This window comes from Camellia sinensis, chromosome 2 (genome assembly GCF_055761805.1).
Source record: "Camellia sinensis isolate YWXY chromosome 2, ASM5576180v1, whole genome shotgun sequence".
Taxonomy (NCBI): Eukaryota; Viridiplantae; Streptophyta; class Magnoliopsida; order Ericales; family Theaceae; genus Camellia; species Camellia sinensis.
In genome coordinates this window covers 146934453-147391791 of record NC_138962.1, presented here as the reverse complement: position 1 = coordinate 147391791, position 457339 = coordinate 146934453, and the positions used below count along the sequence as shown (strand labels likewise).

At 36.5% G+C, this 457339-nt stretch overlaps 2 protein-coding genes, 4 long non-coding RNA genes and 2 pseudogenes across 28 annotated transcripts in view; 2 read left to right on the top strand and 6 right to left on the bottom strand.

The window, feature by feature from the left end:
• The first annotated feature begins 30492 nt into the window (after positions 1–30492).
• LOC114311198 (acyl-[acyl-carrier-protein] hydrolase FATB2, chloroplastic-like) lies at positions 30493–323305 on the top strand. 22 transcript variants are annotated; one of them, XR_014361748.1, is made up of 6 exons: positions 317572–317808; positions 317948–318353; positions 319845–320081; positions 320411–320524; positions 320926–321953; positions 322695–323305. XR_014361748.1 is itself a non-coding variant. In XM_082915779.1 (4 exons), the coding sequence occupies exons 2-4, from the start codon at positions 318271–318273 to the stop codon at positions 322750–322752; spliced, it is 255 nt and encodes an 84-aa protein (XP_082771905.1). In that variant the 5' UTR covers positions 317614–317808; positions 318129–318270; the 3' UTR covers positions 322753–323305. The 22 variants fall into 22 exon arrangements, 3 of the variants coding, with proteins under 3 accessions (XP_082771905.1, XP_082771903.1, XP_082771904.1); XR_014361760.1 differs by lacking the exons at positions 317572–317808; positions 317948–318353; positions 319845–320081; ... (1 more) ...; positions 320926–321953; positions 322695–323305 and adding exons at positions 30493–30677; positions 30817–31002; positions 32485–33157; positions 33546–33902; positions 34403–34868; XR_014361755.1 differs by lacking the exons at positions 317572–317808; positions 317948–318353; positions 319845–320081; ... (1 more) ...; positions 320926–321953; positions 322695–323305 and adding exons at positions 30493–30677; positions 30817–31002; positions 31696–33157; positions 33546–33902; positions 34403–34868.
• LOC114311197 (putative disease resistance RPP13-like protein 1 pseudogene) lies at positions 40223–59016 on the bottom strand (annotated as a pseudogene). The gene is made up of 4 exons (XR_014361763.1): positions 58700–59016; positions 57680–57752; positions 42786–46902; positions 40223–40746 (listed from the first exon to the last, which is right to left on the bottom strand). The product of XR_014361763.1 is annotated as a putative disease resistance RPP13-like protein 1 pseudogene (transcript).
• LOC114298045 (uncharacterized) lies at positions 60413–64060 on the bottom strand. The gene is made up of 3 exons (XR_014361764.1): positions 63902–64060; positions 61207–61285; positions 60413–60656 (listed from the first exon to the last, which is right to left on the bottom strand). It is a non-coding gene; the product is annotated as an uncharacterized LOC114298045 (long non-coding RNA).
• LOC145819700 (uncharacterized) lies at positions 157419–180671 on the top strand. The gene is made up of 3 exons (XR_014360467.1): positions 157419–157600; positions 175456–175629; positions 180608–180671. It is a non-coding gene; the product is annotated as an uncharacterized LOC145819700 (long non-coding RNA).
• On the bottom strand, positions 219073–226839 carry LOC114278306 (uncharacterized). The gene is made up of 4 exons (XR_014361765.1): positions 226758–226839; positions 226603–226657; positions 220929–221031; positions 219073–219483 (listed from the first exon to the last, which is right to left on the bottom strand). It is a non-coding gene; the product is annotated as an uncharacterized LOC114278306 (long non-coding RNA).
• Positions 323306–326322: 3017 nt separating the features above from the next.
• Positions 326323–343985, bottom strand: LOC114299423 (putative disease resistance RPP13-like protein 1). The gene is made up of 3 exons (XM_082915774.1): positions 343828–343985; positions 328939–333071; positions 326323–326843 (listed from the first exon to the last, which is right to left on the bottom strand). The coding sequence occupies exon 2, from the start codon at positions 332913–332915 to the stop codon at positions 328956–328958; it is 3960 nt and encodes a 1319-aa protein (XP_082771900.1). The 5' UTR covers positions 332916–333071; positions 343828–343985; the 3' UTR covers positions 326323–326843; positions 328939–328955.
• An 82042-nt stretch (positions 343986–426027) lies between these two features.
• Positions 426028–433402, bottom strand: LOC145819137 (glutamine--fructose-6-phosphate aminotransferase [isomerizing] 1-like; annotated as a pseudogene).
• A 17847-nt stretch (positions 433403–451249) lies between these two features.
• Positions 451250–457339, bottom strand: part of LOC145820371 (uncharacterized) — a 9537-nt gene continuing 3447 nt past the window's right edge. Inside the window, exons 2-3 of the long non-coding RNA XR_014361727.1 lie at positions 453782–454243; positions 451250–451330 (exon numbers count right to left, since the gene is read on the bottom strand). This is a non-coding gene — a long non-coding RNA (uncharacterized LOC145820371). The remainder of the gene's footprint in view (positions 451331–453781; positions 454244–457339) is intronic.

Genomic DNA, 457339 nt, shown 5'->3' with positions numbered 1-457339 from the left:
CATTGTTGTACTCCATTCGTCTCATGGAATTGCGGTTGCTAGAAAAACTTTCACTCATTAATATTGCTGGAGAAGTATGTATAGTTGAATGGTTGCCACCGTTGCCGTCAGAATATTGCCATTAGAGGGTTCTTAAGTTTTTTAGAGTGGATAAGTTCTGAAGGTTTTGAAGTGTATGGGTGGTGATGGAGGTGAGTGAGATAGGGTATCCTAAAATAATTGGTGTCCTCTTTAGTAATTTCATTTGAGGTTATTATTATAATAACAAAAATAAAAAATGAGGAGTCCAAAATAATAAGTGAGGTACTAATAGCAACACTCAAAGTGAATACAGCAGGCGAAAAGAGCAAACGTTACCAAATTGGTCCTATTGTTTTGCTTTTGAAGATAACTAAATGGTTTTTTGTTTTTCTTCTTTTTTTTTTTTTTATCCTTTTTTATTGTTGGGTAGGGAAGCGTATAAGAAGTATCAAAAAATAGATGTTATTATGGTTGAGTAAAAAATTGAAAAATTTGTAAATCAACTTGGTTCAGACCAAATCATACAGCTTGGTTTGGTTCCTTTCAATGGACATTTTTGGTTCTAATTTTAATATAGGTGAACTATATTTCATGGTGAACCAAACCATTTATACACACGTGTATATATATAATTAAGGACGGATTTATGAAGGGTTCGGGGGGCACATGCCCCCCTCAATTATGCATTTTTTTTGTTTTGTTTTGTTTTGTATATAAGAAAAATAATTAACAAATAAAAAATTTATGTAGAAACAATATTTAGAATGATTTTTTGATGGCATTTTTTTAATGGGAAAATTAGTGAAATATCCTTTTCCAACTTTGGGTAGTAGGAGAAGTCTAATATATTTTTTTTTATTAGCTAAGGTCTCTCGATGAAATTTATCTATGATCATATTAGAGAAATTTTAAAATTTCTCTGTAAAATCAGAAAAAAAAAAAATTTAATTTTTCAATGAAAATTGAAATTTCTCTGTGAAAATGTTGAGAGACCTCAACTACTATGAAAATGTTATGTGTTTTTATCTTATAAAATCTTGATATCAAGGATCTTAAAAAAAAAAAATTCTCCTTTTTTAATCACAAAAATATAGTTGTTTTGATTGAAAATGAAGAAACTACAAAAAGTCACATTATTATGTATGAAAATTTTGTAAAAAAAATTTAGTGCAATAGTGATACCACATCATCATTTAAATGTAAACATAGTTAATCCCACTATGAAAATGTGGAATTATTGAATTGTTAATTATATTTGACAAGTGAAATTAACCCTCCATGTGATATTTTACTATTGATTAGTGACACTATATATCGATAATGATGTGGTATCACGATTATTTGTATATTATTATATAATCTATCATTAGACTTACAGTCCCATTTTATAGCTCGAATTCCATTTGGCTCGAGTTGTCCGACTGCCCAAAACGACGTTGTTTTGGACAGTTTTTTTTTTTTTCCTTTTCTCTCTGCAACAAAAAAAAAAAGAAAAAAAGTGGAGGAGGAAGAAGAAGAAGAAAAGGAAGAAGGAGGAGGATGAGGAGAGAAGAGGGCATCATCATCAACAACATATCATCATCATCAACAACAACAACAAACAGAACAGAGAGAGAAAGATAGATCTATACACATCATCGTTTTGGGTAGTTTTTTTTTTTTTTTTCCTTCTCTTCCCCTTGTTTTCCTCTTTGAAACAATCAGAAGAAGAAGAAGAAAATGAGGAGAACAGAGAGGGAGAGAGAAAAAAGAGAGAAGATGGAAGGGGAAGAGAGAAGAGGAAGGGAAGATCTGTGTATACATGGATCTATGTGTGTATACGAAACCCTTAAGCTTCGAATCCATGGCGAGACCTTCGAAACCGACGAAGACTCCGACTCCGACGACGACGACAACGACACCGGCGAAGGTAAGTCGCCGGACGACAGAGTTATTTGGAAAGTAAAGAGGTGAGTTTAGATCTGAGTTATTTAGGTTGAGTTTGATAGGGTTTTTGATGTGTTGGGTTTTGATAGTTTAGGAGTTTTGGAGTTTCTGTAGCACTTGTACCCTTTCAAAACTTTTGGGAAGTGTATTTGAATCCTTTATCTTGTTTTGGGAACCTTTGGTGTTGTTGTGTCTTGGTTTTGGATGAGTGAAAATTGATTTAAACTTGCTGGGATCGTTCGTTCATGCTTATTCGCGTTAAAAAGTTGGTTGGAAGCTTGAAAATCTTGTTCTAGGGTCGACATCGGTCTTGGTGGTGTCGACACCTTCTCTTTTTGTTGGCCACAAGGGTCGACACCAATCTGGGAAGGGTTGACCCTTGTTCTGAAATTGCTCACTGCTTTTTGGTGTCGACACCAGCCTGGGAAGGGTCGACACCTTGCCTGTTGCACTCTTTGCTTTTCTGCTGTAAGGGTCAACACCTCTGCTGTAAGGGTCGACACCTATGTTGCTGTCAAACAAAGTGTTCCGGATTTTCTTCATAAGGGTCAACACCTGCACAGTAAGGGTCGACACCTGCGAACTTTTTTCAGAATTTTCAGTCCGGTTTGGGCCCTACTTTTTGGGGCTTTTGGCTTGATCTTTTGGGTTGACTTTGGGACTTTATTTTACTTTGACCTAGCACTATAAATAGGTCCCTCACCTAACCTTTTATTTACTTTTTCTTCTCCTTTTCCCTCTCCAAACCGTGAGTCTCTCTCTCCCTCTCTAAAATCAATTTGGCTTAAAGATCTCTAGATCTACTTACCTAGAGTGATCTTTTCACCATAGTCCTTTGAGAAAGATTGTAGATCTCATCAAGAGCTTCGTATTGATCCAAGTAGTTCATGGTTTCGTCGCTGAAGATTTTGGATTGTTTTCTCCTCTTCTCTCTTAAGGTAGGGATTTCTTTGATTCTTTCCAATACCTCTACTATAGATAGACATGTGGTATGTTCTTATTGCATAAAAACCATGCGGTATGGATTCATTTTCGAGAATCATGATAGAGGGTATAGGATATGGGTGTAGAGATAGAGATTTCATGATATGGGTTGATGTTGGGTTAAATTTGGGGTGTGATTTATTATATTCATGAGTAGAGAATCAAAGCCCTAAATTTTTATAGTCATTTCTAATGGATAAAAATGGATGGAAATTGTGAGATGATTATGTTATAAATTTTTGAAATGAGGTTAGTGTGTTGGAATTTGATTTAAGATTTTAAATTGGACTTTACAATTTGGGTATTATCTGGGTGTTGGATTTGACTATGTTTTATTACAATAAATTAATAAATTGTTAATTGTACAAAAAGAAAGGGAACACAACTGTGAAATTGGATTTATTTAAAGAATTACATTCTCATTTAATAGAAATGATGTGAATTATAACTTGCCGCCATGATAGAGATTTCCTATTCAAAATGATGGAAAGTGAATTGGACATGTTTTTGTGAAATAAAGTAAAATTGGGTTAAGACATAAGGTGAAGAATGTTATTGTACAAGGAAAAAGGTAATTGGTTTGAAATGAAAGGAATGAGACGTAAAAACAATATGAGTCCCAGAGATTTATTTGAGTTTAGATCACTAATGTTTTACTTCCTTGTTATGATTGTTGGATTTAGAACCTCTTGAGAATTGAAAATTGTTAAAACTCATGCGTTGAAAATACAAACACTTAAGGGTTTTGTTCTTGGTCGTCGGTGGTGGATGACATTATTGTGTTGAATGGTTGCATGTATGTTTTATGCTTGAGTCAGTTGTGCTCTGTTGTGGCTGCGTGTATGCATTGCATTTGTTGGTTGTACTATATCATGTTGAGATGATCGAAAGGGGGTGTAATGCGCTGAGAATCAGAGGTACCATTACCTTCCAACTAGCGCCTGGAGAATTGGCTGCGCTGATAATCAGAGGTACCATACCCTTCCAGCTAGCGCCTGGTAAAATGGAGCAGAGGTACCATTCCCTTCCAGCTAGTGTCTGGTAAATTGGCGTGTTATTGTTGAGAGGTGAAACCATTGGCTTACTGTGCTTGAGGCAAGTAGAGCGGAGAACTGTTGTTATTGTTGTCTTACTTGGTTATGTGTATTATGTGTTGCGATGATCATGATTCAGTAAGAAGGAATTGTCTTATATGTAGTGTAAATGTGTTTGAGTATGTTTGGACGTGTTGAGAGTGACTGAAGGAGTTGCCTACCATAAATGAATTATTGATAATATCTCTTTTATTTGAACGTAAGGTTGAGAAGCAATGAATGTGTGGAGTCACACTTGGGTTTTTATTTTGAATTGATAAATATATGAAGGCATTGGTTTTGGTTAACGTGTTTAAAAAATATAAAGTGAGTATTATGGGTATTTGTCACAAATGGAAACATGGAAATGGGTAAGAGTTGTTCATTGGGGAAAAGGGTAGTAAAAGTGGAAATTGATGCTGTTAAATAACTGAATGATTTTGAAAAATATATATATATATACTTTGGTTACAAATGTCACATTATTTATATGGTATGAGATTAGCATCCATGATCACAGCTATCTGTAAGTTGTTATTGTTGAGGATCATGTCGAGATCCCTACTGGACTATATGTTCATCCCTTGTTGTTGAATCTTTTTCAGGTAATAATCAGGATGTGCTACAAGATTCCGGATCTTCTTTATTTGTTGGCCACGGGGCCTCTTTATGTATAGGCGGAATGCCATTATTGTAAAAGGGTTACACCCTTCTTCTCGATTTTTTTTCAAATGATGTAAGCCTACGGGCAACTTCTTTAATTGTGTATTCATGTTGCATTCATTTTTATTCCGAGTGAGAGAATCCTGTATATATATTCCTTGAGAATATTATCAGCTTCTGTATGCTAACTCTAAAATTGAATGTATAATAAAGGCTTGGTAATAGCAATTCGAGTAATAAAAAGTGGGGAGTGACAGTTTCCGTTGAATTTCCACTATTTGGGTGTGCATTGATGAACATTGTTGTTGATATTTTTTTTGTTGTTTACTGGAATGAGTGATGAATTTGTGTTGTTTATTGGAATGAGTGGTGAATTTGTGAGAAAGAACAAACACAGAAGTTGAAATTACATGTTTATTCAATCAAGAACTAATAGTTCAAACAATCAAGAGAGAAAACAAATACCAAAACAATTTCACGTTCCTTCTCACCAAAACAATTTTGCATTCCTTCTCTCCTTCTTCTGCTGTTTGTTTTAGAGAGAAAAACAGGGGAGAAGAGAGAAAAGAAAGAAAAAAAAAAAAGCCCAAAACGACGTCGTTTTGGGTTTCGAGCCAATTCGGGCCACCGAATTTCGAGCTACCAAGGATTATTCTAAGACTTATAAGATTATTTTGCATTGCCTATAATACACTATTTACAAGTAATATTATATTTTCAATTCTAATCTTTCACAAGGTTAATTGTAAAAAAAAATAAAAAAATAAAAATTTTAAATTAAATATTTAAGATTTTGTGCTTAATATTTATCAAGAAAAATTATTATCTATTATTATTGATCATGAGAAAAGAATTTCGAAATTATAATTAATAAGTGCCTACTCTGAATAGTTTTTCTCATAATTTGTCGTAAACATTCAAGTACCAATTAGTTAACTATCTGCACCTGCTAGTGTGCTCCAATATAGTGGTATAAACAATTTTAAACAATTATCTAAACAACTCTTGTTTGAAAAATGATGACATATTGTTGGTGTTTGTATAGGTTGTGAGCGATATTTTTAGATCATGTTTTGAATGATGACATGTTGCTATTTTTTTTTTTTTTTTTGGTTCCAAATGGAACCAAACTACATTTTATTAGTTTAGTTTGGTTCAGTTTAGTTCAAAATTTTTATAGTTTAATTTAATTTAAAACTTTATGAAACCATAAATAATAACTTGGTTCTTGGTTTATACCTAAATCCAACCACGCTCACCCCTAAATATTACCTTGGTACACTCAGATAGTTGAGCAAGGGATCAAAGTAAAGCACACAAATCAAAGGCCGAGCACTAAAACAAAAAATTCTCATAGCCCAAGAGCTGGGCCAAGGCAACAAACAAGATGTAAATTTAAAAGAGAATTATTATTATTATTATTATTATTTCTGGGTGAGATCTAATTGAAGTGACTAGAAGAAAAAAGGGATACAATGATTTTTTTATGACATTTTTTAAAAATGTTGTAAAATTTGTCAAGATTTTTTAATTCCCATCAAATTCTACTAAAAATAAGTCTTAGTAAATTGTCACTAAAAATAATTTTTTTGCGACGATTTTTTATATATGCCGTTAAAAGTTGATAATTAGTGACTTTTTTTTATCACGATTTTTATAAATTGTTGTTAAAACTTACAATCAGTAACATTTTATGTGACAAATTTTTCAAATCATTTTAAATTGAAAATTAGTGACTTTTTTTATGACGATTTTTTTAAAAAAATTGTCACTAAAACTTATATGTAATGACATTTTTTGTGATAAAAATTTTAAACCGTCACTGAAAATTAATAATTAGTGATATTTTTAATAATATTTGACCAAAAAATGTCATTAATTATTATAAGACTTTTAAATAATAAATTCAATTAATTCTCAGAAATTAAACTATACCCAAACTATACCCGCTATTAGAAAACAATGGGTTAATGTCATGCCGTTAAAATAAGCTTATTAAATTATTTTTATTTCTTTTAAAGGTAGTTGTACTTGTAGGGAAATCAAATCAATTAAAGACAAAAAAATTTCTATTTTGATTGAACAGAGGTGTGACTTTAGAAACAAAGAGAAATCGAGGCCTTGGATCTTCGAGTGCGGTGTTAGTGTCTCTGATCATGTATAGGACGCAGGCGGCGTTGGATGTGGATCGTTTGAAACAATGAGTAGAAGCTCAACGATGAAGAGATGTGGATCTTTTTCTCGAATCTACTCTCTCTTTGATCATATTTGTTTTCTCTCTCTCCCCGATCAGCTAATATGGTAATATTAGATCTGCTCTGTCTCTCTCTCTAGTCCATTATTTTGCTTTTTTTTAGGAATCTCATTCTGGCATTTTTTTTCTTTCTAACTCTCCTAATAATCATTTCAGTGTAGTTCCAATGTAAATTGATAAACTACTGTTTTTCACTTCTTGCAATTGCTTAGAAAGAAAAAATGTGATTTACACCGATATCAACCAACTATATGTAGATGATCTGGCTTTCGATTTTGTGAAGCTATAAGATATTATCTTAAAAAGATCATTCTGCATCTTAAAGTGTTTTGTTGTTTCTAACATTGGTCATTCAACTCTTGGTTTATTTTTATTTTTTTGTTGAGTTACCTAGATCATGGTCCATCAAAAAAGGAGGGAAAAGACACCCTTTGGCTTGAAGTTTATTCTATTTATTATTGTTGCTTCTGTAGTCCATTTAATATGCTTTATGCTTGTCACTAGTATATTTCGATAGAATTCTTGTTTGGGAGTTTATATCATGTTTTAGTTCAGAATTCAAATGTTATTTTAGATTTGTGGTTCATATCAAAATTTGATTTTGATGAGATAGTTAACAAAATATCAAATTTCAGAAATATATTCATTGAAATTTTATAAAATACGAAGTATGAAGATGGCCAATCAAATTTAAAAAAAGGGTCATATGTTTGAGGTGTGTTTATTCTGGACATTTATATTCTTAACAGTATTCATGATTGTTAGATATACAATGTTTGATTTTTTATTTTATTTTATTTTATTTTTTTATTGAATATAATGATGTTCACACTCCACTTGTGAGAGGCTAAAAGACAAAAATTAGAGTGAAAATTTTAAAAGAGAGTGGGAATATCATTTCTATTAATGCTTTACTGAAGAGGATGAACATGGTTGGTTTTTATTGTATTGCGTACTTGCTCATATTTTGTTTCAATGTCTATTTTTCTTTCAGCTTGAAAACTATACCATTGGTCTGAGTTCTCTGGAGATATCGTGGGACGGAAGAGTCAACGTGGGAATGAGAAGATATGATACGTGCCAATTACCCTCAACTTTTCGAGTCTAAAGGTACGAATTAATTTCGAGGACGAAATTTTTTTTTAGGAGGGTAGATTGTGAAAATCCATATTTAATTATTCTTAAAAGAAAATTAATTAATTAATTAATTTTATTCAGAATCTACCTAAAATATATAATAGTGTAAAAATTAGTTTTAAATTAACCCAACTCAATCACTAACAAAGACCTTATTAAGAATAATAATTTTGTGGATGTTCAATATTTATTGTTTATAAATTATTTTAATTAGGATTTAACATCATACTAAAAACCTTAGTAAAAAAAAAAAAAAAAAAGAGAGAGAGAATCAGATTCTCGGTGGCAGAGTAGTGCCACCTGCTAGCTTGCATGTAACCATGGAAACCTTCACCTCATCATAGTTCTTGGGTTGAGGAGATATGTTGGCAGGGAATAATGAAAAGAAAGAGAGAGAGAGAGAGAGAGAGAGAGAGAGAGAGAGAGAGAGAGGGAGGGGGAGGGGGAGGCTCAGCATGATTTTATATATATATACAAGGAAGGCTGAGCATAATTTGATAGATATACAAAAAAGAAGGCTTAGGCTAGTATACACATGCATGTCTGCTCCTTTGGACGGGTGAGGAGAAAATAAGGAAAAAGAATTCAGCAGATGGAGAAGAAGAGAGGAAGGTTCGGAAGCAAAATTTTTCTATCATTTCATCAGCCATTTCAATCCTACTGTTAGGTAAGAAAACCCTCTCAACCCTCTCATTTCTTTTTCTTAATGAAGTTTTCAGATTATATTCTTGTGATTAAAATGACTACTCATAGATAGAAATTTTATATATATGTATAGGAATTTTGTGATGTGTATATCAAATGTTTGAAGATATTGATTGTCTTAAAATCATCTTATTATTGTAAAAATAAGCTTGCATGTGTAGTTTATACCTTTAAAGAGAAGATTGAAATTAATCTGTCTGTCTTTGAATCTGCTAGAATATTTGCACGAATTTTTAGACAATTTTATACTCAAAATTTCGAGATGATTTCTTCTACAAAGTTGTTGAGAATGATGTCTAGTTCATCCAGAAATTTTGGAAACAATTTTTGAGCTTTTTACGAATTTATACAAATTTTTAACTAAATCTGAAACTGTGAGACAGATTTTACTACGTATTTGAAAATTTATTTAAAATTCTATACTAAGCCAAATCTGGTAATTTCTAACTAAAATATGAAATTTGAGAAGTCTAGTTTCATAATAAATTTTTTGATTATGGATTTGATCTATAAATTTAAGCATGGAATTAATGTAAGGAAATGTGACAAATCTGTGTCATAAAAATTGTTGGAAATTTTACAGGATTATTTACATCTTTTTTTTTTTTGAAATTCTTTCTGAAAAATGACCTAAACATCCCTATTGAGTATTCTGTTCAATTGCACAAATTTTAGGATTGTGCGAATAATTTATTTATAATTTTTAATACCTAAGTTACAATCTGGAATTTTCTGGACAGGATAAAATCATCACTTCAATATTGTGTTGGTCTAATCCATCAACTATTATAAATTAGTAATCCATGTATAGGTGTGTTGTGATTTATTTAATATTGTGATAGCCTAATTTTGTAAATCAAAAACTTGTGTATGTGTGTGATTATGGTTTATTTCTTGTATCTAAGTTATTATGTTCATACCATGGTTTAAATTAAATTGTCTATTAAATTTTATATATTGAATTATTATTGTGTGACATGTATAATGTTTTATGTTGGGAGTTTTTTTTTTTTTTTTTTTGAGTTGGTATAACATTATTGGTGATTGAGATTTGAATAATTTGTGTTTAATATATAAATTCACCGAAATGATTAATGGTATATATAAAGTTACTGATAGAAGGTTAATACTGGGGATTCAGGGTGAGCCCTGGTTTTTAATAATTTTTAAGTAAATTGTGTCGCGAAACCCTAAAATGGCACGAGGATTATTTGAACCCTTATCGGTATTCGGTTTTGGAATAAGGGTGGATATACGGGTGGCACGCAGGGAAGTTACATACCCTTGGCAGACCGTTCCCTTGGGACAGACCACGGATGTCACGACTTGGGTATATAACTCCGGGCGTGGGCATCTTTGGTAGTTCTTGAATATTTGACCAGGGGGGGTTGCCAAATTAACCGTAGCCATGACTTAGTGGTTGGTGAGTTAAACCTCTTTGGTGAGATTTCAAGGGTCACCTAATTTATTAAAATTATTTGAACTATTTTAATAGTTGTAATTTATGTTTACGATTATATTATTATCTCGTGTTTATAATCTTATTATTTTCAATCTTATTATTTTCCCTCAAAAAGAATGGTAGGTTGGTTATGTTTTCTTACTGTGTTGCAAAACTCATGGCATATATTTTGTTGCCCTGGCATTTCATGCCAGATTATGTCGAAGAAGGGACTGAGGTTGAATTTGGAGCTGCTGCTAATATCGAACCTTGACTAACTTAGAGTCAAGATTTTATCCAAATAAAATTCTATTATCTCTTGGATTAGTATTTAACAATGTTGTGACGTTATATGTGAACTTGTAATTTTATTTTGTTGTTAGACTTTGACTATGTAAGAGTTTAAAATTCCCTAATTAGTAGTTAAAATTTTATCTAGCAAGTTATTGTTATTTAAATTTTATGATGTTCCAAAAAAAATGGGGCGTCACAAACCACATATGTGGTTGGACTTGGCCTTGGGAAGGTGATAGTAACTGCTTGGGGAGGTAATAGTGACTGCAATGTGATTGATTTCTTTTTTTAATTTTAAATTCATCTATAGTGGCTTCAAGTTGCTTGGTCATTAATCTTTGTTTAAGGAGTACTAATTAATGTTTGGGATTTCTTATTTTGTAAGTCAAGAGAGATTATCTACTTGTTGAGACAAAGCCTTATATGTTAAAAGGACTAAATCCCTGTAAATGAGTAAATAGTTAATTATGAAATTTTCAATATAACATTTTATTCATGTTACTTGTTTTTCTTCGTTAAATGCATGTTCAAATATCAAAGAACGGGAAGAAAGAGAAGTAGATCGGACACTTCTTCTTATTGAAGTGTTACTGGGGTCTCTCTCTCTCTCTCTCTCTCTCTCTCTCTCTCTCTAAATCTCTATAATGTTATTGTGGATCTTCACTGAGCTTGTTCTGATGAATGTTGCGTGGGGCATGTGTAATTTGTTGATTTTTATGGTTGTTGAATTGGATCTAGTAGTTTTGCTTTATCTGTTGAAAAGCCCTAATGAACTATTTGGGTGCTGAGCTATGAAGTATGGGTACTTCAAAAATGGTGTCGTATGAGTATCGGGTACTTATCGGGTGCGGGTACTCGTACTGGTACAGATGCACACGTACTGGGTATGGTGAATATATGCTGGGTACGACAAATACGTTTGAGTACGTTGTGGGTACATTTTGGGTATGGTGGGGATGAAAAATTAAATTTTCTTATATATTAAGGGTACCAGAGCAAATTTTATGGGTAATTAAGAAAAAATTATAAATTTAGGGGTTATTTTGTAATAATCAAAATGTAAACAAATTAGGTTTATGTTATACGCAACCAGCAACAACTCTTTGACTACGAAGACGACTTTGATTTTTCAGCGGCAACGTTGGTTCGAACTTTTAGTTGTTCTTCTTCGATTTTTCAATGGCAACTGCGATTCATTTTTAGCTATTCTTCAACTTTTCGCAGCAATTTTTCGTAGAGGTAGGTACTCGATCTATTTTTCTTCGATTCTCTCTCTTCTTCTTCAATTCTCCCCTTCTTTCCTTCTCCTTCTTTTTTGATCTGTTCTTCTTTGATTCTCCATCTTCTTCGATTCTCCTTCTTTTTTGATCTGTTTTATATATGCATTTTCATTTTTTTTTTGTGCAACTGCTAGAATTTGTTATAAACCTTTATTATTCTTCTTTCTTCGAAAATTATCAGGTAATTTGTTTCCATCACCCTTTACGTATGAGTCGTGGCTTTGCTTTATTTTGCATCCTGTTTTAGACAATCGAAAAAGAAAAAGAAAGAATTATAAAACTTTTTTTAGACAAGTTGATGTAGTTATCTTTTATTTTTGTTTAGTTTGTTTTTGGCATGAAACTGTCTTTTCTAATTTATTCTATGTGATAACATTCAAATAGCTCATGGACTTACTTTAGTATTGTTGGTATTGTTGAAGAATGATTTATTTGGTTTTGTAATTTCTCTTTTTAATTATGATATTAAACATCGATTTGTATGTTGGATGTTTAGTTAAAAAAAAAAATAATAATTGGCGTACCCTAGCCATACACATACCCTACTTTTTAAAGAATTTGCTATATTGGCATACCCGCACCCCATATTCGTACTCGCACCCGTGCTTCCTAGGTGCTGAGAATATACCATGCTGAACTGTATGGGGTTTGGTTTAATTTGACTAGACAGTATAAAACCTTGGAATTTCAATGTTTATATCTTTATGGATTAGTCATTGAGGTTGATTGTTTGACAGAATTTTGGTTGTTATATGCATTGGGCATTAAGGACTACAAACCTCTCTGATATGTGAACAAAAGGAACTTTACGTTGTTAGAGTAATTTTCAGAAATCTTTGTATGCTTTTCTTTTTATTTTTCTTAAAAGTGATTTGTCATGAAGGCAAGTGGATTTCATTGCCATTTAACATTTTTTTAGCAGTTTCTCATATGAATTAATAACATAAGTTTCATCAGTTTGTTTGTTTGTTTAGGAAAGCTTACAAGTTTTATGGATTTGTCTAGGTATCGTAGGTCGGCTAATATTTCTAGGAAAGGGCGATGACGCCCAGGAACCAACACAGACAGAATTGAGAGTTGGCTATTACTGAAAGTAGGGTCGGAGCTATGAGCAACCAAAAAATTCACACCGAGACTTCTTTGACATTTGTAATTATATTCTCTCATTGCCTTATGAGGGGTAGTTGCCGATTCATTTTTGGGTCATTTATGATGTTTTGTCAATTCATCCAATTGGTTGTTTTAGTAATTGGGCCAACGCTTGGCATTATCCTTCATCATCTTGTTCTAATATTTGGATTTAAAATTTTTCTTTCTGCCTCAATACTTCAATTTTGATGTATTGTGCTAATTCTTTGCTTTATTTTGAAGTGTTCAATTTTGATATAATGTGGCCTGTGTTCTTTCTCAAAAATATATAAATAAATGGCATTTTTGTAAAAACACGTCGCTAAATGACGTAATCATGACATCAAACCTAAAAAAGAAAAAAAAAATGAAAACATGTCATTTTTGTGAAAAAATATAGCTAAATGACGTAATCATGAGATAATATGTTATTTGTGATAGAAATAAATTAACAGGTGTTAAGCTATTGCAACATTTAAAAAAATGTTGCCTATAAGTATTAGCGACGTTTTAAAAACATCGTAAAGCTATGATGACGCTCGCATTAATGATGAAAAAAATAAACGTTGCTATAACCTATTATGGCATTTTTCAAGCCTGTAGTGTCGTTTATGAAATGCCGCTAATGTTGAATTTTCCTAGAATGTGAACTGAATGATTTGGTTATTACAGGAAATGGGAAGTGAGAACAACATTGATGGTTGGGGAGGGAAAATGGTACAATTGCGATGTTATAAAGGACAAGGAGGAAGATGCGGCAACAATTGTTGTAGAGGGGAGAAGGGTTGGCTAGATAGGGTTAGGATTCTTAGGGTTTTGGAAGTACATAGTGAAAATAAGGTGTAAATGTATTGTTATTTTAATTTCACTTTAATTTTAAAAAAAAGCGAGGTTGACTCTCAAAATTAGTGTGTTATACATAACGGAAGTTTATCGATATCAATTTAGTCCAAAATAACATAAGAATTCTTTATTTATATTTAAATTATAAGGAGTAAAGTGTTTTGAGCGTAAATTATGGAAGGAAAATTAACTTTTCCTAAGTTTTTAGTCTTGCTAATTATGGGATTAGATTGGCGACATTTGGTGGAACCTCTCTCAAACATTTATTTTAGTTTCAGGACATGCGATTGATAATTCTATTTACACCATCATTTTAACTCCTTACATTCATAATTGTTTTCCTTTTTTTTTTTAATTACAATTTTATCATTATTTAAAATTACCAAACAATCCCTTAAAACCGTACCCTAATTTCTAACCCACTCACCTTTTTACCACCCTCTCCACTGACAACCCAACTTCCATTTTCGGCGACTAACCTCCAACTCATTCTCTTTCACCGGTCAGACTGGTAACTCCCTTTTCCAACAGTGACCTTTCCTTTACATCTATTGGCAATACACCCCACCATCGTGACCAACCTCGCCACCATCATGACCTAGTTTCTCTGCCCCATTGCAAACAGCACCACCACAACTCAACTTTGCTCTTCACCGCCTAACGCAAACAACGCCGCCACTTCACCTCATTGCGAACAGCCTCGCCATCTACCCTTGTCATCACGACCAACCTCTTTGCCCTCTTTCACCACCAATAGAGCACGAGAGAGAGAAGGGAGGAAGAGAGAGAGAGAGAGAGAGAGAGAGAGAGAGAGAGAGAGAGAGAGAGAGACCAAATCTGGAAAAGAAGAAAAAGAAGAAGAAAAAAAAAAAGAGGAAAGAGAGAGGGAATGAGGGTCTGTAATGCCTTAAATTTTTATTAATCGAATACATTACCAAATTTCTTTATTAATGTCCATTTTCAAGATATAATTGTGGAAGCAAATAACAATTAACAAACAATAACATTCTCTCTCGTATACAATGATGAAATGTTCAAATACAATAATTACAACAAACACCCTTAGGCTTACATTGAAAAAAAAAACGAACAAATAAGTAAAAAGGGATTAACCCTCTTTGAACTGAGTTGGCATGCCACCTACATGGGCTAGGTCCCATGGCCAATAAATAAAAGACATCTTGGTTTTGAACAATTCTTTAACTTCATACCTGAAAATGATTAACAACGTGGGATGAACAATATGTCCAGTAGGAATCCCATTACCTCTAAACAATAGTAGTCAATAGATAAATATGATCATGAATGCACAAGTGATAATTATATAAGTATTGTCATGTTTGTATATCAAAATATATGTACATAGATATATGTTTTCCAAAAGATTTCTTATTAAACCATTCAAGAAAACATTTCTCACTTTTGAAATCACCTTCAAGTATTCAAAAATTCTCTTTTACTTCATTCACCTTTAAAACCCGTACTCACACCATCATTTTCAATAATTTCATGGTTAATGAACTATACTAACACTAGAACTACCAACAAGCCGAGTACCCATCACAATACAAAAACTGATTTAAACCTCAATATATAAATACTTCAATAACACAGTCTCAATGATAATTTCAATACAAAAATTCATCAAGTATCTTAACAAATATACTTGTATTACCCAAAAGACAACCTAAGAAGGGGGTGAATTAGGTTTTTACAATTAAAATTAATAATACCCTAATAAAAATTATGACTAGCACAATAGATAAATATAATTAATGAAATAAAAGTAATTAAAACAAGTGTCTTAACAACTATGTCAGTTAATGATTTTAGCACAGTAAAAATGTGAAATATAGCTATGACAATTTAAAATAAAATAAAGAGATAAGGGAGAGAAAGGCAAACAAATTTATAGTTGTTCGGCTTCAACTCGGCCTACGTCCACTCCTCAAGCTTCACTTGAGATTTTCTACTATCTTCTAACTTCACAGGGGTGCTAACAACCTTTTTACAAATGGAGCAATCCTCCACGGATTTTACACAGACTCTACAAGTCCAAACCCTTGCAAATCTTAGGTGATTCACAATCACTCTCAAGAGTTCAAGAACACAGTGTTTGCAACACTTTTACAAGATGAAATGGTATTTTTGCTATCAAAGAAAGCTTACAATAAATATCTCTCAAAGATAGATATATAAAATGAAGCTTTGATTTTTCTGTAAATCTCACACATGAAAGATGGGCTTAAAGCTATAAGGCTCAGTGTATAATTTCTGAGAATAGATGTGAGTGATTATAGATCAAATAATATTTTCAAGTTTTTTTGTACCTTGTTTTACATTAGAGGTTTTGGTATATATAATGAAAATTATAGCCGTTTATAGCCGTTGTAGTCATCATTACTAATTTGAATATCTTTCACTTGAACCTTTTGAACCTTTTGACCTATTCATTTGAATTTATAGTCGTCGTATTCCATCAATACTAATTTGAATATCTTCCACTTGAACCTTTTGAACTATTCATTTGAATTTATAGCCGTTGTCACTCCATCATTACTAATTTGAATATCTTTCCCTCCATCATTACAAATTTAAATATCTTCCATTTGAATCTTTTGAACCTTTTGAACCATTCATTTGAATTTATAGCCGTTGTAACTCCATCATTACTAATTTGAATATGTTTCCCTCCATCATTACAAATTTGAATATCTTTCACTTGAATCTTTTGAACCTTTTGAATTCCTGATTTAATCAAATATTAAATACATTCTAACAACATTTAGGATAAATGTTTAGGTGAGAAATAATGGGACAAAATAAATTTTGATTCTATTTTTCTCTTTCAAATAAATTAAAACATAATTAAATAAATCATCAAAATAAATTTGGATTTAAAATATAATGACATAAATCATCAAAATAAATTTTGGATTCTATTTTTCTTTTTCAAATAAATTAAAATATAATTAAATAAATTATCAAAATAAATTTTGAATTCTATTTTTCTCTTTCAAATAAATTAAAATATAATTAAATAAATCATCAAAATAAATTTTGGATTTAAAATATAATTAAATAAATCATCAAAATAAATTTTGGATTCTATTTTTCTTTTTCAAATAAATTAAAATATAATTAAATAAATCATCAAAATAAATTTTGGATTCCATTTTTCTCTTTCAAATAAATTAAAACATAATTAAATAAATCATCAAAATAAATAAGTCTAACAACTTGGATCAACGATAAAATTTGAAACACATCAACATCCCGTGGTCTTGCCAAGCCCCATGTCATAACCCCACTTTATCGGTGGCTAGCCAGAAGGAACACAGTACCTATGTATAGCCCAACCTGCTTTACTTGTTGCTATCTGGAAGGAATGCATTACCTCTGTATAACACCACTTGCTTTACCGGTCGCTAGCCGGAAGGCATGCATTACCTCTATATAGCATCAGCCCCCTTTATTGGTTGCTAGGCGGAAGGAACGCGTTACCTCTATATAGCACAATCACATTTCCACAACACATGCATCTCAACTTTCCTTTCATTCATTCTTATTAACAATGCGATTATAGAAATTATCCATAACACATAAGATTTCATTTCAACCTAGCTCACATAAATTTTACAACAAACAATATCATCCTTCACCGATAGCCAATGACAAAATCTCAAGACAAAGAATAACATAAATTCTCATAATCTCAACGGCCTTCACCTTTCCCATGTTCAAGTAAACATTCACATTATCCAATAACTTTTATAATTAATTACATTAATCCCACTCATCAACATAATCTAAGTTCATGACAACTATTCATTTTCTATCTCTCTCATTTTACATTTAATTTCACAAGTATGAATATAGCTCACTTAATCATTAGAAACACCCATTCTACTAATTTCTCAACCTTTCGTCATATCTAGGTTTCATAAACACTAATTAATCTCTCTCATTTTACAACTTCAATTCCGTGAATTTAACTTAGATTCATCAACCGTCACAAACATAACTACTACTCAATTCCAAATTACTAATCAAGTAAATAAAATTAGGGCTTTTTATTTAACTTACCACAACCATATTCTATCAACAAAATACTTTCATAATCAACACCAAATACAAGATTAAACTCATTTAGTTCCAAACCCTAACCCTTATCTATATGCATTTTAAAATCTCTTCCCAAAACTATGTTTTTCCTGCAATAAAAACAATCACCTCTTGAAGAGAGAGAAGAAAACTCGAAAATCCACCAACGATGAAGAGACGATCCACTCAAATAAAAAAAAAGTTCTCACCGTACTCTACATTTTGGTATATGGAACTAGGATGGGATTCTCACTCTAAGAAGATGAAACCCAAGGTATAAAAGCTTGGAGATCGGAAATGGAGGTGAGAGAGAGAAGAGAGAGCAAAAAGTGAAAGAGACTTGACCTAAAGAGTGACATTTAAAGAGCTGATCCTGAATAGACCACTCGAGCGGTGAAACATGTACTCCAGCATGAGAGACAGAAGACTGATCGAGCGATAAAACTTGGGCTTGAGTGATGATGGCAAACTCCCAATATCTTAGACCGCGAAATGCACATACCACTTGAGCGGATAAACCTATGCTCGAGCAAACATTTCAAACTCTCAAAATCTCAGGCTATAGACCAATGTAGTGGATGGTTTCAAAAGACCGCTTGAGCGCTCACTCTTGTGCTTTAGCTAAGAGAAAATTTTCAAAGTGCTACTATCTTCCCACCTTAGGAAATTTCGTCTCCAAAATTAAAGGTACACCCATACTCGAGGTGAGACAAACACAAAGGAATTATAACCCTCAACCCAAAGTCTACATCCATACTAGGGATAATTTCCCAGATCCCTGGTCCCACACCTTAGTACCACAAAGACTCTCGAGTGACAAAATCAACAAGATAAAGAATAGTGAGTCACTCTCGACTTGTCTACTATAACAGAAAGAAGAATGTCAATCAAAATAGAGTTCCCCATTATGTATGGGTTTTTGGAGTAACGTATAGCGATCCCGGGTTTCACCCCTTGTTGTACAGTGATCCGGACTTTGTTCAGTAGATGTTAGTAGTTGTTTATGTCTTGTTTCCGTCCTTCAATACTTGTTATTTGAGGTATAGGATGTGATAGGCAGGTTTGTTACAGGTTGGTTGTGTTTGGGAGCAAATGGTTGCTGCCCAAAATTTTGGTCCTTCGCTCGAGCGAGCAGTTCGTCGCTCGAGCGAGCTCTTTGCTTTTGGTTCTTCACTCGAGCCAGGGTTCCTTCACTCGAGCGAGAGTTGAGTTTTGTGTCTAGCGGCTCAAGCACGAAGTCTTGCGCTCGAGCGTGCATCTGCGTCTCATTTTGACCTGAGAGCTGTGTTTCTTGGCTCGAGCTTTCCTTCGCTCGAGCGAGCGAGGTGTATGTTTTGGGTTCCTTCGCTCGAGCGAGCATTCTTGCGCTCGAGCGTGCTTCTGGGTTGCAGACCTGAATCTTCGAATTGTTGGCTCGAGCGAGACTTTCTTCGCTCGAGCGAGGGTTTCTTATGTCTGGTCGCTCGAGCGACCAACTCTTCGCTCGAGTGAGCCTGTTGTATATCAGTAGGCAGTAGCAGGAATAACTTCACTTTTTCATTCCCTTTTCTTTTGCAAACCCTAGATCCGACTATCTCTCTCTCTCTCTCTATATATATATATATATATACTTGTCTTCTCTCTAAGGATTGATCTACCTATAGTGAGTTTCTACCCTAAGTTCTTTGTATAAAAGATAGAGGGTGTTGAGGGCTTCGTTCTAATCTGAAAATTTGTGGATTTGGAGCACTTTGGTTTTTGGCCTTCATCTCCATTTGGGCTCTAACTTCGAGGTAGGGATACCCTACTCCTTCTTATGAGCTTTGTCTTTAAGTTTTGACATTTTGATATGTTGGGAGTTGTTGTGTAATTTCGGGAAAAGTTTGGGTCTTTGTGTAATTTACAAAAGATGGGGGTTTTGTATATAATAACCCATATTCATGTATGACATAGAGAAATGGGGTTAATGTTGGATTATTGAGGAAAATGGAACCTTTGGGTTGATATGTGAGTTATGGGAAAATGCCCTAATTAGTTTGATAAATTAATTTGTATAATTAATTTTGAGAAATGAGAAATTGAATTGAGAATATTCAAATTGGAAAGGTATGAAAATTGGTGTAATTGGAATCAATTCATCGCTCACCTAGTTGAAATGTGGATATTATATTCTTTTGACGCATTTATTTTCTGTTTAAAAATAACTGCTTTGGGCTATCGGTGAAGGATAATCTTGATTGTTGTAGACAATGCATGAGGATTAGGTGAACTAAAATTGATCAATTGAATGTGTCATCGAATATGACAGTTGGAATAATACATTAACCTTATGTATTGATTGATTATGTATATGATCTGTGTTTATATACATTGTGTTGTGTGGGAGGAGATAAGGCATGTACTCCACGGTTTAGGGGAAGATGGGGGATGGACCTCTAAACCGAACTTGTTGACATTGATACAGCACTAAAATGTGTATCATTTGTGAAATGTGGAAGTGTTTTTACATGTTTTGATACAGTACTAAAATGTGTATCATTTGTGAAGTATGGAAGTGTTTTTGTTTGAGGTTGATACAACACCAAAATGTATATCTATAATGAAGTATGAAAAGATTATTATGAGTTGATATCATACTTGAATTGAAAGTATTGTGAAAAAGAGATGTAATCTCGGTCGAGTTATCTGGCCAGGTTCTGAGCCACGTATATGAAATGAATTGTTAAGTAAAGGAAAATGAAATGTAACATAGACATGATTGTCATGGAACTGAAATGCGATATGAATGGATGTATAAGTCCTGACCATCTATCAACTGCTAATCTTTTAGTCATTGTTTATAGTTGGTTTAGTATATTTCTACTGGGTTGTGGCTCACCCTATATGGGACATCATTTTCAGGTACAGATGGTATGCCACCTCCAAGGACATAGCTTGGGAGGCTAGAGGCAGACATACTTTTTGGTTGTTTTGCTTTCTTTTTGATGTATTACATGTAAATTCAAGCCAAGGGCTTAATATGCATTTGAGTTAGCACTCACTTCTTGTATCCAAGTGTTGGCTTGGAAAGTTGTAAGCCCATAGGGCATTTACTTTTGATGTCAACATGTAATACTTTTGTAAAGAACTACTCTGATGAATAGAAAGATGTTATTTCTTTTATATAAATGCATGTCATGAATGATGGGTTTTATGTATTATTTTGAGGACGTTACAAGCGACTCTAACAAAGTAAGGCCACAGATGTCTCTATGACCCAATAGAGTCTACGAGACTAGACTTCAGTTAACGTGTTCCTCTTGCACCCAATATGCCAACCACTTTCCAACTACATACAAACACTCAAACAACATCAGAGCGTTTGACACCTCGAACACCGAGGATAAAACACACTCACTACAAGAAACTCTCAGTCAACTCTCACAAAGAAAAGGGCTACTCTTATCAAGTAAGGTCCACAAAGATGACTTTTCGACACAACGAGTCTCAACGATACTAGTCTTGTGACAACCCCGTCACATATTACCCTCATATTTACTTAATTATGAATGCTAATTATGTGTTTAATATGATTTTGTATGCATATCTATTGGTTGTTGGAATATTTGTTATGATTTTTGTTTCGAATTCGAAATTGAAGGCCTTAATGGCTTCAAAAACCAAAATTGATTAGTTTAATTAGAATGGCATAATGTTTAGAGCCTAATGGGAAGTTTGATTAGAATTTGATTCAGATTAAATTAATTAGACAAAATCAATTAGAATTAAGTATAATTAGTTACTCTTAAGCTTGCTTGATTAGTTTAAGCTAATCTAGCCTATATATATGTTAAGTTGGAAGCTTAATTCATAATTGAACTCAAGAATTTTGTTGGAAGAGAGCTTTAGAGAGAGAGAGAGAGAGAGAGAGAGAGAGAGTGAGAGAGAGAGAGAGAGAGACTTCATTTTAGAGAGAGAGTAAGCTTGATTTTGAAGATATTGCTTGGAGGATTGAAGGACTGTGAAGTAGAGCTCAAGTTTTTGCTAGAATTAATGCAATTGAAGACTTTAGGTATGTATTTAACTCTTAATTCATGAATTTAAGCCACCAAGTATGTGAATTCAAGAAGATAATGTAGTTAAATGCAAGAACTAAGCTAAGGATGAAGAATTTAAAATTAATTCATACATGCATGTGTAATTTTGTTGAATTCCATTATTTTGAGCATAATATTGTTACTTATGTTTGAATTGAGGATCGTATCATACATGCATCCAAGAATTATGTTGTTTTGAACTCAATTCCATGTTTTGAAAGTCGTAGGAAAAGAATTTAAGCCAAGATCATACATGCATGAAATTTTAAGCTTCAATTTAGCAAAAGTATGAAGTTTTGAGCTAAGGGTTTAGAATTGGTTTTCTATCCATGTTTTTGGAAGTATATTTAAGGTTAAGATCATGTCATGCAAACTTTTATACTTTGAACATGTGTTTTGAAGCTCAAATTTAGTTTTGGAAAACCCAGAATTCGACCGCACCGTTCTAGCAAAGAACTTGTTGCTCGAGCGCACATAGCATGCATCCAGTAGTTTTACAGTTGGCTCGAGCGACCAAGTGACCGCTCGAGCAACCTCAGTTTATTTTGCACCTTAGCTTGAGCGACCATCGAGCCTAGATTCGGACCATCCAGTACTTTTGCAAACTGTGTAGTTCGCGAGCGACCACTTGTGTGCTTGAGCGAACTACCCTGTTTCAACTTATTTTGAAAAGTCATATTCTGTCTGTTTTTGCATCCACTCTTCCTTCCAAGCATCCGTAGGCACGAAATAAGCCTCATGAATAACTTAATAAGTAAGAATTGAATATAAAGGAATCAATCAAGAGAATAGTGACCTGATTAAGTAATGTGATCCAATGTGTGTGTTAGGTTTTTATTCTTGACAATCCCATTTGACAAAACTCCTTTCAGTTGTACTTGTTTTCGCACTTTTTATTTCAGTGTGACTATGAGTGTTTAGATGCGAATCCAACTCGAATTGTGCCTTGCAGAGAAGTTTGTGATGTTAATGCTTTCAAAATTGCCACTTCGCTGATTATGACAGGGATCGAGCAGTCCGGTCAGCTCGTGGGGGTCCAGGGGGCAGCGCCCCTTGGCGGGTCCGGGGTAGCGCCACGGCGGGGTAGAGGGGCAGCGCCCCTAAAGCAAAATGGAAGATTGCCTTCGAAATTGCTTGTCCGCTCGAGCGGACATTCCCCCGCTCGAGCGGAGAATCCTTGGTTCCAGAAGTTTGATCGCCTGTAAAAATACTGCGATATGTTTTTTCCCGCTCGAGCGGAATTTTCCGCACTCAAGCGTCGGTCCGCTCGAGCAGCAATTCCGGCGCTCGAGCGGAGATCGCGGGACAGATTTCTATAAATACGTGTTTCAGTTAAAATCTAGGGTTACGCCTCCAGATCTTCTTCTTGGGTTCTAGGGTTTATATCTGGGGATATTTTGCTAGTTTTCTTTGATGTTTCATTGAATATTCAACTCATGGTATAAAGAGGATACATTAAAGGATTGTTTGTTCATTCTATACAAAAGAGAGAGTTGTTGTTCGGTGGATTCTGAAGAATTCGAGCCTGAAGCTTTGGTGGATTCTGGAGTGGCTCATCGTCAAGACAATTCCGAGGTAAAGACGGGGCTGGAAGAGGCACATAGGGGTTGGTTCAATTCAGGCGTGAATTCGCTAGGTAATGGAGAGTATACCTGTGTAATTCCTTTATATCTTCTTAGTGGATTGTTTTGTGGCTGTTGCCCGTGATTTTTTTATCACAATTGGAGGTGCTCCAATTGTGGTTTTTCCATGTTAAAATCATTGTATCGATTTATCTTGATTGTTTGATTGGAATTGTTTTATTGCTTAAAATTGATACATAATCACAAATCAATATCTAGCGGATTTCTAGATTTTTCAGTGTGTATGTGTTTGTATGTTATGTAGGTTGTTCCACGAAGCGATGTCAACAACAAAATCATTGTGAGTAATATCTTAGTAAAGATGTTTTCTTATATTCTATTTTCTGATTGAACCAACATGGTAAGCTTTTTTGCATTTGTGATTTTTAAAATATGAATGAGCCTTCTATCTGTCTGATCAATATGATATTTGTAAATGTAATTGACTATGTATAAATGTATTTGACAGACCCTTCTGAGATGTCTGGTATGTGTTGACCAGATGGTCATTATACATCTGTAATGGATTGGACCCTATGTCGTTCCGTCATGTTATGATCTGTTTTGTTCTGTTTTTTTTTTTTTTTTTTTTTTTTTTTTTTGCTATATGGCGGACCAAAAATCATTCTGTCATGTATTGGACCAGAAATCGTTCCGTTATGCAATGATTTTACTATAAGAATGATTTTATTTATGTAATAGAACTCATTTATATAATTTATTTACTCTGATGTCATTCATTAGATTTTAGCTTACTCCGTTATATATATGTATGTAGGTGAGTAGTGGGATATCCAACCTTAGAGAAGTCTTGTGTATATCCAAGTTTTGTGGAGTCGGCTAAGGAGCGCCTCATGGAAGAGGCTTTTGTCTTTTGATTTTTTGTTTTCTTTTGTTGGTCATGTTAGATTGAGTTGTACATAAGCTTTTGAGTTTTGAATGTTAATGACTTGTGAATGATTTATGGATATGTAAAATCTATTTGGCTGAATATGAGTGTAAGTTATTAATATATAAAATGTTTTTGTTCATGCCATATATGCACAAGTTCATTGGACAAACTTTACTATTCTGCTTCCTCTTCTGGCCACATATAACTAAATATGATTTGAATTTTGTCTAAGACCATAAGTGATCTCATGATTATTGGTCGGTTATGATCCAAACATCTAGAGGCAAATTCGTGTCATGATAAGTTTATCCAAGTACTAGATACACAAATACACACTAGTAATTCTATATTTACACCATTAGTCAACTAAAAACAAAGTGCACAACTACAAGCTAGTAATTCAAGCGGGACTCATTACACAGCATCTTTATGTAAGGTTAAACAATTGGCTAACCCACCTTGTATTGTAAAAAAAAGAATATATATATATATATATATATTTCTCATTTCCCTTGAAAATTCTTTCTTCATTTACCAAAGTAATCTTCTCAAATTTTCTCAAAAAGTGGATATACTCGCACCGCATTTATTAAAAGTTTCAAATTTTCATGTGAGGTCCAAAAATCTTTACCAACATTTTCCGCGAATGATCACAAATATTTATTTTAATTAGTCTATTTAGTAAAATATTCCTGTTCCACTTTCTAAATTTAAATTTATTTGTAACTTCTGATAGAGATTTTTTTTAATAAAATAAATATTTTTGAAATTTTTTTGTTGAATTCTATCAAATAATATTCATATTGAGTATGAAATTCTTTTTTAAAAAAATGAAATTTTACATTATAACAAAATAAATCCTAATTTTTTAATTTTGTCAATTTAAATCCCATTTGAAAATATTATGATTCAAATTGATAAAATTAAAAAATAAAAGTGTAATTTGTTACAAGGTCAAACTTATCATTTTTTTTAAAAATAATTTTTCCAAAATTATATTGTTGTAAGTTTAACATTTAAATTATAAAATTCTACTACATCCACAATCTCAAACCATCACACTACTATTACATCTCTAGTGAAAATATTAAAGAAATAATTTATCAAAACAATGAAAATGATGATATTAGCAAAGTAAAATTTTATTACGTTAATCTTAGATTGAATAGTAAAATTCCACAACGACTATCACAATTCACCACACACGCCATTATTACTATCACCAATAATTATATTTAAAAATAAATTTATCATTATCAAAACAGTAAAATAATAAGATTGTGTAAAATTTTAGAGTGTTAATCTTACCTAAACAGTAGCAAAACAACTTCCGTCTAGCATCATTGATGGAAATTTTTATACTCATTATTATACAAAATAATTTTTATCAAAATTACCTATTATCAGTGGATATATTAATTTTTTTTATCAAAATAATAAAATAACAATATTAAAAAAATAAAATTTTAGTGTGTTAGTTTTTTTGATAATTCGATTTTCGGCCTAATAGACTAACTAATCCAAGAGATCAATTCCACCGTTCACTGGTCGGGACTCCAATTAAAATTGAGGCAAAGGCCCATATGAACTAACCACAAAAAATATTTATACTTAGCAAATTTTGAATCTGAGACCATGAAATGAATACACCCCAGAACCCATGCTTTGACCACCATGCCAATCTATTGGAGTTAATTTTAGTGTGTTAATGGCATTAAAATTTCACCACCAGCATTACAAAACCATCACACACATTTTTTTAAATGACAAATTACACTGGTAGTCCATATACTTTGTTACTTGTGTCATTTTAGTCCTTACAATTTTAATTAGCTCAATTTTAACCCTTCATTTTTAATTTTGCATCAATTTAGTTTAATTGATAACGTCGTTAGGGTTTTTTGACAAAAAAACAAATCATTTAATTGGTTGAAGTTAAGTTACGGAATTGATTAAGTTTCTAGTTTTACTTCTAAAAGTATAATACATGCTGCTCATATGCACATTTATAATATAAAAAAATGCTACTAATTGTAAATAATTGGACCAATTTAAGACAAAATTAAAAAAAAAAAAATTGAAATAAAAATTGATCCAATTAAAATTATAAAGATCAAAATAATATATAGCGACCCTGGTCTTTTCCCATTTAATTATTGTATCCGGACTGTTCCGTAGATTTTGTCATTGTATAATGGTTGTTGTTGTTATTCCTTATTTTCTCTTTTGGAATTATAGGATGTGGTGGGCAGGTTTGTTTCAGGTTGGTTGGGTTTAGAAACCAAGAGTTGCTGTCCAGGTTTTTGGTTCTTCGCTCGAGCGAGTAGTTGTTCGCTCGAGCGAGAGGTAGTGTTTGATTTGGACCTGTAGCTGAGCATTCTTGGCTCGAGCGAGCTTTTCTTCGCTCGAGCGAGTTAGTTCATCCTTCGCTCGAGCTATAGTTCCTTCGCTCGAGCGTGTGTCTGGGTTCAGACCTGAGGGTTTGAGTTCTTTGCTCGACCGAGCTTTCTTTCGCTCGAGCGAGCATTTGAGTTGTTGGCTCGAGCAAGGCTTCCTTGGCTCGAGCGTAGTTTCTCTGTGTCTGGTCGCTCGAGCGACCAAGTTTTCGCTCGAGCGAGCCTGTCCAGTATATATACACAGCAGCGGGATTTGATCAGTCTTTTTCATATTCTTTTGATTCAAAACCCCAGGTTCGACTTCTCTCTCTCCCTACTCACCTTCTTTCTTAGATTTGATCCACTTAGGGTGTGTTTCTACCCTAGATCCTTCATTAAAAAGATAGAGTGAGGCAAGGGCTACCATTTAATCTGAGCATTTGACGATTTGGAGCACTTTGGTATTTTGGGCATTCATCTCCTTCTTCACCTTTTTGGGTTGTTTTCTTTGAGGTAGGGATTTCCTACTCCATTTTATAGGTTTTGCTCTAAGTTTTGGTATTTTGATGTGTTGGGTTACTTTGGTAATTTTCGGGAAAACCCTAGTTGTTGTAATAAATTAATTTATATAATCAATTCAGGAAAAATTGGGGAATTTAGTTGAATTCATGGAATTAATGAATTTATTGATTAAATGGTGTAGTTGGTTAGTTTAATCACTCACCTATGAAAATGTTGGAATTATGTTAGTTGATACATTTATTTCCTGTTTAGAAATAACTGTTTTGGGCTATCGGTGGAGGATAGTCGTGATTGTTGTAGACATTGCATGTGGATTAGGAATAACTGAAACTAATCACATTGGTTAAGTCATTTACTTTGACTATTGCATTGATACAGAAAATACGTGTATTGATTGAGCATTGCATTTGCATACATTGTTTTGTGTGGGAGGAGATAGGGGATGTACTCCACGGTTTAGGGGAAGATAGGGGATGGACCTCTAAACCGGATTTTGTTTGGGAGGAGATAGGGGATGGACTCCATTAGCATCACTTTTATGTGTGCTTAATTATATAGAAGTGTTTTATTGATACAGCACTAAAATGTGTATCAAACTGGAAGTATGAAGTGTTGTGAATTGAGCTTGAGTCTCATTTGTTTGTTGATATTGGAAGGATGTGAATATGGTATATGTAATTCACTGTTGTAGGTTGGCCAGGTTCTGAGCCATGTTGATAAAATTGGAGAGTAAATTGTATCTTAGACAATAGTGTCATGAGACTGTAAAATGAAGTGGTTGATTATCTTGGTTAACCATCTGTCAAATACTATTGCTTTATTCATTGCTTATATGTGGTTTAGTATATTTCTACTGGGCTGTGGCTCACCCTTTATGGGAACATCATTTTCAGGTTCAGGTGATAAGCAACCTCCCAGGACTTAGTTTGGAAGGATGCGGATTTTGAAGACTTGTCTTTAGTTATTTATTTTAAATAAGGTTACATGTAAACATTCAAGCCAAGGGCTTAACTTGTAAATGGGTTAATACTCATTCTTTTGTCTCCAAGTGTTAGCTTGGAAAGATGTAAGCCCTTAGGGCATTTATTTTGATGTTCCATGTAATGACTTTTAATAAAAGTACTCTGATGAATAATTCAAAAGATTCGTTTTCTTTTAATAATGCACGTTAATGTTATGTACATTATGGGTTTTATTTGAGGGCGTTACATAATATAATAGCCAAAGTATATGAACTAATAGTGTAATTTATCCTTTTTTAAACTGTCTAAATGGGTAAGAAAGCATCTGTCATATAGGAATTGTAACAATTGGTAACAAGAGTATATGCCCAGCTAATTGATGTTGATGGTGATCTGCCATGGAGATTTTGACCTCATTAATGCTTGTGTATTTTATGGTTCTCGACACTTTATCCTCGAATGGAAGGATAAAACAATCCACAACTTCTAAATATGTGAGATTATTTGGTACAATTTCTGTTGATAATTTATTATAAAATTAAAAAAAATTAATTTTTAAATGTCAAGTGAAGAGTGCTTTCAATTTCTACTTTTGCATGATCAATTTTTAAATTTACTATTGCACCAAATAACACCTTTGATTAATTTACAATGTGTCCTTTTAACTCTCAAAAAATCTAAACCAAGGGATCTTAGCCACTAAATTTTGTAATAGAGTCATTTCAATTTTGTGTGATACTTTTCACCAAATTATCCATTAGATTGCTTGCAGTCCAAGATTTGGACTCGATCGGTCCAGTCCGAACTTTTGGGCCCATTATTGGTTTCATTTTGATTATCATTTATTTTTTAGGCCCATATGTGTAGAATATCTATGAAAAAACTGAATTAATCCAATAATGAAAATTATATGATTGGGAAAATTACATTATCCTTGCCTAAGGTTTTGAAAAAAATATAATAACTTACATTTTTAACATAATTACATCGACCTTTATTTTAGCAAAGCTAAAGCGATCTTGATTAGCGTACATGCACTATAACAAAACTGACTTTTTACGACACCATATCAACGACATATAATAAATGCACACCGTAATTTCTCACTTTTACAACTTGCTTTTTTTGCACGTCGTAAATACTTTTCCAACAACGGCGTATGTATTGTGTAGGCCGTGAATGGTAATAATGATGATTTTTTTACGGCTTGCAATGTACGCCGTAAATAATAAAAGTTTCTACGACGTGCATATGGTATGCCGTTAATACATCAATTAAACATGATGCACATACGCCGTTAATCTAAGTCGTTAATAATAAGATAAAAAAAAATAAGCGCAAAAATATAAATTTTCTCCCCCAAAAAAGCGGCAAAATGACTGCACATTTTTTCATAAAAAGACAAAAAAATACACTTATTTAAGTCATCCCCTCCCAAAAAAAAAAAAAGAATAACTCTTTGGCTTCTAATTGGTTCTAATTTAGAAAGGAACCGTACAGGGGGAGGGTTTCAATCTCTGTAAGACCGAATCGATCTCTCTTATGTATATGAAATCAGAGATTCTCTTCTCCCCCCCAAAAAAAGAATAACTCTTTGGCTTTTAATTGGTTCTAATTTAGAAAGGAACCGTACAGAGGGAGGGTTTCAATCTCTGTAAGACCGAATCGATCTCTTTTGTGTATATGAAATCAGAGTTATCCATCTCTTCTCCCCCCCCCAACAAAAAAAAAAAGAATAACTCTTTGACTTCTAATTGGTTCTAATTTAGAAAGGAACCGTACAAGGGGATGAAATCAGAGTTATCCATCTCTTCTTCCCGCCAAAAAAAAGAATAACTCTTTGACTTCTAATTGGTTTTAATTTAGAAAGGAACCGTACAGGGGAGGGTTGCAATCTCTGTAAGACCGAATCGATCTCTCCTGTGTATATGAAATCAGAGTTATCCATCTCTTCACCCCCCAAAAAGAATAACTCTTTGGCTTCTAATTGGTTCTAATTTAGAAAGGAACCGTACAGGCAATGAAATCAGAGTTATCCATCTCTTCTTCCCCCCTAAAAAAAAGAGTAACTCTTTGGCTTCTAATTGGTTCTAATTTAGAAAGGAACGGTACAGGGGGAGGGTTTCAATCTCTGTAAAACCGAATCGATCTCTCTTGTGTATATGAAATCAGAGTTATCCATCTCTTCTTCCGCCCCCCCCCCCAAAGAATAACTCTTTGGCTTCTAATTGGTTCTAATTTAGAAAGGAACCGTACAGGGGAAGGGTTTCAATCTCTGTAAGACCGAATCGATCTCTCTTGTCTATCTGAAATCAGAGTTATCCATCTCTTCTTCACAGTGTTCTTCCTGTAAGGAGTCCTTGAAAGCAACGATTGAGAGTGTATTTCACTAACTGGTAAGTTGGTCATTTTCATCTTCATCTTTGGTTTTGGTTTTGGTTTTTTTTCCCCCTCATATTTGTGTAGATTCGTAGATTGCTTCTTCCTCTCCCTACCTTGTTTTATATGAAAATTATTTAATTTTGATTTTTTCAGATATTCCCCAAATTTGTAACAGGGGATTTCAAATATGAGTTCCATTGTTTCGAATCTAATTCAAAACCATGAAGCAGATAAAAAAAAAATTTGATTTGAAAGTTCTCTCTCTCTCTCTCCCGCCATATGCTTCTTGAATCTCCACGGCGATGTCCTCATCAATCGTCTCTACTGCGACGACGTTGGGTCAGCTCCTCTCTCTCTCTCTCTATATATATATGCATATATATTTATTCAATTATAGATTTATATGCTTGAAATGTATGAATTACATATGAAGAATAACTTGCATTGAGTATATATTTGACTTCCTTGATGTGGATTGACATACATATTTATTAATAGAGATCCTTAACATCGTTATCATTTAAGAAAAAAGTGTGGGTTTATAATGGGTAGCAGCTTCTGTTCTATCATCTATGTATGTTTAGCTGTGACTATTTCGGGGAGAAGGACATGTGGTTTCTTAAACCCTAGATTGTTGTGTTGTTGCTCCAAAGAAACTTAATTAGAGACTTTTACTATTTGTGGAAGGCACGCTTTTAGTTGGTTTACAATTGTCAGGTTATTACTTTAAAGAAACTTATTCCCCCTCACCCCTCCGGCGCCCGTGGAAGGTGTGCTTCCATTTTGTTTTCAAGCATCAAGTTATTCTTTATGTTCATAAAACATTAGATTAAAATTGTATCTTGTGTTTCATTGTGTCCATAAATGTCAATGGTCATTTTCCTTATGATATTCTGAACTTAATTTCATTAATTCTATTGTCTTGATACTATAATAGCAGTTTGTTATATGACAAAGAATTTCACTTTATGGCTTAATTTTGTGTAATTTTTATTTTGATTTTTTGTTTATTGACTCCAATAATTTATCCAGGGGTAACATGGTGGATGCCTTTAGTTGAGCTGCTCATATTGTGATATTTTACATCACTATGTGGTGGTTGGTGAGAAGTCAAACACATCAAGTGATGTTTGGCATTTTGGTTTTTATGTCTACGTTCAATTTTTGGCCTTCTTATTGCTTGCTAAGAGTGTGTCTCTTTTTATTGAATACAAAATTTTAACCGGTTCCACATTGGTGTGCTTTGAACTAATAATATCTCCTTTAACAGTGCCATTTGTATGACCCCATGATGTTCTTCCCATTGAAGATTAGGTTGTTTGTAGAAGGGGACAAATCTGTAATTAATTCATTGCCTGAAGTTGGATTACATAGTTTACTACTTGGTCCCAATGTTCCAATTTCTTTTAATTGTTTCCAGGTTGGTTCTTAGTAAATTTAATGGAAGATGTTTATGGTTTCACAACTGCATACATTGGTCCCACCATTTTAACTTGGTGCACTTTCCTACAGGGTTATGTTAGATGGGTTCAGCCTTTCATTATACACATACTGGAGAAAATTTGCTACCCTTTTTGGATTGTTCTTTTCTGTTCTTCCTTTTTTTTTTATTTTTTCCTTTCTTTCCTCTTTTGCATAGTAACTCAAGGAATTTTGCTTCTTAAGTACTTCAATTATTTCAAGGACCAAATGTATTTTCCTTAGTTATGGTTCGTTAGTTTGTTCCACACTTTTGACTTACCCTTCTTTAACTGAAGCAGATTTATTGTTATTTATGGATCAAGTTGGGAAAATACTTTAGATTTTTTTTTTCTTTAGCAGACGGTATAAAGAGAAAAAGGAAGAAGTGGCAGAGACGGAGGTTGATCCTTAATTATATTCTCCATCTTTGGCAAAAAGCAAGACCTCTCCACCACTCTCCTCTCTCTCACCTATGGCTGCTTGAGGACCTAGGCTGTCAACTAATTCCTTGCCATCTCAAATTTTCAGAAAGTAGCTTTTTTGTACTTTTTTGCCGCATGATGACAATCACATTCACAGATTTCTCTCTGTCTCTATGTAGGTTTTTTGTTTTCATATTTACACTCTGATTGTTTGGGCATAAAATGCTTTTTGCATTTTCTAGCATTTGGTACAATAGAAAACAAAATGTTTTTTTATTCTTTTTCCTTTCTCCTTCCACGATTTCAAATAACTACCCTAAAATAGTTATTTCAAATCCATCGTTATAGAATTGTTCAATTCAATTTTAAAATTTAGAGATGAATTATCAAACCTAAATTCGAGTTATCTTCCATAAATGATTAATGCCAAATCCATGCATTTCAAATCCTTAAATACAAACGGAACCTAATAGTCTGAACTTTGTTATTTCTTTCAGGGGTGATGTTGTGCAAGTCAACAGTTGGGTAGCTACGTCTGGAAAGAATGGTATGCGGCGTGATTGGATTGTCCATGACTGCAAAACAGGGGACATTCTAACAAGAGCTTCCAGGTAGGAGCTTACTTAAACAAATCTCATGACTTTTATATGGATGTCATAAGTTATGCGAGATTCGCGTATAGCCACAATATCCTTTCATGAACACTATATCAGCATGTTTATTGCCTTGGAAAAGGGTGCATATATTATTCTGTTATATTTGAACAAATAAAATTACAAGATATTGTTGAATATATGTAAACTAGTTTAAAGTGAACAATATCTGACCTTCACATCCCTCCTGATAATATCCATGAGACTGGTTTGGATTAGGTAGATATCCCCCGGAGCATGGTAAGCCATGGATTTTTAGTGTCAAGAATAATATATTCTGAAACTTAGATTAAATTACTTATTGACTGACCAGACATTTTATTATGGTGACTTTGGTTGGTTGCAGTGTCTGAGTGATGATGAATAAAGAGACATGGAGGTTATCTAAGATACCAGATGAAGTTAGAGTGGAAATAGGTCCTTATTTTGTGGATTCACCTCCTGTTCTGGACGAGGACAGCAGAAAATTACCAAAGCTTAATGAAAACACCATAGATTATATTCGTATTGGTTTAACTGTAAGTTAAAGAATTTGATGGTCACGATTATTTGCCTCTGTTATGCAGCATATGACTGCTTTGTGCTGCTCGAACTTTGGTTTGTTGATATGATTTGTGCATTTTGAATTGATCAACCTAAACGGAGTGATTTAGATGTCAACCTGCATGTTAATAATGTGAAATACGTTGGCTGGATTGTTGAGGTAAATCTCTTTTCTTTCTTTTGATGCTTTATCTATTTGATTTCTCTGGTTATTAACTTTATTACCAGTCCCATGAAATATGGTTTGTGATGCCTATTGGATGCTCTGTTCAAACCTAATATCATGCTCTCTGGCCAGCCTCTTCTTGGTCAGCCAGTAATGGTTAAACCATCTGAAGCTGAAAAAAATCTGGTTAAATTAAAAAGGATCATATCATTGGATTGTTAGCTCAATTGATGGTGCGATAGGGCTATTTAAGTGTTGAATAAACTTTTAAATGTGACGTGACCATAAAGAAAGGATTGGTTTTCCCTCAGCTGATGATTTTTCTTTAGTTTTTCATGTATGAATGTCTAAGTTGATTGGTTTACTTTTTGGGTTGAAAATTTAGCCCTAAATCTGGATGCTTTTAACATAATGCATCTGACCTTACTAAATGATAAAAGTGTTCCTTTTTTTATTATATATATATATATATATATAACTTTTCTGAATCCCAGATTAGGAACGAAAAACGGACCTTGGAAATTGGTTTGGTTGGAGATAGAGCAGGAAAATGCCTGTAAGTCGTGCATAAGTTCCAAGTTCCATATTTTCCCCCTCTGTGCATAATGATGAATTCAAACATAATTTCATGATGGGGTAACTGTTTATGCTATGGAGATTCACAGGTACATAAAAGAAAATTATCTTATTTTGAATGTTATAGTTTGAAGTAAAATATGGCTTGATTCCATTAGTTCTAAAATTTCATGTTTTATGTGCACTAGCAGAGCATATTTTGAAAGGCTCTTGGAAATTTGATGTTGTTAGTTAGAATATATATTCCAATAATGTGGTCATATATTACAACACAAGTTCATCATATAACTTTGGCAACATCACTCTCCTCAAAACAATTTTTGTATCCCAGGGACTGAGTGTTAAAGACCTTGTTGTTTTTTAGGTAGAATTAAATTTTCAAAATTGACATTGAAAATATTTGAGAAAAACTCTGTTCTTACATAATGTTGATACACAAATGAAGACCAAAATAATACAGTAGTGTATTTTTCGAAAATTTTAAACCACGATGATGGAATTTTTGTTTTGAAGTGATACGATCAAAAGATCTATCATATCATTGTGTATTAATTTTCTATATGAAAATTTTACTGAGTAATGCTAGAATGATCAGTTTTGTATATAAATTTACTTGACTTTTGATGGAAAAAAAGTACTGTTATACAAATAAAACTACATAGAAAATCAATACACATGTAATCAGGTGGCAACTACTCAGCTAATCATTACAACAAAAGACTGTTGAATTTTAAGATTTCCAGAGAAACATTATTGAGGCTGTAAATTCTGTATAAAATTTATGTCAAAACATCAAGATTTAGCTTGAAGTGTTTCTTTTTGTTGACAGGGGCACACACCATAGGGATTTCTCACTGTACAAGCTTCACCATAGGGATTTCTTCTAGCTATTGCCGCGGGTTTAGGTGCCTTAATACATACATTGGGTAGCCTTGTCCCTATGATAGGAGTAAGTGGATTTGCTACAGCTGCAATTGTAACTGCAACTGCTATAGGAACTGTTGTCGGTAGTTTTAGATAATCTCTTAATAGTTGTTGATATGTTTAGAAAGTTAGATATGCATAGTTTTGGATGATTTAAATTTTTTGTACAGTTTAGAACTTAAGAATATAGTTTTCGAATGCTTGGAATGTATAGACAATTGTTGAATGTTCATAATTTATGGATATAGTTTCTTTTTGATGTTTCAAACAATATTTTGTTGGTTGATTGATGTTTTGTAATGCTTGTTTGTAATATTTGTTAGATTGTATACAATTGGTCAAATAGAACTTACTGAATTTCTTTTTTTTAAAATTGCATATTCTACGGCAGACATAATGAGTCGTATTACATATTTTACAGCGCACAATTAGCGTCGTTATTTGTCTCACCAATTAACGGCGTGCAAAAATAGCTGTAGAAAAAGTAACAATGACGCATAAAATCTGTCGTTAAATAGTTTTTAACGGTATGCTATAGCATGTTGTAGAAAAAGTAACAACGACGCACAAAATTTGCCGTTAAATAGTTTTTAACGGTGTACGAAGCGTGTTGTTGAAAGTGAATGACTTTCCATGACTGGTCATAATATGACGCGCGTTGCACGCCGTAGAAGGGTTTTTACGGTGTGCATTGCGCGCCGTAAAAACCTTTTTTTGTTGTAGTGATGGCAATATCATTTTTTATTCATATGATTAATAATTTTTGATAAAAAATGCAGTAGTGTCATGTGAATATGAACCTTAAGAGAGTCTAATGTAACATTTCTTTTTATGTTTGGTTCATTAGAATGAAAGTGAATAGAATGAAATGTTCATTCCTCATTTCATTTACAATATATTTTTTAACATTTCTTTAGTGAACTAAATATGATGATGAACATTTTTATAGAATAACTATTCTGGTCCACTTTAATTTTAATGGACTAAACCTACCTCATGTTACTAGACCTTTTAGATCCTGAACACAAATTAGTCTTCATATCTTCTTGTTTAAATCTTGCTTCTGTGCTTATGTTTGTGCAGGCTGTTGTGTGGTATAGTTTGGGGGTGAAAAATGCTTCAAAAGTTATTAGACTCCACCTGTCTATCTATCTGTCTTTTCTACCTACCAACAGAAAGGAATGCAACCTAGAATTTAGGAAAATATGCAAAAAGGTATAAAAGTAAAAGTTTTTAGAGTGGTTTTAAACTAACTTGCTGAGTGTTCAAAGGTGTAGAAATGGATGATAGCAGGAGAGGTGACCCCTTGGATCTCTCAACACAAAGTATTCTCATTAAAATATATAGAAATTAACAAATTCCTTTCCATTAATTGAAGAACAGCAGTTTACCAATTCATAGATGTTTTGTGATAATTTACCAATTTATGGGTGAAAACTGCTCAAAGGTGAAAGTTTTTCAAGAATTGTATGTACATGCTTCTATCACTACTCATTAGTTAACATGTTCAAAACATCAATGTGTCCATCATTTGACAAATTTAAGTCCAATTAAACAACCATTTCACAAAATTGAAACACGAAGAAATTTATTGAAACTCAAATTTCAGAATTCTTGATGTCTGATGACACTAGGGTAATGCCCTTTTCTTTTTCTTTTTTTAAGAGAGCATCATTACAAAAATAAAAAATAATAAAAAATCCCAACTAGGTGACTCATGCTACTAAGCCAATCATATGCTTAAGCCAAAGGCCAACAACCCCTAAAACACCTACTCAGACGGATGCAGAACAATGACCAAGATTGTAGCAGCAACTAGACAACTTTTCATAATGTTAGGATCCACTCCAAAAAAAAAAAACAGACAGCAAGACACCAACTACGATAACAAAGCTGAAAAACAAAAACAATGAGGACTCAACTGGCTACACTAGCCAAACTGAGGCAGAACAATGACCAAGAATGCAATCCAGCCATATGAACTCATCCATCTTCCAAGTTGAATCAGTCCCTTTCATCATCCAAAGCTGAATCACCATTTACACCACTAAGAACAAAGAGGAAGAGAGCAGAGCCATGTCAAAAGACTACTTGAAAATTCACAGTTGCCTAACCTAGCAAAGCACAAAAGTCCCTCACCTTTTAAGGGGAAGTGTAGGTCTTTGACTTCTTTCATCTTTAAGATTAAATCAACAACTGTATAGCAAGGGATAATTCAATGTGCTTTTAGCCGAGTTGCAACTTTCTCTTTAATTAACTCCAAGACATTTTCCCAAGAAGCTTCACCATTATTAACGACAAGGTTATTATTTCTGGTTTTCCAGATAGTCCAAAAAATTGCCATGGATGGGTTTAGCCTCCCATAAGAGCTTTTTGACATTCTTGAATTTGAATCCAAACCACAAATCAAGGCATTAACCGATAAGGAACAACCCATTTCATTACCCACCAAGACAAACAATCACCCCAAATTTCCTAGATCTCCTACAAAGTAACAAGAGATGATCAAATTGACTTTGACTCATTCCGACTAAGGATGGCAATGGGGGTTAATGGGGTGGATATTAATTCTCCATCCCCATTCCCCTATAATTATTTTTCTCCATTCCCCATGGATACTACCCTCCCCATCTCCTAATGGGTTTGGATATTCTCCAACCACCCTCCCCATCTCCTAATGGGTTTGGATATTCCCCAACCCAACTTGACTAAATAAACATTCAATCTTTTTCTTTTTTTTAAAATTTTTTTTTTAAGGTTCACAATTTTTTTTATTTTATTTTATTTTTTTTAAAGATTCATAACTAAAACTAAATATACATTCAATCTCTTTTTATTTTTTATTTTTATTTTTTTTAAGGTTCACAACTATTTTTTTTTTTTTTTTTTTTAAAGATCCACAACCAATGGATAACACTCACACTGTTTCTCTGCTTTTGTTCTTACCTGACTTCATAAAACCGTGCTTGGCAATGATGCATGGGTGTTGTATTTAAAAGAAAAAAATTATCGTCTTTACTGCCTTTGCATCTTTTGATTAATGCTAAAAAGTGATCGAATCAAATTTTTATGATTCATAATTTGATTCGATTCGAGGCCATTTCGATCCACGATTCGAATCAAATTTTTTATAGGAATAGAATTTTTCTAAATGAATTTTAAAAAATTTAGACATACATAAAATTTGACAAGAATAATGTGACAATGTTAGTTAATGTGTATTTGATTTTGTTGTTCAGCTAAATAAAATAAAATAAAATAAGATTAAATGTATATTTAGCGTTGGTTGTGAATCTTTAAAAAAATAAAAATAAATAAATAAAAATTGGTTGTGAACCTTAAAAAAAAAATTAAAAAAAAGAAAAGAAAAGAAAAAAGATTGAATGTATATTTAGCTTTTGGTTGTGAATCTTAAAAAAAAAAATATGGGGAAATTAGTGGGTACCCATCCCCTCCCCATCCCCTGTGGATATTTAAAGAATATCACTTACCCTACCCGACGGATAAGAAAAAAGGGGAAAACCCATACATATGAGTTGAGTCTCCATGGATACCCATATGGTAGGTTATCCATTGCCATCCCTAATTCCGACAAATATATCAGAGCCCAGAACATGATTCATCTAGAGCATTTATTTTAACCAAAAAACAACAATTCTAAAGGGGGCAATGCTTTGCCACAAACTCTATTGTGGGAATAATACAACCTCCAGATGAGGCAAGCAGGTTATGTAAAGAATTTACTGAGAAGTTACCTGATGGATCACCCTTCCAAATTAATTGATCCATTGATTGGCATTAAGCTGATCAATTTGAGGCAGCATTTTCAATAACCTATGATGGCATTCCTCCTCCTCGTAACATACAAACAAAGTCTTCCTATGTGACGTACACATGTTATGAAATCATTAATGAGACCATCTTTGTTACATCAGACACCCATTTATCAAACAAAAAGAGAAATCTCATTCCATTTCCCCAATTTCAGTAGCACATTAATGGGGACATGTTCAGAAGAAAAAAAAAAAGAAAAAAAAAAAGAAAAAAAACTACATTATCCTTTTAAGCAATGAAATTATGAAATATCCCATCTCTTGTTGTACCAATTATACTTTTCAAAAATCACTCTTTTCCAAAGGGGATTTGGCTCAGATGCAAACCTCCACCACCACTTAATCAAGAGAGCTTCATTCTTAAGTTTTAGATTAAAACTACCCAGAACCATAAATCTATGTAATGAATCTTTCATCATATGAGATTATGCTCACTGTAATTATAGTCACAGGGTTAATATTCAATGTTTATTGGTTTGATTTGTTTTGACAAAAAGGTTCACATTAAACTTATGGTAGGCAGGGCTGAGGAGGTTGTTGAAAGATTATAAAGTATTCTCTACTTTCCTTTGCCATTTCAGGCACAAGACTACTAATTTATGCAGTAACTTTGTTCATATGATTGAGTTTAGAAGGTGAAATCTTCTCACCCATCTCTTTTAGAAAAAAAATTCTCCAAATGGACATCACCTCAGCAGAACCTGTAAGTCTTAGATACTTCAATCTTTAGTTTGCTCCTTCACTCACTCTCTCTCTCGGAAAAACTCAGTTGAATAACCTAAAAAGGACATCTATTAATCATTGCTGCAAAATGTGAAAAGCAGCTGAGTGTAACTGAAGCCAACCAAAATGAATCAAATTTCAACACTCTGATTATTTGATGAACAAAACTTCATTTTTTTGGGGAAGTCAATATAAACCAAAGATCAAAAGTAAATACATAGTACAAGGAGCATACAAGGGCAATACAAACGAGGATGGGAATTGTCTAAAGCAAGCAAAAGATGAGGACAATACCATTTAGCCAATCTAGGCCTTGTTTACATCTGACATGAACATATGTACAACAGATACAACATAAAGATCATGAGAAGATAGCAATAGTTGCATAGGAAGTCTAGAAAGCCAAAGAAGCAACAACAGTAGCGTCAGCATAAACCAGTCAATTTACCACTGAGCTTTTATATATGACACGTACAGAAGCAGTAGTAGAAAATATAGTATGATAAAAGAACTAACCCGATTTACCAAAAAAGCAAAAAAAGAAAAAGAAAAAGCAACACGACCAGAAGCAAGGAAACAACAACAACAATACAAAATCATCAAGCCACTGCATTCTTTAGGTCTTCAACAAGATGCAACATTTCTTTAAATCAGATGCAACATTTACTTCACCGGACGCAGCAGAAAATGATTGAAAGAGTTGATACCATCCTTTGGTAGCTCTTTTGGTTTCCCAAGAATAGCGGTAGCTGGGGCAAAGCAGATAAATGAATGTATTGAACCTGGAAATGAAAACAATAACAAATAAACATTTGACGAGCATCTACTGAAACTTACACCTTGAACAACTTTTACTAAAACCTTAAAACACCACAGGGAAAATAATAATAATAAAAATTGTTGAAAATTGAAAAGTAATTGGGTTAGTGTGACTACCACAAAACGGAGATCAAACAACATATGTAGATGAAGCAAAAAGACACCAATTATTCATGGTGAAAATACATAAATTCTAGGTAAGTAATCGATGCTCCAACCCAAAAATTAAGAAAGAAAAAGAAAGATATGGTTGATTATTGTGATTGGGCATGTGATCCTGATTATGTCTGGGGTGTTAAAGTGAGAAAACAAATTACCATTCTGCAATATGATTTTTATTTTTTATCAAAAAACAAAAGAATTTATGAATAATAATGTGAATTATTACAATCAATAAATAAACAAGGGGAAAAGATAACAAAGAACAGAAAAAAATAGGCAGCATACAAAACCACCTTAAATTCCGAACTAAAAATAAATAGACCCAAAACCCCTCTATGAAGAAGAATGCAGTGGTTGGTTGGCAAGAGACCAACAGTGAGAACACTTGAAATGGAATTCCCTTGTTTTTCAATAATATATATATATATATATATAAGAAATTAATTTGGCCTCTTCATCTTCAACTTTCATCAAGTTAGAGCATCTCCAATCCTTTACCAATTTTTTCATCTACTTTGATTCCAAATTTGAATAAAACCAGCTCTTTTGATTTAATATGAAATACGCCAATCCTTACATCAAAATCTTTTAAAAAATTCCTCTCTTATCCCAATTTTTTTCTTTTTATCAAATTTGATGGGGAAAAAAAAAATCATCTCAAATACTTCTTCTTTTTTTTAATTTTTTTAAATTTTAACCCTTCAAATTCAATGCTTGTGATTTTTTACATTTAGAAGGGAAAACTGTAATGATAAAAAATAAAAATAAAAATAAAATAAAAAAACATAGCCCAACCTCCCCTTCTATGTATAAGTTTTGATAATTTAAGTCTATCTAAGCTTTGTATTTTGATAATTTTTTTTAAATTAAAATATTATTCTATGAAATTGAATAGAATAAATCATATTTATATATATGATAGAATTATGTGGTATGATATGTATTATTTTTTGATTTATTATACATCTAATGATATAGAGCCCAATTCTATTACTATATTATTTTGGGTGAATTTATAAGACTTTAACATTTCTTCCGAATTTGTAAAAAAAAAATAAAAAATTACGTGTGTAACTTTTCTCAACACATAAATATAAAACAAATATTAAGATAATTCTCTTATCTAAACAAAACTACTAAGATAATTCATTGAACCAATAAAGAAGCAGAAGAAAATACATGTATATACAAATGACTAATTTTATTAATACATAAATCATACTTTCATAACAAATAACCAATTTTATTAATAAGTATATCATTAAGTAAATTAATAATTTTTAATGATATGAAAAATATTTTAGTTAGCCATTTTGTTAATAAATAAATTATTAAAACAATTAATAGTTTTTAATGATATGAGAAAAAAAATTTATAAACAATTTTGATAATTTATTATTGCATTGAAGAATTTTTTTTTCTTGAATATTGTGTTAAATTAAAATTTATAATAAACAATAGTTATAATTTCTAGTATTATAGGACTGATTCATATTTTAAACAAACTTTATGGGTGTATTTATAATTTGTTAAAAAATAAAAAATTTATGTTACATAATTGACCAATAATATTTGCATATTACACTTAAATTGTTTCACCAACCAAATTAAAGGACAAAATAACAATTTGAAAATAAACTAAGGGAAAAATAAGAAAAAAAAATAGCAAGCCACAAGCAGCAAACCGTCTCTTATTTATATATATATATATATGTATATATTATAAGTAATACACAACAGGTTCTGTTGTGATGAGATGAGGAGATGCGACACTGTTAGCATTGATAAAAATAATAAAATAATAATTTTGATATATTTAGTTTGGGTGATTTTTGAGTACCTGCTAGTTTTGATTGCTCATATTGGCCTTTCCCCTTCCCCTTCAAAGATGTATCTGCCTTCTATGACGACTCGAGGAATCGGAGCTATGAGGGGCCAATATTGGCCTTTCCCCTTTTCACACCGCCGTTTCATTATTGGACATCCGGAGAATTCAAGTCTCAAAAGCGAGGGAGGCAGCCCTCCTTGCTCGGGAAAAGATGCGAGCCTAGGGCAATTTCTGAATTCAAGACGGGTAAGGTTTTGAATGGTCTCCATGGAAGAAGATATCTTCTCCAGATTTGGGAAATTATAAATCCACAGTTCCGTCAGAGAGGTGGGCAGCAACATCCCATCTACTGGAAAGGTGGACACCGAATAATATTCTTCTTCTTCTTCTTCTGATACGTTACTTGGGCCTTCAAGCCTGAGAGTTTTAAGAGAGGAGAATCTGTGCAAACCCCACTCTGATAGGGGCTTACCAATCTTCATTTTCCTGATTGAAAGAAAAGTGAGGTTGGTGAGGAAATTCCCTTTCTCTAGAATGTAGGAGGAGACGATTCCTCCTCCTGCAGGCCAACCTTCTATCGCCAGAATTTCAAGGGAAGGGAGGAGGCTGTTGTTGAATAAACTAGGGACCGATTCTAGTTTTTTGCAATTTTCTATAATCAATACTGACAGTTTTGTTGGGGGGTGGTGGACCCATTCCTGTCCACCCAGGTAAGGACCGCAGAACCTTACACTCAAAACACCGAAGGTGTCTTAGGCTAGGCGGAAAGCCTGTCTCTGAAAGAGATACCAGACGTGGACACCCACTGATATGCATCTCTCGAAGAGAAGTGAAGGTATGTAGCCCCCGTGGCAGTTTCTCCAGCTTTTCACAACCACCTATAGATAGATACTCAAGTTGATGTTGCCCTTCGTTTTCTACATCCTCGTCTTCTTCAAACAATGAAACAAGTTGCGGACACCAAGCAATTATCAATCTTTGCAAGGCAAGGAGACTGTGTTGTACTCCCGCCTCATTCTGCCACAGTGTTGTGAGTTCGTCACACCAAGAAATCTTCAATTCTTTGAGTCCTTTAAGCCCTTGAGTAAGCCATTTTGGCAATAATGCAAGTTTCTGAATCCCCCCAATGCTCAAGGAAGTTACTGAACTCAGATGCTTAGACATTGCATTTGCCAACATCACTTCATCATCTATGCTTGGATTGCACAGGGACTTAGGGATTGAAACATTGCTAATATCTAAGCAAGTAAGGGAACTGGGTTCAAGCACGTTACATGTCTCAAGGAGCACTGGAAGGCTTGGAAGCTGAACATCACTCATGGACAGGGAGGTGAGTGACGGGAGAACAAGGCTAGAAGCTTCAACCAGCAGCCACGGGCAATTTATAATCTCAAGAGTTTTTAGGCAAGGAAGATTACTCGGCAACATTTCCGCAAGTTTGGGACATTCTTTGATGGAGAGCTTACTAACACGAGTGAAGGTTTGAACTTCCTTGTCAATTCCAAAAACGTACCAATCCTCCCATTCTGACATATTCTCAAAACATAGTGTCTCGAGTAATGGAAAAGGTTTGGCGCAATGCTGCCCATAGAACTGACAACCCACACGCTTTACGGCACTCATTCCTTCAATGTGAAGGTCTTTCAAAGACGGTAGTTGTCCAAGTGGCGGTAAGGAAGTGCAATTTTTACAATTTTGTAACTTCATGCACACCATATTGGAGAACAATGGATCTCCTATCCAAATTGGAAATCTCATACCATGGTAGCCTTTGATGTATAGCTCTTTCAGCTTCTTGTGAGGTTGTAGTATGTCAAGTACTTCTGTCTCAACTGTTTCATTTCGTGAACCATCCAAGCTCTCACTACTCCATACCATTGTTAGCACATCTATACCTTGCTTGTCATTTAAACACACCCCTCTTGCATCCAGAGGATCAACCACATTTTCTATTCCCGATATGCAAAGTTTCCCTCCAAGATGAATCAAGTTCCCCAACTCTTTTATCCGAGACCCATTGTTGTCTTTCATAACAATAAAATTGGATAGTGTTTGGAGATTTGTCAACTTATCAATTCCTCGTGGCATTTCTTCTAAGGAATTTGAATCAATCATATCGAGATGACGTAGGTTGATAAGGTTTCCCATGTCCGCAAGCAATTTCTTCAATTTTGGACAACCTCTTAGCATCAAAGTTTGTAGATTGTATAGGGTACCTAATGATTCAGGTACTGTTTTGATGTTTGTGTAGGAAAAGTCAAGATATCGCAAATGTTTCAAATCTCCAATTGATTTTGGAATAAGTTCGCCAATTTCATATCCATTCAAACTCAACACCCTTAAGCGTTTCATCTTTGGCAACAGTTCAAGGGGAACCTTGCTTGTCAAATAACAATATCTATCTTCACTTAAGGACAATGGTAAGAAGGTCCTTACATTCTCGGCTTCATAAAAAGTTTCAAACTTTTTGATTGCATCATATTGGCTTCGCATGTAAGACGAATGTCGAGCATTCTTCAATTTATTACATTTCTTCTGATCCTTCAATTTATCCTCCAATCTAAAACATGTATATCCTGCAACTGACTGAGCCAAATCATTGATGAGGTCATGCATCACAAATTTCGAGCTTTCACCACCACTTGATGGTTGGAAAAAAGACCTCGACTGCAGTTCACGAAAGTATTCAACTCCTAAATCTTCCATTCGCTTCTTGCTATTTTGTTGCTGAAGAAGGCCTTCTGCCATCCATAAGAAGACTAACTCCTCCTCCTCAAATTCATAGTCCTTTGGCAGTATAGAGCAATATGCAAAGCACTGCTTCAAATGTGAAGGGAGATGATGGTAGCTTAATCTCAAAGCTGGGGGGATTTCATTGCCTTGTTCTGTTAAATCCCATATTTTACTATTCAATACAATTTCCCACTCATCGTCTCTTTCTTTGCACCGTAAAAGGCCACCGAGTGTCCTAGCAGCCAAAGGCAAACCTTTACATTTTTCCACAATTTTCCTGCCAATAAACACCAAATTTGGATTTGCATCCAAGCTTCTATTCCCAAAGGCATGTTGTTCAAACACTGACCAACAATTATTATCTGATAGATGCTGTAGCAAATGATTTTGAACGGTTCCCATAATCGATGCAACATCTCTGTCACGAGTTGTTACAATTATCTTACTTCCTGGGGCTCCATCATTAAAGGGGCTCTTTAAAACGTTCCAATCATTGTATTTCTTGTCCCATACGTCATCTAAAACAATTAAAATCTTTTTTCCAACCAAATTTTGCTTTAGCTGAACTTGAACTTGATTCAATTCTTTCAATTCACAAGACTTGGAAGTAATAGACTCAAGAATTACTTTTGAGATTCTCAAAATATCGAACTCATCAGAAACACAGACCCATGCTTTCGAATCAAAATTCTTGTTCACTACTTCATCATTGTATGCCATCTGTGCAAGGGTGGTCTTGCCAAGCCCACCCATACCTACAATGGGAATTACACCGACTTTGTTATCACTTGACTCATTTCTTAGGAGAAAATCAATTATCTCCTTTTTTTCCTTATCCCTGCCACATATGCGAGGTTCATGTATCAAGGACGTGGAGGGTGGTCTGTGCCAAGCTTTAGCAGATTCTCCTGCAACAATCTGTTGTAAACCAAGCCCACTTCCGCTTTCAAGAATATTTTTCAATTTGGTTGTGATTTCCTCTATCTTGGAAGTAGAACTCCTTGTAAAATCAGACAAAAGAGTTGTTGGATTGAGTCCTTTACAACATGTAGGTATCATGGCCCGTAGCTTGCTCTTGCTGGTGCTAGCTGCTTGAGACTCTGATGTTAACTTAAGCCGCAAAGCTTCAGTGGCAAATTCATCCAGTATGTCGTCCAGATCATAAGCCAGGTCTGTGAGTTCCTCCAGCCACATTTTCACAGCTGTATTTTCTATTTGTTTCCCCTCCGCATCAGCCAAGAATACTTGAATTTTAGCTAATTCTCCACTCCATCTCTTGATGTGAGTATGAACTTGCTCCCGACGAGCAAACTTTAGTAGTTCAGTTGAGGCCAACTTCTCAAACAACACCTGAATGAAAGCAGCAAGAAAGATTTCGCCTATAGGCATTGTTTCCCTAGTGAGAATAAGGAAGTAAGAAACAATATTATATCAGATTTAGAGAAAGACACAAACAAACCAAGAAAAGCATGAGATTGAAAGTCTGATTGGTTTTAGAATGAATTCATAATTGAGAGTAACAAAATGAATAGTCATGATTATTGCAGCTACTATTATGTGTTTACATACAGGCATATGTTCTATCTTATCAAAACCAATAGCTCAAGTTTTTTTTGTAACTATTCCACATGCCCAAGAGAAAAATTATTGGAAAAAAAATGTCACAAACAAAAGTTTCATAGAAAATACCATATAAGAATGGGTAATTGTTTAGTAGATCCTTATGGTACTGTTCACGTTGTGCTCTCAACCATTATGGGTGAGACCATACTAAAGCACTTTTATTAGGTACTTGATAAATAAAGAATGATCCGCAAAGTGCATTTTGTAGTTTCACATTTGTCGGGAGCACCACATAGATAATATCACATTGTACTCCGAGACTACCTAATATATATACATATATATTAAGGAAAAGTCTAGAGACTCACCCTTATCCACCTAGAAAATTCCGAGTGAGTGATTGTGTAGTGGAGATTAATTTGTGTACTGTAGGATTCATGTGAGATGTAGTGGGGATTAATTTTTGGGTTGATACGAGTGGATTTGTAATATTACTCATATATTAATAAAGATGATGTGATAATGATATTCTTAAAAATACAAATCAATTTAATAAAAAAAGAATTGAGAAAATAAATTTTTATTCTTTAAAATACTAGGAAACAATATGTCTCTTTGAAAAATACATGACGAAGCTAAACGTTACTCTTTATCTTTTACTAGTTAAAGTACAATAGAGGAATGCTTTTTCTTTTACCTAAATGTACTTATTACTATTTTTATCTATATGCTCTAACACTACGCTTATTTTATCTATTAATTCAAACTATTTAAAGAGCCTCTCAAGACTCTCCAAATGTAACTAGGTTGGAAAAAAATTATTAAAATAGGTAGTGTAGTAACTAGCTCTTTGGAAGAAGTAAAATAAGACGAGACTAACTATAATAGTAAAGAAGCGTCTTTTAAAGAACTCATTGAAGATGCTTTTAACACAATGCAAATAGCATAAATACGATGCCATTGAAACTTCCTTCCCAAACAAAAGTAATGTGCAGTTAATAACGTCACTATGTTATAATCCAACAAAAATAATTATTAGAAGATAATGCATGGCCAGTCAATTGCAAGATGTTCACTAACTATAAGCAATTAAGTCTGCATTTGATAGATTAATAGTTCAATAAAACAGATAAATTGTCCTTTAAAACACCATTGAGTTCGAGTTACTCAAAGGGGTTCACTAGAGGTTTGTTTGGTCATTAATTTGATGACCGTAGGGATTAGTCGAGATACAAATAAGTTGACTCGGACAGAAGTTAACAGCAGTTATTAAAAAAATATATATATATCCAGTGGAGAAACTAAAATGACAATACTCCCATGCCATAACATTACTTTATTCCTATTATTTAGTTTAATGCCATTGGATGAAAATTTGAAACAACCATTTGTAATTATCAAAAATCAAAGGCAATGTCAAGGCTTGCTAATCATCCTAATTTTATCAAGAGGTGATAAATGAACTGTTAGGTGATGTGCTTAGTATAATCAATTAAGACTGTTGCTTATAAGAGCAGATAGTTCAATGAGACCGCTATGCTGGTCATAGAATCTGAAGCTAATTTCAAAATAATAAAACTCTTTCTTTGTCAAAAACTTGTTTGGTAAAAATTGCAGAAATTATTATATGATTTCTTGAAGGGTAAATTACACTTCTAAATTTGTTTGGTTATATTACATAAATCACTCTATGTTAGCTAACTAATAAGTCAATTAACCAAGTTTACTTATGTTTTGTTTGAAAATATCGTAATTATCCCTACATTCTCCTTAACCTCTGCCCTAAAATGCAGAGCCATACCTCTATCTTCTTATTTATTTTTCACTGTGATAGTGAATGAACTAATTTATACATGATATGTGTGAATACATATGTTGTGTACAATGTACATATGGATTTAGATCCTATATATTACATGTTTGGAATTGAGATCTTCATTTTAATGCATAAACTTGTAACATACTATTAAAATTCAAAATCATCCAACTAAAATTGTTACATTAATTTGAATTTAACTATTCTTAAATTTAAGAAAAAAATTTGTTGAAATGACTCTTTCACAACCATTAATAATGAAATAGACATCTCCATTTTATTAATGTAAGGGAGAGAATCTGAATTTTATTATCCTATTTGGACGTTGAGGTGTATATATCTTCTTGTGAATATTGTGTTTATAATAAAATGGTTTTTGACAGTGATACATTTACATGAGATCTAGTTTGGGAGTTTGGAAGCTGTGGTTTTGTTTTATGATGAAGATATTGAATTAATTTAAGTCAAATCAAGGATAGACCTAGGATAATATTCTAATACAAGAGAGGTAAATATATATTAACAAAATTTTTAAAAAGAAGATATGAACTATAATATTAATTTCTATTGACATGAAAGGTGGAAAATAATATGAAAGACATATATAAATAAACATATTTTCTTATATTCATGTTACAAAACATATAGCAATTGAGAGACAATCTATTGACACTAGTTGTGAGAAACAATTTTTTTTTGTTATATTTTATTTGAATTGTTAAATTTTATGTTTTGAATCCAATGGATATAGATGTGGAGTCGTGCAATCACTTAATTATTTTGGAGATTAAAATAATTAATTGCACATTTGGACTCCTAAAACTGTAGAAATTTATACAAAAATGAAGATATTTTTAGGAGAATTCAATTTTGTGACTTGGGAGATACTTTTGAGAATATTAAAATCATGTGTTGGCATTACATGTTTTGGCCATGCAAACCACGATAGTTACTCTGAACAGTGTGCTAATCATTTTTACAATTATATAATTCGATATTAAACAATCTGAATTTTTGTGTGTAGTTGAGATTGTTTTGTCATATTTAAAGTTAAATGTGGATCATTGATTGAAGGTTCAACTTAAGGATTAAACTAGGATGACTGAGGGACCTATTTATACACAGTGTGGGATTATTTTGAAGTGCAAAACACATTTTTGCATTTGCTGGCGTGGGTATTCCCTATCCTTTCCCTTTGATTTTTGATTCCAAAAGTTGATCCTTGCGAGCTTTAAGTCCTTGTCTTGACTTTACAACATAAATTCTAAGACTTGGAGTGTATTCTAGTGTGTTTATTAAGCTTAATAGTGAGTTTTAAAGGGAGAAATCTTCCAGACATACTCTTCTAATGGTGTCATATAATCATATTCACACTTTATTATAAATTAATGTAATTTTATTTTAAAATTTCGTAATATCAACTATAAAATACATAATCTCGCCACAAATTAACCTAATAAGATGTATAAAATTTTATGATTCATGTAACAAAAGTCTGTGGCATAGTTACGATATTTTTTTGTTCCGCCAACCTTTTATACTTCGCTCAACTTCCAATGTGGTACTTCTATTTGTATTAAATTCATTAACATAAATTAGGCTAAATTACCCTTTGCATCTTTGCAGTTTACATGAAATCTCACTTTAATCCCTCATTTTTTAAAATTGTAATCACCCTTTACATTTTTGGTCATATGTTACAAAAATTTAGGTTGTGTTTGATAGAGTTTTCAAAAATTAATTCTACCCTTACATTCTAATGCTATGTTTGGTTTGAGTTTTCAAATCATGATTTCAAATTAATTTCAAAATACATTTTGAAAACATGTGTGGTAAAGCAGACAATTTTTGAATTTTTGATCTACCCAGTCGTCTGCCCGAACATCCTCCCGAATGTCCGGCCAGTTGACCGACACAATACTTTTTTTTTTTTTTTTCAATTACTAATTGCCACTTGTTATTTGGAAAATATATATATATATATATATATTACATTTTTTGTAAATATTTTTTAAATATAGAAATTATTTTTGTGGACCAAATTGAAAAATTATTTTTTTGAATTGAATTTTAAAAGGAGTTTGGTTATGAGTGTTGAATAAAATTTTCAATAGAGTTTTAAGTTGATTGTTTAGCTATGAGTTATAAATTTTTCAATTAAGTTTGGAAAACTTTTTTCAAAACTTATATCCAAACAACTTTTCTCAATTATGTCACATCAAAAATTCAAAACTCATAATTAAACATTTTTTTTTCCAAATCATAATTCCAACACTCATAAACTCAAAATACAATTTTATTCTCAAATCATAATTCTAAAACTCTACCAGACACTACCTTAATTCCCCCTAACCCCTCCTTCCCCTCCCCCCCCCCTCCAAAATTTTTTTTTCTACTTCTCTATTTTTCACATTATTTTCTTTTTCTGTTAGATTTTTAAAACTCATCATCACCAACCACCCCTTCCTACTACTCTCCATCATTTGGTCTATCTCTTCAAATTAGATGGCATTCAAACTTGACCGAAAGTATAAAGAGGGTACTTGTTACAATTAAAAAAATAGTAATGTTATATGTATCAATTGGCATATCAGTTAGTGTATCAACATATACTATGATATTACCACTTTAAAACTATAGAACCCATCCATTATACAAACTATAAAGATCCAAAGTCTGTAAAATTATGTTATATCATCCGTTAGTTCACTATTTGGTATACAAATTGGTGCATATAACTTTATTCTTACAAAAATAAGGAATCAAAGTGAGATTCAATGTAATTTTTAATTTGGTTAAACTAGGAAGAAAAAAAAAACTTAGGTTTTGGCTTTTGTAACAAAATAACTTTGAATTTTTAATTTTCTCAATTTAACCACTAATTTTTTTACTTTTTATTTTTTATTTTTCAATCTAAACCATAGCTATTTTCATTAAATAAAATAGGCGGAAAAAATTGGTATTTTATGTTGGAAAATAATAATTTTTTGCAACTTTAATTCGAGATTAAAGTGAGACCCAATCACTGGTTGAGATGGGTCCGAGTGAGTTTGTATTCTCTTAAGTGAGAAAATTACAATATGAAAATAATGAGCCGAAACCATTGGATTGTAAATGAGAGTTGTCTCACAAATTAGGTATCAATAAAAGTTAGGCTTAGATTTAAATTTTGACTTGGTTTGGATTGGGCCTAAGCTTGGGCATGCGTTGGATTTGGACTTGGACTTGGACTTAGTTTTGAACTTAAGTTGAGTTGTGCTGTGTTGGACTTAACTTGTGCATGTGTTTGAGATTGGGCTTGGATCGGATTATGACCCAACATCTGTATCCGTTTTACAACCCATCTGGTTGATTTATTCAAATAGCATTATATAATATTTATTTGTATATATTAAGTACATGAAAGATTTAGACTATTATAACTCTCATCTTTTCTTGATGGAGTTGATGACCACATTAGTAGTCATGAGTTTTTAACCTTTGTAACTCTAACTCTAATAGGTAGAGTTGATGGCCTTAGTTAATGGCATTTTGATTGCTCTCGTGATGATAGACTTCATGATTAAGGACTTCCCTACTTGTAGAAGCCTTTCCCCTCCAACTTAGTAGAATGTTTTTAGAAATTATTTATTTATTTATTTATATTTTTTTTTAAATGGAGAATGGTGATCTTTTAGATGAAGTTGGAGATGTTTCTTACATCAAAGAAAAATTCAAAGAAATTTTCCTATCTCTTTTTTGTTAGCTCCTTCTTTGGTTTTTTTTAATAAAAAGAGTGCTGTCATTGTTAAGTTCGCCGAAACTATTCAAAAGATATTTCTGCATTAGTTAGTTTTGACCGTTGTATCCTAAGAAACAGACGTCGGTGTTCCTCCAACACCTATTGGCGAGGTAGCGAATTTATTTTAAGAAAACTGTATATACCACAGGTTTTGATTTGCATTCCTTATCTTTTGTTCTTTAAACTTTTGGATTTAATCTATTTCTTGTATATTATTTTTGTATGTCCATGCGAATCCATCTTCTAATATGTTCTAATGTTGTGATTTATTTTCCAATCTTGTGTTTTCTTTAAGAATTAAAAATAAGATCGTTTTATTTTCACTATTTTATTTTATATAATTTAGTTTTCTATTATCGGAAAAAATACTACCATTTTAGTCATTAACCTCAATATATACATAAAATGACGAAAAAATAACATTTTAGACAGTGTATATTTTTCATTCAGTATAATAATTAAAATATTATCTTTTCTATTAATTTTAATTAATAAAAATAGAAAAATAGTTTAGATTGAAAATTAAAAGTTTAGAGTCTAAATTGAGAAAATTAAAAATTTATGATTTATTTTATTATCAAACGTAAATTCTAAATTTTTTTTAATAATTGTCCTTTTTAATTTTGTCCATGTAGATTGGTTTTCTATTAATTAAGAACGCATAGAAACTAACAAAATTTTGCCATTTTTCTATTTATTTCTTGCTTAGGAGAAAACACAACTAAAGCAAAGTATACAAAAATAGTGTAAGCAAGTAGTGACAACATAAATTTTCATAGATGCCGTCACTCTATAAGCTTAATTTTTACAAATTTTATAAGGGAAAAAAAAAAAAAAAACTAAACAATATTCACTCTTTTTGATTTTGTGTTTTTAAAAACTGCTCAAGTTTTTTGTTTTTAATGTTTTGTTGTCTTTAAATTTTTTTATATTTTAGTTACTTTTTTTTAGATGCACTTAAAAAGATAAAGTAAAATTTTTGTGAATTTTTTTTTAAAAATTCAATAAAAACCAAAAAAAAAAAGTATTGAATTTTTGTAATTTTTTGTATTTAGTGAATTTTTTACAAATATTCCACATTTAAATGTATTTAGATTAAGTGAATTTAAAAAATAAAAAATAAAAAATAAAAAAATTGCTTTAAAATTTTAAAAAGTTTACTAAAGACAAAAAATTTAAAAAGAAGATACGAACTATAATATTAATTTCAATTGACATGAACAGTGGAAAAAAATATGAAAAACATTTATAAATAAATATATTTTCTTATATTCATGTTGAGTTACAAAACATATAGCAATTGAGAGACCATCTATTGACACTAGTTGTGAGAAACAATTTTTTTTTGTTATATTTTATTTGAATTGTTAAATTTTATGTTTTGGACCCCATGGATATAGATGTGGAGTCATGCAATCACTTAATTATTTTGGAGATTAAAATAATTAATTGCACATTTGGACTCCTAAAACTATAGAAATTTATACAAAAATGGAGATATGTTTAGGAGAATTCAATTTTGTGACTTGGGAGACACTTCTGAGAATATTAAAATCATGTGTTGGCGTTACATGTTTCGGCCATGCAAACCACATTAGTTACTCTGAACAGTGTGCTAATCATTTCTACAATTATAAAATTCGAGATTGTTTCATATTAAACAATATGAATTTTTGTGCGTAGTTGAGAATGTTCTGTCTTATTTAAAGTTGGATGTGGATCATTGATTGAAGGTTCAACTCAAGGATTAAACTGGATGACTGAGGGACCTATTTATACAAGGTGTGGGATTATTTTGAAGTGCAAAACACATTTTTGCAGTTGCTGCCGTGGGTATTCCCTATCCTTTCCCTTTGATTTTTGCTTCCAAAAGTCGATCCTTGTGAGCTTTAAGTCCTTGTCACTTTAAGTCCTTGTCTGGACTTTACAACATAAATTCTAAGGCTTCGAGTGTATTCTAGTGTGTTTATTAAGCTTAATAGTGAGTTTTAAAGGAGAAAATCTTTCGGACGTACTCTTCTAAGGGTGTGTATCATATACACTTTATTATAAATTAATGTAATTTTATTTTAAAATTAATGAAATAATAAAATAATTAAAAATAATTGAAATAATAAAATAAATAACACATATATTTATTTTTATTATTTATTTTTATTTTCAATTATTTTTTAATTATTTTTTAAATTTTTTTTTAAATTAAATTTTTTTCAATTATTTTTTTTTCAATTATAATATGTGTGATCCCATTATCATAAATAATAAAAATAAATATAAATATTTTAAGCCTAAACAAACATATTTTTTATTTTATGTTTTTAAAATTTTTTAAACATTTTGTTCAAACCAAATGCGTTTGTAATTTATATTTTTCTAAAAATAAATAAAAATCAATTTATAAAATTTTCATAAATATAAACAAAAAACGTAAATGTTACCAAACGCTACCTTAATATTTAGGGATAAATTTTATTTTTTTTATTTTAGGGTTTAGGGTTTAATTCTTAAAATTTATTTATTTTTATTTTAGTAAAATAAAAAAATAAATTTTATCCCTAAACACTACGATAGCGTAAATTTTTAGAAATTTATTTTTATTTTTAGAAATTTATGTTGATGAGTGTTCACTTTACGTTGGTCCAATAACACTTGTGTGTCAGTTGGTCCAATAGCACTTGGTTCACTTTACTTCATTTTTTTTATCAGTTATTGCATTTGTGTATTGAAAGCGTGGTTCACAACCACGCTTTCAGAAGAAAAAAAAAAAAAAATTGGTAAAAATCGTGGTTTAGAACAGCGCTTTCAGAAGAAATTTTTTTTTTCATAAAAGCGTGGTTCAGAACAGCGATTTTAGAAGAAAAAAAATTTAATTAAAAGCGCCTTTTGTAACCGCGATTTCTTAATCAAAATAGCGTTTTGTAACCACGATTTTAAGACTTTCCAAATTTCACGTGAGGCAGGCGCATACATGTTAAAATCGTGGTTGTGAACCACAATTTAGCCTATTTTAAGAATTCTTTCAAAACTAGGCTTAGTTTGGGAATTGATTTAGTATTTTGGCTTATTTAGGGAAATGGCCCTAGAAACTAACAATTTTTTGCCATTTTTCTATTTCTTTCTCGCTTAGGAGAAAACACAACAAAAGCAAAGTATACAAAATAGTGTAAGGCAGTAGTGACAACATAAATTTTTATGGACTTTTCTTAAGTGTGCAACTTACACCTTACACTTACGCCTTTCTGTTTGCTATCCTGTTTTATGTTTACACCTTCCATTTACACCTTTTGTGTTGGTTGCATATGGTGTGCAACCTTAAGGGGTTACACACCATAACAGTACCCAATTTTTATAGATAGCGTCACTCTATAAGCTTAATTTTCACAAATGGTATAAGAAAAAAAATAAACTAAACAATATTCACTCTTTTTGATTTTGAGTTTTTAGAAACTGCTCAAGTTTTTGTTTTTTTATGTTTTGTTGTCTTTAAATCTTTTTATATTTTTGTTAATTTTTTTTAGATGCACTTAACAAATAAAGTAAAATTTTTTTGAAATTTTTTTTAAAGAAAAATCAATAAAAACCAAAAAAAAAAAATGAAAAAGTATCAAATTTTTGTAATTTTTTGTATTTAGTGAATTTTTTACAAATATTTTACATTTAAATGTTTAGATTAAGTGAATCTAAAAATAAAAATAAAAATTTTGCTTTAAAATTTTAAAAAGTTCACTAAAGACAAAAAAAACAAGAAAAATAAAAAAATTTAAAAACTATTAACCAAACAGAGTGAATTTACGGTGGATCTTAAATAGGCGTGAATTTCTAATTGATGGGATCCTCAATTTTTTAATGAGATTAAACTATATTAACTAAAATATTGATAATATAAATACATTTTTTATGAAGAATTTTGATAGCTTGATGAGCCATGGAACCTATCACCTCCCATTTGGAGTCGCCCAGTGTAAGGTTTCATTTGTTGAATGACAGTTTACACATCATTTATTTTCAAACACTGTGTTTGGAATACAATCAACATTTCACTGTGAAAAAAAATCTGTTTGGTTTAAAATTTTTAAAAATATTTTTGAAAATTTTAATTCATATATATATTTTTATTTTTAGTGATTTTTTTTAACATTTAAATTTTTTTTATAAATTTTTTAGATCCACTTAATTTAAATACATTTAAAAAGTACAAAACTTTGTAAAAATTTATTGAATATGAAAAAATAAGAAAATATATTGAATTTTTATATTTTTTTCTTGTATTCAATGAATTTTAAAAAAATTATTTAATTTTTATACTTTTTAAGTGTATTTTAAATGGATCTAACAATTTTTAAAAAATGATTAAAATATTTAAAAAGAAATTAAAAATTAAAAATTAAAAATTTATATATTGTTCACATTTTTTTCATATTTTTATTTTTTCCTTTTAAATTCTTATCCAAATTGTCAGTACCAACTTATCGTTTTCTATTTCCAAAACAAAAATATATGATCGTTTTCAGAAAAATTGCTCTTTCATATCTGTGCTACTACAAATTGGTGTCTACAGAGTGGACACATATCTAACCAACTAAAAATTATAAACACAACATTCAACAACAACGAATTATGAAGTACCAAAAATTGAGCACCCATAAAAAAATGCAGCGACACTCTATAAAACTAGACACCTACATGTATAATATATACACCTCCCTATATATTGAGATATGTTATGATAATAATAAATAGAATAAAATAGAAGAGAGAAGCTAATCTAGGGCAGGAAAACTTATGCATTTATATGTATATTAATTTTCTAAAATGAATCAAACATTATACACGCATATATTTAAGTTGTGTTTGGATCATAAATTTAAATAGAAATTTCAAGAGGAAAAAAAAAGAGAGAAAAATGTGAATGATATATAAGTTAAATTTTTCTTTATTTCTCTTTTATTTTCAAATCTTCAAATATAGAGTTTGAGAAAATTACAAGAGATAAATTAAGGAAATGAGAAGTACCTGGAAGCAAATTAACTTGAGAGAGAGAGAGAGAGAGAGAGAGGGGACTTGTAAGGAAGGGAAGGGAGGAAGCCTGCTTGATAAATAGTAGAAGAGAATAACCAAGTGAGCTTCCAACCACAGAGAAAAGAGTGAAAATAAGGTGAGACTCAAATTAAGGGATTGTTTGGCAATTAAGGATTTTAGTTAAAAGATTAAAGAAAATATTTAAAAAATTAAAAATATGAATTCATATAAAAAAGTTAAAAATTCTTTTTATTCACTTTACATTTTATATATTCTTATTAATTTTAATTTTTTTTATTTATAAATAATCGAATCTTACAATATAAATAATTTAAATCGACTCAATATCAATAGGCACAACTTTTTTAAAGTTTAAAGCACAATTGTATTCTTTTGTCCTTAGGTGGGTGGGTGGGTGGGAATTTTTTTTAGCATATTTTTCTCAACCCCACATATGGCAGGCACAACTTTAAAGCACGGCTGTGTTGTGGGTGGGACTTTTTTTAGCATTTTTCTCATCACTATCTTTCTCCTTTCCCTGTTCTCATTGAACCACCAAGACATCTATACTAATTATATATATTAAGAAAAAAAAAAAGATTTTTAATGAGAATGAATGTGAGAATTAAGTTTTCAAACTACTTTTTTTTTTATAATTTAAAATGTAAACAGAAAATTTATTGATTAGTTAATTATACTAAAAAAATAAAAATAAAAAGTCCTAATTATTTATGATTTCAAATTTTAAAATTCAAACCAATATGGGAAATCATTCTTATCCTTACATATTAATTTCCTAAAATGAATCAAACATTATACAAACATATATTTAAGTTGTGTTTGGATCATAAATTTAAAAAAAAAAAAGAATTAAAAAATGCGATAAATGTGAATAAAATATAAGTTAAATTTTTCTTTATTTTCTTTTTATTTTCAAATCTCTACTTAAATTCATAATTCAAATACAGAGTTTGAGAAAATTACGAGAGATAAATTAAGGAAAACAAGAAGTACCTGGAAGCAAATGAACTCTAAACACAGAGAGAGAGAGAGAGAGAGAGAGAGAGAGAGAGAGTTGTAAGGAAGGGAAGGGAGGAAGTCTGTAGGAGAGAATAAGGCAGGCTTGTAAGGAAGGGAAGGGAGGAAGTTGTAGAAGAGAATAAGAGAGACTTGTAAGGAAGGGAAGGGAGGAAGTTGTAGAAGAGAATAAGAGGGAGTTGTAAGGAAGGGAAGGGAGGAAGTTGTAGAAGAGAATAAGAGAGGCTTGTAAGGAAGGGAAGGGAGGAAGCTGTAAAAGAGAATAAGAGGGAGTTGTAAGGAAGGGAAGGGAGGAAGTCTGTAGAAGAGAATAAAAGAGACTTGTAAGGAAAGAAAGGAAGGAAGTCTCTAGGAGAGAATAAGAGAGACTTGTAAGGAAGGGAAGGAAGTCTGTAGAAGAGAATAAAAGAGACTTGTAAGGAGGGGAATGGAGGAAGTCTGTAGAAGAGAATAACTAAGTGAGCTTCCAACCACACAGAAAAGAGTGAAAATAAGGTGAGACTCAAATTAAGGGGTTGTTTGGCAATTAAGAATTTTAGTTAAAAGATTAAAAAATTATTTAAAAAATTAAAAAGATAAATTCATATAAAAAATTAAAAATTATTTTTTCATTCACTTTATATTTTATATACTCTCATTAATTTTAGTTTTTATTTTTTTTTTTATTTTTTTATAAATAATCTAATCTTACCATATAAATAATTTAAATCGACACAATATCAACAGGCACAACAACTTTAAAGCACAATTGTATTCTCTTGTCCTTGGGTGGGGGGGGGGTGACTTTTTTTTAACATTTTTTTCAACCCCACATATGACAAGCACATCAACTTTAAAGAGTTCCTTTTTTTGATTTTTTTTTTCTAAAAAAAAAAAATTAGAGAATTGACCCACTTTTTAAATTATTCGGGAAAACTAACACTATAAGAAAATACACCTTCGACTACTAAAAAAGTAGCGGCCAAAGCCTCATTTTTAGTCGTTGAAAGTTAATGGCAACTAAAAATTTTAGTCTAGCGATTAAAATTTTTTTGGTCGCTAATTTACAACTTTTGGCTATTAAAAATTTATTAGTCGCCAAAGGTAACCTTTTGACAACCAAAATTTTAGTTGCCTAAAGTTACCACATAAAAATGAATTTAACTATTGGTGACTAAAAGTTTAAGTCGCCAATAAGTTTTTGTCGCAAATAGTTCTACATTTAGTGACTAAATATTTTTGTCGCCATTTTATGTCACATTTAGCCACGAAATGTTTTAGTCACCGTGGTTGTTTACGACTAAACATTTTAATTGCCGACGGATGCCATCTTTTTTCATGACTAAAATATTTTGTTAGCAAAGGGTTTTTTCCTCATCTTGATTTATTTTGGCTACAAACTATTTAGTGGGCAAAAATTTTTTTTCTTTTTTTTTGGCTACTAAATATTTAGTCACCAAAAACCTTTGCTTGCTTTTTTGATTGCCAAATCTTTAATCGCCACAAACTTTATTTAGTGTTTTTTTAATTAATTTCCCCACAACCTATATTTGTTCTATTATTAGTGCAACTTGTATCTTGTATATAAAGAAAACAATACATATACCGATTATATTATCAACCATTCCACAACTTGCACACATTTCACTTTGTACCATCCAAAAAATTCATATTTAATACAAATGTAATAAAAATTTCACGCAAACCAAGTAAAATCCAACCTAAAAAATGTAATTCCATACAAAAAGAAGGATTATACAAAAACCATGTCCTCTATACACAAAAAAATAATATCCACAATATCATGCCAAAAGGATAATCTATATCACGCCAAAAGTAATTTGTACCAGTCCAATAAGTAATTGTACGAAGAATAGTAATCCGTAGACAAAAAACAATGTCCTCTATATACCAAAAAAAAAAACTGTATCTACAATTGCACACCAAAAATCATCTATAAAAAAAAAAAAAAATTAATCATTAGTACCAACCAGTCTTCAAGCCAAGAACCATGATGCAAATTGCCATAACTAAATTAAAACCATAATGAGTATATAGAAAGTAAAATTTTACAAAAGTTAAAACTCAAAGTTTCCAAAATGTTTGATTCTACTTCTCAGGACATATCAAGTTGCAAACTCAAAGCTAGTATCTTTGTCAACTGGTATGTCATCCCTTACCCTGGAATGGTGCAGCAATTGCTATCCCATTCTTCACATCTTTTTCAAAGATCTACATAACAAGATTATCATTACGGACCAATTCACCATTCGTATATTTACTCGCCATCACAACAACAGTCTAGGGGGTTAAGAGTATTTTGCTTAATAAAACTATATATATATATATATATATCACTAGAAAAGACAAAGAGCTTATCAAAAAAAAAAACTAGTAAAGACAAAGAGCCCAAAGCAGATTGATAGCTTGAAATCAACAAACCAAAAAAAGAAACAGAAAAAGAAAAAGAAAAAGAAAAAGGAAATAGCTGAGAAAAAGCTAACCTCAGGAAATGATTTCCAGATTGCTTTTACCAATGCTGCCCAATGTTTAGTTGTTTCATAGTAGATATTGGAATCTTCTCTGTAATAAAGGCATATCATCCATTAACAACTATCCATATCCCCTAGATAAATTTAATCAATATTTAAAAAATCAACAACCAATGAAACAAAAGTTAGGAGTTGAAGACACCTTCATAGATTTATATATCGAAAGGTAAGGTACTGCACTATAAAGCACTAAAGAATATCATGAAAATGGGAAAAAGCCACCACCCTGCTCCAATTTTAGGAAAATCATAAATGAATTACAAGTCTTAAGACTTAGAAAACAGGGAATCAAAATAAATATTTGTGAAGAAAACTATAGAGCATTAACTATCATTCCAAGTTATGTATATTATAAGCCACGAATCCTCACTATCATATCTCACCAATCAATTATACCAAACCAGATAGTCATATGAATATGTTAAATGGAATGCTAACTAAAATTCAAAAGAAAAGTATCAAAGAAGATCTTATAATGCCTTATTTAACTCATATGCAAAATATCAACTATGTTGTGGGCATGATAGTATTAGCCACAATTCATATGCTTCATCCAGTTTACCTTGTTTCTTCCTAGGATAAACTTCTTGCCTTATCTTTTTTTTTTTTTTTTTTTTTGTCATTTCTCAAATGTTCCTCTGCTTCCCAATGGAAATTTAATCCTAACCTATAAGTCAAAACATAATTCTTAGAACAATTTTTTTCATTATTTTGTTTCCCCTCAAATCCATATGTTTTGAATTATCTAAATCATTTTATCTTATGAAACTAGCATTAGAAATCTATCCTCAATTCTAAAAAAGCAACAATGATAAGGTACAAAAATATAAAAAGCTTTACCATAAAACATAAAATGGAAAATTTGAAAGCTATTAATAAAGTGCTAAGATGCTACCGCATGTAGTTATTTCTCATAAAAGAATTCAGAAACACATTCTATTAACACGGTTCTGGTTTTCCAATGGAAAACTACTGATCAGTCGATAGATTTATAACTAATGAATAAAGTACTTGAAATTATTGAATCGTAATAGTTGTAGAATTTATCAACAAACTGTTGCATATCAGCACATTGAGTTTATAGAATTATTTAATGCAATCAAAACTCACAAAGCAACGTACAACTAATTAGTGCACTTTACAAGCAGAAAAATTCATAAGTTGTGCTATTGATATTGAAAAGTATAACTAGCCCTCGTCAGTAACTTGGGATTGGACCATGGTCATGCACTTACTGCACCGATTAAGAAAATCCAAGCAACATGCCATCTCATCTTGCTATGCTCTATTATGTGATGGTTTTTATGGTTAACTTATCAGTCTATATGCCCAAATCAGAGTGCTTACATGTTTAGTACATATAAATTTTTCGTTTTAAATTATTTCTACGAAATTCGTTCTAGAACACCTCAATCACAACCATTACAAAAATCAAACACATGCGCAATAAGTCAAATTCAAAGCAAAACTCTACGTCCATGTCTCTTACTCTTTTTCTAACAACTAATAGAAGCTCAAAGAAAACCCAAAAGTCTTGGGCACTTTTTAATGATTGGGGAAAGGATGTCACAACAGTAGCACATTATTTTGGTGGGAGTTTTTGGTTCTATTTCTTTTTCTTTTTTTTTTTGTTACAGGAAAATCCTCTCTACCCTCCCGCAGGTCCAAGGCAGCGCCACTTACAGAGATCATCAGGGTGTCCTGTTAGCCGTTCCAAGCGAGGAAACTATAACCTGAGAACTTGCCCCGACCGCCCAAGACAAGCTCCGCTTAAGTCAGGACTCGCACAGCGAGGGAGCATTGAACCTACACCAAGTGCTGATTAGACAACTTGAAGTCCAACCTCCTAACCAGCTGTACTTTGCCCAAGAGATTGGCCCAAGGAGGAAGGAATTGAACTCATGACCTTGGGGCTTAAACCCCAAGCCTTAACCACAATGCCACCCACTCTTGGGTTAGTTTTGTTTCTTTTAGTTGGATTATACATCCTTGCCTACTAAGTTATATTTCTTTTGCTGGAAAGCTTGTTGTTGTAGCATTTGTACTATGTATAACTTGAAAATTTTAAATGTTCTGGCAATCTTTAGTGTGTTCAATAACTGTATTGTGACAAAATTTTGTGCTCTGTTCCTCTTGTATCTGGAAAGATATCAACCCTAATTAACATTACATTTTTCACAAATTATTATATACTATATATATATATGGCAATTGACAGGACGAGTTTGAAGAATTTGCTGAGAAGGCCAAATCAGTGCCTCCAACAACAAAGGATGCCGATAAACTAGTCCTCTACGGACTATCAAAAGACAACCAGTCCAAACCCAGGTCATCCAACAGACTATCATGATTTCTCTAATTCAAAACCCATTTTGGAATTTCATTGAACAGGTCATCCGCATACTCTCACCATAGCCAAATTTATATAACAATTACATATATATATATATATATATAGAGAGAGAGAGAGAGAGAAGCAGAGATAAAAAGGAAAAAGGGGCTGATGGTGGTTGTTCATGGTGGAAGAGGAATCTGTATTAAAACTCAATGGCGGTAGGTGGGTCAATTTGGGGCTGGGTTTGTGTGAAGGTATGAGAACGGAAGAAAACAGAGAGAGAGAGAGAGAGAGAGACAGAGAGAGAGATACCTGGGGTAATGCTCCAATGGTGGATTGACGTTGGTGCGATGGAAGTGATGCTCCTGTACCCGACGGCTATGGAGACAAAGTTAGAGAGATAGCGTGAGAGAGAGAGAGAGAGTGAGAGTCACTATACATAGGTATGTGTTGGTAGGGATGAATCTTTAGAGTTGTTCAATAATTTATTAAAGTTGGATTCGATTTTTTATTTTGAGATAAATTAATATGGTATTATGTATCCGTGTATATATATGCTTGTTAATTGGGTATTTTTATGAATGTGAATGTGCACATCCTCTAAAGTCATTGTTCTTGTGAATTATCAAATTTTAATGTTTTGCATTTGCTGATGTGTATATTCTTGAAGAATATTTTTATTTCATAAAAATTTGTAACTTTTCATATATGACGTATGTGATTTTTAAAAAAATATGTAAGTGATCACAAATACATGTAAATTTTCGGAGAACACTTTTATTTCATAAAATTGCAGGTAGTTAATACAAAATGATGCGTAAGTTTGTTCCTAAAAATTTTTAACAACAGAAAAATGCATTACTGTTCACAACTGACGTAAGTCATTTCTGAAAAAATCTGTAAGTGATCATAAATACGAGTAAGTCTTTGGAGAACACTTTTATTTCACAAAATTGTGTAACTCTTCACAACTTACGTAAGTGGTTTTTCAAAAAATACATAAGTGATCACAAATACTAGTAAATCTTTGAAGAACACTTTTATTTCACAAAATTACGTAAGTTTTCATAAAGTGACGTAAGTTGTGTTACAAAACTTAGGGTGGTTAACACAAAATTACGCATGAGTTTGTCTCTAAAAATTTTTAGCAGCACAAAAATGCGTAAGTTTTCACAACTAACGTAACTACTTTCCCAAAAAATGTGTAAGTGATCAGAAATATGAATAAGTCTGTCACGAACACTTTTAATGCACAAAATTGCATAAGTTTTCACAATTTATGTAAGCGATTGTCCAAAAAATACGTAAGTAGTCACAAATATGATTAAGTATTTGGAGAACACTTTTATTTCACAAAATTGCGTAAGTTTTCACAGAGTTACATATGGTTTGTCACAAAATTCAAGGTGGTTAAAACAAAATTATGCATGAATTTGTTCTTAAAATTTTTCAACAACACAAAAATGCATAAGTTTTCACAACTGACGTAACTGATTTTCCAAAAAATACTCAAGTGAAAAAAATACAAGTAAGTTTTTTGGATAACACTTTTATTTCACAAAAATGCGTAAGTGATCACAAATACGAGTAAGTGTTTGAAGAACACTTTTATTTCACAAAATTGCGAAAGTTTTCACAAAGTCACATAAGTTGTGTCACCAAACTCAGGGTGGTTAACACAAAATTACGCATAAGTTTGTTCTTGAAATTTCTCAACGATACAGAAATGCGTAAGTTTTCACAATTGACGTAATTGATTTCCCAAAAATGCGTCAACGATCACAAATACGAGTAAGCTCTTGGAAAACACTTTTATTTCACAAAATATCGTAAGACAATGAAGTATGGATAATTCGACAAATATGTCGTACCCGTACCGGATATTTACCGACGTATGGTATTTCTACATAAGTACTGGGTACACAAACATGTATTCAAATTTTTTCTTCTTAATTTTTGACGTATCCAAACATATCTAGTATATACCCAAACTGTGTCGTACCTCAGTCGAAACTTAATGAGGTGAAAATTTCTTGCGTACTATGTGCATGTGCGCTCGCAATTGTAACTAGTTTATTATCCTAATTAATTTCAATAGACTTGATTAACTAATAGTAATTTTCAAATTGAGTGGGAATTTTTTTTTATAATTCGGTAACTACTCGGTACGGGCATGACATGTTTGTCGACATACCCATGCTTCAGAATCTCAAGATAATTCTAAATGAGAATTTTTATATTTTTTTGCAAAGTATATATTATTTAAAAGTCATTTTCATAATTTGGTGGTGTTGGTATAAGATGCAGTACTCTTTGTCCAATCCATTTAAATCCAATTATAGTTGAGTTTGTAAGATAAAAGTCATTTAAATTATGATGAGTTTTCACATAAAATTATATAATTATTTAATACTAATTTAATTTATAAATATTTATACACAAGCATTAACATACACCATTATAACCTCACAATTGCTACAATCATCACTAATATTGTTGCAACCATCATCACCGTCACTGTCATTGTCACTGTCACTGTCACCACCACCACTACCACCACCACCATTATGAAGCCACCATTGCTATTACTATCACCTTCATTATCATTGTCATAATTATCATAAAACATACCATCATTTCAACTAGTGAAATTTCATTCTCTTTAGATAGTGAAATTTAATCTTAATATTTAGGTGAAATTTATTAAAAAAGTGAAATTTCTATTAAAGAAGTAGAAATTATAAAATTAAAGACAAAGATGAACTGGCGAGTAAATAGAAGACTTATGAGTTAAAGAGAGATGTCACTAATGGTTTCGTTGGAGCAACAAGTGATTGTCACTATATTTTTAATTAGCTAACGATAATTTAATTTTCTTAATTAATTTGTTGTCTAATTAATTCTATAATGTGTGTAATTACCAAAATTTTAATATTGTTTAATTAAAACTTGATAATAATAATTATTTCATTATCTTCAACTAGTGAAATTTCATTATCTTCAAATAGTGAAATTTAGCCTTAATCTGTAGGTGTAATTTAACTATTAGCAAAGTGAAATTTCTAGTAAAATTAACCATGAGTAGAACTTATAAAATTAAATGCCAAAGACGAAATAATGAATAAATTAGTATATTTATTGAAGGGTTTAATTGTATCATTTTATAATTTACGTAGTAAAGTAATACTTCGTAATAACTTCAGAGGAGGAGAGGTAAACTGAGACTTCATGCTAGTTTCAGTGGAGAGGAGTAAATTGATACCTCATTATAGCTTTAGGAAGGTCAAATAATACAGGGGGTGTGAGACATTTTCGTATAGCGGAAGAGAGGCCTACAATGACGTAGAATTGCAAAAGAATCACGAGTTCAATGAGAGAAAAGTATGCTTTGAACGCTTTGACAATTGCCTCCACAAATTTTAATTTCTCTATCAACAAAATAGAGACAAAGAGACATAAAGAAGAAGGTAGAAAAAAAATAAATAAATAAAGGCTTGTGATGGATCTAAATGAGTATCAGTAGTTCTAAAATTTTATTGTCGCAACAATGGTGATGGACAATCATGAGACAGAGTTTGCATGGTGTTGGATTGTCACGAGACAAAGTTTGTATGGTGATGAACAATTGTTATGGATATTCAATTATTATTTATGACAATAAAAAATAATATATCTTTTTTCTTTTTCTTTTTTAAATTTGAAAAACTAATACTATGTTTGATTTAGAATTACAAAAGTTATTTTTGAATTTTCAATACATTTTTTTAAAGGGAATTTTATTAATATTTTAATTAAAAATTTTAATTTTTAAATTCAGTTAATCTAGATATAATTAAAAAGTAAAATATTTATAAAAAAAATCTATAAATACATAAAATAAAAAAATAAATGATTTTTTTATATTTTTATATTTGGTGTAATTTTAATTTTTTTAAATAAAATTTATACTTTTAAATGTGTCTAAATTTTGTACCTTTTTTTTTTTCTCACACTAAGTCATAAAACTTTAATAAAATAAAAATTATAAACAATAAATAATAATTAAAAAATATTAATTTAACAAGCATAACATATTTTTCACATCTACAAAAAAAAAATAATAATAATAATTAAGAACAAATTTTTTCACAAAATTTTACCTTAATTTAAAATTCCCTCTCAAAATTTAGGACCCTCAAAATTTTGCCCATAATCCCTCCTAGGTTTCTAATGTCTCTTTCTCTCCCTCTCCCACACAACTATATTATATGATTTGATTCCTCCTCCCTCACGGATGATTTTGTTGCTTCCATTCCACCGTTGTAACGCTTGAAATCCAAAGTCGACACCGCCGATTCACAAACTTGGACTATTTCATTCTCACCAGGTAAGGTGATTTCTCTTTCTCTCTCTGGATCTTATTCTCTGTCTCTTTCTCTCCAGCTCTGTGATGGCTGGTACGTAATTTTCCTTGTTCTCTTGAGTTATGTTGGATTTACTTTCGTTAAAATGTCGGGTTTTAAAGAGTGGTCTTGTCAATAGTTGGGATTGTTGTTTTTGAAAACTTCTCCTCAAAATTTTCTTTCTTATTTGTTTCAATTATGAGTTTTCACTCGTTTCGAAGGGTACGAGGTCGGGTCCGGAGTGTCTAGAGTGAAGCCGAAGATTTTTCGGGTTGGAGGATCAGGGCCGCACGTACGGGGCCTTGGGTCGCATGTGCGGGAAGCAGGGGGAGCTGTGTGGTAGACTGCATAAAAGGCAAGTGCGAAAGTGGAGGTACAGGAGAGGACCGCACGTGCGGGGGTGAGTGTCGCATGTGTGGGAAGGGGCTCCTCACGTGCAGGGAAGGGCATCGCACGTACGGCGAAGCATGTGAACAGCCTTGGTTTTCATGCATTTCAGCTATGTATTGCACATGATGCCTCATTTTCACTCATTTCTGATTATATATCTCTCTCTATAATCTTTTCTCTCTTTTTCTCTCATCCCTCTCTAACCAAACCCTCAAATGTTTACATCTTCCTTTGATCCCAAGAATCCATTGAGATTTTGGTACTAGTTCCTTATACCAAAATGATGAGCATATCGAGAGCTTTGTCTTGACCGGTGGAGATTGAATTCCGACAAAGTTGATTTTTGGCCTTGCTCCTCTTCTCTCCTTGAGGTAGGGATTTCTTTGATCTTTTTCAATACCTTGTCTATAGATAGACATGTGGTAAGTTTTTATTGCATAAAAACCATGTGTGATGTGGACTTTTCAAAAATCATGAAAGAGGATCTAAGATTTGTTGTTTAAGGTTGAGATTTGGGAAATTGGTTGTTGTTGGGTTAATTTGGGTAGGTGTTTAACATGTTCATGTTTAGAGAGAGGTAAAGCCCTAAGTTTTGTAATTATGTTGAATGGGTAAGAAGGGTTGGAATTGTGAAATAATCATGTTATGAACTAAAGGATTTGAATAATGAATTGTTGCTTAATTTGAAATTTATCGAGTCTCTTAAATTTTCGCATTTACCTTGTGTTGGGTTGTTCATAAGTTGAGTGTAACAAATTCGTAGTTGGTAAATTGCAAAAAGGAAGTTAATCATGAGATTAGAAATTTTGGGTAATACTCTTGTTGAGTTGAAATTGAGCAGGTCAAGACTTTGTTATCCGTGGATTGAGTTTTTGGTTAAATGAAGGAAACAAGTCTCTTTTATTTTATATATGTATATATAATTTGTGTATTGTGAATTGAGAATTGTGGAAATTGACTTTGGAAAGGTAGAGGTAATTGTAACTCTTTTACAAATTAAGAGAGAACCTTGGTAAAAGTTGAAAACCTTGGAACATTATTGTGGTGTTGGACTTAATGCCTCATAAAATTGGATGATTGTATCACGTGTGTTTAATACATATTTCTTAGAAGTTTTGTCCCTGGTCATTGGTGGAGGATGACATTGTGAATGTGGAAAGGATTATGTGTATGTAGTACACTTATGTTATTTGTGCATATAACATGCTGTGATATGTTTGTAATGAATGTCATGCTGAGAATCAGATGTACCATTACCTTCTAGCTAGCGCCTAGAGAATTGGCCGCGCTCAGAATAAGAGGTGCCAGAACCTTCCAGCCAGCGCCTGGAGAACTTGGCAGAGGTACCATTACCTTTCAGTCAGTGCCTGGTAAATTGCCCCTTCGCTATGAAAAGATATATCATTGGCTTACCATGCTTTAGGCAAGTAGAGCAGAGATTATTTATCATTATTGTCTCAGTTTGACTGTGTATGTCATATGTTATGATGATTATGGTTCAGTAAGGTTGAGTTGTCTTATATGTTGAGTAGATATGTTTATGTATATTTGGATGTGTTAGAGAGTGGTTGAAGAAGTTTCCTACCATAAATTAGTTTATTGAAAGCATCTCTTTAACCTTGGGCTTAAGGTCGAGAATGTGATGAACGTGTGGAGACGGACTTTGGTTACGTGTTGGGTTGTAAATAATGTGAAGAAATCGGGTTTTGTGAACGTGTTTAAAAACAAAACGGGTATTATGTGATAGTTTGTTAAAGATGGAAAATACGGTTGTCGTGTGATATTTGTTAAAAATGGAAAATGAGAAATAACAGTGAACCTTTTGTGTTGTTGAATAAACTGGATGATTTTGAGAAAAGTATTTATGTAAGTATACTTTGGTTATAAACCGTCACATTATTTATATAGTATGAGGTGAAGCATTCATGATCATAGCTATTTGTATGTTGTTATTGTGTAGGATTATGTTGGGATCCCTACTAGACTTTATGTTCATCTCATGTTGCTATTTCTTTTTCAGGTGAATATCGAGAAGTGTTTCAAGGTCATGGATTTTCATTACCTGTTGGCCACGGGGCCTTTTATTTGTGGGCGGAATGCCATTGATGTAAAAGGGTTAAACCCTTCCTCTTAGATTAAACGATGTAAGCCTGCGGGCAATTTATTTAATTATAATTCATGTTGCATTCATTTATGTTCAGATGAGAGAATTATTATTTATTCCTTCTCGTGATGAAAAGATTTTCTGCATATTAACTCTGAAATTGAATTAATTTAATGATTATGGTAATGGATTCCGAGTAATAAAAAGTGGGGCATTACATGCTCTGTAATCACTACCTCACCATGCCACCATTGGCACCTTCTCTCCGAATACAGAGGAACCCCCTCCGTCGCCATAGTCCCGACATTCGCAATCGCTAGCCAATCCCACCGATAAGCCCATTTTCCATTGCTTTTGTTGTCCCTCTACATCCCCTCTTGCTTCTTGTCATCGTGCCCTAATCTCTCTCTATCTCTCTCTCTTGGCCACCATATTTCGTTCTGGGTATATGTTAATTTCCAGATTTCGTAATTCAAGGAGTCTTTTGTGTTGGTACTTCGCATTTATGTTTCTTTGATCAATTGCAAATTTAGTTAAACACACAATATATGTATGCAATTTGTCCACCAAAACAAACATTAATCATCTTAAAACCTCTTGATTAATGTTTAAGAGTAAAGGGGTAGTAGTTCAAATTTGGTTTCAGGTTTTTAGTTTTATTTATTATTATTGTCTTTTGTTTTGGTTTGGTATGATGCTTTGGATTGAATCCTCCAAATATCATTACAAGAAGTGGGCTTATAGTTCATTGATTTAAAAGTTCATAGTTTAGGGAAGGTTTACAGTTTAATTTAGGTGGAGTAGTTTAATTCACAATGAACAAATTCTTGCAAGTGTTTGGACTAATCAAAGTAATTTTGGCTGATAATGTGACAATTTGTTTCCCGGTCCACTCGAGCGTGGAAACCGCCGCTCGAGCATAGAATTGTTACCCTCAGTATTTTGTTTCGTTGCAGGCGTGTCCGCTCGAGCGTGAAATGCAAGCTCCCAGTAATTGCGCTGTAGCACTGTAAAACTTCTGAGACTTTTCTTTCTACGCTCGAGCGTGGAAGTTGTCACTCGAGTGGGGCCTTCTTGATCGTGTCTGGGTGCTCGAGCGTGGGAAGTCACGCTCGAGCAGGGAACGTGATGACAGCTTTTTAAACACAGCAACTTTAGATTATTTTCACACCTCTCTTTTTCTATTCTTGATTTCCCCTTCCCTCTCTCTTGGAAACCCTAGATCTCCATCTTCAACTAGCTTCCATACCATTGAAATCCACCCAAATTTCTTGGTTGGGGACGAAGAACACTTGAAGGGTAGCATTATCTTCCAACTGGATTGGGGATTTGCGATAGATTCGTGAAGGAGTTCGAATTTGGGCTTGCTAGTTGAGGTAGGGATATTTTTATTCTTGTATCTCTTCTTTCTTGAAGAAATTTCATAGTGTTATGTGAGATTGGGAACCTAATTGAAGTTGTTGTTGAATAATACCCACTTTCCATATAATTACTCTTTCATTTAACATTTTGTTTGAAATGCCTAAATTTCTCTCCCTAGCATAAGTATAGGCATGGTTAAAGAACTAGATCAATGGCAAGGAGTAGAAACCCTTAAAATGTAGAGAAACCCTAAGTCCCCAAATGGTTAAGAACATGATCTAGCTAATGGAATATTCAATTGACTCATAGAATTTAAGGGACAATGGAGAGATAAAATGTGGGTATTGATGTAGTTAAAGAGATGCTGACTTGAATGCTATTATTTCTTGAGTTTTGTGTGATGTTTATCTATGATGATGATGATATATGATGTTTAATTTATGAAACTGAAATGTGATTGGATTATTGAGCATGCATGAGTCCATGTGTGAGTTGGTAATGTGTAAAGGTGGTGTTGTGTTGTACCCGCGCGAGGAGTTTTAAAAGGTGCCCAATTGCCTTATCTAGGCTTATCGCTAGACGAATGTGGGAAAACGTTTTTGGGTGTCCACACAGTCCCGCCGTATAGTAGCTGGCGAAAGTGGAAAAACGGATGATTTTCTTGGGTGCCCACTCCCTGCCGTATAATAGCTGGCGAATGTGGGGGTTGTTTATAAAAAATGAAATGGTTGTTCTCAATTGGGTTCATGTGATGGAATGCATGTGAATTGATTTCTTAGTTATGAATGTTTCCTTATTTAACCAGATACCATTATTTAAATTTATCTTAATTAGATTGTAAAGGTCTTGTGAGAAATGGATTATATATATGCCTAATTGCGAAACACCTTTGTTTATGTTGTTATTTCACATGGATGCTATACTTTTGTTCAAGGAATTAGATACCTGGATAAATGTATTCCTACTGGGCATATAGCTCAACCCTAACTTACTTTTTAGGAACTGAGCAAGGTCAGCCTTGATGAAGAACCGGTTCAAATGCTAGCTCTAGCTTCTTTTGGGGAGTTAATTGAAGTCAAGAGCATCTAGTGGTCTGTGTGTATTTTTTTGGGGGATTTTGTAATGGAACTCTTGTATGTAATTTTGTAAAAATGTACGCCCTGAGGGCTCATGTTTCATTAAGTCATCTGGGTCATTGAACTAGGACAGGACCTCGAACATTGTAGGAATGTAATTTTTGAATTGTGATTACTCAAGTCTCAGTTCAATGGGAAAGATGACCCATTTTGGGATTTTATGATCATGCTACCAATGTGAATAGCACGGTTAAATTACAAGGCGTCACAAGTTGGTATCAGAGCCATAGGTTAGAATACTTTGGGCTCGTGGGAAGTGATGTCAGTCGCAATAGGGTCCTTAGATTATATGGATTAACTCTAGGTGTTATGTGTTTTTATGTGATTATAGGGATATGGGGTTAGAATCCTAGGATGTGGCTTTGCCGGTTGCATTCTTCGAAATCCTCTTGGAAAGACACTTGATCACTGTCCTTTCCACTTGGAGGTCCTTGATTGCCATGGAATTAGCTAACATCTAGAGAGGATAACTCAGGTGTGTTTTATGTGCATGTTGAGTATTTATTTGATTTTGATGCTTTCAAGAGGAGTGTGTAAGGGGCACTTAGGTGCTGATAAATTATTATTAAACTTAATTTTTGTCCCTATTTCTTATAGATGTCTGGGCGTGCTAGAGCATAGGGTAGGCCCCAGCGGGGTGGTCGGAACATCCCAGCTCAACTTGAGATCCCTCCGCAAGAAGAGGGAGTGGGTCAAAACAATATACCCGCTCCACCAGCCCAAGGAGCTATGAGGGTATTAGCTAGGGAGATGGTAGGGCCTCTGCAGGAGTCCATGGAAATGTTGAGAGCCGAGCAAGCGGCTAGAACCATTGAGGGGGAAACGAGAGCTTCCTTATTGAAAAATGAGTTCTATCGTTCCAATCCTGCCGAGTACAATGGCGAGCTTGACCCGATGAAGGCCGATGAGTGGTTGGAGCAAATAATTAAGTCCTTTGAGATCTTAGGCAACAGGGAAAATGAGTTGCGAGCGGTGTTAGCGGCTTATCAACTAAAGAAGGAGGCCGGGCAATGGTGGAAGTCTGTTAAGCATAGGGTTGATCATATGTGGGAAGCATTTGTGCAAGTTTTTCAGGACAAATTCGTCCCTCCCACGGCTAGAGAACGTTGAGGAAACAGTTAGAGCAACTATTACAGCTAGATACACCAGTGGCGGAGTATGAAGCGAAATTCACTAGCCTATCTCGTTTTGCACCCGAACTGGTAGCTACGGAAGAAAGGAAGTGTCTTGAATTTGAGAAAAAGCTGAGATCGAATATCTTGATGAAGGTGGTTGGTAACATGATCCGTGACTATGACCGCTTAGTCGAAGCTGCAGCTCATGTAGAAATCACAGTAGAGGCCGAAGAGGCAAGACAACGATCAAAGAGAACAAGACAGTCTGATACTCGAAGTGACACGGGCTCTTCCAAGAGGCCTAGGGGTTCGTCATCATCTTGGCAATCACCCTCGCAACAAACTAAGTCTTCAAGCCATGTGTCGGGTGGGAGTTCAGGAAACATGCCCTGAGTTACCGGTGTATGTTATAGGTGTGGCCAAATGGGTCACAAGGCTACGGAGTGTGGGCAGATGAGTAGAGCACGGCCCCAGCCGGTGCGTTCACAGGGTCAGCCTCAAAGTAGGAATCAGCAACAATCCTGTTATCAATGTGGCTAATTTGGACATTTGAAGAAGCTTTGTCCACAGAAAGTAGGAGTTTTGGAGATGACAAGGTCTAGGCAGTCTGGAGGCTCACAGATGAATCAGGGGCAGAGACAATCATATCAACCAGCTCAATCAGGACAAGCATCCAGGACAGTTTAGGGAGTCTCATCTGCTCAGTCTGCACAACAAACTTATGTTCAGAGGGGTGACGTAGGGGAGCAGAGGTCGCAGGGAAGGGTGTATGTGGTGGCTGCTTCTGAACAAGCTACGGGGTCATCAGTTGTGCGAGGTACATTTCTCATCTTCAATATATGGGCTAAGGTGTTGATAGATAGTGGGGCTTCTCATTCTTTTATTGCCACGTCATTTGCATCATTGTTGGGATTAGAAAGTAGACAACTACAAGTTTCACTCACAGTAGAATCACCAGTAGGGAGAAAGGTCAATCTGACTTGGGAATGTCAGGGGTGTGTAATTGAGGTAGTAGGTCGACAACTTCCCTTTATTTCGTAAAGTTGGAAATGGTGGGTTTTGATGTGGTTCTCGGGCTGGATTGGTTGTTTGTGTATCGGGTGACAATAGATTGTTATCGGGGGAGGGTCACAGTGTGTACTGTAAGTGGTGATCGTTTACGTTATTGGGGGATAGGTATGATCGATTCTTACCCTCGTCATCCTATCCTTGTGGCTGAGATCAAATTAATTTTCTTTTAGCAAGCCTTTGGGAAGATAGAAGTGATGTAGTCCGGAATGAATTCTCAAAAGTAGTGTGTGAATATCCCGATGTCTTTCCTAAATATCTTATAGAGTTACCACCTCATAGGGAGGTAGAGTTCACCAAAGATTTGCTTCCGGGTACGGCACCTATCTCATTGTCACTATATAGGTTTGCTCCAGCTAATTAGTGGTTTTGAAAGAACAGTTGTAGGAGTTACTTAATAAGGGCTTTATACGTCCCAGCACGTCACCTTGGGGAGCCTCAACATTGTTCGCAAAGAAGAATGATGGGTCCTTACGATTGTGTATAGATTACTGGAAATTGAATCAAGCTACGGTTAAGAATAAATACCCCTTACCAAGAATAGATGACCTTTTTGACCAACTTAAGGGCTCTCGTTGTTTCTCCAAAATAGATTTGAGGTCGGGTTACCACCAAATTCGAGTTAGAGAAGAGGACATTCCCAAAACTGCCTTTCGTACCCAATATGGTCATTACGAGTTCTTGGTTATGCCTTTGGGCTGACCAACGCCCCAGCTACATTCATGGACCTAATGAACCGAATCTTTAGAGAATTCCTTGATACATTTGTAGTGGTCTTTGTAGATGATATTCTTATCTACTCATCTTCGGAAGAAGAGCATGAACGACACCTTCGAATGATTTTGCAGCTTCTCAGGTAGCACCGGCTTTATGCTAAGTATGAAAAATGTGAATTTTGGCTTATGGAAGTAAGGTTCTTGGGTCACGTAGTTTCAGGGGATGGAGTTATGGTGGATTCCTCAAAAATAGAAATTGTGTTAAATTGGGAGCAGCCTAAAAATGTCTCCAAATTCGAAGCGTTTTGGGTTTGGCCGGTTACTATTGTCGTTTTGTGAAGAACTTCTCTTCTTTAGCATCACCATTAACCAGGTTAACCCGTAAGGGAGTAACGTTTGTTTAGAGCGAAGCATGTGAAAACTCTTTCCAAGAACTGAAGTTTAGATTAACCACCGCACTCATCCTTATCATTCCAGAACGAGGATTAGGTTATACGGTGTATTGCGATGCCTCTGGGGAGGGATTGGGATGTGTCCTTATGCAAGAAGGGAGGGTAGTAGCATATGGCTCGCGTCAACTAAAGACTCATGAAGGAAACTACCCTACTCACGATTTAGAACTCGACGTCGTTGTTTTTGCCTTGAAGTTGTGGAGACACTACGTCTATGGTGAGAAAATTGAAGTCTTCTCTGACCACAAAAGCCTCAAATACTTATTTTCCCAAAAGTACTTAAACCTATGGCAGCGGAGGTGGATGGAGTTCCTAGAAGACTATGATTTTGAGATATGCTATCATCCTGGTAAGGCCAATATGGTAGCGGATGCTTTGAGTAGAAAGTCGATGAGTACAATAGCCAACTTGGCAATGGACGAATGGAAGATGTTCGGAGATGTCAATGAGTATTCTTTGTGGCTCAGTGAATCTTCGGAACAAGCAACCCTCTTTGCCACCATCGCACAACCGCCCCTTGTTGCAAGAGTAATTGAAGCTCAATTGGGTGATCTAGAAGTGGAAACCATTAAAGAGAGAATCCAACTTGGAAAGGAAGAGAGGGGCCTAAATGTTCATACAAACTATAGTGTTTGTTACCTTGATCGATTGTTCGTGCCTAAATCCATGAGAAACAAAGTTTTGAAAGACTTTCATCATTCTCGTCTTGCTGTGCACCTAGGGGGCACTAAAATGTATCGTGATCTAAGCCGCCAATTCTAGTGGAGGGGCATGAAGAAGGACGTAGCCTCTTTTGTATCCAAGTGTTTGACATGTCAACAAGTTAAGGCAAAACACCAAAGACCAGCTGGATTATTGCAACCCCTTCCAGTTGCCGAATGGAAGTGGGAATACATCAACATGGATTTTGTTTCTGGTCTCCCTAGGGCTCAGAGAAGTAATGATGCAGCGTGGGTGATTGTTGATAGACTTACTAAGTTGGCTCATTTCCTCACCATGAGCATGGGGGATTCCGTAGAATTCTTAGCTGAACTTTATGTTCGCGAGATTGTCTATCTCCACGGTGTACCAGTCAGCATAGTATCTGATAGAGACCCTCGTTTTACAGCCAAATTGTGGCAGAGTCTTCAAAGCACCTTGGGAACTCAACTGAACTTTAGTACCGTATACCACCTCCAAACTGACTGACAATCCGAACGTGTGATTCAGATTTTAGAAGATATGTTAAGGGCTTGCATGTTAGATTTTAAAGGGTCATGGGAGAAGCATTTACCCCTGGTTGAATTTGCATACAATAACAGCTTCCAAGCAAGTATTGGAATGGCACCCTTCGAGGCATTGTACAGGCGTTCGCGTAGGCCATCGGTATGTTGGACTGAAGTGGGAGATTCATCTTTGTTAGGCCCAGATCTAGTTAGTGAAACCATTGAGAAAATAGCCCTTATTCGGAAAAGTTTAGTCACTGCTCAAGGCCGACAAAAGAATTATGCAGCTAGGAGGACACAACCTTTATCCTTTGAGATCGGCGATCATGTGTTTCTGAAGAACTCCCCTAGAAAAGGGCTGATGAGGTTTGGCCGAAGTGGAAAATTATCACCAAGGTTTATTGGTCCCTTTGACGTCATCGAACAAGTTGGGGAAGTGGTGTACCGTCTTGCATTACCTCCTCAGCTCTCAGGAGTCCATAATGTATTTCATGTGTCTATGCTCTGTAGATATGAACTCGACCCCTCTCATGTGTTAGATTGGATGGAAATTGAAGTAAACGATGATGTATCATATGAGGAGAGACCAATTCAAATTCTTGATACACGGGAACAAATTTTGAGAGGTAAGACGATTCTGCTAGTTAAAGTGTTGTGTTATCATCATGGTGTGCAGGAAGCAACATGGGAGCGAGAAGCCGAAGTCCGCGAGAAATACCCCAAACTATTCTCAAATCCATAATGTATTGAATTTCTTACATTTCTTAAGTAACTAATGGAGTTAATCTTGAGCCGCAAACTCTTAATGTTCCTTTATTTTGACTTTGACTTTGAAACAGCAGTATGTTCAAATTGAATGTTGTGGTAGATGCTTGACTTTGATTTGTGGCTGTATTGAAAGTAAGAAATTTTTTTTTTAATGGTGATACCTCTACTATTGGTTACGTGTACCCGCGCAGGGAGTTTTAAAAGGTGCCCAATTGCCCTGTCTAGGCTTTTCGCTGGATGAATGTGGGAAAACATTTTTGGGTGTCCACACAGTCCCGCCGTTTAGTAGTCGGCGAAAGTGGAAAAACAGATGATTTTCTTGGGTGCCCACTTCCCACCGTATAGTAGCTGGAGAATGTGGGGGTTGTTTATAAAATGAAATGGTTGTTCTCAATTGGGTTCATGTGATGGAATGCATGTGAATTGATTTTTTAGTTATGAATGTTTCCTTATTTAACCAGATACCATTATTTAAATTTATCTGAATTAGATTGCAAAAGTTCTTGTGAGATATGGATTATATATATGCCTAATTGCGAAACACCTTTGTTTATGTTGTTATTTCACATGGATGCTATACTTTTGTTCAAGGAATTAGATACCTGGTGTTTTTAGAGAGAAAGGAATGTGAAAGAAATGAGATACACTCAGCCCTAAAAGAGAGAGAAAACAGAGTCCTTGGATTGCCCAGATTGCCGCACATGCGGCGTCCATCCCCGCATGTGTGAAACGCCTTCCCCGCACGTGCGGCCCTCACCCCTGTATGTGCGGTGGTCCTTCCGCACTTCAATCTGCACCTGCCTTTTAGGCAATGTGTAGCCCTCAGAACTCACCCCTCTCTGCACGTGTGGCCTCACCCCCCGCAAGTGCGGCCCTAGTCCAGCAGCCTAGAATTTTTTTCTGGTTCGGTCCCCAGGCACTCCGAACCTGACCTCGCACTCCCGGGAACAAGTGAAACTCAACACCAAAGAGGCAAGGACAAGAATCTTGAGAAAAACTTCTGAGCACAACAACTCAAATGATTAACAAGGCGTCAAGTGAGACTCGACACACTAACGTGACAAATCTGAAGTCAAATAAAGGAAAAGAGACTGATGGCATACTAGGTCGTCACAAGCAAAAACCTAAAAGCACCATGGACCAAAAGCACTATATCATGCAAAAACATAGTAACAAATGGAAAAATGAGAAATATAAACAGATGTCCCTATACAAGCTATAGAAAATGAAAAAAAATTTCAGATCAATCATTTACAAAGTTGGAAGCCAGTGTTAGCTCCCTCAAATCACAAGTTAAGCCCACATATCATGCACATCATAAATAATGCAATAATAACGCCAATTCCAATGTTAACTAAAAGTTTTTTTTTAAAAAAAATATTAAATTAGTGCCCTAATACATTTAGCATAGGGGCACATGTTTGCTCTTGTTTTTTGGTTTCACTTTTAGATTCCTCTATTATTTCTTCCAAACTTATCACAATATGGATGATTTTTGCATTATGAAAAATTTAAGATCATGGCAAAATAAAGCACAAACATGTGTCTACTTTAATAAGAAAATAAACTTACACAATCAGTTCTCAACAAATAAGAAAGAAGCAAAAGACACATTTACACAAACACAAACATGTCAAGAGCTACTTTATATATATATATATATATAGAGAGAGAGAGAGAGAGAGTAACAAAATAAAAAATGGTAAATTATGCTTACAAAGGCAAAGAAATAATTGGAATAGGGACACATTAGTTTCCTAAATTTTTGTATGCCATATAAGGTTTAATTCATTGTTCAAATTAGTTTGCTCCATGGAAAGATTGAGTGTAGTTGAGGCTCCTAGTTTGAATATGGTTGTAAGCTCCTCCAAAATTGTCCAATAAATTTGTTGAATTAGACCATAGATAGAAGGATGTTCCTAAAATCATTTACAATTGACATAAAAAAAAAAAAATCAAAATTATCAAACCCATGATTTTGCAAGACTTCACAAGTTTAAGTTCTCAACACTTAATAGTAAAAATGTGAATCGAAGCTAGAAATAACAAAGGAAGCATAATTTATAGCTAATACTTAATTGGAAGTTGGTTGCTCAAGATCTTTGATTCATTTCATCTAATGTTTTAAAGCATGAACAATTCAATAAACCATGCAATAGATAGCATTAAAACTATGCTATTAAAATTGTGTATTCTATCCCATGTTTGGATTGATTAAAGATTATGATGAGAGATTCACAAAATTTTATCAAATTTGTAATCTAACTAATTAGTCCAAATTTTACTCTCTTTTTAAATTTTTTTTTTTTATCAACAAAAAACTTTTATTAACATCTATTTCCGTAGTCCAGAAATCAGGCCAAATTTTACCTTCTTTTTTATATCTTTCCAACAAAAAAACTAATTAGTCCAAAAATCAATTGAGAAAGAGATAGACGTTATTGTTGCAGATAGAGGGGTTTTGGGTTTAGGGAATCATAGAGGGGTTGAAGTTAGGATAAGGGTTTAGGGTTTAGGGAAACCGTTGAAGTGAAGAGGGCGAGTAGAGAGAGACAGACAGACAGAGACAAAGATAAAGACAAAGACAGAGACAAAGCTCCATACTTGATATCTGGTTGGAGAGAATGCCTTATTATCTTGTTGCTGGAAATCAAGGGTAGTAAAAATGGAACCCAACAGAGGCTGGTAGTTGTTGCTAGAAATCAAGGGTTACACAGTGAACCTTGAACAAATGGCGAGAGCAGCAGAGGAATAGAAGAAGAGGGAGAGAAGAAAAAAAGAGTTGCTGCTAAGGGAAGATAGAGAGAGAGTCGAAAGGGTTAACCGATTGCCAGGTTTCCATTTTCCACAATTAAACAATTCAATAGTCCTAACCATTTTCTTCTAATCCAAGGGTTAATATTAGGCTCATATGATGTGCAACCCTAAAAGGATTGCACAACCAAACACCTCCCTTTTATTTATTATGAATAAACTTATTATTCAAAATATTACCTAAATTTCGTTTAGTTTTAGATTTTTGGTCAAAAAAAGTATAAAAAGATAAAATTGGCTACATCAATCAATAAGATAAAATGTCACAAACCATAATCATTACACTTTTTCTCTCACAAAAGTCAAAAAAGTCAGAAAAAAAAAAAACTAAACCAAACAAGGCTAAAAAAGTCCCAACACAAAAAGAGTCAGCTAAAAAAGCCAATGCCAAACGAAGACCTAATAAATAGATTACCTTCATTTCTGAAAAATTGTGCACTCTTTTGGATTTTAAATTTAAATACATAAAACTAATAACACGCCATATTTAACTATTTTCTCTCTATATTTTGTATTGTTATGATTTCTAAAAATAAAATATGATATGTGAATATTAATTTATTAAAGTTTGTTAAAATTTACCAATTTTTAAAATAGGCATTATTGTGAAAATTTAATTTTCAATATAATATTAAAAATAAATAAAAAAGAAAAAACTTGCAAACAAAATATTTTTAAATTTTAAGCTATTTAAACTTATTTTTAAAAACATTAATTTAAAATAGTTACTTTTATTTGGCAATAATGATGCTTTCTATAACCTAGATCAAATAAGAATTTCGAACAATCTAACTGAATTATCTTAACTATCGTGATAACATCTCGTTCCAACTACATTCCCAATATTATTATACGAATATGATGTAACAAATTTACGATAGACTCAAAACAAAATTTCTACACCCTAAGGCCACCCATGACCTTTAGATATGTTGTTCTATAGAAGCCACCCTCTAATTTAAAACCACTCATACTAGAATTTCAACAAACTATCCATAATTGGAAAATGTAGGTGATTCTTGCAACATATAAGGGGTTAATCAAAATCTATCGAACTCACAATTGGAATGCAACCGTACTCGCAATCCCACTTGAACACGTTCAAACATATCCACAAAATTTGCTTACTTCACATAACAAACTCAACAGGTCACAGCAACAAAAGAATCCCACTACTTTGAAGAGCACTCAGAAAAGTATTCAAATATTACACACCATTAAAGATGACTCACCACAAACAAATTTTTTTTCCCCCCATAATCTAGTGCAGTAATTTACTTAATATCCATCCAAAGTGATTATCTCAAGACTCTTAACCAATGAGAGCACCCTCCCTTTAAAGACACAATTTAATGATATATTTTGTAATCACAACCGTCATACGGCAACTAACTCATCTCAATATTAAAATGAATTCATACGCGATTACCCAATTGAATAAAACAATCACAATCAATGACTTCAAATATTTCATCCCATGAGAACATCTACTCATCCCCTAGTATAATCATATTCTTCCCTGAATTATTCCAAAAACAAAATTCACAGATCACCTTAGCCTCAACTGCTTCACTTGAACAATAAGAAACACCAACCCTTATGAAACATAATGTAATCATGCCAAACACACTACTTGAACATTCTCAGCCACAAACCAAGCAATTTCTGTATTATTTTTACCTATCCACTCTATTTCTTTCACTCAATGAACAGACTAACAGTTTACACAAACTTGTCTACATCTACCCACACAATTTCACTCCAACATAGAATTTACCCTACTCCATAACATATACAATGTACATCCTAATATCAAAATAACATTTCTATCACAATTCCCAAACATCGATAAAAAGGTCTGAATACTTCTCACGGACTTCAACCTCACGTTCCCAAGTCGCCTCCTCAACCCCGTGGTGTCTTCACAACATTTTCACTATAGCGATCCCGGTTTTCCCTTCGTCGTTTATTATATTCCGGACTCGATTCCGTGGATGATTATTGTTGTCTGTATCGCGTTTCTGTCCTTTAACTCTTTGTATTTGAGTTTTGGGTTGTGTTGGGCAGGTTTGAAACAGGTTGGTTGTGTTTAGAAACTTATAGCTTCTGCCCAGATTTTGGCCTCCACGCTCGAGCGGGCCCTTTTGTATTTGCTTCTCCGCTTGAGCGGGCAGTCTGACGCTCGAGTGGGATTCTCGAGCCTTCAGTATTTTTTTTTCCTGCAGGTCATCGAATGCTCGAGCGTCCACTTTCACGCTCGAGCGGGGACCTTCGTCTGCAGAACTTTTGGAAGTGTGCATTCCACGCTCGAGCGGGAGTCTGTGTCTGACGCTCGAAAGGGGCATTCAACGCTCGAGTGGACTGTAATGTATTTCAGTCCGTGGTGAAGCCATTTTAAATCACTTTTTCGGCTCTCCCTCTCTCTCGAACTTTTCAAAACCCTCATTTGAGAGCTTCTCTCTCTAGAATGCCCTCTCTCTCTACATTTTGATCTTGATTTAGTGAGACCCAACCCTTGTGTCTTCATTAAAGTGTTGGAGCTTCTCAAGACCTCTATTTTGATCCGAAAAGTGGTGGGCTTGGAGGACTTTTGAGTTTCTTCATCATCTCCTTTGGGTCTCTTCATTTAAGGTAGGGATAATGTGATATCCCTGTTCCGAAATATGCTAATTGGTCCTTAACGTGCGTATGATTATGTGTTTGATATGATTTTGAGTGCCATTTATATGAATATATGTGGTTTTGAATTTCTATCCGTTCACCGTAGGAATATCTGTTTGATTATCTGCTTGGGAATTTAAATTGAAGGCCTTATCGGCCACAGAACCTGAAATTGATTACGCCATCGTGATTGGCATAATTTGTAGAGCCTACGGTGAAATTTGATTGAAAATTGATTCGGTCAAAATAATTAGATTTAGAACGACCAATTAAGTGCCCAACCACCTAATATTAAAATAATGGACTTGGTGGGGCTATATAAAGGGGTCATATGCACTCAATCTCTCTCATTTGGATTCATTTTGGCTGATTTTGGGCTCCTGAGTGTGAGAGAGCCAAATTAGAGGGAGATAGTGTAGGGAATTGAAGGTTTGGCTCAAGTTTGTGAAGAATTGGAGGATTAAATTCAAGAATTTGCTATAGATTGGAAGAATTAAGCCTCTAGGTAAGTGAATTTATGAATTTATCATCTTGTGAATCCAAGTTTGAATAATGGTCAAGAACATGGATTAAATTGATTATGAGGAAATTGAGTTGATTTTGTTGTATTTGAAGTCATTAGAGGCATGCATATAGGAAATTGCTATAAATTCTCATGTTTAAGCATAAATTGTGTAATCCATGATGAATCTTGTTTGAAATCCACGTATTTGATCATCTTTTCACCAATTAAATTGAGAATAATGAATATCTCTCACATGCAAGTGTAAATCATGGAGGTGTGAGCTTTGCATGTTTGAATTTGATGTGTTGGTGACGAGTTAGGGTTAATTTGAGGCATGCATGTGAGAAATTCTTGGAATTAAGCTTCATAATGTTGAAATTTAGTGTTTATACCATGCTAGTATAGATATATGTGAAGTTTGAGCCAAAATCATGCATTTGGAACCTTTGAATACCTAGTTGAAGCTCAAGAATGTGTTCTGGAAAACCCAAAATTTTTGATGTCTGCTCAAGCGAGGGAAGTGCCGCTCGAGCGTGTAATTCGTGCTCCCAGTATTTTTGCAGACATGAATGTCCGCTCAAGCGGGTAAGTTCATGCTCGAGTGGGGAGCCATGTAGAGAGGCCTTCCGCTCGAGCTCCAAAGTTTGCGATCGAGCGTAAATTTGACATATCCAGTACTTTTGCAGGCCTCAAGGGTCCGCTCGAGCAGGGAAGTCCACGCTCGAGCGAGGACCCTATTTTCTAAAATTTAGAAAATGCATTTTGTGTTTCATTTTCTGTTCTCTTTCACTTCCAAGTACTCTTAGGCATGCATTGAGCATTGCAATTGAGTTAAAGAGATAAGAATGAAGCCTAAAGAGGAATGTGTGAATTTAGAACGGATCGAATCGGTTGTGACCCATATGTGTTATGTGATGTCTAGAGTCAAGCTCCAGGCCAAATCGACCAGTCGATCACTGTGAGTAATATCTTAACAAAGATATCTGAAATGTGTTGTTGTCCAATTGCTTACTTCTATGTAAGTTTTATAAGTTCGTTGATGCGATGGATATGTTGCTGTCCAATTGCTTACCTCTATGCAAGTTTTATAAGTTCATTGATTCGATTGGTGGACAATGTTTGCTATACCAAATGAGTGGGCCAGAGGCCAGTTTGATCTGAATAATAGAGTGAATGGGCCAGAGGCCGTTTTGACATGAATAAATGGTCCAGAGGCCGTTTTGACACAAATGAAAGAATGAATGGGCCAAAGGCCAGTTTGTCATCTGAAGGGCCAAAGGCCGTTTTGACACAAATGAAAGAATGAATGGGCCAAAGGCCAGTTTGTCATCTGAATGGGCCAAAGGCCAGTTTGACATAAACGAATGGGCCAAAGGCTAGTTCGACATGAATGAATGGGCCAAAGGCCAATTCGACGTGAATGAAAGTACGAATGGGCCAAAGGCCAGTTTGACCTGAATGATACTAATGAATTGGGCCCGAGGCCGTATGATGTGTTTGGAACCGCAGTTACCTAACTTACATATGTCTATGTATATATGTACTAGTTAGAAATATAAATTGGGCCCAAGGCCGTTTGATGTATATTGTTCCAACGTATATTCTTTATTTGATATTATTCACTGGGCTTTCGCTCACGCTCATTCATGTGTTTGTAGGTGAGCCAAGAGAGGTCCAGACCCAGCCTCAGTGAAGTATGTGTGGAACAACTAAGGTTTGAAGAGTCAGCCCTTTCGTCTCACGCACGAGACACGTCTTCGCCCTTTTGCCATTCTAAACTATTTTGCATGTTGGCAAGGACTTTGGTTTACATCTGTGTATAGTTTTGTTTGGCTGACTTAGATTTGAATGATCATGTCTATCTGTACAGAACTTTATGTTACTATACTTTCTGCTGTGAGTTATTAACATATGTATGTATGGAATGTTATGACGTGCATATAAGCACGACTTTATGGACAAAGTTTTAAATTTGCTTCCGTTTGGCCCCTTTACTCTGATGAGTTTCGTCTTATTTGGTTTGAGGCCGTAAGTAATCTCGTGATTATTGGCCGGTTATGACCTTAACCCATAGGGGCGGGTTTGGGTCGTGACAGATAACTACTCATATTTATGGCCTTTGACATAAACATGTAGTCATTTTGATTTAATGTTGAAGTTGGAAAATTTTGGGATTTAGGGTTTCAAAACTTGAAATGTATAAAGAGGGGTTTTGATCCTTTTGAGCTATACATGTGTATATGGGCCTTAAAATGAGGTTATTGATGTTTATTGATTATATTTGGACCTTTGGGTCGATGCTGAGAAAAGGGAAAAAATGCCTTAGTTGGGGTTTAATCGGGTCATTGGTGTAATTAATAAAATTAATTATGAGAATGTGAAATTGGTTTGGAAATAATAAAATTGGAAAATTATGAGATGGAATGGTGTAGTTGGATTGATTAATCACCCACCTATGAAAATGTTGATAATTTATCTGTTTGATGAGTTTATTATCTGTTTAGAAATAATTGTTTTGGGCTATCGGTGGAGGATAGCCTTGATTATTGTAGACACTGCATGATGATTAGGTGAATTAAAACTAATCAATTGAGTATGTCATTGAATATGACGGATGGAATAACACGTTGAATATGTGCTTTGCTTGATCATTGTATATGATAAGTGTTTAAATACATTACATAAGCATCTTGTTTGGGAGGAGATAGGGGATGTACTCCAAGGTTTGCGAGGAGATAGGGGATGTACTCTCAAACCTGTTTGGGAGGAGATAGGGGATGGGCTCCATTGATAACTAAGTTGGCCGGAGTGTCCAGGGTGAAAGTCCCGAAATCTTGATTGCGTTTGCATAACGTAGATGAATTGAAGTGTTGAAGTGTTAATAATGTGAGTTGTAGTCTCATATTAAGTGATTTTGATCGAAGTATTGTGAACATGAGTTGTAGTCTCATTATAAACTATCTGGGTGGATAGAGAACCATATCTATGAATTGGTTTGGATAATGAAACGGAAAAGGATTGATATATATATCTGTGAATATGGATTGGTTATGAAAGAGATGTACGTCTGTTTATATGAGTTAAGCATTTATCAAAAGCTAATGTTTTAGTTATCGTTCATATTATGTTTAGCATATCTCTACTGGGTGCTGGCTCACCCTATATGGGACATCACTTTTAGGTACAGGTGATATGCAGCCTCCAAGGTCTTAGCTTGGAAGGTTTTGGGAGTTGAAGACTCTTTTGGTTGTTTTGTTATTTTTGGTGTTACATGTAAATTCAAGCCAAGGGCTTAATGTGTTTAGAGTTAAAACTCTCTATTTTTTTGTAACCAAGTGTTGGCTTGGAAAGTTATAAGCCCGTAGGGCATTTACTTTTGTTGTCAACATGTAATACTTTTGAACTAAATACTCTGATGAATGGAAATGTGTTTTATTCTTTTATGCCTATGGATGTCTTAAATGATTGGTTTATATGTATTATTTTGAGGGCGTTACAACTTGGTATCAAAGCGTACCGAGTTTGTATACTTTGGTTACGTAGGAAGTGGTTAGTACCACAGTGGGTTTGTTTCGCTTGTTACAGACTTAAATGTAATGCTATGTGTTTATTTAATAACATGCTTATGTGACTAAATGAGTATGGGATTTAGTTTCTAGGATGTTGATTGGATCCTTGGGTTTCTGGGAGTCCTATTGGAAGGGCACTTGATCACTGCCATTTCTAACTGGAACTCTAGCAACGCCACGGGACTGTCATTATCCGGAAATGAAATTCGTACGTGTTTATGTGATTATATGCTTACGTGGAGTGAATTACAGTTGTCCATGTATTAGGACGCGAGTGAAATAGCTTCGGCACATTCATGAATGTGCTAATGTTCTTGTTACCTTTATTAGGATGTCAGGTCGTGGACATAGTGGTTGGCATGGTAGGCCTAGGAGGCAGGAGATGCCTATACCGGATGAGATTCTAGTGCAGCAGGAGGGGGTTGGTCAGGCCAATGTGGCCGAACCAGTAGGTCAGCAGGCTATGAGCGCCTTAGCCCGCGAGATGGCAAGAGCATTAAGGGAATCCATGGACATTCTCAGGGCTGAGAATCAAGTCCAGGCCCATGTAGCTGAGGCAGGGCCATCCTTTCTGAAGAGGGAGTTTTTCCGGTCTAATCCAAATGAGTTTCTGGGGGATCCTAAAGAGCCACTAAAGGCTAACGAGTGGCCTGAACAGATGACGAAGACATTTGAGATGCTTGGCATCGAAAACGAAGGCTTATGGGTACCTTGGCGTCCTTTCAGTTAAAGGGAGACGCGGGTCAGTGGTGGAAGTTTATGCGAGGGCGCATAGGAGGGACTTGGGAGGCTTTCGTTGATGCCTTTCAAGAGAAGTTTTTGCCTCCCACTGTTAGGGAGAAGTTGAGAGATCAGTTCTGTCGGCTCAAGCAGCTGAATACACCAGTGGCCGAGTTTGAGGAAGCATTTACCAGTTTATCGAGGTTTGCACCTGAGTTGGTGGCGTCTAAGGAACGCCGCTGTCTTGAGTTTGATAAGAAATTGAGGATCGGACTCCAGTTTCGAGTGGCCGGATCCATGACTAGGGAGTATGGGTGCCTTGTGCAGGATGCAGCCCATCTTGAGACCATTATGGAGGTGGATGAGGAGAGGATGAGGGGCTCTAAGAGGAGTCAGGAAGGTCCGGGGGATGACAAGAGGCAGAGGGGTTCTAACCCTCAACTGTCCCAGGGAGCATATTCTAGATCTACCTTTTGCGTACCGAGCTCAGGTTCCGGGAGAGACGGGCAAGGAGACTTCACTTGTTACAAATGTGGTCAGCTGGGCCATAAGTCGCCAGCTTGCCCGGAAAGGGGAGTCAGGGCAGAGAGCAGCTTCATTTTTGGCTCGTCCTTAGAGCCAGAGTTAGGGTAGAGGCCAGCCGCTCTCTTGTTACCAGTGTGGTCAGGCAGGGCACTTGAAGAGGTTTTGCTCGTAGTTGAGTAGCACATTTGGTGCATCTGGTTCGAGGTAGACTCAGAGCCATCAGCCAGCTCTGTCAATTCAGGCCTCGAGGACCAATCAGGGAGCCTCTTCGGCTCAGTCTGTGCAGCAGTCTTATGCTCCGAGGGGCGAACAGGTAGATCAGAGGCCTACAGGGCGCGTGTATGCTGTTACAGTATCGGATCTTGTACCGACTCCATCTATTGTGAGAGGTACCTTTTTGTTTTGTAACTCGGTTGCTAATGTGTTGATTGATACGGGTGCATCACATTCTTTTATATCTGCTACATTTGCATCTGTTTTGGGGTTGGAGATGGCGCAGTTAGCATCTCCTATTTGTGTTGTATCACCTGTTGGGGGTGAATTGATTTTGAAACAAGGGTGTAGAGGTTGTAATATAGAGGTCACTGATCGTCGGCTTCCATTTTCGTTTGTAGTAATGGTTATGTCGGGTTTTGATGTGATTTTAGGTATGGACTGGTTATCGTCATACCGGACTGTAATGACTGTTACCACCAGAGGGTTACTGTATGTACTTTGGGTGGGGATTGTTTTCATTTCTTGGGGAATCGGGTTGGTAGAGTCTTACCACCGGTGTATGATCCGTGAGGGCGGAGTGAGCTTAGTTGCCTTCTCGCTAGCTGTATGAGTAGTGAGTGTGATGAGACCAGGACTGAGTTACCCAGAGTGGTTTGTGGGTACTCGGACGTTTTTCCCGAGGATCTTGTTAGTTTACCACCTCATCGAGAGATTGAGTTCTCTATTGACTTAGTGCCTGGCATGGCACCGATATCCATGGCACCGTATCGTTTTGCCCCAGCCGAATTGAGTAAGTTGAAGATTCAACTCCAAGAGTTGCTAGATAAGGGTTTTATTCGCCCTAGTACTTCACCGTGGGGAGCACCGACCCTCTTTGCTAAAAAGAAAGATGGAGCTTTGAGACTTTGTATTGATTACCGAAAGTTGAATCGGGCTACGGTTAAGAACAAATACCCTATGCCTCATATAGATGATCTGTTTGACCAGTTGAAAAGGTCCCGTTGTTTCTCTAAGATAGACTTGAGATCGGGTTACCATCAGTTGAGGGTCAGGGAAGAGGATATCCCGAAGACGGCATTCCGAACGCGGTATGGCCATTATGAGTTTTTGGTGATGCCTTTTGGGCTCACCAATGCACCAGCTGTGTTTATGGATTTGATGAACCGGATCTTTCAGAAATTCTTAGATCGCTTTGTGGCCGTCTTCGTAGACGACATCTTGATTTATTCACCTTCTAAGGAAGAGCACGAGAAACACTTGAGAGTAGTGCTTGAGTTGCTTAGAGCCCATAAGCTGTATGCTAAGTTTAGGAAGTGTGAGTTCTGGCTAAGAGAGGTTAAATTCTTAGGCCACGTGGTATCCGGGGAAGGGGTGACCGTAGATTCATCCAAGATAGAGGCAGTACAGGATTGGGCTCAGCCTAAGAGTGTTTTTGAGATCCACAGTTTTCTGGGATTGGCCGGTTATTACCATAAGTTTGTGAAAGATTTCTCCAAGCTAGCTTCGCCTTTGACTAGATTGACGCGGAAAGGGGTCAAATTTGTATGGAGTGAGACTTGTGAGAAGTCGTTCCAAGAGCTTAAAGTTAGACTTACCACCACTCCAGTTTTGATTATTCCGAAAAGGGGTTTGGGTTATGCTATATACTGCGATGCCTCACGAGAGAGTTTGGGCTGTGTGCTGATGCAAGAGGGAAAAGTAGTAGCCTATGGCTCACGTCTGTTGAAAATACATGAGAAGAACTATCCTACACATGACCTAGAGTTAACAGTTGTGATTTTTGCCTTAAAGATTTGGAGGTACTACCTGCATGGTGAGAGATTTGAGGTGTTCTCGGATCATAAGAGTCTGAAATATCTGTTTACACAGAAAGACTTGAATCTAAGGCAGAGAAGGTGGATGGAGTTCATTGAAGATTATAACTTTGAATTGCACTATCACCCGGGAAAGGCCAATGTTGTGGTTGATGCCCTTAGTAGGAAGTCCATTAGTGATGTAGCTTGCATAGCCATCCGAGAATGGGAGATGTTGGGTACTCTTGGCGAGTTTGACTTGCTTTTGGGTGAGTTTGTTGAGTCTGCAGCCTTGTTTTCTGTGATTGCACAACCTACGCTTGTGAATCGAGTGTTAGAGGCACAAAGGGGTGACTTTAAGGTAGAATCCCTCCGGGAGAAGATCTCCAGCGGGAAGGTTGAGAAGGGTTTGACTGTGTATCCCGACCTAAGTGTGAGGTACCGAGACCGCTTGTTTGTGCCGGAGTCTTGCCGAGAGGAAGTACTCCGAGAGTTTCACCATTCACGCCTTGCGGTGCATCCGGGAGGTACTAAGATGTATCATGATTTGGGTCACTAGTTTTGGTGGCGGGGTATGAAGAAAGATGTGAAAGTTTTTGTGTCTAAATGCCTTACTTGTCAGCAAGTGAAGGCCAAGCATCAGAGGCTAGTAGGTTTGTTGCAACCCTTGCCTATTGCCGAGTAGAAATGGGAGCATGTCACGATGGACTTCATTGTAGGTCTCCCGAGGACTTAACGGGGTAGTGATGCCATTTGGGTGGTAATGGATCGATTGACTAAGTCGGCACACTTTATTCTTATGCGCGTGAGAGATTCGGTAGATCATCTTGCCGACTGGTATATTCGGGATATAGTGAGGTTGCATGGGGTCCCAGTGTCGATCATCTCAGATAGAGATTCGCGTTTTACTGCTAGGTTGTGGCAGAGTTTGCAGAGTGCCTTGGGCACTAGATTGACTTTTAGCATGGCTTATTATCCTCAGACTGACGGGCAGTCCGAGCGTACTATTTAGATCCTTGAGGATATGCTTCGAGATTGTGTCCTTGACTTTAGTGGCTTATGGGAAAGGCACCTACCCTTAGTGGAATTTGCCTACAACAATAGTTTCCAATTGAGCATTGGCATGGCGCCATTTGAGGCTTTGTATGGTCGACCATGTAGATCTCCAGTTTGCTGGGCCAAGGTGGGTGATGCACCTTTGTTGGGCTCGGAGTTAGTGCGAGAAATGACGAAGAAAGTTGAACTTATCCGTAGGAGGCTTGTTACAGCCCAAAGTCGCCAAAAGAGCTATGCCGACCGTAGGCGGAGGCCTTTGTCATTTGAGGTGGGTGATCACATCTTTCTGAAAATATCACCTAGGCGGGGTTTGATGAGGTTTGGGAAGAGTGGGAAGTTGTCCCCTCGGTTTATTAGTCTCTTTGAGATCCTTGAGCGGATTGGGGAGGTTGCATACCGTTTAGCCTTACCGCCGCAGTTGTTCGGCGTGCATGACATGTTTCATGTTAGTATGCTTCAGAAGTACGAACCAAATTCGTCTCATGTATTGGATTGGACAGACTTAGAGGTAGATGAGGACGCCTCGTATAAGGAGAGACCGGTACGGGTCTTGGATAAGCGGGATCAAGTCTTGCGAGGCGAGACGATACCCTTGGTGAAGGTCTTGTGGAAACATCACAGAGTGGAGGAAGCCACTTGGGAACGTGAGTTAGAGGTCCGTGGGAAATACCCGGACTTGTTTGTTAATGTTTAACCATGTATTGGGAATTTTATTTCTTGATGAAATCTAAAAACATTGTATATGTTTTAGCTTATGGAAATATTGAAATTGTTGAATACATTTCGGAACTATGAGTTTAATTTAACGTTGTATATGTTGAATATGGTGTAGGAATGCATATATATAGTTAACATTGAACATGTTATTGAATTGTGGCATATATGTGTTGAAAGTGGTGGATTTCAAAAGAATGCTTGTTGATAATGCATGTTGAAAGTTATATTATAAGTTGCCTCTTGAAAAGATATGGAATGACCGGTAATGGGTCAAGATAATGAATGTTGAATTGTAATGTGTTGAGAATTGGAAAAGATCACAATTTTTTAAAATTATGTTGGTAATTTCGGGGACGAAATTCTTTAAGGGGAGGAGGTTATAGCGATCCCGGTTTTCCCTCCGTCGTTTATTATATTCCGGACGCGGTTCCGTGGATGATTGTTGTTGTCTGTATCGCGTTTCTTTCCTTTAACTCTTTGTGTTTGAGTTTTGGGTTATGTTGGGCAAGTTTGAAACAGGTTGGTTGTGTTTAGAAACTTATAGCTTCTGCCTAGATTTTGGCCTCCACGCTCAAGCAAGCCCTTTTGCATTTGCTTCTCCGCTCGAGCGGGCAGTCTAATGCTCGAGCAGGATTCTCTAGCCTTCAGTATTTTTTTTTTTCCTGCAGGTCATCAGACGCTCGAGCGTCCACTTTCACGCTCGAGCGGGGACCTTCGTCTGTAGAACTTCTGGAAGTGTGCATTCCACGCTCGAGCGGCGCTTTTCACGCTCGAGCAAGAGTTTGTGTCTGACGCTCGAGCGGGGCGTTCCACGCTGGAGCGGACTGTAATGTATTTCAGTCCGTGATGAAGCCATTTTAAATCGCTTTTTCGGCTCTCCCTCTCTCTCTAACTTTCCAAAACCCTCATTTGAGAGCTTCTCTCTCTAGAATGCTCTCTCTCTCTACATTTTGATCTTGATTTAGTGAGACCCAACCCTTGTGTCTTCAATAAAGTGTTGGAGCTTCTCAAGACCTCCATTTTGATCCGAAAAGTGGTGGGTTTGGAGCACTTTTGAGTTTCTTCATCATCTCCTTTGGGTCTCTTCATTTGAGGTAGGGATAACTACTCATATTTATGGCCTTTGACATAAACATGTAGTCATTTTGATTTAATGTTGAAGTTGGAAAATTTTGGGTGTTAGGATTTCAAAACTTGAAATGTATAAAGAGGGGTTTTGCTCCTTTTGAACTATACATGTGTATATGGGTCTTAAAATGAGGTTATTGATGTTTATTGATGATATTTGGACCTTTGGGTCGATGTTGAGAAAAGGAGGAAAATGCCTTAGTTGGGGTTTAATCGGGTCATTGGTGTAATTAATGAAATTAATTATGAGAATGTGAAATTGGTTTGGAAATAATAAAATTGGGAAATTATGAGACGGAATGGTGTAGTTGGATTGATTAATTACTCACCTATGAAAATGTTGATAATTTATCTATTTGAAGAATTTATTATCTGTTTAGAAATAATTATTTTGGACTATCGGTAGAGGATAGCCTTGATTGTTGTAGACACTGCATGATGATTAGGTGAATTAAAACTAATCAATTGAGTATGTCATTAAATATGACGGATGGAATAACACATTGAATATGTGCTTTGCTTGATCATTGTATATGATAAGTGTTTAAATACATTGCATATGTATCTTGTTTGGGAGGAGATAGGGGATGTACTCTAAGGTTTGAGAGGAGATAGGGGATGTACTCTCAAACCTATTTGAGAGGAGATACGGGATGGACTCCATTGATAACTAAGTTGGTCGGAGTGTCTAGGGTGAAAGTCCCGAAATCTTGATTGTGTTTGCATAACGTAGATGAAATGAAGTGTTGAAGTGTTAATAATGTGAGTTGTAGTCCCATATTAAGTGATTTTGATCGAAGTATTGTGAACATGAGTTGTAGTCTCATTATAAACTGTCTGGATGGATAGAGAACCATATCTATGAATTGGTTTGGATAATGAAATGGAAAAGGATTGATATATATATATTTGTGAATATGGATTGGTTATGAAAGAGATGTACGTCTGTTGATATGAGTTAAGCATTTATCAAAAGCTAATGTTTTAGTTGTCGTTCATATTATGTTTAGCATATCTCTACTGGGCACTGGCTCACCCTATATGGGACATCACTTTCAGGGTACAGGTGATATGCAGCCTCCAAGGTCTTAGCTTGGAAGGTTTTGGGAGTTGAAGACTCTTTTGGTTGTTTTGTTGTTTTTGGTGTTACATGTAAATTCAAGCCAAGGGCTTAATGTGTTTAGAGTTAAAACTCTCTATTTTTTTGTAACCAAGTGTTGGCTTGGAAAGTTGTAAGCCCGTAGGGCATTTACTTTTGTTGTCAACATGTAATACTTTTGAACTAAATACTCTGATGAATGGAAATATGTTTTATTCTTTTATACCTATGGATGTCTTAAATGATTGGTTTATATGTATTATTTTGAGGGCGTTGCATTCACCAAGGGACAAATACGAACAAAAGATACACAGACACATACGGACAAATATGGAGGAAACACACAGACACGTACATATACACAGACACATTTGGAGAATATGCCGTTACTGACAAGGAATATTCTGTCTATGGACGTCAACGAGCATATGTCGTTACTACGACAGAATATTTCGTTAGCTGACGTCATCGCGCATAAGCAAAACACGCAAAAAGGAAATAAAACACGAATGCAGGGATACAAGGTTTCGAATCCCCGATCTCAAGCTTAGGCCCCAGCCTAAACCACTGAGCCAAGCTACTCCTGTGACAAAAATAATCGAATAAATGTATATAATACATAAATATACAATATATATACATATATGCATATAAATTTCCTGCTTCTCTCTCTTCCTTCGAAAACTACGTTTGATACACGACCTTGCTTTTGCGTCAGCTGGCCGACAAAAGCAGACCTCCTCGATTTGTAAACTTGCCTCGACTCTCTCTCCCTCTTTGTCTTCTTCTCTTCTATCTTCTTTTTCTTCATCACTTTCTTTTGTTTACTTAATCACTCTTGTCTGCTTCTTCTTCCTCATTCCCCTTGAGAGAGACAGAACATCGAGACTGCGCGAAGAAGAAAAGCTGTCCCAAAACTCAGTCTGTTCTCTATTATTTCTCTGTGACTCCTTTCTTTCTTTTTACACTTCTCACTACACATGGCCTCATCTCGTCCTTTCACTTTCTTTCTGGACCTCAATGATCCAAGCTCTCCTAGACCGAGTGTCCCTGCTCCTACTCTTCCTAACCTTCTTAGACCGAGTGCCTCTGCTCCTACCCTTCTTAACCTTTCTGAACAGAGTGCCCCTGCTCCTACTCTTCTTGACTTTCCCATGATGTCAGTTGAGCAAATCATGACCGCTCAATCTGACATTTGAGGCCAACCACTTCACACTGAGATCTTGCATGGAGACAGTGACTGCGGTTACCAAATTATCTCACAGGCTGCAGAGTAGGACTAGTAAGGTACATCAGTTAAATGCCCAACTTTCTCTGCTCCAGCGCATGTACAAAGATGCGCGAGCAGAGATTTGTGTACTGAAGGCGGAGAATAAAGAGTTAAAATGGAAGACCACCGTCATGACCCGATTTAAAGCAGAGATTTGGAGAACCTTCGTACTTCACCTTTGACAGCCAGCAAGGAGTCAACTCCCTTGACAGTCCTATATGCACTGAGGCAGGGCCTTCAAGGGTCACCCAAGACGACAAAAAAAGGAAGAGCTCGGCGAGAGAGTCGAGTAAGTGAAGTCGGCGTGTGGTTGTTATCAAAAACAAGATCCATCTTCTTTTTTTCCTTTTGTCTCTGCAGTAGGGGATGTTATCCCCTAACTTTAATAAAATCAGTTTCGTTTTTTTTTTTTTTGTGCACATCAATGGCGTAACTGGCATAACACTTTGAGCTTGAAAACAATTTTGTTTGACTAAATTTGAGGATGATGGAATTTTGAACTCTGAACTGGACATTGATTTCATACTGACCTAAATCAAATCATGGCTTAACGAAAGAAAAATGAAGCAAAACAATCCAAACACACTTATATACACTGACTGGTATTAATGAAAGAAAAAACTGTGTAAATCAATACATTGGCAATAGAATTACAAGACAAGAATGTACCTCTCACAACCAAAGGTGCTGGCACTAACTCTGGCGTGGTAACAGCATACACACGCCTAGTAGGTCTCTGATCTACTTGTTCCCCTCCTCCTACGCCGGAATCTCATCCGGTATTGGCATCTTGTGCCTCCTAGGCCTACCATGCCTACCACTGCCCCTTCCACGTCCTAACATCCTAATAAAGGTAACACTCGAGATTGGCACAGTCACAATTGTGCCGAAGCTAACTCACTCACGTCCTAAGGCAATGAACAACAGTTAATTCATTCCACATAAGCACATAGTCACATAAGCACATACAGATTTTCTTTCTACATAATGATTGTCCTATGACATTGCTAGAGTTCCAATCAGAAATAGCAATGATCAAGTGTTCTTCTGACTGTACTTCCAAGAACTCACAGACCTAATCAACATCTCAGAAATCAAACCCCATACCCATATAATCACATAAGCATGTTATCACATAGCACCTTATCATACAGATATCTCTATTAAGCGAGATAAACCCACTGTGGTACTAACCACTCCTCACGTACCCAAAGTATTCGAACCCAGAACGCTTTGATACCAAGTTGTAACGCCCCGAAAATTGGGCAGGGTATATCTATTTATGCAACAAAACTCATCTGATAGACAAACACATATATAGCTAACTATTCCATACATCCATTTCCATTAAATCCCAAATGCCAATTACATGTTGTTCACATCTCAATGCCCAAGTTCCAATCCCAAGCATGTATTTTACAACAAGTACGAAATGGAAGCCAAACAGATAATAAGTGCCCTACAGGCTTACAAATTTATCCAAGAATATTCTTGGTTACACAAAATGGAGTTTCAACTCAACGCAAATACAGCCCTGGGCTTACATTCAACAAATAACTATAAAACAAAAATGAAGCCTTAGCTCCAAGTCCTCTCAAGTCAATGCCTTAGCGGAGGCATAGCACCTGTACCTGAAATGGTTTCCCTTATTGGGTGAGTCATAGCCCAGTAGAGATATACTACACAACATATGAACCATGACAAGACTAAAGAGGAGTATGCTCATGCCATGCTCATGATAAAACAATTTATCTCTCTTTTTATAAAGCATGCAATGCTGAGATGCAACAACAGATATAAAGCCATTTCCATTTTAAACCATATCTGTTACATGAATATAGGCTCTGTGAATCTCTAGGTGAGTGTCTGCAAGTAGGCTCTAATGCACTACCACTGTCGTTTTTGCCAGTAAACTGGAAGGCTCGATACCTAACCATGTGGTTCTACACCCCCTACCCAGATTCACCAAGTATTCATCTTTTCGCAAACAAATACATTTCCAAACATTTCTCAAACATAGATATATTTTCCAATGAAATGAATGTAATGCAATGTCCAATGCAACAAATAAGGAATGTGGTTCAATTTACCTAAGTCTCATGCATTTCTACAATAATCATGGCTATCCTCCACCAATAGCCCAAAACAGATATTTCTAAATGGATATTTAAACAATTAAATTCCAAAAAAATTCTGATAAATACAATCTATTTCACATCTCATCAAATATGAACAACTACACTAGTTTTCATATCACAATCACGTCTGGTAACCTCTCAAGGTCCATTTCTAATCGTGTCAATTTTATTCCAACAAATACATTAAACAAAATAATACCGTTAATGCCCAAGAAAACATCATTTTCTTTCTAAACTCATTCTCCAAGCATTATTCAATTATGACATCCTATTTTGATCGAAAGCCCCAAAAGTTAAATGTAATTCCTGTGTTTTCTTTAAAAATGCTCTTTTGGTCACAAACCGATAAAAATTTCAAAATCAATCGAATCGAAATCCATTTTTGTTCAAATTTAAAACATAACTCTTTCATAACCTTACAAACATATTCCAAGTTTACACTTTCACAATTGGGGCATCAACTTTTTATTTTTCTTAAAATTTCTCTTTTAAGCAAATAAATCACAAATTTTTCAAAAATTCTAATTAAATTATATACAACTCTAAGCTCCCTATAATTAAGTAAAAGTGCATAAACAAGTGTAATAAAAATCCCTACCTCGATCCAAGAGATTCCAAGAAAATAAAATTTTCTGGTGACAAAAATTCGATTCATTTAGATTAAATCGAAGCCTTCGGAACCCTCTACAATTTGATCTATGGAACTAGGGTCTAAAACGTAACAGGTTTTGATAAATCAAGGATTTTATATAATAAAAATAAACAAAGAAAAAAAAATTCAAAGGGAGAGAGAGAGAGAAGAGGGAGGGGATGGGTTTTGGCAATGAATTTTTAAGGTTTGGAAAGTGGGGTAAAGTCCGTCTCACGACATCCATTGCGAAAATCTTATCCACAGATATCCTTAGAAATAAAGAATTATAAAGAAATACAAAGCACGGATGAGATTTGTCAGCCAATCTATTTTTTTTCTTTTTTTCTTTTTTAAATCAATACAAATATCTATCTATACATATACATATATATATATATATATATATATATATATATATCAATTAAAAGTATATTTCAACATCATTAATGACAAAAAGGATTTAATATTTTCTCACTACAAAATATATTTCGTTTGATGGTGCACACCATAAATATTTGTAACTCTCTCAAGATTATAAAATAAATAATAATAACAATAACAACAATAATATATGGCTATAAACGAGTCATAATTCAATCAATTGGGTCCAAGATGAATGGAGTTTAATAATCTAAAATATATCTCCAACTGAGATTAAAATATAAATAAATTTTAAAAGACGTAAGGTGGTCCCCACCATTCACATAATTAAACATGAACCAAAATGATTAACTATGGGTTAATCAAATAAGTCCCACAAATTAAATTTATATCTCATTTAATACTCAAGACCCAAGAATAATTAAAATTCAAAAATAAAAATTGCCATAATAATAATAATATTTCAATTTAATTCAACTCGTTACAACATGCAAATTATACATTCAACGGTAGGAAAACACATGAATCTATAGCATGTAGAGCATCAAATCCCAAAAATAAATAAAATGCCCTTAAAGGCTTACATCTTCCAAGGCTGAAGTCCGGTTACACAAAATGGTTTTCACGAACCCATACATGAATAGCCCTTGGCTAGCAAAATGAATCACAACAAAAATAGAGTCATTACTCTTCACAAAAATATATCCACGCCCTCAACTCGACGGGATCACCACATCTTTTCTTACATCAAAATCCCATAGGGGTGAGCATAAAGCCCAGCAAAGAAATCCTTAATAAAGTATATATATTTATGCCAAATTTCCATTATTAGATGCAAATGCCATGCAATGCCAAATTTTTAAAAGAGGATTTCGTTTATATGCTCTTTCAAAATATCATCATATTCAACAACAATTGAAATCTCAACAATTTTATTAATAGAGGCGGTAAATATGACTCAGGTAATTCCTAGGTTGGTGTCTGCAAGTAGGCTCAACTAGCACTACCAAAACCCCACTTTACCGGTTGCTAACTGGAAGGGAAGTAGTACCTCCTCCGCACGTGTTTTCGGTCTTTCACCCCGGACACTCAGGCCAACTTATCAATCTTATCTACACCTCCTATTTGGACTTACCGACGTATTTACCCCATGAACATTTCCATGATTTCATTTCACGATATTATTTTTTCAATGCAAACGTTCCAAACTCATTTCAAATGTAAAATTATTAATTGAAAGAGAATGTGATATAATAATTAACAATGTTACATAACAATTCTCATCCTTAAATGTCTCAACAACAACGCAATGTTAACCAAAATTCCCATTTTTCCTCCCATCAATGCCATTTCACCAAATGGCCATAAGTTCAATAGAAGCCACTAACACATGGCAACATTTCTTCATTTTGTACAATTCTTAACAATTTAGTCATTTCAAGACTATATGCAACATTTTTAAACATCAACTTCTAAGCTATACAATTCTCATATCCCATGGATTACAACAATGTGCCAATTTGTAACTACTTGTGTAGATGCATTCAATAATAATTTCAAGTTTGGTCTCCAAACCCTCATTCATCAAGAAGTTATCATGTTTACCAAAACAATACAAAATTCTCACACATTCTTTCATTTAATCTAAGATAATTCCATAAATCCCCTCACTATTTCCAAAACCCCCAATTTCTAGGTTTTTCACAAAAACCCCAACATTTCCTCATCTCTTTTCAAAACATCATTACTACATCAATCTCAACCCATATGGTTCAATATTTCAAGAAAGTCTTTAAAAAGAACAAAGATGGATTTTTCTTCTTTCAAAAACCATCAATTTCTTGAGCCGAAATTCATTTTCGAAATAAACAAAGAGGAGCTCTCCAGATCAATCAAAAACTTGCACAAACATATATATAACTCTAAGTAATTTTCCTACCTCATGCTTGATGAAGAAATTGATGAAACCCCGGGATCAAATGGTGTAGAAATCTGATCTCCTCCGTACAAAGTGAAGCCTTGGCCTTGTTCCTTAACTTTGATAAAGGAACTTGGGGTAGAAAAGCAATAGATCCAAAGAGATCAAGAATTCTAAGTGTTTTCGGTATATGGAATGTAGAGAGAAGGGAGAGGAGATGATTTTTAGTGAGAGAGTGATACAAGAAAAGTGATACACACGGCCCAAAAAGAGAAGAAAAACAGAGCCCCTCGGACTCAGGCCCGACCACACGTGCGGCACTTGCCCCCACACGTGCGGCTCTAATCCCTGTACATGCGGCTCCTTTTGCACCTCCCCCTCCGCACCTGTATATCAGGTAGTGTGTAGCCCTCTGAAACTCACCCTTCCCCGCATATGCGGCCCAAGGCCCTGTACGTGCGGCCCTTCCCAGCCCAGAATTTCTCTGTTTCGCTCCCGGACACTCCGGACTCGGCCGTGTACCCTTCGAAACAAGAGATGCTCTACCTGGAAATAGACAAGAACCAAAATGAAAGAAGGCTCTCGAACACCACAAACTCCAAGGAGACAAAAGAGAAACGACGAGCAATGAAATTGGTCATTACATCCATTAGCAAGAATCTCAACGATAATACCATAACAATTACATTTTCCCTTTCTTCCGTCTCTTTAATGTTATTTCACAAGATAACTACATGCTTAATCAAATCTAATAATACGTGTCAACCGTTCCAAATCACCATTTCAATAATTTATGGGACTCAACAATGCACCAATCCATATATACATGTGTATAAGCATTAGCAAAATTTTCATGCATAATCTCCAAACCTCCATATGTTAAGAAATATTCACATTTATAACATTAATATGAAATTCTCACTTACATTTTCATTTAATTCAAAAAAACGTTCATTAATCCCCACATTGTTTCAAAAACCCCCATTTTCTAGGGTTTTTACCAAAACCCAACATTTCCTCATCTCTCTACAAAACGTCCTTAAATACCTCAATCTCAACCCATGTGATTCAATGTTTCAAGGAAAGTCTTTAAAAAGTACATAAGATGAACTTCTTCTACAACACCCTCAATTTTCTTAAGCCAAAACCCATTTTCGAAATCAAGAAGCGAGAGTTCTCAAAAATCAATCAAAAGCTTGCAAAACGTATATATAACTCTAAGTGACTCCCTACCTCAAGTTTGTTGAAGAGATGAGATGAAAAACCCCTAAATTGACGATGTTGAAATGTGATTTCCACTGCACACAATGTAGTTCTCAAGAGGCTCTACAACTTTGATGAAGAAATTATGGACCAATTTCTAATGGATGAAGAGAGACCAAGGATTTGATCTTGTTTTGGTGTAGAAAATGTAGAGAGAAGGGAGAGGAGAGGATTTTTAGTGAGAGAGTGACATAAGAAAAGTGATACATACAGCCTAAAAAGAAAAGAAAAATAGAGCCCCACGGACTCAGGCCCGACCGCATGTGCAGCTCTGATCCCTGCACGTGCGGCTCTGATCCCCGCACGTGCGGCTCCTTCCGCACCTCCCCATCCGCATCTGTAATTTAGGCAGTGTGCAACCCTCTAAAACTCTCCCTTCCTGGCACGTGCAGCCCTGACCCAGCAGCCCAGAATTTTTTTGGTTCGTTTCCAGGCACTCCGAACTCGATTGTGCACCCTCCGAAACAAGTGACACTCAACCCGGAGTTAGACAAGGACCGGAATTGAAAGAAAACTCTCGAACACCACAGACTCAAAGAGGACTAAAAGAGATAACATGTAATGAAACCAGTCATCACATTGCCTACTGCCTCTTATAACATAATCATAAAATAAGGGGCTTGCGGAAGCAAACATATAAAAACATACAATGTCCATTGAGCTGTGCAGAGTTATATGGGACAGAGAAAATTTAAACTTTAATAATATATATTATTACATCATCACCTTACGTCATTTTACATACAGAGAAAACCAAAATAGGACTTAGCTCTATTTACAAAGTAACAAAAAGTTGTTCAACAAACAAAGAAAATAAATTTGCATCATATTCACAAAACTTGACCACTTTACTCTTCAGGAACCTCCACGAGAGGCACATATGTTGGCTAATAGACAGATCCATACAGATTCCATTGGGCTCGGTCTTACACTCGCTCACCTACATATATATAAATACTGAGCTAAAGCCCAATAAATAAGATTAATGTAAAGAGGTTAGTCAGCGAATTCCGAACACCTCATAATCATAAAACATATCATAACATAATCATTCTCATATCCGAACATAATAATGGTACATCGAACAAAATATATCATAACATCTTCCGACTAGAGTAATCGGTCCTGGACACCGATTATCAAACATAACACCACTTTGTCAAGTGGCTAGCGAGATCTCGTAATCACGTATATGTCATGGACGCGTATAAACATGCCGTCCCTCATGACTTAGGACTTTCTATGGATGCCATAATAGATACGAAAATAGGACATTCGTTCACAGAAACAAAACAGCATTTCAGAAATCATAAATTATCATATAACATTTCGAATATAATTCATATAAACATATCTTTACAATAACGTTAATCATAGTGGGCTTCCAAAGACGGTCAATCAATCTCTGAATGTTGACCTACAAACATAAACGTACATAGCACAAAACATGTTTCATTATTACTTATTCATACTGCCATTCATGGCTTAGCTTTCCTTACATTGATTTCTTATTCAATCCATTTTACATAACTTGTACACATGAACCACATACTCGGATTTGTCTTACATATTTTCTAATTCAATTACTTATGTTGTTTCTTAGCTTATTAATCTTTAATGACTCATAATTCATGCCTAAGAATGCCCAGAAAGAAATGGAAACGAAGATATGAACTTAAAACATCTTTTGAATACATACTGAAAATGAGCGATGGCTAGAGCCATCTTTTCGTCGCTAGAGCCATCGTTCGCTTGAGTCAACTTTTGGTCTCTAGAGCCATTGTTCGCTCGAGCCAACTTTTGGTCACTAAAGCCAACTTTTGCAAACTGCTAAAGTACTAGAAGCTCGCAATGTTGACTCAAGCCACCACTTGGTCGCTCGAGCCATCTATGAATTTTCTAGGTTTCAAAACATCAAATTTGAGTTCCAAAAATGCATTTTAACATTTTAAAAGCTTGCATGACCATTCCAAACTCATGAAAACACTTTGATAATAATAAAAACATTTTAGAAAACTCAAATGCGAGATCATTCACAAATCATTTGCTTAAAATCTCTTGAATTTTTTGAAATTGAGCTCAAAAGCTCTTGCATGTAAGAAAGTCCTTTTCAAAATATGAATTTAAATGGTCAAACATGATGATTCAAACATGCATTTTCCAAATAACTGACAATAACAACTTAGATGCTCAAAACCAAACTCAACATGGCAAAACTCTTCATGTTTATGCATGCATGTAGAAATCTTTTCCAAATTCTTTTTCTTAACTTTCAAATCATGGAGATTAACTTAAAAACAACTCAATTCTTCAATGCATGTATAAAATAGTTTCAAAACTCAACTTAGACAACATATTCATGATCAAAAGGAAAGAATCATGACAAAATCATTCATGCATGTAAGACTTCATCTACTTGGCATTCTTTAACTAAATACATGCAAATGATCTCATATAATTCATGATTTCAACTCTAAATCATATAATCTTCAACAATTATGGGTTAGATTCTCACCTAAAGTCTTCAATTAGCTAGATTCTTGCACAATCTTGATGAATTCAAACAAATCTTTGAGGTTCGTCTTCAATTACACACTTCCTCTACCTACAAGTGAGTTCACTCTCTCTCTAAAATGTCTCTCTCAGATTTTTAGACTAAGGAATGAAGAGAATGAGTTCAAGAATGAGCTTAAGGCTTTATATATATATATATAGTTAGAGTGGCTTATTACAATAATTAGAACATTGGACCAATTAAACACAACTTAATTAATCATACTGAATCAATTCTTAATTAAACTCACCAAATGGCTCTAAACAATCCAATTAGCTTATTCATGTGGACAATTTCAATTTCTGACGTCATTTAGGCCATCAATTATAAGTTGAAGACAAAAATCTCAACAGATAATTTCTGAATTAGACAAATACGTACAAATTAATCACATGGCTCATTTCACAATAAAATTTAACACATAATTAATTAATTGCAATCATGATTGGCATTTTGGGGTCATCACAAGTTGTAAGTCAAATTTGATGAATAGTAAAGCTAAGTATTAATGAGTAATAAGTTGAGTCTCATTCACTAGTAAGTAGGGTTTAATTGAATATTAAGTGAAGTGATAATTAACACAAATCTTTTTATAGATTTAGAAAACCCAACATAATCAAATCATATAATTGATACAAAATGGATACAAAACTAAAAATAATTGTTCAATTTAACCAATATGGTTAACTCGATTTGTCAAAACTTATACACCTCACTAACAGATCAGTAGTTCGAACCTCCTAACCTACTTGTGAGTCTTATTCCCCATATATTTTTCTTACTTTGGAAGTTTTTTTTGTAAGAGTTTGTATTATATTCAATTTTCATCACTATAATTGTAATTCATTAAATTTCATTGTAATATGTTCTATGAATCAAATCTTAAAATAAAAAAATAAAAAAATAAATTATCACAACAATTAAATACGCTTAGTACTTGTTATAATGGCACTTACTATTTCATATAATTATACTTACCACTCATGCTTTAGCAAAAGTTTCCTAACTAGTGGTAAGTAAAATAATTTCGTTATAAATATACTTATCATTGCTGATGATAAAAGATAATTTTAATAGTAAAATAACGGGTGAAATATCAATAAACTTCAAAATGTAATCTTATGAATGGTTTAGTTGTCTTTTTTTCTTATGAACCTAAATGTCTCATTAAAGTAGAAATTGCACAAAAGGATAATCATTTGCACGTTTGGGTTTAATTTTTCAAAGATAAAAGCGAGTTTTTCTAAATTTAAAATTATATATCTAGGCCATCTCCACTATAGAGGTTTTGGATTTTTCCTCATTCTGGAACAAATACGAACAAGAACGTAACACTCCAATGTAACACTCCAATAACGTAACACTCCAATGTAACACTCCAATAACGTAACACTCCAATATAATACACTAAAAAACTCCTTAGTGTATTTTTTCCAAACGTAATAGTGTAACACTCTAATATAACACACAAAAAATCTCTTTAATGTACTTTTTTCAAACATAACACTCCCATCAATGTAATCCCAAACGTAACATTTCAATGTAACACACAAAAACACTAAAAAACTCTTTAGTATACTTTTTCCAAACGTAACACTCACAGTTTGAAATTATACATTTGTCCAAAGCTTACTAAGGAATTTTTGTACTCCTTTTGGAATGATTTGAAGAATCTAACATCCTTTTGGAATGGTTTGAAGAATCCCACATCCTTTTGGAATGGTTTGAAGAATCCCACATTCTTTTTTTGGAGTGTTACATTGGAATGTTATGTTTAGAAAAAGTACATTAAAGAATTTTTTTTGAGTGTCACGTTTGGCAAAATTATACTAAGATTTTTTTTTTTTTTTTGGAGTGTTACATTAGAATGTTATGTTTAGGAAATGTACATTAAGGAGTTTTTTTAGAGTGTTATGCTTGGTAAAAGTATACTAAGGATTTTTTTTTTGGAGTGTTACATTAGATTGTTATGTTTGAGTGTTCACCACAAGAAATAACAGTTTTGTCGACCAAAATATTAGTTGCCAAAGGTGGCATTTTTAGTTGCTGATACCATTTAGCGACTAATTTTTTTTGTCACCGAGTTAATCACCCAAACCCTGTCACGGATTGTTTTAGCGACTAAACGTGTGTTTGGTCACTGAAAGTGAAACATTTGGCTACTATTTTTTTTAGTCTCCGAAAAGGTAATTTTTAGCTACTAAATTTTAGTTGGTCGGCAAAATTAAATGTTTGGCTACTAAATTATTGGTCACCAATAGTCAATTATATTTTTTAAAATTATACATTTACCGACCAAACCTTTTAGTCGCCAAAAGCTCATTCGTGAAAAAAAAAAAATTACACTCACTAGCTTCTCATCTGCTCTTGTGGAGATTCAAACCATCAACCTCTCACACCATAAACCTTATACAACACATTCTTTCTACTACACCTCTATAACACCATATGATTATATATGCAACATATATTATTTATATAGTACATAGACCCGTATTAATATAAAAGTATATATATAAAGATAATTATTTCTTATTGAACATAATTTATGTAAAAATAAATTATTTACTAGAAAAAAAACAAGAGACCACTTTTGGCGACTAAATTTCTTTTTAGTCGCCAATTCTATACTTTTGGCTACTAATTATTTTTTAATAGTTAAAAAATTTAATTACCGTGCTAAAATTACCACTTTTGGTGACTAAATTAATTTTAGTCACCAAAAAGCCTCACTTTTGGCTACCAAAATTTTTTTAGTCGGTAAAAGCCTCACTTTTGTCGACCAAACATCTTTTTAGTCATCCAATGCCTCACTTTTGGCTACTAAATTTTTTTAGTCGCCAACAATCTTTACTTTTGGCTACTAATGCTTTTTTAGTCGCCAAAGCCTATACTTTCAACGACCAAATGTGCTTTTTTAGTCGCCAAAGATGCTTTTTCTTGTAGTGGTTACAGTTTGAAATTATACATTTGTCAAAAACTTACTAAAGAGTTTTTGTACTCTTTTTGAAATAATTTGAAAATTTTCACATATTTTTGGAATGTTTGAAAAATCTCATATTTCAAGTCATTTTTATACTCCTTTTGAAATGTTTGAAGAATCTCACATTTCAAGTCATTCCAAATAAAAAAGATTTCCATACAAAAATTCATCCCAGATTTGATTCGCATAGGTTGTGTATCATACATTTCTAGCAAAAAAGAAAAAAAAAAAGGAAACGCAATAGAAATAAGGGTATAACCGTAAATTTAATTTTTAAATAGTATATTAAATCTATCTTTTCAAAATCAATTAGACTAATTAGTCTATAAAAAAATCTTCGAGACTAAATGAATCACTATTCCTCAAAATAAGATTTATAAATAAATTTTCCTAAAATAACTTAGTTTTTGTTTAATGGTAAGTAGTTTGTTAACATGTGACAAGCGAGATCACATTTCGTAATACAATAATCTACTTTTGTGTATAATAACTTATCACTTATTTCAAACTTGCTTACCATCACTTGTTTAAAAATGACTTACCACTCATTATGAATTAGCTTACTACTTGCTTTGAAATGACTAACTACTCGTATGACACTCTCTAAATTAGTTAGATTTTAACAAATGGTACATAGTTTGTTAATGAGTTGTAAGTGAAATTATATTAAATGGCATTTTTTTAACATGACACATTAATATAACATGAACACATCATAAGTCAAAAATGACACAAAGTTGGGCTAGTATTAAAATAATTCTAATACGAATCCAAAATGACACGAGCCAACACATCATGATACCAATCCCTAATTAAAATGACAAAACATATTTTATTAGATAATCAAATAGATGTTAGAGCATCTCCAACGTTGCATATTTTCTTCTATCAAATTTAAATTTGATGAAAAGACTCTAATTTTGATGCTCCAACGTTGTCATCAAATTAGTATCAAATTGAGAATATTTTAAACTTTTTATCAAATTGGGGATGGCTGTAGCCTTTCATCAAAATATTGTACATAGCCATTTGAGATGCAGAGTAGGCAGCAGAATCGGACAACCGGCCAAATGTCTGGCTGGTTGTTCCCCCGAAAGTGCACTTCTTTGCAATTTATAGCAAAAATTTACATTGGTCAGTTGACCAGCCTGATGTTCTCCCGATTGTTCGGTGATTTAATGAAAATTCAAAATTCTCCGTTGGAAAGCTCAATATGAGGTCAAGCTTTTATTCAAATTTTTACACAAATTAAATAAAAATAATAATAACTATTGGAGATGCTCTTACATGATAAAAACACATGTACAAGTCAACCAGCACAATGTTAATTGCATATTTTTTCTTGCTAGGATCACAAAATAAATTAATGATAAAAGAAACCATTACATGCTACACTCTCAATACAATGAATAATGTTACACGTATCAATTAGTATATTAATAGATGATGTAGCATAATTTTAGAAGTTTTGGGTATTTGTAATTTATATAATGAGTGGGGTTAATAATAATGTCATAATACATGTTGATACACTAGTTGATATACTAATTGGTGCATGTAACACTACCGCAATACAATTATTCTGGAGCAAAAAACAATGATGAAGTCCTCTGGTGTCCTCCACGTTGAATTAGGCCAAATAATCAAGAATTACTTTGTCAATTTTTATTTATTATTTTTTATATATATAAAAACGTTAACCCTTTTGAGGTCTCATGTAATGATCTAGAATTTTTTTTTTACCCTCCGCTCAAGCGGGGGAGTTGACGCTCGAGCGGACTTGAGGGGCTCCCAGCATTTTTACAGTCTGTCCGAAATTCTAAGAGTTGTGAATTCCCGCTCGAGCGTAGGAGTGGTCGCTCGAGCGGACGACTTTGTTGGTTTGCGCGCTCGAGTGTGGAAAGCGACGCTCGAGCGTGGAAAGTGAGATTGCCCTTGACATTTTTAGTAGTGTACTTGGAACCTTCTTATTCTATTTTATTTTATTTTGGGGTATTGATTGAAGTGGCAACATGATGGTAAGGTAAGAGTGAACTAAGAATTTAATTTGGATAACTTTTCTTATGAACAGCCATCACTCTTTTGCCCTTTTCTTTTTTCACACTTTGAATTTTGGTGTGAGACTAGAACCATTGGAAAAATTATTTTTGGGGCTTCAATTTGGACACAAAAACGACCAAGAACGGAGTTCGGATGAGAAAGTTATGCCTGTTTGAAGTTTTGGAATCTGTGCTGAAGCAAGTACGCTCGAGCGGGAAAAGAGACGCTTGAGCGGACTGCGCGAATTCAGCAACTTAAAAAGTGATTTTCTAAATCATTCCTTACACTTCTTTCTTCCTCTTCCTTCCTCTCATCCATTTTACCAACAATCCACCTTGGATCTTGCATCAAGGATGAAGAATAAGTGAAGATCAACATTTTCCACCGATTAGATTTTGGATTTTCGAAAGGATACTCTTGATCTAGCCTCTTTGCTTCCAATCTCGAGGTAAGGAGTTCTCTTAGCCTTAAATATGTATGATTCAGAGTGATTTGGTGACATTTTGGGATTTTGAGTTGATAATGGGTTATGAAACATTTATGGCTAGTTGTTTTATTTACAAATGGGGTTTTCACTCAAATTTTCAAAGGGTGTTGAATGTTTCTAGCATGTTGATAAATAGTAATTGATGATTTGAGGATTTAACTAAGAAAAGAGGAAAACCCCTAATTTTTTTTAAAACCGTAGGTTTGAACTATTGGGTAAAAGGGGATTTTGGACTAATTGATAGTTTGATGTTAAAATTGATATTAATATGGTGTTGGAATATATGGAAACTATGAAATGGGTAAATCCTAATAATTTGATGAAACTAGTGTGGGGATAGAAGTTGTGGTTCAAATTATTTTGGAACCTTAGCTTGGAAGTTTATTGGAAATGAGATAACTTACTTAAGTAACGTTTCTAAGTGGAATTTGAGTCGTTTTGAGTTTACATTCCCATGATGTTGGAACAATGGAGAATTTGGAATTGATGTTGCTATATGAGATGATTATGGAAATTGTTGAGATTGCCTTGTTTATGTTTCGTGTTAATTATTTTATAATAATGATTTGAATCTAAGGCAAACTATGATATTGGCAAACCCATTTGCATTACATTACATCGCATCTTTATGGCTTTGTGGCCAAGTGTGTTGAGTTAATTAAAATGGGTTATTTTGAAATGTGTTGTGTGTGTTGAGGTGCCCAATTGCCCTTCCGTGCTTGTAGGCCGGTAAATGTGGGGGAAAAGTTACAATGATTGATGGGTGTCCAATTGCCCCTCCGTGCTCGATGGCCGGAAAATGTGGAGATGTTTTAAGAATGAAATGGGTGTCCAATTGCCCCTCCATGCTTGGTGGTTGGTAAATGTGGAGGTTTTCTAAAAGTAAGAGGTGCCCACTTACCCTATTGTGCTTGGTGGCCAGTAAATGTGGGGAGTGTTTGTGACATGTAACGTGGAAATTAATTATAAAATGATGGTTCACGGTTAACTCAATGGTTAATGAATTGGGTCAAGACTTGGAATACGAATTTAGCATGTTACAAATTGGTTTTCTAATAAAAATAAGTTGCATGCATGGCATGACATTGCATGAACATAATCACTTTGAGCATGCTTACTTGTTGTTAAGTTTACTTCATATTGAGCGTCAAAGCTCACTCCCTTTTTATGGGTTGGATATCCTAAAAATCCAGGTGTTGAAGTTGTACCATGATTGTGTCGAAAAGCGAATTGAATTCAAGGTGGAGCGCCGAAGCTTCTTTGATGGTGTTCGCCTTCAGCCATTGAACTTGTTTGTTGAGTTAGGAATTTTATTAGTTTGAGTCAAGACTCTTAGTCTTGACAGGTGTAAGCCCTTGTGGCAAGTAAGATGGATATTTTTAAATTACTGTGTATTGTAATTTTATTACTTTGAGCTTGACAAGAAATTTATGAGAATGTGATAGATCCCAATTATTGAATTGTATACCTTTGCTTATTGTTCATATGTTGGATTGGTAGCATATCGTGGTGTAAATATCGGGGTGTTACATCTCAGCCATCTTCCTAGCCGATGAGCTCAAATCTAGAGCACCAATTCCAAGCCCTTGAAGCCACAATCTGTTTGAATCACTTCTCCAATACCAAAATCACCCAGTTATCCAGACAACCCACTATTAATTCTAAGCCCTTGAAGTAACAAAGCCTGATTTAGAACAGCGAATTTTCTGTTTGAGGGAGGAAGTTTCAGCTATAGATATTGGATTCAAACACTCAAAGAACCAGAAGAGAATGAGAGGAGGAAAGAAAGGCAAAGAAGAAAAAGAATAGATGAGCGAGTGTATCTGATTTGTGGAGAAAGGGCAAGGAAGTACAGACCAATGAGAGGGAGAGGAGAGGCGAGGAGAAATAAGATGAACAAGGAAGAGAGAGAGAGAGGGAGAGAAGAGACTTGTTTTATGTAAAAGTCACATATTTTATTTTGGGTAAATTATGTTGACATCTTTTGAAATTTGGTCCAATTACATCTTATCTCCTAATGTTATAGAAATTATATTCTAACATTTGTAGTTAATAGTCTCATTTCACAAACCCTCTACTTGTATAAATGGCAACACCTCCGAGTAAAAAAATAGAAGAAATTATATTGAAAAAAAAAAAAGTAAAGCAAAGGAAAGAAAAATAAATAAAGCAAAGTAAAAAAAAGAGAATGTATAAATTTAACGTCTTTTTGATACCAACATTAATTCTGTCTAAATAATTACAATGACAAAAGGATCAGTGCAATTTTTCAAATATCAAGAAGTGATATATATTAAACCCAAATTTCATGAGGTGAAAGTGTAATTTACCTATTTTTGAATGGCTAGAATTTTAGATTCCCATCTAAAGGTTCAAAATTGTTTTCATGTATGTACACAAACACCACTTTTGGCTACAGTTAGGATTTGAATCCTAATTGTGTGCATTTCAATGCAAGTTTGTAATCTAGCTCCAAAGACAAAATCTTGATTTTCTGTTTAATGTTTAATCTCTTTCGTTTTTTGCATTGCTTGAAATCTTGTGTAGGAATATTTGAGGAAATATCATTTTGCCCCCCAAACTATCACGCGTTTTTCATGTTGACCCCCATATTTCGATTTATTTCAATTTAGTACCTGAACTATCCACAAATTGATTAATTAGACCCCTGCCGTCACCTTCCGTCTACAATTGGACAGAATGTGTTGATGTGGCATTTAAAATGTCATTTTACCCCCCAAACTATACCTTAAAAATCAATTTACCCCCAAATTAAAAATCAATTTGCCCCCAAACTATACTTTAAAAATCAATTTTCCCTTCCACATGAGCACATTCCGTCCAATTATGGACGGAAGGTATCGGTAGGAGTCTAATTGATCAATTTGTGAAAATTTAAGGTACTAAATTGAAATAAATCGAAGTATGGAGGTCAACGTGAAAAACGCGTGATAGTTTTAGGGGGGGGGGAAATGATATTTACTCAGAATATTTTATGAAGTTTTGTCCTGGCATTGTTAAAAGGGGAGATTATTAAGATTTTTATCCTAAAAGATTTTGTATTTTGACAATACCTTTCTTGACCAAACTTATTTTTAATTATTGGTTCAAATTCTTGTTCATTATCTTCTTGGTCTCATTATTCTTGGCCATTTAAATTGTTTTTAATGGCTGGAAGTTCATGCTCAATATTGCAATTCAAGATAATTTTGGTGGCTTAAAAAATTTGTGGCCAATTGATTACTGACATAATCAATTTGAGATTTTGTTAAACAAATTTTTCAAAGCATGCCTCAAAAATGAATTTTGATCTTTCTTGGAATAATCACATTGGTCACGCCCCAAATTTTTATTACTCGGATAACATTACCAATATTCATTAATTAAATTCATTTACAAATGACAATTCATCCTTTAATGAAATGATAAATAATTAAATATACATGTTCCCTCTCGTGATACAATAAGGACATTTACATACGAATAAAAGGAATGCCCTGAGGCTTACAATAAAATAGAGGACACTACTATTTACGAAAAAAAATAGCACTCAGGCAAACAAACAGATGAAGTAGTACAATCCATCACTACATTACACTTATGAAATGGTAAAACCCATTGTTTGATCTTCAAATCCGAAAAGCATTCCCTATACACATGTACAGGCAAGGGGTGAGCAACCACTAGCTCACCAAACAATCTCATATTATGACATTAGAAAATATGAGGGTACAAAAATACTCATACATATACATGAAATCATATCATGTCAAAACCATATGATTCTATTACATAAACTCTTAATTCAAATTTATTTAATTAACTACAACTAGTTAACTTAAATAAATAAGCATGCTTCAAATGCAACATGACATCCTTTCCAATTCTTCAATTACGCATTTGTCAATGGAATCAAATAATTAAACAATTCATAATGACATCTAACAAAGCATTAAATACATTTTATACAGTTTTATGAGATGAATGCATATGCCATGTCATGCTCAAAATATTTTTCTCATCTTTTGAAAATCTTATGCACAATGCCAATTTGAAAACACATTAGTCCAACAATTTCAATAAAATTCCAAGGTGGTAAATACGACTCAGGTAATCCCTAGGCTGGTGTCTGCAAATAGGCATATCGAGCACTACCAAATCCGCACTTTACTGGTCTCTCATCGGAAGGGCAGTGGTACCTCATCTGTGCGTGTTTTCAGTCTTTCACCCTGGACACTCAGGCCAACTTAACCAACATCAAACTACACCCCCTATTCGGACTTACCAACGTATTTACCCAAAACAAATCAAAATGATTTTTGTTTCACCAAGAACAATTCCTTTCTCAAAACAATAGTTCCAAGTGCAATACGAAGCCCATAATAACAATGAAATGGAATGGAAATGCAATATGTAACAATGCATTAGAATAGTTCCAATTTCAATTCCACCACACAATACTCCATTGTGATCAAATTTCATATCTATAGCGATCCCGGTTTTCCCTTTCGTGCTTAACTGTAATCCGGATTCGGTTTCGTGAGGGTGCTGTTGTCTTATCCTCTTTCTATTCCTTTCTCTTTGTGTTCGAGCTTTGGGTTGTGTTGGGCAAGTGGGGAATAAGTTGGTTGTGTTTTAAAACGTAAAATCCTTGCCCAGTTTTTCGTCCCTCCGCTCGAGCGGCGGCTTTGATGCTCGAGCGGGAGTGCTGGCGCTCGAGCGGGGAAATCACCCATCCAGTATGTTGTCTGCAGTGGTATACGCTCGAGCGGGGGATTGGACGCTCGAGCGGGAGTTTGTGTCTAACGCTCGAGCGGGGAGTTTGACGCTCGAGCGGGCATCTGTCTGTAAAAGTTCTGGGAGCGTGCATCCGCCGCTCGAGCGGGGGATTGGACGCTCGAGCGGGGATCTGTGAGTGACGCTCGAGCGGGGAGTTCGACGCTCGAGCGGGGCGACTTTTATATAAAGCCGAGATCCGACTTTTTTGTTCATTTTTCAACATCCTTTCTCTCTCCTACTTTTCCAAAAAGCTATTTTGAGAGTTCCTCTCACTAAAACCCGAACTTCTCTCTTAGGATTGATCTAGTAGGAGTTATTTTTTCACCTTGGGCCTTTACAAAAGTTGTGTCGATCGTCGAGGGCTATCTTCTAATCTGAAAATTTTGAGATTTGGAGCATTTCCGTTTCTTCATCTCCTTCGTTGAGCCCCATCATTCGAGGTAGGGATAACCTACTCCATTTTATGAGCTTTGTCTTTGAATTTTAGCATTTTGATATGTTGGGGGTTGTTGGCTAATTTTGAGAAAGTTTGGACCTTTGTGTAATTTTACAAAAGTTGGGGTTTTTTTTAAATATATAAACCTATATGCATGTTAGGCATAGAGAAATGAGATTAATGTTAGGACATTGATGGAAATGGAACCTTAGGGTTGTTTTGTGAATTATGGTAATTTGCCCTAATTGGTTTAATTAATTAATGCATATAATTAATTGAAGAAAGCGAGGAATTGAATTGAGAATGTTGAAATTGGGAATGTATGGGATTAAAGAGTGTAGACGAATCTTTTATTACTCATCTAGTTGAAATGTTGATATATTATCCATTTGTGCATTTATTTCCTGCTTAGAAATAATTGCTTTGGGCTACCGGTGGAGGGTAGTGTTGATTGTTGTAGACAATGCATGTTGATTAGGCAAACTAAAACTAATCAATTGGTTGTGTCATAGAGTATGACGGTTGATAGAATACATTAACTTTATGTATTGAGTGATTGTGTATATGACCAATGTGTTTATATGCATCATGTGTAGACGGTTGATAGAATACATTAACTTTATGTATTGATCGATGTGTATATGATTCTGTGTTTATATGCATTGCTTGTGTAGAGGAGGAGATGGGGGATGTACTCCGCGGTTTAGGGGAAGATGGGGGATGTACCTCTAAACCGGATAGGATTGGGAGGAGATGGGGGATGAACTCCGTAGATACAGCTCATATGCTTGTCTAGAGAAGTGAAGATACAGCTCATATGCTTATCTTTGTGAAGTGTAGATACAGCTCATATGCTTGTCTAGTGAAGCGTAGATACAGCTCATATGCTTGTCTAGTGAAGTGTAGATGCAGCTCATATGCTTGTCTAGTGAAGTGTGGATACAGCTAATATGCTTATCTGTTGATGTGTAATATGCTTATCTGTTGTGGTATTGATATAGCTCATATGCTTATCTATTGGAATGTTGATATAGCTCATATGCTTATCTGTTGTAGTAGTGATATAGCTCATGTGCTTATCTATTGAAAAGTTTGTTTGATTGATATAGCACTAAAATGTATATCATCATCATTTGTGAAGTATGGAAGTAGTCTATGTGTTATTGATACAACACCAAAATGTGTATCCACCGTGAATTTTGAAAATGTTCTAGTGATGAACTATAATCTCATCAAAATGTTTTGGCCAGAGTACTGAGCCCTGTTTTCAAACCCAAAGTTGAACAAGAAATGAAAAGTGAATTGTAACGTAGACTTGGTTGTCATGGAATTGAAATAAGATGTAAATGGAAGTGTAAGTATCGACCATCTATCAGTTGCTAATCTTTTAATCATTGTTCATAGTTGGTTTAGTATATCTCTGCTGGGCTGTGGCTCACCCTATATGGGAACATCATTTTCAGGTACAGGTAGCATGCCACCTCTGAGGACATAGCTTGGGAGGCTAGGGGCAAACATACTTTTGTTGCCTTATTTTCCTTTGATGTTTTACATGTAAATTCAAGCCAAGGGCTTAATGTGTAACCGAGTCAATACTCTCTTTTGTAACCAAGTGTTAACTTGGAAAGCTGTAAGCCCGTAGGGCATTTACTTTTGTTGTTAACGTGTAATACTTTTGTAATGAAGTACTCTGATAAATTGAGGAAATGTGGATCTTTTGTATATAAATGTATGTTTATATTGATGGGTTTAATGTTATTATTTTGAGGGCGTTACAACTTGGTATCAGAGCGTACCGGGTTCGAATACTTTGGGTACGTGGGAACTGATTAGTATCACAATGGGTTTGTCTCGCTTGTTAGAGACTTGGACGTAATGTTACGTACTTATGTGATAACGTGTTTATGTGATTATTTGGGTATGGAATGTAGTTTCCTGGATGTTGATTGGATCCTTGGGTTTCTGGGAGTCCTGTTGGAAAGGCACTTGATCAATGCTGTTTATGACCGGAAGTCTAGCAACGCCTCGGGACTATCATTATCCGGAAATGAAATTCGTAAATGCTTATGTGTTTATGTGCTTACGTGGAGTGAATTACTGTTGTCCATGTATTAAGACGTGAGTGTTTAGCTTTGGCACATGTATGAGTGTGTTAACGTGTCTCTATTACTTTTACTAGGATGCCTAGGCGAGGAAGTTGCGATTTCCCTCCCGCTCGGGAAGAGTTGCGGAAACAGTTTATGGAGTTACGCCAAGGTACTACACCTTTGGTGCAGTTCGAAAGGTGGTTTGCTAATCTGTCGAGGTTTGCTCCAAAATTGGTGGAGACGGAGGACTTGCGCTGTTTCGAGTTTGAGAGTAAGCTGCATGACGGCATTCGTGTAAGGATAGCGCGGTCTTGGCATAAAAGATATAGTGTGCTTGTTGAGGCAGCTGCCCATGTAGAGATTGCGGTGCTAGCAATGGGGCAAGGTGGGGAGGGAGCCATCTCGGCAACTCCCGTGACTCAGGGTGTTGATAGGCCCTTTAAGAGGCAGAGGGGTTTAAACCCGCAACAGGGAGGTCGGGCTAGAACTACCCTTCCAGTGTCGGATTTGGGTTCGGGAGAACGTAAATAGAGGGGTGTCTTTTGTTATAAATGTGGTCTACTGGGCCACAAGGTTTCGGGTTGCCCACAAAGGAAGGGGGCAAGACTAGCAGTTCAACCAGTAGTTGTACCACCAGGATCATTTAACCAGTCGGGTTTTGGACCGATCAAATGCTCAGTGGGGAGGCAGTTGTTGGGGTCTTCATCAGCCCAGATTCTGAACCAGTCTCGTGCTCAGGCATCGCCTACTTGTTGGATGTGTAATCAGTCGGGTCATATTCGATGTTTTTGTACTCAGCCGGGGGCTTCTTTAGGGGTTTCGCAACCTAGCCAGGCTCAATTTCATTCGACTGGGCAGGAACGGTATCGTTTTGGGGGACTAGCAGGCCAAATTGCGAGGGCCCCAGTAGAGTCGAGTTCCCAAGCCCCAGTTGGGGAAGTTCGCAGTTGTTCCAGGTGTGGACAGAGGGGGCACGTCGGTAGTTCTTGTCCGTGGTTAGTATGCTCGTAGGTTGTCTTGTGTTTGGAGATGACCAATTCTGGCGGTCCAGTGAAGGACGGCAGTGGTGGTAATACCGAGGGGTTGGTTTCGTTTTGGCAAATTCGTTTTGTAATCAATGAATCATTGTTTTGTGATCATTGGGTTCCGTTGTGTAACCAATGTGCTTTGGGAATGTTGAAACATCTAAACTGTTTGTTTATCTATATATATACATATATGCTTTGTTTGTTAATTTCCCTGGAGTGGGTGAATTGGAGCATGTTGTAGCTCTAAAGTTTTATTAATGTATAAAGTTGCTGTAAAACCATAAATTTTTTTTTTGGTATTAGGCGTGTGACTTGATTTGGGAAAGATGAGGGCTGAGGAGCCATGTTTTCAAAATTTGAAAGAACCACCGAGGGGTGCGTGTCCTAGCCAAGGCAATATTGGAGCGAGAACTGTTTTACTTGCCGAGTGTGTGGAATTTCATGGGTATTACCCATTTTAAATTTTGTGCGTAGTATAGATTTCGGTCTACTGTCGGGTGAACTCGAGAGGATGTGAAGTGTGCGATTAGTACTAGATGTAACACGTATTTGATATGGTGTCCTACGGGGGCATAGCGTATAATTTTGTTAAGGTTGGACTTGTACCTTCGTGGTAAGTAGCGTTGCCGAGATTACAGGTGTACTGATTGGCCGTTTTAAGTGAGGGGATGTTAGTCCCTATATAAGGTTGTGATTGTTGTGTCGGGGAGTGTTGTATTGTAAGCAGTTGGTGCTATATCTCGGGTAGTAGTATATGGGTATTTCCTAAGTTTTTGGGCTCCTTTATTATGATCGAATGTGATAGGTTTGTACCTTAACACTGGTTAGGTCGGGAGATGCTATCGTAAGGGTTGATTGGGTGTACAGTCCGTAGTTGGGGTGTGATCCGTGGATGGAGTCACAGTGGTATGGTGTTTACGGACAGAGATGTGGGTTAATGGCGAGGAGGGTGAGAACCTTTACTCTGCTAGATAGTTAGAAGAGTGAATCCTTGAAAGCCTTGTCGGCGACTTGTAGTGGTGTCGGGGTTTGGTTCATGATGGTTGCCTAGCGGTAGTTTTGACTAGTGGTTTAGCACGGAGGCTGGGCCTCTGGAGGGTACTCTCGGGATGGGTGGCAGGCAAGATGTGGAGATTTGATGTGATGGTTAGATGTGATGGTTGCGAGAATTGCGCAGTGTTGGCAAGACTATATGAGAATGAGCGAGGGAATGTGAGATTTGTATCTCAAGTTAATGGAAATGGTACCTGTATGTTGGTTCGTGTTTTGGGTCTTGCTAGTCAGTGAGTCCGTGGTGACCCCATCGGTTGTATAGGGGTAGTGTTCGTATTGTGATTGGTTATCAATTGTTGGGTTTGGATGGTGAGTGGATGCTGGCAGCATTCTAAAGTAATGAGTATAGCGTTGATCAAAGTGGTCCTTCGTGTTCGGGTTGTTGTAATTGAGGTTGACCATGTCGGTCTTGGGTCAAGGAAGTGAGCAGGCTTGCTAGATAGCCATGGCGGGGAATGGTAATTCCCTTAGACGCAGTGTTGATGCGGTTCAATTTTAGGAGATTCGGAGTGATTCCAAAATTTGTGGTTTGTGTAGAAAACTCCGTGGTTGGGGTTAGTGGTTTTAGTGGCACGTCAGTGTGTGGGTTACTGAGTGTAGAGTTTATTGAGTTGATTAGTCAGCTTGTTAGTATCGGGTTTTGGGTTAGCATTGGTCACCTTGAGTTTAGTCTCGTTTGTTGTAAACTTTGTATGTTGATTAGGGAAAACTGAAACTAATCGAACATGTCTGACGGTTGGAATAATACATCTAATATATGTATTGATTGATCATTGTGAAGGATTGGCTGTTTATACATTATGTATGTATGATGTTTGGTTTGATATTGATACAGCACTAAAATGTGTATCATTTGTGTGTTAAAGGGGGGGTATTGTGGGGATGAGATGTGATCTCATTTGGTTGTTGGCCAGGTCCTGAGCCGTATTTATGACTTTTTTGGTAAAGGGAGGCAGGATAAAATTGCAAAACCATGAATTTTTTTTATGCCTTATGTGTTGATAGTACTGTTGTTGTTTCTATTAACTATCATTATAGAAATGTTGTGTTCCGTGTTGGTTGTAGCATCACTAGGTGAGTGATAGTTGTTGATAGTGTTATTTTGGAAAGAAATGGAAAACAGAATTTTCCTAGTGTTTGGGGCCATCTAAATGCGTTGTTGAAAAGTTGATTTAATTCAAGGATTTTAAAGAATTCCAGATTAATCTTTTGGGCAAATAAACTGTAGATGACTCTGCGTTTTGGGTAACACCGTATTTGTGAAAAATGTTTACAAAGCTTTTGAGTCTTCGTATGGAAAATGCAAGATTTATTCCGAAACGTTAACGTTGAAAATTTAAACATCTTTGAGAAATGCCTCTTGAACAAGAAAATGTTTCCTTATTATCTACTCTAAAGATTTGCTCTGGTCGTGTTGTTGAGTAGTGACTTAGCTTGAAGCACTAGTCGGTTATTGGTGAATTGTTTCGGGGGAGGTTTGATTTGTTGAGGCTTGCGTACCTGAGGTGTTGTCGTTTAGAATGTGTTCCCTTGGTTAGTCTCTTCCTTGGTGAGAGTGAGTCGGAGGTTTGTTTTGAAAGTAATTTCTTTCCTTGGGGACTCGGTTGTTGAATGCTCTGTGATTAATTGGCCTTGTGTTTTGGCGTATCCTTAATTTCGGGGACGAAATTCTTTAAGGGGGGGAGGTTATAGCGATCCCAGTTTTCCCTTTCGTGCTTAACTGTAATCCGGATTCGGTTTCGTGAGGGTGCTGTTGTCTTATCCTCTTTCTATCCCTTTCTCTTTGTGTTCGAGCTTTGGGTTGTGTTGGGCAAGTGGGGAATAAGTTGGTTGTGTTTTAAAACGTAAAATCCTTGCCTAGTTTTTGGTCCCTCCGCTCGAGCGGCGCTTTTGACGCTCGAACGGGACTCTGTTGTTGCTTGTACGCTCGAGCGGGAGTACTGGCGCTCGAGCGGGGAAATCACCCATCCAGTATGTTGTCTGCAGTGGTATACGCTCGAGCGGGGGATTGGACGCTCGAGCGGGAGTTTGTGTCTGATGCTCGAACGGGGAGTTTGACGCTCGAGCGGGCATCTGTTTGTAAAAGTTCTGGGAGCGTGCATCCGCCGCTCGAGCGGGGGATTGGACGCTCAAGCGGGGATCTGTCACACCCCACTTTTTATTACTCGGAGTCATTACCAAATTCTTTAACTTAATCCAATTTCAGAGATAACATGCGGCAATAAACTCATACATTCAATCCGTAGAAATGATTAACAATACTCTCATTCGTATGCAAAGTAAACATTACATGAACTAACTTAATAAATTGCCCTTGGGCTTACATCATTAAAAGTACAAGAAGAAGGGTGTAACCCTTTACAACAATGGCATTCCGCCAACATAACTAAGGCCCCGTGGCCAACAAATAAGAAGATCCAAATCTTGTAGCACACCCTGCTAAACACCTGAAAAAGATTCAACAACGTGGGATGAACATATAGTCCAGTAGGGAACTCAACATGCTCCTTAACAATAACAACATTACAGATAGCTATGATCATGAACACCCATTCTCATACTAGAATAATAATGTGACAGTTTATACAAAATATATATATATAAATATATATATATGAACTTTTCTTGAAAACAATCATTTAATTCACCGCTATAAGCGATTTATCCTCCCTTTTTCCTTTCATTAACCCCCGTTCCCAATCTTTTATAACATTAACAACTACTTAGAAACATAGATTCACTAAGCCCATTACTCCTCCATTTGCCACACATACAACAGATGTGCCTTTTCAAAACATATTTGGCATTTCAATGCAATTCCAATTATATCATAATTATCCATGCACACCTCTATAAAAAAAGATAACAACTCAACTACATACATAAAATCAATCAATGATTCAACTCGTCCCTCCAACACTGTAACAAATACAATCCACAATGTTTCCAGATACACTGAAACAATAACAAAACAACACTGCACTACTAGCTATATGCATAGTAAGCCAAAGATACACTTCTCACCACCATCTACCAGTTTACCAGGCGCTAGCTGGAAGGGTATGGTACCGTAGATTATCAGCGTGTCAGTTCTCCAGGCGCTAGCTGGAAGGGTATGATACCTTTGATTATAAGCGCTGAACACATAAGTGTGTGGAGTCCATCCCCTATCTTCTCACACACACTGGAGTACAACCCCTCTCTTCTCCCAAACCAGTATACAAATATAATGTAATTCAGCATTTCATTACATATAATGTTCAATCAACAATGGTGTATTACATACACAGCAATTCAACACAACCACGTCATCCTCCACCGATGACCAAGGATAAAACCTCTAGATGCAAATATTTAGTACACCTATTAAAGACTCAATTACTATGAGACCACAAACCCGACAACAACATTAACATGGTAGTTCAAGATACAATTCCACACATGTGTGTGTTCAACACTCATGAAACAATAATCCAATTTTCATACGTATTTCAAAACACTTTTCCCATTTCACAAAACAAGTTCCACTTCCCTCTTTATAGCGATCCCGGGTTTACCCTTGTTGAACAAGTGATCCGGACATGTGTCCGTGGATGTTGGTAGTTGTTTATTATCTTGTTTGCATCCTCTTTACTTCATATTTGAGTTATAGGATGTGTTGGGCAGGTTTGTTTCAGGTTGGTTGTGTTTGGGAGCCTAGTGTTGCTGCCCAGATTTTTGGACCTTCGCTCGAGCGAGGAGTTTTTCGCTCGAGCGAGAGTTGAGTTCGTGTCTGATGGGTCGAGCCAGAGTGGCTTCGCTCGAGCGAGCGCTTGCACCTGGTTCTGGACCTGAGAGTTGCATTTCTTGGCTCGAGCGAGCTTTCCTTGGCTCGAGCGGTCTGGTTTGTTCTTCGCTCGAGCGAGAGGTCTGTCGCTCGAGCGTGCTTTCGGTTGAAGACCTGAGGGTTTGAGTTGTTGGCTCGAGCGAGCATTCTTTCGCTCGAGCGCACTTCTGAGTTTTTGGCTCGAGCGAGAACTTCTTGGCTCGAGCGAGTGTTTTCTGTGTCTGGTCGCTCGAGCGACAAAGGCTTCGCTCGAGCGAGAGTGTTTTATATCAGCGGACAGTAGCGTTTTTGAACAGCACTTTTTCACTTTATTTTTCTTTCAAACCCTTGATCCGAGACACTCTCTCTTTAAACTTACACTCTCTCTAAGATTTGATCTCCCTAGGGTGTGAATCTAGCCTAGGGCCTTTGTTAAAAAGATAGAGGGCGTTGAGAGCTTCGTTTTAATCTGAAAAAGTTTGGATTTGGAGCACGTTGATCTTCGAGTCTTCATCTCCTTTTTGGCTTAAACTTCGAGGTAGGGATATCCTACTCCTCTCTATGGGTTTTGTCTTTAAATTTTAGTAATTTGAGATGTTGGGGTTGGTTTGGTAATTTTGTGAAAGTTTGGGGCTTTTGTGTGATTTTACAAAAGTTGGGGTTTTATTCATAATAAACCTAGATGCATGTTTAGCATAGAGAAATGGAATAGATGTTGAATCATTGATGAAAATGGGACCTAAGGGTTGAAATGGTAATTATGGATAATGACCTAATTACATTGTTTGATTAATTGGGATAATTAATTGTGAGAAATAAGGAAATGAAATGTTGATTGAATATCCATTGTGCATTTATTTTTTGTTTAGAAATAACTGCTTTGGGCTATCGGTGGAGGATAGTCGTGATTGTTGTAGACAATGCATGATGATTAGGCAAACGGAAACTAATCAATGGAATGTGTCATGGAATTTGACGGTTGATAGAATACATTAATTGTATGTATTGAGATTGTATATAGAACCAATGTGTTTGTATACGTTATGTGTAGAGGAGGAGATGGGGGATGTACTCCGCGGTTTAGGGGAAGATAGGGGATGTACCTCTAAACCGGATAGTGTTGGGAGAAGATAGGGGATGAACTCCGTAGATACAGTTCATATGCTTGTCTAGAGAAGTGAAGATAGAGCTTATATGCTTATCTTTGTGAAGTGTGGATATAGCTTATATGCTTATCTGTGGATATTGTTGTTATACATATCTGTTGTAGAATGTGGATATAGCTTATATGCTTATCTGTGGATATTGTTGTTATACATATCTGTTGAGAATGTGGGTAGTGCTTATATGCCTATCCGTTGAAAAAGGGAAAATGAAAGGTAACTTGGACTCATAAGTCGTGTGACATAAATATGTGATTTATGTGAATGTGTCAGTGTTGATCATCTATCAATTGCTAATCTTTTAGTCATTGTTCATGGTTGGTTTAGTATATTTCTACTGGGCTGTGGCTCACCCTATATGGGAATATCATTTTCAGGTATAGGTAGCATGCCACCTCCAAGGACATAGCTTGGGAGGCTAGAGGCGGACACACTTTTGTTGTTTTACTTTTGTTGTATTACATGTAATTTCAAGCCAAGGGCTTAATGTGTAATGAGGTAGTACTCTTTTGTTGTAACCAAGTGTTAACTTGGAAAGCTGTAAGCCCATAGGGCATTTGCTTTTGTTGTTAACATGTAATACTTATGTAATGGAATTCTGATAAATGGAAGAATGTGAAACTTTTACATATCAATGCATGTCTTATTTGTTGGGTTTAATGTTATTATTTTGAGGGCGTTACACTCTTTGTTTTAACAAAACCAACTCCGTCTCTTTAGTTGTCACAAAACCAAACCCATCCCTTTTATTTTACAAAAACCGATTTCTACCAATAAGGAAGCCATAACTCACATTAGTACACTACATACATTTCAAACCCATTTCAAAGCCAAAATTAACCCCTTAGGCATTAACACCTTCACCCACTCACATCAACAATAGAGAGTTACAATTTAGGTTCATTATTCTCCATTTTAATTTATCAATCAAAATATGATTTAGGCCTTTTTCCTTTATCAACTACAACATGCTAATTTACACTCCAATTAGCCCAAAACAACTCTCAATGATAACATAACCATTTTCAAATACCCAACCCTAGGTTCTTTCTCATGATTTCAAACAAATCCAACATGGATATGATTTTTATGCAATATAAAATTACCACATGTCTATCTATAGACGAAGTATTGAAAAATAGCAAGGAGAATCCCTACCTCAAATGTAGAACTCAAGGAGAAGATGAGTAAAACTCGGAAGTGCTCCAAATCCCAAATTTCTTGGATCACAACGAAGCCCTCGACGATCAACACACTTCTTACAAAGGCCCAAGGTGGGGAAAACACTCTAGCTAGATCAATCCTAAGAGAGAAGTTAGGTTTTAGAGTGAGGTGCTCTCCAATGGAGGTTTTGAAAAAAGTAAGAGAGAGAAAGGAAATCAAAAAGTGATCAAAAAAGTGATCTCACGGACTGCTATAATAACAGGTCCGCTCGAGCGTACAACACTCCGCTCGAGCGTCAGACACAGGTTCACGCTCGAGCGTCCAAATTTCCGCTCGAGCGCCGGATGCACTCTCCCAGAATTTCCTGCAGACGACCAAAATGCTGAGAGAAGGAAATTCACGCTCGAGCGTCCAAACTGCCGCTCGAGCGGAAAGGCAGCAACAAAAGCCCGCTCGAGCGTCAAACCGCCGCTCGAGCGGAGAGACCAAAACCTGGGCAAAAATTTCAAAGCTCTAAAACACAACCAACTAATTCCCAACTTGCCCAACACAACCCAAAACTCTAAAACAAAGAGTAAGGGATAGAAATGAGGATAAGACAACAACGAATCTACGGAACTGAGTCCAGATTATAGATATACAACAACAGGGAATACCGGGATCGCTATAGGATCTGTGAGTGACGCTCGAGCGGGGAGTTCGACGCTCGAGCGGGGCGACTTTTATATAAAGCCGAGATCCGACTTTTTTGTTCATTTTTCAACATCCTTTCTCTCTCCTACTTTTCCAAAAAGCTATTTTGAGAGTTCCTCTCACTAAAACCCGAACTTCTCTCTTAGGATTGATCTAGTAGGAGTTATTTTTTCACCTTGGGCCTTTACAAAAGTTGTGTCGATCGTCGAGGGCTATCTTCTAATCTGAAAATTTTGAGATTTGGAGCATTTCCGTTTCTTCATCTCCTTCGTTGAGCCCCATCATTCGAGGTAGGGATAACCTACTCCATTTTATGAGCTTTGTCTTTGAATTTTAGTATTTTGATATGTTGGGGGTTGCTGGCTAATTTTGAGAAAGTTTGGACCTTTGTGTAATTTTACAAAAGTTGGGGTTTTTTTTAAATATATAAACCTATATGCATGTTAGGCATAGAGAAATGAGATTAATGTTGGGACATTGATGGAAATGGAACCTTAGGGTTGTTTTGTGAATTATGGTAATTTGCCCTAATTGGTTTAATTAATTAATGCATATAATTAATTGAAGAAAGCGAGGAATTGAATTGAGAATGTTGAAATTGGGAATGTATGGGATTAAAGAGTGTAGACGAATCTTTTATTGCTCATCTAGTTGAAATGTTGATATATTATCCATTTGTGCATTTATTTCCTGCTTAGAAATAATTGCTTTGGGCTACCGGTGGAGGGTAGTGTTGATTGTTGTAGACAATACATGTTGATTAGGCAAACTAAAACTAATCAATTAGTTGTGTCATAGAGTATGACGGTTGATAGAATACATTAACTTTATGTATTGAGTGATTGTGTATATGACCAATGTGTTTATATGCATCATGTGTAGACGGTTGATAGAATACATTAACTTTATGTATTGATCGATGTGTATATGATTCTGTGTTTATATGCATTGCTTGTGTAGAGGAGGAGATGGGGGATGTACTCCGCGGTTTAGGGGAAGATGGGGGATGTACCTCTAAACCGGATAGGATTGGGAGGAGATGGGGGATGAACTCCGTAGATACAGCTCATATGCTTGTCTAGAGAAGTGAAGATACAGCTCATATGCTTATCTTTGTGAAGTGTAGATACAGCTCATATGCTTGTCTAGTGAAGCGTAGATACAGCTCATATGCTTGTCTAGTGAAATGTAGATGCAGCTCATATGCTTGTCTAGTGAAGTGTGGATACAGCTAATATGCTTATCTGTTGATGTGTAATATGCTTATCTGTTGTGGTATTGATATAGCTCATATGCTTATCTGTTGTAGTAGTGATATAGCTTATGTGCTTATCTATTGAAAAGTTTGTTTTATTGATATAGCAGTAAAATGTATATCATCATCGTTTGTGAAGTATGGAAGTAGTCTATGTGTTATTGATACAACACCAAAATGTGTATCCACCGTGAATTTTGAAAATGTTCTAGTGATGAACTATAATCTCATCAAAATGTTTTGGCCAGAGTACTGAGCCCTGTTTTCAAACCCAAAGTTGAACAAGAAATGAAAAGTGAATTGTAACGTAGACTTGGTTGTCATGGAATTGAAATAAGATGTAAATGGAAGTGTAAGTATCGACCATCTATCAGTTGCTAATCTTTTAATCATTGTTCATAGTTGGTTTAGTATATCTCTGCTGGGCTGTGGCTCACCCTATATGGGAACATCATTTTCAAGTACAGGTAGCATGCCACCTCTGAGGACATAGCTTGGGAGGCTAGGGGCAAACATACTTTTGTTGCCTTATTTTCCTTTGATGTATTACATGTAAATTCAAGCCAAGGGCTTAATGTGTAACCGAGTCAATACTCTCTTTTGTAACCAAGTGTTAACTTGGAAAGCTGTAAGCCCGTAGGGCATTTACTTTTGTTGTTAACGTGTAATACTTTTGTAATGAAGTACTCTGATAAATTGAGGAAATGTGGATCTTTTGTATATAAATGTATGTTTATATTGATGGGTTTAATGTTATTATTTTGAGGGCGTTACAATATCTCTATCAATGTAATATCATAATACAATTCCAAGAGATAATCCAATAATAGCCACATTCATATAGTCTCCACAAGTTAATCAACATTCCCAATTTAGTCATTTCAAGACAATTCTATGACATACTATATATCAAACTTCCAAAGTTCCAACATTTCTCATCCTTCCAAGAATTCCCTCATTAAATGCAACATGATAAATTTCCACCGATAGTCAAAATAGTTAGCTCTAATGTATTAATTAAAAGATAACAACATGGGTGTACAATCCAACATATAACCATAACTTGGAATCTTCCCAACATTTAGAAACAGTCCATATTCCACATTTTAAAGACAAATTTTCAAGACTAATATAACTTTCCATTAAATTCAACATTTTAAAGTAGTAACTAATACTCGATAATCCAAATATTTCATAAGTGTTTTCTGAATCAAATCCTCAATTTTGAAACCAAACAAAATCCTTTCTCAATAATTCGACAACTCCCAAAACATTACCATTTAGAGTTTTCCACAAAATTGAGACTTTTCTCACTTTCAAATATCCACATGTAATTTTATACACAAAAATGCATTAAATAACGAGGTTATAAGTAATCAACTCCCAATTTAACCAAACCCTCAATTTACAATTCAAATGTCTCATATAAAAATTTGATGTTCAAAAACAACATATTAGCATACCCCAACTATTAAAACTAACAATCAATTTCTCAATTATCTTGACTCACACAACACTTTCAATCAATTTTGTTTCACCTCAACCAAAATAACCAATATGATTCTCACCAATCCCATACTTATTAAATATTACCATTTTCATTCTACTATATCAAAAGTTATAATATAATCTCAATAACACACTTTTAACCAAACTAATTTAATCCACTAAATTAGTAATTTCATTATATTCAAAAATTTCCAAATTTATAATACCAAACCTAACTTTACATGCCTCATTCCTCAAACATAACCATATTTCAACATAACCATTTTTCATGCCAATCTACTTAAAGAAGTAATATTTTTTCCAAATTCTCTACCAATAACAATTTCATAGCTTTTTCTAAAATTACTTAACCAACATAATATTTACATCAAAAATTATGAAATATACCTAAGAGTAACATTTTCAAGGTTATGAGTTCAAAAGTCCATATTTCACATTTTTCATTTTCACCACAAAAAAAAAAAAAAAAAAAAAAAAAAAAAAAATGAACACAACTTAATCATTAACATATCATCTTCCATAAAGTTCCATGAATATAATACTTTTAAAGTTTTTAATCCAAAAACAACTCTATAATCCCAACTTAACAATTTACATAATATTCCTCAACATCAATTTATTTTCCTCAAAAAAAAAAAAAAAAATCCAAATCAAAGATAAAAAAAAATACATATATATTTCAACTTTATATTTCTCAAAATAAATCATCTAATCATAATATGATGTAGATACAATCCATACATCTTTTAAATTTTATTTTCAGATTTATTTTACAAAATTATCAACACAAAATGATTTTTTCAAATCAACCTCAAAATGCCAACATTCTTAACATTTCAACATAATTTTTCTTTCAAAAATTACCAAACAAAATAATAATAATAATAATAATAATAATAATAATAATAATAATATCTAAATATATATATATATATGCAATACCTCATAAAATGACATATTTTCTCAAAATAACCATAACATAGCTTTAATGTAATGATATGAAGAAAGTCCCTACCTTAAATATGAAAAAAAGCTAATCCAAATATGCAAACATCACCCGATCATGGATCCGAGACCACCATTGCAAAGATCACGATGAGCACTCTGACTTTTATTTACACACTTTTGTAAAATCCCACTCTAAAAACTCTCATTTCAAGTTCAAAGATTGAGCATCAATAGAGGAAGAGAGAGAGAGAGAGAGAGAGGGGCACAGGGAGGGGGGAGTCTCTGTAAACAAACCAAAAAAAAAAAAAAAAAAAAAGGAAGAAGGATGGGGGGCAGCCCACGTGGGTTGCCTTCCCAAGGCACCTCACACAAATCAATACCAAAAATTTAATATAAAATACATTATAAAATATCTCAAAATTTTATAATATAAATCATAAAATGATATAATTTTTCTCATCACAATATATTGTATTTTTGTATACCACAAAAATAATATTTTGCTCACTGTCAAAAATATACCCAATTTCATTTTTTATAAAATATATAATTTTTCACTATATGGTACACACCATAAAATCAACTAACAAATGTTTACTATAATCCTATATAATAAATAATAACAACTGACAAGGTGGTTATTACCAATCACATAATTAAAAAGGACCAAACAGTTAAACATGAGTCATTAAACAAATTCAATTTAAATTAAATCTAAGTTATGGGTCTCACCCATAAGCCAAAAATGGTCCAATTATATACTAAAATAGACTTAACAAATTTATCTCAAATCATGGTCCAAACACCCAAAACTCAAATATCAAATTCTGTTATAAATTAAACTGAATACCAATCAATCTGCAAATTCTTATAAAATAAATGCACACCATTAAATTCCAAAATTTTCATCCAACATGCTAGACTCTTATAAGAACAACATACTAAAAATTTTCATAATTTTTGAGATCGAAAATTATATTTGAAAAAAAAAATTATTACAAAATTGAACCATTTTCGCACATAACTTTACACAACACTCCAATCTAAATATTACTCATTTAATTTATACATTGACTATTTAAAAAAATATTTTGGGTCATTACACACATTAAACGGGATGCATCTAAATTTTACAAAAGAGTTTTCCGCACCAAATCTAGATTTTTCAGGTACTATTGTTGGACCCAAAGAGACAGATGACTCAATAATGACATCTTGTGATGAGACAAAAAGAAGAGTCAATAATGGTGTGTCCAATTATTCAATTGATCAAATACACAACGTATCTAGGGGTGTAAATTTCACCCAACCTGGCCCGGCCTGGTCTACCCGGGTTTGGGCCTGGGTCGGCCCATGTTGGGCTACGTGGGCTTTCGCCAAAATTTGGATCAGGCTAGGCCGACCCATATACTAGAAAATTAGTCCCAAGCCCATGCTGTAATGCCCTCAAAATAATACATAAACCCATCGTATAACAGTTCTATAAGCATGATAGATAAATCGCATTTCCATTCATCAGAGTTAATATTACAAAGGTAATTCATATAAATTCCAAATATTTACAACATTATAAAATGCCCTACGGGCTTACTTCTTTCCAAGTTATTACTTGGTTACAATAAAAGAATACTTCTAACTTTTTTACAAGTAAAGCCCTCGGCTCAGATTTACATTTAAATACAAGTAATGGTAAAACAACAAAATGAAGCCTTCAGCTCCTAAACCTCCCAAACTAAGGCCTTGGAGGTGGCATGACATCTGCACTTGAAAACGGTGTCCCAAGAAGGGTGAGCCAAAGCCCAATAGAGATATGCTACACAGAATATGAGAATTAACTAAAACATTAGCACATGATAAATGTTTAACACATGTTAACCAATTTACATCATTTCCATAATCCATCAACATTGATATTCATGTTTCAATCCGTTTTCATTTCTACTTCCAATTCAATTCATTAACATGGTTCGTTTATCCAAACAATTCAAATGAGACTACAACTCATATAACAACACTTCTATCATAAAAACATTCGTACACTTCAATTCATTTGCCATTTTACAAAACTACGTCCGAGGGAACCGGTACCCAAATATAAATAAGATTTCGGGACTTTCACCCTGGACACTCCGGCCAACTTAATTATCCATGGAGTCCATCCCCTATCTCCTCCCATACACTGGAGTACATCCCCTATCTCCTCCCAAACAAGTATATATATACAATGTATTTAAACACGTTGTCATATACAATGACCAAACAAATCACATATTCAATGTGCTAATCCATCCGTCATATTCAATGACTTAGTTCAATTGATTAGTTTCAGTTTACCTAATCATCATGCATTTTCTACAACAATCATGGTTATCCTCTACCAATAGCCCAAAACAGATATATCTAGACAGATAAATAAATTTCTCAACAGATAATTTATTACATTTTCCATAGGTGAGTGATTCATTAATCCAACTAAACCATTTAATCACAATATTTCTCAATTTCATAATTCCCAATCCAATTTCATATTTCCACATTTATTTCATCATTTATATCCATAACTTACATAATTTCGATTAGGGCATTTTTCTCACTCTTCTCAAATATTGAACCCAAGACCAAATCTCACCCATTATACACAAATTTCCCCATTTTCAAGATCTCATATACATATAGAATCCCAAAAATAGAAAACCCCTCTTTATTATTTCAAATTCAAAACCCTAACTTTACCCAAACCAACCATTTATACAAAATGACTAACATTTATGTTAAAACTCATAGGAGTAAGTAGATTATCCGTACCTCAAATGGAGAAGCTCAAAGGAGGAGAAGAGGAAAACTCAAGATGCTCCAAACCCACACTTTTTCGGATCAAAATGTAGCCCATGCGAAGCTCAAGCTTTAATACAAAGGGAGTAGGGTAGAAGAACTCTAGATCGAGAGTATTTGTAGAGAGAAGGGGTACTTTAGAGACAGAGATAGCCGGATTAGGGTTTTTGGATGAAAAGATGATGAAAAAGTGATAAATATCACGTTGTTGCCAACTGATATAATCGAGGCTCGCTCGCGTGAAGGAGTGGTTACTTGAGCGACCAGACACAACAAAACCTCGCTCGAGCGCAAGAAGCGTCGCTCGAACGCACAATACAAGGCTTCAGGTCTGCTACCACGCAAACGCACGCTCGAGCGCCAGAGTTCTCGCTCAAGCGAAGGAACATGAAACATAGGGCTCGCTCGCTCGAGCGTAAGAAGCGTCGCTCGAGCGAAGAATACCAACCTTTAGGTTTTAGAAAGATGCAAACGCACGATCAAGCGAAAAGACAAACACCCAAGGCTCGCTTGAGCGACAAAAGCCTCGCTCGAGTGAAGAAGCCAAAATCTTGGCAGCAACCATTTGTTTTAACTCACAACCAACCTGTTCCAAACTATTCAACACATCCCAAAACTCAAATACAAGGAATTAAAGGATGGAAAGAAGATATAGACAACAACAAACAACTAAGGAACCCGAGTCCAGAATACAATAAACGACAGGGAAAAACCGGGATCGCTATACAGGCCCAGGCCCAAGGGGTATTCGGGTTTTAAGCGGGTCTGAATATCTTTTTCTAGTTTTTCACTAAAAATGACACTGAGTCTTGAGCTGGCCGAGCCAGGCGGGCCAAGCTTCAAAATAATGGCCCAGGCCTAGGCGTAACCGGGTCGTGCCCACTCCGAGCCACGAGAGAGCTTTGGGCCTCCCTATAGGCCACGGGCCATTTTGACATCCCATTACGTATCATATGCTGAACTAGTGTGTTCAAACTCATCTTGTTGAAATGGTGTGTGTTCAATTAATAAAATTTTAAAAGAATAAAATTTAATATAATAGTAATATTAATGATGTGATATTATTAATACATAATAAAATTTCATAGGGTCTGTCCCATTCTTTAATATAATTATCTTGTCGCATATACATGAAAAGTAAAAGACAAAAGATAATTAGATGGTGATATCAATGGCATAGTGTCACCATGCATTCAAGTTTTTTTTTTTTTTTTCATTTTATAAAATGCGGTAATTATTTTTTAGATTAATAACACATAACAAGTTTTAAAAATCTCTATATATTATGACTTTTTTCCTCCATATATTGTTTTCGTTGGTCAAACTGCTAATGTGAAATTCTAGACCCATCGAATAGCTTTTCCTCCTCGGATGACCCATTTCCAATTTAGGCCCCATTAACAAAAAAATTATTTGTTCTTAGAACAAATACATGTGGTGCTTATTGGTTAAAATAGTAGAATTCAATACTTTTTGTCAATTTTTTGAGTGACAATTTAAAAAATGTCAAATAATAAATAGTATAAAACAATACTCTAAAACTACCAAATAATTTCTCTTATAGCTTAATCATTTCTTTGCATTTTATAGTAGCTTCTCAACCTTATATATGATTATTTACATAGAGACCCTCTAAATTATTAAAAAATATCATTCCCTAACTATGAAAGCGTATAAATAGACCACTTAAACTATTAAAAAGTATCATTTTCCCCCTAAATTATTAAAGTGTACAAATGAACCCCCTAAACTATTGGTTTGTTTCACTTTGACTCCTTCCATTAGGGGTCAAATTTGTGCATTTTTTTTTAATAATAATTTAGGGGGTCGATTTATACGTTTTTATAATTTGTGGGACAATGTGATTCTTAATAGTTTAGAGAGTTCATTTATACACTTTTATAATTTAGGAAATCGAAGTGATACTTCTCAATAATCTAAAGAGTCTTCGTGTAAATAATCCAATAATCCAATTATACAAGGAGATTATTAGAGTAGTAGCATTAGGTTGCACATGTAAGATAAATTATATTTATTTATATTCTAATATAATGAAATTAATTAATTGAAATTAAATTTATAAAATTATATAAAAGTACTTATTATATAAGAGCATCTCAAACATCTTATTATTTTTATTTTTACTTTTATGTTTTCATACTTTAAATACACAAAAAAATTCTTCTTCAACAACTTCCCTATTTAAAGAACTGTACTTTTATTTGTACACATTAGGAAGGGTTTAAGCACTCTATAATTTAAAAAAAAAATATCTCTCTTATCAAGAGAGAAAAGTTATAAATATATAGTGGTCTTTGAGAAGTTGTTAAATAAGCAACTATTTACCTATTTTTCAAAAAAGGTCAAAAGCCAAAAAGGAAGAAGTAAATTATGCAAAATATGTTTGGAAGGTTAAGGAGTAAGAAAATAGTCAAAAATACAAAATGACTGAATTACCCCAAGGCGTGAGGATAAAATGAGAATTTTCCTACGCAAACTTATGATGGGACATCATATTTTCTCAATTTCCGAAAAAGCAAAAACATTTCTAAATAAACACTTACACAGAACATTATTGAAAAAAAAAAAAGGAGAAAGAAAAAAAGAGCAAACCCATAATCTATCATTAAAATTGCTTTACTTCCTAATGGCTTTAATCCTTAAAACAGCTGTGTTACTACAAATTCGTAAATAGAGAGTGGATACAGCACACATATCAAACCAACTAAAAATTAAAAATCAATCACTTAGCTTGAAAATTTCAAAATAGATTTTTAAAATTTTGATTCGTATTCTTATATTTTTATAATTTTTAAAAATTTTTTAATTATTTTTTTTTTACTTTTTAGATCCATTTATCTTGATAAATTTGTACAATTTTTTTTAAAAAAATTATTGAATATAACAAAATTAAAAAATATATTGAATTTTTATTTTATTTTGATTTTTTTATATTTGGTGAATTTTTTAAGATATTTTTTTCACAAATATTATATTTTTTTTAAGTGTATTTAAATTAGATATTTTCAAAAAATAAAAAACTTACGTAAAAGATTAAAAAAATTACTAAAAACAAAAAAAAAATACAAAACTCTATTTTTAGAAAATCAAATCAAATCAAATAAAGTGAATAATGATATAAATCTCAAATTTTTTATTAAATAAAGTATTAAACACTCACATCACACCTGGGGGTGAGCATGGTCCGGATTGGATCGGATTGAGATAAAATCAGGACCAATCCATTATTTACGGTTCTTGAAAAATTGGAACCAATCCAATCCGTTTAAATCATGGAACCAATCCGAACCAATCCATTTAAATACGGATTGGATCGGTTTAGGACCACGGATTCACATAATTAAATAACAAAAAAATATATATAACACTTGAATTTCATAAAAATATAAACATAGTGCTATATTAGTTCCATAATAGCAACATGTTTTTTTATAATAACGACATACTGTTCTAGAATTTAAACAATTATAAGAAAACTGGTTTCACCATAAGTATTTAGACCATTGCAAATTAAAACTTAAAACTAACAAACAAAAGTAATAAAAGAAGATATTATACGGTTTTAGGTTTGAGTTTAGATTTTACATAGAATAAGACAAGATACTATGGGTGAGGATGTATAATAAAAATATAGACTATTTATATACGGTCCGGATCGGTTCCAATCCGAAACCGTGGGATTCAATCCGGAACCAATCCGTGAACTACGGATTTTTAATTCTTCAATCCGGAACCGAACCGCGGATTCAAAAAACCAATCCAAACCTATTGGATTGGACTGACTGGATCGGATTACGGATTTCATAGATTCCTTGCTAATCACACCCACGTGAGTGTTCAATATTTTTTTTTTATAATTATTTTTTAATGAGCTGTGATCCCTACACCCAGTGGGGCGATCCCTACTGACAACCCTCAGTGAGGTGTCGCCTCCACATTGGCCGAAAAAAAAAAAAAAATAACAATTTTTTTTTTCCCACCAATCACACGTGACCCCAGTACCCCACTGAGAGCCCACTGAGAGTCGGAGACATTTTCCTTTTTTAATACTAGCACCACTCATTAAAAATACAACATTCTTGCAAAAATATAAATATTTTACTACGTACGAAAAAGGGAGCACCACAAAAAGTGCAGTGACACCCTATGAAACTTAGGGAAATCTTAGGTGCGCATTCTTTTATGAGTGCATATTATATTTACCTTATTATAAAAATATATAATTTTGTTATAAAATTTATAACTTAATTATGATATTTTTTTATTACATTAATTTATGACGAGATTATATATTTTATGATTAATATTACAAAATTTTATACGAAAATTACATATTTTATGTAATATGTAATACAAAAATTACCATAACATTTTCTAAAAGTAGACACCTACATGTATATGTACACCCAGTGGCAGAGCCAGAAAATTAAATTAGAGGAGACGCTTATTAATTACAATATCAAAAAATTTTACAAAAATATTTTACGCAAGTTTTTACAATTGATTTCAAGAAATATCAAAAAAATAATGTTATTTATAACTAGTGTATCATGAACAGTATAAAAAAATATGGATATAAGTCTTAAAATAAATTATAGGGTAAATTACAAATACACCCTCTGAGGTTTGATTAAAATACGAATCGCCCCCTGTAATTTTGGAAATTACATTCCACCCCTGATGTTTCTAATTTCATAACAAATAGCTCATTTAATTAATGAATCATCAAGTCAATTAACAGTTTTTAATGATATTATAAATATATTTCAATTAATAATTTAGGTAATTTTATTATCGTATAGAAGATCAATTATGAATTTTATTTTTTTAGTTAATTCTGTTAAATAAAAAATACTAACAAAGAGGTATGTGTAATTTTCCAAACAACAGGGACTATTTATATTTTAAGCAAATCTCATAGGATGTATTTGTAATTTATCCTAAATTATATAATGATAAATTATTTTTTCATACAAAATTTGATTAAAAATTTAATATAATGGTAATACCACGTCATCATTAGTATGTGATACCACCAAATAATAGTAAATAAACACATAGAGAGTAAACCTCCATGTCAAATGTAACTAACAATCCAATAAATTTCATATTTTTATAGTGAGATTACTTATCCTTACATGTTAATAATAATGACATCACCGTTACATTCAAAAAAATTTATAAAGTTTTCATAGATATTATGATTTATAATAATCTCTTCATTTTCAATCAAAACAATCATTATTGTTCTCATAATTCTTAAAATGTCATTAATAATTCACTCTAATAATATTTTTATAATTTTTTTGTTCAAAATATTTTTTTTATATTTGTAGTAAAAAAAAAAAGGCTTAAAATCCAAGGGGACACGTTACCCCCGGTTCCCAAGTACCTCCGCCCTTGTGTACACCTCACCTCACCATCACCGCATATTGTAATAATAAATAACCTACTATCTATTATTAATTTATTTCTACTTTAAAAGAATAAGGGATTTTAAGAGGTCATTAGTGAATTGATTACTTCTGTTAATATTTTTACTTTTTACAAGAATATGTATAAAAAAAATAAAAATATTAAAGATCTTAAAAATTCTACTAAAATTTTTATCAAAATATCTTACATAGGTGTTCACATCATGTGAGACATTTGGTAGAAATTTTGATAGAACTTTTAGAATTTATAACATTACTCTAAAAAATAAAGAAAATAATGTGATTAGGTCTCGTTTAGCATGCAACTATTTTAATTTAAATGTCAAAAAATTACTAAAAAAATCAAAAAATCAACAACTTATACAAAAAGTCAAGGATTCTCTTTTCTCTCTAGCCAACAACCTATATTAAAAAGTCAAAGATTTTTTTTTTCTTTAATTTTTTCACATCTTTTTTAAAAAATCAAAAAATCATTTTAAACATACTAATCTTTTTTTACCTCATATTTTAATTAAAAAATTAAAAAATTACTAAAATAACTTATTTTCAAACGAGACTGAGTATACTAGTCAAAAAGCTTAACCCCGAAACGGGAGCATCTATTTACACACACCACTCTCTCTCTCTATACACATCTTTCACACACAACTTTTTGATACACTCTCTCATTAAGTGTCTTCCCCCCCCCCCTCCATTAAGTGTCTTCCCCCCCCCCCCGGGAAACGGCGCTAAGAAACGGCGCTAAGTGTTTTATATACATTTTATTGTTTCACAAATATCCTTATGAAGTTGATGAAATTACAGACAAACTTGGGTCCACCTTGTAATTGGAACGTTATCAACAGTTTCCAGATGTAGCTAAACGTTGGCAACGGTTCACAGATACGCCTCTTGGTTTTGCTACTTATTATCTCTGTACTTTGTTGTCCTCTCTCTCTCTCTCTCCCGTCCTATCTATCCTGTCTTTCAAATTTTTTTTTACTCCCTCCTCTCTCCATTATTTTTATCTTTTTTTTGGCTCAGTCTTTTTTCATTTGATAACACCACTGCAACTGCAAGATTATTCCATTCAGTTACTACTTTTACGATTTACAGATTACCAAAATCTGACGGAAAAATCAAATACATAAACTACCCCAATTAATTCCATTGTTCCATTTCTTGAATATAAGTGGGTTATGGCATGTTGGAATGGTTCGGAGGTTCCAATCAGATATGAAAAGTTAATCTCACACAGTCCAATTAAGGAGATTGAATAGTGGAATAACAAAAAAGAAAAAGAAAAGAGCATGGTTTTGAAAGGACAAAAAAAGGTTATGATGGTGATGGCGGTAGCAACATGGTGGAGGTTTGGTGAGTTGACGGTTAGTGTTAATGTGATATAGGAGAGGATGATGTATTAATTATGGAGGAAATGACGCTGATTAATTGTTGGAATATTTTAATAAAAATAAATAATATTTAATATATTCATTATATTACCCAATGAGCTTTAATACAAATTCAATTATAAGTTTTATTACATAATAATTTTCATATAAATACACTATCTAAAAAAAAATTGTATTGATTACATAAGTTCCTATATAAATTTATCAACCGATTTTTTATAGTGGAATTGGCTTCCCTCCAATTTGTGTCGGATTGGAGGGTGTTGTTAGGCCCGTGGGGATCCATCAAGGGTCTCGTTTTTATAATTCGAACCGCTGAATATGTAGAATTCGTCGAGTACTATATGCCTATAAAAAATCACGTTGATCGGATATCGATAGTTATTTTATCGGATTAGATTTCTATCAATCATTTATTTTTTCACTATCTATTTTTTTTTATACAAAACTGATTTGATCACGTAATTATCGATATCCAATCAAAGTGATTTTTTACATGTATATAGTACTCAATGAGTTTTATACATTGAACTGTTCAGATTATCAAAATGAGACTCGTGGTGGGCCCCCATGGGGCCCAACAGTACCCTCCAGTCCGATCACCAACTGAAGGGAAGCCCAACCCTTTTATAATCTATCTTGGAAAAGTGTTTTCATAGAAAAGAGAAAATGGTGACGAAGACTTACTATAAAAGTGAAATGTTTCAAGAGAATTCTCTATATTTTATATGTTGTTTATGTTTTGGACAACTCTGGTTCGTGGTATGGTTCAAGCCTCATGGTGATCGTGAACACTAGATGAGAGACGTTGTAAGCAACATGAGTTTTATTTCAGAACTGTTAACGATGGAAGGAAAAATAGTTTTAGAACAGTAACAATGCGACTCTCAAAATATTACAATTATGTTTTCCTACTCTTGTTGTTATATATATATATATGTATATATATCATTTATTGTCATTATTTATATAATATTTGTGCTAATTATTTGATTTATTACTTTGCTAGACTAACAATCTAAAATTAGTTTTCTTTCTAATTTATGCGTAGATCTTGCAAAATGATATTACTATTGGTACATTTGGTTCAAAAAATGTATGGTATATAGAAAATTAATGGCTAAGATTGAGTTCCGTCATTATCCTTTTTATAATTATGAGCCAAAATCATATTTGTTCATAACTACAATCAAATTGATCATAACTTAGTCATAACCACATCTCATAACCAACACCATTTTGTTCATAACCAATATCACATATTTCATAACCATAATCGCGTATCTCCAAACCAAAACCCTTTATCTCATAACCACACCACTTTGATTATAACTAATATCACATATCTCATAATCATCAATCACATATTTCATAACCACTACCCACATAGATCATAACCACATCTCATAACCTACTCCTTTGAGTCATAACCAATATCACATATCTCATAACCACTAGTCACGTGTCTCACAATCAACACCTTTTTGCTCATAACCACATCACTTTGATCATAACCAATATCACACATCTCATAACCACTAACACATATATCATAATCAAACACTCTTTGACTCATAACCACACCACTTTGCTCATAATCAAAATCACATATCTTATAATTACTAATCACATATCTCATAACCATTACCCACATATCTCATAACCAACACCCTTTGGTTCATAACCAAAATCACATATATCATAACCACTAATCACATATCTCAAAACCACACCACTTTGATCATAACCAACATAACATATCTCATAACCACTAATCATATATCTCATAACCAAACACCATTTGACTTATAATTACACCATTTTGCTCATAACCAAAATCACATATCTCATAATCACTAATCATATATCTTATAACCTTTATCCATAAATGTTATAACCACATCTCATAACCAGCACCCTTTGCCTCATAACCAACATTATATATATATATATATATATCGTAACCACTAATCACATATCTCATAACTAACACTCTTTGACTCATAACCATCATTTTGATCATAACTAACATTATATATCTCATAACCACTACCCATATATCTCATAACCACACTACTTTGCGCATAATCACTAATCACATATCTCATAACCAATACCATTTGACTCATAACCATACCACTTTGATTATAACCAACATTACATATTTCATAACCACTAATCATATATCTCATAACCACTACCCACATATAGTAGCGTAAATTTGGCTAGCGGCACACTCAAAGCCCGCTCGTGCCCTGGGTAGGCCCAGCTAGGCCTAGGCTTAAGCCCAACCCAAGACCTAGGCCTTGTGATCTGGGGCCCGGCTTGGCCTGAGTGTGTTATGGAGTGCAACCCATCTTGTGAGCCCAAAATTTTTTTTCTTACCTGGCCCGACCAGGCCCAACGTCCCCCTACCCTCTGTAAGTACAATGGTCAAAAATTAAAAAAAAAAAATGAAACGGTCATATGACTGTTAATTCTACCAACAACCAATTTTTTATTCTTTATTTTATAAATTAACCCTCCCTTCTCCAAGTCATATAAATACCACCCCTCTCACATTTTATTTCTCACAAATAAATCTTTCTCTCTCAAACTCTCATTCTCTCTCAACTCTCACTTTCTTAATTAATTGTAAAGTTTTATCCCTAAGTGACAATTGTAATTGATCACATATCTCTATTTTAGATTTATTTTTAATCATAGTATCTTTATTGAATATAATAGAAATAGTAATAGACAAACAATATGGGTGTGTTTGGTAATATTTACGTTTTCAGTTTATATTTATAAAAATTTTATAAATTGATTTTTGTTTATTTTTTATTTATTTTTAGAAAAACATAAACTACAAACGCGTTTGGTAATTGACAAAATGTTTTAAAAAATTTAAAAATATAAAAAAGAGTGAGAAATGGCAAGTGGTGGCGGAAGACCGTGGTGAAAAGTGATGACGGTGGGTGCTAGGTAGCTGGTGGTGGTGGGTGGTGGCGGGTGAGCGGTGGTGGTGGGTGGGTGACGGTGGCGGGTTGTGGGTAGTAATGAGTGGGTGGTAGTGGTGGCGGGTGGTAGGTGGTGGGTGGTGGGTGACGGATGGCGGGCCGTGGCGGGTGGGTGACGGGTGGTGGGTGGTGATGGTGGGTGGGTGGGTGACGGTGGCGAGTGGTAGCGAGTGGGTGGTGGTGGTGGTGGTGGCGAGTGGTGGGTGGTATTTGATTATTGTATCCGGACTTAGGTTCCGTAGATTCTGATATTGTATAATTGTTGTTGTTGTCCCTTATTTTCTTATTTGGAGTTATAGGATGTATTGGGCAGGTTTGTTTCAGGTTGGTTGGGTTTAGAAACCTAGTGTTACTGTCCAGAATTTTGGTTCTTCGCTCGAGCGAGTGGTTGGTCGCTCGAGCGAGATGTTGTTTTTGGTTCTTCGCTCGAGCTAGGCTTTGGTCGCTCGAGCGAGAGGTTGCGTCCAGTATGGACCTGTAGCATTGCATTCTTGGCTCGAGCGAGATTTTCTTTGCTCGAGCGAGGTTTTCTTGTGTCTGGTCGCTCGAGCGACCATGTCTTCGCTCGAGCGAGCCTGTCCAGTTTATATACGCAATAGCGGGTTTTGATCAGTCTTTTCATTTTCTTTTTGATTCTAAACCCTAGGTCCGACTTCTCTCTCTTCCTACTCACCTTCTCTCTTAGATTTGATCCACTTAGGGTGTGTTTCTACCCTAGATCCTTCATTAAAAAGGTAGAGTGAGTCGAGGGCTTCCATTTAATCTGAACATTTGGCAATTTGGAGCACTTTGGTATTTGGGTATTCATCTCTGTCTTCTCCATTTGGGTTGTTTTTCTTCGAGGTAGGGATTTCCTACTCCATTTTATAGGTTTTGTTCTAAGTTTTGGTATATTGATATGTTGGGGTTACTTTGATAATTTTGGGAAAAACCCTAGTTGAATTAATAAATTAATTTGTATATTTAACTCATGGAAATGGGGAATTCACTGATTAAATGGCATAGTTGGTTAATTTAAATCACTCGTCTATTGAATTGTTGGTATATTTATTTCCAAGTCTAGAAATAACTGTTTTGGGCTATCGGTGGAGGATAGTCGTGCTTGTTGTAGACTCTGCATGTGGATTAGGGATAACTGAAATTAATCATTGATTAAGTCATCAATCTTGACTGTTAAATTAATACAGACATTATGTGTATTGATTGTGTGTGGTATATGTTATGTGTTTGCATACATTGTTTTGTGTGGGAGGAGATAGGGGATGTACTCCACGGTTTAGGGGAAGATAGGGGATGGACCTCTAAACCGGATTTTGTTTTGGGAGGAGATAGGGAATGGACTCCATTAGTATAGCGATCCCGGGTTTACCCTTGTTGTACAGTGATCCGGACATGTGTCCGTGGATGTTGGATGTTGTTTATTATCTTGTTTACATCCTTTCTTACTTTGTATTTGAGTTATAGGATGTGTTGAGCGGGTTTGTTACAGGTTGATTGAGTTTAGAAACCAAAACTAGTTGCCCAGATTTTTGGCCTGTACGCTCGAGCGGGGGTGTTGGCGCTCGAGCGTAGATTACATCCATCCAGTATCTTGTTGTGCAGTGCTGTGAGCTCGAGCGTAGGGTTGGGAGCTCGAGCGGAGGTCTGGTTCTGCAAAAGTGCTGGGCGAGTGCATTCTGCGCTCGAGCGGGAGGTTGGCCGCTCGAGCGGAAGTTTGTGAGTGGCCGCTCGAGCGGGGTGTTTTACGCTCGAGCGGAAGACTGGGTTTAAATCCCGAAATTGTGACTTTTCAAATCACTTTTCACTTTCTCTTCTCTCTCTTACTTTTCCAAAAACACCATTGTTGAGCCTCTCACTCTAGACTCTACCTTCTCTCTAGGTTTTGATCTAGTAGGAGTGATTTACTCACCTTTGGCCTTTACAAAAAGGTTGTTGATCGTCGAGGGCTTCATTTTAATCTGAAAATCTCGGGTTTTGGAACACGTTGAGTTTTGTCTTCTTCTCCCTTGGAGCTCCGAATTTGAGGTAGGGATAACCTACTCCTCTCTATGGGTTTTGTCTTTAAATTTTGGTATTTTGAGATGTTGGGCTTGGTTTGGTAAATTTGTGAAAGTTTGGGGCTTTTGTGTATTTTTACAAAAGTTGGGGTTTTATTCATAATAAACCTAGATGCATGTTTGGCATAGAAAAATAGAATGATTGTTGAATCATTGATGAAAATGGGACCTAAGGGTTGAAATAGTAATTATGGAAAATGGCCTAATTACATTGTTTAATTAATTGGGATAATTAATTGGTGAGAAATGAGGAAATGAAATGTTGATTGAATATCCATTTGTGCATTTATTTTCTGTTTTAGAAATAACTGCTTTGGGCTATCGGTGGAGGATAGTCGAGATTGTTGTAGACAATGCATGATGATTAGGTAAACGAAAACTAATCAATGGAATGTGTCATGGAACTTGACGGTTGATAGAATACATTAATTGTGTGTATTGTGTGATTGTATATAGAACCAATGTGTTTATATACGTTATGTGTAGAGGAGGAGATAGGGGATGTACTCCGCGGTTTAGGGGAAGATAGGGGATGTACCTCTAAACCGGATAGGTATTGGGAGGAGATAGGGGATGAACTCCGTAGACAGAGCTCATATGCTTGTCTAGAGAAGTGAAGATAGAGCTCATATGCTTATCTTTGTGAAGTGTGGATATTGTTGATATACATATCTGTTGTAGAGTGTGGATACAGCTTGTATGCTTATCTGTGGATATTGTTGATATACATATCTGTTGTAGAGTGTAGATACAGCTTGTATGCTTATCTGTGGATATTGTTGATATACATATCTGTTGAGATTGAGGATATAGCTTTTATGCTTATCTGAATGTGAGATATAGTTTTATACATATCTGTGGAAATGATGATAGAGCTAGCATGCTTATCTGTTGAAAAAGGGAAAATGAAAAGTAATTGGGACTTGTAAGTCGTTGACATAAATATGAAATTTATGTGATTGTATCAGTGTTGACCAACTATCAATTGCTAATGTTTTAGTCATTGTCCATGGTTGGTTTAGTGTATTTCTACTGGGCTGTGGCTCACCCTATATGGGAATATCATTTTCAGGTACAGGAAGCATGCCACCTCCAAGGACATAGCTGGGAGGCTTGTGGCGGGCATAGTTTTGTCGTTTTACTTTTGATGTATTACTTGTAATTTCAAGCCAAGGGCTTAATGTGTAAACGAGTTAGAACTCTTTGTTGTAACCAAGTGTTAACTTGGAAAGCTGTAAGCCCGTAGGGCATTTTGTTATGAGGTTAACATGTAATACTTATGTCTTGGAATTCTAATGAATGAAAGGAATGCGGTTAGTCTAAATGTAAATGCATGTCTTATCTGATGGGTTTATTGTTATTATTTTGAGGGCGTTACAACTTGGTATCAGAGCGTACCGGGTTCGAATACTTTGGGTACGTGGGAAGTGATTAGGATCACAATGGGTTTGTCTCGCTTGATAGAGACGTAGATGTAGTACCATATGCTATGTGTTTATTTGATAACATGCTTATGTGGCTATGTGGGTATGGGATTTAATTTCTGGGATATTGATTGGATCCTTGAGTTTCTGGGAGTCTTGTTGGAAAGGCACTTGATCAATGCTGTTTCTAACCGGAACTCTAGTAACGCCTCGGGACTATCATTATCCGGAAATGAAGTTCGTAAGTGCTTATGTGTTTATGTGCTTATGTGGAGTGAATTACACTTGTTCATGCATTAGGACGTGAGTGTTTAGTTTCGGCACATTTATGAATGTGCTAACGTTCTGTGTTGCCTTTATTAGGATGTCAGGACGAGGAAGAGGTGCTAGGCGTGGTAGACCTGCGAGGCAGGAAATACCGTTACAGGGTGAGATTCCGGCAGTGCAGGAGGGAGTTGGGCAAGCCAATGTGGCCGAGCCAGTAGGTCAGCAGGCTATGGGTGCCTTGGCCAGAGAGATAGCAGGAGCTTTGGGTATTCTTAGAGCTGGGAATCAGGCAGCTGAGACAGGGCCTTCCTTTTTGAAGAGGGAGTTCTTTCGGTGTAATCCGGACGAGTTTATCGGGGATCCTAAAGAGCCGCTTAAGGCAGATGAATGGCTCGAACAGACAATGAAGACGTTTGAGATGCTTGGCATCGAGGACGGAGCACTGAAAGTGACCTTGGCATCCTTCCAGCTGAAGGGAGATGCGGGTCAATGGTGGAAGTACGAGAAAGCTCGTGTTGGTGGTACTTGGGAGGCGTTTGTGAATGCTTTTCAGGAGAGGTTTTTATCAGCAGCAGCTAGGGAGAAGCTGAGGGATCAGTTTAGCCGGCTTAATCAGCAGGGCTTGTCAGTGGCCGAGTTTGAGGCTACTTTTACTAGTTTGTCCAGGTTTGCACCTGAACTGGTGGCGTCTGAGGAACGCCGTTGCTATGAGTTTGAGAGGAAGTTGAGGCGGGGCCTCAAGTTGAGAATCGGTGGGTCATATATTCGAGAGTATAGACACCTAGTGGACGCTGCAGCTCATATGGAGCTTATGATGCAGGAGGAGGATGAGGGCCAGAGAGGCTCCAAGAGGAGCCAGGATAGTCAGAGTGATGGCAGGAGACAGAAGGGTTATAACCCTCAGCAGTCGCAGGGTGGTGTTGCTAGATCGACCTTCCCAGTGCCGAGTGCAGGCTCCGGGAGAGGTGGTCAGGGGGATTTCACCTGTTACAAGTGTGGCCAGCTGGGTCACAAGGTATCTGTTTGCCCGCAGAAGGGTGGGGGTCAGAAAGCTGCTTCTTCTTCAGCTAGACCGCAGAGTCAGAGTTTGGGCAGGGGGCAGCTCTTGACTTGTTATCAGTGTGGACAACCTGGGCACATGAAGAGGTTTTGCCCACAGTTGAGTGCCACTTCGGGAGCGTCTGGTTCTAGGCAGACGCAGGTTTTTCAGCCAGCTCAGTCTGTGCAGGCCTCGAGGGCCAATCCGGGAGTTTCGTCATCCCAGTCTGTGCAGCAGTCTTTTGCTCCGAGAGGTGAGCAGGTAGACCAGGGGCCTACGGGGCGCGTGTATGCTGTTACCGCGCAGGATTTAGTACCGGCTCCATCAGTAGTGAGAGGTACTTTTCTATTTTGCAACTCGGTTGCTAATGTGTTGATAGACACGGGTGCATCTCATTCTTTTGTATCTGCTGCATTTGCATCTGTTTTGGAATTGGAGTTAGCACAGTTAGCATCTCCTATTTGTGTGGTATCGCCTTTGGGTGGTGAGTTAATTCTGAAACAGGGTGTTAGAGGATGTGATATAGAGGTCGCCGACTATAGGCTTCCTTTTCCGTTTGTTGTCATGCCCATGAAGGGTTTTGATGTTATTTTGGGTATGGACTAGTTATCGTCATACCGGGCTGTTATTGATTGCTACCGCCAGAGGGTTACATTGTGTACCTTGAGCGGGGAGTGGTTCCATTTCTTGGGAGACCGGGTTGGTAGTGTTTTGCCACCGGGGTATGATTCGCGAAGGCGAAGTGAGCTTAGTGGTCTACTTGCTAGCTTTGAGAGTAGTAAGTGTGATGAGACACTGATTGTGTTGCCGAGGGTGGTTTGTGAGTATTTGGATGTTTTTTCCCGAAGATCTTGTTAGTTTGCCACCTCACCGAGAGATAGAGTTCTCTATTGATTTAGTGCCTGGAACGGCGCCGATTTCTATGGCACCTTACCGTTTTGCTCCAGCAGAGTTGGTTGAGTTGAAAGTTCAGCTCCAGGAATTGCTAGATAAGGGCTTTGTTCGCCCTAGTGTTTCACCATGGGGAGCACCGGCACTCTTTGTTAAAAAGAAAGATGGTGCCTTGAGATTGTGTATAGACTACCGGAAGTTGAATCGGGCTACGGTTAAAAATAAGTACCCTATGCCCCGTATAGATGATTTGTTTGACCAGTTGAAGGGTTCCCGTTGTTTCTCTAAGATAGACTTGAGATCGGGTTACCATCAGTTGAGGGTCAGGGAGGAAGATATTCCTAAGACGGCATTCCGTACGCGGTATGGCCATTATGAGTTTTTGGTGATGCCATTCGGACTTACCAATGCACCGGCAGTCTTTATGGACTTGATGAACCGGATTTTCCGGGAGTTCTTAGACCGATTTGTGGTTGTTTTCGTGGACGATATCCTTATCTATTCGTCTTCTGAGGAGGAGCACGAGGCACACTTGAGAGTGGTGCTTGAGTTACTTAGAGCCCATAGGCTGTATGCCAAGTTTGGGAAGTGTGAGTTCTGGCTGGGGGAAGTCAAATTCTTAGGCCATGTGGTATCCGGGGAAGGGGTGTCTGTTGATACATCCAAGGTTGAGGCAGTGCAAGATTGGGCACAGCCTAAGAGTGTATTTGAGATCCGCAGTTTTCTGGGATTAGCTGGGTATTACCGTCGGTTTGTGAAAGATTTCTCCAGGTTAGCGTCACCGTTGACTAGACTGACTCGGAAGGGAGTCAAGTTTGTGTGGAGTGAGACTTGTGAAAAGTCGTTTCAAGAACTGAAAGTTAGATTGACCACCGCTCCGGTGTTGATTATTCCGGAGAGAGGGTTGGGTTATGCGGTTTATTGTGATGCCTCACGAGAGGGTTTGGGTTGTGTGTTGATGCAAGAGGGGAAAGTGGTAGCTTATGGCTCACGTCAGTTGAAAATACACGAGAAGAATTACCCCACACACGACCTAGAGTTAGCAGCTGTGATCTTTGCCTTGAAAATCTGGAGGCACTACCTTTATGGTGAGAAGTTCGAGGTATTCTCGGATCACAAGAGTTTGAAGTATCTGTTTACACAGAGAGACTTGAATCTGAGGCAGAGGAGATGGATGGAGTTCATCGAGGATTATGATTTTGAGTTGCATTATCATCCGGGAAAGGCCAATGTTGTGGCCGATGCCCTTAGTAGGAAGACCATTAGTGATGTTGCTAGTATAGCCATCCGGGAATGGGTGATGTTGGGAGCACTTGGCGAGTTTGATTTGCTACTGGGCGAATCTGTCGAGGCTGCGGCCTTGTTTTCTGTTGTTGCGCAGCCTACACTTGTGATTAGAGTGTTAGAGGCACAGAGAGGTGACCTTGAGGTAGAATCCCTCCGAGAGAAGATCTCCAGTGGGAAAGTTGAGAAGGGTTTGACGGTGTATCCCGACCTGAGTGTGAGATACCGAAACCGTTTGTTTGTACCGGAGTCTTGCCGAGAGGAAGTACTCCGAGAGTTTCACCATTCGCATCTTGCGGTGCATCCGGGAGGTACTAAGATGTATCAGGATTTGGGTCGCCAGTTTTGGTGGCGGGGTATGAAGAGAGATGTGGCTGTTTTCGTATCGAAGTGCCTTACTTGCCAGCAAGTGAAGGCCGAGCATCAGAGGCCAGCGGGTTTGTTGCAACCCTTGCCTATTGCCGAGTGGAAGTGGGAGCATGTCACTATGGACTTCGTTGTAGGTCTTCCGAGGACTCAACGGGGTAGTGATGCTATTTGGGTGGTTGTAGACCGGTTGACTAAGTCGGCGCACTTTATTCCTATGCGCGTGAGAGATTCGGTAGATCATCTTGCCGACTTGTATATTCGGGACGTAGTGAGATTGCACGGGGTCCCAGTGACGATCGTCTCAGATAGAGATCCTCGTTTTACTGCTAGGTTGTGGCAGAGTTTGCAGAGTGCCTTGGGCACTAAGTTGACCTTTAGTACGGCTTATCATCCTCAGACTGACGGGCAGTCCGAGCGTACTATTCAGATCCTCGAGGATATGCTTCGGGGTTGTGTCCTGGACTTCAGTGGGACGTGGGAGAGGCACTTGCCATTGGTAGAGTTTGCCTACAACAACAGTTTTCAGTCTAGCATCGGTATGGCACCGTTTGAGGCCTTGTATGGCCGACCGTGTAGGTCTCCAGTTTGTTGGGCCGAGGTGGGTGATGCACCTTTGTTGGGTCCGGAGTTGGTTAGGGAGACGACGGAGAAAGTTGAGCTTATCCGTAAGAGGCTTGTTACAGCCCAGAGTCGACAAAAGAGTTATGCCGACCGTAGGAGGAGGCCTTTGGCGTTTGAGGTAGGTGATCATGTCTTTCTGAAAATATCACCTAGGCGAGGCCTGATGAGGTTTGGGAAGAGTGGGAAGTTATCCCCTCGGTTTATAGGTCCTTTTGAGATCCTTGAGAGGATAGGTGAGGTTGCTTATCGATTGGCCTTACCGCCGCAGTTGTCCGGAGTGCATGACGTGTTTCATGTGAGTATGCTTCGGAAGTATGAGCCAGATCCATCACATGTGTTGGATTGGACTGATTTAGAGGTAGATGAGGATGCCTCGTATGAGGAGAGACCGGTTCGGGTCTTGGATAGGCGGGATCAGGTCCTGCGTGGTAAGACCATTCCTTTGGTGAAAGTCTTGTGGAAACATCACGGAGTGGAGGAAGCCACTTGGGAACGTGAGTTGGAAGTCCGAGAGAAATATCCGGACTTGTTTGTTGTTATGTAATCTTATATTTAAATTTTACATTTTGTTGAACTTAAGAGCTTTTATATATGTCTTAAGTTGTGAAACATTGAAAATGTTTTGGTTATTGGAAGTATGTTTTGGAACTTGCCTCATATGGAAGTTGAATGTAACATTATAGGTGTTAAGTATATTGTTGACATTGGAAAGTTAGTGCATAATGTTGATGCATGTTGATAATACATATGTTGTTTACATATTGTGATATGTCTCTTGTTAAAGGGATGGGATGACCGGTAATGGGTCGAATTGTTGAATGTTAAATTGTAACATTGTTTAAAATGGAGGAAAACCTGTTTTTGAAAACTTGTGCTTAATTTCGGGGGCGAAATTCTTTAAGGGGGGGAGGTTATAGCGATCCCGGGTTTACCCTTGTTGTACAGTGATCCGGACATGTGTCTGTGGATGTTGGATGTTGTTTATTATCTTGTTTACATCCTTTCTTACTTTATATTTGAGTTATAGGATGTGTTGAGCGGGTTTGTTACAGGTTGATTGAGTTTAGAAACCAAAACTAGTTGCCCAGATTTTTGGCCTGTACGCTCGAGCGGGGGTGTTGGCGCTCGAGCGTAGATTACATCCATCCAGTATCTTGTTGTGCAGTGCTGTGAGCTCGAGCGTAGGGTTGGGAGCTCGAGCGGAGGTCTGGTTCTGCAAAAGTGCTGGGCGAGTGCATTCTGCGCTCGAGCGGGAGGTTGGCCGCTCGAGCGGAAGTTTGTGAGTGGCCGCTCGAGCGGGGTGTTTTACGCTCGAGCGGAAGACTGGGTTTAAATCCCGAAATTGTGACTTTTCAAATCACTTTTCACTTTCTCTTCTCTCTCTTACTTTTCCAAAAACACCATTGTTGAGCCTCTCACTCTAGACTCTACCTTCTCTCTAGGTTTTGATCTAGTAGGAGTGATTTACTCACCTTTGGCCTTTACAAAAAGGTTGTTGATCGTCGAGGGCTTCATTTTAATCTGAAAATCTCGGGTTTTGGAACACGTTGAGTTTTGTCTTCTTCTCCCTTGGAGCTCCGAATTTGAGGTAGGGATAACCTACTCCTCTCTATGGGTTTTGTCTTTAAATTTTGGTATTTTGAGATGTTGGGCTTGGTTTGGTAAATTTGTGAAAGTTTGGGGCTTTTGTGTATTTTTACAAAAGTTGGGGTTTTATTCATAATAAACCTAGATGCATGTTTGGCATAGAAAAATAGAATGATTGTTGAATCATTGATGAAAATGGGACCTAAGGGTTGAAATAGTAATTATGGAAAATGGCCTAATTACATTGTTTAATTAATTGGGATAATTAATTGGTGAGAAATGAGGAAATGAAATGTTGATTGAATATCCATTTGTGCATTTATTTTCTGTTTTAGAAATAACTGCTTTGGGCTATCGGTGGAGGATAGTCGAGATTGTTGTAGACAATGCATGATGATTAGGTAAACGAAAACTAATCAATGGAATGTGTCATGGAACTTGACGGTTGATAGAATACATTAATTGTGTGTATTGTGTGATTGTATATAGAACCAATGTGTTTATATACGTTATGTGTAGAGGAGGAGATAGGGGATGTACTCCGCGGTTTAGGGGAAGATAGGGGATGTACCTCTAAACCGGATAGGTATTGGGAGGAGATAGGGGATGAACTCCGTAGACAGAGCTCATATGCTTGTCTAGAGAAGTGAAGATAGAGCTCATATGCTTATCTTTGTGAAGTGTGGATATTGTTGATATACATATCTGTTGTAGAGTGTGGATACAGCTTGTATGCTTATCTGTGGATATTGTTGATATACATATCTGTTGTAGAGTGTAGATACAGCTTGTATGCTTATCTGTGGATATTGTTGATATACATATCTGTTGAGATTGAGGATATAGCTTTTATGCTTATCTGAATGTGAGATATAGTTTTATACATATCTGTGGAAATGATGATAGAGCTAGCATGCTTATCTGTTGAAAAAGGGAAAATGAAAAGTAATTGGGACTTGTAAGTCGTTGACATAAATATGAAATTTATGTGATTGTATCAGTGTTGACCAACTATCAATTGCTAATGTTTTAGTCATTGTCCATGGTTGGTTTAGTGTATTTCTACTGGGCTGTGGCTCACCCTATATGGGAATATCATTTTCAGGTACAGGAAGCATGCCACCTCCAAGGACATAGCTGGGAGGCTTGTGGCGGGCATAGTTTTGTCGTTTTACTTTTGATGTATTACTTGTAATTTCAAGCCAAGGGCTTAATGTGTAAACGAGTTAGAACTCTTTGTTGTAACCAAGTGTTAACTTGGAAAGCTGTAAGCCCGTAGGGCATTTTGTTATGAGGTTAACATGTAATACTTATGTCTTGGAATTCTAATGAATGAAAGGAATGCGGTTAGTCTAAATGTAAATGCATGTCTTATCTGATGGGTTTATTGTTATTATTTTGAGGGCGTTACAATTAGCATCACTTTTATGTGTGCTTATCTATATTGAAGTGTTTTTGTTGATACAGCACTAAAATGTGTATCAAACTGGAAGTATGAAGTGTTTTGAATTGAGTCTGAGTCTCATTTGTTTGTTGATATTGGAAGAATGTGAATTTGATATATATATGGTTCACTGTTGTAAGTTTGGCCAGGTTCTGAGCCATATTGATAATGTTGAAAAGTAAAACGTATCTTAGACATTAATATCATGAAACTGTATAGAGATATAACTGATTATCTTGGTTAACCAATTATTGAATGCTATTGCTTTATTCAATGCTTATATTTGGTTTAGTATATTTCTGCTGGGCTGTGACTCACCCTTTATGGGAACATCATTTTCAGGTTCAGGTGATAAGCTACCTCCAAGGACTTAGCTTGGGAGGGTTTGGCTTCTGGATTTTGAAGAAGATTATCTTTAGTTAATTGTCTTTATTTATTAGTACATGTAAACATTCAAGCCTAGGGCTTTTCTAGTATTGAGTTAGAACTCATATTTTTGTATCCAAGTGTTGGCTTGGAAAGATGTAAGCCTGTTGGGCAATTTATTCGATGTTATATGTAATGCTTTTACTTAGTAATACTCTGATGAATGAATTAATAAAATGTTTTAATTAAATAATGCATGTCAATGATATATATAATGGGTTTATTTTGAGGGCGTTACAGTCGTGGCAGGTGGGTGGCGAATGGCGGGTGGTGGTGGGTGGTGGGCGGTGATGGTGGGTAGGTGGTGGTGGCGGCAGTGGTGGCAGGTGGTGGATGGTGGTGGCAGATGGGTGGTGGATGGCGGGTGGTGGTGGGTGGGTGGGTGACGGTGGCGGGTGGTAGGTGGTAGCGAGTGGGTGGTGGTGGCAGGTGGGTGACGGGTGGGTGGTGGGTAATGGTGGCGGTGGTGGTGGGTAGTGGTGGCGGGTGGGTGACAGGTGGCTGGTGGTGGCGAGTGGCTGGTGGTGGCAGGTGGGTGGTGAATGGTGGTGGCAAGTAGGTAGCGGGTGGTGGTGGTGGGAGGTAGATGGTAGTAGTGGGTGGTGGGTGGTGGCGGCTGGATGGCAGGTGGGTGGTGGGTGGTGGTGGCGAGTGGGTGGCAGGTGGCTGGTGGTGGTGGTAGGTAGGTGGTGAGTGGTGGTGGCAGGTGGTGGTGAGGGGTGGGTGATGAGTGGTGGTGGCAGAAGACGGTGGTGGAAAATGGTAGCGGGTGGTGGCTAGTGTTGGGTGGTAAAAAAAAAAACTGAAAACTCAAAATGGAAACACATTTTTTGTGTTTTCATTTTTTGGCCAAATTTATAAACTGAGACCACTGATTTATAAATCAAAAATTTTACCAAACAAGTTTTTATTTGAATTTTTAAAATTTTTGTAAATATAAACTGAAAACTGAAAACGTAAGTGTTACCAAACGGCACCTGTACTTTTTAAAATATCTGTAAATGCGCACGCGCGCGCACACACACACATATTATATAATTTAACTAATTTTTCATAAAAAAAATATGTTGAAAAAATTATCTACGACGTGATTTTATTTTGTTCTACCAAATCATTTTCCTCCTAAATTTTTTTCCTAACATTTCTTCTTTTCTTTCTTTGCACTATTTTTTTCCCCTTGATTTGTGTTAGTTGTGCTTGAGCTCTCTCTATTTTTTACTCAGACTTCTCTATTTCTCTCAGATTATCGAACGACCATCGTTGATAGTTCTTCCTCACTGGATTCTTCATCTCTCTACTCATCTGTCTCTGCAATAGATATTTGAACTCGTCATTGCTCTCTCTATCTATTTCAACACTATTGATGGTGATATTTCTTTATCTACTAAATTCATCTATCTCGAAACTCTAGCTTTTTTACATTAAGATGTCACACATACACAAACCTTTGGCCCTAGTTATGATTTAAAAGATTTTCTTATTGTCAATTTGTACATACACACATATCTGTTATAGAACTGCTGAAAAAATGAATATTACGCTTTTTTTTTTGGTACTGTTCCACAATCTCAGTCCTCATCATCCCTCATCACTCTCATTCCTTACTGTCACTGTAGATATTTCTGACATTCCTTATCGAAAACGACACCACCATTGACGTCCTTTTTCACAGGTGGTAAGCCTACTCAGTCTCTCTTTCTTGTATTTCCTCTCTTCTTGCTCTACCGATTAATCTTCTCTAACTCTTATTTTCTGTTCCATGGCTTTAAATCATTGATTAAATTATTTAATGATTATCATTACATTTTGTTTTCTCTGTATCATGAGAGATACTGATTGGTGATTTTAGGACTTTTAGTGATTTGTTAGTCATTTTATGATAATTGTTACGAAACTTTGTTGCTTGATTATGATATTTGTAGTCTGTAAAAAAATTGAATATTTTTGTTACGTCAATTAGTTGTATTGTTACGCATTTTGTGATTGATGTTATGAAACTTTATGGGTTGATTATGACATTTGTGATTTGTAAATTTTTTTGATTATTTTACTATGCCAATTAGTAGTGCAGTTACACATTTTGTAATTGATTTTACTAAATTTTGTGAGTTGGTTATGACATTTGTGATTTTTTTAAAAATTAGATGTTTTTGTTACGCCAATTAGTGGATAGTTATGCAATTTTTGATTGATTTTACGAAATTTTATGACTTGGTTACAATATTTGTGGTTTTATATAATTTTAAACAATTTTGTTATGTCAATTAGTGACGGTGTTTTGTGTTTTATGTGACAAAACTTTATGACTTGATTACGATATTTGTGATTTTTAAAAATTTTAAATATTTTTATTACGCCAATTAGTGGTGTGGTTATACATTTTATAGTTGATAAGCAATATATATATATATATATATATTTTTATCAATTTTACTTAATAAAAATAGATGAATGATTTATATTAAAAATAAATTAAAAAAATTTGATTGTAAATTGACAAAAATTATAAATTAATAATTTATTTTATTATTAAAATAAAATATCGCCCAAACGTTTGAGTGTAAATTGACAAAAATTACATCTAAATTCTGTCAAAATCAAAATTCCCTCTTAATTTTTTTTTTTTCCAAATACCCTTTCTTCAGCCCAAACGTTTTCAGGAGTCTCTCTCTCTCTTTCTCTCTCTCTCTCGGTCGTCGCCGCTGCCCATCGCCACTGCCAAGACCTATTTTGCTTTCACCGTCGCATCCTCCGTTATGGAGAAAAGCTCCGAAAGCTATTGACGAAGATCCCTACTAGATCTCGCCGGAGGTCCTCCGCGCCAAGCACCGAAGAGTGAGTTTGTTCCTCCGCCTTTTTCTTTTCCTCCTCGTTCTAGTAACTAGAGCTACATGTCTGTTGCTTGTATCACAGTCATGACAGCGTAATTGGAAAACCGACAAAAAAGAAAAGGAAAAAATTAGAGTAATACTCTGTTTGGATGCAGTGATTGGTGAAAAAAATTATAAGAAAAAGACAAGTATTTATCATTTTTGTTTATAAATTAAGTGATTAAAGGTAACAAATAATGTGAAAGAGTAAAAAAGAGGAATAATATACCCTTAAAATACAAGAGAATTGAGTATAAAAGTTGAGTTTAGCCATCCTATCATTTGATTTTAATTGGGCTAGGTTTCTCTCAAGTTTAAATTTGAAGTTGAGAGAACTTGAGAGACCATGGGATCCACCACAAGACCCGATAATCCAAACAATTTATTTTGTAGGCCCTTCATATCAAAAATGCTTTGGAACCCCAGTTTTGAAGGACCCCCAGTAATGTGGCAGCATGTGATTGGTTGAAATTTTTTTTTTTTTTTGACTTTCCCTTGGTCCACAGCCCCCCACGTGGAGGTGGGGGTGCTGGGGGTGCCAATCACTGCTCCCCTTCATATATATCATTCATAAAAAATTAGTTTGATCCCATAATCATAATTTTCGTGTAATTAAGTATGAATATAAGCCAACTAAGTAACTTGCTTAAAATTGTAGCGGAACTCTAATATGCTTGAAATTAATTTTTTAAGTAAATGAGCCTGGATAAGCTTATTATTTATTTATTTTGCAATATTAACATGTTCTTATAAATTATTATTAAAGAGTCAAATGATTCACTTGACCAAAATGGTTCATCTGAAATTGAAAATTTCTTATTAATCTTATGATACCAGTTATAAGTCTAAGACAAACTAAATACTGTTAGATAAATTAATTCAAGAAAATATGATTTTTTTACTACAAGCAGCAAATATGCTTCTCAAAAAAAAAAAAAAAAAAAAAAAAAGCAAATATGCATATAGATAATAATCTATCAAATAGGCGCAAGTTATTATTCAAGTAAGATTAATTTGTCACTTTTATGTTTTATGTTAAGACAAAATAATTGGAATTATTATAATATTATAAATTTATTATCATGGACTTAAATTTTTGTTTGGATCTTGGATTTACATAATAAAAGAATCATGAAAAACAAAAAGACCGAAGGAAAATAAAATGAAGTGAAAGAACAGAAAAGATAATTGTTATAAAAAAAAGTAATATATTTTTTGATTAGTTAATTTCATTTTATTTCTCCTAAATTCATTATTCAACAAAACATAAATGTCATACAAAAGAATGTCATGGTTAAAATGTTATGTAATTATTTCAAATATATGTCAAAAATATATATAACTTAAAATAGTTGAACTTGGGGCAAAAGAAATAGGCTCAAATATTGTACTATTTAGTTATGTCAAACTAAAGTTAACCATATCAGGATAAAAAATCTCCTACTTTAAAATTACAAAAATCTCCTTTAACTTTAAAATTAACAATTTGAGGATATTATTCACAAAGAGTTAGTTTAGTTAATAGAAGTATAGATTGGAGAATATATATAGGAGCTCTAGCAAATTGCATTGTTGGGTTGAAAGTTGTAAGGGTGACCGGAGAAAGGCACTAGAAAAAGATACTAAAAAAGGCAATTGGAAGTGATGAGAAGGGAGTGTGAAATGATTTATAGTTAGGGCTTGATGTAGGATAAGATGAATTTGATTTGAGAGAGTGACTTAAGAAATTGGGTTAGTATTACTTCCTCTCAATTTTCTTTCATTTCGTTCTCTAATTTGAGTTTCAATATGTAATTGTAAATTAAAGCTTCAGGCTGTCATGTGACAAGAAATTGACATGACACAATTTATTTATTTTTAACTAAGTGAAATTTTTTGTTGCTTTAATATCTATTAATCAGGTTGCAACATAATTATTATTAGGTAATACTTAAAATATAATAGGGCAAATTATGACGATAATCCCTATACTTTGGTCCGTGTGTCATTTTAGTTCCTATAATTTCAATTAGTTCAATTTTGACCTTGAATTTATAATTTTGTCTCAATTTGATCTAATTTGTTACAACTCTTAGCATTTTTTTTTATGAAAAATATGCACATAACTATCATGTGCCATATTTGTAAGGGCAAAATTATAAACTTACCAAACTCAGTAAGTTAACCTCAACTAATTTAATGATAATTTTTTTTTTAAATACACTAGCAATATAATCAATTAGACCAAATTGATGCAAAATTTAAAATTAAGGGTTAAAATCCAGTCAATTGAAAGTGTAGGGACCAAAATTACACAATGAGTAAAATATAGGGACCACTAGTGTAATTTGTCCAATATAATATTAATGACAACATAATTAAAACATCACTTGAGTGTAGTTCAAAAACAACTTAATTTATATGATTTTAACTATTTTACCTTTAAATCTGTTGGCTTTTTTTTTTTTTTTTTTGACAAATAAGCAAATTTTATTAAAAAAGCATCAAGACGATGCAACCAATACAAGCAAAACCCCCCCGAAAGGGGACCAAGAAAACCAGAACTAACCAATCACCTCATCAAGAAAATCTAAAAACGCAAATAAATCTGGATCGACCCTCCCTTCCAACCAACTATACAAAACTATAAAAAGTCGACTTTGTAACCAAGAAACACTATGAGACACCACTAAGAAAGTACGACTATTCCGTTCCATCCAAAGCAACCACATCAAGCAGAATGGAACCAATGATCAAGCACGGCGCCTCCCCCGGCCAAGACGAACACCCTGCCAAGCCCAAAGGAAATCAAACACCCCTAGTGGCTGAACCCAAGCAATGTCAAAGAGAGAACAAACTAAGCCCCACAAACGCGAAGCCACCGAGCAATGAAGAAATAAATGATTAACTGACTCCGCATCCGCACAACACATAGAACACCGATTCACGAGAATATGCCCCCGCCGTATCAAATTATCCAAAGTAAGATTCCGACCTAAAGGTACCGTCCACATAAAAAAGGCAACCTTAGTCGGAACCCCCGGAACTCAAACACTTTTCCAAGGGAAGACCCAACCAGCATCCCCTATCAAACCCTGATAAAATGAGGCTACTGTGAACCGCCCCTTGGCCCCCAACCTAGTCCAGACCAACACATCGGGGCCCACCCCGACCGTTCCCAGACCATATAAAAAATTCCACAACTCCACCAACTGAGCGACTTCCCAATCATGAACCTGGCGCCGTAACTGAATATCCCAAACTACCACACCTCCACCATCCAAATAAGAAGCCACCAAAGCATCTTGATCTAATGCCATATTAAAAATCAATGGGAAACGGGTCGCCAACACCAACTCCCTACACCACACATCTTTCCAAAACCGCACTCTACTCCCCTCCCCTACCGTAAACCCTATCCATTTCCAAAACTCTACCCTTCCCAACCAAATTCCTTTCCATAACCCACACCCATAAGTACAGGTCACAGACCCAGAAGCCCAACCTCCTCTGCCCAGCCCATATTTAGCCGCCACCACCTGCCGCCACAATCTGTAAGGCTCCAAAGCAAAACGCCAAAGCCACTTCCCTAACAAAGCTCGGTTAAAAGTCACCAACCGACGTACCCCCAGCCCTCCAAACCTTTTGGGTTGACAAACCTGACCCCAGTCAACCAAATGGTACTTAAAATCATCACCGCCAGTCTCCCACAAAAAATCCCGTTGAAGCTTTTCTAACCGATGTGCCACTGACACTGGAATAACATGAACCGACATGAAATAAGTGGGGATACTACTCAACACACTCTTAAGCAATGTCAAACGGCTGCCTTTCGACAGATATTGGCACTTCCACCCTGCCAAACGACGTTGGACCTGCTCCACTACTCCATCCCACACCCTCTTGGCCTTAAAAGAAGCCCCTAAAGGCAAACCCAAATAGGACACTGACAAAACCGAGACTTTACACCCCAAAACTGCAGCCATGACAAGTAACCTAGCAACCGCCCCCACTGGAATGAGCTCCGACTTCCGCAAGTTAACACGAAGACTCGACACCACCTCAAAACAAAGCAAAACACATCGCAAATAACCAACCTGCCCAGCTTCCGCACCACAGAAGATCAAGGCGTCATCCGCATATAACAAATGTGAAACCCCCAAAGGAGCCCCCGCCTGTGACCCCACAACGAAACCTTCCAAGAAACCTTCGCGCACAGCTTTATCCAACAATCGACTCAACACCTCCATCACCAAGATAAATAGCAAGGGGGACAAAGGATCCCCCTGCCGAAGGCCGCGATGAGTCTGAAAGAAACCTGCCGGAGTCCCATTAATCAACACCGACATCTGCACAGTCGAGATACAGAACTTGATCCACTGACACCAAGTCGCCCCAAAGCCCATACGATCCAGTATATACAAGAGAAACTCCCAGTTAACATTATCATTCGCCTTCTCAATATCCAATTTGCAAATCAAATCGGGGCGCCCCTGGCGAATCTGAGAATCCACACACTCATTGGCAACCAGAACTGCATCTAAAATCTGCCTCCTCCCAACAAACGCATTCTGAGACTCTAACACCACAGTCGATAAAACGCCTCGCAAACGATTTGCCAACACTTTAGCTAATAACTTATACACACTTCCCAACAAACTAATAGGCCTAAAATCCCGAATATCATTAGCCCCTCCTTTCTTCGGAATCAAAGTCAAAAAGGTTGCATTGAAACTTTTCTCAAAATGCCCAGACACTAGGAAATCCGCCAAAGTGGCCATGATATCACCCTTAACCACACTCCAACAATGCTAGAAGAAAGCCATGGTGAAACCATCCGAACCTGGGGCTTTATTCCCATTCATTGCCTACAAAGCTCCAAACACCTCCTCCTCTGTAAAAGCTCGCTCCAAACTCTCCCGATCCTCGCCCAGAATCGTAGCAATTCCAAACCCGGCCGCCAAAGCCCCTCTTGAGGCCGGAATAAATGCTGATAGAAACCCATGACCCCGTCCTTAATCTCTCCATCGATATGCAGCTCCCGACCATCCACCCATAACTTGCTAATCTGATTAACCCTTTGATGAGCATTAGCCATACGGTGAAAGAATTTTGTATTGCGATCCCCGTCCTTTAACCATAAACATCTAGACTTTTGACGAAAACAAACCTCCTCCATACGGGATATACGAACATAATCCTGTCTAGCTCCCTCCTTACAAATACCGGCCTCAGGAGACAGCTCCGCTTGCACCTCCATCTCATCGAAGGATTGAAGTAAAGACACCACTGCAGCTTTTTGGCCCTCTAGCCGACCAAACACCTCCTTATTCCAATTTTTTAAGGCCGCTTTCAACATCTTCAGCTGTTGAGCCAACACACAACTAGGAGAATCACGAAGTTGTCACGCCCCACTTTTTATTACTCGAAGTATTACTAATTTCATTTACTTAATTCCATTTCAGAGATAACATGCGGAAATAAACTCGTATATTCAACTTGTAGAAGTGAATAACATTGCTCTCATTCGTATGCAAGTAAATACAACATGAGAACACTAAATAAATTGCCCTTGGGCTTACATCATTAAAAGTCAAGAAGAAGGGTATAACCCTTTTACATAAATGGCATTCCGCCAACACAAAAGAGGCCCCGTGGCCAACAAATAAGAAGATCCAAAACCTTGTAGAACATCCTGGCTATCACCTGAAAAAGATTCAACAACGTGGGATGAACATATAGTCCAGTAGGGATCTCAACATGATCTCCAACAATAACAACTTACAGATAGCTATGATCATGAATGTTCTTTCTCATACTAGAATAGTAATGTGGCAGTTTATACAAAATATACATAAGTATGAACTTTTCTCGAAAACAGCCATTTCGTTCGACGCTATAAGCGGTTTACCTTTTTCCCTTTCCTTTTTATTACCCATTTTTCCAAACTTTCATGACTATAACAGTTTTAGAAAAACAATTTCACCAAGCCCATTACTCTTCCCCCATTTTCCGTACTTACAACAAAATGACCTTTTTTTGAAAACATGTTCACAAATACCCCATTTTCCTTCACACTTTCCAAAATCTCAAAATGGCATTTTGGTTTGTTCCCAATACATTCATATCAATACATGCATGCCTTAAATAAAAGGGAAATAACAAATCATCAACATGTATATAATCCACAAATGAGGCAGCTCGGCCTTTCAAAACTGTAACCACCGCAACCAATAACATATTTAGACACACTGACAATAACAATTAAAACTCTGCTTTACCGGCTATATGCACAGTAAGCTAAGGATATGCCAAAGCGATAAGCGAGATAATAACTCATTTTAAACATTTCATACCTCATAATAGATACACATTTTAGTCCTGTATCAATCTCAGACAAAAACACTTCCATACTTCACAAATAATACACATTTTGGTGTTGTATCAATATCAAACAAAAACACTTCTATACTTCACAAATGATACACATTGTAGTGTTGTATCAATGTCAAACAGTTTCCGGTTTAGAGGTCCATCCCCTATCTTCCCCTAAACCGTGGAGTACATCCCCTATCTCCTCCCACACAAAACAATGTATGTAAACAATTATCATATACAAATTCCTCAATACAACAAAGCATCAATAACAAGTGTAATACATACACATAAACTATTCAATAATGTTTAACCAACACAAGTGTAACGCATACATCACAATTCAACACACCAATGTCATCCTCCACCGATGACCAAGGACAAAACCTCTAGATGCATGTATTCAGTACACCTAATAAAAGAGACTCAACTCTCAAGCAAACCTTAAACCCAACAACGACACTAGTACGATGGGTAAGGATAAAACCCCCAAATGTGTGTATTCGACACTCATGATACAATAGTTTAATTCTCAAATTTATTTTCCGAGACTCACATAGAGTTAACATTTCATTTACCATTTTCAAGATCAACTTCATAATTTTCTTAAGTCAACATGTTCCATCACTTATTCTAAAAACACTTTTCCCTTTTCACAAAACCGATTACATTCTCTTCATTTTACAAAATCAATTCCATGGATAATAAGCCATAACCCAACTTGATTCAATACGTTCATTTCAAAATAACCCCAATACCATAATTAATCCCTTAACTGTTAACACCTCCTACACAACTCATATTAACAATAGAAATTTACTAACATTGTTCAACCGTAAATCCTTTTTATTTTATCAAATCAAAATATAATTTAGGGCTTTCTCTTCTTTCAACAATAACATACTAATTTTACTCTCTAATTAGTCCAAACCACAGTCTGTGATAACAAAACCATTCTCAAACAACCAACCCTAGGTTCCCCTCATGATTTTCAAACAAATCCAACATGGATCTGATTTTCATGCAATACAAAATTACCACATGTCTATCTATAGACGGAGTATTGAAAAAGAACAAAGAAATCCCTACCTCAAATGGAAAAGATGAAGGCCAAAAACCAAAGTGCTCCAAATCGCCAAACTTCAAGATTAAAATGAAGCCCTCAACCCACTCTACCTTTCTTACAAAGGACTTAGTCTAGATTTACACTAGAGGGAGATGAAAACCTAGAGAGAAGGTGTGTAGGGAGAGAGAGAAGATGGTTCTAGGGTTTTGAAATCAAAAGGGAGATGAACAAGTGATATTGAAAGGTTGTTATTAAAACCCATTAATTGGAAAATGAAAGGACAAGTTAGAATTAAATGAACACTAACTAGCATTAAATGAACACTAACTAGAATTAAATGAACACTAGTTAGAAATATGAATGGTCAAGTTTGAATATGAATGGACCACTAATAAGGGTAGTAACTGAACTACTAATAAGGATATTAAATGAACAAGTTTGTAACCACTAATAATGATATTAAATGAACCACTAATAAGGATATTAAATGAACCATTATGAAAATTTAATGGACACTAACCCTTGGTTTCCAAACACAACCAACGTGTTTTAAACCTACCCAACACGACCCAAGACTCATATACAAAGAGTAAAGGATGGAAACTAGAAAAAGACAACAACACATCCACGGAACCGAGTCTGAAATACAATTAACCTCGCCGATCTCTCCGTTCACCCCGTCCTACATTCCTCACACCATGATCATAATTCACGGAACATTCCAAATTCTTGAGCTCCCGAATAACTTTAGAAGGGGTGACCAATGAAAGACACACCCTTGGAGTGGGAGTGCCTTCCCTCCATGAAGCCTCCACCGCCGTAAAAAGTCGCATAGCCTCATCTTCATGGCCTTCGAAGGACAAGCCCAAACAACGACTGACTTCACTAATCTGATCCAACACCCACTGGGACACGGCTTCTGCCGAAGGAATTTCCTCCCCCGATAAACCCCCAAAATCCTCAGACCTCTGTTGGTGTTTGAAACAAGTAACCAATTCACTATCTTGCACTGCCAATGGCTGCAACTCCAAGACCGTTGGTTGACCCACACACTCAGGCCCCGTCTCTCCTTGGTCAGCCCAAGATGCATCGCGAGTCGTCGCCAACACCAACGGGGAATGTCCCTTAACTGACTCTGAGTCCGACACTAGTAGCAAGCGTGACCCTTGATCCCCCACCGATGGCACACCGCGAGGCCTATCGAGGTCCAACGGGGACTGTCGCTCCTCCAATTTTGTAGCCGCCGACTGTGAGGTACCCCTTCCCGACGCCGAAGGGGAAGTATCGCTTTCCGATCCATGATCCCCCACAGATGACAAATCACGAGGCATATGTAGCTCCAACCTGGAACGTCGCGTATCCAAACTCGAAGCCGCCGACTGTGAGAAGCCCCTCTCCGACTCCACCAATCCCGATCCTTATGCCTCAGCAGATATTGCACGATGGGCCACCAACTCCAGTCCAGACTGCGACACCGATCCTCTCCGATGACTCCCTAGCCCAAACGGATCAACCCGACCCGATTCAGTCAAATGTGGAGCACGGGAAGCCGTATAGCCCAAATCACCCTCAATCCGACCCACATCTATATTAACAAGACTGTTGAGCTGCACAGAAAGGCCCAATCCATTAATCCCTGTGAGGCTTGAGAAGCCATCCCCCCGTGGGCTGGACTGAGAACCCACCGGCCTCACCCCCTTAACCCCTGGGCCCCCAAATGAATTCCCTAACTTTTAACCACAGCCCACCTGCGTTGGGCCTGGGCCGGTTGTGGATTACCCACCGCTGCCCCTACCCACTGGGTAAAATTTCCCTGATAACCCAAGGATCTGTTAACTCTTCGAAATTGTTGCAGATAATCAATCACCCCCATTTTCTGCTGAAAATCCTGCCCTAGTTGCCCAAAATCCATCCTTTCCATATTCGGCGCAGAATCTCCCTCTTTCACGGCAGCCGGCCTCCACCATTCCACCACCGGATCATCTTCGACCCAAACTGGCAATGAAAACTGCCACATCCCCCAGCGGAAGGACACTCACGACGACGTGAAATCTGAGTAGCGCACACGAAGCCGAATGGAGCCTAAGTCCACCGACGACTCATCCGCCTCGATGAAGCCACCACAACGATCACCGAGGAAATGATACACCGCCTCCCCGGAGATGAAGAGGCAGACCCATCAACCGGAGCCACACACTCTTCTCAGGCCGCGAAGTGCTTGCCGGAGTACAAAGAGCTAGTGGGGACCACCACGCCAGGAACAACTCACATCCTTCCACGGTCCACCATCGTCTCAACAGTGCTTCCGCCTCACCTCTATTTGACAAAACAAACAAAAAAGCTTTCTCCCCCAAAGGTCGGACCACCTTCCCCGAATGCTTCCACCAACGGGCAACCCAATCCGGGATGGTGGCAAAACTGAAGCCTTTGCCCCCCAAACCCCCCAGTTTACCCACTAGTGATCTATCCATGATACGAAACCAGTCCACCTCCGCCTCAGAACGTACAACCCCGACAGACTCTCCTTCAGCGACAGAAGGTGAAGAAACCTTCTTGAAGCCAATAGGTCAGGCGGCCTTTGCAACGCACAAACCAAAGCCATCGAGAACCAATGCCACCCCTTCCCAGCCATCACCGAACGCAGACACAGGTATGTAAACTTGTTCACGTCTCTGTCCTGTGGTGACCACAATTTGAAACGAAGTCCCCCCACCTTCCTCACCACGTACCCAGACCGCTGTAGTTCGACTACCCCCACTGAGACGGCCCCAAAACTTTAGGCTGCTGGATTCCTTAGAAGCCAACCTCATCCTGACCACCAACTAATGAACTTCTGAAACATTCAGCTTCATCGCCCATCGTAACCCCTCCCCCCTCTCAACAATCGATAACCCACATTTCCCATCCCCTCCATCGGACTCCTCAAATTCAAACGACCGGCCACCAAGAAACAAAATTCGCCGACGTGGCCCATCTTCTTTCCTTACTGGAAACATTACCATCCGAGAACTGCGGAGCACATTTCTAGAGAGAGAATTTATCAGGGTTAGATAGCAATATTTTGGAGTAATTCTCTTTCACTCATTTCATAATTTTGTTCATTATTAAAATTACACCTAAATCTGTTGGCTTTTTTGGCTTTGCAAGTTCTTATTTTGCACCTCTTCTCAAAAAATAATGTCTAAATTTATTCTTCTTGCCAAGGCTTTGGCTTCGAAGAAGAGAATAGTCTTGGCCCCTTATGTTCTAGGCCATGTATATAGGGTTTGTTCCCAGTTTTGCGAGAGGCCTCTAGAACCCAATCAAGGAAGCCCTATTTGGGTTCTCCAACTCTGGATTTTCGCTTACTTTACTGAATATCACTCTCAGTGCTTGAAATTCTTGGTGCAAGAGCCCACCACCTATGGAGAGAAATATGCCAAAGTCTCTTTGTACCCTTCTAGTTTTGCCTACTATTTTTCTTACTTCCATAGCCTTCCAGCCTCCATTCACCCCTCCTTTTGCACTTTCGATGCAAATGTGGGGCCAGCATAGTTGAGGGCCTTCTTGGCTGACACCACCTGTTCCAGGCCTAATCACAATGAGATGTGGGCCTCAATTTTGATCCCAAGGGAACTCTTCATTGGCTCTCTAAACCCCAAAGCCTACAAGTGCATTGTTGAGGCTTACTGCCCCTCTCAATTTGCAAGGCAATTTGGGCTTTCTCAGGGGATCCCTGTCCCTCTCTGCAGTCTTTCCAACTCTAACCTTGACACCGGAAATTTGAAGGTCTTAAGACTTAGGCTAGATGAAGCAATAGTCAAGGTTTTGAAGGATACTTCTAGCTTTGAGTTTGTGACTTTTACCAGGCACTGTGGGACTATGAAGAAATTTCAGAACTGGTGGACGGCCAACATGGAGGTACATGTTGCTACTCCCACCTTGGACTTGTTGAAAGAATTGAATGTACCAGTCTAAGGTGGGAAAGCCACAACCATAGAGGCTAGTACCACCACTGTCTCTACCCTTGCTACTCCAGCTCCTGCTCCTGCACTTGCACTTCAAATCACCAGGGCTGCTGCAAAGAAAGGTATATGCTTTCCCTTTCTTTTCTTTTCCTTCTTTTATAGCTTTTCTCGTCTTGGTTTTTTTTTTCTTTATTGGTATAGAGGCTTCACAGGAGGCCTCACCTCAACGAGCACAAGCCTTGGTTACATTGAAGGGAAAGTAGCAAGAATTGAAGAAAAGAAAAGCCCAACTAGAGCCTGTGGAAGAGGCACCTGGGGTTCCTTCAGAAAAAGGAGGAGGAAGAGGTTCCCCTACAAAGGAGAAAAATGATAGCCTCTCCTACTGCCCAACTCATCACGAACTTTGCTCACGAGGCAACTGTCAAGGCAATGGAGAAGGAAAAGGCAAAGAGGTCATTGTGTTCCAAAGATTGGAGAAGAAGAGGCAGCAAAAAATTTCAGAGGAGGAGGCTACTATTGCTGAGGTAGCACAAAAGGAGGCTGCAAGGAATAGTAAAGTTGCTGAACATCATACTCTTCGCAACTCTCCAATCACCACTACTGCCACTGTTGGTAATTCCCTTTGTCCTTTTATGATGTCTCGTCCTTTTTGTTAGCATTGTTCTTATATATATTTTTTATTTCAAAATGTAATAGCAATCAGCCTACCTCTCTCCTCTTCGATGCTAGCTCCTTCCTCTCCAGAGAGACCTGAAAGACCACTCCTGAGCCCCACAGATCTAATAGTGGCCTTGAAAGGAAAAGGAAAAGTAGATACTAGTTTCCCAATGAGTGTAGAGCCCCTGCAAATGATATTTCCAATCCATGTCTCTGCACTCCCTATAGCCTCTTCTTTAATTCCTTCGAGGCTTGATATGCCAATCATTCTCTCCTCTCCATCTCCTAACCTTGCTGAGTTCCTTAACTGGTCCCTGGTGTCCATTGCCTCCCCTCTGTGTGCTTCTACACCCTCTAGAGTCTTGGTCACCCCTTTGCCTTCTGAGAGTACTCTTATTGTTACTCCTACTTCAGTGGCAGTTAGTACTTCTAGGGATGGCACTGGTAGCATATCAATACTTCCTCCAGTACCCAGCTCCAGTCCTACTTCCTTAGACCTATTGGTGGCCAGGACTATGGATGCTGCTGAGGCATCTTCCTCCCTTTCTCCTGTATCAATTCTTCCAGTACTCCCTTCCACAAGCACCCCTTCTGCAATACCTTTGTCGGAAGAGGAGATGGACATCTTTGAAGCCTAGTTGGCAACCTTATTTGATATATCTACACCAGTGCTTCCACCAGACAGTGATACAGAGCCACTCGACTTAGCTGACCCCTTATTGGAGATAATTAAAGGCTCCTCTGCTACTGAGTCCACCTCTCTTCCTTAGCTCGATTTGGGCACCTGCTTGGAGTTGATAAGGGCCTTCTCAAGAATTCCGTTTGAGGCTCTATAGAAGCCAACTATCAAAATTAGATTCCTTAAATGCTGCCAACTCATCGAACAGTGAAATGTTGCCTTTAAAGGCCATTTAACCTAGGCAGTGGCAACTATGGACTTCTATGTTAATATCTGTCAAATGGCTAAGGCTGCAAGGAAGGAGCTCTTAAAAGACAAGGAGTTTGTCTCTCATGTCCACTTTGAAGTCTCAATGCTAAAGGGACAACACTCTTCTGCCTCACAGCTTCAAGCTCAACTCTTACAAATGAAGGCATAATTCGAGAAGTAGCTAGCGGCAGTCAACTTGGCCTTGGAGCAAAATGCAGAGAGGCTACACACTTCGCACCAGGGGCTATCAAGCCGCAAGTAGGAGATGAATACTGCCATACAACTGTTCCCAGCACTCAAGAATAGAGAACTTATTGTAAGGGAACAGTTTAGGCATTGTAATGAATTTTGGGCCAAGTTGTGGCAAAATGTACTTGAATTGTTATGAAGTGAAAATATTATTCTTTTACACAAGTGTTTCTTTACTTAATGTTTCCGTATAGTATTTTAAACTCCTTATGCCTCCCATATGGTATATGGTTTCAAGTACTTGCCATTAATTTTCTTAGGATGCACAAATCCATTTAAAATTTTCAAATGGTAGGCTCTTCCAGGCAAGACCCTATAGACTTGGTATGGCCCCCTCCCAATTAGGTGACTATTTGTCAAACTTGTGACTTTTAATTCCTATTGGTAGTATTGTTTTCCAAACCAAGTCTCTCATTAAAGCTGGTGTGTCGAACCCTTTTATTGTAACTTTTAGCTAGTTTCTTCTTTTGTAAAATGATATTATTTAATGTCAAAATTTTGGCCTCATCCACACATTCTAACTCTAAATGCATGCTTTGATGATATTGGTTAGCACTTAGGTGGTCTTGGCATTTTACCCTCAGAGACTTAATATTGATCTCCACAGGAAGTACTGCATCATGCCCATATACTAGGGCATAGTGAGTAATTCCTGTACTTGACCTTTGGGAGGTTCTATTAGCCCACAAAACATCTAACAAGAAGTTGTGCCGGTCTCTACAATTGTCTTCCACAACCTTTTGTATCCTTTTTTTCAATGACATGTTAGATGATTTTGCTTGACCATTTGCTTGTGTATAATAGGGGATGGAATTGACAAGACTAATTCCATATTCTGCTGCGAAAGCTTTTACTAGCTTTTCGTTAAATACAGTCCCATTATCCACAGTTATGGTCTGTGGAATACCAAACCTATAGATTAAGTCCTTGATGAAATCAATCACCTCCGTTTGTTCCATAGTCTTATAAGGCTTAGCTTTAACCTACTTGGTAAAGTAATCTATGGCCATTAGAATGAAGCAATGTTGTTTCGAAGAAGGTCCTTATCATGTCCATTGTCCATCCCCTGAATGGCCAAGGCTTCACTACTGCATGTAGATCAGCTATTGGAACATGCCTATGCTTATTATTTGATTTTATTATTTACATTTATTATATCATTGATACTTTAAATTTATAATACATACTACTAATATATGAGCACTACTACAAATTTGGTTAAAGGTCCTAGTTTTTAACTGTGACCTTAAACTTTTAATCTCAGTTTTTTTTTAATACAAAAATTGTGATGAATGAGGGTGTGACTGTGATTGTAATTATTTCACATTTTTCCATCAGTTTGTAACATTGTGCCCTCTCGTATATACTATTTTCCCACCACCTCATTAACTCTTTTGCAAATAACAACTTCATGGAATTTCTAAAGTTTTGGTCAGTTCTTTTATGTCTATTCATTTTTTTCCCTCTCCCTTAGTTTTGTGTTTTGGTTGAAATGCTTGATTCCTTATTTTTGGCAAGTAAAAGGAGAGCCCAATACCTCTTACATCTGAGCTTATATTTCAAGCGACGGATTACACTACAGCTATTGACGTTTGGTCTACTGGTTGTGTTGTTGCTGAACTACTTCTTGGACAGGTACATATTTTGTCCTAGAAAGTCCTGTAAGCTTCAATATATGTGACCTTAAATCAGTATATGTGGGATGTTTTCAAGCAGCCTCAACTCTACTTTAGTGTCCTAGCAAAGATGCCTATTCCCCTCTTAGTTTCTGACTACTTATTAAATTATATATATATACATTGCAGCTCTGTTTTCTTTTTTTATTTTTATTTTTATTTTTTAACAAATCCCTATCACGTGGTCCTCTCTGTTCATAGTATATCATAATTGGATTGGAGAGTGAACATTTTTGGATTTATCTTTTAGAATACAAATCTTTTCAATTTTGTTTAAGGAACTACTGAATTTATGAATTTGGGAGGTACTTAAATTGATTGTTTCATAAGAGTCTAAAGAACATTACCTAGTGTGGGTCCCAGTAATTGAGGATGTTGGGATGTGTAAAGATTGGAAGAAGACTCAAACCTTCATGCTCACACTTGAGCAATGCCCCTATTCTTTCATATAATCATATCATATTTTTTTCTTTACTTATAACTCATATTTAGTTATGACATTTGTGGTAATCAACATCACAAATGTTACAACTTGCATATGGTCCACATCCCAAAAGGGGTGTAGTAGCAATGACCATACATACCACACATAAACCCATTTAAACTCTAGTTTGGAATGAATCAATAAATCAAAGACCCCAAAAACAGAAGAATAATCATTTTTGAAAGGCATTACTCTGTTTCAAGTATCTTCATGCTCTTGTAGAAAACGCAATAAACAACAACAATTATTTAATATAATTTCCAAGAAAAACAAAATAGTACATTCAAAGTTAGAAGAACAGAGACTACTTTTAGTCCAAAAAGCCTTCAAATGTATTTACAAATTGAATAACAAAAAGAATCAATCAAGAATTGGGGAGGGGAGGGGGGAAGAGTCAACTTTGCAAATGCAATGTGTTTAATCAGTAACGTCTTGACTGATAGGCCATTAAGACATTTGTCTAAGGCCTCCAACATTGAAGAGGCCCCAAATATTTATATATTTGAATAGGCTATATAATTACTTTGTTGACATGTCTTTCTCATTTACTATTAGTTTTTTTTCCTTTTCTAGCTAACTGGTTAACAACTACGACTCAGTTAATTGGGATTTCCTATGCTCAATGCTTTCAAATTTTGGCTTTGGATCAAAATGGGTAGATTGGATGAAAGAATGTGTAACTACGGCAAGGTTATCTGTGCTTGTTAATGGACCTCCAACAGAGGAATTTAGTCCACAAAGGGGCCTAAGATAAGGGGATCCCCTATCCCCCTTCTTATTTAACATTGTAGCTGAAGGGTTAAGTGCATTACTCTCAAGGACTCATAACCAGGATTTAATTAAGGGGGTGAAAATTGGATCTAATGATGTTGCACTTATCCACTTACAATTTGCAGATGACTTAATTCTCTTTTGTGAATCTAATGTGATGAAAATTAGCAATTTAAAGAGGATTTTAAGATGCTTTGAAGTATCGTCTAGGCTGAAAATAAACTACCACAAAAGTGTGGTTTGTGGAGTGGGTGTAGCAGAGGATTCCTTCGACGATTTTGCTTATTATTGAATTGCAAAGTGAAGAATCTGCCCCTACAGTATCTGGGGTTACCTCCAGGGGCTAATCCAAGCAGAAAAGCCACTTGGAGACCTGTGTTGGAGACTATTAGGAGCAAATTAGCTGGATGGAAAAAAAGGCTGACTTGTTTGATTATTTTGTAGCTTAAACTTTAATGGGTTTTCAAATGATGAGAGCATTATTACGGGACTCGTGAAACATCTTTTCCAGTTTTTTTTTTTTTTTTTTTTTTTTTTTTTTTTTTTTTGGGGGGGGGGTGGTTGTTTCTAGCACTATCCAGCTCTAACCCACATGAATAGGTTAGTCTCTCTTAATCAATTCATATACATCATTGTATTTGTTTTCAATTCTTTCAAATTTTCTTTCTTTGTTGTTTTCATTAATTTGGAGGGATTGAATTTGTTTTTGGTTTCAATCTGAGGACTTGATGCTGCAAATGATATCACATACCCCAAGTGTTTGTGTTTTTGCTTCTGTATCTGTAATATGGTGTTTGTTGCTTTCATTGTTTTGCTCGAGTTCATATCGTCGAATCTTATCAATTCATTTCTTGTCCTTCTAAGAATTAGTATATGATTTGTTGGTCAAGCTCTTCGGTGATCGAGTTTGTGTCTCAATGGTAATTCTATTGATTTATAGGTCGCAAAAGGACTATTGGTGGTTGAAGTGAGGGTTTGAATTATTAAATAGTGTATCGACTTCTTTTGACATGTAATCCATACACATTCTCAGTTTTAATTTAAGGTTGATCATATATTTATATATGTATGTATGTGTATAAAGTATATGCATATTTTCGTTTGGTGGTTTGGGGTGTTGTTTTAATGATATAACTTGTTATATTTGTAAATACAATCCTGCAGCTATACTTCTCCGGATTTCGTAGCATATCATTTTTTTCCTTTCTTGATGTCATTAGGGATGGATGCATCTCTTATCTATTATAGAAAAAGTATTAAGAACCACAATTGTTTTCGAGAACCCAAAAGAATTCATATACTATCCCACAGTGGAGGCCTCATCTTGCATATGTAAGTCATGTAATCATATATCAGTGAATAAGCCTTCCCCCTCACATTCTTGTCAGTAGAAGAACTTTTTTCCTTCTTTCTTTTTTCATTTTTAAATTTTAAATTTTTGACAAATAGACGGCCTAATTCTATCATAGCAAATGACAGTAGCAAGAGTTGTAATTAAAAGGTTGTGATTGGTGGGCTTTGCCTATAATTCTGTAATTTGGTCAAGTTCTGTTTCTTGATTTACTTTCTTGTTGGTCACTCAATTAATTTCTTAGCTTCCTCTGTGGGTTGATGCAATTTTGCATAATTTCAATTACATCATTTGTATGATGCTTCAGCTGAATTATTATGTTTGCCTTTTTAATCAGTGAATTAAGGTATGAACTCTTCATCAACTCAATTTGCCACTTCAGGAATGATGGGTTTATATGAGCCAATCCACCACCAGGTTAGCATGTGGGAGAACAGATTTAATGGTGATTTTAGCCCCGAACACAGGCGCGTCTGCAATTGTACAGGTGGATGCAAGTGTAGGCAACAAGGTGAAGATTCATGGATTTTTCTCCCTTAGTTTAATGAAATTTGGTTGTTTATTCCTATGGCTATATTTTAACCGATTTTCTTGATTTGATTCTCTAGTCTAAATATACTTCTTATGAGTCAATAAGCTCTTGGAAAACAACCAAGAACCAAAGAAAATAGAATGCATGGCAAACTCCTTCACCTTTCTCTCTTAGAATCTCTCCCCTAGGTTGCAAAAAGTATGGAACAAGGGGGTTTGGGGATAAGGAGAGTGAAAGAGAAAGATGCACTATGCTTGTTGATTAACACATGCTTGTTGATTAAATGGTGGTGGAGGTTTGGTGTAGAGAAAGGTGCACTATGGAGAAGAATTATCTGTAGCAAATACATATTGGAGGTGGGTAGTTGGATGCCAAATATAGACTTTACCAACAATTTCTCCTGAGTGTGGAATGACATTGTGTCCATTGCAAACCAGAGTAATATCCTACCGAGGTTTTAGTTAGATAATTGTCAAATAAGAGTTGGGGATGGCCATAGAATAAAATTCTGGTCTGACAGATGGTATGTTAACAAGAGCCTGAAAGAAGAGTTTTCTATTCTATATAGATTGGTTGTGGATAAAGGGGTTTCCTTCAACTCAATGTCAGTGATTAAATGAAGTGCAGGTGATTGGGAGTTTCAGTTTAGAAGGCAGCTTATGATTGGGAAAATGTGGAGGTTTTAAGAATCAAAACTTTGTTAGCATCAGCTCCTGTAACTAGGCCAAATCAGGTTGATAATCTGTTGTGGGCAGCCTTAAGCATAGGTGTTCATCCAAGCAAGTTCTGGCCCACAACTCTTAACCAGTAAATTAGTATAGGTAAAGCTTATTCCCTCCATAGTGTAGTTCTTAGGATGGTTAGTTTGGAAGAGAAGATTGAAGACAACTGAGTTTCACCAAAAATAATACAGGCGAATAAACGAGCAACAAGGAACAATCTAAAAGTCTCAATATACAAATTAAAAACTCAAAAAACTGCTTTTGAAAAATCCAAACCAAATATTAATTTTCTTTTACACATTATTCAGTTAAAATTAGTGTTGGTTTGATTTGTATAGATTTTTTATTTTATATATAGATATATAAAAAGGCCTAATTAGTACACATAAATATGTGTTTGGGAGGGGAAAAATTAAGTACACACCTAACCTTTGGCATAATGCACAAATTTGGTGGTCCCCAGACTTGGCCTAATAACCTTATAACCTCAAGGTTATTAGGCCAAGTCTTAACCATTGAACCAAGTCTTATTTAATATATATCTAATACAAATTTATATATGCCAAACTTTTAAAAAAAACACAAAAAACTAAATGAAGAAATTTTGTAGCTTAAAAACCAAATTTTTTTTATTGGTTTTTAAAAGAATTAAAATGTAAAAAAATAAAAAAAATAAACAGAGAGCTAATACATTCCTAGAAAACAGAGGAATGTGATTAATGATATAGAAACAAAAGAAACAGAGGATGATTTAGGAATGTGATTAATGACATTGCTGATTATAGATGGAGTTAAAGCGATAGAGACAGAGCTAATAATTAGATTAAAAATTTTGAATTTTTTGAGAAAATAAAACTTAATATCACATATTCATTCTTCACAGTTAGAGTTTTGAAATCAAAGCCCCAATGGCACAACTATTGGCTACAAATCTTAATTTTGACTAAGAACCAAACTTAATATCAGATATGCAATAAGGGCAAGGGTTTTGAAATCAAAAGCCCTAATGTAAATGAACTTTATAGTTAGAAACAAACCTGAGCTACATTAAAGATCTCTCGGAAAGATACGATTAGAATGTAAGAGACTAGTTCTTGATGTCGAGAGAGTGAGAGATTGTGAAGAAGATGTTAACACTGCGAGAAAGGTGGCCCCGACACCAATGGGGCTGGTGGTCTTTGGCAATGGTTGAAGCTTCGGCTATGGCGGAAGAGAAGAGGGAGGAGAAGAGAAGAGAAGAGCAAGAGCAAGAGCAAGAGGCCAACTGACTTGTGACCCCAACTGACTTGTGACCCCTTGACTAGGGGTGTAAATTTGGCCTGACCCAGCCCGCCCAGGCCCCAGCTTAGGCTGCCCCATATTGGGCTGTTGCCAAAATTCGGTCCGGGCCGACCCATGGGCTAGAAAAAATTAAGCCTGGACCAGGGGGTATTCGGGCCTAGGGTGCACCGGGCCTAGGCTTGGCTCAGGCTTGGGCCAGGCCTAAACATATTTTTTTATTTTTTTCTATTTTTTCTACCAAAAATTTATTCTTTTTTACTAAAAATGACACTGGGCCTCCGGCGAGCCAGGTCTTAGGCCGGGCTTTGAGTGGGCCTTGAGCAGGCCGATGGGCTGGGCCAGGCTTCAAAATAACTACCCAGGCCCAGGCCCAGGCCCAGGGTCTCGGGTTGGGCTCGGGCTTGGGCCTAACCGGGCTGGGCCCACCCCGGGCGGCGGGCCATTTTTACACCCCTGCCCTCGACTGATTTCCTTTGTCGTTTTTTGGTAACCGGTTACACCAGTTGTCAATTGAAAATTAAATTATTAAAATAATTTAGGTATGAGTTGGTTATGACATAATATGATATGTATAGATAACTAAATATAACTAAGTTATGAGCCAATATAATAATGGTTGTGATCTATATGATATTGGTTATAATATAAAAACACATAACCTCATAACTAGATATATGGTACATCCAAATGTACCATAGCATCACCCGGCATCGACTTTTAATGTATGTAATTTTATTTTGCAGAGATAAAAGTTAGTTTCATGTTCATGAAAATGATTTTAAGATAGCAACTTTAGAGAGTTGAAGGGAAATAACATATTCTTTTGCTATGTATGTGAAGTTGTTAATAGACACTACAAGAAAAACAGGATAAAGTGACCTTTTTTTTTTTATGACGTTTTTCAAAAACGTTGTTGAATCTTTCCAAATTTTGCAAATTCCAAAAAAATTAAACTAAACCATCTCGTTTTGTGCGTCGGTTATTTCATTTAAATAATGGCTCAAGGCTATGACGTTCTTCTATTCTGATTGAACAGAGGCGGGACTTTAGGAAGGGAGAGAAATCGAGGCCTTGGATCTTCGAGGCATCGAACCTTCGATCTCCATCAATTCTTTGGTTGTTTGATATGAAAAATCTTGTTCCACTCTTGATTTGAGCTTATATCTTCCTGATTGTTCGAATCCCTATGATCTAAATCGATCTAGGGCTCAAGGTTAAGGTTTTCTGCAGCGTATATCTTCCAGATTGTTTGAATCCCTATGATCTAAATCAATCTAGTGCTCAAGGTTAGGGTTTTTGATATGGATTTGCCACATTCACACAAGATCTATAAAATTTCATGGCTAAAACTAATGATTTAGAATTGTTTTCTCTTGATTTAGTTGATTTCCAGCTTTTTTTGCTTTTGTTTTGTGTTTTCTCCATTTGTTTTTGTTCCTTTACTCTTTCTAGTCCTTGTATGGAAAGCTCTTCTCTTTCATCAGATTGAGCACCAGCTATGGTGAATTGATTTATCAAGGGTTTCGAGTGCGGTGTTAGTGTCTCTGATCATGTACGGGACAGGCAGGTGGCATTGGATGTGGATCGTTGGAAACAGTGAGTAGAAGCTCAACAATGAAGAGATGCAGATTTGCTCTCTCTTCGATCAGATCTGTTCTCTCTCTCTCTCTCTCTGATCTGCTAACATGGTAATATCGGATCTACCTTGTCTCTCTCTAGCCCATTATTTTGCCTTTTTTTGGAATCTCACTCTAGTATTTCTTTCTTTCTAACTCTCCTAATAATCATTTCGGTGTAGTTCCCATGTAAATTGATAAACTTGCATCTTGGTATGTTCTCCGAGTTTCCTTCTTTTTCAAGCTGCTACACATGGGTGGTCCTGTTATTGACTACTTGTGCAGAGAGCCAAGAAAAGAAAGGCATTTTCTTGATTCATATCTTTAACTATTTTCTCCCTCTAGATATTGGGTTTTTCAACATTTTTTATTTTTATTTTTATTTTTAATGATAATATAATAAATGTGTTTGGTTGAGTTGGATGCAGGAATTGGGATGTAGGCATATTGGCTCTGCAAGATTTGATTTATTTTCTATTTCCCTCTGTCTCCATTTCTCTTAAATGGGGACAATATCTTCTACTCAATTAAATTCAAATTCAAATATGTCATTGGGTTTCCTTTTTATTTGATGCAAATTCAAATATGCATAACAATATGTCATTGGGTTTACTTTTTATTTGTCAATTTTAAAGGGATTTTGTTACAATTCTTCTTGATTGAAGAAATTAGTTAGTTCACTCCGTCCTAGTTTGGCACAAACCTGCTTAGTTGTGCTGCATCACTGTTACTGACAGTGTTTTTTTTCAATTTCTTTGATTGTAATAGAATTTGATTCAGTAATAGTATTCATTTGCCTTTATTAATTGTAACATGACTTCCCTTCCTGTGTTTTTTTTTCTTTTCTTTTATTTTTAGGGGCTTTGGTTTGTGGCATATTTTATGTTAGTAGGTTGTACTATAAGGGCTTTCTGCCCATTGTCTGCTCCCTCTCTCTCTCTCTCTCTCTCTCTCTCTCTCTCTCACACACACACACACACACACTCACTCGCATGCACAATGAGGATTGATGTTTTCTTAAGGTTAGATAGGTTGTTTATAGGAAATTCTAGTTTTATATATATATGTTAAGGCATTAAAAAATATGAATTGTTGGCTCTTTGTTATTCACCAAGTCAGACTCTTGAATCTTATGTCCTTGTGCAGACCATGTATTAAGATGGAAATCATGACCCCTACCACATAGTCACCAGATGAGGGCTGCATAGGCTGACTACCATCAATTGCATATATGTTTTTTTCCCTTTTTCATTTTTATATATGGGATCCCAATGGCTAATATCTGTTGTTTAAAGAAATTGATTTCCATATGCCTCCAATTTGTTCTCCAATTGTTAGACCTGGCAGTCCAGCTGAGGCAGCACCAGTCGTGTCGAAGCAGTTATCTGACACTATCTCAAGGCATGTCCTCTCTCTCTCTCTCTCTCTACACCAAGAAAAAGAAAAAAATGAAAGATAAAAAGGTTGTTTCAGTCTTATTATTCTTCTGTTCTAAAGTTTCTAAATTATGAGAGACTGCTATATATATATATATATATTTTGCATTGGTTTAGTTTTGCTTCTATCTTGCTTTTGGCTGCACTAAAAAAGAATACAAATTTTCATTATTTAATGCATATGCCTTTTGTGAATCTAGTGTGTTCTACACATTTACATCAAAGGCAATTCAATCGCTTATCTACCAAAACTTTGATTCTGTATATTGCCTATTCTAACTAGTTTACAAGATTCAACGTGTCATGGTATAGAAGTATTTTGTGTGAAAGTTCACCCCTTTTCATGGATGGAAATTCTGTTGCCATCAAACTTCAAGATATGATCGCTCAGTCATATAGCCTTGCCATGCACCTGCCAAAATAAAGGATTGAACTTCATAACCTGTCTCAGCAGCTGTTGGTTCTTAGTAAACCAAGTATGAACAACAGGGTTCTTTATGTAAGAGGATACTATTTTTTTTTTTACAAAAGGAAAAAAGTGCTTGGTGATTGTTTATTGGTGTTATTAGACTTCACCTTTTGAAAAGTAGTATATTTATGTGGATTGCTTTCGTGAAACTTGTGGTAGTTTTTGGTTTGTTGTACTTATGAAGTAAATTAGATAATGAGAGGCAAAATGTGATAAATCATTTGTTTCTCCTCTGCAGCTCCTTGCATTTATTAACTTCTGGGATATTGTGCATATTTTTCATATGATTTTTTATATGTCCTTCTGTGCGCATGAGGTTTATTGCAGTAATATTGACATGCTTGTTTTCAGACTTATAATGATCTTACATTTTTACTTGGAACATTGTGTTAATAGAGAAGTGAAAATTGAAGATCAAGAGATAACAAATAGCTAACATTTTTGTTATCTAGGTTGGAGATTGGTTCAAGTGTAGGAGTGCGTTTGACATATTATGTGATTGATGTACCAAAAAAATTGAAAGAAAAATTTATAGAACATCTATAGCTTGTAAGGCCAGCAATATAACCCTAGATAGAGCAGAATATATTTTATTTTGAACACACATATATATTTATATATATATTTTATTTTTTTAGTAAATTGTTCTTGACACTAATAGCTGCATACGAAATTCATTTGCTGATTATCTAGTTTATTGTTCTATGCAGGTACCCTAAATGTCATTTTCAATATTCTGAACAGGAAGGTTTATAATTATTTTCCATATCCATAGTAAGTTACCTTTGCTGAATGAGTTAGGGCCTTATAAATAGTGAAGTTAGATTGTGTTATTAAGCTCTCTTTGCAGCTCTCAAACGTTGTGATAACCAAAAGATCATTTTTCCCCTTTTGCAACTTTGTCTCAGTTATACATCTCCCGGTTGGTGTGGTCTATTGTCTTGTCCTAAGAAGCACAGACACTTCTAAGAAGGTGACGTATCCGTGTCATGTCTGTGTCGGACACCGACACTCTTTCGACACTCTTAGGACACGTGTCCAACACTCTTCAAAGTGTGTCTTATTTTTTAAATTTTTTTAAAGACCCAGACACTCTTTGGACACTTGGAGGACACACGTGTCAATCGCTTGAACACATGTGAAACTAATTATAAGTTTAAACAAAACAACTTAAGATACAATAATAAAACAAAAACCATATAAATTTATAGGAATTAGTGTCATATTGTATTTTTTATCATTTTTAAATGGCATATTCATATATATAACATATAATAAATATATAAAATTATATATTTCTTGTGTGTCCCCCACGTGTCGTGTCCTGCATTTTTTAAAAATTAACATGTCAGCGTATCCGTATCGTATCCGTGTCGTGTCCGTGTCCGTGTCCATGCTTCTTAGGTCTTGTCAGTTGGGCTGTTGGTCTGCCAAAACAAGCAATGAGTTTTTCATCTTCTGCATTTGTTATTAGTTCTTCATAGGTTAAATTTTGGCTTGCATTATTTACTTGATTTCTAATCTACCTACACAGCCAATCAACAAAGAACTCTCGACAGTCCTCACTCCAGTAGCATTCTGTCATGCCGTTGGACATGCCATGTCCAATGTATCATTTGCATCTAGATTTATGTTACTAATTATATCAAATTTATATACCATATCACACGTGCATCAGTCTCTTCTCATGGTCTTACAAAAATCATATTTTAACTCAAAGTTTTTATTATAATAGATGGGTTATAGATGTTCTGGAGTTGGGTCGTTTTGATGACGAGCAACCTATTTACATAAGATCGATGAATCATTAATTTAGTCTGCAAGTTATTGTGCTTATTACCTCCTTCTGTGGCTGTAATAGGTAATGGTAGTTGAAGATGACGCTTCTGATCTTTCCTAGTGGATGAATTTTCTTTTGAATGGAATTAGTTGATAACAATGATGCCCCCTTGTGAACACATGGCGGAATGCTATGCCTATTACACAAGTTATCACTTGAAACTTTATGATTTGATGTCCTTTAATTGATTCTACTATTTGCCTTCTAAATTGATTTAATGCTTGACTAATGGAATGTGGTGTGGTTCAACATAGTTCTCTGGCAAGTTCTCATTATATTATATATGATATTTAATTGCTGTTTTTGTTGCTGTTGTTAGACTTGGAAAATAAATGCAGTATCTTAGTAGTGCTATTGTGATATACTGTTGCTATTGATAATGTCTAATGTTTTTATTATATCCAAACAACTTGTTCAATTCTCATAGATGTCTTATTTTGTTTTAAGTGCCACCTTAGCAGCCATGGCAGAAAGTGAACTTAATGTCATGAAGTAGTAGTGTGTCATGATCTACTCGTCTGTAAATATTTTTAATTTTTTGTTGTGTCATAATTTACCATTGGTCAAATTTGTATTTTTCTAAAAGTATTTATGGCCTAATTGGTTCCAATTTATTTTGAGTGTTAAAAAGGTGATCAAATGTTTGAGTTATTTGTGAATTGAGTGATTTGAATTTTGCTTTTGTTGGTTTTTTTCTTTTTTTTTTTTTTTTGAGGAAGGAATTCATGTTTTGATTAGATGTTTTTGTTTTATTGTAAATTTATTTGGAAAAAATTCTAATTAGTTTTAGATATTTTTTTTTATGTTGAAAAAAAGCTTTTAGCAACGTTTTAATAAAAACGCTACTATAAGTTACTATGACGTCATTTGTGGTAGAGTAACTTCTATGTTGGCGTTTAAAAAAACGCTACAAAAGATCTTGTACGGCGTTTATAAAACGTTGCTAAGTTATAGCGACGGCCGCATTCTCGACATAATTTTAAAACATCAGTATATGTTTTGCCGACGTTTCTGATAGCTTTAGCGACGTTTTTGAAATGCTGGTAAAAGCCAATTTTCTTACGGTGAGATTTGGTCTTATTATGCCCTTGGTTATTTGTAAAATTAATATATATATATATATATGTATATTTGTTGCAGATTATAGTTGCAAATTGAGAATAGATTTATTTTCGTAAGTGTGGAGTTGTTGCATAATTATTATTGGTGACATAATTATTGTCATTTTATTTTGGGTTTTATCTGTTTTAAATGATCAAGGAAAAAGGATTTTCAGTTTGTATTTTAAGATCAAATAAATTTTGTTAGAATACAAAACGCTTGATGCTATGATATTTTTAAGGGCTTTAGTTACATTGTATTAATGCAGTTTGTAATTAATTATTTTAGAATTTTTCGTACCAGCTAATGTTTTAGGAAAATGTAGGATCCAGACTAGAATTATAAAACAGTCTAGTATATTCATTTGATTCATAAAGGTAAAAATAAAAAATAAAAAATGTTATTGAACGACCATGCAATTTTATGTGATTCAGTGTATGATTATATTCATTAATGGTATTATGATATGCTTTGTAGTTTATGCTTTTCTAATTATATTCATTAGTGATGTTATTGATGCAATTTATGAAATAGTGAATGCATGAAACGTTTTAGATTTTGAATTGTAGCTCATAAGCATTTATGACACTTATTACCAGCCTATTCATGCATTAGACTGAAGATCAAAATTATTTGTCAGGACTTATGAGTAGAGACATGATATATATTCTATTTATTTGTATGATTGTCGTAACAGTTTGACGATGCCTATTACATGCCTTTTACTTGATTGGCCTCATATGTTTCTATCCATTTCCTACAAGAATTTGTTATCTTGCATCATATTAAATAAGAGCTTGCAAGCTCAAGTGGTGGTCTTGCTAACGTGTTGAACTTGAGCATTCACATTGGATTAAGGATTTTAAATTTTTTTTTTTTTTTTTTTTGGAGCATCTGACATTTCATAGAGCAGGATCTACTTTTGAAAATTTTATTTAAAAAAAAGAATGGGAATGTGGTGAATGAAATTGTTTGTACAAATTCTTAGTTTGTGAAAAATGAGATCAAGTTATTTGGTGGGTTTTAAAAAAAGATTATTTGTGTTTCTAAAAAGAAAAGAATATTTTAAAGATTCGAATTGTTTCTATTGAAAGAAATGTGAACATTTTTCTATTACAATTTAAAATATATTCGAAATGTAAGGCATGAAAATGAAAAGAAACTAGTGGCTCCTAGCGGTTGTGAGGTCACTGACCAAATATATAAATTGGTGGTTCCTAGTAGTAAAGAGATTGCTAGCCATAATGTGTAGGTTGGAGGTCTGAAATCTTACGTTGAAGCAGTAAAAAGAGGAGCTACTGATAAGAAGGATTATTTACCTACGAAAGCTTTTGAGTAAGAAAATGAATGGCTCTCTGCGAGTTTCATAGTGAAGCTCAAAAATGTTTTCTCTTTTCCGGCATGTAGAGAAGAATTTCACAAGAAATGTTTGGATGAGATATTAGTTAGAAACGGGGGAGGTAGAAATGTAGTCCTAACCTTCAATTCTACAAAAGCTATGAAGGAGGGGTATAATCAACTGAAGGGGTGGATTTATGATTGGTGTGATTCAGTAACAGAATGGAGAAAAGAGAAAAATTTTGAACATGAGAGATGTGTTTGGTTGTGCTATTATGGAGTTCTATTTAATTTATGGAATGCTAACACATTCAAAAGCATTGGTAGCTTATGAGGTGAGGTAATCCAGTTTGATGAAGTTATCAATTCAGATTCTTTTGAATATGGCAAGGCCAGATTGATAACAAATAACATGAAGATTATTAATACGGTGACAAGTCTGGAGCACAAAGGAAACACATAACCTGTTAGGATATGTGAATTCTTTGATTTTCATGAAGATGGAGCAATCAATTCTAGTGCAGGAGAAGATCAAATCTCTGTCAATGGGGGAATCAATGTAGGGGGCCTAGATTAGGTAAGAGTAGTCTATATAATTTGTGATTGTTTGATGTGAGGTCCGAATTTGGAAGAGGGTGGTTTGGGTGGCCTGTTGTTGGGTGGTTTGGGTGTTGGGGGGTTTTATTTTCCTTTGTTCACTTGTTTGTTTGGTTGATTTCTCTCTAGCCTTGGTGTAGTGTTAGTAAAGGATTGGCTTGCTCTTCGGTCCTAACGTGGTTGGAATCGTCTAGTTTGCTATGATGTTTTTGCACTCGCCTCCCTTTATTGATGTTCATCTCTGTATTCTGTATATTTGATTTTCATCAATAAAGTTTCTTTTGTTGATAAAAAAAAATAGTAGACTACTGATTACGAAAATTTGTGATACCTAATAGTATGGCTATTGACTACTTGGAACAAATATATTTGACGAATTCAATATGTTGCCTCAATTCAGAAAAATATAAGGACCATATTTGCATGACGAGTCCATGTTACCTTCATTAAAAAAATTGGATATATTTGCATGATGAATCCGATTTAAAGTATTTACTTGATGAACCCTAAAAGGGAAAATTGTGGCGCACAATGAATAAGAACGACTTTATTATGAGATACTTCATGTGATGGAGAAAATTATTGATCAGCTAATATATGAAATTTGAAGCTTGAGAAGCTCAAAAATGTTTATGACTTATGAAGTCAAACATTGAGGCAAATATTATTAATAATTTTGACGAGTTATTGCCTCTGCACTAGCAAGGCTAGATCCATGTTTATTTGTCGAGGGGGATGGGCTAAGCCCTAAGGAAGTAACCCAACCTTTGTGATTGGCAACCCCATGAGGCTGTTCAATGGGTAGAAACAATCCTTATGGTGTGATTTAATTCCAGCACTTTATTTTTTAGGAGACACCACAAGAGTTGTTCTCTTATCCATTCCTAAGGCACCAGTGTTGATGAGTGACTTGTTAGGAAGGGTTCTTACCCTAAATGAATCCAAGGCAGACAATCTTTTGCAAGATGCATTCCTGTCACTGTACCCTTGGAGGATTCTACTAAGTGGGAACCGTCGTAAGGTCGCGACCGTAGGACTTGGGCTAGTCTCTAAAATTCTTAGGAAAATCAAGATCAGAGTGTGTGGCCATTAAAAGCACTAACCCGCGAACTATTGTCCAATACCAATGCTGTGTGTATGACATGTTGACCTTTGGTCCAAAAAGTCTAGTTTAAGACTTAGTTCACTATGACTCTTCAGAGGGAAATTGTTAACATTAAGTGAGGTTCAAATCCGAAAGGCACCTACACCTATTACACAATATATGTTGCCCATTTATATATATTTTAGTTTATATTGTTTTGATTATAGTTTTAAAATGTGGGGGTATATTATAATTTTGTGAAAATATTTAAAGAATTTATTTTTATTAAAAGTGGGGGACACTAGGGATATTTTAACAAAAATAAATAATATTTAATATATTCATTATATTAGTCAATGAGTTTTAATACAAATTCAATTACAAGTTTTATTACATAATAATTTTTTTATACAAATACAATTTGTTATATGGTTTAATATATAACTTTTTCAATACTTATCTTGGAGAAGTGTTTACATAGAGAAGAGAAAATGGTGAAGAAGAGTGATTTATAAAAGTGAAGTGTTTTAAGAGAGTTCTCTATACTTTATGTACTGTTTATGTTTTGGGCAACTCTGGTTCGTGTTATGGTTCAAGCCTCCCTAGTAGTTGTGAACACTAGATGAGAGACATTGTAAGCAACATGTGTTTTCTCTTGAAATTCATTCTGGTTGTACCTTCGAGAGGGGGGGAAAAGTAGTTTTAGGACAGTGACAACGCGACTCCCAAAGTCTCACAGCTATATTTTCCTACTCTTGTTTTTTTGTGTATATAATATTATTATTTATTTATTATCATTGTTTATGTAATATTTGTTACTTTGCTAGACTAACAGTGATTTGGTACTTTTTTGGGTTTTAAGGCTGAAATGAGGATGGTCATGTTGATGTCAATTTGGGTCAGCTTGGTTAAGAGCTTAAGAATGAGTGGTTGGCAGGTTGTGATGGTTACATCCTCTATTTTTATTGTTGGTAAAAAAATGTAATGTAATGTGAGATAACAGAGGAGGAGAACTGAAGGAAGAGAGAGAGAGAGACTATGAGAGAAGGGGTGCTCATTTTATTTTGTTTATTTTTAAAGTCTTGGGCTCTTTTTGTATTGGGTCGAGATTCTCTTTTTGTTGTAAATAGGGCAATGTCCCTTATACATGTAAGCCTTTAAGACACTTTATTTGAATAATTGAGCAATGTTCAATATGATGTTTTTGCATGTTTCATCTTCATTCTACGTAGTGATTGAACATGAAATGTATGAGATTCCTAGATTCTCATGAAGTGAATGAAATGCATTGTCGAAGAGTGGTTCATTCTATTTTATGGATTCAATCAAGAATTTGCTACATATATGTATTTATTTAAATCTTAAAATTTTTCTCTAAAAAATATAATTATAATTTTCCTAAATTAAATAAAGAATCAATTTCTTTTATTATTCAGATCATCGGAATGTTACAACTTGGTATCAGAACTCACCGGTTATGAATATCTTGGGCTCATGGGGCGTGATTTTTACCACAATGAGTTTACTTCATGAGTAAGGAATGATTGCATGCTATGTGCTATTTGATAACTTGATTATGTGGCTATTTGGATATAGGATTAAATTTCTAAGATATTATTTAAACCTAGGAAATTCTTGGAAGTCTTATTGGAAGAAGCGCATGATCAATGCCAATTCCAGTAGGAACTCTTGGAATGCTCTTGGGGCAAATAATAATCCTTGAAGATTAAACCATTATGTGTTGTGTGGCTATGTGCTTATGTGATATGAATTGTGATGTATATGTCAAGTTGGGGCGTGAATGACCCAATTGGGAGATATTTGTGACTTGGATTCGTTGTACCTTACTTGGCAAGTTAATAATTTCCACTGTGTGAGAAATCAACCGTATAATTGGCATTGAACTTTAGGTCGACCGACTATGTATATTTACGAGTGTAAGTGTGACATTAGGATGGTAGAGATTACGCTGCATAGCAAATAGTTTGCTATAATGAAGAGTTAATTATTTCTGATCTTTAAATCAAATTTATGGAAGTGGGTATAAATGAAGATTCTTGGAAGTAGAATAAGTTAAACATTAAACTTGTTGTAGCAGTACGATTTGGTTGAGACCTTGATGATGATCAATGTGACCTAAGAGAAATTATTTTGGAGTGTTGGCATTGGGACATGTAAAACTAGTTCTAAGTTTCCTTGGGATAGACAAAATTAGTTATGGTTGGGTTGTTCCACTTGTTTGATTGACTACTTGTGAGGTTAGTAGTAGGCCCCAGGCCAATTATCTTGGTATGTATTTGGAAATAGGTGTGGTCATATTATGGTGGGAATTGTAAAGTGTATTAAGGAAAGGGTTGTTTATTGAGTTTGTTTAGTTCGGAATCTTGTAACAAATCATAAGTGAACGAACTAGATAAAGAATTTTGGAATAGATTAAGATAAGATTAAATTTGATTGGGTTGAGCCATTTGGTTGAATTTCTAGTAGTGAAAATGGTGATTTGTAAGTTGATATTTTGGGATATGTAGTCGAGTTTCGAATGCTTTCAAATTTATGGAAACCATTGTCTCAGAATTTGTTGTTAATGTACTCAAGTGCAATACATGAGTGTTTAGGGATATGATGTGCGAAAAATCTAGAAATCTCCTAGATTTTGATTTGTTATTATGTATCAATTTTAAATAGTTAATAACAATCCCAATCAAACAATCAAAGACAAATAGACACAAAGATTTTACGTAGAAAACCACAATTGGAGCGCCTCCAATTGTGATTAAAAAAACCACGGGCAAAAGCCACAAAACAATCCACTAAGAAGACATAAATGAATTACACAAGTGTACTCTTAATTACCTAGTGAATCCACACCCAAATTGAATTGTCCCCTATATGCCTCTTCTAGCCTGGTCTTCACCTCAGAATTGTCTTGCCCAACGTTGATTCCACAACGCTGATGTCGAATCACGACTGTTAGGTTTTATTTCTTGGCAATCCCGTTTGACAAAACTCCTTTGAGTTGTAATTTTATTCGCATTTATATTTCAGTAAGGCTATGAGTTGTTAGAAGCGAATCCAACCCGAATCAAGCCTTTCAGAGAAGTTTGTGATGCTAATGCTTTCAAGATTGCCACTTCGCTGATTATGACGGGGATTGAGCTGCCCGGTCAGCTCGCGGGGGTCCAGGGGGCAGCGCCCCTTGGCGGGTCCGGGGCAGCGCCACGGCGGGGTCGAGGGGCAGCGCCCCCGAAGCAAAATGCAAAAATGCATTATAAGTTGCCTGTTCGATCATGTTATGTTTTTCCAGTTTTGGCCTGTCCGCTCGAGCGGGGCATCGGGCGCTCGAGCGGGGATTGGAAGCTCTCAGCATCTCTGCAGTCGCCTGAAAAAGTACTGGATGGTGTGATTTGCCGCTCGAGCGGAAAAACCGACGCTCGAGCGTGGAGCCTGTATGAAATCACAGAATTTGAAGTCTCCGCTCGAGCGGGGAAAAGGGCGCTTGAGCGGACCGCGCGATCCCAGATTTCCAGATTTGATTAAAGAGTTGGTTTTCTTCTGAAATTAGGATTGCTTTGGTTCTCTATAAGTACTTGGTCTTCTCCCAAAACTAGGTAAAAAAAAGGGTACTTCTCCAGATCTTCTTTTTGGTTTTCGAGGGTTTATATCTGGGGATATTTTGGGAGTTTTCTTTGATGTCTTTATTGAGTATTCAACTCATGATCTAAAGAGAGTACATCAAAGGTTTGTTTGTTATACACAATAGAGAGAGTTATTCTTCAGTTGTGGATTCTGAAGAATTCGAGCCTGAAGCTTTGGTGGAATCCGGAGTGGCTCATCAGAAAGACAATTCCGTGGTGAAGATGGGGTTGGAAGAGGCACATAAAGGTTGGTTCAATTAGGCGTTGTGGATTCGCTAGGTAATTGAGAGTATGCCTGTGTAATTCCTTTAATTCTTCTTAGTGGATTGTCTTGTGGTTGTTTGCCCGTGGTTTTTTTATCACAGTTGGAGGTGTCCAATTGTGGTTTTTTCCACGTTAAATCGTTGTGTTCTCTTTGTCTTGATTGTTTGATTGTTTGATTGGGATTGTTATATTCTGCTTAAAATTGATACATAATCACAAATCAACATCTAGGGGATTTCTAGATTTTTCAATTGGTATCAGAGCGGGTCGTTCTATTTTTTTTTTAAAAAAAAATTTCTTTTAGAACGAGATCTTGTTTGATTTGTGATCATGGATACAATTCGTGAAGGAAATTCTATGGTTCGACCACCCCTACTTGACGGATCCAATTATTCTTTTTGGAAAGCTCGGATGAGATCTTTTTTAAAATCTATTGATGAAAAAGTTTGGCAATCCGTCATGAATGGGTGGGCTGAACCAACAATTACTGTTGATGGAGTTACAATCCCCAAACCAATTGATAAGTGGGACACAACTGATTACCAAAATAGTAGCTGGAATAGTAAAGCTATCAATTCTCTCTTTTGCGCTGTCACACCTGAAGAATTTAGTCGTATTTGTAATTGTGAAGTCGCAAAAGAGGCTTGGGATATCTTACAAACTATTCATGAGGGCACTCCTTCTGTTAAACGCTCAAAACTTCAAAGGCTCACATCTAGTTTCGAAAACCTTTCTATGAAAGATAGTGAGACCTTTGATGAATTTTATGCGAAGTTGAGTGACATTGTAAATTCCAGCTTCAATTTAGGTGAAAAAATTCCAGAATCCAAAGTTGTGGGAAAAATGTTGAGATCCTTGCCCGATCGGTTCCAACCAAAAGTTACGACTATTGAGGAGGCTCAAGATGTTGACAACCTCAAGCTGGATCAGTTGGTTGGAAATCTCCAAACTTATGAGGCACACAGGAATTTCAAACAGAAACAAAAAGATATTGCTTTTAGTAGTGCTCATAAAGTTAGAGAGGATTCTGATGAGGATTGTGATATAGATTCCAAGATTACAACTGCTTTTGTTAAACAATTTAAAAAATCTTTTTTGAAAAAGAATCCTAATCTTTTGGAATCTACTCATTCTCATAAACCTAAAGGCAAAGATAAACTCAAAATTAATCCTATAGCCAAGAAGGAGAAAGGAAAGATACAAGGGAGCTCCGAAAGACTCCAATGCTATGAATGCCAAGGATTTGGCCATTTTGCTCAAGAATGCCCCACTCGTTTAAAGAAGAAGAAAGCCCTTGCCATCACTTGGGATGATGAATCTGAATCTGATGAAGATGAAAGTGACAATGAAGGTCAAGGCGAAGAGGGTCATAAGCAATTCCTTGCTTTCATGGCGGCTTCTGAAATTGAAGGACAAACAGAGTCTCCGAAGATGTCAGTTGAGAATACTACTAATGATGAATCCTCGGAGAGCGATCATGAAGAGCTTGAGCAAGCTTATGAAAAGTTGTATAAGGAGTCTCTTAAGTTATTCAAATTGAATGACAAACTCACAAAGAAACTCAAAGCATGTGAATGTGAGAATGTCAAACTTAAGGAGGAGATTTCCGAGGCCAAGATTAATGCCATCAAGGTAACTGATGATCGACAAGTTCTTTGTGCAAAACTCTTGACTTGTGAGACAGAGAGGAATGAGCTGCTGCAAACCCATGCCATGTATGAAGAAAAGATTGAATCTCTCGAGATGTCACAAGTTGCTTTGGAAGAACTAATGATCAAGAAAGAGGAAGAGCTCAAGTGTGCCATGGCTACCATTGGTCTTTGGAACAAAGGATCAAAGACTTTGGAGGATATTATTGGGTCTCAACAAATGAGTTGTGACAAGAGTGGCATTGGTTTTGGTGGTAAGAAAGAGCAAAAACAGAGTGCTTCAACATCTCATGATACAAGAACTCAAGGAAAGGTAGAACAAAAAATTCAACATAAGGATCGACTTCTCAAACTTCCTAGAGTTGGTAAGGTAAAAGAAAAGAAGGTACACCCTGGACACCTTGTTTTTATTTGTCATCATTGTGGTATGCATGGTCATATTCGCCCTTATTGTTATAAGTTGCATGGGAAAGTGTCTCAAAAGGGTAGAAATTCGAATATTTTTTGGGTTAGGAGACAGCCTTACATGTCTAAGCGGAATACCAAGATTCATGAGGGTGTTCACAACACCGCGACATTTACCAAGACCGCTAGACCTAATTTTGTTAAGATCAAAAAGATTTGGGTGAGAAAAGTTGACTTGTGTTAATTTGTTTGGTCATTTTAGTTTATAGGTTTTTGTGTGTTTTTTTTTTGGGTCTTTTAATGTGTGCTTGTTTGTTTTTTGTCTTGCTTTGGTTAAGAAAAAAAATTGAAAAAAAAAAAAAAAAAAAATCCGAAAAGATTTTCTTAGTATGGTTTTGCAAGCTTGAAATTTTTGAATGGTCCTTGGTGCATATTGGAATTGATGAGAATATCCATTACTTGTTAATATATGTGTGCTTTCTGTGGTCATTACTCATTTTGGAGTGTGTGTTTTTTTGATTAGTATGTCTCATTCTGTACACACTCTTGGATTAGCAAATTTTGGAGTCTTCCGCCCTAGTGATTATTTTTTCTATGGACTTCTGTCATTGATCTTTTGTGTTTCTAGAGGAATTGACCTATACTAGCATATCATGGGTGATGTTGAGTCTCTTAACCACCTACCATCTTTTTGCACCTCCATGGCTTTCCCCTCTATTCTTTGCAGTCCAGCCATGAGGAAAAGGCTACCTCAGAGTCACCAACCAGGCCATCATTATTATATCCATGCTTCTCTGGTTCGGTTTCCATAATCTTGAGCGTGTCAGCCACCAATGATTGTGCAAAAGAAAAAGAAAAAGAAAAAGAAAAAGAAAAAGAAAAAGAACAAGAAAGAGAAGAAGACAAAATATGCAAAAGAAAGAAAAAATGTGCATAAGAAAGAAAGAAAAAAAAAAAGAAAGGAAAAAGATTCATTGATTGAGGGGGAGCCTCCGCCTTTACTCACCAAATACCCCTTGATTCCTAGTGGTTTGACTTTCCTTTGTCGTGCTTAAGATTCTCTTGTCGGAGGTCCAGCTTTCATATCACTACTAGGATTGAATCTAGTGTTTGTCGAACTCCAAGAGTCACACACACACTTTTTATCATGGGATCTATGCTTTTCACATAATGCATCACTTTCTTTCATGAGGAATTTTCTACAGACTGTGCACATTGTGTTTTCTTGTAATGGTGCTTCTTGGATAGTCTTGTGTGTTTTAAGGTACTAATCTGAAATTTTTAGATTGCTCCACCATATTATTTTTTCGTTTTCTCCTTGTTCACTCAGTGTTTGTGGTTACTTTTAGTGAGGGGGAGTTTGGTTCATCTTGATATGTTTGGTAAGGGAGACTGGCTATATGTTTTGCATATTGCTATGCACTATTTGCCCTTCTTGTATGTTCATGGTATTTACATCGTCATATCATTGCTGGTGTGGTTTATGATCTTGCTTTTATTATTTGAGAGTATACCTGTGTAATTCCTTTAATTCTTCTTAGTGGATTGTCTTGTGGCTGTTTGCCCGTGGTTTTTTGATCACAGTTGGAGGTGTCCAATTGTGGTTTTTTCCACGTTAAATCGTTGTGTTCTCTTTGTCTTGATTGTTTGATTGTTTGATTGGGATTGTTATATTCTGCTTAAAATTGATACATAATCACAAATCAACATCTAGGGGATTTCTAGATTTTTCAACGACGATTAGTCACTCTGGAATCCACCAAAGTTTTAGGCTCGAATTCCACAGAATCCACCGAAGAACAAGTCTCTCCTTTGTATTGAATGAAACAAACAATCCTTTGATGTATACTTCTCAAACCATGAGTTAAACTCAAACAAACATCAAAGAAACTAGCGAAGAACCTCCAGATATAAACCCTAATATCCAAGAAAAAGATCTGGAAGTCGTAATCCTAAAAATAGATGAAACCACATATTTATAGAAAACTGATCCGCAATCTCCGCTCGAGCGCAAGAATGGCCATTCAAGCAGATCTTGCTCGAGCGCAGGAAAGTTCGCTCGAACGTAAAATCCCAACTTCTAGTACTTTTGTAGATAGGACAAACTTATAGAACCAAACGTTCTTCTCTCGAGCGCACAAATGGCCGCTCGAGTGGACAAGCAACTTTGACTGCAATTTTGCTTCTGGCTTCGGGGGTGCTGCCCCTCGACCCTGCCTGGGTGCTGCCCCGGACCCGACATAGTCAACGAAGTGGCAAACATGAAAGAGTTAACACCATAAACTTCTCTGCAAGACACAATTCGGGTTGGATTCACATCTAAATACTCATAGCCTCACTAAAATAAAAGAGCAAATAAAAGTACAACTAAAAGGAGTTTTGTCAAACGGGATTGCCAAGAATAAAAACCTAACAATCTCCTTTTTTGGCAATGCTGTGACATAACACACCTAACAAATAAAATCCTAATCACCTTAACCCATTACAGCTAACAAAAATAAACTTCTTTCTCAAGGTCATGATTTGCAAAACAGTTATTAGTGCCACAATCTCCAAAACAACTATTAGTACCACAAGAGTTTATGAAAAAGCAATAGACATATGACAAGATTATATTGAAACATGAGATGGAAATATGAACAGATATAAATTGGAGATTTTAAGAACATGTAGCATGAAAACATGAAAACTAAAACACATGCACCTGACACATAGCATGAATAAAGAAATCCTAAGACACATGCACCCGACAACATTTCTCTCCCTTTTTGTCATGAATTGACGAAGGAAGCTCAAACAATGAAAACAAGATCAAAAACCATACAAGCAAGGACAAGATTATGGAAAAATAATAACCTGCGAGAAGTAAGCAATAAACAAGCAGTGGATAGCAACACACAAACCAACTAATGCCAAACTCCCTTATCAAACCAATCCAAGATGAACCAAACTCCCCCTTACTAAAAGCAACACAACCTCTGAAAATAGTGAACAAGAAGAAAAAGACAAAAACAAAATATGGTGAAGCAAGTAAGGAATTTCATATTTGTACCTTAAAACACAGAAGATTATCCAAGAAACACAATTACTTGAAAACACAATGTGCACAGCCTGTAAAGTGTTCCTCATAAAAGAAAGTGATGCATTATGAGAAAAGCATAGATCCCATGAAAAAAGTGTATGCGTGACTCTTGGAGTTCGAAAAACACTTATTTCAAATCCTAGTAGTGATCTGAAAGATGGACCTCCGACAAGAGAATCTAAGCATAACTAAGGAAAGTCAAACCACTAGGAAACAAGGGGTGTTTGGTGAGTAAAAGCGGAGGCTCCCCTCAATCAATGAATTCTTTTTTTTTTTTCTTTTCTCTTTCTTTTGCACACTCATTGGCGGCTAACACGCTCAAGAGTATGGAAATCGAACCAGAGAAGCATGGAGACAATAAGGATAGCCTGGTTGGTGCCTCTGAGGTAGCCTTTTCCTCATGCCTTAACTGCAAAGAATTGAGGGGAAAGCCGTGGAGATGCAAAAAGATAGAAGGTGGTTAAGAGACTCAACATCACCCATGATGTGCTAGTATAGGTCAATTCCTCTAAAAAAGCAAAAGACACACTGTTAGAAGTCTATAGACAAAATTGATCACAAAGGCGGAAGATTCCAATATTTTCTAATCCAAGAGTGTGTACAGAATGAGACATACTAATCAAAGTACACACACTCCAAAATGAGTAATGACCACATAAAGCACACACATATTAACATGTAATGGATATTCTCAATAATTCCAATATGTACCAAGGACTTCTCAAAAATTTCAAGCTTGTAAAACCATACTAAGAATATCTTTTTGGATTTTTTAAATTTTATTTATTTAAACAAAGCAAGACAGAAAACGACCAGGCACTCATTAAATGACTCAAAAATAAAAAACACACAGAAACCCAAAAACTAAAACGAATAAATAAATTAACACAAGTCAAGTTTTCTCACTCAAACAGCTTTAGTATGAACAAAGTTGTGAGAATTGCGGTTATTGGGTGGTGTCTTGACGTTGTGGTTCCCTTCAACTTCATTAGGAACCCGTCTCGACTTGGTGTCCAACTTCCTATTCCTAGGTCTATGCAAACACAACCTCTGTTCATGTTTGGTTTCAAGCAAATCAAAATAACGAGGTCTAATATGACCCTTAACCTTATTACTACCAAAGAAGTGTCTCCTACCCCATGAGATGTTGGAACTTCTTCCATCTCTGTGAGACATTCTCTCATGCAGCTCATACCACAATGATGACAAATAAAAATAGAGTGTACCTTCTTTTCTTTGGCCTTACCAACTCTAGGAAGTTTGAGAAGTCCATCCTCATATTGAATTTTTTATTCTCCCTTTCTTTGAGTTCTTGTATCATGAGATGTAGATGCACTCCCTTTTTGCTCTTTGTTATCACCAAAGCTGCCACTCTTGTCATAACACATTTGTTGAGACCCAATGACGTTGTCCAAAGTCTTTGATCCTTTTTTCCAAAGATCAATGGTAGCCATAGCACACTTGAGCTCTTCCTCTTTCTTGATCATTAGTTCTTCCAAGGAAACTTGAGACATCTCGAGAGATTCATTCTTTTCTTCATACGTTGCATAGATTTACTGTAGCTCATTCCTCTCTGTCTCACAAGTCAAGAGTTTTGCACCAAGAGCTTGTTGATCATTAGATATCTTGACGGCATCATTCCTAGCCTCGGAAATCTCCTCATTCAGTTTGACATTCTCACTTTCACATGCTTTGAGTTTCATAGCGAGTTTGTCATTCAATTTGGATAAGTTAAGAGATTCCTTATCCAACTTTTCATAAGTTTGTTGAAGCTCTTCATCATCAATTCCTGAGGATTCATCGTCAGTATCATTCTCAACCGGCCTCTTCGAATACTCTGTTCGTTCTTCAGTTTTGGAAACCACCATGAAAACAAGGAATTGTTCATGCCCCTCTTCTCCTTATTCTTCGTTGTCACTTTCATCTTTATCAGACTCTGATTCATCATCCCAAGTGATAGCGAAGGCTTTCTTCTTCTGCAAACGAGTAGGGCATTCTTGAGCAAAGTGGCCAAATCCTTGGCATTCATAGCATTGAACTCTTTTAGAGTTCCCTTGTATTTTTCCTTTCTTCTTCTGGGTTATAGAATTAATTTTGAATTTATCTTTGCCTTTGGATTTATGAGTTGATTCCAAAAGATTAGGATTCTTTTTCAAAAAAAACTTTTTAAATTGTTTTACGAAAGCATCCGTAATCTTGGAATCAATCTCACAATCCTCATCAGAATCCTTTCCAACTGTATGAGCACTACTAAAAGCAATATCATTTTTTTGTTTCTTTTTGAAATTTCTATGTGTCTCATAAGTTTGGAGATTTCCAACCAAATGATCCAGCTTGAGGTTGTCAACATCTTGAGCCTCCTCAATAGCTGTAACTTTTGGTTAGAACTGATCGAGCAAGGATCTCAAAATTTTTCCAACAACCTTGGATTCTGGTATTTTTTTCACCTAAATTGAAGCTGGAATTTACAATGTCACTCAGCTTTGCATAAAATTCATCAAAAGTCTCACTATTTTTCATAGAAAGGTTTTCGTAACTAGACGTGAGCCTTTGAAGTTTTGAGCATTTAATAGAATGAGTGCCCTCATGAATAGTTTGTAAGATATCCTAAGCCTCTTTTGCAACTTCACAATTGCAAATTCAACTAAACTCTTCAGACGTAACAGCGCAAAACAGAGAATTAATAGCTTTACTATTCCAGCTACTATTTTGGTAATTAGTTGGGTCCCACTTATCAATTGGTTTGGAGAAAGTTACTCCATCAACGGTAATCGTTGGTTCAGTCCACCCATTCATGATAGATTGCCAAACTTTTTCATCAATAGATTTTAAAAACGATCTCATCCAAGCTTTCCAAAAAGAATAATTAGATCTGTCAAGTACGGGTTTTCGAACCATAGAATGTCCTTCACAAATTGAATCCATTATCACAAATCAAGCAAGATCTCGCTCCAAAAGTTTTAAAAAAAATAGAGCGACCTGCTCTAATACCAATTGAAAAATCTAGAAATGCCCTTGATATTGATTTGTGATTATGTATCAATTTTAAACAATTAATAATAATCCCAATCAAACAATCAAAGACAAATCGACACAAAGATTTTACGTAGAAAAACCACAATTGGAGCGCCTCCAATTGTGATAAAAAAAAACCACGGGTAAAAGCCACAAAACAATCCACTAAGAAGACATAAAGGAATTACACAAGTGTACTCTTAATTACGTAGTGAATCCACGCCCGAATCGAACCATCCCCTATGTGCCTCTTCCAACCCCGTCTTCACCACAAAATTGTCTTGCCCAATGTTGATTCTACAACGCCGATGTCGAATCACGACGATGAGCCACTTCGGAATCCACCAAAGCTTCAGGCCCGAATTCCACCGAAGAATAACTCTCTCTTTTGTATTGAATGAAACAAACAATCCTTTGATGTATACTTCTCAAACCATGAGTTAAACTCAAACAAACATCAACAAAACTAGCGAAGAAGCTCCAGATATAAACCCGAATATCCAAGAAGAAGATCTGGAAGTCGTAACCCTAAAAATAGATGAAACCACATATTTATAGAAAACTGATCCTTGATCTTAACTCGAGCGGACCTCACTCGAGCGCAGGAAAGTTCGCTCAAGCGTAAAATCCCAACTTCCAGTACTTTTGCAGACAGGACAAACTTTTGGAACCAAACATTCTCCACTTGAGCGGACAAGCAACTTCGACTGTAATTTTGCTTCTGGCTTCGAGGTCGCTGCCCCTCGACCCTGCCTGGGCGTTGCCCCAAACCTGACATAGTCAGCGAAGTGGCAAACATGAAAGAGTTAACACCACAAACTTCTCTGCAAGGCACAATTCGGGTTGGATTCGCATCTAAATACTCATAGCCTCACTAAAATATAAGAGCAAATAAAAGTACAACAAGGAGTTTTGTCAAACGGGATTGACAAGAATAAAAACCTAATAATGTGATTGAAGCCTAGAGAGTTGTGTTAGCAAACCACTGTCCTTAGAGAAATTTTTGAAATGACTAGGTATTTAGAGATAGTTGGTGTGGTTGTGATTGGGTATTTTTGTGAAAATTTATATGCTTGATCCATCAAGGGTAATTAATATTAACATTTATAGTTATCCATAGCCATAAGTTAGAAATTTTGAAGTGTAATGACCTTCATCCTCGTCTTAGCCATGATCATGTGCATCAGCATGATTTTGTTTTATTAAGCTTGCATTTGTAGATTTGACTTACTTTGCCTAAAGTAAAGGTTCCCGTCTTGTTTTCTACTTATATGGTTTTGCTTGAGTATTGCTTGTATGCTTTGTTCCTTGCTTGGTGTGTCTAGCCGAGGTCGTCGTAAGCCTAGGTCACACCTTTGAACCTCTTACACCTAGGACCATCTTGGAATCACCTTGGTTGACCTCCACTTCCACCTTGGCATATTGGCCGAGATGTCGTCATCTAGGCCGAGGTGTGCGTCACCTAGGTCGAGATGTGTATCATCTAGGCCGAGATGTTACCATCTAGGCGTCCTAGATCTTTGAACCTTGCACCCAACGATCTTTTTCCAGGACTAGTATGACCTAGACCGAGGTGTGGCACATCTAGGCCAAGTGTTGTCCTTCCTAGCCGAGGTCATTGAGACCTTACTTGCCGAAGCCTTGTCCTAATCCAAGGTTATTACCTGCCAAAGTGCCCATGTCACCTTACTTGTCATATACACTTTGTCATGCTCTTGTCTTGTCATTCTGTCACCTTTTTGAGGAAATCCAACCAGCCAATGCCACGTGTCCCAGCAGAGGGTTAAGTCAGCCGGCAAAGATAGAAAACACTTCATTTTGTCATATCCTAGCCTTGTAGAGAGAGAAGCTCTAGGAAAGCGGAAGAAGTTCTTAGAGTGAGAGAGCTAGATTCCAAGCTTGATCTTCACACCTTGAACCGTTAGATCCGTGTTTTGAGGTTAGATTCTTGGTTTGCTCTTGTTGTTCTTTATGTTTGTCCAACCGCATTGCATGATCTAACATGATTCATAAGCCATGAATTGATTTAAAGTTTGGTTTTAGAAAGAGAAAATGATGTTCTTGTGTTCTTGAAGAAAAGTCTTGTTTTGATCTGAAAGTTCGTAGCAAGTTCCATGTTTTTGTGTTTGTTTTCATGAAATCTTCAACTACGGGTACTCAGGTCCATGTTTCCGAATTCATCTCATGAAATCTCAAATTTTGTAATAACAAGTTATGATTTTAACATTCATGTTCTTCATCTTCATATTCTTCATGTTCTTCAAAAGGAAACCCAGATTTTCCCGACTTCATTTCCCTGAATGTGGTCGTCGGGACCATACCTCGGCCAAGACCTGGTTGGTACCCAGCATGTTTTCTCGAGATGAGAGGCAGTGTTTTAACTCCCAGTATGTTTTACTTTGTTTTGACTTGGTTTTGAAAAGAAATGCCGAGATCATTTGCACTCATGTAAAGCCTGTTATAGGGATACATTTCATATCCATCTTTGAGTATCTTTTCTTGTTCTCTTGAAATGCATTCAATAGACTTTTCCATGTATTTGTAGGACTTGGACCCTTGCTTTAACCCCGACGTCCGAAGAGCTATGTGAGTGGTATTTTTAATAAAGCTATGTTATAATGTTTTGATAAAAGCTTTGTTTTGCTTTGTTTTGGAAAGTATTCGACCAGGCATGAATGATTATCCCTAATTTTTGTATCAAGTATTATGTTCATTTTGATGACATTCTTGACAAGTCCTTAGTGCTAGGGGACTATAATGCAACTAGCACGTTTGTCTTGGAAAGTCGTTAGTGCTAGGGGACTATAATGCAACTAGCGCGTTTGTTTGAGATATCTCATTTGTCTTGCCATCGACGGTTTACCGCGTGGGTTTGTCCGGAATGTCATCCCTTGTATTATATTGATGCTAGTAAGCATCCCTTGAAGCTTTGAAAGATTTGATAGATGGACTTGATTCATCCCATGTTTTGTGCAAGTTATGCTATGTATCGTTTTGATAAAGATCTCGGATATCATTCATCCGAACCTTTATTACTAATATCATTCACTGAGTATCCAAACTCACCCTATCCTTATATATGTGTAGGTGACAAGCAAGAAGGCGGTGATGTCTAGATAATTATTTGTAAGATGTTTTTGGATTCATATTTTGTAGCATCTTGAAGATTTTGCTTCTTGGCTTTGTAGTATATTTCTTTTGTATATGTCGGCTTGAGAAGCCTTTTGATCAAAATGTAATATGTACTTATTTTATTTGTATTCAAGTTGTAAAACCACGTTGTGTGTGACTTTGTAAGTTGGCCTTTGGAAATCTTGGATTTCTGGCCATCATGGCACCGTTCTACTAGGGGCGGCATGGGGTCGTGACATGAAGACTAGAGGTATGCGTGAGTATTTTGGATTGAGTTAAGCCCCGCTTAGGAATAAGCTATTTTAGTTGGTTATTTGGGCTTTTACGAAAAAACATGCAAAAAAGTAAAGAGAGTGATCTAATTGGAGGTTTTGTTTTATTGACTATTTTAAACAGTGTGTTTAAATGGAGATTATTTTTGTATCCCTTGTTATTAGCTATAAGATTGCCTTGTATCAGTGGTACAAGTGTTGTGAATCCCTTATAGTGATCTTTCATTTAGTTATAGGTGTGGTGTGGTGAGAATTTGTGTTGTTGGTATGTTGGTCTAGTATTATCATTGGATTTAATTTGGGTGCATTTGATCTTGAGTGGTTAGTGATGGTCCTAATTAAGAGGTATTTAGTTTTTCTTGATGGAAGGTGATTCTTTATTTTATTTTTTATTCCATCGTGTTTTGTGGTGATATTATCTTAGAAGTAGTTATTTGGCTAATCTCTCGTTGGGGAGTAAGTTGATATCATTTTGTTAGTCTTGAAACCAAAAATATATATATATATATATATATATATATATATATATATGTATATATATATTGTTTCGAAATATCCATTGTTGACATAAGATTTCTTAGAATGAATGGATGGCATTATAGCTCGTGGTTGTATTTTTTATTTATTTTTATTTTTTTGTTGAGTTTGGGTAAAGATGACTTGACTATAGATTTTAGGTCAGATTTTGAAGTGACTACAAGAACATACCCTTCTGCCTTATTTCGTTGTCTTTTCGTGATTGGTTTGAATGGCAATTGGCATCGTTGTCTTGTGACACGAGTAATTGTAAGAATTAGGTTATGTTTTCCTTGCGTTTTAGGTAGTTGGAGTAGATTAGTTTCCAAGTTGTTTAATACTCTTACAGTTGTTTCCTTGTGATTGTTCCAAATACTTCTAAGATGAGAGGTAAAATTTTTAGTTAGTTGGTCTTGGGAGTGATAATAATATTTATCGTTGGGTGAGTTCGTATTATAGGAGTTGTCGAATTTAAGTTTAATCTTGTGGATCATCATAATATTAGTGTGGTGTGGAGTCGTGTTGCAAATTTGGAGTTAGGGGCACGGCATTGGTTTCAATGAATGAGAGTGGGCTTTGAGTTAACTTTTTTATTGGGAGTACCTTAGTACAATTAGGAAGTGTACCTAATCGTGACAAGTTCTATGTGAACTTAAAATAGTATTGTGACAGCTTTTGGGTAAATTATATGTTAGAATAAGATGATTTCAGTGGATATAGAGAGGTTACATGAATTGTTAGTTAAATCCTTGATTGTAACGTGGTTGACAATTGTGTAGGATAGAGTAAATATGTAAGGCTAATGTAAAGATTGTTTCAATTGGGTAACAATATTGTGACTTAGAGTTTTCAAGTAGTGTGGTTGGTGTGATTGAACTATATTTCGTGAGCATAGGTGTCTCTTATTGTTCTAGGTGAAGCAGCTGGGGCTAAAGTGGTTTATGAATTTTGATTTGTATGAAGTAATTCAGGAAAGAATGTAATTGTGCTGAGTGATGAATGGAAGTTCTTATGAGATGAAATATTTCTAGTCATTATTGATGAAATATTTCAAGTCATTATTTTGTAAAAGTTTTGAAGAAGGACTGAGGCAGTGGTGGCCAAGAGGCACTATAGCCAATTGAATAGCAAAAAGGTAACAAGTGTCTCGTTCGAGAAATTATCAAATAGGTTCACTCTATATGTGAGGTGTGTCCTTGCAATTGTATTGAGTCATGTAATTAATGTTTTTACTTTTTCTTCTATGTTTTAGACTAAGTGAGTAGGTATTCTCTTGTTATAATATAGGCATACAGTGACATGGTAGAACGGACCTACCAGATAACTTCTCATTCTGTGGGTAGCACGACGAACAGAATTTATTACCAAAAATCATAACAGTTGGGTAAAAGTAAAATAGTTGGATAACAAGTTGTGTAGATTACAAATGGTCATGTAAGAGGAGGTTGGTGTTAGACTGTGTGGGGGCATTTTGGGATATCAATAAAGGTCAGATTTGTCTCCAACGGTGTTGTTGGGCTTGTGGGTCCACCACGGGTCCTATTTCGATAATCGGAATCGTTCAATGTGTAGAGCTCATTGAGCACTTTATCCCTATAAAAAATCACGTTGATCGGATATCAATAGCTACACGATCGGATCAGATTTTTGTCAACAATTTATTTGAAATTATATTTACCGTTGACAGAAATCTGATCCGATCAAGTAGCTATCGATATCCGATCAATGTAATTTTTTATAGGAATAAAGTACTCGACGAGCTCCATACATTAAATGGTTCGGATCATCAAAATAGGACCCATGGTGGGCCTCTACAGGCCCAACAGCATGTTCCAGTTCGATCTCAGACTAGAGAGAAGCCTAACCCTATGAAAAAATAAAAAACATTTGTAAGTCTTCAATTTAAAGTAGTTTAGTGGAAAAAAATTAGAAGTAAAAAAAAAATTCATCAACCCATAAGATTCTTATATTTCTGATAATGAAAAATAATTTTTTTTAAGTTCAATCAAAATAAATAAATTCAGATTAAAACACTAATCTTAATTTTAAGAGAAAACCAAAAAAGGATAATGAATCACCCAGCTCATTAATTTTAAGAGAAAATTCCTCTCTTACAATTTTTTTGGATTGAAATTTTTGCTAAAAAAAGAAAGAAAAAATAGAAAAAAAGAATTCTCTCGTTAGTTTGTTGGATGATTAAAGCAATAAAAATGGTGAGGGAAAAAAATTAACAGTGGAGCAGAGAAAAAATTACAAAAATATAGAGAACGCAAGTGATTTTATGGTGGGGTACAAGTAAAAAGTTTCATATTTGTGTGACTTATTTTTTTCTGTCCAACTGATAAATAACTCCCACCCCTCCTTCACCCCCCCGCCCCCCCCCCCAAAAAAAAAAGAAAAGAAAAATAGTGACAAACACAAAAATTTTAAACTCATGTTTTGACTATCTTTAAAAGTGGTGAGATTTGGTAAGAAATAAAAAATAAAATGAATAAATAAATAAATAAACTCATTTTTAATTGTTTTGGTCGGGTAACAAATATTGTGAGAGAGTTTTCAAGTAGTGTGGTTGGTGTTGTTGTACTATAATCTGTGAGTGTAGGTGTCTCTTATTGTTCTACGTGAAGCAGTTGGGGCTAAGGTGATTTGTTAATTTTGATTTGTGTGAAGTAATTCAAGAAAGAATATAAATGTGCTAAGTGATGAATGGAGGTTCTTATGAGATGAAATATTTCAAGTCATTATTTGTGTAAAAGTTTTGAAAGATTGTGGCAGTGATGGTCAAGAGGCACTATTGCCAATTGAAAAAAAAAAAAAAAAAGAAGCAGAAAGGCAACAAGTGTCTCATCCAATAAATTATCAAATAGGTTCATGTGATGTATCCTTACAATTGTATTGAGTCATGTAATTAATGTTTTTTACTTTTCCTTCTATGTTTTAGACAAAGTGATTAAGTATTCTCTTGTTATAATATAGGCATACATCGACATGGTAGGATGGACCTACCAGATAACTTCTCATTCTGTGGGCAACAAGGAAATTTATTATCAAATATCGCAATAGTTGGGTAAAAGTGAAACGGTTGGGTAACAGGTTGTGTAGATTACAAATGGTTACATAAGAGGAGGCTAGTGTTAGACCGTGTGGGGGCATTTTGGGACATAAAAAATGTAACGCCCTAACTTCCAGGCCGTTAAATAAGCACAATAATACAACACAAGTAGGATAGATAACCAAAATATCTTAATATACGTATATAATCAGAGTCAATATCACAGATCATTCGTTTATGTTCCATTATAGGATTACAAAACATTGCCAAACCAAAAGTCAAAAGGAAAAAAAAAAAAAAACTCGTTTGAGTCTTCAAATGAACCACAGCTCCAACACTTCATCTTATTTGCCTTCGAAATAACCTTCACCATTGTAAACTGCTTCATCACTTAGCATGACACGCCATGAGCTTGGAATGCCCAGTAAAAACGCACACACCCTCCTACCTTCTAACAACCAATCAACCATATGTAGAACAAATTGGTAACATATAATACAATACTACAATAAGGTTCTCTGAATTAGTAGTTAGACTAGACATCTAGAATCCCCAAAGAGATCCTTCCTCCCAACCACAAGGATTGGACACTGAATTATTCAGAACTCTCCCATTTGCTTCTTTGCAGACCTTATCACCAATGCCCACACCGATTATATATCGGCCAGTGACATTGATGGACCTCAAAAGGGACGGCCAAACAAATAGGCTCGCTTACACCCAAATCGTGCCTAGGGCTCGTTTACACCCTGCACATACCATACCAAATCGTGCTTATGGCTCGATTACACCCTGCACATACCATACCAAATTGTGCCTATGGCTTGCTTACACCCTGCACATACCATATCAAAGGGCTCACTTACACCTTGAAACCACCACATAGAGTCTGAATACATCCGTGCCATCCTAGGGGTTTGCTCAGACCGTTTACGCAAGACTTAATTAACATTATCAACCCCTTTTCATTTCCCATTTGTTAGATATTTTGATAAGCAAGTTAGTCACATTCGGTAATACGGTAATATAAAAGAGAAAGAGACAAACATAAGAGAGGAAATATAGCCCATAATAATCATACATAAGTATGGTAAGGCAAGCAAACAGCATTAGGCATGCTTTGAAATAACACAACAAAACACCATTTCCAGCACTGTTCAGTTCTGTAGGGTTAACAAGAATGCCTTGGCGAAAATACTTCCAGGTCATATTAGCGGCTGAAATTGCACAGAAACAATAATCAATCTGTCTAGTTTCAGTTCCAATTCACAGAAGTTGCATAGCACCTCCAGAAATTCATTTACAAGCTATATTCAAAAACCTGTCCAGATTTGTCACCCTTTGGGAAAACTAGCTTTCCTCTCAATCTATCCGATGATTTTCGCCCAAATAAATTCTGTTGGAAAGAGGACTCAGAATTATAAATTTGGACAGAAGAACCAACATGAGATTATTTTTCTGGAATTTTATAAAATTGCAAGAAGTGGACTGTTTTCAGAGACTCAGGACCAGATTTTTAAAACAAAATATCCAAGCCCAAAAAACACACAATTAGGGGCTAATAAAATTATCACAAGCTCTAAACACACCAAATAGCCTACAGTAAATTCAGATTTGAGAAATAAATAAATTTGATATTTCTTTTAAATTAGAGAAGTTGCAGCAGTGCATAGTTTGACAAGTTTACAAGACAATGTCACTAGATTGTACTCACACTTTCATATACACCAAAAACCCTATGTACCGTTAATATGCAACACAAAAGGACATACTAGACAATAGGATGAGATGGGTGAAGAATTGGAGAAGATAAGGGAGAGATGTGTTCTTACCTTGACTTAAGAAAGCAACCTTTTCTTCATTTTCCTTTTTTTTTTTTTTCTTCTTCTTCTTCTCTACTTCCCTCTAATCACACTCTCCTTCTCTGACCCTCTCCTTGGCTGCTGAAATGTGTGTGTGTAAGGAATAAAGGCAAAGCTCTCAATTTATAGGAAACAAGCTTGGGTCCTAGCTTAATGACTAAGGAAGGAAATAAATATCTAGATATTTTTTCTCAACCAATTTTTCACAAATTATTATTTATAACACCTATGTAAATATTCAAATAAATAATAACATTCAATTCAAATAAATAATAAATGAAAGAACAACAAAAAATGAAACAAAAATAAAAGTATTAATTAATTTATATACTACGAGGTAAATAAATAAAAACCAAGTTTTAGGATATTTCCAATTATAAAGTGGTATTCTAGGATTTAATTATGATAACATACAAGAAAATTATTCTTTATTGGGCCATTTTGCAGATTTTTACAAAACTAGGGGCTAAAATGTTATTAAACTAAGGCTCAGGGTTTCACGTGTAATTACCAAAAATTAGGATTTTTACAAAAAAAAAAAAAATAGAAAACATTTGTAAGTCTTCACTTTAAAGTAGTTTAGTGAATAAAATTAGAAGTAAAAAAATTTCATCAACCCATAAGATTCTTATATTTCTGATAATGAAAAATATATTTTTTAAATTTCAATTAAAATAAATTAATTAATATGAAAACACTAATCTTAATTTTAAGAGAAAACCAAAAGACACTAATGAATCACCCACCTCATTAATTTTAAGAGAAAATTTCTCCCTTACAGTTTGTTTGAATTGAAATTTTTGATTAAAAAAATAAAAAAGAGCTCTCATTGGCTTCTTGGATGATTAAAGTGATAAAAAAAATGTGAGAGAAAAAAAAAGGGGGGAATTACTTAATAGTGAAGTAGAGAAAAAAAATTACAAAAATATAAAGGATGCAAATAATTTTGTGGTCGGGTGCAACTGAAAAGTTGTGAGGGTGCAATGTTTGTGTGATTTATTTTTTTCTATTTAAATTGATAAGTAATTCCTCTCCAAACATAAAAGAGAAATAGTGACAAATAAAAAAAAAATTAAACTCACGTTTTGATTCTCTTTACAAGTGGTGAGATTTGATAAGAAATAAAAATTAGTTTTTATAAATTTTATAAATTAAATTGCTGATTGGAATACAGTAAAAAAAAGAAAAGAAAAAAGAAAGCATACATGTCCTCTTTTATTTGTTGTTTGTCCAAATAAAATGGTATTTTCTCACCGAGAAAGAAACTATAATTTTATAAGAAAAAATATTAAAACTCACAATTTAAGTCGTATAATTTACCTACAATGACATTAGAGGTTATGTATTAATTTTTGATTTGTTGTAAGCTCAATCATGTAATGCATAACACCCTTATCATATCACTATTGGTGAAACAGATAATTAAAGCTGATTGGGACGGGGAAGTGGCAAGGTCATGAATTTGTTTGATTTGATAGTGTAATTTGGAGATGAGGATAGAGTAGGGTTAGAAAGGACCTGCAATGGAGGACGAGAGATTGGAAATTAAAGCTGTGTTTGGCTCAAGAATTTTGGAAGGGATTTGCAAACGGAAAGAAAAAAGATAAATAAAATGTAAATAAAATATATTTATATTTTACCTAATTTTATATACTTTTTCTCTCTCCCTTTTTCAAATCCCTCCCTAAACCCTAACCAAATGATGAATCGACAAAAGGCCATAAAACAAACGCAGCTATTTCCTACCTGTTCTATGAACTGTCTCTATTTCTTCCTTTTGTGTATTTTACATTTTACGTTTAGAGAGAGGAGAGAGAGAGAGAGAGAGAGAGAGAGGGAGACAAGAGAGAGAAAAGAGAGATCCTGTTGCTGCTGGGTTGCTGTTGATAATGGAGAGAGAGGGAGGGAGAGAGAGATATCTCTATTTTTTTAAGGTTGAAGAATAGCGTTGAAATAATATACAGGTAACAACAAAAAAAATGATTGAGAGCTCTAATTTTAAAGTTCTAGGAGGAGCTCTAATTTTAGAGTTCTATGAGGAGCTCTAATGGTGGGATCTATTATATGATGTGATGTTTATGTTTGTTTTTTGTGTTCAATAATGATAGAGAGCTTTAATTTTAGAACTTTAAAGGGAGCTGTAACGCCCTCAAAATTAAACCCATTATATATATATATATATATCATTGACAAACATTATTTAAAGAAATCAATTTATTAATTCATTCATCAGAGTATTACTAAATAAAAGCATTACATGTAATATCGAATAAAATGCCCTACAGGCTTACATCTTTCCAAGCCAACACTTGGATACAAAAATACGAGTTCTAACTCAATACAAGAAAAGCCCTAGGCTTGAATGTTTACATGTATTAATAAATAAAGACAATTAACTAAAGATAGTCTTCTTCAAAATCCAAAAGCCAAAACCTCCCAAGCTAAGTCCTTGGAGGTAGCTTATCACCTGAACCTGAAAATGATATTCCCATAAAGGGTGAGCCACAGCCCAGTTGAAATATACTAAACCACATATAAGCAATGAATAAAGCAATAGCATTCAACAGATGGTTAACCAAAATAATCAATTACTTCATTTTACAGACTCCTGACACTATGGTCTAAGATACGTTTTACTTTCCAATTTTATCAACATGGCTCAGAACCTGGCCAAACTTATAACAGTGAATTACATATATCATATTCACATCCTTCCAATATCAACAAACAAATGAGACTCAAGCTCAAATCAAAACACTTCATACTTCCAGATTGATACACATTTTAGTGCTGTATCAATATAACACTTCTATATAAATAAGCACACATAAAAGTGATGCTAATGGAGTCCATCCCCTATCTCCTCCCAAACAAAATCCGGTTTAGAGGTCCATCCCCTATCTTCCCCTAAACCGTGGAGTACATCCCCTATCTCCTCCCACACAAAACAATGTATGCAAATGCAATGCTCAATCAATACACGTATTTTCTGTATCAATGCCATAGTCAAAATTAATGACTTAACCAATGTGATTAGTTTCAGTTATTCCTAATCCACATGCAATGTCTACAACAATCACGACTATCCCCCACCGATAGCCCAAAACAGTTATTTCTAAACTGAAAATAACTATGTCAACAATTCAATAGACAAATGATTCAAATTATCCAACTACGCCATTTAATCAATGAATTCCCCAATTCCATGAATTTAACCATCTTTTCCCAATTCCATGAATTAATTATACAAATTAATTTAATAATACAACTAAGGTTTTTCTCAAAATTTACCAAAGTATCCCCAACATATCAAAATACCAAAACTTAGAACAAAACCTATAAAATAGAGTAGGAAATCCCTACCTCGAAGAAATAGCCCCAAAAGAGAAGATGGAGATGAATGCCCAAACTCCAAAGTGCTCCAAACTACCAACAATTCAGATTAAATGGACGCCCTCGACCCACTCTATCTTTTTAATAAAGGATCTAAGGTAGAAACTCACTCTAAGTAGATCAATCCTAAGAGAGAAGGTGTGTAGAGGGAGAGAAAACTCGTAACTAGGGTTTTGGAATATGAAAGTGTATGAAAAACAGATCTGAAACACGCTGCTGCCTATTTAAACCTGACAGGCTCGCTCGAGCGAAGACTTTGTCGCTCGAGCGACCAGACACAGAGAAGCTACGCTCGAGCCAAGGAAGCCTTGCTCGAGCCAACAACCCAAATGCTCGCTTGAGCGAAAGAAAACTCGATCGAGCGAAGAACTCAAACCCTCAGGTCTAAAACCAGACACACGCTCGAGCGAAGGAACTATCGCTCGAGTGAAGAACGGACTAACTCGCTTGAGCGAAGAAAAACTCGCTCGAGCCAAGAATGCAAAGCTACAGGTCCATACTGGACGCCACCTCTCGCTCGAGCGACCAACTCCTCACTCGAGCGAAGAACCAAAAACCTGGACAGCAACACTTGGTTTCTAAACCCAACCAACCTGAAACAAACCTGCCCAACACATCCTATAATTCCAAATGAGAAAATAAGGGACAACAACAACAATTATACAATGACAGAATCTACGAAACCTAAGTCCGGATACAATTAACAAATGGGAAAAGACCGGGGTCGCTATAGGAGCTCTAGTGATGTGGCAAGGAAATAAAAAACAAAAAATATAAGTACACACATCACATCACATGTGGACTCCACTCCATTAGAGTTCCTTTTCTAGAGTTCTCAATCTTTATTTTTTATTTATTTACTGTATTTATTTTTTATACCATATCACTAGAGCTCAAGTTAGAGCTCTAGATTTAGAGCTCTTAATCACTACTTCAAGTAGCAGTGGTCTCCCTAGTTTCGAACTCCAAATCACAACAGACGGTCCACTTTCTTTTTGGAAAAATTACACTTGGTTAGGGGTGTAAATTTGGCCCGGCCCGGCCTGGCCTCACCCATGTCTGGCCTGGCAAGCGCCCGCCAAAATTCGAGCCTGGCCGGGCCGGTCCACGGACCAGAAAATTAGGCCCAAACCCAGGCCCGAGGAGTATTCGGGCCTTGGCCAGTGGGCTTGGGCCTAGGCTCGGGTTTGGGCAGGCCTAAACATTTTTTTTTGTTTATTTTATTTTTTCCAACAAAATTTTATTATTTTTCACTAGAAATGACACTGGGCCTCGGGCAGGTCGGACCACGAGCTAGGCTTTAAGTGGGCCTTGAGTCAGCCGATAGGCTGGGCCACAGGTCGACCTAGGCGGCCCAGGCCCACTGACTAGGCCGAGTTTCAAAACGACAGCCCAAACCCAAGCTCACGGTCTTGGGCTGGGCTCAGGCCCGGGCCTGAACAGACTGGGCCCACCCCGAGCAGCAAGCGGGCTTCGGGCCGCCCATAGGCCACGGACCATTTTTACACTCCTACATGAAAAAACTAAAATTTCCCTAGATATTGATTTGTGATTATGTATCAATTTTAATGAGTAAATAGCAATCCCAATCAAACAATCAAAGACAAATCAACACAACGATTTAACGTGGAAAAACCACAATTGGAGCGCCTCCAATTGTGATAAAAATAAAAATCACAGGCAAAAGCCACAAAACAATCCACTAAGAAGACATAAAAGAATTACATAAGTGTACTCTCAATTACCTAGCGAATCCATGCCCGAATCAAACCGACCCCTATGTGCCTCTTCCAGCCTTGTCTTTATCTCAGAATTGTCTTGCCCAACGTTGAATCCATAATGCCGATGTCAAATCCACAACGATGAGCCACTTCAAAATCCACCAAAGCTTCAGGCCCGAATTCCACGGAATCCACCGAAGAACAAAACTCTCTTTTGTATTGAAGGAAACAAACAATTCTTTTATGTATACTTTTCAAACCAGATTTAAACTCGAACAAACATCAAAGAAACTAGCAGAGAAGCTCCAGATATGAACCCTAATATCCAAGAAGAAGATCCGGAAGTCGTAACCCTAAAAACGGATGAAACCACATATTTATAGAAAACTGATCCACTATCTCTGCTTGAGCGCAAGAATGGCCGCTCGAGCGGGAAAAAACAACTCCCAGTACTTTTGCAGGTGAGTCAAACTTCTGGAACCAAAGATTATTCACTTGAGCGCACAAATGGCCGCTCGAACTGACAAGCAGCTTCGACTACATAGGCACTATCCCCGAAGTGGCAAACATGATAGAATAAAGCACAAACTCCTCTGTATAGGCACAATTTTTGTTGGATTCGCATCTAAATACACATAGCCTCACTTAATAAACGAGCGAATAAAATTACACCTGAAATGAGTTTTGTCAATCGGGATTGCCAAGAATAAAAACCTAACACTACACTTGGTCCCTTTTATCTTTGGACAATTTCTCATTTTAGCCCTTAAAGTTTAAATTTTTTTTTTCTCACTTAGGTCCTTCATATTTCAAGTTATTCTCAATTTACTCCTTAAGCTAATTTTTATTCAAAATCAGACAGAAAATGATACATTGATAATCATGTGGCATACAAATATTTTATTATATATAAGTTACATATTTGACATAAAATTAAATCTTAATATAATAATATCTTTTCATATTATGTGACAGTTATTATGATATTTTCAATCTAATTTTGAACATAAGTTAGCTTTATGAGTAAATTTGAAAAAACTTGAAACATAATATGCCAAAGTGGGAAAAAATAAATTTTCAGAGCCAAAGTGGGAAAGTAGTCAAACATAAAGGGACAAAATGTAATTTACCCTTTTCCTTTCCTTTTTTTTTTTTTTTTTGTTGCCTCCATGTTTTTGGATTTACAAATCTAATTTTTTTTTAAAAACAAAAACTTTTTTTTGTGTTCATGTTTTTCAGTCTTTTTTTATAAACTGAGACTAACTATTTATACATTAAAAAAATTACCAAACACATTTTTATGTTAATTTTTTAAAAATTTTAAAATATAAGCAAAAAATTAAAAAGAAAATGATTACCAAACAGACCCAAATGATTGGTTTCTATTTCTTGCATATTATACCAAACAGACTCTTATTTCATTATTAGTGAAGATTTTACGGACCAGGTCATAATTTTTGAAATGTTACAAGCCATGATGATATAAAATGTGATACTCTTTTACACAATCAGAGTTATGCAAAATAGAAATTTAGCCATATAATTTGCATGGGAAAGAGAAAAACTAGTGCTTAATGGCATTACCTATCCGGCTGAGATTGTGAACGAACTGTTTGAAAAAGAAAGTAAAGGTTGGAAAAATTTGTACTGAAGTAAACGTAATGTTTGAAAACGTGGACCAAAGCGGCCAGTTGGATCGGTCGAACTGGTAACCGGACCTAGTTCTAGTCCAGATGACCCTCCAAATCCAAACTATGCTCAAAACCGGCTTAGCATTTGAAAATCAAAAGAATTGCCGATTCAACCAGAATAACCAATTGCGGGTTGACATAATTGGCCGCGTTTCAACAATTGAAGTTTCTTCAAATAACATGTTGTGCAGAGAGCTTCAATATGGAACCAAATGCATGAAAAGCAAGCACTTTAACCACTAAGCTATCAACACAATTGTTGACAATATAATAAGTATATATACTATATATTCAGTATTATCTTAATTATTTTTACTGAAAATCAATGTATAAAAAACATAAAATAAATTTTAAGAAATATTTTTTTAAATTTTTTATTATTTATTAAGTTATTAATTTTAATATTTATATTTTTTATATTTATAAATTTTAATATATGTATGACATAATTATGATATCGCTGTTTAATTTCGGTTCACCCACGATTGAACCAGTGACTTGTCCGCCCAATCACTTTTCCAATTCGCTCACATATCCAATTTTTAAAACATCGATCAGAATCACCAAACTACTGGCTCTCAATTAATCATGAAAACCAAAAAAGCCTTGGCAAACAGTGCAAAGCGAAATCTTGAATGTCATACACAGGCAATTGAGCCAAATGCCTAAAAATTAGGACAAATTACACTGTTAGTCTCTATATATTAGAACATTTTACTATATATACTTCCTACCATATGCACCCTTAACTTATGTCATTTTTTTTTTTTTTAGTTATAACCAATTTTCTTCTTTAGTTATGACCTTATTTTAGTTGTGACTTATGAGATCTTTGGTTATACCTCATGTGTTGTTTGGCTATGACTTTTTTTTTTTTTTTTTTTTTAGTTATGACTAAAAGTATGAAATTATATTATTTTTTACTTTAGTTATGAGGTGCATACGGTACACACCTTTTGAGGGGTGTGTATCATAGTCTTTCCCATATATGTTAGTTCTTATGTTATTTCAGTCCTTATAATTTTAATTGGCTCCATTTGAATATAAATTTATGATTTTATCTCAATTTTGGTCAAGCTGATTAAAATTGTTAGTATTTTAATTTTTATGACAAATGTGTACATGGTGGCATGCGTCATGCTTTTATAAGCAAAATTATAAACTTATTCAACTTAGTGAATTTAATTTCAACCAATTCAGTAACTATTTTTTTTCAAAAATCTTGATCAGCGTTATCAATTAGACCAAATTGACATAAAAATTAAAATTAAGAACCAAAATTGATTTAATTAAAATGACAAGTACCAAAATGATACAACAAACAAAATGTAAGGACTACCGATATAATTTGTCCAAAAAATATTTGCATGAGCATCCGGTAATGCAAAAGTGACTGCAAGCTTAACCATATACAGAAAGAAGTTATTAAATGTAGCTAAAAGAAATAGAATTACACAATGCCCAAACAAAGTTACACCATTATCTTGAGCTTCAAATATGAACATTGGAGTTGTAAAGTAAGCACAGTATCCATATCCATAACCTATTGTCCATATTGAAGTTTCTACGATAGTCATGAGAAGACACAATTTCCATCAAAATTAAATGCAGGCAACAAATACAAGTAAAAAAATGTTATTCGGCATTTTTATATTTTTCAATTTCTTGGAAAACATATAGTTTTTGACCATTTGTTTGACCACAAATATGAGGTCCGAATTAAATAAATTAAGTTAGCTGGAATTCATCAATAGCTTAAATTTATTAAAAATTGAAAAATAAATATGAACGATTCTCATTATCGTTGTTCACAGTGGCATATACTTGATGTTTGAAAGGATGAGTGAGTTCAATAGGCCAACTCTTGCTAGAACAATTCTAAATATAGATGTGTATGTGTATATGTTGATAGTGGTTAAAAGGTTTAAAAACATTAGAAAACCCGAAGTTTCTAACTGTGAAATTGTAATGAAATTGAGGTAGAAATGGGTTTTAACCTTTAACGCACTGATAAAAGTATTACAAATAGTTGGTTGTAAGTCCAAAATCCATGATGAGAATGCTTCACAGGTTAATCTTACAAGGCTAAAATGCAAACCAAAAATGTTTCTGATCATATATGGTAGTAATTTTATATGGCAAGAAATATAAAAAGAATGTTCAGGTTATTAGTTGAACAACCGGCTTATTTCCTCCATTTGAAGCATTGTTCTCAATGAAGGCTGAGATTAAAGTGATTAGAAAGATTGTAAGTCATGGTTCTTATTCTGTTTTCATGTTTTGCTTTGTTGTTTGTATTAATGAGCAAGATGATTGCACTCAAAGGTAATAGTTCAGTAATTACCAATTAAAAAAAGGCTCAATGACCTAAAATTTAGAACTTCTAATGTTTGCAGAATGATAATGCAAATTCGATATTTTTTAGAGTAACTACACCAGTAGCCATAACTTCCCTTTTGACCTCAGAATAGAGGTTGGGACATTGAACTTACCTTAAATAAATAAATTAAATAAAAAGAAAGAAGGAGTAGCATGCTTTGCCGTCATATAATAAGTATCTTATAAGTTTGATATAATTACATCAATTCTTTTTTAATAATATTGAAATGATTGAAATTAATGCAGATGATTTGTGGACATGTGGTAAATAAGAGTAGAATATATATATATATATATATATTTTAATGTAAAAGCATTGACATTTTTCTTTTTTCATCCGTAAACCTAACAAATTATTAGTAAAAATGGAGCCAAATTTTCAGTAAATTAAAATCTTAACAGGAGGTCAATATAATTATGTCAAATTTATAGAAATCAAATTAGAGGCTTACAAAAACTCTATCTGAGTGTAGATTTCTTTTTAAGCTTTCTCAGTCTAACTATACATGGTTATTAGCTTTCTTATATGGAAGTAAATTTACAACCATAATTTTAACTAGATGAAAAATAAATGGCCTAGACAATTTCATTAAGGTAGCCCTTGTTAAAATGACTTCTTTCATTGAGTTGCTTCCTCCTCACTAGTTTTTTTGTCTTCTTCTTCTTTTTTTTTTTTTTTTTTTTTTTTTTTTTTTTTTGGTGCTATATGCTCTCTATTGGAACATAAAACAATTAAAGATGAATTATACTAACGGTCCTTATAGTTTGATACTTGTGTCACTTTGGTCTCTAACTTTTTAATTGTGACACATTTGACCTTGAATTTTAAATTTTGTTTCAAATAAGGACAATTGAAGATAACATTAGATTTTTCAAGTGCAAAATCATCAATTTGATAAAATATAAACTAATTTGACAAAAATAAATGTCAACAAAATATTTTTGAATTTTTAAAAATTAAAACTACCCACTAAAAATAAAATTATATAAAATTGATAAATCTTTTAGACATTTATTTATTTATTTATTTTGTTTTACCAAATTAATTTTTGTTGTGTTTGGATGATGATCATATAATGAGTTATTATTTTCATTTTCATTAAATTAGTTTCTATTTTTCCAACAGGCAAATATGGTTACAACCTTGATATCATTATTAAACTATCATTATTAAACTAATCCATTAAATCAAAAAATCCAAAACTAAAAATATTTCATATATTAAATATATCGATTACACATTAAAAGCCTAACAACCATCCATTACATAATCATCCAAACACATAATAAAAATCAACTTTTTAAAATAAATAAATAAATAAATGTCTAAAAGATTTATCAATTTTGCATAATTTTATCTTTGGTGGGTAGAAATAATTTTTAAAAATTTAAAAATATTTTTGACATTTATTTTTGTCAAATTAGTTTATATTTTATTAAATTGACAATTTTACCCTTGAAATTAAGCAATGATATGTTCAATTGTCCTTATTTAGAATAAGATTCAAAATTTAGGATCAAATGTGTCACAATTGAAAAGTCAAGATCCAAAGTGACACGACCCCAAACTATAGAGACTGTTAGTGTAATTTTTCCAATAATTATTGTTGTCTTACCTTGATGTGATTGCAGGAACACTTGGTACCTGCTAGTTATATCAAAATCCCAATTGCAAGTAGAGTGCTTTACTTGAGGTTAGGAAATCTTTAAATAAGCCGGTACAAGGCATGTCATTTTTCATATGTCCTCAAATCTTCTTATTGTTGATTGTCCAGAATGCAAGCTAGTTTTTTCCTGCTTACATCTATCATTGGTGACTTGTTTTCTTCCTTTATTCATGCAATTCACAGGTAAGGAGAACCCAGATCAGTGAAAGAATGAGAAAACTGCAAGAGCAAATAGAGTTTACAACAGTAGAAAGGCTAGAAAGCCAAAGCAGCAACAACGGTAGCATCAACATAAAACCAGTCAATTTACGACTGAGCTTTTATATGTGACACATGCACAAAAGTAAATAGAGTTTGATAAAAGAAGCAGCACAACCAGAACCAAGGAAACAACAACAATAATACAGAATTATCAAGCCACTTCATATCTAGATTCATCAAACCTTCTTTCGGTCTTCAGCAAGTTGCAACATTTCTTTAAATCAGATGCAACATTTACTTCACTGGACGCAGCAGAAAATGATTGAAAGAGTTGATACCATCCTTCAGAAGCTCTTTTGGTTTCCCAAGGATAGCAGTAACTGGGGCAAAGCAAATAAATGAATGTATCGAACCTATAAATGAAAACGATAACAACAATGACAAAGAATTTGAATTTTTATTTTTATTTTTTTGTGATAAATACAATGACAAACAAATATTTGGCAAGCATCTACCGAAACTTAAACCACATGAAACCTAAATAACGTTTAGTTGGCATAGATGACATTTACACCTTGAACAATTTTTACTAAAATTTGAAAACACCACAGGGGAAAAAATAATAATAATAATAAATAAAATAAAAGAGTGGTTTAGCAAAAAACTTACGGTGAATTATGACAGCACTAAAATAAATAGTCTATGACTCTTTGACGGGAAGGAAAAAGCATTTCATCATAAAACTACTATTTGCATAAGCTTCTAGCAATGCAGAAATGAGAGCAAGACTAACCATATACCAAAAGAAGTTATTATATGTCACTAAAAGATATAGAGATACACAATGCCTAAACATGGTGATATCAAATATGAACAATGGAGTCGGTGTAAGCAACTAAGCATATAGCCATATCCGTAACCTATGGTAAAATTTGTAGTTTCTTCGATAGTCATGAGAAGACACAATCTCTAACCAAACCAAACCAAATCTCTATCAAATGAAATACAGGCAAAACATCAAGTAAAACTATGTTACATGCTTTGGTGTGATCAATTTTTCAAAAAAAGCTTGCAATTTTCATCATTTGTTTAGCCATAAAGATGAGTCTTCAATTACATAGTACATATGTTAAGTTAAACAGAATTAATAACCAGCTTAAATTTATTGAAATTTTGATAAATAAATGTCAACAATGGCCAAAATCATTGCATCACATTGATATACACCTGCTATTTGAAAGAAAGGGTGTGTTCAATAGGTCAATTCTTGATAGACTCTCAGGATATATAATGGATCAACCGGCTCATGTACTTCATGTGAAGAATTGTTATTAATGAAAGCCGTATAAAGGAGGTGTGAGGTAGGACTACAAAAACTAAACATTGGTACAAAAGCAAACAAACACTTTGTACAACCAACACGATGAAACAATATTTGTGCAATCCATACTTCGATTCTTTTTTTCATTTGAAAAAAATTGTTTTAGTTGTACATGCATAACCACAAGTATGCCCCAATATAGTGGCATGTGTGTGATGCAAGCAGAAGGTGCTGCACTTCACATATTCCAATGTTGGTTTAAGAGTAGACTTTGACGCAGAATCCATTTCAAAAGCTACACATACAAAAGAGAACATGTTCGTCTCCTTTTAGACTTCAATGAACAAAATGAAAATCATCTCACAAACCATTATTTGATGAGTCTACCAAATAAATGAGGTCAGGAATTTAAAAACTTGACAAACCTCACTCATGTTCTACTTCATCAGTTCAAAATCATAGGTGGAGAAACAATTTTACAAAAATAAAATAAAGAAAGAATATTTGAGATGCAGAGTCAGATTTGATAATGCTTACATTGAGCTTTGGAAGAGCGGAAAGAAAGAAATAGAACTTCAAATTGAAGAACCCTTAAACCACACTGTCATCCATAGACATCACCACTTAAGCAGAAAAATTGCTGAAAATTGAAAAGTAATTGGGTTAGTGACTGCCACAAAACGGAGATCAAACAACATATGTAGACGAAGCAAAAAGACATCAATGATTCATGGTGAAAATACATAAATTCAAGGTAAGTAATCGATGCTCCGACCGAAAAATTAGAAAAGAAAAAGAAATATACGGTTGATTATTGTGGCTAGGCATGCGATCCTAATTATGTCTGTGCTGTTAAAGTCAGACAACAAATTACCATTCTGCAATATGATTTTTATTTTATTTTTTTTATCAGAAAACAAAAAGAGTTTATGAGTAATAATGTGAATCATTACAATCAATAAATAAACACTAGGAAGGGATAATAAAGAACAGGAAAAAAAAAATAGGCAGAATACAAAACCCCCTTAAATTCCGAACAGAGACCCAAAATCCCTCTATGAAGAAGAATACAGTGGTTGGTTGGCAAGAGACCAACAGTGAGAAAACTTGAAATGGAATTCTCTTGTTTTTCAATAGAAATTAATTTGGCCTCTTCATCTTCAACCTTCATCAAGTTAGAGCACCTCCAACCCTTCACCAATTTTTTCATCTACATTGACTCCAAATTTGAATAACAAGTTTGATTTAATATGAAATACTCCAATCCTTACATCAAAATCTTTTAAAAAATTCCTCTCTTATCCCAATTTTTTCTTTTTATCAAATTTGATGAAAAATAAAAATAAAAATTCATCTCAAATGCTTCATCTTTTTTTAATTTTTTTCAATTTCAACCCTTCAAATTCTTTTTTTTTTTTTTTGGTGTGATTTTTTACATTTAAAAGGGAAAACTGTTATGATAAAAAATAAAAATAATATAAAAAAACATAGCCCAACCTCCCCATATATATATATATATATTATAAGTAATACACAGGCTCAGTTGTGATGAGATGAGGAGATTCTGACACTGTTAGCATTGATAAAAAATAATAAAATAATAATTTTGATATATTTAGTTTGGGTGATTTTTGAGGAGTGAGTACCGGTACTTTTGATCGTTCATATTGCAATTTATTCCTTTACCTCCTCTCTACTTCAAAGATGTATATGTCGTCTATGAAGACTGCAGGAATGGGAGTGATGAAGAGATTTCAAACATACCGCTCCAGCGAAACACTTCATTAGCGGTAAATACAATATTCCAGAAGTTTTGCAAGTCTACAATGAAAGTACTGGGAGCCTCACATCTACGCTCGAGTGAAGACTTGACTGCTCAAGCGGTCTCGCCTGTAAACAGGCAAGATACTGGGAGCCTCGAATCACCGCTCGAGCGACCACTTGATCACTCAAGCAGTCTCCTAGAACAGAATGTTACAACCTTTCCCCCTTAAGGAAATTCCGTCCCGAAATTTCGTGATTCCTGTCAACAACAAAACCCAACAACTCAATGATGTTCAACACCATACTAACAATAACCACAACCATCAATAATGGAGGTCCGATAAATATTGTTTTTAAGTAGCATAGCCGCATAGGTACTACAATAGATGAGCTCTATCCCTATCGAACATGTCAATACTAATACTTTCAAGAGAATAACCTTTCTCAAACTGCGGGTAGCGGGTTGGGTTGGGGTGGGTTGGGTTGGGTTGGGGGGTGGATTGGCGGGTAAATTGCACACCCATAATCCCAGGTTTATTCTTCTGTCCTTCTTCATTTTTCTTCTTCCTACATCATTACTCACTTTGTATTGAGAATGAATTCAAGTATTACTAACTTATTAAGATTTAGCATGTCATCCTTTAAAGGATGAATGGATTGGGACTTAGGAAACTGAGGTTTTTGAACAAAGCATTTTACAAAATGGCTAGGGAGATATGCTGAGGAAGATAAGCGTAGTGTAGAATAAGGAATACTGTGAGGGCTAATAAAATTTGTACAAGTCTTTTGGGGTGAAATTATGGAAGAACTAAAGGAATGGCTGAGAAGAATTCTCCAAACATCTTTACTTTTCGGTAGCAAATTTGCAAAGATGAGATTTCATGATGACTACTGTATGGTAGTAAGCTCCACAGACTAATAGTTCCAAATCTCTTCAAAATCACATCATCTAGGGAAGCCATGGTACCAAGCAATGTTAGTGGAGTAGATGGTACAGTGGTTTGGCCCAATTGTATAGGGCCTTGCAAGAATGAGACGTTGACATGGCGGAAACATCGCCATGCTTTATCCCACTCTAGTAGATACCAAAGGGGTAGAAGGCTTACTTTGTGGCAAGAAGTCACAAAGCTTAAAAATTTTAAGGTTCGATTCTATTCTAGTAATATTCCTAGCCAATAATCGACCAAGGCCTTCCTAAAGTGTCCCTTCTCTTTTTCCCTTGATAGATATCAACATTGGAAAGAATTATGATCTTGATAATTTGGTGAAATGGGAAAATGTTCAAAGGAAATCCAGAAAAAGTTAATAACCTATTGGCTAAAGCCTAAACGCTTCTTTTGTTTTCATTATTTAGGATATACCTTACTAGATCTGACAACTCAGAGTGGTCGTCAAGTGAGGATAAGAGTTAAACATTGATGGATGGTGGGCTCCTATTAGTGGTTTGCCCTAAAAGCCCCTTGTCATTTAATTAATACAGGGAAAAGTTTTTTTTTATCATACTATCTTTTTTGTGCTATTGTTTACATTGTAATACAATTAAAGTTCAGAATTTATGTCTTAAGAGTTAAAATTGAGAGACATGTACTTCTCAGTATTTTATTCTTAAAAGTTCCTAGTTATACGATTACTATTTGGATGTTAGTAATCCAAACCAAATGGACTAGCCCGTGTTATGCTTGTTCAATTGGAAAAGGGAGTAGTCTCAAGTCACTTGTGTGGGACAATCAAACAACCATGTGTGTGTTTGTTAGAGAACAAGTGACCACCCAGGAACATATCTAGTTTGCTCATTTGTTATAGTTGTGTGTGCAATCCTTAGACTGAGAACATCATGATTATCCTGTGTGTGCATTGCTAAGTTTTGACAATACAATATGTTTATATTCTAACAACGAAATATGAACCTGTATAGATAGGGCTTAGTGAGACACACATGGAGGCACGTGAATGTTTAAGAATTGATCCATCTCTCAAGTAAAGAGATAGAATATATGTGATCTTTCAGGATATAAGTTGAGTAATAACTTGGTCAAGGCAAAGTAATAATTAGAAAGGAGTTTCTAATTTCACCAATACAAGTTGATATGCATTAGATTAGACATATGATTGAGTTAGGGGTTTGACAAACCTCAATGTCCTAATGACCTTTTGAGACATTATACGATGGAAGGATTGAATGTATGGTAACTGTTAGAAGGGCTCATTTTGTATGTTCATAATAATATGTTGCTTGGTGTCACTCAAGATTTGTGGAAGCCCAAGGAAATGTTCCATGGGACATTTAAAATTCATAATAAATATCAAGAATTTATATTATTTCTACAACACAGATAAGTGTGAACCAAAAATTTCATACACAGTAAGGACAACATGTAATATAATGGAATGAAAAGAGTTGATCCAAATTAAGTGTTAATTAGGGATTTAAATTAATAAAGAGTTTCAAAAAGCAGTTGCGGTTGCCGTAACGGTTGCAATTGCGGAGTGTAAAGGTCGTAGAGTAACGGTTGCGGTAGCCGGAACCATGAATTTTTTAATTTTTCGGACAATTTGAGAAAAACTTACTGATACGCATAATTATTTTTTTTCAAAATAGAATTTATTAGGATTTAAAATAGATTTTGATCAATTTTTGTTAGTTTTTAAGTATAATCCAATATATTTCATATTTTTAAATCACTATAAAATGAGCTTTTTACATTTTATTTCAATATTTAATGACTTTAAGAATAATTGATTTTAAATGTTTATAAAATTATTTTTGACCAATACCTGAACTAACTAAATAAAAAATATTTACAATTATTAAATGAAATGATTATAAAAAAAAATTGTGCCATAAACAAAAATTATTTTTGAACTAATGATTTTTTTTAAAAGACATTTTTTTAGACAACACTTTATAGCTAACTAAATAAAATTATTTACAATTAAGTATTAAATGAAATGATTATAAAAATAAAAATTGTGCCATAAGCAAAAATTATTTTTGAGATTTTTTTTAAAGACATTTTTTGGACAACACATTATAGTAACAAAATAAAAAATATTTATAATTAAATATTAAATGAAATGATTATAAAAATAAATACAACCAGTGTTTATATATCTTTTATTTTACATGCTAATATAATGAAATAAAAATTAAAAAAAAAATTATAAAGAAAAAAAAAATTCATACAAGATTTTTTTTTGGACTTGAATCACTTGAGTATTCGTTCTTTTTTTGTAAGATTTTTTTTTTTTTTTTGGGAGGGGGGGGGAAGGAAGCTATTCAGAATATTATAACGGTGTATAATAGGCTATTACGGTACTGCAACAGCCGTTATGTAACATTGAAACAGCAGTTACACGTGAATTTCCATCGCACCGCAAAAGCGGGTGTAACAGGTAGCGCTTACCACCGCAACCGTTACACAACACCGATTTTTGAAACCATGAGCTAATTAATGAGATTACTGCAATTAAGAGTTAATTGTGATATAACTTGTTCATTGTAACGTACTTACGAAAAAACAAAAAACAAAACATCTTTGTTATAAGATCAGGAAGATCATCGATCCTTGTGGGACAAGATAGACTTGGTCCTCAAATATGAGAGCTATTATAAGAACTAGCACTCCAGAGATTGACATCTGCCTCTCATTGTCTCTCTAGAATACTTGTGAGCTTGACAATGCCCTTGTTATAAGACTTTTAGAGATTGGATGCTTGAACTACTTTTGAATCGGAGTGAACTCAAAAATCTAGCAAGGAATTGAATTTTGTGTCTGAGGTATTGTCCAAACTATTTCTATGGATGTTATAGGCTTCGTTTGGGAAGCCAAGTTTGGGGCTTTTTTGGCTATTTTAGCCACAAAAAACAAAATGGGCTTTTTAGCTCAATAAGACAAACCATCACATTCAATCCATAATCATTACATTCTTTCTCTCACAAAAAAGTCAAAAAAGCCAAAAACCCTTCCCAAACGAGGCTTTTTAGCTCCAGGCTAAAAAAGCCAAAAAACCAAAAAGCCAACTCACTTCTCAAACGAACCCATGTTTCATATATATCACAAATATATCATGGGGATTGAGAATCAAAATAAATTTTAAATTCCTTTATGCCTATCCTAGGTACGCAATTTCCAACAGCTCCTCCATGCTTGTATTTGGATGGAGTAACATAGGCAATCTTTTGAAGGACTAGAATTGCCTGATCTGGCATTAAAACATGCTGATGTGAGATCCCCATATTTGGTTAGCAGGGATTAGGGAAAATCCTTCTTCCATATTGATTTTTCTGTTTAGAATTTGGGTGGAATGAGTCTACAGCCGACAGGCTTGTTTTGCTTGCTAATATACATCTACATCCTATCCTATGTGCATGGTTGCACCCATTTGATGCATTTTCCTGACAGAACATTACTTATTAAAGAAGTCAAGAAAAAGAAAAAGTATCTACCTTGAGTGAGAACAGCCACTCTAACCGTCTGTTCAGTTCCCTTGGGTAAATTCACCTATCATGAAAGAATTAGAACAATAGCAGAAACTAATTGTAGTCCATGAGATTGCTACCATATTTCTCATTACAATTAATCAAATCCAGGGAAAACTCACTGTTGCCATCAGCTGTTGATCATTGTATTTTGGGTCAATGTTGAGACGGAAATGAGCTTCAGCTGTTTCGACAAACTTTGTGCTCGCCATTTGCTTGAGCAATGATATTGCTGTTTTTAAGTCATACTCTTTCTTGTTTTCCCTCAATTTTTGAATTTCCAAGAATCTCTTAGACCTTCTCTAATAATCCCAACAAAAGGAGGATAAGGAGCAAGTTAAAAATGCAGTAACAACATGAATGTGCAAGTAGGAGACAGGAATGTGAAAGTATGGGGGTAGACAACGTAGACAAACCAAAGAGGAGACAAGACCAGCAACCACAGTGATAAATACCACGTTCGGGATTCATGCAAAGCAAATTTCTGATTTAAAAGGCAATATATGTCAAAAATTTTAAACGTGAGTCTTCCAACTCTTGTTCTATAACTATTTACAATTTATAATAATTTAAAACACAAGGGCTTTTAATCATTTTGAATAATTTGAGAATTCAAATAAAATTGCATAATTATTGTTAATATTCAAGACCCGATTTTATAAAAGGCATTCTTCTCAAATGAGCATGAACTATGACATGAAAAGGTGTTCTCAAAACTTGAGAATGAACTAATACTCTACTGCAACCACAACCTGCATAGCCAAAACTTAAAAAAATAAATAAATAAAGGGCAAAACCACTAGATATAGCCAAAGTTTGTAGATAATCAAAAGATGAAGAAATGAAGAAACAAAAATATGACATAGTGTTTTTCAGATCCTACAATGGAGGATTCTAAGGGATTGAAGTGCTTAAGTCATCATTAAGATAAAACTCAAGCAAAATAAATGACTATAATTCACCCACAATACATGGTTTCAATCTCTCATATTGGTTTCCTATAACTAAAATAAACAGAAATCAAACAGAATTCAATATGTAATTCACCACACACGTCCACAATCTAATTAAAGTAGATCTTAATTAGCAAAATCAATTCCCAACTCAAGTATAAGATTCTTGAAACTAAAAATTTTACAATCACAGTTAAAATAAATGTGAAAATCAAAGAAACCCAATAAATAAAATCACTAATGTGTCCACAATTGAAGAGAAAGGGAAATAAGGAATGAGATTACACTTACTCTGTCACTGTTAGAGAGGCAATGCAGCTTTGCCTTTCTTGGGCTTAGTTGGGGTAACAACAACACCCTCTTGGAGTTGTTCAGTTTCTTCTGCTAGCTCTGCTTCAGCAGCCAAAGCGGCCACAACAACTGGGGAATTGGGTGAAGAAACATCAATCCAATTGTTGGATAGTCTGTGTGTGAAATGTAAAACAAGTGGGTAGAGAGAGAAAGTGTTGGAGAAGTTGAAGAAGCGTGGTTTGGGTTTGAAGGAGAGAGAGGGGGTGAGGTGTTGGGGAAGAAGAGAGGAAGCGGCCGAGGGATAGCATGAGAGTGGAGGGAGTTGCAGAGGAAGCCATTTTTGTTAGTCGAACTAGTTCCTCTCTCCGTCTCCATGATAACGCTAGGGATAGGTTGTGTACGCATAATTTTTTTTTTTTAATTAAATATCCTTATGAGAATTTTTTATTAGAAAATTTATTAATAAATCCTATGACTTATCGGTCATTTAGTTCTGCAAATATTTTTATAATTCATATGTCTTATTTCACATTAAAATCTCTCAAAAAATATATACCCACATTTGAAAATGTAATAAGATAATAATACATATATTAAATAATGTATCATTATCACATTTTAAAAATAACATATTTGTCAAAAAATTTAATAAAACAATAGTACATAAATATCTCATTGTCACATTTTGAAAAGAATGACATATGTGAAAAAGTTTAATAAGACAATAGTAGACACATTGGAATGATGTTCCATTGTCACATTTTAAGAATAGCATATTTTTTGATAAAAATTTAATAAGACAACAATGCACAAATGTTCCATTATTACATTTTAAGAAGAATGACATATTTAACAAAAGTTTAATAAGACAAATAAAGTATACATTAGAATGAGGTCACATTTTAAAAATGACACATTTGAGAAAAATTTTAATAAGACAATAATACACAAATAAAGACTATTCGCATTTGGAATATTCAAAAAGTATAGTGAAAAGATCTCATGGTTTGGTACATACTTTTTGGGATGACACTTCTGAATAAATTTCCCCTTCTTTTTTTTTTAATATAATTAATTAAAAAAACGAAACTTTTAATTTTTTTTCATAATTTAGTATTTTTTTATAAAAAAAAATTAGATGCATCTAACAAGTAAATTTTTGTGAAGAAATTTTTTAAAAAAACATTAAAGGTAAAAAAAAAATTGTTATATTTTCATATTTTTTGTCTTTAGGAATTCTTTTATTTTATTTTTCATAAATATTTAATTTTTAGATACATCTAAATTAGATATACTTACAAAGTAAAAAAATTTAAAGAGGTTTATTAAATACAAAAAAAAAAAAAAAAAAAAAAAAAAAACTTAAATAGTTTCTAAAAACAAAACCAAACATATTGATAATGTCATTTTAGGCATTTAATCTGAGATGTTATGTGTAAGTCAAATGTCAATTTTTTATATATTTAAATAACATATTCGCAACAAAATATTTACATTGATGTAAACTTGTAATTCAAAATGGCAATATATCATTTTTCAGTTGAAGGTGTAAAGTGATATTGGATGATAGTTCAATGGGCTAAAGTGTAATTTATCCTATGAAAGGGTATTTCCATCATGAAGGTCTAAATTGAAAAGAAGAAAAAATAAATAAATAGATTAGGGGAGTTAGGTGCTACAAATTTTAGTTACGTGGGTAAAATGATATAGAACAATTGTTGAGGGAGTGTAATTTATCCAAAAAAATATAAATTGAAAATGACTTTTCTTTTTTTGATAATTCAGCCATTGTTTGGAAGTGGATTTGGGTGGATTTGGGGCCAAAATAGCCACAAAAAATAAAATAGGCTTTTTAGCCCCAATAAAATAAAATATCACATTCAACCCATAATCATTATATTTTTCTCTCACCAAAAAAACCAAAAGCCCTTCCTAAATCAGGCTTTTTAGCCCAAAGCTAAAATAACTAAAAAAATCAAAAAGCCAACCCACTTCCCAAACCACACCTCAGGGTGTCTGAGTCAGTTTGTGTTAGGGGTGGGCGCGGGTCGGTTGCGGACACGAAACCTTCAATCCGCCATCCGTCCGCCAGATTGGCGGATTGGAGAAAATCAATCCGCACCCGTCCGCCAATCCGGCGGATGTGGATTGAGCGGATTGGTGGTTTGGCAGATGGATGCGAATCGGTTTGGCGGTTTGAAATTTTATAAATTTTCAACATAGTTCAACTTGTGCACTTCCTCAAAAAAAAAAAAAAAAATATTACAGTCAATGACTTAAAAAAGTATTACAATTACTGCATGCCTTATCCAAAGAAAGAAAGTTTGAAATTTTAGAATATCACAATCACTGCATGTCTCATCCACATATTACAATCACAACATGCTTTATCCACATAAAGTATTACAATATGTGGTTCTTAAAATATAAAAACAATTCAAACCACCAAAACCATGAACATAGCAGTAGTAGAGATTATATGTCTCTGTATTGTTACATTTATATATGTTTTTGAAAATAAAAACCAACCAACATATATCATATTTTCTATTTATTACTTTTAGAGTTAAATTTAAAAACCAAAAAATATAAATAAATAATACGTCTATTTTTTTCAATTCAAAAAATATATTCAAGTTGAAAACTTTTTTTCAACAGAATGTTTAAACTCTTTTTCAATTGAAAACACAAACAAAATATTTAAACAAATTGAAAACACAAAGTTTTATAAATTATTAAGGGTGCTCGCGGTTTGGCGGTTCGGTTGCGGCCAAAAGAACCTCATATCCGCCATCCGTCCGCCAAATTGGCGGATTGGAGAAAATCAATCCGCAACCGTCCGCTCGTCATCACGCATCCGTCCAAAATGCGGCAGATCGGTTCGGTTCGGTCGATTTTGGCGGATCGGTATATCCGCTGCTCACCTCTAGTTTGTGTGCACCTTGAGTAATTCCTGGGAGACCAATCCTACTGTCCACCAACGGGGGCCCAACTAAAGTTAGAGCAGAGTTTTGTATAAACTAACCCAACACAGGAATTAAAAATGACCTTAATACATGGTTAATATATGAATGCAAAATGATGTGAATTGAAAATTTTTTGGTGTGCAAATGGAAGCTCTCTCCAAATTCCAAGTAAAATGTCTTTAATACCCTTTGGCCCTTTGCCTTTTTTTCTTTTTTACTTCTCTTAATTTTTTTTTTTTTATTTATCAAAAAAAATTTTATATATTATACACATAATTTCTAATTAAAACAACATTAATTTCCCACAAGAAGAATAAATAAATTCAATTAAATAACAAATTAACCTTATGTTCTTAATTATTTATTTGAATTCCAAGTTTAATAAATTACCTTGCCAACCCTCTACAGGCATAGTGAAGGATAAGCTTATTTGACATTATACCAAGGATGGTGTCTTTACAGTGAAGTTTGGGTATGAGGTGGCATTAATATTGAAGCGTAATTGCATGTTGGGAAGCGAAGGAAAAGGTGAATGAATGTTGCTATTAGCATTTCACTTATTGTTTTGAATTCTTCATTTTTATAGACCTCCATTTATAAATTTCAAAATCCTTAAAATTTCTCTCACCTCCCAATAATGCCACAATTATCTTTTTAAAAATTTCACACCTACTAAAATGCACACCCCTCAGCACACCCTTAAAAATCATTGATCTTCCAAAACCTAAAAAGTTCAAATTTGAACTTCTCTGTAGAGATCTCTTCTCACTCTTACGGTAGTATCTTTGTCGCTCTCTCTCTTACGATGAATCTCATAGAAAAAAAGACAAGTTTCACAAGTGAAGAGAAGCTTCTCTATTGATTTGAAACCTCTCTCTCTCTATCCATCAAACTTTAAGAAATTCACTTTGTTCGGACCTGTGTTTCAGAACAAATAACCTATGTCCGGACTTGTGTTGCCGAACATATAACTGATGTTCGGCCCTATGTTCCCGAATCTTAGAAAACGTGAACTTTTGCGTATGTGCACAAGTTTGCCCCTTCAAAATTTAAGAAATTCCCTTGTTTGGACCTGTGTTCTCGAACAAATAACTTATGTTTAGGCTTGTGTTACTGAACAAATGATTGATGTTCAGCCTTGTGTTGCTAAACCTTAGGAAACATAAACTCCTGCGTGTTTTTGAAGTCAAACCGTTTTCACCATCTTTGTCCGTATTTTTGAAAAAATTTACCATTACAAGGCCAACCTTCTTTGAGTTGCAAACACTATCCAAGCTATGAACCTCCTCTAACTTACATTGTTGTACTCCATTCGTCTCATGAAATTGTGGTTGCTAGAAAAACTTTCACTCATTACTATTGCCGGAGAAGTATGTATAGTTGAATGGTTGCCACCGTTGCCGTCAAAATATTGCCATTAGAGGGTTTTTAAGTTTTTTAGAGTGGATAAGTTCTGAAGGTTTTGAAGTGTATGGGTGGTGATGGAGGTGAGTGTTCTCATAAATCCTATCTCATGATTATGTGAGTGTGTGAGCTTAATTGTAAGATAGGATATCCTAAAATAATTGATGTCCTCTTTAGTAATTTCATTTGAGGTTATTATTATAATAAAAAAAATAAACAATGAGGAGTCTAAAATAATAAGTGAGGTACTAATAGCAACACTCAAAGTGAATGCAGTAGGCAAAAGGAGCAAACGTTACCAAATTGGCCCTATAAGAAATTGTTTTGCTTTTGAAGATAACTAAATGTTTTTTTCTTTTTCTTCCCTTTTTTTATTGTTGGGTAGGGAAGCGTATAAGAAATATCAAAAAATAGATGTTATTATGGTTGAGTAAAAAATTGAAAAATTTGTAAATCAACTTGGTTCAGACCAAATCATACAACTTGGTTTGGTTCCTTTCCATGGACATTTCGGTTCTAATTTTAATATAGGTGAACTATATTTCATGGTGAACCAAACCATTTATACACACGTGTATATATATAATTAACGACGGATTTATGAAGGGACCGGGGGGCACATGCCCCCCTCAATTATGCATTTTTTTGTTTTGTTTTGTATAGAAGGAAAATAATTAACAAATAAAAAATTTATGTAGAAATAATATTTAGAATGATTTTTTGATGGAAAATTAGTGAAATATCATTTTCCAACTTTGAGTAGTAGAAGAAGTCTAATATATATTTTTTTATTAGCTAAGATCTCTCAATGAAATTTATCTGTGATCATATTAGAGATATTTCAAAATTTCTCTGTAAAATAAAAAAAAAATGAAAATTTTTCTATGAAAATTGAAATTTCTCTCTGAAAATGTTGAGGAACCTCAACTACTATGAAAATATTATGTTTTTTATCTTATAAAATCTTGATATCAAGGATCTTAAAAAAAAATTTCCTTTTTTAATTACAAAAATATAGTTGTTTTGATTGAAAATGAAGAAACTACAAAAAGTCACATTATTATGTATGAAAATTTTGTAAAAAAAAAATTTAGTGCAATAGTGATACCACATCATCATTTAAATGTAAACATAGTTAATCCCCACTATGAAAATGTGGAATTATTGAATTGTTAATTATATTTGTCAAGTGAAATTAACCCTCCATGTGATATTTTACTATTGATTAGTGACACCATGTATCGATAATGATGTGGTATCACTATTATTTGTATATTATTATATAATCTATCATAAGACTTATAAGATTATTTTGCATTGCCTATAATATACTATTTACAAGTAATATTATATTTTCAATTCTAATCTTTCACAATGTTAATTGTAAAAAAAATAAAAAAATAAAATTTTTATACTAAATATTTAAGATTTTGTGCTTAATATTAGTCAAGAAAAATTATTATATATTATTATTGATCATGAGAAAAGAATTTCAAAATTATAATTAATAAGTGCCTACTCTGAACAGTTTTTTCTCATAATTTGTCATAAACATTCAAGTACCAATTAGTTAACTATCTGCACCTGCTAGTGTGTTCCAATATAGTGGTACAAACAATTTTAAACAATTATCTAAACAACTCTTGTTTGAAAAATGATGACATATTGTTGGTGTTTATATAGGTTGTGAGCAATATTTTTAGATCATGTTCTGAATGATGATATGTTGCTATTTTTTTTTTTTTTTTGGTTCCAAATGGAACCAAACTACATTTTATTAGTTCAGTTTGGTTCAGTTTAGTTCAAAATTTTTATAGTTTAATTTAATTTTAAACTTTATGAAACCATAAACAATAACTTGGTTCTTGGTTTATACCTAAATCCAACCACGCTCACCCCTAAATATTACCTTGGTACACTCAAATAGTTGAGCAAGGGATCAAAGTAAAGCACACAAATCAAAGGCCGAGCACTAAAACAAAAAATTCTCATAGCCCAAGAGCTAGGCCAAGGCAACAAACAAGATGTAAATTTAAAAGAGAATTATTATTATTATTATTATTATTATTATTATTATTATTATTATTATTATTATTTCTGGGTGAGATCTAATTGAAGTGACTAGAAGAAAAAAGGGATACAATGATTTTTTTTATGACATTTTTTAAAAATGTTGTAAAATTTGTCAAGATTTTTTAATTCCCATCAAATTCTACTAAAAATAAGTCTTAGTAAATTGTCACTAAAAATAATTTTTTTCCGACGATTTTTTATATATGCCGTTAAAAGTTGATAATTAGTGACTTTTTTTATCACGATTTTTATAAATTGTTGTTAAAACTTTCAATCAGTAACATTTTATGTGACAAATTTTTCAAATCATTTCAAATTGAAAATTAGTGACTTTTTTTATGACGATTTTTTTAAAAAAAAATTGTCACTAAAACTTATATGTAATGACATTTTTTGTGATAAAAATTTTAAACTGTCACTGAAAATTAATAATTAGTGACATTTTTAATAATATTTGACCAAAAAATGTCATTAATTATTATAAGACTTATTAAATAATAAATTCAATTAATTCTCAGAAATTAAACTATACCCGCTATTAGAAAACAATGGGTTAATGTCATGCCGTTAAAATAAGCTTATTAAATTATTTTTATTTCTTTTAAAGGTAGTTGTACTTGTAGGGAAATCAAATCAATTAAAGACAAAAAAATTTCTATTTTGATTGAACAGAGGTGTGACTTTAGAAAGAAAGAGAAATCGAGGCCTTGGATCTTCAAGTGCGGTGTTAGTGTCTCTGATCATGTACAGGACAAGCAGGCGGCGTTGGATGTGGATCGTTTGAAACAATGAGTAGAAGCTCAACGATGAAGAGATGTGGATCTTTTTCTCGAATCTACTCTCTTTGATCATATCTGTTTTCTCTCTCTCCCCGATCAGCTAATATGGTAATATTAGATCTGCTCTATCTCTCTCTCTAGTCCATTATTTTGCTTTTTTTTAGGAATCTCATTCTGGCATTTTCTTTCTTTCTAACTCTCCTAATAATCATTTCAGTGTAGTTCCCATGTAAATTGATAAACTACTATTTTTCACTTCTTGCAATTGCTTAGAAAGAAAAAATGTGATTTACACCGATATCAACCAACTATATGTAGATGATCTGGCTTTTGATTTTGTGAAGCTATAAGATATTATCTTAAAAAGATCATTCTGCATCTTAAAGTGTTTTGTTGTTTCTAACATTGGTCATTCAACTCTTGGTTTATTTTTATTTTTTTTTTGTTGAGTTATCTAGATCATGGTCCATCAAAAAAGGAGGGAAAAGACACCCTTTGGCTTGAAGTTTATTCTATTTATTATTGTTGCTTCTGCAGTCCAGTTAATATGCTTTATGCTTGTCACTAGTATATTTCGATAGAATTCCTGTTTGGGAGTTTATATCATGTTTTAGTTCAGAATTCAAATGTTATTTTAGATTTGTGGTTCATATCAAAATTTGATTTTGATGAGATAGTTAACAAAACATCAAATTTCAGAAATATATTCGTTGAAATTTTATAAAATACGAAGTATGAAGATGGCCAATCAAATTTAAAAAAAGGGTCATATGTTTGAGGTGTGTTTATTCTGGACATTTATATTCTTGACAGTATTCATGATTGTTAGATACAATGTTTGATTTTTTATTTTATTTTTTTATTGAATAAAATGATGTTCACACTCCACTTGTGAGAGGCTAAAAGACAAAAATTAGAGTGAAAAGTTTAAAAGAGAGTGGGAATATCATTTCTATTAATGCTTTACTGAACATGATGAACATGGTTGGTTTTTATTGTATTGCGTACTTGCTCATATTTTGTTTCAATGTCTATTTTTCTTTCAGCTTGAAAACTATACCATTGGTCCGAGTTCTCTGGAGATATCGTGGGACGGAAGAGTCAACATGGGAACGAGAAGATATGATACGTGCCAATTACCCTCAACTTTTCGAGTCTAAAGGTACGAATTAATTTCGAGGACGAAATTTTTTTTTAGGAGGGTAGATTGCGAAAACCCATATTTAATTATTCTTAAAAGAAAATAAATAAATAAATTAATTAATTAATTTTATTCAGAATCTACCTAAAATATATAATAGTGTAAAAATTAGTTTTAAATTAACCCAACTCAATCACTAACAAAGGCCTTATTAAGAATAATAATTTTGTGGATGTTCAATATTTATTGTTTATAAATTATTTTAATTAGGATTTAACATCATACTAAAAACCTTAGTAAAAAAAAAAAAAAAAGAGAGAGAATCAGATTCTCGGTGGCAGAGTAGTGCCACCTGCTAGCTTGCATGTAACCATGGAAACCTTCACCTCATCATAGTTCTTGGGTTGAGGAGACATGTTGGCAGGGAATAATGAAAAGAGAGAGAGAGAGAGAGAGAGAGAGAGAGAGAGAGAGAGAGAGAGGGGGAGGCTCAGCATGATTTTATATATATATATACAAGGAAGGCTGAGCATAATTTGATAGATATACAAAAAAGAAGGCTTAGGTAATACACATGCATGTCTGCTCCTTTGGACGAGTGAGGAGAAAATAAGGAAGAAGAATTCAGCAGAAGGAGAAGAAGAGAGGAAGGTTCGGAAGCAAAATTTTTCTATCATTTCATCAGCCATTTCAATCCTACTATTAGGTAAGAAAACCCTCTCAACCCTCTCATTTCTTTTTATTAATGAAGTTTTCAGATTATGTTCTTGTGATTAAAATGACTACTCATAGATAGAAATTTTATATATATGTATAGGAATTTTGTGATGTGTATATCAAATGTTTGAAGATATTGATTGTCTTAAAATCATCTTATTATTGTAAAAATAAGCTTGCATGTGTAGTTTATACCTTTAAAGAGAAGATTGAAATTAATCTGTCTGTCCTTGAATCTGCCAGAATATTTTCACTAATTTTTAGACAATTTTATACTCAAAATTTTGAGATGATTTTTTCTACAAAGTTGTTGATAATGATGTCTAGTTCATCCAGGAATTTTGGCAACAATTTTTGAGCTTTCTACGAATTTATAAAATTTTTTGACTAAATCTGAAACTGTGAGACAGATTTTACTATGTATTTGAAATTTTATTTAAAATTCTATACTAAGCCAAATCTGGTAATTTCTAGCTAAAAGATGAAATTTGAGAAGTCTAGTTTCATTATAAATTTTTTTATTATGGATTTAATCTATAAATTTAAGCATGGAATTAATGTAAGGAAATATGACAAATCTGTGTCATAAAAATTGCTGAAAATTTTATAGGATTATTTACATCTTTTTTTTTTTGAAATTCTTTCTGAAAAATGACCTAAACATCCCTATTGAGTATTCTGTTCAATTGCACGAATTTTAGGATTGTGTGAATAATTTATTTATAATTTTTAATACCTAAGTTACAATCTGGAATTTTCTGGACAGGATAAAATCATCACTTCAATATTGTGTTGGTCTAATCCATCAACTATTATAAATTAGTAATCCATGTATGGGTGTGTTGTGATTTATTTAATATTGTGATAGCCTAATTTTGTAAATCAAAAACTTGTGCATGTGTGTGATTATGGTTTATTTCTTGTATCTAAGTTATTATGTTCATACCATGGTTTAAATAAAATTGTCTATTAAATTTTATACATTGAATTATTATTGTGTGACATGTATAATGTTTTATGTTGGGACTTTTTTTTTTTTGAGTTGGTATAACATTATTGGTGATGAAGATTTGAATAATTTGTGTTTAATATATAAATTCACCGAAATGATTAATAGTATATATAAAGTTACTGATAGAAGGTTAATACCGGGTATTCAGGGTGAGCCCTTGTTTTTAATAATTTTTAAGTAAATTGTGTCACGAAACCCTAAGATGGCACAAGGATTATTTGAACCCTTATCGGTATTCGATTTTGGAATAAGGGTGGATGTGCGGGTGGCACGCAAGGAAGTTACGTACCCTTGGCAGACCGTTCCCTTCAGGCAGACCACGGATGTCACGACTTGGGTATATAACTCCGGGCGTGGGCATCTTTGGTAGTTCTTGAATATTTAATCAAGGGGGGTGTTGCCAAATTAACCGTAGCCATGACTTAGTGGTTGGTAAGTTAAACCTCTTTGGTGAGATTTCAAGGGTCACCTAATTTATTAAAATTATTTGAACTATTTTAATAGTTGTAATTTATGTTTACGATTATATTATTATCTCGTGTTTATAATATCATTATTTTCAATCCCATTATTTTCTCTCAAAAAGAATGGTAGGTTGGTTATGTTTCCTTACTGTGTTGCAAAACTCATGGCATATATTTTGTTGCCTTGGCATTTCATGCCAGATTATGTCGAAGAAGGGACTAAGGCTGAATTTCGAGCTGCTGCTAATATCGAACCTTGACTAACTTAGAGTCAAGATTTTATCCAAATAAAATTCTATTATCTCTTGTATTAGTATTTAATAATGTTGTGACGTTATATGTGAACTTGTAATTTTATTTTGTTGTTGGACTTTGACTATGTAAGAGTTTAAAATTCCCTAATTAGTAGTTAAAATTTTATCTAGCAAGTTATTGTTATTTAAATTTTATGATGTTCCAAAAAAAATGGGGCGTCACAAACCACATATGTGGTTGGACTTGGCCTTGGGAAGGTGATAGTGGCTGCTTGGGGAGGTAATAGTGACTGCAATGTGATTGATTTCTTTTTTTAATTTTAAATTCATCTATAGCGGCTTCAAGTTGCTTGGTCATTAATCTTTGTTTAAGGAGTACTAATTAATGCTTGGGGTTTCTTATTTTATAAGTCAAGAGAGATTATCTACTTGTTGAGACAAAGCCTTATATGTTAAAAGGACTAAATCCCTGTAAATGAGTAAATAGTTGATTATGAAATTTTCAATATGACATTTTATTCATGTTACTTGTTTTTCTTCGTTAAATGCATGTTCAAATATCAAAGAATGGGAAGAAAGAGAAGTAGATCGGACACTTCTTCTTATTGAAGTGTTACTGGGGTCTCTCTCTCTCTCTCTCTCTCTCTCTCTTTAAATCTTTGTAATGTTACTGTGGATCTTCACTGAGCTTGTTCTGATGAATGTTTCGTGGGGCATGTGTAATTTGTTGATCTTTTATGGTTGTTGAATTGGATCTAGTAGTTTTGCTTTATCTGTTGAAAAACCCTAATGCACTATTTGGGTGCTGAGTTATGAAGTATGGGTACTTCAAAAATGGTGTCATATGAGTATCGGGTACTTATCGGGTCACACGTACTGGGTATGGTGAATATATGCTGGGTACGACAAATACGTTTGAGTACGTTGTGGGTACATTTTGGGTATGGTGGGGATGAAAAATTAAATTTTCTTATATATTAAGGGTACCAGAGCAAATTTTGTGGGTAATTAAGAAAAAATTATAAATTTAGGGGTTATTTTGTAATAATCAAAACATAAACAAATTAAGTTTATGTTATACGCAACCAGCAACAACTCTTTGACTACGAAGAAGACGATGATGGCTTTGATTTTTCAGCAGCAACATTGGTTCGAATTTTTAGTTGTTCTTCTTCGATTTTTCAATAGCAATTGCGATTCATTTTTAGCTATTCTTCAACTTTTCGCAGCAATTTTTCGTAGAGGTAGGTACTCGATCTATTTTTCTTCGATTCTCCCTCTTCTTCTTCAATTCTCCCTCTTCTTTCCTTCTCCTTCTTTTTTGATCTGTTCTTCTTTGATTCTCCATCGTCTTCGATTCTCCTTCTTTTTTGATCTGTTTTATATATGCATTTTCATTTTTTTTTTTTTGTGCAACTGCTAGAATTTGTTATAAACCTTTATTATTCTTCTTTCTTCGAAAATTATCAGGTAATTTGTTTCCAACACCCTTTACGTATGAGTCATGGCTTTGCTTTATTTTGCATCCTATTTTAGACAATCAAAAAAGAAAAAGAAAGAATTATAAAACTTTTTTTAGACAAGTTGATGTAGTTATCTTTTATTTTTGTTTAGTTTGTTTTTGGCATGAAACTGTCTTTTCTAATTTATTCTATGTGATAACATTCAAATAGCTCATGGACTTACTTTAGTGTTGTTGGTATTGTTGAAGAATGATTTATTTGGTTTTGTAATTTCTCTTTTTAATTATGATATTAAACATCGATTTGTATGTTGGATGTTTAGTTAAAAAAAAAAATTGGCGTACCCTGGCCATACACATACCCTACTTTTTAAAGAATTTGCTATATTGGCATACCCGCACCCCATATTCGTACTCGCACCCGTGCTTCCTAGGTGCTGAGAATATACCATGCTGAACTGTATGGGGTTTGGTTTAATTTGACTAGACAGTATAAAACCTTGGAATTTCAATGTTTATATCTTTATGGATTTATAGCGATCCCGGATTTACCCTTGTTGTATAGTGATCCGGACATGTGTCCGTGGATGTTGGTAGTTGTTCATTATCTTGTTTACATCCTTTCTTACGTTGTATTTGAGTTATAGGATGTGTTGAGCGGGTTTGTTACAGGTTGGTTGAGTTTAGAAACCAAAACTAGTTGCCCAGATTTTTGGCCTGTACGCTCGAGCGGAGGTGTTGGCGCTCGAGCGTAGATTACATCCATCCAGTATCTTGTTGTGCAGTGTTGTGAGCTTGAGCGTAGGGTTGGGAGCTCGAGCGGAGGCCTGGTTCTGCAAAAGTGCTGGGCGAGTGCATTCTGCGCTCGAGCGGGAGGTTGGCCGCTCGAGCGGAAGTCTGTGAGTGTACGCTCGAGCGGGGTGTTTTACGCTCGAGCGGAGACCTGGGTTAAAGTCCCGAAATTGTGACTTTTCAAATCACTTTTTGCTTTCTCTTCTCTCTCTTACTTTTCCAAAATCACCATCGTTGAGCCTCTCACTCTAGACTCTACCTTCTCTCTAGGTTTTGATCTAGTAGGAGTGATTTACTCACCTTTGGCCTTTACAAAAAAGTTGTTGATCGTCGAGGGCTTCTTTTTAATCTGAAAATCTCGGGTTTTGGAGCACGTTGAGTTTTGTCGTCTTCTCCTTTGGGACTCCGAATTTGAGGTAGGGATAACCTACTCCTCTCTATGGGTTTTGTCTTTAAATTTTGGTATTTTGAGATGTTGGGCTTGGTCTGGTAATTTTGTGAAAGTTTGGGGCTTTTGTGCAATTATCCAAAAGTTGGGGTTTCATTCATAATAAACCTAGATGCATGTTTGGCATAGAAAAATGGAATGATTGTTGAATCATTGATGAAAATGGGACCTAAGGGTTGAAATAGTAATTATGGAAAATGGCCTAATTACATTGTTTAATTAATTGGGATAATTAATTGGTGAGAAATGAGGAAATGAAATGTTGATTGAATATCCATTTGTGCATTTATTTTCTGTTTTAGAAATAACTGCTTTGGGCTATCGGTGGAGGATAGTCGTGATTGTTGTAGACAATGTATGTTGATTAGGCAAACTGAAACTAATCAATGGAATGTGTTATGGAACTTGACAGTTGCTTGAATACATTAATTGTTTGTATTGTGTGATTGTATATAGAACCAATGTGTTTATATGCGTTGTGTGTAGAGGAGGAGATAGGGGATGTACTCCGCGGTTTAGGGGAAGATAGGGGATGGACCTCTAAACCGGATAGGTATTTGGAGGAGATAGGGGATGTACTCCGTAGACAGAGCTCATATGCTTGTCTAGAGAAGTGAAGATAGAGCTCATATGCTTATCTTTGTGAAGTGAAGTGTGGATACAGCTTGTATGCTTATCTGTGGATATTGTTGATATACATATCTGTTGTAGAGTGTGGATACAGCTTGTATGCTTATCTGTGGATATTGTTGATATACATATCTGTTGAGAATGTGGATATAGCTTTTATGCTTATCTGAATGTGAGATATAGTTTTTATACATATCTGTGGAAATGATGATAGAGCTAACATGCTTATCTGTTGAAAAAGGGAAAATGAAAAGTAATTGGGACTTGTAAGTCGTTGGCATAAATATGTAATTTATGTGATTGTATCAGTGTTGACCAACTATCAATTGCTAATGTTTTAGTCATTGTCCATGGTTGGTTTAGTGTATTTCTACTGGGCTGTGGCTCACCCTATATGGGAATATCATTTTCAGGTACAGGAAGCATGCCACCTCCAAGGACATAGTTGGGAGGCTAGTGGCGGGCATAGTTTTGTCGTTTTACTTTTGATGTATTACATGTAATTTCAAGCCAAGGGCTTAATGTGTAAACGAGTTAGAACTCTTTGTTGTAACCAAGTGTTAACTTGGAAAGCTGTAAGCCTGTAGGGCATTTTGTTATGAGGTTAACATGTAATACTTATGTAATGGAACTCTAATGAATGAAAGAATGTGGTTAGTTTATATGTAAATGCATGTCTTACCTGATGGGTTTATTGTTATTATTTTGAGGGCGTTACAACTTGGTATCAGAGCGTACCGGGTTCGAATACTTTGGGTACGTGGGAAGTGATTAGGATCACAATGGGTTTGTCTCGCTTGATAGAGACTTAGATGTAATATCATATGCTATGTGCTTAAATGCTAACATGCTTATGTGACTATGTGGGTATGGGATTTAATTTCTGGGATATTGATTGGATCCTTGAGTTTCTGGGAGTCTTGTTGGAAAAGCACTTGATCAACGCTGTTTCTAACCGGAACTCTAGTAACGTCTCGGGACTATTATTATCCGGAAATGAAGTTCGTAAGTGCTTATGTGTTTATGTGCTGATGTGGAGTGAATTACAGTTGTCCAGGCATTAGGACGTGAGTGTTTAGTTTCGGCACATTTATGAATGTGCTAACGTTCTGTGTTGCCTTTATTAGGATGTCAGGACGAGGAAGAGGTGCTAGGCGTGGTAGACCTGCGAGGCAGGAAGTACCGTTACAGGGTGAGATTCCGGCAGTGCAGGAGGGAGTTGGGCAGGCCAATGTGGCTGAGCCAGTAGGTCAGCAGGCTATGGGTGCCTTGGCCAGAGAGATAGCAGGAGCTTTAGGTATTCTTAGAGCTGGGAATCAGGCAGCTGAGACAGGGCCCTCCTTCTTGAAGAGGGAGTTCTTTCGGTGTAATCCGGACGAGTTTATCGGGGATCCTAAAGAGCCGCTTAAGGCAGATGAATGGCTCGAACAGACAACGAAGACGTTTGAGATGCTTGGCATCGAGGACGGAGCACTGAAAGTGACCTTGGCATCTTTCCAACTGAAGGGAGATGCGGGTCAATGGTGGAAATACGAGAAAGCTCGTGTTGGTGGTACTTGGGAGGCGTTTGTGAATGCTTTTCAGGAGAGGTTTTTATCAGCAGCAGCTAGGGAGAAGCTGAGGGATCAGTTTAGCCGGCTTAATCAGCAGGGCTTGTCAGTGGCCGAGTTTGAGGCTACTTTTACCAGTCTGTCCAGGTTTGCACCTGAACTGGTGGCGTCTGAGGAACGCCGTTGTTATGAGTTTGAGCGGAAGTTGAGGCGGGGCCTCAAGTTGAGAATTGGTGGGTCTTACATTCGAGAGTATAGACACCTAGTGGATGCTGCAGCTCATATGGAGCTTATGATGCAGGAGGAGGATGAGGGTCAGAGAGGCTCCAAGAGGAGCCAGGATAGTCAGAGTGATGGCAGGAGGCAGAGGGGTTATAACCCTCAGCAGTCTCAGGGTGCAGTCTCTAGATCGACCTTTCCAGTGCCTAGTGTAGGCTCGGGGAGAGGCAGTCAGGGAGAATTCACTTGTTACAAGTGTGGCCAGATGGGTCACAAGGTTTCTGTTTGCCCGCAGAAGGGTGGGGGTCAGAAAGCTGCTTCTTCTTCAGCTAGACCGCAGAGTCAGAGTTTGGGCAGGGGGCAGCTCTTGATTTGTTATCAGTGTGGACAATCTGGGCACATGAAGAGGTTTTGCCCACAGTTGAGTGCCACTTCGGGAGCGTCTGGTTCTAGGCAGACGCAGGGTTTTCAGCCAGCTCAGTCTGTGCAGGCCTCGAGGGCCAATCCGGGAGCTTCGTCATCCCAGTCTGTGCAGCAGTCTTTTGCTCCGAGAGGTGAGCAGGTAGACCAGGGGCCTACGGGGCGCGTGTATGCTGTTACCGCGCAGGATTTAGTACCGGCTCCATCAGTAGTGAGAGGTACTTTTCTGTTTTGCAACTCAGTTGCTAATGTGTTGATAGACACGGGTGCATCTCATTCTTTTGTATCTGCTGCATTTGCATCTGTTTTGGAATTGGAGTTAGCACAGTTAGCATCTCCTATTTGTGTGGTATCACCTTTGGGTGGTGAGTTGATTCTGAAACAGGGTGTTAGAGGATGTGATATAGAGGTCGCCGACTATAGGCTTCCTTTTCCGTTTGTTGTCATGCCCATGAAGGGTTTTGATGTTATTTTGGGTATGGACTGGTTATCGTCATACCGGGCTGTTATTGATTGCTACCGCCAGAGGGTTACATTGTGTACCTTGAGCGGGGAGTGGTTCCATTTCTTGGGAGACCGGGTTGGTAGTGTTTTGCCACCGGGGTATGATTCGCGAGGGCGAAGTGAGCTTAGTAGTTACTTGCTAGCTTTGAGAGTAGCGAGTGTGTTGAGACCCAGGTTGTGTTACCGAGGGTGGTTTGTAAGTATTCGGATGTCTTTCCCGAAGATCTTGTTAGTTTGCCACCTCACCGAGAGATAGAGTTCTCTATTGATTTAGTGCCTGGTACGGCGCCGATTTCTATGGCACCTTACCGTTTTGCTCCAGCAGAGTTGGTTGAGTTGAAAGTTCAGCTCCAGGAATTGCTCGATAAGGGCTTTGTTCGCCCTAGTGTTTCACCGTGGGGAGCACCGGCCCTCTTTGTTAAAAAGAAAGATGGTGCCTTGAGATTGTGTATAGACTACCGGAAGTTGAATCGGGCTACGGTTAAGAATAAGTACCCTATGCCCCGTATAGATGATTTGTTTGACCAGTTGAAGGGTTCCCGTTGTTTCTCTAAGATAGACTTGAGATCGGGTTACCATCAGTTGAGGGTCAGGGAGGAAGATATTCCTAAGACGGCATTCCGTACGCGGTATGGCCATTATGAGTTTCTAGTGATGCCATTCGGACTTACCAATGCACCGGCAGTCTTTATGGACTTGATGAACCGGATTTTCCGGGAGTTCTTAGACCGCTTTGTGGTTGTTTTTGTGGACGATATCCTTATCTATTCGTCATCTAAGGAGGAGCACGAGGAACACTTGAGAGTGGTGCTTGAGTTACTTAGAGCCCATAGGCTGTATGCCAAGTTTGGGAAGTGTGAGTTCTGGCTGGGGGAAGTCAAGTTCTTAGGCCATGTGGTATCCGGGGAAGGGGTGTCTGTTGATACATCCAAGGTTGAGGCAGTGCAAGATTGGGCACAGCCTAAGAGTGTGTTTGAGATCCGCAGTTTTCTGGGATTAACTGGGTATTACCGTCGGTTTGTGAAGGATTTCTCCAGGTTAGCATCACCGTTGACTAGGCTGACTCGGAAGGGAGTCAAGTTTATGTGGAGTGAGACTTGTGAAAGGTCATTCCAAGAGTTGAAAGTTAGATTGACCACCGCTCCGGTGTTGATTATTCCGGAGAGAGGGTTGGGTTATGCGGTTTATTGTGATGCCTCACGAGAGGGTTTGGGTTGTGTGTTGATGCAAGAGGGGAAAGTGGTAGCTTATGGCTCACGTCAGTTGAAAATACACGAGAAGAATTACCCCACACACGACCTAGAGTTAGCAGCTGTGATCTTTGCCTTGAAAATCTGGAGGCACTACCTTTATGGTGAGAGGTTCGAGGTATTCTCGGATCATAAGAGTTTGAAGTATCTGTTTACACAGAGAGACTTGAATCTGAGGCAGAGGAGGTGGATGGAGTTCATCGAGGATTATGATTTTGAGTTGCATTATCATCCGGGAAAGGCCAATGTTGTGGCCGATGCCCTTAGTAGGAAGACCATTAGTGATGTAGCTTGTATAGCCATCCGGGAATGGGTGATGTTGGGAGCACTTGGCGAGTTTGATTTGCTACTGGGCGAATCTGTCGAGGCTGCGGCCTTGTTTTCTGTTGTTGCGCAGCCTACACTTATGATTAGAGTGTTAGAGGCACAGAGAGGTGACCTTGAGGTAGAATCCCTCCGAGAGAAGATCTCCAGTGGGAAAGTTGAGAAGGGTCTGACGGTGTATCCCGACCTGAGTGTGAGATACCGAGACCGTTTGTTTGTACCGGAGGCTTGCCGTGAGGAAGTACTCCGAGAGTTTCACCATTCGCGCCTTGCGGTGCATCCGGGAGGTACTAAGATGTATCAGGATTTGGGTCGCCAGTTTTGGTGGCGGGGTATGAAAAGAGATGTGGCTGTATTCGTATCAAAGTGCCTTACTTGCCAACAAGTGAAGGCCGAGCATCAGAGGCCAGCGGGTTTGTTGCAACCCTTGCCTATTGCCGAGTGGAAGTGGGAGCATGTCACTATGGACTTCGTTGTAGATCTTCCGAGGACTCAGCGGGGTAGTGATGCTATTTGGGTGGTTGTAGACCGGTTGACTAAGTCGGCGCACTTTATTCCTATGCGCGTGAGAGATTCGGTAGATCATCTTGCCGATTTGTATATTCGGGACGTAGTGAGATTGCACGGGGTCCCAGTGACGATTGTCTCAGATAGAGATCCTCGTTTTACTGCTAGGTTGTGGCAGAGTTTGCAGAGTGCCTTGGGCACTAAGTTGACCTTTAGTACGGCTTATCATCCTCAGACTGACGGGCAGTCCGAGCGTACTATTCAGATCCTCGAGGATATGCTTCGGGGTTGTGTCCTGGACTTCGGTGGGACGTGGGAGAGGCACTTGCCATTGGTAGAGTTTGCCTACAACAACAGTTTTCAGTCTAGCATCGGTTTGGCACCGTTTGAGGCCTTGTATGGCCGACCGTGTAGGTCTCCAGTTTGTTGGGCCGAGGTGGGTGATGCACCTTTGTGGGGTCCGGAGTTGGTTAGGGAGACGACGGAGAAAGTTGAGCTTATCCGTAGGAGGCTTGTTACAGCCCAGAGTCGACAAAAGAGTTATGCCGACCGTAGGAGGAGGCCTTTGGCGTTTGAGGTAGGTGATCATGTCTTTCTGAAGATATCACCTAGGCGAGGCCTGATGAGGTTTGGGAAGAGTGGGAAGTTGTCCCCTCGGTTTATAGGTCCTTTTGAGATCCTTGAGAGGATAGGTGAGGTTGCTTATCGGTTAGCCTTACCGCCGCAGTTGTCCGGGGTGCATGACGTGTTTCATGTGAGTATGCTTCGGAAGTATGAGCCAGATCCATCACATGTGTTGGATTGGACTGATTTAGAGGTAGATGAGGATGCCTCGTATGAGGAGAGACCGGTTCGGGTCTTGGATAGGCGGGATCAGGTCCTGCGTGGCAAGACCATTCCTTTGGTGAAAGTCTTGTGGAAACATCACGGAGTGGAGGAAGCCACTTGGGAACGTGAGTTGGAAGTCCGTGAGAAATATCCGGACTTGTTTATTGATATGTAATCTTGTATTTGAATTTTACATTTTGTTGAACTTAAGAGCTTTTATATATGTCTTAAGTTGTGAAACATTGAGAATGTTTGGTTTATTGAAAGTATGTTTTGGAACTTGCCTCATATGGAAGTTGAATGTAACATTATATCTGTTGAATATATTGTTGAAATTGGAAGGATAGTGCATAATGTTGATGCATGTTGAAAGTACATATGTTGTTTACATATTGTGATATGTCTCTTGTTAAAGGGATGGGATGACCGGTAATGGGTCGAATTGTTGAATGTTAAAATATAACATTGTTTAAAATGGAGGAAAACTTGTTTTTGAAAACTTATGTTTAATTTCGGGGACGAAATTCTTTAAGGGGGGGAGGTTATAGCGATCCCGGATTTACCCTTGTTGTATAGTGATCCGGACATGTGTCCGTGGATGTTGGTAGTTGTTCATTATCTTGTTTACATCCTTTCTTACGTTGTATTTGAGTTATAGGATGTGTTGAGCGGGTTTGTTACAGGTTGGTTGAGTTTAGAAACCAAAACTAGTTGCCCAGATTTTTGGCCTGTACGCTCGAGCGGAGGTGTTGGCGCTCGAGCGTAGATTACATCCATCCAGTATCTTGTTGTGCAGTGTTGTGAGCTCGAGCGTAGGGTTGGGAGCTCGAGCGGAGGCCTGGTTCTGCAAAAGTGCTGGGCGAGTGCATTCTGCGCTCGAGCGGGAGGTTGGCCGCTCGAGCGGAAGTCTGTGAGTGTACGCTCGAGCGGGGTGTTTTACGCTCGAGCGGAGACTTGGGTTAAAGTCCCGAAATTGTGACTTTTCAAATCACTTTTTGCTTTCTCTTCTCTCTCTTACTTTTCCAAAATCACCATCGTTGAGCCTCTCACTCTAGACTCTACCTTCTCTCTAGGTTTTGATCTAGTAGGAGTGATTTACTCACCTTTGGCCTTTACAAAAAAGTTGTTGATCGTCGAGGGCTTCTTTTTAATCTGAAAATCTCGGGTTTTGGAGCACGTTGAGTTTTGTCGTCTTCTCCTTTGGGACTCCGAATTTGAGGTAGGGATAACCTACTCCTCTCTATGGGTTTTGTCTTTAAATTTTGGTATTTTGAGATGTTGGGCTTGGTCTGGTAATTTTGTGAAAGTTTGGGGCTTTTGTGCAATTATCCAAAAGTTGGGGTTTCATTCATAATAAACCTAGATGCATGTTTGGCATAGAAAAATGGAATGATTGTTGAATCATTGATGAAAATGGGACCTAAGGGTTGAAATAGTAATTATGGAAAATGGCCTAATTACATTGTTTAATTAATTGGGATAATTAATTGGTGAGAAATGAGGAAATGAAATGTTGATTGAATATCCATTTGTGCATTTATTTTCTGTTTTAGAAATAACTGCTTTGGGCTATCGGTGGAGGATAGTCGTGATTGTTGTAGACAATGTATGTTGATTAGGCAAACTGAAACTAATCAATGGAATGTGTTATGGAACTTGACAGTTGCTTGAATACATTAATTGTTTGTATTGTGTGATTGTATATAGAACCAATGTGTTTATATGCGTTGTGTGTAGAGGAGGAGATAGGGGATGTACTCCGCGGTTTAGGGGAAGATAGGGGATGGACCTCTAAACCGGATAGGTATTTGGAGGAGATAGGGGATGTACTCCGTAGACAGAGCTCATATGCTTGTCTAGAGAAGTGAAGATAGAGCTCATATGCTTATCTTTGTGAAGTGAAGTGTGGATACAGCTTGTATGCTTATCTGTGGATATTGTTGATATACATATCTGTTGTAGAGTGTGGATACAGCTTGTATGCTTATCTGTGGATATTGTTGATATACATATCTGTTGAGAATGTGGATATAGCTTTTATGCTTATCTGAATGTGAGATATAGTTTTTATACATATCTGTGGAAATGATGATAGAGCTAACATGCTTATCTGTTGAAAAAGGGAAAATGAAAAGTAATTGGGACTTGTAAGTCGTTGGCATAAATATGTAATTTATGTGATTGTATCAGTGTTGACCAACTATCAATTGCTAATGTTTTAGTCATTGTCCATGGTTGGTTTAGTGTATTTCTACTGGGCTGTGGCTCACCCTATATGGGAATATCATTTTCAGGTACAGGAAGCATGCCACCTCCAAGGACATAGTTGGGAGGCTAGTGGCGGGCATAGTTTTGTCGTTTTACTTTTGATGTATTACATGTAATTTCAAGCCAAGGGCTTAATGTGTAAACGAGTTAGAACTCTTTGTTGTAACCAAGTGTTAACTTGGAAAGCTGTAAGCCTGTAGGGCATTTTGTTATGAGGTTAACATGTAATACTTATGTAATGGAACTCTAATGAATGAAAGAATGTGGTTAGTTTATATGTAAATGCATGTCTTACCTGATGGGTTTATTGTTATTATTTTGAGGGCGTTACAGGATTAGTCATTGAGGTTGATTGTTTGACAGAATTTTGGTTGTTATATGCATTGGGCATTAAGGACTACAAACCTCTCTGATATGTGAACAAAAGGAACTTTACGTTGTTAGAGTAATTTTCAGAAATCTTTTTATGCTTTTCTTTTTATTTTTCTTAAAAGTGATTTGTCATGAAGGCAAGTGGATTTCATTGCCATTTAACATTTTTTTAGCAGTTTCTCATATGAATTAATAACAGAAGTTTCATCAGTTTGTTTGTTTGTTTAGGAAAGCTTACAAGTTTTATGGATTTGTCTTTGTCTAGGTATCGTAGGTTGGCTAATATTTCTAGGAAAGGGCGATGACGCCCAGGAACCAACACAGACAGAATTGAGAGTTGGCTATTACTGAAAGTAAGGTCGGAGCTATGAGCAACCAAAAAATTCACACCGAGACTTTCTTTGACATTTGTAATTATATTCTCTCATTGCCTTATGAGGGGTAGTTGCCGATTCATTTTTGGGTCATTTATGATGTTTTGTCAATTCATCCAATTGGTTGTTTTAGTAATTGAGCCAACACTTGGCATTATCCTTCATCATCTTGTCCTAATATTTGGATTTAAAATTTTTCTTTCTGCCTCAATACTTCAATTTTGATGTATTGTGCTATTTCTTTGCTTTATTTTGAAGTGTTCAATTTTGATATAATGTGGCATGTGTTCTTTCTCAAAAATATATAAATAAATGGCGTTTTTGTAAAAACACGTCGCTAAATGACGTAATCATGACATCAAACCTAAAAAAGAAAAAAAAAATGAAAACATGTCATTTTTGTAAAAAAATATAGCTAAATGATGTAATCATGAGATAATATGTTATTTGTGATAGAAATAAATTAACAGGTGTTAAGCTATTACAACATTTAAAAAAATGTTGCCTATAAGTATTAGCGACGTTTTAAAAACATCGTAAAGCTATGATGACGCTCGCATTAATGACGAAAAAAATAAACGTTGCTATAACCTATTATGGCATTTTTTAAGCCTATAGTGCCGTTTATGAAACGCCGCTAATGTTGAATTTTCCTACAATGTGAACTGAATGATTTGGTTATTACAGGACATGGGGAGTGAGAACAACGTTGATGGTTGGGGAGGGAAAATGGTACAATTGCGATGTTATAAAGGACAAGGAGGAAGATGCGGCAACAATTGTTGTAGAGGGGAGAAAGGTTGGCTAGATAGGGTTAGCATTCTTAGGGTTTTGGAAGTACACAGTGAAAATAAGGTGTAAATGTATTGTTATTTTAATTTCACTTTAATTTTAAAAAAAAAAGCGAGGTTGACTCTCAAAATTAGTGTGTTATACATAACGGAAGTTTATCGATAGCAATTTAGTCCAAAATAACGTAAGAATTCTTTATTTATATTTAAATTATAAGGAGTAAAGTGTTTTGAGTGTAAATTATGGAAGGAAAATGTGCTTTTCCTAAGTTTTTAGTCTTGCTAATTATGGGATTAGATTGGCGACATTTGGTGGAACCTCTCTCAAACATTTATTTTAGTTTCAGGATATGCGATTGATAATTCTATTTACACCATCATTTTAACTCCTTACATTCATAATTGTTTTCCTTTTTTTTTAATTACAATTTTATCATTATTTAAAATTACCAAACAATCCCTTAAAACCGAACCCTAATTTCTAACCCACTCACCTTTTCACCACCCTCTCCACTGACAACCCCAACTTCCATTTTCGGCGACTAACCTCCAACTCATTCTCTTTCACCGGTCAGACTAGTAACTCCCTTTTCCAACAGCGACCTTTCCTCCACATCTATTGGCAATACACCCCACCATCGTGACCAACCTTGCCACCATCATGACCTAGTTTCTCTGCCCCATTGCAAACAGCACCACCACAACTCAACTTTGCTCTTCACTGCCTAACGCAAACAACACTGCCACTTCACCTCATTGCGAACAGCCTCGCCATCTACCATTGTCATCACGACCAACCTCTTTGCCCTCTTTCACCACCAATAGAGCACGAGAGACAGAAGGGGGGGAGAGAGAGACTAAATCTGGAAAAGAAGAAAAAGAAGAAGAAAATAAAAAGGAGGAAAGAGAGGGGGAATGAGGGTCTGTAATGCCTTAAATTTTTATTAATCGAATACATTACCAAATTTCTTTATTAATGTCCATTTTCAAGATATAATTGCGGAAGCAAATAACAATTAACAAACAATAACATTCTCTCTCGTATACAATGATGAAATGTTCAAATACAATAATTACAACAAACACCCTTAGGCTTACATTGAAAAAAAAAACGAACAAATAAGTAAAAAGGGATTAACCCTCTTTGAACTGAGTTGGCATGCCACCTACATGGGCTAGGTCCCATGGCCAATAAATAAAAGACATCTTGGTTTTGAACAATTCTTCAACTTCATACCTGAAAATGATTAACAACGTGGGATGAACAATATGTCCAGTAGGAATCCCATTACCTCTAAACAATAGTAGTCAATAGATAAATATGATCATGAATGCACAAGTGATAATTATATAAGTATTGTCATGTTTGTATATCAAAATATATTTACATATATATATATATATATATGTTTTCCAAAAGATTTCTTATTAAACCATTCACGAAAACATTTCTCACTTTTGAAATCACCTTCAAGTATTCAAAAATTCTCTTTTACTTCATTCACCTTTAAAACCCGTACTCACACCATCATTTTCAATAATTTCATGGTTAATGAACTATAGTAATGCTAGAACTACCAACAAGCCGAGTACCCATCACAATACAAAAACTGATTTAAACCTCAATATATAAATACTTCAATAACACAGTCTCAATGATAATTTCAATACAAAAATTCATCATGTATCTTAACAAATATACTTGTATTACCGAAAAGACAACCTAAGAGGGGGGTGAATTAGGTTTTTACAATTAAAATTAATAATACCCTAATAAAAATTATGACTAGCACAATAGATAAATATAATTAATGAAATAAAAATAATTAAAACAAGTGTCTTAACAACTATGTCAGTTAATGATTTTAGCACAGTAAAAATGTGAAATATAGCTGTGGCAATTTAAAATAAAATAAAGAGATAAGGGAGAGAGAGGCAAACAAATTTATAGTGGTTCGGCTTCAACTCGGCCTACGTCCACTCCTCAAGCTTCACTTGAGATTTTCCACTATCTTCTAGCTTCACAGGGGTGCTAGCAACCTCTTTACAAATGGAGCAATCCTCCATAGATTTTACACAGACTTCATATAACGACCCCGGTCTTTTCTCTTTAGATTATTGTATCCGGACTTAGGCTCCGTAGATCCTGTCATTATTTATTGGTTGTTGTTGTCCTTTAATCTCTTTGTATTTGAGGTATAGGTTGTGTTGGACGGGTCTGGTACAGGTTGGTTGAATTTTGATGCCAATAGGTGATGCCCAGATTTTGGCCTTCACGCTCGAGCGGAAGTTTTAACGCTCGAGCGGTCCCTTCGTTGTTGCTTCTCCGCTCGAGCGGGAATTTTGACGCTCGAGCGGGATTTTCCATCTCCCAGTATTTTTTTCTCTGCAGTTCTTCCGCTCGAGCGGTAGTTTTTACGCTCGAGCGTGATCCCTTGTTTTTGCTCCTCCGCTCGAGCGGGGTGTTTGACGCTCGAGCGGGTGCAGCGCCTGCAAAACTTCTGAAAGGGTGCAATCGACGCTCGAGCGGCTTTCTTCACGCTCGAGCATGATTCTGTGTCTTACGCTCGAGCGGGGCTTTCTACGCTCGAGCGTAGAGTCGACTACATCAGTCCGTGATTTCACTTTTCTGATCACTTTTTGACCTACTTTTCATCTCTTAACTTTTAAAAACCGCCCCTTGAGAGTTTCTCTCTCTACTCTTACCTTCTCTCCAAGATTTGATCTATTTCCGGTGGTCTTCTACCCTAGTTCCTTTGGAAGAAAGGTAGAGCTTCGCGAGAGCTTTGTTTTAATCTGAGAAACTTGGGATTTGGAGCACGTGGGTCTTTGGTCTTCATCTCCGTCTTCTCCATTCGGGTTATTTTCTTCGAGGTAGGGATTTCCTACTCCAATTTATAAGTTTTGTTCTAAGTTTTGGTATAATGATATGTTGGGGTTACTTTGATAATTTTGGGAGAAGCCCTAGTTGTGTTAATTAATTAATTTGTATAATTAATTTAAGGGAATTGGGGAATTTGGTTAAATTCATGAAATTGGGAAAGTTATTGGTTAAATGGTGTAGTTGGATAATGTAAATCACTCGCCTATTGAATTGATGGTATATTTATTTCCAAATCTAGAAATAACTGTTGTGGGCTATCGGTGGAGGATAGTCATGCTTGTTGTAGACACTGCATGTGGATTAGGGATAACTGAAACTAATCATTGATTAAGTCATCAATATTGACTGCTGAATTAATACAGACATTATGTGTATTGATTGCGTGTTGTATATGTTATGTGTGTGCATACATTGTTTTGTGTGGGAGGAGATAGGGGATGTACTCCACGGTTTAGGGGAAGATAGGGGATGGACCTCTAAACCGGATTTTGTTTGGGAGGAGATAGGGGATGGACTCCATTAGCATCACTTTTATGTGTGCTTATTTTTATTGAAGTGTTTAATTGATACAGCACTAAAATGTGTATCAAACTGGAAGTATGAAGTGTTTTGATTTGAGCCTGAGTCTCAATTGTTTGTTGACATTGGAAGAATGTGAATATGATATATATAGTTCACTGTTGTAAGTTTGGCCAGGTTCTGAGCCAGATTGATAATGTTGGAAAGTAAAACGTGTTTTAGACATTAGTGTCATGAGACTGGATAGTAATGTAATTGATTATCTTGGTTAACCATCTATTAAATACTAATGCTTTATTCAATGCTTATATTTGGTTTAGTATATTTCTACTGGGCTGTGGCTCACCCTTATGGGAACATCATTTTCAGGTCCAGGTGATAAGCTACCTCCCAGGACTTAGCTTGGAAGGATTTGGATTTTGAAGACTAGCTTTAGTTGTTTGCTTTTATTTGATGAATAATCAAGCCTAGGGCTTTATTTGTATTTGAGTTAGAACTCATATTTTGTGTCCAAGTGATGGCTTGGAAAGATGTAAGCCCATAGGGCATTTAATTTGATGTTACATGTAATGTTTTTATTTAGTAATACTCTGATGAATGAATGAATAAATTGTTTTCTTTAAATAATGCATGTCAATGATATACATATAATGGGTTTATTTTGAGGGCGTTACAACTTGGTATCAGAGCGTACCGGGTTCGAATACTTTGGGTACGTGGGAAGTGATTAGTATCACAATGGGTTCGTCTCGCTTGATAGAGACTTAGATGTACTGTTATGTGCTTATATGATAGCATGTTTATGTGATTATGTGGGTATGGAACGTAGTTTCTAGGATGTTAATTGGACCCTTGAGTTTCTAGTAGTCTTGTTGGAAAGGCACTTGATCAATGCTATTTCCAACCGGAACTATAGTAACGCTTCGGGACTATTATTATCCAGGAATGAAATTCGTAGGTGCTTATGTGGTTATGTGCTTACGTGGAATGAATTATTTTTGTCCAATGCATTAGGATGCGAGTGTTTAGTTTCGGCACATTTATTAATGTGCTAACGTCTTTGTTTGTTTCCTTTATTAGGATGTCAGGGCGAGGACGAGGACGCGGTAGGCGTGGTAGGCCGGGTAGGCAGGAGGTACCGGTGCCAGAAGAGATTCCGGCAGTTCATGAGGGAATTGGCCAGGCCAATGTGGCCGAGCCAATAGGCCAGCAGGCTATGGGCGCTTTAGCCCGAGAGATAGCAGGGGCATTCAGGGAGTCAGTAGGCATTCTTAGGGCTGAGAATCAAGCCCAGGTTGTTGTTGCGGATGCAGGACCTTCCTTTCTGAAGAGGGAGTTCTTCCGGTCTAATCCGGATGAATTTGTGGGTGATCCTAAAGAGCCGCTTAAGGCAGACGAATGGCTCGAACAGACAACGAAGACGTTTGAGATGCTTGGCATCGAAGACGAGGGGTTGAAGGTGACCTTGGCATCATTCCAGTTGAAGGGGGATGCGGGTCAGTGGTGGAAGTTCACTAAGGGGCGTATAGGAGGTACATGGGAGGCTTTTGTGAATGCTTTCCAGGAGAAGTTCTTATCTCCAGCAGTTAGGGAGAAGCTGAGAGACCAGTTCTGCCAGCTTAAGCAGTCGAGTTCTTCAGTGGCCGAGTTTGAGGCTGCATTTACTAGTTTATCCAGGTTTGCACCTGAATTGGTGGCGTCTGAGGAACGCCGTTGTATTGAGTTTGAGAGGAAGTTGAGGCGTGGCCTCAAGCTGCGAGTTGGGGGAACTATGATTCGGGATTATGGGCGTATGGTTGATGCTGTAGCCCATATGGAGATCATGATGCAGGAGGAGGAGGAAGGACAGAAGGGCTCCAAGAGGAGTCAGGATGGTCAGAGTGATGGTAGGAGACAGAAGGGTTTTAATCCCCAACAGTCTCAGAGTAGCTTTTCTAGATCGACTTTTCCTGTGCCGAGTGCTAGTTCGGGGAAAGGCAGTCAGGGAGACATTACCTGTTTCAAGTGTGGCCAGCTGGGCCACAAGTCTCCAGTTTGTCCTCAGAGGGGAGGAGTGCAGAGAGCAGCATCATCTTCGGCTCGATCTCAGAGCCAGAGTCAGGGGAGAGGCCAGCCACTCTCGTGTTATCAGTGTGGACAGCCAGGGCATATGAAGAGGTATTGCCCGCAGTTGGGTGGCACACCTGGTGCATCTGGTTTGAGGCAGATTCAGGGTCAGCAGCCAGCTCAGTCGGGTCAGGCCTCGAGGGCCAATCAGGGGGCTTCATCGTCCCAGTCGGTGCAACAATCTTATGCTCCTAGGGGTGAGCAGGTTGATCAGAGGTCATCTGGGCGCGTGTATGCTGTTACCGCGCAGGATCTTGTACCGGCTCCATCTGTTGTGAGAGGTACTTTCTTGTTTTGCAACTCGGTTGCTAATGTTTTGATTGATACGGGTGCATCTCATTCCTTTGTGTCTGCTGCATTTGCATCTGTTTTGGAGTTGGAGTTAGCACAGTTAGCATCTCCTATTTGTGTAGTGTCGCCTCTTGGGGGTGAATTGATTTTGAAACACGGTGTTAGGGGTTGTGATATAGAAGTTGATTACCATAGAATCCCATTTTCCTTTGTAGTTATGCCTATGAGAGGTTTCGATGTTATTTTGGGTATGGACTGGCTATCGTCATACCGGGCAGTTATTGATTGCTACCGCTAGAGGGTCACTTGTTGTACCGTGAGCGGAGAGTATTTTCGTTTTCTGGGGGACCGGGTTGGTAATGTATTGCCATCAGGGTATGTTCCGCGAGGACGGAGTGAGCTTAGTGGTCTATTTGCCAACCTTTCGATTGGTGAGGATGATGAGACCCAGGTTGTGTTGCCAAGGGTGGTTTGTGAGTACTCGGACGTTTTTTCCGAGGATCTTGTTGGTTTGCCACCGCATCGAGAGATTGAATTCTCTATTGACCTAATGCCCGGCACGGCGCCGATTTCTATGTCACCTTATCGTTTTGCCCCAGCCGAGTTAGTTGAGTTGAAGATTCAGCTCCAGGAGTTGCTAGATAAGGGCTTTATACGTCCTAGTGTTTCACCATGGGGGGCACCGGCTCTCTTTGTTAAAAAGAAAGGTGGTGCTTTGAGACTTTGTATAGATTATCGGAAATTGAATCGGGCTACAGTTAAGAATAAGTACCCTATGCCTCGTATAGATGATCTGTTCGATCAATTAAAGGGTTCCCGTTGTTTCTCGAAGATAGACTTGAGATCGGGTTATCATCAGTTGAGAGTCAGGGACGAGGATATTCCGAAGACGGCATTCCGTACGCGGTATGGCCACTATGAGTTTTTGGTGATGCCATTTGGGCTCACCAATGCACCGGCAGTATTTATGGATTTGATGAACCGGATATTCCGGGAATTTTTAGATCGTTTTGTAGTCGTTTTCGTGGACGACATCCTTATCTATTCACCTTCAGAGGAAGAGCACGAGGAACACTTGAGGGTGGTGCTTGATTTACTTAGAGCCCATAAGCTTTATGCTAAGTTTGGGAAGTGTGAGTTCTGGCTAGAGGAGGTGAAGTTCTTAGGCCATGTAGTTTCTAGGGAAGGGGTGTCTGTTGATACATCCAAGACAGAGGCAGTGCAAGATTGGGTACAGCCTAAGAGTGTGTTTGAGATCCGCAGTTTTCTGGGATTAGCTGGGTATTATCGCCGGTTTGTAAGAGATTTCTCCAGATTAGCTTCGCCTTTGACTAGATTGACTCGGAAGGGAGTCAAATTTGCTTGGAGTGAGACTTGTGAAAAGTCGTTCCAGGAGTTGAAAGTTAGACTGACCACTGCTCCAGTCTTGATTATTCCGGAGAGAGGGTTGGGTTATGCAGTCTATTGTGACGCCTCACGAGAGGGTCTTGGTTGTGTGTTGATGCAAGAGGGGAAAGTGGTTGCCTATGGCTCACGTCAGTTGAAAGTTCACGAGAAGAATTACCCTACGCATGATTTAGAGTTAGCAGCTGTGATATTTGCCTTGAAGATTTGGAGACATTATCTTTACGGTGAGAGGTTCGAGGTATTCTCGGATCATAAGAGTCTGAAATATCTGTTCACACAGAAAGACTTGAACTTGAGGCAGAGGAGGTGGATGGAATTTATTGAGGATTATGACTTTGAATTGCATTATCATCCGGGAAAGGCCAATGTGGTGGCAGACGCCCTTAGCAGGAAACCTGTTGGTGACATAGCTGGTATAGCCATCCGGGAATGGGAGATGTTGGGTGCACTTGGAGAGTTTAATTTCCTTCTGGGCGAATCTGTTGAGGCTGCGGCCTTGTTTTCTGTTGTTGCACAGCCTACACTTGTGACTCGAGTGTTAGAGGCTCAGAGGGGCGACCTTGAGGTAGAATCCCTCCGTGAGAAGATTTCTGGTGGGAAGGTTGAGAAAGGTTTGACGGTGTATCCCGACCTGAGTGTGAGATACCGAGACCGTCTGTTTGTGCCGGAGTCTTGTCGAGAGGAGGTACTCCGAGAGTTCCATCATTCACGCCTTGCGGTGCATCCGGGAGGCACTAAAATGTATCGGGATTTGGGTCGCCAATTCTGGTGGCGGGGTATGAAGAGAGATGTGGCAGTTTTCGTATCTAAGTGCCTTACTTGTCAGCAAGTGAAGGCCGAACATCAGAGGCCAGCGGGTTTGTTGCAACCCTTGCCTATTGCCGAGTGGAAGTGGGAACATGTCACTATGGACTTCGTTGTGGGTCTTCCGAGGACTCAACGGGGTAGTGATGCTATTTGGGTAGTTGTGGACCGGTTGACTAAGTCGGCGCATTTTATTCCTATGCGTGTTAGAGATTCAGTTGGTCATCTGGCCGATTTATATATTCGGGACATAGTGAGGTTACACGGGGTTCCAGTGACGATCGTTTCAGATAGAGATCCTCGTTTTACTGCCAGGTTGTGGCAGAGCTTGCAGAGTGCCTTAGGCACTAAGTTGACCTTTAGCACAGCTTATCATCCTCAGACTGACGGGCAGTCCGAGCGTACTATCCAGATCCTTGAGGATATGCTTCGGGGTTGTGTTCTTGACTTTGGTGGGTCGTGGGAGAGGCACTTGCCTTTGGTGGAGTTTGCCTATAACAATAGTTTCCAGTCTAGTATCGGTATGGCACCATTTGAGGCCTTGTATGGCCGACCATGTAGATCTCCTGTTTGCTGGGCCGAGGTGGGTGATGCACCTTTGTTGGGTCCAGAATTAGTGAGGGAAACGACGGAGAAAGTTGAGCTTATCCGTGAGAGACTTGTTACAGCCCAGAGTCGTCAGAAATCTTATGCCGACCGTAGGAGGAGACCTTTGATGTTTGAGGTGGGTGATCATGTTTTTCTGAAGATATCACCAAGGCGTGGATTGATGAGGTTTGGGAAGAGCGGGAAGTTGTCCCCTCGATTTATTGGCCCTTTTGAGATCCTTGAGAGGATTGGCGAGGCTGCTTATCGTTTAGCTTTACCACCGCAGTTGTCCGGAGTACATGACGTGTTTCATGTGAGTATGCTTCGGAAGTATGAACCGGATCCATCACATGTATTGGATTGGACCGATTTAGTAGTTGACGAGGATGTCTCGTATGAGGAGAGACCGGTTAGAGTTTTGGATAAGCGGGATCAAGTCTTGCGAGGCAAGACCATTCCTTTGGTTAAAGTTTTGTGGAAACATCATGGTGTGGAGGAAGCCACTTGGGAACGTGAGTTGGAAGTCCGCGAAAAATATCCGGACATGCTTATCGATTTGTAATCTCGTATGTAGATTTTGTAATATTGTCGAACTTTAGAGCTTTATATATATATGTCTTAAGCTGTAAAACATTGTGAATGTTTTGGTTAATGGAAATATTTTGGAACTTGTCTCGAAAGGGAAGTTTAATGGAACATTGTATATGTTGAATATATTGAAAATCCTTGAAATTGAAAGAAAATTGCATAGTGTTAATGCAGGTTGAAATATATGTTTGTTTTGCATATTGTGGCATGCCTCTTAGTTAAGAGATGGAATGGCCGGTGTTGGGTCAAGTTGTTTATTATTGAGTTAACATATTGTTGGAATTTGAGAAAACTTGTTTTTTTTAAAACCTTGTGGTTAATTTCGGGGACGAAATTCTTTTAAGGGGGGGAGGTTATAGCGACCCCGGTCTTTTCTCTTTAGATTATTGTATCCGGACTTAGGCTCCGTAGATCCTGTCATTATTTATTGGTTGTTGTTGTCCTTTAATCTCTTTGTATTTGAGGTATAGGTTGTGTTGGACGGGTCTGGTACAGGTTGGTTGAATTTTGATGCCAATAGGTGATGCCCAGATTTTGGCCTTCACGCTCGAGCGGAAGTTTTAACGCTCGAGCGGTCCCTTCGTTGTTGCTTCTCCGCTCGAGCGGGAATTTTGACGCTCGAGCGGGATTTTCCATCTCCCAGTATTTTTTTCTCTGCAGTTCTTCTGCTCGAGCGGTAGTTTTTACGCTCGAGCGTGATCCCTTGTTTTTGCTCCTCCGCTCGAGCGGGGTGTTTGACGCTCGAGCGGGTGCAGCGCCTGCAAAACTTCTGAAAGGGTGCAATCGACGCTCGAGCGGCTTTCTTCACGCTCGAGCATGATTCTGTGTCTTACGCTCGAGCGGGGCTTTCTACGCTCGAGCGTAGAGTCGACTACATCAGTCCGTGATTTCACTTTTCTGATCACTTTTTGACCTACTTTTCATCTCTTAACTTTTAAAAACCGCCCCTTGAGAGTTTCTCTCTCTACTCTTACCTTCTCTCCAAGATTTGATCTATTTCCGGTGGTCTTCTACCCTAGTTCCTTTGGAAGAAAGGTAGAGCTTCGCGAGAGCTTTGTTTTAATCTGAGAAACTTGGGATTTGGAGCACGTGGGTCTTTGGTCTTCATCTCCGTCTTCTCCATTCGGGTTATTTTCTTCGAGGTAGGGATTTCCTACTCCAATTTATAAGTTTTGTTCTAAGTTTTGGTATAATGATATGTTGGGGTTACTTTGATAATTTTGGGAGAAGCCCTAGTTGTGTTAATTAATTAATTTGTATAATTAATTTAAGGGAATTGGGGAATTTGGTTAAATTCATGAAATTGGGAAAGTTATTGGTTAAATGGTGTAGTTGGATAATGTAAATCACTCGCCTATTGAATTGATGGTATATTTATTTCCAAATCTAGAAATAACTGTTGTGGGCTATCGGTGGAGGATAGTCATGCTTGTTGTAGACACTGCATGTGGATTAGGGATAACTGAAACTAATCATTGATTAAGTCATCAATATTGACTGCTGAATTAATACAGACATTATGTGTATTGATTGCGTGTTGTATATGTTATGTGTGTGCATACATTGTTTTGTGTGGGAGGAGATAGGGGATGTACTCCACGGTTTAGGGGAAGATAGGGGATGGACCTCTAAACCGGATTTTGTTTGGGAGGAGATAGGGGATGGACTCCATTAGCATCACTTTTATGTGTGCTTATTTTTATTGAAGTGTTTAATTGATACAGCACTAAAATGTGTATCAAACTGGAAGTATGAAGTGTTTTGATTTGAGCCTGAGTCTCAATTGTTTGTTGACATTGGAAGAATGTGAATATGATATATATAGTTCACTGTTGTAAGTTTGGCCAGGTTCTGAGCCAGATTGATAATGTTGGAAAGTAAAACGTGTTTTAGACATTAGTGTCATGAGACTGGATAGTAATGTAATTGATTATCTTGGTTAACCATCTATTAAATACTAATGCTTTATTCAATGCTTATATTTGGTTTAGTATATTTCTACTGGGCTGTGGCTCACCCTTATGGGAACATCATTTTCAGGTCCAGGTGATAAGCTACCTCCCAGGACTTAGCTTGGAAGGATTTGGATTTTGAAGACTAGCTTTAGTTGTTTGCTTTTATTTGATGAATAATCAAGCCTAGGGCTTTATTTGTATTTGAGTTAGAACTCATATTTTGTGTCCAAGTGATGGCTTGGAAAGATGTAAGCCCATAGGGCATTTAATTTGATGTTACATGTAATGTTTTTATTTAGTAATACTCTGATGAATGAATGAATAAATTGTTTTCTTTAAATAATGCATGTCAATGATATACATATAATGGGTTTATTTTGAGGGCGTTACACTTCACAAGTCCAAACCCTTGCAAATCTTAGGTGATTCACAATCACTCTCAAGATTTCAAGAACACAGTGTTTGCAACACTTTTACAAGATGAAATGGTATTTTTGCTATCAAAGAAAGCTTACAATAAATATCTCTCAAAGATAGATATATAAAATGAAGCTTTGATTTTTCTGTAAATCTCACACATGAAAGATAGGCTTAAAGCTATAAGGCTCAGTGTATAATTTCTGAGAATAGATGTGAGTGATTATAGATCAAAGCATATTTTCAAGTTTTTTTGTACCTTGTTTTACATTAGAGGCTTTGGTATATATAATGAAATTTATAGCCATTTATAGCCGTTGTAGTCATCATTACTAATTTGACTATCTTTCACTTGAACCTTTTGAACCTTTTGACCTATTCATTTGAATTTATAGCCGTTGTATTCCATCATTACTAATTTGAATATCTTCCACTTTAACCTTTTGAACTATTCATTTAAATTTATAGCCGTTGTAACTCCATCATTACTAATTTGAATATCTTTCTCTCCATCATTACAAATTTGAATATCTTCCACTTGAATCTTTTGAACCATTCATTTGAATTTATAGCCGTTGTAACTCCATCATTACTAATTTGAATATCTTTCCCTCCATCATTACAAATTTGAATATATTTCACTTGAATCTTTTGAACCTTTTGAATTCCTGATTTAATCAAATATTAAATACATTCTAGCAACATTTAGGATAAATGTTTAGGTGAGAAATAATGGGACAAAATAAATTTTGATTCTATTTTTCTTTTCAAATAAATTAAAACATAATTAAATAAATCATCAAAATAAATTTGGATTTAAAATATAATGAAATAAATCATCAAAATAAATTTTGGATTCTATTTTTCTTTTTCAAATAAATTAAAATATAATTAAATAAATCATCAAAATAAATTTTGGATTCTATTTTTCTCTTTCAAATAAATTAAAACATAATTAAATAAATCATCAAAATAAATTTTGGATTTAAAATATAATTAAATAAATCATCAAAATAAATTTTGGATTCTATTTTTCTTTTTCAAATAAATTAAAATATAATTAAATAAATCATCAAAATAAATTTTGGATTCTATTTTTCTCTTTCAAATAAATTAAAACATAATTAAATAAATCATCAAAATAAATAAATCTAACAACTTGGATCAACGATAAAATTTGAAACACATCAACACCCCGTGGTTTTGCCAAGCCCCATGTCATAACCCCACTTTATCGGTGGCTAGCCAGAAGGAACACGGTACCTATGTATAGCCCAACCTGCTTTACCTGTTGCTATCTGGAAGGAATGCGTTACCTCTGTATAACACCGCTTGCTTTACCGGTCGCTAGCCGGAAGGAATGCATTACCTCTATATAGCATCAGCCCCCTTTATTGGTTGCTAGGCGGAAGGAACGCGTTACCTCTATATAGCACAATCACATTTCCACAACACATGCATCTCAACTTTCCTTCCATTCATTCTTATTAACAATGCGATTATAGAAATTATCCATAACACGTAAGATTTCATTTCAACCTAGCTCACATAAATTTTACAACAAACAATACCATCCTTCACTGATAGCCAATGACAAAATCTCAAGACAAAGAATAACATAAATTCTCATAATCTCAACGGCCTTCACCTTTCCCAAGTTCAAGTAAACATTCACATTATCCAATAACTTTTATAATTAATTACATTAATCCCACTCATCAACATAATCTAAGTTCATGACAACTATTCATTTTCCATCTCTCTCATTTTACATTTAATTTCACAAGTATGAATATAGCTCACTTAATCATTAGAAACACCCATTCTACTAATTTCTCAACCTTTCGTCATATCTAGGTTTCATAAACACTAATTAATCTCTCTCTCATTTTACAACTTCAATTCCGTGAATTTAACTTAGATTCATCAACCGTCACAAACATAACTACTACTCAATTCCAAATTTACTAATCAAGTAAATAAAATTAGGGCTTTTTATTTAACTTACCACAACCACATTCTATCAACAAAATACTTTCATAATCAACACCAAATACTAGATTGAACTCATTTAGTTCCAAACCCTAACCCTTATCTATATGCATTTTAAAATCTCTTCCCAAAATTATGTTTTTCCTACAATAAAAACAATCACGTATCTATCTATAGCAAAGTATTGGGAAAAAAACAAGTAAGGAAATCCCTTCCTCTTGAAGAAAGAGAAGAAAACTTGAAAATCCACCAACGATGAAGAGACGATCCACTCAGATAAAAAAAAAAGTTCTCGCCGTACTCTACATTTTGGTATATGGAACTAGGTTGGGATTCTCACTCTAAGAAGATGAAACCCAAGGTATAAAAGCTTGGAGCTCGGAAATGGAGGTGAGAGAGAGAAGAGAGAGCAAAAAGTGAAAAAGACTTGACCTAAAGAGTGACATTTAAAGAGCTAATCCTGAATAGACCACTCGAGCGGTGAAACATGTACTCCAGCATGAGAGACAGAAGACTGATCGAGCGGTAAAACTTGGGCTTGAGTGATGATGGCAAACTCCCAATATCTTAGATCGCGAAATGCACATACCACTTGAGCGGATAAACCTATGCTCAAGCAAACATTTCAAACTCTCAAAATCTCGAGTTGTAGACCAATGTAGTGGATGGTTTCAAAAGACCGCTTGTGCGCTCACTCTTGTGCTCTAGCTAAGAGAAAATTTTCAGAGTGCTACAATCTTCCCATCTTAGGAAATTTCGTCTCCAAAATTAAAGGTACACCCATACTCGAGGTGAGACAAACACAAAGGAATTATAACCCTCAACCCAAAGTCTACATCCATACTAGGGATAATTTCCTGGATCCCTGGTCCCATACCTTAGTACCACAAAGACTCTCGAGTGACAAAATCAACAAGATAAAGAATAGTGAGTCACTCTCGACTCGTCTACTATAACAGAAAGAAGAATGTCAATCAAAATAGAGTTCCCCATTATGTATGGGTTTTCAGAGTAACGTATAGCGATCCCGGGTTGCACCCCTTGTTGTACAGTGATCCGGACTTGGTTCCGTAGATGTTAGTAGTTGTTTATGTCTTGTTTCCGTCCTTCAATACTTGTTATTTGAGGTATAGGATGTGATAGATAGGTTTGTTACAGGTTGGTTGTGTTTGGGAGCAAATGGTTACTGCCTAGAATTTTGGTCCTTCGCTCGAGCGAGCTCTTTGCTTTTGGTTCTTTGCTCGAGCCAGGGTTCCTTCGCTCGAGCGAGAGTTGAGTTTTGTGTCTGGCGGCTCGAGCGAGAAGTCTTGCACTCGAGCGTGCGTCTGCGTCTCATTTTGACCTGAGAGCTGTGTTTCTTGGCTCGAGCGAGCGAGGTGTATGTTTTGGGTTTTTTCGCTCGAGCGAGCATTCTTGCGCTCAAGTGTGCTTCTGGGTTGCAGACCTGAAGCTTCAAATTGTTGGCTCGAGCGAGACTTTCTTCGCTTGAGCGAGGGTTTCTTGTGTCTGGTCGCTCGAGCGACCAACTCTTCGCTCGAGCAAGCCTGTTGTATATCAGTAGGCAGCAGCGAGAATAACTTTACTTTCCATTCCCTTTTCTTTTGCAAACACTAGATCCGACTCTCTCTCTCTATACTTGTCTTCTCTCTAGGGATTGATCTACCTATAGTGAGTTTCTACCCTAAGTTTTTTGTATAAAAGATAGAGGGTGTTGAGGGCTTCGTTCTAATCTGAAAATTTGTGGATTTGGAGCACTTTGGTTTTTGGCCTTCATCTCCGTTTGGGCTCTAACTTCGAGGTAGGGATACCCTACTCCTTCTTATGAGCTTTGTCTTTAAGTTTTGGCATTTTGATATGTTGGGAGTTGTTGTGTAATTTCGAGAAAAGTTTGGGTCTTTGTGTAATTTACAAAAGATGGGAGTTTTGTATATATAACCCATATTTATGTATGACATAGAGAAATAGGGTTAATGTTGGATTATTGAGGAAAATGAAACCTTTGGGTTGATATGTGAGTTATGGGAAAATGCCCTAATTAGTTTGATAAATTAATTTGTATAATTAATTTTGAGAAATGAGAAATTGAATTGAGAATATTCAAATTGGAAAGGTATGAAATTAATTGGTGTAATTGGAATCAATTTATCGCTCACCTAGTTGAAATGTGGATAGTATATTCTTTTGACGCATTTATTTTCTGTTTAGAAATAACTGCTTTGGGCTATCGGTGGAGGATAGTCTTGATTGTTGTAGACAATGCATAAGGATTAGGTGAACTAAAACTAATCAATTGAATGTGTCATCGAATATGACAGTTGGAATAATACATTAACCTTATGTATTGATTGATTATGTATATGATCTGTGTTTATATACATTGTGTTGTGTGGGAGGAGATAGGGGATGTACTCCACGGTTTAGGGGAAGATGGGGGATGGACCTCTAAACCGGATTTGTTGACATTGATACAGCACTAAAATGTGTATCATTTGTGAAATGTGGAAGTGTTTTTACATGTTTTGATACAGCACTAAAATGTGTATCATTTGTGAAGTATGGAAGTGTTTTTGTTTGAGGTTGATACAGCACCAAAATGTGTATCTATTATGAAGTATGAAAAGATTATTATGAGTTGATATCTCACTTGAATTGAAAGTATTGTGAAAAAGAGATGTAATCTCGGTCGAGTTATCTGGCCAGGTTCTGAGCCACGTATGTGAAATGAATTGTTAAGTAAAGGAAAATGAAATGTAACATGGACATGATTGTCATGGAACTGAAATGTGATATGAATGGATGTATAAGTGCTAACCATCTATCAACTGCTAATCTTTTAGTCATTGTTTATAGCTGGTTTAGTATATTTCTACTGGGCTGTGGCTCACCCTATATGGGACATCATTTTTAGGTACAGATGGTATGCCACCTCCAAGGACATAGCTTGGGAGGCTAGAGGCAGACAGACTTTTTGGTTGTTTTGCTTTCTTTTTGATGTATTACATTTAAATTCAAGCCAAGGGCTTAATATGTATTTGAGTTAGCACTCACTTCTTGTATCCAAGTGTTGGCTTGGAAAGTTGTAAGCCCATAGGGCATTTACTTTTGATGTCAACATGTAATACTTTTGTAAAACTACTCTGATGAATAGAAAGATGTTATTTCTTTTATATAAATGCATGTCATGAATGATGGGTTTTATGTATTATTTTGAGGACGTTACAAACGACTCTAACAAAGTAAGGCCACGGATGTCTTTATGACCCAATAGAGTCTACGAGACTAGACTTCAGTTAACGTGTTCCTCTTGCACCCAATATGCTAACCACTTTCCAACTATATACAAACACTCAAACAACATCAGAGCATTTGACACCTCGAACACCGAGGATAAAACACACTCACTACAAGAAACTCTTAGTCAACTCTCACAAAGAAAAGGGCTACTCTTATGAAGTAAGGTCCACAAAGATCACTTTTCGACACAACAAGTCTCAACGATACTAGTCTTGTGACAACCCTGTCACATATTACCCTCATATTTACTTAATTATGAATGCTAATTATGTGTTTAATGTGATTTTGTATGCATATCTATTGGTTGTTGAAATATTTGTTATGATTTTTGTTTTGAATTCGAAATTGAAGGCCTTAATGGCTTCAAAAACCAAAATTGATTAGTTTAATTAGAATGGCATAATGTTTAGAGCCTAATGGGAAGTTTGATTAGAATTTGATTCAGATTAAATTAATTAGACAAAATCAATTAGAATTAAGTATAATTAGTTACTCTGAAGCTTGCTTAATTAGTTTAAGCTAATCTAGCCTATATATATGTTAAGTTGGAAGCTTAATTCATAATTGAACTCAAGAATTTTGTTGGAAGAGAGCTTTAGAGAGAGAGAGAGAGAGAGAGAGAGAGAGAGAGAGAGAGTAAGCTTGATTTTTAAGATATTGCTTGGAGGATTGAAGGACTGTGAAGTAGAGCTCAAGTTTTTGCTAGAATTAATGCAATTGAAGACTTTAGGTATGTATTTAACTCTTACTTCATGAATTTAAGCCACCAAGTATGTGAATTCAAGAAGATAATGTAGTTAAATGCAAGAACTAAGCTAAGGATGAAGAATTTAAAATTAATTCATACATGCATGTGTAATTTTGTTGAATTCCATTATTTTGAGCATAATATTGTTACCTATGTTTGAATTGAGGATCATATCATACATGCATCCAAGAATTATGTTGTTTTGAAGCTCAATTCCATGTTTTGAAAGTCGTAGGAAAAGAATTTAAGCCAAGATCATACATGCATGAAATTTTAAGCTTCAATTTAGCAAAATTATGAAGTTTTGAGCTAAGGGTTTAGAATTGGTTTTCTATCCATGTTTTTGGAAGTATATTTAAGGTTAAGATCATGTCATGCAAGCTTCTATACTTTGAACATGTGTTTTGAAGCTCAAATTTAGTTTTGGAAAACCCAGAATTCGACCGCACCGTTCTAGCAAAGAACTTGTTGCACGAGCGCACATATCATGCATCTAGTAGTTTTACAGTTGGCTCGAGCGACCAAGTGACCGCTCGAGCAACCTCAGTTTATTTTGCACCTTAGCTTGAGTGACCATCGAGCCTAGATTCGGACCATCCAGTACTTTTGCAAACTGTGTAGTTCGCGGGCGACCACTTGTGTGCTCGAGCGAACTGCCTTGTTTCAACTTATTTTGAAAAGTCATATTCTGTCTGTTTTTGCATCCACTCTTCCTTCTAAGCATCCGTAGGCACGAAATAAGCCTCATGAATAACTTAATAAGTAAGAATTGAATATAAAGGAATCAATCAAGAGAATAGTGACCTGATTAAGTAATGTGATCCAATGTGTGTGTTAGGTTTTTATTCTTGACAATCCCGTTTGACAAAACTCCTTTCAGTTGTACTTGTTTTCGCACTTTTTATTTCAGTGAGACTACGAGTGTTTAGATGCGAATCCAACTCGAATTGTGCCTTACAGAGAAGTTTGTGATGTTAATGCTTTTAAGATTGCCACTTCGTTGATTATGACAGGGATCGAGCTGCTCGGTCAGCTCGCGGGGGTCCAGGGGCCAGCGCCCCTTGGCGGGTCCGGGGCAACGCCACGGCGGGGTAGAGGGGCAGCGCCCCTGAAGCAAAATGGAAAATTGCCTTCAAAGTTGCTTGTTCGCTCGAGCGAACATTCCCCCGCTCGAGCGGAGAATCCTTGGTTCCAGAAGTTTGATCGCCTGTAAAAATACTGTTCCCGCTCGAGCAGAATTTTCGGCAATCGAGCGTCAGTCCGCTCGAGCGGCAATTCCGGCGCTGGAGCGGAGATCGCAGGACAAATTTCTATAAATACGTGTTTCAATTCAAATCTAGGGTTACGCCTCCAGATCTTCTTCTTGGGTTCTAGGGTTTATATCTGGGGATATTTTGCTAGTTTTCTTTGATGTTTCATTAAGTATTCAACTCATGGTATAAGGAGGATACATCAAAGGATTGTTTGTTCATTCTATACAAAAGAGAAAGTTGTTGTTCGGTGGATTCTGAAGAATTCGAGCCTGAAGCTTTGGCGGATTCTGGAGTGGCTCATTGTCAAGACAATTCCGAGGTAAAGACGGGGCTGGAAGAGGCACATAGGTGTTGGTTCAATTCAGGCATGGATTCGCTAGGTAATTGAGAGTATACCTGTGTAATTCCTTTATATCTTCTTAGTGGATTGTTTTGTGGCTGTTGCCCATGATTTTTTTTATCACAATTGAAGGTGCTCCAATTGTGCTTTTTCCACGTTAAAATCGTTGTATCGATTTGTCTTGATTGTTTGATTGGGATTGTTTTATTGCTTAAAATTGATACATAATCACAAATCAATATCTAGCAGATTTCTAGATTTTTCAGTGTGTATGTGTTTGTATGTTATGTAGGTTGATCCACGAAGCGATGTCAACAACCAAATCATTGTGAGTAATATCTTAGTAAAGATGTTTTCTTATATTCTATTTTCTGATTGTACCAACATGGTAAGCTTTTTTGCATTTGTGATTTTGAAAATATGAATGAGCCTTCTATCTGTCTGATCAATATGATATTTGTAAATATAATTGACTATGTATAAATGTATTTGACAGACCCTTCTGAGATGTCTGGTATGTGTTGACCAGATGGTCATTATACATCTGTAATGGATTGGACCCTAGGTCGTTCCGTCATGTTATGATCTGTTTTGTTCTTTTTTTTTTTTTTTTTTTTGCTATATGTTGGACCAAAAATCATTCTGTCATGTATTGGACCAGAAGTCGTTCCGTTATGCAATGATTTTACTATAAGAATGATTTTATTTATGTAATAGAACTCATTTATATAATTTATTTACTCTGATGTCATTCATTAGATTTTAGCTTACTCCGTTATATATATGTATGTAGGTGAGTAGTGGGATATCCAACCTTAGAGAAGTCTTGTGTATATCCAAGTTTTGTGGAGTCGGCTAAGGAGCGCCTCATGGAAGAGGCTTTTGTCTTTTGAGTTTTTGTTTTCTTTTGTTGGTCATGTTAGATTGAGTTGTACATAAGCTTTTGAGTTTTGAATGTTAATGACTTGTGAATGATCTATGGATATGTAAAATCTATTTGACTGAATATGAGTGTAAGTTATTAATATATAAAATGTTTTTGTTCATGCCATATATGCACAAGTTCATTGGACAAATTCTACTATTCTGCTTTCGCTTCTGGCCACATGTAACTAAATATGACATAGAGAAATAGGGTTAATGTTGGATTATTGAGGAAAATGAAACCTTTGGGTTGATATGTGAGTTATGGGAAAATGCCCTAATTAGTTTGATAAATTAATTTGTATAATTAATTTTGAGAAATGAGAAATTGAATTGAGAATATTCAAATTGGAAAGGTATGAAATTAATTGGTGTAATTGGAATCAATTTATCGCTCACCTAGTTGAAATGTGGATAGTATATTCTTTTGACGCATTTATTTTCTGTTTAGAAATAACTGCTTTGGGCTATCGGTGGAGGATAGTCTTGATTGTTGTAGACAATGCATAAGGATTAGGTGAACTAAAACTAATCAATTGAATGTGTCATCGAATATGACAGTTGGAATAATACATTAACCTTATGTATTGATTGATTATGTATATGATCTGTGTTTATATACATTGTGTTGTGTGGGAGGAGATAGGGGATGTACTCCACGGTTTAGGGGAAGATGGGGGATGGACCTCTAAACCGGATTTGTTGACATTGATACAGCACTAAAATGTGTATCATTTGTGAAATGTGGAAGTGTTTTTACATGTTTTGATACAGCACTAAAATGTGTATCATTTGTGAAGTATGGAAGTGTTTTTGTTTGAGGTTGATACAGCACCAAAATGTGTATCTATTATGAAGTATGAAAAGATTATTATGAGTTGATATCTCACTTGAATTGAAAGTATTGTGAAAAAGAGATGTAATCTCGGTCGAGTTATCTGGCCAGGTTCTGAGCCACGTATGTGAAATGAATTGTTAAGTAAAGGAAAATGAAATGTAACATGGACATGATTGTCATGGAACTGAAATGTGATATGAATGGATGTATAAGTGCTAACCATCTATCAACTGCTAATCTTTTAGTCATTGTTTATAGCTGGTTTAGTATATTTCTACTGGGCTGTGGCTCACCCTATATGGGACATCATTTTTAGGTACAGATGGTATGCCACCTCCAAGGACATAGCTTGGGAGGCTAGAGGCAGACAGACTTTTTGGTTGTTTTGCTTTCTTTTTGATGTATTACATTTAAATTCAAGCCAAGGGCTTAATATGTATTTGAGTTAGCACTCACTTCTTGTATCCAAGTGTTGGCTTGGAAAGTTGTAAGCCCATAGGGCATTTACTTTTGATGTCAACATGTAATACTTTTGTAAAACTACTCTGATGAATAGAAAGATGTTATTTCTTTTATATAAATGCATGTCATGAATGATGGGTTTTATGTATTATTTTGAGGACGTTACAAACGACTCTAACAAAGTAAGGCCACGGATGTCTTTATGACCCAATAGAGTCTACGAGACTAGACTTCAGTTAACGTGTTCCTCTTGCACCCAATATGCTAACCACTTTCCAACTATATACAAACACTCAAACAACATCAGAGCATTTGACACCTCGAACACCGAGGATAAAACACACTCACTACAAGAAACTCTTAGTCAACTCTCACAAAGAAAAGGGCTACTCTTATGAAGTAAGGTCCACAAAGATCACTTTTCGACACAACAAGTCTCAACGATACTAGTCTTGTGACAACCCTGTCACATATTACCCTCATATTTACTTAATTATGAATGCTAATTATGTGTTTAATGTGATTTTGTATGCATATCTATTGGTTGTTGAAATATTTGTTATGATTTTTGTTTTGAATTCGAAATTGAAGGCCTTAATGGCTTCAAAAACCAAAATTGATTAGTTTAATTAGAATGGCATAATGTTTAGAGCCTAATGGGAAGTTTGATTAGAATTTGATTCAGATTAAATTAATTAGACAAAATCAATTAGAATTAAGTATAATTAGTTACTCTGAAGCTTGCTTAATTAGTTTAAGCTAATCTAGCCTATATATATGTTAAGTTGGAAGCTTAATTCATAATTGAACTCAAGAATTTTGTTGGAAGAGAGCTTTAGAGAGAGAGAGAGAGAGAGAGAGAGAGAGAGAGAGTAAGCTTGATTTTTAAGATATTGCTTGGAGGATTGAAGGACTGTGAAGTAGAGCTCAAGTTTTTGCTAGAATTAATGCAATTGAAGACTTTAGGTATGTATTTAACTCTTACTTCATGAATTTAAGCCACCAAGTATGTGAATTCAAGAAGATAATGTAGTTAAATGCAAGAACTAAGCTAAGGATGAAGAATTTAAAATTAATTCATACATGCATGTGTAATTTTGTTGAATTCCATTATTTTGAGCATAATATTGTTACCTATGTTTGAATTGAGGATCATATCATACATGCATCCAAGAATTATGTTGTTTTGAAGCTCAATTCCATGTTTTGAAAGTCGTAGGAAAAGAATTTAAGCCAAGATCATACATGCATGAAATTTTAAGCTTCAATTTAGCAAAATTATGAAGTTTTGAGCTAAGGGTTTAGAATTGGTTTTCTATCCATGTTTTTGGAAGTATATTTAAGGTTAAGATCATGTCATGCAAGCTTCTATACTTTGAACATGTGTTTTGAAGCTCAAATTTAGTTTTGGAAAACCCAGAATTCGACCGCACCGTTCTAGCAAAGAACTTGTTGCACGAGCGCACATATCATGCATCTAGTAGTTTTACAGTTGGCTCGAGCGACCAAGTGACCGCTCGAGCAACCTCAGTTTATTTTGCACCTTAGCTTGAGTGACCATCGAGCCTAGATTCGGACCATCCAGTACTTTTGCAAACTGTGTAGTTCGCGGGCGACCACTTGTGTGCTCGAGCGAACTGCCTTGTTTCAACTTATTTTGAAAAGTCATATTCTGTCTGTTTTTGCATCCACTCTTCCTTCTAAGCATCCGTAGGCACGAAATAAGCCTCATGAATAACTTAATAAGTAAGAATTGAATATAAAGGAATCAATCAAGAGAATAGTGACCTGATTAAGTAATGTGATCCAATGTGTGTGTTAGGTTTTTATTCTTGACAATCCCGTTTGACAAAACTCCTTTCAGTTGTACTTGTTTTCGCACTTTTTATTTCAGTGAGACTACGAGTGTTTAGATGCGAATCCAACTCGAATTGTGCCTTACAGAGAAGTTTGTGATGTTAATGCTTTTAAGATTGCCACTTCGTTGATTATGACAGGGATCGAGCTGCTCGGTCAGCTCGCGGGGGTCCAGGGGCCAGCGCCCCTTGGCGGGTCCGGGGCAACGCCACGGCGGGGTAGAGGGGCAGCGCCCCTGAAGCAAAATGGAAAATTGCCTTCAAAGTTGCTTGTTCGCTCGAGCGAACATTCCCCCGCTCGAGCGGAGAATCCTTGGTTCCAGAAGTTTGATCGCCTGTAAAAATACTGTTCCCGCTCGAGCAGAATTTTCGGCAATCGAGCGTCAGTCCGCTCGAGCGGCAATTCCGGCGCTGGAGCGGAGATCGCAGGACAAATTTCTATAAATACGTGTTTCAATTCAAATCTAGGGTTACGCCTCCAGATCTTCTTCTTGGGTTCTAGGGTTTATATCTGGGGATATTTTGCTAGTTTTCTTTGATGTTTCATTAAGTATTCAACTCATGGTATAAGGAGGATACATCAAAGGATTGTTTGTTCATTCTATACAAAAGAGAAAGTTGTTGTTCGGTGGATTCTGAAGAATTCGAGCCTGAAGCTTTGGCGGATTCTGGAGTGGCTCATTGTCAAGACAATTCCGAGGTAAAGACGGGGCTGGAAGAGGCACATAGGTGTTGGTTCAATTCAGGCATGGATTCGCTAGGTAATTGAGAGTATACCTGTGTAATTCCTTTATATCTTCTTAGTGGATTGTTTTGTGGCTGTTGCCCATGATTTTTTTTATCACAATTGAAGGTGCTCCAATTGTGCTTTTTCCACGTTAAAATCGTTGTATCGATTTGTCTTGATTGTTTGATTGGGATTGTTTTATTGCTTAAAATTGATACATAATCACAAATCAATATCTAGCAGATTTCTAGATTTTTCAGTGTGTATGTGTTTGTATGTTATGTAGGTTGATCCACGAAGCGATGTCAACAACCAAATCATTGTGAGTAATATCTTAGTAAAGATGTTTTCTTATATTCTATTTTCTGATTGTACCAACATGGTAAGCTTTTTTGCATTTGTGATTTTGAAAATATGAATGAGCCTTCTATCTGTCTGATCAATATGATATTTGTAAATATAATTGACTATGTATAAATGTATTTGACAGACCCTTCTGAGATGTCTGGTATGTGTTGACCAGATGGTCATTATACATCTGTAATGGATTGGACCCTAGGTCGTTCCGTCATGTTATGATCTGTTTTGTTCTTTTTTTTTTTTTTTTTTTGCTATATGTTGGACCAAAAATCATTCTGTCATGTATTGGACCAGAAGTCGTTCCGTTATGCAATGATTTTACTATAAGAATGATTTTATTTATGTAATAGAACTCATTTATATAATTTATTTACTCTGATGTCATTCATTAGATTTTAGCTTACTCCGTTATATATATGTATGTAGGTGAGTAGTGGGATATCCAACCTTAGAGAAGTCTTGTGTATATCCAAGTTTTGTGGAGTCGGCTAAGGAGCGCCTCATGGAAGAGGCTTTTGTCTTTTGAGTTTTTGTTTTCTTTTGTTGGTCATGTTAGATTGAGTTGTACATAAGCTTTTGAGTTTTGAATGTTAATGACTTGTGAATGATCTATGGATATGTAAAATCTATTTGACTGAATATGAGTGTAAGTTATTAATATATAAAATGTTTTTGTTCATGCCATATATGCACAAGTTCATTGGACAAATTCTACTATTCTGCTTTCGCTTCTGGCCACATGTAACTAAATATGATTTGAATTTTGTCTAAGACCATAAGTGATCTCATGATTACTGGTCGGTTATGATCCAAACATTTAGAGGCGAATTCGTGTCATGATAAGTTTATCCAAGAACTAGATACACAAATACACACTAGTAATTCTATATTTACACCATTACTCAACTAAAAACAAAGTGCACAACTACAAGCTAGTAATTCAAGCGGAACTCATTACACAGCATCTTTATGTAAGGTTAAACAATTGGCTAACCCACCTTGTATTGTAAAAAAAAAGAATATATATATATATATATATATTTCCCATTTCCCTTGAAAATTCTTTCTTCATTTACCAAAGTAATCTTCTCAAATTTTCTCAAAAAGTGGATATACTCGCACCGCATTTATTAAAAGTTTCAAATTTTCATGTGAGGTCCAAAAATCTTTACCAACATTTTCCGCGAATGATCACAAATATTTATTTTAATTAGTCTATTTAGTAAAATATTCCTGTTCCACTTTCTAAATTTAAATTTATTTTGTAACTTCTGACAGAGATTTTTTTTAATAAAATAAATATTTTTGAAATTTTTTTGTTGAATTCTATCAAATAATATCCATATTGAGTATGAAATTCTTTTTTAAAAAAATGAAATTTTACATTATAACAAAATAAATCCTAATTTTTTAATTTTGTCAATTTAAATCCCATTTGAAAATATTATGATTCAAATTGATAAAATTAAAAAATGGAAGTGTAATTTGTTACAAGGGTCAAACTTATCATTTTTTTTAAAAATAATTTTTCCAAAATTATATTGTTGTAAGTTTAACATTTAAATTATAAAATTCTACTACATCCACAATCTCAAACCATCACACATACTATTACATCTCTAGTGAAAATATTAAAGAAATAATTTATCAAAATAATGAAAATGATGATATTAGCAAAGTAAAATTTTATTACGTTAATCTTAGATTGAATAGTAACTATCATAATTCACCACACTCATTGCCATTATTACTATCACCAATAAATATATTTAAAAATAAATTTATCATTATCAAAACAGTAAAATAATAAGATTGTGTAAAATTTTAGGGTGTTAACCTTACCTAAACAGTAACAAAACAACTTCCGTCTAGCATCATTGATGGAAATTTTTATACTCATTATTATACAAAATAATTTTTATCAAAATTACCTATTATCAGTGGATATATTAATTTTTTTTTATCAAAATAATAAAATAACAATATTAAAAAAATAAAATTTCAGTGTGTTAGTTTTTTTGATAATTCGATTTTCAGCCTAATGGACTGACTAATCCAAGAGATCAATTCCACCGTTCAGAGGTCGGGACTCCAATTAAAATTGAGGCAAAGGCCCATATGAACTGACCACAAAAAAATATTTATACTTAGCAAATTTTGAATATGAGACCATGAAATGAATACACCCCAGAACCCATGCTTTGACCACCATGCCAATCTATTGGAGTTAATTTTAGTGTGTTAATGGCATTAAAATTTCACCACCAGCATTACAAAACCATCACACACATTTTTTTAAATGACAAATTACATTGGTAGTCCATATACTTTGTTACGTGTGTCATTTTAGTCCTTACAACTTTAATTAACTCAATTTTAACCCTTCATTTTAAATTTTGCATCAATTTAGTTTAATTGATAACGTCGTTAGGGTTTTTGACAAAAAAACAAATCATTTAATTGGTTGAAGTTAAGTTACTGAATTGATTAAGTTTCTAGTTTTACTTCTAAAAGTATAACACATGCTGCTCATATGCACATTTATAATATAAAAAAATGCTACTAATTGTAAATAATTGGACCAATTTAAGACAAAATAAAAAAAAATTGAAATAAAAATTGATCCAATTAAAATTATAAGGATCAAAATAATATAATAGCCAAAGTATATGAACTAATAGTGTAATTCATCCTTTTTAAAACTGTCTAAATGGGTAAGAAAGCATGTATGTCATATAGGAATTGTAACAATTGGTAACAAGAGTATATGCCCAGCTAATTGATGTTGATGGTGATCTGCCATGGAGGTTTTGACCTCATTAATGCTTGTGTATTTTATGGTTCCCGACACTTTATCCACAAATGGAAGGATAAAACAATCCACAACTTCTAAATATGTGAGATTATTGGGTATAATTTCTGTTGATAGTTTATTATAAAATTAAAAAAAAAAAAAATTTTAAACGTCAAGTGAATAGTGTTTTCAATTTCTACTTTTGCATTATCAATTTTTAAACTTACTATTGCACCAAATAACACCTTTGATTAATTTACAATGTGTCCTTTTAACTCTCAAAAAATCTAAACCAAGGGATCTTAGCCACTAAATTTTGTAACAGAGTCATTTCAATTTTGTGTGATACTTTTCACCAAATTATCCATTAGATTGCTTGCAGTCCAAGATTTGGACTCGATCGGTCCAGTCCGAACTTTTGGGCCCAGCATTGGTTTCATTTTGATTATCATTTATTTTTTAGGCCTATATGTGTAGAATATCTATGAAAAAACTGAATTAATCCAATAATGAAAATTATATGATTGGGAAAATTACATTATCCTCGCCTAAGGTTTTGAAAAAAATATAATAAGACCTACATTTTTAACATAATTACATCGACCTTTATTTTAGCAAAGCTACAGCGATCTTGATTAGCGTACATGCACTATAACAAAACTGACTTTTTACGACACCATATCAACGACATATAATAAATGCACGCCGTAATTTCTCACTTTTACAACTTGCTCTTTTTACACGTCGTAAATACTTTTCCAACAATAGCGTATTTATTGTGTAGGCCGTGAATGGTAATAACGATGACTTTTTTACAGCTTGAAATACACGCCGTAAATAGTAAAAGTTTCTACGACGTGCATATGGTATGCCGTTAATACATCAATTAAACATGATGCACATACGCCGACCGTAAAAAATATTACACTTTTTACGACGCACAAAAAATCAACCGTTAAAAATATTAAACTTTTTACAACACACAATCTAAGTCGTTAATAATAAGATAAAAAAATAAGCGCAAAAATATAAATTTTCTCCCCCCAAAAAAGCGGCAAAATAACTGCACATTTTTTCTTAAAAAGGCAAAAAGTACACTTATTTAGCTCATCCCAAACAACCCCTTAGTCCCCCCCTACTAGAATAACTCTTTGGCTTCTAATTGGTTCTAATTTAGATAGGTACAGGGAGAGGGTTTCAATCTCTGTAAGACCGAATCGATCTCTCTTGTGTATCTGAAATCAGAGTTATCCATCTCTTCTTCCCCTCCCCCCCCCCCCCCGAATAACTCTTTGGCTTCTAATTGGTTCTAATTTAGAAAGTGACGTGTATAAGCCCATAAAGGCCATGAATCACTATGAACAACCCAAGCCCATCACTTGGAGCCCAATACATAACCCAACTGGTGAGGTCCAGGACAGCTGGAATCCAACATGGCATAAAGGGCCAATGACATTCAGACACATGGCAGGTGAAGGACGAGCCACATCAGCAGACAAAGATCTGCAAAGTTATTGCCACTGCACATCACCATTAATGCAGCCCATCACAGCATTTATTACGACAACACCTCTCCATCGGAACAGGACCCCCTTACCCTGAACAAGATAAGCTACAGCATAGACTTTCAGCGAGGAGGGCAGGTCAGCAGGGACAGCGAAATGATTACCAAAGGATATAAGCAAACTTTGAAGACAAGAAGAAGGTTAAGCTTTCTATCTCTAATCTCTCTCTACACCCTACTTCTCTTTCTAACTTGCTCGTCGGAGGGTTCACTAAGGGACTACCCTGTTCCCTGTTGGACTTGTTTGCAAGTTATCCGGTGGGCTTGATCATTTGGGCGTGGGCCTGAGGAGCTTGAACCTGTCCGATCCATTCACTGGAACAAACTGTATCATCAGTTGGCGCCGTTTGCAGGAACGCTTTGCTCCTCGCGCCAGTTGTGTTCACCGTCGCCGGAGACCCCGTTCCAATAATCCTTTCTCGCTACCCATCGAAGTGTATGGTCACGACTAGATCCATGGCTTCTCACCAAAATGCTGCCGACCACCAAGTCGACCCCCCTAATCCAAATAACCCACCACAATATTTCATCGAGCTTACCAACAGCATTAACCGCATGGCCGAGCAAAACCAAGCCCTGATCAATGCCCTACTCCAAAGAAACCTTCCTATGCCCCCTCCACCACCTCCCGATATTCCTCCCAACTACGAACAAGCCCCGAGCCATACTATCCCGCAGCCTAATCCACCCAACAGAGAAGGCTTGCAACCCCCTCCCCCAGGTATAAACCTACCACCCCGGGGCCCACAACCATCGATCCCACCACCAATCCTTGAAGGAGAGGCTAGCAGCGTCCAACCCCCGCTACCCTCCGGAGGTGACCACATCCCCCTCTGGGACGTGGAACTCCAAGCCATGAAGCTCTAACTCCAAGGGGTCATGCAGAACATCCAGCATAAACCCTCTACCACAGTAAACTCACCATTTGTTACCTCCATCCGCGACAGACCTCTACCCCCCAAGTTCAAGATGCCCACCATCGACTCTTTTGACAGGACGACGGACCCAGTCGACCATCTGGAGACCTACAGAACCCTCATGATCCTCAATGCATTCCCTGACGAGATCATGTGTTGAGCTTTCCCCATGACACTGAAGGGGTCAGCTCGACTGTGGTTCAGCCAGTTACCAGCAGACTCTGTCTCCACTTTCCAGCACCTCAGCGACTCCTTCCTCAGCCATTTCATTGGAGCCCGGCGCCAACGCCGTCCGGCAACCCAACTCCTCAACATCCGTCAGACCGAGGGGGAGTCGCTGCGCAGTTTTGTTACCCGCTTCAACACCGAAGCCCTGCAAGTAACAGAAAATGATGACAAGGTCATCCTCACAGCTTTCATGGCCGGGCTACGATCGTCCGATTTCCTCTTCTCCCTCTCCAAAAACCCCCCCGACCTCCACGGCAGCCCTACTCTTCAAAGCCCAGAAATACATGAATGCTGAAGATTCACTAGCCGCCCGGCAGGATCCCATAGCTAAAAACTTGACCCCCAGAGAAAAGAGAAAAGACTCAAAACCCAGAAACACCCAGTATAATAGCCAAACACCCCACTATACAGACCGACAACCCCGCGCTGACCGGTCGGCACCAGCCCAACCGCCCGGTCGGTTCGAGCAGTACACCCCCCTTAATTCTCCCATGGAACAAGTCCTCAACCAGATCCAACGGGACTACCCCCTCAAATGGCCCCTACCTTCATGGACCCCTTCCAATCGGAAAGACCAGTCCAAATATTGTCGTTTCTACCAGGACCATGGCCATAACACTGATGAATGCATCAACCTCAAGGATCAGGTCGAGACCCTAATACATCAAGGGCGTCTCAGCCGGTTCGCGGACACCCGCCCACAGCAGAGGCAAAGAACCGAGCCCCTCAGAAACAACCGCCGGCGCACCCCACTTCGGCAGCCAGCCCAACCTAACCAAGGCCATGATCGCCCTCCACAACAGCCTCGGCCGCCAGGTAATCCCCCTCCGCCAGTTGGTGAAATCCGAGTCATTTCAGGTGGCCTTGCTTGTGGGGGACCATCCCGTTCGGCTCAGAGGGCAGAACTCAGAAAGATAAGGCAAGGCTCAGACAATGTAGTTGCCACGGTAGATCGACCCTCCAAACAGCCCAAGCAGTGGACAGAGCCCATCACCTTCACGGACACCGACTGTACAGGCATCCGTTATCCTCATGATGACCCTCTCGTCATTTTTGCCCTCCTCTCCAACTATAAGGTCAGACGGGTTCTCATCGACAACGGCAGTTCTTCAGACATCATATTCCTCAACTGCTTCCACCAGCTCAAGATTGGGGAGGAAAGTTTGTCTCCCCTCCAAATCCCTTTGGTCAGTTTCACTGGCAACCAGGTGACCTCCATCGGCTCCATCGATCTCCCCATCACCATCGGCGAATACTCACGGCAGACTACCAAGTTGCTCACTTTCCTTGTGGTCGACTGTCCCTCTGCCTACAACATCATCCTTGGTCGCACCACCCTCAACGCTTTCCAAGCTATCACTTCAACCTACCACCTGGCCATAAAGTTCCCTACCAACCTGTGCGTCGGGATAGTAAAGGGAGAGTAGACCGTAGCCAGTGAATGTTATGTCGCCTCACTCAAGGAAGTCAAGCTGAAGGAGGCCATGATCATTGAAGGACTTGACGTCCGAGATGAGGACGAGCTGGTCAGAGGAGAACCGGTAGAGGAGCTCATTGAGATTCCCGTCGATCCCACCAACCCAATGAAGACTGCCAAGATCGGCAGCCAACTATCCCCCCAAGCTAAGGTCGACCTTGCCGCCCTTCTGATTGAGCACAACGACGTATTTGCCTGGACCCATTCAGACATGCTGGGCATTAACCCCTCTTTCATAACTCACCACCTCAGCATCGAACCCCATTTTCGACCTTACCGCCAGAAGCAGCGCATCTTTCATCCAGAGCGCAATACTCTTATAGCCGCAGAGGTTGACAAGCTCCTTGAGGCCCAATTCATCAAAAACGTAGATTACCCTAAATGGTTGTCAAGCGTGGTCCTAGTTCGCAAGAACAATGGCAAATGGCGACTCTGTGTCGATTACTCTGACCTAAACTGAGCTTGCCCCAAAGACAGCTATCCTTTTCCCCGTATAGATCTGCTGGTCGACGCCACAGCCGGTCATCAAATGCTCAGCTTCATGGATGTTTTCTCTGGGTACAACCAAATCCTGATGCACCCGTTCGATCGGGAACATACATCATTCATTACCGACCGAGGTACCTACCACTGCCACGTGATGCCATTCGGACTGAAGAATGCTGGGGCCACCTACCAACGGTTGGTCAATGTCGTTTTCCATCATCAGATAGGTCGGAATATGGAAGTATATGTCAACGACATGCTAGTCAAGAGCAAACTCTTTATTGATCATCTGACCGACCTGCAAGAGACCTTCGCCACCCTACGCAAGTACCGAATGAAGCTTAACCCAGAGAAGTGCGCCTTCGGCGTAGGATCTGGGAAGTTTCTGGGTTTTATGGTCAGTCAGTGGGGCATTGAAGCTAACCCAAAAAAGATCAAGGCCTTGATTGAAATGCAGTCACCCAGAACGGTTAAGGAGGTTCAAAGGCTCACTGGCCGAGTTGCATCCCTCAACCGTTTCATCTCCCGCGCAACAGATAAGTGCCTACCATTCTTCAAAGTTCTTCGGCAAACTTTTAAATGGACAACTGAATCTGAAGAGGGTTTTTAGCAGTTGAAGCAGTGCATGGCCAATCCCCTCCTCCTTTCACAAGCAATTATGGGCGAGCCCCTCTTCCTCTATTTAGCTGTCTCGAGCACCGCAGTCAGTACGGCTCTTATCAGGGAAGACGACTCTGTCCAACGGCCGGTTTACTACATCAGTCGGGCTCTCAGGGGAGCAGAGCAGAATTACCCACTGTTAGAAAAATTGTCCTTGGCCATAGTCACCGCCTCCAGACGGTTCCTATAGCGATCCCGGTCTTCCCTTTCTGTAATTGTTGTGTTCCGGACTTTGGTTCTGTGAAGTTGGTGGTTGTGTACCTTGTGGTCATCCTTTAATTCCTTATGTTGAGTTTTTAGGATGTGTCGGGCATGTTTCGAACATGTAGGATGGGTTTTGGTCTCTAGTGCTATTGCCCAGGTTTTTGGAGTTGTGCTCGAGCGGGTCATTCTGCGCTCGAGCGGAGTTTTGTTTTTGGTTGTTCGCTCGAGCGGGTGTTCTGGCGCTCGAGCGGGGTTTACACCCTTCCAGCATTTCGTGTCTCTGTAAAACTTCTGCAGATGTGTTTTCTACGCTCGAGCGGGTTTCTTGCGCTCGAGCGGGTTTGTTGGCGCTCGATCGGATAGTACAGTTTTGGTGTAAGTTCTGGGAAGGGGAAATCTACGCTTGAGCGGACTGGTTTTCGCGCTCGAGCGGATGTACTTTATTCTTGTGTCCTGGAGCTCGAGCGGGCCTTCTTGAGCTCGAGCGTGTCCAGATTTTTGTGCTTGACGCTCGAGCGTTGTGTTTTCCGCTCGAGCGAGAATGTCGTATAACAGGGAGCAGCTGGGCATTTTTTAATAACTTTCTACACTTCCTCTCTCTCTCTCTCTCTCTCTCTTGCATTCTAAAAAGATATTCTGAGAGCCTCTCTCTCTAGAAACTCCCTTCTCTCTAGGTATTGATCTAGTAGGAGTGATTTCCTCACCTTCGGTCTTTACAAAAGTTGGGTTGATCGTCGAGGGCTACGTTTTGATCCGAAAATATTAAGTTTTGGAGCACGTTGAGTTTCTTCATCTTCTTCCCTTGAGCTCCGAATTTGAAGTAGGGATTCCTACTCACTCTTATGATCCTTGACATAGATTTTTGGTTGTTTTGATAAAATGTTGAAGTTGGGTTTGATTTTGGGATCTAGGGTTTCAAAATGTATAAAAGGGGATTTGTTATTTTGATTCTAAAATGTGTATTTTGGGTTTCAAAATAAGGATGTTGATGCTGGTTGTTGATATATGGACCATTGGGTCAATATTGAAAAAGGGGTAAAAACCTTAATTTGTTGTATAAATTAATTGGTATAATTAATTTGGGAAAAGTGTTGGTATTTGGAATTGAGTTGGAAATAATGAAATTGACTCATCATATAGTAGAATGGTGGAGTTGGATTTATTAATCGCTCACTTTTGAAAACATTGATATTTTATCTGTTGGAGCTTTTATTATCTGTTTAGAAATAATTGCTTGGGCTACCGGTGGAGGGTAGTTTTGATTGTTGTAGACAATGCATGATGATTAGGCAAACTAAAACTAATCAATCGAATGTGTCATAGAGTATGACGGATAATAGAATACATTAATGTTATATATTGATTGATTGTGTATATGACCAATGCGTATATACGTTGTGTGTGTGGGAGGAGATAGGGGATGTACTTCACGGTTTAGGAGAAGATAGGGGATGGACCTCTAAACCGGATGTTGTTTGGGAGGAGATAAGGGATGGACTCCACTGATACAGCTCATATGCTTGTCAGATAATGTGGTGATACAGCTCATATACTTATCTATGGAAGTGTTGATATAGCTCATATGCTTATCTGTTGAAGTGTGGATACAGCTTGTATGCTTATCTGTTGAGATGTTGATATAGCTAGTAGGCTTATCTATTGTGTAATGAGAAACGTTTAATATGAGTCACTGTCTCATGGAAATTGTTGGCTAGGTTCTGAGCCGTTGTTGTAAATGGGAAATTGGATAGGAATGGAAAACGAAATGAAACATGGACATAGTGGTCGGGTAATGGGAATGGGTTATGAATTGATTTATGGGAGTTAAACATTTATCATTTGCTAATGTCTTAGTTATTGCTCATACTGTGTTTAGCATATCTCTACTGGGTATTGGCTCACCCTATATGGGACATTATTTTCAGGTACAGGTAGCATGCCACCTCCAACGACATAGCTTGGATGATGATGAGAGTTGAAGACTCTTTTTGTTTATTTGTTTGTATTACATGTACATCAGGCCAAGGGCTTCTTTTGTATAGAGTTAGTACTCTTCTTTTGTGTAACCAAGTGTTGACTTGGAAAGCTGTAAGCCCGTAGGGCATTTTCTTTTGTTGTTAACATGTAATATTGTAGAAAGAACTACTCTGATGAATAGAAATGGGTAATTTCTCTTTTATCAATGCATGTTTAATTGTTGGGTTTTATGTATTATTTTGAGGGCGTTACAACTTGGTATCACAGCGTACCGGGTTCGAATACTTTGGGTACGTGGGAAGTGATTAGTATCACAATGGGTTTGTCTCGCTTGATAGAGACTTAGAAGTAGTGTCATATGCTATGTGTTTAATTGATAACATGCTTATGTGACTATGTGGGTATGGAATGTAGTTTCTATGATGTTGATTAGATCCTTGGGTTTCTGGGAGTCTTGTTGGAAAAGCACTTGATAAATGCTGTTTCTAACCGGAACTCTAGTAACGCCTCGGGACTGTCATTATCCGGAAATGAAATTCGTAATTGCTTATGTGTTTAGGTGCTTACGTTGAGTGAATTAAAGTTCTCCAAACATTAGGACGCGAGTGTTTAGTTTCGGTACATTTATGAATGTGCTAATGTTCTGTGTTACCTTCATTAGGATGTCAGGACGAGGAAGAGGTGCTAGGCGTGGCAGGCGTGGTAGGCAGGAAACGGCTTTACCGGATGATATTCCGGCAGTGCAGAAGGGAGTTGGTCAGGCCAATATGGCCGAACCAGCGGGTGAGCAGGCTATGGGCGCCTTGGCCCGAGAGATAGCGGGAGCTTTGGGTATTCTCAGAGCAGAGAATCAGGTTGCTGAGGCAAGACCTTCTTTCTTGAAGAGGGAGTTCTTCAGGTCTAACCCGGACGAATTTGTTGGGGATCCGAAAGAGCCCCTTAAGGCTGATGAGTGGTTGGAACAGATGGAGAAGACGTTCGAGATGCTTGGCATCGAGGACGGGGCTTTAAAGGTGACCTTGGCATCCTTCCAACTGAAAGGAGATGCGGGTCAGTGGTGGAAGTACGAGAAGGGCCGTGTTAGTGGTGCATGGGAGGCTTTTGTGAACACCTTCCAGGAGAAGTTTTTGTCTTCAGCTGCTAGAGAGAAGCTGAGGGAGCACTTTTGCCAGCTTAAACAGCAGGGCTTGTCAGTGGCCGAGTTTGAGGCTACTTTTACTAGTCTGTCCAGGTTTACACCTGAACTTGTGGCCTCTGAAGAACGCCGTTGCTTTGAGTTTGAGCGGAAGCTGAGGCGTGGGCTCAAGTTGAGGATTCGAGGGTCGTTTATCCAGGAGTACAGATGTTTGGTCGATGCTGCAGCTCATATGGAGCTCATGATGCAGGAGGAGGATGAAGGGCAGAGAGGCTCCAAGAGGAGCCAAGATGGTCAGGGTGATGGCAGGAGACAGAGGGGTTCTAACCCTCAGCAGTCTTTGGGTGGTTTGGCTAGATCGACCTTTCCAGTGCCGAGTGCCGGCTCTGGGAGAGGTAGTCAGGGAGGCTTGACTTGTTTTGCGTGTGGCCAGCTGGGTCACAAGTCTTCGGTTTGCCCGCAGAAGGGAGGGGTCAGCGAGCTACTTCTTCTTCAGCTAGACCTTAGGGCCAGAGTCAGGGCAGGGGCCAGCCTTTGTCTTCCTATCAGTGTGGTCAGTCTGGGCACCTGAAGAGGTTTTGCCCACAGTTGAGTGCCACTTCGGGAGCGTCTAGTTCTAGGCAGACGCAGAGTTATCAGCCAGCTCAGTCTGTGCAGGCCTCGAGAGCCAATCCGGGAGCTTCGTCATCCCAGTCAGTGCAGCAATCTTTTGCTCCTAGGGGTGAGCAGGTGGATCAAGGGCCTACAGGGCGCGTGTATGCTGTTACTGCTCAGGACCTAGTACCGGCTCCATCAGTAGTGAGAGGTACCTTTCTGTTTTGCAACTCGGTTGCTAGTGTGTTGATTGATACGGGTGCGTCTCATTCTTTTGTATCTGCTGCATTTGCATCTGTGTTGGAGTTGGAGTTGGCACTGTTAGCATCTCTTATTTGTGTTGTATCACCCGTTGGGGGTGAATTGGTTCTGAAACACGGATGTAGAGGTTGTGATATAGAGGTCGCCGACCCTAGGTTTCCTTTTCCCTTTGTTGTTATGCCCATGAAAGGTTTTTATGTTATTTTGGGTATAGACTGGTTATCGTCATACCGGGCAGTTATTGATTGCTACTGCCAGAGGGTCACAGTTTGTACCTTGAGCGGGGAGTGTTTCCATTTCTTGGGAGATCGGGTTGGTAGTGTGTTACCACCGATGTATGATCCGCGAGGGCGGAGTGAGCTTTGTGGTCTACTTGCTAGCTTTTTGAGTAGTGAGTATGATGAGACCCAGACTGTGTTACCGAGAGTGGTTTGTGAGTATTCAGATGTCTTTCCCGAAGACCTCGTCAGTTTGCCACCTCACCGAGAGATAGAGTTCTCTATTGATTTAGTGCCCGGCACAACGCCGATTTCTATGGCACCTTATCGTTTTGCCCCAGCCGAGTTGAGTGAGTTAAAGACTCAGCTCCAGGAGTTGTTAGATAAGGGTTTTGTCCGCCCTAGTGTTTCGCCGTGGGGAGCACCGACCCTCTTTGCTAAAAAGAAAAATGGTGTCTTGAGATTGTGTATCGACTACCGGAAGTTGAATCGGGCTACGGTCAAGAATAAGTACCCTATGCCCCGTATAGATGATTTGTTTGACCAGTTGAAGGGTTCCCGTTGTTTCTCTAAGATAGACTTGAGATCGGGTTACCACCAGTTGAGGGTCAGGGAGGAGGATATTCCGAAGACGGCATTACGTACACGGCATGGCCATTATGAGTTTCTGGTGATGCCATTTGGGCTTACCAATGCACCGGCAGTCTTTATGGACTTGATGAACCGAGTCTTCCGGGAATTCTTAGATCGATTTGTGGTCGTCTTCGGGGACGACATTCTTATCTATTCGCCATCTGAGGAGGAGCACGGGGAACACTTGAGACTGGTGCTCGAGTTACTTAGAGCCCATAGGCTGTATGCCAAGTTTGGGAAATGTGAGTTCTGGCTAGGAGAAGTCAAGTACTTAGGCCATGTAGTATCAAGAGAAGGGGTGTCTGTTTATACATCCAAAGTTGAGGCAGTGCAAGATTGGGCACAACCTAAGAGTGTTTTTGAGATCCGCAGTTTTCTGGGATTAGTTGGGTATTACCGCCGGTTTGTGAAGGATTTCTCCAGGCTAGCTTCGCCGTTGACTAGATTGACGCGGAAAGGGGTCAAGTTCGTGTGGAGTGAGACTTGTGAAAAGTCATTCCAAGAGTTGAAAGTTAGATTGACCACCGCTCCGGTTTTGATTATTCCGGAGAGAGGGTTGGGTTATGCGGTTTATTGTGATGCCTCACGAGAGGGTTTGGGTTGTGTGTTGATGCAAGAAGGGAAAGTGGTAGCTTATGGCTCACGTCAGTTGAAAATACACGAGAAGAATTACCCTACACACGACTTAGAGTTAGCAGCCGTGATTTTTGCCTTAAAGATTTGGAGGCACTACCTTTATGGTGAGAGGTTCGAGGTGTTCTCAGACCACAAGAGTTTGAAGTACCTGTTTACACAGAGGGACTTGAATTTGAGGCAGAGAAGGTGGATGGAGTTCATTGAGGACTACGATTTTGAGTTGCACTATCACCTGGGAAAGGCCAATGTTGTGGCCGATGCCCTTAGCAGAAAATCCATTAGTGATGTAGCTTGTATATCCATCCGGGAGTGGGAAATGTTGGGAGCACTTGGCGAGTTTGATTTGCTTCTGAGGGAATCTGTTGAGGCTGCGGTCTTGTTTTCTGTTGTTGCGCAGCCTACACTCGTAGCTCGAGTGTTAGAGACACAGAGAGGTGACCTTGAGGTAGAATCCCTCCGAGAGAAGATCTCCAGTGGGAAGGTTGAGAAGGGTTTGACGGTGTATCCCGACCTGAGTGTGAGATACCGAGACCGTTAGTTTGTGCCGGAGTCTTGCCGAGAGGAAGTACTCCGAGAGTTTCATCATTCACGCCTTGCGGTGCATCCCGGAGGCACTAAGATGTATCGAGATTTGGGTCGCCAGTTTTGGTGGCGGGGTATGAAGAAAGATATGGCAGTTTTCGTGTCTAAGTGTCTTACTTGTCAGCAAGTAAAGGCCAAGCATCAGAGGCCAGTGGGTTTGTTGCAACCCTTGCCTATTGCCGAGTGGAAGTGGGAGCATGTCACTATGGACTTCGTTGTAGGTCTTCCGAGGACTCAGCGGGGTAGTGATGCTGTTTGGGTGGTTGTAGACCGGTTGACTAAGTCAGCACATTTTATCCCTATGCGTGTGAGAGATTCGGTAGATCATCTCACCGACTTGTATATTCGGGACATAGTGAGATTGCACGAGATCCCAGTGACGATCGTCTCAGATAGAGATCCTCGTTTTACGGCTAGGTTGTGGCAGAGTTTGCAGAGTGCCTTAGGCACTAAGTTGACCTTTAGTACGGCTTATCATCCTCAGACTGACGGGCAGTCCGAGCGTACTATTCAGATCCTTGAGGATATGCTTCGAGGTTGTGTCCTTGACTTTAGTGGGACGTGGGAGAGGCACTTGCCCTTGGTGGAGTTTGCCTACAACAACAGTTTTCAGTCGAGTATCGGTATGGCACCATTTGAGGCCTTGTATGGCCGACTGTGTAGGTCTCCAGTTTGTTGGGCCGAGGTGGGTGATGCACCTTTGTTGGGTCCGGAGTTGGTTAGGGAAACGACGAAAAAAGTCGAGCTTATCCGTAAGAGGCTTGTTACAACCCAGAGTCGTCAGAAATCTTATGCCGACCGTAGGAGGAGGCCTTTAGTGTTTGAGGTGGGTGATCACGTCTTTCTGAAGATATCACCTAGACGGGGATTGATGAGGTTTGGGAACAGTGGGAAGTTATCCCCTCGGTTTATTGGTCCTTTTGAGATTCTTGAGAGGATTGGCGAGGTTGCTTATCGTTTAGCTTTGCCGCCACAGTTGTCTGGAGTACATGACGTGTTTCATGTGAGTATGCTTCGGAAGTATGAGCCGGATTCGTCCCACGTGTTAGATTGGACCGACTTAGAGGTAGATGAGGATGCCTCGTATGAGGAGAGACCGGTTCGGGTCTTGGATAGGCGGGATCAAGTCTTGCGAGGCAAGACCATTTCCTTGGTGAAGGTTTCGTGGAAGCATCACGGAGTGGAGGAAGCCACTTGGGAACGCGAGTTGGAAGTCCGCGAAAAATATCCGAACTTGTTTATTGATGTATAACCATGTAATGAGATTTTGTAATATTAATGAACTTTAAGAGCATTAAAAATGTCTTAAGTTGAAAAACATTGTGAATGTTTTGGTTTATGAAAGTATTGTAGAACTTGCCTTGATATGGGAGTTGATTGTAATATTGCATATATTGGCTATATTATAGAACTGGAGATGTATCATGAATATTGATTATGATATGAAATTGTGAACCATGTATGTTGGAAATGGTTGGAAATGGAAGAGAAATGCATGTTAATGATGCACTTGTAATATATGTTGTTTTTACATATTGTGAGATTGCCTCTTGAATAGAGATGGAAAGACCGGTAATGGGTCGAGTTGTTAAATTTTGCATTGTAATAATGTTGGGAATTGAGAAAATCTTGTTTTTGAAAAACCTATATTTAATTTCGAGGACGAAATTCTTTAAGGGGGGAAGGTTATAGCGATCCCGGTCATCCCTTTCTGTAATTGTTATGTTCCGGACTTTGGTTCCGTGAAGTTGGTGGTTGTGTACCTTGTGGTCATCCTTTAATTCCTTATGTTGAGTTTTTAGGATATGTTGGGCATGTTTCGAACAGGTAGGATGGGTTTTGGTCTCTAGTGCTATTGCCCAGGTTTTTGGAGTTGCGCTTGAGCGGGTCATTCTGCGCTCGAGCGGAGTTTTGCTTTTGGTTGTTCGCTCGAGCGGGTGTTCTGGCGCTCGAGCGGGGTTTACACCCTTCCAGCATTTTGTGTCTCTGCAAAACTTCTGCAGATGTGTTTTCTACGCTCGAGCGGGTTTCTTGCGCTCGAGCGGGTTTGTTGGCGCTCGAGCGGATAGTACAGTTTTGGTGTAAGTTCTGGGAAGGGGAAATCTACGCTCGAGCGGATGTACTTTATTCTTGTGTCTTGGAGCTCGAGCAGGCCTTCTTGCACTCGAGCGTGTCCAGATTTTTGTGCTTGACACTCGAGCGTTGTGTTTTCCACTCGAGCGGGAATGTCGTATAACAGGGGGAAGCTGGGTATTTTTTAATCACTTTCTACACTTCCTCTCTCTCTCTTGCATTCTGAAAAGATATTTTGAGAGCCTCTCTCTCTATAAACTCCCTTCTCTCTAGGTATTGATCTAGTAGGAGTAATTTCCTCACCTTCGGTCTTTACAAAAGTTGGGTTGATCGTCGAGGGCTACGTTTTGATCCGAAAATATTAAGTTTTGGAGCACGTTGAGTTTCTTCATCTTCTTCCCTTGAGCTCCGAATTTGAGGTAGGGATTCCTACTTACTCTTATGATCCTTGACATAGATTTTTGGTTATTTTGATAAAATGTTGAAGTTGGGTTTGATTTTGGGATCTAGGGTTTCAAAATGTATAAAAGGGGATTTGTTATTTTGATTCTAAAATGTGTATTTTGGGTTTCAAAATAAGAATGTTGATGTTGGTTGTTGATATATGGACCATTGGGTCAATATTGAAAAAGGGGTAAAAACCTTAATTTGTTGTATAAATTAATTGGTATAATTAATTTGGGAAAAGTGTTGGTATTTGGAATTGAGTTGGAAATAATGAAATTGACTCATCATAAAGTAGAATGGTGGAGTTGGATTTATTAATCGCTTACTTTTGAAAACATTGATATTTTATCTGTTGGAGCTTTTATTATCTGTTTAGAAATAATTGCTTGGGCTACCGGTGGAGGGTAGTTTTGATTGTTGTAGACAATGCATGATGATTAGGCAAACTAAAACTAATCAATCGGATGTGTCATAGAGTATGACGGATAATAGAATACATTAATGTTATGTATTGATTGATTGTGTATATGACCTATGTGTATATACGTTGTGTGTGTGGGAGGAGATAGGGGATGTACTCCACGGTTTAGGGGAAGATAGGGGATGGACCTTTAAACCGGATGTTGTTTGGGAGGAGATAAGGGATGGACTCCACTGATATAGCTCATATGCTTGTCAGATAATGTGGTGATACAGCTCATATGCTTATCTATGGAAGTGTTGATATAGCTCATATGCTTATCTGTTGAAGTGTGGATACAGCTTGTATGCTTATCTGTTGAGATGTTGATATAGCTAGTAGGCTTATCTATTGTGTAATGAGAAACGTTTAATATGAGTCACTGTCTCATGGAAATTGTTAGCCAGGTTCTGAGCCGTTGTTGTAAATGGGAAATTGGATAGGAATGGAAAACGAAATGAAACATGGACATAGTGGTCGTGTAATGGGAATGGGTTATGAATTGATTTATAGGAGTTAAACATTTATCATTTGCTAATGTCTTAGTTATTGCTCATACTGTGTTTAGCATATCTCTACTGGGCATTGGCTCACCCTATATGGGACATTATTTTCAGGTACAGGTAGCATGCCACCTCCAATGACATAGCTTGGATGATGATGAGAGTTGAAGACTCTTTTTGTTTATTTGTTTGTATTACATGTATATCAGGCCAAGGGCTTCTTTTGTATAGAGTTAATACTCTTCTTTTGTGTAACCAAGTGTTGACTTGGAAAGCTGTAAACCCGTAGGGCATTTGCTTTTGTTGTTAACATGTAATATTGTAGAAAGAACTACTCTGATGAATAGAAATGGGTAATTTCTCTTTTATCAATGCATGTTTAATTGTTGGGTTTTATGTATTATTTTGAGGGCGTTACAACTTGGTATCAGAGCGTACCGAGTTCGAATACTTTGGGTACGTAGGAAGTGATTAGTATCACAATGGGTTTGTCTCGCTTGATAGAGACTTAGAAGTAGTGTCATATGCTATGTGTTTAATTGATAACATGCTTATGTGACTATGTGGGTATGGAATGTAGTTTTTAGGATGTTGATTAGATCCTTGGGTTTCTGGGAGTCTTGTTGGAAAAGCACTTGATAAATGCTGTTTCTAACCGGAACTCTAGTAACGCCTCGGGACTGTCATTATCCGGAAACGAAATTCATAATTGCTTATGTGTTTAGGTGCTTACGTTGAGTGAATTAAAATTGTCCAAACATTAGGACGCGAGTGTTTAGTTTCGGCACATTTATGAATGTGCTAATGTTCTGTGTTACCTTCATTAGGATGTCAGGACGAGGAAGAGGTGCTAAGCGTGGCAGGCGTGGCAGGCAGGAAGCGCCTTTATCGGATGATATTCCGGCAGTGCAAGAGGGAGTTGGTCAGGCCAATATGGCCGAGCCAACGGGTGAGCAGCCTATGGGTGCCTTGGCCCGAGAGATAGCGGGAGCTTTGGGTATTCTTAGAGCAGAGAATCAGGTTGCTGAGGCAAGACCTTCTTTCTTGAAGAGGGAGTTCTTCAGGTCTAACCTGGACGAATTTGTTGGGGATCCGAAAGAGCCCCTTAAGGCTAACGAGTGGTTGGAACAGATGGAGAAGACGTTCGAGATGCTTGGCATCGAGGACGAGGCTTTAAAGGTGACCTTGGCATCCTTCCAATTGGAGGGAGATGCGGGTCAGTGGTGGAAGTACGAGAAGGGCCGTGTTAGTGGTGCATGGGAGGCTTTTGTGAACACCTTCCAGGAGAAGTTTTTGTCTTCAGCTGCTAGAGAGAAGCTGAGGGAGCACTTTTGCCAGCTTAAACAGCAGGGCTTGTCAGTGGCCGAGTTTGAGGCTACTTTTACTAGTCTGTCCAAGTTTGCACCTGAACTTGGGGCGTCCGAGGAACGCCGTTGCTTTGAGTTTGAGCGGAAGCTGAGACGTGGGCTCAAGTTGAGGATTGGAGGGTCGTTTATCCGGGAGTACAGATGTTTGGTTGATGCTGCAGCTCATATGGAGCTCATGATGCAGGAGGAGGATGAAGGGCAGAGAGGCTCCAAGAGGAGCCAAGATGGTCAGGGTGATGGCAGGAGACAGAGGGGTTCTAACCCTCAGCAGTCTGAGGGTGGTTTGGCTAGATCGACTTTTCCAGTGCCGAGTTCGGGCTCTAGGAGAGGTAGTCAGGGAGGCTTGACTTGTTTTGCGTGTGGCCAGCTGGGTCACAAGTCTTCGGTTTGCCTGCAGATGGAGGGGGTCAGCGAGCTGCTTTTTCTTCAGCTATACCTTAGGGCCAGAGTCAGAGCAGGGGCCAGCCCTTGTCTTGCTATCAGTGTGGTCAACCTGGGCACCTGAAGAGGTTTTGCCCACAGTTGAGTGCCACTTCGGGAGCGTCTAGTTCTAGGCAGACGCAGAGTTATCAGCCAGCTCAGTCTGTGCAGGCCTCAAGGGCCAATCCGGGAGCTTCGTCGTCCCAATCAGTGCAGCAGTCTTTTGCTCCTAGGGGTGAGCAGGTGGATCAGGGGCCTACAAGGCGCGTGTATGCTGTTACCGCGCAGGACCTAGAACCGGCTCCATCAGTAGTGAGAGGTACCTTTCTGTTTTGCAACTCGGTTGCTAGTGTGTTGATTGATACGGGTGCGTCTCATTCTTTTGTATCTGCTGCATTTCCATCTGTGTTGGAGTTGGAGTTGGCACTGTTAGCATCTCCTATTTGTGTAGTATCACCCGTTGGGGGTGAATTGGTTTTGAAATACGGATGTAGAGGTTGTGATATAGAGGTCGCCGACCGTAGGCTTCCTTTTCCCTTTGTTGTTATGCCCATGAAAGGTTTTGATGTTATTTTGGGTATGGACTGGTTATCGTCATACCGGGTAGTTATTGATTGCTACCGCCAGAGGGTCACAGTTTGTACCTTGAGCGGGGAGTGTTTCCATTTCTTGGGGGATCGGGTTGGTAGTGTGTTGCCACCGATGTATGATCCGCGAGGGCGGAGTGAGCTTAGTGGTCTACTTGCTAGCTTTTTGAGTAGTGAGTGTGATGAGACCCAGACTGTGTTACCGAGAGTGGTTTGTGAGTATTCAGATGTCTTTCCCGAGGACCTCGTCAGTTTGCCACCTCACCGAGAGATAGAGTTCTCTATTGATTTAGTGCCCGGCACAACGCCGATTTCTATGGCACCTTATCGTTTTGCCCCAGCCGAGTTGATCGAGTTGAAGACTCAGCTCCAGGAGTTGTTAGATAAGGGTTTTGTCCGCCCTAGTGTTTCGCCGTGGGGAGCACCGGCCCTCTTTGCTAAAAAGAAAAATGGTGTCTTGAGATTGTGTATCGACTACCGGAAGTTAAATCGGGCTACGGTCAAGAATAAGTATCCTATGCCCCGTATAGATGATTTGTTTGACCAGTTGAAGGGTTCCCGTTGTTTCTCTAAGATAGACTTGAGATCGGGTTACCACCAGTTGAGGGTTAGGGAGGAGGATATTCCGAAGACGGCATTCCGTACGCGGCATGGCCATTATGAGTTTCTGGTGATGCCATTTGGGCTTACCAATGCACCGGCAGTCTTTATGGACTTGATGAACCGGATCTTCCGGGAATTCTTAGATCGATTTGTGGTCGTCTTCGTGGACGACATTCTTATCTAATCGTCATCTGAGAAGGAGCACAGGGAACACTTGAGACTGGTGCTCGAGTTACTTAGAGCCCATAGGCTGTATGCCAAGTTTGGGAAATGTGAGTTCTGGCTAGGAGAAGTCAAGTACTTAGGCCATGTAGTATCCGGAGAAGGGGTGTCTGTTGATACATCCAAGGTTGAGGCAGTGCAAGATTGGGCACAGCCTAAGAGTATTTTTGAGATCCGCAGTTTTATGGGATTAGTTGGGTATTACCCGCCGGTTTGTGAAGGATTTCTCCAGGCTAGCTTCGCCGTTGACTAGATTGACGCGGAAAGGGGTCAAGTTCGTGTGGAGTGAGACTTGTGAAAAGTCATTCCAAGAGTTGAAAGTTAGATTGACCACCGCTCCGGTTTTGATTATTCCGGAGAGAGGGTTGGGTTATGCGGTTTATTGTGATGCCTCACGAGAGGGTTTGGGTTGTGTGTTGATGCAAGACGGGAAAGTGGTAGCTTATGGCTCACGTCAATTGAAAATACACGAGAAGAATTACCCTACACACGACTTAGAGTTAGCAGCCGTGATTTTTGCCTTAAAGATTTGGAGGCACTACCTTTATGGTGAGAGGTTCGAGGTGTTCTCGGACCACAAGAGTTTGAAGTACCTGTTTACACAGAGGGACTTGAATTTGAGGCAGAGAAGGTGGATGGAGTTCATTGAGGACTACGATTTTGAGTTGCACTATAACCTGGGAAAGGCCAATGTTGTGGCCGATGCCCTTAGCAGAAAATCCATTAGTGATGTAGCTTGTATATCCATCCGGGAGTGGGAAATGTTGGGAGCACTTGGCGAGTTTGATTTGCTTATGAGGGAATCTGTTGAGGCTGCGGTCTTGTTTTCTGTTGTTGCAGCCTACACTCGTAGCTCGAGTGTTAGAGACACAGAGAGGTGACCTTGAGGTAGAATCCCTCCGAGAGAAGATCTCCAGTGGGAAGGTTGAGAAGGGTTTGACGGTGTATCTCGACCTAAGTGTGAGATACCGAGACCGTTTGTTTGTGCCGGAGTCTTGCCGAGAGGAAGTACTCCAAAAGTTTCATCATTCACGCCTTACGGTGCATCCCGGAGGCACTAAGATGTATCGAGATTTGGGTCGCCAGTTTTGGGGGCGGGGTATGAAGAGAGATGTGGCAGTTTTCGTGTCTAAGTGTCTTACTTGTCAGTAAGTGAAGGCCGAGCATCAGAGGCCAGCGGGTTTGTTGCAACCCTTGCCTATTGCCGAGTGGAAGTGGGAGCATGTCACTATGGACTTCGTTGTAGGTCTTCCAAGGACTCAGCGGGGTAGTGATGCTGTTTGGGTGGTTGTAGACCGGTTGACTAAGTCAGCGCATTTTATCCCTATGCGTGTGAGAGATTCGGTAGATCATCTCACCGACTTGTATATTCGGGACATAGTGAGATTGCACGGGATCCCAGTGACGATCGTCTCAGATAGAGATCCTCGTTTTACTGCTAGGTTATGGCAGAGTTTGCAGAGTGCCTTGGGCACTAAGTTGACCTTTAGTGCGGCTTATCATCCTCAGACTGACGGGCAGTCCGAGCATACTATTCAGATCCTTGAGGATATGCTTCGAGGTTGTGTCCTTGACTTTAGTGGGACGTGGGAGAGGCACTTGCCCTTGGTGGAGTTTGCCTACAACAACAGTTTTCAGTCGAGTATCGGTATGGCACCATTTGAGGCCTTGTATGGCTGACTGTGTAGGTCTCCAGTTTGTTGGGCCGAGGTGGGTGATGCACCTTTGTTGGGTCCGGAGTTGGTTAGGGAAACGACGGAAAAAGTTGAGCTTATCCGTAAGAGGCTTGTTACGGCCCAGAGTCGTCAGAAATCTTATGCCGACCGTAGGAGGAGGCCTTTGGTGTTTGAGGTGGGTGATCACGTCTTTCTGAAGATATCACCTAGACGGGGATTGATGAGGTTTGGGAACAGTGAGAAGTTATCCCCTCGGTTTATTGGTCCTTTTGAGATTCTTGAGAGGATTGGCGAGGTTGCTTATCGTTTAGCTTTGCCGCCACAGTTGTCCGGAGTACATGACGTATTTCATGTGAGTATGCTTCGGAAATATGAGCCGGATTCGTCCCACGTGTTAGATTGGACCGACTTAGAGGTAGATGAGGATGCCTCGTATGAGGAGAGACCAGTTCGGGTCTTGGATAGGCAGGATCAAGTCTTGCGAGGCAAGACCATTTCCTTGGTGAAGGTTTTATGGAAGCATCACGGAGTGGAGGAAGCCACTTGGGAACGCGAGTTGGAAGTCCGCGAAAAATATCCGAACTTGTTTATTGATGTATAACCATGTAATGAGATTTTGTAATATTAATGAACTTTAAGAGCATTAAAAATGTCTTAAGTTGAAAAACATTGTGAATGTTTTGGTTTATGAAAGTATTGTAGAACTTGCCTTGATATGGGAGTTGATTGTAATATTGCATATATTGGCTATATTATAGAACTGGAGATGTATCATGAATATTGATTATGATATGAAATTGTGAACCATGTATGTTGGAAATGGTTGGAAATGGAAGAGAAATGCATGTTAATGATGCACTTGTAATATATGTTGTTTTTACATATTGTGAGATTGCCTCTTGAATAGAGATGGAAAGACCGGTAATGGGTCGAGTTGTTAAATTTTGCATTGTAATAATGTTGGGAATTGAGAAAATCTTGTTTTTGAAAAACCTATATTTAATTTCGAGGACGAAATTCTTTAAGGGGGGAAGGTTATAGCGATCCCGGTCATCCCTTTCTGTAATTGTTGTGTTCCGGACTTTGGTTCCGTGAAGTTGGTGGTTGTGTACCTCTTGGTCATCCTTTAATTCCTTATGTTGAGTTTTTAGGATGTGTTGGGCATGTTTCGAACAGGTAGGATGGGTTTTGGTCTCTAGTGCTATTGCCCCGGTTTTTGGAGTTGCGCTCGAGCGGGTCATTCTGCGCTCGAGTGGAGTTTTGTTTTTGGTTGTTCGCTCGAGCGGGTGTTCTGACGCTCGAGCGGGGTTTACACCATTCCAGCATTTCGTGTCTCTGCAAAACTTCTGCAGATGTGTTTTCTACGCTCGAGCGGGTTTCTTGCGATCGAGCGAGTTTGTTGGCGCTCGAGCGGATAGTACAGTTTTGGTGTAAGTTCTAGGAAGGGAAAATCTACGCTCGAGCGGACTGGTTTTCGCGCTCGAGCGGATGTACTTTATTCTTGTGTCCTGGAGCTCGAGCGGGCCTTCTTGCGCTCGAGCGTGTCCAGATTTTTGTGCTTGACGCTCGAGCGGGAATGTCGTATAACAGGGGGCAGCTGGGCATTTTTTAATCACTTTCTACACTTCCTCTCTCTCTCTCTCTTGCATTCTGAAAAGATATTTTGAGAGCCTCTCTCTCTAGAAACTCCCTTCTCTCTAGGTATTGATCTAGTAGGAGTAATTTCCTCACCTTCGGTCTTTACAAAAGTTGGGTTAATCGTCGAGGGCTACGTTTTGATCCGAAAATATTAAGTTTTAGAGCACGTTGAGTTTCTTCATCTTCTTCCCTTGAGCTCCGAATTTGAGGTAGGGATTCCTACTTACTCTTATGATCCTTGACATAGATTTTTGGTTGTTTTGATAAAATGTTGAAGTTGGGTTTGATTTTGGGATCTAGGGTTTCAAAATGTATAAAAGGGGATTTGTTATTTTGATTCTAAAATGTGTATTTTGGGTTTCAAAATAAGGATGTTGATGTTGGTTATTGATATATGAACCATTGGGTCAATATTGAAAAAGGGGTAAAAATCCTAATTTGTTGTATAAATTAATTGGTATAATTAATTTGGGAAAAGTGTTGGTATTTGGAATTGAGTTAGAAATAATGAAATTGACTCATCATATAGTAGAATGGTGGAGTTGGATTTATTAATCGCTCACTTTTGAAAACATTGATATTTTATCTGTTGGAGCTTTTATTATCTGTTTAGAAATAATTGCTTGGGCTACCGGTGGAGGGTAGTTTTGATTGTTGTAGACAATGCATGATGATTAGGCAAACTAAAACTAATCAATCGAATGTGTCATAGAGTATGACGGATAATAGAATACATTAATGTTATGTATTGATTGATTGTGTATATGACCTATGTGTATATACATTGTGTGTGTGGGAGGAGATAGGGGATGTACTCCACGGTTTAGGGGAAAATAGGGGATGGAGCTCTAAACCGGATGTTGTTTAGGAGGAGATAAGGGATGGACTCCACTGATACAGCTCATATGCTTGTCAGATAATGTGGTGATACAGCTCATATGCTTATCTATGGAAGTGTTGATATAGCCCATATGCTTATCTGTTGAAGTGTGGATACAGCTTGTATGCTTATCTGTTGAGATGTTGATATAGCTAGTAGGCTTATCTATTGTGTAATGAGAAACGTTTAATATGAGTCACTGTCTCATGGAAATTGTTGGCCAAGTTTTGAGCCGTTGTTGTAAATAGGAAATTGGATAGGAATGGAAAACGAAATGAAACATGGACATAGTGGTCGTGTAATGGGAATGGGTTATGAATTGATTTATGGGAGTTAAACATTTATCATTTGCTAATGTCTTAGTTATTGCTCATACTGTGTTTAGCATATCTCTACTGGGCATTGGCTCACCCTATATGAAACATTATTTTCAGGTACAGGTAGCATGCCACCTCCAAGGTCATAGCTTGGATGATGATGAGAGTTGAAGACTCTTTTTGTTTATTTGTTTGTATTACATGTACATCAGGCCAAGGGCTTCTTTTGTATAGAGTTAGTACTCTTCTTTTGTGTAACCAAGTGTTGACTTGGAAAGCTGTAAGCCCGTAGGGCATTTGCTTTTGTTGTTAACATGTAATATTGTAGAAAGAACTACTCTGATGAATAGAAATGGGTAATTTCTCTTTTATCAATGCATGTTTAATTGTTGGGTTTTATGTATTATTTTGAGAGCGTTACAACTTGGTATCAGAGCGTACCGGGTTCGAATAATTTGGGTACGTGGGAAGTGATTAGTATCACAATGGGTTTGTCTCGCTTGATAGAGACTTAAAAGTAGTGTCATATGCTATGTGTTTAATTGATAACATGCTTATGTGACTATGTGGGTATGGAATGTAGTTTCTAGGATGTTGATTAGATCCTTGGGTTTCTGGGAGTCTTGTTGGAAAAGCACTTGATCAATGCTGTTTCTAACCAGAACTCTAGTAAAGCCTCAGGACTATCATTATCCGGAAATGAAATTCGTAATTGCTTATGTGTTTAGGTGCTTACGTTGAGTGAATTAAAGTTGTCCAAACAATAGGATGCGAGTGTTTAGTTTTGGCACATTTATGAATGTGCTAATGTTCTGTGTTACCTTCATTAGGATGTCAGGACGAGGAAGAGGTGCTAGGCATGGCAGGCGTGGTAGGCAGGAAACGACTTTACCGGATGATATTCCGGCAGTGTAGGAGGGAGTTGGTCAGGCCAATATAGCCGAGCCAGCGGGTCAGCAGGCTATGGGCGCCTTGGCCCGAGAGATAGCGGGAGCTTTGGGTATTCTTAGAGCTGAGAATCAGGTTGCTGAGGCAAGACCTTCTTTCTTGAAGAGGGAGTTCTTCAGGTCTAACCCGGACGAATATGTTGGGGATCCGAAAGAGCCCCTTAAGGCTGACGAGTGGTTGGAACAGATGGAGAAGACGTTCGAGATGCTTGGCATCGAGGACGGGGCTTTAAAGGTGACCTTGGCATCCTTCCAACTGAAGGGAGATGCGGGTCAGTGGTGGAAGTACGAGAAGGGCCGTGTTAGCGGTGCATGGGAGGCTTTTGTGAACACCTTCCAGGAGAAGTTTTTGTCTTCAGCTGCTAGGGAGAAGCTGAGGGAGCAGTTTTGCCAACTTAAACAGCAGGGCTTGTCAGTGGCCGAGTTTGAGGCTACTTTTACTAGTCTGTCCAGGTTTGCACCTGAACTTGGGGCGTCCGAGGAACACCGTTGCTTTGAGTTTGAGCGGAAGCTGAGAAGTGGGCTCAAGTTGAGGATTGGAGGGTCGTTTCCCTGGGTGTACAGATGTTTGGTTGATGCTGCAGCTCATATGGAGCTCATGATGCAGAAGGAGGATGAAGGGCAGAGAGGCTCCAAGAGGAGCCAAGATGGTCAGGGTGATGGCAGGAGACAGAGGGGTTCTAACCCTCAGCAGTCTCAGGGTGGTTTGGCTAGATCGACCTTTCCAGTGCCGAGTTCGGGCTCTGGGAGAGGTAGTCAGGGAGGCTTGACTTGTTTTGCGTGTGGCCAGCTGGGTCACAAGTCTTCGGTTTGCCCGCAGAAGGGAGGGGGTCAGCGAGCTACTTCTTCTTCAGCTAGACCTTAGGGCCAGAGTCAGGGCAGGGGCCAGCCCTTGTCTTGCTATCAGTGTGGTCAGCCTGGGCACCTGAAGAGGTTTTGCCCACAGTTGAGTGCCACTTCGGGAGCGTCTAGTTCTAGGCAGACGCAGAGTTATCAGCCAGCTCAGTCTGTGCAGGCCTCGAGGGCCAATCCGGGAGCTTCGTCGTCCCAGTCAGTGCAACAGTCTTTTGCTCCTAGGGGTGAGCAGGTGGATTAAGGGCCTACAGGGTGCGTGTATGCTGTTACCGCGCAGGACCTAGTACCGGCTCCATCAGTAGTGAGAGGTACCTTTCTGTTTTGCAACTCGATTGCTAGTGTGTTGATTGATACGGGTGCATCTCATTCTTTTGTATCTGCTGCATTTGCATCTGTGTTGGAGTTGGAGTTGGCACTGTTAGCATCTCTTATTTGTGTAGTATCACCCGTTGGGGGTGAATTGGTTTTGAAACACGGATGTAGAGGTTGTGATATAGAGGTCGCTGACCGTAGGCTTCCTTTTCCCTTTGTTGTTATGCCCATGAAAGGTTTTGATGTTATTTTGGGTATGGACTGGTTATCGTCATACCGGGCAGTTATTGATTGCTACCGCCAGAGGGTCACAGTTTGTACCTTGAGCGGGGAGTGTTTCTATTTCTTGGGGGATCGGGTTGGTAGTGTGTTGCCACCGATGTATGATCCGCGAGGGCGGAGTGAGCTTAGTGGTCTACTTGCTAGCTTTTTGAGTAGTGAGTGTGATGAGACCCAGACTGTGTTACCGAGAGTGGTTTGTAAGTATTCAGATGTCTTTCCCAAGGACCTCGTCAGTTTGCCACCTCACCGAGAGATAGAGTTCTCTATTGATTTAGTGCCCGGCACAACGCCGATTTCTATGGCACCTTATCGTTTTGCCCCAGCCGAGTTGAGCGAGTTGAAGACTCAGCTCCAGGAGTTGTTAGATAAGGGTTTTGTCCGCCCTAGTGTTTCTCTGTGGGGAGCACCGGCCCTCTTTGCTAAAAAGAAAAATGGTGTCTTGAGATTGTGTATCGACTACCGGAAGTTGAATCGGGCTACGGTCAAGAATAAGTATCCTATGCCCCGTATAGATGATTTGTTTGACCAGTTGAAGGGTTCCCATTGTTTCTCTAAGATAGACTTGAGATCGGGTTACCACCAGTTGAGGGTCAGGGAGGAGGATATTCCAAAGACGGCATTCCGTACGCGGCATGGCCATTATGAGTTTCTGGTGATGCCATTTGGGCTTACCAATGCACCGGCAGTCTTTATGGACTTGATAAACCGGATCTTCCGGGAATTCTTAGATCGATTTGTGGTCGTCTTCGTGGACGACATTCTTATCTATTCGTCATCTGAGGAGGAGCACAGGGAACACTTGAGACTGGTGCTCGAGTTACTTAGAGCCCATAGGCTGTATGCCAAGTTTGGGATATGTGAGTTCTGGCTAGGAGAAGTCAAGTACTTAGGCCATGTAGTATCCGGAGAAGGGGTGTCTGTTTAGACATCCAAGGTTGAGGCAGTGCAAGATTGGGCACAGCCTAAGAGTGTTTTTGAGATCCGCAGTTTTCTGGGATTAGTTGGGTATTACCGCCAGTTTGGGAAGGATTTCTCCTGGCTAGCTTCGCCGTTGACTAGATTGACGCGGAATGTGGTCAAGTTCGTGTGAAGTGAGACTTGTGAAAAGTCATTCCAAGAGTTGAAAGTTAGATTGACCACCGCTCCGGTTTTGATTATTCCGGAGAGAGGGTTGGGTTATGCGGTTTATTGTGATGCCTCACGAGAGGGTTTGGGTTGTGTGTTGATGCAAGAAGGGAAAGTGGTAGCTTATGGCTCACGTCAGTTGAAAATACACGAGAAGAATTACCCTACACACGACTTAGAGTTAGCAGCCGTGATTTTTGCCTTAAAGATTTGGAGGCACTACCTTTATGGTGAGAGGTTCGAGGTGTTCTCGGACCACAAGAGTTTGAACTACCTGTTTACACAGAGGGACTTGAATTTAAGGCAGAGAAGGTGGATGGAGTTCATTGAGGACTACGATTTTCAGTTGCACTATCACCTAGGAAAGGCCAATGTTGTGGCCGATGCCCTTAGCAGAAAATCCATTAGTGATGTAGCTTGTATATCCATCCGGGAGTGGGAAATGTTGGGAGCACTTGACGAGTTTGATTTGCTTCTGAGGGAATCTGTTGAGGCTGCGGTCTTGTTTTCTGTTGTTGCGCAGCCTACACTCGTAGCTCGAGTGTTAGAGACACAGAGAGGTGACCTTGAGGTAGAATCCCTCCGAGAGAAGATCTCCAGTGGGAAGGTTGAGAAGGGTTTGACAATGTATCCTGACCTGAGTGTGAGATACCGAGACCGTTTGTTTGTGCCGGAGTCTTGCCGAGAGGAAGTACTCCGAGAGTTTCATCATTCACGCCTTGCAGTGCATCCCGGAGGCACTAAGATGTATCGAGATTTGGGTCGCCAGTTTTGGTGGCGGGGTATGAAGAGAGATGTGGCAATTTTCGTGTCTAAGTGTCTTACTTGTCAGCAACTGAAAGCCGAGCATCAGAGGCCAGCGGGTTTGTTGCAACCCTTGCCTATTGCCGAGTGGAAGTGGGAGCATGTCACTATGGACTTCGTTGTAGGTCTTCCGAGGGCTCAGCGGGGTAGTGATGTTGTTTGGGTGGTTGTAGACCGGTTGACTAAGTCAGCGCATTTTATCCCTATGCGTGTGAGAGATTCGGTAGATCATCTCACCGACTTGTATATTCGGGACATAGTGAGATTGCACGGGGTCCCAATGACGATCGTCTCTGATAGAGATCCTCGTTTTACTGCTAGGTTGTGGCAGAGTTTGCAGAGTGCCTTGGGCACTAAGTTGACCTTTAGTACGGCTTATCATCCTCAGATTGACGGGCAGTCCGAGCGTACTATTCAGATCCTTGAGGATATGCTTTGAGGTTGTGTCCTTGACTTTAGTGGGACGTGGGAGAGGCACTTGCCCTTGGTGGAGTTTGCCTACAACAACAGTTTTCAGTCGAGTATCGGTATGGCACCATTTGAGGCCTTGTATGGCCTACTGTGTAGGTCTCCAGTTTGTTGGGCCGAGGTGGGTGATGTACCTTTGTTGGGTCCGGAGTTGGTTAGGGAAACGACGGAAAAAGTTGAGCTTATCCGTAAGAGGCTTGTTACGGCCCAGAGTCGTCAGAAATCTTATGCCGACCGTAGGAGGAGGCCTTTGGTGTTTGAGGTGGGTGATCACGTCTTTCTGAAGATATCACCTAGACGGGGATTGATGAGGTTTGGGAACAGTGAGAAGTTATCCCCTTGGTTTATTGGTCCTTTTGAGATTCTTGAGAGGATTGGCGAGGTTGCTTATCGTTTAGCTTTGCCGCCACAGTTGTCCGGAGTACATGACGTGTTTCATGTGAGTATGCTTCGGAAGTATGAGCCGGATTCGTCCCACGTGTTAGATTGGACCGACTTAGAGGTAGATGAGGATGCCTCGTATGAGGAGAGACCGGTTCGGGTCTTGGATAGGCGGGATCAAGTCTTGCGAGGCAAGACCATTTCCTTGGTGAAGGTTTTGTGGAAGCATCACGGAGTGGAGGAAGCCACTTGGGAACGCGAGTTGGAAGTCCGCGAAAAATATCCGGACTTGTTTATTGATGTATAACCATGTAATGAGATTTTGTAATATTAATGAACTTTAAGAGCATTAAAAATGTCTTAAGTTGAAAAACATTGTGAATGTTTTGGTTTATGAAAGTATTGTAGAACTTGCCTTGATATGGGAGTTGATTGTAATATTGCATATATTGGCTATATTATAGAACTGGAGATGTATCATGAATATTGATTATGATATGAAATTGTGAATCATGTATGTTGGAAACGGTTGGAAATGGAAGAGAAATGCATGTTAATGATGCACTTGTAATATATGTTGTTTTTACATATTGTGAGATTGCCTCTTGAATAGAGATGGAAAGACCGGTAATGGGTCGAGTTGTTAAATTTTGCATTGTAATAATGTTGGGAATTGAGAAAATCTTGTTTTTGAAAAACCTGTATTTAATTTCGAGGACGAAATTCTTTAAGGGGGGAAGGTTATAGCGATCCCAGTCCTCCCTTTCTGTAATTGTTGTGTTCCGGACTTTGGTTCCGTGAAGTTGGTGGTTGTGTACCTTGTAGTCATCCTTTAATTCCTTATGTTGAGTTTTTAGGATGTGTTGGGCATGTTTCGAACAGGTTGGATGGGTTTTGGTCTCTAGTGCTATTGCCCAGGTTTTTGGAGTTGCGCTCGAGCGGGTCATTCTGCGCTCGAGCGGAGTTTTGTTTTTGGTTGTTCGCTCGAGCGGGTGTTCTGGCGCTCGAGTGGGGTTTACACCCTTCCAGCATTTCGTGTCTCTGCAAAACTTCTACAGATGTGTTTTCTACGCTCGAGCGGGTTTCTTGCGCTCGAGCGGGTTTGTTGGCGCTCGAGCGGATAGTACAGTTTTGGTGTAAGTTCTGGGAAGGGGAAATCTACGCTCGAGCGGACAGGTTTTCGCGCTCGAGCGGATGTACTTTATTCTTGTGTCCTGGAGCTCGAGCGGGCCTTCTTGCGCTCGAGCGTGTCCAGATTTTTGTGCTTGACGCTCGAGCGGGAATGTCGTATAACAGGGGGCAGCTGGGCATTTTTTAATCACTTTCTACACTTCCTCTCTCTCTCTCTTGCATTCTGAAAAGATATTTTGAGAGCCTCTCTCTCTAGAAACTCCCTTCTCTCTAGGTATTGATCAAGTAGGAGTGATTTCCTCACCTTCGGTCTTTACAAAAGTTGGGTTAATCGTCGAGGGCTACATTTTGATCCGAAAATATTGAGTTTTGGAGCACGTTGAGTTTCTTCATCTTCTTCCCTTGAGCTCCGAATTTGAGGTAGGGATTCCTACTCACTCTTATGATCCTTGACATAGATTTTTGGTTGTTTTGATAAAATGTTGAAGTTGGGTTTGATTTTGGGATCTAGGGTTTCAAAATGTATAAAAGGGGATTTGTTATTTTGATTCTAAAATGTGTATTTTGGGTTTCAAAATAAGGATGTTGATGTTGGTTGTTGATATATGGACCATTGGGTCAATATTAGAAAAAGGGGTAAAAACCCTAATTTGTTGTATAAATTAATTGGTATAATTAATTTGGGAAAAGTGTTGGTATTTGAAATTGAGTTGGAAATAATGAATTTGACTCATCATATAGTAGAATGGTGGAGTTGGATTTATTAATCGCTCACTTTTGAAAACATTGATATTTTATCTGTTGGAGCTTTTATTATCTGTTTAGAAATAATTGTTTGGGCTACCGGTGGAGGGTAGTTTTGATTGTTGTAGACAATGCATGATGATTAGGCAAACTAAAACTTATCAATCGGATGTGTCATAGAGTATGACGGTTAATAGAATACATTAATGTTATGTATTGATTGATTGTGTATATGACCTATGTGTATATACGTTGTGTGTGTGTGAGGAGATAGGGGATGTACTCCACGGTTTAGGGGAAGATAGGGGATGGACCTCTAAACTGGATATTGTTTGGGAGGAGATAAGGGATGGACTCCACTGATACAGCTCATATGCTTGTCAAATAATGTGGTGATACAGCTCATATGCTTATCTATGGAAGTGTTGATATAGCTCATATGCTTATCTGTTGAAGTGTGGATACAGCTTGTATGCTTATCTGTTGAGATGTTGATATAGCTAGTTGGCTTATCTATTGTGTAATGAGAAACGTTTAATATGAGTCACTGTCTCATGGAAATTGTTGGCCAGGCTCTGAGCCGTTGTTGTAAATGGGAAATTGGATAAGAATGGAAAACGAAATGAAACATGGACATAGTGGTCGTGTAATGGGAATGGGTTATGAATTGATTTATGGGAGTTAAACATTTATCATTTGCTAATGTCTTAGTTATTGCTCATACTGTGTTTAGCATATCTCTACTGGGCGTTGGCTCACCCTATATGGGACATTATTTTCAGGTACAGGTAGCATGCCACCTCCAAGGACATAGGTTGGATGATGATGGGAGTTGAAGACTCTTTTTGTTTATTTGTTTGTATTACATGTACATCAGGCCAAGGGCTTCTTTTGTATAGAGTTAGTACTCTTCTTTTGTGTAACCAAGTGTTGACTTGGAAAGCTGTAAGCCCGTAGGGCATTTGCTTTTGTTGTTAACATGTAATACTGTAGAAAGAACTACTCTGATGAATAGAAATGGCTGATTTCTCTTTTATCAATGCATGTTTAATTGTTGGGTTTTATGTATTATTTTGAGGGCGTTACAGCTCCGTCCTTACTTCCAGGCCCATTCCATAGTGGTTCTCACCGACCAACCCTTGAAGAAGGTCATACAACAACTTGAACTTTCCGGCAGACTCATGCAATGGTCAGTGGAACTCAGTCAGTTTGACATCTCCTACCGGCCTCGAACAGCAATTAAGGGACAGGCTGTCGCCGATTTCATCCTGGAATTCACTAATCCTACCCCAACCACCGCCCCTACACCCCCACCAACCCCTACCGTGCCAGAAGACCCGCATTCTTGGACTCTCAACGTCGACGGATCATCTCGCAGGGAAGGTAGTGGGTCTGGCCTCATTCTCACTGCCCCTGAGGGTAACTATTTCAAATGTGCTCTCCGTTTCTTGTTTAGTGCCAGTAACAATGAGGCCGAATATGAGGCATTGATAGCAGGACTCCGCCTCGCTAAGGACATTGGAGTCAGCCACATCCGGGTGTTCAGCGACTCCCAGCTCATTGTCTGCCAGATTACGGGGGAATTCGATGCCAAGGAGGACACAATGCGGGCTTACAGGGATACCTCGGACGAAAAACTCCAAGGCAGATGAGATGGCTCAGTTGGCCTCTGCAGACCAATCCGACCTCAGCCACGGTGTCCGCCTCGAATACCTAGCCCACCCGGCCATCTCACCCGACCTATAAGAAGTGCAGTTCCTCCAAAACGAACCCATCCCTTGGGCGTCTGACATCTTCCTATTTTTGACAACGGAGGAACTCCTAGATGACCAACAACATGCCGCCAAAGTCAGGGCCCGGTCGTCCAATTACATCCTGGTCAGTGGCATTTTGTACAAACGTGGTTTTTCACGACCATACCTGCGATGCCTCAATTCGGCTCAAGCAACCTATGTAATGCGGGAAATCCATGAGGGAATTTGTGGTAATCATTCGGGCGGCAGGTCTCTAGCCCCCAAAATACTCCGTACTGTTTATTTCTGGCCAACTCTCAATCAAGATGCGACTAATTTCGTGCTCAAATGTGATAAGTGTCAACGTTTTGCCAACATCCCCCATGCTCCTCCTACAAAGTTGATCACACTTTGCAGCCCTTATCCGTTCGCCAAATGGGGGATCGACTTGGTCGGTCCACTTCCCACCGGCCGAGGCCAGACCAAGTTCGCGATTGTCGCCATTGATTACTTCACCAAGTGGGTAGAGGCAGAACCCCTTGCCACCATTATTGAGCGGAACACAACCAAGTTCATCTGGCAGTCGATCGTTTGCAGGTTTGGCATCCCTTAGGCCATCGTTTCTGACAACGGAAAACAATTTGATAACGCCAAGTACAGGAAGTTTTGTGCCGACCTCCAGATTCAACCATGTTTCTCTTCCCCCGGTCATCCCCAGGCCAATGGCCAAGTTGAGGTCACTAGCCGTTCTCTCCTGAAGATTATCAAAACTAAGCTAGAAGTTGCTAAGGGACTTTGGGCTGAGGAACTACTGAATGTACTCTGGGCTTACCGAACTACAGCTCGGACTCCCACTGGGGAAACCCCTTTCCGCCTAACATACAGCGCTGAGGCAGTTATTCCAGTAGAAGTCAGTCTGCCTACTCCCAGGGTTTTACATCCGGATCCAACACTAACCGAAGAGCTCCGTCGGGTAGACATGGACCTACTGTTGTCAGACTGGCCTCATACCAACAGAAAATGAGGACACACTACAACCGCAAAGTCCGACCAAGAGAGTTCGCTGTAAGGGACCTTGTCTTGAGAGAAGCAACTCTTGCCACCAAAAATCCGACTGAGGATAAACTGGCAGCCAAATGGGAGGGACCTTACATTGTGAAAGCCCAACCACGTCCGGGCACCTACCGACTTCAGGACATGGAAGGTCAAGACCTCCCCCACCCCTGGAACGTTGAACACTTGAAGCGCTACTTTCAATAAGCTCCTACTGTTGTATTGCTCAGTTGTTGTATTTTCTTTTTGATGCATAATGTAAACTTTGATCGACTGGACTACACTGTCCAGGACAACAATTCTATATCTTAGCTATCTGTGTGTTGTCTCAATAGCATTCTCATTTGCAACACTTATTAACAGCCTCAGCCAAACTGAGCACCAGAAGCCTCGGCCAGTCCGACCGTCAAAAGCCTCAGCCAAACTGAGCACTAAAAGCCTCAGCCAGACTCAGCACCAGAAGCCTCGGCCAGTCCGACCGTTAAAAGCCTCAACCAGACTGAGCACTAAAAGCCTCAGCCAAACTGAGTACCAAAAGCCTCGGCCAGTCCGACCGTCAAAAGCCTCAGCCAGACTGAGCACTAAAAGCCTCAGCCAGTCCGACCGTCAAAAGCCTCAGCCAGACTAAGCACCAGAAACCTCGGCCAGTCCGACCGTCAAAAGCCTCAGCCAGACTGAGCACTAAAAGCCTCAGCCAGACTGAGCACCAGAAGCCTCGGCCGGTCCGACCATCAAAAGCCTCAGCCAGGCTGAGCAATAAAAGCCTTAGTCAGACTGAGCACTAAAAGCCTTAGCTAGACTAAGCATTAAAAGCCTCAGCTAGACTAAGCACCAGAAGCCTCGGCCGGTCTGACTGTCAAAAGCCTCAGCCAGGTTGAGCATTAAAAGCCTCAGCCAGACTGAGCACGAAAAGCCTCAGCCAGACTGAGCATGAAAAGTCTCAGCCAGACTGAGCACGAAAAGACTCATCCAGACTGAGCATGAAGCACTCGGCCAGACCAAGCCTCAGCCAGCCTAAGCATAACAAGTCTCAGCCAGACTGAGCGCCACAATTTCAGGTTCACACTGAGTTACTTACAACGTCAGTGAATCATAGCTTAGCCCCAACTGAGCACGCGTGCAGGGCTCGGTCAAGGCCATCCATGCAAACTTCATGCTTGTGGAATTAGTAGACACACTTAGTCACAATTCCAAGTCCAAGTCCTTACACCACTCTTTGCTTAGTTAGATTCCAAAGACGTTCTTACACGTTTTCTTTACAAGTCAGGTTATTTTCTTCTCACTCAAACTCTTACAAGTCAGCCTCTTTCCTTATAAGCCAAGCCTCACTCCATAAACCACTAATCTACTTGAGCAGTGCGGCCAACACAAACTTATAATTTTATTACATTTTAAATTTCACTTCGCATTGAGGAGTTCTTAACTTTACTCTGCACTGAGTTTTTGTTACAAGTTCAATTTCACTCTGCATTGAGGAGTTTCTAACTTTACTCTGCATTAAGTTTTTTACAACTTCGATCCCACTTTGTCTTGAGGAATTCCTAAATTCAGTTTTTATAACAAGTTTAACTCCACTCTGCACTTCACAATGATTCAAAACAATCAAATGCAAAACACAACTCAAACTTTATTTATTCACAACTTTGTACATAAGTTCATTACAGCAATTCAAAAAAAAAAAAAAAACAAATAAAACAAATAAAACAAAACATGTTTGTGCAAGGTCTTCTTCTTCTTCTTCTTCTTCAATTACTCCTCTTCGCTGGACACAAGGTCTTCTTCCTCAATACCCTCATCCAGGGGTGTTTGGGCCACATCGCCTTCACCAATTGTTACACTACTGAGGTCTAAGTCTGGGAACAGTTCTTCAGCTCTACGTTTGAACATCTTCCAGCCACTGTCCCAGAACTCAGCCATTTTGTGCTTATAAAAGTCTGACCGCTGGAAGCTCTCAATCACTTCTTCCTTAGTCCTTCCTCCAACAGTCGTCCTTGACGGACCCGCCCCCCCAGACTCCTCCCTCACCAAGCTATTGGCGACCGCGGCATCCACTGTCATCTGAAATTCAGCAGACCTCTTGAACTGGTCCACTGCTGCAACATACAGATCGGGGTAAGCCGCTCTTTTAGAGGCTGCCTTAGCCTTCTCCTCGTCCAGATCCTTCTGCGGGGTCGCCCTTTCAGAGGCCGCCTTAGCCCTCTCCTCCGCCAACTCCTTATCCAGGGTCGCCCTTTCAGCAGTTGCCTTGGCTTTCTCTGCCTCCAACTCCTTCTGAAGGCTCTCCTTTTCAGCAGCTGCCTTGGCTTTCTCTACCTCCCACTCCCTCTGAAGGCTCTCCCTCTCCTCCACTGCCTTAGCACGCTCGCCCTCCAGCTCCTTCTGTAGACCGTCAATCTTCACGTCTGCCTCATCTAGGGGTGTGCATAATACCGCCGAAACCGCCAAAACCGTACCGCCAATGCAAATTCGTTATTATTTGCCAATCGAACCGTCGGTTTTTGGTAAGAAAAATAGCAAATTCTAGTGACACTTTTATCAATCCGCCGGTTTCTATTTTTCTTCCAAACCGCACCGACCCGCACCGCTATTAAATCATGTTTTATAAGATTCTAAAAATTCTTTTTTACTTAAGTTTGCTTGTTGTTCTATACCTTAGAATATAGTATTACATTACTGCTCGAAGGGAATTCAAGATGTCAGTAATCCAAAACAAAGTTGAATTCCAATTCACTTTTCAATCTTTTTTTTTTTTTCTAGCCATGTTGCAAACTTGCATCAACTCACTTTTCAATCTAAATATTTTTCAACAGTAAACATTTTCAATATATTGTAAACCCTGAATGATATTAATTTTATGTATTGTATTTGATCATTGTAGCTTCCACAGATGCTTGTAATGAACTGATGGCATAGTCGTTGATATTATCATGTTGTTGCTACACTTGCTGCATCAGAAGAAAGCTTCGCAAGATGCTTAACATCACGGTATCTCTCTTCTTTTTTTTACTCTTTGATTTAAGTTTTGTAATTTGAATTCTATTTTTTATAAACCGCCAATCCGCCAGAACCGCCAAGGCAAATCCGCCATTATTTGCCAATCGAACCGCCGGTTTTTAATAAGGAAAATGGCAAATTCTAGTGACACTTTTATCAATCCGCCACCCGCCATACGGTTTTTATTTTTCTCTCAAACCGCACCGACCCGCACCACACACACCCCTAGCCTCATCCTTCTGCCTGACCAGCTCTTCATTATTGCTCATCGCCTCTTCATGTCGTTCGACCGCGACCGCGCAGGCTTTTTGGACCTCATCCAACCTTTTCTGCTCGCCAGCCAGTTGGAACTCGAGCGACACAACCTGGCGGCGTGTGTTCTCCAGCTCCACCTTGACCGCTTGCAGATCAGCGTGGGCACTCTCCCAACTTGCACTCTCCTTCTTCAACTTTGCAAGCTGAGTCTTGGCCTCATCTGCCTTGAGTTTTGCAACCCCTGCCTTCCTCAACAGAGCCCCTGCTAAGGTGGTTACCTCCATTTGAGCGGAGTATAACCCCCTCAACAGTTTAGCCTCATTGAATTTGGCTGCTGAGCGTAAGGCTGCCTCTTCTACTATCCCCACAAGGCGCTTTGCCCCTGCCCTGGCTGGGCCTTCTCCTCCCTCCAACCGCCCAACCACTATACGAGCGTGGTAGATTGCAGTAGTCAGACTGACTCTCCCTCCTTGGGGTGCAAGACCCCCCTGGGGCTGTTCTCCCCTCCTTGGCTCAGGGCCAGTTGCCCCACCTTCTACTTGCACTTCAGGGGCGACCTTCGCGACCCCTGCGGCGATCGCTGCCACTACTGGAACGACTTCCATGCCCTCTGAGGCAATGTCCACCACTTTTGGGGCAATTAGTCTTCGTGGGGTCTCCTCCACTTTCCCCCCCTCTGCCTCTTTCGCCATGCTGGTCTCTCCTGCCCTCACTTCCCTCTTTCTCTTCTGGACAAGCTCTTCTTCACTCCTCCTCACTCTCCTCTTCTTCTTCACTACGCCCAACACCTCCATCTCCTTCAAAGACCTCTCCTTCAAAGGATCTATTGGGGGCGGTCGTGGCACAAATTCACCTAAGTTTTTTTCCCCCAAGGGTTTGGGGCGAGGTCGGATCCTCTCTCTTGCAACCGGCTTTGCCGGTCGGTCTGCCTGAGACTCTTTGAATTCTTGGGCTTTGGCAAGGATGGTCCAATCCTCCGCCTCTTGAGCCTTCCTCCTTGCCTCCAACTCCGCTTGGTCGAGGTCCCTACCGTTCGGCTGTGGACCCAACCCCGCCTCAAACAAAGCAGACGGCTGAACGAGCTTGTCCCATCTAGCCCCTTCCTTCTCCCTCCATTCCTTTACCCTCTTCACCCTCTCCTCTACTGCTGCTCCCAGCTTTGGCTCCACAAACTTGGTGGGCACTTTCCAAATAGTGTGCACTCCATCCCCTCCACTGGTAGACACATAGAACCACCATGGTCTCCACTCCTTGATCGGCGACGGCAGCCCCGCCACTAGTCCTTTCCCTACTGCTGCCTGTAGAGTGACCCAAGTCTCTTGCTGCCCTGAAGCCTTGTAACATGCGAAGAATTCGTTTACTGTCATGGCCGCCCCTTCGTTCGCCTTTGGCCACATACTTGCACAGGCTAGTAAGATCTTCCACGCATTGGGCATTAGTTGGCCCGGCGCTACCTCCAAACGATTTAAGACATCTACCACCACTTGCGGCAGGGGCAGCCTCAGTCCTCCCTTCAATGCTTCCTCATAAAGGGCAAACTCCCCTGGCCTGGCGTCAGATGGCCTCTCCGTCGACATCGGCAACAATAACTTTATTTCAGCAGGCACCTGGTATTTTTCACGAATAGCCTCTAAATCCGCTGCGGTAACCGTTGATCTATCTACCTTTGTATGCCAGTGATCTGGTTCTGCCTGGCTGATTGGCTTTGGAGCTGCTACCATGGTGGAACCATGGGATCGTACCACCGACTCCCCCACCCCCTCCATCCTATATTACTGCGCTAACTCCACTGCATCATTGTCACCAAGTGGATCCACCCTGACATTCGCAGTTTCTTCTTGGGCCATATCTATGGTATGTCTGCAAATTGCTTCAGATGCAAGTGCAAGGAAATTGAAAAAGTGTTGTAGAGGTGTATCGTAAGCAACAAAGGAATTCACACTTGGAATATTTTGATTTTTCGTAAACAAGTAGGTGAATCGAATAATGCCAAAAGCCCACGGTTTGCCCGTATTCCAAGGATCCCAATTAATTTTCGCCAGTTTGAAAACTTTTCAAATCATCCGTCAAAACTGTTTTTTCAACACCCATAATGACCTATCGTTTCATTTCTGATCCAACGCCTAATCTCCCCCCCCGGCGGGATTTGGCACGTGTACGACCACGATCCACTGCTTCCTCCCCTTACCCTGTTTTTTCCACTTCAAATCACCACGTGACGCCACCTCTCGAGCCCCACGCCCCTCCACCTCACCCTTCGCGGTCGACCCTCCTCGTGGTCGGCCCTCCCACTCGGTCACCCTTCGCAGTCGGCCCGCCTCGTGGTCGACCCTCCCAGTCGGCCAACCTTTGCGGACGGCCCTCTTCGCGGTCGGCCCTCCTCGTGGACGACCCTCCCACTCGACCAACCTTCGAGGTCGGCCCTCCTCGTGGTCGGCCCTTCCACTCGGTCACCCTGCACGGTCGGACCACCTCCCGGTCGGTTCATCCTCTCGGTCACCCCTGCCAGTCGACCTTCATCCTGCCAATCCCTAACACCCACATCTTCTTCATTAGTATTCCCTTCGTTGGACTAAAGCTGCACTCGGGAATGGGGACTACTGACGTGTATAAACTCATAAAGGCCATGAATCACTATGAACAACCCAAGCCCATCACTTTGAGCCCAATACATAACCCAGCTGGTGAGGTCCAAGACAGCTGGAATCCAACATGGCATAAAGAGCCAATGACATTCAGACACATGGCAGGTGAAGGACGAGCCACATCAGCAGACAAAGATCTGCAAAGTTATTGCCATTGCACATCATCATTAATGCAGCCCATCACAGCATTTATTACGACAACACCTCTCCGTCGGAACAGGACCCCCTTACCCTGAACAAGGTAAGCTACAACATAGACTTTCAACGAGAAGGGCAGGTCGGAAGAGACAGCGAAATGATTATCAAAGGATATAAACAAACGTTGAAGACAAAAAGAAAGTTAAGCTTTCTATCTCTAGTCTCTCTCTACACCCTACTTCAAGAAGAAAGTTAAACTTTTTATCTCTAGTCTCTCTCTACACCCTACTTCTCTTTCTAACTTACTCATCGGAGGGTTCACTGGGGGACTACCCCGTTCCCGTTGGACTTGTTTGCAGGTTATCCGATGGGCTTGATCATTTGGGCGTGAGCCTGAAGAACTTGTACCTGTCCGATCCATTCACTGGAACAAACTGTATCATCATAAAGGAACCGGACAGGGGGAGGGTTTCAATATCTATAAGACCGAATCGATCTCTCTTGTGTATCTGAAATCAGAGTTATCCATCTCTTCTTCACGGTGTTCTTCCTGTAAGGAGTCCTTGAAAGCAACGATTGTGAGAGTGTATTTCACTGACTGGTAAGTTGGTCATCTTCATTTTCATCTTCATCTTTGGTTTCGGTTTTTTTTCCCCCTCATATTTGTGTAAATTCGCAGATTGCTTCTTCCTCTCCCTACATTGTTTTATATGAAAATTATTTAATTTTGATTTTTTCAGATATTCCCCAAATTTGTAACAGGGGATATGAGTTCCATTGTTTCGAATCTAATTCAAAACCATGAAGCAGATAAAAAAAATTTGACTTGAAAGTTCTCTCTCTCTCTCTCTCTCTCTCTCTCTCTCTCTCATTTCGCAAAGAAACAGAGTAAGTAGTATTTTCTTCGTATTTTTTGCGAAGCTCTGAATCGCGAGACCACAAAATCGAACGTAGACAGGTCTCCATTGGCCGTCGAATCTGCAAGGCAAAACCCTAGATCTGAGTTGATCTGTTTTCGATCGGCCTCAGCATTCTGAATATTGGATCCATTGGATCGGAGACCATGCCAGTGGCTGCTTCCGCCATATGCTTCTTGAATCTCCACGGCGATGTCCTCATCAATCGTTTCTACTGCGACGACGTTGGGTCAGCTCCTCTCTCTCTCTCTATATATATATATATATATATTTATATGTATGTTTATTCAATTATAGATTTATATGCTTAAAATGTATGAATTACATATGAAGAATAACTTGCATTGAGTATATATTTGACTTCCTTGATGTGGATTGACATACATATTTATTAATAGAGATCCTTAACATCCCTATCATTTAAGAAAAAAGTGTGGGTTTATAATGGGTAGCAGCTTCTGTTCTATCATCTATGTATGTTTAGCTGTGACTATTTCGGGAAGAAGGACATGTGGTTTCTTAAACCCTAGATTGTTGTGTTGTTGCTCCAAAGAAATGTAATTAGAGACTTTTACTATTTGTGGAAGGCACGCTTTTAGTTGGTTTACAATTGTCAGGTTATTACTTTAAAGAAACTTATTCCCCCTCCCCCCTCCGGTGCCTGTGGAAGGTGTGCTTCCATTTTTTTTTCAAGCATCAAGTTATTCTTTATGTTTATAAAACATTAGATTAGAATTGTATCTTGTGTTTCATTGTGTGCATAAATGTCAATGGTCATTTTCCTTATGATATTCTGAACTTAATTTCATTAATTCTATTGTCTTGATACTATAATAGTTGTTTGTTATATGACAAAGAATTTCACTTTATGGCTTAATTTTGTGTAATTTTTATTTTGATTTTTTGTTTATTGACTCCAATAATTTATCCAAGGGTAATATGGTGGATGCCTTTAGTTGAGCTGCTCATATTGTGATATTTTACATCACTATGTGGTGGTTGGTGAGAAGTCAAGCACATCTAGTGATGTTTGGCATTTTGGTTTTTATGTCTACGTTCAATTTTTGGCCTTCTTATTGCTTGCTAAGAGTGTGTCTCTTTTCATTGAATACAAAATTTTAACAGGTTCCACATTAGTGTGCTTTCAACTAATAATATCTCCTTTAACAGTGCCATTTGTATGACCCCATGATGTTCTTCCCATTGAAGATTAGGTTGTTTGTAGAAGGGGACAAATCTGTAATTAATTCATTGCCTGAAGTTGGATTACATAGTTTACTACTTGGTCCCAATGTTCCAATTTCTTTTAATTGTTTCCAGGTTGGTTCTTAGTAAATTTAATGGAAGATGTTTATGGTTTCACAACTGCATACATTGGTCCCACCATTTTAACTTGGTGCACTTCCCTACAGGGTTATGTTAGATGGGTTCAGCCTTTCATTATACACATACTGGAGAAAATTTGCTACCCTCTTTGGATTGTTCTTTTCTGTTCTTCCTTTTTTTTTTTTTTTTTCTTTCTTTCCTCTTTTGCATAGTAACTCAAGGAATTTTTTTTCTTAAGTACTTCAATTATTTCAAGGACCAAATGTATTTTCCTTAGTTATGGTTCGTTAGTTTGTTCCACACTTTTGACTTACCCTTCTTTAACTGAAGCAGATTTATTGTTATTTATGGATCAAGTTAGGATAATACTTTAGATTTTTTTTTTCTTTAGCAGACGGTATAAAGAGAAAAAGGAAGAAGTGGCAGAGACGGAGGTTGATCCTTAATTATATTCTCCATCTTTGGCAAAAAGCAAGACCTCTCCACCACTCTCCTCTCTCTCACCTAAGGCTGCTTGAGGACCTAGGCTGTCAACTAATTCCTTGCCATCTCAAATTTTTAGAAAGTAGCTTTTTTGTACTTTTTTGCAGCATGATGACAATCACATTCACAGATTTCTCTGTGTCTCTATGTAGGTTTTTTGTTTTCATATTTACACTCTGATTGTTTGGGCATAAAATGCTTTTTGCATTTTCTAGCATTTGGTACAATAGAAAACAAAATGTTTTTTTATTCTTTTTGCTTTTTCCTTTTTCCTTCCACGATTTCAAATAACTACCCTAAAATAGTTATTTCAAATCCATCATTATAGAATTGTTCAATTCAATTTTAAAATTTAGAGATGAATTATCAAACCTAAATTCGAGTTATCTTCCATAAATGATTAATGCCAAATCCATGCATTTCAAATCCTTAAATACAAACGGAACCTAATAGTCTGAACTTTGTTATTTCTTTCAGGGGCGATGTTGTGCAAGTCAACAGTTGGGTAGCTACGTCTGGAAAGAATGGTATGCGGGGTGATTGGATTGTCCATGACTGCAAAACAGGGGACATTCTAACAAGAGCTTCCAGGTAGGAGCTTATTTAAACAAATCTCATGACTTTTATATGGATGTCATAAGTTATGCGAGATTCACGTATAGCCACAATATCCTTTCATGAACACTATATCAGCATGTTTATTGCCTTGGAAAAGGGTGCATATATTATTCTGTTATATTTGAACAAATAAAATTACAAGATATTGTTGAATATATGTAAACTAGTTTAAAGTGAACAATATCTGACCTTCACATCCCTCCTGATAATATCCATAAGACTGGTTTGGATTAGGTAGATATCCCTCGGAGCATGGTAAGCCATGGATTTTTAGTGTCAAGAATAACATATTCTGAAACTTAGATTAAATTACTTATTGACTGACCAGACTTTTTATTATTATTTATTATTATGGTGACTTTGGTTGGTTGCAGTGTCTGAGTGATGATGAATAAAGAGACACAGAGGTTATCTAAGATACCAGATGAAGTTAGAGTGGAAATAGGTCCTTATTTTGTGGATTCACCTCCTGTTCTGGACGAGGACAGCAGAAAATTACCAAAGCTTAATGAAAACATCATAGATTATATTCGTATTGGTTTAACTGTAAGTTAAAGAATTTGATGGTCATGATTATTTGCCTCTGTTATGCAGCATATGACTGCTTGGTGCTGCTCGAACCTTGGTTTGTTGATATGATTTGTGCATTTTGAATTGATCAACCTAAACGGAGTGATTTAGATGTCAACCTGCATGTTAATAATGTGAAATACGTTGGCTGGATTGTTGAGGTAAATCTCTTTTCTTTCTTTTGATGTTTTATCTATTTGATTTCTCTGGTTATTAACTTTATTAGCTGTCCCATGAAATATGGTTTGTGATGCCTATTGGATGCTCTGTTCAAACCTAATATCATGCTCTCTGGCCAGCCTCTTCTTGGTCAGCCAGTAATGGTTAAACCATCTGAAGCTGAAAAAAATCTGGTTAAATTAAAAAGGATCATATCATTGGATTGTTAGCTCAATTGATGGTGCGATAGGGCTATTTAAGTGTTGAATAAACTTTTAAATGTGATGAGACCATAAAGAAAGGATTGGTTTTCCCTCAGCTGATGATTTTTCTTTAGTTTTTCATGTATGAATGTCTAAGTTGATTGGTTTACTTTTTGGGTTGAAAATTTAGCCCTAAATCTGGATGCTTTTAACATAATGCATCTGACCTTACTAAATGATAAAAGTGTTCTTTTTTTTATTATATATATATATATATATATATCTTTTCTGAATCCCAGATTAGGAACGAAAAACGGACCTTAGAAATTGGTTTGGTTGGAGATAGAGCAGGAAAATGCCTGTCACTCGTGCGTAAGTTCCAAGTTCCATATTTTCCCCCTCTGTGCATAATGATGAATTCAAACATAATTTCATGATGGGGTAACTGTTTATGCTATGGAGATTCGCAGGTACATAAAAGAAAATTATCTTATTTTGAATGTTATAGTTTGAAGTAAAATATGGCTTGATTCCATTAGTTCTAAAATTTCATGTTTTATGTGCACTAGCAGAGCATTTTTTGAAAGGCTCTTGGAAATTTGATGTTGTTAGTTAGAATATATATTCCAATAATGTGGTCATACATTACAACACAAGTTCATCATATAACTTTGGCAACATCACTCTCCTCAAAACAATTTTTGTATCCCAGGGACTGAGTGTTAAAGTCCTTGTTGTTTTTTAGGTAGAATTAAATTTTCAAAATTGACATTGAAAATATTTGAGAAAAACTCTGTTCTTACATAATGTTGATACACAAATGAAGACCAAAATAATACAGTAGTGTATTTTTCGAAAATTTTAAACCACGATGATGGAATTTTTGTTTTGAAGTGATACGATCAAAAGATCTATCATATCATTGTGTAATAATTTTCTATATGAAAATTTTACTGAGTAATGCTAGAATGATCAGTTTTGTATATAAATTTACTTGACATTTGATGAAAAAAAAGTACTGTTATACAAATAAAACTACATAGAAAATCAATACACATGTAATCAGGTGGCAACTACTCAGCTTATCATTACAACAAAAGACTATTGAATTTTTAAGATTTCCAGAGAAACATTATTGTGGTTGTAAATTCTGTATAAAATTTATGTCAAAACATCAAGATTTAGCTTTAAGTGTTTCTTTTGGTTGACAGGGGCACACACCATAGGGATTTCTCACTGTACAAGCTTCACCATAGGGATTTCTTCTAGCTATTGCCGCGGGTTTAGGTGCCTTAATACATACATTGGGTAGCCTTGTCCCTATGATAGGAGTAAGTGGATTTGCGACAGCTGCAACTGTAACTGCAACTGCTATAGGAACTGTTGTCGGTAGTTTTAGATAGTCTCTTAATAGTTGTCGATATGTTTAGAAAGTTAGATATGCATAGTACCTGTTTGGTGCAGCTTAAAAGCTGCTTATTTCAGCTTTCAGCGTAATTTAAGCTATTTTGATGTGTTTGGTTTAGCTTATAGCTTATAGCTTTTTGAAAGTCAGAAATCAGCTTATTCTTTGAGTGGGGCAGGAGATGCTTAATTTATAAGTCAGAAATCAGCTTATGTTTATAGTTATAAGCTATAAGCTGTTTTGGCATAAGCTATAAGCACTTTCCCATAGCTCTACCAAACAGGGCCATAGTTTTGAATGATTTAAACTTTTTGTACAGTTTAGAACTTAAGAATATAGTTTTCGAATGCTTAGAATGTATAGACAATTGTTGAATGTTCATAATTTATGGATATAGTTTCTTTTTGATGTTTCAAACAATATTTTGTTGGTTGTTTGATGTTTTGTAATGCTTGTTTGTAATATTTGTTAGATTGTACATAATTGGTCAAATAGAACTTACTGAATTTTTTTAAAAAAATTGTATATTCTACGGCAGACATAATAAGTCGTATTACATATTTTACAGCGCACAATCAGCGTCGTTATTTGTCTCACCAATTAACGGCGTGCAAAAATAGCCGTAGAAAAAGTAACAATGACGCATAAAATCTGTCGTTAAATAGTTTTTAACGGTATGCTATAGCATGTCGTAGAAAAAGTAACAACGACGCACAAAATTTGCCGTTAAAATAGTTTTTAACGGTGTACGAAGCATGTCGTTGAAAGTGAATGACTTTCCATGACTGGTCATAATATGACGGACGCTGCATTTTTGTTGTAGTGATGGCAATATCATTTTTTATTCATATGATTAATAATTTTTGATAAAAATGCAGTAGTGTCATGTGAATATGAACCTTAAGAGAGTCTAATGTAACATTTCTTTCTATGTTTGGTTCATTAGAATGAAAGTGAATAGAATGAAATGTTCATTCCTCATTTCATTTACAATATATTTTTTAACATTTCTTTAGTGAACTAAATATGATGATGAACATTTTTATAGAATAACTATTCTGGTCCACTTTAATTTTAATGGACTAAACCTACCTCATGTTACTAGACCTTTTAGATATGAGAAGACCTTTTAGATCCTGAACAGAAATTAGTCTTCATATCTTCTTGTTTAAATCTTGCTTCTGTGCTTATGTTTGTGCAGGCTGTTGTGTGGTATAGTTTGGGGGTGAAAAATGCTTCAAAAGTTATTAGACTCCACCTGTCTATCCATCTGTCTTTTCTACCTACTAACAGAAAGGAATGCAACCTAGAATGTAGGAAAATATGCAAAAAGGTATAAAAGTAAAAGTTTTTAGAGTGGTTTTAAACTAACTTGCTGAATGTTCAAAGGTATAGAAATGGATGATGGTAGGAGAGGTGACCCCTTGGATCTCTCAACACAAAGTATTCTCATTAAAATATATAGAAATTAACAAATTCCTTTCCATTAATTGAAGAACAGCAATTTACCAATTCCTGGATGTTTTGTGATAATTTACCAATTTATGGGTGAAAACTGCTCAAAGGTGAAAGTTTTTCAAGAATTTTATGTACATGTTTCTACCACTACTCATTAGTTAACATGTTCAAAACATCAATGTGTCCATCATTTGACAAATTTAAGTCCAATTAAACAACCATTTCACAAAATTGAAACACGATGAAATTTATTGAAACTCAAATTTCAGAATTCTTGATGTCTAATGACACTAGGGTAATGCCCTTTTCTTTTTCTTTTTTTAAGAGAGCATCATTACAAAAATAAATAAATAAATAAAAATCCCAACTAGGTGACTCATGCTACTAAGCCAATCATATGCTTAAGCCAAAGGCCAACAACCCCTAAAACACCTACTAAGACGGATGCAGAACAATGACCAAGATTGTAGTAGCCGAGTTGCAACTCTCTCTTTAATTAACTCCAAGACATTTTCCCAAGAAGCTTCACCATTATTAAAGACAAGGTTATTATTTCTGGTTTTCCAGATAGTCCAAAAAATTGCCATGGATGGGTTTAGCCTCCCATAAGAGCTTTTTGACATTCTTGAATTTGAATCCAAACCACAAATCAAGGCATTAACCGATAAGGAACAACCCATTTCATTACCCACCAAGACAAACAATTGCCCCAAATTTCCTAGATCTCCTACAAAGTAACAAGAGATGATCAAATTGACCTTGACTCATTCCGACAAATATATCAGAGCCCAGAACATGATTCATCTAGAGCATTTATTTTAACCAAAAAACAACAATTCTAAAGGGGGCAATGCTTTGCCACATAAACTCTATTGTAGGAATAATACAACCTCCAGATGAGGCAAACAGGTTATGTAAAGAATTTACTGAGAAGTTACCTGATGGATCACCCTTCCAAATTAATTGATCCATTGATTGGCATTAAGCTGATCAATCTGTGGCAGCATTTTCAATAACCTATGATGGCATTCCTCCTCCTCGTAACATACAAACAAAGTCTTCCTATGTGACGTACACATGTTATGAAATCATTAATGAGACCATCTTTGTTACATCAGACACCCATTTATCAAACAAAAAGAGAAATCTCATTCCATTTCCCAAATTTCAGTAGCACATTAATGGGGACATGTTCAGAAGAAAAAAAAAAAAAAAAACTGCATTATCCTTTTAAGCAATGAAATTATGAAATATCCCATCTCTTGTTGTACCAATTATACTTTTCAAAAATCACTCTTTTCCAAAGGGGATTTGGCTCAGATGCAAACCTCCACCACCACTTAATCAAGAGAGCTTCATTCTTAAGTTTTAGATTAGAACTACCCAGAACCATAAATCTATGTAATGAATTGTTCATCATATGAGATTATGCTCACTGTAATTATAGTCACAGGGTTAATATTCAATGTTTATTGGTTTGATTTGTTTTTGACAAAAAGGTTCGCATTAAACTTATGGTAGGCAGGGCTGAGGAGGTTGTTGAAAGATTATAAAGTATTCTCTACTTTCCTTTGCCATTTCAGGCACAAGACTACTAATTTATGCAGTAACTTTGTTTAGAAGGTGAAATCTTCTCACCCATCTCTTTTAGAAAAAAAATTCTCCAGGTGAACATCACCTCAGTAGAACCTGTAAGTCTTAGATACTTCAATCTTTAGTTTGCTCCTTCACTCACTCTCTCTCTCTCTTGGAAAAACTCAGTTGAATAACCTAAAAAGGACATCTATTAATCATTGCTGCAAAATGTGAAAAGCAGCTGAGTGTAACTGAAGCCAACCAAAACGAATCAAATTTCAACACTCTGATTATTTGATGAACAAAACTTCATTTTTTTGGGGAAGTCAATATAAACCAAAGATCAAAAGTAAATACATAGTACAAGGAGCATACAAGGGCAATACAAACAAGGATGGGAATTGTCTAAAGCAAGCAAAAGATGAGGACAATACCATTTAGCCAATCTAGGCCTTGTTTACATCTGACATGAACATATGCACAACAGATACAACATAAAGATCATGAGAAGATAGCAATAGCTGCACAGGAAGTCTAGAAAGCCAAAGAAGCAACAACAGTAGCGTCAGCATAAACCAGTTAATTTACCACTGAGCTTTTATATATGACACGTACAAAAGCAGTAGTAGAAAATATAGTATGATAAAAGAACTAACCTGGTTTACCAAAAAAGCAAAAAAAGAAAAAGAAAAAGCAACACGACCAGAAGCAAGGAAACAACAACAACAATACAAAATCATCAAGCCACTGCATTCTTTAGGTCTTCAACAAGATGCAACATTTCTTTAAATCAGATGCAACATTTACTTCACCGGACGCAGCAGAAAATGATTGAAAGAGTTGATACCATCCTTCGGTAGCTCTTTTGGTTTCCCAAGAATAGCGGTAGCTGGGGCAAAGCAGATAAATGAATGTATTGAACCTGGAAATGAAAACAATAACAAATAAACATTTGACAAGCATCTACTGAAACTTACACCTTGAACAACTTTTACTAAAACCTTAAAACACCACAGGGAAAATAATAATAATAAAAATTGCTGAAAATTGAAAAGTAATTGGGTTAGTGACTACCACAAAATGGAGATCAAACAACATATGTAGATGAAGCAAAAAGACACCAATTATTCATGGTGAAAATACATAAATTCTAGGTAAGTAATCGATGCTCCAACCCAAAAATTAAGAAAGAAAAAGAAAGATATGGTTGATTATTGTGATTGGGCATGTGATCCTGATTATGTCTGGGGTGTTAAAGTGAGAAAACAAATTACCATTCTGCAATATGATTTTTATTTTTTATCAAAAAACAAAAGAATTTATGAATAATAATGTGAATTATTACAATCAATAAATAAACAAGGGGAAAAGATAATAAAGAACAGAAAAAAAATAGGCAGCATACAAAACCACCTTAAATTCCGAACTAAAAATAAATAGACCCAAAACCCCTCTATGAAGAAGAATGCAGTGGTTGGTTGGCAAGAGACCAACGGTGAGAACACTTGAAATGGAATTCCCTTGTTTTTCAATAATATATATATATATATATATAAGAAATTAATTTGGCCTCTTCATCTTCAACTTTCATCAAGTCAGAGCATCTCCAATCCTTTACCAATTTTTTCATCTACTTTGATTCCAAATTTGAATAAAACCGGCTCTTTTGATTTAATATGAAATACGCCAATCCTTACATCAAAATCTTTTAAAAAATTCCTTTCTTATCCCAATTTTTTTCTTTTTATCAAATTTGATGGGGAAAAAAAAAATCATCTCAAATACTTCTTTTTTTCAATTTGAACCTTTCAAATTCAATGCTTGTGATTTTTTACATTTAGAAGGGAAAACTGTAATGATAAAAAATAAAAATAAAAATAAAAATAAAATAAAAAAAACATAGCCCAACCTCCCCTTCTATGTATAAGTTTTGGTAATTTAAGTCTATTTAAGCTTTGTATTTTGATAATTTTTTTAAAAATTAAAATATTATTCTATGGAATTGAACAGAATAAATCATATTTATATATATGATAGAATTATGTGGTATGATATGTATTATTTTTTGATTTATTATACATCTAATGATATAGACCCCAATTCTATTACTATATTATTTTGAGTGAATTTATAAGACTTTAACATTTCTTCCGAATTTGTAAAAAAAAAAAAAAAAATTACGTGTGTAACTTTTCTCAACACATAAATATAAAACAAATATTAAGATAATTCTCTCATCTAAACAAAACTACTAAGATAATTCAATGAACTAATAAAGAAGCAAAAGAAAATATATGTACATACAAATGACTAATTTTATTAATACATAAATCATACTTGCATAACAAATAACCAATAACCAATTTTATTAATAAGTATATCATCAAGTAAATTAATAATTTTTAATGATATGAAAAATATTTTAGTTAGCCATTTTGTTAATAAATAAATTATTAAAACAATTAATAGTTTTTAATGATATGAGAAAAAAAAAATTATAAACAATTTTGATAATTTATTATTGCATTGAAGAATATTTTTTTTCTTGAATATTGTGTTAAATTAAAATTTATAATAAACGATAGTTATAATTTCTAAAATTATAGGACTGATTCATATTTTAAACAAACTTTACGGGTGTAATTATAATTTGTTTTTTTTTGGTGAATGTATTTATAATTTGTTAAGAAATAAAAAATTTATGTTACATAATTGACCAATAATATTTGCATAATTACACTCAAATTGTTTCACCAACCAAATTAAAGGACAAAATAACAATTTGAAAATAAACTAAGGGAAAAATAAGAAAAAAAATAGCAAGCCACAAGCAGCAAACCGCCTCTTATATATATATATATATATATATATGTATGTATGTATGTATGTATGTATATATTATAAGTAATACACAACAGGTTCTGTTGTGATGAGATGCGACACTGTTAGCATTGATAAAAATAATAAAATAATAATTTTGATATATTTAGTTTGGGTGATTTTTGAGGAATGAGTACCTGGTAGTTTTGATTGCTCATATTGGCCTTTCCCCTTCCTCTTCAAAGATGTATCTGCCTTCTATGAGGACTCTAGGAATGGGAGCTATGAGGGGCCAATATTGGCCTTTCCCCTTTTCACACCGCCGTTTCATTATTGGACAATTTCTGAATTCAAGTCTCAAAAGCGATGGAGGCAGCCCTCCTTGCTCGGGAAAAGATGCGAGCCTAGGGCAATTAGTGAAATAAAGATGGGTGAGGTTTTGAATGGTCTCCATGGAAGAAGATATCTTCTCCAGATTTGGGAAATTCCAAATCCACAGATGCGTCAAAGAGTTGGGCAGCAACATCCCATCTACTGGAAAGCTGGACACCGAATAATATTCTTCTTCTTCTTCTTCTTCTGATACGCTACTTGGGCCTCCAAGAACAATAGTTCTAAGAGAGGAGAATCTGTGCAAACCCCACTCTGATAGGGGCTTACCAATCTTCATATCCCCGATTGAAAGAGAAGTGAGGTTGGTGAGGAAATTCCCTTTCTCTAGAATGTAGGAGGAGACGATTCCTCCTCCTGCAGGCCAATTATCTATCCACAGAAGTTTAAGGGAAGCAAGGAGGCTGTTGTTGCATAAACTGACCGATTCTAGTTTTTTGCAATTGTTGATAATCAATAATGACAGTTTTGTTGGGGGGTGGTGGACCCATTCTTCCCGAAGGGACTCCAGATTATCACACCCATTTATCACCAACTCCTCCAGATTAGAATCGTGCGCTGTCCACCCAGGTAAGGACCGCAGAGCCTTACATGACCAAATCCGAAGTTCTCTTAGGCTAGGCGGAAAGCCTGTCTCTGAAAAAGATACCAGACTTGGACACCCACCGATATGCATCTCTCGAAGAGAAGTGAAGGTATGTAGCCCCCGTGGCAGTTTCTCCAGCTTTTCACATTCACGTATAGATAGATACTCAAGTTGATGTTGCCCTTCGTTTTCTACATCCTCGTCTTCTTCAAACAAAGAAACAAGTTGCGGACAAAAACGAATTTCCAAACGTTGCAAGGCAAGGAGACTGTGTTGTAGTCCCGCCTCATTCTGCCACAGTGTTGTGAGTTCTTTACACCAATCAATCTTCAATTCTTTGAGTCCTTCAAGCCCCTGGGTAAGCCATTTTGGCAATAATGCAAGTTTCTGAATCTTCCCAATGCTCAAGGAAGTTACTGAACTCAGATGCTTAGACAATGCATTTGCCAACATCACTTCATCATCTATGCTTGGATTGCACAGGGACTCAGGGATTGAAACATTGCTAATATCTAAGCAAGTAAGGGAACTGGGTTCAAGCACGTTACATGTCTCAAGGAGCACTGGAAGGCTTGGAAGCCGAACATCACTCATGGACAGGGAGGTGAGTGACGGGAGAACAAGGCTAGAAGCTTCAACCAGCAGCTGCGGGCAATTTATAATCTCAAGAGTTTTGAGGCAAGGAAGATTACTCGGCAACATTCCCACAAGTTTGGGACATTCTTTGATGGAGAGCTTACTAACACAAGTGAAGGTTTGAACTTCCCTATCAATTCCAAAAATGTACCAATCCTCCCATTCTGACATATTCTCAAAACATAGTGTCTCGAGTAATGGAAAAGGTTTGGCGCAATGCTGCCCATAGAACTCACGATCCACATGCTTTACATCACTCATTCCTTCAATGTGAAGGTCTTTCAAAGAGGGTAGTTGTCCAAGTGGCGGCAAGGAAGTGCAATTTTTACAATTTTGTAACTTCATGCACACCATATTGGAGAACAAAGGATTTCCTATCCAAGTTGGAAAACTCATACCATGGTAGCCTCTAATGTGTAGCTCTTTCAGCTTCTTGTGAGGTTTTAATATGTCAAGCACTTCTATAACCATTTCATTTTGTAAACCATCCAAGCTCTCACTACTCCATACCATTGTTAGCACATCTATACCTTGCTTGTCGTTTAAACACACCCCTCTTGCATCCAGAGGATCAACCACATTTTCTATTCCCGATATGCAAAGTTTCCCTCCAAGATGAATCAAGTTCCCCAACTCCCTTATCCGAAACCCATGGTCTTTCATAACAATAAAATTGGATAGTGTTTGGAGACTTGTCAACTTACCAATTCCTTGTGGCATTTCTTCTAAGGAATTTGAATCAATCATATCGAGATGACGTAGGTTGATAAGGCTTCCGATGTCCACAGGCAATTTCCTCAGTTCTGGACAACCTCTTAGCATCAAAGTTTGTAGATTGTATAGGGTACCTAATGATTCAGGTACTGTTCTGATTCTAGTGTAGGAAAAGTTAAGATATCGCAAATGTTTCAAATCTCCAATTGATTTTGGAATAAGTTCGTCGCCAATGTGATATCTATTCAAACTCAACACCCTTAAGCGTTTCATCTTTGGCAACACATCAAGGGGAACCTTGCTTGTCAAATAACAATCTATATTTTTATGTAAGGACAATGGTAAAAAGGTCCTTACATTCTCGGCTTCATAAAAAGTTTCAAACTTTTTGATTGCGTCAAAGTAGCTTTGCATGTAAGATGAATGTCGAGCACTCTTCAATTTTCTACGTTGCTCCTGATCCTTCAATTTATCCTCCAATCTAAAACAAGTATATCCTGCAACTGACTGAGCTAAATCATTGATGAGGTCATGCATCACAAATTTCGAGCTTTCACCACTACTTGATGGTTGGAAAAAAGACCTTGACTGTAACTCACGAAAGTATTCAACTCCTAAATCTTCCATTCGCTTCTCTCCATTTTGTTGCTGAAGAAGGCCTTCTGCCATCCACAAGAAGACTAACTCCATCTCCTCAAATTCATAGTCCTTTGGCAGTATAGAGCAATATGCAAAGCACTGCTTCAAATGTGAAGGGAGATGATGGTAGCTTAATCTCAAAGCTGGGGGGATTTCATTGCCTTGTTCTGTTAAATCCCATATTTTACTATTCAATACAATTTCCCACTCATCGCCTCTTTCTTTGCACCGTAAAAGGCCACCGAGTGTCCTAGCAGCCAAAGGCAAACCTTTACATTTTCTCACAATTTTCCTACCAATAAACACCAAATTTGGATTAGCGTCCAAGCTTCTATTCCCAAAGGCATGTTGTTCAAACACTGACCAACAATCATCATCTGATAGATGCTGTAGCAAATGGTTTTGAACGGTTCCCATAATCGATGCAACATCTCTGTCACGGGTTGTTACAATTATCTTACTTCCTAGGGCTCCATCATTAAAGGGGCTCTTCAAAACGTTCCAATCATTGTATTTCTTGTCCCATACGTCATCTAAAACAATTAAAATCTTTTTTCCAACCAAATTTTGCTTTAGCTGAACTTGAACTTGATTCAATTCTTTAAATTCACAAGACTTGGAAGTAATAGACTCAAGAATTACTTTTGAGATTTTCAAAATATCGAACTCATCAGAAACACAGACCCATGCTTTCAAATCAAAATTCTTGTTCACCACTTCATCGTTGTATACCATCTGTGCAAGGGTGGTCTTGCCAAGCCCACCCATACCTACAATGGGAATTACGCTGACTTTGCTATCACTTGACTCATTGCTTAGGAGAAAATCAATTATCTCGGTTTTTTCCTTATCCCTGCCACATATGCGAGGTTCATGTATCAAGGATGTGGAGGGTGGTCTGTGCCAACCTTTAGCAGATTCTCCTGCAACAATTTGTTGTAAACCATACCCACTTCCGCTTTCAAGAATTTTTTGCAATCTGGAAGTGATTTCCTCTATCTTGGAAATAGAACTCCTCGTAAAATCAGATAAAAGAGTTGTTGGATTGAGTCCTTTACAACATCTAGGTATCATGGCCCATAGCTTGCTCTTGCTGGTGCTAGCTGCTTGAGATTCTAATGTTAACTTACGCCGCAAAGCTTCAGTGGCAAATTCATCCAGTATGTCATCCAGATCATAAGCCAAGTCTGTGAGTTCCTCCAGCCACATTTTCACAGCTCTATTTTCTATTTGTTTCCCCTCCGCATCAGCCAAGAATGCTTGAATTTTAGCTAATTCTCCACTGCATCTCTCGATGTGAGAATGAACTTGCTCCCGACGAGCAAACTTTAGTAGTTCAGTTGAGGCCAACTTCTCAAACAACACCTGAATGAAAGCAGCGAGAAAGATTTCACCTATAGGCATTGTTTCCCTAGTGAAAATAAGGAAGTAAGAAACAATATTATATCAGATTTAGAGAGAGACACAAACAAACCAAGAAAAGCATGAGACTGAAAGTTTGATTGGTTTTAGAATGAATTCTTCATGGAGAGTAACAAAATGGATAGTTATGATTATTGCAGCTGCTATTATGTGTCTACATCAGGCATATTTTCTATCTGATCAAAACCAATGGCTCAAGTTTTTTTGGCGACTATTCCACACACCCAAGAGAAAAATTATTGGAAAAAAAAAAGTCACAAACAAAAGTTTCATATAAAATTCCATATAAGAATGGATAATTATTTAGTAGTTCAGTACTGTTCACGTTGTGATCCGCAAAGTGTATTTTGTAGTTTCACATTTGTCGGGGCACCGTATTGATAATATCATAGGGTACTCTGAGACTACTTAATACATATACATATATATTAAGGAAAAGTCTAGAGATCCACCCTTATTCACCTAGAAAATTCTGAGTGAGTGATTGTGTAGTGGAGATTAATTTATGTAATATAGGAAAAAAATTTATTTTTTAAAATAATAGGAAACAATGTGTCTCTTTGAAAAATACATAATGAACACTACAACATATAAGAGTTTTAGAGAACAAATGTTTTGGTCTCCAAACATTTAGGGATCAATTTCTATCGTCATGAAGATAGTCGCTAAAAGGTCATCTCGAAAAGTCAAAAATAAAGCTTTTAGTGATAAAATTTTGAAATGACACTAATAAATAGACTTTTAGGGACAAAATAATTTGGTCTCAAAATGGTTTATTTTTTGAGAAAACAATTTAGTCCCAAAAGGATAATAATTCATCATTAATGTCTAATTTTCATTGCTAAAAATATAATAACGATATTTTTCACAATAAAAATATTTGGTCCCTAAAAAATAATTGTTTCTAAATTTTAGTCTCAAAAATCTTAATTTTTTGTAGTGAAAATTAAATGCTATTCTTTATTTTTCACTAGTTACATAACAGGAATGCTCTAACACTATTATTTTATCTATTTATTCAAACTATTTATAGAGCAACTCAAGACTCTCTAAATATAACTAAGTAAAAAAAAAATTGTTAAAATGCATAGTGTAGTAACTAGCTCATTGGAGAAAGTAAAATAGGATGAGACTTTGGGGTGTCCTAAATAAGTGTACTTTTTGACTTTTTAAGAAATATGGGTTGGGTATGGATTGGGTTTGAAGTGATGTAATAAAGAGGTGATGTGACTTAAATAAGATGATGTGATTTAAATAAGATAGTGACTTTTTGGCTTTTGAATTTTTTTGAAGATGCCAAACTTGACCTAACTATAATAATAAAGAAGTGTCTTTTAAAGGACCCATTGAAAATACTCTAAGACAATGCAAATAGCATAAATACGTTGCCATTGAAACTTCCTTCCCAAACAAAAGTAATGTGCAGTTAATGAGGTCATTATGTTATAATCCAACAAAAATAATTATTGAAAGATAATGCATGGTCAATCAATTGCAAGATGTTCACTAACTATAAGCAATGAAGTCTGTATTTGATAGATTAATAGTTCAATAAAACAGATAAATTGTCCTTTAAAATACCATTGAGTTCGAGTTACCCAAGGGGTCACTGGAGGTTTGCTTGGTCATTAATTTCATGACCGTGGAATTAGTTGAGATACGAACAACTTAACTCGGACAACAGTTATAAAAAAATAAATAAATCCAATAGAGAAACTAAAATGACAATACTCCCATGCCATAACATTACTTTATTCCTATTTATTTAGTTTAATGTCATTGGATGAAAATTTGAAATAACCATTTGTAATTATCAAAAATTAAATGCAGTGTCGAGGCTTGCTAATCATCCTAATTTTATCAAGAGGTGATAAATGAACTTTTAGATGATGTGCCTAGTATAATAAGTTAAGACTATTGCTTATAAGAGCGGAAAATTCAATGAGACCGCTATACTGGTTATAGAATCTGAAGCTAAAAAAAGAAAAAAAAAAATGAAACTCTTTCTTCATCAAAAACTTGTTTGGTAAAATTGCGGAGATTATTATATGATTTTTTGAAGGGTAAATTACACTTCTAAATTTTTTTAGTTATATTACATAAATCACTCTATGTTAGCTAATGATAAGTCGATTAACCAAGTTTACTTATGTCTAACATTTAATCCTAAAATGCAAGCAATACCTCTCTCCTCTTATTTATTTTTCACTATAATAATGAATGAACGAATTTATACATGATATGTGTGAATATATATATGTTTTTGTACAATGTACATATGGATTTAGATCCTATACATTACATGTTTGGAATTGAGATCTTCATTTTAATGCATAAACTTGTAACATACTGTTAAAATTCAAAATAATCCAACTGTAACCATTAAATTAATTTGAATTTAACTATTCTTAAATTTAAGAAAAAAATATGTTAACATGACTCTTTCACAACCATTAATAATGAAATAGACATTTCCATTTTATTAATGTGAGGAAGAGAATCTGAATTTTATTATCCTATTTGTACGTTGAGGTGTATATATCTTCTCGTGAATATTGTGTTTATATGTAATATAATGGTTTTTGACAGTGATACATTTAAATGAGATCTAGTTTGGGAGTTTGGAAGCTGTGGTTTCGTTTCATGGTGAAGATATTGAATCAAGTTAAGCCCAATCAATGATAGACCTAGGATAATATTCTAATATAAGAGAGGTATATATATACACATATTAACAAAAATTTTAAAAAGAAGATATGAACTATAATATTAATTTCTATAGACATGAAAGGTGGAAAATAATATGAAAAATATATATAAATAAATATATTTTCTTATATTCATGTTAAGTTACAAACATATATCAATTTAGAGACAATCTATTGACACTAATTGTGAGAAACAAATTGTTTTGTTATATTTTGTCTAAATTGTTAAATTTTATATTTTGAACCCCATAGATATAGATGTGGGGTCGTGCAATCACTTAATTATTTTGGAGATTAAAATAATATTTGGACTCCTAAAACTGTAGAAATTTATACAAAAATAAAGGTGGGCATTACATGTTTTGGCCATGTGAACCACGTTAGTTACTCTGCACATTGTGCTAATCATTTTTACAATTATATAATTTGATATTAAACAAAATGAATTTTTGTGTGTTGAGATTGCTGTTTTATTTAAAGTTGAATGTGGAACATTGATTGAAGGTTCAACTTAAGGATTAAACTAGGATGACTGAGGGATCTATTTATACATGGTGTTGGATTACTGCGAAACACATTTTTGCAGTTGCTACTGTGGGTATTCCCTATCCTTTCCCTTTGATTTTTGCTTCCAAAAGTCCATCCTTGTGAGCTTTAAATCCTTGTGTTCACTTTAGAACATAAATTCTAAGACTTCGAGTGTATTCTACTATGTTTATTAAGTTTAATAGTGAGTTTTAAAGGGAAAATCCTACGGACGCTCTTCTAAGGGTGTGTATCACATGTACTATTATAAATTAATGTAATTTTATTTTAAATTTTTTTAATAATAACTATAAAATACGTAATCTCGTCACAAATTAATGCAATAAAATGTATAAAACTTTATTATTCATATGACAAAAGTTTGTGGTTTAGTTAGGACATTTTTTGTTACACCAACCTTTTATACTTTCGCTCAACTTCCAATGCGGTACTTTTGTTTGGTATTAAATTCAATAACATAAATTAGGCTAAATTATCCTTTGCATCCTTGCAGTTTACATGAAATCTCACTTTAATCCTTTATTTTTATTTTTTTAATTGTAACAATCAACCCTTTACATGGTTTGTCATATTATAAAAATTTAATTCCCTCCCTCCCCCCCCTCTTTTTCTACTCCTCTATTTTTCACATTATTTTCTTTTTCTGCTATATTTTTAGAACTCATCACCACCAACCACCCCTCCCTACTACTCTCCATCCTTTGTTCTATCTCTTCAAACAAGATGACACTCAAACTTGACCGAAAGTATAAATAGAGTGCTTGTTGCAATTAAAAAAAAAAATAGTGGTGTTACATTACCAATTAGCATATTAATTAATGTACCAACATATATTATGATATTACTACTTCAAAACTATAGACCCCACCAATTATACAAACTAAGGTCTCTAAAATTATGCTACATCATCCATTAGTTCACTAATTGATATACCAATTGCTACGTACAACTTTATTCTTAAAAAACTACAAAGATCTAAGGTCTCTAAAATTATGCTATATCATCCATTAATTCAATAATTGGTATACTAATTAGTGCGTATAGCTTTATTCTTAAAAAAATAAGAAACCAAAGTGAGATTCAATGTAATTTTTAATTTGGTTAAATTACGGGGGCAAAAAAAAAAAAAAAACTTAGGTTTTGGCTTTTGCAACAAAATAACTCTGAATTTTTTATTTTCTCAATTTAAACACTGAATATTTTTTATTTTTTCAATTTAAACCATACATATTTTCATTAAATAAAATGGATGGAAAAAAATGGTATTTTATGTTGGAAAATAATATTTTTTGGCAACTTTAATTCGAGATTAAAGTGAGATTCAACCGACAGCTGAGATGGGTCCGAGTGGGTTTGTATTATCTTAAATGAGAAGATTACAATACGGAAATAATGGGCCGAAACCATTGGATTGTAAATGAGAATTGTCTCATAAAGTGTGTATCAATAAAAGTTGGGTTTAGATTTAAACTTAGTCTTTGTTTGGACTGGACCTAGGCTTGGGCATGTGTTGGGTTTGGTTTTAGACTTGGACTTGGACTTAATTTTAAGCTTGGGTTGAGCTGTGCTGTGTTGGACTTAGCTTGTGCATGTGTTTGAGATTGGGCTTGAATTGGATTGTAACCCAACATCGTATCCGTTTTGCGACCCATCTGGTTGATTTATTCAAATATCATTATATAAATATTTATTTGTATATATTAAGCGCATGAGAGATTTAGATTATTGTAACTCTCATCTTTTGATGACGAAATTAACGACCACATTAGTCGCTATGAGTTTTTAACATTTGTAACTCTAACTCTAATAGCTAGAGTTGATGGCCTTGATTAATGGCATTTTTATGGCCCTCATGATGATAGCATTCATGGCTAAGGACTCCCCTACTTGTATAAATAGAGGTCTATCCCCTCTAACTTAGTAGGATGTTTTTATTTATTTATTTATTTTTGATGGAGAATGGTGATTTGTTAGATGAAATTGGAGATGTTTCTAACATCAAAGAAAAATTCAAAGAAATTTTCCTATCTCTTTTTTGTTAGCCTGTTCTTTGGTTCTTATTAATGAAAGAATGTTGTCATTGTCAAGTTCACCAAAACTATCCAGAAGATGTTTCTGCATTAGCTAGTTTCGATCATTGTATTCTAAGAAACAGATGCCGGTGTTCCTTTAGCACCCATTGGTGAGGTAACGAATCTATTTTAAGGAAACTATATATATCACAGGTTTCGATTTGCATCTCTTTCCTTTTGTTCTTTAAACTTTTAGATTTAATCTATTTCTTGTATATTATTTTTGTATGTCCATGTGAATCCATCTTGTAATATATTCTAATGTTGTAATTTATTTTTCAGTCTTGTGTTTTCTTTAAGAATTAAAAATAAGATCGTTTTATCTTCACTATTTTATTTTATATAATTTACTTTTCTATTATGGGGAAAAATACTCACATTTTAGTCATAACCTCAATATATATATATACACACATAAAATGACGGAAACATAACATTTTATTCAATGTATATTTTCCATTCAGTTTAAAGACTAAAATATTATTTTTTTATCAATTTTAATTAATAAAAATAGACAAATAATTTAGATTAAAAATAAATTAAAAGTTTAGGGTGAAAAAATCAAAAATTTATGATTTCTTTTATTACCAAACTTAAATTCTGAAGTTTTTTTTTTTTTTTTTAATAATTGTCCCTTTTAATTTTGTCCGTGTAGATTGGTTTCCTATTAATTAAGAACGCCTAGAAACTAATGCAACAAATTTTTGCCATTTTTTTTTATTTCTTTCTTGCTTAGGAGAAAACACAACTAACGCAAAGTATACAAAACTAGTGTAAGGCAGTAGTGACAACATAAATTTTTATAGATAGCGCCACTCTATAAGGTTAATTTTCACAAATTTAAAAAAAAAAAAAAAAAACTAAACAATATTCACTCTTTTTGATTTTGAGATTATAAAAACTACTCAAGTTTTTTGTCTTTTTATGTTTTGTTGCCTTTAAATTTTTTTATATTTTAGTTAATTTTTCTAGATACACTTAAAAAATAAAGTAAAATATTCGTGAATTTTTTTAAAAAAATTCAATAAATACCAAAAAACAGATGGAAAAGTATTAAATTTTTGTAATTTTTTACAAATATTTTACATTTAAATGTATTTAGATTAAGTGAATCTAAAAACTAAAAAAAAAAATACTTTAAAATTATAAAAAGTTTAAATACAAAAAAAAATGAAAAATAAAAAACTTAAAAAAAAAGAATGAATTTACCTGATCAAAAAAAAAAAAAAGAATGAAGTTACAGTGGATCTTTATAGGCGTGAGTTTCTATTTGATGGGATTCATAGTTTTTTAATGAGATTAAACTACAATAACTAAAATATTGATAATATAAAGGATAAATTATTGATAAATCTTATTTAGAAATGTTTTAATTTAAGAAGTTTATGAAGGAATTTTTTAATCCATTTAGTCTCATGTATGTATAGTTTTATTCCATAAAGTCTTTTTTCTTGATTTACACTATTTTTTTAGACACTTATGCCCTTATATATAATTTTGATGCCCTTATAAATATTTTTTGAACGGTTAGCAATTTTATGATGTGAACATTCATATTTTAAAATTCACATTGGTAGGAATGTAAAATTGGCCCGTGGACGGCCCAAAACCCGCCCGCAAGCCGGGGCATGCCCGGCCCGTTGACAATGTGAATATTCACATTGACATGCTAACATTCACATTAATAGGAGTGTAAAATTGGCCAGCACCCCATGGCGGCACGAAACCCGCCCGCGATCCATGGGCGGCCCGGTCTGGCCCGTTGACAATGTGAATATTCACATTGACATGTTAACATTCACATTGATAAGAGTATAAAATTGACCCGTGGCCCATGGCTGGCCAAAAGCCCGCCCGCCGCCCGGGGGGGCTCAGCCCGGCCCGTTGACAATATGAATATTCACATTGACATGTTAACATTCACATTAATAGGAATGTAAAATTAGCCCGCACCTCGTGGCTGCCCGAAACCCGCCCACGGCCCATGGGCAACCCGGGGCGGGCCCGGCCCGGCCTGTTGACAATGTGAATATTCACATTGACATATTAACATTCACATTGATAAGAGTATAAAAGTGGCACACGGCCTATGGGCGGCCAAAAGCAAGCCTGCCCGTCGCCCGGGGCGGGCCCGGCCCGGCCCGTTGACAATGTGAATATTCACATTGACATGTTAACATTCACATTGATAGGAGTGTAAAATTAGTCTGCGCCTCGTGGCTGCCCGAAACCCGTCCATGGCCCAAGCGCAAACCCAGCCCGGCTTGTTGACAATGTGAATATTCACATTGATATGTTAACATTCACATTGATAAGAGTATAAAATTGGCCAGCGGCCCAAAGCGGGCCCGACCCGGCCCGTTGACAATGTGAATATTCACATTGACATGTTAACATTCACATTGATAAGAGTATAAAATTGGCCCGCAGCCCGTGGGCGGCCCGACGCCCGACCACAGCCCGAGGTGGGCTTGGCCTGACCCGTGACAATGTGAATATTCACATTAACATGTTAACATTAACATTGATAGGAGTGTAAAATTTTCCCGCTGCCCGTAGCTTGCCCGCGGCCCGGGATAAGCTTGGCTCGGCCCGTTGACAATGTGAATATTCACATTGACATGTTAAAATGCACATTGATAGGAATGTAGAATTGGCCCGCGGCCCGTGGGCTGCCCGAAGCTCGCCCATGGCCCGGGGCAGGCTTGTTTCGGTCCGGACCCGAGCATGTCCGAGACCCTAGATTAGGGCCTAGGTCATCACTTTGAAGCCCGACCCGGCCCATCGGCCCACTTAAGGCCCATTCAAGGCTCGGTCCGAGACCGAGCCCGCGTCGAGGCGCAATGTATTTTTTGTGAAAAATAATAAAATTTTGGTAGAGAAAATTAAAAAGAATTAAAAACAATGGCCAGGCCCGACCTAAGCTCGAGGCTAGGCCCAGGCCCACCGGCCCGACCCGAGGCTCGATCCATCGGCCCGTCCAAAGCCTAAATACCCTTGTACCAGGGTTAGGGCTTGGGCCTAATTTTTTGGCCCGTGGGGCGGGCAGACCTGGCCCGAGAAAGGCTCGTTTGGACCCAAGCTCGAGTCTAGTCCGAGACCTTAGGCTAGGGCCTGGGCCATCACTTTGAAGCCCGGCCCGGTCCATCGGCCCGGTTAAGGCCTATTCAAGGCTCGATCCGAGGCCCGGCCCGCGTCGAGGCCTAGTGTTTTTTTTTTTGTGGAAAATAATAAAATTTTGGTAGAAAAAATTAAAAAGAATTAAAAAAAAATGGCCAGGCCCGCCCCGGGCCGCCCACGGGCCGTGGGCAGGTTTCAGGCAGCCACGTGGCACGGGCTAATTTTACACTCCTATCAATGTGAATTTTAACATGTCAATGTGAATATTCACATTGTCAACGGGCCGGGCCGGGCCCGCCCTAGGCCGCTGGCCAATTTTATACTCTTATCAATGTGAATGTTAACATGTCAATGTGAATATTCACATTGTCAACAGGCCGGGCCACCCACGGGCCGTGGGCGGGTTTCGGGTAGCCACGAGGCGCGGGCTAATTTTACACTCCTATCAATGTGAATGTTAACATGTCAATGTGAATATTCACATTGTCAACGGGTCGGGCCCGTCCCAGGCCGTGGGCGGGTTTTTGGCCGCCCATGGGCCACGGGCCAATTTTATACTCTTATCAATGTGAATGTTAATATGTCAATGTTAATATTCACATTGTCAACGGGCCGGACCGGGCCCGTCCCGGGCCGCCGTAGGTCGCGGGCGAGTTTCGCTCCGCCACGGGACGCGAACAAATTTTATACTCCTATTAATGTGAATGTTAACATGTCAATGTGAATATTCACATTGTCAATGGGCCAGGCCCGCCCCGGTCCGACTCGAATTTTTCTGGGCACCCACGAGAATCGACATGGGCCGGGCCCCTAAACATTGACGATATAAACATTCACATTGACAGTGTGAATATTCACATTAGGGGTATTTTGGTAATTAAGTCACCCATAGGACTTATTAAAACATAAGAAAATAATGTGAACTAAATGGAATATAAGTAGATGAAAAGGGTATTTTGATCTTCTTATCTCAAATAAGACTTAATGAAATAGTCAAAAAAAATATAAGTGTTATGAAATAAAACTCTTAAAAAATAAATTTATCAAAAAAACTCCCTAATATAAATACATATTTTATGAAGAATTTTGATAGCTTGATGGGCCATGGAACCTATCACCTCCCATGTGAAGTCGCCCGGTGTAAGGTTTCATTTGTTGAATGACACGGAGGTGCAAGTTTTTACATTTGTTTTATTTTTAAACACTGTGTTTGGAATATAATCAACCTTTCACTGTGAAATACATTTGTTTGGTTTAAAATTTTAAAAAATAGTTTTTGAAAATTTTAATTCGTATTTTTTATTTTTAGTAATTTTTTTAACATTTAAATTTTTTTTATAAATTTTTAGATCCACTTAATCTAAATACATTTAAAATGTACAAAAATTTGTAAACAATTTATTGAATACAAAAAAAAATGAAAATATTATATATATATATATATATATTGTATTCAATGAATTTAGAAAAAAAATTATATAATTTTTATACTTTTTAAGTGTATTTTAAATGGGTCTAAAAATTTAAAAAAAAATGATTAAAAGATTAAAAAAAATTAAAAAATAGAAAATAAAAAATAATAATTTATATTTATATTTATATTTTGTTCACATTTTTTTCATATATTTTTTTTTAAATTCTTGCTCAAATTGTCAGTACCGCCTTACCGGTTTCTATCTCCAAAACAAAAATATATGATTGTTTTTAGGACAATTGTTTTTTCATATCTGTGCTACTACAAATTAGTGTCTACAAAGTGGACACACATATCTAACCAACTAAAAATTACAAACACAACATTCAACAACAACAACAAATTATGAAGTACGAAAAATTGATGAACCATAAAGAATTGCAACGACACTCTATAAAACTATACACCTATATATGTATAATATATACACCTCACTTTATATTGCGATATATTATGATAATAATAATAATAATAACAATAATAAATAAAATAAAATAGAATAGATAAGCTAATTCAAGGCACGAAAACTTATGCATTTATATGCATGTATATTAATTTTTTTAAATGAATCAAACATTAGATAAATATATATTTAAATTGTGTTTGGATTATAAATTTAAGTAAGAATTTAGAAAAAAAAAATTAAAACAAATGTGAATGAAATATAAGTTAAATTTTTTTTATTTCTCTTTTTATTTTCAAATCCCTATCTAAATTTATAATTCAAACACAAAGGTTGAAAAAATTACAAGAGATAAATTAAGGAAAACGAGAAGTACCTGGAAGCAAATTAACTTGAAACAGAGAGAGAGAGAGAGAGAGAGAGAGGGACTTGTAAAGAAGGAAAGGGAGGAAGCCTGCTTGACAAATAATAGAGGAGAGTAACCAAGTGCGCTTCCAACCACAGAGAAAAGAGTGACAATAAGGGGAGACTCAAATTAAGGGGTTGTTTGGCAATTAAGGATTTTAGTTAAAATATTAAAAAAATTAATTCATATAAAAAAGTTAAAAATTCTTTTTTATTCACTTAACATTTTGTATATTCTTTTTTGTAAAAAAATTAAAAAAAATTCAAATTTATTAATTTTTTATCTTATATTTTAATAAAAAATCACTAAAAAAAGTCATTTCTCAAACCGGTTTAAATTTAAGAGTCTTGGGACCACTCATTTAGCAACACCACATTTTAGGTTTACAAGTCGAAAAATTTAAAAATAAAAAATAACAATTTCAGCTCAATAATGCTAGAGACTCACATTTTATACTCATAAATGTATCCACAATAATGTGGCAACGATTGTGAATCTCATATCATTAAGTGTTTAACCAATGACACTTATCAGATTATATCTTTGTGAGTGAAATTGTAAAAGATTTATAAAGATTTCAAGTATTTTCCATTTCGACCAATCGGGTCTTGGAATTTATCGATGATGAAAAGACAAAAATGCCCTCACTCTATGTATTTTCATATTCTTTACAGATACAGAAAAAGACAAAAACAAGACTTTTCTTTTTTTTTTTTTGGTTCGAAAAAACAAGGCTCCTTGTAATACGTTCCGTGTCATGTGCCAACAGGAAACTAAAACAAAAACAAAAAACAAAAAATAAAAAAAATTATTGAAAAGTTGCGTGTTCTTTGTGTGGTTGTCAAATGCAGACGTGGACAACGGAAGTCCAAGGAAAACAAAAATTTAACACAATTCATAATAATACATAATATCACATTATGCTTTTTTATAAATGAAAAAAAAATCTAAAAACCATCCCCAACATTAATTTAAATTTGCTACACAGACATTGGGACTGTTTTGGGAATTTAGTATTTTGATTAAAAAATTAGAAAATCAAGAAAAATTAAAAATTACTCAAAAAAGTAAAAAAAAATAATAATTAAGAAGACATTAAAATAAATGTCAGACACCATCGTGATTTCAATACAATTAAACGAATTATTGATAAGTACATTAATTTTTTTTTTACCTTATAAAAAGAGAAAAAAATTTAAAACAACTACTTCAAAAAATCAATTACCAAATGAGCGCAAAATATATGGACATAGATCAGAAATCTCTTTTTTTGATCGAAGATCAGAAATGTCGACCTTGGGAAGATATACATGTGGTGTTGGGTCAGGCGATCTACCCACGTGGGTGGGCCACTCCAATTGATGAATCAGGATCGTCGGCCGCCCTTCTCGGCGGCCGTTCCCGGCAGCCCCCCAAAACGACGTCGTTTTGGGGGTTTTCTGATTTTTTTTTTTTCTTTCTTCTTCCTTCTTCGCAGACCGGAGTAGAGGGGAGAGGAGGGGAGGGGAAGAAGAGAGAGAGAGGAAAGGGAGGGGAGGGGGTCTCGCCGTCGCAGGTCGTCCGACCGTCGCCTCGCCTCGCCTCGCCTCCGCCGTCGCAGGTCGTCCAGCCGTCGGATCGTCGCCTCGCCTCCGCCTCCGCCTCCTCCTCCTCCTCGTCCTCCCCCGGTGATTATGGCCCCCTCCAGTCCGGCCCACCGGCGGCTCGCCTCCCCTCCCCCTCTCTCTCTTCTTCCCCTCCCCTGCCCTCCCCCCTTTGGTTCGTTCGAACAGGAAGAAGAAAGGAAAAAAAAAAAAATTGAAAAAAACCCCCAAAACGACGTCGTTTTGGGGGGCTGTTGGGACGGCCGCCGAGAAGGGCGGCCGAGAATTCGGGCTCCCAATTGATTAGGCTGAACGTAAAAACAAAAGACAATTACATCAGTGATACTTTTAAAAAATAAGCGTAATGATTCATCTTACTAATTTTTAAATTATTAATAGCTTTAATGAGCTTTAAAAAAACAAAAACAAATTTAAGTCAAAACATAACATCACTTTGGTGGGATGACTGTACCACATCATTAGTGATGTTCTAGAACTCCCAATTTAGTACTCTAAAATATTATTCAAAAAATAATTACCCATCAATAGAAAATTTTATGATTTTATATTTAGGGTGGTTTTGTTTGGACGGACTGGATAATGAAGAATTGTAATTCATCGGACTGTTAGTTTTGAGATACATTGTTCCCAGACTATTTTGTTGAACTGGATTTGTATCCTATGTTTGTTTAGTTAAGAGATTATATGTCTAGATTGGACTATTTTTAATGTATTCAATGTTTGGTTGGACGGACTGAATACGAATAAATATTCAAAAGACTATTTTATCCTTATAATTTATAATTTTTATTTAATATATAATTTTAAATTTGTAATCTATAATTTATAATTTATAATTTAACAATACTAAAAAATTTTAATTTATAAGGCCATAATTTTTAATTTATTATTTTCAATTAAATTAAATTTATAATTTATATTTTTTATTTAATATATAATTTTAATTTAACAACACTAAAAAAATTTAATTTATAAGGCCATAATTTTTAATTTTTAATTTATAATTTATATTTGTTATTTAATATATAATTTTAAATTAACAATACTAAAAAAATTATTTAATATATAAATTTAATTTTTTAACAACACTAAAAAAATTATAAGGCCATAATTTTTAATTTATTATTCTTAATTAAATTAAATTTATAATTTATATTTTTTATTTAATATATAATTTTAAGTTAACAAAACTAAAAAAAAAATTAAACAATATTCAAAAGATTATTTTACCATTTTTCAATTGTTTATTAAGTAATAGCATGATTGTAAAATAGACATTTCACACATTAGTCTCATGGGATACCAATCCCATGGAAATAATCTCACCCCTTCCCCTAGGATACAATAAACTCTTATATGAGGGACTAATAGTCCGAAGGAACTATTAATCTGGAGCAAAAAAATTGAACCAAATAATAAACTATTAGTCCGGATGGACTAATAGTTCAATCCCATGAAATAATCCCTCTAAACAAACACACTCTAAATGTATATATAAAATTTATAATTAATTTAAAAATATTTTAACAAATCCACATTGAACTGATATTTTCAAAAAAAAAAAACTAAATTGATTAGGCTAAAAAAATAAATAAATAAAAATGTGTGGCCTGAGAAATTGAAAAAGGGGAGAATTACGATTTAGTGGTCTTTTAAAAAAATATTTATATATACGTAAAAAATTTAACATTTTAATTATTAATATTTTACATTGAATTGTAATTTTTTCTTAAGAAAATAAAATAAAAATAATTAGGCTCAAAACGCTATGTGCAGTAACTGTGTGTCACACGATTTTCTCTTGCCAATTGGATATAAAAAAAAAAAAAAAAAAAAAAAAAAAAAAAAATCTCTCCTCTCGTAACACAAAATTACATAAGTTTTTATAAAATTACATAAATAATATTACAAAAATGTGTAAGTTGAACATAAATTCTCATAAAAACTTACATAATTGTGTTAAAGTTGCATACGATGTGCAATGCACTTCAGAGTATTTCTCTAATTTTCATTATTAAAATTGGTATAGAAACCACTAATTTGTATTTTTTTTTTTTTGTGTGTGTGAATATACACTATTTAAAAAAAAAAAAGTGATGCAGAGAATTATGGTTGAATTTTTTTTTTTTTTTTTAAAAATCGCAAAGTAATTTGAATCAGATTAAATTAGGGGTTTTTTTTTAAGCTCCCTAATAATAACAATTTTCTGCATAAAAGATATTAAAAAATGTAATACTGCCTCAGGTCCCTAACCAAAATACCCTACGTCTGTTCATCTTCAGATGAGTTGATTTTTTTGACCTGTCTACTGGATATTCTCCTTTGTGATGCTGGTACTGGTGTTGGGTATTTTCCGGCGAATACGAAAACAAATTCAGCAAAACAAAAGCACTAAGTTTGGCAAATTTGATTTTCTGGGTAAACAAACAGAGTGGAGTGGAGTTGATAGATGTATATATATATATATATATGATACATACATATATATATACAATATGTTGCTTACTGTCTTGACTAGTATATATATGATAATTAATCAATTAAGACCATTTGCAACCATAATCAAACAGTCACTCTTAGTTATCTTATCTATGGTTGCAAACACATATATATATGTATATATATATATGATACATACACACACACATATATATATACAATGTCAGCACATATATATATATATATATATCCAGTGTTGAATATAACATCTTCAGGTTCAAAATTTCTCTGAGTGTTGAATATAACGCATTTTGATTTTTTGGGTTTAGTAGAATTGGAGTTGTTTCTGGAAAAGCAATATTTGGACCCCTACTTGAAGAATATTGAAAAAAGAAGCTTGAGGAAGAGGCAGAATAGAGGAAGGCTTAAAGTGATCCAGAGAAATTTGAATTTTCTTTGGATTCAACCCAGAGAAATTCATACCATTAAGTTTAAAGAAAATCTATCACAAACTCATAGGAGAACTATTAATTTGTTTGTGCAGGAAATTGTGATTGAATCAGCAGCAGCAAAACTAATGACAAATTGATCAAATCAGAGTTTTATCGTTCCAGAGAAATTCTGGACCAGAGAAATTTGAATTTTCTCTGGGTTGAATCCAGAAAATTTTTTTGGAAGTCCAGAATTTCTTTGCTTTCAACTGATGATGTGTTGCTTTCCTTCCAACTGTCAAAATTGAACTGCTTTCTGTGCATTTGGGGCTTCTTATTGAAGCTTCTTGTGTTCTTGTTTTTGTAAATTTCTCTGGCTTGCTACATTTGTGTTTCTCTATTGTGTAATTTTATCTGGCATGTTTATGTTTCTTCGTTATTTTCTCAAGCAAATTATATGTGGCTTACTACTCTATTGGTGTGGCTAATTTTCTCTGGCATTTATAATTTTCTCTGGCCAAATTACTTTTCTTACTTGTGTGTCTAATTTTCTCTAGCAGCATTTATAATTTTCTCTGGCCACATTATGTTTATGTCTTGTGTCTAATTTTCTCTGGCATATTTATTTTGTTCAATGCTCCATTTCCTCAAAATTTCTCTGTTGTGTAATTTTCTCTGCCATGTTTATGTTGCTACCTTGTAATTTTCTCTGCCATGTTTATGTTGTTACCTTGTAATTTTCTCTGTTGTGTAATCATTGCTACCTTGTAATTTTCTCTGGGATTTAATGTTTATGTTTTCATTCTATAGAAATGGCAAAGCGCAGAAGCAGCACAACCCCAGAAACCCTGAAAAAGAAACCAAAAGTCTCTGTGTCTGCGTCTTATGATCTTAGATCAAAACGCAGTAGCAGCACCAGAACACCACAAAAAAAACAAGTCCAAGTTGAAGAAGCAATAAGCATCAAGATCAAGACACCAACTTCAAGGGTGATTTTCACTCAACTACAAGCTTAACATTTTCTCTGTCATTTTCATTGGATTATAATAACAAACCTACGATTTTTTCTATACTACAAAGAAAAGTCCAGAAACATGAATAGAGCAAAAAAAAAAATGAAAGTGCAAAGAAAACATATCAGAAAACTTTGAAAAGTGCAAACATATAAAAACACAACATATAAGTCCAGAGAAATTTGTAATACTTATCATTTGTAATACAATCATATGATTTTCTCTGGACTACAAAGAAAAGTCCAGAGAAATTTGTGAACTTATATTCACTTTCAATATAACAAAAACAAAAACACATTAACATCAAGAGACAAAAATATATTAAACACAAGCACATAAAAAAATCACAGAGAAGGTCCGTTATGTTCACAAAACATTTAATTCAAAAAATTAAAAAAAAAAAAAAAAAAAACACTTACTACTCTATTGCTACGTCTGTAAATTTCTCTGCCTACTTACAATTTTCTCTGTGATTTTCACTGCACTATAAGCTTACAATTTTCTCTGTGATTTGGGTTCAATTATAGTAACAAACCTGCAATTTTCTCTGCACTACACAAAAAATGCAAAGTGAACAAAAAACAGAGCACAAAAACGCAGAAAAACAGAGCACCAAAAAGCAACTCATAACCATGTTGTCAGAGAATGAAAAAGCAACTCCAAAAATCAAAAACAACTCCATCGAAAATTCATCAATAACAGATAATGAAAAATTAACTTTAAAAATCAAAAACAACAACACTGAGTTCGTCTCTCTCATATTGATCAAAACTAAAAACAAAAACCTAATTCAACACCTACACGATCAAATCAAATCAAAAATTGAAAACTTATCTAATTCAACTCCACATGAAATCAAATCAAACACAATGAACCAGATTTCAACTCCTACACGATCGATCAATACCTACAAACAACAAACATGATTTCAACTCGTACAGGATTTCAACACCTACAAACAACGAACAGGATTTCAACACCTACAAAAACCCTAGAAAATCTCCACAAAAATCTGAATCGTCAAGTTTATCCTCACGTAATCTCCCACAAAATATCAATATGATCTTTAACTGCCAAATTCAAAACAACGTATATTATAAATAAGGGTAAGCCAGGTATTTTACACTCTAAAATAACATTGAGGGACCTTAGGCTACAAAAGAACACATTGTGGACCTAATCCATTACTAAAAGTTGGATAGGGACCTTAAACCGATTTTTCCATTAAATTATAATATTTAATTTAATTTTTTTTAATGTACGATTTTATCCTGATTTTTAAACTAGGTGAATTGTACTTCAAGGATTAATTTGTTGTATTATAAATAGACCATTTAGGTATGTATATATAATTCGTTACCTAATGTAGACATTCAAATTTCTTATTAATATAAAATATATGCATGTATATATATATATATATATATATCTTGCAAGTGTGTTCTTATATGTAGTAAAACTAGTTCTAACAATCATCTAAAAAATTCTTATGTTGCGAATCATATTTTGTGATTATGTTATGAATGATAACAAGGTTTCTGAAAATCGATTTTCTTGTTATTTCTTCTATCTTAAGAGTAGATGTAACTTAAATTTATTTTTATGTGTTTTTGCACAAGCATAAAATAATATTCACTCGTATAATCCTGTTGATCAAACTTGCGCTTGCGCTCCTCTAAACATCGTCGTAACACCTGAAATCACAAATGTAAGCTGACTGGCGGATATGTATCGGAAACCCCTCTGATGCCTAAGTCAGCAAATAAACTAAGGATGTAAAAGCTCTATGAATTCGGGAGTAAGAATTGCAATACCTGAGATTAGGGTTGGGTTTGAGTTTTTGTAAATTCCACATGACACAATCCTAGTAGGATTTTAACTCTCTTTTGTAGAGTCCTCCTAAAAATCACATTCCTAAATGATAATGCTTATTTTTTAACACCCTCCTCACTGCAAATCAAGTGAGATGGCACAACTTTTTTGCTCGGTCAACGCAATCAGACGAGCTAACTTTACTCTACCTGCCACTGATCTAGCCGAGCAACGTGCAACGCCGTGCCAAGCTTTCATGGTGCGCCACCATGCTAACATTACGCAGCCCTTCTCATCCTAGTTTCGTTTGACCATCTTCTATTGTAGCTTGCTCAAGGCGTTGACCGCCATTAGGAAATAGCAAGGTCCAAGAATGGGCTTTTACTAGTCTGGTCTACTATCTTTGATCGGTCAACCCTTTGTTCATCAACCTGATCAGTATATGTTCTTGAAAGAATCTTATGATAGAATCCTTGATGAACTACATATTGAACCTTGTAACTACAATGACGCACTCCAGGATAACGATGTAGAACTTTGGCAAAAAGATATGAAGAGTCTATCTACTCTATTCAGGTCTAGGATCTTGTAGAACCACCCGAAGGGATAAAACTCATTAGATGTAAATGGATCTATAAGAAAAAGAGAGAAGCAGACAAAAAGGTACAAACGTATAAGGGATCAATTATGAGGAGACTTTTTCACCAGTAGCTATGTTAAAGTCTATTCAGATTCTCCTATTCGTTGCAGTTCATTTCCATTATGAAATTTGGCAAATGGATGCCAAGATGACATTCCTTAATGAGAATTTTGACGAGTGTATCTATATGATGCAACCAAAAAGCTTCACAAAAATGAGTCAGGAGCATTTGTTATGCAAGCTTAAGAAGTCCATTTATGGGCTTAAGCAGACATCTAGGTCTTAGAACATTCATTTTGATAAGGTTATCAAGTCATTTGGTTTTAATCAAAGTCTGAATGAGTTTTGTGTGTACAAGAAGTGTGACGGAAACGTAGTGGTGTTTTTAGTACTGCTCATCAGAAACGATGTTGGGGTATTACCTTCAGTCAAGGTTTGGTTATTTGAACAGTTTGATATGAAGGACTTGGGAGGCTAGTCACATCCTTGGGATCAAGCTTTTGCAATATCGCAAGCAAAGGATGTTGGGTTTATCACAAACCACTTATATCGACACTATTCTTGCCAGATTTAGAATGCAGGATTCCAAAAAAGGATTTCTCCCTTTTTGGCATGGAATCACTCTATCCAAGGATCAGTGTCCCAAGACATCTAAAGAGATGGAGAGAATGAATGCGGTTCCTTATTCCTTAGCGGTGGGAAGCCTCATATATGCTATGTTATGTACTAACAGATATCAATCTAACTAAGGGCAAGAGCATTGTGCTACAGTAAAATATATACTCAAGTACCTAAAAAGACTAGGGATTATATGTTAGTTTACCAAGCAGATAGTCTAGTACCGTTAGAATACACAGACTTAGATTTCTAATTAGATAAGGATTCTAGAAAGACTACCTCGAGATATGTGTTTAATTTGGGAGGTAGAGCCATACATTGGAGGAGCGTCAAGCAGTCATGTATAGCTGATTCCACTATGGAGGTCGAATATGTGGCAGCTTTTAAAGCAGCCAAAGAGGTTGTTTAGCCTAGAAACTTCCTAACGCATATAGGAGTGATACCTTCAGTTAGGGTTATACACGGGTCAGTTTGGCTCAGGTTCATCCCCAATCCATCCACTAAACCGATACTATCAGGTTTCAAACTCATTCATTCATTTTTGATTGATCTATTTTTCAAAATCGACTGACCAAAACTATTTGATTTCTTGGTTGGTTCAGTCAATTTCGACGAGTAGCAAGAAAAATAGGGTGAAAAAGATTGAAAGTTTAAAAAACAAATCTCAAACTCATAATCATACAATACATGTTGAGTTTAACAAAATCAAATCACAAATCTATAAGAGAAAATAGAGTGAAAGGAAAAAATAGAGAAAACATGAACAAAATCAACTCATCTCTGCCACCACCGCTACTACTCATCACCACTGCTGCTGCTCATCACCGTCATCGCCATGGATGGATCGACATCAGTCTACTGCATAATAACTCTGCGATTGTCTACCACTATTAAAGAGGAAGATCAAACAAATGAGATAAAGGGTTTATTATTTTATCTAAGAGAGGATGAGATGAGAGAATGAGAAAAGAAATAGACAAAAATTTTTGGAGAGATGAAAGAGAGTGTGAGGAAGATGTATCTTATAGGTAGAGAGAGAACGAGTAAGAAAAATGGAGAGATAATAAGTAAAGATAAAATGAGTTGTGAAAGATGGAGAGAGAATGAGTGGGAGACAAAGACAATAGAGAGAGAGAGAGAGAGTCAGTATGAAAAATCATGTAAAGATTATTCTAGAGAACGGTGAGACCATTTGTCTCTCACATTGATATTTGAGACTAATTAAATAATTGAAAAGATCAGTGTAATTGGAAACATGAATGTAGTCTCTCAAAAAAACCAAATGATAAAGCTAAACAAAAAATAATAATATTTTAATCTAAGAATAGTCAGTCGGTTGGTTTCGACGAATCCAATAAATCTAGAACTGTTCCCGAACTATGAATCGAAAATTTCAAAGTTTTCAAACCATAACTGACCGTAAGACTATTTGAAACCGTTTGTATATGCCTCGGGTTAGGCAGGTGGATAGGGTTAGGCGGATCCATGCACACTCTTACCTTCGGTACAAGTAGCTATTACACTTTATTGTGATTATAGTGGTGTCGTTGCTAACTTGAAGGAACTTAGGGCCCACAAGAAGGGAAAACACATCGAGCATAAGTATCATCTTATACGAGAAATTGTTCAGCGAGGTGATGTAGTGGTGACCAAGATTGCATCGAAAACAACCTAGTAGATCCTTTTACAAAGAGCTTACCGGCCAAGACTTTTGATAGTCATGTAGAGCGAATGAGAATGAGATTCATGGCATCATGGCTTTGAGTCAAAGTGAGAGATTGTTAGAAAAATATACTAAAATTCATGTTTTTGTGTAATAGGATTTAGTATTTGGTTTTAATAATATCAGTTATTTCAGTTTTAATGAGAATCATTATGAGTAATATTTGCATTATATTATTTGTCTAATGTTCTGCATGTGTGTCTTTTATTCTATGAAGATCAGATCAAATCACTAGTACGGTACAGTTTACACACGAAAGATCACATCACTAGTTCTTGTAGAATATAATTGGTTCACAGTCTAAGATGGATTTGGACACACTATATGACTGTAGCATGGTATTTGAGTAGGTCTGTCTTGACTACAACAAACGATAAAGTTTCAACTCATTGTGCTAGTACACTTTATGTGTATTGAGCAGGACCATCTTGGGATAATCGTTCATGTACTAATTAGATGAGACAATTTACATCCCATAGTTATTATGAGTGCTTATGCTTCTAATTTGAAAATAATTAATCGGAAAATAATTAATAATCACATGCTATAAGTGTTGGTGATTTTGATTCATAAAATAGTGAGATTCTTTATGGGTCAATAAGTTTAGTGAGTTGGGTGATCACTTTATGTGTATGGTTATTGACAGAATCCAGGTTCCGGTTTGGAGATTAATAATACCCCTTGAAAAAGCTTATTAGTTTTGATTATGTCAAACCCTGCAGGTGGATTTTGTATCCGACATATCAAATAAGTTAAATGGAAGGTCTCAAGGAAATGTTAAGAAATTGATTAAATATTATTGTCAATAATTTATTTAATTGACGAGTATTAGCAATCTTAACATGGGGAGATAAATAAATATTTAATAATGTAGAGCTTGAAATATATTTTGGAGATTAAGATGGAAATGCAATTATAATTCTTTAGCGGTATGAATTATAATTAATGAAATTACGAATTATAATCCAGGATGAATTAAGTTTTCCTAATTTCATAGGAAGTTCTAATCCTAATCTACTCTTAATGGTCCCGATCGTAGCCTATATATATGCGTCCTTATAACTCTCTAAATGAGATAATTTTTCGGATTTAAAGAGAGAGCAAGAAGGTTCACGATTTTAGCCCACACTTAGTTCGTGATCAAGCATAAGAAAGGAATACGGTAGAAGATCGTAACGGAATTCATCAACTACAATCTTCTATTCATAATTTAAACGAGATCAAAACAGACAGATCTCAAAAGTATAAACCCTTATCCTACCTTGTAAGGTTTTATAGATCACTGTAATTTTTTTTTCGTCTAATCTATACGCGATATCACTAGGTCCTAGGAATTCGATCCCAACAGAGGGCCGCGAGGTTGTCAACGGTGCCAAAGAGGGCAATGGACAAAGAGAGATGAACAAAGAGAGAGAGAAGAGATGATAGAGAGAGAGGACAAAGAGAGAGATAAGACACAGATAGTTGCATGTGAGAGAGAGAGAGAGTTTGGAAAGATAAAACAACTATTGAAGAGAGTGGAATAAAAATTGGGTAGTTTGGTCATTTCCTATAAACATGTCCTTATAGACTGAATAGTTTCACATGTGGACCTTTCAACCAATGAAATTCAAATTTGGACTTCTGGCCTGAGCACCTCATAATATATATATATATATATATGTGTGTGTGTGTGTGTGTGTGTGTCTGTGTGACGCCCCCAAAATATAACTAGAAGTTCAACCCAATTATATATGAATAACTACATGAATCAAAGTGTAAAGTCCTTTCATTTCATAATGTTAATAGTACAAAAGAGCTTAACATAAACAAGTGCCTTAAAGGATTACACATTTTCAAGTCTTGACTTGGTTACAATAAAAGTGAGACTAGTTCATACAATTAAAGCCTTAGGCTATACAAAAATGAAACAAGACAAAGAAGCTCTTGCTTCCCAAAAGTCCCTCCAATGCTATTACCCTGGTGGAGGCATGCCATCAATACCTGAAAATGTTTTTTCCTAATAGGGTGAGGCACAACCTAGTGGGAATAATCTAACACAGTATATGAGATTTAACGAAAATATAAGAGCAATGTGCATATACAATGCTAGGGATAAACATTTACATTTTTATAGCGTCCTAGAATACCAAGTCCATATTTCATTTCACTTTCCTTCAATTCATTTCAATACATGAGCCAATTTCATTATTTTTCAATAACCCAAATGAGACTACAACTCAATGGTTCTACAATCATATCATTAACACACAAACACTTCAATTTGCCATTTTACGAAAATTTTGTCTGCGGGATTGACACCCATGTATAAATTTTGGGACTTTCACCCATGACACTTTAGCCAACTTAATTATAATAGAGTTCATCCCCTTTCTCCTCCTAAATAATCATATATATGCAATGTCTTTAAACACATAGTCACACATAGAGTACATTCCCTTTCTCCTCCCAAATAATCATACATATACAATGTATTTACAACATGTTCATATTCAATGATAACCAACCATGGATTAGTTTTAATTTACCTAATACTTATGCGGTTTCTACAACAATCGTAGCTATCTTCCACTGATAGCCCAATACAGATATTTCTAAATAGATATACAATCTCAAGACAAATAAATTATTCAAAATTTCCAAAAATGAGACGTATCACCTACTCAACTCCACCATCTATTTCAATACTAGTCCAATTTTGTGTTTACAACACCAATTTCATTTATTTATACAAAATAAATATTATGATCATTTTAGGACAAACTCCCTATTTTTCCAAATATCAACCATGTACCAAAATCAACAATTTTGACATCATACAACATCATTTTCAAACCCCACAATCGTTTTCTTCTCATTCACCAAAAACCCCTCTTTCCATTTTATACCCAAACCCTAGATTTGTTCACATTACCCCCAAATCCCACCAGTCTTACACAACGACAAATAACCAAGTTAAAAATCATATTAAAGTGTAGAAAATCCCTACCTCAAGAAGAGAAGACCAAGCAAAGCAAGGCAAAAACCTCAAAGATGCCAAACTCCAACTCTATTCGGATGAAAGTGTAGATCATGAGATGCTCTAACTCTTTAACAAAAGTGTATGGGTGGAGAAACCACTAGAACTAGGTGAAAATGTAGAAAGAGACAGTGTTTTAGAGAGAAAGGGTCTCAACTTTAGGTTTTAGGATGAAAAGATTTGAAAAAGTGATGTAAAAAGTCATTTTTGCGATCTGATATACGCACAGTCCGCTCGAGCGAAAGAGTTGACGCTCGAACGTTAGACACAGAAAAAGTTATTCCACTCGAGCGCTAAGACACAACAAACGCTTACCGCTCGAGCGCACAAGAAATCGCCGCTCGAGCGTAGAAAACACATATCCAATAGTTTTGTAAACGATAGACCAACGCTCAAGTGCCCACCCGCTCGAGCGTAGGAAATGCCGTTCGAGCATAGAAAACACTTTCCCAGTAGTTTTGCAGACCTGCAAAGTACTGAGAGTTCGCAAAGCTCGCTTGAGCGCGAAAAGTGCTGCTCAAGCAGAGGAGCAAAGATTGCAAAGCCCACTCGAGCGCAAGAATGGCGGCTGGAGTGGAGAAGCAAAAATCTGGGCAACATAGGTTTAGAAAAACAAGCAACCAACCTATTCTAAAGGCACAACTACAATCCAATAACCAAAATAATAGAGGGGAGACAAGGGAAACAATGTATGAATCACCATTCAAAACCATACCAACCCGAGTCCGGAATACAACAAGTGATGAGCCAAAATCGGAATCGCTATAATATATATAATTATTTTTATTTTATGTTTAAAAATTTCAAAAGAGTATGTGCCATATAAAAGTTATTACATTTGTAGTGTTGGCACCACAAATGTTATTATTAAACCATTTCTGGTCATAGTTTAAAAAAATAATACTCCTGTCGTCCTAAAATATTAGTCTCTTATTCCATTTTTTATTGTCCTAAAATATTAGTCCATTTTCAAAAATCAAGGAATAAAATAATATGAATTTACTATTTTGCACTCCCTTTAAATTCATTAATAATACAAAAGTACAATTATGAAAATTAATATCTTCAAAAAAAATGTACTATCAAAAGGTAATCTTGAAAGATTAATATTTTTTAAATATAATAATTGTGCTATAAAAAAAAGTTAGATTTTTCAAAACATGTCATTATTTTGGAACGGAGGGAGTAATAATAATGAGTTATAACCAAACAACACTTAAGACATAATCAAATATCATTTCAAGGATAATTAAAATAATAATTTTAATAAATTATAACTAACATCTTACTTAATAGATTATAATCAAAATTTATAATATATATTGACATGGGTAGGCCCATAAAGGCTACAGCCCACTATGAACAACCCCAAGCCCACCACTTAGGGCCCAATATATAATCCAATTAATGAAGCCCAGCACTGCTGAAGCCCCACATAGCAATAAGAATCAATGGCATCAAGACACATAGCAAGAGAAGGGCAAGCCACATCAGCAGACAAAAATCTGCAAAGTTATTACTACGCCACATCACCATTAATGAGGCCCCTTATAGCATTTATTGCGATAACCCCTCTTCGTCGGGACAGCACGCCCTCACCCCGAACAAGCTAAGCTACAGCATAGACTTTCGGCCAAGGTGACAGGTCGGAAGGGATAACGAAATGATTACCAGAGGATATAAGCAGACGTTGAAGACAAGAAGAAGGTTAAGCTTCCTATCTCTAATCTCGCTCTATACTCCACTTCTCTTTCTAACTTGTTCGTCGGAAGGTTCGCTGGGGGACTACTCATTCCCCGCTGAACTCGTGTGCAGGTCTTCCGATGGTCTTGGTCATTCGGACATAGGCGTGAGGAGCATGGATCAGTCCGACCCGTTCATTGGAACGAACTGTATCATCAGTGAACCGTTCATTGGAACGAACTGTATCATCGTTGGCGCCATTTGTGGGAATCTTTCTTACTCTGTGCGCCAGTTGTGCTCATTGTCGCCAGAGGCCGTTTCCCAATAACCCCCTCCTGTCACCTGCGAAGGTGAATGGTCACGACTAAATCCATGGCTTCCCACCCTAATGTTCCCGACCACCAAGCTGACCCTCCTAATCCAAACAACCCACCACAATACTTTACCGAGCTCACTAACAGCATTAACCGCCTTGCCGAGTATAACCAAGCTCTAATCAATGCCCTGCTCCAAAGAGACCTTCCTATGCCCCCTCCACCACCTCCAGATATTCCACCCAACCAAGAACGAGCCCCGAGCCATACTATCCAGCAGCCTTATCCACCCAACTTAGAAGGCTTGTAACCTCCTCCCCCAAATATAAATCCACCACCCCGACCCCCACATCCATCGGTCCTGGCACCAACCCCTGAAGGAGAGGCCAATAGCATCCAGCCCCCGCTGCCCTCCGGTGGTGACAACATTCCTCTCTAGGACTCCGAACTTCGAGCCATGAAGCTCTAACTCCAAGGGGTCATGCAGGACATCCAGCATAAACCCTCTACCACAGCCAACTCGCCATTCGTTGCCTCCATCCGGGACAAACATCTACCCCCCAAGTTCAAAATGCCCACCATCGACTCTTTTAACGGTACGACAGACCCAGTCGACCACTTGGAGACCTACAGGACCCTCATGATCCTCCATGCTTTCCCTGATGAAATCATGGGCCGGGCTTTTCCCATGACACTCAAGGGATCAGCTCGACGTTGGTTTAGTCAACCGCCAGCAGACTCTGTCTCCACTTTCCAGCACCTCAATGACTCTTTCCTCAGCCATTTCATTGGAGCCCAGCGCCAACGGCGTCCGGTAACCCAACTCCTCAACACCCGTCAGACCGAAGGCGAGTCGCTACGCAGTTTCGTTACCCGCTTCAACACCGAAGCCCTACAAGTAGCGAAAAACGATGAGAAGATCATCCTTACGGCTTTCATGGCCGGTCTGCGGTCGTCTAACTTCCTTTTCTCCCTCTCCAAAAACCCCCCGACCTCCATGGCAGCCCTACTCTCCAAAGCCCAAAAATACATGAATGCTGAAGATTCCCTAGCCGTCCGGCAAGATCCTATAACCAAAAACCCGACCCCCAGAGAAAAGAGAAAAGATTCAGAAACCAGAAATACCCAATACAATAACCAAACATCTCAGTACACTAACCGACCCCCTAAAACCGACCGGTCGGCCCTAGTCTGACCGCCTGGCTGGTTCGAGTGGTACACTCCCCTAAACTCCCCCATGGAACAAGTCCTCCATCAGATCCAGCAGGACTACCCCCTAAAATGGCCCCAACCATCACAGACTCCTTCCAATCAGAAAGACCAGTCCAAATATTGCCGTTTTCACCAGGATCACGACCATAATACCGAGGAGTGTGTTAACCTCAAAGATCAGGTCAAGGGCCTGATTTCTCAAGGATGCCTCAGCCAATTCACGAATACTCGCCCTCAGCAAAGGCAGCAGACTGAACCCATCAGAAACAACCGCCGACGCACCCCTCCCTGACAGCCAGCATAGCCTAACCAAGGTCATGATTGCCCTCCACAACAACCTCGGGCACAAGGTAACCCCGCCCTACCTGTTGGAGAAATCAGAGTTATCTCCGGCGGGCTTGCTTGTGGAAGACCATCCCGGTCAGCTCAGCGGGCAGAACTCAGAAAAATAAGGCAGGGCTCAAACAAAGAAGTTGCCACGTTGGACCGACCCTCTAAACACCCCAGGCAGTTGACCGAGCCTATCACTTTTACGGACGCCGACTGCACAGGCATCCGTTATCCTCATGACGACCCTCTCGTCATTTCTGCCCTCTTCTCCAATTACAAGGTCAGACGGGTTCTCCTCGACAACGGCAGTTCTTCAGACATCATCTTCCTCAATTGCTTCCGCCAGCTCAAGATTGGGAAAGAAAGTCTGTCTCCCCTCCAAACCCCTTTGGTCAGTTTCACTGGCGACCGGGTAACTTCCATTGGCTCCATCGATCTTCCTATCACAATTGGAGAGTACCCGCGACAGACCGCAAAGTTGCTCACCTTCTTTGTTGTTGACTGCCCCTCTGCCTACAACATCATCCTTGGCCGCACTGCCCTAAATGCTTTCCAAGCTATCACATCCACTTGCCACCTTGCCATCAAGTTCCCCACCGATCTTGGGGTCGAAACAGTGAGGGGAGAGCAGACCGTGGCCAGAGAATGTTATGTCGCCTCATTTAAAGAAGTCAAGCTCAAGGACGCTATGATCATCGAAGGACTCGACGTTAGAGATGAGGACGAGCTGGTCAGAGGGGAACCAGTGGAGGAGCTCGTAGAGGTCCTCGTCGACCCTACCAACCCGGCCAAAACCGCCAAGATCGGCAGCCAACTATCCCCCCAAGCCAAGGCCGACCTCACTGCCCTCCTGGTTGAACGCAACGACGTGCTTGTCGGACTCACTTCGATATACCGGGTATTGATCCCTCCTTCATCAGCCACCGTCTCAGTGTTGAGCCCCATTTCCAACCTATCCGCCAGAAGCAGCGCATTTTTCACCTGGAACGCAATAACTTTATTGCTTCTGAAGTAGACAAACTCCTTGAGGCACAGTTTATCACTAATGTGGACCACCCCAGATGGCTGTCGAATGTGGTTCTGGTTCGTAAAAACAATGGTAAATGGCGACTCTGTGTCGACTACTCCGACCTCAACCGAGCTTGCCCCAAGGACAGCTACCCTCTCCCTCGCATAGATCTGCTGGTCGACGCCACGGCCGGTCATCAAATGCTCAGTTTCATGGATGCCTTCTCTAGATACAACCAAATCTTGATGCACCCATCTGACCAGGAGCACACCTCCTTCATCACCGACCGAGGCACCTACCATTACCGTGTGATGCCATTTGGGTTGAAGAATGCCGGGGCCACTTACCAACGGTTGGTCAATGCCGTCTTCCATCATCAGATAGGCCAGAACATGGAACTATATGTTGATGACATGCTGGTCAAGAGCAAGCTCTCCACCGATCATCTGGCCGACCTGCGAGAAACCTTCGCCACCCTACGAAAGTACCAGATGAAGCTTAATCCGGAAAAATGTGCCTTCGGCGTAAGATCTGGGAAGTTTTTGGGATTCATGGTCAGTCAGCGGGGCATCAAGGCTAACCCCGAAAAGATCAAGGCCTTAATCGAAATACAATCACCCAGAACAGTCAAGGAGGTTCAGAGGCTTACTAGTCGAGTGGCCGCCCTCAACCGCTTCATTTCCCGAGCAACGGATAAGTGCCTCCCCTTCTTCAAAGTCCTTCGGCAAACTTTTGAATGGATGGCAGAATCTGAAAATGCCTTTCAACAGTTGAAACAGTGCATGGCTAGCCCTTCCTACTATCTCAAGCCATCACGGGCGAACCCCTCTTCCTCTATCTAGCCGTGTCACACACTGCAGTCAGTGTAGCACTCGTCAGGGAAGACAGCTCTGTCCAGCGACCGGTCTACTATATCAATCGGGCTCTTCGGGGGATAGAACAGAACTACCAATTGTTAGAAAAAATGTCCTTGGCCTTAGTCACCGCCTCCAGACGACTCCGCACTTACTTCTAAGCCCATTCTATAGTGGTCCTCACTAACCAACCGTTGAAGAAGATGATGCAATAACCAGAGCTTTCCGGCAGGCTCATGCAATGGTCGGTCGAACTCAGTCAGTTTGATATCTCCTACCGGCCTCGGATAGCAATTAAGAGGCAGGCTGTTACCGACTTTATCCTGGAATTCACTAACCTCACCCCAACCACAACTCCTCCACCCTCACCAACCCCTACCAAGCCAGAAGACCCCCACTCTTGGACCCTCAACGTCGACAGATCATCCCGCAAAGAAGGCAGTGGGGCTGGTCTCATCCTCACCGCCCCTAATAGTGGTTATTTCAAATGTGTTCTCCGCTTCCTGTTCGATGCAAGCAATAATGAGGCCGAATATAAGGCATTGATAGCAGGTCTCCGCCTAACCAGAGACATCGGTGTCGCCCACATCCGGGTGTTCAGCGATTCCCAGCTTATCGTCGAGCAAATTACGGGGGAATTCGACGTCAAGGAAGACACCATGCGGGCATATAGGTATATTGCTCTCCCCCTTGCTCGCCTCTTCAATACCTTCCACATCAAGCACATCTCTCGGGCAAAAAACTCCAAGGCAGATGAGATGGCCCAATTGGCTTCTGCAGACCAGTCAGACCTCAACCACGGTGTCCACCTCGAATACCTGACCCACCCGACCATCTCCTCCAACCTGCAGGAAGTCCACTTCCTCCAGGATGAACCTATCCCATAGGCGGCAGACATCTTTCTGTATCTGACAACGGGGGAACTTCCAGACGACAAACAGGAGGCCGCCAAAGTCAGGACCCGGTCGTCTAATTACACCATTGTCAGCAGCCTCTTGTACAAACGTGGCTTTTCACGCCCGTATCTGCGATGCCTCAATCCTGCTCAAGCAACCTATGTGCTGAGGGAAGTTCATGAGGGTATCTGTGGTAATCATTCGGGCACCCGGTCCCTTGCCCATAAAATACTTCGCACTGGTTATTTCTGTCCTACTCTCAATCAAGATACGACTGACTTCGTACTCAAATATGATAAGTGTCAACGTTTTACCAACATCCCCCATGCTTCTCCTACAGAATTGATCACGCTTTGTAGCCCCTACCCATTCGCCAAATGGGGGATCGACCTGGTTGGCCTGTTGCCCACTGGCCAAAGCCAAACCAAATTCGCAATTGTTGCCATCGACTACTTCACTAAATGGGTGGAAGCAGAACCCCTTGCTACCATTACTGAGCGGAACACAACCTGATTCATCTGGCAGTCAATCGTATGCAGGTTTGGAATCCCTCAAGCCATCATCTCCGATAACAACAAACAATTCGACAACGCCAAGTTCAGGAAGTTCTGTTCAGAACTCCAAATCCAGCCATGTTTCTCTTCCCCAGGTCATCCCTAATCCAATGGCCAAGTTGAGGTCACCAACCGTTCTCTCCTGAAGATCATCAAAACCAAGCTGGAAGCTGTTAAGGGACTTTGGGCTGAGGAATTACCTAATGTACTCTAGGCTTACTGCACCACCGCTCGGACTCCCACTGGAGAGACCCCCTTTCGTCTAACATACGGCGCTGAGGCGGTCATCCTAGTGGAAGTCGGTCTACCAACCCCAAGGGTTTTACACCCGAATGCAGAATTAATCGAAGAGCTGCGTCGGGCAGACCTAGATCTGATCGAAGAACTCCGAGAAACCACCGCTGTCAGACGAGCCTCATACCAACAGAAAATGAGAACACACTACAACCGCAAAGTCAGACCGAGGGAATTCGCCATGGAGGACCTTGTTTTGCGAGAAGTAACTCTTGCCACCAAAAATCCGACTGAAGGCAAACTGGCAGCCAAATGGGAGGGACCTTACGTTGTGAAAGCCAGACCACGTCCGGGCACTTACCGACTTCAGGACATGGAAGGTCGAGACCTCCCCCATCTCTGGAACGCTGAGCATTTGAAACGCTATTTTTAATAAAAGTTGCATTTTTGTATTGTCCAATTGCTGTATGTTCTATTTTCAATAAATTTATGATCCAATGGGCTACACTTTGTATGAAAGCAAGCTTATAGCTCAGTTATCTATGGTATTCCAATAACGCTTTGATTGCAGCCTCAGCCAGACTGAGTATAAAAAGCCTCAACCAGACTGAGCATAAAGAGCTCGGCCAGACCGAGTCACTTAAAGCCTCAGCCAAACTAAGCACAAAAAACCTCATCCAGACTGAGCATGAAGAGCTCGGCCAGACCGAGTCACTTAAAGCCTCAGCCAGACTGAGCACAAAAAGCCTCAGCCAGGCTGAGCATGAAGAGCTCGGCCAAACCGAGTCACTTAAAGCCTCAGCCAGATTGAGCACAAAAAGCCTCAGCCAGTCTGAGCATGAAGAGCTCGTCCAAACCGAGTTACTTCAAGCCTAAGCCAAACTGAGCCACCATTGCAACTTCATGATCATAAGCATAGTGGCCATAAGCGCTCCGCCAGACTGAGTTACTTCAAGCCTCAGCCAGGCCGAGCCACCATTACAACTTCATGATCGTAAGCATAGTGGCTATACTTAGTCATATTCCAGTCCAACGTTTTCCAAATCAGACTGGTTCCTTGCTGGGTCGGGATTCACAAACTTCACATCTTTAACACTCTTACAAGTTAAACTTCACTCTGCATTGAGTTTTTCTCACATTCACTCTGCATTGAATTTTTCTTACAAGTTAAACTTCACTTTACATTAAGTTTTCCTTACAGTCACTCTGCATTGAGGTTGCCTTACGTTTTAAACTTCACTTTACATTGAGTTTTCCTTACATTTTGCACTTCACAATGATTTGTATACAAGCCTAATACAAGTCACCATTCTCATTCATTTCAGATGCACAAAATAGCATGAAAACACGACTCAAAATTTTATTTATTCACGAACTTGTACATAAGTTTATTACGGCCATTCAAAAACAAAAATAAATAAATAAAAAATAAATCAAAACTCTAAGTATATATTTTCTCCACTCCACTCACTCCTCTTCTTCACTTGAGGTGAGATCTTCCTCTTCAATGCCCTCATCTAGGGGGGTCTGAGCCACGTCGTCTTCGTCAATTCTAACACTGCTAAAGTCTATGTCTGGGAACAGCTCTTCTACTTTACGCTTGAACATCTTCCAGCCACTGTCCCAGAATTCAGCCATTTCGTATTTGTAGAAGTCCGACCGCTGGAAGCTCTGGATCACTTCGTCTTTGCTCCTGCTCCCAGCGGTCGTCCCCGACGGACCAGCCCCCTCTCTCACCAAGTTGCTGGCAATAGCAGCATCGATGGCCATCTGAAAGCTAGCAGACACCTTAAATTGCTCTACTGCTGCGACGTACAGATCGGGGTATGCTTCTGTAGCACGTCCCCAAACGCCCCGGGAGGGTGAGTCCCGTTCCGTTCATTTGGGGTCACTACAGCTCAGGACTCTCAATTTGTGTCACGGTTCTTAATCTGAACCAAAGAGTCCAAATCCGGCAAATCATTTTGAGAAACAGATTTTTGAAAAAGTAGTGCCAAACATGGACTGCTTTGCCAGATACAGAGTCGCCACCTAAATATTTTAAAATGGGAGAATTTAGGAAACCCTGACTCGGTGCCTAAGGCCACATGTCCGTCATCACCGGAGTTGTCTTGGCTCGGGAGCTTGGGTACGATCGGGGAAGGTCAGCTATGAGCACCCCCTTTCGCCCGGTCCGAAAATCGGCCTCTACTAACCATGATATCCGGTTTTGAAAACGTTATGTGCTCTTATTCCAGCTATTAGCCTAGAATTACTATGTTATGCGCGCAGCAAACAAGTATAGACTAGATTGCCTAATTTGGAGATAAGCATTGCATATCCGTTTGTTTTGAAAAGCGCTTTGGAATTTGCTACTCGCAAGTAGGCTAAAACACGGATTTCAATGAGTTTTTCCAACTCAAACAATCCAACCTTCACCCACAGGCATTCAAACAATTTATCATATAAGCATTTAGCCGCATGGCAAGCATACTGTCATGGCAACACTCACATGCATGCGGGATGCTAAAACATAAATACTTACATCGTACTCCGTGCCAAAACAGTAAACTAGTTAGCAAACATGCATGTCCTAGTTCATGTTAAGAATGGCTAATGCATCGCATACAAAAATGCAATCTAGACAGGCCCGGCTAACCTAAGCGTGGCATATGAAATGCGATCAATTGATGCACATATTCAATTTGGGATTGAAATACAAATGCAGTTAGCGTGATGTACCGAGCCCAATGCATGCAATACAAATGCATAGATGCACGCATGCATAGCATAAGGTATGCTAAATTAAACGTGCCCTAATCTACCATCATAAGCAGGTAAATAAAAGGGCAGAAAGACGTGAGGTTGGAGGACATACACACACTCACGCACACTTATTACATGATTGCCCTCACTCAGGAGGGACCAAATAAATATTACAGTCCGAATGATAAGCAAATAAAATTATTACAGGATTTCTAATTTACTTAGCAGAATGAATGTAAACAAAAGGGAAGGTGGCCACAGCCCCTGCCTCGGGATGCGCGAATGATGCATGCTTGAATCCGTCTCGCCCGGAAAGCCCGCACCATACCATTGCTGCCTCTGTTTTACTGCCTTACTTTTCTGAAAAATGCCAAAATTCTGGGACAGGTTCCTTGCACACTGCAGAATACCACCGGCTGGGGAAAATTCCCACCGGCAGCGTATAGTTCCCATCGGCTTCTGATTTAGTCACCGGCCATTCACCAACGGCCGGTCGGCAATGTATTATGCCGGTCGGCAGAAATTTTCTGCAGGAGACAATTTTGACCGCAACAGAGGACAGACAGCATATGGCATGGGGTTTCAAGCACATGTATGCATGGACACACTCCTTATCATGTAATGGACTCAAGGGAGCATGACCCTCGACCCTCGGGCCACCAATCACGCATTTCGATGCATGGTGGCCAAAGAGTCAAGTATGCATTTCAATGTCAAATGCAATGCACACCAAACATACAAGGGACCCAACCTCAATCATGGTTGGTCAAGAGGCGAGGCAATGCACAACAATGCACATGCGACCTAAACATGCAAGCAAACATACAAACATACAATATAACTACATGGCACACACAATGCTAGCAACATAACATGCACAACGCATTGAAACATGACATACACAATGCAAGATGGACTTACACCAATGTGAGTGAACCTCATCCGCACCCACATCAGTGGCCATTAGATGAAATGAGACTCTCGAAGTACGTGCACGCATGCACGCAAACCGAGGACCGAACCTACGGCACGGAATGCCACTCTAACAAGACATGGAAAAACCTAGAATATGGCATATGATCATACAATTTTCAGAGGCAAAATGAGATGCAAAACAGCCCCGAAATAAGGCGAAATGATACCTGATACGTGGAACGAGTCTCGAAACATGAATTTTGGCCCATGAAATGGCCTATAGCTATGCAATGCATGCATAATTTGGACATGAAGTATGAAGACAGAAGCTAGGCAGACCCAAAAAAAGCATGTTTACAGTTCAAAGCATGGCCAAACAGGGAACACAAATGAGGCTAGATTAGCATACAAAAATGAGGCCAAGAGAGGGGTAATGAAGCAACTCACAAATGCTGGCCCCAAACAGAGAAGGGGCCTTCTACAATATTGAAGAGGGGCCAAAAATATGATGTATTACAGTTTATGACAAACCCCAAAAACAGATACAAGTATGCTCAAAATGCTATGCAAAATAATGGCACCAAGAGAGCTATAACATGAAGTATATAAAAGATGCCTCAAACCATAAAAGACCCTTAATGAAACATGAATAATGGGTCAAAATAAGACTGTTCTCAGTTCTGAAAAGAGCCCAAAAATAGAGACGCAATAGGCTAATGAATCATGCAAAAATGGGGACCAAAGAGGGGTATAATGACAAGTGGCACATGGAGGTCCCAAACATTGATGAGCCCTTCTTCAATGTTGAAGAAGGGCTCAAAAGAAGCCTATCTACAATTTACATCATGCTCCAAAACAGATCACACGTAGGCCAAAAATATTATGCAAAATTATGGCATAAAGAGGGCTAATGAAGGAAGTGTTAGCTACTGTCCTCAAACAGCAAGAGGTCCTCAATCAAACATGAAGAGGACCTCAAAATATGATAATTTACAGTTTGGGTTGGAGCCCAAAAATGCAAGCAACTATGGCTTAGATATGAAGCAAGAAAAGACTAGAAAAGGGAAGAGGAGGACTCACCCTTGAAGACCAGCAAACCAGCACCTCTTGGACCAAGTTTAGGTGCTCCTAAGCTCTGAAGAACAGCCTCAAGTTGCTGCAATGGAGTAAGGATGCCTTGTGCTATGAGTTGATGAAGAAATGGCCCAAGAACAAGGGTGTTTGATGGTTGAATGGGAGAGATATAGTGAGAGATGAAGGGATATATGTATGTATATATCAGATATATCTATATATCTCTAGTTTTTTGTTCCAAACATCCAACCAAAACAATGGAGGAGGAGAGGCCCCTTATATAGGCAAGACTAAGCTTCTAAGACAAGCTACAAAGGGTCAAAGGGGTCTAAAGGGAGGTCAAGGCTTATTGGAGAAGCTAGGACAGCTGGTAAGCTTCTTTGGGAAGCCAAGACAAGGGTTCAAGGCTTCCTCAAGAATCCTTGAGCAAAGGGTGCAAGAAAAGGGGTCAAAGGGTGTGCAAAGGGTGCAAAACAGCCACACACGTGCATGGGGAGCAGGGTCTGTGCATTCCAGCTGCCACAGCTGGCATCCATTCAATCTGTAGAATACTCCGGAAGGTCATCGGCTAGAAAACTTGGTCAGTCAGCCATATTTTCTGGCCGGTCGGCAATCTATTTGGCCGGTCGGCCATCTATTTGGTCGGTCGGCCATTTGTTTTGGCCGGTTGGCAGGAAAAATCTGCTCTGCAGGTCCAACTTCAAACAGGTATAACTTCTTCATATGAACTCCTTTTCAGGTCATTCTTGTGTCAAAATTGAAGCCCCGGAAGTAAGATTTCCAATGGCACCAGCCTTGAATCAAAATTCCAACTGTGCAAAAAGTTATGCTTGTTTTATTGAAGGCTGCTCAGTTTCAGTCCAACCGGGATGATGCCCAACTTCAACCAATCATATCTCCCCCCTCCGGTCTCGGATTTAAGAGATTCTTGAGTGAAAAATGAAGCCCCGGAAGTCTTCTTTCCAACGGTGGTGACCTCATAACTAAAATCCAAGTGTACAAATAGATAAGCCCGATTCAGCGAGGGCTGCTCGACTCGCTTCTACCCGGATTCATGCTGAACTTCTCCCAAACTGGTTTTCTCCTCTCCTTTCCTCTCTTCTTCAACTCCAAACCCCTAAACAAAGTTCTTTGAAGGATTTACCTCTCTCCTTGCTGAAGAACTGAACATTTGCCCTGCACACCTTTCTCCGCCAAGAAAAACATCAGTGGTGCCCAAGTCTTAAGGGCGGTCAAAAATGGGGTGTCTACAGCTGCCCTTTCAAAGGCTACCTTGGTTTTTTCTTCCTCCAACTCTTTCTCCAATCTTGCCTTCTCCTCTATTGCCCTAGCACGCTCATCTTCCAGCTCCTTCTGTAGCCCAGCAATCTTTAGGTCTGCTTCATCCTTTTCTTTGATTTGCTGGGCGCGCAGTTCTTCATTGCTGGTCATAGCCTCTTCAAACCGCTCAGTGGCGACCGTGCAGGCATTTTGAGCATCCCCCAGCTTCTTCTGCTCGCCAGCCAGCTGGAACTCGAGTGACACTACCTTGCGACATTCGTCCTCTAGCTCCAACTTGACCGCGAACAGCTCAGCATGGGCTCGAGTGGCAACATTGCGTTGCCCGATCGCCAACACCTCCATCTTCTTCACCTTCTGAGCCTCCCCCAACCCCCTGGCACACGCACTCCGCGCAGCCCTCTTCCAACCCACGCTCTTCCTCTTGAAATTTTCAAGTTGGGCCTTCACCTGCCCCAACCTCTCCCTCTCCCTCCTCAATTCGCCCTTCGCCACCGCTACCTTATTCAATAGGGCTCCTACTAAGGCAGCCGCCTCCATCTGGGTTGAGCACAACCCCTTCACTAGCTCAGCCTCAGTATAACTAGCCACTGAGCGAACGGCTGCGTCTTCCACCACCCCCAAGAGGCGGTCTGCAGCCATCTTGGCCTCTCTTCCTTCCCCTTCCACTCGCCTAAACACCGCAGGGACGTGATAGAAGGCGGTCTTCAACCCAGGCCTTTCTCCCTCTCCTTGGAATGCCAGACCCTCCTGTGGTTGTGGCTCTTCCCTTGGCTCTACCCTTGGCTCAGCATCGACCCCACCACTTTGCATTTGCTCCCCAAGGCCAGTCGCCCCACTCTCTTCCTCTTTGGCCGCCCCCTCCAACCCCATTTCAGGGGTCTCCTCTGCCTCCCCCGCCAAGGGGGTCTGCTCCGTCGTTGCCTCCTTCCTCCTCTTCAAGGCAGGCTCCTCTTCACTCCTCCTCACTCTTCTCTTCTTCTTCACCACACCCTCCATGTCCTTGTAGGCTCTCTTTTTTAAAGGATCAACGGGGGGCGGTCGTGGCTCAAATCCACCTAAGTCCTTTTCTCTCAGGGGTTTGGGGCGCGGCCGGATCCTCTCCTTCGCGATCGGCTTCAGTAGTCGGTCTGTCTGGGACTCTTTGAACTTACTGGCTTTGGCGAGGATGGTCATATCCTCAGCCTCTTGCGCTTTCCTTCACGCCTTTAACTCCGCCGATCCCAGGTCTCGACCGATCGGCTGAGGACCCAACCCTGCCACAAACAAGGCTGATGGCTGAACAAGCTCGTCCCATCTGGCGTCCTCCTTCTCTCTCCATTCCTTCACCTTCTTCACTCTCGCCTCTGCTGCTGCCCCCAGTTTTGGCTCCACAAACTTGGTGGTCATTTTCCAAACTGTGCGCACTCCAACTCCTCCGTTGGCGGACACATAGAACCACCGCGGCCTCCACTCCTTTATCGATGACCGCAACCCCGCCACCAGCCCCTTCCCTGTCGCGGCCTGCAAAGTGACCCAAGTTTCTTGCTGCCCCGACGCCTTGTAGCACGTAAAAAACTCGCCCACCGTCATTTCAGCCCCCCCGTTCGCCTTCGGCCATGCGCTCGCACAAGCCAGCAAGATTTTCCACGCATTGGGCATCAGTTGGCCTGGAGCTACCTCCAACCGGTTCAACACGTCCACCACTATCCGGGGTAGTGGCAACCTCAAACCCCTCTTTAGCGCCTCCTCGTATAGGGAGAATTCCCCCGATCGAACATCGGATGCCCTCTCCTTTGATTCTGGCAGTTTTAACTCTATCTCTGCAGGAATCTGGTACTTCTCCCGCATACCCTCCAGCTCCTTCGCGGTAATGATTGACTTATCGGCCTTTGTATGCCAGTGATCTGGCTCCACCTGGCTTATTGGCGTCGGCGCCGCCATCATTGTGGACAAATGAGGTCACCCCGACAGCTCCTCCCCACTCCCCACTCGCCTCTCTGTCTTGTATTGCTCCACCAAATCCACCACATCATCGTCCTCCAATGGATCAACCCTGACGTTTGTAGCTTCTTCTTGGGCCATTTCTGTGGTGTGTCTACGAATAGCTTCGGATGCGGGCGCAAGGAAATTCAAAAAATATCGCAAGGGTGTATCACTTGCAATGAAGGATTCTACACTTGGAATGTTTTGATTTTTCAAAAAAAGGTAGGTAAAACGTATAATACCAAAAGCCCAAGACTTGCCTGTATTCCAGGGATCACAATTAATTTTTGCCAGTTTGAAAAATTTTCAACCATTCGCCAAAATTGTCTTTTCAACACCCGTAATGACCTATCGTTTCACTTCTAGCCCAACGCCTAACCTTCCCCACCACGTGATTCTGCCACGTGTACGGCCACGATTCACTGCCCCCTTCCCCTACCCTGTCCTTTCCACTTCAAGTCGGCACGCGACCCGCCGTCTCTCGAGCCCCGTACCCCGCCACCTCCCCCTTCGCGGTCGGCCCTCCTCATGGTCGGTCCCTCCACTCGGCTACCCTTCGCGGTCGGCCCTCCTCATGGTCGGTCCCTCCACTCGGCTACCCTTCGCGGTCAGCCCTCCTCGTGGTCGGTCCCTCCACTCGGCGACCCTCCACGATCAGCCTCCTCATGGTCGGTCCCTCCGCTCGACTACCCTTCACGGTCGGCCCTCCTCGTGGTCGGTCTCTCCACTCGGCGACCCTTCGCGGTCGGCCCTCCTCGTGGTCGGTCTCTCCACTCGGCGACCCTCCGCGGTCAACCCTCCTCGTGGTCGGTCACTCCACTCGGCCACCCTCCGCGGTCGGCCCTCCTCATGGTCGGATCCTCCACTGGGCTACCCTTCGCGGTCGGCCCTCCTCGTGGTCGGTCTCTCCACTCGGCGACCCTTCGCGGTCGGCCCTCCTCGTGGTCGGTCACTCCACTCGGCCACCCCCCGCGGTCGGCCCTCCTCATGGTCGGTCCCTCCACTCGGCTACCCTTCGCGGTCGGCCCTCCTCGTGGTCGGTCCCTCCACTCGGCGACCCTCCGCGGTCGGCCCTCCTCATGGTCGGTCACTCCACTCGGCCACCCTTCGCGGTCGGCCCTCCTCGTGGTCGGTCCCTCCACTGGGCGACCCTTCGCAGTCGGCCCTCCTCATGGTCGATCACTCCACTCGGCCACCTTCCGCGGTCAGCCCTCCTCATGATCGGTCCCTCTACTCGGCCACCCTTTGCGGCCGGCCCTCCTCATGGTCGGTCACTCCACTCGGCCACCCTCAGCAATCGGCCCTCCTCATGGTCGGTCACTCCACTCGGCCACCCTTCGCGGTTGGCCCTCCTCATGGTCGGTTCCTCCACTCGGCCACCCTTCGCGGCCGGCTCTCCTCGTGGTCAGTCCATCCACTCGGTCACTTCTATCGGTCAGCCTTCATCCTTCCGGTCTCTAACAGCCCTCATTTTCTTCATTATTCCCTTCGTTGGACTAAAGATGCACTTGGGAATGGGGAACTACTGACATGGGTAGGTCCATAAAGGCTACAGCCTATTATGAATAACCCAAGCCCACCACTTAGGGCCCAATACATAATCCAATTAATGAAGCCCAGCACTGCTGAAGCCCCACATAGCAATAAGAACCAATGGCATCAAGACACATGGCAAGAGAAGGGCAAGCCACATCAGCAGACAAAGATCTGCAAAGTTATTGTTACACCACATCGCCATTAATGAGACCCCTTACAGCATTTATTGCCATAACCCCTCTTCGTTGGGACAGCACGCCCTCACCCTGAACAAGGTAAGCTATAGCATAGACTTTCGGCCAAGGTGACAGGTCGGAAGGGACAACGAAATGATTACCAGAGGATATAAGTAAACGTTGAAGAGAAGAAGAAGGTTAAACTTCCTATCTCTAATCTCGCTCTATACTCCATTCCTCTTTCTAACTTGCTCGTCGAAGGGTTCCCTGGGAGACTCCCCGTTCTCCGCTGAACTCGTGTGCAGGTCTTCCGGTGGTCTTGGTCATTCGGACATACGCGTGAGGAGTGTGAATCAGTCCGACTTGTTCATTGGAACGAATTGTATCATCAGTCACCCATTCATTAGAACGAACTGTATCATCATATATATATATATATATAAATATAAATAATTGAATATATGATACACACGAAGTGTTTTTCATAGAATTTACTAACGAGAAGCCTTCTCATTTTTCACCAAATCTTCTAATTTAGGATAATGCCGTGGTCAGTGGTTCAACGAGAACATGGAAAGTAGAAAGTAATGAGAGAAAATGCTTAAAAAAAAGGTCCCCCCCAGCCTTGAGTAACAAGGACAAGAGGGTGGACCTGGAGGCTGCTGTGACTAAGAGCATCTGTAATGTATTAGACATGTAATATTTACAAAAATGATTCCTACCCCCGCTGAGGTCGACCCCCAGTGAGGTGTCACTTCAAGATTAGTTCAAAAAAAAAACTTTTTTTTTTTTTTTTTTTTTGAGTTTTCAGCCAGTGGGGGCGCGACCCCCACTGGGGGTATGCAGCGCGGTTGTAATATTTATTAGTTAAAATGTTTGGTGTGATTTATTTTTTTTAATTTTAGTATACTAGGCATATGATTAAGTATTTTGGTTCAATTCATATTCATTATTTACATGTAGCTAACATTTAATGTTAGGTAAAATGTATTCAATCATTATGATCATTTCCCTCCATCTTTGTTGTTGACGTGGCCTTCTATAAAATTAATAGTATTTGAATAAATATCTAAAATAAAGAGTTTGGTTAGAATAAAAATATAAAACAGCTGATAGACAAAATAAAATATATACTTTATAGTAATATTTAGATAGGTAAAATGTCTACTACCGTTAGAGATGCTCTAAAGTTACAGTAGTGATTTGCTGCATGTTTGTGGGTTTTTTTTTTTTTTAGTCTTTTTCGATAATTCGAACTGTTTATATTGTAATTTGTCGAGTATATTATTCATACAAAAAATCAAGTTAATAAAAAATTTATAATTCCATGATCAAATTCAAATTGTTTTACCAAAAAATTAAGATAATGTCAACCGTTTATTTTTTTAAAAATAAATGTGCTCTTATTATAAAGTTATAGATTTTCAATTTAATTTTTTACATGAATAATCTATTCAACAAACCTTACAATATGATCATAAAAGAAAAACTCAAAAAAAATCTCCACAAACTCACAACAACTAACTACTATGTCGTAATCGCAGCAGCATCCCAGATCACATGAGGGTATATATAGTTGTGCTTTAAAGTTGTTGCACCTCTCATGGGATTAATATCTGGTGGATTTTGATGATTTAAATTAATTATATTGTACAAGTCAACTATTAGGTCATTTATAAATAATAATAAAAAAATTAATTATATTGTACAATTGGACTATTAGGTCATTTGCAAACAAAAAAATAATAAAGTTAATTTATTTTTTAAAAGATAAATAACAAGCATGAATTTTAATAATAATCTATTTATTTTTTAAATTCTAGTTATGTGATTAGAAATATCTAATTAATTTAATTTTTATGATAAGTACTCTATTCCACGCATCATCAAAATAAATTCGATGTCAACCTTAATAAATTGGGTAAATTATATTTACCTCTCGTGAGAATTTTAATAATTACAAGAACCGCCCTTGAGATTTTGAAAATTACATTAACCTCCTTACTCTAACTGGCATTATACAATACCCCTTCTGTTAATTTTTACTTAGACACCGTTAGTTTCTGCAATAAAATGCCCTCTATTTGCTCTTTTCTTCCTCTTTTCCTCCGCCAACCATTAATTGTTCTCCCTCTCAATTTGCAGTTATCCTAACCACTGCTTCCTACTTGTAGTTTTCTTTCTAAAGTGAAATTAATGTGTTGAATTTTTTTTTTATTATTTTTTATGTGTTTTTATGATAATATTATGCATTTCTTTATCGAAATATTACTCAATAATTTGAAAAATGATGTAATAATATTACTTTTACAGTCATATTATTATTTTTTATTTATAAAAATGTTAATCATAATAGAAATATTTTCAATTTATCCGACTATTTGGTCGGATTGGATATGTATCATGTGTTTGTTTTTTCATGGGATTAGATGTCTGGATAGGACTATTTTCAGTGAATCCAACGTTTGGTTAGACGGACTGGATATGATAAATGAACAAAAGACTATTTTACCCTTTTTCAATTGTTTACTAAGTAATAGCAATATTAAACATATCTTTAATATTTTAATTATTTTTAGTAAACATTAAACATACTAATGGTTAAATTTTGTTTAAAGATATTTAAACATACTAATATTGATAAAAAATTGACTGGTACAGATTATTTTTATTTAAACAAATAAAAATTTATTGTTGAAATTAAACATACTAATGATTAAATATTTAAATTTTTATTTAAACAATTAACATTGAAATTATTTTGATGTACAGATTATGTTTAAATAATTAACAATTAACAATTAAATAAATGTTGATGTACAGATTATGTTTAAACAATTAACAAATGTTGATGTAATTAACAATTAACAAATGTAGATGTAATCAAATGTTGACGTATTAAAACATAATTTAATAGATGTTAAATAAATATACATGTTGATGTACAGATGTTGAAATAATTTAATAAACATGTTGATGTACAAATATTTAAATCTTTAAATAAAACATAATTTAAATAAATGAAATTATTTATTGTTGAAATTAAACATTTAATTGTTTAAATAAAACATCTATTAAAACATCTATTAAATTTAAATAATGAAATTAAATAAAACATAAACAAAATTTTAAAATAAAACATCAATAAAATATCTATAAAAAATTATTTTAAAAAATTAAATAAATAAAACATTAATAAAAAGTTAAATAAAATTATTTTATTTTTAAATTGAGACATTTAAATTTTATTAAATTTTATTAAATATAATACATAATTAAATAATAGATGGTCAAAATTGTCATTTTCGCATCTAATCCAAACAGTGATTAGTCCCCCAAAACAATCCCACCCCCCCAGGATAGGATAGTCCCCCATATGGGGGACATGGAGTCCGGCCGGACATGGAGTCTGCTGGACTAAAAAAAAAATCAAACGACGAATAAGGAAGGAGGCCGAACATGAAATCCAAATAGTAGATAATCCCCCCTTATCCCCCAATCAAACACACCCAAAAGTACAAGAATTCTATGGATGCAAGATTCCTGCTGTCACATTTTTTTCAAGATTGTGAAAATGGTATCATTTACTCGATGTTGTCAGTTGTAAAAAATTATTTTCTATTAATAATGTGCCTATTTTTTTAATTTTATTTTATTTTTATTTTTTTTTTATACACAGTCACCTTGGGCCCCAAACATAGTTTTTGGTTCCGCTTGAAGAGAGGCAAATACATTTTGCAGCTATATTATAAAGTGGAATAAATGTCAGGGCGCTATCAATAAAAGGAGAAATTATCCAAAAAATTACAAATGTTATAACTTGGGTATATAGTACACATCTCAAAATGGTATGCGTATTATATAATTTTTCTAATAAAATACATATAATATACTATAGATATCTCATTTTTTACCATCCTTAAGACTTGGGCGCCTTAAATTGATCACTCGATAATGAAAGTCATGCTGTACAACGTTCGACTTCTTCAGTAAGAAGAGCTTCTAAATCCCAACCTTACACTTGTAGACATCCAATTTTTGACCGACCTTAAGACTCAGACGTCACCGATTGAGCGCTCGGTGATGGTGCATATTGTGCTCGTTCTGAGGTTTCAAAGTCTCGACTGCGAGCCTTGTCTCTGGACTTCGGGGCTCTTTTGTGCTTTGCCTCGGTTTGCGAACCAAGTCCTGTTTTCTCCGTTTTCTTTTTCCGAAGGGAGGGAGAGGTCTCGTAGACCATCTCTCAGTGGCCATAGGCTACGTTTCGTGGTCGTAGGCCATTTTTCCCGTTTGGAGACCAGTTACCGGTTTTCGGAGCCGTCGGCCGTGTGCCTCAGTTCGGGACAGCTTAACTACCTCCGTTTGCTCCGGTTTTTGGCACACACCTTGTTTTCTCTCCCTAGAGGGACACTGTGGCCCGAGAGACCACCTTTGTGGTCATACGCCACCTCCAGTGTCTAACAGCCTGTTTTCGGGGCCCCAGACCACGCGTTTTGGCCCCCGAACTCTCGTTGTGCATCGGTTAGGGTTCATTTTTGGTATGAACCCTATTTTCATTGTTAGGAAGGTGGTAGTATGGTGGGAGACCAGCAATTATTTTGGAAACCATTTTCTCTCTCCTCCAGTCGATTTTCTTGACAAAAAGCTGGTTTTTCTCACTTTTAGGCCATAATTTATGGTCTCCCCTACCACAATTGTGTTGTACTCATCTGGGAGACCACCAATATGGGTAGGCCGACCAGCTTTTCTTCCTGACCCTTTTGAAACTTGCTAAAAAACTGATTTTTCTCACTCCTGGACCACATTTTCTGGTCTCCCATCATACAGTTGTATTCTCCTCATCTGGGAGGCCACCTTTCTAGTATGGCCGACCAAAATTTCAACTTGACCCTTTTGAACCCTGGTCGGCCGACCAGGACATGTGGTCGGCCGACCACTTGAACTGGTCGGCCAACCACCTCCTTTTTGGCCTTCTCAAGTGTAACACAGTTGTACCAGCTGTGAAGCACTTGACCCTTCCTCCGAGATTTTGAGCCTTTTGTTGCTCTTTTTAAGTTGGTTTTGACCCTTTTGCTTAGCTTCTTAGGGAAGCTTGACTCTTTTGTCAAGCTTCTTGAGGAAGCTTGACCCTTTTGGTTAAGCTTCTTTGAGAAGCTTTTACCCTCTCTTAAGGCTTCTCCAAGAATTCTTGGCTCTTCTCCTTTATAAAACCAACACTCCCCCTTCATTTGCAAGGGTTAGAAAAACCAGCCAAGGCATATATACTCCACCCTTCATATCTCTCTCATCCAAGCTCAAATACCCCATTGTTCTTGGCCATTACACCACACCTCATAGCCTACCACCTCCACCATCCATTCAATCATCTTGGAGCTATTTTTCAGAGGTTGAAGACTCACCTTCTTGGTCCAGAACTTGCTGCATTGCTGTGCTACAAGGGTAAGTCCTCATTTTTCCCTTTTTTGCATTATTTTGTTTCATAACTTAGCCCTACTTATGAGCATTTCTGGGTTTTGTTATAAACTGAAAAGTGTCTTATTCTGAGCTCCTCTTGAAGTTTGATTAAGGACACTTTTCTGTTTGAGATCATATACCTCCTTGTATGCTCTATCCCTCTTTGTAGGCTTATTGTGCTTCATATCTTAGCCTTACTTATGAGCATTTTCGAGATTTGTCATAAACTGAAAAGAGTCTTATTTTAAGCCCCTCTTGATGTTTGATTAAGGGAATTTTTTTGTTTGAGGTAATTTATTTCTTTGTATGCTTGTTTGCCTTTTGTTTTGAGCCTTGCATCTAGGCCTTTGTTGCATGCTTTGTTTGGCCTTCTAGCCACTGAAATCCAGTGGATTTTCAGTGGCTAACACACTATTTTGAGAGCCAAAATCAGAGGGGGGTGACCCCCTCTCTCCTTGTCTTGTTTGTTGGCCCTTTTGGCCTTCCAAAGGGGCTCCATCTTGCATGCTTTGAAGTCTTATTTCAGACCCTATTATGTGAGTTTTGAGGTCTTCCTTAGCTCTGTCCGGAGCCCTTTTGGCCATATTTTGTGTCTCTCATACATGTGTGGAGCAATCCTCCTCAAGGCCTTTTAAGGGGACCTTTCATTTCATGTTTTATTGACCCATTTCAGGGCCTTTTTGGTGAGTTTTAGGGCTATCATAACTGATTTCCAGAGTTGGTTTTTCCATTTTACATGTCTATTTTGTATGTGTTAAGTAATCCACCTCATGGCCCTCCAAAGGAGCCCATCATTTTTGCATGCATTGGATACATTTTAGTGGTTATTTGGACATATTTTAGCATACCATGTTCCTATTTGTGGCTGGTTTGGTGACCTCTCTTGTACTTCATATACATGCCATGTAAACCATGCGTACTAGCCTATGTTGCATGTTGTTTTAGCCCTTCATGTTAGCACTTTTTGGCCATGCTTGAAACTGATTTGGTGCATGTTTAGGACTTCCATGGCTCTGTTTTCATGCCTCATGATCAAATAATGCTTGCTTTGCATACTTGTGGTTCAATACATTTGCCTAGTTTTGAGTTTCGGGGCCTATTTGATGCATTGGGTGACATGTTTCCATGATTCGGGACCATTGAGCATATTATTTCAAAGCTGGAAATTACATGTTTGTATGCCATCTTTCATCCCTTGCCATGCTTTGGTAGAGTGGCATTTGATGCCTTAGGACCGGTCCCTTGCATCGTACATGTTTGCATGTGTTTCGGTTGTCTCATTTCCATCACATGGCCACTGATGTGGGTGTGGCTGAGGTCCACTCATATTGGTGTAAGTCCATCGTACATTGCGTATGCCATTTTAGTCCATAGCATTGCGTATGCTAGGTTGTATGTTAGAGCATTATGTATGCCATGTTACATCACGTGCATTGTGTATGCCATTTTAGTCCATAGCATTGCGTATGCCAGGTTACATGTTAGTCACATCGTGTATGCCATCTCATTTGCATTGTGTTTGGGATAGGAGTTAGCCCAAGCATGGGAAACGAGGGACGTTTCGTACTCCAAGTGACGGAACGTGTCTTAATTCTCGGTCGACGACACTCCGGATTAACCATGATGGAGTCTAGGCCTTGTTGTGTTTTCATGTGCATTCATTTCACATCGAGTCGTGCAATTCGACTCCTTGGCCATCACGCATCGAGATGCGTGATTGATGGCACAAGGATCGAAGTGTGCATACATATATGAAAATACTTTTCCATGCCCCTTTCTTGCTCTCTGTTGCAGCAGATCAGAAATCAACAGCCTTCCAAAGCCTTGCATAGCATTCCGGGATTAATTGCAAACAGAGGCGAATTGGGGCATCGCAATGGATTTTCATGCAAGGCAACTTGAGCATGCATCTTTCATTATTCGGAATAGAGCTGAGGCAGTCCATAGATTTGCATGCTAATTTATCCGCTTTCCTAGTTAATTTGTTAATTAATTAGGATTTTGTACTTATTCGGACTGTAATTATTTATTCGGATTGTATTATTTATTCGGACCCTCCGAACGAGGGCACAACTGTAATAAGTGTGCGTGTGTGTGATATTTGTCTTCCAACCCCACGTTTTTCTCCCTTTTATTTACCAGCTTATGATGGTTAGATTAGGGCACGTTTCAATTAGTATACTTATGATAGCATGTTTGAATCATTCATTTGTATTGTATGCACCGGGCTCGGCGCATCATACTAACTGCATTTGTATTTCAATTCCAAATTGAATACGTATTAGCTGTAGCATCATCATATGTCATCTTAGAATAGCCGAGCCTATCTTAGTTGCATTCCTGTATGTGTTGCATTAGGCATTTCAGCATAGTTAGGATTCATGCATGATTTCTAATTAGCTTCTTTTTTTGGCTTGGAGTACTCGGTAAGTATTTATGCTTTAGCATTCTTGCATGCGTGTGAGTGACTGCCATGATAGCATGCTTACCATGAGGCTATGTGCTTATGTGATATATCTGCCGAATGCCTGTGGGTGAAGGTTGGATTATCTGAATTGGAATAATGCATTGACTATGAGTTTTAAGCCTACTAGATAGTGGCAAAATCATCTTTTCTAAGCCCACCCGAGGGTGGTAAAATTTACATTTTAAGCCTACTTGCGAGTAGCAAACCGCTTTCAAAAACAAACATGAAATGTTTTGTTCCAAATCAGGCGATCCAGTCTATACTTGTATGCTGTACGCATCACGTAGTAAATCTAGGCTAATAACCGGAATAAGAGCACGTAATGTTTTCAAAACTCGATATCATGATTAGTAGAGGCCGATCTTTGATCGGGCGAGCGGGGGTGCTCACGAAGTGACATTCCCCAATCGTACCCAAGTTTCCGAGCCGAGGCAACTTTGGTGATGACGGACACGTGGTCTTAGGCAACGAGTCAGGGTTTCCTAAATTCCCAAAATAAAATATTTAGGTGGCGACTCTGTATCTGGCAAAGCAGTCCATGTTTGGCACCTCTTTGATGATTTATCGGTCTTGCATTGCACTCTGCGAGATTAGATACAGGATCGTGACTTTGAGTCCTGAACTGTAGTGAACCCAAATGAACAAAACGGGGGGATCTCCTCCCGGGACGTTCGGGGACGTCTACAACACTCCATTTTGACCAAAACTGTTTTAGACCTTAAAACCCTCTTTTTCAAAATATTTTTCTAAATGTTTCTACGATGTTCCGAGACTCGTATTTCATTTAAAATATTACACTTTTCGGTAAACCGAGTAAGCATAAAGTGGAAATAAATGAAAGGGAGGTGAACTTTTGAAAAATCTTTAAAACCTCTTATTTATAGGTTTAGATTTGAAGAAAATTGGAGGAGAGAGAAGAAAACTAGTTGGGAGAATAGTTAGGCATCAAACAGTTAAGAGAGAACTGAGCAGCCTACAATAAATGAAGCCTACCTCTTTGCACACTTGGACTTTAGTTGTGATGCCACCACCATTGGAAAGTGGACTTCCGGAGCTTCAATTTAAACTCAAGAATCTCCCGAGTCTGAATGAGAGAGATATGGCTGTTTGAAGTTAGGCATCCATTCGGTTAAGATAGAAATGAGTAACCTTCACTAAAATAGGCATATCTCTTTGTACACTTAGAATTTAGACGTGAGGCTGCCACCATTGGAAAGTAGACTTCCGAGGATTCAATTTAGACTTAATAATGACTTAAAACCGAGTCCGAATGAAGGAGATATACCTGTATGAAGTCGAGCCTAGAAGCAGATTTTTATGGACGGCCGTCCACTATTAGTGGCCTGCCTGTCACGCCCCTAAACCCGCCCCTAAGAGTTTGGGCATGACCTAAATGGAAACGGATAAATACACTATTGTACGTAGTATACGGGGCCTTAACGGAAGCACTAGAACTCAAAATAATAAGAATTTCCATTGAGCTACTTCTAATATGCCAGGATCACATGCATCATGAACACTATGACAATTAGTTACAAGCCAAAATGATACCTCTAGTGTCAGTTATATACACATACATACATAGTCCCAACCTTATGGTAAGGCATATACAAAAACATTAGTGCCATGTACAATCAACCTTAAATGAGTAAGCAAAATACAGTAAGACTTCACAAAATAAGTGCTCTCGTTTAGTACTCGGGCTCATACAGGTTGACAAAAGAAACAGACGTTTCGGGTTAGGGCTGACCTCCTAGTTGGTTACCTACAGACACAGACATGACAAAGGGTGAGCCAAGCTCAGTGAATAGTAATACGTAACAAAGTGATGCTTAACTTGAATCGTAGTAAAAGAATACATATAGTTTCGTAACTTCTCAACACTTATTGAACCATAAATTGTGTCTAACGTGCCTTGGAAATAGATGAGGATAGACATATGAATTAAATGCAACTTTTCCAAATTTCCATGAAAATGTATCCCCGCTCGAGCGCCACTTTGGCCGCTCGAGCGTACTGTACAACTTAACAAAAATACTGGGTGGTCGATTTTTTTACGCTCGAGCGGGGATTCCCACGCTCGAGCGGACAGTGAAATTTCTGAAAAACTACTGAGAGGTTGAATTTCACGCTCGAGCGGACCATGCAAATTCTGAAATTCTACAATGCCAAGTAAAGTTCAAACCTGGTATCCAAAGCTTCAAACATGTACTTTCGTATACTAATGCAGCATTCACATAACGAGTCTGAGTCTGTACTTATTCATAATAGTCTTAGATCTTATCATGGAACATATTGGTTCGAACATAATGTTTTGGCTTAAAGCCCTTATATAATGTGGCACAAACCCTTAACATGGTGGCATGAAGCCCATTAACTTAGTGGCGCAAGGCACTTGGATAAATTGGCATGGAGCCCTTGAATCATTTGGCATTAAGCCCTTGTAAATTGGCACTAGGCCCTTGTAGATTGGCATTAAGCCCTTGTAAATTGGCGCTAAGCCCTTGTAAATTCTTGCATGAACTCAAGAGGTGTCTCACACGGGTTCTAGCAGTGACTCACAATGTAGCACTTAGTCCTGTGTAGCACTTTGTTTCATAACGTAGCTACTTATACAATATGGCCCAAGGCCCATAATCTTAAAGAATGAAAATACTTCATCTTCCCCATTTCTTTATATACACACATTAAAACATGAACTTAATCACATATCATGTATGAACAAGATGCTAATGACAATCATTAGCTATACATATGAAGCATATAATGGTACTACTACTCACTGTGGTGTTGAGACGACGTGATACTTCCTCCTAGAGTGTGTCCTATACACAATCAAAACTTGCATATTAGTTCTTCTTTTCCCTTGGTAAATTAGTTCCTCATTCGTTACGCTTCAAGTGAATTTATAACCATCTAAGATCATCAAAAACATAATCTAAAAATAACTGAGGGCCCAGCACGTAAAACAGAACATATAAATTTTCTTCCTTTCCGCTCGAGCGCCCGAACCTCCGCTCGAGCGGCCGTGCCCCTATTTTGGACAGTTTCGAAGTTCAACCAGAAATTCTGCAACACCACTTCATTATTCATGCAAGAAAAGAAGAAATTAATGCAATACATTAACCCAACATCACCATATCATGGTTTGGAACTTGAGTATCACAAATGCACATGATTAGAAGCTCTATCGAGTTACAATCCTTCTAACTTCCATCTTTAATGCATGTTCCTCATGTTTATTAAACATCATACACTACATAAATATATTTTCATGGATTTGACATGAGAAACAAAGGGTGAGGTATAATTTGCATATCAAAGCAACCAATTGATAAGTATTCTCTTCAATCAAACATAAATTATGAACAATTCTTCATGACAACCCTAGATCATCAAACATGAATCATAACAAACCCTTCTACACAATTGAAAGAAGAATTCTCGTATACAACCAATTTAACATACCTTGAACTTTAAAAATTGCAAGGATCCTCCTAATTTAATCTCAATTCCCCTTCCTTGTTGAACCTTGCCCTTGTTTCTCCCTTTTTCCCTCTTCTTTCGTTTGTTTTTTTCCTCTCCAGGAGATTGTCAAATTATTTTTGCTCAAGCTTAAAGGAACTTAGACTTTGATATATATATATATATATATATATAAAGGCATATAAGACAAAATTCCATCGTTTAATCGTTCCGAAATTGAAATTTCGCAAACATACTTAATGTTACGTAAAAATTATGTTGATCACAAATATGTAATCAATTTCAGATAATTAAGCCGTTAAGGCTTCCAATTTCTAAGTCAAAAATTTAAGGTGTAACAGATACGTTTCTTAAAGAACAGATAAACATCCTTAAACATGGATTTCACTTACTTAATCTTAATTTCTCATGGAATTTCGCAGTAAACATTTAAAAACATAAAACAAGGACTAAAAATAAATCAGAAAGCATATACGAGGGTCGGGTTATTACACCGCCGGTCACTACTTCTGACCTACCGACCATTTGTGTAACACCCAAATATTTGTTTCCAGCTGTCCCCCCAAAAGCTCTAGTTGTTCCTATATAGATATTTTTAACTTGAGCCAAAAGCTCTAGTTGTTCCTATATAGATATTTTTAACTTGAGAGGCTGTTTTTTTATATATACCAAGCCAACCCTCTTGTTTTTAGGTTACAAAAAATTCCTTAAGACCAAAACTTGAAATTCTCTCTCTACCTCTATCTTGCAACACACACACCTTATCCAAACACTTCCTAAACCAATATTGGAGCTCTCCTTGTTGAGATTATTGAGTTGTCACGACCCAAACCCGCCCCTATAGGTTTAGCGTCGTAACCGGCCAGTAACCCTTGGATTACCGAAGGCCTCTTAACAGATTGACTTATAATTAGGGGCCACAGAAGCAAATATAGAAACATACATAGTCCATTGAGCTGTGGAGACATATATGGGACATAAATATTAAAACTTTAAAAACATACATGTGACATATGTGTAACGCCCTCAAAATAATACATAAAACCCATCATTTTATACATGCAATAATATAAGAGAAATAAACATATTTCCATTACTCAGAGTAGTTTGTACAAGGTATTACATGTTAACAACAAAAGCAAATGTCCTACGTGCTTACAGCTTTCCAAGTTAACACTTGGTTACAAAAAAGAAGAGTACTAACTCAATACATATTAAGCCATTGGCTTGAAATCTACATGTAATACAACAAAAGAAAATCAAAACAACCAAAAACTCTGCCTGCCTCTAACCTCCCAAGCTATGTCCTTGGAGGTGGCATGCTACCTGTATCTGAAAATGATGTCCCATATAGGGTGAGCCACAGCCCAGCAGAAATACACTAAACCAAATGTGAACAATGACAAAAATATTAGCAGTGATAGATGGTCAACACCAATACACTCACTTATGTCACATTCCAGTTTCATGACATTTAAGTCCATGCTGCATTTCGTTTCTCGTTTCTTTTTCAACCGTGAGTTTGAAAACAAGGCTCAAAACTTAGCCAAATAACTTAGTGAGAATAAGACTCATCTTTAAGCACTTTCGAAATTCATGATGGATACACATTTTGATACTGTATCAATAACATATAAACTACTTCCATACTGTACGAACGATACACATGTTGGTGCTGTATCAACATAACATAGAAACACTTCTATACGTCACAATTAATAACGATATACATTTTAGTGCTATATCAAATCAATTTAAACACTTCCATAATCAACACTTGATACACATGGTAGTGCTGTATCAATGTTACACACAATCCGGTTTAGAGGTCCATCCCCTAACTTCCCCTAAACCGTGGAGTACATCCCCTATCTCCTCCCACACACACAATGTATATAAACATAGATCATATACAAATTCAGTCAATCAATACACATTTTGGTGCTGTATTGTGCCAACCACCATATTCAATGGTTTACTTAATTGATTAGTTTTAGTTTGTCTAATCATCATGCATTGTCTACAACAATCACGACTATCCTCCACCGATAGCCCAAAGCAGTTATTTCTAAACAGAAAATAAATGCACCAAATGGATAAAATATCAACATTCAACCCAGGTGAGCGATTAAATGAATCCAACTACACCCTTTAATCCCATAATCCTTCAATTTGAATATTCTCAATTCAATTCCTCAATTCTCAAAATTAATTATACAAATTAATTTATTAAACTAATTAGGGCATTTTTCCATGATTCTCAATACCGACCCTAAGGTCCCATTTCTATCAATAATCCTATATTCACCTCATTTCTCCATGCCAAACATGCATATAGGTTTGTATAATTAAAACCCCATCTTTTCTGAAACTACACAATGACCCAAACTTTCCCAAAATTACACAACACCCCAACTTATCAAAATGCTAAAATTGAAAGACAAAGTTCATAAGAAGAAGTAGGGGATCCCTACCTCAAAAGATGAAACCCAACGAAGGAGATGAAGAAAACGAAAATGCTCCAAATCTCAAGTTTTTCAGATTAAAATAAAGCCCTCGACGATCCACACAACTTTTACAAAGGCCCAAGGTGAGGAAATCACTCATACTAGATCAAACCTATGAGAGAAGGTAAGGTTTTAGAGAGATGAGCTCTCAAATCTGTGTTTGGAAAAGTAAGAGAGAGAAAGTGTGTTGAAAAAGTGATCCAAAAAGTCAGATCCCGTGTTTATATAAAAGTCGCCCCGCTCGAGCGTGGAAACCCCCGCTCGAGCGTCACTCACAGACTCCCGCTCGAGCGTCCGAGATCTCGCTTGAGCGGCGGATACACACTCCCAGAATCTCGACAGACCAGGTCCCTGCTCGAGCGTCCAACTCCCCGCTCGAGCGAAACACATACACTCACGCTCAAGCGTTAAACTCCTCACTCGAGCGCCCAACACTACAGAGGAAAATACTGGAAGGGTGATATTCCCGCTCGAGCGCCAAAACCCCCGCTCGAGCGGACAATCAACAACAAAAGCCCCGCTCGAGCGTTAAAATCTCCGTTCGAGCGTGAAGGCCAAAATCTGGGCAACTAGTTTTGGTTTCTAAGCTCAACCAACCTGTTTCAAACTTGCCCAACACAACCCAAGACTCAAATACAAAGAGTAAAGGACGTAAATGAGATATATACAATAACCAACTCTACGGAACCTGCGTCCGCATACACAAATTAAAGGAAGGGAAACCGGGATCGCTATATATGACATCATTTATATATATATATATATACGTTAGTCGAGCATCACACACAGATACAGATAAAGCAAAAATGGGGCTTAGCCCAGTGTACTGATGAACAAAACTTGTCCCATACTCAAGAGAAGACAAAGTCTTAAACATAAGCCATTTAGGCTTGACTTGTTCAAAAAAGGAAACCTCCTCGTAGACACAACGGCTGGTTGACAAAAATTGAGACACCAGGTCCTTAACCCTGAGCCTGGTCTCGCGCTTTGTTACCTACATACATAATACAAATAGTGAGCGGAGCCTAGTGAATAATAATAGAGTAAAGGAGTTTAATGAATGATGTCCCATAACTAAGTCCGTACACAAAAATAAATTCATATTCGTATTCTTATTTGAGTCTTTAATAGAAATTAGAATTCATGTTTGATCTTACATGGTTTATCCGTTAGCGCTAACAAATCATATACAGGGCATCATAAATCATATTTGACAGTTCCATAGAGCAACCTCCGGCCGAGTGCGGATAACTTGTCAGTTCCATAGAGGAACCTCCAACCGGGTACAGATAACTTGTCAGTTCCATAAAGGAACCTCCGGTCCGGGTACAGATAGCATACTTGAATCACAGAATTAATGGCACAACAGTTGTCAGAACTGGACAATTATTCATAGTGCAGAACGTAACATTTCAAAGAACAGATCGTATTCCATATACAGAAAATAATTTAACTTGAACATAGCTTTTCTAAGTTATTACTCACGAATGACAAATGGCTCCAAGTAAATATACAGATTAGGCAATTCAAATATCTTGTGGCACGTGACTTACACAGATACAGAATGAATACGTACTGAATTACATACCCGAAATCATTAACTTAGTTCTTTCTTGTCTTGGTATGTTCCTATTTCTTATCCCATTTGTGGCGTCTTAATCTCAGCCTAGGAATGCTTAGGATGCAATGAGGATACTAAAATGTACTTGAAAACATTTAACAAAATTTTGTGAAAACAGGGGCCTCACTCGAGCGCAACTTCCTTCGCTCGAGCGAACATGCAAAATGTGAGTGGTCGCTCGAGCGGTCTATAAACTTATGCAAAAGTACTGGTTGTATGATTTTTCCGCTCGATGCTCGCTCAAGCGTAAGACTCATACCCTCGTTCGAGTGCAACTTTTGTTGCTCGAGCGGTCTGCAAAACACGCAAACTTCTGAGAGCATGCATTCTATGCTCGAGCTAGCTTTTTATCGCTTAAGCGGAAGTGTGAAAATGAAGGTGGTCGCTCGAGCGTAGGATTTGTCGCTCGAGCGTGGAAACAGAATTCTGAAATTTCCAGATTTGCTTCCAAACTTCAAATTCAACGCCAAGGCTGCAAATTATGATTTCTTGGGCCAAAAACTTGAGGAAACTCTTGTAAACTTGAAAAACATGATGAATTCAAAATCATTTCGCAAAACTTAAGCTTGAAAACTTGCCAATCATGCAAACAAAACCCAATTCCTTGATAACATAACATGACCATGACTTGCATGATATGAATGAGATTCCAAGTCTCCAATTCATGATCAAATAAGATGTTCAACTCAAAAACATGGTGAATTCTTAAACTAAAACCAAAACATGAACATGCATGGTATAAATGCTTAGACAACATGCTCTAAATACAATGTAATGCACATGCATGTATATATACTCTACTCTTCTACTTCATTAAGCTTAATTCTTGCCTCAATTCACTTAATTCTTTTGAATACATGTGTTAAGTATCCTAAGTACACAACTAAAGGCTTGATTTCTTACCTTAGGTTCTTAATTCCTTGAATCCTAGTGAGTTCTTGCTCAATTTCTTCAATTCTCCTTAATTCTCTAGCAAATTCAAATTCCTTTGTTTGAAGACTTCTCCCTAGTCTCTCTCTCTCTCTACACGTTTTTGTGTGTGTGTGTGTGTTCAAGATGTGTTGCAATGAAGGGAAAAGAATGAGTGGAGATATAAGAGGTGCGTTATATAGGCTTAGATTAAGTAATTCATTAATTAGGCTTAATTGGGCATTAATTTTCCTATTCTAATCATTCCGAACCGAATTTTAATTAAACTTACCATAATATTCTAAAAAATTCAACTAACACGTAATTCAAGTCAATTTCGTGATTAGATGCCGATAAGGCCTTTAATTTACAGAACGAAATAGAAACAGAAACATATATTTCTACGATAAACAGATATAAGCACAATAATGCAACACACACACATGCAATTAATCATAATTTCTCTTAATTTCTGATTAGGTTTATTTAACCATGAATTAACGTAAATCAGAGGTCAGGGTTGTTACATGAGTCCAAATTTCAACCATTGAAAGTGAGAACTTGTGGGTTTGTTAACAAAAGAGTTGCCTTACTTCAAGAGGTATAATTTTGAGTATTTTTACAACACTTTTCTTCTATAATTTCTTACTAATTTTGAACTATTTTTACACTGTTTTTATGGGCTGAAACTTGTGGACCCCTTCTTTGAACCTTGTTTCCTAAGCTTTTACCCTTATGTTTCCCATCTCTTCCTCAACTTTTTTTGACCTTTTTACCACTAAATTTCAGAGTTTTTCAGAGGCTAAAAATGCTGCTTTGAGGTCCCAGAAATGGAGGGGTTAGCCATTTCTCCTTATGCTTATTTGCTAGCTCAATTTCTCCATTATTTTAGCTTACTCTTTTAACTATTTTCACTTCCATTCCAGCACTATTTTTACTCATTTTAGGACTATTTTTAGTTGTTAGTTTCATTTGTGATTTGTATAGCATGCTTGTAGTGTAATGGTCCTCACAGGCTTGGTGGTTTAGGCTTTAGCCACCAACTTATTTGAGTTGATAGTGTTTATTTCTTACTTTCCATGCATGTTTTGATCTCTAATCACCTCTTCAACCTCCCTCGTTTCTTGACTTTTTCTTTTCTTTGAAAGTTGTTTCAAGTTACTTGTTTGTTTAAGCATGAGGTTGAGGTATTGTGCTTAATGGTTTAATCCCTTTAGAGGTTCATTACCAACACCATGACACTTCTCTCATGCCTAAAACAACACTTGGTTTGGTCCTCCTTTCCATTAGAGGATTTAAAGCTCACTTTTAGACTCAATTGATTAAAGAATGGTTGGTAATTAAAATGAAGTGACAAAATTGATATTAAAAATAATGCAAGATAATAAGTAATTGGGTGTTCAATCGGACGCTAATTGAATACATGGAGACTTGAGGCATTTCATACTTGTTAGTGATGAAATGGTTCAAGTTTCCAAGGTCAACTACTTCTCTTGATCAATTCATGATAGGGAGGATGTTTGAGAGTCTTTTATGTTGCATTTATTGAAATTGTACACCTTGGTTTATAGGCCATCATGCAATGAAATTGCGTTGATTGATGGCTTGTGAATGAAATTTACCATTTCTTTGAGCTGTTTGATTATAATAAGTGGTAAGTTGTACAAACATCTGTTGAGAATACCCTGTTTGTACTTTGTTTGCTCTCTGTTGCAGTAGGAGAGACCAAACTCCAGTGGCTAGTCGGCTACCACTTCTGGCCTACCGGCCACTTTTGCAAAACTAGGCAGTGTACTTTTGGAATAGAACAGAGCTAATTCTGAAGTGAAAAATAGTGTAAGTGTTCTATTGTGTAACAGAGGCATTCTGGCAGCAGGACAGTGGCCTCTTTCAAGTGGGAATCTGTGCATGCATGAGCATTCCTCATTTCCCGGTGCGGAGTAGTTAGGGTAGTTAGCTTAGTACTGCTCTCATATTGCATTCATGTTGTAATTAATTACTTAGTTCTAATTTGTAATTAATTAGTTCCAATTTGTAATAATTAGCTAGAATAGTTAATTAATTTTGATGTTGTAATAATTAGCTAGCATAGTTAGTTTATTATTTGGTTTATAATAATTAGTTAAGTAGCTTAATTAGTTAGTTTATTCAGACCCTCCTGCGTGAGGGCACAATTGTAATAATGTATATGTCATCCAACCCCATGTTTTTCCCCCTTTTATTTACTTGCTTATGATGATTAGCTTAGATCATAGTTCGTTTAGCATACTTTATGTTTGCATCTACTTGTATTGCATGCATTGAGGCTCGGTTCATCATTCTAACTTTCATTGTTGTTGCTTACCATTCTTTGAATACATGCTTAGATCGCATGTTATCAACTTGATTCACATGCCATAATTAGTAGCCGAGCCTAGTTAGATTGCATATCGCATGTATTGCATTAGTCATGTTGCATTAGTTAGGAGCATGCTTTTTTCTAACTCTCTCATCTCTTTTTTGGCTTGGAGCACTAGGTGAGCTTTTACTTGTTTTAGCATAATTGCATGGGTGTGTTAGTAGTTTTGCCATGTCCAAGCATGTTCATCATGAGGCTAAGTGCTTAAATGATATACTGTTTGAATGCCTGTGGATGAAGGTTTTTTGCTTAAATTGGAATGTTTCTGATTAATGTACATTTGAGCCCACTATTTCAAGTGGCACACTCACAACTTTTTTTCAAAAACAAACTTGAAATCAAATGTTTCAATTTTTACAAATTAGTGTATATTTGTATGCCTCACGTAGTAAGTTAGCCTAATAATCGGAATAAGAGCATATAATGTAGATAAAAATCACAATCATGATTAGTAGAGGTCAATCTTTGATCGGGCGAGCGGGAGTGCTCAATTCATGACCTTCCCCTCTCGTATCTAAGTTCCTGAGCCGAGACAATCTTGGTGATGACGGGCACGTGACCTTTGGCACGAGTCTCGGGTTTCATAAATTTTCCAAAAATATTTAAGTGACGACTCTATATCTGGCAAAGCAGTACATTTTTGAAATTTTGATTCATAATCTATTTTCCTAAAAGGTTTGTTAGATTTGGACTCTTTGGTGCTTATCTATTTCACATAGCACTTGTGAGATTAGATTCAGAACCATTAGAGTCCGAACTGTAGGGCTTATAGTCTTCCGAAAGGAGTACGGAAATTTTTTCGCATTTTTTACCGTCTTCATATATATATATATATATTTGGAAAAATTCTAATAGTCTACAAAAGATGAGCATACAATTTCTTTCACCCAAAATCACTAGATCCACCATAAAAATTTGATCAATTCAATTCCTATTTTTTGATTTCTCATTCATTTAATTGAGATTCATCATTCTAAAATTTTTATTTCTTTATTCGATCAAACATTTATGTTCTATCAAGAACACTAAACCCAAATGAGTTTGATTTCAAAATCACTATTCAACCTACCATAAAATTAAATCATGCTAATTCTTCATTTTTGGTATTAGTTGGTTTGGAAATAGAGTTGATTGATACAATTACTATCACTACCACGCCATTTTTGGTATAACAATACAATTACCACCAACACCGCACCATTTTATTATGTATTTTTTGATAAATATTACAAATTTTTGCAGCAAATATTATTTAATTTTTTAATAGTGTGATAATAATTTGTTATAACAATTGTGATATAGTTATAAACTTTTATGGTAGGTTTTTTTTTTTTTTTATCGAAATGTTACTCAATCATAATAAATTATATCATATTTCAAATTGTTGAGTAATAGTTCTATAAAAATGTATAACATTATCATAAAAACATAATTATATCATCCATTTTTTTAAAACACAATAATTTTACTTTAAAAATTGAGCTATAGGTATGAATCAGTGGTCAAGATAACCACAAAGCGGGAGAAGAAATAAATAATAATTAGTGAATGAAAAGAGATTAATAAATAAAGGATATTTTTGTCATTTCATTATAAAAATTAACAGGGCTTAAAAAAATTAGCAAAAAAAATATATTTATATATTTTCAAATAAATAAGAAAGCTCAATGCAACTTCTAAAACCTTTCTATCAGAAACGTCAAGGTAAGTCTAAACTTTTCTATCAGAAACGTCAAAGTAATAAATAAAAGGGCAGTGGTTGACACCCGCTCAATCACCCATTCCAAACACGTGGCGAGGTGATAATGGAAGGGAAAAAAAAAAAGAATAATGTTTGAGAGTTCGAAATTCTTTTTTCTTAATTCTTTTAATGCCTAAAACGATATCGTTTTGGACATTTTCTTTTCTTTTTTTTTTGCCTTTTTCCTTCGTCTTCTTCATGGAGCTCTGAGACCGGGAGAGGGAGAGAAAGAGAGAGGGAGAGGGAGAGGTAGGTCGCAGCTCGTCGCCGGGATGTCGCAGCTCGTCGTCCCCGTCGTCGTCCAGCCCAGTCCAGCCCCGCCCAGCCCAGCCCCACCTCTGCCCAGCCCCGCTATCGCAGCCCCGTCTCTGCCCAGCTCCGCCTCCTCCTCCTCCTCCCCCTCCCTTGTGATTATGGCCCCTTCCAGTTCCTCTCCTCCTCCTCCTCCTCCTTCCTCCTTCCTCCTTCCTCCTTCCTTCTCTTCTCTTTCTTCCTTCTGATTTTCTGCTTCTGAAATAAAATAAAAAAAAATTAGAAGGATTCGGGAAACTCATTTTCAAGCTCCCTAACATGACTGAAAAAAAAAAATCAACCATTCAAAAAGAGTGGGGTCAAAGGGATGGGAGAAATGGGGGAGTTTTGATTATTTTTTTAAATAAAATAAGAGTAAATTCGACGTTGACCCAACAAAGGGGGTATAGCAGCCTGAGGCATCGGAGCATTCTTGTTTTCTGGAAATCAAGAGAAAGAAGTGTCAATAATGGCGTGCTCATGATGAGACAGCTGAGTCAATAATGCTTGTCCTCTCCTCTCCTTTGTGGATGGGATGGCCCATTTTCACTCCCCCCTAGGCATATCAATCGTTTCTCTGTAATGATATTATTATTTAATAAACAATTTTGATTCGAAATAGGATCTAGTTTGTCTTTAATTTGAGATTAAGTTGGGACGATTCAGTCTGTGTCGTGGGTTTATTTTTGGGTTTCGTTTTGATATTCTGAACTATTCTTATTCTAAGATTTATTGAGTACATAATTCATGTAAAAAATTTAGTCGAAACCGCCAAAACCGCACCGCCAAGGCAAATTCGTTATTATTTGCCAATCAAACCGTCGATTTTTAGTAAGAAAAATGGCAAATTCTAGTGACACTTTTATCAATCCGTCGATTTTCATTTTTCTTTCAAACCGCACCGACCCGCACTGCTATTAAATCATGTTTTATAATATTCCAAAAATTCTTTTTTACTTAAGTTTGCTTGTTGTTCTATACCTTAGAATATAGTATTTCATTGCTGCTCGAGGGGAATTCAAGATGTCAGTAATCCAAAATAAAGTTGAATTCCAATTCACTTTTCAATCTTATTTTTTTCTGGCCATGTTGCAAACTTGCATCAGCTCACTTTTCAATCTAAATACTTTTCAACAATAAACATTTTCAAAATATTGTAAATCCTGAATGATATGTATTGTATTTGATCATTGTAGCTTCCACAGATACTTGTAATAAACTGATGACATAGTCGTTGATATTATCATATTGTTGCTACACTTGCTGCATCAGAAGAAAGCTTCGTAAGATACTTAACATCACGGTATCTCTCGTCTTTTTTTTACTCTTTGATTTAAGTTTTGTAATTTGAATTATATTTTTTATAAACCGCCAATCCGCCCGAACCGCCAAGGCAAATCCGTCATTATTTGCCAACCAAACTACCAGTTTTTGATAAGGAAAATGACAAATTCTAGTGACACTTTTATCAATCCGCCACCCGCCATACGGTTTCTATTTTTCTCTCAAACCGCACCGACCAGTACCGCGCACACCCCTAATGTATTCAACGAACTTTAAAATATGAATAGTTCAGATTATCGAAACGGAACCCAAAAGTAGATCCATGGCACTTACTAGACCGTCCATTCTTAATCTCCAATTAGAGACAAGCTAAACATTTCATAATATGTACCAGAACAATGTTGGATTAATAAAAAATAAGGTTTATTTACTTAGTTTTCTTGCAACATTTTATTGGCCAGTAACACTATCATTATATTGAATATTTTTTTCAAATGAGGATAAGAATTCAATTGAGAATCCTGCTCTTAACATGATTCTAAAACAAAATGAGTATTAGGCCTCGTTTGGAAACAGGCTAATTTAGTAATTTTTTGACTATTTTGCTAAAATATGAGCTAAAAAAAACTAGTATGCTTGGGATGACTTTTTGACTTTTTACGAAAAGATGTGTAAAAAGTAGAGAGAAAAGAGAATCTTTCACTTTTTTGTATGAGTTGTTGATCTTTTAATTTTTTTAGTGACTTTTTGATTTTTTAACTTTTTAACTAAATGGATCGCTTCCCAAACGAGGCCTTAGAATTCTATGGATGCACGATTCCTGCTATCATATTTTTTCAAGATTGGTGCTGTTTGGTGTAGCTGTTAAAATAGATTATAGATTATAGTTTAACAGATTATAGATTATGACTTTAATCAGAAGCTGTTAATCTGTTTGGTATAGCTGTTGGATTATAGATTTAAGTTGCAGAATAGTGTTTGTTAAATAAGCTGTGAAGTAGCTTTTTTAATTAGCTTTTATTTTTTATTATTCATTATTTGTCTACATTTCTCATAAAAAATAATAATAATATTTTATAGTCTATTTGTGTCTTTTTCTATTTTTAAAAAAATAAAAAATAAAAAAATCTAAGAGTATAACCGTGAATTAATATGTCCATAGCAAAAGCTGATAATCAGAAGCAAGGGGTGAGCAGCTTCTCAGAATCAGCTTTTTTCACTTAAAATAAGTTATTAGAATCAGAAGTTGTTTGAAATAAGTTTAACCAAACAGTCCAAAATAACTTTTTAAAAGCCAGAAGTCATAAGTTGGCTAAAAAAAGCCGTACCAAACACCCCCATTGTGAAAATGGTGTCATTTACTCGATATTGTCAGTTGATAAAATGGCCTTAGAATTCTATGGATGCACGATTCCTGCTATCATATTTTTTCAAGATTGTGAAAATGGTGTCATTTACTCGATATTGTCAGTTGATAAAATGGCCTTATAAAGTAATTTTCTGACAACCTTCGTGTCAAAAATTATTTTCTATTAATAATGTGCCAATTTTTAAATTTTTTTTTATTTTTTTATTTATTTTTTATGCGCAATCGCCTTGGCCCCCAAACATAGTTTTTAGTTCCGCTTGAAGAGAAGAGAGGCAAATACATTTCACAGCTATATTATAAAGTGGAATAAATGTCAGAGCGCTATTAATAAAAGGAGAAATTATTTAAAAAAATATTATATATTAATAAAAAAAATATTATATATTAATAAAAAAAATTATAATTAATTATTAATATTTAAAAAACTTTACAACTTGTTTGTAATTGTTTTTTAAGTTTTACCCTTGCATGAAATTTCACCTCAATAAAAAGGTTTAGTTACAATCTCATAGTTAGTTTTATATTTTTGATATAATTACATTGGTCTCTGTTAAAATTTTAATTCACATAATATTTAGAATTTTTTTTTATCAATAATTCATTTGTTGTATAGATAAAAAATTAATATTACTATCTCTTCTCTAAAATTTATATCAAATTATGTTTATTTCAATAAATATCTATCATCTGTATTAGTTTTAGTCATTTAGCTTGCATAATTAGGTCAAAAGTGTGGGTTAATTGTATTTTTTTCAAACATCAGGAAGGTATATGTAATTTACTCTAATAAAAAAGTGAATAAATGAATTCTTTCTTGTTAGGCATTTAAATTAGAGAGGTCTTATTGAATTTCAATGGGTTCAATATTTCAGTAATTTTTTTATATTATTGAATTTTTTAAAAAATATTTACAAAAATTTTACTTTTTTACACTTGGATTAAGTGCATCTAAAATTTTTTAAATAAAAATTAATTAAAATATAAAAAGAAATTTAAAATAAAAACACAAATCATTCTTAAAAACTTAAAACCAAATAGATACAATATGATTATATAACATTAGTAACATAATCGATTATATTTGTCTTAAAAAATAAATGAAGAATATATTAATTTTTTTTTTAATTTTAAAAGATAAATAATTTGAATTAACTGAGGTAGGTAGTGAGCAAACTCATGAAGTTGAACAGAACCTCAACTCCAACCGGAGATAATGCATTCAAAAAGTTAATCAAAGACAACAAAAAATTGTGGTCCCAGAAATGATGAAATAATTGAAAAGTAAAGTAATCTTTTTCATTTTTTTGCTTTTCACCAAAGAAAATTAAGGTTGTTTGGGATTATCTAAATAAGTGTATATTTTAAATTTTTATGAAATATAATTTGGATATTGGTTGAGTTTGAAGTGATATGTTAGAGAGGTGATGTAGCTTAAATAAGATGATGTGACTTAAATAGGATAGTGATTTTTTGACTTTTTGACTTTTTTAAATCATGCCAAACAAGACTAAAGTGCCTTAAATAAGATGATGTGACTTAAATATGATAGTGATTTTTAGTCACTATCATATTTAAGTCACATCATCTTATTTAAGTAATTTCACCTCTCTAACATCACTTCAAACTCAACCCATATTTTTACGTTTTTTCATAAAAAGTCAAAAAATGCACTTATTTAGATCATCTCAAACCACCTCTAAGTGCTTTTGGGAATCTTAAAAAAGTTAAGAAAATTCATCGGTATACATTGCAAAAAGTCAAAAAGTTTGGCATGACCTAAATAATACAAAAAGTCAAAAAGTCATTATCCTATTTAAGTCACATCATCTTATTTAAATCGTATCACCTCTCTAACACATCACATCAAACCCAACCCAAACCCAACCCATATAAGCTAATAAGTCAAAAAGTACACTTTTTTAGAACATCCCAAACCAATCCTAAATTAATGCTTCTCAAACGAAGGCTAAAAGTCAAAAACAATAACAATGAAAAATCAACAATTAACAATTTTAGCCAATCGTGTCTTGGAATTTGACCGGGATGTAAAGATGAAAATGCCCTCATTTTAAGTATTTTCATATTCTTTACAGATTATAAAATAAAATAAAATAAAAAGAGAGACAAAAAAAGACTCTTTGTGGCAACGTTCTGTGTGGGGGTGTAAAAGAGGTCTAGCCGACCTACTTTGGCATGGGCTCAGGCCAGTCTGCTCGTGGGCCTATCGAGCCAGGCCGGCCCACTCACGCAAAATCTTGGCTCAGCTCTAGGGGTACTCGGGTCTTAGGCGAGCTGGCAGGTCAAGACTAGACCAGGCCTGATTAGACTATTTTTTAAAAAATTTTCTATCAAAAAAACTTGAAAATGACGTTGGGTGTCAAGAAGTAGACTAGGTTTCGAGCTGGATCCAAACTCGAACCTAGAGGGATCACCGGCAGACTTCGAATTGACGAGCAATTTTTATACTCTCAAATCTGTGCCATGTGTCAACGGAAAAATAAATTTTAAAAAAAAAATTATTAAAAAGTTGTGTTCGTTGTGTGTCTGTCAAATGCAGACGTGGAAAACGAAGGTCCAAGACACACACACACAATAAAATAAAATAAAAGAGAAAAAAATAATAGTTTGAAATGTATTTAATTTTTTTTTAATTTAAAAAAAAATCTAAAAATCATTCTCAACATTAATTTAAATTTGCTACACAGACATTGGGAAGTGTTTTGGGAATTTAGACCTAAGGAAAAAGATTGAGAGCTCTAAACATAGTGCTCTAGAAGGGCTTTAATGAGTTGGCATCCACCCATGATGTGATGCTTGTGCCTTGCTTTGTTTTTTTTTTTTTATTTTTTATTTTTTACTTTGACACATCACTAGAGTTCAAATTAGAACTCTAAATTTAGAGCTCTGTATCATTTCCCTTAAACCTAAAGACCGGTTATACTATGCAAGTTTTGGAGTGCATACGACGGAATTTCCTATTTGCTTTATGTTCAAGAGAGAAGTGAATATGGGAGAGAGAATTGAATAATTGGATTTATTCTTACTTTTGTATTTTTCTTATTTTCTTTTTGTTCTTTTACACTTTGTCTGGTGAGATGAGAAAAGAAATTATTGTTGTTTTTTACTTAGGTAAGTAAAGAAAAAAAAATGATTATGATTTCTTACCATTATGTTTTGATGAATAAAAGAGAAGATAATATAATTTATCACCTATCTTGTTTGGATAGAGTAAATAAGAGAGAGAAAAAAAAGTATTGTATTTTATTTTATCAAAATAACATTTTGTATTAATAAGTTATGTTTTTTCATAAGAGTAATATATTTTAGAAATTTTTTATTAAATCAAATTTCTTTCTCACTAAATCTCACTATTTTTAGCGTGAAACAAAACATAGGTTCAGTAAGAATCATTTTATCACAATCTCTTATCATTTCTCACCATCTTTCACATATTCAACCATTTAAACAAGTGAAAATTTTTTCTATTCTCACAATTTCTTTTATTTTCTCATAAAATCCCTCCATCTAAACGGAGTGTTAGAGATGATGAGTCCATTTGGTAAATTAACAAATTAAGAAAATTTTGACTTCTCACCTGAGGTTGAAATAAATAAATAAATAAATGATTGTAATTTTTCATAATTTTATTTGGATAAATAACAACTACTATAGAACACCGCTCTTTTATTTTCTACATTTTGTATTTTGATATATAATTTTAAATATTATAAAAAAAAGTATTCAACTATTTTTATTTTATTTTTTAAAAATCTCAAAAGAATGTGTACTATATAGAAGTTATAGTATTTGTAGTATTGGTACCACAAATAAGAGAAAGATCATATTCTGTCCAGATTTTGGATTGTAAGGTGCTGTTTGGGCCTGTGGGACCTATCACAGGTCACGTTTAAATAATTTAAATCGTTCATTTTGTTAGACACTTTGTATATTTTATCTACACAAAAAATTAAGTCCATGCAATAAATGTAATTGGTTCAATTTATCACGTTTTTAACCAAAACAATTTGTGTTTGAGTGGTGCTATATACATCAATTAGTGTACTAATTAGTGTACTAACACTAGTTATGACATTATTATTGGCTCCACTCATTATACAAAAAATAATGCTATATACACTAATTAGTGTACATACTAGTGTGACAATAGATGATGTGACATAATTTTAGAGGTTTTGGATATTTGTAATTTATATAATAAATAGGGTCATTAATGACATCATAACACTAATTGGTACACTAGTGTATACACCAATTGGTACATGTAGTACCACCATTATACAAATTACAAATATAAAAAATATCTTAAATTATGACACATCATCAATTGGTTAAAAAGTGATAAATTGAACCAATTACAGTTTTTGAATCAACCTAATTTTTTGTGCAAATAAAATACACAAAATAACTAATAAAATGAACGGTTCAAATCATCGGAATATGACCCGTGGTGAGCCCCACCGACCCAAACAATGCCCTTTAGTTTAAAATCTGGATTGTTGGAGATTCTCCTCTCCACAAATGTTATAATTAAATCATTTTCAATCATAACTATAAAAAAAAAAAAAAAAAAAGATTAATGCTTGAGGCCTCGAATTTGCCTCAAATTCGATATTTTTTTTTAATTTTTTTTAATTTATTTTTTTTCTAAAGCTGTGTTAGTTTGGTTTTTATTTTTTATTTTTCCTCTCTTTTCTTTTCTTTTCTTTTCTTTTTGCAAGGGTGGTTATGTATAGGAGTGTGCTAAAAAATTAGACATTCTACAAGTGAGTTGGGTTGGACTGATTGGGTGATAAAATTGACTAATTAATTTTTTTTTTAATTTAATTTAATTTTATTTGTTAGGCTGTGTTGGTTTGGTTTGGTTTGGTTTGTTTGTTTGTTTTGTTTTTTAAAGGTGGTTATGTGTAGGGGTATGCCAAAAAACTAGACATCCCGCACCAACTCATCGTACAAAATTATATGAAATTAACTAATTTTAACCAACAGTCTAACTGATCAGTCAATTAAGTTTGACTGGTTATATGATAAAATTGACTGATAAGTTAAGCAGTTAGTTAAATTTTGTTAATTTTGTATAATTTTATACGATGAGTTGGTACGAAATGTCTAATATTTTATATTATACATTTTAACTCACCCTTAAAAAAGAAAAAACAAAACAAAACAAAATAAAAACAACAATGATAGGTGGCCTGAAAAAACATGGCTCGAAACACCCAAAACGACGTCGTTTTTGGTGTAAAATAACGTTATTTTGACACATTCGAGCCACAAAATTCAAACCACCAAACATTTTCGAAATAAAAGAAAAAACTAACTAACATAGCAGAGGAAAAAAAAAAAACGGCATTCGAGCCAAATTTGAGGCCTCTAGCACTGCTGGAAAAAAAAAAAAAGAGTGATAACTAATATGGAAAATCGGTCTAAGGTCCCTATCCAACTTTTAGTAATGGATTAGATCCACGATATGTTCTTTTGTAGTCTAAGGTCCCTCACCCCCGTACCCTTATATTACACATGTACTCTCATAGCCAGAGAGGATAACCAAGTCAGGAACATAAAGGTATGAATTTGATTCTCGTTGGTTGAAACCCCGAGAAACTCAAGGAGGTTTCGGAGTCGATCAGAGCCAAATTCGGGAAAACCCAGATCAAGACTGTGGTTGTTGATTTTTCTGGAGATTTGAACGAAGGGGTTAATCGGATTCATGAAACCATTGAAGGTCTGGATGTTGGAGTTCTGATCAATAATGTTAGAGTTTCGTAGACTGCAAAATGCCCAGTTGGTGTCGCCGGCGACGTTGTCTGTGGCGGCCGAACATCACTCACCACCTCTTGAAACGCCGCCACGCTACAAGCGTCCATCCAAGGGACCCAAACTCCCCTTGGGTTTGGGATCCTCTCTTCCCTCAAAACCTGCAACAACTCCCCATCATTTTGAACTAGATTTCACTACCAACTATGTTTTTCCGTCCCAAGAAGAGGATTAATCTGTTCTTCAACATTTTCAAATTAATAAAATTGTCACTCTTCGGTATGGAGCATTCTCCTCTTTCTCATAAATGCTATTTGTTATCCTCATGAAAGCATCACTCTTATCCTGTTGTCATAACTATATTGGTTAATATGGAAGATATAAAACCACAATAAAGGAAGAAGACAAACAAAAATGAATATAAATTGATTGTGAAGTTTAGTTTTTTTAGCATCAAGATGAGTGACTACTGTAAGGATTATTTATTTTATACACACTGTTATTATACTGCATTGATTTTGGTGGAATAAAAATTCAGAGAAATTAACCAGAGAATTTCTCTGGACCAACCCAGAGAAAATTCAGACCAACCAAACCACAGAATTTCTCTAGACCAACCCAACCCAGAGAAAATTCAGTTCAGACCAAAAAAAGTCCAACAACCCAGAGAAAATTTAGACCAACCAAACCAGTTATATATATACACATCCAGAACCATGCCTCTTTCCTCTCTTTCAATTCACTAGCATAAAAACCCACACATATACATACATATATTTATGTAGACCTTTTATGTACGATGGGAATCATCACAGTAGGTTTGGGGAATATAATAGTGGGCATTTATGTCTACTGGTTAATGAAAAACTTTTTCACTGTGGGCATAAATTGAATACTGAAAATATTTATTTTAACGATGAAAGCATAAGAATGAAAATATTGAGGAATTTTCTCTGGACCAATTTTCTCTGGATCAATTTTATCTGGACATATATATTACACAAAGTCAGAGAAATTCTTTGTGAATAGAGCCAGCGAAATTTGTGAAGTCAGAGAAATTTCCTGGATCAATGTACAATAACCAAGGTTTGTTCATAAAAATACAACTCTGTAGATAGAGAGAATTTCTCTAATCTGTCTGGTTTGGAGAGAATTTCTCTGGTTTTGGACTAGAGAAATTTATGGTTTTGTTAGTAAAGATTGTATTGTTGGCTTACATAATACATAAAGTCAGAGAAATTGACAATGTGCAAAGGATTGGGACATAAACTTAAGACAAGGGGAAAAAACTGTAAGAGAGAAAGAGTACTAATCAATACTAAATAAAATCATGGGCATTTTGCATGCTAAAAGTAGCAGCAGATCTGGAAATTTTCTTAGTAATATAGTAAAGAGAACAATGTACTACCTAATGTCCATATGAGCATGTGATTGCATATGGTCAGGACAGTCAGTTAATGCATCAGAGAAATTCTAGGAAGGATTGGGCCAGAAAAATTCTGAGAAGAATTGGAGGGGAGAAATTCAAAATTTCTCTGGACTCAACCAATGCATTAGAGAAATACTGAGAAATTCTGGGAAGAATTGGGCCAGAGAAATTCTGAGAATAATTAAACTTTCCAGAGAAATTTGGTTTGAAATTTCTCTGGACCAAGGTTGAGAGACCTTAGACATTATGAAAATATTAAATATCCTTTATGCTATACAACCTTAATATCAGAGATCTTAAAAAAAAAAAAACCCTAACTAATACCACTTAAGTTTTTATGATGATAATCAAAATAAATCATATTCAATATCTGAATTATAATTAAAATTTATAAAAAAAATATATAATTAGATATATGATAAACAAGTGTTTATTATAAAATTTATCTAAATAAATGACGAGAATCTTTCTCTATTTATCATAAAATCGTAATAATTGTCATGGTTAAGCCTTTTAGTTCATCTTTTTATGTTTTTTAAATCACATCAATCAATATTTTTTTTATATTTTTTTATACATTTTTTTATAAAAAAATTAAAAAATATATTTATTTAAGATAATGAGAGAAAATTCTAAAAAAATAAAATAAAATAAAAAAAAGAGTCCCATCCATCCAGCTCCATAATATGGACAAGAGAGTACAGCTGTTCTTCAAAAGTTGTTGAGATTGATAATGATTTCATTTTGATCATTTAAATTATCTACATTATACTTATTTAAAAAAAAATATTTATAGTATTATATAATTTGTTTATTAAATTATTTATAAAATAAATAAAATTAATTGGATATTTATATTTACGTAATAATATCAATTAATTTATTTTTTAATCCTAATTATATGATTAGAAATATTCAATTAATTTTATTTTTATCATAAATACACGATTCCAACCAATCATCAAAATAAATTTGATAGGGATCTTATCAAGTGTTCGTTTGGCATGTGGGTTTGAGTGAAGTTAGGGTTATTTTTGTCAAAAAAATAAAATAAAATAAGTTTTTTAATTTAACAAAATAAAATATTTTATCTAAACCATATTCATTTCAAATTCCTCTCATAAAAATTAAAATAAAAAAATTCATCTTAAATAAAATTTTTTAATCACAGATTAAAATAACTAAAAAAATCAAATCACATCTTAAACGAATCCTAAATGGATATTAACCCATGCTGCCTGAGGGTCATAGGAGCATTCCCATTTGTTGAAATCAAGACACTGAAGAGTCTATTATGAGGTTAGTAATTCAAATTTTCTTATTATATGTATGGGTTTTATTTTTCATATATTAATTGAGACTTTTTTTTGTCACTTTGAGATTTTTTTAAAAAAAGGTTGTATTGTATTTAACCTTTTATTATTATGATTATAATTTATTAAGTTTAATTGTAATATTTTGCCTTCGTTTGGCAACTTAGATTGGGTTGGGCTTGAGTCTATTTCAGTCATAAAAAGACAAAATATATTTTTTCGTTTAATAATATAAAATATTATATTCAACTTATAATCATTATACTTTTTTTCTCTCACAAAAAATTAAAAAATACAAAACATCTATTTTAAACGAGACTTTTAATCTCCAAATTAAAATAACTAAGAAATTAAAAAGCCAATCTATTTTCCAAACAAACTCTTTATATAAATTAAATTAAAAAGAGAGAGAGATAGAAGAATCAAGAATGGCGTGATCTTGATGAGACAGAAGAGTCAATAATGGCGTGTCCCCTCCTGAATCCGGATCACCCGTCGCCCTTTCCTGTCGCCATCCCCTGTCGCCCCCAAAACGACGTCGTTTTGGGGGCAAATTTTCAAAAAAAAAAAAACGCAGAGAAGAGGGAGGAAGGAGAGGAAGAGGGAGAGGGAGGAAGGCGAGGAAGAGGGAGAGGGAGGAAGGAGGGAGGAGGAGGATCCGGAGGCTGTGAGCTCGCCGTCCTCGTCCATCGCAGCCGTCGCAGCCGCCGTCGCAGCCGCCGTCCCACCTCGTCGCAGCACCTGCGACCACCGTCGCCTCCGCCTCCGACCGTCTCCACCTCCTCCGCCTCCTCCCCTGTATGTAAGGCCCCCTCCAGTCCGGCCCCTCCTCTCCTCCTCCTCCTCCTCCTCCTCCTCCCTCCTCCCTCCTCTCTCCTCCCTCCTCCCTCTGTCTTCCTCTCCTTCCTCCCTCTTCTGCGTTTTTTTTTTTTGAAAATTCGCCCCCAAAACGACGTCGTTTTGGGGGCGACAGGGGATGGCTACAGGGGAGGGCGACCGACGATCCGTTTCCGTCCTCTCCTATGTGGATGGCCCATTTCCACTGACCCCCCTAGGATAATCAATCATTTCTCCGTATTTCATTAGCAATTTCTTAGCTTTTAAGTTCTTGTTTGTTTTCTAAATTAAAGTTTGACGAAAATAATTGAAGAGATTATTAATATAATGATGTTGTATTTATAGTATTTATTTATATTTTATTCTAGTGAAATTAATTGGTTAAAACTAAATTTGTAAATTTAAAATAAAAAATCCTTAGAGCATCTTTACTATTTTTGCTGGATTCACAAAGAAATCGTGAAAAGAATTTCAAGTTATAAGTTGCAATTATTTAGGGCTTATCTGATAACCATTTTATTTTCAATTTATATTTATAAAAATTTTAAAAATTGTCATAAAAATTTTTTTGATAGTTTTTTTGATTTATGAATAGTTGTGTCAGTTTATAATTTACGTTGGTTTTTAAACAGAAATTTAAAAATTTGACTAACAATTTTTTTTCAATTATTTTTTTTTCAATTAATTTTTTTTCAAATATTTTTTTTTCAAATAATTTTTTTTTAATTAATTTTTTTTTAATTTCTTTTTCAATTAACTTTTTTTCAATTAATTTTTTTGTCAATTATAATGTGTATGATCCTATTGTCATAAATAATAAAAAATAAATATAAATATTTTAGGCCTGAACAAACAATTTTTTAGTTTATGTTTTTAAAATTTTTCAAACATTTTGTTTAAACCAAATACTTTTGTAGTTTATGTTTTTCTAAAAATAAACAAAAATTAATTTATAAAATTTTATAAACATAAACAAAAAATGTAAACGTTACCAAACGCTACCTTAGAAATCATAAACTCAGTTTAACATGATAAAAAAATTAACTATATGCATAGACATAATTATTGTAGAGTTGGATAATATTGATCAGCATTTAATTAACTTATAAATGAAAAAATTGTATCAACACTGCTGCATACCCCCAGTGGGGGTCGCACTCCCAATGAGGTGTCGTGCCCCCACTGGGTGAAACCAAAAAAAAAAAAAAAAAAAAACAATTTTTTTTTTTGTCCAATTATAGAGTGCCACCTCACTGGGGGTCGATCCCCAATGGATGTATGAGGCATTTTTCAAATTGTATAAATAAGCAATAGTTGTATTATGAAAGGAATGGATTGTGAGCGAGTTTGGCAACATGAATTTGTTAACTCAAAATATTATTATAAATTATTATATCATTATTTTTATTTTTTGTATATATATATTTTTAAAAAGTCAAAAAATTAATTTAAATAATTAACTCACAAATGAAAAACATTAGGTGTAACAGTTGTATCACGTTGGAATATTGGGTTGGTTTGAGGTGTCCTAAAAAAGTGTATTTTTTGTCTTTTTACAAAAAGATGTGTAGAAAAGTAGAGAGGTGATGTGATGGAAAAAATATAAAAAGATAAAAAAAAATGAATTATATAGATTATGCCAAGCCTAGCCTTACTATCTAATAAGTGGCCTTACTCTTTTTTTTTTTTTTTTTGACCTTAGCTCATCCATAATGGGATAGCTAAAATTGTTTATTAAAATGTGTTATATGACAAAAAGTGATAAAAGTGGGGCCCAATGTTTGTTAAGATGTGTTAAGAGTTTGTTAATTTTAGAGAGTGAATGGTGGTTCAATGGATGCGTTAAAGGGTGTGTTAAGGTGCGTGTTAAATATATATATATATATATGTATATAATAAATAAAATAAATAAATAATTTAGTTTAATCAAAAATTTCAAGCCCAAAATTAAATTTCAAGTCCAAAAAAAAAAATCCCAAAAAGTTAAAAAAAATAAAAATAAATAAATAAATAAAATTGCCGTTGACCGGTCAACTTGTAAGACAAAAAAAACGCTTCCCTACCCTCGCTAGAACACCCGCTGCAGATAACAAAGAACTTAGCAACTGACTCTAATAGAAATCCCTAACACACACGTTAACAGGTCCACTGCAGCACTAAACAATACCCTTAGCTAGCCAAAAGTTGGCAACTGACACTAACACACAACTTAGTGTCTTCATTGTGGATGCTCTTATAAGTAGTCTTACTTTGCAGTATAGAGTACTATAACAAACAACATTGAATTACAACAATGATTCATACTATTAAAAATAGGACTATTAATAGCATTAATGCATTGAGAATGTCAAAAAAAAGAAAACAAGGCATAGGCAGTGTTCTCTGTCCGCTGTCACATCATTAGTGATACTATTAAAACACTATTTTTAGTACTCTCAACCATTTTTTATTGAATTAATGGAAAACAAAACTGATTAACTTAGTTCATTTGTAACTTTTTATTAACCGATAACACCATCATACATTGAGTATTTTTTCCAAAAGAAGGTAAGGGTTCAATTGAAAATCCTGCTTTTAACATAATTCTAAAACAATAGGAGCATTAGAATTCCATAGATGAAAAGTCCTCATTAGGTTGTCACACTTTTTCCAAGATTATGAAGATCGTTAACAATTGATCCCTTCAGCAAACTGGAGTTTTTATTTTATTTATTTATTTATTTATTTATTTAAATCGAACTATTTGTCAAAATAACACATTTTCAAACTATTTATTAAATTAACTTACTTTTGAAAAAATGTGTTCAAAATACGACTTCATTATGAAATTCTATATTAAAATGCGATTTCATCTTGACATGATTTATTAGTGTGTAAATTTAATATAGGTTATGTCAATATGAAATTACATGTTCAAAATTCGAGTTCATATAAAAGCGTAACTTGAATTTGCAATTTTAAAAAACGAGTTCATTTGATAAGTAATTTGAAAAATTAATTATTTACATAAATAGTTTAACTTTTTTAGAATATTCACATTAAAAAAAAAAAACTCTAGAAAAGTGATGGAAGTGACAAATTGAGAAACGAAAATACATTTTACAGCTATATTATATGGCAGAATAAATGACAGGGCACGATTAATAAAAAGGATAAATTACAGTCCCCTCATTTTAAGTGCGAGAAAAATTCAGTTAATTTTATAATTTTGATATAATTATATTAATTTTTCTTGAAATTTTAATTGACATAACAATTAGATTATTTTTTTGTGAAAATTACGTCGGTAGTCCCTATATTTTACCTCTTAAGTCATTTTGGTATCTACACTTTCAATTGACTCAATTTTAACACTTAATTTGAGATTTTGTGTCAGTTTAGTTCAATTGATAATATTATCAGTGTTTTTTAAAGAGAATTATTACTAAATTGGTTAAGGTTAACTCATTGAATTGAGTAAGTCTATAATTTTGCCTTAAAAATATAACACATAACACTAATATGCATATTTTTTATAAAAAAAAAAATGTTAAGAATTGTAATCAATTAGACCAAATTGCGACAAAATTATAAATTCAATGTCAAAATCGAGCTAATTAAAATTACAGGGACTAAATTGATACAATGATCAAAATATAAGGAATATCATCATAATTTGTCCTTATTTTTATTAATAATTCATTAGTTATATAAACAAAAATAATATTACTATTTTTTTTTCTACTAAAATGCATATCAAACTTTATTTATTTCAATATGTATCCACCATCTGTATTAGCTTCAGTCGTTTTAACCTCACTAAAAAAAGATAGCAGCAGAATTACATAAAAAATGTAAAGTTTATTATATTTTTCTCAAATTTCAGAAGAAGTAAATATAATTTATTAGGCTAATAAAAAGGTTTAGAAATTGATTCTTTCTCGTTAGGCATTTAAGTTAGAGACGTCTTATTGAATTTAAGTGGATTTAGTATATTTTGGTAATTTTTTTATATGGCTAAATTTTTAAAAAAAAATTTGTAAAAAATTTATATAAATATTGACTGAAGTATAAAAGAAGTTAATAAACACAAAAAAAAAAAAAAAAAAAAAACACAAACTATTATTGAAAATTCAAAACCTAATAGTTACAACATGATTCAAAACCATTAATTGTATGATCGAGGGTTTGTTAGACCATCTCCAACACTTCACTAAACCTTGCATCAGATTTAAAATTTGGTGAAAAAGTCACTTTTTGCAGTTCCAATGGTTTCACCAAATTGGTATCAAAACTAGAATTCACCATATTTTTTATCAAAGTGAGAACAGGGGGAAGATTTCACCAATTTACTGTGTGTGACGGTTGGGGGAGACCAACCGGTCGACTGGTTCTCTTGCAAATAGGTTGGTTCAAACAGGTCAAAAGGTTCAAAGAGGTAAAAAATAAAATAAAAATACACTAGCAGGTCGACCGGCTGGTTGACCCCTGCTTTGATGACAACCATTGTAGCTGTCTGTATCAGATTGAGAAAATGGTCGTTTTTTTACTCAGATTTGATGAAAAATTTGGTGAACCGTTGGAGATACTCTTACACTTTCTACCATTAAATTATCACTAAATTATCTATTTAGTTCTTAAAGTATCAATTGAATCTACTTAGTCCATAAAGTATATAAATAAAAATTTATTTAGTGTCTAAACTATGATTAAATCTATTAAGTTTCTAAATATTTAGTCCCTATAATGATTACAAAATTAAAATATATGTACATAAGTATTATAAATTAATAAAAAAACCTTACCTATTAAGATTTTATTACAGAAAAATCTTAATTTTTTTATTTTGTCTTTAAAAAGTGTTTTGTTTTATTGTATGTTTAAATTAGTATCAGAGTCTGATTTCTCAGTCTTGCCAATAAAATTATATGAGTATTAGATATACTGAAAACGTAAAATTAGATAATTTAAATAATAAAACTTCGCTAAAAATAATAATAGAATAAAATAATACATTAATTAAGTTATAAAAATAACTTATCGAAAAACTTAAAAACAATCAATTAGAAATTACAAATGAAATCTGACATATAATAGTAGATAAAAGCAAACACGTAATTATTGTAGAAAATAAGTAAGATAATATTATAAATAATTACTCTTACCTTTATAAAGAAAATTTACCACAAGAACTTACGCTAATTTTTTAAAGACAAAATAAAAATTAGGTAAACTACCAATAAATTATAGGGTTATGCTACAGACCCCCACGGGGGGTGGACCCCCAGTGAGGTGGCAGCCCCTCATTTGTCCAAATCTCAAAAAAAAAAAAAATAGTTTTTTTTTTAACCAATGGGAAGCCACCATTCATGACCCCCAGTGACCCCCCACTGGGGTCTGAGGCATTTTTCTAAATTATAATAGTTAGATTTAATTCACATAAAGTCCTATTGAAAGTTAGGCTTGGTTTGAGAAGTGGGTTGACTTTTTGGCTTTTCGGCTTTTTTGGCTATTTTAGCCTGGGCTAAAAAGCTTGGTTTGGGAAAGGCTTTTTAGCTTTTTGGCTTTTTTGACTTTTTTTGTGAGAGAAGAATGTAATAATTATGGGTTGGATGTGATGTTTTGTTTGTTATGGCTAAAATAGCCTATTTTATTTTTTGTGGCTAAAATAGCCAAAAAAGCCTGAAAACTAACTTGCCAAACAGAGGCTTAGTCCTATTAAAAGCGTCACTAAAATAAATTTTTTGTAACGATTTTTTACATGTCGCTAAAAATTGACAATTACTGACTTTTTTGTCACGATTTTAATAAATTGTCGCTAAAACTTACAATTAGTGACATTTTTCTGTATCGAATTTTTTAAATTATCGCTAAAAGCTGAAAATTAGTGATTTTTTGTGACGATTTTTTAAAACTGTCACTAAAACTTATAATTAGTGACATTTTTGTAATAAATTTTTCAAAATGTCACTAAAAATTAACAATTAGTGATTTTTTTTAATAATGTTTCATGAAAAATGCTGTTAATTATCACATAATTTATTGGACAATAAGTCCACTGATTATTAGCTATACGTAAGTCCTCCTATAAAATTTAAGATTTTTTTGAAATAAAATTTTAACTAGATAGGTTCTTTTACTAATTTATAATACTTATGAGTTCATATTTTATTTTTTCAATCTTTTCAAAGACTAAATGAATTTGAATTAAATATTTTAAAAATTTAATAGATTCAAATGATAATTTGTGGGCTAAATGAATTTTGATTTATATAATTTAGAAATTTAATATACTCAATTGATAATTTAATAATTAAATAAATAATTTAAAGATATAAAATGTAATAAATCATATAATCAATTATATTTGTCTTAAAAGACATAACTTCTTCACCAACCGGAGATAACCCATCAAAAAAAATCAAATTATGGTCCCTGAAAGCATGAAATAATTGAAAAGTAAAATAATCTTTTTATCTTTTGCTTAGGGTTGTTTGGAATCAGTGCTAAAATTTCATATCAGATTATGTTTTTCAGAATTTTGCGTTAATGGTGGTTGATGCTCTGGAGATGAATTTTAAATTGTGCCCATTTTGCCGAAGAAATAATAAAAACAATAGCATCTAATGGGATCATAGTTTTCCTATACATTGAATTGAAGGGTTCAATCATGGTTAGAAAATAAATGAAATAAGATCTTCCTTCTTTTGATTGATGATTGATTTCATACCAGCTGAGTGTTTGAATAATTGTTCTTGTGGGTTTCTTCCCAAAGCAGGATTTTCCTATATACAACAACTCAACTGGGTATGAAACTTAATCTCGTCAGAAAATCAACAGTTGCATAGTCCAAACTGAAATAAACATAGCAAAGAATATCAAACATTTTCTCATAGAAGTTGAACATGTAATCTCATGCAACAAAGTGATACTAGGCAACTAATAGGCAAAAGATCCTTGGTTGAAGACAAAGGCATCTTGCAGGTATATAAAACACCACCACCTTAATTAGGCTGCGTTTGGTTGAGAGATTTAGGAGACTTAGAAAAAGAAAGAAAAAATGTGTGTGAAATTAGGTAAAATATAAATTTTTTTATTCATATTTCACCTACTTTTTTGCTTTCCCTTTCCTAATCCCTTCCCTAATCCCTTTACCAAACACAGCTAAAAAATTTGGGAAATGGATTTGGATATTCATTTGGAGAAGTTTTGTTAAAACTTGATGGATTTATTTTGATTTATTTTGACTCATATCTCCATGATTCAAAATATACATCTTATATATAAAGCTTGTTGAGTAGAGCAACTATAAGTAATAATAATAATAATAATAATAATAATAATAATAATAATAATTAATATGATTGGATCACATGGCTTCAAAATAGACAAAGAAAATGATTTTTTGAATAAATAATTTACTTAATAACTCTAAAAAATAAATAATTTAAATAATCAAAATATCAAGGCAAACTCACCAAGATTATCTGAATCTCTCCAATTGAATGGTCAGCTAGAAACAATTCATTCAAAAAAAGTTGCCCAAATTGAGACCACATATAGTTCACACTCCATTAGGGCCATTGGAAAAATTACCACAAATTACCTTTTCTACTATCCATAACCAAGCACCCCACCAATTCCCTCACTTGCAATCTCTCTCCTTGTCAATTATTGATTAGTTTAAATCAATAATGTGAAACTCAACCCTTATTATATCATTAAAGGTGAATTTATGCATCATATTATAAGAATCTCTAACATTTTTCTAAGAAATATACCTTGTAGTTTATATTATTATTATTATTGTTATATGACGATGCTAATATAAGTAGAAGGGTAATAGTAGAAGGGACTTACTAATTAAGTGACCCTAGGGGTGAGTGGCTAGTTTTTAACTGTTTTTGCATTCACAAAGAAACAGGAGGAGAGGAGAGGAGAGGAGAGGAGAGGAGAGGAGAGTTTCAGGTTACTACTTGCAATTATTTAGAAACCATAACTTCAGTTTAACCACATGATATGAAATTAACTTGTGTGCATTAAGATACAAAATCATTGTAGAGTTCGGTAATATTGACCTGTGTTTCATTAAATGAAAAGGTTGCATAACTAAGCAATAGTTGTATTACAAAAGTTAGAAGGGGTTATGAGCCCAGAAGAAGGTAAGGGTTCAGCTGGAAATCCTGCTTTTCACAATATTCTAAAACAAAAGGAGCATTATAATTCTATGGATGAAGAGAACTCATTGGGTTGTCACATTTTTTCCAAGATTGTGAAGATGGTCAACAATGTAGCCCTTCAAAAAAAGTGAGACGAACCTTCCTCATTGGGTTGTAACACTCTTTGCAAGATTGCGAGGTTGGTCAACATTGTAGCCTGCAGAACGGTGAGATGATACGCCATAATGCCAACAACTGCACTAAAAGACAAATAAACTTAATGATTCAACCTAGACAAAGTTAGATTGGATAATAAAAACAGAGCACAAATGATTCATATCTTACTATGGTGAACAGATTTGAAGGAAACTAGAGTTGATCTTAATGTTTCTTAAAGCTTTAAATGCATATGCAATAAGGGAGGGTTTTTATGCTGATTTGAATCATTTCTAGCACTAGAAATTGTCACATTACAATATTAACGATTTGAATTATAATTGCAAGCAACTACTATTCTGAACAAGAGATGCTCCGTCCTCTTGGTTTGATTCTGACAATCTTCAACAATATTTGAGTATTTGGGGAGAGGGGGAGTTTAAAATATGAAACACCTCTAAGCACAAATCTTATGTATTGAGAACACACACACACAAAGATAAAGACAGAATGTATGGTTGGAAAGGAGCTATGAAGCACGGATACTTCAAAAAGGGTGACGTATCCGTATCGGATACTTATCGGATACCGATACTCCTCGGATACTCGCGGATACGTATCGGATACTTCTTAATTAATTTTTTATTAATTTTGAAGTATCGGATACTTAATTTTAACGTATCGGATACTCGAAGTTAGATATTACTTATAATATTTTGTTTAGTTCTTTGATAAGAGGAATATAGTGAGAGTTAAAGTAATAGAATTTGTCAAATTGATGTATCATTGTTGTCTCTCTCACTTCTCTCTCGCTTTCTCACTCTCTCACGTTTCTTCTCTCTACTCTCATTCTTTTTTTGATGTTGGCATGTAAGGATGATGTTTAATTTGCATTTGCTTTTGCTTTTAGTTTTAAATGTTTTATGAATGTTTGAGCACTTTTAGGTTAATAGGAATCCCTCTCTTTATTTATTAATTTACTTTAAGTTTTATTTTCATGCATATTACATTATTAAAATTATAAAAAAAAAAAATTTACGAATGTATCCCCGTTGTACCCGTATCATACTTTTTCAAGTTTTGACATATCGCCATATCCACATCCCCATATCACCATATCCGTATCCGTGCTTCCTAGGCTATCATTGATGACTTAAAAAAGTATATTTGCTGAAATTTTTATTTAAGAATGATTTTTTGGCTTTAGCTAAGGTTTTGTGATATTCACTCATGAAGGGGAACAAGTTGAAGCTATTGACCTTAAAGACTCTTAGTTTTATAGGAATCTTTCTTCTTTATCAAGTTGTCTTTTACTTTAGGTTTTATTTTATGCATACTGCATTACTAAAAATTGTTAAAATAATATTTTTTACGAACGTATCCCCGCCGTACCCGTATCCTAGTTTTTCAAATTTTGTCGTATCGCCGTATCCGTATCGTATTGTATCCGTATCCCGTATCTGTATCCGTGCTTCCTAGGAAAGGAGTAATGGATCATAGTTTTGGCTCGAGCCTTTGGGGCATTCAAATTTTCCGAAGGAATGAAGTTATGAATATTTCAAGAATAGGCTTCAGCCAAAACTATGGTCCAAGTTGGTTATGCAATGAATGCCACATGCACGCGCGCGCACTCTTATCCCTTTTAAACCAATTTGCATAGGCATTTTGGTCACGACGATATTGTGCCGTGTTCCTGCCTCAAGTATGGCCGTGATGTTGGCCAAATGGTCGAGCAACTCTTGCTCATTGAGAAGGTATTGAAACTTCCTATGCCAGATATCATAGTTGTTTCCATCTAATTTATCTCCCTTATTAAGTTCAGTAATAATATTTTTTGAGGCCATTTCACTGATTCATTGCGCAAGGATTTAATTAGACACATATCTCAATGTTTTATCCTAAATATTATTAGACTATAAAATTCTTCCTCACATTATAAGATTGAAAATTTTACATTTTTAGGGGCTAGTAATCATCTCCCACAATGTGAGTAAAAATAAAATGTCTATTTAATTTAAAATAGGATATAGGGAACGATTCCCATTATCCACAATTTTAAATTATCCATAATATAAATGAGTCCATAAATTGTGCCATACAATTTGCCCGTGGGTTCCACTTGAAACCCCATTGGTATTTTGGTGCAACATGTTAAGGCAATCTTGAAATATATTGGTAATAGTGAAACACATCCCTTTTCATGGTTATGGAAAAATACATCGAGAAAATAATTTACAACCAAAAAGACTCCTACTACATTGATTCTAAATACAAAAGGAAATAATATGAGGATGCCACTTTACCAATACATTAATGGAGTATACCTTCAACCATACACAATAAAATAAATAAATAGATAAACAAAAAACAACGTGTAGCAATGAATACCAATGTCACCTCCATCAAAAAAAAAAAAAAAAAAAAAAAAAACTAAATTAAATTGAGCAATTAATAAATAAAAGCAATTTTAAATGGGTCAAAGGATGGAGTTCAACTACAATTCCATCTAAGGAAAAGAGTGTTGGACAATAAAACTTAGTACTCATATTTAGGCTAAGTTTGGGAAGACTAAAAAAGTGTACTTTTTGGACTAAAAAATTGAGGTTGAAAATATGGATGTTTGGGTTAACTTTTTGACTTTTTATTGAAAAATGTGTAATAAAAAATTGTAAAAATTGATTTGTAGGGAAAAATTTGAATTGGGAGTTGTGCAGCCGTAATTGTTGACTTTTAGTGAATAGTGTTAACTTTTTAACTTTTTGAGTAACTTTTTGACTTTTTGGCTTTTTTGGAAGTACCCAAACTTGGCCTTAATATATTGGTACATAACCAACATATTAATTAATCACAGCACAAAATAAAATGCTAACAATATTAAAAGGAGTTAATTAATTATGCACAATAATTAATAAAACGGAAAAGAAAAAATTCTAGAATATTTTCTTTTTAATTTTCTTTTTAATTTTTTATTAGTATTATTTTTTAGATTATAAAAAAATTTAGTGGCCACAAAAGCCCTAACATTAGCATGGGCCATTATTCCCAACTCACTGCTTGGATAGACCAGAAATTAGCAACAACATGCCCAACACTTTTGGGCTAGACCAATGATCCATCTGCTAAACCTAGCCCAACATAGCAAATATATTAATACAACATGCCCACTTAGCAATTAGCAAACTCTTTGTTTGCACTACAGACTTGTTGTCTTGGGAGCAAAACGCATGTCTGAGTTGCGAGCCCCACACCGTGCTCAGCCAGGCATTCAGAGTTGCAATAGCAATATTAAAAAAAAAAATTATTTTCTGCTCAAACTGTTCAGAAAATACATATTTTTTAATTTAACTCTAATTGAGTCCTATTTTATATCAATAAAAAGCTTATGGAGAATACAATTAAAACATGTCAATTTCATTTACAAAAAACGAAATCTTATTTTCTGTTTTTGAGTACAAAAATCTGCTGTATGCAGAAAATACAGATTTAACTTAAAAAAAATTGAAAAATCATATATTTTTTAATTTAACTCCGATTAAAGCCTATTTTATATCAATAAAAACCTTATGGAGAGTACAATCAAAATATGTCAATTTCATTTATAAAAAAAGAAATCTTATTTTCTGTTTTTTAGTACAAAAAATCTGTTGTATGCAGAAAATACAAATTTAACTCAAAAAATTTGAAAAATCATATATTTTTCAATTTAACTCCGATTAAAGCATATTTTATATCAATAAAAAGCTTACGGAGTGTACAATCAAAATATGTCAATTTCATTTACAAAAAATGAAATCTTATTTTCTGTTTTGAGTACAAAAAATCTGCTATATGTGAATTACTCAAAAAAAAAAAGAAAGAAAAATCTCTTTGAATATGCCATTAAATAAAAAAAATATTAATGATGCATCAATCTAATAGTATAAGCAAAAATCAAATGAATGCCATACTAATCAAGAGGTGATGACAAGCAATAGACTCTAATACCACTGTAAGGAAATATGGGTTACCTTAGACTGAAAAACACCCACACAGTAAGATTAGGAATGGCAACGGACCGGGCTGGGGTCGGGGATGACACTCCCCGTCCCCGATCCCCGAAGGTTAAAAAATCCCCGTCCCCGTCCCCGGCCCCGATCCCCGACGGGAAAGGCATCTCCTCCCCCGCCCCCGTCTCCTAACGGGGATCGGGTTTCCCCGACCTCGAAAAATCCCGACAGACTTATTCACAACACACACACTGATCTGTTCAACACACACACACACACAGATCTGTTCAAAAAAAAAAAAAATATATGTATATGGACAACAATCTACAACAGATCTAGAACACACACACCCATACAACAATAGATCTAACAAAAATTAATCTGTATGTATATGGACAACAGATCTAGAACACACACAGATCTATATATAGATTATTATTTCCAGAACCAAATACGGGGAACAATGGCAAGGAAGACCACTATCACACACACACACACACACATATATATAGAGAGAGAGAGAGAGAGAAAAAGAGATGCACAGATCAGTGGCTTGGCTTGACGGTTCACGGACCACGATCTGTTAGGTCGGTGGCTTCACGGTTCAGATTGGTGGCTTCACGGTGGTTTCACGGTTCAGATCGGTGGCTTCACGGTAGTGCATCTGGATGATCATGATGATAACGAGGAGTGAGAGAATGAGAGAGAAATCACCGTGGATCTGGACGATGATGATGATGATGATAACGAGAAATGAGAGAATGAGAGAGAAATCAAAGTGAGTAAGTGAGGGAGAGGAAAAGTAAGAGGGAGAGGGAGAGGGACACGGAGAGTGAGAGGGAGGGAGATAGAGACGCTGTGGTGAGTGAGAGGGAGAGGGACACAGAGAATGAGAGGGAGGGAGATGAGAGACGTGGTGGTGAGTGTAAGCGTGAGAGGGTTTGGTTTTTATATATATATATAGGGGTAAAATGGTAAATTCATTTCGGGGACCAGCGGGGACGGGGACGGGGACGGGCCGGGTACGGGGCTGGGACACATATCCTCGTCCCCGGCCCGAAACTGATCGGGGATTGAATTTTAAATACCATCTCCGTCCCGTTGGGGATATTTTTCGGGAAAAAACCGCTCAAATCTGGATCGGGGGGTCCGGTCCCCGTCGGGCCGGGTTCAAATTGCCATCCCTAAGTAAGATCCTAAAACTTGAATAACGAGCTCTTCTTGTTGCAAACTCCACGTCAGTAAAGAGGCCACTAGAGTCTCCCTTATGGAACACACACTCCAAATTCCAAGGTACAAAAATGGTGACCTTGGAGAGATGAATAGAGAGAGAAATAAGTTTTGAGTGATCTCTTACAAGTAAACTACCACACAACACATGTATATTTCTTTTCTCCATATCTGATATATAGAGATATGTGGATAGAGATCCACACTCAATAAAACTCTCTTATAGATAATTAAATAGTTATCTTATCATATAATTCAAATAACTAAAGATAATACAATAATTATCTTATTATTATTATATGATAATAATCTTGTAACCCATGTGGATGCTCCATGGGTTATTGATCAGTTTAGATCCGATCCAATTCCCAACGTACATCATGGCCATACCTGAGGCAAGGAACACTGCACAGCATTGTTGTGACCAAGATGCCTATGCAACCTGGTTTAACAGGGAATTTGAGAAATTCTCAACTGCCGAAGAAATGTAGGATCAATTGCGCCTGAAGTATGGAGGCAGGACATCAATTAAGTTGTGTGCCCTTACATTGAAGTTTAATCAATATGTGATGGACCCAAAACATGCTATGGTTGAGCACCTTAGCGTGATGTATGCCATGATTAGAGAAATGAAGGCAGCTGGCAATGATCTCATCAATGAGCAATAGATTCTGTTAGCCATCAGATCCGTACTTGACCTTTCGTGGGGAGATATGAAATTGATGCTCACGCACAATGAGGGAATCAAAACTTTTCATGACATTTCTCGACACCTTGAGCTCGAGGCGGAACGCAAAGATGTGAATCGCTCTGTTACACTTGTCGCTAAAGCTGGAAAGCGCGGGGGATACAAGCCTCAACGCAAAGGACAACAAAAAGGAGCTAGACAAGCAAAGGCTGAGAATCTGGTGCCAAGCGATGACAGAGTAACCAAGCGTCGTAGAGGCAAGCGTGCTGGAAAGAATGATAAGTCCAAATGCTATAACTTGGACAGAAGGGTCACTTCGCTCAGGAGTGTACTAAGCCGAAGAAGGTACACCTTATTACCAGCTTTCTAAATATATTTGTTTGTTCGCATGTTTTGATTTCTCACTCTCTCCTTGGTTGGATTGTAGACACGGGAGCAACCAAACATGTAGCTAGAGATCAGGCTGGTTTTGTAGATTATCGTTGGATACAAGTTGGAAGGAATTATGTAATAATGGGAAATGGAGCTTAAGAAGAAGTCTTAGGAGTTGGTACATTTCAGCTCAAGTTGCGTACTGGACACAACTGGCTCCTTCATGATGTGCTTCATGTACCCACTATCTGATATAATTTGCTTTCAGTTTTAGCATTTTTGAATTTAGGTTTTTCTTTCCATTTTGAGGACATTAGTATGTCAATTTATCTTGGTAGAACATTTTATGGTCATGGTAGTTTGAGGTATGATTTCTTTATGTTAGATTTAGAATTAGAATTGAATAATAATTCCCTTATTTGTGTTGCATCTTCTTCTTCTTCTGATAATGTATTTGATTCCATTAAATGTCATGCAAGACTAGGCCATATAGGACAAGAAAGAATGGCTAGATTGGCTAGAGGAGGGCAATTAGGCTCTCTCTCCAAAGTTAGCCGACCTATATGTGAGCCTTGTTTAGCTGGAAAGGCATGTAGAAAGCCTTTTGGTAAGGCTTCTAGAGCTACTCATCCATTAGAGTTAGTCCATTCTGACATTTGCGGACCAATGAATGTCAAGGCATGACATGGCGCATCCTATTTTATAACATCTATAGATGATTTATGGCATTTTGGCTCAGTATTTCTATTAGCTCACCACTTTGAAGCTTTGAATTATTTCAAACGCTCCGTAGCAGAGGTTGAGAATCAGAAAGACAGGAACTTGAAGGTTCTCCGAATTGATAAGGGTCGAGAATACTTGTCTGATCAATTCAGAGAATTATGCAAGAAAAAAGTGATACGCAAACAATTGTCAATTCCTGGTACTCCGCAACAAAATGGTGTTGCAGAGAGAAGGAATCACACTCTTTTGGACATGGTTAAGTCAATGATGGTGCAAGCCAGTCTCCCAATAAGTTAATGGAGAGATGCTTTAATGATTGCGAATTACATCCTAACCAAGTGCCTTCAAAGTCGGTTCCTACCACTCCATAGTAGTTGTGGAACAGTGAAAAGCCTAATTTAGAAGGTTTACGCCTATGGGGATCGGTTGGATATGTTCACAATACTTCTCATAAGTATGGGAAATTAGGTCCTAGAGCTAATAAATATGTTTTTATTAGCTATTCAGAGCACTCTAAGGGCTATGTTATGTATGGTGAACAACCAGATGGGGGAATGACTGAAATAGAGTCACGCGATATTGATTTCCTAGAAGAAGATTTTCCAACAATTGGTGAGGTAAAAAAGGATCTTGAACTCTATGAGTTAGAAGAACCTTCCATATTGAACAGTCAGGATGATGAATTATAACTTCATCGATGGTTGTTAGAGATAGTGGGAGCGAACATTTACCTAGTGGAAATATACCATTAGGAGGCCCTGAAGATCCACAGATTCGTAGAAGCCAACGTGGAATAGTTCCTCGCCGACGCTTCAATATAAAAGGAGAGTCCTTTATAAGTATTTCTGTGGATGCTGATGAACCAGTTTCTTTTGAGGAAGCCACAAAATCACCCAATTTAGAAAAAATGGATAGCTACTATATAGGAAGAGATGAGCTCAATGGCTCAGAATAATGTATGGGAGTTAGTTGACCTTCCGCCTGGGTGCAAGACCATTGGTAACAAATGGGCCTTGAAAATTAAGCACAAGGCTGATGGATCAATTGACAAGTACAAGGCTCGACTCGTGGCGAAAGGCTATACCCAACAAGAGGGTATAGATTATGAGGAGGCATCCTCTCATGTGGTGAGATTTGCCTCAATTCGCCTTATTCTAGCTATCATCGCACATTTAGATTTGGAATTGTTCCAAATGGATGTAAAGACAACATTTCTCAATGGAGAACTAGACGAAGAGATCTATATGCATCAACCAGTAGGTTTTTAGGTTAAGAGAAAAGAACGCAAGGTTTGTCGCTTGAAGCGTTCTATTTTATGGCCTAAAACAGTCCTCTAGGCAATGGTATATTCGGTTTCATCAAGCTATTGTCACTATGGGTTTTGTGATGATGGAAGAAAGCCATTGCATGTATGTCAAGAGGATTAGGAATACGTTTTTTATCCTATCATTATATGTAGACGATATTTTGTTAGCTGGGAATGATTTGGAGTTGATTCATTCCACTTAAAAGTGGTTGTCTTCTACTTTTGAGATGAAGGACATCGGTCAGACAAATTATGTGCCAGGAGTTAAGATCTCCAGAGATCATTCTAAGAGACTTCTTAGTTTGTCTCAAGAGACTTAAATAAAGAGGATTTTAGAGCGGTTTCGTATGCACTATTCGAGACCAATAGACACTCCAATTAAGAAAGGTCAAATTTTTAGCACCATGCAAAGTCGTAAAACAGAGGAAGAAAAGAGGCAGATGACTAATGTTCCCTATGTGAGTGCTGTTGGTAGTCTAATGTATGCTATGATGTGTACTTGACCTGACATATATTTCGCGGTTGGATGGTTAGCTGATATCAAAGTAATCCTGGAGTTGCACATTGGGTTGCAGTTAAGAGGATATTTTGGTATTTGCAAGGGACTATAGATTTTGCTTTATGCTTCCAAGGTGGTTCTCTTAGATTAGTCAAATTTAGTGATGCAGATGGGTCTGCTGATAGAGACGAACATAAATCAGTTACTGGTTATGCTTTTGTACTTGGAGAAGGAGATATTTCATGGTGCAGTAAGAAACAACAGTGTGTTTCCTTGTCCACGATGGAGTCAGAATATGTAGCTTGCACTGCTATTGTTCAAGAAGCAATATGGTTAAACAGATTCTTACAGAGCTTGAGTGTAATAGGGCATTTGGATGAGGTTGTTGTGGTCTATTGTGATAGCACAGTTGCTATAGCTTATGCGAGAGATCCTAACTATCATGTGAGAACTAAGCTTATTAATACCCATTATCACTTTATTAGAGATATCATTGCGTAGGGATTGGTGGTCCTAAGGCATGTCTCTACTAGCGACATGGTTGCTGATCTATTGACCAAACCCATTGCAAGGGATGTTTTTCATAGACATGTTAGGGGTTTAGGCTTACATAGGATTTGATATGCTTGTATTAGATGGACCATTTTTTTTGATCTTATGCATTAATGAAATTAGTTTTCCCTTTTATTTTGCATAATGATGGATTGTTTGAGCACATATTTTGAATTACATTTATGTCACCAGGCTAAGATCGGTCCTCTCACACTAGCGATCACCTTAGCGCTTGTAAAGCGAGCAGGATGAGACATAGATTATCTTGGTGCTTGGAAAGCGAGCGAGGTAAATGTTTTGTTACTTGGGAGGGAACAAATTTGGTTTATTAGTAAATGTCACCTTGGCATTAGTTGAGATGAGACTTATATAAGTCAAACATGAAGTTTTTTCACAACTTCATAAAGCCTGAATATAGCCGAATGTGAGGTCTTAGATAGGCGCTTGATAAGCGACTAGGCTAAAAAACTCAGGTTGGGCGCTTGTATAGCGACTAGACTAAGATTCGTATGCAATAGAGAGTAACAAACCCAATTGAGTGGGAGCTCTATCATAGCATACATATCATATTGTATGTGCTATAGTCGACCATGTAAGGGAGTAGCTAGATGAATCCCTACTTCAGCACTATGTGAACCCTATTAAGCCATTAATTGGTTTATACTATGCCCTCGAACTTGGAACTATGTCATGAAGTGATGACTCGACGTTGCTACTTTAGTATGTCACCCTAGGATCGTGATGAATATGATCCAGAGGACCATGTCTAGGAAAGCAGTCAAGTTTGAGTGGATTGACATGAGTGGCTAGGGAAAATTCTTAGATTTTGTACCCATATATTGTAACTTATTGCCGGGGCGATGATGTCAAATTTGTGTTCTTGATATAGTCATGAGTACAAATACAATATTTGAAGTCAAGTGTGTTCATGAGTTGACTCATGAGGGATTTAAAATGCTTGATTTGGTGTGATCTAATGAATTTAGGGTATAAACAAGTTTTTTGAGTGATGTGCTATGTTAGCTTGATGGTGACTTAACATAGCACTCCTATCTTGTACTTTCTCGTTAGGTCGTACGCTCTATTTTTCTACATGAAGAGTGGATAGAATGAGATTGAGAAACGATACCAAATGTGGATGAGTGGGAGATGTTGGGAATTGGATCGGATCAGATCCGACCCGATCCATAACCCATGGACCATCCACATGGGTTACAAGATTATTATCATATAATAATAATAAGATAATTATTGTATTATCTTTAGTTATTTGACTTATATGATAAGATAACTATTTAATTATCTATAAGTGTTTTTATTGAGTGTGGATCTCTATTTACATATCTCTATATATCAAATATGGAGAAAATAAATGTGTGTTGTGTGGTAGTTTACCCGTAAGAGATCACTCAGAACATATTTCTCTCTCTATTCATCTCTCTAAGGTCACCATTTTTGTACCTTGGAATTTGGAGTGTGTGTTCCATAAGAGAGACTCTAGTAGCCTCTTTACTGATGTGGAGTTTGCAACAAGAAGGGGTCATAATTCAAGCTTTCAGATCTTATTATGTGGGTGTTTTTCGGCCTAAGGTAACCCATATTTCCTTACAGTCAACATTGTAGCCCCGTAGAACGGTGAGATAATATGCCAACAACTGCACTAAAAGACAAATAAACTTAGTGATTCAACCTGGACAAAGTTCGATTGAATAATAAAAATAGAGCACAAATGATTCATATCTTAATATGGTGAATAGATTTGAAGGAAACTAGAGTTGATCTTAATGTTTCTTAATGCTTTAAATGCATATGCAATAAGGGAGGTATTTCATGTTGATTTGAATCATTTCTACCACTAGAAATTGTCACATTACAATATTAATGATTTGAATTATAATTGCAAGTAGGTACTATTCAGAACCAAAGATGCTCTGTCATCTTGGTTTGATTCTGGCAATCTTCAACAGTATTTGAGTATTTGGGGGAGAGGGGAGTTTAAAATTCAAAACACCTCTGACCACAAATCTTATGTATTCACAACACACACACACACACACACACACACAAAGATAAAGACAGAAAGCATGGTAGGAAATTGTTAAGAGAAAATTAGAAAAGTCGAGGAATTTTAAGCCCTCTCCAATCACACATGAAGCAAATAAAGTGTATGCAATCAAAGACGCATTCCCTGTAAGTGCAGAGACAGAAGAGCTACATTGCCAATGAAAGTAAACATATAGTATTACACAATAATATCTGCCAAAAAGGAATGCCAAACTGTCAAAATCCGAAGCATAAAGAATTGTTGAAAGAAAAAAAGTTAAATGATTCCTTAAAGTATGCCCTAAAAGGTTGCCAAGACCTACATTACATGGACTCTTTGTTTTTTGGGAGGTACTCGTGTCAACACGACACGATATGGGTACGGATACGGGATACAGCTGGGACATAGCTCTTTACAAACGGATACGGCAGAGCCCTAATTGCAGAGAGAGCAAGGAGAGAATTTGGTCGCCAACTTTGAAAGTGTGAAGATATCGATCTCTTCTTCTCTCTCTGTCGATCTCCTCTTCGACTTCCCCTTCGACTTTGACAAGTCTCGTCTGGTCTTCTCTTCTCTCTCTCTCTCTCTATCGATCTATCTCCTCTTCTTCTTCTCTATCTTTGTCGATCTGTCCACTCTCCTCTCTCTCAAGTTGTTTTCTCTCCTAGGAAGCACGAATACGGGATACGTCGATATAGATACGCAGATATGCTAAAATTTGAAAAAGTAGGATACAAGTACTGCGAGGATACGTTCGTAAAAAAAATTATTTTTTATAATTTTAATAATGTAGTATGCATGAAAAATAAAACCTAACATTAAAGTTCCTATTATTAAAAATTTGATAAAGAAATACTAACATTAAAGTTCCTAAAATTAAAAATTTGGTAAAGAAATACTTACAATAAAATAGTGTAGGGAAAAAACAAAAAAAAAATGAAAAAAAAAATAAAGCAGCCTAATAGATAAGGGAAAAATAAAAAGAAAAAAAAAGAGCGAGAGCAGAGAGAAGAAACGTAAAAGAGAAAGAGAGTGAGAGAGAGAGAATGATGAGAGCAAGACGAGAGACAGAGAGAAGAGTGTGAGAGACAGAGAAAGAGAAAGAGTAAACGAGAGAAAAAGAGAGAGAGAAAGAGAACCTGTTATTGCATATAGCTTTTTGCTTCGATTTGTCTTCAAGAGTGAGAGAGAGAACCAGATTTGTCTTCGAGAGTGAGAGAGAGAATCTGTTGTGGTCGATCAAGAAAGAACCAAATTTTTGTTTCGATTTGTCAATTTGAGCTTAGGGTTTTCTTCTTACTTTTTTTGTTGATTTTGGTTCGTGCATAAATGTCTAATTTGAGGATCAGATTTGTATTTTTTCAATTTAATTTCTTTTATTTACGGTTTACCCCCACAAAAAGATTTCAAAATTACGTTTTCTGCCTTGCTGAACATATCTTTCACATATCCATGCGTATCCTAGCTGTATCCAAAATTTAAAAAAGAAAAAATAATTAGGATACTTTCTGACCGTATCCGATACGTATCCGGGTGTATCGGACATGTATCCGTATTCAATATTCGTACGCGGCCTATTTTGGAGTATCCGTGCTTCATAGTCTCTCTCTCTCTCTCTCTCTCTCTCTATATATATATATATACCTATCTATCTAACAAATAATAAATAAAATATATAAAAAAACCCTAATAAAACCATCTATTTTATAGATAATAATAAATAAAATAAATCATCTATTAAAAAAAAAATTATATATAATAAAAAAATCTAATAAAATCTATAAAATAAATCATCTAATTTTTATTTTTTAAGCATAATTTGTTATTCCTTATTTTGTTGTACTTTTATTTATTTATTATATATGTATGTCAATTAAAAATAATATATATAGATAAATTAAAAATATTATTAAGAGAAATTATTGGGTGTGATACTTTTGGTTTGAGGAGAATTTACAATAAAACCGCCATGTTATCAGAAAAATACGTAATATTTTTTTGACACATCCATGTTTAGCCGTATCCACATACCCGTATCTAATTTTTGGGTACTTTTTAGCTGTATCCACGTATCCCTCATTTAGAGGTTTGTCAAGTATGATCTCTAGATACGTACCCACACCCTACACTCGTATCCGAGTCTATATAATGTAAGTCAAGACTAGTAAAAAAGCCTAAGAAGCATGGGTGCAAGTATGGTACAGGTATGTCGATACAACAAAACCTACGAGTAGGATAGGGGTACGGTTAGGTACATCTATAAAAAGATATATTTTCTATAATTTGCATTAGTACATGTCATGATATATAACAATTATATATTAACAGTGCCTAATTAGCATGTTAGCATACACATGATAAACACCAATATTTATGCAAAGCTTCTTGACAAATATCTTGCACAGATTAAAGTTTCTAGCTAATCTTGTAGAGATTAAAGTTTCTAGCCAAGGGTCCTGGACTCTGTATGCCATAAAACTATTGAACGTCATTACTAATTTCAAATAAAACATATTAGATTGTAACTGTACAACTACAATTAATATTGACAACCATCTACCCAGTGTAATAAATGAGGAAAGACACTTCAGAATATATGTTAGAATTGTCTGATTAAATCACCTACAATGGAACTACGTTAATTACTAGTTAAAGATAGTCCTCAACTTGAGGGACTTCAATTACTCTACAAGAACCACTCACACTCACAGATTCTGTATCTCCTTTCGTACACATAACAATGAGTCGACCTTTGCAAGCATAAAGTTGTTGAATAACTGACTGCTGCTTGTTGTGCACAAACAAGAACATGTCAGCAGAAAATGACATTTGCAATCTCAAAAGATGTAACTATTCTTCATCATAGCAAAACTAACCTGAAACAAGCATCACGGGTATCAATAACAACAATTAGGAGATTTTCATCAACTAAGGCTAGAGGACCATGTTTCATTTCACCAGCAATTATTCCTTCACTGTGCATAAGTGCCACCTCCTTCACTTTCAAGGCCCCTTCAAAAGCCGTTGCATAGTTATATCCTCTCCCAAACACAAGCAATGACTGCTCAACAATCAATAGTTTTGCAAGATCCTTCATTTCCTGGTCAATCTTCAGCACCTCCAGGACTTTGCCTGAAAAATAAAAAAAAATGATAAATAATTAGAAAAATGTCCAGATACTACAAAATGAGCATTTTTAACAACATATTTCCTTGGCCATAAATAGAAGGAGAAATTGTGTTTTAAGGGGAACCATACAAAATAATTGCAATTTTCATAGAGGTGCAAGTGGGTCTATGTCCGGTGCAAGTGCAAGTCGTGGCATGGGGCACAACACCCACTTGTACCTCCATGAAAGTGCAATTATTTTAAGTTGTTCTCACTAAATCTCACTTTCACCTAAATTGAAAGTCTATGAAACCTGCAACATGACAACGAAAGAAACCAATAAAACATACTTGGCAATTCAAATAGACCCTCTATTATAGACTCTTTTCTTGCTTGACTGGATGCTGGCATAGCCTTCACTACTATTTGACTAGTATATGCCTGTTGGCAGAGGTAATGAGATAAACTCAAAATATGACACCGATAAAAAAAACTAAACAAAAATAAATTTTATACCTTGGTACTAGCCATACCAATCTCAGCACCAGCATTTATATGGACACCACAATGTGTGTTCCTAGCAATTGCACTACCAACAGTATTTGTAATGCCAACACATGGTGCACCATTTTCTAATGCATACTCCAATGCATGTAACGTATTTGCAGTTTCACCAGATTGTCTAACAAAAAGTTGTATTTTCTCTGTATATTGGTCCCTGCCTATCCAACAGATCGCTAGCAACCTCCATTATAACAGGAATACCTGTGAATATTACAAATAAAAATAGTTTTAAGTTAGTCGGTAACATCAAATTTCAAAATCTGTTGAAATTGACATGCAAGAAGTACTTACCAGAAAATTCTTCCAATATGGGTCTTGCTGCTAAGGTAGCATTATAGCTTGTTCCACAACCAATAAAAACAATACGTCTGCTACTCTTGATAGTTCTCAGGTGATACTTCAGTCCATTCAAAAGAAAACTTTTTGCTTTGCATGAACCTCCTTGTATAAGTTTGCTTCACATTGTTGTTGTCCAAGATTTTGGTTGTTCATGAAATTCTTTCTGCACATGATGCTCATAATTTCATTTATTTATTTGCTCAACCTCCATCTCAAGAATGGATAATGCAAGCTGCATAGAAGCAGGACTGGCGATGCCGCCGCTGTGTTTTCCTTTGCCATGATCAAACCTAAGGATTGACGCAGCTCCATATCCTTAAGCAACCACCATCGAAAGTAAATTACTATCTATGTAATGATATGCAAACAGAAAATTCATACAAAATTTTCATACAGAATGATGTGGCACAAGATGGACATTTCACTTTAAAACAAAACAACCATGAAGATGAGTTTAATTACAATAATGGCATTGCCACATCATTCTTGTGAGAGTTTTTTTGTATGAATTTTATGTATCAATAGATTTTTGCATATCTATATATGTGTTTTCAAAGTCATTATACTAGTTGACATCAATGATATAATCATAATAGAAACCTCACAATTAGTGAAGAGATTGCTGAGCTCAAAACACTAGATCGGTTATATATAAAAGCGAAAGAAAGTGATCACGGAAAGAATCTACCCAATGGTAAATAAAACAGCTAAATTAAAAAAAAAAAATGGACGTTTCCATGACATATCAAACCTAACAAAGCAGTTACAAATCCCTATACAATCATATTACTGAACAAGAGAGGATTTTGTGGCACCTTGGTATCTCAAGCCTCTGATCATAGATAAATATGCAGATTGTAAGACAATGAGATCAACACCTGGATATTAGGCTTAATCCAGTTGTACTGCTAGTTAGTATTAGTAGTTCTCATCCAGGGCTGCAGTTTTTATTTTTCTTTTTTACAAAATATATATATATATATATGTAAGTATATTGGCTACCACTCTATAGCCTTAGTGTCACGTCCCCAACCCGCCTCCAAAGGTTAGAGAGGTAACCGGCTAGTAATCTTAGATTACTAAAGGCCTATTTTGACAAAACACAAATATTTAATAGAATAATGGGGCCACAAGTGGAATTTTTTTTTTAACAACTAATTAGAAAATAAACCTGTCCATTGAACAATGCATAACTAACATGAAAATATTACATATGCATTATGTTTACATTACCCACACAAGTAAATTAAATACAACCATTCACAAGACACAATTTCGTAATGTAGACTCCACCTAAGCGTCAACTCCAAGAAGGCTATCTTAATAATCTTCAAATGCAAACTCTAACGTTGCCCTTCGTGTTACTCACCTACATATATATATAAGGAAGGGGGTGAGCCCCAGTAAATAGTAATATAGTAAAGTAGTAAATGAATGAACACCGATAAACTTTATTCAAACCAAGCGCCATCTAATTTTGAACATAATATAATTTGCACATGATAATAAAATCGAACTTGCAGGCATATACATAGCGATGACATTCTCAAAGCATTTCGAAATGAAACATGGTCCACAATAGGTGGCAGAAGAGCTCAGTTAGTAGAAGATTATTGCCTTGATTCCCAATAACCAGGAGATTTCAAGAAGTCATCTTAATACATGATACAAAAATATAGAATGTTCATTCATAACAAATATAATATTTTAGCTTTCATAAACATATCATATGTTTGCATTTCGGATCATAATTTTTAAGAAACATAACTTCACTACACTACTCACAATGAGCTTGGTCCTGATAATGTTTTCTGATGGTCTGACCTACATGATGCACATACACATAAACATCAGTAACAAATTACAATTAATTGAACCTACTTTTCCTTTCTAATTAACTTAATTAAATTCCTAATTTAATTTTACTAATCAATTAACTTATGTTGATTCTAGCTTACTTAATCCTTAATTGGACTTATTTTGTGCATATGGATGTTTAGAGAGGAAGAGAAAGACAATGTAAACAAGAAGGTGCTTTTCAAAATTTGGCTGAAATAGGCAGTTCGCTCAAGTAGTTCTTTTACCACTTGAGCGGTGAACATGAGTATGCAAAAATTTGGCTCTGCAAAAATAGATACTGGATTCTTCATAACTTCGCTCGAGCGGTAAACAATCCGCTCAAGTGGTCTGTGAAAATTCTGCTTCGAAAATCTGAAAAATTCAGCTTCCAAAAATACAATTTCAAGGCTAGGGTTCATGCAAGACTTGATTAAAAACATGTAATTTTACAATATAACATGAGAACAAGGATTATTCCCAAATCATTTGTATCAAAACTTTATTAATTTCAAAATTAAACTAAAAATCTCATGACCTTGACATCCTCCAAAACCCTTCTTCGTTTTTCTTTAAAAACATGAAATTAAAATTCCAAAACGTGTAGAAATCGTGGGGTATTTAAAGTTTGAGTTCAAATTCATGAAAATTAATAGAAATCAAACTCAAATAATAAATTTCTAAACCCACTTTCTTGTTCTTAAATTAATTGAATTTTCTTCCATTTTCTTAAATTAAACCTCCATTTCAGATTTATATGTTTAATCCATGCATAGAAGATTATAATCTTTAGGAAAACATTTGTTTACAAAGAATTTGGAGATTAATTGACTTAAAACATACTTCTCATGAAATTTTCTTGAAACCCATCTCAACTGAAAGTTTCTTCAAATCTTTATTTTTAATTCTTCCAAAATCCATCTTGAATCAAGTCTAGATTATTTAAACAATACTAGAAAGAAGATGAAGTTTCTTATCTATATGGGTCCTATTACAGTGTGCAACCCCCTTAAGAGTTGCACACCATATGCAACTTCATTATTGGCCATTGGATTACACAAATACATCCTGGCCATTGAATTCTTTAATTTTGAAAAATTGGACACCGGAGCAACCGGTTGACTATCTCTCTTCTTCTTCCACAATGTATTCTCTCTCGCTCCCTCTCCCTCCACTACTCCTTCCTTCGAGTGATCTCTTCCCCTACTTCTCTCTCTCTCTCTCTCTCTCTCTCTCTACTGCGCTTATTCATCTGTCTACCTCTGGTTCGATTGACTGCAGATTCTAAGTGGTTGTTGGGTTTAAAACTCTAAGTCAACCCAGTGAGCCTCTGTTTGGTTTCTGAGAAAACAAAGGATTTTTTTTTGAAGAGCAATCAACAAGGTATTCCTCCCTCTGATTATTTCTGAAACCCTAAACCCTCTTCTAAAACTCTCTATTCCAGTCTCTCTTGGCTCACACTGATTCGAAATTTGTACTGAAGCAAGGCTTGGTAAGGATTTTGTTTTATTTTGCTATTTATATATCTCGGTTGACATTCTTAATGAAATAATCCATTTTTTGCATTAATTAATATACTATTTTGTAACCATATTGTTGTTTCCATGACTTGTTCTTGAGTTGTTGCAAAATATTTCATGAAAAATTTTGGCATTAAAATTATAGGTCTAATTATGTTATTTGAATTTTGACTGCATTTAAGATGTTTGTAAAAATGCCTAGTTCGTTAGCAATTTAAACAAATGTATTTTGGAACTATATTTTCATTGCATTTAGATGTTGAAAACTTGTAATTGACTTAACATGTTCTCCGAAGATTTATCGCAAAATATATTTAGTGATATTCACATGAAGGAACTATCACTTGTGGTTGGGACCTCCCAATTTGTAAGTTATGGCAAATAGTTATTCCGAGTGTTTTTGGTAATGTTTAGTACTAGTTGTTCTAGTTGAATTAAACAGGCATCTCAAGTAAATCATTTGTTTGATTGGTTTTTAAATATATATATATATATATAAGCGAACGTAGTTTACATACAATAGAAATACTTCCAAAAATGCTAAACAAATAGTGCTTGAACTTCACTTGTATCCTTGTTTAATCATGAGCAGTTGACAAGATAATGGGGAAGAGACTCCAACCAACAAAAAAGTGTGAAAAGCTAAAAAGAATTGAAGGATATTATTTTAATTTTAGCTAAAAAGTGGTCGACATGAAGCTTATGTTTAATAAAATGAATTTCCTCTGTTATACGATTTTAATTTTAATTTTCAATTCACCTGATGCTTATGTTTAATAAAATGACTTTCCTCCGCGTACTTTCTTCACAGTGTGTTGATGCTAAGATAATCCATGAATTACTGTCTTCCCTCTGAGCGTGGAGGCTTTCCTAGCAACCATAAAAGATTACTGTGAAACTTTAGGATTGAAGTAGTGGAAAGTGTGAGAAAGGGAGAATTTTGAATTTTTTTTTCCTTGTTTGTTTGGCATGATAAATGATAATGTTGGAAAATGTAAGATTGTTAAATTTTGTGTATAACCCATAGCAACATGGTAAGTTGCTTTTCAATTTCTGGCAAAATATACGTGGGAGCTTTGCACCTTAATTCTAAGCCCTTGGATTACTTAAATTTGATCTGAACCATTCAATTGTTTAAGGGTGGAAAATAGGCAATCGGCTACACCGGTTAATCAACACACCGTGAAGGCTATAAACCCTCTCCGTCTCTCTCTCTCTCTCATACGAGAATGCAAAGGTGATTATATGATGGCAGGAGGCTTTTGCTACGTTTGTTGTTGCCGTAGAATCCCTTGTACTTTTCCATCGAAGCCCTAGGTCAGAGCTCTCTCTCTCTCTCTCTCTCATATGAGAATGTGAAGGTGATTACATGGTGGCAGGAGGATTTTGTTGCGTTTGTTGTTGCTGCAGAATCCCTTGTACTTTGCCATCGAAGCCCTAGGTCAGGGCTCTCTCTCTCTCTCTCTCTCTCCCCCCCCCCCCCAAAAAAAAATCTAGTATATATGTTGGTCCATTTTGTGAGCCTTATTCCGGTTTTGTGTTAATATATGGAAGCAGTTGAAGTCTATGCATCTTCTTGTGTTCTTCTGCTGATATATTCTCTCTTTCTCTCATTATTGTGTTATGGTCCATTTTGTGAACTCTTCTTTGCTTGTTGATTTTTTACTTCTTTTAAGTTCATTGTTTATAGGGTGAAACTCATATGACCTATTTATTATAATTTTTACTAACCCTTCATTTTTTGCTTCTTGGAAAACTCTATTCACTTTGATTTTTATCCAATTTTGTTCTCATTCTTCGGATTATCTTAGATTATCTTAGAATTTTGAACTAGGGCTAGTGAAACTACAACTTAAGGGTTTTTTTTCCAAACTTGTTAATGATTTTAAACTATTTTTCTCTCTAGTGTTTAAGATGTTTGAATTTGATTGGATTTAAGCTGTTCCAAACTGTTCTAAATGATTTTTTTATTGCAGTTAAGATAATCTGGAGAATGAGAGAATGTTCCAAACTATTCCTAATTGGATTGTAAATGATTGTTTTCAAACTGTTCTTTGAATTTTGATTGCATTTAAGATGTTTGTAAAAATGCATTAGTTTTTTTTTTTTTTTGATCAACAAAAATAAACATTAGTGAAGAGCATTTGGAGAGGAATTTGAATGTGCTGCCCTTTTTACTTACTAGAAAGAAAATAAGTAAATCTTTTTGGTAAATTAGTGTTAAGCATGAGATCTTTTAAATTATTTTGGCTACCAAAAATGGTTAAAATCTGGCTCACTGAAATAGATCAAATATATCTTGGGTATCCAATGATCAAATATATCTTACTGGAATTTTTTGAATTTTAACTCATTCAAAACGTAGCACATTGGTTGGGGAAAGCATTGTGCTTCACTTTAATTTTTTATTTGCTACTTTTATTTCTATAGATCAATGTTTATGTGAAATGTAATAACCTTAAAATCTTTTTCATTATGCTTTTGTAACCAATCATTGGATATATGCAAGTAATGCATGCACGGATTAAGTTCCTTTTTGGGTTTTCTTTTTAACTGTATTGGTTTTAAATTATTTTTGTTAAAAAAAAATCTGAAAAAGGTGTTACTTGACGTATTTGTTCAATAATTTCATTGTCAAGGCTTTGGATTATTTGATTTGCTTGAATTTTATGATTTTACTGTAAACATTGTTGTGTTGAATATATTTTTGTGAGTGAGTGCTTTGTGTCGCGTGTTCTTTTGTGTGAACATAATTACATACTCATTAGGCACACAACCATATTAAGTGTTTTTTCCCCCTTGGTTAACAAAGCTTACCAGGTGACACAAACTATGATCACCCATTAGGCATACAACCCTAACAGAACATGCACATTTTGTTCACTTCATGAAATCAGGCATAAGTGGGAAATTCTTTTAGTAGTTTAGTTTGTTTAAAGACTTCAGAGGTGCAATAATATTTTCTGTAATCTGGGTTTTGCAAGGTTTACAAGTGCAATTGTACATGGGGGAGACTTTGGATCTTCCATTTTCAATTTTCAAATACAGACATTTCTCCTCATACTCTTAGGTTTTAATTTTTTTATTGAAGATTGAGATTTATTTTTTCAGGTGTGATTTTGTGATTTTGAAAATGCTACACACAACCAAAATTTACACATTAATGAACCGTCATTGAGATTTATAATACCATTGGGATTTATAGAGACAGATAATTTAACAAAATTTACACATTAATGGACTATCAATGACCAAATGTCTAGCTTTGTATTGAACTGCATAGGCATGTTAGTTGTTTCTTAACTTAGTTATGTTTGAAAGTTTTCATACCACTTGCAGGTTTTTGAGGTGCTTTTGATAATTTGATGTATTACTTATTTAATATTTAATTTTAATTTTATTGTTTTGGAATGGATTGCTTAGTGTGTAGTGTTTAATTTTATTTTTTTTAGAATTGCAGAGCACTAGCTAGTGTGCATTGGCTGGTGTTTAATTTTAAATTTAATTTGTTGGGATTGCATAACACCTTGTGTCATTTAAATTGTTGTTTAGCTATCATGGCATTTAGGAGTTCTGCTTCTCTTGATAAATTTATTATCCAAATAACATCTGTGCTCTGGTGCACGTATCCATTATTTTGAGTTCGTCTCACTGAAACACAGTTCCCCCAAAAGAAATTTAAATTTAATTGCTATCAACTCCAATCAGCAATGTAGGGTTTCTTCTAGTTAAGTTCTGGAATTTGGGAAATAATGATCACTAATTGTGACAATTCAATTGGCAGGTTGCCCCAAACTATTTTAAAGGATTGAATCAATCTGTACCGACTGTTGGAGAACCTTTGTACTCAATATATATATTTTTCTAATTCACTATTTGTGCTCCATATTTATGGTGTTTTATGTTTGAAATTGTGAAATGAACTTCCTCTGAAGGTTATTTTGTCACGCCCTAAAAAAAAAACATAAACCCATCATTTTAGACATGCCATGATGTACGAGAAATAAATATCTTTCTATTAATCAGAGTAGCTCTTCCAGAAATATTACAAGCTACTAACAAACAAATGCCCTACGGGCTTACAGCTTTCCAAGTTAACACTTGGTCACAAAAAGAGAAGAGTACTAACTTAATACATCTTAAGCCCTTGGCTTGAATTTACATATAATAAATCAAAGAAAGCAAACAACAAAAGCAGTCTGTCTGCCTCTTGCTTCCCAAACTACGCCCTTGGAAGTGGCATGCTTCCTGCACCTGAAAATGGTGTCCCATACAGGGTGAGCCACAGCCCAGTACAAATACACTAAACCAACTATAAACAATGACTAAGATAATAACGTTCAATGTGTCACGCCCTCAAAATAAACCCATTGTATATATATATCATTGGCATGCAATATTAAAAGAAAACTATTCATTATCTCATTCATCAGAGTATTACTAAATGAAAACATTACATGTAATATCAAATTAAATGCCCTATGGGCTTACATCTTTCCAAGCCAACACTTGGACACAAAAATATGAGTTCTAACTCAAATACAAATAAAGCCCTAGACTTGAATGTTTATCAAATAAAAACAAATAACTAAAGATAGTCTTCAAAATCCAAATCCTTCCAAGCTAAGTCCTTGGAGGTAGCTTATCACCTGGACCTGAAAATGATGTTCCCATAAAGGGTGAGCCACAGCCCAGTAGAAATATACTAAACCAAATATAAGCATTGAATAAAGCAATAGCATTCAATAGATGGTTAACCAAGATAATCAATTACATCATTATACAGTTTCATGACACTAATGTCTAAGACACGTTTTACTTTCCAACACTATCAATATGGCTCAGAACCTGGCCAAACTTACAACAGTGAACTATATAAATATCAAATTCACATTCTTCCAATGTCAACAAACAAATGAGACTCAGGCTCAAATCAAAACACTTCATACTTCCAGTTTGATACACATTTTAGTGCTGTATCAATAAAAAAACTTCAATATAGATAAGCACACATAAAAGTGATGCTAATGGAGTCCATCCCCTATCTCCTCCCAAACAAAATCCGGTTTAGAGGTCCATCCCCTATCTTCCCCTAAACCGTGGAGTACATCTCCTATCTCCTCCCACACAAAACAATGTATGTAAACACATAACATATACAACGCACAATCAATACACATAATGTCTGTATTAATTCAACAGTCAAAATTGATAACTTAATCAATGATTAGTTTCAGTTATCCCTAATCCACATGCAGTGTCTACAACAATCACGACTATCCTCCACCGATAGCCCAAAACAGTTATTTCTAGACTTGGAAATAAATATATCAACAATTCAATAGGCGAGTGATTTAAATTATCCAACTACACCATTTAATCAATGTATTCCTCAATTTCGTGAATTTAACCAAATTCCCCAATTCCCTTAAATTAATTATACAAATTAATTAATTAATACAACTAGGGTTTTTCCCAAAATTATCAAAGTAACCCCAACATATCAAAATACCAAAACTTAGAACAAAACTTATAAAGTGGAGTAGGAAATCCCTACCTCGAAGAAAATAACCCGAATGGAGAAGACAGAGATGAATACCCAAATTCCAATGTGCTCCAAATCACCAAATGTTCAGATTAAATGGAAGCCCTCGACTCACTCTATCTTTTTAATAAAGGATCTAAGGTAGAAACTCACTCTAAGTAGATCAAACCTAAGAGAGAAGGTGAGTAGAGGGAGAGAAAAGTCGGACCTTAGGGTTTTGGAATCAAAAAGAGGATAAAAACTGATTAAAATCCCGCTGCTGCCTATTTAAACTGGACAGGCTCGCTCGAGCGAAGACTTGGTCACTCGAGCGACCAGACACACGAAAACCTCGCTCGAGCGAAGAAAAGCTCGCTCGAGCCAAGAATGCAATGCTTCAGGTCTGCAACCCTGGAGCACGCTCGAGCGACAGAATGCTCGCTCGAGCAAGGAACTCGAAAACATACACCTCGCTCGCTCGAGCGAAGCAAAGCTGGATCGAGCCAGAAGACACAAAATACAACCCTCGCTCGAGCGACCAAGCCCTGGCTCGAGCGACCAACCCAAAAACTGGACAGCAACACTTGGTTTACGAACCCAACCAACCTGAAACAAACCTGCCCAACACATCCTATAACTCCAAATGAGAAAATAAAGGACGACAACAACAATTGTACAATGACAGAATAAACGGAACCTAAGTCCGGATACAATAATCAAATGGAAAAGACCGGGGTCGCTATACAATGGGTGGTCCGCACTTATATTCCAATTTATACTGTGTTACAGTTTAACAACAATCATGTCCATGTTACATTCACTTTCCGTTTCTTAACCAATTCTCAATTCATAACTATGACTCAGAGCCTGGTCAAACAACCTATATGAGACAAACACTCATATTAAGCATTTACATTTCGCAATACATAAGCATACTAGCTATATTAATACATCAACAGATAACCTTACAAGCTGTATCAATACATCAACAAATAAGCATATTAGCTGTATCTGCACTTCAATAGATAAGCATATGAGCTGTATCTGCACTTCAATAGATAAGCATATGAGCTGTATCTGCATTTCAATTTCCGGTTTAGAGGTCCAGTCCCTTTCTTCCAATAAACCTTCCGGTTTAGAGGTCCAGCCCCTTTCTTCCAATAAACCGTGGAGTACAGCCTCTTTCTCCTCCCACACAATCAATGTATATAAACAGGTATCATATACAACCAATCAATACATAAGGTTAATGTATTATTCTAATCGCTATATTCAATAGTACACTTAATCGATTAGTTTTAATTTACCTAATCATCATGCATTGTCTACAACAATCAAAACTGTCCTCCACCGATAGCCCCAAGCAGTTATTTCTAAACAGAGAATAAATGCACCAAATGGGTAAAATATTGACATTTCAATTTGGTGAGTGATGAATAACCCAACTGTACCCTTTAATCCCATACATTCCCAATTCCAACATTTTCAATTCTATTTCTCATTTCTCACATTTATTTCACAAGTTGATTTAACAATGGAATTAGGGCATTTCCCATAATTAACGAAACAACCCTAAGGTTTCATTTCTATCAACAATCCAACATTTATCTCATCTCTCTATGCCCAAGATGCATATAGGTACTAATAAATAAAACCCCAACTTTGTAAAATCACACAAAGACCCAAACTTCCTCAAATTACCCAACGACTCCAAACATATCAGAGTGCCAAAATTCAAAGACAAAGTTCATAAGATGGAGTAGGATATCCCTACCTCGAAGTTAGAGCTCAAACGGAGGAAAGGATCAAACTCAAAGTGCTCCAAACTCCAAATTTTTCGGATCAAAATGTAGCCCTCAATGATCAACACACTTCTTACAAAGGCTCAAGGTGAGGAAAACACTCCTACTAGATCAAACCCTAGAGAGAAGTTAGGTTTTAGAGTGAGGAGCTCTCAAAAATCGGTTTTGGGAAAGTAAGAGAGAGAAAGGAAATGTAAAAAGTGATTTAAAATAGCCTAACTGCCAACTGATATACGACTCAGCCGCTCGAGCGGAGAAAACAACGCTCGAGCGTCAAGGACAAAAAGCTAGGTACGCTCGAGCGCAAGAATACCAGCTCGAGCGCCAAGACACAAGAATAAAGTACATCCGCTCGAGCACGAAAACAAGTCCGCTCGAGCGTAGATTTCTCCCTCCTAGAACTTGCACCAAAAAGTACTACCCGCTCGAGCGCCAGAGTACCCGCTCGAGCGTAGAAAACACATCTGCAGAAGTTTTACAGAGGCACGAAATACTGGACGTGTGTAAACCCCGCTCGAGCGGACCATTCAAAAACTGGATAACAACAATGGGAGCTAAAGCTCTACTAACCCGTAACAACCAAGCCCAACACGTTCTAAAACTCAAACAAAAGAGTTTAAAGGTTGACAACATGATAGGTACAACTACCAACTCCACGGGACCGCGTCCGGAAAACAACAGAACAGTAAAGGGATAACCGGGATCGCTATATATTTGGTTTTTCTTCCCTTCAGTTATTTGTCACTTCATCTGACCAGTTCACATTGTCAAGTGTACGTTTTGGATACTTCTATGCATGTGTTTCTCCCAACTTTAGAGAACTCACGGTGTGTCTCACATTTTTACCTGGAGTAACTGGTGAGGGGATTTCTCATGAATTGCTTGCTGTCTAGGGGATTCCATTGGTCTCTTTTTATCAAATTTGTTCTTGATTTGGCTTCACTCATTATTCCTGATAGTGACGGAGCTGCATCTTTTCGCGTTAAGATCTAACATGCTAAATGCTGGTCTATCAATCTGCCATTTGAAGTTCTCTTCTTTCTATTAGGGTGACTATTAAAGTTCAATCAACCACGCTAGTGTCCCAGTTTGTCTTTCTTTCACATTCAGTGGATTATTTGCTCTTGTACTCCAATAAACTTCCTAGCATTGTCTTACTAATTTTATATGTTTATTCTTTCTTTCCCTTATTTAAAAAAATTTATAGTCCGATTAGTCAATACTTTCTCTTTCGCTTTGAAGCTAAAAACAACTAGCTTTCAATCAAAGCTACTTGAGGCATAGGCGGGATAGAATAGGACTTCTTTTTAGCCTCAAAGTATGTCTTACTCAATTAGAATGCACAATTATTCTGTGCAAGACTTAGGTACTGTGAGAGTGGAAGAGGTTTGGGCACCGCTAGCTAAAAATGGATGTGAATAAAATGAAATTCTTAGAATACTTTTATGCTTCGTTTGGATTGAAGGGAGGGAAAGTGAAAGAAAGAATTAATTATGAGAAAAATGAAAGAATTATTTACATTGACATTGTCATTTTTCTCTCTATGATTTTTGTCCATTGCTCTCTTGCTCTCTATCATCTTTGACTCTTGTTTTGCGTAAAATGTATGTAATTTTTTTTTTTGGGGTATAAAAAAAAGAGGTGGCATAGGCTTAGCCAGACCGCAGCCCTAGGAAAGGCTTTCCCAACTATTGATCCAACAAGCCAAACCAGGGGAACGCAAGGGCGCCACACTAAGAGGCAATGGGGACTTGAGCACAGGTTGAAAGCATTTTCGCGCCAAGCCCTATCCACTGAACTCAACCCCTAGGGGCATAACATATATGTAATTAATTACTAGCTTTTGACTGCTTTGAAATTTATTGTTGGTTAATTGAGAATTTTACATATGTTGTAACACAAGAAAATTATGTATTGATATTAATAGAATTTAACTTGTTAAAGTGATTTGAAGGCTAATCTTTTTTATATCTAGCTTGGATTTCTCATTATGTGGTATGTAACTGAATTTCTGCCGAGCTTTCCTTTGAATCATAAAAGATTTTCTTCAATATTGTAGTGTGGAATAATTGTATTTAACAACAAGAATCTGGATTGGAAAATTGTAACGATATAGAATTTCTCCCTTCGCTTGAGCGGGGGAGTTGACGCTCGAGCGGACTTGAGAGGTTCTCAGTATTTTTGCAGACGGTCCGAAATTCCGAGAGTTGTGAATTCCTGCTCGAGCGTAGAAGTGGTCGCTCGAGCGGACAGCTTTGTTGGTTTGCGCGCTCGAGCGTGGAAAGCGACACTCGAGTGTGGAAAGTGAGATTGCCCTTGACATTTTTATTAGTGTATTTGGAACTTCCTTATTTTATTTTGGGGTATTGATTGAGGTGGTAACATGATGGTAAAGTAAGATTGGACCAAAAACTTTAATTCAAATAATTTGCTTACAATCAGCCGTCACTCTTTTGCCCTTTTCTTTTTTTACACTTTGAATTTGGGTGTGAGTCTAGAACCATTGGAAAGCTTGTTTCCGGGGCTTTAATTTGGACACAAGAACGATCTAAAACGAAGTTCGGATGAGAGAGTTATACCTGTTTGAAGTTTTGGAATCTGTGCTGGAAGCAGGTACGCTCGAGCGGGAAAAGAGACGCTCGAGTGGACTACGTAAATTCAGCAACTTAAAAAGTGGGTTTCTAGATCATTCTTTACACTTTCTTTTTCCCTCTTCCTTCCTCTCACCCTAGGTTTGAAAATCCTAGAGATTTCGGCCCAAATACCTCCAATTTCTCAAAGATTTGGCCAATATCCCTTGCAAAAACGTGAAGAAGGTTTGAAGATCTCACTTTTCAACCAATTGGAATTCGGATTTGGGAAGGAATCTCATCAAAGCTTGCTCTTTTGCTTGATTCTTGAGGTAGGGGTCCTAGTTCTTCTTCAATACTTGCATTAATGGGTAGATTTGTGGTATTTTAATTATATAAATGCAAAATCTATATTTTGAGTATATAGTGTTATATCATGGAACTTGGGGGTTTACGGTTTGAAGTGTTGGGGTTCTATTGTTGGGTTAAGATTATGGATTATGAACCTTAGGTGTGTAATGAATGGGAAAATTGGAATAAAAAGTAATGGTTTGAGAAGTTTGAATTTTTCTTGAAAATCCTAGGTTGATTCATGATGATAATTAATGATTTTGCCCAAATTAAAAGTAGAATAATGAAATTGAGGTATTGAATTATATATATGCAAGTTTAATTGAAATTTGGAAGTATTTGAAAATTATGTTAAAAATTAGCGATTGAACCTTTATTATGGATATTGTAAATCATGTTATAATATGAAATGAAATTGGAAGGAAAAGATTTGTTGATGATGCCGATGATATAAACTTGGTTATGGAATGTTGAAATGGGATTTAAGAATTTATCTTGAATTATGTTGAATTATATTTAGTGCTGTTGAGTTGAATCATGTTGAATAGTGTTGATTATGTTGAATTGTGGTGATTATGTTGAGTTGTGTTGATTTTGTTGAAGTGCGTTGGCTATGTTGAATTGTGTAGAATCATTGTGAGTTGTATTGTGTTTTTGAATTTGATTTGAGTTGTGTTGGGTGGTGTTGTGTTGGTACTCACGCAGGGAGTTGAAAAAATGGTTTATCGGTGCCCATGACCGTCCGTATAATAGCCGGTAAATGTGGGGGATGGTTTTAAAAATTATAGAAAAAGGTTTTTGGGGGTCTACGTCCCGCTGTATAGTAGCTGGCAAATGTGGGGGTGGTTTGAATTAAAGGTGCCCAATTGCCCTGTCTAGGCTTATTGCTGGATGAATGTGGGAAAATATTTTTGGGTGTCCACACAGTCCCGCCGTATAGTAGCCGGCAACAGTGGAAAAATGATTTTTGGGTGTCCACATAATCCTGCCGTATTGTAGCCGGCAAAAGTGAAAAAATGGATGGTTTTTGAAAATTTTTTGGGTGCCCACATCCTGCCGTATAGTAGCCGGCAAATGTGGGGCTGGCAGGATGTGGGGGATGGTTTTAAAAAAGTTGAAAAATGGTTTTTGGAAAAAATATGGTTTTTGGAAGAAAATGGCTTTTGAGAAAATGGTTTTTGGGAGTTCATTTCCCGACGTATAGTAGCCGGCGAAAGGTGGAAAGTGTTATGGATTGGGTGCCCTCTGTCCTGCCGTAGTAAGTCGGCAAAAGGTGGATTGTGTTGAGCTATGTGTTGAGAAGTGTGTTGAGTTAATGATATTATTTGTGACTTGTGATGAATTTGTGAAATTGAATATTGATGTGTAATATGGTTTAAAGAGGAAATGTGCATAGACATTATTTGTAAAGAATGGAAACCAAAAATGGGTATGAGGATTATGGACTGTGATGGTAAACTTAATGAAGTAGTTGTGGCAATAAAAGTAAATTGTGAGTGTTGTTCTTTAATTAAATAAATGATTGAATTGAAAGGGGTTTATTAATCTTGTGTTATCTTGACATGAAATTTTGAGAGTGTAATTAACGGTGTGAATTGAGTATAGGAGAATTGTTAGTGAGTCAAAAAGGAACTTGAACTTGAAGTTATGGGGTTCTAAATTAAAATAATGGCCTCGTTTGGGAAGTGGCTATTTTAGAGGCTTTTTGGCTATTTTAGTAGGCTATTTTAGTTTTTGTGTTTGGGAAGATGAGATGAATTTTTAGTTGAGTAGTTGTATTGAAAAGTGTGTTGAAATGATGTTTGAATTTAAAATGACAAAGTTGTCCCTAACTTATAATTTTTTAAATTGATGTAAAGGGGTAAAATGGTAATTGATGTCCGGCGCTGAGCCTATTTTTTTTTTTTTGAAAAAATTTGATTTGGAGGCTTTTTGGCTAATAACTCAAACCAGGCTATAATAGCCTCAACCATGGTTTCCCAAACAGCGCCAATGAGTAGAAAAGAAGAATGAAAGTAAAAGAGGAATATTAAAAATGAGAATTAAATAAGAAAAATTTTGGGAATTGGCTAATAACTTTTAAATGATATTGTTTCTTAAATATATTTGTTTCACAAGGATCTATGGTTTTCTAAAGTTAAGGGATGATTTTTAATGGCTAAAGGTTTTTCTTAAAGGTGTTTAAATAGTTTTTTTTTTTTTGAGAAAAAGGTTCTCTACTTATGATATTTTGAAATTATAAAATGTCACTCTCCTATATGATATCACCCTGCATGCATGATCATTTCTATCTGTGTGTTAGTTATTGATTAAGAACTATGAGATTCCTACTGAGCATTTGTACTCACCCCTTGTTGTTTTATCTTTTTACAGGAAGAAAATTTGGATTCATAGTTGAAGAGTTACGAAGTCCATAAGTTCATGTAATCTCGTTGTGGATGTGAAGAAAGTAATTGTTGTATACTGATATTTGTCTTTATTTATTTGTAGCTTCTCAGTAGGAGATTGGCATGTATCATTATTATTGTTGTATTCATTGAGAAAGATAGAACATGTATCATTGTATTTCTATTACTTAAGGGTAATGAATGTTTGTTACAAAAAAAAAAAAAAAAGGACCTAAATTTACAAGCTTTGGTAATGTTTTCGAGTAATAAAAAATTGGGGCGTGACAAAAATCGTTCTAGATAAGTTATGTCTAATGTAACATCTTGGGCAAAACCTGTCACACCCTAAATCCGGGCATGACCGGCCGTGGCCCACAGAGACTTAGCCCAAGGCACACGTAAGCCTAAACATGAATCCAAAACCATAAAGAATAAATGTGATGATAGCCCAGAAATAAATAAATCATTACTCAATCCAATGACATACCACAAGTGAAAAACAAATCATAACCAACTTCCTAAAAATATATATATACTAAATGGGACACAATCCGCTCACAAAATAAAATAATTCTAAATAAAACCCAACCACAATGTATGCACAAAACTCGACAAAGCAACCTAAAACAAATTAAATAAATGCCCTAGAGGTTCATGCAATTGAGTCCCCGCTACGCCATGAGTCCACTCTAAGTCCTTCTAACACCTGAAAATGGTAAACAACTAAGTCAGCTGATAGCTCAGTGAGTAGCAACATGAATAGTAAATACAGTTTTGAAAACAGGGTACAATTCCAAAATAAGATATATATCACATAAACTAGATTGGCATACAGTTTGGTAAATACAATCTGTTTCAAAAAGAAGGTTCCACAATTCAACACTTAAAATACTCATGTCTCGCAAGAACATGATAAACGACATTTTCCACTTAAAACGGATTACAACATGAACACCAATAATTTTCTGGGTACCTAGAAAAACAAATAATATGCCACACAGTTCTCAAGGCTATAAGCCCCGTTGGATCCAATATCGAACTAAGAGTCATCCTCAGGGTGGCACCTGGGCCTTTTCTCAAAGACGATCCGATTGAAGGTCACCTAGTTGTTTTTAAAGGTCTTTTCCTTACAATCGTTGAGCACTAGAGTCATCACGGCCCAACCCGGATCTGTTCCCTAGTGGCCAGAGTCACCACACACAGTGGAATAATTTCCCTGGACTAAATACACACATGGTCCCAATAATCAATACACATCAGTTTCGCAAAACATGGTAGTTCATCATTATAAACATGAGACCAAAACAAATAGTTTACAGTATGCCAATTTCACACATGTTTCAGAAATAATTTGATTACATTGATAATATAATAATTTATCAAAACAGTTTAGTCTTAAAACAACAATTTAATTTTCCAACAGTTCAGAGTAGGGAAACATTTATAAAAATATGTAGCATGAAACTACTCACCTAAAAACGAAATAATATAATCCTTGAATCGAATAGAGTGTAAAAGTCCAACTAGTGCCCTGAACCAAGTATAAAAACTGCACGTCACAACTAATTTAAAAATACTAAAAAATAGGAACTAAGTAACCTCAACTAAAGCGCACTAACACGGCTCAACCCAACTCACCGTTACTCTTAAATATTACCTAAGTTCATGTTCTTCAAGGTTTAAAATCACCCAAGACATGGGTTCCGGTCAAAACTTAATTAATTGTGACTGTAAGATAAAACAGAATTTTAAACTAGTTTTCTCAATCTATTCGCTAACTTTGAAAATTAAAAACCCACTCCACGTTGTTCGAAAAATTCGAAAACCCTTCAGATATCAACTAATATATCCTAAGTTTCAAACCCAATTGGTTTCACTTGATTTACTTATCAAAATAATTATCTACAATTTCTTATATCCAAACAGGTTGTTTTCAGCAGCACTTTAAAGAAATTGACGGTTCTCTTAGTATACACGAGCAATCAACGCAAGGTAAAAATATGAAAGAAACTAGACTCGTAACCGGTTCTAATGACACTAATTTGATAATTTTTGAATTTATACCCAAAGAGAACAGCACTCCCGAATTTACTGTTTCGGACTGGTTTCCTAGACAGATTTGAATACCTCAATTTATATGGATTTTGAGTCCCAAAAATTATGAAAAAATTCAGATGTGCAATTCGATATGTAATTGATCTACTATAAAAATTTCAGTTCAAAACTCATCCGTTTGATATGGTTTCTTGATTTTTAAAATCTATGATTCTGCACAGAATTTTTCCTTGAATAATACCCATTCTTTATACATGAATGTGTTGAACCTTAAACGTTATATCTTGACCTTTAGTAACAATACCAAACAGGAGCACCAGTGCCCTGACAACACAACACACAAAAGATAAAGCCACATCTCTTCCACAATGAGATTCATGCAACCACACAACACCTGTTCTTCCATCATTAATTTCCCAGAACCCAAGTTTGATATACTAAACTTCCCTTCAAACCAGCCCATAAATTAATATATACCTGAATGATTAAACCATGCTTTTCACGAACTCAACTATGGAAGATCAAAAATAATAATAGAAGTGAGAATAAACAATTTACTTACCCACACAGTATTGATTACGTAGAATTCCTCTCTCTCCTTGTTTGCCACAAGCTTCTTCGTCTATCTCTCTCAAAGACTCACGGCTGCTAAGCCTAAAGTGGCTGCTGTTGTGTTGATTAGAAAATAATTGATATCTCACCATTAGGGTTTTATCCTCCTATAATAAATTTTCAAAATGACCCCTTAATAACTATATTATTATTATTATTTAACATTATTACTATTATTTATTTTAATAGCAAATTTTGCCTCTAAATTCGAGATTTCTACCATAAATTTATTTTAAATTTAAAAATTAATTAAAAGATCCTCCAATAATATTTAATTTGCACCTTAGAATTCACCACCAAAATATTTGAGATTGTAATATTATTATTTAATTATTTACTTAATTTTTATATTCGGGTTCTCACAAAACCTAAGGAGTTCAAAGAATTCTCAGTGGCTGATTTTATTTTTGATTTTGTTAGTATTAGAGCTTGTTTGTGATTTGATTTTATGCCTCATGGATGCTGCTGTTTAACCTGGTTGATGGTACTTTACTTGATTGGTTTATTGATCAGTTGGCTACTTTGTTTTGAGTTGCCGGTGTATCTTGGCCTGATTGCTTTGTTGTTGTTGTATCTTGGCTGAAACAAAATGTCTCATTTCTGAAATTGAACTTTAAAAACTCAAAATCATGTTAAGAGTTGGAATATTATTTGTTACATGTTGTAACCACTTCACTCTTGATGAAACACCGTGTTTAAGTGGACTCTTAGAGATTGTGATTAGGTGCTATAATCATTTTTAACATGCTAGAATTTTTGTTTAGATTAAAATATGTTGGAATTTGAGTTCAAGTACTCCAGGTAAGTATTAGATCATGAGATTTGTTTAAATACTAGATTTAAAAATATGAAACAGAAAAAAAAAATGTTTTTGTTAAGTGAAAATATGGGGTGATTTCACTTGGTAGGAAAAAAAATGGAAGAACATGAAGTTTATTTCTCCTTTATTTTATTTTAAATTGCAAGAACATGAGCTATATCTTTGTTGTAGGTAGGTCACCTATTAAACAACCTTGGAGAGCTATGTTCCCCAGCATTTCGATGGACTCCATCACATTGGTATATGGTATGATTGGTATGGGCTAGAACGATGCATATATTTGAACATGGGATTGTGAGCTATTAGGATGATATGAAGATCTCACTATCACACAGTTTCTACAATAAGTTTGGAATTGTCCTAGATACAGATTGCTAAGGCATAGTACAATGCGTTTGGGCCATCACTTGTGCATAGAAAATGCTTCTGATTCCAAAGGATATGAATGTTTAGAACGAAACTATTTTTTAAAGAAGAAAATGCAATTTAGCAGCTTCATTGTATGCCCAATATTTTTTGGTCAATTGAGCATTAATTACTTTGTAAATGTATGTGTATATCAAGTATTTTACTTAGTGAATGAAATTTAGCTAATTTTTTCCGAAGCGTTTGAATGTTACATTTTCTTCTGTTGTGTTCATATAATTCAAAATCTCTAATGAATTGCCAATCAATTATTTAAACAAGCTAAATTTGATTTTGTGTATCTCTGTTTGGAAAAAAAAGGTACTATTATCACTAGTCACCTTCGGTAAAAGGGTTAACCATCCCTGTCCATTTGTTGAGCTTAAATCATCGCCAAAACCTTCACTTCCATCAAATTTCTCCTCACTATAGGAACATGAAATGGTATGTATCATGTGGGATGGCCTCATCCACATATAAATCATCAAAAGTACATGCTTCATTATGAAAGTCAACATTAGGAAGGTAAGGGCATTGTGTTATCATGAGTATTGCAAACCAAATGTCTAAGAATTTTGAGTGGATACATGCAGTAGACATTTTTTTTTGCTCTTGTTAGAAACTGGATCTTATACCACAGTTGTTGCTTCTTATTAACATGTTGACTGACCACACCAAAGTATTCATAACGAAAAGAAAAATCTACACAATTTTTGTGTGAACTTGAAACGGCAAGCATCCAAATCAGCAAGTTTAAAAAAAGAAGCAATAGCATAAAAATTAGTTTCCATTAACTATTGAAGTAGCAATAAAATAAATTTAAAACTAAAAGCAAGAAAAGATATTCTTACCATGTGAAAAGCGTCAGCCAATATGAAAGAACAAGTGGGAAAGAACAGAAGCTCCACAAGAGTCCTTCAAAACATGAAAACTGCAAGTGAGAGGAACTACCATTAAAGCACCTTACATAACCCCCCCCCCCCAAAAAAAAAAAGTCATATCAACAAGATAATAAAAAAAATTCAAAAGCATGTAATTTCTCAAGAGGAAAATGAAGTTGAACAAAGACACAACCCTATGAAGCACGAACACCTCCAGAGGCAACGTATGGGTATCCGACATGTGTCGGACATGGACACTCGTCAGACATGGTGGATACATGTCGGACACTCTACCTAACGTGTCCCCCCCCCCCTTTTTTTTTGTAGCCAGACAGATTTTGGAGACAGAAACCCTACCCCATTGGAGATAAAGAGAGAAACCCTAACCATTGAAGATAGAGACATAAACATAGATAAAGAAAGAGAAAGGGTGACGAACTTGTTGAAGCCCTAGGTCGAGGCTAGATCGAGGTGCGTTCTTCCAATCTGTGCGTTCAACTCGCTCTCTCCCTCTGTTCGGTGCTCTCTGTGATCCCAACCCTCAAATTTGAATTCTCTCTTCACAGCCGCTTCCTCTACTGCTCAACTGATGGAATCGAATCAAATGTAATGGCAAAGAAGCCCAAAGATCCACCAAACAATGGCGATTCTAACTCTAGTTCGGGTTTTGGTTCTAGTTCATCCAAGATTTTTGAAACCCTTTTTGGAGATGTCCTAGAACATAACACCTTCATCTTCTTTGAATCTTCGTTTCTTTCGTCTCTCTATCTCTGTTTGTCTCTCTCTTGCTGTGTTCGTCTCTTCCTCTTTTTCTGTTCGATTCTCCGTTTGCTTCTTTGTTCGACTCTTTCTCTCATTTTCTTTGTGTTTTGACTATCTGCCTCTCATATCCACCCAAATAAAGACTGTCGTCTCTTTCTCTCTTCTCTTCTTTATTGTTTTTTATTTATATTTATATTTTTTATTTATGGTAACGAAAAAATCTTTTTTATTCCCTCTTTTACTTTTTTTTTAAATTTTTTTTTAATATTCTTGTTTGTTAAACATTAATTATTATTTTTTTTGTAAAAAAAATTAATTTATGAATGATAGTTGATATTAAAATAAATAAATAACATAATATAAATATAAATAATTTTTAAATTTTTTTTACATATAATAAATAAATAAAATTATATATATTGAACGTGTCCCTAACATGTCGTGTCCCTCATTTTTTTAAAATTTACATGTTCACGTGTCCGTGTAGTGTCACTTATTTGTGTCCATGCTTCATAGACGAAACCAATAAGGTCCATATTGTTTAAATCTCTATAGTTTTTTTTTAGGAATAAATTTGTTATTGTTCAATATTCATAATTCTTCAAGCTAAATACAAAGGTCCCTACTACAGATACAAGCTCTATCAACATCAAAAATGTTTCACAAAAGCCTACATATACATTGATAAGCTTCTTCCTTCAAAAACTGTTTAACCATCCACCTCCAGAAAACCATATCCAAATCAAGAATGCATATAACCAACTATACAAACATAAATAGGCTAAAATACAAACATAAATTTTATGTCATTTTATATAAACATAAAATTTATATAAAATTTTGAAATACAATGATATAGCTTAATGGTGACTTTTCACTTTAGAACAAAACATCCATAAACATGATTTCTATTTACGACAACATCACTATATCAACATTTTTACGATAAATTTTTATATATGAATAGAAATTTTCATTTTTATTTCCACCATCATTTTCTTTCTCGTTTGTTCACCCACATTTATTACAATATTACCAAACACTGTCATTCACATATATTACAGTATTACTGAATTTTTGTATTTTTTTAATTTTTTTTTGTATTTGGTGAATTTAAAAAAAAATCACAAAATATTATACTTCTATAGTATATCTAGATTAGGTGTATCTAAAATATAAAAAAATTGCTTAAAATGTTTTTAAAGATTTAGTACAAATAATAAAAAAACACAAAATAAAAAAAATTAATTTTTTGTGTGAATTAAACCAAAAAAGATGATTGTTATTTATCTTGAAATGACATGAACAAAATATCAACATTATTTTATTATTTTATATGTATAAAGGCTAAGCGGCAAATATGTCATTTTAATCTAACAAGGAGTTAAGTGTAATTTTTCAAACGTGAGGGAGGATCTGTATTAAACAGAAACCTCAGGGGGTGTTAGTGTAATTTACCCTTATTGTAAATATGCATTTGTTACAACAAAAATATCAATTGCAAGCACCTAACAAATTTTTTTATATGAAACATAACATAAAATTAACAAATTAATTTAAACATGTAATAGAAATATCAATTTATATTTTCATGACAAGCAGTGGGACTGCAATAAAAAAATTCAAAAGGATAAAACTTGCTTTTGAGGGGTAAAAGATAACCTACATCTTTTTTGTTCAACACAGAAAGAGTCCTCGTTTTGGGAAAGCTATTCATCTTTTATCAACAAGTTAGGTACCTGGAACATTGGAGTAATGCCAGTGCCTCCAACAAGCATCCCAAAAGCTCTAACTTGGTTCAGTAGATACTTGAATCTTCCATGGAGACACCACACATACATTAATTACAAAGATTTGAAAAACATGAATGTGGTTCAAAACCTTGACTTCAAATAACCATCTCAGCTTCAGAAAAAAATTTACACATCATGAGCTTCACTGAATGTCTTAAAATATACTCAATTGAATGTTTATAGAAAAGTGTAAATAGCTCAACATGTAATAATTGCCAGAGAACTATCTTAAGAAAGTCAAAGCCAAACAATATGCTGTCCTATTCAATCCCCACACACCTACAACCTTTCTTATACCTTCTTCTAGAACCTTAAATCTACAGGCTTTTCTTGCCCTAAACTGCCACAAATCCAAATCGAACAACAGGTAATAGCATACCAAGTTGTCCAAAAGCTAAACAATTGTACCTGCAAATAAGAGGCAAAACTAATAATTATCACATGCCCATGAAACAAAAATCTAATTGACAAAAAAATTAAATGGGCACATAAAAAACCATATATACACAAAACTTTAACTTGATTACTATCTTTCAACCAAATGTGCAAATTTAGGCAAAATTTTCCATTTTAACTCTTTAATTGGTAAAGGCCCTTGCAGTGACAAGTATAATCACTAATTGCCAAAAATTTTCCAACCTTTTCATTACATCAAACCCCAATGATCGTGAAATAGAAATAGGGAAATAGCATGGGGCTTTAAATTCTTATCAGATCATATACACATATAATATAGATTTCAAAACCCAAATAAAAAACCCTAGATTCCACATCACGGTACATATGAAAATACAATGAAACAATAACAAAAGGGGAAAAATAACGTTTTATTAAACATCTTCATTGGTTACAAAGAATTCTAATCTTGGATATGAAAAAATAAGTGAGACATAGTAACAAAAAATAATGAATATATAGTTACGAGACATAATAACAAAAATTAGATATCATACATAACCTATATCATGTATATAGTACCTCATCCTCAACACTTTCAAAGGACTCATCATCGTCATCAGTATGATGATGATCTGACGGTATGTAGTCATTGTCATCTATCTCAACCCTAATGTTCTTTCCCTTCTCATTGACACGATTGGGCTGAGTAGAACCCATCAAAGAAGTTGTTAAACCCTTCACTTGTAGAGCATTCATTTTCTTATTATTCTTCTTTATTTCTCTTTTTTCTTTCCTTTTTGTACTCTATTAGCATTTGTTTCGCTAGAAAACCTGGTTTAATCCATTGTTTCTCCCCTTTGGCCATTTTGGTAACTAAAAAGCATAAATTTATATAAAACATAAAATATAAAGCAGACTATTTACTTGAAGAAACAAAGCAAAATAAAACATAAGCATGTAATGCATAAAAAACATGTCCATATAGAAAACACAAAACAAAAACTACATATCAAGATTTGTAGTATCCTATATGCTCAACTTTGAAGTTTAATGATTATGCAAAGTTAATTAAAGTTAGGTGAATAGGACAAATTTTATATATAAAAAAAACAAAAATAAAAATTACGCATTTGAAAAGTAATTTGAAGTTCAATGTTTATGCCGAGTTATATAAATGACAACCACACATAAATCACACAAGGAAATACACAAAGGAATTTACCATAAAAAAAATCATGGAAAACTCTTCTCAAATGAAAATCATTAATAGTCCTTCACTCATCATTTTTTTTTTTGGGGGGGGGGGGAGGGGGGACAATTACTAATAATAATAATAAATAAATAAACAAGTTTTGAGCCATTTAACACAATAAACTTTGTATTTTTAATTTTGTCAATTTGTAGTTGACCCCAGAAAAACAAAAATACTATCCCATAAGTCATACCCAACCAAGTTCTAATCATCCTTACAAAGATGTGAGGTGAAGAACCTGTATCAACAAAATAAAGCACCTTTCACACATACAACTCAAAATGTACAAAAGGGTCCCATAAACTAGATCTTTCCATGAGTTCATCCTTGGGCTTGGGCTAAGTTTTATCCTAGAAACTCAATTACAATTGGATTCAAATGGATTGAACAACAGGTACCGCCTCTTACACTAAGACCACCAATTTCACAACCACCATCACCACCGTTATCATCCTTGCCACTCCTGTAACGCCCTCAAAATAATAACATTAAACCCTCAATTGAGACATTCCTTGACATGCAGAATATCCACATTCTTCTATTAATCAGAGTTTCATTACAATAGTATTACATGTTAACAACAAAAGAAAAATGCCCTACGGGCTTATAGCTTTCCAAGTTAACACTTGGTTACAACAAAAGGATGCTAACTCATCTACACATTAAGCCCTTCGCTTGAATATACATGTAATACATCAAAAAAAAAAAAAAAACTAAACAGCAAAAATCAGCTCGCATCTAGCCTCTCAAGCTATGTCCTTGGAGGTGGCATGCTACCTGTACCTGAAAATGATGTTCCCATATAGGGTGAGCCACAGCCCAGTAGAAATACACTAAACCAACCATGAACAATGACCAAAAGATTAGCAATTGATAGATGGTCAACACTGATACATCCACATAAATCACATTTTATGTCATACGACTTATGAGTCCAAGTTACTTTTCATTTTCCCTTTTTCAACAGATAAGCATATTAGCTCTATCATCATTTCAACAGGTATGTATAAAAACTATATCCCACATTCACAGATAAGCATATAAGCTATATCCACATTCTCAACAGATATATATAACAACTATATCCCACATTCACAGACAAGCATATAAGCTGTATCTACACTTCACAAAGATAAGCATATGAGCTCTATCTTCACTTCTCTAGACAAGCATATGAGCTGTATCTACGGAGTTCATCCCCTATCTCCTCCCAACGCTATCCGGTTTAGAGGTACATCCCCCATCTTCCCCTAAACCACGGAGTACATCCCTCATCTCCTCCTCTACACATAACGTATACAAACACATTGGTTCTATATACAATCACCCAATGCATACAGTTAATGTATTCTATCAACCGTCAAATTCCATGACACATTCTATTGATTAGTTTTCGTTTGCCTAATCATCATGTATTGTCTACAACAATCACGACTATCCTCCACCGATAGCCCAAAGCAGTTATCTCTAAGCAGAAAATAAATGCACAATGGATATTCAATCAACATTTCATTTCGGTGAGTGATAATTAATTCAACTACACCCTTTAACCCCATACATTCCCAATCTCAACAATTTCATTTCATTTCCTCATTTCTCACAATTAATTATCCCAATTAATCAAACGATGTAATTAGGTCATTTCCATAATTAACATTACGACCCTTAGGTCCCATTTTCATCAATGATTCAACATTTATTCCATTTCTCTATGCCAAGTATGCATCTAGGTTTATTATAAATAAAACCCCAACTTTTGTAAAATAACACAAAAGCCCCAATCTTTCACAAAATTACCAAACCAACCCTAACATCTCAAAATGCCAAAATTTAAAGACAAAATCCATAGAGAG

Coding starts and splice junctions, on each gene's coding strand:
- LOC114299423 (XM_082915774.1), bottom strand. CDS start 332,915: ATGTGGCTGGAGGAACTCACAGACTTGGCTTATGATCTGGATGACATA.
- LOC114311198 (XM_082915779.1), top strand. CDS start 318,271: ATGCCAGTGGCTGCTTCCGCCATATGCTTCTTGAATCTCCACGGCGAT. Junction 318,354..320,410: donor TTCTACTGCGACGACGTTGG/GTCAGCTCCTCT, acceptor TATTTCTTTCAG/GGGCGATGTTGTGCAAGTCA. Junction 320,525..322,694: donor ATTCTAACAAGAGCTTCCAG/GTAGGAGCTTAT, acceptor TTTGGTTGACAG/GGGCACACACCATAGGGATT.